This window comes from Cynocephalus volans, chromosome 16 (assembly GCF_027409185.1).
Source record: "Cynocephalus volans isolate mCynVol1 chromosome 16, mCynVol1.pri, whole genome shotgun sequence".
Lineage (NCBI taxonomy): Eukaryota > Metazoa > Chordata > Mammalia > Dermoptera > Cynocephalidae > Cynocephalus > Cynocephalus volans.
The window spans coordinates 24,440,829-25,017,544 of record NC_084475.1 but is presented as its reverse complement, the minus strand read 5'-3'; the positions used below and the strand labels follow the sequence as shown (position 1 = coordinate 25,017,544).

Genomic DNA, 576,716 nt, shown 5'->3' with positions numbered 1-576,716 from the left:
AGCAGACGAGGCAACTCAAGTCAGAAAAGGGGTCGATTTAGATCAAAAGAGCAAAATGAAATCCCAGCGCAGGAGTAACGTTACTTTCAAACAGTATTAACATCCAACGGCAAAGAGGGCGAAACTAATGCCACCTGTCCGGTGATTTCAGCGTCCCGCGTATCTGTCAGTACGTTTAACGAGGACTGGACATCGCGCCAAGAGACTATGAAAAACGTCCTCCTCCCTTCTAAGTAGGAGTTGGAATTCAGGCTGAATCGGAGCTAATCAACGTTAACTGCCTCCAACACCGAGTAAGAAACGAACAGCCACGCTCAGAAGCAGGAAGATGTGGCCCGTGATTGCAAGGAAAACCAGTCAACAGAGACAATGACAGGAGCTGATGGAACTAGCAACACGGACGTTAAAAAAGCTGTGATAACTGCGTTTATCCAAAAGGCAACATGAACGTGAGAATTAAAAATACAAAAAAGAACCAAATAAAATTTCTAGAAATGAAAAGTAGAATATGTGAAATGTTTTAAAAACTGACTGAATAGGATTAATGCAGATTAGACGTGTTAAAGAAAAGATTATCAAAACCGAAGCCGCAGAGACAGGAACAGTCCAGGGTCACTCGGGCTGCCTGTCGGTCACCGCTGCCGCCGTCTGTCCCTCGAGGCGGCGCGTCCCCTTCCTGTCACTCAGATGAAACAGAGCAGAGCGTCCTCGGGCCAGAACAGAGCGTCCTCGGGGAGGCCCTGCGAGCCGCGGGGACAGCGTGGGATCCTGGCTCTGCCGCACACCCGCGAGGGACTGACCGGCCACTGCTGCCCTGACAGGCTGGCGTGGGCTCCGTGGACTAGGAAGGCGCAGAAATCACCGGGCGCGTCGTCGAGCGGCGGGAGGGACCGCAGGTGCCAGAGGTCTCCCAGAAGCCAGATGATGGACAGACGGGGTCCCCCCACCTCCCCAGGGCAGCCACTGCTACAGGCGTCTCTGGAACCTTCGAGACGTGTTCTAGGCACGATTAAGAAATGTTTCTCCTTTTCCTTTTTATGGATGGATGGATTTAAATTTTATCTTTTTTGTTTTTTTAAAACACAAACAGCAGCCTGGTGTACCCCTCGTTCTGCTCCTTGCCTTCGCCTCTTCGTACATCTTGGACGTTGTTCCAAGCCAGCCCACAAAGCTCCTTGTCTTTTTAAGCAGCTCTCTGGCGCTCCCACCGTGCACTTCTACTACAGTTCATTCGGGAACGTTCTGAGAAACGTTCAGGATGGTTCCAGTCCTCTTGCAACCAGCTATGTCAAGTCTTGAGAGATGACAGAATGGGAGCAGGAGGCTTGTCGACTGTGTTTTGAAAAGTGGGATAAAAGGATGTTCTGCTTAATGGTCTTGTCTTTAATCAACTTGTAGAAACGTTCTTAAATCGTTGGCCCTACACCCATCATCTCTTCTAGAATCTAGTATAAGATGAAGTTAGTTTAGTGCAGTTATGAATTGTCCCATTGGGTTTCATGTATCACTGCTTTCCAGGATCCTGAAAAGAGAACTGGGACTGTCAGACGTTCTGATCCAAATTCAAGTTTGAGAACCAGACTCCCAGGCCAAGGAAACAGCATGAATTCAGGTGGAAGAGCATGGAGGGGTCAGGAAGGAGTGAATGGCTGGAATGGGGATGCTCCCGAGGGGAGGGATGGGAGGCAAAAACTGCAAAGTAGGTTGAGGAATTTAATTCATTATCAAGCTGAGGGTTTATGCTTTGGAGAAATCTTAGAGATGCAAGGTTTTGACTTGGTGGTAGGGAAGAAGAGAAGAGGGTGATGAGTTTGCTTCAGGAAATTTCATCATTTGCCTGTGGTTTGTCTCCCCTCAGGTGCTGGAGCTTCATTCCTCTCTCCTTGAGTGTAGGCCGGACTTGGTGTCTTGCTTCTACCTAATAAATATAGCAGAAGTGATAGGATGTCTTTTCTGAGATTAAGTTATAAGAAGACTACGGTTTCCACCTTAGGTGTTTTCTCTCAATGTCTCTCACCCTCATTTACTGCCTCTCTCCTATCACTTGAGAGGCAGCCCTGGAGGGCGGGAAGCCAGCTCCCACGTGTGAGGCTATGCAGGCCGCCTGGAAGTGGACCCTCCTAAGTCAACCCTTGAGATGACTGCAGACTCATGGGACCCTGAGCCAGAACCATCCGGCTATACTGCTCCAGACTCCTGACACATACAAACTGTGACATAATAAATGTTTATTTTAAGCCACTAAAAGAAAAGAAATAGAAACTACCCAAAGTGAAGCACAGCAAGAAAAAAGACTGAACAAGATTAACAGTCTTGGTACTCTGTGGGACAATATCAGTGTAATTTGAGTCCCAGAAGGAGAGGGTGAGGGCAGAAAAAAAAATTTGAAGAAATAATGGCTGAAAATCTTTTAAATTTGATGAAAATTATAAACCTACACATCTGAGAACTTCAACAAACCCCAAGAAGGAACATACAAACACACACATACACACACACATACACAAAGACACATCGTAATCAAATAGCTCAAAATCAGTGATAAATAGCATAGGGTTGGGTCTGGAGCTCACAGACCCCTCGAGCCCATCCACAAACCCTTCACACGCAGGTCTGTGAGCTAGGTAATTAGACAAAACGGTCCTTGGAGCCTTGGTTGAAGAAAGAATAGTCTTTATTCAGCACACACATGTCTGAGAGCTGGGCAGTACAAAGAGAAACTCCGAAATTCAACTGCTACTGACAAAGTCCAGAGAAAAACTGAGCAGCTGTCAGCAGAGTAAACATCCTCTATTTTTAGACTCGAGCTCTCTGCTGGCCAGCACTGCTTCACAAACTGAACAACACACAATAGCAACAAACTAAAAAGATACATGGGTGCACATGCGCAATAACTCCACCCACACACAACTCGTTTACAAAGAAATGTGCTGCATGACCCCCAACCAGACCTGAGCCAGGGAACCTGACTAAATTATCCTATTTTCCCCACAAATCGAAACATCCTAATAGCACCTGGAGGGAAAAAATTACATAATAAGAGAATAAAGAATTTCTACAGATTTCTTTTTAGAAATATACAAGCCAGGAGACAACAGAATAACATTTTAAAAGTGCTAACAGGATAAAAATGTTCAATCCAGAATTGTATAACTAGTGAAATATTCTTCAAAACTAAAGTTGAAATCAAGACATTTTCAGATGAGCAAAAGGTCAGATAATTCATTGTCAGGAGATGTGCATTATTAGAAATGTTTGAGTAAATCCTCTGCACAAAAAAGAAAGTAATACCAGATGGAAACCTAGAGCTAAAAAAAGGAATAGAGAGCACCAGCGATGGAAATGTTGAGTAAATGTTTTTTAAAAAAATTATCATTGTCCAATTTTTTAAAAAGATAACTAATTATGATAAAAAATGTGTTGTAGTGTTTGTTACCTATGTAATGTGGGACATTACCTTGCACGAAGGACAGAAGAGGGAAGTGGAAGTATACTCCTGGAAGATCTTTACGTTATATGTAAAGTGGTATATTATTATTTGAAGGTAAACTTTGATGAGTTCAGGATGCTAATTGTGAACCCTACAAAGGTGTTGCTCAATCTTGGCACTATTGACTTTTGGAGCTGGATAATTCTGTGTTGTGGGGGGCTGTCCTGTGCATGGTAGGAGGTTTGGCAGCATTCCTTCTCTGCCCACTAATATCAATAGCAGCCCCACAGCCACCCCCTCCCAAGCTGTGACAACCAAAAACATCTTTGGATATTGCCAAATGTCCTCCAGGTGGGCAAAATCTCTTGTGGTTGAGAATCACTGCCTTAGAGTGGCCACAAAAGGGGAGGAGGGGTGTGTGTGTGTGTGTGTGTGTGTATGACTAATAAACCAGTGGTGGAGATCAAATGGACACAGAAAGCATGAACCAACTTTGGCAATATTTAAAACTTCTTTTCTTTTCTTTAAATAATACTATTCTTAAAGTGAAAAGGTATACCATGGTGGGGCAGAAAATATTCACAAATTATTACAACAGAAAAAGAAGAAAATCCAATAAAAATTGGCAAAAATACAGTATTTGAACAGAAACTTCACTAAATAAGATAAACAAATGGTCAAAAATACATGAAAAGATGCTCAACATCTTTAATCATCAGGAAATTGCAAATTCAAACTAAAACACTCCACCCATTACAGTATGATTAAAAAATATTAAAAAATTATTAGTCTAAAAGCTAGATTTATTGCAACTATGATTTGTAACTCCACATTTTTTCCCTAAATTTAAGAGACTAATGCATTAAAAATTATTAGTTTATCTTTTGGACACATAGGTATAAAAATGTAATTTGGTGACATCAATAACTGAACAGGGTGGGAACAGCACTGTTATAGGAGCAGAGCTTTTGTATTTTACTAAAGTTAAACTGATATAAATTCAAATTACAGCATTATAACTTCAAGATTTTAAATGTACTCCCCATGGTAACCACAAAGAAAATAGCTAAAAAGTAATCACAAAAAGAAATGAGAAGGGAAATTAAACATTTCTGACAGTAATGCAGGAAATGAGGAACAAAAAAGCTATAAGGCATATAGAAAACAAATAGCAAAATGACAGAAGTTCCTCTTTATCAGTATTTACTTTAAATGTAAATGGATTAAATGCTTCAATCAAAAGATAGAGGTTGGAAGAACAGAAAAAAAAAAATCCAACTTTATGTTTTCTACAAGTTACTCACAAGTAGGTTGAAAGTGAAAGGATATAAAAGGATATTCTATGTGAATAGTAATCAAAAGAGAGCCAAGGTGGCTCTACTAATATGAGACAAAGTAGACTTTCAGTCAAAAACAGTCGCAAGAGAAAAAAAAAGGACATTATATAATAATAAAATGTTAACATTTATGCACCCAATAACAAATTATCAAAATATATGAGCCAAAATTAACAGAATAAAGGGAGAAATAGACAGTTCTACAACAATAGTTAGGAACTTCAATACCCAACTCTTAATAAGGAATGGAACAACCAAACAGAAGATAAGTAAGGAAATAGAGGACTTGAACTACGAAATAAACCAACTAGATCATAAACCAACAGACATATACAGAACATTCTACCCAGCAACAATAGCATACACATTCTTCTCAAGTGCACATGGGATATTTTCCAGGACAGAACATATGATAGGCCACAAATTAAGTCTCAATAGATTTTAAAAGATAGATATCATACAAAATATCTTCTCTAGTCACAAAGAGATGAAGTTACATATCAGTAACAGAAGGAAAACTGGAAAATTCAGAAATTTGTGGAAAGTAAACAACCAGTGGATCAAACAGGAAATCACAAGAGAAGTTAGAAAGTACTTAGAGATGAATGAAAATGAAAACACAACATACCAAAACTTATGAAATTGCAAAAGCAATTCTAAGGGAGAAATTTATTGCTATAAGTGTTTATACTAAAAAACAAGAAATCTCAAATCAACAACCTAACTTTATAACTTAAGGAATTAGAAAAAGAAGAACAAACTAAACCCAAAGCCAGAAGAAGGAAGGAAATAATAAAGATTAGAGCAGAGATAAACAAAACAGAAAATAGAAAAATAATAGAGAAAAAAATTATTCTTTGGAAAAAATTAACAAATTTTTAGCTAGACAGATTAAGAAAAAAAGATGCAAATTGCTAAAATCCAAAGTCAAAGTGGGGACATTACTACAAATTCTACAGAAATAAAAAGAATTATAAGAGTACTATGAGAAATTGTCCACTAACAAATTTGATAGCCTAGATGAAAAGGACAAATTCCTAAAAATGGGAAAACTCTCCAAGACTAAACCATGAAGAAACAGAAAATTTGAGTAGACCTATAACTAATAAGGAGATTAAATTGGTAATCAAAAATCTCTCAACAAAGAAGAGCTCTGGACCTCATGGCTTCACTGATAAATTCTACCAAACATTTGAAGAACTAACACCAATCCTCCTCAAACTTTTCCAAAAAATTGAAGAGGAGGGAACACTCCCTAAAAAATTGAAGAGGAGGGAGCACCCCATTCTATGGGGTCAGCATTACAGTAATACCAAAGCCTGACAAAGACATTACAAGAAAAGAAAACTACAGACCAATATCCCTTATAAATATAGAGGCAAAAATCCTCAAAAAACAAAGCAAAACAAAAAACCCAGCAAACAAAACTCAGCAGCATATTAAAAGTATTATGCACCATGACCAAGTGGGATTTATCCCTGGAATGCAAAGATGGTTCAACATACAAAAATCAAGCAATGTAACATTAACAGAATGAAGGAAACAAATACACACAATCATCTCAATTGATGCAGAAAAATCATTTGACAAAATTTGATACCCTTTCATCATAAAGATACTCAACAAGTTAGGAACAGAAGAAAACTGCCTCAACATAATGAAACTCATATATGAAAAACCCACAGTGAACATCATATTTAATGGTGAAAGACTAGAATTTTTTCCCTTAGATCAGGAACAAGACAAGCATGCCCACTTTCACCATTTCTATTAAACATAGTACTTGAAGTCCTGGCCAGAGCAATCAGGCAAGAAAAATAAATAAAAAGCACCCAAATTGGAAAGGAAGAAATAAAATTACCTCTGTTTGCAGATGATATAATCTATGCAGAAAACCCTAAAGATTCCACACCAAAACAGACAAAACTTGTTAGAACTAATAAACTAATTTAGCAAAGTAGCAGGATACAAAGCCAACACATGAAAATCAGTTGCATTTCTATACAGTAACAATGAGCAATTTCAAAAGGAAATTAAGAAAATTCTACTAGCATACATAGCATCAAAAAGAATAAAATACTTACGAATTAACTTAACCAAGGAGGTAAAAGACTTGTACAATGAAAACTACAAAATATTTCTGAAAGGAATTAAAGAAGGCACAAATAAATGGAAAGACATTGCATGTTTGTGGATTGGAAGACTTAATATTGTTAAGATGTTAATACTAACAAAAGCAATCTACAGATTTAATGCAATCTCTATCTAAATCCTAATAAATTTTTCTTAGGAATCAAAAAATCCATCCTAAAATTCACATGGGATCTCAAGGGATCCCAAATAGTCACAACAATTCTGAAAATAAAAAAGAACAAAGCTGGAGGACTTACATTTCAAAGCTAATACAAAATTACAGTAATCAAAACAGCATGGTAATGGCATAAAGACAGACCTATAGACCAATGAAACAGAATAGAAATCCCAGAGATAAACCCTCGTATACATAGTCAAATGACTTTTGACATGGGTGCCAAGACTATTCTATGGGGAGAAGATACTCTTCAGCAAATGGTGTTGGAAAAATTGGATACCCACATGCAAAAGAACAAAGTCAGACCCTTATCTAACCCCATATACTAAAACTAACTTAAAATAGATCCCTAACATAAATGTAACAAAGCCAAAACTATTGATCTAGCAATTTCAGTTCTGGATATATACTCAAAAGAATAGAAAGCAGATGTCAAAGAGATATTTTTACAACCATGTTCATAATAGCTGTATTTACAAAGCTAAAATGTGGAAGCAAACCAAGTGTCCATCAGTAGATAACAGATAACAAAATGTGGTATATACATACAATGGCCTTAAAGAGGAAGGAAATTCTGACATATGCTACAACATGAATGAATCTTAAGGATATTATGCTAAGTGAAATAAGCCAGTCACAAAAAGACAAATACTGTACAATTTCCCTTATGTGAGGTACTTAGAATAGTCAAAATCATAAAGACAGAAAGTAGAATGGTGGATTCCTGGGGCTGGGGGCAAGGAGCGGAAAGAAGAATTACTGTTTAATGGGTATAGAGTTTCTGTTTTCCAAGGTGAAAAGAGTTCCAGACTAGAGATGGATAGTGGGGATGGTTGCAAAACAATATGAATGTCCTTAACGCCACTGAACTGTACATTTAAAAATGGTTAAGACAGTAAATTTTATGTTATGTGTATTTTACCACAGCAATGAAATGGAAAAAAAGAATATCAGGCTCTTCACATAAAAAGAAATCCAAATGGCCAATAAAAATATGTCTAGCCTCATTTAAATTCAGACCACAGTGAGAAACTATGTATATCTTTACCAAATGGCAAAAATTCAAAAGTCAAGGGAAATTTTGGGTCAATCAAAATTCTCATACATGGGCTGGCTGTTAGCTCGGTTGGCTAGAGAGTGCTGTTATAACACCAAGGTCAAGGGTTTGGATCTCTATACCAGCCAGATGCCAAAAAGTAAAAGTAAAAAGAAAAAAGCAAATAAATATCTATGTTTAAATATATGTATCTATGTATGTATATATATTTATATGAATACATATAAAATATACTTTATGTACAATATATCACAAAATTAATTAGTAAAAAAGGGGGGCTGTTTGCAGGTATCTCTCATTTTAACACTCTCCACAAGCCATGTTGTGTTAGCAAATGAAAAGAATTGGAGATCCTAGCTCCTTAAGTTAAAAAAAAAAAACCTATTTAAATCCTAGGAAGAAACAATTAGGCCTTTTTTCCCCCTCTTAATGACTTATGGATATATTTGGGGCCCTGGAAGGTTCTAAATGTCCGTTTTGCATTTTTGTGATTTTTAAAATATTATTAACTTTGCCCTTTTGATAAGTAACTGAAACAAAAGAGGGAGTATTTGAATATGATATAAGTTTTAATAGTGCACTTTAAAAAATATTAATGACTAAAAACGGGAATACTATGTGTTGTGTAGTGGCCTATGATTTAAGACCACAGTGATGTGTTGGCCATGGCTCTTACTTGCTCCTGAGAGTTGGTTGTGCACATTTTTTCCCAGCTCTGTATTCAGTAATGTCATATCACACTGATAGCTTGAAATTGGCCACGATGGGAATATTTACACCATGGAAATTGGCAAATGATAAATGCTACAAATCAGCACTTCCATCCCCACACCAGCCAGTTTTCTTATCTATGGAGAAGCTTAACCTGCTTGACAAACAACTGTCAAGACAGGTACTTAAGACTTTGAGCTGCTTTTTGTTTAAACTTAACTGGTCAAAAACTCAGAAAATAAGAAATAGAAAAGCAGAAAAAAATGGAAGAATAAACAAAACTTGGCATGCCTTAGGCCAAGCCCCTTCCATTTTGTAATAGTGTTGCTAATGAAAAAGTAAAAATATTGAAATAATCTTTCTAGGAAGTTTGCTCAGTAGTTGAGTTCTACTTCCAACCGCTCCATTCAGGAGAAAATAAAACTGTCCTCTATCCCTTCGATGTAAAAACATGGAGGCAGTTTTCCCTGTTTGGAACATCATGATATTTGGGGTTAATGGCTTCAGGATTTGATATGAAGTCTTTTCTCTTTGTCCTGGCTTCCTCAAGGTATTTAACAAAGGCCTGTACAGTTTTACTGCTCTTGGATTACTCAGGGATACAGAAGTATTATTTATCCAGTTTTTCCAGTAGATGGAAAATTGTATAATAGCTTTTCTGAAGTGAGATGCAGATAGTCGTGAGATGCAGCAGCCTTCAGTGAGTGAATGTCTAATAAGAAGGCAAATTTGATGAGAATCCAGAAAACCCAGACCGTTCTGGCCGTGTTGACCGTTTACCTGACGATAGTCACTTAGTTGTGCTTTGTATCAGCCTCTCCATTCTCACGCCGAGGTTTAAGATACTGATGATGTAATTCATGAAGATTTGCAGTTACGCTTTGGAGCACTTTGGGATAAAGGCAGTGCTGAAGCGTAAAATGGTAAAATGGATTTGATGGTCCACCTCCAAACGAGACAGAAATACCTTTTGCATTTCAGTGAAGCTGATGCTTCGCTCCCTTTCACTCTTATGTAATGTGATCTATTGATTTTCTCAGGTGTGATTAGTACACCGACCCGGACGGACTTAGTTTCTACTTTGGAGAAGCTCCTCCTTTTGAAAACATACTCTTGTTTCTCCTCCTTTCTCTCTTTCTCAACTTCTCTATTTCTCTCCCCCCCCCCATAATTGCATTGGCTTGCTTAGCAGTGTCCTCAAAGACATGGCTAGTTGTTGTGTAAGATGTTTTAAAGCCTAAACTCCTACAAAAATGAGTCTAGACCCAACCTACCTATCCTGTAATGTTTTCATTTAATTATCAAATTTAGCCTAAATTTAGAATAATGTTCTAATTATATTATTTCCATAGATGCATTTACACACACGCACACACACACACACACACACATACACACACACACACACACACACATTTTTAAATTCACAGCTCTACAGGCCACAACTCAACCTCTTTGGAAGTCGAAAAAAAATACCTGTGATAAAAACTGTAGTTGTTTTTTTCTCCACTGAATTTTAAAGTGAGAAGTACATTGGAGGCTACAGGCCCACCCAATGCACGAATCCTTCTGTAACACCTGTAATACCAGATTTTCAGTCGGCTTTTACATAAACATTCACAAATTAATTTAGTTAATTCTTGAGCACCCCTAATTAAAGACTCTTCCTTTAGGATGTACTGAATCTACTCCCTTTTAATTTCCACTCAGTGGTCTTAATTCTGTGCTCACGAACCACGTAATTGCTTGCCATGTATTTGAAAACAACGATCATGTTCACACTGAAAATTTTCTTATCCAAGCTGAACTTTCCCAGCTTTTTAAAGTCAGTATAGTAGAGTAATTAGGAACACAGGCTTTAAAATCAGAACTCTGGCTTATAGCCTGGGTGCACCATTTACTACTAGTCAAGTAATTTAACAAAATGTACCTAACCTCTCTAAGTCTCAGTGTTCTTATCTGTAAACCAGGCATAACAAAGCCCTCTTTTCGCTCTTGTGAAAAGATAAAATCAGATAATGGGTGTAAAAAGACATTTATTACAGGACCTAGTCAGCACTGAAAAAAATAGCAATTTATATTCAGATGCCTCTCATGGAGTTTATAGATCTTTCATTGAAATCGCTTTCCTCTGGGTACACTCTGGTTTGTCGTCCCTCTTAATAAGTGGCCCCAGAACTTAACTTAGTCCTTTTAATGTGATCCAAATAGTTCATAGTACAAAAAACTCTCTTGTTGTAGATAGTAAACTTATTTTAATGCAACCTTAGCTCAGATTAGTTTTTGGCAGCTAGACCGCTTGTTTGTAGTCAACTAAAACCTGCAGGTGTTTTTTTCACTTGAACTACTACTAAACCAAGTCTTTTTAGATTGTATTTGTTTAGTTAGTTTTATATACCTAAGTGAAAGGTTTTATACATGTTTCTATTAAATATTCCTTAATTTGCTTTGGTATAGAATTTTTGAATGATTCTGTCATTCACTATATTAGCTAGTCTTCTGAGTATTATCTTCTCTGCATTTGGTTCTTTTTTTTGTTTGTTTTTTGTTTTATTTGCCTTTTTATCTTCTCTACATTTGGTTAAGATGACTCATATCTTCCATGTTGACAAAAATATTGGACAGAATACAAAGTACAGGTGCAAAGTCCTGTGGCATGCTGCCGAAGACTTCCTTTCAGGCTGACGTTTTTAAAAATCAGCATTATTTTGTACAAATATTAAAGCAGCTTTGACTCTGCCTAACTTTTCTATTTTGCAGTACACATTTTTCCATTTTATTTACAAAGATATTGTCGGAGGTTTTTGTCAAATATCTTGCTGAAATCAGGGTTACTATGTTTTCCTCTATGTGCCCGATTACCAGCCCAATAATTCTATCAGAACCTGTAAATAAAGTTACTCTGGCACAATATTTTCACCAAACCCATTCTTTTTCTATTGGCCGTTACTTCATTTTGTTAAGTTTTAATGATTAAAAAAAAGAAAAAAAAAAAAACTTACTGAGAATCTGTAAATATAATACAAGCTTTATTTTTCCCTGGATCATTTGAGAATAGGTTGCCAAACTGATACTCCAAAATATTTATGTGTATTTCATACAAACAAGTACATTTTCTTACAAAACCACAATACAACCATCGAAATCAGGAAATTAATTACATTGTTACACTACTACCATCTAAGTCTTAATCCACATTCAGGTTTCTCAAATAGACCCATAGTGTCCTTTAAACAAAAAGCATCCAGCTCAGGATCACATGTTAAAGTTGATTGTCGTGTCTCCTTCATTGTCTTTAGTCTAGAACAGTTCTCAGCTTTCCTTGACTTCCACAACTTTTGACACTTTTGGAGAATACAGGCCATCTATTTCATAAAATGTCTCTCAGTTTGGGTTTGTCTAATGTTTCCTCATGATTAGACTGAAATTACACAATTTAGGCTGGAAAATCACAGAAGTGGTGCTGTGTTCCTCTCATTGCATCCTTTGAGGTGATGCATGACACAGACTTGTCCCATCCCTGACGATATTCTCTTTGATGGCTTGATTAAGATGGTGTCTGCAGGCTTCTCCAATGTATCTTTTTCCCTTGGTAACTGTGTTAGTTCGTTTTTGTTGCTTATAACAAGGTACACTGAACTGGGTGATTTATAAAGAAAAACAACATTTATTGCTTACAGTTTCTGAGGTTGGGAAGTCCAAAGTCCATCTGGTGGTGGCTACAGTGACCCAGGAGTCTTGCATTGCAAGATGGTGGAAGCAGAGAGAGCAGAGAGAGCGAGAGACAGACTCTGCCCTCCTTTTAAAGCCCTCAGAACCACGCCCCTGACCACCATTTCTGATCCATTCACTACTGCACGGTCCTACAATCCAATCACCTCTTCAAGGCTCCACCTCTCAATTACCATAATAGGATTTCCCACCCTCTCAACAGTCACAGTGAGGGCTAAGTTTCTAATACATAAACCGTGGGGGACACAGTTCAAGCTTCAGTGAGTTTGCGGGGACAAAATTCAATCCACTATAGTAACTAATCATTTTTTTTTTGTGGGAAGGTGCTTTAAAACCATGTGAGTATATTATTCTTTACCATATTTTCTGTTTATTCATTCACTTCCATCTTTATTGACTCATGGTTTCCTATTTTATTCATTAGGTTGTAATCTATTATTTTGCTGTTCAGATTGTCCCCAGTTTGGTTACTGGGAGCTTCTTCAAGCTGACTTTGGTGTCCTTTTGACATGTCCTATCATTCTTTTAGCACTTTTTTGCTTTCTGGCACAAAAAACATGTACTTTTCCTACTGGCGCCCTGTGAAATCAGGCATTCTCCAGGGAGCCCTGGTTCCTCTTCTAAGAGAAAGGTATTTAAAAGCCAAGATCTGTTGCAGGCATGCTTATTGCTGTTGTGATGCTGCTGCTCCTAGGTCTTTCAGTGGACAGAGCTAGAAATATATATACACATACACACATATGTACACACACACACGTAAGTACACACACACTCAGATACACACACACATTTCCATCTATGGTTATATCCACAGTACATTTACATGGAAAACTGAGTTCAGCTGATTCCAATCCAACATTATAAAGCTCATTCTACTTTTTTCCCTTACCGTATTTGTAATTCCCTTCTCTGACATTTGTAATGGCTCCCATTATCCTTAATATACTTACAGTTGAATCTTGTTATTCACGGCAGTTATACTCTATAAAGTATCTGTGACACTGAACCCATGTTCACAGTACATGGTTCATAATACAGGGTTAGGTACCTGCAAGTCTCTCGTCACAACATTTTTATCAGTCAATCAATACATAACCTTGCTTTTGCATTTCTGTTTAAGGACACCTTATTTAATATGCAGTGTTGATTCGTTAACATTGAACTCAGGGCCAACAGCACTATAACTCATGCCTAAACCAAGCTTATTTAGCACATGTATTTCCCACATAAGGCATATCACAGCTTTCTTGACACTAGGCAGCGCTCCCGCACTACACTTGGGGCCATTTTGAACATCACAAAGAGCGAAAAATGTTTTTTAAAAATGCCACTAAATAGACTGCAAAAAGGACACTCGTTTACAGCATGAAAGCTGAAACAGGAGGCCGAGCATCACCTTGTTTGACCTCAGCCGGGAACACGTGAATTCAGTGACCCAACTTTGGCTGTTCTGCACGTCTGCGGATTGCTCCAAAAACATCAACGTATTGATTTTGAGGCTGCAAATCAATCTTAGCAAGTAGACAAATTCTCAGATATGGAGCCCACAGATAATGAGGGTTGACGGTATTTATTCAATCAATATCTCTGTTTATACTCATCTCCCAGTGGTGCCGCCACCCTCTGGGCTCACCCTGCCCAGGGTGTGACACTAGCTCTGGCTGCCATGCCTGCCACTACTACCTTCTCCTGCACTCCTGTACCCACCTAAAGGCCTTAGGGATGGATTATTCAGGAAGAGAAAGGGGTGGGGATGACTTCACTTTGAAGGTTTAAAAAGGATCTGTCTGAATGAATGAGATATTTCAGAGCTACAAAGGATTGGAAAAAGAGGTAACAAACATTTGTGTTTCTCACACTGAGCTTAAAGAATAAAATAATTCAGATAAAACTGGGGCACACCCCTCACGTGTCCTTCCCCAGTTCCATTCCCTTCCCTCTCAGAGTGTCGACACAAAATAAATACGGGTTGAATCTCCAAGCACAGGGTTTACTTGGGAATAATATACAAGAACTGCCATTTGAGACATATAACCAGGGAAGGCCCAGGGTGTATCTGAGGTTTTATTGGAGAACAGAGTTGTTTTGAAAGAAAGTTCACTGGTGCTTGCCTTGTCCTGAAGGAGCTGGCAGCTCTTACTGCTGAGTGGCAGGTCAGTAGGTCACACTTGTGATCCTGACGTTGTAGCAGGCCATTGCCATTGTGGATTGGGCTTGAGAATTCCTGGAGGAGGTGTTTGTGACTGGAGTGTTTTTCCCTCTGGTCTCCGAGTCCATTTTAGCTGGGTATGACAAAGACGACTCCATTTTGTACTCAGATAGTGGATTTTCACATCACTATCCTGATTTCTTTTTATCAATCCAATGCATGGTTTTACACTTTAATATATTGTTTTGCATGTTTTTAAACTTGATGTAATGATATACAATGATATGTAACTTGCATTTTTCTGCTGAATGTTTTTGAGATTTTATTAAATTGATAAATCACTGCTTTGCTCATTTTACCTGCTGTATCTTATTCCACTACATGAATATTATAGGTGAATATTTAGATTATTTCCCACTTTATCTATTGCAAACAGTGTTGCAGTAAGTACTCTTGTACATGTCTCCCGTGAATTTACCGGGGAGTTTTTTAAGGTCTATACTTACAAGTGGAATCACTGGATTGTAGGGTATGTACATCGTCAACCTGACTACATACTGTCAGATTATTTTCCAAAGCAGCCGTGCCAATTTACACTCTCAATATATGAAAGTTTCCTTTTCATTACATCCTCAATACTTACTATTGCCAGATTTATTTTTGCCAGTATAATGGGTATGAAATGATATCTTGCTTAAATTTGTATTTTCCCATTTCTCAGGGGCTTCCATTTGAGTGAAATGCCCATTTTTCTTTCAGTGATTTTATTTTTTTCTTATTTATATGCATGCATTCTTCATATATTCCAGATACTAAATCTTTGTTGGTTATATGTTTATTTTCAGCTTATGGCTTGTCTTCATTTTGTTTATGAAGTTTTTGATGTACAGGAGCTTTTTATTTTAATATAATTAATTATGTCAGTATTTTCTTTACGATTTGTGCTTTTTCTGTCTCATTTAAGAAATCTTTTCCTAGCTTTTAAAAGCTATTAAGTTTTGATTTCCATATTTAGGTTATAATTCCACACATAAACTCCTTCCTTACCCCACTCAAGCTATGATACCATCTGCCAATATGTATATTAATACAGTCATACTCTTTAGGCATTATACCTTGGTTATCCACAACTGAAATAGGCAATCTTCTAAGAAAGCCAGGCATTTATCTTGTAAACAGCTGAGCATTTTCCCCTAAACTTAACTGAAGACTATTGGGAAGGTCCTACAATTAGCATTTTTGTGAACCTTAGTACTTAAGTGATTTTCTTTTTTCTATAACTGTAAATTCTCCCAACTTGGGAAACAGACATTCACAAAGAATAAATAATAATAAATGAATTAACAGATAAAAATACTGCCATCTCTTAACTGAATTCAGGCTAATTTATGAGAATCTTATGCTTTATAGCAGCATGGGCTAAATCTGGTCTGCTGCCTATTTTCCTACAGCCTGAGAGTTAATAATGATTTTTACATTTTTTTAATGGCTGAAAAAAAAAATCAGAAGAAAAATATTTCATGACACATGAAAAGTATAAGAAATTCAAATTTCAATACCCCTAAGTGATGTTTTATTGTAACACTGATTCCAGACGGATTCATTTACAAATTGTCTATGGCTGCTTTAGAGTAGTTGCAACAGAGATCGTATGGCACACAAAGCTTAATATATTTACAGTCTTGGAAGATAGTGTTCCCCTGGAGCAAGCAGAAATACAGCCTATTATAAAATATTGGGGTTCCCTAAGCTCAGACTTGCTCTCTTGCAAACCCCACTATAGGTACAGATGACACCTGGTCCTCTGCATAGTCCTCCAGTAACTGGGCCTTGGGGAACAGGCACACGAAAGTGCTGATACTCTGCCTACTGCTGTTGCTATGAGTAATAAAGTCCTTTGTCTCTGACCTAGGAGTCTTGTGTCTTCTGTCCACATCCACAAAACCATGGCAGGCTAGCTTGCAAGTAGGATAAAATCTCAGACCCTTCACGGTTCTTGAGTTATGGTGCCAAGGATGGGATGCCCACAGGAACATAGCATTTTAATAAAGGAAGGATAAGGGTCTTGTGGTTCATGGGATATTAGGGAAATCCATGAGAATCACTGGGAAGTCCATGGGAACCTGTTGATTAAATTGTACAATCAATCAGGCTCTGCATGACTCTCCATTTTATTTCCTGTTAACAGGAAAGAATTGGAAAGGTGGTTGCAGGCCAAGTACTGGGAAATAGGTTCAATGACAGCAACGTAAAAGGTATGTTGGTTGTCACTGACTCTCCTCTGAGTGCAAGAACTTCTTTGTCAATCTGGAAGTCAGCCTCAGATTCATCCCATTGTAACGACGACTAAGTTTTGCCTTCTTTCAGACAGTGAAGAGACATGTACGTACATTGAACATGAAAGGGAAATTTGCAACTGCTGTGGGCAGAAGCCAGGCAACTTTTTAGAACTCTGGCTGGTTTTCTTGGAAGCTGAGGGGGTGAGTGTGTAAGGCTTGTTAACAATGGCAACAGCTGGGCTGTCCTAGACTCAGCCCTTCTTTCAGTCAATCATGCTAATCTTAGACCCATTTGGAGAACACAGTAAAAGGTCTTCGAATTTCCTGCAGTGCATGCAGACTTCTAAAAGGAGCTTTGGCCCTCTCAGTGAGAATTTCCTGAGACAGATTAACTCCTGTGGGAAGTCATAAATGAGGCATTTAGATTAGTGTTAAGGCTCTGACTGCCCCAGATTGGGTTTACAGTACTGATAAGGTACCCCTCTGAAGATGGAGAAACGGACCCAAAGAAATCTAGATAACTTCATTCAATCATCCCTGACATCATAGAAAACTCCTAGCACTTGTATGAACATAAGAGATGTTATTTTGACAATGGGGCAGCAGATATTTCAGATTAAGGTGGACTCCTCACAAAGATCACTGTTTTGTGATCTAAGCCCAAATCAGCCAAAGGGCACAAAACCCGGATACCCAGATGCAGTTGGAAAATGTGGCTGTGGCTGCCACAGTTCCTAAGGCTGAAATAGTGTGAGCAAACAATGAACTTGCCACCTCATATAGGACTCTAGGTTCACCGAAAACATTGGAAGTTTGTTTGGTTAAGCTATGGTCATCCACTGCACAGCTTAAAATAAAGTGCACCTTGCTTACTACAGGTAGCCACTCCCTCCTGGGGCCCTTGATCCTTCCCTCCCCCTCTACACCACCTGCTTGAAGAAATAGATGACTAGGGGAGGGACCAAGTTTTCCCTGTCACCAAGGGGGATCCATGGGCTTTGCTCCTGTCAAGTGCACTGGGGAACTTCAAGGAGGGGAGGAACTCAGAACTTTTGGGTATGGCTCTGTTGATTACAGGGACCCAAGTCCCTCTGCTACCCATGGGAGGCATGGGCACCTGGATTCAGCTAATAGGGTTTGGGAAGGGTTCACCTGGGGAAGGAAAGCTAACGTAACCTTGTTGGTGAAGCCCTCTGGGCCAATTCAGTGTGTTGTTGCTTCTACATCTGAATGTATAGGAGGGATTGATATGCTATATACTTCTGTTTCCTCATCCTCTAAGTGCAAAAGGGGAAAGCTGCACGGAGATAAGTGCTAGTGCCTTTGAGGCCTCACAATCCTAATAACCCCTCTGAGCTACAAGTTTCCACAACTGATAATGCTGCTGACTGAAGTCTCTGACAAGGGGAAGCAGCTTCCATCTGGAGGTGCCCCTCAGGGTTTTGGACTCATCGCTTCCCTAACACAGCTCCCACCTACACTTTTTCTATCAGCTCACTTCTGGGCTTTTGTTGGAACTGAATGTCTGACTGATAAAGGCCTGATATTCCCATTTTGGGGTGCCCTCAACTTTGGACTGAATGTCTAACAAGGTGGGAAGGGCTCAATAATTGTTGTCCAATGGAAATGGTATATTCAAGAATGCCACTATCCTGGCCCCAGAGGCGTTCTGGCTGTGTATGAAAAAGTGGCAGCTAGTGGGAGAACCTCCTCCCCCTGCTCCGTCTTCCTTCTGGCTTTTCTGCCTGAAGCAAAGCTGCTGGCTCAGTGGGGCCTCCATTCACAGTTTCCCCTACATGCCTGAGCCTGAGTCACTGCTAGTTTGGCTAAGCTGAAACCTGATGGGAGTTCTCTGAGCTGCTGTGGCTGTTCAGCCTCAGTGTTAACTACATACAGCCAAAAATAGACGTGGTTACTACACCCAATGGGCAGAATTCAAGGCCGATCTCTTATCTCTGACCATAGTCCTCTTGATGAACCCTGTTATATCTGTATGGACTCTCAGGCTGTTGTCAGTGGCCTAGCTCTTTGCTATGCACTTGGAAAACTACAAACTGGCAGACTGAAAACACTCCCCTTTGGGGCTGTGAACTGTGAAAACAAATCATAGCTGCTGACCCAGCCATGTGAGTCGCTCATGTGGATGTTCATGGTTAAGGGCCTGTTGTCTGAGACTGACCAGAGTCCAGCTGCTGATCGAGCTGGCAGTGCCCTGATTGTCACCATTGCTGCCTAGATGCATCATTGTACTAGACACACATTACCACAGGGTGGGCACAGAGTAGTCTTGTGTGTCTGATGCACAGGCTCCCACTGCATGCCTAACTTGTGGCTCCTGACAGAAGCTGACACACTTGTCTTGCACTGAATGAGCCACACTCCTGGCATATTTGATAGCTACCTCTTCATTCCTCTCTCTCCCTAATCAGTCTTTCCCTTCCTCTCTTTTCATTCAACAATGCTGACTGGGCATTGAAAAAGTCGCTCTGTGATAGCAACCAAGACTGAACACCCAATTAATCCAACTCGGACCAAAACTTCACCTTTTGACAACACAAGGCCAACCTCTTTCCCTTTTAACGCTGAAACACGCCCCCCAAGAGAACATAGGTTGCATGTAACATACATGATGCTGTACTGTGTGTGTGTGCTCACCCTCACTTGAATAGGCATAGGAATAACCCAGTCCATGTTAAACATACATAAGTTTTCATAGCTAGATCCTGTAACCCCCACCTACTTGGGGAGCTTAGTTTATTGTACGTCATGAGATTGACCTTGCTCCTGGCTTGTGCAATCCCAAAATAAAAAACTCCTTTCTTTTGAGTGCTCAAATCACTGTCTTTTGTGTTTCTATTGGCATACACAATAGACAAGGACCCTGCAGGTGTTTACCTGTGACAACATATATTGATTACACTGGACTTTTGAGCCCCCTCAGGGATACTGGTGGTGCCTTACTGCTGTTGACACTTTTTCAGCTTATGGTCCAGCCCAATCAGCTTTACTCAGGCCACAACATTGTGGCCCATGGAATTGATCTGTGTCAAGTTTTCGACTTTCTGCACCATTTGCAGTCTGACAATGGTATTCTTTTTATTGAAAAAGCCACTCAACAATGGGCTAATGATCAAGGTACTTATTGGACCGTCCATGCTGCCTGCTATCCAAAGGCATCTGATATTGTTGAATGTTGGAACAGCCACCTCAAAAACTAACAATGATCTCTTATTCTACCTCCCTCATCTCTTTCTAGTCCATACACTTTGGTACTAGGTATTTTGGACACTGACTGTGGCTGTCCCCAGAAAGGGATCATCTCCTCTTGCCACCTCCTGGGTATATAATAAGAACAGAAAGGGTGGGGTGGAGGGGCTTATGAACCTACTTTGAAAATCCAGAATTCTACCCTGGGAATTATGGACATGGTGCTTCTTTCTTTCCCCTAATGGTAATTGCAAGCTGGCCGGGTTGGTACACCCTCTGGGTGGCAGTCCAGCCAAAAGGGGACTCAGAGGATTTTAACCTAATTCTGGTCCAGCTACTAGGCTCTTGTTGGATTAACATGGTCCCAGATCATAAGGATAATGACCACCTGGTTGAGAACATTCCTCTGAGTCCCCCTATCAGTGGCCCATGTGGACCAAAATGAGAGACATAATGGGTCTTCATAAGTTTTGAAAAATGCCCTTATCTTTTTTGCACCTTATCTCTCTGGACAAAAGTTCTGGGTGTGAATAGGGAATGATTGGGGAAATGGTGAAGTTATAGCTACTGGAATGGGACACACTGATTTTTTTTTTGGTGGTGGGGGTAGATTAAGTAACCCTGGCACTAGGAAAAGAACATCTTAGACCTCAGGAGGCATGGGAAGGAGAAACATCAAAGCCTTTGATGTTAGCCCTTTAAGACCCATTTTGGACTTCTGACCTCCAGAACTATAAGATGATAAACCTGTGTTGCTTTAAGCCACTAAATTTGTGGTAATTTGTTATAGCAGCTATAGGAAACTAATACACTGCCTTTGTTCTAGACTATTTTCTCAAGGATATTTGTACAGTGAACAGTGTTAGAAGATATAGTATCTCCATACAGAGCAAAGGGATGGCATGCTTACTGCCCATTATAAAAAGATTTGGGTTCCCCATGGTTGGGTTTCATCTCCTATAATGTGACCATCTGCATGTGCAGCTGTCACCCGGCCCTCTTTGCATCACTCTGTGGAAATCAGGACTTGGGGAAATGGTGCAAGAAAATGTTATTAACTGGTTACTGATATTGCTTGAGTATCAAAGTCCTTTGTTTCTGACCTAGGAGTCTTGTGTCTTCTGCTAGCATTCATGAAACCATTAGCATGTAAGTAGGGAAAAATCTCAGATGCATCACAATTCTTGGTAGATTATAGGACAACTCAGATAAGCCACAGTGTTGTTCTGCCTTTACCTTTTGATGTAGTTTGGATATATCTGTTCCCCCAAAGTTCATGTTGAAATTGGATCCCTAACATGGGAGTGTTGGGCAGTAGAGCCTAATGGGAAGTGTAGGGGTCATGGGGGTGGATCCCTCATGAATAGATTAATGCCCTGGCCCTGGGGGGAGGGAGAGAGTTCTCATTCTGTTAGTTCCCACAAGAGCTGGTTGTTAAAAGGAGCCTGGCACACCTGCCCCTTCTCTTCCTCTCTCACCATGTGATCTCTTTACACTGCTGGCTGTGTAAAAAAAGTGGCCCTGACACTTTTTGCCATGAGTAGAAGCAGCCCGAGGCCTGTGCCAGAAGCTGAAGCTGTCCCAGAATTGTAAGCCAAATAAACCTCTTTTCTTTATAAATTACCCAGTTTCAGGTATTGTTATAGCAACACAAAAACGGACTACTATACCTTTCAACTCATTTGGGAACCAAGATTGTAAGAATTATTTGGATGGAATGGAATACTTTTTTTTTTTTTAACACCTCTCAGCTTCTCATGTAAAATACCTGTACAGGGTGCTTTCTTGAATGTTACAAGATTTGTCAAGATCTGGAAGCATTACTTCCCCCACCCCCAGCAGTATTATTATCCTCTGGAATTCCTATATAATTTACTTCATATGAGAGATTTTGAAAATCTGTAACCTACTTCTCTCTGCCCTTGGAGAGCACCTAAAAATTCCCAATGGCTCATATGCTTAGTTTACACAACATTACGGCAGATTCTTCACATTAAGGTAACCTCCTAAGTTCAGGAAACACATTCCAAATATATGTTTTGAATAAATTTGTCCACTGAAAATAAATCATTAGGCTTGGAGTTTTACACAAAACAAGACCAAGCCAGAGTCTATGAATAAAAATATTTATCCTTGTATTCATGTTTCCAGGAGAACTAGTCTTACCAGTTTCCCACGATATTCAATGCTTGCCTTAGGGACTATGTCTCAGGTTATCAGCAGTACCCTGTTTGTAAGAGAGGTCAAAGGAGAATAGTCTTAGAATACTTTTAGGTATTTTCATAAGGCTTGAGTAAATTCCAGACTTGTGATAAGGGATGAGTAGGTGAAAAGCAAAAACAGAGATTAAGTGCAAGTTTATACTGGGTTCCTGGCAATACTGACCATATGCTGGGAAAAATCCACAGTGATGTTTACCTTGAGTATTATAATAGACTCAGAATTAAAGTGAATTGAATTGTCCCCCAAGTTCTAAGTGTTATAAGCGTGATTGCCACTGTGACTGTTCAGAGGGTGGGAAATCTTACTATGGTAATTGAAAGGTGGGGCCTTGAAGAGGTGATTAGATTCTGAAGACCACACCCTAATGAGTGGATTAATAATAGTGGTCATGGGTGTGTTTCTGAGGGTTTTAAAAGGAGAGCATGTGAGAGTCTCTCTCTGCTCTGCAATTTTACTGCCATGTGAGACCCCAGCATTGCTGTAAAGCCACCACCAAAGAAGACCCTCACCGGATGTGTTCCCTTGACTTTGGAATTCCCAGCCTCTGAAACCGTAAGCAATAAATTTCTTTTCTTACAAATTACCCAGTTTAGGGTGCTTTATTATAAGTAACAGAAGCATGCTAATACATGAAGAGACTTTGTAGTGAAAGTCTCACATCATCCTGTGGTACCTGATAACATTTCTACTCCACTTTGTGAGAAGAAATAAGAGGGAAGATTCCTGCCACCTGCACTTTGTACAGAAGTGGTTCTTCAACCAGGGGCAATTTTGCCTCCCAAGGGACATTTGGCAGTGTCTAGAAACATTTTTGATTGTCATGACAGGGGTAGGGTGGGATTGTTACTGGCATCTGAGTAGAGGCAGAGATGCTGCTAAATGTCCTACCGTGCACAGGAAAGCCCCCCACAACATAGAATTATCTGGCCCCAAATGTCAGTAGTGTCAAAGTTGAGAAACCCTGCTATACAGGAAGGATTGATGATGTGACTGGTGACAGACTAGTTCTGTATCTTGACTGTGGTTACAGTTACACAAATCTGTACATGGATTAAAATTGCATAAAATCACACGTATACACACACATGCATAAATGAATGCAGATTGTACTCACTCATAAGTGGCAGCGAAGAGAGAAAGAAGGAAGGAAAGAAGGACCACAATGGTGGGTTGAACTTGCAGAGGCAGAAAACAGATCTAGGGATACAAAGTGGAGTGGAGAGACGGGGAGGGGGAGGGAGGGGGGATAACTGGGTGGGGGACACGGGGTAAAATCGCAATTTGTGGTAATGGGCATGCTGCCAGTACAGATCTGGCTTTCACATCTAGGGCACGAGGGGGGGACAAACAGCTTTGTATCTCATGAATATTCATAACCAATTAAAAATAAATAAAAAATAAATACATGAATGCAGGCTGCAAAATATGATGAAAGCTGAGTCAAGTCCGTAGTCTAGTTAACATGTCAGTTTCCTGGTTTTGATGTTATGCATCAACAATTTAAGATGTCACCACTGGGGGAAGCTGAGGGAAGGATACACAGCACCCTGTACTATTTTTGCAACCTCCTTTGAGTCTGTAATTATTTCAAAATAAAAAGTAAAAAAAATAGTGAGACTGGACCTAAATAAGAACCTCAGCTGTGTTCTTCAGAGAGACTGGCTACATCTCATCTTGTGTCGCTGCCAGCTTTCTCTCTGCCTCTGCATATCGTGTGGTGCCTGGTACAGCACCAAGACTGTGGGATCCTACTTGGCAACTTTTATCCAAAGTTTGTGGTGGATGTGGATGTATTTGTACATTCTACCCAATGGTCTAAAGTTTTAGTTGGCAAATTAATAAACACCTCCTCACCACCACCTCTTCCCCAGTCCTAAGGCTCAGAAACACTTTGAGCATTTTACTCTATTCCCTTTGATTTGAAGCAGCTCTGGAGATTCATGGACTCTTCCTACACTGTGGACCCACTTTGAGACTAGTACTAGAAGAGTGTCTATCCCCACCACTGCATCTTTCTCACTCCATCGCTCCTCTCAACACACTTAACAAAATCATATCCATTCCTTAAGGCCTGGCTCAAATCGTTTCCTTAAAAAACTTTCTCTGACTCTCCTGCCTTTCCCCACCCCAAGCAGAGAGAGAATAATTTCCTTCTTCTGAACTTCTACTGTAAAGCAAATAAGTTCCAAAGCATGTATGTATGCCTCTGTCTAACTATGTCACTATACTATAAACATTGGGAGACACAACGGAGTGGAAAATACGATCTACTGCTCTAAATGAGTTTCCTCTCTAGTGGGAAACATGACAGTTCAGTTCTACAGTAAATGCTCTCTCATACCAAGAAATTAGGCTGGACACTGTGTGGTATGACTGATGATTAACACTTAATGCCTGTTCTTAAGGACCTTGTCTAATAAAGGTGATATGTGTACAAGTATAATATAAACAATGTGATGTGACATCAAAAAGGTAATACAGCTATATGGGAATATCGAGGATTTGGATAATATTTCTGATCCAAAAAAGGTTATCAGGGAAAAACATTTAGGGAAAGTCACATTTTACTTGAATCTTAAAGGATGGGTAAAATGATGGTGCCGAAACGAAGGGGAAGAATTTCTACTTGTGGTAAATATTGTGTTGAAGGTTTGAGAAAAGAAATGGTAAGATGCTGGAAGCTTAGTTGACTGGTTTGGCTGAGAATAAGAAATGAGTGAGAAGCAGGTCTTCTGGTCAGAAAGGGCCCTGGACACCATACCACAAAGGTTAGACACTATTCCAACATTCTGGTGAGAGTTATTGAAAATTTTCAAGCAGGTGTCATGACCAAAGCTTAGTTCTAGAAAGATAACATATGGCATCACTAGAAAATAAGATTTGAGGATGGAAACTTCAGATTGAGGCAGAATATGTAGGAGGTTATTGTTGTAACTTAGGCCAGAGTTACTGAGGGTATAAGTTAGACTGGCAGCAGGAGAAACAGTTTAAGAAAATAGAAGCTATACTACACATAGTGAATGGTCAAGTGAATCGTGACAATATAATTATATTGACCGAAGGTCAGAGAAAAAAAAAAAAGATTCTGGAGGCTTGAGTATTCAAGGAAGGTTTGAGAGAGGAGGTAGCAATAATAGGAACAAGTGGGGAGGGGCTGTAATGACTCGCAGGAACGATCAGAGGTGAGCATTCCTCTAGAAGTGCCTCTAGAGGTAGTAACAAGCATGGTTGACTGGAACGGAGTGCGTCTACAGAGTAATAGTAGTGACGCTTGAAAGAGACGAGGAACTACTTGTGGAAGGCCTTGAGTTCACAGGTAAGTTTAGGCTTTATTTTCCAGGCAGTGGGGAGCTTACAATGAATTCTGAGTACAGGAGTAACATGATGACTGCATGTTAATTATACTACTTATTTGACATATGTGCTGCCTTGTATTGAATTTTTTAAGTGCTTAATCATATATATTATATAATAATTTCCACACAATTTTCATTGAACAAATGTAAAAATATCTTAGGCAATTTAGTTAAACAGTATTTCACAAACATTTTCAACAATCACATTGTGCTATGGTAGTCAGACTCCATTTGTGACGTTTGACTACTAAAACCCTTCACACCTCTGCACTCCGTCTTCCTGCGCTACCCATCTGGGCAAGGTGGTAATAATCCTGAGTGCTCTCTCCTTTGGCACCAGCTGGGAGTTCAAACCACATGTGGGTATCACCACCCCAAACCCACCCTTTAACAAAACAGAACACCCTAGTCACTTTCCCCTGCTCTCACAAGCCATGCTTGGGCCAGAGTCAACCCTGCTTTCCTCAGAAAGCCTCTTTACATAATGAACATTTTCATAACACTTCAGTGTATAAAATCATCATTCTCGATATTCAAACCGAACTTTAGGTGGAGTTCAATACAGCTCCAGTAAAGTTGTTACAAGTTCAAATTACCCAATATGTTATGAAGGTGAATTGTGAAGTTTCTAGTTTATCTACCAGAACAAAACAAAATTCCCATTCTGTATGTTCAATCTTAAGAGAACATTCAACTACATTGAATTTTTCAAATTAGTTCACAGAGCAGTACAAGGATTAAAAAGAGATGGTATTAATATTATCCTTATTCCCCATATTTTTAAATATTTCATAATATTTTTCATTTTCTTACTATATTTGTATTTTCCTCACATGTAAATCAAGGTGCACACCATGGGTATTATTTGGCATACAAAAAAAGAGGCATGTGGAAATATAATAATACAGTGCATGTTCATCAACAATGATGCAGGTTTTAGAGTGTAAGATTCTGAAGTTACACTGTTACTGCATTTTCATAACACCCTCGTAAGCTTCCCAAGGCAGAGAAAATAATTCAAGTGCACTGCATAAGTATATATTCCCAAAATTATATCTTGATCGACTCCAAGAAAAAAAAAGTTATAGATCCTTCAAACTTAAGCGCCTAACTGTTATTCTCTGTTGTGAAGTATTCTACTGAAATGAGATAAAATATGTTAGTAGAAAAAATATGATTCATTCATAACTATAAAAAGTTTAAATTTTATTAAGGCATGAGATCTATCATACACTGAATAAAACAGTTGAAAAATGTAATGCCAACAGTTAAATGTGAATCCCATTCAAGAACACGCTATTATTCTGGTTTTTTTTATTAAACTCTCCACCGTGGTAACTGTTTTCTTTCCAATTTCAAACATTAAGACTAATTTTTTTTACCACTCTTTAATATACAACAGCTATTGCTCTTCAATGGAGAAAGAAGCCACCATTTCCCCTGCATTATTTCTAACACATATTTAGACTCTAATAACATATTACTTGCATACGATAAATATCCCAGTCTCCTAAGGTCTTGGCCTGCTATATTTCATGGTGAGTTGGTAGAGCTTTTCTTCCCTATTATTCAAAGTGCCGTTCTCTGAACACAAAAAGCATGATGACTGACATCACAGTTTTACATTATTCTCTGCCTCACTTCCATACTCTTTAATTCAGACAATATTTAATTTTAAAAGGCAGAGAACTTAGGAAGTTAGGCAACGAACTTAGATAAAAAATAACCTTCACCTAATAAAGTAGGCCCCTCCATCCTATTGATACTTGCCCAGGTACCATTATGAAAGGTGTGGAAGGATGCATAATACCAACAAATTTCAAAGTTCATATTGAAAGTCATAAACCCTTTTCAATAAACCTTAAATAATTGAATAAAATATTTTATAACCTCAAGGTAATCGACCATTTCTAAATGTCCTGGTACCTCTAACATATATCATGTCATGAATTTTAACATTTTTTGACTTTTAATTATTTTGCGGTATGCAACATCAGATATTAATTTGGAGAAATAGAGAATGAATTATGCCCTGTATAAATCCCCTGATGTTCTACAATTTTGGTCCTTTGGTAATAGCCTCAGCACGCACATTACATTTCTGTGGTTTCACCGAAAATGTGTATTTTGATGTCCAGTGAGTTGTGAAACCTAGGTAAAGCCACATACATTCATGTTATATGATTTCTCTTTAGTGTAAACTGTGATCTCAATTAATACTTGAACTCATGATGAAGAATTTGCCACTCACTTGCAAGGATGATCTCAAGAATGAATTATCTTATGTTGTGCAAGGACTGAACTGTGCTTGAAGACCCTATCAAATTCATTACATTTGTAAGCCTTCTTCTCTCCAGTATGAATTCTCCAATGACTTGTAATGTGTGAATTTCGATGGAAGACCTTGCTACATTCATTACATTTGTGAGGTGTCTCTCCAGTATGAATTTTACGATGACTTGAAAGGTGTGAACTTTGATTGAAGACCTTGCCACATTCATTACATTTGTAAGGTTTTTCTCCAGCATGAATTAGCTGATGGGCAGTTATGCTTGAATGTGCTCTAAAGGCTTTGCCACACTCATTACACTTGTAAGGTTTCTCTCCAGTATGAATTCTGTGGTGCTTTATAAGGCTTGACATTTGACAGAAGCCTTTGCCACAGTCATTACACTTATATGGTTTCTCTCCAGTATGACTTCTACCATGAATTACAAGGTATGAATTGCGACTGAAGACCTTGCCACACTCGTTACATTTGTAAGGTTTTTCCCTAGCATGGGTTACCTGGTGCCTAAGAAGGCTTGCATGTGTTCTAAAGGCTTTGCCACATTCATTACACTTGTAAAGTGTATCACCAGTATGCATTCTGTGGTGCTCTAAAAGGTGGGAAGTTTGACTGAAGACCATGAAACATTCATTACATTTAAACGAATTTTCTCCAGAATGAACTATATGATGATGGGCAAAATCTTCCCTGCCATTGTTTCCATGTTTTTCCAATGTCACTGTGTGAAATTCCTTGTTCTCTGTCACCAGTGGAAATTCGTTGTTCACACATTTAGGAGAGATGTCTGTGTTCACACCTTTGATCCATTCCCACCCAGTTTTCTTACTATTTTTACATGGCTCTCCATGGTCCAGGGCTCTTTCCCTTGCTCCAACACAGTGATAATACTCAACTCAAAATGGGAGATTCCCAGGGAGACCAGGTTCCTGTGGTTCTCCAACATCATATCCCAGTACAGAGCCCTCTGAGCAGGATCCAGGCATTTCCACTCTTCCTGAGAGAATTCTATGGCCACATCCCTGAAAGTCAAAGTCAAGTGTCCCTGAGTAGGAGCCATTCCTGACTCCTTTTCTTTTCTCCTCCTCTTCCAGCCTTCTTCCTCACGTAACAAGAGTCTTTACAAGTCAATTGTGTGGAAAGATGGTCCTCTGTGCAATGCACCAGAGGGATGTAAGTTCCAGGGCACAGAATTAGAGGATTAAGGTTTGCTAGAGGATACTCAATAAATTCTGGTTTTGTTTGCAGATTTTTCGTTTTTTTTGGTGGCGGCCAGGTAGCAGTGATAGAATCCTGGACCTTGGTGTTATCGACACTACACTCTAATAAACTGAGCTAACCAGCCAGTTTCAATAAATTCTTGGCGATTGATTGAACTGATTGAATCATTCTGTCAAGGAAGAATTCTTTCATATGAATAATAACCTCATCAATATATTTCAAGTTTGAATAATGGATTTTCTCTAAATGGGACCTATCTATCCAGTTGGAGCTTGCTTATCCTGGCTCGTAAGGGCCAACTGGTAAAATTTCAGGTGTTTTGTGACCCAGCTGACCTCAAGTTGGTAGCTTTAATTTGACACTTTAAAGTATTTACCTCAGGGAAATTGTCAGACTCTAAAAATCAAGGCTTGTTTTCTGGAGAGTTGGTTATTAAACATTTCCAGCACATCACTGCCTCTCCCTGCAATCCCCCAATCCAATTGTCCTCTAAGTTTTTGATGGCAGAGACTGAGCCTTATTTCTCTCTGTATCCTCAATACAGTATTTGGACATTAACTGTGCTCAATTAATGTTTGCAGAATGGATAAAATATGCTCTTATAACTTTCTCCAGAATGACCATTTCTTCTTCTGGATACACAAAAACGATTCAGAAGAAAATGTCTCAAATAGATGTCTAGATTAGGGATCAGCAAACTATCCCCTGTGGGTCAAATCAGATCCCAGGCCTGCTTTTGTTTTCTAAGTAAAGTTTTCAGTAAACACAGCCTCCCTAATTTATGTATATATTGTTTATGGCTGCTATGGGATACAAGGGTAGAACTGAGTATTTGCGATAGAATGTGGCCCACAGAGCCTAAAATATTTACTATCTAACCCTCCCAGAAAGCTTGCCAATCCCTGATCTACAGCATGGTCCCCTAACTCCCAATAGTTCCTTATAGGTCAATATTATGTCTAAAAAGAGCCACAGTGATCGATAACTGACTATACTGTATTTTCTTACCGATAAATTACTTCACAAATCGTGTCATACATCAGAAGTTTTTAGAAAGTAGTGTAGACACACATAATTACAAAGCTTTCCATAAGTGCAGAGTTAGAAATAACATACAGGGTATTTCTTGGAGCTCCGAAAGACAGACAGAGGATCTCCCAATGGAAGGGACAGACGTCTTCCTGGGGAATGCGGTATAGAATGAGTGATGAAGTTAGGCAGGCGAAGGCACGGGAAAGTTATTCTAGGCAGAGGATGCAGCCTTGGCAAAGTTGGCAGGCAAGATGCAGCATGACAGGGGAAACCAGGCAAAGCTGGGAAGAGATTTTATTCAAATACACGAAGAAATTCCAAGTGACTGGTTGCTTAATGGTGGTGGCACTGTCTCCCTTGAGAAGTAGTGACTACCTCACACCTGGACATAACCAAGTAATCATCCTTCAGCAGACGGCCTTGGGTTATTTCTCCATGTTACTGAACAAGGCTGCCAGAAATCTAGGTGATATCAAATGATGGCATATTGCTACTTATACCTTCAGAACTTCTCTTAGACCCAGATTCCAAAGAGCTCTGCTAAAAAGTAGTGTTTCTGCAACAGTATTTTATCCCAGAGCAGGGTTGGATGACTTGAGAATGTGTCTTTGCATATTCGGGTCAGTCAGGGTTTACATTTGTGCAAAACCGATTAATACACGCATTGGGTGGTACATTCTCTTTAAAAGCAAACGATGACGTCATTTCAAAGGCAGGACTCTCAGAAGTAAAATGATTAACTTCCTGTTTGTTTCCTTATTACACTAAAGATAATTTTTGAACTCTCGTTAATGCCCCTCAGTCTGAACTGCAGCAGTGACTGGGCAGAATATAGAACGAACACGTCAGCTGTAGTAAACCGTCCCGGCTGGGGGCACTCACCGGGCACCCCGGCTCCGCCGCACACACTTTGGGGGGCGCTCGCGAGGGCCTGTGGGCGCGGCGGCCGCTGCCAATTCACGTTGCCCGACCGCCTGCCCCGCCGGGCGGCCCCAAGAGGGCAGCTCCGGCCACGGAGAGTGACTCCGCGGGGCCGCGCAGGGTGGCCCGACCGCTTCCTCCACGTTCCTCTCGCTGTGAGGACCTTTCCTCCATTAGCTCATCCTCCAACTCCCTCACGCGGGAAGTAGGCGCGAGCATCCCCAGCCTCCCACGTAGGCAGCACCTCGCCGCTGCCTTATCACCGGCCCTCGTCCCAGCGGGGGCCGCGGTGCGCGCCGAGGCGAGCCCGAGCGAGCGAGCGGGCGGCCGAGCCGGGCGGGCACAGGGAGACGTTCCGCCCCACCGCCGCGCAGGCGCATCCGCGGCCGCGGCGACCAGTAGTCGAGTCTCTTTCTAGTAATTTCGCTGCCAGTGACGTCATCCCGGTGCGCCGTTATTGCACCTCCTAGGGCCGCGTTGTATTTTTTGGTGAAGGGGGTAAAAAGCTGAACTAACCTACTTGCCCCACGTTCTTTTCAGGCCTTCTCGCCGGACGCGTCTACGCCTGGGCCATGGAGCGGCAGAGGAACGAGGACGCACCCAGGGCTCGCGGCCGCGCCGGCCGGGGATGACTCGGCGCCGCCGCCAGCCGCGTTACCCGGCGTGCCCCGCGCGGCGCCGGCGGAGGGACGCGGGGGAGGGGCGGGGAGGAGGAAGCGGCGGCGGCGGCTGCGGATGTCGCTGTGAACGAGCGGCGTCTGGACACACGGCGGCTGCCGACCCCGAAAACCCGGGCCTGCGCCGGAGCCCAAGCCGAGCTCCGCGGCCTCTCGCCCGTCGGGGCGGCCCTGCGCCCGTTGCCCCTGGGGCGGCGTGTCCCGCAGTCCCCGCCGCCCGGACCGGCCGCCTCTCGCTCGCCCTGTCTCTCCTGCTCGCCTGAGTCACCGCCGCCGCCGCCGCCGCCATGGCCGAGGCTGGGGAAAGCGGCGGCCCTCCGGGCTCCCCGGACGGCGCTGCCGCGGCCGAAGGTGCCGGCGCCCCCGTGGCCGCCGCCTCCGCGGAGCCTAAGATCATGAAAGTCACCGTGAAAACGCCGAAGGAGAAGGAGGAATTTGCGGTGCCCGAGAATAGCTCCGTCCAGCAGGTGAGGCCGCCTGGGGCTCGGCCCGGGCTGGGGGTGGCGACAGGACGCCGCCCTCGGCCATTCTCCGGTTCCGTCCCTTCAGCCCAGATGAGGTCCCGTCCAGGTCTGTGGGTTTGCTCCTCGGGACGCCGCAGTGCTCTGTGGCGAGGCGTCGCGGCCTGTTTGTGGGACGCGCCGACGCCGCTGGGCTGAGGCTGCCGCCGCCTCTGGCGTCCGCCGACCCCCGGCCTCCCTCGGCTCCCCGCCCTCAACCGCCCTTCCTCCAGCTCCTCACAAAGGAAAGGGACCGGTCGCCGGCTCCCGGCGGGCGGAGGCTGGGCGGGGGCGAGGGTGCGCTTCAGCCCGGCCTGCCCGCTGTTTTGTTTCACGAATTAAAAAGAGGGGGGGAGGGATGGTCATTGTTTCACCTGGCCTGGGTCAAGGCCGGTTTGGGGTGAGGAGCACGTGTGCGTTGAGTTTTGCGTGTTTTTTTTTTTTTTTTTTTTGTTTGTTTGTTTTTTGGCGGGTAAGGGGATCGCATCCCTTGCCATGGTGTGGTCTGCACCATGCTCAGCCAGTGAGCGCACCGGCCATCCCTATATAGGACCCGAACCCGCGGCCTCAGCTCTACCAGCGCCGCACTCTCCTGAGTGAGCCATGGGGCCGGCCCTGAGTTTTGCGTTTTGACTGCTAAAATTTTTCCAACGTTTAAAAAAAAAATTAACTAAGACGGAGAAGTTGCTTTCAGCCACAGCTTACGTAAATAGTACTGGGCTTATGGAGAAAAACTAGTGATTTTCATTCATTGATGACTTGCTGTTTTCTTTTTGGTATGTTTGTCATCTCTTAGGTGCCAATCGTCGGGTAGGTTTTTGTTTGATTTTAAAGGGACGGTAGTGATGTTACCCAGATATTAGCTGTCGCAACCGAATGAAAGAAAACAAAATTGAAGTTAATTGCCAAATAATTTACTCCTTAAAGTCTGTTCGGGAATACAGGTTTTGCAGTTAATTAAGAGCCCTGATGGAATTAAACAAATTGTTTGAGTTTATTGTTGAATACATCTTACAGTATTTTCCATAATTATTGATCTCTATTGATCTCAAACAATTTGAACAGGTTATGAGAGGAAACAATGAACAGTTCCTGACATGTACCTATAAGTTTCTCCGGGGACAGTAACTGATTGGAGTATTGGTTTATCTAGTTCTAATGGTGGTCTTTTTTTTTTTTTTTTTTTTTTTTGTCGTTTTTTCGTGACCGGCACTCAGCCAGTGAGTGCACCGGCCAGTCCTATATGGGATCCGAACCTGCGTCGGGAGCGTCGCCGCGCTCCCAGTGCAGCACTCTACCAAGTGCGCCACGGGCTCAGCCCTAATGGTGGTCTTTTTTGTGGAGTGGTAGGGTACATAGTATCGACTGAGAGAAAGTTTTACCAAGTGAATCATTCTTTTTTTTTTTTTTTTGCCTCCCAATACTCTTATAAAAATTTTCCTTAACATTTTTATATTTTCCAACATACAGAAAAGTTGAAAGAATTATACAGTGAGCATCCATATGTCTGTCACTACACTTAGCGTTTTCCTGTATTTGCACTATTATATAATCTAAGTCCATCTCATTTTTTGTATGCATTTCAAAGTAAGTTGCAAATATCAGTACATGTCATTCTTAAAAGGCACTTCAGTAATGCGCATGTCATTAACTTTAGTTCAATTTTTTTAACTTTTTTTTTTTAAGGTAAATTTGACATGCGGTGAAATGCACATGGTTGGCATTCCATGAGTTTTTACAAATACTTACACCTTTGTAACCCAAGCCCTTATTAAGATGTAGAACATTATAATTGACCGGAAAGTTTTCTCTTGCCTTTTCCCAGTCAGTCCAGTCACTCACTTTCCCTTCCAAAAACCACTGCCCCCCATCACAGATTAGATTTGCCTGTTTAGAACCTCTCATAAATGAGATCATATAGTTTGTACTCTTTGGGTAAGGCTTTATTTTCACTCAGCATTGATGTTCTTTTTTTTTTTTTGGTCTTTTTTCATGACTGGCACTCAGCCAGTGAGTGCACCGGCCATTCCCATATAGGATCCGAACCTGCGGCGGGAGCATCGCCGCACTCCCAGCGCCGCACTCTCCTGAGTGCGCCACGGGCTCGGCCCAGCATTGATGTTCTTGAGATTCATCTTTGTTGTGCACATCAGGAGTTCCTTTCTTTTGGTTGCTGTGTAGTTTTTCACTGTATGAATATACCATAATTTATGTATTCACTGTTGAGGGTCATCTGGGCTGTTTCCAGTTAGTTACTATGAACAGTCTTGTACAAGTCTTTTTGTGGATGAATTCTTTTCTCTCTCATGGCTAAATGTTTATAAGTGGAATGACTAGGTCATAGGGCCGCTGCATGTTTAGTTTTTAAAAACTACATTTAAAAAAAATGCTTACACCATTTTACAATCCCACCAGTGTATGGGAGTTCCTGTTGCTCCACATCCCTACTGACATTTGACATCGTCAGTCTTTTTAATTTTAGCTATTTTAGAGGGTGTGTAGCCACATTAGGTTTTTAAGCCTTTAGGTCAATTCTTTCTGTGATTCCAAGTTTAGGCCTCCACCATCCTGTCTGCTTTCAGCATTTTACTGCAAACGATAAAAAATAGTCAACCTTGATAAATAGGAAAATTCATTTAGGTCAGTTTATGATGATATATCTGTGAGTATATTTTTTATTTTTGTGATGGCAAGCTTAAAATTCTAAATTCGATGGAAGTTTTAATTTTACACCACTGTAACCAAAGTGAATTTTTTATAGATACACTTAAAGTGTTTCTGAAGTGAGTTTTTCTGATATCTGTTAATTTTTATTTTTGTGTTTGATCATTGCTTTCTTTTGAAGGAGAAAGCATGGTAACAATTAGAGCTCACCACTGCTCCAAGAACCTGAAGACAAGTTGAACTATCGGGAGGCTTTGTTAAGGGAAGCACATACAGGAAAATGTGCAAGAATAAGAAAAGCAGTTTTCAGAGGACCCGTTTGTAAAATTTTACTTGAGGCACAAGAAAAGAGCTGCCATTTTTGTAATCTAAATTTTTCTTAAAAGGTTTGCTAGATTTAAACTGTTTACTATGGATTAAAACTTACTAGAAAATACTTAATGACATCAGGATTTCACTAAAAATGTTTATAAAGAAGTTGGGAAATATCTGGTCCTGAAAATTCTTATCTAATCTTGGAGGGGAAAAGGGTAAGCAAAAGATCTCTGAAGGGTAGTATTGAATGTTTATCCTCTCTATCAGGCAAATTTCATTTTCTGTAATTTAAAATCTTTTACAGTAAGTCTTTCTATATAATGTAGGTTCTTTAACACATCATATTAAAATTGTAATAATATAAATATGTCCTAATGCTGTAATTGATTGGATGAAATTATGTTAAACCTGGGTAAATTGTAATTGTAAGGTAGTAATTCATTTTCCTACTTTTTCCCTTGGTTTCTGTTTGTATATAACTAACAGGCAGAAACGTGTACAGTGCCATGTACAGTTGGTATTTAGTAAATGTCACTTGTTCAAGGTTGATGATACAGTTAACCTTTTTCTCAAAGTGAAATTTTTCATGGGTTACTCAGAATAAATTGAGTAATGTTTAAATTTCTACTTAAGGGTAGTTAGAATATAGACTGCACTATGTGTATGTCCCCCAGCCCTAGGCAATTACTGATCTATTTTTTGTCTGTAGATTTGCCTATTCTGGACATTTATTATAAATGGAATCAAGTGGTCTTTTGTGACTGGCTTCTTTTACTTAGCATAAAGTTTTTCATGTATGTAGCATAGCAGTACATCCTTCCTTTCTGTTGCTAAATAACATTCAATTGTGTGGATATATACCACATTTTATTTCTCCATCACTTGGTGGACATTTGGGTTTCTACTTTTTTGGCTATTATAAGTAATGCCTCTCTGAACACTAATGTGTAAGTTTTTGTGTGGACATATGTTTTCTTCATTTTTGGGGGGTGTATGCCTAGGAGTGGAATTGCTGGATCATATGGTAGCTCTGTGTTTAACTTTCTGAGGAACTACCAAATTTCCAAAATGTTTGTACCATTTTACATTCCCACCAGCAATGCATGGGGATTCCAGTTACCACATTCTCAGTAACACTTGTTGTCTGCCGTTTTGATCGCAGCCCTCCTAGTGGCTGTGAAGTGATGTCTCATCATGATCAGTTTGCTTTTCACTGCTGGAGCAGTTGTTCTCAATGTGATCTGGGGGACCTCAATATCCTTGTAGGAGGACCATGAGATCAAAACTATTTTCATAGTAATTCTGAGATTATTTGTGTTTTTCAGTTTAATTATCTCAAAAATGAGCACTGCGCTTTGCCAGAGGCTTTAAGCTTTGGTATAGGGCAACAGATATGAAAATCAAGTTGTCTTCTATTATGAGCCTACAGTGATTTTCAAAAATTTAAAACAATGTTATTCTCACAAGGGAAATATAGTTGTTTTTTATAAGAATGTTATTTATATTAACATGTAATAGGTTTATTGTTTTTAATTAACGTTTTTAAAGATTTTTCAATTTTAATTTCTAATACAGTAAATATCAATAGATATAATCTACATAAACAAAACTTTTGGGGGTTGCTAATTTGAAGTGTCCTGAGACCAAAAATTGCTGTAATGAAGTATTTAATAGATTAAGGCAGTACTCAAAAGATTGAGGATTGACTCCACTGTTTCCATTGCCTCTTGCCTAGAAACTGTAGTAGCATACTGGTCAGTCTCCCCATTTTTCTGTAACTCCGCCCTGCATCCCCCCATTCATTCCCAGATTAATCTCTGAAAAATGGTAATCAGACCATGTCACTCTGCATAAAACTAGTGGCTCCCCATTGATCTTAGGATGTATGACATGGCCATGAGGCCCGTGTGTGAATATGGTTCCTGCTTACGTCTCCATTCTCTGCTCGTGCCTTCCTTGCTCACTTGGTTTGCCATGTTGGCTTTCAAGTTCCTTGACCCGTTACTACATTTTTTTCCTGCCTCAGGACTTTTGTACAATTTGTTCCTACTGTCTGGAATACCTCCTACTCTTTGCCCACTCCTGCTCATGCTTTAACTTTCAGTGCAAAGGTCAGTCTATCGAGGAAGTATCTGTGATTGTCCAGACTAGATTGGGATCCCCTTTTGTATTTTCTCACAGCATTCTTTTTTTGTTGTAATTCATCACAATTTAAGATTATATGTTTATATGATTATTTAATTAATTACTTTAAGATTAGGGAATTCAAATGATGTAGAAAGGTATGAAATATAAAGGGGCTTACTCAGAAAAAAAAGATAAAGTTAATTTTTTTCCTTTTGGAGATTCTGTCCAGAAAGGTTTTTATCTGTGTATCCACATGTAGTTTTCTTTTTATTCCCATAAAACAAATGGGATTACTACCCACACTTTTCTTAACCTTTACTCTCCTTTACTTGCGTTATCTTGGCAGTCTTTCCATGTAGAGATAACTCATTCCCCTGTTATTTATTATTTGTATGTTTTGTTGTTTTGTTTATTAACATTCTGAGAAAAGAGAAAAAAGGTGTGTTGGCATGTTGGTTACTGATGAAGTATATTGAAATATGGTCTGCAATTTGGAGAGAGCATGAACCTTGGAATTGAAGAAATCTGATTTTGGTCAAGGAGCTCAACTCATCTGAGTTTCATTGGCTACATTTTTAACATGTGATGTAATATCTGCTTCACTACATTGTTTGGAGGATTTCATGAGATAATATGCATAAAGTACCTGGCTCAGAGTTTATATGCTTTACTTGTGTTGGTTTCTTTCCTTCTGCTCCCTTTTGTTCGTTTGAGTTTTGAGTTTTTGCAATAGCAGGAAGCTTGAAGAGTATCCTAGCATGTGAATAGTGAAACATTTAGTTTGTTATTCTTTGTCAGATTTAGATTATAGAGAGTCATTTAAAAAATATACTTCATAGATAATGCAATTAACATCTGTGGCAATTTTCAGTTTTATAAGGTACCCTTTTTCCATGTAACTATTTATTCAGTGTAGTTTCTCATGCTTGATATCTTCTTATAATGTTTATATTTTTACCAAGGCTACTAACTTTAAGGCTAAAGTTAAACATCAGACATTTGGAGAGTGATAACTGACAGAACTATTGCTTGTGGATGATTTATTGAGCATGGACTTCTAGGTAATAATAGCAAGGACCTAATTCAAAAATAGAGACTCTTGAAGGACCTGTGGCTTAAAATACTGAAACAGCAACCTGTTTGAATGCTGTATATTACTTAGAAAAATATTTAGAAAACTTTTGCTAAATGCTGTTAATATGTGGTTCTGCAGAAAGTGAAGTTAATGTGTTTTATCTTACAAGTTTAAATAAATTTTACTTTTTTGATTGGTTGTAAGATTTTTCTCTTTTTTTTCTGAGGATATTTAATAGGGAGGGATAGAGACTTGCTTTTTAAAGGCAAGTTTGGATTGAGAGATATTTGTAAAGGATGACAGTATTTCAGCTAAAAGTCAGATTAACTCCATTTTTAAGGTGTTTATAATTCAGAGTTTATCTATACATAATTAGGTTAGCAGTATTTGAGTGTGTGAGTGTGTGTACTGTGTCCAGGCAGTTACATCTCTTAATTCTTCCATCAGTCCTATATAATAAATATCGTCTCCATTTTACTGATAAAGAAATGAAGGCTTAGCGACAGATAACATCCCCCAGGTCACACAACTGGAAAGTAGCAAAACCAAGATAGGTATTCAGGGGTACATGTCTCAAAAACATTTTCTTAATATGAAAACATTTTCATTCTCTGCTCTTTGATTGACGTGTATGTCTCATTCCCCCCCTCCCCCCAATCAAGAACAGTGAGTAAGCAAAGTAGGCTCTGAACAGCTGAGATTGGCATCATAAAAGTTGATATAGTAAATCTTCTGTATTTTCATTTCAGGACAGCATTTCATCTTCTTTCAGCATTCTATTTTATATGGTTTTCCAACTCTTGATTTTTAATTTGCCTCTTCTTCAGATTAAAAATAGCCAATTTCGGTAGAAGAGGAGGTATGCTCTCAAAAGGACAAAAATAAGTACATCTAGATGGCAGTCTGTCTAATGGAAATTACAAAAATTCTTCATTTATGGTTCTGGTTATTACCTAGATAGATGAAAATATTTTGTGTAATTTGTTGCAGTTTTGTGTTTTTGCAGAGGGATAGTGTCAGTGGGCTGCCTCTGTCTAAAGCAGTTTTGAGATTTTCCAAGCTTGCTAATTAAGTTTTTCCATGTCGGTACTGCTTAGATTCTGATTTTCTTGCTGCTGTTCAGTAAAAGTGTGTGGTAGATAAAACAGACATGGAAGTTACTTTCAAATGTTAGAGATAAAATTTCTAGACATTTTGAAGCCAGTGTAAACTGAAACTATTTCTTTTTACCCTTTTTTTAGGGAGCAGAATAGATGATTAGGATATTTGAAGAATGTGCAAAATTTTTGGTCCTTCTACAAATGCAATTTAGATTGTATTATATTATTTAACTTGAACATATTTGGATTAAAATGTTCTAAAATACAGTATATTTGGAAAAGTATCGTATCTGTTTGGTATGGTATTAAAATTGAGATTTATTCACTTCTATTTCAAACATAATGGCATACAACTGAATTTATAAAATTGTTAATCTCTTCGTTTTTGTTTGAATAAGAACATGTGTGTGGTGTCAGGCACAGTATAGCTGTGTAATAAAATGATTAACGTAAGTAATTTTTGAACTCCGTGGCATAGGATCTTACTCCTTTGCATCTAGGACACTGTTGTGAAACCCGTAGTCTATCCAGAAAGCCCTGATTATCACATACTGACATTGACAACTTATGGTTTTAGAAGGTGCAGTGTTCTATATATACCAGACAGGTCATTTATTATGTTGTTCACATCTTTTATATCCTCACTGATTTTTTTTGTTGTTGTTGTTGTTCATTTTAAAATGTCATTTACTGAAATAAATGTGTTAAAATCTACTATACTTGTGGAATTGTCTTTTTTTTCTGTGTAGTTCTATTTGTTTTGTTTTATATATTTTGAAGCTATATTATGATGTACACATATGTAGATTTAAGGTTTTTAATTTTTTTTGTGAATTGAACACTATAATGTTGAAGTGTCCTAGTTTCTTTTGTTATTAAAGTCTGTCTTGTCTATTAAAATAGCCTCACTAGCTTTCTTTGGTTTGTTTTTGCATGGACTATCCTTACTCATTCTTTTTACTTTCAGTCTTTCTTTTCCTTTGTAAGTTTAGGTGTGTCTTTTTAAGCAGCATGAAGTTGGGTTTTTAAATCTAGTCTATCAGTCTTTATCTTTTAACATAAAGTCTGTTATGTAATCATTGATGTATTTGGCTTACATTTACCATTGTACTGTGTGACTTTTATTTTTCCTACCTGTGCTATGTGAAGTCTTCAAAAAATTGACAGAAAGATTCATACTATCTTTTAATTCTATTTTTCCATGAACTTTTTTGAAGTACCTTGTATTCTTTTTCTCTTCTTTCCTTCTTTCGGATTGAGTATTCCTCATTATTCCAGTTGTCCCCTTTATAGATCGGTAGATGCATACAGTTTTATTCTTTTAATAGTTATCCTAGAGATTACCACATGCGGCTTATTTCATAAAATGTCTAAATTAGTAAGTACTTGTAATTCTTTCCAGATAATGGAAGGACCTTAGAACAGTCGAACTCCATTTATACCCCCCATCCTTCTTCCCTCCCTTCCTAGCAAATGACATGAGACATAATTAATGCTTTATAAAATCAATTTTCATTTAGATTTACTCATATATTTTATCTTTTTTATTGGTTTTTATTCTGTCATCTTAGATAATTTTCTTGTGCCTCAAGGAACACACCAACATTTCTGTAGTATATGCCTGCTGGGTAACAAATTCTCTCCATTTTTGTGTGTTTTTAACAGATTCTCTCCATTTTGTGTGTATTTCAATTTCATTTTCAGGAATGTTTTTGCTGAATATAAAATTCTAGGTTGCCAATTATTCCCACCCCTTAACTTTTTTCTTCATTTTTAATTATGGATAATTTCAAACATACAGAAAGTAGACATAGTAAAGTTAAACCCCCATATATCCTTCATCCAACTTTGACAAGCTTATAGTCAGTCTTGTTTCAGGACTATTTTTCCTTAAGGACTCTTCTCTTTCCCTGTATTTTGAAGTATCTCTTATGTATTATATCATTTCATTATATAGTATTTCAACATGTGTCTAAAAGATAAGAGAAGATAATGACATGGTCAATACATTGTCCTACCTTACCAATAAATAATTCCTTAATTTGATCAGTTATCTTTTCAGTGCCCAAAATTTCTCCATTGTCTCAAAAATGTTTCTTTTTTTAGTATAAGTAATAGTGTGAATTTATTTTTTTTACATTTTTTGAAGGCTTTATTTCTTACAGCAGTTTTAGGTTCACAGAATTGAGAGGAAAAGTACAGAGAGTTCCCATGAACCACCCCCATTCCTCCCTCCTAAATTCCTCCACTGTTAATATCCTGCCTCAAAGTGGTACATTTGTTATACATATGCCCAATCATAGTTTACATTAGGGTTCATTCTTGATTTTGACAAATGTACATGAGTACTTGAAAAAGTTTTTGGAAAAATTGAATTAAAAGATAATAGCGAATCTTTCCATGAACTTTTTGAAGACCCCTCATGTAATGACATGTACTATTCCTGTTTATCTCTCTGTTCCCACTGACTCCTGGCAACCACTGATCCTTTTACTGTCTTCATAGCTTTGCCTTGTACAAAATGTCATACAGTTGAAGTCACACAGTAGCCTCTTCAGATTGGCTTCTTTCACTTAGTAATATGCTTTTAAGGTTCATCCATGTCCTTTTATTGCTTGATAGCTCATTTCTTTTTAGTGCTGAATATTTCATTGTCCAGATATGTCACAACTTATCCATTCTCCTACTAAAGAACATCTTGGTTGCTTCCACATTTTGGCAATTGTGAATGAAGCTGCTGTAAATATCCATGCTCTGGTTTTTGTGTGGACATAGTTTTTAATTCATTTGGGTAAATACCAAGGAGTAATTGCTGGATATTATGGTAAGACTGTTTAGTTTTGTAAGAAACTGCCAGGCTGTTTTCCAAAGTTGCTGTACCGTTTCCATTTCCAGCAGCCATGAACGAGAGAGCTCCTGTTGCTCCATGTCCTGGCCAGCAGCCAGCATTGTGATTTTGTCGGTAGTATGGATTTTGGCCAACTAGTAGGTGCGTTGTGGTATCTCACTGTTGTTTTAATTTGCATTTCCCTGATGACATATGATGGAGAGCATCTTTTCATATGTTTATTTGTTATCTGTGTGGCTTCTTTGGTGAGGTGCCTGTCTTAACTTTGGCCCGCTTTTAAGTTGGGGTTTTTTGTTTGTTTGTTTGTTTATTGTTCTAACAGTTCTTTGTGTATTTTGGATACCAGTCCTTTTTCAGGTATGAGGAGACTTCAAACAGTTCGTGGAAAAATGGAATTAAAAGATAAAAATAAAAAGTATAAACTTTATTTCTTAACATAAACTCCATTAAACTCAAGATGCTTTTGTAAGTGAGGATAACCAGCCATTTAGTTCGGCCCCAAAGAACTGAGTGTCCTGGGAATTTAACCATGCCAATGTAGTCTTTTTTACATTATTAACTGAAGAAAAATGGGTGCCCTTTAAAGACTTTTTAAGATTAGAAAACAAAAAAATAAGTCAGAAGAGCCAAATCAGGACTGTAAAGTGGATGCCTAAAGATTTCCCATTGAAACTCTAACAAAATTGGCCTTATTTGAGAGAAATGAGCAGGAGCGTTGTCATGGTGGAGAAGGATTCACTGGGGAAGCTTTCCTGGGTGTTTTTATGCTAAAGGTTTGGCTAACTTTCTCCATACAATCTCATAATAAGTAGATGTTATCATTTTCTGGCCCTCCAGAAAGTCAACAAGCAAAATACCTCGAGCATCCCAAAAAGCTCATGCCATGACCTTTGCTCTTGGTCTGTCCACTTTTGCTTTGATTGTACCACTTCCACCGTGGCTTTGATTGTGCTTTTTCTTCAGGATCACACTGGTAAAGCCATGTTTCATCTTCTGTTATAATCTTTGAAGAAATGCTTCAGGATCTTGATCTCACTTGTTTAAAATTTCCATTGAAAGTGCTGCTCTTTTCTGCAGTTGATCTGGCTGCAACAGTCTTGCCATCCATCAACTAGAAAGTTTGCTCAACTGTAGTTTTTCAGTCAGAATTGTGTAAGTTGAATCAGTTGAGATGTCTGTGGTGTTGGCTATTGTTTCTGCTGTTAATCATAACTACTCTTCAATTAGGATGTGACCAAAATTAATTTTTTCCTCACAAATTGATGTGGAAGGTCTGTTGTCACAGGCTTCATCTCCAGCATTGTCTCATCTCTTTTTAAAACAAGTTATCCATTTGTAAACTGCTGATTTGTTTGGGGCTTTGTCCCCATAAACATTTCATAAAACATCAGTGATGTTACTATTTTTCTACCCAGGCTTCACAATAAATTTGATGTTCTGTTTTCAATTTTAGCAGAATTCATGTTGCTCTGATACGGGCCCTTTTCAAACTATTTTATCCTTCTCAGTTCCTCAGACTAGATCCTTTTCAGATATATTATAACAAGTTAGTATGAGTTTATTTTGGTGCAAAAAAAATTTGCAACTAATGCATAGTTTTTTTTAATAATATACGTTTTCTATGAACTTTTTGAAGATCCCTTGTCTGTCATTTTTGCAAATATTTTCTACCAGTCTGTTGTTGTCTTCTCATTTCTTCTAAAAGATTTTAATGGGTTCATACATTTCAAGGGACTGATAAATTTCTTGTTTCTTTTTTCTTTTGCAGTCAGTATGCCTTTATTTCTTTTTCCTGCCTTAATGCATTGGCTGCATCCTTCCATATGTTGTTGAATAGGAGTGGTGAGAATGGACATTTTACTTTGTTTCTAATTTTAGAGGGAGGGCATCCAGTAGTTCACCATTAAGTATGATGTTAACTTTTGTAGATGTGCTTTATGTAATTCCCTTTTATTTCTAATTGCTGAGAGAATTTTTACATGTATGAATGCTGTTAAATGCTTTTTCAGCATTGATTGATATGATTGGGTTTGCTTCTTGTTTTGCTTGTTAACATAGTGGATTACATTGATTTTTTTCAAATGTTGACTTAGCCTCACATTTTCAGGTTAAATCCCATTTGGTCATTTAAGACTATTCTTGTTTCTGTATTGCTAGATCAGATTTGATAGTATTCTATGGGGGATTTCTGTGACTGTTGTTCATGAGGGATATTGGTCCGTATTTTTCTTGTACTGTCTATTCTGGTTTTAGTGTTGGTAACATTGGTGTCATAAAATGAATTGAGAATTATTTCCTCTTCTAATTTCAGAAGAGGTTGAATGAGTTTTAGTAGTTTGCATCTTTCGAGGAATTGGTTCATTTCATCTAATTTTTCAATATTTGTGGTGTGTAGTTTTCCTTCTTATCCTTTTAATATCTGGGATGTGTAGTCAGTCCCTCTTGTGTCTGATCTTGTTAATTTATGTCTTTTCTTAGTCAGTCTAGCTAGAGGTTTATCAATTTTACTGATGTATTTAAAGATTTTTCTCATTTTCCTGCTTCTGTTGATTTCTGTTCTTATTTTAATTCTTTATTTGGGTTAATTTGCTGTACTATTTCTAATTTCTAAAGGTGGAAACTTAGACTACTGATTTGTGACCTTTCTTCTTAAATATGTCTTTAATACTGTATATTTCCCTAAGCATTGATTTAGCTGTGCTGTGGATTGATTGAATTGTGTCCCCAAGGTTCATATATTAGAAGCTTAATCCCCACTGTAACTGTTGAAATTACAGTTAGGGTGGGAAATCCTATTAGAGCAATTGAAAGGCAGGGCCATGATGAGGTGATTAGATTGTAAGACCATGCCTTAGTGAGTGGATTAATAATGGTCGTCAGGGGCATGGTTCTGAGGGCTTTAAAGGGAGAGCACATGAGGAACTATCTCTCTCTCTGCTCTGCAATTTTCTGACATGTGAGACCCCAGGTCACTGTTGCCACCATCAAGACCCTCACCAGATGTGTTCCCTGCATTGTGGACTTCCCAGCCTCTAAAACTGTGAGCAGTGAATTTTATTTTCTTATCAATTACCCAGTTCCAGGTATTTTGATATAAGCAACAGAAATGGACTAATACAAGCTGCATCTCACAGATTTTGACATTTTGTGTCTTCGTTTTTGTTTAAGACTTTTTGACTCATGAATTATTTAGAAGTGTTTTGTCTAGTTTGGGGATTTTCTAGATACTTTTTCTGATTTTGATTTCTAGTGTAATGCCACTATTGTCAGAGAATATACTTAAATGACTGAATTATTTTAAATGTCCAGGGTTTGTTTTGTGACCCAGAATGGTCTATCTTGGTGAGTCTTCCAATGGTGCTTTAGAAGAATGTTTCATTTTCATCTATGGGTTCTCCTCTGCATTTCCCCCTTAGCAATTTAGTTGTTGAGGGTCCCCCTCTTCCTGTTTTGTTAATTTTAGTGGGTGTGTCCTTTTGATGCTTCTTAATATGTTCCTTTATTTCTTAATACCTTTTTGGGAAAAATTGTTAGACCTAGGGCAGGTAGTGGTTCTTAAGCTTTAGTGTGCATCAGAATTACTTGAGAGGCTTGTTAAAACATAGATTGCTGGATCCCATCCCCAGAGTTTCTGATTTGAGTGGTCTGGGGTGGGGCCTTAGAATCTGCATTTCTGACAAATTACCTAGTAATGCTGATGTTACTTACCTGAGGACCTCTGGGCAGGATTTCCTCACTCTTGGCAGTATTGACATTTTGAGTTGGGTAATTCTTTGTTGTTCGGGCTGTCCGGTGCATTGGAGGATATTTACATCATCCCTGATCTACCCACCAGATGCCTGTGGTCCCACTGGATGTGCCACCTCTGTTGCAACAAGAAATGTCTCTAGAAATTGCCAAATACCCTCCAGGGGTGGATAAAGGAATTTCTTTCACCCCTGTTGGGAACCACTGCAGTTGGTTGATTTGTAAGGTAACTGGGGAAAACACTTGCCTCTATATCTTCAGGTTCTTTTTTTTTTAGGCTGGTTAATTCTTATAATCTTACTGCCTGCTTTCTGTTTGCTAGGGGAAAGGTGTTGGGATGGGGGTGGCATGGTGGTCACCATCTGTGTTTACTTAATTTTCTGTTTTTAGTACTATACTCCTGCTTTCAATGTACTTGGTGTGTTTTTTAGTCTGGAGACTATCTCTTCCCTTTCCAGAGAGGGGAAAAAAATCCTCCAGGCTTTTGCTGGGTTTGGGGACGGACAGTTGCCTGCTTAGCGTGCAGTGAGGATGTGTCTGCCTCTTAGAGTTTTAAATAATTCTCCTTATTTTAGCCTATAAGCACCTCTCACCCCCTTTCCTCTCATCCTCAGCCTCTGGTGGTACTAATATTGAGTCTTCTAGGTATTCTGTAGAGTAAATTGAATTAGCTTTTAGCTTTCTCCATTGCTAACTTACGATTCAGTTCTCTTGGGTCTGCTAAACTCATTGATCATGTGTCCATCTGATTTCCAGCTTCAAAATTTTGTTCCAATTGACAACTTTCCATTTGTTCTATTGTCTTTCTGCCTTAAATTCTTCTTGCAAGTCATATATCTGATAAGAGATTTGTATGTATAATATATAAAGAATTTTTACAAGTCAATAATAAAAAGACAAATAATCCAGCTGAAAAATGGGCAAAGGATCTGGATAAACATTTTCCTAAAGAAGATAACAAATGGCCATAAGCACATAAAAAGATGTTAAACATCATTAGCTATCACGGAATGCAAATCAAAACCATTTCATGCCCACTAGGAAGGCTTTAATAAAAGTCAGATAATAACAAGTGCTGGTGAAGATGTGGAGTAATTAGAACCCCCGTACATAGCTGATAGGAATGTAAAATGGTATAGCCACTTAGGATAACACACTGGTGGTTCCTCAAAGAGATAAACCTAGAGTTACCATATGACCCAGTAATTCACTCCTAGGTATATACTCAGTAGAAATGAAATGAAAATATATGTTCATACAAAAACTTGTACACGAATACAAATGTTTACAGCAGCATTGCTCATAATTGCCAAAAGATAGAAACAGCTCAGATGTCCATCAACTGATAAATAGATAAACAAAACGTGGTATATCCATAAGATGAAATAGTATTTGGCCACAGAAAGATATGAAGTATTGATTCATGCTGCAACATGGATGAACCTTGAAAATGTTAGGCCAAGTGTTAGAAGCCAGTCACAAAGAACCACCTATTATTATATGATTGCGTTTATATGAGATATCCAGAATAGGCAACTCTATGGAGACAGAAAGTAAATTAGTGGTTTCTTATGGCTGGAAGTGATGTGGGGGCATAGGGAGGTAATAGCTAAAGGGTACAGATTTCTTTTTGAGGTAATGAAAATGTTCTGAAATTGACTGTGGTGATGATTGCACATATCTATGAATATACCAAAACCCAGTGAATGGTACACTTTAAGTGGGCAAATTATATGGTATGTCAGTTGTAGCTCAATAAAGCTTTAAAAAAATTCTGTTGTTTTAGTGGGGATTTGAAAAGATATAGAAGTAGATGCATGTCTTCAATCTAGCATTTTACCTTCAAATCCTAAAGTATGATAAAATGCTATATAATTATAAGTTACATAATTAAATAACTTATTTCAGAATAACATGAGGGATGTCAAAGATTCTGAAGAGGATTTCTGAGTTTAAGGTTAAGAAACGCAAATCTAGATTTACCCCATTTTATGTATGAAATAGAGTATAGTTAGTCTGGGTAGATTTGTCCTTGAAACCTATGTTTGAATCCCAACACAGCAGCTATTAGCTGTGTGACAATGGAGGAATAGGGAGACACCTTTTCTGTGTCTGAAATCGGATTAAAAGCCATCTTCCTTAAAGTTGTTGAGGATTAAGAGAGCTGACAAAGAAGTAGCTGCCATTTATTGACCCACCCATGTGTGACATGCTTGACTTTTACATACATTCTTATTTAATCTTCAGAAAACCATGTGTTCTTCTGTTCATTACATTATTATTTCTGATAGCTATCAAAGGGAAAAATGAGATATCTTATAATAACAGGATGGTTAAATTATGACCTGTGTCTGTATTTTGAATATTATGCAAATAGCATTTTAGAGAGATTTTATTTTTTAGTTACTTGGAAATCGCTTTTCTTAGATAAAAGGATTATATATTGTGGACTGAAATCAAGACTGTTGAGTCAAAAATAATTTTATAAAGGTTCATTGGAAGCCAAATTTGAGGATCTACCCAAGAAACAGAAGCCGACAGAGTTGGAAAGTGCTTTGAAGTCTACTACAAGGAAAGGCATTATTTATAAAGGAGTTTCAAAAGGCAGGGGGAGAGCTTCAAGTAGAGTTGTACTTTTTTTCTCAAGTAACTCAGAAATCACGATCATTAGTTAATGATTACAACATGGGAATGAAAAACAGCTATGTGCAACCTGAAGTAGAAGCTTCTTGCTTCAGCTGTTCTTAACAATATCTAAATGGCTTAATCAGAATGAGTAGGTTATATATTAATTAATAAATCAGCAGTTCTAACCATGTACATTGTTTATATTAAGAACAGGTTGTCGAAATCGAGTTCATGAAACTTATCCTAGAGCAGTGAGTTTTGGAAAACCGGCCTCATTTTGATTATCTCCTTCATCGATATTATGATTTCAAATAGGGAAAGAAAGCTCAGATGAAAAAACTCCAAAATATTTACTGTGGTATATTTTTGTGCTGTCTTTATGCCTTTTTTTTTTTTTTTTTGCATGTTTCAAGATCTTAGCAATGTGCATTTGAGTTGATAAATGTAAAATAGTTTTTTTTATTTTAAATTTTTATTTATTTTTTGGCGGCTGGTTTTTACAGGGATCAAACCCTGGACCTTGGTGTTAAATCAGCACCCACACGCTCTAACCAACTGACATAACTGACCAGCCCAAATAGATTTTTTAAAAAACAGTTGTTTACATTGATTTTTACAACTTGATTATGGAAAATTTTATTCATACACAAAAGTAGAGTGTTATGAACTTTCACGTACTTATTTTCAACAGTGATTGATATATGGCCTATCTTGTTTTATCTATACCCCTCTTATTTTATCTGCACCTCCCCTTCCCTATGCCTGCAGGATTTTTAAAATCTCATACTTTTATTATATCATATCATATCATATCATATCATATCATATATCATATTTAGTTAGTTAAAAACTCCTTAATTTTTTATTCCTGGTACCACTACCACAATTTACAGGGCAATATACCTGATGTAATAAAAAGAAAAAGACAAAGCTACAACAGATAAAAGACTTCAGGAATGTACATCTAATTGACACTACATCGCATTAATCAATAGCTGCACTTTTTGCAAACTGTGGCTATGACAGTCCTGAACAAGAAGGGTTTTCTGTTTTAAGCTGCAGTAACTTTTCTAACTATGGATCATTGTTCCTTCTGTGGCATATTTTTACAGTTCCTCTAATGCATTTGGGATGACTGTCTCAAAGTAACCTGCAGCTTTCCTGACAGCTCCTCACTTGCTTTCCTGCTAAGAACTGTAGTCCCTTTCTGCTGCTTTTAGAAACTTCTGCTACCATATCCACCACTTCCACCACCAGATCCATAACCACCACCATAGGAACTGCCTGAGCTTCTTCCACCAAAACTACCCCTCTTCATGGGTCCATAATTTGATTGCTGTTGTCCACTATAATTTCCAAAATCATTATAGTTACCACCGCCAGAATTTCCTCCTTCACTGTAACCATCATATATCCTGCACCACCACCACCATATCCACCACCTTGGTTTCCATATCCTGGTCCAGCACCACCATAGCTCCCTCTACTCCTATAACCAGGACCACCTCTATAGTTGCCACGCTTACCTCCAGATTCATCATATCTGCCATCACCTCCTCCATAACTACCTGAGCTGCCACCACCTCCACCACCATAGCCTCCTCTTAAACCAGTTTCCACCACCTCTAAAATTTTCTTCACGACCTGTAAAGTTGCCAGCTCCACCTCCACAACCTCTTTGTGATCCAGCAGACTGCATCTCTCGTTTAGAAAGAGCTTTTTTCACTTCACAATTATGCCCATTAATAGTGTGGTATTTCCAAACAACAATTTTATCAACTGTATCATCATCAAAAGTTACAAAAGTAAATCCTCTTTTTTCCACTCTTGCCTGTCTTCCATAACTTCTGTGGTTTCACTCTTGCCATACTTTTCAAAGTAGTCTCTTAAATTATATTCTTCTGTATCTTCTGTAATACCACCAACAAAAATTTTCTTCACTCTTAGATGGTCACCAGGCTTTACAGAATCCTCTCTAGAAACAGCTCTCTTTGGTTCCACCACATGCCCATCAGCCTTGTGAGGTCGAGCACACGTTGCTGCATCCACCTTTTCAACATAGCAATAAGTCACAAAACCGAAGTCCATGGAATGCTTTGTTTGAAGGTCTCTCATTACCACAGTCTGTGAGTGTGCCCCATTACTCACAGTGTTCTCTTAAACTATCCTCCGTTGTTTCAAAGCTCAGACCACCAGGAAACAGTTTTCTCAGCTGCTCTGGTTCCTTTGGATTATGGCCCTCCTACCCCCAGCGGCAGTGCTGGCGGCCGGAGTCGGGCTGTGGGCGACCAGGCGGCAGTTTTACCTCCATTTTGAGCTACATTATATTATTTAATGTGTCTTTCCATTAATTGTGGCAGCCAAAAAAATGCCTCCGCATATAGATGGTCCCTGGCTTACTATGGTTCAACTCAATATTTTTCGACTTTACTGTGGTGCGAAAGTGATATTTATTCAGTAGAAATCATAGTTCAAATTTTGATCTTTTCTTAGGCTAGCTATACTGCCTCATGATACCGGGCCAAATCATCTAACACAAAGCCTATTTTATAATAAAGTTTAAATATCTCATGTAATTTGTTGAATGCTGTACTGAAAGTGTTCTGAGTACGTTTAAGGCAGGCTTGGTTAAACTATGGTGTTCAGTAGGTTAGATGTATTAAATGCCTTTCCACTTGGTATTTTTAACTAACCGGATGAGTTTCTCAGGACATAACCCATCGTAAGTCAAGGAGCATCTGTATTTCCAGAACACTCCCTTTGGTGGTAGAGGCATCACCTATTGAGACCCACCCACTACTGTAGGACAATGGGGTAGAGTGATTGGAAGATGTGATTATTTTCTGAATTAGTACTGTGATTTTCTGAGGCAGTCTGTTAATGTAGATTCCTGGGCTCACTTTGAGGTTTTCTGATTTGGACAGTTGAGTAAAGCCTAAGCATATTTATTGGTGATTTTAGTAAAGATTTGAGAAATGCTGATCTAGTATAGGTTAGGTAAGCTTTTCTTTATTTTATGATGCTGTTTTGTCTTGTTTGTTTTTGCATGTTATTCTGGTCCCTGGAAAGCCTTTCTTCAGGTTTTCCTGGTTACTTCCTAATCTTCCTTTAGTTTTCACTTCTGGAAAGCCTTGTCTAACAGCACTCCATGCTTCTTTACTTGACTGTACACTGTCATTGGACTGCTCACTTTCAAGGAAAGATTTTTGCTTTTTATCTTTGCTTCTCCACAGTACTACTGCTCAATAAATGTTGAATAAGAGAAGTGGAAAGGATAGCCAGTATAATAGACTGAGAATATGAGGTTGACTGTGTATGTATTCCACTAGAAAGAAAGGAACAGGGCTGAAGATGGAAATCTGAGGAACAGGTTATTGTAAAAATTTGGTAAGAGCTATTTTGTGGCTTGAACTAAGTTTGATCCCATTGATATTAGAAGAGTAAAGATACTGTGAAGCAATTAATTGTTAGGCCTTAGCAGAGGGTTGAGTGAAAGATATATGTGCACCTATAATAAGACCTTTGTGTTACAGATGAAGTTGTATCATTTCTAATCTAAAAGATCAAGATAACTGACACATAAAGATGCATCTTTATATTGTTTGAATTGTAATATCTGTGGTAGGGGCCTCTTTAAGATACTTCTAGAAGCTAGAACGGGTGGTGCTATGCAAACATGTGTAATGCATACATATTTATTTTATTTTTATCCTCTTTAGTTCAAGGAAGAAATCTCTAAACGTTTCAAATCACATACTGACCAACTTGTGTTGATATTTGCTGGGAAAATTTTAAAAGATCAAGATACTTTGAGTCAGCATGGAATTCATGATGGACTTACTGTTCATCTTGTCATCAAAACACAAAACAGGTATGGTTTTTGAAGACATAGTTTTAAACCGAGAGTAAGTGTTTATATGTCTCTTCAAAAATAACCAGTCTTGGCTTTAAATGGCTTTCCCTGTCATTAATATTTAAATGGATTATAATTCCTTTCTTTTTTGCTGATAACAGAGTGTTTTTAAAAAACCAGTAGGATTTCGCATTAATACTTATTACACTGTGTCAGGTAACCATTTAATATTTTAGAAGTTTCCAGTCCTTAGTCATTATGTCTAAATCATTTGAATTATAGAACAAGCAAATTAATCTTTTTAGCTGTTCTTTTTATTTTAGGGAAATTCTTAGACCAAATCATTAGTAACATCTCAGCAAACCATGAATCAGTAACCATATTTCATGAAATCTAAGGCAACATCAATTTTTAAGAGAAATCTTTATTTCGTGTATCATTAAGAAAGATTACTGCCAACTGATGTTTTCTTGTCACTTAAAATTTTTATTTTATACTTAGTGAAAGAGCTCCTTTGGACTTATTTGGACGTGGAATTTTCCTGTATCACTCTTCTGCATACATACAGAGAAAATATAAATGAAATAAATTGGTTAAAGCCTTCCTAAACACTGTGTCACCTTGAGTCTGATTCTTCTGAATCGCCTTTTGACTTAGTTGTCAGTGTCCATATTTTTCCATACACTCTGTTCTGTCTAGAGTGTTGGTGGTTGTAGCATTTCTTAAAACATCACTACAGGATTTTCTTCCAAGCCATTGACACCCATTCTGCAGGTTTTTATACTGTGCTCTTCTAATAACAAGTATTTGTTTTACGGATCTAAAATTATTCCTCCTGTTCTTGTTTCTGTGCTTTTCTGTTTACATAATAACTTCTTTCAGTGTTAATTAATGGGGTGATTTTTGTAATTAAACTCAACATGCATGGTACAACAATATATTCAGTCACTTAGTTCAGCTCCTACAGAGAACATGTGTGCAGGCACTACAGTTGATGCCTGGTTGTCAGCAGTCATAAAACGGATCCTGATTTCAGAGATATTAAAATGAAAAAATGTGGGCCTTAGAATCAGTAATAGTAGTAGTGAGTGAGATTCAGAGCTCTTAACTGATATCAGGTGGGAGGGTTCTCTAATAAAGTCTACTTTTTTACTTAAAGATAATGTTAAGCAATAATCACTTATTACTTGTATTGATTTCTCAGCTTTTTTGGGGGGTAAAGTGTCTTCATTTCTTTATTTATTTTAACAATTTCAAGGGTCTGAGTAAAACTGACCCCTAACCCTCACGAACTTAAGAGAGTAGATAAAATGTTGTTTATATGAAGGTACTTCAAAAAGTTTGTGGAAAAATTGAATTACAAGATATGAATCCTTCCATGAATTTTTTGAAGACTCTTCATAGAGCCAAGCTTTGTGGGTGTGACCAGGCATTGATTGCCTTTCTGACTAGATCAGGCGCGTTCAGGGTGGTATGGACGTAGACTTGATTGACTTTCTGGGAGGTGACCTAACTCCCTGTCTTACATAATCAATATGATTGAAAGTGATAAAATGTTTATGTACATTATACTCAAAGAGGAGGGACAATTGTAGTATATTTTGGATGTTTTTAAGGTTTTACTATGTTTCTTTACTTTTTTTGTTTCTACTTTATAAAAATTTGACTTGATGTGAGAGTGTACCTTTTATTTCTGGGTATCGGGATTTCAGAGGTTCTTTTAAAAATAATTACGTCCACTGCTTACACTGTGATTTAATATTTTCCCTAGGCCTCAGGATCATTCAGCTCAGCAAACAAATACCACTGGAAGCAGTGTTAACACATCATCAACTTCTAATAGTAACTCCACATCTGGCTCTGCTGCTAGCAATCCTTTCGGTTTAGGTAAGGATCTTTAGTTATTTTTGTAGGTATGAAAAAAATTCTTACTTCCAGTATAGTTTTAGGGAAAATGACAAAGTAAAAAACATTGTCACTTTAACAACAATTAAAATAAAACTTCCATAGTTTACTACTATAGTTGCAGTTATTAAGAAAGTAGCTGGATATACAGGTATGCTTGGTTGGCTTATATTTACATTTAATAAGGGGTCAATAATTAACACATTTCTTTCTAATAATGAAAGAGATATAGTGTAGATATGCCTGATCTGACCACTACATAATTGAATCTGAGGAAGATTAGTTAATTGTCGATCATAAGCCAACCCCCTGAATGATTATTTCCTCATTTGTAAAATACAGGGATTGGATGCATTAGATATTTATTTATTTATTTTAACTCTCCTGAACACATATGATAGGGCTAGGGCCCAGGAGCAAGGCCAGTGGTTAAGGACTCTCTGCATCAGTTAAAACAGCTTTTCCTGTATCAGTTCTATATACTAAGGTTCTGTGGAAGGTTTGAAATAGATAGGTAATGCCTCTTTCAGTTCTTAAATTGCATTACTAGCATAGTACTTTGAAATGGCATTTTTCATAGGCACACTTTTCACATACCAAGGATGGTACTTTTTTTCTCTTCCATTAAAGCTTTTTTTTAGTAATTCACTTATAGTACACGAAATACATGTTGGAAGCATTTAGGACTTGGTATAAGTTGGCAGAGGTTCACATTTGCTTTTTAAAAATTTTTAAATTTTATTTTAGTTTTGCCATTCTTATTTTCCAAAAAGATCTTATGCCAAATGTGTCTCTTTTGTTTGAGGCAGGTGAGTTTCAGATAGCAAAATTATTAACATGAACAGTCTAAGAGATTAAATTATTTAGTGTTCAGACTCATGAAAGATACTGTTGCGGTAAATCTCTTCCCTTTTCTCTCATTTTATAGACAAAGATATGGGAGCCTGGAGAGACTTTTAGTTAATTTGAGACCATATAGCTCCCTAATTTCTTCACTTCTAGTCTCATTCCCACTCCCTCTTTCTGTCTCAGTGGCTTTTCTCCATCAATTATTCCATTTACCTTTCACATTTAGCTTTCCTTTTTACTGGCTGTTCTCATTAAGGTCTATCCCATCTGTAAAAGCCACGTAATTCCACTACAGCCTTTTCTCTTGCTTCCCTTCTCAGCTATCTTAGGAAAAGGCGTTTTCTGTTTTCTGTCTGTATTTTTCTTTCACTGAGTTTACTGCATTCTGTTTTTTGCCTCCGTTGCTTCACTGAAAATTCCCTCAATAAGGTTGCCATTGACCTCTTAGCTTGCCACATTTAGTGGACACTTTTTAGATTTTAAATCAGTCTGTCTTAATGCTTATAAATTTCTCCTTGAAATTTTCTTCCTTTTGCTCCTATGATTCTATTTTATTTCCCTGGTTAATTTTCTGACTTTTTTTTTTTTTCCTGTTTCATTTGTGGGTTTCTTTTTTTCCTGTTCCTTATGTTGTTATTGTTCAGCAGAGTTCTGCCTTAACTTCTCTTCTTTTATTCTAATTTATTCTCCCTGAATGATCTTATCCTATTAGTATATCCTGGTGAGTTTCACATCTGTACTTCAGCTCATTCACATCAAGTCCTAATAGTCCCTGATGTTCTCTAAGTAATTTGTAGCTTCTGTCTCCTCAGAAAACAAAGAAAACCAAAAAACAAATGTAAAAAGTTATCGTCTTGTTCCTCAAACTGCTGTTTCCCTCACTGAGTCTCTGACCCATAATGTCTTCTCCGTTCCACCCCTTGTAGTTATTCCCGATTGCTGCTCCCTGGATGCAGGCCCTCAACTTTTTTCATCTGTAATGTTTGCTCTGGTTTGTTTCCATAGTGCTGTATGAATAAGAACATCTTAAGTGACTGTTCTGCTTAAAATCTGTCAGGTCTCTTGAAAGACTATTGAATCAATTAATGTTTTTGCATCTTTATATTTTAGCACAGTTGTGTTAATGATAAAATTTCTGACTTTAATTTATGTGTCTCTCCCCTTGCTCCTTCCTCCCTCCCCCAATCCTCTTAGGTGGCCTTGGAGGACTTGCAGGTCTGAGTAGCTTGGGTTTGAATACTACCAACTTCTCTGAACTACAGAGCCAGATGCAGCGACAACTTTTGTCCAACCCTGAAATGATGGTCCAAATCATGGAAAACCCTTTCGTCCAGAGCATGCTCTCAAATCCTGACCTGATGAGGCAATTAATTATGGCCAATCCACAAATGCAGCAGTTGATACAGAGAAATCCAGAAATTAGTCATATGCTAAATAATCCAGATATAATGAGACAGGTATGTGGAAAGTTCTTTTAGTTTATTTAGCTAAAAAGTTATGTATTTATTTCTTATTATTTAATTTTCTATGGTTAAAGACATCGCCCTATATATACTGTTTAGCTAAGGAGAGAAATCCTAATCTTTGTTTGGGAAAACTCTCAGCAAAGCACTAATTTGAACTATTTGAGCTCTGAATTTTCTGCTACATTTGAAAGGTCTTTGTAAACAGTTCATAGTCATGCCATATATATGAAGGGTAGTCCCATAAGATAATAATGGGGCTGAAAAATTCGTATTGCTAGCGTCTTAAAGTCCTAGCATATGTATTACTCGTGTGTTTATGGTGTTATGGTGATGTTGGTGTAAACAAACCTACTGCAGAATACGTTGAGGAGGGGTTCCTAGGTTACCTATGGGTGACCCTCCCAAAGGTAGCTCAAGCCTTTAAGATAGAAAGCCAAGCTTTTGACTCATTAGGTCTGACCCCAAGTGAAAGAGTTGTCTGCTTTAGAATTCTTGCATTTTTAAATGATTCCCACCCATCCCCATAGCAAAATAATAGTTAATAATAGCTAACATTACCTGAGTGCCAGGCATAATCCCTGTCTGTAATTAAATTTTCATAATTTTGTGGGAATAGTAGTATTCCAATCCTCATTTAAAAAGTGAGGCACAAGAGACTTTAGAGGGCCCATACTCATGCAACTAGTGGCCAGTGTAGATAATTTAAAAAGTCATTGCTGTTCCCTTTCATAATACACTTTCGCGCAGTGATGAAATCGCCTAATGGCACTTTTCTCAGAACATATCCCCTCTGTTAAGTGATGCTCAACTATATTCTGAAGGTTTAAGAAACAAAAGCTCCAATTCTGGAGATAGGCAATTCACTTATAACAAAGTGCTTTCTTCTTGATGTTATTTCAGTGTTAGCTTGCTTTTTGAGGTGAAACCCACCAGGAATTATTTAAAATAATTTTCTCTTTTTCTGATTTAAGTATTGAAGACAAAATGACAGCAAAGTTAGTTTAAAGCTCTTAATTGGCTTTTATTTGTGATTTTTACAATCAGATAGCATCTCATTCTATAAAGTAGAATGAGTGTTCTTCCCATGAGCTGAGCAAAGGATGTTGGCTTAGCCAGAGAAGGGCTTTAAGAAAGTAAAAACAGGGAACAAAAAGCAGATTGGTGTTTTCAAATTTACTTTCTTATTACATTGATTCAGTTTGACCAGAATCTATTGGTTTCTTTTTTTTGACTAGCCTGTTTCAAAGTTGAGTTCGGTTATGTGGCACTTAGCACAGATGACTCCATTCTGGTTTGGTCTGGTCTTCTGGAGCTTAAAGGACACTAGTCCAAAACAATGGCCTCCCATAAACTTTGTTTAATAGCAGTTAGTAGCTAAAGTAATTTGTGTGTATTTTAGTGCCCTTTTTAAAAAATGGAAATCTTTTTCTTAGACATTGGAACTTGCCAGGAATCCAGCAATGATGCAGGAAATGATGAGAAACCAGGACCGAGCCTTGAGCAACCTAGAAAGCATCCCAGGGGGATACAATGCTTTACGTCGCATGTACACGGATATTCAGGAACCAATGCTGAGTGCTGCGCAAGAGCAGGTGATCCCCTAGCTCCAAGGCTCAGGCTGAAGAGTAGCTCCGGTTTTAACACAGATATCTTTGTGATTGAGGGATGCCTTTGATGGGGATTGTGATTTTTGTTTAAAAAGAGTTGTGTATCTGTTATTTAAAACAAGAGCTTATTTATGATTTTTGTGGTTTTTTTTTAACAGTTCGGTGGTAATCCATTTGCTTCATTAGTGAGTAATTCATCTTCAGGTGAAGGTAGTCAACCTTCCCGTACAGAAAATAGAGATCCATTACCCAATCCATGGGCTCCACAGGCTTCCCAGAGTTCATCAGCTCCAAGCGGCACCACCAGCACTGTGGGTGGCACTGCTGGTAGTGCTGCCACTGGCACTGCTGGGCAGAGTACCACTGCACCAAATTTGGTGCCTGGAGTAGGAGGTATGCTTATATAACAAGTCACGAATTTTTCTTTGTTGTCCTCACTAATAACGAAAACGTTGCTTACACTATTATTATTTGTGCTTTTGTGTGTGTATTTGGTGAGTACCTTTAATGAATTATCTTTTCGTGTTGTAAGTTTTTTTTTTTTAAGCTTTAAATATGTAATGATTAGTATTAGTCACTTGTGTGCATTACATTGGAAAGGGTTACTGAAGATTTCCAGAGACAGTTTTGTGTTTTCATAAGATGATGTTGGGGGAAGTGGGTGGTGGTCCCATTTCAGCAGGGAAACTGATGTGCACAGGGAACACACAGATAATGTAGTTCCTGATTTTAGTCTGGTTTTGTAATCCAGATAGTGGATTCTCAAACATCAGTCCTGAGGCTAGGGGTAAACTAGTTGTATCAGAGCAGTTGCCAGGATTTGTTAAAAATCAGATTCTCGGGTCTTAACATCAGACCTTGTGGAGCAGAGTCTTTCATGATGGGGTTTAAGTTCTGTGTTCTTATTAAGTTCCTGGAGGTTCAGATGTGTAAATGGGTAAGGAATTTACTTTTGTCCACTTTTCTGTAGACTCGACTCAATAAATGGATGCCCTTTTTTCAACTATTCAGATATTATATGCTGATGTTTTATCTGTGAATTAGGTCCAACATTAGCCAGAATAATGATTTTAGTCCTAACATTTGGCACATAAATGGGAAGTAATGGAGGCATGGAGCACTTCACTTGAGTGAGAGGGCCTGGATACGTTTTGAAGGACGCCTGTGTCTTGGTCGAGGAAGTGGAAAGATGAGGTGCCACGTGAGGAATTTTAAAATAGTCATTGCTGAGAGAAGAATCAGAATAGGAGGAAGAGTTGATGGCCACAGTAGTGTATGTTCTCGTGTAAGAATACAGTGGGTGTCGTGAGTTTTGTGGATTTGGACCAGGTTTTATAAAAATTGGAATAATAACCCTTTTAAATCAAGAAAAAAATACCCTGTACTCTACTCGCTCTTCATTTGATTCTTACTAACAATCTTTTGAGAAGCGTTATTCCCACTTCAAATGTTATAGAGAAGACAGGAGTTTTTAGTCAGATTTCTGACTAATAAGCTATTTCTTTTTTTCCTATAACACGGTTATCCATTGTAACAACTTTTGTCTAACAAACAAAAAATCAGTTTTGTAACTTTTTGCTCAGATTTTTAATTTGATGGTTTGACATTCTAATATTCCATGTTAACGTTTTGAACAAAGAAAAACAAGAAACAGCAAAAATGAATTTACTCTGCTGGCCTATCAAATTATCAGCATATTTGTATGCTATTATGATTCTTACTCAACTTTTTGAAGTTTGATTCATATGTACATATATGTACCACATACATGTAAAGACAAATTTCTTGACTCTTCTTTTTCCCTGAAAGCACTTACTCTAGAAGGTGAAATCTTAGAGCAGGGGTTATGAAGGGTCAGATAATACTTTAGGCCTTGTAGGCTAAGAGGGAGAATCAAGAATACAGTCATGCCTCAGTATCTGTGGGGGATTGGCTCCTGGACCTCCTTCCGATACCAAAATCCAAGTATGCTCAAGTCCCTGATATAAAATGGTGTAGTGCATTTTGCATATAACCTGCGCACATCTTCCCGTATACTTTAAATAACCTCCTAATACAGTGTAAATGCTACGTAAATAGTTGTTATACAGTATTGTTTAGGGCATAATGGCAAGGAAAAAAGTCTGTACATGTTCAGTACAGATGCAATTTTTTTTCCCCCCAAATATTTTTGATCCTTGGTTGAATCCATGGTTGCAGGATTCAGGGATATGGAAAGCCAACAGTGTTACATCATGAGAGAAAAGAAATTTCCACAGAATTTTTAACTGATGAAATTAAAAATATAGTAATAATTGAGTGCACTATTTCTCTCATACACGTATGCTAAGGAATGGACTTCATTTGGGGGGGATAATGTTTTGCTTAATTGGGGGTTCACAGTGTTCTCTTACCAAAATTGATTGCAAATGTTCATCTGTTAATACTGATGTGTAATGAGACTTATTTCATTCAGAATATACATTCATTCCAAAAGTATATGTTTGAAGGCATTTATATAATTCTGTTTAGATTCTTTTGCTTATAGTATGTGATTACATTGCAGATTAATCGCTTCAAATTAAAGGTTAGGTGGTAGCTCCTCATTTACACAATTAAATGAATTTTGAAATGTGGAATTACCTTTGCACTTACATTGAGATCTGAAAAATGCTGCTGGTAGTGTGAGCTCAAAAATAAATCTGCAAATTCATGGGAATGTAGATCTTGTTTCTTGTAATTTTTGATAGCACAAGAAGTATATAAAGTAGCTTGACATTGCTTGTGATTGAAACAATTTTAGTTGAAATTACTTTACTACAGTATGAATTTCACATGTAAATCCTGTCTTGCTTTTTAAGTTTGGGTTGAATTTATTGAGAAACATTACCAGGTCTCTAGCAATAGCTAATTTCCAAAGTCATGCAGTGTTTGATAATGTTGGTTGAGTGTTTGTTCTCATTTAGAAAATTTTAATCTTAACCATGAGCTAATAAAATACAATGAAACTTTATTTCTGCTAAGCCATCAACCTATTGCATGGTTGCGCATGTCAGGATATTGAGCTGTTTCTAGCAAAAATTCATGGAATTGACTATGGTTAAGTTCACAAGAGTGAATGAATGATATTCATCATCGGTACTCCTACTGGTTCAATAACATGATAGACTAAAATATTTTTTACAGAGTACCTGCTGATGAATAAGTCAGTGAATAACCATAGTCTTTAAATAGCTTATATTTGTATAAGCTTTGTAAATTTGTCCTTTGAATAAATCCTGTTAATTCTCCACACTTTTCTTTTCGGTGGCTGGCTAGTATGGCTATCTGAATACTTCACCTTGGTGTTACCAATACAATGTTCTAACCAAAGCAGCTAAACTTGCCAGCCCTCCACACAGTTTTATCACCATCAGATGTAGCACATCTTAGCAGATGCTACTTCAGGGTGTACTGAATTAGTATTTTCTCAACTTCTTTGAAAATAGTTGTTTCATGCAGTCTGTTTATAGAAGCTAATTTTTCAGTCATTTCAAACTTGGCATTGACTTCTCAAATAAACAAGAACTGAGCAGTATCAGTAACATCTGTTAAGTCATCAAGAACCAAGGAATACCACTCTAAATCATTCGCGTCGTTTTTTAATTGACTATTGACGTTAAAGCTAGTAGACTTAAACCAGTTTATTTTCTTTGGCCACATCTATTTGGCTGTTGCAGTAAAGATTTTATTAGCTGCTAATTAATTACCACTAGTACACAGTTTACCTTGATTGGCTAACAAATGAGCCACTTGGAAGATTACCTTTGGTTGCAGCCTTATTTTCATTTTTGTAAAGAAATTTGGCTGTGATGAGATATTCCATTTTAAATTTTGAAATTTTTCTGACTACTGCTTTCTTGTGAGTAGGGAATATTGTGATGAGTACTTAGTCTGGCAATGTCTATGTTTGTTGTGTTCTTTTAGTATTGTATAATAAACACAATATTTTTACCATCTCGTGATAATTTATACTCCATTATGCCTTAAAAGCATGACATTCATAGTCTGCTTCTCCTTTTTCTCTTGTTCTGATGTGATTGGTATGCACTGGTAATAAAAAGGAAATAATAACAGTATGCTACAGTGATTTTGTGTGGCCTGAGTTATAACTAAGTGATGGTGATTGGTCGTATACTGATCAGCAGTACAAAGCAGTGATAGTGCCCCAGTCTCTGTTACAAGTACTCAGCTCTTCTTTTGTAGGCAATAAACCAGGGAGCAGTGACTTGCAATAAAATGGTATTCATGGACACTGAAATTTGAATTTCAGATAGTTTCCATATTTCACAAAATATTTTATCTTCATTTGAGTTTTTTCCCCTTAACCATTTAAAAATGTAAAAACAATTTTTACCTTACGAGCTGTACAAAAACAGGTTGTAGGCCAAATTTGTCCTGCAGGCTATAGTTTGGCAACATGTCTTGGACTCTAGGATGTGAAAAAATCTAAATTGAAGTTTACGACATGAGAAAATAGGAAAAACAAAAGCTATCATAAACAGCAGTTTTATAATAAACTGGAGAGATAAATGGGAAGACTCAAATGTTTTAAGCCTGTAAAACTACTGGAGGGAAGAGCAAAAGGGAAATGAAAAAGCTAGTAAATTAAGTTGACATAAGTTTGAGAATATATTTGGGTTTGAATATATCTAGTCAGCAGTTGAAAGTCTGGGTATAATGTAAACAAATTAGTTAGTTTTCAAAGAAAATTTGCCTAAATATTAAGTTGAATCATCACATATTGAAATCACATAAATTGAGCTGTAGCTCTTGGCTAAAAAAGACAGGAAAAACAGGAGAGTAATTGTTAATGGGGACTTGGCGTGTTACCAAGTTTATTTGTCACAACTACCCTGTGAAGTAGATACTATTTTTTCCATTTTACATATGAGGAAACTGAAGTTTGAAGAGGCTAAATAACTTGCCTGTAGTTAGGTTAGATTTTAATCCGGGTGATCAGGCTCCAGATGCTGCTCTTAGTCACCGTGCTCTACGGTCTATCATGTGAAATGTGCCTGAGAGTTCACTCAGTGAGTGCCAGTACTCCATGAAAGTGGGATGGAGGCCTTGCATCTGTCGTTCCCTCTGGTGTCAAGGCTTCCTTCTTTCTTAACTGTGAGCATATTGAGTGCTGAATATGATTCTAATCAAGCTATCTGTTTCAGTCCTGGAGGAAAAGTTGGCTCACACTTCTTTACTACATGGGATTTTTCAACAGTAATTTGGACCATATCTAATTCTTACCTTAATTTGACTTTAGAACCTAGCCCTTCCATTAGATGTGATTTTACTGTGAAGGCAACGAGAAGGTTTAGAATTGTACTTTTTTACTGGTATATGTTGGGCATGTACTTTGGAGAGCTTTTTCATTGTAAAATTCTTAGTTCAATTGATATATGTGTATTCATCTGTAGTTGCTAATAAACTTAAGCACAGTGTATATATTGTATTTTAAAGCTTTAACATTTGTTTATGTATTTTTTCCTTAATACAATGTCTTTTTTTTTTTTAAACAAACTTCCAGCTAGTATGTTCAACACACCAGGAATGCAGAGTTTGTTGCAACAAATAACTGAAAACCCACAACTTATGCAAAACATGTTGTCTGCCCCCTACATGCGAAGCATGATGCAGTCACTAAGCCAGAACCCTGATCTTGCTGCACAGGTGAGTTTGTAATTGTATTAAAAAGGACTGTGTAATAACCTAATCATTGTGTTGTGTGTGCTATCTTAACACACTAGAAATATAGGTAAATTACATCTCCAATTTTTTGGACAGTTTGTTTCTTTGCAGTAAATTAATACTTCAGATATAATTAAAACATCTTTATCTCTGCCATTCATTGACTAAAAAGAAGTTAATAGGTTTACTTTGTATCTACTTACATTGAATTAGAAGATGAGTACCAAAAGTTTTGGATTGCTCTCTCTTTTAGATATACTCTTCAATGAAATGTAAATCTTGAAAGCGAGTAAGAACAGTGTTAATACATTTTGAAATACTTTTATTAGATTATTCAGATTATGAATAATAGTTATTATGCCCAAAAATGGCAGTTGTAAAAATAGCTGGAAATTGTTTATTACAGGAGAGGGGGATTTGTGAGAACAGTGTTTTCATTGTTTCCATTATGTAATTCTCCCCTGATGTTAGTATACCCATCCTTTATTAATTTATTAATTTTCTCATTTGTTTCTAAAGAGACCATAACTAAGAAAAGCAGTAGATCTCAGTACTCGCTGAACATTCGGGATCACTTGAGGAGCTTTAAAAACAATACTTATGCTGGGCTTCATCCTTGGAGATTTTTGATATACAGATGTTTTTTGACTTACATGGGATTATGTCCTGATAAACCCATCGTAAATTGGAAATATTGTAAATCCAGGAGCATACTGAATGTGTATTGCTTTTGCACCATATTTTTGTATCTTCATAAAGTCGAAAAACCTTAAGTTTAAGCATCATAAGTTGGGGACTGTCTGTAATTGCGTTGGATACCCTCCAAGTTCCCTAGGTGATTCTTATATACTCCCTAGGTTCCACACCCATCTAAAAACCATGGAGAATGTGAAACAAGCTTTGATCATCTGTCGTTTGTATTTGCTGTTTATTAAAAGTGGCTTCTGTAAAGTGTTAGGAATTAGATAGTTTCCTTTATAGTTAATCCCATTTCTTAAATTTTGAAAGCTGTTAAAATTAATCACTTCTCTTCATTATGTCAAATGAAATGGTTTTTATTTTCTAACTCTAGAACTGTATTGATTCAAGGATATAGCAAATGTCTTTGAAGTGTAATCTTCAATAATACCTTCTGCCCTCACAAAATTTGTGGACTTGGAAATAAAGAACAAACTTTTAGAGTAATTTTTGTTACTTAAAATTTTGCATATTGTAGGTACATTTTATGAAACAGACTACTATTAAATGCCTCAATTTTCTGTAATCAGTCATTTTTGGCAGTGAATTCAGCTAAAATATTCATATTTGTTTAAATACAGAAAATTTGTATGTAGAGTGGTACTATTTATATGTTCTTTAAGTATATATTTGGCTAATTAATAATAGTGAATGTGAACTTCCTTGTAAAATTTAACAAGCACATTCCTAGCCATTTATAACAACAGTAAGTTTACATTTGTAAGGTGATTTGAGCACTTTCACATACTGTTTGTACTCTAAACCAAAATGTTGACAATGTTAGGTATGGGTGTCTTTTATTATAGACAGTTTAGAAACTTTTGCATCTGCTCTGGTTATCAGATTAAGGTTTGTAGTTTCTCTGTTTTACTTTTGATTTTTAAATATTCAGAAAAAAGGTCTTGCATGTAAAAATCTGTATTGGTTGTGATAGAAATAGGTAAATTAGGAAAAAATCCTAATCAAAGAGATAACTTTTTGACAAAGAATGAGTAAGTTTAAGATGACATGCTTTTTCTAGATTAGTTTAAATGCTGTAAATCCCGAAAGGCAAATGTGATAGCCTTGTTAATATGTTCATAATAAAGAAATATTTGACTGGAGCCAGTAAAGAAGCAGATTTGTTGACCTCAAGAGTAGGTATTACTTTATTTACTGTGAATTTATTGGTCACTGTGAAGTAAATACTATGTACCCGTAAAAGGTTGTTTGAGTTCTTCCTGCCTTGGTTATCATGTTGAAATTAAACGATCCACTTTGTACCAATAGACTAACTAAACAGGAAGGAGGAATTCTACTTCCAGTATTTACATATAATTGTACTTAACTATGGTTAACTGCTTGAGGGCGAGGGTCATCTTCTCCCGGGACTTTGGATGGGTAAATAGGCCATCAGTAAATCATTGTTGACTTTTCACTCTGTCTGGAGAAATGATATGAAATTTGTCTTTTTTGAAGCTATGAGAATTTATTAGTTTCTGGTTATGCTGATTGTATATTATCAGGTATCAAACATCATGTTAATATTTGCCCTGCCTTTTAAATTCTTAACACCTATTTGGAGGTTAGAAGATAATGCCACTTTTCTCATCTCTTGTGGTAGTGAGGTGAAATCGAGATGTTAATCTTGGAGTTCTCATATGGTTTATTCAGGTCTTAAAGCATTTTAACATTTTCCGCAGAGGACTGTTGATGCTAGTCCTGGCTGATTTTTACTTAGCAGCCCTATTTCTCTGGCAAGTTAGTTTCTGTTTTGCGGTGTTACTTTTCTGGACCTAATATTAGCTGCTTTGTAGTATCTGGTAGATATAGTGGTTCCAGATCTGGGTTTTCTCTGTGCTTGCCATTTGTGTTTTGAGGTTTCCAAGTAAGCCATACGTATAGTTCCATGTATTGATGTTTATGTTTATTCTGTCAGTGTAGCAGAAAATGTATCCTCATGAATGCCAGTTATTCCCATTTTTCTTTCAAGGGCACATATTTGCCTTTGCTCGAGGAAATGCCTGAGAAAAATGATTGCTTTTCTTTTTTAGGATATTGTATGTCATTATCATAATCACCATTCTCATTGAGAGAGAAGATGCCTCATTTTTGTTTTTTGATTTTTTTTTTTTTTTTTTTTTTTGAGATCCCTCTTGTGGACAGTATCTTCCCTTTTTTATTTATGTTCTATCTTCCTGCCTTATAAGTGCCATTTTAGGCACTTGGGGGGAAGATAGAATATTAAACAAGGTACATTACTTGTTTCAGATATTTCCAGTTAAAATTGTTTGAACACTTGCCCCATAGATGATGCTGAATAATCCCCTATTTGCTGGAAATCCTCAGCTTCAAGAACAAATGAGACAACAGCTCCCAACTTTCCTCCAACAAGTGAGTAAGAAAAGATGCTAGCTGTCTTTGGTAATGATTTGCTTGAAAAAGTTTGATGATAAACATTTTCCTTGCTCTTCTCTGGCTGATAGCAAAAATAGGAGTTTGATAATGCTGCAATTCAGAGCCCCATTTCACTGCTGACCTTTTGCTTATATTTCTTAAACATAATCTGAGGAAAGAACCATTTTGATTTTGCTTTTGAGGACTTAGGATTTTGAATGCTCTGTTAATACCATAAACCATTTTCTTTCACTTTACTAACTTTGAAGTGCTTCCCTGTGTCATGTTACGCTTTATGGTTTAACTAATTTCAAGTAACAGGAAAGAGCTACCCTATCCTGTTTTACAGATTTGGTTTCTTTGAAATGTTTTTATTTCTTCCAGATTAATAGAATACCTATTTTCCAAGGGGTAGATCTCATTTCCTCAAACTTGGAGTTAGTAAAATTAAAATTGTGTCAGGAAGGTTTTATTATTAAAAAATACTTGAGATTGCCATGGTATTTTATTATTTAAAAATATAAAAGAGAAGTCAGTTTTGGTGTTTTTGAAACTGGCAGTTCTAGGGCTTTATATATTATGCAAAGGGTTCTCAGGCCTGTAAACCATTATCCAAGGTTAGTGTCCTGGATCTATTTGTTATATAAGCCTATCTTTTTTTGCTCAGTCAGGTGGTGTATATTTGGAAGTAGTGAAGCTAAACTCAGGAAACATATTAACTTCAAATTTGGAACTACTGTTTTAGAGCGTACCTTATTTGTAAAATTGTTATATCAGTGATAGATAACACTTGTTCAGGAGGAATATGTGTCTTTCACCATATTACCATGTCATGTAAATTGTGCATTTGGAGGTTGTTTTCTTATTAGAAATAATATTTTATTTTGTGTTGGAGAAGGGGAATAGTTGTGGCTTCTAGAGTAGCTCCTGATTGTCTTCCGTTATGAAAATGGCCTTAATGATGGACTTAGAAGGAGGCCAAGCACACTAGGTTTGCTGTCAAAGAGGAGGTGCTTGTGTTTATTTTGGGAAAGAAATTATGGATTACCGGTATCCAGGAGTAAGGTTTTAGATTTTTTCCAGAAACATAGCAAAGAAAATATTTAAAAATTTACCTTCCCTGATTTTAATTCCCTTGTAACCACTGGTTTTCTTTCTTCCTTAGATGCAGAATCCTGATACACTATCAGCAATGTCAAACCCTAGAGCAATGCAGGCCTTGTTACAGATTCAGCAGGGTTTACAAACGTTAGCAACTGAAGCTCCCGGCCTCATCCCAGGGTAGGTTTATTTGGGGACAATTACGAAAGTCTATAATGGTCACTTTCTCTGAGAATTTCTAATTTAATATTATTCTGCTTTATTGTTGTTGAGATTGTTTTTAAGTCAGTTTTCTAAGTTAAAAATGCTTATTTTAAGAAGATAGCTTAGCTAATATTATGTTAAAATATAACTATTTTTCACTTGTACTGGGCTGGCCTCCATCCAGTTTTGCAGGAGCTTAGGTTTATTACCTGTCTCTGCTTTCTCTAGGTTTACTCCTGGCCTGGGAGCAATAGGAAGCACTGGCGGCTCTTCGGGAACCAACGGGTCTAGCGCTACACCCAGTGAAAACACAAGCCCCACAACAGGAACCGCTGAACCTGGGCACCAGCAGTTTATTCAGCAGATGCTGCAGGCTCTTGCTGGAGTAAATCCTCAGGTAACAGTTCTTTTTCAAGTTTTGCATTCCTTAATGTTAGAAATTTAGAAATTTCCGAAAAGGAGAAAATGAAAGTGCAGTCCTTTAGTGTTTAGACTAATGAAAAGCACAGTCCTAAGGATATTGAATCTAAAAATAGGCATTACAAAAATTAACTTTAGTATATCAGATACTAAAGGAAATATTGTTGAGTTGTAGGGAAGAAATGCTATATAACCCAATGCCTTATTTTTTAGAAGTCGCCTTTAAAAATGCATTCTTTTTTGGAGTCCTTATTTGAAAATCGTTTGAAATATGCTTTGTTTTATAAAATTGTCAGGGAGGAATAGAAACTTGACTTTCTTAAGTATCTCCAGGACAGCTGTTTGCTACTTTTTGTATTTTAACTTTTAAAAAAATCCTAACTACTTCATGTTACCCACCACCATACCACTTTCTGTGTGTGGTAACTTTTGTTACATAAATACACCTCACAAATATGGCCAAAAAATATAGACCCCTAATAATGTTCTTGCATCTACAAACATGTATTGGCCTTATTATGAATGTGCCATTATATAAAGATGATTGCCAGTTCAAACTTATTACAGTAGGTTGCCCCCAACTTCTGCATGGAAAAAAATGTTTCAGGGTCTATTGGATACTTTCTGATTTCAGGCCTAACTAAATACAGTAAGTGAGGCAGAGTTCTATTTTACACATATTTATGTTCCCAATACCTACCATAGTTTCTGGCTTATGGTAGGTACTCAGTAAATATTCATGGAATTAATAAGAAAAAGTGATTTTAGATATTAGTCAGAATTAATTGTTACATAAGTTGAATAGCCTTACAAGCTTCCCCATTATCAGATTGGCCAGGACTGACTGGTCATTTATATGCTTTTGTTTTGCCTCATTTTTGAAGAATGATTTGATGCACCTGAATTGTCATGATTTAGGAGTATAGTTTGTGGGACTGAAACTGGAACTCTTTCTAAGAATTGAATGGCCAATGCAGAAATCGAATCCACATTCTAAGCCTTATTGCAACTATAGAATTTTATTCAAGAGGGACACTGGCATTTATAATTACTCACTTGGTCAGTAGCTACACAAAATAAATCATCTAGTTGTAAACTATTTGCATATATATACTTTTAAGTTTTTCTGTATGTTTATGAGCCTCTAAAATAATGGTTGGAATTTATTAAGCTTTTTTTTCTAAAAGCAGAGTTATGTGATCTGTTTGACATGATTGCTTAGGTATAGACTAGACTAAAGTAATAAAATAAAGTGCTAGTGGACTTTTAAATATGTTGGATATGTTTCAAGAGAGAGGCAGTGCTTTCAAAGCTCAGTAGACCAGCATATGTTATAAAATAGCAATTACGGTTTTGTAAAAGTTATTTTGGTGTGACATGGACTGGTGTCCATTAGAGTTTGATTATTATTATATTATTTTTTTCTTTAACAGCTACAGAACCCAGAAGTCAGATTTCAGCAACAACTGGAACAACTCAGTGCAATGGGATTTCTGAACCGGGAAGCCAACTTGCAAGCGCTAATAGCAACAGGAGGTGATATCAATGCAGCTATCGAAAGGTTACTGGGCTCCCAGCCATCATAGCAGCATTTCTGTATCTTGAAAAAATGTAATTTATTTTTGATAACGGCTCTTAAATCTTTAAAATACCCGCTTTATTTCATTTTGACTCTTGGAATTCTGTGCTGTTAAAAACAAACCCAATATGATGCATTTTAAGGTGGTGTTCAGTAAGATGTGTGGGTTTTTCTGTGTTTTTCTTTTTTGGAACAGTGGGAATCAATGCTTTTTCACTTAAGGCTACTGCATGCATAAACACTTCTGCATTTATTGTAATTTTTAAAAGCATCACCTTTTATAGTTGGGTGAACAGATTCTGTTCTGCATCTGTCCGGTTTATTTGCTTTTTAAAACATTAGCCTATGGTAGTAATTTATGTAGAATAAAGCGTTAAAAAGCCAATCATTTGAGCTCTATAATTTGTGGTACAATATTGCTTATTGTGACTTTGGCATGTATTTTTGCAAACAATGCTGTAAGATTTATACCACTGACAATTTTTGCTTTATTTGTATACAATATAGAGTACGCACATTTGGGACTGCATTTCTAGAAACATACTGCCATAAGTTATCTGAGCAAAACACATGTAACCAAAAAGTAAAGCTGAGGAAATACTCCTAAAGCTGAGTATTTCCTAATTGTATAGAATCTTACAGCATCTTTGATAAACATCTCTCAGCAAAAGTGCCGGTTAGTCAGGATTGTTGAAAATATAGTAGAAAAGCTGATTCCAGTTATTTCTTTAAGGACATTTAATTGTACGGACAATATAATGTAACTTTGTCTCAACATTCACAGGTTGACTGTAATTACCTTAATTTTTGTGCAGACCGAAGGGGCACTGTAGTATACCCAAAAGTGCATTTTGCCTAGGACTTTTCGGCTTTTCCTGTAGGTAGTTTAACAGGCATTACAATTTGTAATTGAAATGTTGCTTTCACTGAAAGTGTCTTGATGTTTCAGTTATTTTTAATTGCCATATAAAAATAGAACTATCTTTTGGGTTTATCGGTTTTCTCATGCACAGGCAATACCTGAATTTAAAATGATTTGTGAGCCACTTGTTTCTGAAGTGTTTTGGTAGTTCTATTAAGGAATAGTTAAATATTGTGCTTTTCAGAGCGTCAGAGAAGGGGGAATTGGGGAGGGGGAGGGGCGCCACGGAATCTGTCCTGGATTGGGCTAGCCTAAATAGTACTGGCAGCCAAGGTTCTGTTAGGATTTCTGTGCATCTAGTGTAGTAAGGAAGGATCATTCAGGGGTGAAAAACAAAGAGCCGTTTTAACAATGTGGAGTACATTCGGCTGTTCTACAGCCTTTTTCTTCCCTCCCCAAAGAAGTTCTGTCTGCTTCTCAAACTGTTGGGGTGGTACTTTCTTTTAGGACCAATTAAAACATAACTTCAGGGTCAGAAATATATTTGGCTGACTCTGGTTCAGTATTCTCTTAGGACATTATATTCTCTCATGTACAGTACAGGAAATTAAAATGTTGAAGTAACCTAAAATGAGTTGCAGACCAGTAAAATCAAGGGAAATACAAGTTGAATTCCATTACTTCTGTAAGTTGCTTGCTATTAAAAAAGGTCAAGAGGCTAGGTTGCTTACCAGTCCATGCACTGTTCTGACACTTTCCCCAGGAGGAAAACACATGCAAAGGTCAGGGTGGAGGCATGACTAGAGGAGATTGGTAAGGATGGTATTCGTGTGTCTTTGCTGTTTCTGCCTTATGCCTCAGTCTGGTTTAAAAACGTTTGTACTGGTTAATAGTGGTATGGTGTGGGATAGTGTCATAACCATTTTGACGATTTATTAATCACAAAATAACAATAAATCTCTAGCTTTTACCCTTGGTTTGTCTTGTCTTTTTTGTAGAAAGAAAAAGATGTCTTCAATTTACTTTCTCTAACCATATCTTTAAAGGCTGAGTTGATTTACCCCAGATTTTGTCACACTTTAGATTACTCTTTATTAAAATTTCAAGATTCCCCAGTTAAAATGTCACATACATTGTATTGTGGTATATTTAAAAGATAGCCTACTGGGAAGGTAGGTGACCTGGCTTTGCTTGTTTTTTGGTACATGACTAGTTGACTTTGAGTAAGGCATCATAATTTCTTTTCTGTCATAATTTTTTTCTATAAATTTGGCAGTCAGGCTTATAGGTTGCACTGGGCTAGGCGATCTCTTAGGTATGTTTATGCTGCTGCAGCCGTATCATCTTTTGTTGTTTCTTTCTAATATGTTTGTCTTAGATCTAAATATTAAGGGGTTCAAAATACTTAAAATTCTTAAAAGCACTAAAAAGACATTTAAAATACTGTATGCTTAAATTGTTATTGTGTTGTTACTTAGTACAAGTTGAGTAAAGAATGGAGTGCTGAAAATAATATTTCAGGATTTTATTTCCCTAGTAGGATATTTGTGATATTCTAAACAAAGTGTAGCAGTGTTGAACAGTCAGATAAACAGCTGGCCTCTATGTGTATTCAGAATCTTCGGTGTCAGGCTTGGTTTAAATGTAATAATGAAAGGGGTCGTTTGTTTGGGGAGACATTATTACTATGTTAATTTAATAGGCAAATCACAACAAAATACAACAGATTAGATAAAAATTAATGTGTTAGTGACAAAAATGAAGCTAGGTTGTGTGTATACACATATATACATGTATAACAGAAAAAGGTTAGTGTGGTTGAGGCAGGGAAGGACTGCGTATTGTACTTCCTCATAGAGATTAACATGTTAAAGTCAACAGTAAGTCCTGCTGTTTAAAGTTGTTGAATCCAGCTTTTTGCAGTCCTACTAGAACATCTCTTTTGCTTGACTGTTCTCGAAGGTAGTGCTATGTCCAGTGAACACACTCTAGGAAAAGCTACACTTGGCAAATCTCCCCTTCTCTGGTATTGTGCATGGTTAGCTCTGCGCATATAAAGCCTGCCATTCTTTCTGGGCTTCGTTCTGAGATCTTCCTAAACGTTGCTAACCCAGCAATTGATTTATTCTGAACTACTTAGCCTTTACCATCAACTACTGCATTCTGTTCTTCCTGTTCACCTTATAGCATTTTGCCATTTTGTTTTTCTTTGATTTTTCTGCTCTGAAATTGTCTTGGCAGTTACTTGAGGAACAAGTTTTCCTCAGTTTTTCTGTATCTTTTCTCAAAGGCAACCATTGTCTCAGAAAGTCAACATTTATTGAGCATTTATTGAGTACCATATTCTTTTCTAGTTGCTTATAGTATAGGAGTAAATAAAACAAGATTCTATTCACATGGGAGATAGTAGGATATAGGGAGCCAGACAGTAAACAAAACATGTATTGCCTGCCAGGTAATAAGTGTTTTGGTGAAACATTAAGCATGGTAAGGAAGCTAGGTCAGGAAGGGGGTGTTCTTGTTTTATATAGGGTAGACAGAGAAGACCTCATTGAGGTGACATTTCAACAGTGACTTGAATATCTTTAGTGGGGTGAACAATTTCCCAGGAAGAGGGACAGCTAATGGAAAGGCCCTGAGATTTGAGTGTTCTGAGTGTGCTTGTAGAACATAAGGAGTCTGGAGTGGCTGGACAAGGTGAGCTAGGGAGATACCGTAGGGAAGAAGATTGGGGAGATGTGGTGGTGGGGTAGGGGTGGTTCAGGTGCTTGACATGGAGGACTTCTTAATATATGAGTTTTTTTGTCCCACCCCCCGAGTTTATGATTATTAGTTCTAGGGTTGGGGGAGAATTTGCATTTCTAGTAAGTTCCTAGATGGGAACCACTGGACTAGGGGAAGCTGGGTGGAAGCAGAGAGATTATTAGGAGGTAATAATCTAGGGGAGACATCACAGGGGCTCGGACTGGGTTGGTGGCTGTGAAGGAGGTATAAGTAGTAGTCAGATTTGGAGTATGTTTTGAAGGTAGAGACTTTGATAATAGAGGTATGAGGTCAAGAGCAAGAGAGGAGTCCGTCAAGCAAGGCAGAGAAACATGGGGAAGAGTGTAAATCAGAAGTTTGGTTTTGACACATTAAGGTGGATGTACTCGATCGAACACGTAGGTGGAGATGTTTATAAGGCAATCAGGAGTTGCAAAGGAGATGAAACAGGTCATGAGGTGAGAACCAACAGAGGTCCTGAAAGCAAGTAAAGAAACTTAGAGGAGACAGCTATCATGGACTGTTCCGTGCTGCTGCTTCAAGTACTCATCGTGATTGAATGTTAACCTTGGGATTTAGGAAAGGGAAGGATCCTCATGGCTACAACTAGGGGGTTAGAGTGGTGGGGTGAAGTCGTGACTTGGGGACCAAGGCAATACCAGGAGGCACAGTTTTGAAGTAGAGAGAATCAGAGAAATGGGGCAGAAGCTGGGGAGGGCGGTGTGGTGGTGGTGTAGAAGTTTGCCTTTTGTTTTCTGTTAAAATGGGAACAGTATTACAGCATGTTTGTATTCTAATGGGAATAATCTGTGTGTGAGGTGGGGGATGACTGGATAAGATAATTGCTATCCACCAAAAAGTACAGAGAGAGAGAAGTTACTGTTAGCTTTGGATTTCCAGAATGGGTTTTAAAATAAAATAAAACCAGTCCCTTTGTTAACGTGGGCTAGGTTGTGAGAGAGAGGGTTTCTTTGTCTTTCACTTCCCAGAGAGGGGAAGGAATGTCTTCTGGGTCGTGGTTATCTAATGCTTCGTAGCAAACTACCCCACAGATTGGTGGCTTAGAATGCTGAATGAGCAATTTTGGCAGGGCTTGGTGAGTAATACAGGGGAGCGACTTGATGGGGTCTGGAGAATTTCTTTCAAGAGGGCTTATTCACGTGGCTGTTAAATTGGTACATGCTTTCATCTGGGAATGCAGTTTGGGTCTCAGTTTCTTTCCACAGGGCCACTTGTGCTGCCTTACAGTGTGGCGGATGGGTTTTAAGAGCAAGTGTTTCAAGGAAAATGAAAGTCACCAGTCTTCAAGCCTGGGCCCAAAGCTGGCCATTGTCCCTTCTCTCCTATTCTAATGGTCTTGCCCAGATTTAAGAGGAGGCGTCATAGGCCCCAGGTCTTGATGGGAAGAATGTCAAAGAGTTTGTGACCGTCTTAATCACACCCACTAATCCCAGAAGAGCAGAGATGGATGAGCTCATTTTTCTTTGCTGTTCACTCCTTTCTAAAGGAAGTAGTGACTCAGCTGCTTGTTGAACTAGGAACTGCGCATACTTGACCGTGAGCCCCTTTTCTTTGGGAAACAGTCTGTCTGAAGGAGGCATGCATTCTCATCTACTCCCTGCCATGTGGAAATAGGTTAGTGAGGTAGGCTGGACCCTTGTGGGGAAGGCCTGAGGTTTTTGTTTTTGTTTTTAATGTGGTAAAATACAAGTAACATAAAATTTACCATTGTAACCATTTTAAAGGGTACAATTCAGTAGCATTAAAGTGTGTTCACAGTGTGGTACAACCGTCACCATCATTCAGAACTCTCCCGTCACTCCAAAAGGAAGCCCTGTAGCCATTAAGCATTTGCTTCCTTCCTTCTCCTGCCACCCTTCCCGGCAACCACTAATCTGCTTTCTGTCTCTATGGATTTACCTATTCTGGATATTTCGTGTGAATGGAGTCACAATATGTGTGGCCTTTTGTGTCTGGCTTATTTCACTCAGTATGTTTACAAGGCCCATCTGTGTGTACCATGTACTTCATTGCTTTTTATGGCTGAATAATACTCCATTGTATGTATACAACATATTTATTCATTCATCTGTTTTTGGACACTTCCACAATTTGCCTATTGTGAGTCACGTCATAACGAACATTGGTGTATAAGTTTGAGTTTCTGTTTTCAGTTCTTTTGGATATATACCTAGGATGTGGAATTGTTGGGTCTTAGACAGTAATTCTGTTTTTAATTTTTTGAGGAACTACCAAGCTTTTCCACAGAGGCTACACTGTTTTTACATTCCCACTAGCACTGTATGGGTTACAGTTTCCCTACATCCTTGCCAACACTTCCTTCCCTTTTTTAAAAGAAATTTTAATTGTAGACATCCTGGTAGGTTTAAAGTGGTATCTCATTGTATATCTTCTTTGGAGAAATGTCTATTCAAGTCTCTTGCCCCATTTTAATTGTCTGTTCGTGGAATTGTAGGATTTCTTTATAAGGTCTTGATTTTAAACCTTTATCAAATATATGATTTGCACATTTTCTCCCTTTTCTGTAGGCGTTTTTTCACTTTCTTGAAAATGTCCTTTGCACAAAAGTTTTAAATTATATTTAAGTACAATTTTTAAATTTTTTTGTTTTGTTGCTTGTGCTTTTGGTGTCATAGCAAGAATTCATTGCCAAATCCAACATTAATGAAGATTTTTCCTTACGTTTTCTTCTAAGAGTTTTATGGTTTTAGCTCATATTTACATAACTGATCCATTTGAGTTATTTTTGTTTATAGTTTGAGGCTCAACTTCTAATTGGTTCTGTGGTTCTGGATTTGCAAAGAGAAGACCAGAATGTTTAACCCATTCCCACCTCTCCCCTTCAAGAAGAAAAAGAACAAGGACAAATAATGCCTCAAAGAGAACTTGACAACTAGATGTTAGAATGTGCTGGTTGTAGACCATGGTCTTGGCAACCTGAGATCTTTGGTTTTCCCAGAAAAATCTTGAAGTTCTCTATTTCCTCTTCTCATTTCTGTCTCTATCCCACCCCCGTACACTACCAGCCAATATGATTTTCATCCTGTAGTCTCTTAATGAAGGTGTGATTTGGGTCATATCCACAAACACCAAGCCTACTTTGTACTCATGTACTCTGTGTGCCCTGTGAACACTGATCCCAATCTTAATATGGCACTGTTGGAACTCCCAGCATCCCACATTAATAGGCAGTGGGTACAAACCAGCCTAACAAAGGCATGTGGATGAAATCTGTATGGAAAGGCTATGTGAATGATATTAAGGATTTCTATTCAAATAAGAAAGACAGGAGACATTGATTAGACAGTGAGACAGTGGATGGTGATAGCTTTGTGGACATTTTCATGTAAGTGAAGAATTAGTTGAGGGCTACAGAAAGCCTTAATCAGCAAAGAGGTAGTAATTCTTAACCTTTGCTTCACATTAGATCAATTAGAGAGATTAAAAAATAAGGCCATCCCAGACTAAGTGGAACAATTTATAGCTGGATGAAGCTCAGGTATACTTTTTAAAAGCTCTCAAAGTGATTGTAAAATGCTCCCATGGTTGAGAACCACTGATTTAAAGGAAATAGGAGTTTATTAGTGATTTAAGGCAGTGCTTTTCAGCTTCATTGTGCATACAGATCACCTGGGATCTTGCTAAAATGCATATTGTGATTCAAAAGCTAACTCAAACTGGATCTGAGACATAAGTGTAAGAGCTAAAGCTATAAAACTCTTAGAAGAAAACCTAGGTGTAAATCTTTGTCACCTTGGATTTGGTAGTGTTTTCTTATATATGACACCAGAAGCAGAAGCAACCAGTGAAAAAATAGGTAAATTGGACTTCATCAAACTTAAAAACTTTTGTGTTTCACAAGAGATGATCAAGAAAGTGAAAAGACAGCACACAGTTGGGAGGTAATATTTGCAAGACCATGTATCTGATAAACAACTCTTAAAACTCAGCAATAAAAAGGCAACTCAGTAAAAAAAAAAAAAAAATTTATATATAGACAAAGGATTAGAATAGACGTTTCTCCAAAGAAGATATACAAATGGCCAATCAGCATGTGAAAAGATGCTTTCTGTCATTAGGGAGATGCAAATCAAAATCTTGAGATACTACTTCCTACAAACTGGGATGGCTGTAATCACAAAGGCAGATCGATAACAAATGTTTGTGAGGATGTGGAGAAATTGGAACCTATTGCTGGTGGGAATGTAAAATAGTGAAGCTGTTTGGGAAACCGTTCAGCAGTTTCTCAAACGATTTAACATTTGATTCAGCTGTTCCCCTGTTTGGTATGTATATAACCAAGGAAAATGAAAACGCTGCGTTCCCCCCAAAATTTGTACATGAGTGAATGTTCATAGCAGCATTATTCTTAAAAGCCGGAAAGTAGAAACAACCCAAATATCCATAAACTGATGAATGAATTAGAAAATGTGGTATATCCACACAATGGAATATTATTCAGCAACAAAAAGGCATAAAGCACTGAAACATACTAAAAGAGGGGTAGACATTTTTACACAGGCCCTGGGTACTTCTTGGACAGTTGTGTTGGCTGGAGTTGGGTGAGATGAGAGGACTTCTCAAGGTCTTCTAGTTCCATGTAGCTTAACTACAAGAGCTCTAGCTACAGAAGGGGAAGTGATGTATGTCCTGAGACATTAATCCAGTACATGTATCTCAACACTCTGACCTCAGGGTATAACCAGCTATTGCAGCCTGGCCCTTACTTAGGTGGAAAACCCGCCAAATTCTCATTTCTTCAGAAGGGATGTTCAAGTTAAACCCTCCCATCTGAGCTATTTGGGAGTGTGTTCTAAAGATAAATGATGTGTCCCCAGTTCAAATCAAGGCCTAAAAGACCTTAGTGTGACAATGATCTCTGACAGTGAGAAAAAGAAAAGCAGTCGCTGTCATCCAGGAGCTAGCCTTGATATTACATAAAAGCTAGGCTTCCATGTCTTGCTGAATGTGAACAATTTCGCAGACACATCACTACAAGACTGTTCTGTGACAATGATGGGTCAAGACAAAGGCCCGTTCTACAGTCATGTCGAACAAAGAGAAAAATGTGTACATTGTCCAAATCACAAAAATTACTGAATGTCTCCCTATCCTGGCTAATGTGCTTCTTTACCAGTTATAGCTTCAGCAAGAGCCCGGCTTCCTTGAACCCTCCCTAAAATCACCTAATACGCATCCAAGTCCACTAAGTTTTTTGTGACATCTTACTGGGATTTCTCCACAGTTCTTGAAGGTGTTGGTTCTCCCTTACACAACAATGCAGGAGTGTTCCTGCATTCTCTGGAGCTGGGCAGTGGGAGGTTAGACATGCATTTTTCATTTTGTCACAGCCTTTACAGTCTCTCGTATCCCACCAGTGTTGTTTTTTGCCATGCCCTCTGGGCATTCAAGTTTGCAAGCCTTGTCTTGGACTGTCATGGGTTGGGTACATTTCCTCCAGTGAAGATACGTGTTAGATACTCAACATTAGATCTGGGGTCCTCCTAAATGATGGCCCATGACCTTCCAACCTCCCACAAAGTGGAGTTCCATTTCCACAGCGTCCAAGATAGGTTGCTGCGGGGGAACTCCAGGAAATCAGCCCCAGCCTACATTTCACCCCTGAGGTCTGTGAAGCTGGGTTGAAACAACTCCCCATGTTGATGCTCGACTCAGCTTATTGGTTGCCGTCTAATCCAGTTTTACTTCCTTGGTAATTACTGGGCATTCGTAATACCCATAATACAATCACTACCCTGTTTTGAATATACAGATTTGCTGTTCAGTGAAGGAAGAATAAACTTGCATATTACAGTCACAGAAAATTAAAATCCCTGGTCAGTGGTATTTTTGATTAAAGCCAGCCTATTTACTTTCCTCCTTATTCTTGCACTCTCATCCACTGAAAAAGTTTGCTCATTAGAGTAGTCTCTAGAGAGGTACAGGGTGTGACCTTGGAGGCACCTGGACACCTCCTAGGGGTGTCTTGCCCGTGGTCACCCAATGAGTTTGTGGCAGTGCTGTGCCTAGAGCCCAGTTTTCTCTGGGTCCTGATTCCAGAGCTGACTGCTCAGTGTATTGCTGGGTCATCTCATGCTTCAGGGACCTCATCCCACACCCTGCCTGATTTAACCTGGCCAAGGGCTGGAAGAAAGGGTGGAAGGAGACCCTGACAGGAGTTAAGAAAGAGCTGTCAGAGCCAAAAGACTTGAATGGGTTCACAAGCTCCCCCACAGTCAGAAAAGCAGACGAGTGGGAGTTTTTTCCTATGGCCACACTCCCTCAGACTCTAGTTGGAGGTGGCAGGTACAAGAAAGTACAGGATTTGTGTCAAGTGTTGGTCTCAACACTTCGCATGTATTATCCCAGTTCTCACAACTTCATGAGGCAGGCAGTATCTCCACCTCACAGGAGAAGAAAATGTTTAGTCTGAAATCCCTGAGTTGGTGGGGTAGACAGTCCTGCCAGACGGGATGGTGAGTGGTATTTGCAGAGTTGGGAAAGTCCTTCATTTTCCTCTATTTTGAGCCACTGCAGACCGCTCTGGTTCTTGCCTGGCCCTTCTCAGGCCACAGGGGCTGGGCAGTGGTGTGGTCAGGGATGGGTAGGGAGCCCCATCCCACTGCCTCGGACCCAGAGACGTGCTGGAATACTTGGAGGGCTTTGTGCGTGTGGTGTCCTCCCACCCCCGGCCACCAGAGGGCAGTACTGGTTCATGCCTCAGACTGCCCGCAGTTGTGTCTGGGAAGGTCAGAGTGGTGGTTCGCAACCCACCAAACTTAACACCTCCTTGTATTCTTTAAACAACTATTTTCTAATACCTCCTCTGTCATCTCGAAATGAAATTAACTGCTGTTGAAACCTACGTAAGCAAATAATAAATGTGATGCCTTTAATATAAAGGAAACATAACTTTTAACAAGCCTTGTGTTTCAGTAGTGCTGCTTGGGCACGACTGCACTAGACACACACAGTGTAGCAGTTAGATGCTTGTGCCTATTGGGGAGTCACCGTGAGAGAAGAATGACAAATGCAGGATATAGATGTGTTGGTGACAAATACACCATGGTTTTATAAAACTGTAAACAACGCTTGGTAAAATTAAAAATAGAATGAAATAGTTGTCTCTTTGTTTACAAGGTTATTCTTGAAAATTTCAATGGATATTAAAACTGAAAAGTTATTTTTATTTATGTGTAAAATAGATTCTGTACTCCTGTAGTTACAAACAGGCTTTTCATTTAGTACTGCATGAATATCCAGCGGGATATTTGGATATTTTTGGGAAGAACTGCCCCTGTTCTGCATGAAACGTAGCATCCTCAGCCTGAGCCCACTAAATGCCAATACCCCCACGCTCACCTCATTCGTTGCCATCATGACCACTAAAAACATCCCTATCAATTTCTAAAATGGCCCCTGGGGGAGGTGTCTTCCTCATTGAGAACCACTGGCTTTGTTGAGCTGTACCATGGAGATGCTGTTTTCCAGGTGTCCCTAGGCTGGAATAGGAGCCTGTTATCTGTGCCTCCTTGTGTCACACCGCTTTGGAGCCATCTCTTTGCTTGTCCACCCCTGCTCATTTCTCTTTCTCCTGCTTGCAACACAGCACCCAGTCCAAGGGTGGGGCTGCTGAGTGAGCCAGCGAGTGAGATTTCTTTTCCACCAGCCACAGCATTGGGTTCTGTCTCCAGCTCACCTTTACAGCCTACAGCAGGCTAACCTGTATCTTCACTGTCTTCTGAGGCAGCTCGTAAAGCAAAGATCACTTGGTCAAAAGTGTCCTCAAATCCAGAAGGCCACAGAACACACGCCACCCCTCAGTAAGTCCCACACAGCCATATGCCCTCCAGCACTGGAACAGGTCAGTGCTCTGTTGGTTGAATGAAAATGAAGAAGCTGGCTTGCACTTAGGGATCATGTTGTTAGAGAACTACCTTTACACACAGGAGTCACTCCTAGGTGGAAGCGCTATGTGGGATCTGGGTTCAGGCACAGAGTGAGACCTCGAGGTGGGGATCGGGGAGGCGCCTCCTCACACAACTCGGTGCATTCGCTGGGGCCATTATTTTTTTAATGAGATAACTTAATTACATACCACATAATTCATTTTAAAATATACTTCCGTGGTTTTTAGTATATTTCACTGCTAATTCCAGAACATTCCATCACCCCAAAAAGGAATGCTGTAACTATTAGCAGTCAGTCCCAATTCCCACCTTTCCCCATCCCCTGCCACGCACCAACCTGCTTCCTGTCTGTGTGGATTTGCCTAAGCTAAGTCTTTCGGATAAATGGGACCATGCAATGTGTGGCCTTTTCTGCCTGGCTTTTTTGCTTTAGGATAAAGTTTTCGGGGTTCATCCCTGTTGTGGCGTGTCCTAGCACGTGATTCCTTTCGGGCTGAGTAACTGTTTCTCCATCCAGCAGCAGATAGACTGAGGATTGTTAAGAGAAAGGGCTCCCACCATTTCCCCTCGTCTCAGTGTATTCACTTCACCTGAAGGCCTCATCGACCTCTCTCTTCTCTCTGCTAAACCAAGAGAGACACTCGAGAGGGGAGGGCCCAGGCTTTATTAAAATGGCATTAAAGACTATTCTTTTCCTCTGGGCAGACCATGTTCGCAAATCCAGCTAGCCCTGTGGTCTGCTGCGCCCAGGGCCGTGTAACTCAGTGTCCTTGATGAGAAAGGGAATTCACCCCACTCCTCTCTTCGGTTCCTTCTTCCTGTGACCCCAGCCAAGTAAATCAGCCACTGTCCCTAGTGTGGTTAGGTGCCCCACCCTGTCACCAGCCCAAAGCACCACTCACTCATCTGTGGCCCTTTGTGAGCTGTCCAGTGGGTCTTTGTTTGGTCAGAACCAATCCAGCTCGGAAATTCACCATCGCCAAAAGCCTCCCTGCTGCTGCCCGCTGGGTGAGGCTAAAACTGGGTATCTAAACGGTCCTGCTCACTGATCGTACCCTGGGCTTCCCAGCCCTGCTCACCAGAGTCAGCTGTGGAGCTCTCAGATGAGAGACCTGGGCCCTCATAACAAACGCTGGTCCAGTAGGCTTGGAGGAGGCAGGAAGCCATCAGTGTTCCTCAGGTGATTCACACTTGACAGCCACTGCCTTCCTTTGTTTCTCCTTTTCCTGTCACCGTGACGGAGGAGAGGCTAAGGCCCAGCGTGGTAGTCCAGCTGTGGAGCCGCTGGGGTGGTCTGGTTCGAGTCTTTTGTCCAAGATTGTGTGTTGGCATTCATTATAGGAAGGAAACTGGGGGCAGGGGCACCCAGAATCCACCTGGAATGTATGTCTTTCAGCAGATCTAAGTTCCTGTTTTCAAAGCCCCTGTCACGTCTTTCTTTTCTCATGGGGGATCTAGCCTGAGCCAGAGAACACATGATGCCTTAAGCTTTCCACCCCGACTCGGGCCACCTGAGAGCCAGGGTTTTGTGTTACGTGCCCTCAGCCTTCCAGAATGCCCATCACATACTCAGTCCAGACTCACTTAAGTGCAGTGGGTTGACGGATCCCCTCCTCTACATCTGAGGGGAAGGGGAACTCATGCAGCTGGAGTGGAAGGGCCTGGGCCCTGAATATGAGGGTTGACGGAAACTGAAGCCAGGCAGGAGGTCCCCCAAGTAGCTTGGCAGAGAGGAAGCAACAGGGCTCCACATTTTCTTAGGCAAGCGCCATCCACCCAGAAGGGCCCTTTGATTCCACGAGCACTTACTCTATTTGTGGTTCCCAAGTCAAAGACAGCATGCTCTTGTGAAAGAAAACGTAATTGGTTCTAAAACTCACTCTTTGGCTAACTAACCAGTGGGCCCTGCAGGGTGGCTGGGGCCTGGTTGGGACAGAAGATAAAGCATCTTCCTAGAGCCCAGTGGGGGAAAGATCGAGCAAGGCCCATGCTGGCCAGATGGTGGTCTCCACAGCTGGTGCCTTGGTAAGCACCTCTGACCTCCCATGCTGCCTGCCCGGCCCCGCTGCTACCGCCGCAGTGGTGCCTCCCTGCCTACTGGAAGGTTTCGTTGCACGTCTTGGCCCTAGAGGCTCTAGTGCTCCTTCGCCTGCCTTGTGTCCACCCCCGACGCTCTTACAGCAGGAGGGTGGGTGGGTGGACACAGCCCTGGTCTCAGGAGGCCTGTCTGTAAAATGACGGGTAGACTGGATCCTTGAACCCCACACCTCAGTCCCTGAAGTTCCTCCCTTTGCGGTTTTTGTATATCCATGAACCATGTGTACTTTTTATCTTGAAACAACCCACTTTATTTAAATATGTATGTTTTAAAAGAAACCGTAATGTCACTTGTCTCAACTAGAAGGAAAGTAAAAATAGAAACCACAAGAACAACAAAGCGGTTAAATTGTGGGGAGACTGTGTCTGCCAGGCGTCTGAGCCTGCGCCTGCTTTCTTCATTGAAAAGGGAAATCAGCCAGTGCTGGAGAGGGGTGAAGACACTCACACAGAACAGGTGTTCTCCATGCCACAGATGGCAGAGTGACAGAAAATGTAAGGGGGATCCTCTATGATCACGTGCATCAACTGTTTAATGCTGTGCCAGAAATCCCACGCCTCGGGTAGTCCCAGCGGCAGTGCCCACATACTTTGGGCTGACTGCTTCGATCTGTCTCCAGCTTTGCCACTGCGCAAATTCAGACATTTTGGAGTAGGAATGTCTTAAGTGAACTATTTTCACAGCTCCCCAACTTGAAAAGTGTATTTTTTTTCTCTAAAGTAGTAGTTCCCAGTCTTTTTTCTACCAAAGTGATTTTTTTTACTATCATGAAAGATTTTGTTGGCCAAACTCTACCTTTTAAGTAGCAGTTATTTAACTTTCTGTGTTTAAATTATACACATGTACATAACACAGAGAGCTGCTGATCAGCAAGGGACTGTGCTACCACTTTCAGTTGACAGTTTTTTTAAGGCAAAAGGCAAGAGACTTGTATTGCTGCTGGTAAATATGCCTGCATCAGGCTGTTTGAAGAACTGCACAAAGTTGCTTGTTCTGTTATTACTGTCCTTTGGGACCTCAGCTTAAGAGCCAGTGAATTGAACCACAAGGACAGAATTAGGAGGTGCATGATGTGAAATGACTTTTTGGCAGGTGGCTGGTTTTACACACATTTCTGCTCCTGAGGCCAATTAATTTCCAGGAATGTCAAGGATAGCCAAGTTTCATTTATTTGTACAAATAAAGGCATGAGCGAGAATGTTCTAAACAAGGTAATCGTTTCCAACATGGATGACAGAATTTCCTCTGATCATTTGATTGGGTCACAGATGAATTTAAACTTCAGTTTAAGTTTGACATTTAAAGTTTCCCTCTCCTCTTCTCCCAGCGTAGCAGCACATGATGCTAAGTATGTCACAAATTCCTAAAAATACATCCAAACAAGTATATCTCGACACATTGTGGTTTGTTCACCTTAAGAATTCAGAGTACAGTACAGGCAAGGAGACTGGAACAAGGTTTGGAATGGGCTAGAGATTTATTCCTAATTCTGTTGTGGACCACTGATAAGAAATGATTCTGATTTCATTTTTAAAGTTTCCATAACTGTAGCAATTACCTCTGAAAGATTTCTGTCCACACTGACTTGGATAAAGTTTTCTGGAGTTGCTGGGGGCTCCAGAGTCTCAAACTGGGACTGCAGTAACTCAGGGGGCATGAAATGTCCTTTTCTCTTGAGTAAGCGTCCAGAGATGACTTCAAACGACCCCCTCAGATGGACCACCAAGAGCTGCACTTCAGCCAGCTTTTCTTTCTTTCCCGACTCATGCTTCAGAGCTGCATCATCTTTTCCTCGGATGAGGATGTCTCTGTACATTTTCTTCAGGGCTGAACAGGCTAGAACCACGTGCTGTCCTGAGGACACATCTCTGTTTTAAAAAAAAGAAAAAAAAAGACAAGCTAACGAATGACGATAGTCGGTATCAATTCTAGGTGGAGGACTCCAGTCCTACTTTTCTGCCAGTGGAAGGCAATAGAAAGTGGTTAAGTGCAAGGCAGTTCTGGAAGCACTAGTGAACCGAACAGTCTTGGGCAAAGGCATTTACCTCCCTGAGCGTCAGCTCATCATCGGTAAATGGGGCTGCTCAGAGTACCTGCCCCCAGAGCCGCTGTAAGGAGAGAGTTGATCAAGGTACACAGAAGTGCTCGGTGAGTGTTGTTTCTGCTCAGTCTCAGCGTGTGGGCACAGCGGACTGCCAGCAGGTGTGTGCTGCACAGACAGCTTGGCTCAGGTCCTCCCCAGGATGTCAGTGGTTTGCATTCTCCAACTGGCTTCTCCCAATTCCTGCCCTGCAGTGTGTTGGCAGAGCCCGGGGGAGTTGCCAGTGCGAAGCTGGAGAAGGTGGGAGCGAGGGAACCTCAGCCCTCGCGTGGGCAAGTTGAGCAGGACGTGAGGGCTTTCCAGGGAGAATCTTGAGCCAGAAATAGAGGCAGCGCAACACGGCACCAGTAAGGAGAAACCAGCCAGCCGCGGTGTGTGGGAATTGGTCCTCTTGGGGCCTGGAAGGGACCCCCGAGTTAGGAGGTGGAGTGTAAACTGGGCTTGGTATCTAGTAGTAGAAAGTTCTCCTCGGAACTGAGAGTCTGAAGGGTCCTCCCCTTGATCTTACGGCCAGCTTAGACTGGAGTTCCAGTGGGTGGAGCATGTCACCAGAAGCAAACGTGTGTACTGAGCCTCGGAGGCTCTTCCCAGGCGCCACAGTGAGAGTCTGCTCCTTCTGGGACTGGAGTTCTGATCTGTGCTCTGCTGAGGATCCTTGCTTCTGCTTCCGTTCCGGTCAAGAGTACAGTGTAGTAAGTAGACTGTCACGAGTCTGTCTATGTTAGAGACCCTGGTGGGCAGGAGTTCTCAAACCCGGAAATCCTGAACCCCTAAATCAAAACTCCGTGCAAACCGTAAGCTGCCAGTCATGTCAATGAGGTGTGAAAAAGGCAAGCTGAATTTTTAGCGATAAGTGTATTCCATCTTCATATGGCCTAGATGGTTTTAGATTGATGAAATATAACTTATCTTGGAAAGCAAGATTTGTAACCCATTCCCTGCCTTTTCTTTATCCTTCTCCATGTGCCAACCAGGATTTTCAGTGGGTTCCGGCCCTCAAATGGGCAGGGGGGTCCCATTTGCTCAGAGGCATGTTACAGAGCTGGACGATGCCGGACTCCAGTCCTGGTGGCCAATTATCTGCTGACTTACGAATGACCTCTCAGGTCTTCCTGGTTGTCACAGCTTGAAGTAGGGGGAAGAAAAAGTGATAGGCTAATACAGGGTGCCTTCAGTTGACATTTTTTGAGCACTTACCGTGTATCAGACACTGTTCTAAGTGTTACCCATGCACCATCTCACTTATTCTTCACAATAATCTGTGAGGAGGGACTCTGTGTATCCCATTTTACAAACAAAGCAACAGGCTCATGGAAACCAAGTGGCTGATCAAGATCCCCAGCTAGTAATTGTGGAGCTGTCTTAGAAGGTTTGTCTCCAGAGCCTCACTAACCTACACGCTGTCTGTGCTGGCTGCAATCCTGTTGGTTGCTTGATAGAAGTACACTTTATTTCTGGGATCCTTTATCATCAGTCAGCTGTGATTTCAAAGAGTGTATTTTTTTCCCCCGTACATTCTGATGGGTTTTCTTTACTCACTGGCCTATGCCAAGACCCAGTGGTCTCTTACCTTAATAAAATGTCATGCAAGTTGCAGAGCCATGGAATCCTGTCCTGCAAGTAAAGCAGACACAAAGTGACTTTTCCTGGTACTGTCTATATAGAAACATTGTTATGTTCACAAATGTTAAAGTCCAGAGAGATCTTAATAGTTTGAGAAGTAGGCCATGCACAAGGCTCGGGGGCCACGTCACTGGGAAGTCAACCGCAGAAACATTTTCTTGGCTCGGGTGTCAGTAGCACTTTTCATTATTATAAAAATTGCTCTAAAATACCAACATGTATCTCCCCTCATCTTAATCTCCACACTCAATGTATGTTTTCTGTGGTTCTGATGTTTTACAAATCGTTTATTGCCTGCCTGTATTCTCTAGGTGACTCTGACCTCAAAATGCAGCGGGGTCCTACATAAACCCTATGTCAGCTGTCCCCTGGCCTTATTCTTCAGACCCTCCAAAAACAAAACTCCCCTCTGATAAAAGCATTGTAAGCAAATTTATATTTTACTACAGAAAAGACAGAGGAAGTTTACGTAGGATACAAAGAAAATGCTCCTTAGACCTGTTCCTGGGGTAAATCCTGATTATTGGCTATTGAAAACATTGGCATTGAAAAAATGAAAACAAAAACTTTTTATGATGGAAAAACACACACACATACAAAAGTAAACTAAATAATACCAAGTTCTGGGTACTAATAACCCAGTGCCCATCCCCTATTATTTTGATTCTTATTCCTCAAACATGATATATTTTAAAAAGTCCTTGCTTTTAGGCTTTTGATTACTATCATTCTATCATTTTAGGATTTTTGAATTTATATACTTCAGTGAGACTGGCCTACAGTTTTTTTCTTACATATTCCATATTAAATTTTGGTATCAAGGTTATATACTAGCTTCATAGAATGAGGATAGCTTTCCCTCTTTTTCTGTTCTTTGAAACAGTTTGCATACAATATATTATTTGATAAAACTCATCTGAAAAACTTCTGGGCCTGGGGCCTTTTTAAGAGGGGAGAACTCTGATTACAGATTCAACTTCTTTAATGAGTGTTGTGTTGTTTTCAGGCTTCGTACTTGATTCAGTTTTGGTAACCATAACATATAAGGCAGCAGAAGGGACTACACCTGTACACCCGAGCCGTGCTCTTATTTGGTAAGGAGTCAGGTCGCTGGTGGAAGCTAGGGGGCCCCTCAGTAGGAGCAGTCGGCCCTTCTCAGCTGGGCTTCCAGGCCGCCAGAGCCCGTAACGTCGCTCATCGCTGCAGGTTACACTCCATGCAAGGCAGTACTTGTTATTACTTTTACCATTACGTCAAAGGAAGTAACTCGAGCAATCCATGCCCTTACTATAAATCACACAGATCTCTGGGCCCTTCTGATTCTCAGGCCAAGGGCAGCACCAGCGAGGTCATGTTTTCATTCGGGGGGAAAAGCACGTCCCTGAGCAGCATCTCTGCCACCCGATCACTGCCACCCAAGCCCATCCCCCACAGTACTGATATTTTTCTATTAAGTTCCGATTTGTCTGTCTTCGGACGTGCTGGCATCATGTGTGCTCAGAGCCCTCTTTTCATTCTTCATCTTGATTGTGCTTTTTTCTTTCCTGTGGATCAGTCTTGGTAGAGATTTGTCTATTTTTATTTTTTCAAATAATTAGCTTTGTTTTTCATCTACATAGTTTCTTTTCACTAGCATTCTGTTACTTCCTACACTTTTTTTTTTTTTTAATACTTCTGTTGAACACTTAGCTTCATTACTTTTCACTCTTGGTATTTTCTAAAAATATATTCAGAGGCTATATATGTTTCCTTCTAACATTTTAACTGCATCCCATAAGTTTTAATTGATAGCACAGTCAGCCTTCCACATCTTTGGGTTCTGCATCTATGGATTCAACCAACAAAAATATCCAAAGAAAACAAACAACAACAATGCAACAATAAAAAATAATACAAATAAACAACACAGTATAACAACTATTTGAATAGTATTTACATTGTATTAGGCATTATAACTAATCTAGAGATGATTTAAAGTATATGGGAGAGGATGTGCATAAGTTATATGCAAATACTGCATCATTTTATATAAGAGACTTTAGCACCAACAGATTTTAGTATCCATAGGGGGTCCTGGAACCAATCCCCTGTGGATCACAACAAGGGATGACTATACTTTTGTCATACATTTCCTAATATTTTATAATTTCCATCATGATTTTCAACTTGCAAATTATTTATATGGATGTTAATTTTTGTTTTTAAATTTCTCTGATTTGTAGAGTTCCCAACCATTTTGGTGATGTGTGAGAATTTTAATTATTGATTTATAATTCAACTGTATTATGGTAAGAAATATGATTGGTATGATATTGATTCTTTGGAATCTGTGGCAACATCTTTTGTGGTCTAGTACACAGTCAACTTTTATAAGTGTTCCGTGTGTACTTGAAAAGAATATCCATGAATCCTTATGTCAGGTTTGATACATTTGTTCAAATCTTCTGTATCCTTACTAATTTCTTTTATCTGCTTGATGTATCAATTTTAAAGTTATTTTAAATTCCTTCATTAGACTGAGAAGTTGACAGTTCCCCCTCCTGTCTTTGTGTATGTCAGAAAATGTCTTTATTTCACTCTTATGCTCAAATAGGATTTTAGTTGGTGAAGAATTCTTGGTTGACAATTATTTTCCTTCAACAGTTTGAATAATTATTTCTCTGTATTTTAGGCCTCTACTGTTGAGACTCTCTCTTGGTATATTGGTCAATCCTTTAGAAAAAATACTTTCTCTTTGGTAGCTCTAGTTAGGAAAAAAACCTCTTTGTCCTTGATGCTTTGCAGCTTTACTGTTTATCCTGCTCGACTCATTTTGTGTGTTCAGTCTGAACACTCATGCCCTGGAAAACTGTTAAGTTATTATATCTTGGAATATTGCCTTTCCCCCACATATTCTGTTCTCCTTGGACTCCTTTTAACTGTGGGAAGCTTGTCATTTTATCACACGTCTCTTCATTTTTCTTGGCTATTTTCTAACTTTTTAGCTCCTATCTTCACTCTGGGTAATATCCTCCAATCTGCCTTCTAATTCACTACTTCTCTCTTCAGCCGTGTCTCGTGTGTTGTTTAATCCATCCATTGTTTATGCTTCATTCTAATATTATTTCATTCTTTTTCAAATTTTCTGTTCTTGTCTTCCGTTTGATTTTATTATGTCTGTTTCTTGGAAGGCAACTTCCTGAATTCATGTTTTTGCTGATTGTCCCTCATAGTGGTTCATTTTCCTTGTATGGTTTGTAATTTCTGATCGTAGTTTTTTTCTTTAGCGGAAGAGTTTTTCCCTTGTGGGAGTCCTGCATTTTGTAAATATTTCCATATTTCATCAATTCTAGTCCAGTCATATATCAATTTTTCATCTTGGTGCCTCTCTGCGATATAATGTAAATCTGAGTGTAGTAGGGGTTCCAGTTTCTCAAGGATGACTTTTTCCACCTGTGGCCCAGGGGAGACAGCCAGATACTTTGCTGCTTTTGAGTCCAGTGGGTGGAAATATTTATAATCCTCATTCTAAGACAGCTCTTATATGAAGACTTTGTGCAAGATACTCAGGTCCAGCTCCATGCTTCATACCAGCTTTACAGCCTCATCTCCCATCTCTACAGGGGCATCAAAACCTCAGCCCCCTTCCCTTCTGGCCTTTATGCAGTTCAAAAACCTGGGGGAGAGGGGGTTATTCAGGTTTAGTTCAGTCTTACCACTTTGATTCTGCACCTTAGATTTTCTCATTTTGCCTTTGACCTTGGTTAGGCCCTTGGCCATCTTCGTTTTTCTGGTGGTCTTTTTCATGAGGGGCCTTTTAAGCTTTCCAGCTCCACTGACCACCTTTAGCTCCTGCATATCTCCCCTGGGCACAGGCTTTCTCCATTTCTAATTCAGAGTAATTCAACCTTCAGTAAGTGAAAGGTCATTCTACCAAGGTTGTCACTTGGTGCTCAGCAAACCAAAGACCTCCAGTTCCTAGGACTCACCCTCCTTAGAAGGGACAGAGGATTATAAATGGTATTTTTTTCTTCATATCAAACAAAATTTTTTTAAAGCATTGTGTGCTAATGTTGGTTTGAGGCTCCTGGAACTTTTACTAATCACAGAACTCTAAGACTTTACCACCATGCACACCTGTTCACCCAGAGATCACTTGGGAGTTCAAATGCGATAGCTATAAAATTCAAGCAAAGTAGAGATCAAATGACAATAGCCACACAATTTATACAATTTATATCCTAAATGACAACAGCTATGTAATTCACACAAATCATTACTCATATTATAACAGCTACTGTCATGTATAAACATTGTAGCTTAAATGTATTTAACAAATGAAACATCTGTTTATGTTAGCACTTGTCTCCATGTGTTTAGTGGAACAAGTGTGTAAATGTAGTCATGAGATGATCAGGCTTACCAGCTACATATCTGCAGACCACAGATAACTCTATTAATGAAGTTAGAATATATGGGGAGACTTAATGCTTTTGGAAAAGAGTGTATATGTTTAATGTTTGTTATTGGCAAAGTTTTCCAGGACGTCATACTCAAAAATTATATGTTCTATAGAATCTTTGTGGAGAAAAAAATTGGAGAGGATATCTGTATGCAACTTGAAATTACCACTGCAGTATAGTATTTTCTGGGCTTATGGTGGCGAACAGGGAAGGGTGTCAAGGATTCTAGGCAAGCAGGAATAATTAGCTGGACTGACTGAGCTCTGCAGTACTTTTTGTTGAAAAATTGCTCCTGGGGAGAAGCTGCCAATTCAAGCACAAATTTGGATTTCCACCTTCCTTCACCCCTTTACAAATGCTTATTGCATGCTTAGGGAGACTGGACACCATTCTGGGTGCTTTTGGTCCTGTACTCCAGACATGATTACTTTGGGTTTGAGTTAATCTCTAAAGTACCATTTGAACACATCTTTCTAAATTCCTTTCTTTCTTGTATTCCCCCTGTGATTAGCCAAGCTTTTCTACTGCATTTGTGGACTAATGGAGATGAAAAAAAATAATACTGTTATTTATATGCTTTTTTCTTTCTTTCTTTTGCCCTTGGGTACATTTTCTAAAGCAGCTCCTCTAACAGAAGGCTGTAGAAGAATAGGGCCGTGAAGCCCACCCGTCAGCAGGGTAGGTTCTGCTTCCTTCCCCTGGGGTCAGTCCTGTGTGACGCGGCGCCCACAGCCTGCAGGGAGGGAAGCACAGGCCACCTACTTGGTGAAGTGGAATAATAAGCACTTAGGGGCTGATTTCTAACCTCAGCATGTGTCACATGCAAATGGTGGCATCTGGCTTCGAATCACAGAAGTGATGTCAACTTCTATAAAGCTAACGAGTCCAAGGATATACCTTCTTACGACAAATGGGGGCCACAATGAGGTACTTTCCTAAGGACTTGGAAAAGAATGAAATAAGATTGTTCTCTAGGGGTTACATTTAAAAATCAACAGTTAATGGAAAGGAGCAGAGACGTATAAGGTCATGTGAAGGAGTAAGAATGACCCAGGCCAGCAAGACATACGTGATCCAACTAAACATCTTCAGACATAAAGGAAGCACGTGGGTAGGCACGGACCCCAGAGCAGAGCACTGCAGACTGAGATAGTGGAGCACTGTCCAGAGGACATGGAGTCTTGGCCACTGGCTTTTGGACATCACATTCTCATTAGCAAAATTCCTCCTACTAAAGGGACAAATGGTCTCACACTATTAGAAACTTTGGCCCCAACTCTTCCATGTTCAATAAGAAGCCTTCTATTGTATGTTGGTTTCTGAAAATGTGTTATCAGATTAATGCAAGTGTTTTGCACCATGTGACATTTATATTTCTCTTGGAATTAATCAACTGGCATTTTAGTTTATCCAGGAACCATGTAAACCCGATAAGTGGTGTTCTCACGTGAGAGATGAACCCACGTTTATTGTGTTGACAATATCAAGGAGGCTGAGCATGAGTAAATGTTTATGATGGATTTGGAGTGAACCAAGGAGGGAGAATTTGTTTAAATACCAGTGCTTCTTCCTTCCCATTAGCAGAGGGCAAAACCTGTGTTTTGATTTTACTCATATTATACCTTTCCTCCACCCCACCTGCATAAACGTTACTATTTGTGCTGTGGAAATGGAGATCTATCTGTATTATTTTATGGTTTAGGAAACAAATACATTATTTCATTAGGGTGGGCGTTGACTATATTATTTGTTGTACTCACTACATGCCTGAAATATTTCATAATAAGAATGACATGAACAAATTAAAAATAACAGAAAACATATTGGGGGAATGAGTTTTCTTTCCTTGTATGCAAGGAAATAGATCTTTACTTGAATCCATGCTTTTTTATTACTTTAATAGTACCTTTATAAATGCTTCAGTCAATAATAAAGCACATTGATTCACTGAGTCAATAAAATTCCTCAGAAGCTCAACTATGAAAACTATAATTAATAAGTAGAAATATAAAACAATTTGAGCAAAATTAGATGCTTTCAGATACTTGCCCTCTCAGAAGTTCCGGCAGACCACAGAGGACTGCGTGCATCAGTCTCAACGAGAGAAGGTTGGAGATAAATGAAGCACTTTGAACTTTACTCCTGAAGTTTCCAAATAGTGAGTCATAATTAAATGATTGGGACTTTTCCTTGGAGGATCACCTGGAGCCATGAGGAGACGGGTTTTTCCAAAGCAGCCCCAGTATGGAAATTGGAATTCTGGTACCTACGATGCTTCAAGCCAGGCCACCGTGGCCGTGTCACCATGTCAGTGCCATCACTCGCCTCGAAAACCCTTCAGGGCTTAGGCTGCTACAATGGGCTGTGCTTGTGCCCCTCTCTCCTGCTCTCTCCCTGACCCTTGCTCTTATACTTTTCTCACCTTTTAACCAACCCTGATTCACTTCTTGTGACTCATTTGTTTGATGGACTATCAGGGCCTTTAACATGGTAGGAGAAATACGACCTTTGAGGTTAGAGACTCCCCTCACTGTGTGGCTGGGCTCCAGTTACTTAAGTTTTCTATGCCTCTCCTGTTTGTCTGTAAAATCGGGATCATATATAATTTTTTTTTTTTTGGCAGCTGGCTGGTACAGGGATCTGAACCGTTGATCTTGGTGTTAGTGTTACCAGGCTGTGCTCTAACCGACTGAGCTAACCGGCCAGCCCTATATATAATTTCTTGAGCTGCTTTGGGATTTAAATAAGAAAACAAATAAATTCCACTTTAAACATTACTTTTTGATTTCATAGTTAAAATAAACAGTATTCGGTTCTAACATTGAATTTTCGAGAGTTTAATTCATGAATCTGGTATGTACTGGGTTTTGATTTCACAAACACTGAATGTTAATATGTGCAAAGTGCTACATTGAACATTGGGGATTATAAATATGAATGGTTTGATTTCTGTCCTCAAAGGAATCACAGATTAATGGAACAGGCAGACAAGGAGACGATCGATTAAGTCCCCAGCAGGGCAGGGATGAGGGCTGTGAGCTGGCTGGTCAGCTCACTCGGTTAGAGCGTGGTCATGATAACATCAAGATCAAGGGTTCATATCCCCACGCGGGCCAGGCGCCAGGAAAAGGAAAAATAAAAAGGACTGGGGCAACACGATAAGGTGAGAGGTCAGTGTTGATCAGGTCAGACCTTGGGGAAGAGTAAATCTTGAAGAATAGAAAGAATTTCAACTGAAGCAGAGCCTGCCAAGCACAGGGAAGGGAGAGTGCAAGACTGGGAGCATTAAAGACTGTGCACCAAGACGTGAGTAAACGAGGAGGCACGTCTTAGTGCTGGTGAGCAGGGGCCCTGGGAGCTGGTATGTGTGAGAGGTCAGGAGACACTGTCAGGACTGGGTGGCCAAGGCCTCGAGTGACCTGCTAAGGAGTCTGGACCTTACTTACTATAAGGGCATTAGGAAGGATCTGGACACATGGCTCCCAATTGTATGTTCATAATTTCAGGAAGAAAGGGAGTGAGCATGATCTCTTTACAGGTGAAGAAATTGGGACAAGGAGATATTAGAGCAAATTCACTGAGCTCTGTGCCTTCCAGTTACTGTGGATGCTGTAATTCAGTATGAAAGTGAACCACACAAAAAGTCCGAGGGAAAAGAGAGGAGAAAACAACCCAAACTGGCACCTCTGCCTGCTGGATCTGGTGTTCAAGGTCATTTTACTCGCGATGACCTACATACAAGGGTGTCCCTACGTGCAAGAACGGGGCAGGGGTTGTGCAACCACCACACCCCCAGCCCAGTGCTTGGAGGGGAGCACAACAAACATTCTACCAAGAGTGGTCAGAACGTCATGAGGCCAGAGAAAGTTTCCTTGGTCTATGGTTCCAGTGATCTGATGGGAACATCTAGAGGAATAAAGTGTCTCTGGAAGGGGATGATGGGTAAAGAGAGACGAGAGACGGGGCTCAGCGGAACAGAGGGTGACGGAGTATGTCCATCACGTGGGGGGCAGAGGCAGGGGAGAGGGTCGGCTTTACCTGATGCAAAAGTTAATTTAAGTGCATAGAAGAAAGAATGCAAATAAAAAGAACACATGATTAGACATCTGAACCCAAGGGTTCTGTGTCGTGGATTCAACCAACCTGGATAGAAAATATTTGGAAAAAAATCTGAATCTATACTGAACATGCACAGGCTTTTTTTCTTGTCCTATTTCCTAAACAATACAGCATAGCAGCTATTTACATAGCATTTACATTGTATTAGGTAATAGAAGTAGTCTAGAGATGTATTTAAAGTATATGGAAGGCATGGTGCTGATAACGCCAAGGTCAAGGGATCAGATCCCTTTACCAGCCAGCCGCCTAATAAATAAAGTATATGGAAGAATGTACAGTACATTTTATGCAAATATTATATCAGGGACGTGAGCATCCTCAGATTTTGGTATCTGTAGGAGGTCCTGGAACCAATGCCCCATGGCTACCTAGGGCTGGTATATCCTGCCCCCCCTCCCCCCCAAAAATTAGAAAAACTCTAAAATTCAATTAGTAGATATTTTTGGAAGATGAGGCCAAGGGTGATATATTATGTGAAAAAATGCTTTAGTACTTTCCAGATTTTCTATATAGGGCAAATATTACATTTACAACCAAGAATTTTTTTTTTCCTTTCAAAAAAGCCTTCTTTTTAAAAACAGTCTTTGAAGTCTACTCAGATGTCATTGCAGGCTGAGATAGGGCAGTGTGGTACGGTACATGGGGAGACTCATTGACTGGTAGTTTTAAAAATTCTTTTATTATTATTTTTGTGGCTGGCTGGTACAGGGATCGAACCGTGGACCTTGGTGTTAATCAGCACCATGCTCTAACCAATGATGAAATTACTATTAACATCGTCTTGCTAATAATTCCTCACAGCTTGGGTGGAATCTCTGTAGACGGCTATTCAATAGAGCTTTCTGCAACGATGGCAAAGTTCTGTAGCTGTGCTGTTCAATATGGTGGCCGCCAGCCACATGTGCTTATCGATCTTTTGAAATGTAGCTAATGCAAGCCAGCAGGACTGGTGCCCAGGGCAACCAGCATTGGTGCCACCCAGCTGTGACCCATGCCTTCCATCTTAGACTTGCTGGGATCTTTTCAAGATTGCAAACTGTTTGCCGTTCTACCTCTTTCATCCCCTATTTTGGTTCTCTCTATGGTCTGGCTGACTCGTATCTCCTGGTTTCTCCTGAATATTTTTAGTAAGTTACTCGTGTTTCTTACAGTAACTGATAAACTTTTCCCCTGCACATAAGTTCCCGTTCTGAATTCTATCCCCGCCCCCGTCCATACTGTCCCCGTAACAAGTGCCACTTGTGAACAGGGAAGGCTATTTACGTGCTCATCCACTTGGGTTGCTTTGCTTTGCTCTTTAACTTGCCTTTTATTTGCACTCACCAAAGAGAAACATGACACTGTCACAGTCACATTTTCCACACTCCATAGAAATGGTTTATGTTGTGTGTGTATGTATTAGTAGCAATAATAATAAAAAAAGTGATATTTACTGAATGATTTGGGTACTTTTCTGTGCACATTCTACATATTATCTCATTTAACCCTCCCAAGAACTCAATGAAATAGGCCTGTTACCATCCCTAGTTCACAGGAGGCAAGTGAGGCACAGAGACAGTAAGCCATTTGCTAAAGGTCACGCAAGCCTGGCAGTGGAGCCAGGTTGCCTGTGCTTCTTATCTCTCGTATATCACTATTATATTTAAATTATTACTCTGTATCTATTTTATAGTTCCCTTGTCCTGTCTTATATACTCAAATGTTGCAAGCTTAATTTTGATGGTTCAAGTTTTGAACCATTGCAAACTCAAGCTGCACCCCCAAAACAAAGAGAAGTGTACCCCCGGAGTGCTAGAATAGACCTGACGATACTTTAGTGACTCAGTCCTTCAGGGCAGAAGAAAGGAAAGAGAGTGGGGGGGAGGCGGAGCTGGGGGTGAGCCCAGTCTGCTGAAAGCGCAGACAACAGTGTTTGTTGGTCTTTGTCCAGTTCCATTTGTTCCTGCCCTTTGGACACCCTCAGTGCATGGCCTGAGTGCCTCAGCCCCCTGTCCTGCCCCCGCGGTCTCTCCTGAGTGACAGCTAATCACACCAGCGAATCCACGGCCTGGAACTCTGGTTTGAGAGACTCTCTACAAAATGGCCTCAGAGCCCTGTGTCCAGGAGAGAGCTGTTCACTCATTCACTCAGAAACACACCACGAATGTTTTCTGACCTTTACTGTGTGTCAGGCCCTAGGGATACAACGGTTAACACAACAGCCCTAGTCCCTGCCGCTTTGGGGGTAAAGTCTAGCCGCAGGGACAAACTGGGACAAGGGCCGCATGAATACGGAGCGATGAGAGTTCATGGTGGAGGTTTTACTGCAGTCAGTCAGGGAAGGCTTCCTGAGGAAGCAGCTGGAGCTGACATCTGCAGGGTGAGCAGGGGTAAGTCGGGGCAGAGGGGAAGGAACCGCATTCCAGGCAGCAGCAGGAACAGCAGGTAGGAAGGCCCTGTGGGGAGGATCATGGCAATAGAAGGGACTGTAAAGGGCCAGAGTGGCTCCTATGGAGACAGGGAGGGGCGCATGGCACCTGAGGAGGCTGGAGCTGGGCATACAGGCCAGACCACACATGTTTAGGAGTTTGGGTATTTGACCCTGAGGTCAGTGGGGAGCCTCTAAAATGGTCTTAGACAGGAGGGACATGGCCAGATTTGAGTTTGCAAAGATCACTCTAGCTTTGGGGTGGATTCCAGGGTATGATGATGGTGGGAGGCTGATAGGACCTGGGAAAAGAAGGTGATGGACTTCTCCACATGTGAGGGATTCCCCACATATCCCTCTCAGGGATTACATCCTGCAGATTAAAATCCTGCCACAAGATGTTTTGGTAGACCCTGCCCAAGCTGGGCGGAGGGTGGCACTGTTCCTGGTGCTGAGCCCAGGGAGTTCAGAGCCAGAGCTAACGTAAGCTGAGGGCCTCCTGTGTGCCTGGCTGTTTGGGCACCAGCACATGGGCTATCTCATGACTCAGGAACTCTACTACAGTGAGCGCCGCAGAGATCTCAACCTGTGTCACCAGGTGGAATAGGTGTGTTGGGCGCAGGCAGCGAATGTTACCTGGTCACTCAGCGGGATCCCCTTTCCCATCTTCATACGATTTTCCTCCGGGTGATAGTCATCTGCATCGTAGAATTTCCATCCCAGCTTTAAGAACAAAGTGAAAGGGTGCATGTGACGGGCAGTGCGGCCCGTGTGACAGCTGCTGTGGGGTTACTAGAGGGCAGATGTAGAAACAATACCGCCACCCTGTTCCCCACCATCAGCCCTGGGGACAGGCCCCCACAGACCCAGGAGGGAAGAGCCCCGTAATGCCACTTCACAGTCCCACACCACTGGGCTTCTGCAGCCCCTTTTTTCCTTCATCACTACTTGTAATCAACAAGGAGAAAAACGAAATTGCTCCAGTGGGTTTCAAAGCCATGTGGAGGGGGCTGTACAAACCACTGAAGGCCAGAAGAAAAGGAGAGAAGCAGTGAGAAAGGACACAATGGGACATGCAATCAGGAGGCATTAAAACAGGTTACCTCGGATGCCAGCAGGGCGCCCACAGTCGATCTGCGGAGAGGACACAGATGCTCCAGTTACTGCCCTTGCTCTGCAAGGATGCCTGGAGGACAGATGGCTGCCCCAGCGGCATTAAAACACCAATCACTGCGTGATCCTAAAGCAGTGATGCCCTTGACCCTGGAGTCCAGAGACTGGCCTGAGCTGTTCTCCAGGAAGGTCAGTGAAGAAATACTTAGCCAGTTACCATGATTTCTTTTTCAAAAGGCAATATGTAAGACCTCATTGAACTCCTGAAGTTTTTTCCTTCAATAATCAGTTTTCTGATCCCTGTTGCACAGATATTTATTTTTTGAGAGAAATACTAGATAAAGTGATAAAACTCTGTTGAGGATACTGGAGGGAGGGTTCTGATGCGGGTTGTAATCTCTGGCAGCACCCGTGCAAAGTTCAGGGGGTGCATAAAAGCATAAATGCATTGTTTGGGATTTAAAAGAAATACGCTCTTAAAACGAAGCATGTGGGTCAACGACTAAAGAGTTATCAGCACTTGTTAAGATTGGGAGCTAAATGTTCTCTGTGCGAGACATCTGATGATAATCTGTGCATATCCTGACAGGCAGCACACACTAGTGAAAAGGGCTCAGGCTCAGAACCAGAGATTCAGGCCAGTCACCATTCTACCACTAAATGAATGTGTGCTCCTGGGCAAATTGCCTGTTCCTCTAAACCTCAGTTTTCTCACCTGCAAAACAAGGGACCAGAGCTGCAGGATCTCACCATGCACCCACATTTCACACAGCCAGCATTTACTGAGTCCTCACTAGTTCTCAGGATAGAATGGTGAGCCCACTGAGACACGGCCTGGCCATGCTGAGGCGCACAGTCCGGTGCCACAGGGCGGGGTGGAGGCCAGCAGACAGTGCGCTCCACGTGCTTTCCTGCTCCCACTTCTAAAGTCGTGCCAAATGCCAATCACTTAAGCTCCACCTTCCTAATTTCCACACTATACTCATACCGTTTCATCATGCCCTCTCAAGTTTTGCATACCACCTCTACAAGCATTTACTTGATATTTTTATTTAACTGCCTCACTTTTAATTATTAAATAAGTGTGTTAAAGAAGGAAACTCTCTTTCCTTCCCTTATACAGGAAGCTATCATCACTTGCCTTAAATAGAAGGTAACCAAAAAGATGTAGACAATGAAAATAAAACAAACCATGTGATTAAATTCAGGCTGGATACTGTTACCTAACAAGGGTCCTGTCTCTCTTTTGCTAAAAAGGTATCAGAGAGTTAAAGACACACTTGTACCAAACTGAGACCTGCTCCTTGATGTAACAAGGGTTGAAAGAGCACTGAAACCTTTCCCATTATGTTCACTTTATTGAAGGATGCACTGGGTGGCACGTACCAGCAGCCTACAGGTGAACAGACATCCCAGCTGAATTCCATGCTTGTGAAGCCAGAGCTGTGCTAACAGAAATCACACTTAAGACCGAGTCAGACTAGCCGTGAGTGAACATGTCAGCCACCACTTAACATGTAAAAGAAGAGCTGAATAGATTTGGGTGTAGACTGGCAGGAAGGAGGCAGAAGGAAAAGGAAAAGCCACTGTCTGTTGTTCTATCCCAGTGCTCTAAATCAGAGAACTCCTGGACTCTTGAATACGCACCAAGGACCCTGGCAGAAATAAGGCACAGTGCTTGGCTCACAAGAGAGACTGGTCGGGTCCAGGCATTATAAACCAAAGTTTGGAGCAAACATGTCTTCCGATGGCTTGGTCTAAATCAGGAGCAAGGGACTTAAAAAGGCAGTAGGTCAGTTGGGGGCAGGGAAGGGATGCCAAATAAATGAGAAAGATGCTCAGAAGGTCTGAGCTTACCCCTCAGTGACAGAGGAAAACCTGGAAAAAGACGCCGAGGGTGGCTTCACTAAGGTGGTGAAAATATAAGGAAAACTAGCACTGCCACCCACTAAAAGAGCTGCCATGTTTCATTCATTCATCAAGTCAACAAATATTTATTGAGCACCTACTGTGTGTGTTCTAGACACATGTATCAGTAAACAAGAGAGAAAAAGTGAGGGGGGGAGACAGTAAGCAAACTTAGTATTTGACATAACTTCAACAGTGATTTAAATAGCTTTTCTGTTTTGAGACTATTATTCTCTCATGCCATTAGGCCTATGACAAATACTTTTCCAAATGTTATGGAGTATAATTAAAAATTCTGCAGGATCCCCCAGAAGGCACCAAAGAACTCAGAGTTGCTACATACATTGATTAGTAAATCAATTCTCAGTCTTTCCATTACTCAGCATCTCCGTGACCTTTAACCATAGGAGGGCCCTGGGCTCAGTCTTTGGCTTCTTTATCTGCCCCCATTCCTTTGGTGATCTCGACATCTTACGTCTTTAAATACATCCACACGCCAGTGACTCCCGCATTCACATCTGGTCCCTCTCCTCTGAACTCTGGACTTGGAGATCCAAACACCCCCTTGACGACAGACTGGCACATCTAACCCACCATGTCGCACACGGAGCTGCTGAGATTTTCTTCCAGACCTGCTGTCTGCTCCTTCCCGTCACAGCCTGTGGCAACTCAGTTACCGAGGCCTAAAATCTTAAAGCCTTGACTCCTGCCTCCATCTCTTCTACCCCACAACCAGTCCACAAACACGTCTTTTTGGTTCTACCTTCAAAACTCCTCCAGCACACGGTCACTTCTCCTCACCTGCACCTTCTGTGCCCTCCAGGCCTGTCACTCCTCCCCTACCTCGGCCACAGTGGCTGTCAAGGCCCAGGGCCTTGCACCCTGCCTGGCACTCTTTGTCCCCCTAACCCTCTGTCTTTCCCTACAGCACGTGTCATTCGCTGACACACACTACGGAGTATTTATCCATTTACTGTCTCCCATATTAGAAGGTTAGAAGGTAAATGACAATGACACGAAGTGAGGGTTGAGCCCAATATTTACAGAAGACATGAGCAGCATAAGCTGTAAATGTCAAGGTTTAGATGCACCCCCGCCCCATCTGATCCTTGGAGGGGCACATGGGCTGCCCAAGCTCAGGCAGCCAAACAGCAGCAGAACCGGGACCTGGGACGCCCGAGTCCTGCTGCCTCGCCCCACGGCCGCGGCCCTCTGTCCCCAATTTCTTCCAATCGCACGACAGCCAGGGATTCGCAGGTTCTGTTTCATTTCACTTTCAGTTCAGGACTTCCCGTCTCTGAGGCTAAAAACACCACGATAATGTAGAAAAGCCAAACCCACCCAACTGGTGCCAGTCTTTGGGACACACCTGATTCCAAACGTCCCGGAAGGGAGCTAAGGGCCTCTGAACGTTGTATTTAGTTAGTTCTGTCTTTCGCCGCCTGCGGTCACCGCTGCAGCAACTGTCTTTCTGATAAAGGGCACAGGTCGATTTCGGTCTAATAGGGAAGCCAAAGGCCAAGTCCCTGTCCCCAGGGTGGCCGGACTGGGCCGGGCAGAGCTGGCGCCATCTCCAGGGTCCCCTCCTTCCTGCCCCAACGTTCAGGAGCCGCCCTCCAGTGAACATGGTCTCCTTCCGGCCCGAGCTGACAAACGCCCATCAGAGAACGGGGGACACGACAGACCGAACAGTTACATTCACCCCAAAATCGGCCCAGAAAAGCCCAGGGCTCGCCGTGGGGGGCCGCGGCCCGCTCGGCCCCGCTCGGCCCGGGGCTTCCGCACCGCCCGGGCCGCTCCGAGGCCACAGGCCCGGCCCCCGCGCCCCCGCGCCCCCGGCCCTCGCGGACCTACTTCCCCGAGCCGCTCACGCCCATCACCAGCAGCACCGCGCCGGCCGCCGCCATAGCCCGGAGCCGCAGCCCGCATCCCCTCCAGGCCCCGCCCCCGGCGTCCCCTCCCGGCCCCGCCCCCGGCGTCCCCTCCCGGCCCCGCCCCCGGCGTCCCCTCCCGGCCCCGCCCCCGGCGTCACCCGGCCCCGCCCCCGCGCCCCCCCCCCCGGGTCCCCCCAGCCCCCTCCCGTCCCCCGGTCCAGCTCCGCGCCGTCTTGCGCCCCCTCCCTGTCCCCCCAGTCCCCTCCCGGTCCCCTCGGGCCCCTCCCGGTCCCCTCTGCGCCCTCTCCCGTCCTCCGGCCCAGCTCCGCGCCGAGCCAGGCGTCCGCGTCCCCCGCGGAAGGACGGAGCCGCCCCGAGCCCGTCCGCCCGCCGCGTCTCGGCCCCTCTCGGCTGCGGGCAGCTCCGCCCTCGCCCCGCTCCGCCTCCACCCGGGGAAGGGGCGTCGGCCGCTCGTTCACTGAGGAAAACGTCCTCGTGACAAACGCCTGGACACAGGTCCGCACTCCCCACCCCGCGCGGCCATGGCAGCTCCTCCCAAGGTGACCCCTCCGTGTGGTCACAGGTGTCAGTATTGAGACTGAGATCCTGCCGTTCGAGTGTTTGTGACCTGCCTTTTGTAACAACGATATGCGACAGGCATCCTTGGTGTCGAACAGAGGTGACCGCGCGGCACCGGTAGTGGCCTGTGGCCCTGCTCCTTGATCCAGCTCTCGTTGGGGACATTGCTCAGGGACACGGAGCACGTGCTCCACGCGGACGTGGTGATTACGTGCATTGAGAACGTCCGATGAAAAGCGTTCCCAGACACTTTGCACGACCTTCTTCGTTAACCACGTTCGCATCACTCTGTGCCCTAGAAACAACAAAGGTGACAAAAAAGCATTTATCCGATGAACGTTTCAATCGCCGCACTGCTTTGTTTTCCACCCCCAGCAAGGGCAGGCGGGATCCCGCCCGGATGCGGGTTGTGCAGACGAGGCAGAAGGCGGGGACAGGTCGCGAGAACAGCCACCAGCAGACGTTCTGGGACACCTGCCATCCTCAGGCTGCTGTGACATCGACGTTTATTAAAGGACGACGAGTGACCTCCAGGCACTGCCAGGCTGGTGGGAGGAACGGACGTGTAAGCAAATACCGTCACTTCGCTCTGCTTTACCAGTTTGAGGCCAAAAAAAGAAAAAAAACATTTCTTTCCTGTTCGAGTCAGAGTGATTGGCAGAAGGTCTGGTCCTTCGCCCCGATTCCCCCCCAGATGTGTCCAAGCACCTCCACTTTGCTGTGGTCATGGGGGTGCTGGCGGGAAACAGCACACTCAGGCCGGGTGACGTGAAGGGGCTTTAACAGAGGGACAATTCACAGGGCTGTGGGCAGGGTCAGGGAGTCACGCGGAGCAGTGTCCTAGTGGAGCAGTGTCCCGGCGGAGCAGTGTCCTAGTGGAGCAGTGTCCTAGTGGAGCAGTGTCGTGTCCTGATGGAGCAGTATCGTGTCCTGGTGGAGCAATGTCGTAGTGGAGCAGTGTCGTGTCCTAGTGGAGCAGTGTCCTAGCGGAGCAGTGTCCTGGTGGAGCAGTGTCCTGGTGCAGCAGTGTCCTGGTGGAGCAGTGTCCTGGTGCAGCAGTGTCCTGGCAGAGGAGTGACCTGGCGGAACAAGTGTCCTAGTGGAGCAGCATCCTAGTGGAGCCGTGTCCTGGCGGAGCAGTGTCCTAGTGGAGCAGTGTCGTGTCCTGGTGGAGCAGTGTCCTGGAGGAGCAAGTGTCCTAGTGGAGCAGCATCCTAGTGGAGCCATGTCCTGGCGGAGCAGTGGCCTAGTGGAGCAGTGTCGTGTCCTGGCGGAGCAGTGACCTGGCGGAGTAAGTGTCCTAGTGGAGCAGCGTCCTAGTGGAGCCGTGTCCTGGCGGAGCAGTGTCCTAATGGAGCAGTGTCCTGGCGGAGCAGTGTCCTAGTGGAGCAGCGTCCTAGTGGAGCAGTGTCCTAATGTCGTGCTCGTGGGGAGGCGTCAAGTGTGAAGGGACAGAGGAGGACACAGAGCACTCCTTAAGGAGGGAGTTGTCCAAGGCACAGACTTAGGAAGAGACAAAGTCACCCCTTGACCCAGTGAGAAGGGATCAGAGAACCGAAGACCCCATGTTCCCTCCTCTTGCCCTTGATCTCCTTCCTGTGGCCAGACCCCGCTGGCCAAGCCCAGTTGGAAGGCAGAGAGCCAGGGAGCCTGTGGAGGTGGCCCATGTGTGCCAATCTCCGGGCACAGCAGGAAGAGAGGAGTGGACAGTGTTTCTGTGGGACCAGCGAGGGACAGCAGGCACCTCTGCCCATGGTGGTCCGTGAAATACTCTTGGCCTTTGCCTCCAGGTGAGCTCAGGAGCCAAATCCACGTGGGTCGGTCTCTAGAGAGCACCACCTGCTGCTCCTGGCTGGCTCAGGGCTTCCCAGCTGTTATTAATGGGCCCCCATGAGGCCAAGGGTTGGTCTGGTATCTTCTCATCTGCCTAATGCAAGAACTGCTGTAGTTAGGAACATAGTGTCCTGGAAACCCTAAGAGTCCCTGGTGAGGCACAGCTTCTGCATGTGTTACTGCTGTGACCCAAGTCCAGGTCACCCCCAGATTCAGGACAGCCTGCACTATAAGTCTTGAACAGTAATGACGGCTGTGGCTGTATGAAGCTGCCCATTCCAGGGGTTAAACGGGACCCAGTAGGGAACACCTTCCTTAATGCACACAGGCACTTCTCTGGGAAGCAAGTCAGCTACGAAGGTAGCTGGGTAGGGGCAGATATTCTCACAAAAGGAGCCTCACAGATCTGGTGTGTCCACGAAGAAGAGGTTGTGTCTGCAACAGTTCCCTTTCAGGAGAGACTTGATCCCAGTGTAATTTTGAGAATTAAAATCGATTGCATGAAAGAGCTCCACAGATCGAATCTCAGGTCTTAGCCAAGCCCCAAAGTAGCCTGTTACACTTTCTTCTGGAAACCATGGTTGTATACTTGATTCACTTCTTCATAACAAAAAAGGGCCACCTGAAAAGTCCAGAACCAAGTTTGCACAAAGACAAAATAATATCTGTTATCTCAATATATGCATAAAGAATATTTGACAAAATTCAACATTCCTTTATGATCAAAATACTCAACAAACTAGAAATACAAATTCTCAACCTGGTAAAAACTATCTGTGAACCCCCCAGTTAATATCATACTTAATGGTAGAAGACTGAATGCTTCTCCCTATGATCAGGAAAAAGACAAGGATGTCTGCTCTCATCACTTTTATTTAACATTCTACTGGAGGTTATAGCCAGGGCAATTGGACAAGAAAAATAAAAGACATCAAGATTGGAAATAAATATATGAAACTATCTCTATTTCCAGATGACGTGATCTTGTACATAGAAAACCTACGGAATCCACAATAAACCTATTAGAGCTGCTAAATAAGTTCAGCAAGGTGGCAGTCTACAAAATCAACACACAAAATCACTTGTGTTTCTGTATATCAGCAATAAACAATCTACAAATAAAATTAAGAAAAAATTCTATTTGTAATAGCATCAAAAAGAAAAAAATTACAAAGAAATTTAATAAATGAAGTATTAAACTTGTACTCTGAAAACTATAAAACATTTTTGAAGGAAATGAAAGACCTAAATAAATGGAAAGATATCTATTTTCATGGTTTGGAAGACAATATTTTTTACATGGCAATGCTCCCCAAATTGTTCTACAGGTTCAACACCATCCTCATCAAAATCCCAGCTGGCTTCTTTGCAGAAGTGGACAAACTGATCCTAAAGTTCATATGGAAATTCAAAGGATATAGAAACAATCTTGAAAAGGAGTAAACTTGAAGGATTCACGTATCCCAATCTCAAAACTTATTACACATATATACTTATAAAGACAGTATAGTACTAGCATAAGGATATACATATGAATAGACCTGAGAGTCCAGGATAAAATCCATACAATTATGAGAAATTGATTTTCAACAAGGGTACCAAGACAACTCAATGTGGAAAGAATATTCTTTTCAACAAATGGTGCTGGGACAACTGGATAGCCACACACAGAAGAATGAAGTTGACCCCTACCTGACACCACATACGAAAACTGACTCAGAATGGAACAAAGACCTAAATAAAACAGCTAAAACTACAAAACTGTTAGAAGGAAACATAGGCATAAATCTTTGTGAACTTTGAATAGGCGTTAGTTTCTTATATGACAGCAAAAGCACAAACAGTAAAAGAAAAAAAATAGGTAAATTTGACCTCATCGAAATTAAAAACTTTTGTGCTAGGGGAAGGGGGAATTAGGGAGGAATTGGTAAAGGGCCACAAAAAATGTTTACATTATGTATGATAAAATAAACTTTTATGCCACAAAGGACACCATTTAGAAAGTGAAAGACAGCTCACAAAATGGGAGGAAGTGTTTGCAAATCAAATATCTGATAAGGGACTTGTATCTAGACTATATAAAGAACTCTTACAACTCAATAATAAAAAGATAAATAACTTAATTAAAAATGGACCAAGGATCTGAATAGACATTTCTCTAAAGAAGATATACAAATGGAAAATAAGCACATGAAAATAAGCTCCACATCATTAGTCATCCAAGAAATGACAATAAGTAACACTTCATACCCACTAGGATGAATACAACAACAAAGATGGATAATAACAAGTGTTGGCAAAATAACAAGTGTTGTTATAATAAAAATAACAAGTGTTGGAGAACTTAGAACCTTCAAATATTCCTGGTATGCCTCTCTGAGAAACAACTTGATAGTTCCTTAAATGCAAAACGTAGAGTTGCCATATGACTCAGCAATTCCACATCTAGGTATACCCAAGAGAAATGAAAACAGAAGTCCACACAAAAACTTGTATGTGCATGGTCATAGCAGCATTATTCATAATAGCTCCAAACTGGCAACAACCCGAATGTTCATTAATTCATGAATGGAGAAATAAAACGTGGTATATCCAATCAATGTATATAGATTTTTATTTAGCAATAAAAAGAAATGAAGTACTGATACATGCTAAAATGTGGATGAACCATGAAAACATTATGCCCTGTGAAAGACAGTTACAAAATGTCACATATTCTATGATTACATTTCCATGATATGCCCAGAATAGGCAAATCTATGGAGACAGAAAGTAGATCAGTAGTTGTTGGGGATGGGATGGTGGCTGTTTGGGGGAAACGGAGGGGAAATGATAATGGATATTGGGGTTTTTGGGGAGAGTGATAAAAATACTCTAAAATTGATTATGGTAATGATTGCCCAACTCTGTGACTATTCTAAAAAACATTGTATTATATACTTCAAATGGGTTTATTTTATAGTCTCTGAATTATATCTCAACAAAGTTGTTAAAGACATTTGCAGGGCTCTAGGGCAGCAACATCAGTTAGAAAATGGCATTTATAAAGAGATACTGTTTACAATAGCACTGAACGTGAGTTAGAAATAAGTCTAGAGGTGTGCAAGACCTCTATGAGCAAAATTACAGAACCTTTAGAGACATCAAAAAGACCTAATATAGGGCCGGCCCATTGCTCACTCCGGAGAGTGCGGTGCTGATAACACCAAGGCCATGGGTTCGGACCCTATATAGGTATGGCTGGTTCGTTCACTGGTCTTGCTGACAACACCAAGCCAAAGGTTAAGATCCCCTTACCGGTCATCTTTAAAAAAAAAAAAAAAAGACCTAATATATGGAGAGGTATGCCATGTTTTCCAGTAGGTAGATTTAATATTGTAAAGATGTCTGTTCTCTCAAAATTTATCTAATGATTAAATGCATTTTCAATCAAAATTACAGTAAGGGTTTTCATGAAGACTCACAAGCTTAATTCAAAATTTATATAAAAATGCAAAGGGCCAGGAACAGATAACAAACTCTTGAGGAAGAAGAACAAGGTAGGAGAAATTTGTCTAGCAGGTCTTAAATTGTATTATAATAGTATAACAAACTGCACAGTGTAGTATTGGCCTAGGAATAGGCATATAGCCCAGTGGAAAGGAACAGAAAGCCCACTGATCCATCCATGTATTTACAATTGCTATTTGAAAGAAGTAGTATTGTCGATCATTGGGGAAGGATGATACAGGCACAGATGATTACCCTTGTGGAAAAAATATGAAATTTTATTTCCACCTATATCTGTAAGCTTTTTGATGGCTAACAAACCTCCCCAAAAGGTAGAGATTTAAGACAACCACCATTCATTTAGGTCTTCTTTCTGTGGGTCAACAATTTTGGCTGAGCTCAGTTGGGTGGTTCTTCTGGTCTTGGCTGGGCTCATTCATGTGTCTGTGGTCAGTGGTGGGTCAGCTGGGGGCTGGCTAGCCTGGGATGGCTTCAGCCAAGATATCTTGTTTCTGCTCCACATAGCTTCTCATCTTGCAGCAGGTTAGCCTGGGCTTATTCAGATGGTAGATGAAAAGTTCTAAGAGGCTAGACCTTGTATAGACCTTTTGAGGTCTTGGCTTAGAACTGGCACAGCAACACTTTTAAGAGGTGGGAAAGTAGGCTCTGTCTCTTGATAAAAGGAACTAAAAAGTCACATTACTAAGAGACATGGATACAGGGAGGGAAATAATTGCAGACATCTGTGCAATCTGTCACACTGATCACACCTTATACACATCCATGTAGATTAAAGGCTTAACTACGAAAGAAAAAAATTAAAATTTTAGAAGACTATATAAGAGAGTGTAGGAGAGTGAGGAAGTCTCTCTATAAAAAAATTGAAATTTTAGAAGACTATATAGGAGAGTATAGGAGAGTGAGGAAGATACAAAAGGCAAAATCCATAAAGGAAAAGATGAATATGTCTAACTACATTAAAATAAAAAACTTATATTCATAAAAAGGTGCTATAAATAGTATGAAAAAGCTTATATTCATAAAAAGGTGCTATAAATAGTATGAAAAGAGTCACAGAAAGTGAGTAGAGATTTTTTAAATCCAGAGTTAGTATTAAGAATATTAAGAGATCTCCTACAAATCAGAATGAGAAATACAGAAAACCCAATAAAAAAAAAAATGGCTAAATACATACATGGGAATTTCACAGGAGAGGAACCACAAGTGGTTCACAAACAGAGGAAAAGATGTTTTGTGGAGTATACTACAAAGCAAATGTATTTCACAGATTCTATTTTCCAAAGCCCTGTAGTCTCAGGTTTAGCCTAACCTTTTGGAATTACAAAAGAAATGTTAAGTTTACAAAAGACAGGAAACTCTCCTCAGGATAAAGTCTTTGTAACACAGCAAAGTTGCTGGCTCAAGGACAGACAAGTTACTTGACTGATATGTAAAACATGGGGGAAATTGCTGTGGAGAAAAAGTGTTTGCTAAGATCAAGCTTTTGTTGGGGGATCAACTTAACCTTTTGCAAATTGCATTATGGAATGTCACTTTGCTTATTTCAATGATGTTTCTAGTTTTCCATTTGTTAGCCATAATTCTGCCGATATCCTCGTATCTTTGTAATGGTTAAATCAACTGAATTTTCTTGTAAAACTTCCTTGTCTTTACAATAAAAGGGAGAGGCTAATTTTGGAGGTGGCTGCCACATTCAGTTTTGCTCCTCAATGGAGAAATTACTGAAATGCAGTCCTTCTGGGCCTCAATGAGTACATAGTGCTTGAGTATTCGTGTAATTCTTTTCTTCATACCTGTTACACAGGGAAAAGAGGTGTAACAATGTTTAACCTTAACCTTATTAGTAATCAGAGAAATACAATTAAAATAAAATACCATGGGGCCAGCCCAGTGGCTCACTCAGGTCAGTGCGGTTCTGTTAGTGCTGAGGCCACAGGTTCGGATCCTATCTAGGGATGGCTGGTGTGCTCACTGGCTGAGCGTGGTGCAGACCATACCCTGCTGAGGGTTGTGGTCCTCTTACCAGTCAAAAATAATAATGATAATAAAATAAAATACTGTGTAACAGATCTGCAACATAACCAGCACCACTTTAGACAAGCCAAAGTACAAAATGGCACCACCCACCTCCTCCCCTCCCCTCCCCCCTTCTCTTTTACAGGAAGCCTCATGGTTTTGGAGAAAAGGAAACTTCCGGAACTTCTGCATGTACAGTACTCTCCATCTTCATGACCTAACTCAATCCCCACCCCAGAATTATCATCACCCAGCTCTTGGTGCCAACATACCAATATAAGCTCCTACCGCACTAGGTTAGCTGCTGTCCTCCATTTTCAGGGCAGCCCTGGGCTGTTCTCCACTTTGGGTACAGCCTGGCAGATTCTTTTCCTTTGATAAAGCTTGAACGGTACCTGGCATCTCAGCTCACTTTCTTTCATTATGGTGCTGAAACCTGTGAAGTGTTTTGGCCAACATTGTGGATGATCCCCTCTCTCTTGGGGTGATTGGCCCTTGGCTGCCCTTCCCAGACCTGCCAAAACTGGATGCCTCTGGGACTTTCTCCTTTTGCCATTTCAGACCAATGCATGCAACACTGGCCTCAATTCAGGGTGAGTCAGTGGGTCTGTCTGGCCTCTATGAGTTCCCCCAACTACTCCCTATGATTCCGGTCTCTATGAAGCCCGGGTCCCTGGCTGAGGGAACTCTTCTTGTGCCCCCCAGCTATTGAAGGATGCTTCATTAGTGGGTCTTGGCTTTTCTCTTGAAAAGAAGGTGCACAGTGGAGAGGATGCTCTTTGTTGGCACACTTCTTCTACCAGGACTGACTGTCCTTTCTCACGCTCTAAATGAGATCCTCACAATTCAAACCTAAATGTCTTGTTTTCTATTGTACTCCATGCTCTATGCCTCTGGGCTGTCTCCTGGACAACCTCTTGGCCCCCAGGGGGACATTAAAACTCAAATGCCTCGTTACAATGGATCCTAGTGGCCACAAGATGGCACTCGATTTAGATACTCACTGAAGTGGCAAAAACTGGAGATTCTTTTATGTTCAAGCCTTCTCCGATCTCTGATTGAGTTCTCTCTGTCACAACTGTCCTATGTCTCAAATTCTCCTAGCTCATGCTCAACCTCTCCTTCCAGACTCAGATCAATCTTCTGATCCATCATCCTTCACCTTTTCTCTCTCTTCCCTCTACCTGCTCTTGAGATGCTCATCCTCAGCCCAACTCCTCCCCTTCTCCCCCTTCATCAGGTAACAACCCTGCCTCAGCTCTGGCTTTTTATAACCCTTCCATGAAGTGGCTGGGATGGTAGGAATTGCCTGAGTCCATGTACAGGGAGCAGGTCTGGATGGCGGCTCAGGTACATGCTCAAAATAATAGGCAGCCTGTGAGAGCCGTTGCTTTTCCTTGTATGGACACAAATTGGAACTACTGGGCTGGCCATGGGGATTGAGATCTCTGGGATAACATGATCCCACACTTGATTTACAGCCTCCAAAAGGCTACTCACAAGTCAGTCAACTATGACAAGCTTAGAGAAATCATGCAGAGATCCACTGAAAATCCCAGCGAGTTCCTAACCTGCCTATCTGAGGCTTTACATGAATACACAGGTACAGACCCAAATTCCCCTGCAGGCATGGTCCCCTTACAGTCTCATCTCATTACCCAATCAGCCCCTGATATTCAAAAAACTGTAAGAGAACAGGCCAAATTCCAGCTTCTGGCTAATGCCATCCATGGCCCACACACTCCAAAGTCAGCTGCCTCTAGGGGCAAGCCACCTGGGAACTGCTTCAAATGCAGTCAACTAGGCCACTTGGAACGGGCCTGTCATAAACTGTCCTCACTACAAATGGCAGGTCACTGGGGGATTGACTGTTCCACTTGCTGGAGAGGGAGTGGCCCAGTCCCCAACCTACAGCCTTTGGCTTCACAGCCATCCCTACCAGAACCTCTCGGCTTTGCCCAGGAGGAGGACTGATGATGCCCAGGGCCTGAGGCATGAAGATCACCATGCATGAGCCCAGGGTAACTTGCCTCATAGCAGGTAAGCTGATCTCCTTTGTCACTGATACAGGGGCCATTTACTTTACCCTTCCTGAGTATGCAGGACCAACAACCCCATCCTCTATCACAATAGTAGGGGTCACAGGATCAGAATACTGCCCACGGATCACTCAAGCCATTTCCTACACCCTACATCACACCCAATTCACACACCAATTCTTTTTTTTTTTTTTTTTTTTTCGTGACCGGCGCTCAGCCAGGGAGTGCACCGGTCATTCTTATATAGGATCCGAACCCGCGGCGGGAGCGTCGCCGCGCTGCTAGCGCAGCACGCTACCGAGTGCGCCACGGGCTCAGCCCTTACACACCAATTCTTAATAAGGCCTCAATGCCCAGCCCCTTTACTGGGATGGGACACTGTTTTCAAATTCAAAGCTACTCTTACCCTAAACACTTTAACTCCAGCTACAATACTCCTGTTACAGGCTGCCCCAGACCCAGCCCCTGGGGCTTCCACCTTCCCCTCCCCCTTGGACAAGGTCAATCCCTAGTATGGGACGCTTCTTATCCCTCCATTGCTATGCACCATCCCCCTGTCCTTGTTAAATTGCATAGCCCCTCTTTGTTCCTTAATGTCCCACAGTGCCCCATTGCTAACAAACACCTAATAGGCTTAAAAGCCGTCACACACAAACTCTTTTTTTCTCATCTCTCATGGCCTACCCACTCGCCTTTAATACACCCATCCTTCTGGTTATAAAGCCTAATTGTTCGTACCGTTTAGTACAGGACTGATCCTGACACATGCCATTCCCAACAACTCACCTGGACAGTACTACCTCAGTGGTTTTGGGATAGCCCCCACTTTTCCAGCCAGGGCTTAGCTCAAGACTTATCTGAACTTCCCCCAACCTCTAGCACTTTAATACAATACGTGGATGACCTCCTCCTTTGTAGCCCCTCCTATGAGGATTCACAGGCCCACACTGTTGCTCTCCTTAATTTCCTGGCCTCCAGGGGATATCCAGTGTCTCCCAGCAAGGCCCAAATTTCTTCTTCTTCAGTTCAAGAGTAATTTCTGAACTCTTTACTCCCACCACAAGGGTAAAATCCTTTCTTTCTTGGAGCTTGCAGGGCATCTTCGCCTATGGATTCCTAACTTTGGTGTGCTAGCAAAACCACTTTATGGGGCAGCCAGAGGGGATCCTGCCATCCCTTTAGATCCCACAAAGCCCATTCATTCTCCCTTCCAGAGATTAAAAGCCGCTCTCCTTGCAGTCCCAGCTCTATCCCTCCCAAACCTATTTCATCTTTTTATCCTATACATCACCAAAACCCAAGGATTTTCAGTTGGGGTTTTGGGACAAAAGGCAGGAGATATTTTCTCCCCAGTTACAAACCTCTCTAAACAACTAGACACCACAGCTCAAGGATGGGCCCCTGTTTATGGGCCTTGGCAGCAGCTGCCCTAATAGTACAAGAAAGCTCTAAACTAACTTTTAAACAACAAACAGTCAAGACCTTCTCAGCCATAAGGCCAAGTCAATGCTCTCCCTTTCCTGCCTACAATTTATTCACCTTACTTTCATTGAAAACTCCCAGTTCTCCTTTAAACCTCACTCTCCCTTTTTTTTTTTTTTTTTTTTTTTTTTGTCTTTTTCGTGACCAGCACTCAGCCAGTGAGCGCACTGGTCATTCCTATATGGGATCCGAACCCGCGGCGGGAGAGTCGCCGCACTCCCAGCGCAGCACTCTACCAAGTGCGCCACGGGCTCGGCCCCTCACTCTCCCTTAAAATCCAGCTACTGTCATCCCAAAACACTCATGACCCTTAGAACACAATTGCATGGAGGTTTTAGACCTCTTTCTCAATCCATTTCCACACATTTCCCCGCATCCCATTACACGGTTCATAGATGGGAGCACCACCTCCACACCTGCCCCCCGGGTGGGTTATGCCATAGCAAATCTAACTCAAGCTATTGAGGCTGCACAACTTCCAAAGGAGGCTGTGGTTATACACTGCAGAGGACACCAAACCTCCAGTGACCCCATAGCCCAGGGAAACAAACTCGTGGATCTAACCACAAAACAGGCTGCTCAATCACCAGGGCCCTCACTCTTCCCCTCCTGCTCAGGTCCTTCTCATGGCCCCTATGCCCTTATCCCAATACACACCCCAAGAAATACAATACCTCCAACAGTTGGGGGCACAGAGAAAGGACAACTGGTATACTCTCTCTTGTCACTATGTCCTCCCTACCGCACAAGCTGAGCAAATCCTTTTAGATTTCCATAATTCAGTTTATATAGACTATGAACCCCTACCACACCTTCTTCAGCCCTTATATTACTCTCCCCACAAAAGGACACACTATCTTCTAACCTTAGTAGATACCTTTCAGGTTGGATTGAAGCTTTTCCCTGCACTTCAGAGGATGCTACAGCAGTAAGGCATGCTCTCACCCCAGATATCATCCCTTGTTTTGGCCTCCCCACCAGTCACTCGCTCACTTACGGGCTGCCCCCCAGCAAGCCCACAGGCCTCAGCCCCTTCAAACTTATGTATGGTAGACCCTTCACTCTCTCACCTCTCCCTTCCAGCCCATCGCCTTTAGGCCAGTATCTCCCTGCCCTTTCCCTCATTAAGGATCTTAGGGAACAGGCCAAACTTCTAGTACCTCATGCTTTGCCCACCACCCTCTCAGACTGTAAACTGAGCCCGGGACAGCAAGTGTGTATTAAAACCCGAATCCCAAAGCCCCTCTCGCCATGCTGGGAAGGGTCTTATACAGTACTTCTCACCACCCCAACAGCAGTGAAGGTACTAGGAAAGGGCCCCTTGGTTCCACTTATCCTTGGTAAAACTAGCACCTTAGACTTTACCCAAAGAATCTGTTAACACCAAGCCAGAGGGGTCCCCTGCTCAACCCCCAGCCCAACATCCCCTTACACTTCATCCATTTTAGGACCCACGAAACTGAAAATCTTCAGGACCTCCACTCTTCCCCCAATCCCAGAAGAAGGATGGTCTTTCCCTGGGTGATTATCCTCTCACTCTTGCAGGCCTGCTCCACGTCCCTCACACAAGAGCTACTATCATACTATCTGTTCTAGTACTTGCTCCAGGATTGGCCAGTGCTGCCCCAAAAGACTGTAACATTATAGGAAGATTTCTCCTGGCGCCCCTTCACCTCCTATCGGTAGGATGCTTCTTAGCAATTTCACTGTGACAATGTCCCCTTTAAATTCTTTTGGCTCCCTAACCCTTTGCATCCTTCCCATGTTTTTCCTCCTATCTCAAGCTCCCCCTTACCTGGAACATGGAAGTTCCAGGTCCGCAGGGATGATGCAGTCCTCAGCGAATCAGACTGGTCCCGGAGACTCAACTGTCTCCCACTTCATGAGAAACTTTTTGTGGCCACCCCCCTCCCTGTCGATGTAGCCTGTAATGTTTCCACAAACGTCTCTTCACTTTCCTCTAATCTCACCTCAGTGGGGACTGTCAGCGTTGTGCGGGGCCTGCCCACACTCTGCCTCACTAACACCAAACGCTACCACTCACTTACCCCTCCTCATCCATGCCCTAAAGCCGGAATGTATTTCGTTTGTAAAACTACGTTATCCTGTTGCCTGCCCCCATAACACGATTTCTTGCATATTCGTTTGGCTCGTCCCTGACATCACCCTCCAGACAGATGGAGAGATGGAGAAGGGACTGGGACTAACTTCGCCTCCCCTCAGGAAGTGTCCCCGCCCCATAGGGCACTAACTGTACCTTTTAATTGGGGCAGGGACCCTTCCTGCAGCTGGCATAGCAGGCCCTGCTACTGCTTCTCAATTCTATCAAAAACTCTCAGAAGAACTAAGTATAGACAGCACCTCCTCCCTCCAGCGACAGGTCACCTCACTCGTGACAGTCACTTTACAGAACCGTCGGGCCCTTGACCTCCTTACAGCCGAGAAAGGAGGCACCTGCCTCTTCTTGGGGGAGGAATGCTGCTGTTATGTAAATGAGTCCGGGGTGGTCCAAGACAACTTCAACCATTTCCCTGAACCCCTGGATACCCCGGCTTACGCCCCTACTAGCACCCCTAACTGTGCTGGGACTCAGCCTACTTTTAGTCCCTGTCTCTTTTGGTGTTTCTCTAATTTCTTGCTGGAAGTATGAAGGCTTCCACCAACCAAAAGGTCACTGAATTGTCCCTGCAAGGAGGATATCAGCCCCTCAGAATCAGCGACCCTTCCCTGGAAGAATACAGTGTCCCCACATGAAACCAATACCCCGCCACCTAACTGCTTTACCTGCCAACATAAATCTTTTATTTTTTCCATGTCTTCACCCATCTCCAGCAGGAAGTAGCTGCAGAAGAATGAGACCTTCGCTCCTTTCCCACTTTTTTCTATACTTAAAAGGCAGGAATAACAGATCTGCAGCATAAGCAGCGCCACTTTAGACAAGCCCACGTACAAAATGGCGCCACCCACCTCTCCCCTGCCCTCCCCCGTTTTCTTTTACAAGAAGCCTCATGGTTTCGGAGAAAATGAAACTTCCGGCACTTCCGCAGGCGCAGAATTCTCCATCCCCACGATCTGACTCAACCCCCACTCTGGAATCACATCACCCAGCTCTTGGTGCCAACACACCAATATAAGCTCCCACCGCCCTAGGTTGGCTGCTGTCCCCATCTTCAGGGCAGCCCTGGGCTGTTCCCCACTTTGAGCACAGCCCGGCAGATTCTTTTCCTTTAATAAAGCTTGACCGGTACGTGCTTCTCAGCTCACTTTCTTTCACTATGTACGTATCCATCAGACTGGAAAAAATGTAAGTGGGGTAGACCCAGTGCTGGCTGGATGCGGAGCTTGAGATGCTCATGCTGTGCTGCAGGAAATGTAAACTGGCGTCACCACTCCGGAAAAACAGTTTGGCATGTCAGAGTAAAACTGAATGTGCACAACCCTACGATTCCGCAATTCCATTTCTAGGTTTATGCATCAGGAAACATGTTCACAAATTGTGCAAGTCTTATTCATCATAGTCTCAAGCTAGAAACAACCTGAATGTCCGTCAGTGGTGAAGTGGTTTGATAAATCATGGCATAGTCAAGCGATGGAACACTGTACAGCAAATAAAACAAACGAATCACAGCTACAAAAGCATGTCAAAGCCATAATGCTCTTTAGAAGAATGAAATCTGTATGATCCCCATTTACAGAAAATTTAAAAACAAGAAAATTAAGCAATACGTTTGATGCCTGAGGATATATACCTGTATAATAAAACTATGCAGAAAAGCAAGAGAATGATTAACCTAAAATTCGAAGTGAGGGGTGTTAGAAGAGGCTCAAAATGTCTTCTAGTGAATCGGTAATACTCTATTCCTCAGCCCAGATATTGGCCACACAGGTGTTTATTTTATTCCTTGACTTTAAACTGTACATGCAGATTGTATATCCTTCTACAGGCATGATATATCATGCACACACACAATTGAGATCTTTCCTACCTAATTTATAAGTCCCAGCAGCAGTGAGGGACCCAGGAATGTCCCTCCTGCTGGCAAAACAGCGATGAGTGGTTCCTGACATGCGAGGAGTCTAAATAGGACTCGACCTTCATCTCCTCCAGCTCGATTTACTCCTTAACTGGCTGCCAGTGTTTCTGCTAACGCTGCCCTCGAGGGTAACCACCTCTGGCACCAATGACATTGCACGGTACTCCTTCACTGGGGTTAGTTTGTGAAAACCTGCCACTAAATAAGAATTGCATCTTACTTAAAAAATTAAATACACTTTCAAAACAAAACAAAACAAAAATACCCTTTTGCTTATCTTGGACAGAGTAGGTCTCCAACTCCTCTACCAGTAACCTGTTGATTCAGGCAACACTTTAAATGATGACATGTATTTTTAAAATTAAAAAAATTTAAATTGTGGTGAAAAAAAATTACAAAATTTACCATCTTAACCATTTTTAAGTGGACACTTCAGTAGTGTTAAGTATAGTTACATCATTATGCAACACATCTCCAGAACTTTTTCATCTTGCAAAATGGAATAATTTCTTTTAAAATTGTTTTAATTTATTTTTTTTTAACATGGAATAATTTCTTATAGCTATATTTCTTACTGATCAGATGCTGGTGGATGGCATCATGCTGTTTTGGGGCTCTGTTTTGGTTTAGATACTTTTTCTTTCTGCCTGACTGTGGTATATTGACTTCTTCACCCCACATAAACCCACATCACCTGCATGGGTGACTCTGCAGCTCTCTGTATGTAGCTCTCTGCTCCCTGACTTTGGGCTTGGCCATCTGACTTACTCTGGCTGATGGAATGCTGGCAGAAGCAGCAGTGTGCCAGTTTTGAGCCTAGGCCTTCAGAAGTGTCACATTTTCTGCGTGTTCTCCCGTGCTCTGCCATCACCTTGAGAAGAGTTTGCCCTTAGTAGCTGTTGCCTCCTTAGTCAGAGCCCCAGAACTGACACGCGTAGAGCAGACCTGAGCCCAACCCACTGTGACAAGCCCCAACTGGCTGGACTTTTACTTTTATCTTAAGACCAAGCTGCCCAGCTGAGCTTAGCCTGGACCAGCCCACCCCAGTCAACCTGCAAATGCATGGGTGGGCTCAGCTGAGCCAGCAAAGCCGCCCCCCTGCTCTGTGAGAAGTAAATGCACCACGTTGGATGCCCCTGATATTTTGTGGTTGCTTGTTACAAAGCGTTAGATAGCTGATCTCCCCTTTCTCACTCTGTCCCCATGGGTTCCCAAACACACACAGTTGTTTTTCCCTCTGCACCGTCACGGCCACCTTTCAGCTGTTTAACTTGACTTCAGCAGGGTCCAGAAATAGTTGGTTCACTGAAGATGGGCAGGAAAAGAATAACCGTCCCTCAGAATCACAGACATGAAAACACTGCAGGAGAGTTTCTACTCCACGCAGGGTTTCTAGGAAGCCCCGATGCTGCCATGAATGTTCACCTTCCCCCTGGAAGGTGGAATTGCACTCTGCAAGAATGTCTGCTGAATATCCTGGGCAAGGTCTTTCCCGTGGTGATGCTCTGTGCAAGACGGTCCTCACTGATTAACTATGGATGGTTCATGATAGATCGTGATAGATTCAAAACGAATGGGTTCATCACGGATAGCAATGAAGTTGGCTTAATACAATGTGTCAATGATTAGTTTATTTCCTCCACTTCAGAGGATCATTCATCACCTTTTCCGTAGCCTTCACCTGACCCCGTGCAGCTCCTTCCTGTGCCCCTCATGGACCGATGACTGGCGTGTCCGTACGTGTATTTCACCCTTGATGTGGTTCATGGTCACAGCACCTAGCACACTGGGATTCAGTGTCAGTGACATACACAGTGCCTTTTATGAAAGCTGATCCATGAATATTTGAAAAAATAAACTTATTAAGTAAAAGGAAAACTGGAATCAGCTCTCTTGGCCTCAATTTGCTAATCTGTTAAACCAAGGTGGAGAGGTGTCAGTGAAGTGGGTGATTCCTGAGGCTCCTCTTTGGCTGCTGCCTATATTACACTTGTGTGACACAGTAGTTATAAGGTCCTGGGTGACCTGTCCCTGTCCCTGGCTGTTGGTCTGACTGCTGAAATCCCACCACCTTGGGAGTGGAAGACAGAGGAGAGGTTTACAGTGGGTCAGATGCAGGGTGCCACGTTTAAATATGTCAGCACAGTGACCTTGTGAAATTGGGTTTATCAGATGAGAAAACAGGCACAGGGAGGTTAAAGAACTAGTTACTAAATAGTGAAGTAGGGACTTGCAAACAAATGCTCGTCTGACTCTAAAATCAAAAATCCTTTCAGTTTTAAGCATAACATCACATGACCCAACATGATGTACACAATTTTCCTTCAGCAATCTCCTTTGCTCCCAGGCAGGGGTCGGGGATAAGTAAGAGAGACTGGGGTTTGTTCCCTGTTTTCATTTTGCTTTTGTTGCTGTATAATATTCCATTTATGGATTTATTACCAATTATTTATGCATTCTACTCTTGAAGACATTTGAGTTCCTTACAAGTTTTGGCTCTTCTATTGCCAACAGCCTTCTTATACATGTCTCTAGGTGCACACATTTCTGTGAGTGCACGGACAAGAGTGAAGTTGCTAGATCACACGGTATGAGTGTCTCCAACTTTATCAGTGAACGTCACACTGTTTTCTACCATCTTGTACTTCTGTGAGAGTTCACATTATTCCATACTCTTTTATCTTTATTTCGTTTTATTTTTATTACGTATTCTTTTTTTTCATAATAAGTACATTCTAAGATGTTGTTGGTGGCGGGGGAAGGGGTAGGCGTGGCCCAGGACTGGCTCCATCACTGGCCTGGTTGCAGTCAGGGGGGCGGGGCTGAGGCCCCCCAACCCCTGCCTCAGGCCCCCCGGGGCTTCTGGCAAAATTTGTGGCATTTTTGTACAGCAGCCACAGGAAACTAATACAGTCACCAGTGACCCATCCTATGTTACCAAAACCCAGAGTGCGTTTTCAGTTCCAGCCTTGCAGAGTTTCGTACTTTCTCTTCCGTAACACCTTTTCCTCGGTGCTATCCAGAGGAGCCTCCCAGGTGTTCTGCCATCTCTCTGCTCCTACATTCTCTTCTCTTTGCTTGAACGCTGGTGTCCCCAGGCTCTGTCCAGGGCTCAAAGCATTTCTCACTCTGCACATTCCCTGAGGAATCTCACCCCTCTCAGGTCACTTCTATCCTCCTCAAATTTTAGTTTCCTCCTCAAATGTGCCCAGTCTCTTACGGCCCTGGGTTTTTCCATCTGCTTGGAACTATAGCCTTCACATCCTGCTTAAACGTCGCCTCCTTCAGGAAGCCCTCCCTGCCTTCCCAAGTACGTTGCCTACGTGCTAAGCGCTAGCAGAGCACTCTGTATCCCCCCTACTGTCAAACTCATCCTGTGTCTGTCATGACAAATTCAGATCCTGCACCGTATTTTAAAGTTAATCCGGTAGTCACTCTGTTTTACTTGTAAAACAATTTCACAATGAGGAAATAGGCCTTTTATTAGGTTCCAGATTTTAAGAGAATGTGCATCTAGGTTGAATTATTACACTAAATGATGTCGAAATGGGTTAATACCAAGAGTGGTGGCCGAAATCACCTCTTTTTAAAAACAGTGGTTTATAACTTCACTTGGATGCAGATGGTTTTCTAGAACTAACTTTCTAAAAAATGTAGTTCTCTTTTACAAACATGTTCTAATCTCAGGTATACAAGTTAAGCATCCTTGCAGTTAAGACAGGCTTTCAATGTTCCAGAAAGCTCTTTCACTTTCTCAGCAAACAGACTTAGAGAGAAACTTAAGGTTTTTTTTTACAACCAAACATAGAACAAGTAAAAATTTAATTTAAATTTTATGGTAACAAGGATATAAATATTTGCTAAACTTTTCCTTATCTATCTAGAAGATTATGTTGTCAACAGTCTCCCATTTTTTAAAGAAACGGTTCTGAAAGTTTTTGGTCTTAGGACTCTTTTTTGCTCTTAGAAATGATTGAGGACTCCAAAGAGCTTTTTTTTTGTAAGGATTATGTCTACTGATATTTATTGTATTAGAAATTAAAACTGAAAAAAATTTAAATTGTTAATTTATTTAAAAATAACAATAAACTCATTACATGCTAACATAACATATGAAATGAAAAATTTCTATATTTTCCCAAACAAAAATTGTTTATTAAAAGGGTAGCATTATTTCACATTTTTTGCAAATCTCTTTCATGTCTGGCTTAATAGAAAGCTGGTGGATTCTTATATCTGCACTTAAATAATATATTGTTTTTGTCTGATGTACATAAAGAAAGCAGACATGTTGAAAATGGTTGAAAATGGGATGGGGCAGTATTTTAAAAGACTTTTTACAGAGTTATCCATATTGCTCTTTGATATTATATCAAAACTTGATAAATGCTGTTTCTTAAAGGCTGATTGTAGTGTAGAATCTGAAACAATATGAATGAACTTTTTGTACTCTGTTACATTAAAATCCCCTGGCCTGTCTTGCATTTTGAATGGCTTTTTTTACCCATGCAATGATTTTGTAACATCATGCATTGGTCATTTAGAAAATACTGTTTCACTGATGCAAATCATCCAGATGTTGACATATTTCAGTATACATTATTTAACAAAACACATTCATAATATTACCGTTGAGCTCATCTAAAAAGTCTTTAAGTCTTGAGGAACCGTCAAGCTCCCGTGGAACCCCAGGGGTCAGTGACCTCACTTTGGGAACTGCTGTTTTAGGTGTTGTTAGCTGCTGACGGAAGCCTCTGTCTTCTGTTCTAATGACCTTTTGTCTTAGTCCATGCCTGCTGCTGTAACAAAACACCTTAGGCTGGGTAATTTATAAACAACAGAAATTTATTGTTTGCAGTTCTAGAGGCTGGGAAGCCCAAGATCAAGGTGCCAGTAGATTCAGTGTGTGGCGAGGGCTGATCTCTGCTTCCGAGACGGTGCCTCCCTGCAGCATCCTCACATGGTGGAAGGCAGAACAAAAGGGACAAACTTGCTCCCTCAAGCCCTTTTCTAAGGACACTAATCCCACTGGTGAGGACAGAGCCCTCATGGCCTAATTACCTCCCAAGCCCCACTTCATACCATCACCTTGGGGTTTAAGTTCCAGCATGAATTTTGGACGGACCCATATATTCAAACCATAACATTCTGCCTCTGGCATTCATGTCCTTCTCACATACGAAATACATTCATTTCATCCTAACAGCCCCCAAAGTCTTAACTCTTTCCAGCTTCAACCCAAAGGTCTAAATGTCCAGAGTCTCATCAAAATGCATCTAATCAGATGTGGGTGAGACTCAAGGTACAATTCATCCCGAGGCAAACTGCTCTCCAGCTGTGAACACGTGAGAGCAGAAAAGTTATGTGTTTCCCAAATACAACGGTGGGAAAGAGATAGGACAGACATTCCCATTTCAAAAGAGAGAAATAGGAAAGAGGAAAGTGGTAACAGATCCCAAGTAAGTCTAAAACATAGTAAGACTTTAAATCTCGAGACCTAAGAATAATCTTCTCTATGTGTCCTGCCTCTTGGACACGCTGGGTTGGCTCAAGGTTCTGGGTCGTGCCCCCATGGCTTTGGGGGATGCAGCCCATGCAGCAGCTGTCATGCACTGGAGTCAGAGGCCTGCAGGCTTCCAAGGCTGGTGCTGCATGCTGGTGGCTCTACAGTTTGGGGTCTCAGGGGTGGCCCCACTTCCACGGCTCTACTTGGCATTGCCCTAGTGGGGGCCTCTCTGCAGTGGCCCTGCCCCTGTGGTTCTCAGCCTGGGCCACCAGGTTCTCAGAGTCCAAAGGCCCCAGAACCTGGAGTTCTGATGTTCATAGGTGGGAGAAGATGAGGGTCCCAGCTCCAGAAGAGAGAGAGACAACACGAGCCATCAGATTTGCCTTTCCTCTGTCTTTTGGTTCTATCTGTGTCCCTAGCCAATTGGTTGGAGCCCATCCACACCAGATGAAGGTGGATCTTCCTTACTCAGCGATTCAAATCCACAGATCGAAATGCCAGTCTCTTCTGGAAACACCCTCACAGACATACCCAGAAATAATGCTTTACCAGCTAATCTGTTATCCCTTAATCCAGCCAAGTTGAAACCTAAAATTAAACATCACACCTTTTCTAACCAAGATTGAATTAAAGAATACGGGGTTTGTAATTTTCTGTTTCCACAACTTACTTTGCTGAAGGTCTGTCCTCTCCACGCTACTCCGTCTCCACGTCTGTAGGAGCCATACCTGTGTCATTGGTGCCGTGCCTGGCATGGCACATGTGCTGAATGGACGACCAAGACGGAAGCAGGAAGGGGTGCGGACAGGCGGGGTGGAGGCGGGAAGGCAGGGGGGGCAGCCGCTTCTAGCGTCTCACTGGCCGAGCTGGACTGAGAACGTTGCAAGTAGAAGACGGACTTGTTATCTGTCACCCTCACCCCTCCACTCCTTCCTGTCAGCTTGTGTCTCTGCCTCTGGATGAAATTCTGCGCGTATCTCATAGCATTCCCATTTACTTTCAGGAAATAAAAAATGTAATGTTTTCTAACAGCCAAACGCAGCCTCCTTTCCCATTGAAAGCCTCTCATCCCCCCAGTGCCTTCAGGTGTTGTCTGTTTATCCTTGTGGGCTCATGGTGGCAAAGAGGGGCATGGCTAATTTCTTTTTCTCTCTTTTCTCTGGGGACATGGGGTATGTGACAAAAAGGTCCAGGTCTTAACAGGCTGCTGTGGCTTTCGCCTGGCGACAGAGGTCTCTGGCTATGTCGGGGCTTCTCCACTGGGTCTGTTAGATTGCAGGTTGCACTCTGGCTCCACTTGCTGATTGCGATGACCCCGATGACTCACTCCTCAGCTTCCAGCGTTCTGGAGCTTAGCTGTCAGGGGGCTCCTGCAGGACGGTTTCTTGTTCCAGTTCATTCTAAGGTGACCATGTGCCTCCTGTGGGGGCCAAGTCTGGGCATCCTCATCTGCCAGGCTTTGGAGAGAGGGCCCTGGGCAGGGCATGCAGCCTCTGGGCTCTGCCGAAGCTTCCCCCCTTGAGACTTCCACGCCAGGCGCTGGGTCCCGCAGCCCACCTGCCCCAGGAGCCCCTTGCGCTTGGCTAAGGTGGGAGGGAGACGCATCGTTCTCCCCTCCATGGAGTGGGAGAGGTGGTGAGAAGTGACCGCACCGAGACGGTCTTGGCAACGCCGATATCCGAGGGGGGCTTGTAGGTTCCCCACAGAGCAGATCTGTGACCGGTTACTGCAGCGGAGAAGGCTCGCTCACCTTTGGGGCCCGAGGAAGTCGAATGCTTCAATCCTGTTGAACTACGTGACCCCAAGACCGTCGGTTCTGTTCGGTGCAGGAGAAACAAGCCACAGCTGTCTGGCTCGCCGATGCACTCCACTGTGCGGAGAAGGGAAGGGGACGGGGGGCCTGTGTGGGGGCTGTGTGTGCCCGTCGTGCAGCTGCTCGGTGACTCGCTCACCCCCGTCCTCACTCCAGACCGCAGACTCCTCGGGGCTTATCTTACCTCCTCCAGGGCGTCCCTGACATCCCAGTCCTCCTTTCCCATGTGTGCTGGCCCTGTGCTCGCCCCTGCCTTGGCCACATGAGGAACTCGGCCCTTCTGCAAGGTCCTGAAACTCTCACCTTGTAAGGTCTCTGGAGGGAGCAAACTGACTATCTCGGCAGAGAGGCCCATGCAAATTGCACAAAACCGAGCACTGAACGTCGCCTCTACTGGAAGCTTTTGGTCTACCTCGTGGCTGGGGTATCTCATTGACTGCCTCACCCTCTATGGTATCCCACTTGACTCTCACTTCAAAAGCTCAGATCTCCGATTGACTCAAAATTCCAGTTCCTCGCCCGCGCAGAGAATCCGGTCTTCAGATGCCCTGGCTCCTGATGCTCGTCTTCATGCTACGCCCACCCCTGCTCCCGGCCAAACTGCTTCTATCGATGTTTTCCCAGAAAGAATATTTTCACGTGGTTGTTGCTGTTGCTACCTGTTAAGGCAGTCACATTTTCAGCACCGTCCACCAGGGCTGGGGGTTTCGTCTGTTTTGTTCTCCAGCATCTGGAACAGTGCCTGGCATATTATATTGTAGGCAAGTTGTAAATAGGAGCGAGATGAATGTGGAATGAGTTCATTTTCCCCATATAAAACATTTTGCAGAATCTTGCAAAAGTGCCCCTACAAGGTTTTCCCCATGAGGTATGTGAGTGGAAGACAAACACCAGCTGAGGTGAGGCACCTCTTGGTTGGGGTCCTATCTGGGGTGCTGTTTTCTAGGTCCACCTAGTGAGATCCAGATCCACAGAGAGTTCCTCACCTCTCCTCTAGGACGCCAGCTTTCTGCACTAGACCTCCTGCACGCTGGACAGGTGCCCTTAGGCCTGGGGGACGTGCTCCTGGCACAGCTGCCCTTGCCTAAGCAAGGAATGTCTTGAGTGTTTGCTGGTTGACTCCCTGCAGCGTCCTCTTGGGTGTCAGTTTGTCCTGAAGGGGGCGCCAAATTCCACCCTGTCCCCTGCTAGCCCTTTTCACCCTCAGGTTCCTGAACTGTGTCTTGGTCTGTGAGTCCCAAGGACAGGGACTTGGCAAATGTGCCTCGGGGTGGGCACCTGCCTCTGCAGCCCCTCCCTCCAGAGCATTGGCTTCCTGGAAGGAGAAAGATATGGAAAATCCTTCGAGCCCAGTCCGTCCTCGAGACAACAGTGCTCCACTTCGACTGCCCAATAGCTCCCAGACAAGCTGCAACTTCTATATGGGTTGGGTTGTCGGCATCTAGCTAGAAATGAGCCCCTTCTCCCAGACCATACACCAACATACATAAAACAGGCATTTCTTTGTACAGAGTCTCAAGGCTTTCCCAGCAGAACATCACTATACCCATATAGTTACCCAGTGATGCATTGTTTCAGTCTAAGATACTTTCTACATTAGTTAATGCTCACTTAAAAGCTACCAGGCAAATGTTCACAAATACATATAACTCCTTATCCCAGGTGTTGCAAACTTTAAAAAATTAAAATTTTCTTTATTGAAGTACAAATTATATGCAGTAAAACATATGTCTAAAGGGTACAACTCAATGAATATCTATATATGGATATAGCCTGTAACCACTGCTCAGATTAAGATACAGCACATCTCCAGAGCTCTGGTAGACAGCTTATTCCCCTTCTCCAAGTTGAAACCTCCCCAAAGACAGCTACTATTTTGACATATATCGGGTTAATTTTTGCCTCTTTTGTGGGAGTATATAAATGAACTCTAGTGACTGGCTTCTTTTGATCAGCATTATGTCTGTCAAAATCATCCTTGGTGTTGTGTGTTGCAATGGTTTATTTTTCTGGCTGTGTAGTATTCCATTGTGTGACCGTGCCATAATTTATCCACTTTACTCTTGATAGGCATTTCATATACCTCCAGTTTTGGTTTTTAATGAAAATAATGCTGCTAGCAACATTTTTGTATATGTCTTGTAAATATAATTGCAATGAAGTCCAATTTATTGATCATTTATTTTATGGTGTTTTTATATCTTTGTGAAATCAACATAATAAAGGGTCTGAGTCCTGGCTTTGCAAGTTTGCAAAACTGATTTCTATTGGTCTAGCCAGGTTTATTCAGGCCTGGAGAAGCGATTCAGACCAAAACTCACATGTGAAGGTATTTTGTTTCTTAAAAATATCTATTACAAAGTGTTAGCTTCTTTCAATATGAGACTGATGTATAAGTCCCAGGGCTATTTTATGCATTCATGGTTTACGATCCAACTCATCTCATTTCAGCTTCCAAAAACCTGAGAAGATCAATTATCAGTCACAGGATTGCTTGGTGGACATGGACTCAGAGTGAAACAGAATGAGACGGACTCATCAGATATCAACCATAAGCCAGGAAAGAATATAATGAACGTCACCATTGCTCTGTCCAGGTCACTACAGTTGACCCTTGAGCAAGGCGGGGCTTAGAGATGCCAGTTTGTCTTTTACTACTTTTTATAGTATTTTCTTTTTGCCAGGAAAAGAGTAAGATTTTTACCTTGCATAATTTCTAAAATAAGTGTTTTCAAGTAAAACTGGAAGTCATGGCACTTTTTATAGAATACGCTGAAATATTTATTTATTTCTGTCATATCAACTCGGAATAATTTGACCAGAGAAAAAGTGTTTTATATATATACATATCTGAAGAAAAATGCATTATTAAAAAATTTAGTAAATATTAAAAAAAAAAATCAGCTTATTGTTTTAATCATTTACTGGTGGTGCTCATTTGCAGAGAAAATTAGCAGGGGTCAAAAAATGTGAGAAAGTGTATGGGAGAGAAACAGTCTTGAAAAAATTCTGTCCATTCACTTTTATTCTGTGGGTTGGTAAAATATAAATTGTCATTGTATGATTTTAGTGCGAATCATGTTGCTCGCCTCATGGAAAAATGAGTGTTCCGTGGGAACATAGTTTGAGAATCTCTATATCATATTTCTCAATCTTTTTCCCACTGTAGGTCCTTCCTGCGAAAGTTCAAAGAAACTTGTGGATCAAAAGTTTTCAGTTAATTAAGAAATATATTTGTCACAAATTCTAAAATAATAAAAATAAAGCTGAATCTATAAAAATTGGCCATAAAATGATAATGGTTTCCCACTAGTGGAAGTGATGATACTGCTTGAGATCTTTCCTAAGGTGTCTGTGTGCGACTTGATGAAAAGCTTCAATTATAGGTTTAGTGTGACACCTCGGTTTATTTCCACAGACTTCACTTCTCCTGATTTGGGAAGTACAAATTCACACTAAGTCATTAGGAATTGCAGCAAGTGCAGCGGAGTCAGGAGGTGCTAGATTTTGCAGAAACATCGGACAGGCGCTCACTGGTGACCGTGTCTGGACTCCATCGGATGCACAGCCACCCAGCATGCCACACACGTGATGAGGAAGGGCTCCTGATCCAATGTGGCTTCATCCAGCCCTGGAAAGTCATTCTTCATGTTCTGTTTCAAGCGTCTGCGTGTGGCGTGTAAATGTGCCCAGCAACATGCCTTCGATTTGATTCTTGGACGAATGAAGAAAGCCATTCACTGTTGGGAACGAACCAAGTCCATGATCAGTTGTTTGCACAATGGCCCATTTCTCTTAAGATGTCCTGATGTCCTTTTATCCTATTAAAACTTGAGAAATTTTGGCTTTGAAAGAATAGGTAATTCACTTGAGAACCATTAAACAGGCCCAACTGGAGTAATAAAAACCATTTCTACTCTGCATTATTGGTGTCATAGAATGATGCTTTTTTTTGTTTTAAAGAAATGTTAATCTTTATGCCTAAAATAATTTAGAAACAGTATAATGAAACAAAAAAATCATTTTTTGATGTCTGTTTAAATAGAATCAGTACCTCATCCTCGGTACAAAATAATCTGAAAAACTGAACCAACAAAAAACAAAAACAAGAGCAAATTTCTCTAAATCGTGCATTTTTGTAAAAAAGAACTACAGCTTCTCTGTTCTTTTGTATTATGTTCCAAATTTAGATAGAGTTACTATTAATGCATCAAAAGCTGTCTCCTCCTTCAGCACGTACCACTTAAACTTTTGGAGCTTAGTTTCTTCTAAATAATGGGAAAATATTTTGCGCTGTCTCATATTTGGTTGAAATTAAGTAGAAAGCATTTTTTAATTATTGTTTTTATTTTAATTTATCAATATACAATGTAGTTGATTTTCGTGTCCCTTTACCAATTTCTCTTTTTCTCCCCCCTCTCTCCCCTCCCCACCATCAACATCATATCTGTTCACTTGTCTTAACAAGTGGGCAGAAAGCATTCGTAAGCTGTAAAATGCTGTAGAAATGCTGGTGGCATATTGGAAGCATATTCAAATAGTTCATGAAAATGTTCACATTGTCTTTTAATTCTATTTTTCCAAGAACTTTTTGAAGTACCCTTATAGTAGTTGACACCAATTTAGAAGGTAATTGTTCAATTTTTAAGTCTATTCCTACCTCGCTACCATATTAAATATTGGTATATTCCATTAATAGTAACATGCTGGTGAGGTAAAAATATTCCAAGATGAATTAAATAACAAAATCTTTGATGTGCATGTACAACTTGTAAAAATGTAATGACTCAAGACTGTAAAAGGATGTCTGTGAAAATCAATGGAATTTAGTATTTCATTTCAAATTTCTGAAATCTGTGTAAACAAAATTATTTGATCCCATATTCCTCTCAACTGGCCACACTATCCAACCACTGCTTGACAGAGTTTTGGAGACCACCTGTGTATGTGGACAATTTTTGTAGAAACACAGCCCCACGTCAGCGGAGTGGAATCTATTCCCGCCATGGGCATAAAGTGGGAAAATCCTGTTGCCTGCCATGATTGTAGGCCTGGGTGACAAGGCTCCTGCCAGCCTGCCAGTCATCACATGGACACTTCAGTGCTTCTGGTAGCCTCTGGTTTATCTTCTGTCCTTTTCACAGCCTTGGACGTCTTGAATCAGAAGTATATCTTATTAATTCTAATTTTATGGGTGGGAAAAGTAAGATGAAAGTCAAGGTTTTCCCAAGGTGACAGAGCAAGTGTGATTACCACCTAAATTTATTTTAGTTCTTACACTTGGGTGTGGGGTGGTGTATGTTGCGTGGAGAAAACCAGTCTTCACTTTTTAATTTCACAGAAAACTCACTTTATTTTATACATTCTTACTTGATTTTGTTTCTCGATTTAACTCCAGCTTTTATCATATGACATTGAAACCAGACATATGAACCAAACTCATTGTGTTTTAACTTCAGGCAAAAGTTCAAAAAACCACGGCCTGGGGACCTCCTGTTAGCGTCACCTTCAGGTTGGGAGGGGAAGAGAGTGACAGCCACGACCGAATACACGTGGACAGAACGTGGACAGAACGTGGTCATCGGGAAAGCCTGCTGGGCCCGGGGGACCTGGAATCGCGCTGACTCACTAACCTATATTCTTCTCTGCTATTGACCTGCTTTGGTGACACAGTAGCTTAAGTAACCTGGATCCTTAATATAAAACACTTTATTTAAAGTGTTTGCTTCTTTAGCTGCATGTGGGAGTTACATTGTCATAAGCAGATAGGAGCAAGGGGGTAGGTGTTGACAGAGAAAAAAATCTTGTCTCACAGACGTGGTTCCGATTATGTATTCAAGGAGAACAGTTAAGTTTTTAGGCGGTCCTATTTAGGAAAAAGGAAACCTAAGAAGAATTATCATCCAAGTGAAAGGATCCTTTGTTCAAATCCTGAATATTTACTGACCTCCAAGCTGGGTGATTGAATTTCTTTTTACTCCCCCTGGTTTGATGTAAATCTCTCTCTCTCTCTCTCTCCCTCTCCCCCTCCCTCCGTCCCTCCGTCCCTGTCCCTCCGTCGTCCCTCTGTCCCTCCCTCCCTCCCTCCCTCCCTCCCTCCCTCCCTCCCTCCCTCCCTCTCTCTCTCTCTCTCTCTCTCTCTCTCTCTCGAAGCACCAGTTCTTTTCAACTTGAGATCAGGACGCAGGCCGGGCAAAGTTGTGGAAGGGGAAGCTTGTCTTTCTTGCCTTTACTTTTAAAAAATTGCGGTAAAATACATGGAATGTAAAATTTGCCATCCTAACCATTTCAGGTGCACCGCAGTCGTGTTACGCACACCACGTTGCTCTGAGTTGTTCTCCAGAACCTTTCATTTTGCAGACCTGAAACTGTCCACCCATTTCTCCCTCCTCCCAGTCCCTGGCCACCGTCTTTCTACTTTCTGTGTCTATGAAGCCGACTTCTTTAGATGCTTCATATAAATGGAGTAACACAGCATGTGTCTTTTGGTGACTGGCTTCTTTCACTCAGCATCATGTCCTCAAGGTTGATCCACGCAGTAGCACGTGTCGGGATTTCCTTCCTTCTTAGGGTTGAATAATCTCACATTGTGTGTATATATATCACATTTTGTTTCTACATTTATTTGTGGATGGGCATTTGAGTTATTTCTACCTCTTGGCTACAAACGTGAGTGTGCAAATACCTCTTTGAGACCCTGCTCTCAGTTGTGTTGGGTGCACACCCAGTCGCGGGATTGCTGGATAAGGTGGCACTTTTGTTCTCAGTTTTTTTTTTCCTTAATTTTATTTTGTCGATATACAATGTGGTTGATTATTGTGGCCCATTACCAAATCACCCCTCCCTCCTCCCTCTCCCCCTCCCACCCAACAATGTCCTTTCTGTTTGCTTGTCCTATCAACTTCAAGGAATTGTAGTTGTTATGTCTTCTCCCCCGCCCCCCCGATTTTTTTTGTGTGTGTGTGAATTGATTTATTTATTTTTAGCTCCCACCAATAAGTGAGAACATGTGGTATTTCTCTTTCTGTGCCTGACTTGTTTCACTTAATATAATTCTCTCAAGGTCCATCCATGTTGTTGCAAATGGCAGTATTTCATTCTTATTTATAGCTGAGTAGTATTCCATTGTGTAGATATACCACATTTTCCATATTCACTCATCCGATGATGGACATTTGGGCTGGTTCCAACTCTTGGCTATTGTAAAGAGTGCTGCGATGAACATTGGGGAACAGGTATACCTTTGACTTGATGATTTCCATTCCTCTGGGTATATTCCCAGCAGTGGGATAGCTGGGTCGTATGGTAGATCTATCTGCAATTGTTCGAGGAACCTCCATACCATTTTCCATAGAGGCTGCACCATTTTGCAGTCCCACCAACAATGCATGAGAGTTCCTTTTTCTCCGCAACCTTGCCAGCATTTATCGTTCAGAGTCTTTTGGATTTTAGCCATCCTAACTGGGGTGAGATGGTATCTGAGTGTAGTTTTGATTTGCATTTCCCGGATGCTGAGTGATGTTGAGCACTTTTTCATATGTCTGTCGGCCATTTGTATATCGTCCTTAGAGAAATGCTTGCTTAGCTCTTTTGCCCATTTTTTAATTGGGTTGGTTGTTTTTTTCTTGTAAAGTTGTTTGAGTTCCTTGTATGTTCTGGACATTAATCCTTTGTCAGATGTATACAAAGGACGTATATTTTGCAGATATTTTCTCCCACTCTATTGGTGGTCTTTTAACTTTGTTAATTGTTTCTTTTGCTGTGCAGAAGCTCTTTAGTTTGACATAATCCCATTTGTTTATTTTTCCTTTGGTTGCCCGTGCTTTTGGGGTCGTATTCATGAAGTCTGTGTCCAGTCCTATTTCCTGAAGTGTCTCTCCTATGTTTTCTTTAAGAAGTTTTATTGTTTCAGGGTGTATGTTTAGTTCTTTAATCCATTTTGAGTTGACTTTAGTGTATGGTGAAAGGTATGGATCTAGTTTCATTCTCCTGCATATTGATATCCAGTTCTCCCAGCACCATTTGCTAAAGAGGCAGTCTCTTCCCCAGTGAATAGGCTTGGTGCCTTTGTCAAAGATCAGATGGCTGTAGGTGTGTGGGTTGATTTCTGGATTCTCTATTCTATTCCATTGATCAGTGTATCTGTTTTTATGCCAGTACCATACTGTTTTGGTTATTATAGTTTTGTAGTATAGTTTAAAGTCAGGAAGTGTTATGCCTCCAGCTTTATTTTTTTTGGTCAACATTGCTTTGGCTATGCATGGTCTTTTGTTATTCCATATAAATGTCTGGATAGTTCTTTCCATTTCTGAGAAAAATGTCATTGGAATTTTGATGGGGATTGCATTGAATTTGTATATCACTTTGGGTAGTATGGACATTTTCACTATGTTGATTCTTCCAATCCAAGAGCATGGGGTATCTTTCCATCTTCTTGTATCCTCTCTAATTTCTCTCAGCAGTGGTTTGTAGTTCTCATTATAGAGATTTTTCACATCCTTGGTTAACTCAATTCCTAAGTATTTTATTTTTTTGGTGGCTATTGTAAATGGGCAGGCTTTCTTGATTTCTCTTTCTGCATGTTCACTATTGGAGAAAAGAAATGCTACTGATTTTTGTGTGTTGATTTTGTATCCTGCTACTGTGCTGAAATCATTTATCACCTCCAAGAGTTTTTTTGTAGAGGCTTTAGGCTGTTCGATATATAGGATCATGTCGTCTGCAAACAGGGACAGTTTGACTTCATCTTTTCTATTCTGGATGCCCTTTATTTCCTCCTCTTCTGTGATTGCTCTGGCTAGTACTTCCAACACTATGTTGAATAGGAGTGGTGAGAGTGGGCATCCTTGTCTAGTTCCTGTTCTTAAAGGAAAAGCTTTCAGCTTTTCCCCATTCAGGATGATATTGGCAGTGGGTTTGGCATATATGGCTTTAATTATGTTGAGATACTTTCCCTCTATACCTAACTTATAGAGGGTCTTTGTCATGAATCAGTGTTGAATTTTATCAAATGCTTTTTCAGCATCTATAGAGATGATCATATGGTCCTTGTGATTGATTTTATTAATATGGTGTATCACATTTATTGATTTGTGTATGTTGAACCAACCTTGCATCCCTGGGATGAATCCCACTTGATCGTGGTGAATAATTTTACGTATGTGTTGCTGTATTCTGTTTGCTAGTATTTTAGTGAGGATTTTTGCATCTATATTCATCAAGGTTATCGGCCTGTAGTTTTCTTTTTTGGTTATATGTTTACCTGGTTTTGGTATCAGGATGATGTTTGCTTCATAGAATGAGTTTGGGAGATTTGCGTCCATTTCAATCTTTTGGAATAGTTTGTAAAGAATCGGTGTCAATTCCTGTTTGAATGTTTGGTAAAATTCTGCTGTGAATCCATCTGGTCCTGGGCTTTTCTTTGTTGGGAGCTTTCTGATAACAGCTTCAATCTCCTTTATTGTTATTGATCTGTTCAGATTTTCTATGTCTTCATGGCTCAGTTTTGGGAGCTTGTGTGTGTCCAGAAATTTATCCATTTCCTCCAGATTTTCAAACTTGTTGGCGTATAGTTGTTTACAGTAGTCTCAAATGATTCCTTGTATTTCAGATGAATCAGTTGTAATATCACCATTTTCATTTCTAATTTTTGTTATTTGAATCTTCTCTCTTCTTTTTTTTTGTTAGCCATGCTAATGGTTTGTCAATTTTATTTATCTTTTCAAAAAACCAACTTTTCTGTTCTCAGTTTGTCAAAGAACTGCCAGACTGTTTTCCGTAATGGTTGCACCATGTAACATTCCCACCAACAGGAAACAAGGGCCAAAGCTTTTCCACATTCTTGCCAACACTTTTTCTTTTCTTTTTTTAAAATAATAACCATCCTAATGAGTGTCGAGTGATATCCCATTGTGGTTTTGATTTGCATTTCTCTCATGATTAGTGACATTGAGCATCTTGTCACCTGCTCATGCCCAGTTGTATGTCATCTTTAGAAGAACGTCTCCTAGCCTTTACTTTTTTGCATTCTTCCTCCATTTCAGTGGGTTACCTCCCTCCCTCATTTCCTTCCTAATTTATGTACACCCCACTTAGATTTTAAAAAAGGAGTTGTGGCAGCTTCCAAGGATGTGTATGACAAGAAGGAATAGCTGAGGAAGTGGGGACAAGGGAATTACAACGAGTTAAATAAGGGGACGCCATGGGTAGGGTGAGGCCCAAGGCATGTTTCAAAGGCCATCTTGAGTCGCTGATGCTGCAGGCTCCTTCGCAGCTGGGACACAGCAGGGACAGCTCTGGGGCTGCCCTGTCACGATGGTGGCCACTAGCCGCAGGTGGCTATTTGAGCACTTTAACTACACTAATTTGTGGCTACCCGGACGGTTTTTTTTTTTTTTTTAATTTTATTTTGTCGATATACATTGTAGCTGATTATTGCTCCCCATCACCAAAACCTCCCTCCCTTCTCCCTCCCCCCCACCCCCCCAACAATGTCCTTTCTGTTTGCTTGTTGTATCAACTTCAAATAATTGTGGTTGTTATATCTTCTTCCCCCCCCCACCGGTTTGTGTGTGTGTGTGTGTGTGTGTGTGTGTGTGTGAATTTATATATTAATTTTTAGCTCCCACCAATAAGTGAGAACATGTGGTATTTCTCTTTCTGTGCCTGACTTGTTTCACTTAATATAATTCTCTCAAGGTCCATCCATGTTGTTGCAAATGGCAGTATTTCATTCGTTTTTATAGCTGAGTAGTATTCCATTGGGTAGATGTACCACATTTTCCATATCCACTCATCTGATGATGGACATTTGGGCTGGTTCCAACTCTTGGCTATTGTAAAGAGTGTTGCGATGAACATTGGGGAACAGGTATACCTTCGACTTGATGATTTCCATTCCTCTGGGTATATTCCCAACAGTGGGATGGCTGGGTCGTATGGTAGATCTATTTGCAATTGTTTAAGGAACCTCCATACCATTTTCCATAGAGGCTGCACCATTTTGCAGTCCCACCAACAATGTATGAGAGTTCCTTTTTCTCCGCAGCCTCGCCAGCATTTATCGTTCAGAGTCTTTTGGATTTTAGCCATCCTAACTGGGGTTAGATGGTATCTCAATGTGGTTTTGATTTGCATTTCCCGGATGCTGAGTGATGTTGAGCATTTTTTCATATGTCTGTTGACCATTTGTATATCTTCCTTAGAGAAATGCCTACTTAGCTCTTTTGCCCATTTTTTAATAGGGTTGCTTGTTTTCTTCTTGTAAAGTTGTTTGAGTTCCTTATATATTCTGGATATTAATCCTTTGTCAGATGTATATTTTGCAAATATTTTTTCCCACTCTGTTGGTTGTCTTTTAACTCTTTTAATTGTTTCTTTTGCTGTGCAGAAGCTTTTTAGTTTGATATAATCCCATTTGTTTATTTTTCCTTTGGTTGCCCGTGCTTTTGGGGTCGTATTCATGAAGTCTGTGCCCAGTCCTATTTCCTGAAGTGTTTCTCCTATGTTTTCTTTAAGAAGTTTTATTGTCTCAGGGTGTATATTTAAATCCTTAATCCATTTTGTGTTGATTTTAGTATACGGTGAGAGGTATGGATCTAGTTTCATTCTCCTGCATATCGATATCCAGTTATCACAGCACCACTTGCTGAAGAGGCAGGCCCTTCCCCAGTGAATAAGCTTGGTGCCTTTGTCAAAGATCAGATGGCTGTAGGTGTGTGGGTTGATTTCTGGATTCTCTATTCTATTCCATTGGTCAGTGTGTCTGTTTTTATGCCAGTACCATACTGTTTTGGTTATTATAGCTTTGTAGTATAGCTTAAAGTCAGGTAGTGTTATGCCTCCAGCTTTTTTTTTTTTGCTGAGCATTGCTTTGGCTATTCGTGGTCTTTTATTGTTCCATATAAATGTCTGAATAGCTTTTTCCATTTCTGAGAAAAATGTCTTTGGAATTTTGATGGGGATTGCGTTGAATTTGTATATCACTTTGGGTAGTATGGACATTTTCACTATGTTGATTCTTCCAATCCAAGAGCATGGAATATCTTTCCATCTTCTTGTATCCTCTCTAATTTCTCTCAGCAGTGGTTTGTAGTTCTCATTATAGAGATTTTTCACATCCTTGGTTAACTCAATTCCTAAGTATTTTATTTTTTTGGTGGCTATTGTAAATGGGCAGGCTTTCTTGATTTCTCCTTCTGCATGTTCACTATTGGAGAAAAGAAATGCTACTGATTTTTGTGTGTTGATTTTGTATCCTGCTACTGTGCTGAAATCATTTATCAATTCCAACAGTTTTTTTGTAGAGGCTTTAGGCTGTTCGATATATAGGATCATGTCATCTGCAAACAGGGACAGTTTGACTTCATCTTTTCCAATCTGGATGCCCTTTATTTCCTTCTCTTCTCTGATTGCTCTGGCTAGTACTTCCAACACTATGTTGAATACGAGTGGTGAGAGTGGGCATCCTTGTCTAGTTCCTGTTCTTAAAGGAAAAGCTTTCAGCTTTTCCCCATTCAGGATGATATTGGCAGTGGGTTTGGCATATATGGCTTTAATTATGTTCAGATACTTTCCCTCTATACCTAACTTATAGAGGATCTTTGCCATGAATGAGTGCTGAACTTTATCAAATGCTTTTTCAGCATCTATAGAGATGATCATATGGTCCTTGTCTTTGAGTTTATTAATATGGTGTATCACATTTATTGATTTGCATATGTTGAACCAACCTTGCATCCCTGGGATGAATCCCACTTGATCGTGATGAATAATTTTACGTATGTGTTGCTGTATTCTGTTTGCTAGTATTTTAGTGAGGATTTTTGCATCTATATTCATCAAGGATATCGGCCTGTAGTTTTCTTTTTTGGTTATATCTTTACCTGGTTTTGGTATCAGGATGATGTTTGCTTCATAGAATGAGTTTGGGAGATTTGCGTCCGTTTCAATCTTTTGGAATAGTTTGTAAAGAATCGGTGTCAATTCCTGTTTGAATGTTTGGTAAAATTCTGCTGTGAATCCATCTGGTCCTGGGCTTTTCTTTGTTGGGAGCCTTCTGATAACAGCTTCAATCTCCTTTATTGTTATTGGTCTGTTCAAATTTTCTACGTCTTCATGGTTCAGTTTTGGGAGTTTGTGTGTGTCCAGAAATTTATCCATTTCCTCCAGATTTTCAAATTTGTTGGCGTATAGTTGTTTATAGTAGTCTCGAATGATTCCTTGTATTTCAGATGAATCAGTTGTAATATCGCCTTTTTCATTTCTAATTTTTGTTATTTGAGTCTTTTCTTTTCTTTTTTTTGTTAGCCATGCTAATGGTTTGTCTATTTTATTTATCTTTTCAAAAAACCAACTTTTTGATTCGTTGATCTTTTGAATTGTTTTTTGGTTTTCAATTTCATTCAGTTCTGCTCTGATCTTAATGATTTCTTTCCATCTGCTAACTTTAGGTTTGGATTGTTCTTGTTTTTCTAGTTCTTTAAGGTGTAGTGTTAGGTTGTTCACTTGCCATCTTTCTATTCTTCTGAAGTGAGCATTTAATGTAATAAATTTTCCCCTCAATACTGCTTTTGCAGTATCCCACAGGTTTTGGTATGATGTATCATTGTTTTCATTAGTTTCAATAAACTTTTTGATTTCCTGCTTGATTTCTTCTTGGACCCATATGTCATTAAGTAGAATGCTGTTTAATTTCCATGTGTTTGTATAGTTTTCAGAGTTTTGTTTGTTATTAATTTCTAGTTTTAATCCATTGTGGTCTGAGAAGATACATGGGATAATTCCAATTTTTTTGAATTTATTGAGACTTGTTTTGTGACCTAATATGTGATCTATCCTGGAGAATGATCCATGTGCTGATGAGAAGAATGAAAATTCTGAGGTTGTTGGTGGAATGTTCTGTAGATATCTGCCAAGTCCAACTTGTCTAGAGTATTGTTTAGATCTTGTGTTTCTCTACTGATTCTTTGCCTAGATGATCTGTCTAATATTGACAGTGGAGTGTTCAGGTCCCCTGCTATTATGGTATTAGTGTCTATTTCCTTCTTTAGGTCTAATAGAGTTTGTTTTATAAATCTGGCTGCTCCAACGTTGGGTGCGTACATATTTATGATTGTTATGTCTTCTTGATGGATCAGTCCTTTTATCATTAAGTAGTGTCCCTCATTGTCTCTTTTTATGGTTTTTAGTTTAAAGTCTATTTTGTGAGATATAAGAATAGCCACTCCAGCTCGTTTTTCTTTTCTGTTTGCATGGTAAATCTTTTTCCATCCTTTCACTCTTAGTCTGTGTGAATCTTTATGGGTGAGGTGGGTCTCTTGTAGGCAGCATATAGTTGGGTCCTGCTTTTTGATCCAGTCAGCCAGTCTGTGTCTTTTAATTGGGGAATTTAAGCCTTTAACATTAAGAGTTGTTATTGAAAGGTGTTGATTTATTCCTAGCATTTTGTTGGTTGTTTGGTTGTCTTAGGTGTCTTTTGTTCCTTGCTTTCTGATTTACTGTTTGGTTTCTTTGTTTGTTGGTTCCTTGGGTTGTAGATAGTGTTTTTGTTAGCTTGTTTTCTCTTCATGAATGCCATTTTTATTGTACTAGCGGGTTTAGATTTTTCTTAGGTTTTTATGGCAGTGGTAGTTATTTTTCAGGAACCAAACCCAGTACTCCCTTGAGGATTTCTTGTAAGGGTGGTCGTGTGGTAGTGAACTCCTGCAGTTTTTGTTTGTCTGAGAAATATACTATTTGCCCCTCATTTCGGAAGGATAGCCTTGCAGGGTAGAGTATTCTTGGCTGGCAATCTTTGTCTTTTAGTATTTTGAAAATATCATCCCATTCCTTTCTAGCTTTTAGGGTTTGTGATGAAAAGTCTGATGTTAACCTGATTGGGGCTCCCTTATAGGTGATTTGACGCTTCTCTCTTGCAGCTTTTAAGATTCTCTCTTTGTCTCTGAGTTTTGCCAATTTGACTATGACATGTCTTGGAGAAGGCCTTTTTGGGTTGAATACGTTTGGAGATCGTTGAGCTTCCTGGATCTGAAGATCTGTGATTTTTCCTATACCTGGGAAGTTTTCTGCCACTATTTTGTTGAATATGTTTTCAATGGAATCTCCATTTTCCTCCTATTTCGCTGAATAACTTCTTCAGTTCAGCAAGTTCTGCTACATTTTTTTTCAGGACATTGATTTCCTTGTATATTTCCTCTTTCAGATCCTGTATACTTTTCCTCATTTCATCATGATGTCTAGCTGAGTTTTCTTGTATCTCATTCAGTTTCCTTAGAATTATCACTCGAAATTCCTTGTCAGTTATTTCAAGGGCTTCTTGTTCTATAGGATCTAGAGTATGAGATTTATTAACTTTTGGTGGTATACTTTCTTGATTTTTTGTATTTCTGGTGTCTTTTTTTTGGTGTTTATTCATTGTGGCAGGGGGTTGCACAGTCCACCGGTTTGAGACTAATGACTAACTAGGATGTTGCTGTGGTTGCCAATTTGGTATGGCTCCCGCCGTGACTGCTCAGTTGGCCTCTAGTGTCTTGTGTGTGTGGTTGCCTCGGGTCTTGGGCGTCTCCGGGGATCCACCTTTCTGGTCAGCTTGAACTCTGCTGGGCTGGTGGATCACGTACCACAGGGTGTGTGATCTCTGTTGAGCTTTCACTTCCTGTACAGGACTTCTCCCCGTTCCTTGTGCTCTGGCCCAGGCTGTTAGATCGTGCAGTGGCGACCCCACCGGGTGTGTGGTTTCTGTCGAGTCTCCGCCTCCCTGGCCGCACGTCTCCCCCCTCTGTGCACACTGTGCTGGGCTGGGGTGTGTCTTCTGCACCCCTCGTCTATCAGCTGGGCCTTCAAGACCCTGCTCAGCACCACCTCGCCCAGGAAGTCTACCAGGTTTCTGCTAGGCACAGACGACAGGTCTCTCTGGGTGCCTTTGTAGCACTGTGTAGATCTTTCTCGGGTCTTGTTCACCTTTGTATCCCCCCGGTATAAACCGAGTCTAGTGCCCGCCTGCAGCCTGCTCTCCGGCAGGTTCAAGCGGACCTGGGAACTCTCCTACCACACTATTCCCAACCAGAAATTCGTTAGGCTTTTTTCCAAACTGGTGGTCGCAGAGATGGTATCTGCCTCCCAGTAACAGGAAGTTTACCGGGGCCGGAGTCCAGGGTGTGGTGGAGTGACAGTTGGCCCGCCCGTACTTCCTTGCCCTCCCAACACTGGTCGGGACGCCCCACACCCCCAGGCCCGCCAGAGAACCGTGGAGGGAGTGGGAGAGGAGGCCGGCCCGCAGGCTCCGGAAAGCCCCACGCCAGGCCAAGCAAATGGGCTCAGTGATGGCCGAGCAGGGCGGAGCTGCCCGCACCTGGGAAAATGGAGACAGCACTGGGCGGTGAGTGGCCTGGTGGTGCAGGCGGGAGCCGCGTGGGCATCCGCCCCCCGAACAGAGCTGTGCCAGGGATCACTCACAGTGCTGTGCCAGGTCGGGCGCTCGCTCTGTCTCTGGTTTGTCGCCTTCCGTGTTCTCGGCGCTGCCGCCTCGGGCGGTTCAGTCGCGGCACGGCTCGGGCGCTCCCAGGAATCTTCTTTAATGCCGGCCTGAAACCTCGAATCCTGAATAGGGCAGCTGGCCGCCTTCAGTGCGGCCCCAGCCTCCGGGATCCTGGCTGCATCCACAGCAGCCCTGGCGCCGTGTTCCCTATTTCAAGACTGGCTTTTGCAGCTAAGAATCAGTTCTTTTCCTGCTCCACACTTCAAAGCTGTTGCCTGTAAATGAGGCAGCCTCTCCTGCCCGGGGCAAAGTGGCGTTGAGCCCCCACGACCGGCCAGCAGCAGGAGTCCTCCCTTAAGAGATGGCGAGAGGAAGGTCCACAAGTTTCCCGGCTGCCTGAGGCCCAGTGGCCACCTTTTCCACCTCAGCTACTCCGCGCCAGCCGCCGCAGCCGCCGCCATCTTGAAACTCTACCCGGACGTTTTTACTTGCCCACGAGGCTCACGTCCTGCCGCTGCCGCTGGTGCTGGTGCTGAGGAAAAGGCGCAGACACAGTCTGGGGCCCTTGCGTCAGGTGACCACGTGACCACGTGACCCCGGACGGGGCAGAGGAGGGGACACTGAGGAGCAGCAGGTTCCAGGCTGTGGGTGCTAGGGGAGCGAGGGAAGCGCGGGTGCCACTCGCTGAGGCGTGCAGGAACGGGGGGAGGCTGGGTACGGGTGGGACGTGGTCCGAAGCCAGGGCGGACTCACCCCCAAGGACCGCCGGGCTCGCGGGCTTGCGCGGGCTTGGAGACGACTAAGGACGACGCCGCATCAGCGATGGAGCCGCCAGCCATCTCACACTCCCGGGAGCATGTGCGTGAAACGGTGTCTGCTGGATTTGGTGACATAATTTAAATCGTACTTTGAGGAAAAAATGGTAAAAATGTAATTTTCTTTTGGAAAAAACTAATAGAAATGTGTGCAGTACTGTGGAGAGATTTTTAAAAGAGAAAGATAAAGGCTTCTGCATTGTTATGTTGCTGACGGTGTTGCTGGAACGGGCCACGACACCCGCCTCTGGTGGCAGGAGTGGGACACGGCTGTGCTCGGTGTAGGGGAACCGAGTGTCACTGGGAAGATAACTAAGTGCTCAACACCCAAGTTTCCCAGAATGAAATTTAGCCAGCGTATCTTTTTGGAGAAGAATAATATGAGTAAAATTAAATTTTACAACAATAAATTTGTGTGTGGAAAAGGCAGTGAAAAGAATCATTTCACTAAAGTGAATTCTCAAAAACAGAAGAGCTCTGGAAGCTTCGGACTTATTTGGGATGGAAATAATGACTCCTGGCTCTGGAAACCAGTGCAAGTCATAGCCAGGGAGGCCCTCAGTATCACCTGAGAAGGGCTTGGTGTTTAGTGGAATAATTTCACTTTTTAAAAGACATTGCTCCATTATGAGTGAGATTGTTCCATGCTCAAGAGGCTGCAGCCCTGCCTGCCTCTTACAGCTCGAGGCTGATTTCTGGATCTGCTTGAGAAGTTTCCTCAGCTGCCTCCTTAATTGTACCTGATCTCAATCTAGGTCAAAAATGGAACTTCAGTTTGAGAACTGACTGATGCCATAAAATAATATTTGGAACCTCTCCAAATGCTACTCATTCCAGGGCCTTGACATGAAAATGTAATATCTCGCTAATATTTCATTCTACTCCTTAATTCACATTAAGTTGATTATTAAGGACATACAATGTGAGTAACTTGTTGTGTTTTTGCTTGTTTAAGTTAACAGATTCCACTCTGGAGAGTTTTATACCTCATCCAAGATTACGATCAGAGCGCACTGTCATATGTGAAAGCTGGTGATTTGGAGGTGTCCAGTATAAGGGGAGTTACCACCATTTCCTACCCTGAAAATTGAAAATAAAAGGACAACTCTTTATTAAAATATCCAAGCTAAAACAAATGCTAAGATCCCTAATAGAGCAAATTTAAGAGCATATAAACTCTAAATCATTTAAATTAACTAATAGCACTGTAATTAACTGAATTTAAGAATTGGGAAGCTCTTTTGAAGATCCACTGGATAGTTTCACTAAACCTGGAATGCCCCTAGTCTCAACCTTTTCTGATCTCGGTTTTATCTCAAGACCTGATAAAGATATTGCTTTTTATTTTTTATTACAGCTTCATTGAGATAAAATTCACATACCATACAATCAAAAGTGTGTAATTCAATAGTTTTAGTATATTCACAGCATTGTGCAGCCATCACCATGATCACGTTTAGAACATTTTCATCACCCCCGAATGAAACTCCGTTCCCATTAGAGTCACTCCCCATGCTTACCCAACCACTCTGCCACCTATTTTGAACATTTCGTATAAATGAATTTTTATAATATGTGGTCTTTGGGGATTGGTTTTTCTCACTTAGCATAATATTTTCAAGGATTATCCATGTTATAGCATATACCAGCACCTCGTTACTTTTTATTGCCAAATAGTATCCCATTATATGAACAACCATGTTGTATTTATCCATTCATCACTTGATGAACATTTGGGTTGTTTCCACTTTTTGGCTATTTTGGATGCTTCTATGAACATTCGTGTACAAGTTTTTATGTAAATATATGTTTTCTTTTTTGTTGGATATACACCTAGGAATGGAATTGCTGAATCATATGGTAACTCTATGTTTCACCTTTTGAAGAGCTGTTTCCCAGAGCAGCTGCCCTGTTTCACACTCCCATCGGCAGTGTCTGGAGGGTTCAGCGACTTCAGATCCTTGCCAACACTTGTTATTATCTGTTTGGCTGTAGCTGTCTCACTGGGTGTGAAGTGGATCATTTTGTTTTGATTTGCATCTCCCTAATGATTAGTGCCGTTGAAAACCTTTTCATGTGCTTATTGGCCATTTGTACATCTTTGAAGAACTGCATTCAGATCCTTTGCCCATATTTAAATTGGGTTATTTGTCTTTTTATTATTGAGTTGTAAGAGTTCTTCATATATTCTGTATATAATTCTCTTATCAGATGAATAATTTGCATCAGATGAATAATCCTGTGGGTTATCTTTTCATTTTTTGATAGCATCCTTTGAAGCACTAAAGTTTAACTTTTTAAACATTTTAAAATTTATTTTATTTATTCAACATTTTATTTTTTTTAAAAATAAATCTTTAGTATGGGAATTTTCAAACAAACAAGCACAAGAGACAGTATGATAAATCCCCAGCTTCAACAATTTGCCATTCTTGTTTTATCTACCCTTTCTGTCCACAACACTTTTCATTTTGCTTTTTTTTAATTGATATTATTTTTAATTGACACATCACGGTTGTATACATTATGGGATACATTGTGATGTTTTGATATACATGGAATGATTAAATCAAGCTAATTAACATAACCATCACCTCACCTATTTTTTGTGGTGAGGCATTTGAAATTTACTCTCATAGTTATCTTGAGATACAGAATACATTATTGCTGATTACAGCCACCCTGCTGAACAATGGGTCTTAAAACTTATTCCTCCTATCTAATGGGAACTTCGTCCCCTTTGCTTAACAACTCCCTGCCCTCCCTCCCCTCCGTCCCCACCCCCAGGCTCTGGTGACCACCATTCGACTCTCGACTTTTACAAGTGAGATCGTGCGGTATTTGTCTTTCTGTGTCTGGCTTATTTCACTCAGCCTAATGTTCTCTAGATTCATCCATGTTGTCCCAAATGACAGCGTTTCCTTCTTTATAAAGGCAAAATACTATTCCATTACGTGTATATGTCTCACTTCTTTATCATTCGCCCGTTGATGGACACTTAGGTTGCTTCCATACCTTGGCTATGGTGAACGATGCTGCAGTGAACACGAGGGCAGATATGCCTTCTACGTACTGATTTCCAGTCTGTGGACATAGCCCAGAGGCGGGATTGCTGGGTCATACGTTTCTTCTGTTCTTAGTTTTCTGAGAAATATCCACACTGTTTTCCATAATGGTTGTACTAATGTACACTCCTACCGACAGTGTTCAGGGTTCTCTTCTGTCAGATAAAGTCTCACGACGTTTATCTCTCATCTTTTTGATATTTATGAGGCGACATCTCATTGTGGTTTTAATTTGCATTTCTCTGATGATTAGTGACTGTAAAGGTTAGTTCTGGGTGTCAACTTGATGAGATTAAGGAATGCCAAGAAACCTGGTAAAGCTGTCTGTTTACGTGTGTCCATGAGGGTGTTTCCAGCAGAGCTCAGTGAGAGGGTCTGAGCGGCCTGGGGGGCAAAGGTCCACCCTCCATGTGGGCGGGAACCATCCAGTCGGCTGGGTGCCGGAGAGGGCAAAAGACAGGAAGAAGGTGAGTCTCTTTCTCTCCATCCACAGGAGCTGCGATACACTCTTCTCTCCTGCCCGTGGACAGTAGCGCTTGAGACACTTCAGCTTCTGGGTTCCAGGACTTAACCAAGGACACCATCGGCTTCCCTGGCTTTGAGGCCTTTGGACGTGGACTGAGCCACGCTACAGGCATCCAGTCTGCACACAGCCTCCTGTGGGACTTTTCTTCCTAATCGTGTGAGTTAATTCCCCTAATAAATCCGCTCTCACGTATTCATAACGTATGCCATTGATTCTGTCTCTCTGGAGAACCCTGGGCGATACCGCGGTGCTGAGAACGTTTTCACTAACCTTTTGCCATTTGCTCTAACCAGCTGAACTCACCGGCCAGCCCTGTATATCTTCTTTCGAGAAGCGTCTTCAGGTTCTTTGTCCAGTTTTCAGTTGGGTTATTTGTTTTCTTGCTATTGAGTTGTTTGAGGTCCTCATGTATTTGGATTGTATATTTGGATCTTTTCACCATTGAGTATGATGATAGCCAAGGGTTTTTCATGTATGACCTTTATTGTACTGAGGTATATTCTCTCCATACCTAATTTGTTTTATCATGAAAGGGTGTTAAATTTTGTCAAATGCTTTTTCTGCACTTATTGAGATGACCAGATGGTTTTTGTCCTTCATTTTGTAAATGGTATATCACATTTATAGATTCGTTTATGTTGAGTAATCCTTGCATCCCAGGGATAAATCTCGCTTAATCATGGTGAATGATTCATTGGATGTGTTATTGAATTTGGTATGCTAGTATCTGGTTGAGGGTCTTTGCATTTATGTTCATCAGGGACATTGGCCTGTAGTTTCCTTTTCTTGCAGTGTCTTGTCTGGCTTTGCTATCGGGGTAATGTTGACCTCATAAAATGAGTTTGAAAGTATCCCCTCCACTTCAGTTTTTTTGGAAGAGTGTTGGAAAGATTGATATTAATTTTCCTTTAAATATTTGGCAGTGAATTCAGCAGAGAAGCTGGTCCTGGAGTTTTCTTCGGTGGGAGACTTTTTATTACTGATCAATCTCTTTACTCATTATTGGTCTGTTTAGATTTTCTATTTCTTCATGATTTAGTCTTGGTAGGTTGTATGTGTCTAGGAACTTATCCTTTACTTCTAGATTATCCAATTTATTGGTGTGTAAATGTTCATAGTAATTTCTTGTGATTCTTTGTATTTCTGTGCTATTTGTTATAATGTCCCCTCTTTCATTTCTAATTTTATTTATTTGAGTCTTCTGTCTTTTTTTCCTACTTAGTCTAGCTAGGGTTTGTCAATTTTGTTTATCTTTAAAAAAAGCTAACTTGTAATTTCATTGATTTTTTTTTTCCTAAATTCATTTATTTCTGCTCTGAGCTTTATTTCCTTTGTTCAGCTCACTTTGGGCTTAGTTTATTCTTTGTCCAGTTCCTTGAGGCATAATGTTAGATTGTTTATTTGAGATTTCTCATCTTTTTGATATAGTCATTTATTGCTATGAAAGTTTTACATTTTGATGAAGTCTGATTTATCTTTTTTTTTTTCCTTTTTGTTGCTTGTCCTTCTGGTGTCATATCCAAGAAGGCTTTGCGATCAAGGTCACAAAAAGTCATACCTACATTTTCTTCTAAGAGTTTTATACTTTTAGCTTTTGCGTTTAGGTCTATGGTCCATTTGGAGTTTTTGTGCATGGTGTGAGGAATGGGCCCAAATTCATTCTTTTGTCTGGAAATAATCAATAGTCCCAGTACCATTTGTTGAAAAGACTATTGCTATAATTTGAATGTCCCCCCAAAACTCATGTTGAAACTTAATTGCCATTGGTATTAAGAGGTGGGACCTTTCAGAGGTGATTAGAACATGAGGGCTCTGACCTTATGAATGGATTAATGCCATTATTACAGGAATGGGTTAATTTTTGTGGGATTTTGACCCTCCTTTTCTCTCTGTCTTGAATGCTCACTTCCACCTTTCACCTTCTGACATGGAATAATGCAGTGCAAAGCCCTCACCAGATGCCAGCGTGTGGGGAAAATAGGATAATTTAGTCAGGCTCCCTCAACTATGGTCTGGTTGGGAGTCGAGCAGCACATTTCTTTGTAAACAAGTTGTGTGTGGGTGGAGTTAGTGCGCATGTGCACCAATGTATCTTTTTAGTTTTGTTGCTCTTGTGTGTTCTTGAGTTTGTGAAGCAGAGCTGGCTGGCAGAGCTTGCGTCTAAAAATAGAGCATGTTTACTCTGCTGGCAGCTGCTCAGTTTTCTTTGGACTTTGCTGGTAACAGTTGAGTTTCTGAGTTTCTCTTTGGACTGCCTAGCTCCCAGATGTGTATGTGCTGAATAAAAGACTATTCCTTCTTCAACCAAGGCTCCAAGGACCTTTTTGCTGGTTACCTAGTTCATAGACCTGTATGTGAAGGTTTGTGGATGGGCTCTAGGGGTCTGTGAACTCCAGACCCAGCCCTAGCTCTACACAGTGCCATTTTCTTGGATGTTTCAGCCTCCAGAACCATGAGCCAAATAAACTTTTCTTTATAAGTTACCAAGTTTGTGGTCTTCTGTTATAGCAGCAGAAAGCAAAATAGACAACTATCCTTTCCCTCAGTGAATTGCCTTGACGTCCTGCTGAAAAGCAATTGGCCATAACTGGGAAGGTTTGTGTGTGAGCTGATTCCCTTCTGTTGATTATTATGTCTGTCCTTATGCCAACACCACACTGTCCTGCTTACTGTTGATTTGTAGTAAGTCTTGACATTGCAAAGTTTGAGTCATCAATTTTTTTATTTTGCAAGATGATTTTGGCTGCTCTGGGCCCTTCATGTTTCCTTATGAATTTTAAGGTTAGCTTGTTAGTTTCTGAAAAAAAAGCCAGGTGGGATTTTTGTAGGGATTGTGCTAAATCTGTAGGTCAATTGAGGAGAATCACTATCTTAACGATGTCCCATCAACATGGTATAGGATGTTTTACTACTCATTTAGGTCTTTAATTTCTTTCAACAGTGTTTGTTACTTTTCAGAGTTTGCCCTTCTTTTAAAAATGTATTCCTAAGTGTTTCATTTTTGATACTATTGTAAATGGAATTATTTTCTTAAATTTTCAGATTTATTGCTAGTGTATAGAAATATAATTGATTCTTGTATATTGAGCTGTGTCTGGAAACCTTACTGAACTTGCTCATTAGTTGTGATAGCTTTTTAGCAGATTCATTAGGATTTTTAATATAGAAAATCATTTCTAAGTAGAGATAGTTTTACTTCCTCCTTTCCAATCTGGGTGCCCTTTATTTCTTGTTCTTGCCTAATTGCCTTGGCTCTAATCACCCAGACATTATTGAATAAAAATTGTGAAAATGGATATCCTTGTCTTGTGCTTGATCTTAGGGGGAGAGCACTCAGTCTTTTACCATTAAATATGATGTTGAGTTACGTGGGGTTAAATATGTGGGTTTTCTGTAGATACCTTTTACCAGGTGGAGGAAGTTCCCTTCTGTTCCTACTTGGCTGAGTATTTTTAATCATGAAAAGGTGTCAGTTTGTCAAATGCTTTTTTCTAAATCTATTGAGAAAATCATGTGGTTTTGTCCTTTATTCTGTTGATATGGTGTATGACATTATCCGTATTAACTGATTTTTACATTATATATATTAACTGATTTTTGGCTGTGAAACCGTTCTTACATTCCTAGGATTAATCCTGCTTGTTCATGGTGAGTAATCCTTTTTTATGTTTCTGGATTTGGTTCGCTAGTATTTTGTTCAGAATTTTTATGTCTATATTCATAACAGATATTGGTCTATAATTTTTCTTATGATGTCTTTGTTTGCCTTTGCTGTCAGGATAATGCTGGTTCCATAGAATGAGTTGGAAAGTGTTCCCTTCTCTTGTATTTTTCGGAAGAGTTTGTGAAGAAATGGCATTAATTCTTCCTTAAACACTTGCAGGCATTTATTAGTGAAACCATTTGGGTCTGTGATGTTCTTTCTGGGAAGTTTTAAAATTAGTAATTCAATCTCTTTACTTGCTGTAGGTTTATTTGGATTTTCTCTTACTTCTTGAGTCTTTTTGGTAGTTTGCATCTTTATAAGAATTTATTCGATCTAAGTTATCTAAATTTGTTGGCATACAGTTTTTATGTGTTTATTGACCCCTTTGTCTGGAAACTGGCCCCCCTTTATTCTCTGTGGTTACAGTGGCAGAGTCCCTGGTCCTGTTCATAAGCTGTGAGCTGGGCTTCCTGGCTACCCTCGATGGGTCCATCTGAGCAATGGGGGGTTGAGAAAGAACTGTTTTCCCTCCAATCGCGTGGGCCAGTAACACAAACTCTCAGAAGCTCTTGGCAGCCACATTTGCCATCATGTTGTCTGAAAAACAGAGAAAACCACTCTGTAGCCAGAGGCATCTGCGAAGCTGACTAGAGGGGGAGCATGGGTGGCAGAGGTCTGATTAGGGTTAAACTCCTGATTTTAGTTCATTATTGAAATTGGATTGGTTGGTTTCCTGCCAATAATGCCTCACTCTCACAGCTTTTTTTTCCTCAAGTCCTGTGACAGGACGTCTTTCAAGGACACCTAATAGAATCAAGACTAGCAGAGAGCTTGGTCCTGGACAGTGGGCATTGTCAGGGACAATTTGCATTGTGTGACCTCAGGATGGTGCTGTGATCAGTGTTGAACTTCAGTCTCCGGGACCTGGATGGGAATAGACAGAGGGTGACAGAACAAGGATGTAACGAGGAAGGAATGTCCTTCCTGTTAGTGGTCAGTGAACTGAGGCCACTTAGGGCTGGAACAATTGGGTGAATAGTAACAGCCGCATTCTCTACTACACTCCAGTTTACCCCATTTCTAAAATTAAGACTGTGGTTTTTATTGGGAAGATGGAGAGTCTGGTGACTAGAAAAGAGAAGTCTTGGAGGATGCGGGTCCCCCCAAAGCCCCTTTTTTTAGGTCCTCCACTGGACAAAAGGGTGTAGCTTCCTGGACCAGGATAGAGCCTGAGGCACAGGGACAATAATCCAATCTAGTTTGAGGGGAAAGCCACCTTTCCACCCTGCCCTGCATTCCAGCTTCTCAGCTGTGGCCCCAAGTCAAGGTCCTTAAATAGATACAAAGACATGGGAAGGTTCCCCAGTGTTTCTGTTAAGAAATGGAAATTATATGGACATGACCTTGTCCCCAGAGAGCTGTTTAGTAGATCTAGGGCTTTAAAAGTGATGAATAGATTTGTGCCATGGAGTATTATTAAATGGAGTTCCTCCAAATGAAACTTATCAGTGACCCATGAAATACACTGGTCATGTATCTTATTGTCTCTAACAAAAAGGATAAGATGCGTACTTTGGGTCAGTGTCCGGTGGAGGTTTTTTTTTTCGTAGTTATCTTTTTCTTTCCCCCACTATTGCGTATTGAGCAGGAGTCGGTTACATTTATCATTTGTCTACGAGATGCAAAATCAGAATGCGCCATATCTGGACCAGATTTAGGCTGCACTGAGGAAATAACGAACACCACCTAAAATCCTGAATGAAGAACAGTGGCTCTGTGAAGTCTCTTCTCAGGGCAGCAGCGGGGCGTGACTTTGCTGCTGGGGGGAAGATATTGTGCTATGTTAGATAAGGCCATTCTTGGAATTTCATGTGCAGTGGAACAGGGTGTGTGTGTACCGGATAGAGAAGGGAAGGAAGGTGTCAGACACCTACTGGGTGACAGTCCTGCCATTTCCGAGAACGGCCTCTCTTTTTATCCACATGCTAACTGTGGTGGGAGCCTCAGCAGCCACGTTTTAAAAATATAAGACAGCCATTTGGCCACTTTTGATTGGCTCAGAGGGGGCCATCTGACCCAAACTTGGCCAAAATCCCTTTCTTAGACTTTTTTATCTATTCAGTAATGAATGTGTGACCTGAGATGGGAATGCTGTGTGCTAGGTGTGTGTGTGTGTGTGTGTGTGTGTGTGTGTGTGTGTGAGAGAGAGAGAGAGAGAGAGAGAGAGAGAGAGAGAGAGAGAGAGAGAGAGAGAGAGAGAGAGGAGCAGTAACAAGAGAAGGTAGCCAAGGCTGTGATTCTGCACCACGGGGGCTGGTTTGCACCTGGGGGAGGAACGAAGCAGCGCTCAGAGCAGCGCAGGAGAAGCGCCGGGAGACCGACCGGCTGCATTCAAGTCTCCGCTCCCAGCTTGCTCTGGGCCGCTATTCCCTGCTCTTGGGTTCTGTGGTCCAGGCCTTCCAATCAGATCTCCCTCTTTGTTTTAGTTAATTTTAGCAGGTTTCCACAACTGAAAAAATATTAACTAGTGCAATCTGTTAAAGAGACTATTTGCCACAATCATGGTAATATTTTAAATATTTGTTATGCAAACAAAAACATGGCAATATCTTTCTTAGCAAAGAACTATAATTTTTCCTTCTCCTCCGTCATCTTTTCCTCATCCTCTCGTCCTTCTGTTTTGTATCTCCCTCTTTTTCGTGTGTGCTTTTGGAGCCTAGCACAATGCCAGATATCAATAGATGCTCAATTAATGTTTAATGACCTGAGCTGAACATAAATAAAAAGGAAAGTAAGAAGGAAATCCCCCCACAACCCCACTGCTCAGTAGAGCAAACCATTCTTGTTTCTCCCTGGACCCGTATTTGTCCACATTCTTTCATCATTTTTACTTAACTGCAATGCCAGGACACACCCAGTTTTGCACTCTGCCTTTTGCTATAACAACATATTATAAACATGTTTCCATGATGTTCATAGCCTCCCAAATGGCAATTACTATTGTTGCTTCAATATCAGAAAGAGATAAATTTAGAAAGTATTTATACTGATGTATATTGGGCAAATATTTTCTCTCACTCTGTTGGTTGTCTTTTAACTCTGTTAATTGCTTCTTTTGCTGTGCAGAAGCTCTTGAGTTTGATATAATCCCATTTGTTTATTTTTCCTTTGGTTGCCCGTGCTTTTGGAGTCATATTCATGAAGTCTGTGTCCAGTCCTATTTCCTGAAGTGTCTCTCCTATGTTTTCTTTAAGAAGTGTTATTGTTTCAGGGTGTATGTTTAATTCTTTAATCCATTTCGAGTTGACTTTAGTGTATGGTGAAAGGTGTGGGTCTAGTTTCATTCTCCTGCATATTGATATCGAGTTCTCCCAGCACCGCTTGCTAAAAAGGCAGTCTCTTCCCCAGTGTATAGGCTTGGTGCCTTTGTCAAAGATCAGATGGTTGTAGGTGTGTGGGTTGATTTCTGGATTCTCTATTCTATGCCATTGATCAGTGTATCTGTTTTTATGCCAGTACCATACTGTTTTGGTTATTATAGCTTTGTAGTATAGTTTAAAGTCAGGTAGTGTTATGCCTCCAGCTTTATTTTTTTGGTCAGCATTGCTTTGGCTATGCATGGTCTTTTGTTATTCCATATAAATGTCTGGATAGTTCTTTCCGTTTCTGAGAAAAATGTCATTGGAATTTTGATGGGGATTGCATTGAATTTCTATATCACTTTGGGTAGTATGGACATTTTCACCATGTTGATTCTTCCAATCCAAGAGCATGGGATATCTTTCCATCTTCTTGTATCCTCTCTAATTTCTCTCAGCAAGGAACTCAACTTTACAAGAAAAAAACAAGCAACCCAATTAAAAAATGGGCAAAAGAGCTAAGTAGGCATTTCTCTAAGGAAGATATACAAATGGCCAACAGACATATGAAAAAATGCTCAACATCACTCAGCATCCGGGAAATGCAAATCAAAACTACACTGAGATACCATCTCACCCCAGTTAGGATGGCTAAAATCCAAAAGACTCTGAACGATAAATGCTGGCGAGGTTGCGGAGAAAAAGGAACTCTCATACATTGTTGGTGGGACTGCAAAATGGTGCAGCCTCTATGGAAAATGGTATGGAGGTTCCTCAAACAATTGCAGATAGATCTGCCATATGACCCAGCTATCCCACTGCTGGGAATATACCCAGAGGAATGGAAATCATCAAGTCAAAGGTATACCTGTTCCCCAATGTTCATTGCAGCACTCTTTACAATAGCCAAGAGTTAGAACCAGCCCAAAATGTCCATCATCGGATGAGTGTATATGGAAAATGTGGTATAGCTACACAATGGAATACTACTCAGCTATAAAAACGAACGAAATACTGCCATTTGCAACAACATGGATGGACCTTGAGAGAATTATATTAAGTGAAACAAGTCAGGCACAGAAAGAGAAATACCACATGTTCTCACTTATTGGTGGGAGCTAAAAATAAATAAATTAATTCACACACACACATACACACACACACACACACACACACAAAAAAAAAACCGGGGGGCGGGGAAGAAGACATAACAACTACAATTCCTTGAAGTTGCTACGACAAGCAAACAGGAAGGACATTGTTGGGTGGGTGGGAGGGGGGAGATGGAGGAGGGAGGGAGGTTTCGGTAATGGGCAACAATAATCAACCACATCGTATATCGACAAAATAAAATTAAGAAAAAAATAAAAATTAAAAAAAAAAAGAGAGTATGTATACTGAATATTTCATAAGTCAAAACAAATGGAAAGTTCTCCCACTGTGGCCAACTGCTATGTCTCCTGCTGCATTTTCTTCCCTTGCAAAGCTGCATCCCGCTCAAACCCAACTCTGCTCTTGCTCCATACCTGTTCCTGCGCTGCTGAATGTGGCTGGAGGGAAAAACACAGCCCACCCACGGCCTCACTGTCAGCACCTGACCACTGCCCCACCCAGGAGGGCTGGACTGCTGCGCTGCAGGCGTTCCGTATTTCCACAGTCTGTTCACTCCTGTTCTCCTAGGGGATTATTTTATTTTCACTTCCAAACTCTGACATTGCCTCCCCCGGCCTCCGCCTCCGTCTTAGCTGATGACCTTGCATTTTCTCTCACTGAGAAACAAGAGGCAATGAGAAGAGACTTTTCTAGACCCACTTCCACCTTCCCTGATACACTCTGCTTTCCCGCCCATGACTACACGTGAACTGGACATGCTCCTCTTTAAGGCTGGCCTTTTCTTGGCACTAATTTTATCCTCTCTCACCAGCTCAAGGATTTTGCTCTAGCAATTTCCTGCCATCCCCTACCCCATTTCCTGCATCACTGCTCTGTTCCTCCTTACTGGACGCTCCTCACTGGGCCACAAGCGTGCTCTCACTTCTTTCCTTAACATGCAGGCACCCCCCCCAAACTTCCCTTGACCCACTTCATCCTCTCCCTACTGCTCCACTTATCTTCCTTTTCAAGCAAAATGCCTTGAGTCCAGTGGTTCTCAAAGCATGACACGATCAGCATCAGCATTTGCCTTATTCCAAATTGACTGAATAAAAGATTCTGGGGGTGGGACTCAGCAATCTGTGCTTTAATAAGCGTCCAGGTGATTGTGATGAATGCTAAATGCTGAGAACCACTGTTTAGATGTAGCTGCTGACTCCAATTCCTCTTCTCTCTTAAACACATTCCAGCCAAGTGTTAGGTCCCCTCCCACAAAAACTGCTCTATCAAGGTCAAGAATGATCTCCATTGGTGGAATCAGGTTTCTCATCGTGAGAGAAGAAAGTTATAGATAAGCAAGGCAGGAAGGCTAGAATGAACCCTTTGGGACTGGATTATAACAGGAGACATCAGTATGAACTTAGGTTTAGCTTAATACGTATATATATAGATATAGATGTAGATAGATAGATGCAGAAACAATTGTAGATACATGAGCATACCTGGGTGAGTATTCATGCATGTATCACTTAGCTCTGTCTGCTGAGGGGGCCCAGGAGCAATGACACCCCAGCAGCAATGAGCAAGCCAGTGCCCAGAGTGTGGCTTCTAACACCACTCTTCAATAAAGGGAACCAAGTTCCTTTGGAGAGATGGCTGATTTTAGGGCTGTGGTGGGAAGAATACAAGATGAGCTGGAGCATCTTACAGTACCAGAAAGTAACAAAGTACTAAAGAAAAAGAAGAAAAAAAGGAAAAAAGAGAGGAAGAAGAAAAAGACAAAAAGGATAGGGACATGTCTTAGGGAAACTGGAGCCACCCTGAAAGAGCTCCTGATGGCCAAAGCCAGAACAATTTAAGCAACAAAATAAATCACATAGTTTTGGATTATAGCCTAAAGTATAAAACGAGTATACATGAGTCCATACTGATATAAATAAATAATTGTGGGAGATGAGACAAATCATCCCTACAGAAGAATTTTACATGTATGTAGATACTCTCCACTCCAGAGGCGAAGCCTGATTCCTCTTTCCCTGAGTATGAGCTAGACCTAGTGATTCCTTCCAAAAACAGAGCAGAGAAAGAGAAAAATAGCAACTTTGCAGTAGAGAACCTGGCAAGGTAAGCATCCCGGTGATGCCTTGGGAACATCACGTATGCCCGGACATTAAGCAATGAGAAGGGCTCTGCACCCCTGTGGTCTCCTTTCCAGAAGCAACAGACTGAGTCTACTCATGAGTAAAGCATCAGAAAAACCCAGGCTGGGGAGCATTCTACATGATACCTGCCTGTACTCAAGATGGTCAAGATCATGAAAAAAAAGGAAAGACTGAGAAACTATTTAGAGACCACAGGAGGCTGTGGAGACATGACAACAAAATACACAGTGGCACTCTGGATTGGATCCTGGAACAAAAAGGGGACATTAATAGAAAAACTGGTGAAAATCACATGAAGTCCGGAGTTCATTCAATAGTAATGTGTCAGTATTGGTCTCTTAGTCTAGGGCACCCAGGTCCTGGTTTTCTCTTTGTCTCACTGGGTGACCATTCTTGTCTTCTTTGCTGATTTCTTCTTACCTTTCTAACCTCTAAACATGGGGTATCCCAGGGCTCAGAGCCTGGACTTTCTCTCTTTTCTATCCACAAATCACTCCGCGGTGATCTCAATCAGTTTTGTGCTGTTAGTACCATCTATGGACTCCCAAACGTCTATCTTAGCTGGACCTCTCCCTTGGCCCCAGACGTGTACACCCAACTGTCTACTCGAAATCACAATCCAGATGTCAACAGGTCATTAAAATGTAAATAGAGACTTCCTGTCAAGATGGCAGAGTAGATGGTCCCCAGAGTCACTCTCTCACACAAATCAACCAATTTACAACTGTAAAAAAGTAATGACAGCCAAGCTGGGGCCACTGAGCTCAGGGGAAGAGGAGGAGAGACCTGCAGAGTACATGAAGGTGGGAGAAGCCACAATGAGAGAAAGAAGAAACTGTTCCAACTGTTTCAAATCCTGGCCACTTCCAGGCTGGGGCTGCTGAGCACATGGAGCAGGAGCCGGCAAAAGCCACAGCTGTGCCCTTCAGATGGAGTTGCTTGGATGTGGCAGTGGGGAAGAGGGCCTTGGTGGCCCACAGGCCAGCAAGACCACTGAAAGTTTTCCCTTGGACCGACATAGGAGTGATGAGCCACAACAACTGAGAAAAAGGAGCTGCTCAGAGGCTGGTGAGTCATCCCAAGGGATTGGCACATGGCCTGTCCCATGGGAAGTGTTTGCAGCACAGGCGGGGGAGACGGGCCCACCAGGAGAACACTGGGCACAGCAAGGACAGCTGATGTGCACCCCAATCAGCACAGGACCACTCAGAGAAGACTGGTCAGGAATATAGAATTGCATGGGGTGCAGTTTGATGAGAACACTCGGGCCTAGACCAGAGTTTCCACACAACCCAGGTGCATTGGATCTCTTGATAGCCAGAAGTACCTATAAAGTCCACCATTAAAGCCTGAGCTGCACAAAAAGCCTTCCCTGGGGAATAGGCAGCAAAGCAGCAATTTAGCTAAACCACAGAGCTCAAATGCTGGTCCCCATAGGAAGTTCCCCCATTTTAGAAGTAAGCAAAGGACAACAAATTAGTTCCAGTGCAGAGTTTAAGAGGTGGGAACAGCAAATAATCCAGCACAGAACTGAAAGAAAAAACAAAGTATCCACAACCAGAGACAAAGTTTGATATTAACTAGTAAAGGTCTCATTTCACCAAAGAACACCTGTAACACCTAGAAGGACCAGAAGTCCCCTGGGCTGGCAAGCCAGAAAGGGGAGAGGACTGGGGGCCTCAGTCATGCCCCCCAAGACCCATAACCCATTCCGAGGGCGGGGGATGAGGGCCTTGGCCATGCCCCCGACACCTGCAGCCAGCCCAGTGGCAACCACTGAGCTGCCACAGGAAGTGCCCTGGGCTCTCCAAAAGCCAGGGTGGTGGTGGTGGGGCCTTGGGCCTCAGTCCCATCCGACACCTGCAGCCAGCCCAGCAGTGACCACCAAGCTGCTGCAGGAAGCACCCTGGGCTTTCCTGAGTCGGGGAGGTGGGAGGCTGAGGGTCTAGGTCACACCCCCACAACATGTGCAACCAGCCCAGCGACAACCACTGAGCTGCAGCAAGAAGGGCCCTGGGTTCCTGAGCTGGATGGTTGGGGGTGAGGGTTTTTGCCACACCCCCCTGACGTCTGCACCCAGCCTGCTGAAAGCCCCCGGTCTCCCCTGTGGGAATGTGGGGGGGCCACAGGCCTCAATCCCCTCCGCTTCCCTCCCCCTTCTTCCATCCCATTTCCTTCCCCTTTCCCCCTCCCCCTCCCTCCCAATGCTCTGCAACAACATCACAGAATGTAAAACAATAATATTAATAAAATTACATTTTCTTTAAATAAATAAAATAAAATTTAACTCGACCGAGACTGGCTCTTGCTGCCTCCTCTACAAGCCTGCCCTGCCTACGGTCTTCCCTATGTTCGGGAATGGCAGTTCCATCCTTCTGGTTGCTCAGGTCAGAAACTCTGGAGTCATCTTCGGCTTTTCTCTTTTCCGCTTGTGTCACATCCAGTTCACCAGAAAAATTTTCAGCTCTACTTTCAAACCATGTCTGGAATCCGGTCTCTCCTCCCCACTGCTGCCACGGTGGTCCGAACCACCACTACTTCCTGCGTAGAAACAGTTTCCTGACTTGTCTCCCTGTGTCAGCCCTGGGCCCTCCCAGCGTGTTCTCCACGCATTAGCAAGTGATCCAATCAGTTCGTAAGTCAGATCATGTCAAAATCAACTCACGGTTCTTTATTACGTTCCCAGTTTGCCTGTGTGCCCTGCATGACCTGCTCACCCTGCAGTGCCTTCGGACTTGGCAGTCCTGGTACCTTCTCTCTCCAGCACAGCTGCAAAGACCTCATGGCTGCTCCCTGAACAATCCAAACATAACTGCCCGAGGATCTTTGTACTCGTTGCAAAAGTTTTCTGCTGGAAACACTAAGTTTGTGGCAGTTTGTTATGAAACAATAGAAAACCAATGCAGATTGAATTGTGAAATTGCCAATAATTCAAAAGTAATCGATGACCTTTAAAATGGCAATTTCTCATGATTCTATCTAGTAAATTGTAATATTCACCCTTACTCCCAATACCCTCATTTTCTTTCCCTGCTTATTGTCCCCCAAAGAATGCATCACCATGTAATTTACTATTTTTCTTATTTATTTTGATTAAAGCTTTTTCTTCCTATGAAAAGGTAACCTTTGTCTGCTTTGTTCATGCTGTATTCCTAGTGCTTAGGGGAGTGTCTGGCAAATAGTGGATATTTGGTCAATGTTTGTTAAATGTCGCCTGAGTGAATGCAGATAGGTGGAGATGGTGGGAATTAGATCATCATGAACCATTTTGTTGGATAAAAACTCAAGCTGAAAAAATCCAGGAGCATTGTATCTACCCCTTAAACTTCAGAGTTTCCAGAACCCAGCATTCTGGAGAATTTTAGTTTCTGTGCTGAAATGCTTTTGATTTAACACAAAACAACTAAAACAAAAACTTCCATGGAAAATTCTCAAAGGATTGCACTCTCAGACGGCCAGGTCAGAAAGCTCAGCAGCCAGATTTAGAAAGCTGGAAATGGGAGCTGCAGCAAATGTCTTCTTTCCTCACTTCCTCCACATGCTGCTGATAGCAGGACGGAGGAAGGAAACACTGATGCAGCTTCTGAGAACAGGCTGGGCACGGGGCAGCGTGGCCTCCTTTCTGTGGGCAACAGTTCTTGGCCTCAGTCCCAGGACTGGTGGATGCTTGTGGATGGGCTGGGGTGCTTTAGATAGGCTCCAGGGAGGATCTATTTATCAAAAAAGATATCCATCTGCAAGAGATCTCTTCGAATGCTAACTGAAGTTTCCCAGCCCATCTCATGTAAATGTGCTTCTTTAAGAAGATGGCATGAGTCTTTAATAAATGACATTAAATATCTATGTGTTTTATTCAGTGCAGTGCAATACTGAGCTCAGCTATCTTCTTATTCTACCTTCAGAGAGTCTCTGGACGTTCAGGCTATAGTACCCATATCCTCCCTTTCCTTTGCAAAAAAAAAAAAAGTTTATCTGGACAACTTCAAGAAATTGAAGGGGTAATCCTATCCCTACTCATATCAGCTGCTCACATTTTTCAATACCCTGTCCAGATATTATCCATATTTTTATGTGTTTTTAAAATAGCTACAATTTTAATATGGATCCATTTTGATTTTTTCTCTTAACATAATTTAAAATGTTCTTTGGAGTATTTGTAGATACACTTCATAACTGTAATGTCAGTAGCTGCAAAAGATTCCATAGAGTTAATACATGGCCATTTCCATATTTTGGATAGCTGGATTAATCCACTGTAAAGAATGCGTTAGCACCTCACTCAATAGCCTCTCCTCCTCGCACAGATGTGTCAGCAGAATAACTATAGTGGTTTATTTGGTGTGAAAGGCGACCACTTCCCATCTCCTTTCCAAAAATGTTTCCATTAGCCTGCTATGTTGCTTAAAATCCCCATCACTGGCAAACTCAGGGTAAAGCCCAAGCTTCAGTTAAATGCATGTTATTTTTATTTGGAGGGCCAATACATAAGTCATTATCACCCACTACTTCCCTATTACAAGTAATTTACTAGATTGACTTGTCATTCACTGGGCAGACAATAGAGGAACGGGACTTGGAAAATGAGCTTTGACATGGGGCTGGGCAATACCTCTGCAGGGACACCTGTGTCCATGCCAGGGAGCCCTGAATGATTGGGGCCATCTGAGGGCCCAAGATGCTCCAAGAAGAAGGGGAGTCCCCTTCTGAGACTGGACAGGCCCAGCCCCTGAAATTAAGGCCCAGCTTCCTTACTCTCCCCTCTGGATAAAGAACTCCCTCCACATCTAGTATCCCCACAGTCTGGTTCTGAAACTGCAGATAACATGAGGGACGTCTCCATCAACAGGAAACCTGACCTTACGCACTTTGGTATCGCTTGAGATGACCTGGTTTGGCGGGGCCCAGTGAATATCTGAAGGGACAGGAGCAGGCTGCCTATGCGGTCAGCTCAGGGGACTCTGCCCCTTACTTCTGAGTCACAAATGCTATCAGCGGTCTCTGGAATGCTTCAGCAGAGTAATGGGGTAAGGAAGGCAACTGAACAGTCGTGTACCGGTAAAATCGCATTATTGTGATTATTCCTAGGAAATGGGCTCTTTGGATTAATGAGTCCACACCGTGTTTACATGGGAGAAAATTAAATTAAATATCACTGGCGTTAACAACCTGACTGCCAGCCAGCTACAACCTGGCAGCCAGAAGCATTCAATGCGATGTTTCCAACATCTGCTGCCTCTGCCTTTTGAGGTGATTATTTTCGATCACTGGCTTGCTCAGTAGCCCCAAGTTGGCCAGCCTGCTCCTCCTTATGGCTGCGTGGTGTTAAAAAGCAAACGACCGCTCTGCATGTTTCCTGGGATACACCTTGTATAGGTCCCTGCTGCCCTGGCAAGCTAAGCAGAGGTTCTTTAAGAAACAAATGTATTTTGTTCCAGCAATCAGAGATATCTGGTGACTCAAGTGACGGTTTTGGAGCAGGGACAGCGGGCATATTTCTCCCTTTACAAACCAATATCTGGTAGTTCAACATGGACCAGATCACACGAAGATTTGGATAATTGGGGCAGACCAGAGATGCCCATTTCCTGAAATGTCAGGGTAATAAACTGAGTTTTCTGCTTTGCTTTATTTAGGAAAATGTGTACATACTGTTCTCATTTGGGTTTTCCATAAACCAATTCATCAGGTTTGAGACAGTTGGGTTGTAATGAGACTTAATATTCACATAAATGTGCAAACAAGAAGAGACTGAGCTTGCTGGCCTGACACTGGTGACTTGCTAGGACAGTTCAGAGCTTGGCATAAATTAGGGACTTAGAAAACTCCTTCCTCTCTCTGTCCCTTTCTTCCTACTCATGTGGAGTAAAACTGGAGAGGAATATTTATGCAGTAAGTAGAGGCAGCTGGAGGTCTATACAGCAGTGGAGATTATTTTTTTAAGTATTGGATGAATTGCCAACGTTTTCAGAAAGTCAGTTAACAAACCTTTCATTATGGCCTTTTTATGGCACTTTTAAAATTTTTTATTATTCAATGTTATTTTTAATTGACAAATCATAATTGTATTACATTTATGGAGGACAATGTGATGTTTTGATATGTGCATATAATGTGGAATGATTAAATCAAGCTAATTAACAATCCATCACTTCTCTTATCATTTTTATGGTGAGACTTTTGAAATTTACTCTTAGCGTTCTGAAATACATAACGCATTATTATTGATTATAAGCACCCTTCTATGCACTAGATCTCAAAACTTATTCCCTCAGTCTAGCTGAAACATCGTGCCCTTTGACCAGTAATTGCCATTCCCTCCTCTCATCCCCTGACCCCCAGCCTCTGGTAAGCATCATCCTACTCCTTATTGCTATGAGTTTAAATTTTTTTAGATTCCACATGTAAGTGAAATCATGTGGTACTTGTCTTTCTGTGTCTGGCTTATTTCACTTAGCATGATGTTCTCTAGATTCATCCATTTCATCCCAAATGACAGAATTTCGTTTTTCTTTAAAGTTGACTAATATTCCATTGTGTATGTATATCCCACTTTCTTTATTCATTCATCTGTTGATGGACACTTAGGCTGATTTCCTGTCTTGGCTATTGTGAATAGTGCTGCAACGAACACAGTGCAGATAGCCCTTTGACGTACTGATTTCAATTCCTGTGGATACATTCTCAGAAGTGGGATTGCTGGATCATATGGTAGTTCTCTTTTTAGTTTTTTGAGACATATCCACACTGTTTTCCACGAAGGTTGTACTAATGTACGTTGCCACCAACAGTGTCCGAGAGTTCTCTTTTCTTAGCTTCCTTGCCAACACTTATCTTCCATCTTTTTGGTAAAAGCCCTTCTAACAGGTGTGTGGTGATATCTCTTTGTGATTTTAATTGGCATTTCCCTAATGATTAGTGACGCTGAGCATTTTTTCACGAGCCTGTTGGCCATTTGTATGTATTCTTTTGAGAAGCATCTGTTCAGGTCCTTTGCCTATTTTTCAATAAATTGGGTTGCTTTTTTGCTATTGAGTTATTTGAGTTCCTTATATATTTTGGATATTAACCTCTTATCAGATGTCTGGTTTGCAAATATTGTCTCCCACTCTGTGGATTCTATCTTCACTTTGTTAATTGTTTCTTTTGCTGTGCAGAAGCTTTTTAGTTTGATGCAATCCCATTTGTCTATCTGTGCTTTTGTTGCCTGAGCTTTCGTGGTCATATTAAAAAATCATTGCCCAGACCAATGTTGTGGAGCTTTTCTTCTGTGTTTTCTCCCAGTAGTTTTACAGTTTCAGGTCTTACGTTTAAGTCTTTAATCTGTTTTGAGTTTATTTTTGTTCACAGTATGAGATAAGGGTCTAATTTCGTTCTTCTGCATAGACTGTCCTTTCCTGGTTGTGTGTTCTTGGAAACTCCACTTTATTTTATTTTATTTTTCAATTTTATGTATATTTATTTTTGTGGGGTACAGTGTGTTGTTTCAATACATACATATACTACACAATGATTCACTTAGGGTAGATAACATAGCTTTGTACCTGTTAGCCCACCCCCTCTCCTCCCACCCACCTCCCTCCCCTCCCAGCCTCTGGTGACCATTATTCTACTCTCCACTTCTATGACAGCCACTTTTTTTTTTTTTTAGATTCCACATATGAGTGAGATCATGTGGTATTTGTCTTTCTGTTCCTGACTTACTTCCCTTAACTTGATGGTTTCCAGTTCCGTACATGTTGCTGCAAATGATAGGATGTCATTTCTTTTTATAGCCGAATAGTATTCCATTGTGTATATACCACAGTTATTTTTATCCAGTCATCTGTTAATGGCATTTAGGTTGATTCCATCTCTTGGCTGTTGTGAATAGTGTAGTGATGAACATGGGAGTGCAGGTGTCTTTTTGATATACCAATTTCATTTCCTTTGAGTGTATTCCCAGTGGTGGGATAGCTGGGTCATAAGATAGATTTATGATTAGTTCCCTGAGGGACTTCTAAGCTGTTTTCCACAATGGCTGTACCACTTTACATTCCTGCCAACAGTGCAGGAGGGTTCCCTTTTCTCTGCATCCTCACCAGCATTTGTTATTTTTTGTCCTGTTGATAACAGCCATTCTAACTGGGATGAGGTGATATCTCACTGTGCATTTTGAGCATTTTTTCATGTGCTTGTTGGCCATTTGTATGTCTTCTTTTGAGATGTCTATTCAGGTCCATTTACACATTTTAAATTGGGTTATTTATTGTTTTGCTGTTGAGTTGTTTGAGTTCCTTACACATTCTGGATATTAGCCCCTTGTCTGATGTGTAGTTTGCAAACACTTTCGCCCATTCCGCAGGTTGTCTGTTCATTTTGTTGACAGTGTCCTTTGCTGTGCAGAATCTTTTCAGTTTGATGTAGTCCCACTTATGTATTTTTGCTTCAGTTGCCTGTGCCTTTGTAGTCTTGCTCAAAAAAATGCTGCTCACTCCCATGTCATGAAGCATTTCTCTTATGATTTCTTCTGGTAGTTTCATAGTTTGGGGTCTTAAATTGAAGTCTGATCCATTTCAAGTAGATATTTGTGTATGGTGAGAGATGGGGTCCAGTTTCAATCTTCTGCATGAGGATATCCAGTTTTCCTAGCACCATTTGTTGAAGAGGTTGTCCTTTCCCCACTGTATATTCTTGGCACCTTTGTTGAAAATCAGTCGGCTGTAAATGGGCAGATTTCTTTCTGGGCTCTGTATTCTGTTCCATTAGTCTGTTTGTCTTTTTATGCCAGTATCATGCTGTTTTGGTTACTATAGCTTTATAGTATATTTTGAAGTCAGGAAGTGTGATGCCTCCAACTTTGTTCTTTTTGCTTTAGCTATATGGGGTCTTTTGTAGTTCCATATAAATTTTAAGATTGTTTTTCTATTTCTGTGAAGAATATCATGGGGTTTTGACAGGGATTGCATTGAATGTGCAGATTGCTTTGGGTAATATGGACATTATGATGATGTTAATTCCTCCAACCCAAGAACACAGGATATCTTTCCATTTATTTGAGTCCTCTTCAATTTTTTTCACCAATGTGGTTTTTTTTGTGTGTGTGTGTGACCGGTAAGGGGAGCATAACCCTTGGCTTGGTGTTGGCCGCACCGTGCTCAGCCAGTGAGCGCACCGGCCATCCTTATATAGGATCCGAACCCATGGCGGGAGCGCTGCTGCGCTCCCAGCGCCGCACTCTCCTGAGTGAGCCATGGGGCCGGCCCTCACCAATGTTTTATAGTTTTCATTGTAGAGGTCCTTCACCTCCTTGGTTAAGTTTACTCTGAGGTATTTCATTTTGGGGGGTAGCTATTGTGAATGGGTTACTTTCTTGATTTCTTCAGTTATTTCATTACTGTTGGTGTCCACTTTTTTGATGTGGCCACTGTACTTAAAAGATGCTGAAGACTGACCCAGACAGATCCAGCCTCTTAGACTCCTGGAAGGAAAGTTGGGACTGACAGCTGAACATTCTGTTCCCACCAGCAGCAGACTTTAAATATCATGACAACATATTTTACACTGGTATAAACTAAGGAAGGGTCCATGGTGATGAGGTGGTTATACTGAGTTGGCACTGCAAGGGAGAAATACCCTCAGGAGATTAATTTTTTAAAAAATGTCAGAATTTATACAAGCGGACATATTATCACTTGAAGTCAGTCGGCTCTAGAGATGTGTTCTTATTCCAGTAAAACAATGCAGGTGAACGTACTCTGTAACCCCTCAAGCACCTTGTGGCAGAACAAAGTCTTGAGATATTGAGTAGTCCCCCCACCGCCGTGCGCTATCCTTATTTTCTCCCTCTTTAGCAGAAAGCGGAGAAAATCAGCCTCCTTCCTAGTTTTAGTTTTCAAAAGCCCATGCCCTGTATGCGCTGGAGATGACTCGGGGCATACATTGCTAAAGTGTCTGAGAGGGCGAGGAGGGGTCCCTGCTCTCAGAGTGCCCAGAGTGGGGTGCAGGCCGGGAGCGAACCGACAGTCAGTGGAGCTGGAGAGAGGGGTCTGCCCGCGAGGGCACCGGGGGGATTCATGGAGTAGCTCCTGTGCCCCGACACTGGGGTATAAAGACAAATGAAGGTGCATTCGGTCAGACTCGGTTATGCTGCAGTAACAAGTGGCCCTACAACCTCAACAGCTTTAAACCACAATTTATTTCTTGCTTGTTCTAGAAGATCATCATGATCCTCACATGTCAGCTCCACGCAAAGTCCAGGCTGACAGAGCAACCTGCAATATTTTCTGGTCATCGTGGGAAAGGGCAAGAGGAAAGACTATGGCAGACCGTATGCTGGCTTTTAAAATCTTTGACTCAAAATGATTGACATCATTTAATTGGCCAAAGAATGTCCAGCGGCCAAGCCTGGCATTCACAGGGTAGGGAAGTGTCACCTTTGCCCAGAGAGGGGCAGTAAACGTTTGCAAACAAGGGCATAGTCTCACTGGAAGAGGGGCCAGCCGTCCGTCCTTCCTCGTGCTGCCCTCCTGAGGCTGTGTCACCGTTAGCTGTGTATGTGTCCTTGCCTTCTCCAGTCTGCGAGCTCATGCACAGGAGTCACTCTGTGTGTCACCCCCGCCTGGCACGTGGCCTGGCACAGGCTGACTACTGTTCCTGTGGAGAATAAAGGAGGAAACGAGTGGCTGGAGTCAAGTTGCTCCTGACTCAGGGAGAGTGTGGGATATGAAAGTGGACACACAGAACAACATGGCCAGATATTTAGGAAGGACTAAGGGACGGCAACAACGTCAGCAGGTTCCTGCACTGGGACGGTAGAAGGGCGTGGGCGTTGCATTAGCGCTCCTGACGGACAGGTTCTGAGGTGTGTCCTTCCCCATTGGCATTTTGTGCCAGTCTTTGAAGGAAGGCAGGGGCAGGGGGGTGAAGTGGCAGTCACAGTGGTGTAGGCGGAGACCCAGCCAGCTGGGGACAGGCCCGCCCGAGGCCGTGGCCCAGTGGCAGTCAGCAGGCTGCCACCGTGTGAAAGCCTCACAGGAGTGGTTCCTGCGACTCACCACAGGGCATCCCGCAGGTCCGCAGAAGGGGACGTCACCAGAAAGAAATACAGGGACCTAGGACTCCGCTGCCAGGCCTCCAGGACTGCGTTCCATTCTGCACCTTAGTGGCCTTGTCCACCACACGTGGCTCCAAATGACCTTCAGCCAATGCCGCATATTGAAACCAATCTCTCCAGGCAAGCATTTGGTGTCGTTGAGCCACAGGCTCTGTGAAAGAAGGGTTTTATCTTTTTAAATTTTTTTGTGGCAAGATATCAATGTTAAATTTGCAATAACAATAGAATTACAGAATGTGAGAATTGACAGAAACCACCCAAATCCCCTCATTTTGGAGCTCTGGGCTGTAAGTTCCCTGAGGACAGAGCATGTCTATTTGCACGTCTGGTGCCCAGCAGAGTGTTTCACCTATAAATGCTTGTTGACTAAGAGAAGAAGCGGAGACTAAGAAGTTACTAACTGAAAAAAACAATTGAAGGAAGTGTAAACGAATGGATGCGAAGTGGGGACTGGGACCCCACAAAACGCAGCGCGAAGCCCAGTATTGCTGTAGTGGCAGCCATGCTGTGTCTCCCAGCCAGGGCCTTTCAGGGTGTAGCGAGGACGTTTGCCCACTTTGCCATGCAGGGGCTTCCCAGGTAGTTGTGTTTCGGCCCCCGCTCCAAACCTCCTGCTACAGGCCGGGACCTTCCCCTCACCCCACGCTCCCCTGCTGGGTGTCTGACTCCAAGCCACTCCTCTCTGGCTCACAGGGTCTGGGAGCTGCATGGTGGGGGACTGTCCTCGCCGTGTGATAGTCTGCTGGGCAGCCCCTGAGCAAAGGGCTGGTGGTTTTGTAAGCAATGGCTTCGCTGCGTCCCTGCAGAACGCTGGGTGGGCCTGTGCTGGGCTCAGACTGTGGACAATGTTCGCTGGAGCATGAGGGCCCCAGCCGGGTTCCTGGCTGGCTGCTGAGTGTTTGTTGAATGCAGAGCTGAGGCCTCAGATCAGCTCGAATGAGAGATGGAAGGGGAGGCTCGGTGTGTCTGGAAGACGTTATGTGGAGAGGTTCGGCGGGGGAGTGGTCATGATGGGTGTTGTGTGCTCTCCGAGATGCGATGTGCTTGATGGCAAAGGCTCACTGTGCTCTTGTCTGCCCTGGTGTCTTCTGCTTGCTTCTATGCCACCAGAAAGCTTTGGAACGTGATCTGCTGATTAGCCAGAAAAGGAGTGATATTAAAAAGATATTGGGTAACTCACAAAATCATTGGGCAGAGCAGAGTCAGTGCTAGAGAAGCAGATTTGGGGCTAAGTTTCCAGGAATAAGACCACAGAACTTCTCAGAGAAGGCAGCGTTTCCCAGCTGCAACAAAGACACTCGAAACTCAGTGGCTTAAAGAACGCAGAAACTTACTTCTCTTTCCTCTAACAGTTCTGAGGCAAGCAGTATAGGCCGGTTGTCACCCAGTGACCCAGAACCCTTTCAAGGGTGTTGTCACTATATGGATTGTCAAAACCGAGTGGCTTCCATATCTTGGTTGTAACCAGTGGGAAAAGAAAAGAGGAGGCACATTCATGGTCTCACCCAAATCTGGAAGTGGCCTGTGATACTTCTGCTTATATTTCATTGGTAAGAAGTTGGTCACATGTCTATACCTAACTGCAAGGGACACATAGTCTAGTGAGGCAGCCATGTCTCTTGCAACAGCTCTATTAGTAGGTGTGTTAGTCAGCTATCATTGTGGTAATGCTGTGTAACAAACCACTATTAAAACTGGTGGCTTTTAAACAACAAGCATTTCTTCTTAACCTCCCAAGTTTGCACACTGACTACGGTTCAGTTGACCTGTGCTAGGCCAACTGGAAGGCTCTGATGAGGACTACGGGTTGGCTGGGCATGGTGCCAGCCTGTGGGCTGGGTTCAGGTTTGCTTCACATTTCTTTGTGCTGGTGCCCAGGTTGAAAGGGCAGTGTCTCTCTGGGGTATGTTCTTTTCATGATAAAAGTGCACAAGAGTGAGTAGAGATGCTTGATGCTTCTGGAGACTCCACCAACAAATGGCACACGGTCACTGTCATCCACATACCGTTGGCAAAAGCAATGGAATGTTAGTCACGTGACTAAGCCCACCATCAATAGGGCAGGGAAAATGTTCTGCCTCCTCTTCTGGGAGACACTGCAAACTCACATAGCCAAGGTGTAAGTGTGTCATTCTAATACAGGGAGAACATGGACAGTGGAGAATAATGCTTCCATCTACACCCAGTGAATGAGGAGAGACTATTTTGATGGACAACTAAAAATCACTGCCGCATCTAGCTTTTTCATTTCTTGGCATTCGTAGAATTTGTGTAGCATGCTGGGATGAACTGGAAGGAGTTTGGGGCCATCGATATGGAACTTGGTGAAAAAGCTCTGTATATAATTTTAAGATTATAAGAAAAAATACAAAATATTAGGGAAGATATTACATATTAAACAAGTATTAAACTTCTAAATAAAATATTTTCAGTTTTTTAATGAGAAACTTGAGTTCACTTCTGTGACCTGAATTATTTTATTGAGGTATCATTTATATATGAAAATACACCCATTGAAAGTTGGATGGCTTTTGGGCTGCTTGGTTAGCTCAGTTGTTTAGAGCGCAGTGTTATAACGCTAAGGTCAAGGGTTCGGATCCCCCTACCGGCCAGCTGCCAAAAAAATAAAGTTGGATGACTTTTGACAGATTTATACATAAGTTCCTTAAGATATCAAGTTTTATACTTCAAATGACAACTTTCAAATCTTGTGGAAATTTATTATGGGAATAGTGATAAATTGTAAATGATAGGTTGAACCATATGGAATTGCCAATACTAGGCCATTCTTGACCTGCAAAAATGGCAATTTCATGTGGTTCAAATTAATACAAATTAATCTTTGTTTAATCAAGTATTTAAAAATAAAGTCAGAGCTTTTTTCCTTTAGCACGCATAGATGTCAGCATACTAATCTTAATTCACTAATAAAAAAACCTAATCATCACATATGAACCATTTTAATTTCACTTCTCCAAAGCTGGCATTTTACTTTGAATCCATAATACTTGTTAATACACACATACACATATTTTACACATTTTAAAATTTTAAAAATTTCCAATTTTCCGTTTCACTTCAGGTACACAAAAATGTTAGTTAAGCTACTGTATTTAGCTAAGAATACTCTTTCACAAATCTGCAAAGTCAGATTCTTTTGCAAAACATCCTCATTTCAGCTCACACACTCTTGACAACTGTCTTCCTTTGAATGCCAGTGTACTTTGGTATGAAAATCAGTGGTATGCTGATCCCATGCTTTACTGAAAGCTGAAGCCAGATGGACTCTAGGAACTTGTACTTTGTTAGATTCACCCTTTTAGTTTCATCATTCAATGTGCAGTTCAGAGCCACAGGCAAACATTTACACCTGAGAAGATGCTCTATGATAAACAGCATGTGTTACTTGAATCTGAGGGTTTCAGTTAAAATTCATGCTGTACAGGGACCTTCACATCTTCCTGACATTGCAGCTGAATTATGAGCACACAGACATTTGTGGTGTTTCCATCATATTTTATTTCTTTCCTGAAATCTTTATTTATTACCTCAGATAATTCATTGGCAATGGTTTAATTTGGCACTTTGCTTGTGGAACAAACGATGTTCCTGTGATCATTTCTTTTTGGGCCTCCTGATCAGTGCTGTAAACTGACAAAGTCACTCATATCTGCAGGTACATCAATTAATTGGTGATCTCCTGAATCAGTGTGGTTTCTCCATTGTGTGAGATGCTGTCCCTGTGTTTGCTAACACTATCATTTGATGGCGGGCTATCTCCTGTTTCTCCTCTGTTTTTGCTGGTCCTTATCAGGCTGTTGAAAATTTCCATGCGGATAAAGAAAAGCAAATCTGCACTTGTTAGCATTTCAGCTTGAGCAGTCAATTTCATGACTCTGTGCTCAGCGTTCTGATATTATTGTTACCAATCTCATAAAAGAACTTTATTTCTTATTTTGCAAATGTGGATTCTGAAAAATGATTCTATCTTCTCCTATTTAACGTGTAGGAGTAGGGCTGAGATGGCACTGTGATTTGCACGGGGCCACTGCTTCGCTGACAACTGCAAATATGACTTCTAAGCTGAGGAAGGGAAGACTTATCAGGGAGGATAAACCCAAATTTGAGACAACCCTGATAAACTACCTAGTTCGTCATTCAAGCTTTCTTTTTTTTACTGCTGTGTCTGACTTATGAGTCTGGTAGCTTTTAAAATTTAATTTAAAAAAACCTTCCATAAATAAGTATGGGTAAAAAAATAAAGGTTTAAATACAAAATGCTCAATGGGACTAGAGGCCCTTATAGCTTTGGAAGATCTTTTGATCATTATATTTTTGGATCATCTTCATTCTTAAGAATGTTTTTAAAATAAGTTGTATTAAAAATTTAAAAAATGAAATGTGCAGAAACAAAATAAAAATATTGAAACTAATTTTTGCTTAATTCAATAAGAAAAATTCTGAAAAAAGTACACAAAATATAAATTTACTACCATCATGTATTCTAAAATAGTTTGAAAAACCAAACTCCTGAAGTTGTAAAGACTTGAAATCACTTTTAATGAGTAGAATTAATTAAATTAGGTCTATTTTTTTTTTTAGACGTACAAAGAAATTCCAGTAAGAACCTGAATTTGGCTAATTAAGAACTTTAAAAGCAAATAAAAAATGAAAAACAAGAAACAACAATAAAGGAATTAATAGAAAAATCAATAATTTAATAGCAAATAATATCAACAATGAAAAACCAAAATATCTTTTACATTAGCAAAGAAAATTGTGAAAAGAGAAAGTTAATTTAAAAAGAAAACTAAATATTTTACATTCATCTGAATGACAAAGAATTTCACTGACAATAACCAAATGACAGTCAACCATGAGATGAATTAGGATGGTTTAATGGGTAAGTTAAAGGCACAGGCAGGTAGGTGCCGTGTGGTGTGGCTACTGCTGAGTGCTCACTGGGGGCAAGTCAGTAATGCATGGAGTTATGTGCCCCAGAATAATATTCAATGAATTTGGGAATTTAATAGAAGGGGCCTTATAGTGTTCAAAATATTTTCAAAGATCAATTTTTAATAGACTTTATTTTTTAAAGCATTTTTATGTTTACAGAAAAGTTGTGCAGGAGGTACAGAGTTTTGATACACCTTACCCCCACCCCTAGTTTCCCCTATTTTTAATATTTCATTAGTGTGGTACATTTGTTACAATTGATGAAACAATACTGGGACATTATTATTAACAGGAGTTCGTTGTTTACACTAGGGGTCACTCTGCACAGGTCTACGGGTTTTGACGGACACATAATGTCATGTATCCACTGTTAGAATATCACATAGAATGGTTTCACTGCCCTAAAAATGTCTTGTATCCATCTATTCATCCCACCCATGCCCCCAAACTCCTGGTAACTACAAATCTTTTTCCCGACATCTCTATAGTTCTTCTAGAATGTCATATGGTTGTAATGATACATTCTATAGCCTTTTCAGATTGGCTTTTTTCACTTAGCAATACAGATGCTCCTAGACTTATGATGGGGTCACGTCTTGATAAACCCATTGTAAGTTGAAAATATTGTAAGTCAAAAATGCATTTAAAGGATAAGATGGTCAAGATCGTGGGCTGAAAGTTCTATCTCATGTGCGGTGGCCATTACTGGCTTTTGGGCTTCATGCTGGGCAATTATCTCGTTTCATCTCAAGAGTAATTGTCACCCTCTTCTCACCAGAAGCAGGAGACACAGATGGACATTTTATAGATATGATGGGACATGAAAACACAAACACAATATCCAAATAATGCTGGCAACATAGTCCACTTTAAAGTACCGGTTGTTTACCATTGCGATCACGTGGCTGACTTTGGGTGCTGCCCAGCAGTGCAAGAGAGTATCATACTGCATATCCATAGTCCAGGAAAAGACCAAAATTCAAAGTATGGTTTCCATTGAATGTGTATCACTTTCACACCACTGTAAAGCTGAACCATGTAAGTGGGGACCATCTGTATGCATCTAGGATTGCTCCATGTCTTTTAATGGCTCGATAGCTCTTCCCATCGTCTGGATGCACCACAGTTTGCTAACCCATTCATCTGTTGAAGAACATCTTGGTTGCTTCCAATTTTTGGCAATTATGAATAAAGTTGCTATAAACATTGCTGTGGAGGTCTTTGTGTGGACATAAGGTTTCAGCTCATGTGAGTGAATACCTAGAAGCACAATTGCTGGATGGTGTGGTAAACCTATGTTCAGTTTTTAAGAAACTATCAAACTGTCTTCCACAGTGCCTGTGCCTCTACATTCCCACCAGTGATGAGCGAGAGCTCCTGTTGCTCCATGTGCTCACCAGCATTTAGTGTTGTCAGTGAGTGTTTCGAATTTTAGTGAATAAGTGTGTAATAGTATCTCACTGTTTTGATTTGTAATTCCCTACTTACATCTGATGTTGAGAATTGTTTCATATGCTTATCTGTCATTTGCATAACTTCTTTGGTGAAGTGTCGGTTCAGATCTTTTGCCAATTTTAAAATCGGATTATTTGTTTTCTCGTTGTTGAGTTTTAAGACTTCTTTGTATATTTTGGATACAAGTCTTTTATCTGATATGTGTTCTGCAAATATTTTCTTGTAGTCTGTGGCTTGGCTTATTATTCTCTTAAACAGTCTTTCCTAGGGCGAATGTTTTAAATTTTAATGAAGTCCAACTTATCACACTTTTGGTGTTGTATCTAAAACTTCATCACCAAACTCAAGGTTACCTAGATTTTTTGTATGCTATCTTTTAGAAGTGTTATAGTTTTCTATTTTACATGGAGGTCTGTGTTCCATTTTAAGTTTACTTTTTGTGAACAGTGTAATGTCTGTGTCTAGATTCATTTCCTTTTTGCATGCAGATGTCTAGTTTTTATAGCACCGTTTGTTAAAAAGACTATCCTTTCTCCATTGGGTTGACTTTATTGCTTTGTCAAAAATCAGTTGACTATATTTGTGTGGGTCTATTTCTGGGCTCTCTATTTTGTTCCATTGATTTATTTGTTTATTCTTTTGCTAGTACCACATTGTCTTGATTTCGATAGCTTTACATTAGGTCTTGAAGTCAGGTAGTGTCAGTCTTCTGACTTTGCTTTCCTTCAGTATTGTGTTGGCTACTCTGGGTCTTTTGCCTCTCCATATAAACTTCAAAAAAGGTTTGTTGATATCCACAAAATAACTTGCTGGGATTTTGATTTGGATTGCATTGAACCTATAGATCATTGGGAAGTCCTGAAATCTTAATGTTGAGTCTTTCTGTCCATGAACTTAAAATATCTCTCAATTCATTTACTTCTTTGGTTTCTTTCATCAGAGTTTTGTAGTTTTCCTCATATAGATCTTGTACATATTTCGTTAGACTTATGCCTAAGTATTTCTTAATTTCAATTATAAATTTTTAATGGCTGTGAAAATGCTTAAAACATTTAAAATCAATATACAGTATTTACATTAGTCTTGCTGTGTGTATTTAATAATTCAAAACATAGAAATCAACATACATCAAATAATATGCATGAGACCATTAAATCTTTTCCTATTCCCTGCAATAAAGAGTGAAACCTGTGTGTGGTCCTGTTTGACTGGGCATGTAAAGGGAATCAGAAAACCGATTGTTAAAGGTGTATCATATATCCCCTTCCTTATTTTAGTTTTTCTTTTTTCTATTCTCCAGAATTAAGTGCTGTATACAGAGTGGCATTAAAAAATTGAAGCAGCAATGGAATCACAAGTTCTGTAAATGTATAGCAACTTTAAGGAGAGAAAAGAATGTTTATAACCTACTGAGTATTTCTGCTGGGCCTTAGTTGTCCCATCTTAATGAAAAAGGAGGGATTGTAGTAGGTAGAAAAAAATATTTGTTGGTGGAAATGAACCCTGAAACCATATCATACTATTAATGTAACTGAACGTATTAGAAACTGTTCCTATGTAGGTGTTCTGTGAAATTGGTTTTTAAAATGTTATAAGAAGCTGTCCCTTTTTTTTTTAAGGGGTGGGTGGGTAGAGAAGAGGTCTGAAAATTAAAATATGTTGATGTTTATGTATCCATAAAAACATATATGTATGCATATACATATATACAATATTTACAATCATCAGTCTTTTGTGGCCAGGCCACCTATATCCATTTGTGGCTTGCCAGAGTGGTGTGACCCATTGGTCGAGAAGTTCTTTGACAGGGAACTGCAGGTACCACTACTGAGCAGGAGACACTATGATCTCTCTCACAGCCACTGCTCAGTTATGAGCTGGGAATTGTTGAAGGGGAGTTTTATTTAGGCTTTTTTGTTCACCAGGCCCAAGAATTTTGTCTGTCCTACAGATCAAATAAAACCTTAGTTGGATGCTTGGACACCAGCAAAATTCCTGTGGGCCACATCACCCTGAAGTCCACATGGGCGCCAGGCTCATGAGTGCACCCATCCCCTCCTTGGCCCTGAAGGTTAGGTGCAACTATTCATGCTCTGCCAACCCAGCTCCCATCCTCCCCACTTAAATCAGGGAGCCCCTTTCAACTGCAGTGTCTTCCACAGCATTCCTAGCCTCAGGATACAGCTACCGTGGTGCTTTTCAAAGATGGCGGTACTTCCTTTACCGACGATTCTCTGACAGCTTTGGGGGAGGCCCCCTCAGGGGTTAAAAGAGAGGTGAGCTGGCTACACGTGAAAATCCACTGCAATATTTCCTTCTTCTTGATTCTTTGTATTCTTTCTGTATGCTACCAGGGGATTTCCTCCTCCTCATCTTCATTTAGCTGAGTCCAGAAGTTAGTCAATCAATTTAGATAGTCCACTGAAACCAGAATCACTGGAAAGTGCGCTCGATTTTGTAATTGGCCTCCGAGGGTATGGCTCGGACAGATTCAAGTGTTGAGAGTGGGAGCAGACAGAGGTGGCGGAAGGAGGCTGGGAGGAGACTGGCTTCCCTTTCCAAGGTAACTGCCTCAGGTGAGGCCAGAAGAGGGTCTTCAAACAAGAGAGGGACAGCCTCTTACACACAGAAAAACAGGGTCTGCTTCTGCTGCCAAGAGGGGTTTGGGGGCTCGGGTTTCTAGGGAATCCAAATCCTTTTTATAGTTTATAGCTCCATTTCTGTTCTCAGATAGCCCCCTCTTTCCTGATGATAAGTATCTTTCACACATAAAATCCAGCGAGGCTGGTAATTCAAAGGACTTTGTACTTTAGCAACTTGTAGATAAAATTTTGAGTTTGGTTTTCAGTTGTTTCAGCCTTGTGGTTCGATTAATAAAAAATTCTTTTAGCTCTTTCATAGAAAGAATGCAGATTTTTACAGACTGAAAAGTTGAGTTGAGAATTTAGGATTCTGAGCATGTCATTGCTTTTCTTCAAGTGCTAAGTTTTAAATTCATCTCTGAAGTTTATACTTTGAATTTCTCTTGCTCTTCATATAATGTTTTTGACAATGGTCACTTGGTGTCCCAAAGCCTTGTCGTCAGTGGGTACTTCCATCCAGGAGACCATAAATGGTGATTTACCTAGCTGCTCCCCACCCCCGTATGCCAGGGGCTTCCAGAGCCCACATTTTTATCCTGGCTCTGTCTCAGCCTTTATTCCCAGCCAGGCCAGGTGACCATTCTGAGATTCATCCCATTTCCTCAAAATTCTGTTTCCTGCGATCTCACGTCGGGTGATCTTTGTTCTGTCCTTTTCCCTACTGTCTTTGTTGGTTTTGTTTTGCATCCTAGAAATGTGAGATAGCAATTTTGGGGAACTGACATGACTCTTGGAGCCTAAATGTCACTGTAACAGGATGGACAAATGTGTGGCCTTAGAGGAAAAGCATGGACTGTGTCCAGGGGGTGACTTTCTTTGATCTCTACGCTATCTTCTGTTTGGGTTGGGAGAGATGATTCAACCACAGTTGAAGTTTTCTAACTGGAGTGGGTTCCATCACTGCCATCTCATATATGCAGTTACAGGCTGTCACCTGTCCTCCACCGGCCTTGTCGCACCCCAGCTTCTCAGCCACTTGTGAGATGGGCAGAACAAGCACAGATGTGCTCCCCTTTGAAGCTGAGAAAAGAAATAAAGAGTCTTTTCTAAGATCCCCAGTGCTGGCCAGTAGCTGGGCTAAGAATCAAATGCCCATCTTCTCAGACCCTCAGTACTGACTTCTCCATCAGGCCCTGCTCTAACATTTGAAGGGCCCACGTACTATTGTCTAAATATTTATAAGCAATAATCCAGATATTAAATGCTGCATAAGATATGCTCTATCTTCCTACGTAGACAATTTGTTGCAGTTTGGAGTCTCCAGAAGCAGAAGGGGAGACTGATTTCGCCTGTAGGGTGTTTATTCGTGGCGGATAAGGGTAGGAAGCAGGAGCAGGCAGAGGGAGAAGCCCAAACGCAGTGCGGACCCCACCAAGCCTCAGCTAACCCCACTGGGTGTCTTAGGGCACATATGGCCCTTCAGACTGTACCAAGGTTAGGCAGAACTTCTGGGCTCCCCCAACCCCCTTGGATGAGAATGCTCTGTGCAGGTGCTGCAGACCTTGAGAGAAGTGACAGCTGGGCAACAAATATTCCTTCCCGACGACCTGTTCCGTTCAGGAAAGGGCAGCAGGGTGAGAGGGTTTCCTTGACATGCCAGCTCCATATCCCAAGCTCACTCCACTTGCCTCAACAGCCACCCCTTGGCCACCCGGTGGGTTTAGGGCACATCACACGGGCTTGAGCCACACTGGGAATGACAGAGGCAGGAGGTCCCCTAACCACAGGCCCTGGAGGCGGGTAGAGAATTCCAGGCTCCCCAGTCCGGAGAGATGGCTCTGAAACGCGGTGGGGCCCGTGTCCCTTGCTGCGGACTGCTCCGCTCCCGGGCAGTGGGAACCGGAGAAGGGCCTGGGGTGGGGGGCAGGACGGGGACCCCTCCTGCTGCTGGGCACTGCTCACCAAAGACCACACACACCGGGATGCTGGGGACGTAAACGACAAGTTCCTGAAGGAGGGTCCTGAGTCTCCTAGAGGAGGAGATTGGCTTCCCGTTAATATTCAGTAAAACGGCTCAGTCCCCGTGAGTACTAGAGCGTGTCGCCCTCGGCCGCGTTGCCGGTGAGGCTGTGCCCGGGCCCCCTGGCACCCTCAGGGGCTCACCCTGGGCCCCACCAGCCTCTCCCGAAGCGGGATCGCTGGGGCGGGTGTGGGTCAGGGTCGCTCTCCGTGCCCCGCCCATAGCCCGGCGCCCGGGGCAGAGCCTGGCTGGGCAGAGCCGGGCAGGGCAGAGACGAGCCGGGCATAGCCGGGCAGGGCAGAGCCGAGCCGGGCAGGGCAGAGCCGGGCAGGGCAGAGCTGAGCCGGGCAGGGCAGAGCCGAGCCGGGCAGGGCAGAGCCGGGCAGGGCAGAGCAGGGCGCCGGCGGACGCGCGGGGGAGCCCGGGCCGGGGCGAGCGCGGCCGGGGGCGGAGGCAGCCGGGCCCAGCCTGCCGCAGCGGCGGAGCAGGCCCCGCCAGGGCTCCGGGGGCCGCCGTCCGTCCGTCCGTCCGCCTCCGCCTGCAGCGGCTCCGCGCGCGGAGCGAGTGCGTGGCGCGGCCGCCGGGGGTCGCTGGCTCGGGGCGTCCACGGCGGAGGGAGGCGCGAGCGCGCGCCGAGGCAGGAGGCGGGGAAAGGAGCGGGCGAGGCTGGGCCGGGAGGGAGGGCCCGTCCGGCACGTGTGGCCGCAGGCGCGCGACGCCGCCGCCGTCCCGGGACTGAGCCGCGCCCGGGCGTCCGGGCAGCGCGTGTGTCCGCGCGGGCGAGCGCCGCGCCGGCCCGGCCTCCCGCTCGCTCCCGGCCGCGGTGCATGTTCGCCTCCTGCCGCTGCGCGCCGAGAGGCAGGACCGCGAAGATGATCCACTTTCGCAGCTCCAGCATCAGGTCGCTCAGCCAGGAGATGACATGCACCATCCGGCTGCTGGACGACTCGGAGGTCTCCTGCCACATCCAGGTGCGGGCGGCGCGGGGCGCGGGGCCGAGGGGTCTGGGGGAGGGGGCGGGCGGGCGGGCGGGCGCGGGTGGCTCCGAAGCCGGATCCCGCCTCCTCCGCCCTCGGAGGCTGGGGGCCCTGGCCAGGCAGCGGGGACACTGTGCCCCGCAGGCGCCCCGCGCGCGTCTCGTTGCGCCCAGGCTGGGGGCTCGGGGCGGCTGGCTCCGAGGGGACTCTGGCGCCTCCGGCCTCTACTCCGCCAGGGAGCGGGAGCTCCGGGAGCCGAGAGGGGCACCTGCGTGTCGCCCACCTGCCTTTCGTCTCTTCCTCCACGTGGGAAAGGCACGCGCAGCCCGGTCCACTCATCACTCTCCCGCGCCCAGGCTCCGGAGGTGCCGTCAGCCCCGGGGATCCGCTCCCCGCCGTCCCGTGGCCGCTGGTCTTTACCCCTGGGCGCGGGGCGGTGGCCAAGTGTCCCCCGAGTGACAGAGGCCGGCAGCCCTGGGCTCTAGCCTGAGGGGTGGGGCGCGCGCTGCGTGGAACCGGAGCTGCCTCGGAAGGAACGTGTGAAGTTGGAGTGTCCAGAGGACGGAAAAGGCTTTCAGGTCGGCAGGTGACAGCCCCGCAGGAACTGGGTCCTGGGGAGAAGAGCCCCTGGGCATCCTGGCGGACATCCGCTGTCGCCCAGGTTAGAGGACAAGGCGAGTTGTTTGGGCGAAGGCGGCTGTGCTGGCAGCCCCATCCTCGGGTAGTGCCTTTGAGCTTGCCGGGGACCTCGTGTGAGCTGCGAGGGTGTGTGTGTGTGTGTGTGTGTGTGTGTGTGTGTGTGTGTGTGCGCGCGCGCGCGTGCGCGCACCTGTGTGTATGTGTATGTGCGCGCGCGTGCACGTGTGTGTGCGTATGTGTGTGTGCGAGTGTGTATGTGTGCGTGCGTGTGTGCGAGTGTGTCTGTGTATGTGCTTGTGCATGTGTTCGTGTCTGTGCACGTCTGTGTGCGTGTGTGCGTTTGTGTGCGTGCGCGTGCGAGTATGTATGTGTGTGCGCGTGTGTGTGCGTATGTGTGCAGACACGTGTGTGCATGTGTGTGCGTGCATGTGTGTATGTGTGTGTGAGTGTGTGCGTGTGTATGTGCATGTGCGTGTGTGCGAGTGTGTATGTGCATGTGTATAGGTATGTGTGCGTGTGTCTGCGTATATGTGCACACACGTGTGTATGCGTGTGCTTGTGTATGTGTGCATGTGTGTGTGCGTGTGTGTATCTGTGTGTAAGTGTGTTTGTGTGCGTGTGTGTATGCATGTGCATGCACGTGTGTCCATTCGCGGTGAGTGTACATGTGGATAGGTGTGTGCCCCTCTCCCGTGACCCTAAAGATGCCCCACCCGGCGCGACAATTTGGAAAGGTCGTGTCAGGACTCAGCACTATTAGCTTATGACTTTTAAATCCATTCCAGTCCTGACTTCTGGGATTTCCTTTTCTCACCTACCTGAGTCTTGAGGCTCCACAGGGCGTGTCACCGTGTCCAGGTGGGGCGTGGATGGGGCAGCGTCTCCCGGTGGGCGGCGGGAAGCTGCCCCTAGGCTGTGGTGACCGTGAGTCAATGAGAGGTCTTTTCCTGTCTTATTAGACTTTTTACATTTTTTTGCTAGTGGGAGTTTGTAACGGGGGACAGTCACAACTGATTTGTAAGGTGACAGCTGGACAAGTTTCAAGGCAGGAATGTGGGCCTCAGGATCTCCCAGGAAAGTAGGCTGGGCTGAATTTTCTGGAGGATCTTGAATTTCATTGAGCTAAGCACCACTGCTGAACTTAATAATAAAAGGATTAGCAGGATAGGCAGTTTTTCTGCTGCCACACGGCTGCACAGAAGCGTTTGGTATGTACTGTCCTGTGACCCAGAGAGTGTGGTTTGTGCACTTTGTTTTCAGTCCTAAAGTGGATGTTTAGGCCAGTTTGCCCCACAATGGGTGTGTAGATGATGGAGGGCCGGCAGCGGGCGGTGAGGCTGCTGAGGTCTCCTCTGCCTTTCAGTCCCCTGCTGGCACTGTGCCACTTAGAGTTGACATTTGCTTTTTTCCCCTCCCTCAGGACTAAGTCTTCCTTAAGGTAGGTAAGTGTCCCCACAGGCCGTGGATTTGTTGTTTGATGTTCTGGGAAACAACAAAGGGCAGTCAGCCTAGTGACAGTTTGGGAAGTTTGAGCTCTCATGGTCCAACTAATGCCAAAGAAGTTAAAATGTTATGTTCCAAAATGTTAATTTTGGCATTAATTAAAAATATCAGATGTTTCATTTTGTGGCACACCTCTTTCTGCCCCTTCTGCCCCCAAATGGTGATTATCATTTAACCAATTAAAATGAATTAAAATATTTTGTTTTGATAATTTTGGACCTCATACCTTCCTAGAGAATTCCAAACCAGGAACTGAAATTGCACTTCTGGGTATCAGATTACAAAGATTTCTCATTTATTTAGAGAGAGGACAAAAGGATTGAAAAAACAAAACGAAACAAAACCATTTGGAGTCACCTGCACTTGTTCTGGGAGAATCCGTTTGTGTTTCATTCCTTCCTGACTCCCAGAGAATCACAGAGCTAAAGGACTGTATGGACAGTCACACACACATGTGTCATACACTCCCCTCTCGGCAGCCCACAGCTGCCTGCCTGACTTAGAAGCGCTCACCCCCATGACTGCCTGACTCTGGAGGCTCTGCAGGGGCAGCAGGGGCTCTCAGATATGTGTTAGGTGCTCTGCTCCCTCCAGGGTGCGAGGAGTGCTGCCTCTGGAGCCCCAGATAAGTGGGGAAACTCAGGCCACACATACTTGGGATGCTCATTAGTCTGTGTTAGAAAAATGAGCTGCTCAAACAGATTCTTCTGGCAAGGTGCTGAGGGCAGCTGCAGGTGCTGGATGCAGGGGATGATAGAAACCTTCTGCTGGTGTTCAGGACCATGTGTATAGCTTTAGGTGCTATTACTTGAGCATCTCCTTTGTGCCAGCCCTTTACACTCATTGTATCTAATGTTTACCACAAACCTTTGAGGTAGGCGGGTAGTATTCCCTTCATATGGATAAGAAAACTGAGATGCTGAGAGCTTAAGTGACTTGTCCGAGGCCACATCATCTCTTTTTTTTTTTTTTTTTTTTGTGACGGCGCTCAGCTAGTGAGCGAACAGGCCATCCCTATATAGGATCCGAAACCGCGGCGGGAGCGCTACTGCGCTCCCAGCGCGGCACTCTCCCGAGTGAGCCACGGGGTCGGCCCCGAGGCCACATCTCTAAAAAGTGATTGAACAGCTGGAATTTAAATCCAGCATTGTCTGGATCCAAAGCTCATGTATGTCTTTGACATATTACCCCAAATTAAAATAGCTGATCTTTCAGTGATATTTCTGGACACTGAAAGAGATAAATCCAAGGTGTAGGTTTTGAACAAGTGACTGAGGTCCAGTTGGGATTCATGGTCCGAATGGCCAAAGTGGCCCTCCCTGCTGGTTTGCAAACTTGACATGTCCAGAGTCTGGCAGGAAGGCTGGCATCTCAGAGCTGATTGGAACACCGCAATCTGAAGGCCACTGAGGGCCATTTCCACATTCAGGAAACATGGTGTTTGCCTTCAGGGAAAATATACTCATAAATGCTCTGCTAGATCCTATATGTATCCTTATATTCAGATTGTAATACCCCCAAATAATGCCTGCACGTCAGAAGGTGGAGTCTGAATAAAGCCAGAAGCTGAGGGAACTGCCTGCTTTTGCTCTAACTGCAGGGTGTGATGGTGAGGGTGCATGTTTTGTTCCTCTCCAGTGTGCCTTCCACAAGGGGCAGAAGGCACAGTATTCTTGCTGCATTTTTTTTTTTTTGCCCAGGGTCTTTGCATTTACCATAATATTGACTATAGGAAACAGCTTTTGCAATTTAAACAGCTTTTAAATATTCCTTTCCAAATGATATATTTTGGTGGTATTTTGACAAAGGAAGCTTTAAAACACATAACCTAATGGCCCAGTCTCAGCAGCCTGGTGGCTGGTTCCAGTAGGAGACGTGAAAGTCACCAGCTTTGTATCTTTTCACAGAATCCAGGATGCTGTCCCATCGTATCATTTGTGTGTGTTTAGGTAGGGGGGGAAGAGGAATTCCAAATGGACAGGGAATAAAAGGGGAGTCCTGGTTACCAGACAGAGGCCTGGGGCGGGGAAGGGGTTGCCGAATGCTCCCTGCTGGGCTTTCCAGTTGAGCCAACCCTTGAAGTCTGGATATTGTAGAAGGACGCGGCTTAGCTCTAACCCTCTTCCATTTGGTTTTGCTGCTTCGGTTAGAGTGGGGTCCTAGCCATCTCCTAGTCACTTTTTCAGATGCTGGCGTGGTTATTCACAACCCTTTCTAATAAATTGCCATTTTTAATGCTGGCTTTTATTGAGTAAAACATAGACTTTTCACATTATTCATTCTTTAGCAAAGCCTGGTAAACATGGCTGACATCATTTGAATTGGCTGGAAATTTTTTATATTATTAATTGATCGATTGATTGAAATGTATTGATTATACATATTTGTGGGGTACAGAGTTGAATATCAATACATGTATACAATGAGTGATGATCAAATCAGGGTAATTAGCATATTCATCACTATAAAACTTAATCATTTCTTTGTGATGAGGACATTCGATCTCTTCTAACCATTTGATAATATGCAGTAAATTATTGTTAATTATAGATGTACACCCGAATGTACACCCATAGAACTTATTTTTGCTATTGATGGAGTTTGGATGTGTTGTCCCCTCCAAAACTCATGTGGAAATCTGATCCCCAGTGTGGCAGTGTTGGAAACTGACTGAGTCATGGGGGCGGATCCTTCATGAATGGATTAATGCTCTCCCTGGGGGCGGGGGGTAGTGAGTGAGTTCTCACTCTATTAGTTCCCACGACAGCTGGTTGTTTAAAGGACCCTGGCACCTGCCCTCTCTCTCTCTTACTTCCTGTTGCCACGTGATCTGCTTGTACCCGCTGGCTGGCTGCCACTTTCTGCCATGAGTAGAAGCAGCCTGAGGCACCCACCAGATGCAGTTGTCCCAGAATCGTAAGCGAAATAAACCTCTCTTCTTATAAATTACCCAGTCTCAGGTATTTCTGTTATAGCAACACAAAACGGACTAATACACATATCTAGCTATTACGTGTCCATTAACCAGGCTCTCACTATTCCCCTCCCCCACTTCCTTCCTCTAGTAGCCACAGTTCTCTCTCCTTCTGAAAGTTCAACTTGTTATTACTGTTTGTTTGCTTCTTTCTTTCTTTCTTAGCTCTCACTTATTGGCTGGAAATTTGTATTTGCATTTGAATAGAAACCATCACATAGTGCTGTGCACATTGTAGGCACTCAGTAAATATAGCCGTAGGTCAAATAATTGCCTTTCTAGACTGTTAAATTATCAAGGGTAGGAACATTTTGTGGTGTTGATGTTGCTCAGCACTGAGTCCCTAACACTTAGAGTTGTACTTGGCACACACTGCGTGCTCACTAAATGCTAGTTGAATGAATGAATGCTAACCACCCAATATTTAATCCAGCTCATTACTTATCAGCATGAGGGTAGCACAGGATCATTGGATTGGGAATAAGATATGTGGTTTTGTTATGGTATCAATCAGTTGTGTGGTATTGAGTGAGCCATTTGATATTTGGAGTCAATTTTCTTCTTTTGTCACAGGACTTGGGTTAGATGAATGGCTACAGTTTAAAAAAGCCTATGGTTTGTTTATTGCTCAGACAAATTGCATTTGAGCAAAACATTGCTATTGGCAGGGTGGTTGTATACACATTATCTCATGTGATTTTCATAACTATCCTGCGTTATCTCCATTATATTGAGGTTATTGCATTATTGAGTGTTATCTCAATCTTATAGATATGGAAAATGATGTTCAGAGAGATTAAGCAAATTCGGTCACCTGGCAAGTAAGTGGATTATAACATGGGCCATTTGATTCAAAATCCAGGGCTCTTTCATATCTGGAGCACTGCCTCTTAGGACTTGAGGGTTCGGATGCTCTTGGCTGTAAGTAAGACAGTAGACAATTTGAATAAGGACACATTGTCTTACCTAATGAGAAGTCCAGAGATAGAGCAGCTTCAGGGTTTTCTGCAGCTCTCTATGGACCTAGGAACTTTCCATCTTTCTACTCTGTCGTCCTCAGCATGCCAGCCATGTCACTATAGTCACCATGATTATAAGGTGGCTGCAGTAGTTCTGGAGGTCGATCAGGCACTTCCATGTCCACCATATAAGAGGAGATATTTCTTTTTCTTTTTTTTTTTTAATTTTATTTTGTCGATATACATTGTAGCTGATAGAGGAGATATTTCATCATGCATTTCCTTTCATCACAGAGGAACACCTTTCCTAGAGCCCCATCAGCCTCCCATCAGGTTCCCCTGGCCAGGATGGGATCACATGCCCATGCCTTAGCTGCAAAAGCACCTAGGAATGTGTGCATCTGGCGACTTCTCTCTCTATGATGGGAGATGGGCTTTGCCATTATGGAAGGAATGGAGGGGTGTGTGTGTGTGTGTGTGTGTGTGTGTGTAAAATAGCTGTTGGCTAGTCAAGCAGTAGTGTCTTTCAGAGTAAATCAAATTGGGTTGAAGTTATTGTTACCATAAGCCTTTCTGGAGAATTTAATAAGATGTTATCTAAGCCCTGGCTTATTTTAGGCAATCTTTGTATGATAAAATTCCAGAACAAGAAAAATTATTAGTTTATCCTTTGTAGTTTGTGTTGTTAAATATCAGTTCAGTCCTTACTGGACTGGTGGGTTCTAGGCAGCTAAAAGGCATCTCGTATAGAGCAGGCACAGATCCATACACCAAGCAAGCTTTATGCTTGTTGAAATGGTGGGATAGCAAAGGGATTGAGAGCTTATGTTTGGGAGCACTATTTGCCTGGCTCTGCCATTGACTGGCCAGGTGACTTTGGGCAAGTCACTTTATCTCTCTGGGCCTCAGTTTCCTCATCTATAAAGTGGAGATAATAATGACATAGAACCCATTGACTTGTTGTAAGTATCAAATGAGGAATGTATGTCAGGTGCTTAGGTTAGTACCTGGCCCATAGTAAGAGCTGAAAAAACAGTGACTATTACCTTAATATTATGTGAAGTTATATTAGAGGTAACCCTAAGAGGTGGAAAGGCTTTGTCTTAGAATCTAATGACTTTAAGCCCAAATTCCATCACTTTCTGATTGTGCAAGACCTTAAGCAAGTCACTGGGCCGCCTGCTCTTCATCTGTAAACTGGGCGTAATAATTCCTCAATTGCCATCTTCCACTGGGTTGTTGCGGTGATGTATGTAAAAGCATGTTGTAAATATTAAAACATCACACAAATGCAGAGTACTATTCAAATCAATTGAGTTGGCAAAAAAAGGTAGCTACTTATATATTGAAATGGGAATAGGGTGATCACGTGCAAACATGTATATGAGCTAAATATCAGACCCCGTGATTATCCTGCTGGTGAACTGTAAGCTGAGTCCAGCTGACAGCCACATCTGTCCTGCTAGTGAGGACAACCCAGCGCTTTTCTCTGTCAGACTCATCTAGAATGCCATCCAGAGTCTACTGAAAATCAGACACAAAAGGAATAGAGGGGAGAGGCAGTTTGTTAAATACTGTGGCCCAGCTCTGACATTTTTAGGCCTAGATGACATGGGCCAGCTCTTTATGTTAAGTATATACTGAGAAAAGAAAAAGTAATGTTATTCCAGTGGTCTGCTAAGATTTTATCTCCTGATGTCCTCAAAGCAAAGGCAGAGTATTCACTGCAGGGAGAATGCACTGTTGTCAGCTCCACATGGTTTGGATGGGGTATCAGTGGGATGCTTTTAACTACATGCAACAAATTCTAATTCAAACTGGCTTTTACATTAAGGATATTTACAGGCCCATATATCCAGAAGTCCTGAGTTAAGAACTTAATTCAAGGGCTTTGGCTCTGTTTCTTTGGGGTTCCCTTTCTCTTCCTGCCTTTTGGGATGGCTTTATCCTCAGGCTGGTGGTAAAACGGTTATAGAAGGGCCAGTTCTCACATTTTCATAGCTCGCCCTCTGGAGGAAGAGAGAAGCCACTTCCAACTCAGCATCCCAAGCAGAAGTCCTGCAGTCATTCTGATTGGACCTCCTAGGATACATGCTTACCCTGAACCAGTGATGTGACAAGGGGAAGGGGACGTGCTGATTAGCTTAGGGCATAGAGCCTGACCTGGGACTCAGGGTGGGATCAACTTCCCTCATGATGGTGGTCTGCATGGAGAGAGTGAATACCTAAAAATCAGGGCTGTCTTTGGTAGAATGAAGGGAAATGACTCCTGGGAAGATAACCCATAATGTCTGGGTAAGTGGTTCTCAAAGTGTGGTCCAGGGAACCCTGGAAATCTCTAAGATCCTTTCATGGGGTCTATGAGGTTCAAACTCTTTTCAAAATAATACTAAGATATTGTTTGCCTTTTTTTGATAATAGTTTTATTGAGATGTAATTCACATTCCATATAATATACCCACTTAAAGTATGCAATTTGATATATTCACAGAATTGTGCAACCATCACCACAGTCAATTTTAGAATATTTTCATTATCCCCAAAAGAAACCTGTTCCCTTTAGCAGTGCCCCCCTACCCCATTTCTCTCTAAACCTCCAGCCCTAGGCAACCACTAATCTACTTCCTATCTCTTTAGATTTGTCCATGCCGGACATTTGATAAAAATGGAATCTTACAATATGTGGCCTTTTGTATGTGGCTTCATTCACTTAGCAAAATATTTTCAAGGTTCACCCAAGTTGTAGCATGGATCAGTGCTTTCTTTTTTTGTTGTTGAATAATAGTCTATGGTGTGGATATATCACATTTAGTTTACCTGTTCATCAGTTGGTGACCATTTGGGTTGTTTCCACTTTTTGGCTGTTATGAATAATGTTGCTATGAACATTTCTATAAAAGTTGCTGTGTAGACACATGTTTCATTTCCCTTCATTTCCTGGGTATATACCTAGAAGTGGAATTATTGGATAATATGGTAACTATGTGTAATCTTTTGAATAACTACCAAACTGTTTTCCAAAGTGGCTACACCATTTTACATTGCTACTGAAAGTGTATGAGGGTTTCAATTTTTCCATATCTTCCCCAACACTTATTATTATCTGTCTGTTTTATTATAACCAAACTAAGTGGGTATGAAGTAGTATCTAATTGTGGTTTTGATTTGCATTCCCCTGATGGCTAATGATGTTGAACATCTTTTCATGTGCTTATTGGCCATTTGTATATCTTCTTTGGACAGCTGTCTATTCAGATCCCTCTTCCATTTTTAAATTGAGTTGTCTTTTATTATTGAGTTGTAAGAGTTCTTTATACATTCAGGATATAAACCCCTTATATAACAGGTGGCTTGGAAATATTTTTCCCAATTCTGTGGGCTGTCTTTTACTTTCTTGGTGTCAAAAAAGTTTTTAATTTTGATGGAGTTCAATTTGTATATTTTTTCGTTGCTTGTGTTTTTGGTGTCATAGCTAAGAAACTGTTGCCAATCCAAGGTCATGAAGATTTAAGCCTTTGTTTTTTCCAACAGTTTTAAGGTTTTAGTTTTTACATTTAGAACTTCGATCCTTTAAAAAAAACTGGTATGTAGTTCATATATCATAAAATTCACCATTTTGAAGTGTTCAGTTCAGTGGATTTTAGTGTATTCACCAGGTTGTACAACCATCGCCACTATCTAATTACAGGACATTTCGTTACCCCAGATACTCCTTTACCTATTAACACCCACTTCCCATCTTTGATCTATTTTGAGTTAATTTTTATATATGGTGTGGGGTAGGGGTCTGACTTTATTCTTCTGCATGTGGATATCCAGTTGTCCCAGCACCGTTTGTTGAAAAAATGAAGCATTCCCCATTTAACAGTCTTGTCACTCTTCTTGAGATGTTGTTTGCCTTTTTCACTCTCACTCTTTCATGAACATGCAGTGGAGTTTTCCAGAGGCTGCATGATGTGTGATATCACAACATACTGCGTGGAGAAGTACATGTGAGAATCCAGCTCTCTACTGAGTCAGACATTAAAGATATTTGCCAAAATGTAAAACAATGTAATGATACTCTTGTCACAAAATTATTTTTTATTTTGTAAAGTATAGTTATTTTTCATAAACTATGTCATTTATTGTAATGTACAGTTAACATAAATTTATTAATTTATTAATGTTATTTAAAAAATGAATCAATAATTAAATATTTTAAAAAATTTTTCAGTAAATATTGATATATACAGCCTCTAGAAGCAAAAGTTCTATAGATTCTCATTAGTGTAAAGGAGTTTTGAGGCCAACAAGCTTAAGAATTGCTGGTTTAGGGGACTGTTAATTTACTGAACTTCCTGAAAAATTCTTAAAAAGAACCTAAATAAAAGAAAATAGAACTCCCATGCATCCAAGATCACAAACCACAGGTACCTAAACTGATGTCAATTAAATAAACACCAAGTGTAAAATGTGTACATGCATATTTGGAATTCCGAGTAGTGATCATATGACTGTGAGTATGTGTGTGTGCATGTGCACACATCGCAGTGTTAAGGGTAAAAGGACAAGACCAGGCTGTACTGTAGTAAGCATTTCCTAAACGGATCTTGATTCATTTCCAGCTGAATCTCGGCTTTTTCACCTCTGATAATTAGAGAAAGCTATGTCTTATTTTGAGACCCCCTCTTTTGATTATGGAAAATGTACAGCAGCTATGCGTTAAGTGTTTAAAATGTAAACTGCTTGAATCAGGTCCATTAGTCACATGAATTCTTAAGCTGTTGCTTCTTTTTCTAAGTAAGCATTTTGGGAAAACTGAAACATATTGCAGGAATGGGAATGTTGGAATTTGTCCCACAGAGAATCTACTATGAGAATCACATGGCATGAGTGATAGGCATTGGGTAGATAACATGGCCCTCTTTCCACCTGTGTGCTCAGGAATTTCAAGTTACCCCTCTCACAAAATAGCAGAGAGCCACATATGAAGTGCAGAGATCAGAAAATCCGTGGAATTATGCTCAGGAGCCATGAGGGCAGGTTTTGCAGCTGAGGTTGGAACTTGATTCATGCTGAAAAGAGTCAGTGTTGAGCCCAGAAAGGCTGTGGAAACATCTCTCTGTCTCTGACATTTCTGTAGACGGTCTGAGCTTCTGTTCAAATGCAGATTCTGATTCAGGAGGTCTTGGGAGGGGCCCTGAAGTTTGGCATTTCTCACTCGCTTCCAGGGGATGCTTGTGCTGCTGTTCTGTGGACCACACTTGTAATAATAGTTAAAGTGCTAGTGGACTGCATCTGTCTCTCCTGGTAGTATTTCTTAATTTCTCTGAGTGTGGGGACTGTTTCTTTTGGGACTTTGTCTCCCTCGACAGAGCCTCGCTGGCACATGTCCCTCAGAAGACGTTCAGTGAGAGTTTGAGTGATGAATAAAGGGATCCCTCCTGGCGTGTCTGTCACAGGCAGACCGAGGTGCTGAGTGGACACCTTTGCTGGGGATGGAATGGTTCCTTGTGACTTCCTGCCCCAGCCAAATCAAGAGAATGTTTTTCAAACAGGATTTTTTGTGATAGCAAATCTGGTGCGTGTCCGTGAGAGCACGTGGGGTCTGGGATTAGTGACGTCCTTCTCACCCCTTTGGGCCACACTTCTCACTCTGGCGTTCCTATATCCTGGACTCCTGGTGGCTTTGCCAGGGACCTCTGGCAACATCTCTGCACAAACAAGTCATTGTGCATAAGCCAGCAGTGTCTGGGAGCCCCCAGAGGCATAGGGGGCTCAGCTGTTCTCAGTTGCAGAATTGAACTGAGGGACGGTGATCCTGGAGGACAGTGCAAAATTCATTCTAGTTGTAACATGAGCTCTGGGCTGTTTGCTTTGGTGACTTTCCCTGAAGGTGCAGGAAGGAAAGGAGAGAATCACTTTAGAAAAAGATGAAGCTTGTTCTAAAAAGGAGCATTTTTATAGATCAAGTGATTATGCTTTTCAAAAGTGAATTAAGGGCCGAGCCCGTGGCGCACTCGGTAGCGTGCTGCGCTAGGAGCGCAGCAACGCTCCCGCCGCGGGTTCGGATCCTATATAGGAATGACTGGTGCACTCACTGGCTGAGTGCCGGTCACAAAAAAAAAAAAAAAAAAAAAAAAAAAAAAACTGAATTAAGGCTTTTTAAAAAAAAATCACATCCACTTTTTCAGTAAACACTTGTTAAGTATCTCCTGTATTTGAAATGAAAATGAAAATGCAGGCTCCTTGTTCAAAAATTATTAAGAACTTCAAGATGGTGACAGAAGACCATTAAAATAAGCACAGTGCCTCTCTGAGCATGTGTCCCCTTCATATGCACAGGTCACACCCCCACGAAGTTGGCCCTGAGGAGAGAGACTAAAGGAGAAACAGGTTGAGAGAGGACGTGATGAGTTCCACGGTGGGGGCATTGACTTTGAAGTGTCTGTCGGGCATCTGAGTAGAGAAGTCCTAGCAGACAGTGGGACCTAAGGAAGGAAAGTTCCCAGAGATGCGGGTCTGGCATGAAGACACAGATGAGGGAGTTCTTCGTGTGCTTGCAAGTAACCACGCCATGTGAAGGAAACCACCGTGACTGGTCTTCCTGTCTTGTCTGTTATTTCTGCTTGGGGTGTCCTTGTAGATCAAATCAATGGATTATGAGCTCTAGATTTATTTCCAAGACTGCTTCATTTCTCCTGTGGTAGACAACACTGACACGGACAAGAGCTGGTCTCCATTTTCCTCTGCAAATAGGGAGCCAAACCAGAGCTATCGGTAGAACAGCGTTTTCCTGTCCTTAATCCTCGTGTCCTAGCTTGGACTAGCGAATGAAAAAGGTCTCTCTCAGCTTTCAAGTTCCGAGTTTCAAAGCATAGATTTCCACTCTAGGGAAGTTGCCCTTTGAGACAGTGTCGTGAATATTAAATAGATGATACATTTAAAAATCCTATCGATGCAGTACAAAATTAAATATATGAAGAGCAGCTTTGCAAGTTATGCTGCAATAATTTATTCTTTGTTTAATTTTTATTTATATCTCAGACATCTCCTGTGGCAAATTTTGTTTTCTATTTAGTTTTCAGGGCTTTTCTGTGAATATTAATTAAAATAATTCAAGTTTTGTAAGAGTGCTCAAAGAAATAATCTAATATTAGTAATATAACGATCTTAATCTTAGATGTACAATAGAATTTGACTATGTATTATGCTAGGGTTTGTAACATGATTATTCTGTAGCAGGTGAAAGCAATTAGCTTTCAGGGTTTGGTTTATCTCTCATCTCAGAAGTATAATTTCTTGCTTTAAGGCTCTAGGCCTCGATGGTAAGTGTTGATTTGGAAACCGAGATGGACCGAACTAGGGTCTTCACACACAAACTGAATTCAAACACAGTATCATTTACTAATGCATGTCATGATAAAATTAAGCAATCTTCAGCAATCGGTAACTAACTAGCCTTATGAATAGAAGAGAGGACAAATACCTAATTAACAAGTTGGTTAATCATTCTTCCTTGATGTTTCTAGCTGATGTTATTTCATGGCTGCTCTACATACATATTAAACATATTGCCCATTGTTCTGAAAATAATCCTAGCCCTCGTGATCTGTATCTTATGTAGGTGTTGTCTGCAGTGGCGCAGTGGCCTGGTGGCGTCGGGCATTCACTGGTTCTTTGTTTAGCAGCAACCTTTCTCTTCACTTATATTCTTGATATCCTTGAGTAGTATAGTAATAATGTATATTAGCTAGTTGATTAAGTTGAGACCAGAGATGTTATGTGATTTGCCTAAGATCTCATATTTAGCAAAATTAGAACAGAGCAATGAATCTTGAGTTTTAGGTTTGCTCTTGTTAAACTACATACTACCATTATTTTGTTTTTGAATCTTCCTTCATAGTCTAAATGATGTAATTCTTTTCCACTGTGGCTGCATGCATATCCACATAAAAATGGCAATCAACTTGTCGGGTATATATAAATATTTTGCCACATAACATAGCTAGATAATTGAATTATATCTCCCCTTTCCCTTTACATGTTTGGCATGATTTGGATATTGCTTATAGTTTGAAATTTTAAATCAATTCCCAAGAAATTGCAAAGAGGAGAAAAGGAAGGGTGATGTCAATAGAATTTTCTGTCTATTCTCTAATAGTTTTTTGACCTTGTAGTTTTCATATTGACTCTGGAAATTGAAATCTTGGCAATCTTAGACCGTGGTAGTTAGAGGACCTCTAGAAAAATATAAAAACAAAACGCTTTTGGTTAGGCACTAGCTACCGCCTTGTCAGGCTTTCTTTGTTTTAAAGCTTAAACAGAAAAGTAATAAGATCTCTGGAGTCAGGGGTGGAATAAATACTTCAGGTTCTTTCATGCCACCTGGAGCCTTGTCAAGGATAACTTCACCTCCTGTGTTCCCAGACCTCAAGGGAGACGTATTTCTGCTGAGGAGAGTCATGGCACGGGGGAGAGGGGGCACCTTGAATGACACCTTTTACCTCCAGGTTTGGAAACGTGGTTTCTCCACCAGGTGTACATGGCACCTTCTTGGTTCAGTGCTGACTAGAAGGAAAAAAATGAGGAAAATTTGTACGGTAATTCAAGGGCAGCTGTGAGGCCTGGGTTTGCAGTGCCCGCAGCAGTGTGGTAATTTGAGAATAGCAAATTAGAAGAACAAAGCAGATTTTAATCATAGGCCACAGAGAGGAAGGTGGTTTAGGTTTATCTCCAAATTGTACCTCCATTAGAGAAAGAGGCTTTTAATGCTATTATCCAATATGTCTTGTTAAAGATTTCTTTCTTCCTTTCCCCAGTCTTTCTTTAGACCTACTCTCTGGGTAGGAAATTCCAGCCTGTTTCTCACTTTGTGTATTGAGCAGTTTTAAATATAAAACATTTTCATGGTATTACTGGGAATGGAGAAAGAGAGAGATATTTTGAGATTCAAGGTCTTTACCCTTTAGGAGATTTCAGCTTGATGGTACAATGGAAGCCTTAAGAAAGTGTTCCATCCCATCCATCCGTCCTACCATCCATCCATCCATCCTCCATCCATCCACTGACCCACTCACTCCCCTATGCATCCACCAACCCACCCATCCACCTGTCTACCCATATATCCACTCATGTACCGATCCATTCACTCACCTGCCCATCCATCCATCTTCCATCCATCCATCCAGCAAACATTTATTGAGCACCTCTGTTGGGAACTGTTCTGGGTACCAGAGACAGAAAAAGATAAATAAGAATATGGTCCTTGCCGGCCTGGTAGAGAAGACAGACACGTAAGCAGATTCAGGGTGGCACTGTCATGATAGAAAGACACCAATTCATAGAGAGGCCAATAGGAGAGCCGAAGTGTGGTCTGAGCTTAGGCATCACCCTCCTTTAATACCTAGTCACTCTCCTTCAAAATTACTACTTCTTAAAAGGCTATTCTTTGGAATAGATCATTATTTTCTCACCTACATTTAAAATGTCAATAGGAGCATCTTTAAGAACTTTGCTTTTTTTCTTTTTTAGAATGTTGCTCTTTTTCTTGCAAATATCTCAGCAAAAATTGTACTTTGCTATAAAATGTGATTTCAAGAGACGTCACAAACCCCCTTCCCGGCTTCCTACCAGATTTTTACCCTCAAAGTGTCATCTATATAGAAATTCTGGAGCAGCCCCTGGGGGCTTGTAATCCAGACTGGGAAGGGCCGGGAAGGCTTCTAGAGGAGATGATGTCTGAGATGAGATTTAATGAAAAAGTAGATGTCGTGTGGCCAGGCAATTGGGGGAGAAGGGTGCAGTTAGGACATTTTAGTAGAAGGTTGAGCAGGAAGAAGGGTATGGGGGCTTGTGGGAAACTGAAAGAAACACTTTATAATTTTATACACCAATAGAGAGTCCCATAATGCACAGTGGGGAATTGGCAATCACCTGCTCAGACTATGCAGACCTTGGAGTGGATGGTCAGAGTCTGGAAAACTGTATTGGCCACTATTTATTAGGGAATAATTAAGGCCGCCCCATTGAGGTGTGGTTTGTAAGGGTCAAAATGCCCTAAAGACTTGTTTTGCAGATCTAGCTTGGCTCACACTTCCAGAGCTAGAGGTAAGATTGGTTGGGTGTTTTGCCTCAGGCTTTGAATGTCTTAGTGCTTTTTGAAAAGCACCACCCTGAGGGACAGTGGGGTTTGTCATTTCCTTAGTTAAGGTTTTAAACTTGCATGTGCTGTTGGGAGTGGTGATGGTTCCCTGACCTGTGACCTTCAGTGAGCCCAGTGATGAAGCAAATCCTTCTTAATTACAGATCAGGAAATTGGGAGACCTTTCCGAGGCAACTCACCCCATTAACCTGTTAGGGTTATTTTGAGCCCATCCAGAGAGTGCCTGATGTGAGTACTTGCAGGGGAAAGAAGTGTTGAGCAGAGGTGAGCTGAAAAAAGCCTCTTCATGCACCTCGGACCAGTGGTGCCAACAGAGCTTCTGCAGTGATGCAGCTGTTCTGGGTCTGTGCTGTCTGGTTTGGTAGCTTGAAATGTGATTAGTGTGACTGAGGAACTGAACTTTCAGTGTTATTTAGTTTTATTTCATTTAAATTTAAATTTAAATAGCTACATGTGCTAGTGGCATTTATATTGGACAATACAGCATTAGCCTCTTAACGGTGGTGAACTCTGGAAGGAGAAATTGAGAGTCCAGGTGGGGAGAAGTCCAGGAAAAATTTGCTCTACATACAAGAATGTCTGTGTCATTTGAACCTTTCGTAAGCATGTGTTAATTTTGTAATTTTAAAACCATAAGAAATTTTGAAGAAAATACATGTGCCTTTATTCTCAGAGAGGTCTTAGAAAGTTGGAAAGGATTTTAGATTTTTAATCCAATGCGTATATCTTTCACAGGTAGTCCAGAGAAGGAAAGGGACCCGCTTAACCTGGAGAGTGACAGAGAGGCTTGTGACCCAGGCATCCAGACTCCTGTTTTCATAGTTTTTTGTACTTCGTGATAAGGCTTTGTGTGTGTGAGCTTCGTTAATGTTCCTATATTTTTTCTTTGTATCTAGAAATAAGTAACATGTAATGATTAAGAAAAAGGAAATTAACTTCTAAAACTTGTCATTATTGATAAATAAACAGCACCTCTAAAATTAGCAGTTTTCCCCTGATCATTTATTTTGGACATAGCATCTTTTCTCTTCAATAATAATTTTAAAAGCACATAGTAAAAATTCAAGTAATACAAAAAATTATCTAATGAAAAATAAATCAGCTTCCTACACCTGACTCCGAATGTGCTCCTCAGAGGTTACCACTCTCCACAGATTTTTGGGGTGCATCCTTCCAGAATTTTCTGCCTCCTTTCAGGAAGCATGATTGACCACCATGTATTAGGGAGAGATGGCAGTCCCACCGAGGCTTGTGTGGGCCACAATGGCCTGGCGCGGTGCCCTGCTGGGCTTGCGTGGCTCACACTTCTGGAGCTGGAGGTAGCGAGCGGTGGGTTTTCAGTCCCAGGCTCCGCATCCCTCCGGGGGCTGGAGCCCACGCTCTGTTTGTGTTTTTCAAAGCTCCTTGGTTCTCTGTGGTAGGCGTGTGTCTGTGCCGGTGGTCGACAGTCATGTCCTGGTGTTTTGGGAGTGTCTTTACTGCTCCCGTGGTGGCATTCTGTTTCCCCCTTTGCGTGTGACTGGGATTAATAAAGAGTCTTCACTCACCAAAGGGGACCTTTCCTCCCAAGAGCACCGTTTAATCTTCCACCCTCTCCGCGCTGCGTGAAGAACAGTCGTAGGTGCTGAAAGACATCCGATGTGCGCGATCCCTCCCCAGGAGGACAGTCCCCTCAAGGACTCCGGGGACTGAGGAAGGGGCAGGGAAGCGAGGCCTGGGGACGTGTTCAGGTGGGAGGGGAGCGCGGCCGCAGCCCACGGTGCTGGGTGCACATACATCCCTGTGGTCATCTTCACAGAAGGGCTTGGTAAGGTTTTGCAATCAATAAATGGATCGGCCAGTAAGCATGTATGAAAGCAATGACACTTTAATGCCCCATCACACACACGTGTGAGTCTTCTCTCTCAAGTGACACTCCCAGCCTATGCCCAATCACATTACTCTTTGCCACTTTTTCATAGCACTTGTGGCTGTTTATTAACTTGTTCGTTCCTTTGTGTGCCCGGTTGTTGTGTATCTTCCCCCTAGACTAGGGTCTTCACAAAGGCAGGGCATGCCCAGTGCCTGGAACACTGGAGGGGCTCAATAAAAATATTGGTTAACTGAAGGAATAGATCAATGAACACTCTTTATCAAATAATAGCTCCAGCAGCAACACTGATAACTACTATTTCTTTAGCACCTAGTATGTGCCAGCGCTTGTGCTAAACCCCTGTCCTCCCTTCTCATGATCCTCAAAAGCAGCCCTAGGAAGTGGGAATTAAAATTCCTAGTTTACAGGTTAGGAATGTTGGGTATCCTGTCCCAAGTCACAGCCAATCAGTGGTGGGCTGAGATTTGAACCCGGGTCTGTCCACGACCTAGAAGTTTAACAAACTAAGGTGTCATCCGCAGAGATGTCCAGGAAGGGGCCCTGCAGAAGACGCGGGCTTCCACCCTCCAGTTGAGCAGACTTGGCACCTGCTCAGGAGTTCAGACGGAGACACCCACGCAGCCCTGTCAGCACAGCACTGTGGAGTGGCTTTACCCCGACATGGGTTCCTGGTAGATATTTTGAGCACTTGTGAATTATTTAGGTGTTGAGACAGAAATGCTTCCTGGCATTGAATCCTAACTGAAAATTATGCTGCAATGAAAGCCAAGAGGTTCAGCAGCGATTTATTTATTTTTCCTGTTAATGAATGGGGGAGAAAAAACAACCCTTAACCAATCAGCCATATGTTCCACCTTTCTGCTGCTTTTTCCTGGCTCTCCAAATGGTCCCTTGGTGCTTGCAAGTATTTTTATTTTTATGATTTCCTATTTTGCAAAGCACCTGAGAGCCGTTTTTGCCGTACCGGGTTCCCAGAGAGTGCTCAGCTGGATCCATCTTCCTTCCAGAAGAGCCTAAGCCAAGAACCAAGAGGCCTGCGAGCGCCCCCGGCCTCGCCAAGCCCCTCCTCCGGGCCGTACCCCCCAGCCTCCGCACGTTCCTCCTCCTTGGCTGTTATGCTGTTTGGGCATCAGTCGAGCCTATTATTGGGAATTTCTGCAGCATGTTGTTTTGTAAAGTGCCTCGGATTCCACCTATTGGCCCTTTCCTGAGTAAGTCTCTAAGGAGGGAAGGAGGGGAACCTGGCAGAATCCAGGCTGTGCACCAGGCTTAGCTGAAGGAGTGAGCCCTGGCCGGGGCAAAACGTTTGAGGGGTCAAACGCATTTTCTTTTTAAAATAGGATTCTGTTCTTTGGTTTATTTGTTCTGGCGGCTGGCTGGCACAAGGACCAGCATCGCACTCTCTCCAGCTGAGCTAACCGGCCCGCCCCAGTGCATCTTCCTAATAAGCGACGGTGCCATTAAGAGTCTCAGAGCCTCTCAGATCCTCCCGCATCATTTTTAAAAACATCTTTACTGGGAGATAATACACATACCGTACAATTCGCCATCTAAAATGCATAATTTAATGGTTTTTCGTATATTTACAGCATCGTGCGTCCATCACCACTGTCAATTTTATCATCCTCCAAAAGAAACCCACACCCTTTGTCACTCCCTCCAACCCCTGCGCTTCCCCCAGCCCTAGACAACCACTAATCCATTTATGTTGCTATAGATCTGTCTTTTCTGAACGTTTTATGTGAATGGAATCAGACAGTCTCATATGTGGCCTTTGTGACTGGCTTCTTCCATTCAGCGTGTTTTCCAGATTCCCTCATGTTGTAGCGCACATCAGTATTTACTGCTTTCCATTGCCAAGTACTACTCTGTGGTGTGGATGTACCGCAGTTTGCTTCTCCATTCATTGGCTGATGGACATTTGAGTTGTTGGCACTTTTTGGCTATTATGGATCATGCTGCTGTGAGTGTTCATGTGCAAGTTTTTGTGTGGACGTGTGTTTTCATTCACGTAGGAAGCAGGGCCTCCGGGTCATCGATAGCTCTATGTTTAGCTTCTTGAGGAACTGCCAGCCTGTTTTCCAAAGTGGCTGCACTGTGTTGTGTTTGGCCTGGCAGCAGTGGGTGAGGCTTCGGAGGTGTCCACATCCCAGTCAGAAGCACTTGCTATGGGTGACGTTCTGATTGCAGACATCCCGTGGTTTGAAGTGGCAAAGTGGGTTGGCATCCTGAGAGCTTCCATCTACATTTTGACTCGAAGTCTTTTCCTTAGGCGGCTGGATGGTCTGTTGGGAGTTAGCACTGGCACCAGGGAGGAGGGAGGCTCTCTCCGGAGCCTTTGTCTCCTCGGCAGCCTCAGGCCTGTGCAAAATAGGGCTGGGGGACCACAACCAACTGCCCAGGACCTCTCTCTGTCACCCACCTTCAGAGCTGGCCTTCTGCTTTACAGTGGCCACTTTTAATTATTGCACATTTCACAAGAAAAATGAAGTCTGAAAGCAATTTGCTTTTAAAAGTCAGTTACAGGTGTTGTTTTTCCCACAAGCTAAGTCGTGAAAGTTTCTAAGGTCACAGTATTTTTATGAAGATGCTGTCCACAGCTCAGAGAATGTGTGTTTTTAGCTTTTCTAGGTCCTCAAAGAATGAATAGATAAGGACAGCCCAATCTGTGGAACTGTGTGTGTGTTTTTCATTAAACTTTATTTTGAGATCTTTGTAGATTCACACGGGGTTGCAAGAAGCAATACCGAGACATCCCATCCTTGAACTGCTTTGCTGTGGAGAAAGCGTAGGTTTACTGAGGGACTGGAAAATAACTCTGGAAGTGTGCCTGGAATCCAAGCTATTTCTGCTGCCATCGGCTCCTGCCTTTCCCAGGATAAGGAGCACGTGACTGACAATCGGACGAGCTGCCCCTGGGGAGTGGCTGCTTACTGATAGCAGATATTCATCTCTGCGGTTTATCTCAGTTTATAGTGGACAAACCTAATGATGCCGCCCCTTCTCCTCCCATCCTCGTTCTTAAGGGTCACCTGCTAATACTGAGTCTTTTTGGCCATGGCTACTGCTGCTGTCCCTAATCCGCTGAACTTTTAAATGATATTGAACCTGTCAAAGATCTTGTTTTAAGTTAGACCTAAACTGAGCCTCTAAATGAGGCAAATAATGTAAATGAGCTACAGATTGTAATATTGGTCAGCACAGTACCTGCCCTGTCATTTGTGTTTAGTGCTGCCACTGATTTCACACATATTTGTTGATTGTCTGCTCTGTGTTAGGCACTGCTTGAGGTTCTAGGGATACAACCAGAGAAAAAACACACAGAAATCCCTGCCCTCCCTGCCCACAGGGAGCTTACATTCTCCCTAGAAGAGGCAAAACAAAAAACAAAAACAAAAACAAAAACCAAGACAAAAGTAAAATATGAAGTATGTCCATTGTTGGTAAATGCTTTGGATAAAAAAAAGTGGGGGAGGGGCAAAGTGGGCAGGTTGGGGGTAGAGCAGGAAGGAGTGGGGATTGATTCTAGTTTTAAATGAGGGGGTCAGGGAAGACCTTCCTGGGAAGGTGACATGGGAGCAGGGGATGGTAAACTTTTTGTGTAAAGGGCTGGACAGTGCACACTTCAGACATGGCTGGCCAACTATTCAACAACTCACGTAGTGCAGAAGCAGCCGCAGACATGATGTAAAGGAACGAGCCCGTCTGTGTTCCGTAGAACTTCACATACAGAACAGGCAGTAGGCTGAGTTTGGGCATGGGCTGCAGTTTGCCAGTCCCTGTATTAGAATAAAAATATGAAGGAAGTGAGAAACAAGGTCCTGTTGTATCTGGGGCAGAGAACATTCTAAGCAGAAAGAGCAGCCAGTGCAAAGGCCCTGGGGCGGGTTTGTGGCTGGCTTCAGTAGAGAACAGAAAGAGTCGAGTAGGAGACGAGGCTGGGGAGATGACGGGGTCAGTTCTACGGGGGCTGGAGACCAGTGTAAACTCAACACGTTCGTTAGCAATGTCCAAAAGAGGAATCGATGAATTATTTTTTTTAACAATTGAAATATGACATGCATACAGAAAAGTATGCAAAACTGTAAGTGTGTAGCCTGATACATTTTTACAAAGTGAATGCTCGTACAGCACCCGGGCCCAGAAACACAGCACGATCAGCACCTCAGAAGCCCCCATCGTGCCTCCTCCCAGGAGCATAGCCACTGTCCTGCCTTCTAAAGCCACAGGTCAGTTTTCTCTATCGTCAAACTTTCTATAAATTGACATAAAAGGCTTTGAGCAGTGCGCACTCTTTTGTCTTGTGTTTGTCTTTTCGTGATCAGCACTGTGTTCATGAGATTCATCTTTGTTGTTGCTTGTAGTTGTAATTCTTTAATTCTCACTGAGGAATGGGAGTTAATTCTATGAATTTTCCATTTTTTAGTGTTTTCTTTCCTTTTTTCCCCACTGTTGATAGACATTTAGGTTATTTCCAGTTTTGGCCATTAGGAACTCCTTTGCTAGCATTGACTTTTTTTTTTTTTTTTAAATAACAAATTCTTAAATATACAGAACCAGCCACATTTAGAGGCTTTTGGCATTTTTAGAGAATAGCTGCAAACATCTGAGAACAGCCGACTTGTCCAGGGATGGGGCTATTGAGTCTGTGCTGCATCTCAGGGCTCGGAGCTGCCAGAGGCCCAGCTGTGCCCTGCACGCTCACGGCGAGTCGAGTCGCTGCGTCGGCCCAAGCCGCCACTGGGAGACTCCGTCTTCTTAGCATTCCCCTAGCAATGCTTGTCTGTCGGTTCCACAATGAGGCTCCTTGGTGGAGGGGCTTCTGGGGCTCTCATGACCTCTTCCACAGGCATGATCTGTGGGTTCATGGAGAACCTTCCTTCTCTACATCTATGAACCCGAGATGCAGGAAAACAAAACTTTTTAGGCCACAACACTTTCTTCCCACATCCTAGGAAGGAACTTAAATGTTCAGGCAGCTCAGGGTGGAATCCTCCTAGGGAAGGCAGGACTGTGTTTGTGAACATGCTTCACGAAGTGCGCAGGCAGCACCTTGAGCAGATCAATTGTTGATGATTTTGAAGATGACCTTTTTGAAAACGTAGTTCTTGTGCTGAACACGCAGACCAGGTGCACTTTGCAGCTGTACAGTCATGAGATGGACATCTGATCGCTTTGTTAGGAGGACCTGGGTGCCTCTCCTGTTTCTCCTGGCTCTCTTAGGCTACCTGTCCCATTGCTCAGCCAGCAACCGCCCGCCCCCCAATCTGTAAGTCATCCTCTTAAGTAAACAAAATAGCCCTGGCTTGATCTGGTGGCCTCAGCACTTGGCTAATCTCAGAGCACTCCCCAGTTACCAGCTGGGGCTTATGTAGCCTTCAGTGTCCTTCTTGAGCACTTTCTGACTTGACCGGAAGGGGAAGTTCCTCCTTTTGAACTCATTCTAAGTTGAGGAGCCCAAAGAAGATAAACAAGTAGGTAAACAGAGTAGACTGGAAAAAACAAGAGAGAAGCCAGCCTTTTAAGTTAGTTCTGAGCTTCTTCACTATGTACAGATTTATGCTGTACCTTACAGGATTTCCCAGTAAAATGGATATTCCTAGACCCTTCCGTTGCTTTTTCGTGAATCATTGTATAATACCCCTTTGTGCTGCATCGTTGTAGGAGGGGTGGAAGAAATTCCCACGGCAGGTACAGACACCCAGCACAGAGCAGATGCATGGAAATTGTTTGCTGAAAGCATGAATAAAGAAAGTGCAGGTGTTCTCCTACTTAGAATGGGTTACGTTCCGATAAACCCATCGTAAGTTGGAAACACTGTAAGTCAAAAATGCTTTGAACGCACCTGACCTACCAAACATCATGGCTTAGCCTAGTCTACCTTAAATGTGCTTAGAACACTTACATGAACCTACAGTTGGGCAAAATCATCTACCGCAAAGCCTATTTTATAATAAAGTGTTGAAAAGCTCATGTAATTTATTGAATACTGTACTGAAAGTGGAAAACAGAATGGGTGTGGTTTCTATTGAATGTGTATCACTTTTGCACAGTCGTAAAGTCAAAAAATCATTAAGTTGGACCATTGCAAATCGGGGACTGTCTGTATGTCTTTGAGCTTCCTGCAGGAACTCCGACATCCCACTATTTTGGGCCCCCCTGAACCCAACATTGCTTATTGTTTGACTCCAGCTGACCCAATCTGACCACGCCACATCTCCCAGAAGATTTCCTGTAATTCATTCATTTATCAAATATTTACCATGGAAGATGCTGTGAGAGGATCTTGGGATACAGAAGTGAACAGGATAAGCCTGTGGAGCTTCTGTTCTGGTGGGGAGAGGCTGACGACAAGCAAACACACAATAAAAATGATGGCAGGTGTGATGAGTTCTTTGTGGAAAGTAAACTTGGGTAAGGAGGATGGGTCAGAGAGTGGAGAGGTGGGCGAGGGACTCTGCTTCACACGGGGGCCCGGGAGGGACTTCTCTGATGAGGTGATATGTGAGCAGAAGCCTTAAGGAAGCGAGCAGAGAGCCACCTGATATCTCGCAGGAGAGAATTCCAGAAAGAGGACAGGTGTCAAGGTCCTGAGGCAGAAAGGAGCTTGGTATGTCTGACAAGTGTGAGAGAGGACGGGAGGGGGCCAGGAGTGAAGCCCAGGGAGGTGGTGGGAGGCCAACCCCGAGGGTCTTCTAAGTCCTTTGAAGAACTTTGGAAGCCACTGGAAGGTTTTGGTAGAAAATGACATGGTCAGGCCTGCGTTTTTTGAGGATCACTCACGTGCCATGTTGAGAACAGGCTCTAGCGTGATAGGAGCAAACACAGGAGACCTGTTAGGAGGTGAGAGATGTGCTCTTGGGTGGTAAGTTTTAGGAAGCCAAGGCCCACCTGGATAATCCAGGAAGCCAAGCCAGTTTTGTGGTTTGATCTGAAGTCTCCTGAATCACGAAGTCAGAGGTAACCTCTCTTGTCCCTGCATCTGCTTCTACCATCACAGCCGACTCCCTGGTGACGCACTGCTGTGTCCTCCCACCCCTGATAGGACACCGCTCGTGATTTCTTCCACTCTTCGGCAGGCCTGTTTATGAAAACATTCTTCCTTTTACTAGGCCCATACTGGTTTCCTTCTGACTTTCACCCAGTGTATCCATTTTGTGTGGCCTATAGCCACACAAAACACGTCTTTTCCTTTATAAAAATGGTTATTCAGATATTTAGAGGCAGGCATCAAGTCTCAGGACATCTCTTCTCCTGACTAGACTCCAGCGTTGCCAGGCACCAGGCATGTGAACTTCACCTGTGGTCCTGGAATCCACCTTTAGGATATAGGCTCTGTCAAGGGCAGGCACCTCATCTGTTGTCTCACCACTGTGTCCCCAGCTCCTAGCACAATACCCGTTGCATAATGGGGACCAATAAATATTTATTGGCTGGGATGCAGTCTCCTTTTGGAACCGAAGTCCACGTGGCCCATGCTTAGGCATTTGCATGTTCTCTCTGATTGACATCGCCTAGTCTTGTGATCCAGCCCAGGTCCCTACCTGGAAACAGTTAACGTTTTTCTGTCTTAAATCCTTTCCAGAACAAGGTACATAAAATAGATAAATAAAACAAATTAATGATTCAGGCACTTGAGAGACATTGCTTCCATACATAACAAATTTTGGTGCTTGATGTAAATTGTACCTCATTATGGAGAAAAAAGGATATTAAACATAGAATTGGTTTTCCTTTCCCTTCTCTACTCAAGCGCGCGAGTCACTTAATCAGACACATCTCTCAGTGTGGGCACTGGCTGAGGGATGAGCATGAAGCCCCACTAGCAACGCGAAGGAATTCCTCCCAACCACAAGCAGGAGGTGTGGCTGCCTTGCTGCCCACTACCTGGCAATCACCTGATTTCCTGGTGGCAGCAAATATACGTTCTCATAGTGGCTACTGGCTGCAATATTCTAACATTACTGCTTGGTTTAAAATGCATAGTTTTGTAAAATGTAATTATCCACACATTTGTATCATTTTTCTACAGGAAAAAAGGTAGGTAATTATATCTGTAAGAAATTGCAAATTACATGCGCTGGCTTGGTAGCTCAGCTCTGTAGCCTGAAGGTATTATGCTCCCGTGAAAAAAATCCACGTTTATGCAAATTTCAGGACGTAGCTCTGCTCTCTGAGAAATTGATGGTGTCCCTGACGTGTACAGTGAGGAGTCTGGCCTCGCCTTCTTGACGTTCATCTTTCCTCCTTCCAACAGATATTTACTGATTCCTGTGATATGTGAAAAAGTGCAGTTTTTAAGTGGGATTTTCAAAGGAAAATCTCTAGGTGTATCATATAAGATCTGTAGAAAGCAATTGTTTATTGTCTTTTAACAGCATTTGATAAACATCAAAATAAACTAGATTAGTTTGTTTTTGACAACTTTGATTTGGACACAATATGTTTCATGTATATTATGCAGATTAATTTTAAAAATAGAACTAATCATTCTAGGTGGGGGATTTCAGTTAATTCTTTATTTATCCTCCCAATACTGTGCCTAATAATTAACTGACAGATGATTATAAAGCATTGAACTGTAAGTTATAAAGTGCTGCAGAGAAGCTAACCCCTATTCTCCACTCTTCTGTCCTCCAAACTCATATTTTGTGGTCTCTAGATATTCGCTTGTTGTTAGAGTCCAAGAATGTATTAATTCTGCAACCTTTTTAGCCTTCTGCATTGACTAGCTGATTGACTCTGCCATTCAGTAAACATGCATTTTACAGGCCTCCCCTGTGTTTGGATTACAGTACTAGAGATGGAGAGAAGAGAAAGCTCTGTAAGAGGCAGGGGAGGCTTACCTTTAATGCGTCTGTAGACTGACGGTCCTTGAAGTGTGGTCACCCCCCAATATTGACATTGTGTGTGTGTGTGTGTGTGTGTGTGTGTGTGTGTGTGTGTGTGTGTGTGTGTGTGCGTGCATGCGCACACATGCCCACACACTGTATGCAGCCAACAGCCCTGGAACATGCTAGAGTAGGAAGTAGATATTCAGGATGATTTAAAAAAATTAAGGACTTTTCATTTTTTAGAGTACTTTTAGGTATATAGAAAAATTGTGCAGAAAGTACAGTGTTCCTGTCTGCCCTCTTCTCTACCTCTCACACCCATTGTTAACATCTTGCATACATGTGTGCAAAAGTGTGGTACATGTGTTAAAATTGATGAACCATTGTTGACATGTTATTATTAGCTAAATTTCATAGTTTGCATTGGGGTTCACTTTTGGTGTTGTGCACTTTTATGGGTTTTGACAAATGCATAAGGTGATGTGTCCACAATTATAGTATCATACAGAATAGTTTTTACTGCCCTAAGAATTCCTTGTGCCCTGCATAGTCATTCCTCCCTCCACTCTCGCTCCTGGCAACCACTTATCATTTTACTGTTTCCATGGTTTTGCCTTTTGTGGAATGTCATATAGTTGGAACCATGTAGTATGTAGTCTTTTCGGACTGGCTTCTTTCACTTAGCAATATGCATTTAAGGTTACTTCATGTCTTCTCATGGCTTGATGGGTCATTTCTATTTATTGCTGAATAATTCGATTGTCTGGATGTACACAGTTTGTGTAACCATTCACCTGTTGAAGGACATCTTTGTTGCTTCCAAGTTTTGATAATTATGAATAAAAATTCTATAAACATTCATGTGCAGGTTTCAAAAATTTTATGTGGACATAAGTCTTCGATTCAATTTGGTAAATACCAAGGAGCACTATTGCTGGATCATATGGTAAGACTGTGCTTAACTTTGTTAGAAACTGCCAAGCCATTTTACATTCCCACCAGTAACGATGAGACTTCTTGTTGCCTCACTGGCATTTGGTGTCAGCATTCTGGATTTTAGCCAACATGGTGCATAATGGTATCTCGCTGTAGGTTAATTTTGCAAGGTGGCCTGGGCACTCAAGCATCACAAGTGCACTGCACAAGTAGGCAGGAGTGGAGCGCTGTGCAATACTAATGCATTCTGTTTCTGGTCCCACTTATTTCAAAAAATATGTTTCTGCATCATTGTTTTTACTCATTAATGCAGCTGTTTTCTGTAAAGAGTCAGAAATGGCAAAAGCTCTTTGAGGCCCCCTCATCAGCTCTCCTGTTCAGACCGTGTTCTTTTTTCTACAACATATCCTTCACAATTGCTCAGTTTTAAAGAAGTGGCTCTGTTGGAATTTCCATCTTATTGTCAATGCAGTGAGTTTGCAGCTGACTTGCCCTCGGGGGAAAGACATCTTGCTGTCAGGCATATTCTAGTGTCATTTTGGACAGTACCTTACACAGAATTCTTGTTTACTTAAACACTCCCATGGCAGTCCTAAGTCAAGTGTGTTTTGGTTCCTTGATGGGGTCAGTGTCAGCTACAGGTGTGATCATCAGCTTCACCAGTGTTTCCTGTTTCAGGAAGATTTTTGCATCTTAGTGATAAAAACCAAAGACCCAGTAAATCTGGAAGGATATTGCCACATAAGAGGTCACATACTCAGTATGCGTGTCAGGCCTCATCCGAAAAGTCCAAAGAGCTAATTTAGTAGATCTTATGGTAAAGCTTTTCTTACATCACAGCTGTTTCTCTCATGTGTTGGTATCTCAGTTTTATCCCATTAATATTAATGATAATAGTAGTTGTGAGGGGATGGGAGTCTTGTCTAGGAGCTGTTTTACATGACAAATACACTGTTTTTGCTTCAATTATTTTTTGGGGGGGCTGGGGCTTTGAGGATAGATATTGAGAGGATATTTAAGGTCAGTGCTGTCCAATAAAACTTTCCATGATGATGAAACTCTTCTGCACTGTTCAGTATGGTAGCCACGTGTCTACTGAACATCTGAAATGTGGCTAGTATGGCTGAAGAACTATATTTTTCACTTTATTTAGTTTTAATTAATTTAAATATAAACTTATAAAGTCCTATGCAGCTATTGGCTGCAAAATGTAGGGGAGCACATAAACTATTTGTTGAATGCTCACTCTTTCCTTTGGCAGAATGATAGAGATTTTAAGGGAGGTGGAACTAAAATAAATCTGAAAATCTTTTGGCCTGTTATCTTCCATCACGAAATTTGAGATGATTATTTAAAAAAATTTTTTTGATTTGATTTTCTATGTCAAGGTTGGTCCTATATGGTTCTCAAGAAGTTTGTAAATAATACACTGGAGGTTTTAGGCACATGAAATTTTAATCTTATTGCCCAGGACAAAGAACTGAACAATTCTGAGCTTCAGGTTCCCACATACAACTGGGACCATGGAAAGCACCCTTGTCAAGCTATCTAGCTTTACTGGTGGATGTGATGTGGGCAGAGCCACTGAATGAATTCCCTCTGATCTGGAGAATTCTGATTAGGAAACCAGAAAATCCAGGTGACCACCAAGTGTATTAGCAGGATTGGGTAGGTTATGCTGTGGCAACCGATTCACCCTGACATCTCAGGGTCTTAAAGAAGCTAATTTTTTGCTTCTGCAGAATTGCATGCTGAGCCCCTGCTACCAGTCAGAAGGCAGGAGCACACCTGGGGTCCTAGGCAGGGGCTGTGGGTAGCACCCCCGCCTGTCAGGAGGCAGGAGCATGCTGAAGACACCACTTCCACGTGGGTGGTCCACCACAGCCACTGCCACCACTGCCAAAAGAAAGGTGGCTCACCACCACACAGGAGCAGCCACAGCCACTCGACTACATTGACACAAGGGAGAGTCACCAGCTGAGACTGGAAAGAGGAGAGGAAGTCTTTCTCCTCAAAGCATACTCCAGAGTGATAGAAGAAGCAACTGCTCTACCAGAAGAAAAACCAAGAAAATATGATACCACCAATGGAATACAGTAATTCTCAAGTGCCAGACACTATAGAGCAGGAAACCCTTGAAATGACTGAAAAGGAATTCCAAGCAACAATCTTAAGGAAACTCAATGAGATACAAGAAGACTTAGTTAGAGAACATAATGAAAAGAGAAAAAAATATCCAGGATATGAAGGAGGAGATTTACAAAGAAATTAACACCTTAAAAAAGAATGTAGCAGAGCTCATGGAACTGCAGGATTCATTCAACAAAATCAAAAACACAACTGAGAGCTTAAGCAGCAGGCTAGACCAAGCAGAAGAAAAAATTTCTGATCTCAAAAATACTCTTTTCAAAATAACCCAGGCAGACTAAAAAGAATTAAAAAAATGAAAATCTAATAGAGTAGCAGACAACCTTAAGTGCACAAACCTTCAAATCATGGGTGTTCCAGAAGGGGAGGAGAAAGGAAAAGACATTGAATACCTATTCAATGAAATAATATTGGAAACCTTCCCTGGTATAGGGAGAGACATGGACCTTCAGATGCAGGAGGCTCAAAGATCTCAAAACAGGTTCAACCCAAAAAGATGCTCTCTGAGACACATTATAGTCAAACTGGCAAAGTTCAAAGACAAAGAAAGAATCCTAAAAGCAGCAAGAGAAAAGCATCAAGTCACCTGGAAGGGAGCCCCTATCAGACTAACAATGGCTTCTCAACTGAAACTCTACAGGCCAGAAGAAAATAGGATAATATATTTAAAATACTAAAAGAAAAATCTGCCAGCCAGGAATACTATACTCAGCAAGACTATCCTTCAGAAATGAAGGAGAAACAGTATATTTTCCAGACAAACAAAAACTGAGTTCTTACCACATGACTTCCCCTGCAAGAAATCCTTAAGGGATCCTACATCTGGAATCTGAAAAATGATAATCACTACCATAAATAAACAAGAAGGAGCAAAAGCCACTGGTAGAACAAAAATGCAAAGGAGAAAGAGAAAGAAACCAAATCTTACCATCTCAAAAAACCAGCAAACATCAAAGATAAACAATAAAAGGGGAAGAAAGGACAAAAGATATTTAAAACATCCAAAGGAAAATCAATAAAATGCCAGGAGTAAGACAATACCTTTCAGTGAGAACCCTAAATGTAAATGGATTAAACTTGCCACCCAAAAGACACAAACTGACTGATTGGATTAAAAAGCAAGACTCAACTATATGCTGTCTTCAAGAGACTCACTTCACCACTAAAGACACACACAGGCTAATAGTGAAGGGATGGAAAAAAATATGCTGTGCAAATGGAAACCCAAAATGAGCAGGATATTCTTATATTGGATAAAATAGACTTTAAACCAAAAACCATAAAAAGAGACAAAGATGGCCACTATGTCATGATAAAGGGAATTATCCAGCAAGAAGACATAACAATCATAAATATATATTCACCCAACATGGGAGCATCCAGATATATAAAGCAAACACTATTAGGACTGAAGAAAGAGATAGACTCCAATATGATAATGGTAGGGGACCTAAATACCTCTCTCAGTACTAGACTGATTATCTAGGCAACACATCAATAGAGAAACACAGGATTTAAGCCATACTTTAGACCGATTGGACCTGGCAGATAGCTATAGAACATTTCACCCAACAACAACAGAATATACATTCTTCTCATCAGCACATGCATCATTATCCAGGACAGACCACATGTTAGATCACAAATCAAGTCTCAGCAAATAATAATTTCAAGTATCGTTTAGACTACAGCGGATTAAAACCAGAAATCAGTAACAAGCAAAACTCTGGAAACCATACAAATACATGGAAACTAAACAACATACTCCTGAATGACCTATGGGTCCAAGAAGAAATTAAACAGTATATCAAAAATTTCTTGAAACTAATGAAAATGAAGACACATCATACCAAAACCTGTGGGATACTGCAAAAGCAGTACTAAGAGGGACGTTTATTGCAATACATGCTTACATCAAAATAACAGAAAGACTTCAAATAAACCACCTAACATTACACCTCAAAGAACTAGAAAAACAACAATTTAATCCTAGAAGTAGTACATGGCAAGAAATAATTAAGATCAGAGCAGAACTAAATGAAATAGAAATCCAAAAAATGATACTAAAGATCAATGAAACAAAAAGTTGGCTTTTTGAAAAGATAAATAAAATTGACAAACCATTAGCAAGGCTAATTAAAAAAAAGAGAGCAAACACAAATAACAAAAATTAGAAATGAAAAAGGTGATATTACAGCTGATACCCTAGAAATACAAGGAATCGTTAGAGACTACTATAAACAACTATATGCCAACAAATTTGAAAATCTGGAGAAAATGGATAAATTTCTGGATACACACAAACTACCAAGACTGAGCCAGGAAGACACAGAAAATCTGAACAGAGCAATAATAGTCAAAGAGATTGAGGCTGTTATCAGCAGTCTCCCAACAAAGAAAAGCCCAGGACCAGATGGCTTCACTGCAGAATTCTACCAAACCTTCAAAGAAGAACTAATACCAATTCTGTACAAACTATTCCAAAAAATTGAAACAGAGGTTGTTCTGCCAAACTCATTCTATGAGGCAAACATCACCGTGATACCAAAACCAGACAAAGATACAACAACAACGAAAAACTACAGGCCAATATCTTTGATGAATATAGATGCAAAAATCCTCAATAAAATACTAGCTAACAGAATACAGCAACACATATATAAAATTATACACCATGATCAAGTGAGATTCATCCCAGAGATGCAAGGTTGATTCAACATATGCAAATCAATAAATGGGATACACCACATCAACAAAATCAAGGTCAAAAACCATATGATTATCTCAATAGAAGTGGAAAAAAGCATTTGGCAAAATTCAACATCCCTTCTTGATAAAGACTCTCAGAAATTAGGTACAGAAGGAAAGTATCTCAACACAATAAATGCCATATACAACAAACCCACTGCCAATATTATCCTGAATGGGCACTCTAGGATAGTTTCAAAGCTTTCAGCTTTTCCCTAAAGAACAGGAACAAGACAAGGATGCCCATTTTCACCACTCTTGGAAGTACTAGGCGGAGCAATCAGGCAACAGAAAGAAATAAAGGGCATCTGCATTGGAAAAGACAAAGTCAAACTGTCCCTGTTTGCAGATGACATGATTCTGTGTATAGAAAAACCTAAAGACTCTACAAGAAAACTCTTAGAGCTGGAAAACGATTTTAGTGAAGTTGCAAGATACACAATCAACATGCAAAAATCAGTAAAGTTTTAAAACTCTAATAATGAACTAGCAGAAAAAGAAATCAAGAAAGCTAGCCCATTTACAATAGTCACCAAAAAAACCAAAAATACCTAGGCATCAGTTTAACCAAGGAGGTGAAAGATTTCTACAATGAGAACTACAAATCTCTGCTGAAAGAAATTAAAGAGGACACAAAAAGATGGAAGGGCATTCCATGCTCTTGGATTGGAAGAATTAACATTGTGAAAATGTCCATACTACCCAAAGCCATCTACAGAGTCTATGCAATTGCCATCAAAATACCAATAACATTCTTCACAGAAATAGAGAAAACAATCCTAACATTCATATGGAACAACAAAAGACCCTGAATAGGCAAAGCAATCCTGAGCAAAAAATAAGCAAAGAAACAAACAAACAAACAAACAAATAAAGCTGGAGGCATAACAATACCTGACTGCAAATTATAGTACAAAGCTGTGGTAACCAAAACAGCATGGTACTGGCATAAAAACAGACACTTAGACCAATGGAACACAGTAGAGAATCCAGAAATAGACCCACATTCTTATAGCCAACTGATATTTGACAAGGGCAACAGGAGCATACATTGGAGAAATGACTGCCTCTTCAGTAAATGGTGCTGGGAAAACTGGACATCCTCTCACCATATACCAAAAACAACTCAAAATGGGTTGAAGACATATATAAGACCTGAAACTATAAAACTCCTAAAAGAAAACTTAGGGAAAACATTTCAGGAAGTAGGACTGGGGAAAGACTTTATGAATATGACCCCAAAAGCACAGAAACAAAAGAAACAAAACAAAACAAAACAAAAAGAAAAAAAAACAAAAGAAAAAATAAACAAATGGGATTATGTCGAACTAAAAACTTCTGCACAGCAAAAGAAAAGAACGAAAAGACAACCTAAAAAACGGGAGAAAATATTTACAAACTATGCATATGACAAAGGATTAATATCCACAATACACAAGGAACTGAAACAACTTAACAGAAAAAAAACTAGTGATCCAATTAAAAAATGGGCAAAGGAGCTGAATAGGCATTTCTCAAAGGAAAGTATACAAATGGCCACAGACACATGAAAAAATTCTCAACAGAACTAAGCATCAGGGAAATGCAAACAAAACCACACTGAGATTTCACCTCACCCCGGTTAGACTGGCTATTATCAAAAAGACAAAGAATGATGAATGCTGGTGAGGATGCAGAGAAAGGGCAACCCTTCTACGCTGTTGGTGGGACTGTAAATTAGTGCAGCTAATGGAAAACAGTATGGAGTTTCCTCAAACATCTACAGATAGAACTGCCATACGATCCAGCACTTCCACTGCTGGGTATGTAGCCAAAGGAGTGGAAATCATCACGTTGAAGGGATACCTGCATTCCAGTGTTTATCGCAGCTCTATTTACAATAGCTAAGAGTTGGAACCAACCTAAATGTCCATCATCGGATGACTGGATAAGAGAAATGTGGTATATATACTCTGCCATAAAAAGGAATGAAATTTGCCATTTGCAGTAACATGGATGAACTTAGAGAAAATTATGTTAAGTGAAATAAGCCAGGTACAGAAAGAGAAATACCACATGTCCTCACTCTTAAGTGGGAGCTAAAGAGAGAGAGAGAGAGAGAGAGAGAGAGAGAGAAATACAACAATCACAGTAATTCCTTGAGCTTTCAAAAGGAGAGAATGGAACTGAGGCCACCAGAGGTGGGAAAGGAGGAGGGGGAAGAAATTAGGAAGAAATTGGTAAAGGGCCACAAAAAACGTTTGCATTGTATAATGATAAAATAAAAATAAAAAATAAAAAAATGAAAAACAAAACAACAAGACAACAAAATCGGATGCTGCCGAACAACTGTTGAATGCAGTTGACCTCCATGCAATCTCTCAACTATCCTGTTTGTTTCCATCTTGTGTCTTCATCATCAAAGCCACCAAGATCCATGCAGGAGAGAAAGAGAGAGCTGCAGGGTCCTACACTAGCTCATAAATGTTTCTACCCAGAAACGACCCAGTCTCTTCTGCTCACATCCCACTGGTCCTGCTTGACACGTGGCCCTGAGAACTACAAGTGGGCTGGGGAATGTGGAGCAGCCCATGGGTATTTGGTAAGTAGTAGATGTCTTTTCTATACCAAATCCTTAGCGCTTAAAAAATTCAAATACTTTAGAATGACTTTGGAATTTTAAACCATTTCCATTAAGTCACTTAGATATAATTTGGGAGGTTGTGCAAAATGTTTATTTCTAGGCTTTAGTTCTACTTTGGAATTTAATCATATACCCTGTTTCTCAGTAAATATCGCTTCTAATTCATTTTTAACATTTGCTTTTACAATGCTAATTCGTCTTGAGATCCTTCAGGCACAGGTGCTCATAAATAAACAAGTTATGGTAGTAATTTAATTATCCAGCTGAACAATTTTTAGTTCACATCTTTTGGGATGGGAACAGAAATACAAATGGAAGGAGCATCACGCTGGTTCCCTCAAACTTGTACAAACTTGTACGTTCTGAACTGGGGCGTTCCTGTGACATGGTACGAGCACACTGTGACTCGTTTTGTTTATTTTGTTTTATAAAACCTTGTGTACTACAGACCCTGGGGAAACACAGTCTTCATTCATAACAGCCAACTTTATAGTGGCAAACATGGAGAAACCACCGCTTTTTCCTAAATCTCCTCTTTCCTCAACTCTCATTTTTCTGCTGTCAGGAATTTTATATAGATGAGCTTTCTGTCATTATATCACAAATTTCTCTAATTATAGAAATCACCAGGGCATTGTCAAAAATGCAGATTCCCTGCTTTCAGTGGATCTTAGAAGGGGTCTAGGAATGTGTATTTTAACAAGTACTCCTTGGTGATTAACATTGGGGGAGTTTGGGAACTTGAACTTATTTTAAGGTAACCAAGTTGGTTTAGCAGGTAGGGGTAGGATTCTTGTCACTTAAGTAAGGTTGATGACAAAAACACCAGCCAGTGTCCTTGATGAACAGTTAATGAGCTAGGGTTGTATTTTGTCAGCTTCCCAAACTTCAGTCCTTCCCCTGTTATTTCACAGTTTTTGCAGTGGTTTTAGACTATTCATACAGTTACTTATTTATTATTTTTTAAATTACATAAACCCACTTATTTATACTGGAAGTTTTATGATGTGAAATAATTTTAAAAAATAGTTTTACCCTTAAAAAAAGCCTGTGCATCATTTATAATAATTTCAGATTCTCTTTGTGGATCATGCACCATGTTTGGGGAATATGGTGTAAGGTAGTTCATTGGGCCAGTGAAAGGTCTCTTGCTTATAAAATACGGGTTTGTTGGCTGAATTGTGCCATGTAAGCTTGATACAGGCAAACATGCTTGCCAAACTTCAAGCATTTACATTCCATTCATAGCCATTGGTAGCCTTAATCAAAGCAGAAGATTTTTTTTTTTTATAAAGCAGAAGATTTTTGATAAATAAATGCTCAGACTTGATAATAAATGTCGTGAGTGAATTTAATCATTTGTACCCATCTTTATATTTAGGGTGACTAAATCAAAAAGAGAATATGCTCCAAATAGCATTTTTTTGGTCTTTTTTAGTAAATACCAGGTCTGTTTACCATGATTGTTGTTTCAGAAAAGATGCTCACTGTATATATCACTAAGTACACGTACATATAAGTCCAGAAATGGAACATTTCCCACGTTCTGTAGAAGATTCTGTGAGATAAACTTGAATGTATGCATTGTTGATATTTTTGGTACTGCGACACAATGTCTATATTGCAGCTTAACTGACAGATGTAGCCGTTCTATTTTCCTTATTCACCATAGTCTAACACTCTCTCTTGACCTCACATTCTCCTCGGTTACTGCTGATTATAATAAAACTCCTTGAAGAACGATTCCCATCTGTCCTGCTTTACTGACCTGCTCCAGTGAGGCTCTGTCCGCTTCTCCAGGGCACCAGCGACGTCCACTTTATTCAATGCGGTGCTCAGTTCTCGCACCTCATTTTACTTACCAATGGGCGGTTTTGGACACAGATGGCCACACTCTCCTCCTGGACGCTTGTTCTCTCGGCTTCTAGGACCCCCTTCCACTCCCCACCGCCTGGATTTCCAGGATGTCCTGCCTCCTGGTCTCTGCGTCCTGCCCCTTGCCCGATTCTCCCTCCCTCTTGCTCCCCTTTACACTGGACTCGGCTGAAGACAGTGCAATGAAGACAAAGGCGAGTGTAGAGGGGTGCTTTGCAGCATAATTTATGTAAGTAAACAATTGGCAACAATAGGACGGTTAAATCATGGAATGCCCCTACAGTGGAGTACTGTACGACTGTCACAGCATATGTTCTAAGAAAAATTGATGACACTGGAAATGCTTATGATCTTTTAAATTAAACAAAAGTAGGATATACAGCCATGTGCATAGAATGATACAATTTTGTAACAAATCATATATATATCTACACATATATATCACATAAATGTATGGACAAAAGACAGGTATAAATATGTCACAATTTTAAGAGATGTTATCTATCTTTAAAAAAATGCCAAAATTAACATGTATTACTATTATAAAGAGAATAATTTTTTAAAAAGAAGGAAAACAAAGCTTGCAAAGATGTGAGGACGACCTCAGCTGGGGTGGATCTCCAGGGAGAGAAGAGCGTGGGGGCCTGGCGGGGAAATAGCCCAGATTTCCTGAATCATGTCTTTGGATGTCTTTAAAAAAATTACTTTAAATTGGCATGAATTCCAAGGATATGATGCGCCTTCTCTTTCTAATGTGAGAAGAAACACACATGTGGAAAAACTTCACGTGATTGAATATTCAGTATTTTAGAATATTTTGCTCCCTTTCATTAATGCACGTGATGGAAAAGTACCGCATGTTCCTCACGCCCTGCAGAGAATGGAGGATGGTTAGACACGAGGGTCGTGTCCGACCTTTCACCTTTACACGCCAATAGCCAGGTGGGAACGGGGGGGGGGGTCAGCTGCAGACTCTCCCACCTCCCCCGCCCCGCAGGCCGATCCTTCACACTCTTCATTGCTGGCACCGTGACCATGGACCTTCTACAACGACGCTAGGAAGATGGCCAGTGTTCCCAGCCTCCGTGGTGGCATAAAAGGGAGAGGGGAGTTGGGAATGGCTTGAGGGTCACCAGGAGGTAAGGCTAGCACAGGGGAAGGGTCACACAGCAGCGCCCGTGAGTGAACTAGTGCTAGCAGGAAGCACCGTCCAGCAGTGCCTCGTGGAGGGGACCAGGCCGGGTGGCACGGATGGGAGCCGCGGGAAGGCCGGGCTGCAGGGTTCCTCAGGGTTCCCGCAGGAGGGGGCCTTGCGCTGGGCATGGAAGGGTTCTCCGTGAACCCACCTACCGACTGGGGAGGGGGCTGAGCTGGGCTGAGCTGGTGCCACCCCGCCAGGAGGGCTGCCAGGGGACCCTGTGACCTGTGAGTTGTGGGGTTGAGGAGTGGGTGGGCGAGGCGGATGCGTGGACGGATCTTGGAACTGAGTAGAGGGGAGACGCTAGTAGGATCCTCCAGGGAGTGTGTTAATGCTGAGTTGGGTACCAGATCCCCAGAGGCCTTGGTGGCCAGACAGCAAGGAGGAAGGCGGAGGCTGCCACGCTGCCCCTGGTGTGTGGTGTGGCCCTTCCCTGCCCCTGCGTGGTGGGGTGGGGACAGCAGCCTTGTGCTGGGTGCTGCTGCACTCAATGGGGCGGGGGCAGTGCAGTACATTCAGTATATTTGGGGCCAGTTTTGTGGAAAAGACCCCAAAACCCATGCTATTTTATAGCCCATTGAGATGAGATTTCTTTTCCTTCTTACAAACAGTTGATAACAGTCTTGTTAGGAATGAATTCTTTGCGGCTGCGTTGCATGCATGCCCTTGCTTTTCATCCAATCCAGGCGCTTCTGAGTCAGCCAGGCCTCCAGGAGTGGTTGGAACCTTTCTGCTCAGTGCTCTCAGTCCTGTCAGTTTTAGGTGCTAGTGAGAAGAGCTTTTAATCAAATCATCCTTTGTTTAGAGCCTGAATTAATCTGGGCTGAATTGTCCTGGAGTGACCTACGAGAATGACAGAAGTCCTGATTTAGGATAATTCGTGTCTATGGGACTTTTTTTCCTTGGGGGCCCAGAGTGTGAGGCCTGTATATTTTAAAATTAAAATTAAATGATGTACTTCACAAATACATGCAAGTGTACATATCAACGATCACCATGAACTGCCATGCAGCCTGGGCAGGAGCACATGACAAACAGCATCCCAAGCCCCCTGTGCTCGCCTGTCCTTTCTCAGTCCTTTCTTTCCCCTCCCCAGAGTTACTGCTATGCGGAATTTGGTGCTAGAGATGCATGTTAATTCACTTTCAGTAGGATAACTTTTCCAGGCAACTCTATCCGGTTAAATAGACAAGAGCTCAAAATACCACTCCTGACCGAGCGTAAGGGAATCCCTTCCCTGCCAGGGGTGGGTCAGGAGGCCTCTGAGGTGGCTTTCCTGCCTAACTTTCCTTTTTTCCATATGCTGGCTCTGCAAGGACTTGTGTGGAAGGACAGGGTTGGCTAAAGTGTGTGGAGTTGCTAATGCTGCAGAATCTTTCAGATAAGAGACTCCTGACAGCTCATCACAGACTTCAAGTGGCTTGTGCTGGCACTGTGCCCCGTGGCGTCTCCAAGTTGGGTGGGGGCTGGCAGGGTGTCCGCCTGTGCCACCTCCCGAGGATTCATTACTCAGGCAGGGTCCACGTGTTTGCTGGAGGGAAATCTCCAGCATGCTCTGACCCCCCAGCCCCCGGCAGAGAACGTTAACCATCCAGGGAGTAGGGAAGCCCATGAAGCACCGTTTTTATATTGTCTTGAATCACATCTATGACCTTTTCTTGTTCAGGGCTCAGTTTGTTACTGCTCCCCTCTTACCCTTGGTGGAACAGAAAACTAAGAATTACTAAGTCTTCCTTTTATCTCAAGTTTTTGAACTCAAGTGTTGGAATTGAGGTAGCTAAGAGAATGCAGATTGGGTGCAACCACATTTCACCAAGTGTTCTAGGTATTAAGGCATCTGGGCTCTAGGGTTAAATAAAGCAAACACCTCTGAAAAAAGCTGCAGCACTTCACAGAGGCTTCAACAGGCTAATATTTGTTGTGATTCTGCAAGAGTAAAATATACATGTGGTGGTTGTCAAAGTCATTGGACTGTGGAATTTCGAAAAAGGAAGCATTTCATGAAATGAGCTCAGGGCATATTTTGGGATCTGCTGGAATAAAGGATTTGACTTTCTGTGCATTTTCACTTTGTTATGCTTGCTTTCTAAGTGGCTGCTACTGGCAATGACAAGGAGTTGTGTGTGTGTGTGTGTGTGTGTGTGTGTGTGTGTGTGTGTGTGTGTGTGTGAGAGAGAGAGAGAGAGAGAGAGAGAGAGAGAGAGAGAGGCTAGCAAGCTGGATCTTTCACAAACTGTTTAACCAGTCTGTCAGTCTGCAAATTACAGAAAACTCATTAAGGGCTTTTTTTTTTTTTTTCCCACAAAAGATTCGTTTTTCTAGTATCCAAATTTCCTGCATTTTCCAAATCTTTTTGTGCCAGACAGATTAAAAATTAATTCCATTAAAGAATGTAGGACTACAAAAGGAAGTTACAAAAATGCCTGTTTGTTTTTCCATTGCAGCCTTCCTCAGGGTGTCCGTCTTTGGATGGACTCTGCCACTAACGATCTAGTGCTTTTGACAGATTTGTAGTTCTCTTCTGCTTCTGGGATGAACAAACCACAGGAAGGTTCCTGTAATGGCACAATCTGCGGATAAAAAGCAGGGCTATAAAACATAGAAGAGAGGCTGGGTGTTACTGTACTTTAGAGTTGGGGGAGGTGGAGTCCTCTAGGGCCAGAAACACAAGTCATATTTATGAAGATTGGAATGAAGTCTGTTTGTCCTCTTGTGTCTGCAGCCTCAGGGATCTGGCCCACTGGGAGTGCCCGACCAGGGCAGGCCGACCGGAGCTCACGGGCCCCTTGTTTCTCTCTGTTTATTGTACTTGGTTACATTTATTTTTTGATTAGTGAATTATTTACCCTGAAGATAACTTCAGGTAATAGCAGCTATTAAAAATCATTTTTCTACAACTACTTGAGGATCAGTTAAAAACCATCATTTTATATGTGGTGAGTTCAGTGTGGTTGCATATAAGACCAATGAAGCAATGTCTGAGACGAAGGGAACGGGCATCTTGACTGTCGTGGGCAGCCAGGCCGTCCAGGTGCTTTGCTGAGTTTCATGAGAAGTCTATATTAGATGTTATTCTAAACGGTCATCTCTCAGGTAGCCCCACCACATGGTACCAAGGCCCCACACTGCAGCAATTGGAACACTTTTTTCCTTCCATCTCCGCTCACCTTACATGGGATCCTGCACTCGAGAAGATTGTTTAGATGGCGAAGACCTGAGCAGACTTTCCTCCTGTCATTTTTAACACCCCCCCCCCCAACTGTGGGGCTGGGCGCCAGCTGGGCGGGGATAGGAGACAACCTGATGCCTCGACAGTCTGCTCAGCCACCGCGATGGAGCCGACTCGGTATCTTTCCCCTGTTTTCCTAGTCGTGTTTTCTTCATTGTGTAATATGGACATGTCTGAAGTCATTTGTCATTCATGTTCCTTGACTCGTTAGTTAGACATTCAGTAGGGGTGGTGCTGATGGTCTGGCATGATGTCTGGGGCGTGGGAAGGAGATTTGTCAACGAGTGAGACGAGGTCCCCGCCCTCAAAAAGCTCACCATGGAGTGGGTAGATTTGTGATTAGCCAGGGAGGTCTTCATGGAGAAAGTGAGTTTCGAGAGAAAAATGAAGTGAGGAGAATGATTTAATTATCAGGAAAGTGGAAGAATTGGCATGTGATTTTTTTCAAACAGGGGTCCCCTTTTCTAAATCGTAGACATTCTGCTGGTGGCTTTACTGACCATTCGTCTTCTTTTGTAACCTCATGTGTGCTCATCCATGGTTTTAAGCAGCTGCATGTTTCCTTTCACGGTTGATCAACTTCTACTTTGGTTTCAGGGGCATCCATGACTAAAGTTGCACTTAAAGACGGCTGAATCGGTTGAGGCATGTGCGAGTCTCATGTGAGCTCAGGACGAAATGCAGAGTGAGGCGTTACAAAGGGGCTTCAGACAAAGTGCTCGTACTTCTGTCCTTCCCTTCTGTGGACCGGGGTGTTCTCTCTGCAGCCGAGTTGAAGAGGAGCATATCACTGCGATGTTTGTGTATCCTCGATGCTAATTGTTTAGTGGGACATAAATTGTGGAGGTAGTAGAACGGTAGAAAAGCCTCACTGGTTAAACATGCTTCTGTTAACAGGAGGCCAAGGGAGTATATTTTTTGGTGTATCCAGATGTGGTACATTACATTGTAGTGATGCAAATAGGAAAAAATTGTCAGAGTTAATAGCTTGGGGTCTATTTTTATTCCGGTTGTAACCAAAAATTCGTGAGAATTCAGTCTCTGTTGTTCTTGATTGGAAATTGAACGGAAATCCCTTTTGAGCTAGCTGAACATTACTGTAATGGGCAGTTAGCCTATGGTACAGTTCTGAGTAAATACATTCTGGTGAAATTTTATCATTTTTGCAGTGCTGGCTCCTTGAGGCTACCCTCCCTGCCAAAACCTCAACGCTTTTCTTCTCCCAAAGCCCCTCTGATGAGAAGCCTTCTCAGACTCTCCTGAGGCTCTTCATCGTCCTCTCCCCTGTGCCAGTTCTTTTTCATTGCATGTTCCATGGAGCAGTATTTGGTTAAACCTCTCTCTTTCCCCTGGGATAATCCAGGGCTCTCCTAAAATGTCTGTGTTCCCAAGAACTGACTAGGGCTGGCATGTAGTCGGTGCTCAGTAAATATTTTTGCATTAAATTCGTTTGTGGAGAGCCTAACCACTATTGTAGGGTTTGAAGTTCACCAATTGCAGCAGCGTCCTGGAGATCTCTTATTACTTCTCACCTATGTCTTCAGAAGCCTTTTTAGCAGATTTCTGAGATGAGAAAAAGGTGGTTCATATAAAAATTCAATTTCCTACAAGTAGAGGGAAATGTAATACAGATAGTCTGGCATTTTCTCCACACAGGATTGTAATTACTGACATAAATTTTAGGTCCTGGTAATGATAACTTGGGCGACACCATTAATATTCTTTTCCTTCCTCTGCTGAAAACAAATTGCATGTCAAGTGGGATGAATGGCCGGGGTTAGATGGGAAGTGATGCTATTTGTCGGGAAAGCAGTGTTACTGGGGTACCTTTTAACTGAATGCTTAGTCAAGACATGCTTACAGTGGCTCTTGGGAGAATATTATAATCAGTCTATGGCTTCCTTTGATTCAAGATGTCTTTGTTAATGCAAGAGTTAATTTTCATTCTTTGTGTTTTTAAACTCAGGCATAAAGCTGAATATTTAGTCATCACTATCAAAGGACTTGGGGTGTGTGTGTGTGTGTGTGTGTGTGTGTGTGTGTGTGTGTGAATTGAGACATTAACTAATGTTCCTTTATGCAAAGGCACAAAATAAGCCCCATTCTGTTACAAGTTTTCATGACTTGGAAATAAAGTTTGGGGCTAGTGGAACCAACGGGGCTCCCCTGGAAGAATGCATAAACGGATGAGATGGCCTGGGGAAAGCTTTGGCCACGTGAGTAGCAGGCAGCCTGGAGTGCCATCTTTGGGAGACTACATCTCCCTTCTCTGCTGCCTGCTGGCCACGGAACGTAGCTTCCAACAGGCTATGGAGGCTGATAGACAAGTCCTACGTGATTGGAAATTGTACAGCCTGCAACAGATGTGTGGTGTGAGTTCTTAGCAGTATGAGTAGGCACAGTAGGTTTTTATAGCTCCCTTGGTCTCAGATTTCAAAATTGTGCCTCTGGGTGGAACTTAGTGAATTTATTCATGGGATATCATTCACTGTTCATCAACATAATGATGTGCTTGTGCAAGGAGGTATTAATTCTTTGCTGTAGGATTATACATTAATACATTAACAATGCATTATGCATTATATTACATATTACATTACATATCATGTTATATATGTAATATACATTATACATTATATAAGACATAAATTAATATATTAGAATCTAGTAATAGTGCTCATTTTTTTCCTTAAAAGTTTTTTGAAAGTGTTTAAGAATCATTGCTTTAGAAAGGAACTTTGAATTTTCCTGGTTAAATTTACCTAATTTTCACAGATAAGCTAACTGTGTGTGTGTGTGTGTGTGTGTGTGCGCGCGCATGCGTGCATGCGTGTGCGCGTGTGTGTGAATGACATGATACATTAGTGCCTGAACGGGAGCTGGAATTCGGTTCTTCTAATGCCAAGCCTAACATTGTTTCAACTACTTCATGCTAACCTGTCCTCTGCCCTTCTCTGGTGGCCTGTCACGTCTGGGCAGTGGGAATCCCAAAAGCGAACTCTTAAGTGGTTCAAGATGGTGTTTTCCATCTGTCCTTTGAGTGGGGGATCAGTGCAGGTTGTGCTGGGACCCCAAGGGGTTTGGCAGGAAGGCCAGTTTTGGATGTGAGACATGATTTGTCTCTTTTTCAGAATTTAATGACCCAAAGAACTTAAATAATTCTAAATTATCTTTTTCAATTTTAATGAAATTGCTTAATGTAATTAAGTGCTATGCAGCAGCAAAGAACAATATGCTGTTTGCAGACCTCCCATCTCCTGAAGATGAAACAGGAGCTGGAAAGTTAGTCATGTGCTTGTTTAATTATTTACGAATTACCCTGAGGTCTAATGAGATGGATGTTTGTGTTGAAGGCAAACCAGCTGATTTTCTGCATAAGATTACTGAAGGGCACTTTACACCAGAATTATAAACTATAAGTACATGTAATTCTGCACACTAGGGAGCAGATCGCATAAGCATAACTCAAGTTTGTTGTGCATGAGCGATCTTTCCCAGCCCCTCCGGTGTCGTCTCTAAGAGAATTTATTAGTGAAAGGCCCAGACAGAGCTAGTCATCGGTATTTGTTTCTCTGGCTGAGGCTATTGGGATAGAGTTACAGCAGTCCTCCAGTACATGCGGAAGTTAAATCATTGACATGTATTTGTTTAGCATCTGTAGTGTTGGACTTTATTTTCCTCTTTTTTTTTTTTATTATCAGACTATATTTGTCGCTAGACTGATATGTCTGCAAGATGAAGCATTTCTCTATATTGTTTCTTTTTACAACTGCTTCTATTTAACTAGGATGCAAATAATATTTCTCAAGCCTGCATCATTTCCGTTTCAGTAGATTTGAGACTTTTACTTGTCTAATCGTTGCTATTTCATATCTTTTTTAAAATTTGGCAACATTTGTAAAGTACCCATGTGTACACAGGACTCATTTTTCCTGTATAGGCTCTGTTTTCCTGTGTCCTTTGCCATATTTCCCCATAATTGATCTGGGGAATTTTATGACTTGGAAAAATTCTAGTCCACATGTTGTATTCTATATACTGGCAAAAAATATTATTTAGAAACATGCTCAAATGTGTGCCCCAGACTTCCACGAGATCCCTTCCCATACCTAGTGTGGAAAGAAATAATGAACATTTGATCTAAGTAATCTAAATAAACTCTTTAAAGAGATTGATAAAGGATTATGGGGAAAGATTTGCACTGAATATTAAGATGGCCTTTAAACATATTCTCTTAAGAAATAAGCAATTATCTGTCAACTCTGAATTTTTCACCAGAATTTTTCCTTCAATGAGAAGGATTTAATAAATTCTCTGTAGTGTGTCTGAAGTGCTATGATGTACATACCCTTCGAATCAGAAGCTTTTTGTGAAACACTTTTCTCATGGCCTACAGGAGTGTGTGCAGGCTCCATGTACTTGGATCCTTTATATCCAACACATTTTTAAATGTCTATCCATGGTGCCACAAGTTACAGTTGTATCAGACAAGGTTTTACCTGCAGACATTAGAATCCACAATAGCTTACTGAATCACACAGGGATTTCTTCAGTGGTGTAGACAGTTCACAAACGCAGTGGCAGAGTTAGAAGCATAGATTCTAGGCTGAGCTCCCAGGAATGACTCCAAAACCATACTGTGGAAGCAAACCAGCAAAGGTGCTCTGCTGTGATCAGAGCTCCCTGTCCCGCCAGGATGACCCTGCAGTACCTCCTGGTGCAGAACCATCCTTTCTCTGCCATCTTCTGTACTTATAAAAACAAGTCTCACGAGGCTTTCTGGGGAAGGTGCGGGCTCCGCGTTCACGCCTGGATTCTTCGAACAGGTCGGTCTGCTGGCGGCACCTCCTTTCCGCCCTCTCGCCTTGCTGGTGCCTCTGTTTCTTTCTCGCTGGTTAATTGCTACCGTCCTTCCTTTCGCACATAGCCAGAGATTCCTTTCTTCTTTCAAGAGTCCATCCTCAGCAGCTCCTGACTTCAGGAATTTTTGTTTGATGTCCTTCAATATTTATTGTATATACCAATCATTCTCTCGGAATAATTAAAATTTTTTTCCGTCTCTTATCTTACGGACTAGGTTCTAACCCCACATTTTATACCTGTCTTCATCCCCTAAACCTAGTAGAACCTGCTGTTAATGACCTATATATATGTATTTGCTGTCAGTGATAAGGAAAAGTAATCGCTGAAAGCATGGAGTCTGATGTTCTTGGAACATCCTTCCAGTCCTTTCTCAGGCATTCTAAATAACAGCTTAATGGATGCTGCTGACCAGCCTATAGACAGATTACAGTACCAGTCGATGTCCATTATTATTGTGTGAGTTACACAGAGTTGTAAAATGCTTCCCAATTTTTGTTGAAATCATCTGGTGAGGAATCCAGCAAATAAATATTCCTTGAAGTTTTCAAACAGATGGGGTGCTACTTCCAAAAGTGTACACAGTAGGAACTCCCTATAAATGAACGCCTTCCTGTGCACAAGCCTCGTCGGTGATGGCTGAGGCCCAACAGTCATCGTGGAGACACCAAGAGCCATAAAAGAAGATCGGCTGGCCTGTTTTTTTTTTTTTTAAAAAAAATTTTAATGCTTTTCTTATGTGTGTTCTATAAGCAGGATGTTGGTTCTCAAGATGCTCTGTGAAGAAGGGTTCTGTGGTCCAATACCTTTGGGAAACACGACAGTTTGCCTCTCAGTGATCGCAGTGCGCATCAGCATGTAAAGAGCTCAGAGAAGCCCTGCCTGGGAGCAGAAAGGAATGTGATTTTACTTAGCTTTAGAGTTTCCCTTTCTTATTAGACTGGGGATCCTGCTTTTCCAGATTACTTTTGAACATCCCATAGAATTATTTTAAAATTGAATACTATGGAAATTTTGGTCTCCGCTGGTGACTTTCTTTGTGTCAATGCACTCTAGTAGCTGGCGGGCCATCTGCACGGTGGTTGTGGCATCTAGCCACTTTTGCAGCACCCGTAGCTATTGTGGTGGCTGTGGCTAGCCACCCACATGGAAGTGGTGTTTTTGGCATGCTCCTTGCCTGGTTGTGGGAGGAGGTGTCAGTCCCTGGTCCATCTGTTTTACATTCTAAGATGATGTTGCAGAGCAGTTGGGTGGGAGGAGTGAGGGGAAGGGGGAAGGAAATAAGGTGGGAGAAGGAGGAAGTGGGGGTGTGGTTGAGGCTCGTGGCACCCGCTTCATTCCTGCAGGGTAGGCCATGGGACTTCCAGTGGTGGCTTGGTTGTTGCTGGGCTGAAGCCTTTGGCCCCGCCACTGCCCTAGCTTGGGAAACCGGGGGGCTTCCAGCGGTGGTTCAGTGGTTGTTGCTGGGCTGGTTGCAGATGTTGGAGAGTGTGTGGCTGAGGCCCCCGGCCCTCCTCCCTTCCTGGCTTGGGGGCCCAAGGGACTTCCAATCCTTCTAGGTGATACAGGTGTTCTTTGGTGAAGTGAGACCATAACTAGTTAATATCAAACTTTGTCTCTGGTCTGTGGGTATTTTGTTTTTTCTTTCAGTTCTGTGTTGGATTATTTGCTGTTCCCACCACTTAGACTCTGCACTGGAACTAATTTGTTGTCCTTTGCTTACTTCTAAAATGCGGGAACTTCCTGTGGGGACCAGCACTTGAACTTTGTGGTTGAGGTAAATTGCTGCTTTGCTGCTGATTCTCTGGGGAAGGTTTTTTTGTGCAGCTCAGATTTTAATGGTTGGCTTTGTAAGCATTTCCAGGTCTTGTCAGATCCAGTGCACCTGGGTTGTGTGGAAACTCTGGTCTGGGCCTGAGTCTTTTCATCAAACTGCACCCCCTGCAGTTCTATATTCCTGACTGGTCTCCACTAAGTTGTCCTGCACTGATGGGGGGCAGATCAGCTGTCCTTGCTGTGGCCCAGTGTTCCCCCAGTGTCCTGTCTCTCCCACTGCCTGTGCTGCAAACAGGTCCCATGGGATGGGCCATGCACTGGTCCCTTGCAATGACTCACTGGCCTCTGAGTGGCTCCTTTTTTTTAGTTGTTATGGCTCCCTGCTCCCATGTGGGTCCACGGGAACCCTGTTAGTGGTCTTGCTGGCCCAGGGGCCACCAAGGCCCTCTTCTCCCCTGCCGCCTCTGAATGACTTCACACAAATGTTACAGCCGCAGTTTTTGACAGCTCCTGCTCTGTGTGCTCACCAGGGCCAGCCTGGAAGCAGCTGGGGCTCGGAACAGTTGGAGCGGTCCTTTCTTTCTCTCATCGTGGCTTCTCCTGCCTTCATGAACTCCGTAGGTCTCTCCTCCTCCCCATGAGCTCTAGTGGCTCCAGCTTGGCTGTTGTTGCTTTTTAATAGCTGTAAATTGGTTGATTTGTGGGAGAGAGTGATGCTGGGGACCGTCTACTCCACCATCTTGACCGGAAACATAAGCATCATTTAAAATATTTAATATTGGGCTCCATTTTAATGTGATTAGTCCCCCTTTCAATTTTTTAAAAATGTTAATTTATGTGATCGTATGCTGGTTTTCCTTTAATGGTGCTGTTGTAGTATTTGGCTTCTCTGCATATGGATGGTCTTCTAAAAATCTCTCTAATGATTATTTTAAAAAGGTGGAAGCAGAATTTCTCTTAGGAAGAGTCCTTTTAAAACAATATACCTTGAAAAGCCATTTTCCCCCTTTGGTATTTGTTTTTCCTTAAAATACCTCTAGTACACAGAATTGGATTAATCATAATTCCCAGTTTATGACACACCTCACCATTGGAACATGCAGGGCTTCCCTCATTTATTTGTCTGTTAGTTTGTTTATAATAAGTAATGTAATAAGCAGTCATAAACCTGTTGTTGACAAAAACTGGGACCTTAACAGTAAGTGACTGTAACTATATGTTCCCTCCCCAATCCCACCTTCCTGTTTCCTTCTACCTGGGGTATCATCATCCTAGATTCTGGCTTCATTAGTGCTTTTCTTTTTATTTGGTTTTCTTTCATCCGTATGTTTTTCTATAAAGCATTAAAATTATTTGATTGTTTTGCAGTTTATATAAAGGTTATATCCTTCTCTATGTAATCCTTTGGAACTTAACTTTTTTTCACTGAGTATTATATTGCTGCAGTTGAGCGATATTGGTGCATATTGCTTTGAATCATTTGTTTTGACTGCTGCCTGTCGTATGAATGGACCATAGTGTATCCATCTCCTGTGCTACTTATGGGCATTGTGCTTATTCCTAGGATTCTACTATTGTAAAAGTGGTGTGATGTCTCCTGTCGTACTTCCACAGAGATTTCTTGTGATATGTATCTAAGAATGGGATTGCTGGAGTGGAAAATGTTCTGCTTTAGGAGATGAATATCAAACTGTTTCCCCAAGGGCTGCACTAATTGCGGTCCCTACTAGGAGCACGTAAAAGATCCTGTGCATTTACATCACTTCAACACTTAATGGGATCAGACTTAGCAACTGTTGCCAGTTGAATCATTTAAAATGATCTGTCGTTGTGGACTTGACTTGCATTTCCCTGATCACTACTCATTATTGAGAGCTTTTCTTTGTTTATTGGCCATATTTATTTCTTCTCCTGCGAGGTGCCTGCTCATGTCTGGTGCCCATTTTTCTGCTGTGTCATTTGTTTTTTTCTTCTTTTGTGTAATTCTTTGTACAATTTTAATAATAATCTTAGTTTGTTCATTCTTTATTCAATCATTCATTCAGTGACCATTTGGTTAGCCGTGTGCTAGGGACCCACAGTGTGAAGGCACAGTCTGTGTATTCCAGGGTTTACTTTCTTGTGTGGACAAATAAATAATTACAAACTAATGTGTGGGAGCTCTGCCCAGGAGACCTTGGGAAGCACAGGAGCAGGTGCCTCACTCTGCTTGAAGGTAATTGGGGAGGCTTCCTGTAGGCTGCGAGGTTTGAGCCAGCTCTTAGAAAACAGTTTTCTAAACACATGAGGCAGGGTGGCACTGGGGGGATTCTCAAGCTTTTTCAAATATACTTACCAGCTCGTTGAGTGAAGGTGAATGGGTCTGAGGCTCAGCCTCCTCTTTTATGAGGGCAGAGTCTCATAATGTGGAGGGGATTACAGGATTTTATTTATTGCAGTAAAATATACATAATGTAAAATTAACCATTTAACCACTTTTTTATTGTGGGATAATGTACATAATATGCATCTTACCATTATTTTAAAGTGCGTAGTTCAGTGGCATTAAATATATCCACGTTGTTGTGCAAACATCACCCCCATCCATCCCCAAAACTTTTTCTTTTAAAATTAACGAATTAATTAAATTTTATTGTAGCATAGTTGATTGTACATATCTGTGGGGTACAGAATTGAACATGATTACCTGTGTGCAATGTGTGATGCTCAGGTCAGGATAATTCCAACATTTGACATTATGCAGCGTAATCATTCTTCATGGCCCGTTACCAGTTCTTCCCTTACTTCCCTTGTCCCCTTTCCCACCTTTTGGTAACCTCAGTTCTGTTCTCTTGAAAGTTCAACATGTTATTGTGATTGTTCTATCTCTGTTTCTTTTTCTTTTTACAATTTATTTAGTTTTTAGCTCCCACTTATGATTGAGGACATGTGGTATTTCTCTTTCTGTGCCTGGTTTATTTCACTCAACATGCTTTTCTCTAAGTTCATCCACATTGCTGCAAATGACAGTATTTCATTCTTTTTTATGGCAGAGTAGTACTCCACTGTGTAGATATACAACATTTTCCATATCCAGTCATCCAATGATGGACATGTAGGTTGGTTCCAAGGCTTGGCTGTAAACCAAGCTGTGATAAACATGGGAGTGCAGGTGTCCCTCTGACATGATGATTTCCATTCCTTTGGGTATATACCCAGCAGTGGAACTTCTGGATCATATGGCAGTTCTATCTGTAGTTGCTTGAGGAACTTCCATACCATTTTCCATAACAGCTGCACCAATTTACAGTCCTACCAGTAGTGTAGGAGGGTCCCTTTTCTCCACATCCTTGTCAGCATTTGTTATTCTGTCTTTTTGATCCTAGCCAGTCTAACTGGGGTGAGGTGATATTTCAGTGTGGTTTTGATTTGCATTTCCCTGATGCTTAGTTGTGTTGAACATTTTTTCATGTGTCTGTTGGCCATTTGTGTATCTTCCTTTGGGAAATGCCTATTTAGCTCCTTTGCCCATTTTTTAATTGGGTTATTTGTTTTTTAACCATTAAGTTGTTTGAGTTTCTTGTGTATTTTGGATATTAATCCTTTGTCAGATGCATGGTTTGCAAATATTTTCTCCCACTTTGTAGGTTTTCCTTTCACTCTGTTAATTGTTTCTTTTGCTGTGCAGAAGCTTTTTAGTTTGATATAATCTCATTTGTTTATTTTTTCCTTTTGTTGCCTGTGCTTTTGGGGTCGTGTTTGTAAAGTCTTTGCCCAGTTGTACTTCCTGAAGTGTTGCTCCTATGCTTTATTTTAGGAATTATATAGTTTCAGGTCTTATATTTAAGTCTTTAATGCATTTTGAGTTGATTTTGGTATTTGGCTAGAGGTATGGTTCTAGTTTCACTCTTCTACATATGGATGTCCAGTTTTCTCAGCACCTTTTATTGAAAAGGCTGTCCTTTCCCCAAGGCAGAGGTGGGGAAAGGAGGAATTGATAAAGGGCCATGAAAATCGATTACATTGTATAATGAAGGATATACCAATTATTCTAATTTGAACATCACATATTGCACACAGGTATTGATGTTTGTATCCCACAGATATGGGATACAATCAACCATGTTCCAATAAAAATAGATTTAAAAAATAAAAATTTAAAAAGTACTGACTAATATTCCATTGTATGTATACACCACATCTTGTTGAGCCATTTGTCAATGGACATTTGTGTTATTTCACTTTTTGGTTATTTTGAATAATGCTGCCATGAACACTGATGTACAAATATCTTTTCAAGGCCTCATTTGATTCCTTCGTGTATCCTCCCAGAAATGGAATTGCTGAGTCATACGGTAATTCTGTTTAGTTTTTTGAGGACCTACCTTACTGTTTTCCACTGTGTCTGCACCATTTTACATTCTCACCAATGCACAGTTTCTCCACATCCTTGACAACACTTGTCGTGGTTTTGTTTGTTTGTTTTGTTTTGATAATGAGTGAAGTGGTATCTCATGGTTTTGATTTGCATTTTCCAAATGATTAGTGATGTCAAAAATCATTTCATATGCTTCAGGAGTCTTTTGAACATCGTATGAAAATTATGGACTTTCTGCACGGGAAAGTGTACATATGTTCACCACATTTTGCATAACAACCAAGGGGAGGGCATCACAGACCCCCTGAAGCTAATACGAGAAATCACAGACCCAGGTCTGAACCCTTCTTATGGGATTAACACTGTGGTTAGGTAGCTCTCTGTAAGCTATTGTTGCTGTAAAGAGAATGAACTGCTTAGGTTTAACTTTCGTTAGGTGGAAGAAATTGACAGTTCTAAATTGAAATGGCAGTCTTTTGGCACAGGAGTTTTCGTTCTTCAGGATGTAGTTTTTGGGGTGAGAAAGGAGAGAAATAAGAGAAGCCAGTCCTGGGAAAATGAGGCGGGCTACAGTTCAGGCAAAGACCATCGGTCGGCACATTAGAGCAGGGCCAATGCTTGGTAATCGAGGACGAACTCTTGAAGGGAGGTACAAGTCTCATGGCACGGTGGCTCTCAAACTAGGAGCTCAAGCCACAATGGGAAAGGACAAGGAATATGTGAATTCTTTTAAAGAAAGTTTCAAACAAGGTCCCAGGCTTGGAATGTCTACATTGCATGGTGAAAGTGTGGACAAATGGAGGTCTAGGTGGGTAGCGTCACGGAAGCCAGGGAGCGGAGACGGGAAGCCCAGGGCAAGGGGACAGAAAAGTCAGGGGCAAAAAGCAAATAACTGAGTCATGGATGGGAGCTGGATGTACACGGCAGGGCAGAATACTTCTGCTCTCCAGGCTCAATTAAATGGTGCTGGTGTATGAGACGAAGGCCTTTCCCTTACCAGTAATAGCACCTTGATTTGGGATGGTCTTGGTAATCGGCTGGGAGGATCTTGGGAACAAAGCCTTCGTGTTCTAGGAATGGGATCAGAATATAATTGGGTTCTGAGTGAGACCAGCACCAGCTGGCTCAGTGTTGCACTGGTCACCCACTGCCCACCTGACTAGACAGAGGCTTGGTCATAGTCTGGGCCCACCTGGATAAGAGGCTCCAGCTGCAGGACGTGGAATTATCGAGGGCAGTGGTTCTCACCCTTTGCTGGGCATTAGTCACCTGGGGAGCTTTACAGATCCCTGTGGCCCAGCCGGGCTCCAGACTCATTAAATCAGAATCTTTGTGGAGGGGAGGTGGGAACCAGGTATCAGTAGTTTCTAAAACTCCCCACATGACTCTAATATGCAGCCAGAGTGAGAATCTCTGATTTAGGGACAAGCAATCAGGCAGTCATTACACAATTCTAGTTGTCTTTGGGGAAAAAAAAAGTTCTCAAATAATTTTGGTTGAAACCAGCCTTCTGGGTCAAGATCATTTCTCCCATCTCCTTCCACTCATTCAGGGAAAGACTTTTTTGGCCTAGTTTTCAAAAGTGCCTACACTGAGCTGGTGCTTTTCAAACTTTCTTGTGCATACAAATCACCTGTGGGTTGTGATGTAGTAAGTCTGGGACTGAGAATTTGCATTTCTCACAAGCTCTCAGGTGCTGATGATGCTGCTGGACTCTGAGTCGCGGGATTCTAGACTCAACCGCGGAGCTGATTTTCCTCCTCACTCTATTCAGCAAGTTATTGACAGGTGCTTCCTACCTGCAAGACACTTTTTTCGTTAGGTACTGGGGATGTGGATGTAAACATGAAAGAGACAGCCCCTGCCCTCAACGATCGTGAGATCTAGGAGGAAAGTCAATAAACCCATCATGTCACGAAAATTACTTAAATTCAATTTTGGTAAAGGCTACAAAGGAAACATACAAGTTGCTATGAAACCACGATAGGGAGCCTTGATCTAGTTAGTAGGCCATGTCTGTGACTCACCGAGCAACGTAAGCCCAAGAGACCCATGTTGTGTACTGAGGCTGACTGGCTGTTGGAATCCTCTGACTTCTTCCTGTGGCTTCCAAAAGCACTGGCTATATTTAGTACATTGACCCTTTTATCCTGTGTACATTTTCCCATGGTGGCCTCAGCTATTCCTTCGACTTTTCTTATCCACCCCGTGTTTATTTCCACCTTGTTCTGTGTCCAGGTTTCTAACTACTGAAGCACATCTCCAACTCGAAAACATGTCAGCATCTAAAACCCAACATACTTTGGGACGGACTCACCCTGTTTACAGACCATCACTTCTTCAATATTTCTGACAGTGTCATCACCATTTTTTTTTTTAGCCAGTCAAGCAAAACATAGTATATTCTTTTAACTGATAGGAACTTCATTATTATTGGTCTAAGGATGCAGCACATATTTTTGACATAGGATCCGATATAGATGTTTATTACATTCTCTTGATTCCTAGGTGACCTAAGTTTAATAAATAACCCACTGTAGACACTCAGTGAGTGTTGTTTAAATAAATGAGGCCGGGTGGGGGAGGGGAGGGAACTGGCATTCATTTAGTTCATGTGCTTTTGCTAGATATTTTATGTACCTTAACTCATTTATTCCTCCCATAGCTTTCTAGGAATGTATTGTTGCCTTTCATAGAAAAGGAAAGTGAGGCTTGTAGAGTGTCCAGGAGTAGATGATGGCAGCATGTAAATATAGTTTTTTCCAGTTTCTGAGATTATCACGTTCTTTGATTAGGCCTCACACCTAGTCCATTGTAAAGTGTTCTCTAAACAGTTATTATTATGAATATATTTTGAAAATAAAGGCTCTTTCAAGTATCAGTTATGAATTTTTTCCCTCAAATTTATAAGATATATGATTAAGAGCATCTTATGAAATCAAGTTTAGTTACTTTAAAACAACTATGCCTGCAGCATGTACTCAATAAATATTAATTCTCTTTCATAAACTCAGATATTCTCTGTTTTTGTTTTCTTTGTATTTTTTTATCTTTTTTCTTTCCATATTCCACTCTGGGTAATTTCTACTGAACCATCATCTTCCAGGTTACTAATTCTCTCTTCAGGTGCGTCTATTTTGCTGTAAGTACATCGATGGCATTCTTAATTTCTTCTATTACATCCTGTGTTTTAGTTCTAGAACTTTCATCTGATCCATTTATATATATTCTGGTTCTTTAGTGAAATTCTTATCTTGTCACCTACTTTCTTAAACATATTGATCAATTATTTTGAAGCCGGTGTCTAATAGCCCCAATATCCAGATCACCTGTATTTCTATTGTCTGCTTTTCTTTTTCTCTTGGTATGCCTAGTAATTTTTAATTGAATGTTGGGCATTGTACATGAAAAGTTATGAAGGCTCTTGATATATTCTTCCACAGAGGATTTATTTTTTCTTTAGCTTCTGGTAGGCAGTTAGAATTTTGATCATCTTAGTTCAGTCTTCCTTACCCAGAAGGAGTAGCCCTTCAGGGGTCCCATTTGAAAGCCAAGAGTGTATATCAAGGCTTCTCTGCTTTGGTGGGTCCTGAACTCCAGTTATTATCTCCTTATCAGTGGTGACAGCACTGCTTAGTTTATCATTCCTTGAGCAGCTATTTTCTGCTCTGCTTTTCCCTTTCTGCCTGTGAAATTTACAAATCAGTAAATGCCTAAGTGGTGGTGGAGGGAGAAAGTGTTGGTTACTTCTATCCTTCCTCACTTTGAGACTTGGCCTTTCAGGCTCTGGTTGTCTTGGTAACTCTTAGACACTTTCAAAGAAATGTTTTGGTTTTTAATTTCATCCAATTTTTCTATATGCTTGTCTATCATAACTGTTAACAGTATTTTTTTTTAAGCTTTGAAATTTAAGTAAATGCGGCTGGGTTTTGTTTCATCAGATAGCCCCAGAAACAGGTGTCATTCAGGTGTGCAGGTGAGAGATCCCTGTTTGAGCTGCAGTCTAGTCTGCTACCTGCTTGTCCCACAAGAACCTTTCATTTTTTCCCTTGTCATAACTTGTTGCTCTGCATTCTGAGGAGGTAACTTGAAAATGAATGAAACAAATATTATGTACTTTATCAGATGTAAAATTATATCTTTATTTAGCAGTGTACAGGTTTAAGTAAATGATAGAGACAAGGGCAACTCAGCAGACTCAGATCCCTATTTTGATCTTCTAGATAGTAACAAAGAGCAGTGATTCTTCCATAAAGGAAGCGAAGACCATGGTGATTTCTGGTGGCCTTGTCATACTGATATTTTTTTACAGTACTTTGTACTTGGGAGGGTTTGTAATTTTGAAGGGTGTGGTAGTGAGTCTTTGAGCTGTTTTCAGTGCTATTTTTCTGTGTTTGTGTCTGTGCATAGATAACATGTGTGCCTGTAAATACACATATGATTCACAGCCCCCTTTTTTGGTAATTCCCCCTTTTCAGAAAAACACTGAATGCAAAAACATAAGTTCTTTTTAATATCAACCTCTAGAAAAGGGGAAAAAAAATTAAAGCGAGAGGTTGTTAACCTCTGCAGTAGTTTGTGGCTGTAAGATTTCATCACTTTGCATCTGGTCTGGTATACTGACATCTGCTCCAGTGTATTTTTCTGCTCCCTTCTCTGCCAGCGTGGAACCTAGGATTTGAAGGAGGCCCAGCTGCATTCTTGTGATAATTCTGAGGGAAGAGCCCAGGTCTTTGGAAACTGGAAGTTGGCATGAATGCTTTCCTTTGGAGGAGTGCTTTTCTCTAGTCGAGCTCACAAACTAGCCCACTCACCCCTCTCCCCTCCTGTTATTATTCTTGGGTTTACAGTGAGAGCATGTGATGTGCTTTCTGCCCCTAAGAAACTTGGGGTTTAGTTGTGGGGAAAGTCAAAGGCACATGGAAATTTAAATATCAGTAGAAAAAGTTAAATAGCAACAGAAATTAATAAAAAAACAAAGTGCTAAGTGGAGAGTACAGAATCTGCTCTAGAAGTTAGATGGAGGAAGGACTGGACTGGAGTCATGGGGCAAGGTTCTGTGGGCATAAGGATTGGGAGCTCTTGTGGATTTAGAGTCAGCAAGGGATGGGGTGGACATGCTCGGGGGACTACAGTGCACAAAGGCTGGGGTTGGGGAGGAACAGGGTGGGTGTAGGGTCTCAGAGTCAGTGTGAGGACGTGGCGAAAGACCTGAGGCTGACGTTGCATGGTGCAGAGGCGCAAATGCCAGCTGCTGGGTTGAGTTTGGATATTTCACAAGCAAAGGGGAAATATCAAGGATCTCTGAAGACTTTTTTGTTTATTTATTTATTTTTTTGGCATCTGGCTAGTTTGGGGATCTGGACCTGTGACCTTGTTGTCACCGGCCAGCCAAAGGTCTTTGAACGTGGGAGTATAATGATGAGTTTTGGGAAGGTCAATCTGGCAGGATGCAGAAGGAGTTGGAAGGGGAAACATCATAGGTGCGGAGAGTCGGAGGTTTCACCATGATGATCCCACAGGGTGTGGTAAGGGTTGGTGACAGGAGAAGGGAAGTGAAGGGGCAGATTGGGGAGGGCTTTTGCAAGACCCCTGCTGACGGACCGGCTGTGAGAAAGGCTACTGGCGTTTTATGCAAATGTAAATTATGTGTATCTGAGGTAGTACAACATAAAAATATCAACAAAGATATTTTATATGAAAAATTTTGAAATAACTCCAAACCCTTCTTTCTCATTTGCAACAGAGTCAACTCTCATAACACAGGTTTTCACACGTTACAAAATGGATCCATTCACACAAAAAGCAATTTTTCAGTAAGGAGAATCTGATTTTTTTGTTAACAACATACATTGTAAATTTAGAGATATGTTCTCGTGAAATAAAAAATGCCTAATGGACATTGTATTGGGCCCGTCTTGAGGAGGAGCTGGGGGTGGGCTGGAGTGGCGTGCTTCGGCTGGGTTCTTTCTCATAGCATTATCATCACTTCTGACTCCACAGTGTCTCCTCCGTCACCATGGTGCCTGGACGAACACCTGCCAGGAAATGTCACATCCCATGGGATGGTGGGCAAGCCACTTTCTCCCTTGTACGACTGTCCTTTGTATCTGATGAGTATTTCCTGAACCATAGGCCATGGAACACTCTTTGGGGCATGTTTATGTTTATGTCACAACAGGAGTTCCTTGAAGAATTGAGTTTGAGAAATGCTGCATATTGTACTTCTGCACCGCGGGTCTTTGAAGATCACAGTGTGCATTAGCATATTAATGGCTCTGAGAAGTTGGGCAAGTGAAGAAACTGGTTTAAAGTCACTGAACCCAGCCTTTCCTGTATGTATTTGACCATGGAACACTATTAGTGAGCACTACACCTACTAATGTCGGGGTGTCGAATTCGGGGGAAAAGCAGTTTGGAAACTGCAGTTCCTCCTGGTGATAGCACCCCCCTCCTTCAAACGAAAGAGCAAGTCTGTGTTTTTGAGTCCCCTGCTCTGTGCTGTCACTGTGCAGGTGATTTACATGTACCCTCACACTTAAACCTCAGAACAACCGTCTGCAGTGAATCTAAGCAAACTGGGGTTCAGATGAGTTAGGACAACGTGTCCAAAGTTCCACAGTAGGGAAGTGACAGGCACAGAGCTGGAGCCCAGATCCACCTCATGTCCAGGGTGGGACCCCGCTGCTGGCTCCCTGGGGAGAGTTTTGGGTTCAGTCAATAAACAGCAGCTGTCCCATCACAGAGGCGTCACACCTCACCACAAATACAAAGGTCTCTGTTGGTGAAATCAGCACGTCAGGTCTTTTCAGAGGCATCGTGGGTAGAAAAGACGGTCTGAAGAAGGTGAATCTGTAATGATCAGTGTTTGAGTCCAAGTGCCCGCTGACGCCTTCTCTCTCGGACCTGTCCCGTGACCCTTGCCTTCCTATTTCCAGTTTCCCCAGCCTGGTGTCCCCCCACCCTCACTGACGCCACTGTGTCCATGTGCCCTTCTGTCGAGCTAGGGCTGGGCCTGGAGCTCACAGACCCCTTGAGCCCATTGTCCAGACTGGGTCACAAACCCTTCACACTCAGGTCTATGAGCCAGGTCATAAGAAAGGTCCTTGGAGATGTGGGTGAAGAAACAGTAGACTTTAGTTTTAGACGCGAGCTCTGCCGACCAGCAGTTCAGAGCCGCTGCCTCACACGCCAAAGAACATACAAGAATAGCAACAAGCTGAAAATACACGGGTGCACATGCACACAACTCTACTTCCACACAACTTGTTTACGAAGAATGTGCTGCACCACACCCAGCAGGACCCGAGGGGAGGGGGCCTGACTAAACCATGCTGTTTTCCTCACACCTTCCCTTGGGAATGATGGTTCCAAATGCTAGAGGAGCTTGGTCGTCTCCGGAGCATAGCATCAGGCTGAACGTTGACTTGAGAGACAGAGCAGGGCTGTGCAGGGGGGGCCTGCTTTTCCAGGCGCGTGATGCTTTGCGACACTCTCTGGTGAGTCTGGGGATTTCTGAGTCTCCTGGCATGTTTTGGTTTCTTTTTCCTGCTTTATCTTTTCAGGACTGGTGCCTGCGAGGCCTGCAGAGCAGAAGGCCAGAGTGGTTCTCTGTGCTGTTACTCGCGTCTGCTCTGAAGGTGCCACATGGAGGGATGCACGTCAGCTCATCTTTCCTTCTCAGTGTCCGCTCACCTGTCCGGGGGGGGGGCAGGGCGGCGCCCTCCCCCTAACATTGGGGCTTTCTTGGATAGAGGTAGACATGAGCAGTTTCCCTCTAGCGTTTAGGCAGGATCATTAAATCGCCGTCTGCTGCTGTTTGCTTCTACATTCTGTTAGCAACAATTAATTAGTTTTAAAGGCTTAGAAACTAAACAGATGGAGGAAGATGCTTTCGTTTAAGATTATATCTTTCAGTCACTTTTTACTGAAAGTGAAAGGAAAGGAAAATCACCCTAAAATGAAATTCACAGGTTATCTCCTAGCCCTCAAGTGTTCATTTATTATTCATCAGCAATGTGCGGAGTGCTATGCAAGATCTCAGACGCCAGAAATCATCGCATCATGTCCTACCAGATACCTGTGTGTTCTGTCCAGGAATCTGGAACTCTGGACCGTCCTGGGACCTCAGGATGAGGCACATACTGGTGTGCTGCAGCCTGGGAGAGCTGAGCTGTCACAGGGCAAGGGGATTTTTGAGGAAGAACATCCAAATCCATTCCCTCATGGTAGTGCAGTCCCTTAAGTGAATAAACAAATGAATATTTATTAGGCCCCTGACCTGTGCAGTCATTATGCAAGGTGATTTACATATATTCTCACTTAAATCTCAAAACAACCGTCTGCCGTAGATCTGAGGAAACTGAGGCTAAAATGAGTTAGGGAACTTGTCTAAAATTATATAGGGAACGACAGGGCCAGAACTGGAGTCCAGATCAGCCTTGAGTCCAGCATGGGATTCCATTGACCCCTCTTTAATGAGAAGTCTGGGTCCAGTAAGTGCAGTGGGGTGGAATCCGAGTCTTCTCTGGGCTTTTCTAGATGTGCTTGCTGGAGGGAGAAGCGTGAATGGAGCTTCGGAGCCGGGACTGTGGCGCTTGTGTCCTCCCGGGGGTAGAAGCCTCCTACCCCTCTTCCTCCTTTTTTAATCCTTTTACATTTGCCGCCTCTGTTTCTCCTGGGAAATCGGAGTGGTTCTGAGTTCATGGCTCCTCTCAGCCAGCTTTGACGATGTTAACACCCTGGACCAGCTACACTTAAAAAGTACAGATTCCCTGGTCCTATCCCCAGAGGTCCCCAGGCTGGGAATCCTACTTCTACCAGCTCCTGGGGATTCGTATGTGCATCCAAATTCAAGAACTAGAGCATCAGCGCCTATCCCTGCTGGCCCCTCCGACCGCTCACCGCTCATGCAGGCCTCCCCCAGCCCAGCGTTTCCCGAGACCTCCCACTGGGCAGGGGCCACTGGTTCTAACTATGTGTGACCAAGGAGCCTCTACCCGACGGTGGCTGGCGTCTAGTTCCCACTCGGCTCTGAATTCACTCATCGCTCTCTCCGATCTAGTGTTTTCTTCCCCTTCCTCCCTCTCTCTCTTTTTTTCTAAAGGATCTTGTTCCTCTTAATTCCATGTTTTCTGTGAGGTGGTTTATGAATTTTTATCTTTATCAACGACTTTGAAAAGGCGCAGTCACCCGGTTTTGTTTCTGCTCCCCGAGGGAATGACAGCCTCGTGAATAAGACACGGTTCCTTTTCCTCGCCAGGCTCTTCCCGGCCACCCTGCGCTCTTGTTCGCCTTTGATATTCTGACCCGTGGAAGTTTAAGTTCTCCATGTCTGCTGTGACATCTCTACATCCCTTCCCCTGTGGGTAGACCATCTAATGACCGTTCACGACGCCTGCTGACTTTCCTAGAAGTGGCTTGAGCAGGGGCAGGTGTGAGCCAGTCCCTGTTCTGGCACAGGTGAGCTTGGCTGGAGCCACCTGAATAGCAGTTAACGCTCTGCACTGAACTGCCACTTGCCACCCATGAGGACGTGATTCTGTCCCCCTGTCTGCTTTGAGCACACTGGGCTTTTACTTTCTGTCTGCCTCTGTTTCTGACTTAGGCAGCTTATTCGCTGGGTGATGGATCGAATCCAACCAGCGTGATTGTCACCCCTGCTGACACCGTCTCTTCCCGCATTTCAGTTTAACCCCTGGGGATACTTTGCACTGTCGTTGGACATTTGCGGAACACATCGGGGTGTCGTGGCTGCATGAGCCGCAGCTGTGGCCGCCTCTCCGTGGGGCAGTCCCGGGGCTGCCTGTCATCAGGCTGGAGTGTTTGGACAGACTCGCCTGCTCAACATGCTCTCGGGGCTTTGGGTGGAGCTGGACATCAAAGCCACACCCTGACCCGGCTGCTCGGCTCTGTCACGGGCTTGGTTGCAAGAGGAGCTTTCCCATCTCTCTCTGCTCCCAGGTCCCATGTGGCCAGGTGTCTAGCTCTCCCCTGGCCCTTTACTGGGGCAAAGGTCTACGGCGATGAATTGCTGTGTTTTTCCTTCCTGTTAATTGTGCAAACGTTTCCACAGACAAATTTACTAATCCTGCAGGCGGGAGGGTGGGAGCGATTCACCAAACCTCGAATTTTCTGAGGAACCTGGGACAGGAGGGATTTGTGGAGCCCGAGACAGAGCTGGGAACCAAATCCAGCAGCAGCCTTGTTCTGGTCCTGAGCCTAGATAGTCCCTTGTGGTTAATAAAGAGAAGTGAACACTTTCAGAGTCGTTGGGGTCTCAGATCTGCCCACCTGAAATTTCTGGCTCGGTTACCTCTCTGTACAGCGGGGACTCATCTAACTAACTTGAGAACGTAGCTTCAGGGGTGGGCATGGTTATGGGCCTATTCCTGGAAAGACACGTAAGTAGAAATGACTTAAGTCAAGTCTATTTTTTTTTGAGTTGGCTGGCTGGCACGGGAATCTGAACCCTTGACCTTGGTGTTATAACACCTCTCGCTAACCAACCACGAGCTAACCGGTCAGCCCTTCAGATCTGTTTTTTTTTTTTTTTCTTTGTAGAAATCAAGTTCATAAGGAAGGACTGGTTTCGGACCTTGAATCTGTCTTTCCATTTCTTATAGAAATGATTTCAAATGACTACAAAATCTATCTTTCTATTTCTTATGGAAAAGATTACAAAACTATATATAATCAAGTGGGCTTAGCTCTGTGCAATGTCATTTTAGCCTGGTGTCTAACAAGATGTGTTACTGACAATGAACTCAGAAGTAGGTGTTTTTATTCTCACTGAATTTTTTAGGTTTTTCTGAAAGATAGCTGGGAATGAGGTCTAAGTGCAGGGGTGTGCCTGGGGTCCTCCCGCAGACCCAGAAGGAGAAGGAGCCGACAGGATGACCCCCGGTGTTGGGACTGAGGGATCTCGGGGAAAAGCGAGCCTGCTGCCCGCCCACCCAGCCCCGTGAAAGACACTCAGATGCGGCAGGGGTTCTGTCAGGGCAGTTCCACTTTATTGCCGTTGCACTGCAATTTATATAAGCAAGCAAGTAGGGGCTTTCCATGAACTAACCAATCAATTAAAGGATCACGCGGGCATGCATTTTGTACTAACATGTTGAGCATAGCGATCACGCAGGGTTCACAAGTGCAGAAATACTGGAGGACCAATAAAAACCTTCTGGAGCTATCTTGGATTACGCCTCCCCTACTTCCCGCGGGCACCATCTTCATCCTCCACCCATAGGCACCATGTGGCTCACAGATAATGTTTGCTCCTAAAAATGGGCCCAACATCTAAGCATGACCCATCCCCATCTGACATTGTCTGATAGAGAAACAGTAAAACTTGCGTCTTAATATGCAGGAGGTACTCGAATGATTAAAATCACCTCATGTTTGTTAATCTTTTAGAAAGCCATCAAATGGTTTACTGTGACAGAAATCAGGAAACAGGATTTTGGTGGCAGTGAGATCTCTATGAGTAAGCAGTGCAATGTTCAAACTAGAGACAACTTGCAGTGGAGCCCCGGAGCCCCCCAAGGCAAAAGACGAGATGGCATTACTGTGGCAATGTGCCAGCAGACCACGGCACGGCAAAGCCACCCTGTCTTGCCAAGGGCGAAAGGAGTCTTGCTTGTGCAGCCTTCAAAGGTGTATGTCAGTCGGTTAGATGTAATCAATTCAGGGACACTTTTATTTAACTCGATCCATGCCAGGGACTACCACGCAATGTTTTGTATGATTTTTACTCAAACAAATTAGAATGAGGTGTGGAATTCAGGAGGGTCTCTTTTAGAGAGCTTCTGATGGGTACTTGAGAGGAACCTTTTGGTTTCACTTAATGGTCTTTTGAGAAACCAAGTTAGAGCTCACTGTTTTATTATTTTTTCTCCTCAGAGTAAAATTTTTCCAAATTCTTGTTACAATAATGGTTCTGAAGTTGGTTTGTTTCCTGGCCAAGCACAGACAATAGGGTCTCAACTCCTGGGCTTCCTGCCGAGATCAAGATTGAGATATAATTCTTTAAAATTGATCAGAAAACATATTTTGGTTTGAGTAACACCTGCCATTTTCTTCACAATTTGTGAAAGGAATCTTTCTACCATTAATGCTCTGTTTTCTGATATCTGCATGGCAAATAGTTTCCCAAAGGATCCACAGATTTGAGATCCTTTTTGTTGTTTAAGAGGCTGCTGGATATGAAGGTGCAAGTCTCACTGTTCCTCTGCCAGACCTGGGCCTCCGTGCCGGTTACTGATTTGCAGCAAGAGAAAAGGTCGGTGGAGCCTTGCCTGTCAGCAGTGGGATGTGATCTTCTCAGCCCCTCTTGTTTATTTCAGGAGGACCAGCATCATTCTGGGTAGTCCAGATTCTTCCATTTTAAACATTCTCCAAAACACTCACCATCTCTCCCTTACTGAACAACTGAGCATTTTGTAGTTCATCTCTCCTCTATGTCTTGTACACACGCACACTGCAGATGGAGAGAGATGTTGGGATTATTCTACGTTGCTCACAGTTGAAGTTCAAGGTGGCAGAGGCCTGTTTTGAAATAACACACCTCCAGGCACTGTTTTAAGCTCTCGTTATTTGCTCGCACAAGCTGATACACATTTCCTTCAGTCTTTTCTAGGCTACCTAGAAAGGCTGGCTGTCGCAGAATATCCTGGTGGAATGTAGCATCTGTGTAGGTAAATGCACAGCACATGGCATTTAAATCTGCTATTTTCCCTGATGAACACACTGAGATTCCTTTCTCAGCAATGGATAGCAAACAAAAGTGCTACCAAGGCCCAGGATTTTGGGCCCAGCAGGATGGAGAAAATTGGAACCAAAACAAAAGTTTTCCCATCCTGAAGGGCAGTCTTTGAGCATAATGTCTTTTCTCGGTGTTTGCCCCAAACCAAAATGCCAATTCTTAAATAAATAAAATGCAGAAGAACCAAGCCCACCTCTAGAGGTGGCGATGACTTCCCAGGAGGAGCTGCTTTCCTCAGGGACCCTCAGGAATCACAGGCACAGGGTCTCAGCGGCATCTCTTGTCCTCTCTTATTTTGTTCTTTTTCTTTTGCCCCTTGGATCAGAAACTCATGGTTCTCACGTTATGTGCTATTGATGAACCCAGTTGCTCCAGGAATCAGAGTGGATGTGAAATGAAAGTGGTAACTGTTTCTTGTGGAAAGTTCCAGAATAGTTTAAGTAGGTGGGTTCTTACAAGAACTTTATGATTTATCGAAAGAGCCTAATTGGAAGTTTTGTTGTTGGCCAGTTTAAAAGCCCATGATTAAGACTTTTTAAAATTAGAAAAATTTAAAAATGAGTTGCATACAGCTGTAGTCGATTAGGTGGAAAACAGAAAATAGTTTATAGTACTTTCTTTCCACCATCTACTGACTTTAAAGCTGAGAGATACAATTTCAGTTCAGCTGAGGTGGTCACCTGCCGGAGTGTAGCTTGTATACAGGTCCCATTGTTAGGTCCTGTATCATCTTTATAGCATCTTTATTTCTGTGACTTACGTGCACGGAATCCAGGCACACAGAATATAAAATGTATAGAACACTGGAAAAACGAAAAACAAGGAAAAATCAAGCCAGAAGACCTGGTGTTTTCTATACTTTGGAGAGGGACCTGTGTGGTGTCTGCACTAGAGAAGGACAAAAGAAGGAAAGAAGGAAGGAAGGGAGGGAGATGGGAGTTTTGCCGTGGGCTCGTGGTGCTCCTGGACGGTCTCCCCATCTGTACAAGGTGGTCAACCTCTCTCTTGCCCTGTCAACCTCTCAAGTAGTTGGTGAGGTAGAATGGATAATGTGTGTAAAACAAGAGTGAAGTGCTAGTTCAGCCTCAAAACTGGCCCCATCTCTAAAGAACCTCTTTAATCTTTGACCAGTTTACATGTTCAAGTGGGAGAGGTCTTTTCAGAGGGAATGACAATGCATGACCCAGGAGCTTCAGGTCACTGAATCGCCTCTCTGACACAGACTGGTCCCATGAGAATTTGGGTCAGGACCTGGAGTGTGTGGGTAGCTTGTCCCAACTTTTTCAGAGTCTTCCCTCCCCAGGAAATGCTGACCATTGCGATCCCAGACCTCTTGAGAGTCAGAGGATTTGATCTTAGAGCAAAGAGGCACGATGGAGATCTTTACTATCTTCCACCATCTAAGGTGACAGAGCAAGACCCCAAACCCAGCTGGCCCCGCTTGGAAGAGAGCGGTGGTTCCTGAACCAGGAGCCGTATTGAGGATTTGGGCTTGTACCTGGAGGCAACTGTCTGGCTGCAGAGAATACAGAAGCGATGGACGATGAGTCCTGTTTTCTCAGGACACTACAGCCTTCTATCAGAGCGCACCATTCTTTGCCAGCCCAGAAAAAGAAGTGGCTGAATAATTCACGGGGATCACCATCATCAATTACAATGGGAATGGTCCAATCTGAAGTTCAAAGATGGTGGCTACTCCTGGCAGGTGTCCTGATGGGAGAGAAATTGGTTGCCTTTGCTGCCAGTGAATAATGATCAGTTGTGCATTGGGTGTGTTCAGTTAGAGTTGGGTATTGGACAGATATGCCAAGGGCCAGAGAAGATGCTCAGGAATCTTGAAACAAGGACAGATGGCAGCGGGGCTAGGAGGGGTCGGGGGAAGGGGCTGAGTAGATTCTCATGAGATGTGGTGGCCAGGCAGAGGCGTCTGCACACCACACAGCATGTCCTCCTCGCCCTGCCTGGCAGAGGGAAAAATTCAGATGGCACCATGGCCATCAATGGACAAGGGCCCAATTTCTCTGTGGGGTGGGTGGCAGGTAAGCGTTCCACCAGATGTGAGCTGTTTTTTAAGTAATGTTGCCCTTTTTCTTAATGGATCTTCCATAGGTGGCCAGAGCATTTTTTTTCTAGGCTGGAGTAAATTTTTTTTGGTAAGGGCAAAATGCGAAATAGGTTGTTGTTGTTGTTGTTGTTGTTATTATTATTATTATTATTGGAGACAGGGATGAGCCACCTTACTGTTTATTACCAATAAGGAATCCTGAATGTTTCAGTGTTGGAGGTTAATAACTTCTTGAGCAGGACAGAAAAATCCTCTGAGCAGGACGCTTGCCAAGTAGCTTCTGAGTCCCCATTCTGGCTTTTCTAATTGCTTTCATTTTGTTTGCAGTCAACAGAGTCCCCAGAATATCCTGGAGCCAGTTTTATTTCCTTCTCACATAATCTAACAAGCTTAGAATATTTACGTGGCCCTGCCAACTACCAAGCAGACATGACCATGTGTTTGGACTATATAATACTGAGACTATAACTATTTGAGGATAATACTTGTTAATAAAGTCAATTTTATGGCCATAAATGCTCAAGTAGTTCTTGAGCTATTGAGTTATATACTAACAAAAAATCACCCCCATTTCTGAGACATAGGTGTGCCAGGGAAGTTTACTGAGATATTCATTAGTAAACATCTGGTCTCCATCCATCACTACTGTCCTCTCTGATGTGATCAGGGAGGCAGCTGAAAGTACTGGAAGACTGCAGCTCTTCCTTTCTTCTGTGAAAGGCGGAGCGCTAGGAAGACGTGTCTCCAAGTGTTCTTAATAGGTTGGAGGAGGGCCTTTGAGATCCAGAAGGGAGTGAAAGGAGGGAGATTCCCAGAGCCTGGGAAGCGGTTGCCGTGGGAGCAATGTTCTGGGGGGTACCATGGAGGAGATGGCATCATGGTAATCCCTTTAGGATCTCGGAACATTGACTCCCAGCTTCAGAGAGCCCAGACCTTGTCACAACCTTGGCCAGAGTAGAGGGCACGTATATGCTCCAGTAACAACAGAGACTGAATTTCATTCCAGCCCAGTGGTCTGGGGGATCGAGCCAGATTTGTATGAGAAGAACGAGAAACGTCGTATCTTGCACACCTAGTTTATGTGCTAAGTAGTCATGGGTCGGCTTATGGCTCATTTAATCTAACTTCCTTATTTTGCAGGTGAAGATAGTGAAACTCAGAACTCTGTGACTTTTTGAGGTCACTCAACCTCTCCAAGTCTCTTATTCAATGATCTGTAAAATGAAGGGAATTTAACTAATAGAATTTCCTAAGATAGTGATTTGAGAAATTGCTGAAAACATTAGGAATTTGGCTAACACAATCTATATTCTTTCCATTTTGAAATACTGGAGTTCCCTGAGTAGATACCACAGGACCTTTGCAGATGCGACTTCCTCTCCTTGGAGCTCCCACCACCCAAACGTTGTGCATCCTTGAGAACTCAGCCACATGTCATCTTCTCTGGGAAGCCTTCCCTGATGCCCCTTGTCCTCCAGGACTGGTATCCTGGTTTATCCTATGTGTTAGTTTCCTTGCTGCTCTAACAAATTGCCGTGAACTTAGTGGCTGGAGACAAATGTAGCATCTCCAAATATCTCCATGACTCTGAACCCTTCTCCCTCCTTCTTCCACATATAAGGACCCTGTGATGATATTGGGCCCACTTGGATGATCCATAATAATCTTCTTATCTTAAGGTCAGCTGATTAGCAACCTTAACTCCATCTGCAATCTTCATTACCCTTTGCCTGTTCATGAGCTCCAGGGATGAGGACGTGGGCATCTTGGGGGCCATTATTCACCACACCCCATCGGCACTCATGTCACACTGAGTGGCAACTGCCTCTCCCTCTTGCTGTCTCCTCCTCTGGACCTCTGGAGTTCAGGTCTGTGTTCATCACCTGCTGCCTCCAGCAGCTCTTGCAGACATTTCAGACCAGGAGCTCCAAGGTGATTGTATTATGAATAAGATTTAAATTAGTCACTGTCATTTAAAAATTGGGAGACTTGGCATACTTTGTTTCTATTTATTTTTTAAGTGGAAAGATAAACAAAAAATGAATAAAGAAGTTACCTATGGGGAGAAGGGTGAAAACCAGATAGAAGGGATGGAAATTAGTCTTTTCTGAATGTACCTTGTTTTGTATTGTTGACTTTGGAACCATGTAAATGTTTTACATCATTATAAAACAAAATTTAGTTAAAATTAGACAAAATAAAAACAAATCCCATTTTTTAAATGAAAATCATGAAACCTGAGGCACTGGACGCATGACAGAAGGGGACCTTGCTCCCACTTGGCCCCTGTCACCCACATGCATGAACTACCCATGGGTATTTTGTACTAGGATCCTGGTCTGGAATAGTAACCCATTAAGTTTATTTGTTGAATAACTCAGTGGTTGACTTAAAGCCTAGGCGATGGGATGGGCCAAGCCTGGGGAGGGGCATTAGCGCTATGACTGGCAGAGAATGTCTGGCCGGGTGGATCCAAGTGCAATGTCGAATGACATACCATCTCAACTGGAGTCTTGAAGGCAGAGCCTGAGATAAAGACTTATGTGTAGGTGATTTATTTGGGTAGTGATCTCAGGAAGCCAGAGTGAGGGATGGGGAGACTGAGGCAGGGAAGGGGTAGAACCAAGATAAGGAGGCTATTACAGACTGAATGTTCTGTCCCCCATCTGATTCATATGTCCAAGCTCAAACTCCCCAGTGTGCCTGTGTTTGGAGAGGGACCCTCTAAGAAAGTAATTCAAAAGGAGGTCGTAAGAGAGGGGCCCTGCTCCAGTGGGACTAATGTCCCCATAAGAAGAGACACCAGACAGCTTGTTCTCTTCCTGTTCCCCCTGTGCTCACACACAGAGGAAAGGCCATGAGAGGACATATGAGAAGGCAGCTGTCCGCAAGCCAAGGGGAGAGCCCTCCCCAGATACTGGGTCCTCTTGGCTCCTTGATCTTGACTCCTACTCTCAGAACTGTGGGAAAATAAGTTTCTGTTGCTTAAGCCACCCCATCTGTGGTATTGTGTTATGGCAGCCCTAGCAGACTAATACGTGTGCATCTTTGAGGCCACTGCTACGGGCCACAGCAGTTCAGGTCTGCTGAGATCTTCTGAGGAGGCTTTGGAATAGTCAGCCCAGAGGACAGGAGCTGGGGCAGCATTTACCATCGGCTTCTCTGCCCCGCAAGTCGAATGTGGGCCCTGGGAGTGTTGGCTTCCTGCACCTGTGGGCTGCTCATGTGCACAGGCTGGGCATGTCCCAGTAGCCTCCGTGGTCATGGAAGCCCTGGGGCAGAAGTCAGGGTGCTGTCAGCTGAAGCCTGCATGCAACGGTCCACCCGCCATGGCTGAGATTAGGGGTAAGGCTGAGAGCATGTGAGTCAGGGCACCAGAGGTGTCTGCTCGTGGACACCTGCTCTGAGCTGGGGGGTCAGGGTTCAGGAGGCCCAGGGTTAGGAAATGGGAGTGAAGAAGCAGGCAGGCCGAGCTCATTGGCGGGACATCAAAGGCCAGGGTCAAGTGGCCAGAGCTTCGAGGAGTGTGAGGGGCCAGCCAGCCTTGCAGGCTGTTAAATGACAAATAAATGGAGTCTTTCGGTTCTTCCCAAGAGTCCCTGCCGCTGCCTGCCTCTTGCAAATGGCCTTTTACTATTGCTATTACCTGCCGGAGTTTCAACTCTTCTCTCTCTTCATCAGGTGGGTGCCAGCTAATGAACAGTGGAATAACTTGCTGGCAGGCTGCCAAATATAGCAAAATGTCCAGAATAACAAACGTTTATTAAGCAAATGAATGATTAATTCATAAACGGAAACGGGTATGTGGCCAGCCGACCATCTTTGTTCCTATTTTAGGTCTTCGGTTTTCTTTCTTTAGATTTTCCCCCCACCTAGTTATTTGTTTCATTTAGCATCTGTTTCTTTCCCTATGGAATTTCTGTATTTGATAAAGATGACCATTATGACTGTATCTCGACTTGGGATGTTTTCTGCTGGCTCCTCCTTATGCTGGATTTTAAGTTCATTGGACGTGGCTTCTCATTTTCTTAATCCCCTTGTTTTTCATCTCTGTTGCTAGCACCCCTGCTGGAAATCCTCAGGACCAAGCACACCATCACGGGCTTCATAACCGGCGACTTGGAAGCCCGTTTGGTGGAGTCCATGTCTTTGGCTTTGAGGCAGGCGCGTGCACGTATGTGAAACAGCCAGTACCGTTGTGAGGCCCTCGAGCTGGGCCACTTCCTTCTCCCATCGATTCCAATCCTCATTGAGCTAATTGGCTCCAAGTTTCAGAGTGTATTTGCTCATCCCTCTCAGTCATGGTGTGTGATAGAGCAGATCCCCTGTCAGCTGACTCCTTGGACAGGTCCTGGGGTTACAATATCCCTACTTAATGCCTGCAGAAGTCTCTGTTCTTTGGCTTTAGTGGTTACTGACCACCCCAAGCTATGGCCGTGCGTCCAGCAAGTGCATGTGAGAATGAAGGCGAGTGAAGGCCTCTGTCCATATTCACCCCAGGAAAAGCCACTGTCATCTGTAATCAGTGGCATCCATGGCTGGGAGGGACCTTAAAGAAAAATCCACTTCAACCTTTTCTTTTGAATAGACAAGGAGCCAGAGGCCTCAGAGGTCAAGTGGCTTTACTGGGTTCACTTGACAAGCCAGTAGCCATGCCCTGGTTCAGAACCCAGGTGACCCAGCTCCAAGTTCCTGGTTGATCTGGAGAATGAGACAACTGTGCGGTCAATGAGGGTGTGTGTGACATTGGGAAGAACCACTTTCTTTTACCTTAAATTTGTCCTTCATCTTTCTTTTTCACCAGTTAAGTCCAGGAAAGCCAAACAACATAGATCAGACTTTGATGTGTAGTGTTGACATTGCTGAGTAGTTGAGCTTTGGACAGCTGCTTGGTGGTTCTCTCTTTATGAGCAAACCCACCCTGAGTTTTGATAAAGCTTGTATGTGTGTCAACATTCTGAATTAGTTTATTATAAAAGGTTGGCAGTATTATAATTGGGTATATGTATTTATTGCTCATATGAACCTAATAAACCCCCATATAGTGCCATGCCTTAAATTTTATAGCACCTTCTTTTTAAATAGATTGTTTCATTCATTAGCCTTCTTATATCCTTTAGCTTGTGTTGTTTTAAGTTGTGCCTGTTCCTGTTAAGATTGAAGATTTGTTAAGACATATTTAGACACATTTATAAATTAAAACCTCAATGAGATACCATTTGTCACTTAGTTTGATGAACAGAACACATGGTACATTATGTTGGCAAGCGGGTAGGGAAAAAAGGTATTCTCATATGTGTCTGGTATGAGTTAAATTTTATAACCTCCATGGAGGACATGCTTTTGTAATGTCCATCAAAATATTTTATGTCTATATACCCAACTCTATCTATCTATCTCACTTTGACTCAACAGTTCCATTTCTAGGAATTTGTAGATATTCTTGAACATTGTGAAATGTATACGTGGGGTATTCCCAGCAGCACTGTTTGTTTCCAAGGATTTGAAACAACCTCTCAGTCAATGGGAGACGGTGAAGTCGAGCACGGCCTGTCCATGTGATGGATGTGGCCTTTATAAAGAATGAGGCTGTTCCATATGCATCGATGTGGATAGATCTGTAAGATATACTCTCGAATGAAAACAGCAGGGTGCTGCCATTTGTGTTAAAAAGAAGGGGAAGAATATATGTGTGATTGCTTCTGATTGTTCGTGTGTGGATGTTTCTGGATATGTAACATATGTAATGTAACATAAGAACTTACGTTGGTTACCTATGGGGAGGGTTACTGGGTGGCTTGGAGGTGAGGGCAGGAGGAAGATTACTTTTCACTGTGAACCTTTTTGTATGTTTTGTAGCATTTTAAATTCTAATTTAAAATTTATTTTAGGGAAAAAAGCACACATGCAAGTGATTTCCAATCTGCCCATTTAAAGTTTTCAGTGATTATGGGACACATTGAGCTTCTCTTTTTTCTTTTTATTTTTGAACTCTGTGTGCTATGTATATGCACATATATAATCATGTGCAATATTTAAATTTATACTCACTTATGTGTGACTTGGGTGTTGAGTAAAAAGAAAAATATATGTTTTTATCTGCAAACTTGGTGTGTTGTTGAAGTTTCTAATACAGTATAATCAAAGACAGTTGCTTATCTTGACTTCAAGTTTTTAAAAACACCTGTTTAAAACATTTAGGAATACATGATTTTATTTTTCTATTTCATTTTCTTTTTAAAAATTTATTTATTTTTTAATTGATACATATTGACTGTACATATTTATGGGGTACAGAATTATATTTTAGTTCATGTAGACAATGTGTGATGATCAAATCAGGATAATTAGCATATTCGTCATCATCAAAATTTATCATTTCTTTGTGATGAGGGCATTTGAGTATCTCTCTTCTAGCCATTTGAGAACATATAATACATTATTGTTAATTATAGATGCATAGCACTACTGTACACCACTAGAACTTGTTTCTCTTTAGCTCTAATTTTGTATCCATTAATCAACCTCTCCCTATCCCCCCGCTCCCCTTCCCAGCCTTTAGTAACCACAATTCTATTTTCTACCACATGTGAGAACATGTGAACATGTGAGAACATGCAGTATTTATCTTTCTTCTGTGCTTGAGTTATTTCACTTAACATAATGTCTTCCAGGCTCATCCATGTGGCTGCAAATGACAGGATTTCATTCTTTTTTATGGCTGAGTAGTATTTCATTGTGTGTGTGTGTGTGTGTGTGTGTGTGTGTGTGTGTGTGTGTATACACACACATCACATTTTCCAATTCTAAAACATGTCAGATCACATATTGAGTAGAGTTATGTGAATATGTAGTAAAAGCATTATGAAATGCATAGACATAATAAACACTAATTCAGTGGGGTCAGTGGTGGGGGAAGTAGGATCTGGACTTCAGGAGGGATGGGTACATGGTTGTTCATTGCATTTTTCTTTATATCTTCTTGCATATTTCAAACATTGCATGAGTAAAGAGGTGTAGTATGTGTAACTGACTTACTCGTCAGGAAATTATAGTCAGAGTTCCGTGAAGTCATAAAAAGATGCAGAAACAACATGGGCGTCAGTGATTTTATTTCCCTTGTGCTCTTTGGCATCACACCAGTTGCTAGAACAGACTCTGGCAGAGGGTGGGCCCTAAAAAGGGTTTGTACAAATGAATCAACAGGTGTGAAAGCCCATTAAGCTGCTGAAGTTGTGGCTGATGGTTGAGTGATGTTCCGGCGTGATTCTCATGCAGCGGAACCCCAGGAAAAGAAGTGGGCATCACTGAGGGTGTCTGCAACCTTTCAGATGGGCAGGGAAAAAGAACCCAGGAAGTTTTCCAATAACTGGAAATAGAGATGAAATACAGGGAGGTGGTGGGTCTATAATAAAATTCAGTTGCTTCCTATAGTCTAGAACACGTAGCTTGGAAAATTCTTTTTACTATGTCATCTTTACATGTCGGACGCAGTGGCCGCCTTTGTGAGCACTATGTGGCTGGAAGGTGACTCGTGTGGGTGTGGCTTTTGAATTAGTTCCCTTAGCGAGGCTGTTGCTGTCTCTCCTGTACCTACTACGCCCAGCCCTGGAGCCAGGCTGTCTGGGAGTAATGGCATGACTGGCATTTATTCCTGCCCACTGTCATGGGGAGGATAACCTTTGTTTTCAGGATAGCCATCAGCCATTTGGCTCGCATACTTGCTTAATATTTAGAGAGAGAATGAAAGGAGTGTGGGAAAACAATAAGCATGGTTATCCTGCAATAGCTACAAAACATGTTAATATACAGGGACAATAAACAAATAATATGCTATTGTTGCTAGTTACCCCACTCTATAGAGCTGGCTCCAACAGCGCCGTACAATAAAAATACAACATGAGCCTCATATGTAATTTGCAATTTACTTGTAACTACATTAAAAAATAAAAAGAAACAGATGGAAATTCATTTTAATAATATATTTTATTTAACCCGGTATAAAACATTTCATTTCAATACATAACCAATGTCAAAAAATTATTAATGAGATTTTATACATTTTTTCTTCGTACTAAGTCTTTGAAATCCCGTGTGTATTTTATATCTTCAGTACAATCCTAGATTTTCATCAGAAATACTTGATCTAGGTTTAGATATTATTGAACCTACAGTTGAAAAAGTAGATTCACATTTTCAAATTGTTCCATACATACTTGAAAGTTTTTCAATAACTGAATTAGCGATGAGTTTTTACATTTAAATTAATTAAAATTAAATATTTAGTTCTTCACTAAATATTCACTAGCCACATTTCAAGTGGTCAGTAGCTACGTGTTGGTAGTGGCTTTATACATAAACTTCTACATTAGACTTTTTTCCTGATTCCAAAAATCTGTTTGTCAGTATGTCCAATTTTGAGGGGCTTTAATAAAGATTGGACATACTCTTATGCTTGAGTAGCTTACAAACTAATAAAACAGATGTGCACATTGCTTCGTGTTAAATTATTCTTCTGAATGAGCGTTGCAGCTCTTTTGATGAACCTTATTTTGGGAACTCAGATTTAAGATTTGAGATTTAAGGTCAATAAAATTTTGAATGATAATTCTGTTACAAGGATACTTAAGCTCAGGTCAAAAGATCCAAGTAGCTCTTGCCCTAAGAAGTGATATCCCTTCCAGTTTTTAGAGAAAAAGATAATAAATTTGGGGGAAAAAAAGAGTTCATTCACAAATAATCAAATTGAACCTCAAAAAATATGAAAAATATAAATTCATGGTTTCAGTGAATCTCGAGAATTAGTTAACAAGAAGATGGGTAATTTAGTTGCTTAACGTAAACTGGTAATATTTGAAACTGGGCCAACGAATTTTGAGTACAGATTTCATTCTGTATTTTTGGCAGCTCCCACATCACGCAGGAGGATACTGACAGTGTGTGGATACCGAGTCCACCGCATCGAAGGTGGAGTTAGCTATGACTGTTGGAGGAAGGCCACAGTTTTTGTTCTCCCCTCAGCATGGCTTCTAGAAAGTTCTAGGGGCCGAGAGAAAGGGGGCAAGGGTTGACAGTGCTCCACTGTCCCTGTGTTTCTCTGTTGATATATATATATATATTTTTTAAGTTTATTTATTCATTATTATTTTTTTACATTCTAAGATGTTGTGGAGCATTTGGGGGGGAGGGGGAGTGGGGAACCGGGAAGGAAATAGGGTGGGAGCAGGAGGAAGGAGGGCAGTGTGGTTGAGGCTTCTGGCACCCCCACATTCCTGAAGGGGAAACCAGGGGGCTTCCAGCGGTGGCCCAGTCTTTGCTGGGCTGGGTGCAGATGTCAGGGGGGCGTGGCTGAAGCTCTTGGACCCCCACAGCCCCAGCTCAGGTGCCCGGGACACTTCCTGCAGCAGCTCAGTGGGTGTCGCTGGGCTTGTTGCGGGTGTGCAGGGCCATGGCTAAGGCCCCGACCCTTCCTGCTCCCAGGCCTTCTAGGTGTTATAGGTGTTCTTTGGAGATGTGAGACCTTTACTAATTAAGATCAAACTTTGTCTCTGATCTGTGGGTATTTTGTTTTTTTCTTTCAGTTTTGTGTTGGATTATTCACTGTTCCCATCACTCAGACTCTGTGCAGGAACTAATTTGTTGTCCTTTGCTTACTTCTAAAATGGAGGAACTTCCTGTGGGGACCAGCACTTGTGCTCTGGCTGAGCTAAATTGCTGCTTTGCTGCTGATTCCCTGGAAGGCTTTTTGTGCAGCTCAGGTTTTAATGGTTGACTTTCTAAGCATTTCTGGGTCTCATGAGGTCTGGTGCACCTGGGTTGTGTGGAAACTCTGGTCTGGGCCTGAGACTTTTCAGGAAACTGCACCCCCTGCAGTTCTATAATCCTGACCAGTCTCCTCTGAGTGGTCCTGCACTGATGGGGGGCAGATCAGCTGTCCTTGCTGTGCCCCAGTGGTCCCCCAGTGGGCCTGTCTCCCCCATTGCCTGTATTCCAAACACTTCGCATGGGATGGGCCATGCACCGGTCCCTTGCGATGACTCTTTGGCCTCTGAGTGGCTCCTTTTTTCTGTTGCTGTGGCTCCTTGCTCCTATGTGGGTCCACGGGAACCCTGTTAGTGTTCTTGCTGTCCTGAGGGCCACAATTGCCCCCTTTCCCCTTGCTGCCTCCAAGCAGCTTCATGTGAAGGGCACAGCTGTGGCTTTTGCCATCTCCTGCTCTGTGCACTCAGCAGCTCCAGCCTGGAAGTGGCCAGGATTGGAAATGGTGGGAGCGACCCTTTCTTTCTGTCATCGTGACTTCTCCCACCTTCATGCACTCTATAAGTCTCTCCTCCTCTTCCCCTGAGCTCTAAGTGGCCCCAGCGTGGCTGTTGTTGCTTTGTAATAGTTGTGAATTGGTTGATTGGTGGGAGAGAGTGACAGTGGGGGCTGTCTATTCTGCCATCTTGACTAGAAGCCCCTTGCTGATATCTTGCTAAGAGGAATCGAGTCCTGGGACTTGGGTTTTTTTTAGTAGGAAATGGAGTTAGTTCTTCCTTTTAAACTCACAAACCACCAAGAATTTACCAGAAATCCTTGATAGTTATTAATAACTTACAGATGCCCATTATTAACTTTAAAATTTTGAATCATTAGTTATAATAGCTGTTATTAATTATTAATTGCAATAACCATTATTAATTATTAAATTATTAGATTATCAACAGTTATTAGTAATTTATCAGCAGTTTTATCTGTCACAGTTGGGGGCAGGGAAGGGGCCAGCTCTGCTCTGAGTGCTGTTTGGTGGGATGGGTCCTGGGACCACTCATTTTGGGGGGTGGGGACTGGTTCTCTTCTCATCCCTGCCAGCTCCCTCTCTCGCCTCGTTATACCTTCAACCTGATGTCACAGCACATCCCATAAGAAGCTGGCCTGTCAGGCACTTGCTCAGGTTATTTGTCAACAGCCTAAGTGCACTGTGGCTGTGTCACCCAGACAGTCACCAGGGTGGGTAGTCACTGTTCTTCCTTAGAATAGAGAGAAAATGGGCGTGAGGCATCAGCATGTGCATGTGTGTATGGTGTGGATTTTTGTGTGCCCGTGTGTGTGTGCAGTGGCCCAGCTTAACATTTCCATCTATTGCTCTTAAAAGAAGTTCCAAGACTGCCTTTTGTAATAAATACATGTGTATTATGGAAAACACAATCGAATCTCTCTTAATTCCCCCACCTCAACATGTCACTGAAGTAGCTTTTTTCCCTCAAGTGGTTAAAAACCCTTTATGAAAAATCCTACTGACTTTGTTTAGAAGGATATGTGTATTTTTATTTGTCATAAAAACAAACACACACATTGCTTGCTGTATAGGGACCCGTGCTCAGTGCGCTTGGGTTGAAGATAATTTTGCAATGGATTGCTCATGTCTCAGAGCTTCTGCACGTAACTTAGCTCATGTTTGGGCCCTTATTAAATGGGCGTTCATTAAAGCCTCATTTCCTGCATTTTATCCATTCGGAAAGATCACCTCCTCCTCCAATTGAAATAGTGTCCTTTTCACACTGCTCTGACTTCCAATGATCTCTCCAGTGCAGGTATCCAGATGTCGCTGTGCTGGCACTTGATTTGCAGCATGGTGTTTTTCTAGAGAGGCAGTTTCTTAACAATTTCATTTCTCTTGCCTGTGATAGGCAGGCAGGCAGCCTCTGAGCAGCTGATCAATGCTTGGCATGCCCTCCCTTCCTGGGGAGCCGAGGGTCTTTGTTCTCGGCTGCCACGTGGGGACTCTGCTGTTCCATAGAGAAGGAGGCAGAAGACGATGATATGCATTTTGCCCTTAACTGCCTTTTGGGCCATGGTCTTGGAATGAAAACACTAAAAACCAATGTAAAAACCGAGGGTGACAGTTGGGATCTCATTAGCATAGTGGCTGTCACAATACATCCAGGAAAGAGGCTGTGGGTGTGCAGCTGACTGTGTCTGAGATGCTGGAACTGTGCGTGTGTGTGTGTGAGTGCATGTGTGCATGAGTGCGTGTGCACGTGAGTGTGTATGTGTGTGTGTGCGTGAGTGCGTGTGTGTGTGTGAGTTTGCATGTGCGTGTGTGTACGTGAGTGCGTATGTGCACGCGTGTGTGTGCGTGTGCGCGCGTGAGTGCCTGCCTGGAGGTGGGGCAGACATTTCAGGCTTTGCCATGTAATTTACTCACTTAAGTAAAAAAATTGTCAGTTGGGTTGCTACAGGCTTGGTTATTTTTCTTTGTCAGTGCTTCTGTAAATATCTTTAAATTTCAGCTTAGGTTTTTTAAAGGTACATTCATTGTGAAGAATAAACATATTATGGCTTTGCTGTTTTAAAAAAATTATTGAGGCATGAAATGCATTCAGTAAAGTGCCTCGCGTGCACTCACTTAAGCAATGGTCCAGCTCCAGATGACAGTATTTCCACACTCGAGGGAGTGCAGGGCCTTGGTTTGATCATTTGGGGGTACACTGGGTTTCCAGCGATCATGTACCACCACTGCCCTTCCTTACCCCAAGCCCAGCTTCCACTTCCTGAGTCTTCATAGAGGCCTTCTGGGATCAAGCCTATCCCTTATTATAATTTCCATCTATGTAAGTGAGTCGAGCTGAGGTATCTCTGCACCTGTTTTTACCTGAGATGAGTCTAACTGGGCAGTGCCACAGAGGTGAGATGGGCCCAAGCAGGGGCAAACTGGAGGCCTGAAGAGTCCCTGAATGGGAACCAGAGTACTGGGTTCTGGACCCAGCCCTGTCACTGGCCAGTGGGGAACCTCACTGTGATTTCTGAAGTCCTGTCTTCCAGTTTGATGGCATCATGATTCCAGTGGAAAAATGGCCCTTCATGTAAACACAGTAAATCCATGACCTCAGACTTCACCAGAAAGCTTCTGTGGTCCAGGAACAAGACCAGATGTTCCTCTTCTAAAAGACGTTTTGCAGCTGTTCGCCGGCCTCATTCCGGCTTCCCGGAGGCAATGGCCAGGCCTCTTGGCAGGCTGGAAGGAAGCTTATAGAGCCGTTCACTAGTTCTGTGCTAGGTTTTCAAAACTGCCAAATGTGGATAATGCTGCTTTCTCCACGGGGCTGTGGTGTGGCATACCAGAGTCCTGGCTGGTGGGGCCATCATTCTGATCTGGTGGGGTCCCCTGCCCTCCCTGTTGTTAAATATTTTAAGTCTCACCCCTAGCGCCTGAGAGCATCCACTGAGACCCGTGCACACCCCTCGATGAACGCTGTTTTCCTGCCCAATCTCCAGCTGCCTGTGAAGGCCCAGCAAGCCTCCCACTCCCGAGCACAGTGTGTCTCAAGCAGATAAGACCACAAGGCCCACGCGGCTCCATCACGGAGAGCCACACAGGCCACAAGCTGAAGGAGGCCCGCCAATTTGTGTCAAAGGTGGCTGTCTGGGTGGCTCTGCTGTTATGTGTTCCAGCTGTACCAATAAAGCTGAAAGGAATTCAAGGAGGAAACTGCTGGTCACTGCTCACTCCTCTGCTGCCAAGATAATTGGGAATTCGTGGAGACCAGGTGCTTTCGAGGTTTGGATCACTTCAGTCATCTCGGCCAAAGCACAGTGGAGCTTGAAAATCAGACCTGACTTCCAGCAGTTTCCCCCTCTGTGGTCTTAGAGAGGGGAATAGAGAGAGTGGCTCACAGGCTTACTTGCTGCTGGGGACTGAGCAGCGCTTGACGCTGGCCCGCTTCCTACACTGGCCATCTCCAGGAGGCTGCAAACGCACCTCCTTCTTCCCTCCCCACCTTGCCAAGGCTGCCGTTTGTCTGGTGCCACCTGAGGACTTAGAGCTGCTTTGCTGGGTTTGGCTCAGCTACCAAGGAATGTAGCACGCTCAGCAGTAGGTAGGTCACTGTGGAATGGTGGCTGTCTGTGATAGGGTTGGGGGTGGCTGTATGGGCTGTTGTCTTCGCCTCTCATGTGTCTGGGCCTCTGCCTGCAACTTGCTGTGATTCTTGATTTAACGGCAGGGGTCATAAACTCAGATGGCTGCAGGGCCAGGTAGGTAGCTTAAATGTGCAAATGAGGACAGGTGTAATACAATAGGGAGTGGTGGGGACTGTGGCAGGGCATGCCCCTCCTCAGATGTTCCTTTCAGGGATATGATATAATGTCTCTTAAAGAAGTGCATTTAGGAATACTTATAGGAAGATAACAAAGACGTGAAGGCTGCAGGGGAACTAACACTGAAATTGGACTCCTGTACATACTCAAGAACCAACCTTTAGATATTCGAACTGAAGAAAAAGAAAATGAATCCACTTTTGCAGGTTGTATTTAGCTTGGGCATGGAGAATTTGCAACTTCTGGGAAAGTCTTAAAAGAAAAAGACACATTTACTGAGCACCTACTGTGTACCAGATAATGGACTGGCATTTTTATAAATATTATCTTATTTGATGCTTGTGGCAATCTCACCCCTGTTTTTTGGATTAAGAAACTTGGGTACAGTGAAACCAGTAATTTGTTTGCTGTTACTCAACCAGAAAGTGGTGGCATTAAGATTTGACACCCTGGCTTCTGTCTCCTGCCCTGTGCCACAAGATTGATGGGTTTAGTGGCTTCTGCTATGCTCTGGTCCCCTCCTCTGCCAGCATTAATATATGCCCTCCCTGGGGCTGTCTGACTGCTCTGGGATGAGCCTTCAGCTCCGTGAGCTCCAGGCTCTCATTGGCAGCCTGGGTCCCTGCCGGTGCTGACTGTGGGTCCCTTGTGGGTCCCATGGTGGAGCTCACCCCGAGCCCTCACGGCGCCTTGGGACTGTGGCTGGTGTGCATCCAGCCTGGCTCCATCTGAAAGGTCTGACTGCCTGTTGGATCTTCTCCAGGTCTGGCCCCTCTCTGGCTGGTTTAGGTGCTTGCTAGGTCTGCTGCTGCGCTGCTCTCGTTTCTGGAGCTGCTCAAATGCCGCGACTTAGAACTGCCATGTGTGTCTGGGAGGAGGGCTCCGAGTTGACAGTATGTGGGGGGGAGGAAGGTGTAATTTGCTGTTCAGAGTTGTGTTTTCTTCCCATTTCACATATACTTGATTATAAATAAATGAGAACATTTGGAATCCAGTAAGTTTAGCACCCCACACTCAAGTGCCCCAGAAATGCTTTCCTATCTGTGGGCGAAGGAAGGACAGTTGGTGTGAAATACAAGAGAAGGACCTTCCTACTTGGCAGGTGTTTCCTTGGGTGTGGTCATCGGCTGCAGCAGAGAGAGATTTTTATTTTCAAGTGTGGGTCGTAGTTTTACTCAGAGATCTCTATTTAGGGTTACCGTAGGGCAGACTGCGTGGTGTGAAAGCCTCTGGGTTCAGAGCTCATGTGCTCTTGCCAGGCAGGCCCCAGGCACGTGCTGCCTGTGCCTTCTTTCCTGCTGGTTGCAGCTCAGGCTGGCACTATAGGCTGTGTTCTGGTGGAAGGGACAGGGTTTTTCTCTCTCCTCTGCCAGTGGATAGTCGTACGCCTTTAGACAAGTTAACTAACCTCTCTCAGACGTAGTTCTCATATTTACCTAATAAGGAGAATAATAGAAATTCACAGGGTCACTTTGAAGATTAAATGAGACTCTATCTGTAAAGAGCTACTTGTGGGCTCTGAAGTGCTGTGAAGTGCTGGTTGTTGTAAACATCAAGCCCTTCGCCATGGACTTTTAGGCTTGGGTTTCAATGTTTGTGCCAAATTGTGCAGTAGGCAAAATGAGTTTTAACCTGTTCTTACTCCTTTTCTTGTGCCAAGTAGTCTTCTTTTGTCTTACAAGCTTGTTTGTCCCAGAGAAGCAATTCCTCACTGCACAAATATTCCTAACCCTTAAACATTCCTTAAATCTTTCATCAAACTCAATTGTCCTTTCTCTTATCATTTCTTTTCCGAAATCCACACATGTCCTTAGCGGTGTATGATTGGATAGGATCTTAATAAACCACTTTGCAGGGATAAATAATGAAGCATCCTTCCTAAGTACATTTGCTTTATCTCCCAAGAATAGGAGAAAGCTAGTTTTGCTAAATGAATGAATTTAAAATGGTAAACAATCATGCAGCTGAGACTAGATTGTGGTGGGGAAAGGAGAGGCCCCTTCTAGTGCCCTTGGGTCGTGTCCTCTGGATGGCACCTCTTGACACGGCTCGTGTCAGCCAGCAGTGTCTTGTTTGTTTATATCTAACATATCTTGTATAGGATTTGAGTTGGCTAACAAGTTGTACTAGAATAAAATATTAAAATATTAAGAAATAATACAAAGTAAGAATAAAGGTAAATACAGTCATGTGTCACTTAACAACGGGGAAAAGTTCTGAGAAATGTGTTGTCAGGCAATTTCATCATTGTGCCGGCATCATAGAATGTTCCCACACAGACCTTGATGGTGTAGTCTACTACACACAGGTGCTGTATGTTATAGCCTATGTCTCCCAGGCTTCAAACCTCTACAGCATGTTACTGTGCTGAATGCTGTAGGCAGTTGTAATACAGTACTGTGTTAGCTCCATTACAGTCTTATGGGACCACCGTTGTATATGTGGCCTCTTGTTGACCAAAACATTGTTATGCTGCCCATGACTGTATAAACTAAATGAAATGTCAGGACCATGGGGGAAGTGCTGAATGTGAGAATGCAGACTCCATGATGTGTTTCAGCAGTCGCAGGTCAGCCATGCACTTGGGTGTGAGCTTCCTGTAAGGCAACTTGGAAAAATAAATGTAATCTAGCCGGGAGAGAAAAAAATTCATTAGCTCCTATGGATGGCGAAGGTTTTTCAGTTCTTAACTACAACTTGGAGCTGCACAAGAAAATAGGCAATGTAGTCCATAGCAGCCACAATCACAACTTACAGCAAAAGCTGAAGCAGGTTTTTAGCCTGTTGTTGCTTGTCAGGTTCTTGGTTAAAACTGAGGACTCCAGAATCTGGTGTTAGAGGTAGCCTGCTCTAACTGCACCTCGTAGGTTATTACTTTGGGTTAACGTGGTTCAAGTACACAGCTTTCTACGGCCACGTTGACTTTGCTTTGGAACAGTGAGAACTAACTTCAGTTATGCAGATTCAAAGGACACATGCTTTTTTGGAGGAACCTCCAAAGGTAGCAAACAGTGCTTTCCGTTGTGCCTGGGAAGATTTGAAGAGGAGGGGAATTATTTCTGGCTTGAGTTTTCCGAGACCATCTGGGCAGCCCTGCCTGTCTGGGATAATCGTCCCGCATTGCACTAGTGATATGGAGGCTATGCCAGACCTAAGCTTGGTTTTATGTGTGAAAACTGTCACTTTGGGCAAGAGCTGGGGGAGGATGCCATTGGCTGGTCAGGAGGAGCTTGGAAGGACCTGTCTCTCTGACTGAGGTCCAGCTCCCTCTCCAGTGCGAGCATGTCTGATGGCAGAGCTTGGGTCTCCCACTTCCGTGTTGAGTGAATGTTTGTCATCTCAGGCCCGCTGTGGTTACAGGTGCCTGTTCACAAGGTTGAAGGAATGTCCAGCTAGTCAACTCTAAGTACAGACTAGATTTCTTTTCTGTGCATTAATTGCAGCATTTGAACATTTTAAAAGTAAGCAATAATAAAATAAATATATTTTTAGTGACTGAACTACCCTTGTTCATTTTGGAAATAATGAATACAAATGTTGAAAAAATTACAAAGAACCCAGTAGACTCCTTCCATGGCTTTGAGCAATATTTTTTCCTACTTGTCAAAGAGATACAGTCTCAAGACACAATACGAAAAAACTTAATAACAGTCATCCACGATTCCACCATCCCGTGACAGTCCCTGCTAACGTTTCCTTCCATTTTTTTCTGTATTTATATCTATATATACACATCTAAGCCACATATAGCTTTATGCTGATATCTAAGTCTTTATAGATTAATGGGAAGATTAGAATGCACATCAAGATAACATCCTAGAAGTCTTTTTTAAGATAACTGAAGATTTTATTCCAGATACACCATCAGGAAAAAGGTGGAAAGGTGAGGGGGATAAGATGAGATGGGTAGAAGAGGGACAAATGAGAGAGAGGAAACTCACATGGGTTACATGTTGGCTTTGGGTGCAGGACAGCCCTGGGGTCTTACCCTCCATGCTGTGATTTCTTTTACTCAGAGAGGTCGACTTGTGGAGTCAGTATCCTCAGGAATAAGAGGTCAGGCCTGGGAGACAGGCGGATCTGAATTTACATCTTGGCTTTCCCTCCTACTAGTACAGAGCCTCATTTTCTGCTCTGTAAGAGCCATACAAATCTTTCTTCATATGGTTAGTGTGAGGACTTAAAGATTTAATGTACATGAAGCTCTTATACCTGGCAGATAATAGACCCTGACAAATGGCAGCTGCTGCTGTTACTGTTATTCTAAATATGAATAAACTGAGTCCCAGAGAAGGTAATGTGCCTGAGATCACACAGCTAGGGAGTGGGAAAGACAGGATTTGAACTCAGATGTGTCGGACTTTGGAGCTCATGTTCTTTATATTATGGTAGATCAGTGGCTAGGAAAAAAGATGATGTTTATTCGATAGTCTGACGTATTTCATTTCTTCCACACCAAACGTCCATAAAGAAGTGGATGTAAAGGAGATGTCTGTAAAGCCAGTGTTTTGGAGTTCATACTGGCCTTTTTGGGGCAACTTCAAGGAAAGCAAAACATTCTGTTCTCTGGATGTAAAAGTGGGAAAAAAACATGCTCCCCCTTCTGCATCTGCAGCAGCTGAGGAAGGATTAATGTGTGTGCTTGTTTTTGCATAGGAAAACGGCAATGAATTTCATGCTTAGGGGTGCTGACTACTATTTAGCAATGAGGGTTTTTTCCACTAGATTAGGAAACAGATGTTTTCTGGTCCATTGAAGAGTTTTAAAGGCTAGAAATACTTCAGAGTTATTTTCCAGGGCTGTTGACCTCAATTCTTGGATTATGATCATTCTGGCTGGGGTCCAGTGCTCTAGAGCTTTTAATCTGCAGAAACTCTTTTGTGTGTTTATCCTTCTCGGCTCAATGTGACCTTTTAATCCTTAATGCATGGAGGCATAGTTTACATTCAGGAGCTGGGATTATTTGTTTTTTTCTCCTTTTAAGTCTAAATAACTAATGTATCAGTGTCTTTGACTGTCAGACTACCTTGGGACCAGTTCATTTGGAGTCTTTGACTTCTCAGGCATTTGCATCTTCTTTTCAAAGGTGGCATTTTGAAAGAAGAAAGACAGAATCAGCATTGGCTGGAATTCATTGGGTTCTCACACTCTCAGTCAGAATGGGATAGGTCGTGCTGCAGGAACAAAAAACACCCCCACATCTCAGTGGCTTAATAACACATTTCTTGTTCATGCAGTAATGTCGCATGAGGGTCTGTAGGGGTGCTCTGCTGACCATGGTCACGTAGTGACCCAAGATGACAGAGGCTTCATCTCTCATGCTTCCAGGGCCACCACAGTAGTGGGCTGGGAGTGTGGTGAATCTTTCACTGGCTCTTTAAGCTTCATTGTACAAAACAAGTTACACGGCCGAGCCCTGCTTCAGATGGAGCCAGAACATACAATTCTACCAGAATACATGGGGACAACCCTAATGACAGCCACTTCTCCTAGCACCAGGCTCTGTGTTAGGTGCCTCACGTATGTCACCTGTAATCTTCACCCCAATTCTGCAAGGTACAGGTTCCTATTCCCATCTTATAGATGAGAAATCAGACTCAGAGAGGTCAGGTGAGTTGCCCTTGGACACACAGGGCTGGGGTTGAAATCGGTCTGTCTGATAGTAAAATGAATGCACTTTCCTCTCTGTTACGCTGCCTTTGACAGCTTAGGCTTTCACCTTCCTCCCTAACTGGACATTTCCCATGGACAGTGATGTTGCCAGTCAATACTCCTCCCATGATCAATTTTTGTATGAACTATGTTTGTTGAAAATTGCCATGTGAGACTTAAGGTGACAGTTGCTGGTGGCCCCATGAGAGTGGTCCTACTGGGAGCTCATCAATTGAATTATGTCTCTAGGGATGTGGGGAATCCAGAGGTGACTAGAGAAGAATTGGGGGTCCTTTGGGACAGTCAGAAACTAGATAAATGCTCTTCTTGGTCATTGGGTGCTGGAGACCACCACATAACACCGAGAGCTGACACACTGATTATGTTTGTAAGGGCAGCTTTGTATTTTATTTATCTAAATGATAGTTTGATAAAATAATTGCCTTGGGCATGACTTGGATTGCAGAATTAGAGTACAGGTGGAGTGCTTCCTCACCTTAGAAATGACCCAAGCCTATGGCCGGTGGCTGTAAAGAAGCTGGGTCTGGTCCCTTCTGAGAAAGACAAGAGCATTCTCTTTGGTGGCCAGTCTCTGCCAACAACTTATTGACACCCAAGATCACCTTCTCTGGTTTTTGAAATGGCTGTTGTCAGAGAGATAGTGCCACTAAGGTGGACCTGTGTGGTTTGGACCTTGAGATGGATCTTGAAAAGCAATTCTCTGCTTGAAAAAACATTCTGAATTACAATGAAATAAATATGAAATAGTGGATTAATGTCTCCTATCTTGTCTTCCTATGAGTTTCTCATTATTTTGTCTGCATTTCTGCTGGTGTTGTCATTGTTTATTTATTGTCACTCCCCCCCGAAAACCTTCTGATGGCTTCTCATTGCCTGCAGGGGACGTTTAAATACCTTACCAAGGCACATGCAGCACTTCATGAGCTTGTTTGCATCTGCTAAGAAAATAATCATAATATATGTGAGTTCAGAAGTTTCTGCACAACCGAGGACCCATTTTCAAATACAGAAAGTGAGAATTTCTGCTAACAGGGGTTTCATATTTCCTCCCTGCTCAGCAATGTGCTGTAAGAAAGGCGGCAGACATGGAGTGGTCACATTAGACAGACAAGTGCTTTGGTGTTTTGTAACCATCTGGTTGGCTGTAACCAACAAAGACTGGACGTTCTCCGTGGTCCATCAAAAGCCAGAAGTCGGCTCCTCAGACCAGACCTTAGGGAGAAATGTTCCATGTGGTTACTGAGAGAAGAGGCTCTAGACCCAGTCATTGCAGGGACCTGCCTGTGGCCATTGGTTATGGGTTGTTACCATGTCCTTAAGGAAGAGGGATTGGAAACTAATATCATAACCCTCTCTGGAGCCAGTACAGACACGTCTATTTATGGACATTAGATGTTTTATGGCTTTCATGACCACAATCACATTTTACTGTGTTCATCAAGACTTAAGTCAAAGATAAATTATTTAACATAATCTCCTGGACTGGGTGTGGCCCCCATTTGGTGATAAGTGTCAAGATCCTGGGGCTCAGAATAGGCATGTCCAGGTGAGCAGTGTCCCCTTAGAGGTATTTTTTTTAAAGGAGCTCACATGGGTCTGGAGGTGCAGCTGTCACACAGAGAGGGTGGGGTTTGCAGGTCTCCTCTCTTCCTCTAGGAGAGTTTTCTTTCTCTGGAGAGAGACCTGTGCAGCCATCCGGTGTGCGTGAGGGAGGCCACACTGGAGCAGAGCTCAGAGGCGGGAACAACTTCTGATGGCCCTCCCGACTGTGGGACACCCAGAACTGACAGAATAGGAAAGGCTGTTTCCACCTCTAGCCCCATGAGGTTGTTTGGCCTAGTTCAGGGGCTGTTACCTTGGTCATTCCTGATCGTACAAGTCCACATTTGTTTGGAGAAAACACACTCTTCTGAGACATGTAGAGTGGGCAGAGGGAAACTACCTGTGACTCTTCCATGTCAGGACCCATTTAGGACACCATCTATAAGTGACAATTATGATTTTCCCCAAATAGTCAGCAGGTGTCTATTTTAGCAGTTTAAAAAATGGGAGTTCATAGGTTTGTCTCTTTGGGGTAGTGCTGTCTGCACTTACTTGCCCTATACTTTGTGGCTTGCTTTGGAAAGTGCATATTCTTCTCTTTTGGAAAATGCAATAAGGTGTTTCCTTGAGTCAGAGCTTTTCTTGGCATGCTTAATAGTAATCTAGCAGAAATTTCTAGCCTTTTACTGGCACTTCCAGCCTCGCCGGGAGTCTGCTTATAGCCCCAGAACAGCCGGCGCGTGGGAGGCGAGGCTGCCGGTGGAGGTTCATTCTGCAGATCGCAGCGCGTTTCCCTCGCAGGCCGTCCTCTCTCTTGTCCCACGCTCCCTTCTGTGCCCTCAGAATACCCCTGCCTCATTCACTTAGCATTTGTTCCATCACTGCCGGTGACATACATGTTCTTCTAAAATGACAAATCGGATACAAACTCTGTGCCCCAGAGCAAAAAAGAAATAGGGTGCTGGACTTAAAGAGACACAGGTGTCCTGCCTCTCTCTTCTCTGTATTTTGTTCCACTTCCACGGAAGACCCATGTCTGTGTGCCTTGGTTACATGCTGAGTCTTAGCCTGGTCAGAGGACAGGGGGCTGTGGGAGGCAGGAGCCGGTTGGTGTCGGCTGGAGGAAGAGCCACCATGCTGTTGGTCAACAGTGGTGGGCCGAGGGCCACTGTGTGAGCTACGTGGAATCATCCTAGGCTTCGTGGTATTATGGAAACAATTGTCAAGCTTGTACTTCAGTGACGGGGAATACAGCAAGCCTCTTTGTTTCCAGGACAGGGAGGTGGGTGGGCCAAATGGCAAAGAAAGTGTCCACATGTAATTTTCATGAGTTAAAAGTATGGCTGTCATACAAATATACAGTGAACCTGTGTCAAAGATTCATTTAACTCATTAACGAGGGAACCAGCAGGACGGCAAAGCTGGTCCCAAGGAGAGTATGGTAAAGTGTATACAGTCGGTGGGACAAAACAATGCTGGAATAAGATCTGCTGAGACACAGCTGAGATGCAGAGTGGTGATAAGGTGATAGAATCATAAGCTTTTTGCTTCTTCCTTGGGACAAAATTATTTGCTGCTTATCAATCTTGTACAAGTTACCATCTAGCTTTGCAGTCTGGGCCTTGAGAGCAGTAAATGCTAAGGGCAACCCCATCATCAACCCTGAAGCGCCAGGCTCCCCTTCCGTGGCTCTACTAGGCAGTGCTCTATGCAACCCTGAGAGGCACCTACTCGTCTTTGTGCCTTATTTCCAAGTTTTGGGTGATTTTCCATGATGATGCATGATGGAGCCACAGCAGAAGAGGTCCCTGCGGGGCCATGTGAGCCGTCTTCTGACTTCCTGGTTGGAGGTGATGCCGAGCAGTGGTGTCTCGGGCCCCAGGGCTGCAGCAGTCCCAGCTCACTCTGTCCCGCTTCCTTTCTGGTGTGGTGTGTCGTGACTGTTTGCAGGGATGATGGCTCCTCGGAAAACCATCTGGATCGATATTCTCTTCCTGTCTGGCTCTCCTGCTTTTATCCCTTGGTCCAGGTTGGAAACTTCAGTCCCAGAGTAAAATGTTTATCTTTAAATGGAGTGATTATTTGGGGGATGGCATAATTTAAAAACAAAATTGTGTTTTTACATAGGACCAGAACAGAGTTTTAAATGAATCTTGTGAAGTAACAGGTTTCAGTATAGGAAATGACTGTTTTATCCGTAAGTTTATAAGCAACAATGTTTTTTATTTTTGAATTGAAAAATTTCAGATTATCTTTATATTGCCTCCAGAAGCAAGGTTTTCTTTGCTAATGAGGTGATCTTTTGTGCACGCACAGGCGCACACACACATACCCACCCACCACACACACACAATAAATCTTATTAATTTAGATTCACAGAAGAAAAATGTGTGATTAATTTTTGGTTGTACTAGATTCTTATTTAGTAAAAAGCTAAATATAGTGGAGCCCTTTGAGTCCTTTATAATGCCTGCTGTGCAGACAGTTTTATGTCAATTGCTTTACTGAATTATGTTTCAGGAGCTATGATTTGACCCCCAGTATGACAGAACAGCAAATGGTTTTAATGGATTTCCACGGTCATTTTTTTCTTTTGGAACTGCTTAATCTTAAGGAAGATGCTGCAAGGTCAGAGGCCAAGATCAGATCTTAGGAGACGGGTTGCCGGGAGTGGGGACAGGGTGATCTGGAGTCAGAGCGGAGCTAGGTAGAAGGAGTCAGTGTCTTGCAGGGCTTCCAGGGAGACCCTGGTGCCCCAGGAATTTCCTGCGTCTGTTCCTGAACATGTGCATATTCTGGGCTCTCTCTTCCTAATAATTCATTTGTGGGGATTTAACTTTTGTCTCAAGCCAAGTTCTAAGGTTCTAGAGGTTTTTAGGTGGTACAATTCTGGTCCAGTTTCTCCATATTGTGGTCTGAGGACCAAAGTAGAGTCATGGGGGGCAGGGGTTGTTAAAAAACTGTAGATTTCAGGTTTCCATTTCAGATTTACTGAATCAGAACCCGGGGATGGGTCAGGGAATCTCCATTTTAAACAAGCCCTTTTTAAAATCTTTGTTTTAAACAAGGTGGTTTGAGAATCACTGAAATGGATGTTGTGTTAATTCTGCTTCCCTGACACCCCCACCCCTACGTCCCAAATGGAAAACAAACAAAACGTTCTTTCTTCATAGTCATCTTGGCTTCTTGTTAAGCCATCCAGATTAGAATAATTCAGATCAAGGAGTAAATGACTAAAACCCTTCCTGAGGGTGTCTGCGGCTGAGGGAAGGACTTTCTTACTCCAGGACTCGAGGTGAGGCCGGCGCACAGCAGGAGCGTTTTGATCTGGAGCCCTGAGCTCCTCACTGGCTTCCTGGTTTGCAGTGGCTTTAGAGCCCGCTTTGGAGAGGCACCAACTTCCTGTTAAGCAGGATACTTGATTTCATGAGATCCTCTTTCCAGACTGGGTTGTGCAAAAGCGTTTCCTGGGGGGCCTGGATGTTTGAATTCGGAAGCGCAGGGCACGCTGCGCGTGGACCGGGAGGACGTGGATGAAGGACCTGTGTGTGGCGCGCTGTTCCCATGTCCATGAGGGTGGTGGCAGAACTGGAGGAGCAGGCGCAGGTGTTACCACCCTCCGTCCATCATCATTGCCTCTTAGAGGAAAGGCCGCAGATTCCTGTTCATGTTACAACACTGTTTCCCTCTTGCTCTCTGTTGGAAACCATGAGAATCCGTAGGCCTTAAGCCTAAGACTTTGGGAGAAAACCATGGGCAAGCACAGCCCATGGCTCTTTTCGTGTGAGCTAGTTTGCTTTTAAAAGCTTGTTGAAATGACTTAATGATCCAGAAACCCCACTGCTACACTGCCAGGCACGCGGGAAGGGTGGCTGAGTTGGCGTTTATTGGGCTGCGTGTGCCACGTGCCAGGTATGCTGCCCAGAGCTGCATGGGCAGTGTCTCCTTCATGCTGGGACCAAGTGAGAGCCAAGGGGCAGGGCCAGGGTATGAACTGAAGTCCCTCTGTGTCTAACACCACTCCCTGGAAGAACAGGCTGGATCCTTCTTTCCTCCCAATCTGTGGAGACCAGTGGCACAACGTCCTAAAAGTGACCTCAAATTCCACCCAGGGCTCAGAGGGAGGAGAGTCAGTGGTCATGGCATGGAAAACCTAGCAAGAAGTAATGCTTACTTTTTAGTTTGGGGAGAATTTGATATTTGCTAAAGCAAAGTGCTAAGCCGTGGCCTCTAGGAAAAAAGTTTGGAATCCCTGCAGATGTCTTTCAGCCTGGGAGCCCCAAACAGGGTGGCCCTTGCTGCTCTAAATGGGCGGAGATAAAGGGGGTTTGCAGAAGAGAACAAGATGCTTTGATGTATCTCCTCTAAAGGGTTCTGCCTATGAGGAAGACAGGAGAGAAACAAGGCATAGCTCTGGAAAGGTCTGATCCCTCTTCCCCTTATCTTATGGGTCTCCAACCCCTTGTTTTCTCCATTATTGTTAAGCACACAAGATTTTATGATGTGGATCCTCTCCACCCCTGTCCTTTATTAATATAGTGTGCTAAGCAAGCACTAATTGGCATTCTTACCCTCCTGAGATTTTTTTTTATAAGAAAACATATTAAGAATGAAAAAGGGTTTATTTCATAACGAACTTATATGCCTTTTGTGTTGATCTTGCAAACAGGTATTTTGTAGGCTTTGCAAGAGTGATCTATGATCTTTGTTTTAAAAGTATCACCTGCTGGGCTTGACAGGCTTGAAAGTTCCAGAAGGCTAGGGGCAGTGGGTGGCATTATTCTGTGGTGTGGTGGCAGGCTTAACTGTGATTCCCACACCAAACAGTGGAATGTGAGTGGGCTGCTGGGGAGCATGGGCTGGCCGACTGTGGGGAGGGAGCCACACAAAGGGCACACAGTCACATTCCTCCCAGGCCGCAGTAGGCTTGGTGGCTGCTTGCCATCTGGCAGTGCTCTTTGGCATTCTCCCGGGAGCAAATTTCTGGATTCCTTGGTGCAGGGGAGGCACAGTAGCCTGGGCACACACGGCTCCTGGCCCAGTGGCAAGGCCAGAGCTGTTGAAGTGGGTTATGGAGGAGGCTTCATGTAAAATACAGCTCCAGCTTGGTCCACAGCCATGGTATGAGTTAACCAGCATCCTGGGCCGAGGCCAGGCATCCAGAGGGTAGGAGCGTGGGGAGTGCAGGGTTTTGATTCTAACCCTGCCAGGTGTTTGGCAGGTTCCCTCCAGCCAGCAGACTTGGGAATGCAGCGGGGGAAGGGAATTGGGGTAAGGGTTCAGTTAATAAGTGAGATGTTGGGCCTAGAGCTGCCATGGGTCCCTTCTAAAGAGTCCTGGGCTTTCTCTGAATGAGGCAAAGCCCCATGTTGAACGAGGTGTCCTCTCTACGTAACACTGTGGTAGCAGCTGGCAGGCAAGCATGTTTATGAGTCAGTGATCTTTTGATAAGAGCTCCTTCCTGAAAGGCAAATGGAAACTTCCAAGTAGAACCCAGGCTGGGCCATCAGGTGAGAGTAGAAAAATAATACAAATGCAGGCACAAAACTGGGAAAGCCAAAACAATAAGGGAGCTGCAAGACTGTGAATGTTAAAGAGGGCACTGGAGTCAACAAATCTGAGAAAAGGGAAGACCAAGGCGAGTGACGTGCCTGACAGCTTTATAGGTTCAGCAGAGGTTGATACTCCAGGAACTAAAATAGCAGAGATGTCAGTGTTTCATGTCAGTGTTAAAAAACAAAACAAAACTAAACCACAAAGCTGTTTAAGATTACAACTTGTGAAATTCAATGTGAAAAGTTAAAATAGAGTAGAAAAGTCAGAATAAAACAGGGAAGAAAAGGATTGACCATAAGTTATAAAAAATTCAAGATTTGGAATTTAATTAAGTTTGTCTTAGAGTATTTTAAAAAAGAGATGATCTTGGAGGGCAGAACATGTTGTCCTAACTCATATTTCTGGAAACGTACTAAAATACCTTCTCCACAGGGGAGTAATAAACATTTGGAAGCACATGTGTTGCTAATTTCATTTTGCAAAACATGGAATATATTATACCAATGTCATATTCATTTATGTCTTGTTGGACAAGGAAGTAAAACATCTCACGTGGCTGATGTTCTCAAACTTCCATGTTGTCGTGCATTCCCAAGAAGCGTGAAATGCACTGTCTGAAACAAGCATGCTCCTTCAGTGGGTTCGAATAGGGCCAGTGGATCCCCCTAAAAGGAAGTATGAACTTGCAGGACATGCTTTGTGGGGCAAAGGGTTCCACTCCCATGTTACATAATTCACAATAAAACCTCATTGTTTACACTGGGGATCAAAGCATCAAATTCCTAGGGGTGCAGATAGGTGTTGTAAGTGAACTATGTGGCTTGTCACCATCACAGGTGTGGAAGGAGGACACCCGTGTGCTGGCTCTGGCCTTAAACTTTAGAGTAAAGGGGATAACAGGTCAATGTTTGCTGGCTCCTTGGTCTGAATGAAAGACTTTTTAAAAAAAAATCAAGCAAGTTAGTGACAAAAGAATTTTTCTTTGATCACAGTCATCATTTTATAATTTTAACAAGTTGGGTATCAGGTATGTGTAGAGACTTATGGCCCATCAGCTTACTGATTGCAACTTTCTACTCTGAACATTGGGCAGAGTTAGGTTGTGGTGATCTGCATGTATCTGAACACAGAAGATATATATTTGTCTGTTCTTATATACACATGTATAGATAAATATTCCTCATGGCTGCTGGTACTGATCACTCAGTTTCTACACAGTGGGGCTGATCCTGGGGTTTTAGTTGGCAGATGCAGGGGGCTGCAGAAGGAGCGGGCAGTGGTGGGAATAGGGCTGTGCTTGGGGAAGATCTCTCTGCACTGGTTTGTGGGACAAGGAGAGGGAGCAGAGAGAGGAGCAGGGAGAGGGTTTGGCAGGATTCTTGACGTTGTCTCAACTAGAGGTGTTGAGGCCAAGACGAGGGATAAAGTAGCTTCGGCATGATGAGAAGGGTTTGATTACAGCATTATGGATTGTATAGAGTAAAACAGGATTTAGTAAGTGGTTAGTGATGCAGTAAAAAGGAGCTCATGATGGTTACAAAGTCTCTAGCCTAAGAAACTGGCAAATGGTGGTTAGGAGAGAGAAGCAGGTGGTGAGGAGAAGCGGGCTCCGTGGGCTTAGGGTTGCTGAGATTGGCTTGGCACCTGCTGACTTACAGGTGAGGGGTCAAGTGTGGATCTAGAGCCTGAGAGTCCCTACTTCTCTTCATAGAGATCAGAGCTGGAGTTAGGTGACTGAATGAGATCCCTGAGCAGATGACAGAGACAGGAGACTAAGACCCAGGACCAGAAAGAAGAGGAGCGGTAGGTTGTGTCCAAGAGAGAAAGGTTTTCAAGAACTGGAGGACTCGGCACCTTGCATCATACACATGTTCTCACAGAGGCCCAGGAGGAGGCGTGGGTGTCCCAGTTCTGCAGACGGGGACACAGGGTTACACACTGAGAGCTGGCAGGGCCATGGGGCCGTGGGACAGGCTGGGCTCCTTCCAGAGGGCAGGTGGAGGAGGGAGTGGGAGGGACAGCTTGTCATTCACACCAGGATGAGAGCAGAGGGCGTGTGGAGGGTGTCATGGGGAGCGTGTCTGTAAGCTGAAGGGAGGATCAAAGGGACAGGGAGACAGGAGATGGAAGCTGAGGTTGGAATAAATAATTGATGGGGCTGAACTGCCAAGCAGGGGGCATGAGGGTTCAAGAAGGGTTTCCAGAGTGACGGGAACCTGAAAGGAGGCTCTCACTGGACAGAGTACCTGGGCCCAAAGCGGTGGGAAATATCCTGAAAGGCGCCCCCAGCTCTGGAAGCTCATGGCTGTTTGCTGTGGCCTGGCTGGAAGAGAAGTATTAGCTGTCTATTCTCTTTTTGTCCACATATCTTTTATGGATCATTCATGTTAATCCTCATGAATTATAGATACTTCAACACAAATAAACTCAGCCCACTTTAAATAGAGATGACTTTAATTAACTTTTGTGTTTTCCCAAGAAGACCGTAACATTACTGGTTACTGTCCCATGTGAGGGTGTGCGTGTGTGTTTAGCTTCAGGGAAGTGTGTTTAGCTACATACCAAGGACAAAGTTAGGAGGGATTAATTTGTTATGGTGCTGACATCATTATCGAGGTAATGGGTTTATTGTTGCGACGGAGATTTTTCTGGAAAAGCTCCCTGTGACAGGGTAGAAAGAAGTTTGGCGTTAGAGTTGGCACACATCTGAGCTGCAGCGTTTCCAGCGGTGTGATCTTAGGATGAAGAAGTCGCTTAGCTGGTGCTGTTTTCTCCAAGTGTGAGCTAATAATTATACCGTACAAGGTTTTTATGATAATCCGAGACATGTAAACAACACCTAGCACGTGCTTTAGTAAATGATGTAAATAATAATAAAAGTCATTATCGTTAATCACTGAATGAACTGAGGGCTAAGTATCTTATTTGTAAAGTGTTATCAGAACAACGTGAGAGTAACAGATGAGGGCACTCAAAGTTCGCGGAAAGGTTCAGATTATCTTTTAATTCTATTTCTCCGTGAACTTTTGAAGTGCCCTCCTATGTATGACGTGCGTGGTTTACACGCACGTGCGTGCATGTGCACGTGTACCTGTGCGTGTGGACGTACCTTGACGTTCGCGTCGTTTCCATGTTTCCTGCGTCACGCACGTCCGTCCTGTGCGCTTGCGCCGCCGGCCTCGGGTCTTCTTTGTGGAGGCGAAGCGCTCGTCATGCTTCCTTCGCGTCCGGGCAGCGCCACGTCGTTTTCCACAGCGGTCGCACTCGTTTTCCAGCAGCGCGGGTCACTGTCGCTCTGTGTCCCCTGCTTCCCGGGGCCTCGTTACGAGGTAGGGTCTGACTCGCCGGCCTGGGGGGCCTGAGAGTCCGCTCCCTCGCCAGCTCCTGGGCGACGGGCCGGGGCTTTGTCCGGGGTGCACTCCAGGGGGAAGGACCTCAAGGCCAGCCTCTGTGTCACTTCTCACCTGTGTGACGACGACAGCCTCTCAGGGCAGGAACGGAGCCTCGCTCACCTTCTTTCACATCTGCGGTGCCGCCCACAGGAGGGTCCAGGCAGACGTCTGTCGGCGGCATTTTGCTGTTCGTGACTGTCCCCTTCTGAGGCCGGTGACTTGCTGCTCCTCTGGCTGGTGCCCTCCGGCCTGAGCGTTGGCTGCACTGTCTACAGTGCGACAGACCCTGCCAGGGAGCTGCGTGCAGGTGGGTGGCTGGCGTTGGTATTGGAGAATTCAACTTTGTGCGTAATTTAGGTCAAGATTAGTGGGGTAACACCAGCTCTGGACCCTGCGTTTTCTGTGGGTGGTTTGCTCACGCTGTGAGCTCACGTGCACACATCCTGATGGACTGACACTGAGGTTTAGCAGCCGCTTCCTCTCTAACGCCCTTGTCCACAAAGGCGCCAGGATGGTCCTTCTAAACTGCACATTTGCATTATGCCACTCGTTTGGTGATCCAACTCGCTAACAAGGCTGATGCGTGGGGTACCTGATGGTCAGGTTTCCCCGGATCAGTCCACACTCGCCCCTGTTATCTGTGAGGTCCCTTTCACTTGAAGTGTCCCAGTTAAGGTGATGAATGATGGCCACACTCCTGAGGCTGCTTCAGCCCCTGGCCCTGGCCCTTCGAGCCTCACACTGTCCTTTCCAGCCAAGTTGCTCTGTTGGGAGAACATGCAGGTTTCAGGCTTCTGGCTCTGGCTGCTAATTCTCATGAAGGGGACTGTGTTACCAGCTCACTCTTGGATTTATTCTGGATGGTTATTCTATAAACTAGAATATATGTCTATTTTAGCCAGTAATTATTGTAAATCCCATAAAAAGCAGCAAGATTAAGTAATGAACACATTGGTTTATTTTCCCTCAGCAATTTTAGCAGTAGTCTCTTAATGGTTGGATTAATCTTTTAATGGACAGGTGGTGGGCCATTCTGCTCATAGGTGAGTAAACAGTGGCTAGATAGGAGAAGAGGTTGCCAGTCTGCAGGAGTTATTCTGCTTACAGGGTGTAATTCCCCTCCTCTCATCCATTCATAAACTTGTTTTTCAGTACTGGTTGGAGCAATAGCCCAGGACAATGAAAAGAGCATTAGTTGCAAAGCCAGATAGACCTGGGTGATCCTAGGCAGTTTCTTAATTCCTTTGATAGTTAGTCTTCCCATCTGTAAACGTAATAAGACCACTTCGTGTGGGTAGTTATGACAAGTCATTGAGACAATTGGAAATGCTGAATTATGCACACCACAGGCAGGACTGTCACCTGTTTTTAAAGACTAAACCAACTGAGCCATTTTTTTTGGAAACAGTGGCAGTGTTACAAATGCATTATTCGGTATTTACGTATGGCATTGTTCTGCTGCGGTGCAACGATCTGTTTTTAAGCTGGGAGAGCTTCTTTTTTCCCGTTCTTTACTCTGTATTTCACTAATGCAGCCACATAGAATTCCTGCACTTACCTTACTGTTTCTCTTTGAAATACCGCTGTGTTCAGGATGTAAGAGGACTGCTCTTATCTTCTGAAAACACAGCTGCTTAAATTATATTGGGCCCGCCTTTCTGTTAAGAAAAATTTTATTGCAAATGGTAGGAATGTAGCAAAGATAGAGATTCAGTGGTCTGTGCATTTTTGTTGTGAGTCCTGGAATTTTTGAAAACCACATAGTGTAAAGATGGAGAGGTAGGAAAGAGAAAGGGTTTAACAAGTTCTGTATTATCTAATGTTCATCGTTTTATAGAACTGCAACTTGAATATAAAAGGTGTTTTTTGTGTAGAGCAGGAGAAACATTTACCTGCAGGTCAAGGCCAGCATTTCACAGGCTTGCTGCAAATCCTCTCTAGCCTCTCAGTGTGTCCTCTATACCAGCACCATCAGCATCACTCACCAGGAGCATGTCAGGAATGCAGAGTCTCAGGATCCTTCCCACACTGCTCAATCAGAAGCTACATTTAAAGAAGCCCTTCTAGTGATCTGAGTGCACATTAAGGTTCAAGAAACTTTGCTCCTGATCAGCACTGTCCATATTTGCACTGTGTATTAAGGTAAACACTAGGCATCTGTGGCTGAGAACTTGAAATAGGGCTAGGGTGACCAAGGAGCTAAAGTTTAAATGAAAATCTGAACAGCCACATGTGGTTTGTAGCTACCAAATTGGTCAGCACAGGCTTTGCTTTAGGATGCCTCCTTACAGTAATCTAAAGGTCGTCAGTCCTCCCTGTGTGGCCCACGGGTACCACTGCACTTCCAGGGTCCTCGTCTGTGACTGTGACTCTGTGCTCACACCTGCGATGAGTCCGAGAGCTTCAGTGTTAATGAATGCTCGTTTTCCTCTCTGGAGGCTCTGGTCAGCTGGTCAGCCTCAAAATTAGGTAGGAAAAAGGCTTGACAACTAAACACCTGCTTCAACTAACATAAGACATTGAAAACTACCCTTTTCTGGTTGTGAGATTTCTATTATTTCACCAAGACCTGAAAATCAGAAGATATATTTCTCTGCTTTGTTCCATCTGCCGTGTATCTGGCTTGCAACGTGTATAAATTGCTACTTCTTTATTGGCTTCATTTCTCCTTTAATATTAGTCTTCCCCATAGCAAACTCTAGTTCACATAATTTTAGGTACAGTCCCCTGAATGAGCCTTGGGAAACTTGCCTCTCTAGCTTTGCTCAAGCGCTAGTTCCCTGGCCTCTTGGCCTAAGTAAGCAATGCTCCACTGGGGGCATCTACCTAATATCACCTTTGTTATTGTGGTGATTTAAGTAGGTTCTGTAACTTTAAGACCCCTCTGTTTTTCTGCCTTCTCTATGCATTCATCTCAAGCGTTGTTCCAAACCTAAATTCTTTTTATCCGATTTGGCAACGAAGAACACTTCCCAGCTGTGCACCGGTGATCCCTGGTTAGGCGATGACACAGACATCTGTTCTGGCTGGAGTAGCTCTCATATTTTTCCAAGTGGGGCTCTGTGACCATCTGTCCCTCCCTCCTCCCCCCCCACCATATGACTGAAATTCTTTTGAGGTGAGGATAATTGAAGAGCCATTTGGCGAAGGAAGGTGAAGCTTGGTGAAAATTGAAATACGTGTTGCCAAAGGTTGTACATTTGTTTACACATCAGAAATGTTTTGTCATCAGGTGTTTTGCTGGGTAATTATGACACTCAGAAAATCTTGTCATCTCCTTATATTTATTCTTGTTCTTAACTATTGCCTGGCTCTGATCAGGAGGACCCACACTTAGACTAGGGACGGGGCTGGAGTGATGACCTCATTGCATAGAGGAGCGAAGCGTCTTCCATAGGCCTCCTGGGAATTGGCAGAAGAGGCAAGTTAGCAACTTGGGTCTTCTGACATTTGGCCTATGGATGGGCTTCAGGGAGTCCACGAACGCCTACAGTTGTAGTGAAGTCTGTGTGCATATGTGGTGTTGGGGCAGAACACAGCACCTGTGACTTGCATCACGTGACCTGTGCTTTTGAATTCCCCTGACGGTAGTGGTTAATTCGACTTCCAAGTCCTCAGATTTAGAATAGGCCTATTGAACATTTGCTGGGTAATTCTGATATTCAGAAAAGTTAGCTTTACTGGAGAACTTTGTTACAAACCATTCTGCCACTGGCGACTGCTGGAATGTATAGCTTGCTGTGATGAAGAAAAAGCTCTCAGCTGCTGTCTTGTTGATCAGGGCATAGCAGGGCTGTCTTCTTACTTGAAGTAAACTCACTACGTGTTTTGTGCAGGTTTTGGAGCCTGATGACCTGTGCTGGGAGCCTTGCTCTGCTACCTCCTGACTGTGAACTCCAGCAAATGATTTATTTTTCTTTGCACCTCAGTTTTCTCATATGAAAAGTACAGGGATAGTGATACCTGTTTGTAGGGCTGTGGAGAGGATTTAATGCAAGAATGTGTCTGGAGGGCTGGACACAGATCAGCCCCTCCATGACGATAACCATTCATTATTATCAGAGCTGTTAAGGGCCTGGGTCTTTCTAGATCAAAAGGCATCTTTAGGTTTCCTGTTACCATAAGCAGAGGGGTGGGATGCTGAAGAATCACAATTCTGGGAAAGCCTACAATGGAACTGATTTGGGAATAATCCTGGAATATGTATATTAATTTTAGCATGAGTGTAACTGTGTTTGTTTGTAGTGTTTGATTCCTTGAAATGTAAATGCTCCAGCACCCTCATTCTTGAAGCCAACTGTTCCACTTTTTGCTGTTCATCCTTATGAGGGAGTTCAGGATGGTGTGGTGAATTATTCTCTTCCTCACTAGCTTTCTCACTTTCTTTCTGTCATCATCCATGAGGCTTTCCCATCTGCTTGCTAGAATTCTGTTTCCTGCGGTAGAGTTTATAGGATACCAGAGCACATGATCTTAAAGGAAGCCAAGTGCCAGCTGGACATATCATTTTGGGAGCAGAGCCATGAAGAAACTGTGTTTTTGGCAAATGTTGATCTGTTTTATAAGGAGAAATAGGGGATGGATATAAACTTCTGTCTTAAGCCACAAATGACTCTTTACTTGTAGGCAATATACAAGGTTTCCAGTCCATGGTCCGTCTTAGGTTCTTTTGTGGGATAGTTCACCATACTTTCCCTCATCTCTGAAAGAGCCGTGCCTTTGAGAGCTGGGGTAAAATATGAATATTTACTTTAAAAGAATAATAATGACAGTAATAATTATAAAACAAACTCAGGGAGAGAGTTAAGGTAGCTGATGTAGGTGCTTGTTAAATTTAGGTGAACACAGAATATGAAGCATGCCTCCCATTTCTTTCCTGTCCTGCACCCCACCATATCCACATAGCATGTGCACGCATGCACACACACACACACACCCACACCCTGGCCCCCCATGATCATGAAACTGTGATGATCCCACGTAACCTGCTTGTGAGACTGTGGACCCATCATAATGCCTGGTAAAAATGCTCCTAACACATATTCTGTTTTAAGGCTTTTCCATTTGAAATTAAAAAAAAAACAAACAAAAAAAAAACAGTTAAAAGCAAAACAAACTCAGCTTTAGACTTTATTTAAAAACAGTACATTTCAAAAGTCAAATTCTCTAGGAATGGAAAACTCAAAATTCAGAATAAAAATTAGCACTGGCTTATGTGTCTTGGCCACCATCAGAAATCTTATTATACCCCCAGATATGTTTAGCCAATGTATTCCATCAGAAGTATTTATACTTTCAGACTTATGTGTTTTTCGTAAATATGCAGTGAATTCCCTTGCCAGAGCAGCACTGCCAAAAGAATGATTTTGATGGGCACTGTTTCATTTTCACCTGGGGAGAGTTTCTTTCTGTGTAATTACACCCCTGTGGTCGTGTCCCTTCCTCTCTCTGTGTGAGTCCTGAGAGACTCACGCTGTAGATGTCTAAATTTGGTGGCTTTTCTCGAGTTCCTGGACCTGTCTGTCTCCCCATTGCTTGGCCTTGCCCTCTCTTCCTGGACTTGAATGTCCATCGTGGTCAAGCATCACACCACACCAGTGGCTCCCCAGTGGGGTCCCAGACTGGCCGCCTCAGCTGCCTCCTGGTGAGAAAGGCAGAATAATGGCCTCGCAAAGAGCCCTGTGACCTAATTTCCAGAACCTGTGAGTATAAGAGACATGGAATGGGGAATTCTGCAGAAAAACAAAAAACAGAAAGTGTTTTTCCTTTGCTTTCAAACAGCAATCAATGCAGAAGACTCCCGTGCCCAGCTGTGTGGGGTTATCCACTCCAGATGCCAGTTGCAAGCCCTGCTTGTTTTGCCTGTGCCTCTGACTGATGGGCTATCTGGGGTTCCCACAACCCCCTCCTTGGGTTCGATTAATTCGCTAGAGCAGTTTATAGAATTCAGGGAAACACTATGTTTACTGGTTTATTATAAATGATATTTGAAAGGATACAAATAAACAGCCAGATAAAGAGATACATGGGGGAGATCTGGAAGGGCCCTGAGTGCAGCAGCTTCTGTTCCCATGGAGTTGGGGCGATCCCCATTCCTGGCACGAGGATGCGTTCGGCTGTCCAGAAGTTTCTTGTACCCTGTCCTCTTGGGCCTTTTTATGGCCATTTACTTGGGTAGGCATGATTGAAGTGTGGACAACCGTGTAGAAACATGATTGGACAAAAAGAGTTTGATCTAACACTAACAGACTGGGTGGGGAAACCCAGAGAGGCCTGTTTGTTCAGGTTCTTGGCTTCTCTGTGCAGCGATCCTTCCTCCTGGAACGAGGGTCTTAAGACCTACAATAAGACAAGGTAGATGAGAGAATTTCTTTATGGCCAGCTCCAAGACAGAAAGGCAGGGGAAGATTAGAGTCCTGCCTTGGGAAACCAGGAACTATGCACGAAAACCAGTGCAGATACGAGGGAACTTCAAACAGTTCATGGAAAGATTCATATTGTCTTTTAATTCCATTTCAGCCTACTATTGCCAGCCCCCTTGCTAGGCTGTGAGGACACATGCTGAACAAGACAGACAGGATCCCTGTTCACACGAGCCTTTCCGTTGATAAATTTACAAGGTTATTTCAGGTTCAGAGAAGCCCCTGTGTAGAACAACTTGGTTTTGCTTTGTGCGCAGAGAGGTTCAGAACAAGAAGAACCGAGTATGTGTTGTCCGATCACCTTTCAGGAGGAGGACTCCGAAGTGGAAGGCTGCATCAGCTGCTTCTTGACTGACGCTTTTAAAACCTTTTAAGAAAATCAATGTAGACAACGTCTTGGATCCTGCACTAATGGAAAATGTGGTTGAGAGCTGAGTAAGGAAGACGACAGAGGAGAGAGTGGGCTCGTGGGGGTGGGATGGACCGGAGACCAGAGAGACTTCCAGGCTGCTCAGACCAAGAAGTCCCCGGGGGGGAGGAGAGTCACTGTGTATTTCTGTGGGATAATCACCTTCCCCAAGTGCCTACATGCTGGTTCTGGAGGGAGTTTGAAGAGGAACAACCCATCTGTGAAGCTGCATTATTTACTCCTCGGGATGTCTGATCACTTTTGGGCAGGAATCAGCCCATGGCCAATCCATAGAAAACACATTATGCAGGGCATTAGCTTGGCCGGTGTGTGATAATGAACCAACACCCTTTTCCCTCTTTTCTCCTTCACGAGTTGCATATGAAAAGCTAACATAATGTCTCCAAAGAATTTCCTTTCTCTGTCCCAGTAACATAGTCTTACTGGTTGTGGTATTTGTTTATTATTTTTTCTTTGTATATTTTAAAGGGATTCCAGGCAGCACACAATGCTGTGACAGATCTCGTCCATTCCCGCCCCAGAGCCACTCTCTGCCTTCTCTGCCCCAGATGGCTGACCTGATGGATGACACTGATATGAGCTACTTTGTCCTTTGGCTTCAGTTGGTTTCGACCACTGGGGGCCCAACTGGGAGGTCAGATGGAGGAGAGAGTGAGGTCTGAGTATTTTCCGCCTGGCCCCTCCCTGTGAGGTTGCCTTATGCTGATTTTATTCCTGGACCAGCAGCATCACGGCTCCCAGGCAAGTCCAGTCCCCCAGACCTTTGCACCTGGTTGGTGAGGGGAGGACCCTTCTGCTGCTCCTCACCTGGTTTCTGCCCCACCTCTGTTCCCTTCACCCAGCTCACACCCTTATAAAAAGTCCTTTTAGAAAGAAACCTTCCTTGAATTATTCTAAATTAATGGTGCCATCTACCTCCTGTTGGGACTCTGGCAGATACAAACATCAAAACACAGGTTCTCATAGACATAGTAGAATAATGGTTACTAGGGGCCGGAGGTTGGGGAAGGAGAAGGGGTGGCCTAATGGGTACAAAAGTATCTACCCTAAGTGAATCATTGTGCAGTAACAACACACTGTACCCCACAAATGTCAGAATGCATAACAAGGAGATAGAAACCATTAAACAAGTGGAAAGGCACAGAGACACAGAACTGGGAATTGAGGTGGGCACGAGCATGACGTGTGTCTCTTTCCAGTGTCTGTTGACCAGTTAGAGATCTGTCTTCTTTTGTGAACTACATGTTCAAGTCTCTTGCCTGGTTTTAAATTGGGTTGTTTGTCTTTTGGCTTACTTGTAGGACTGTTTTAAGAAATTTATTCTGGACATGAGTCTTCTGGCCAGAAATAAATATTACCAGTGTCTCTCTCAGCCTGTGGCTGGTCGCTTCACTTTGGTCTATCAGATGTTCTAGTTTCAGTGCAGTCCATTGCATCACTGTTTTTCTATACGGTTAGCGCTTTTGTGTTTTGTTTAAGAACTCACCGCCTACTCCGAGATCATGATCGTATTCGCTTATATTTTCTTTCAGACTTTTTATTGTTTTACCTTTACGTTTATGTCTACGATTCATCTTAGATTGATTTTTTAAAACAGCTTTGTTGAGGTATAATTTACATACAGTTAAACTTACTCATTAAAAGTAAATTTAATGATTTTTAGTAAACTTACAGAGTTGTGTAATCTAATGTCAGAATGTTTCCATCACCTAGAAAAGAAACCCTGTGCTCATGTGTGGTCATTCTCCTTTCCCACGTCCACCCTGCAGGACCATGAATCTACTTTCTGTCTCTTGATTTGCCTTTTGATGTTTTTTCTATGTGTGTGTATGGTATGTAATTACATAAAATCAAGTAACTATTTTATTTGAACACAAACCTTTTCTCCAAGCAAAAAGGGAATCTGAGTGCTTTGCATGTCCTCCTGACTGGTTCCTGCTAGGACTACAATTCTGTCATTTCCAGGAAGAATTATTTGTATCCAGTCTTACAACAGGCATTGGGTAATATAATGGACAATGTCTGGCTACATTCTGGCAAGAGATATATAGATTTCCAATAGTTATGTTTTCTCCTACCCCTCACTAAGAGCTAGGGAATTATTTGTTGCCCAGTTGAGATTCATGAAGACACTTCTATGAGAAGCTGCAATAGTGAGGCTCATGCCCATGGGTTTCCGAAGATCTCAGTTAATATGCGGGAAGAACGTAAAAGAACATAAGGAAGCTGAAGAATGGACAGGCATGGGTCTGTTAAATACCACAAGCCTCAAGCTGGCTTCTGGTGAGGGCAGATCACAGCAGTTTGCACAGTAGAATTCTCTGATGGCTGGCTGCCTGAAGTGCCAGGGAGCTGTGTTTATTGAAGTGGATCCATGTGCTGTGTGCAACCACCACACATGCAGGTGGCAAAGCTGACATATTGCTGTGAACATTTAGGGGCCTGCTGTGTCCTTGTACTTCTGCCTGTCAACGGCTGGCACACTTCTCCCTCACGTGTGGATGCCAGGGGGGATGTGCGTAGGGCCAACATGCCCCACTGACAGGACCTTCCATTCTGTTCAGGCACTTGGAAGAATAGATGGCCAGTTCCCTAGATTTCTGCACCATAAAGTATGGCAGAAAATGATTCGGGGCCCACATAACTTTGAGAGAATTGTTACCACTTGGCCCCCTCAAAAGATGGACTTATACGTTAATATACTCAACAGTATCAGTTAATTTAAAAAAATACAGCCTTACTTGTTGGGTAGAGTTATTTGTAGCTCACTGAATACTGAAGAATATCTGCCAAATGCAATTATTTTATTCAGACCATACTTGGTGCTGAATGTTATATGACATCATTTGGTGAATGTGTTCATCTGCTCACAAAGGCTACTCTTCCCAGGGGTCTAGGCAAAACCATATCAGTGGCATGGAAAGCCGTACCACTTGCCTTTCTGTTTGTCTTAACAGTAGTAGAATACGTGTCCACTTTATCCCCAAATGACATTAATTAAATATGTTTAAAAGAAAGACTCTTACGCATTACCAGTGGGGATGCAAATTGGTGCAACCGCTTTGGAAAACTCTCTGACAATATCTGCTATAGGTAAACATGCACATACCCTGTGTCTGAGCAATTTCACTCCTAGTATATACCCAATAGAAATAATACCCAATAGAAACACTTACAGATGTTCAGCAAAAGTCTGTACAAGTATGTTCATGGAAGCTTTATTTGTAATTACCCAAAACTGGAAACTACCCAACAGGAGAATGGATAAATGAATTGTCTATTCATGCAGTGGTAATACTGTAGAGCAGTAAAGTGAACGAGTGACCGTTCACACAGCAACATGTGTGAATATCAGAACTTACTTTGAACTAAAGAAGCGGAACACAAAGAACAAAATACCGTAGGATTCCACTCACTTAAATCTCACAAACAGGCAAAATGGTTTGACGATAGAAATCAGAGTAGTGGATACCTTTAGGGGAGGTGATAACAAAGGGTAAGGAGATATTGAGGAGCCAGAAACGTTTTCCTGCTTGATCTGAATGGTGGTTCTGTGATTTGTTCACTTTGTAAAATTTCATTGAGCTGTGCACTTACAGTTTGAGTACTTTATATATTATATCAGTACTAACATTTAGTCAAAAACAAGAAGGGCAGCAAGAACAGTTCTGCCTTATGTGTTGGCAATTATCTGATAAGAGTCCATTTCTATGCTAATTCCAGGAATGGTGCAGACTTTGAAGAATCGTGAGTAACCTAAGATAAAATGAGAATGGACAGCTTGGCTTACTGGGGGTTTCTGTGTATAGACTGAAAATTTGGCACAGATTAGTGAATGAGGTGAAAAATTGCATACTTTTTAAGTGTCCAGTCCTTTTGATGAGATGAAATAATGTATGATAGCGAGCTGCAGTGAGAGACTTGTGTCAAAAACTGCATATTTCTCACACAAGACGTTAAATTAAGAGGCTGAGGATTGTTGTCCCTGCCCCCACACCACCTCTTCGCTCACCTGGACAAATAGACAGCCTTGCTGTACAGAGGGACGTCCATCAGAGGGACTGTCTGTACCTTCCAGGACTTCTTTTCCTCCCCGCCGAGGAATTGATAGGTAGAACTTCAGATCATGGCTAGGATGACTGAGGAGTTGGTGTAGACCTACTTTTAGAATAGATGATTTGGTGGTGTATGGATTGGGGTTTCTCAGTGCTACAGGATCTGGTCATCGTCTCCTCTCTGACCTCGTCTACTCCTGTCCCCTTTGCTTACTCTGCTGCAGTCTCATGCCAGCCTCCTCAATGTCCCCCAGACCCATCCTGGACACTCCGGACCTCTGCGTCCCCATCCTCTCTGCCCAGGACGCTCTTCCCTCGTTCATCTCCATGCCTGATGCCTCCGTGTCCTGCAAGCCTTTGCTCAAATGTCATCTGCTTAATGAGGCCCACCCTGACTGTTGTATTTCACACTGTAACCTGCCCTCCCCACCCCCTCACCGCACTGTTGGGAAATGTCTGGGACCTTGAGGATGCAGCACGATGGAGTGGAGGAAACCTGGGCTTTGGAGCTGCATCGAACCAGGGTTGGAAGCGTAGCTGCTGCATCCTGGGGAGTCCTTAGTACTTCTCTGGCCTTGGTATCTTCAGGTGTAAAGTGAGGTTACCCACAGTGCCGTTTCCAGGGCTAGGTAGGACACTGAAGATGAAGTGTGTCGCCATGGCTTGTGCGCAGCAAGGCTCAGTAAATAGAACCTCCAGTCCCTCTTTCTCTAGCTTCTGTCTCCCTGCAACAGTGAGGACCGACTGCCATGTTAAGGTATTTCAGGAAGTCAGTTCAAGATGAGGATGGATACTTTTCCACGGGGTGAACAAGCTAGTACAGAGGAGTTGAACCTCTAATGTATGAACGGAAATTATACAGTTAGCTCCATCTAGATCCAAAACACCTTTATTAAAAGCTTGGGAGGGTAAATGGCCTGAAGCCTTAGGCACAGATGAGAATTGACTGTTAACTAATCCAGGTCTCTATGGGGCAGGTGATGTTCCATCGTTGGAGGAAGGTGAGATGTGAGGGTCTTCGCTCTTGCCCCAAATTTTCTAAGGCATTCCAGGGAGGAACCGTGTCATTAAGAATCATGTCCCAGAACATCCCAAAGGGCAGAAAAAGGTGCCACTTGTCTCTGGGGTCCAGGGATATGTGATTCCATTTACTAAGCAGCTCACCCTTCTGGGCTGGGCTGGCCGCATTATTCTGGCTTGTGGTTGGGCAGGGCAGGGTTGGCATGGGGGTGAGGGGAGAGCAAATGTGTTGTTTTTAGAAACAGAATTTAGTGTTTCCTGGTCCTTCCATTTGTGAAAGGAAAGCTCCTGAAAAACCAGACACAGGGATGACTTTGTCCCTTGTCTGGTGAGAGGAAGACTGGGAGGGGTCCTGGCCTGGAGGGAAGGCCGTCAGTAGAAAGCGGCACTGAGGGATGGGCATGCGGATGTCTGTCCCCCAGCTCCACACTAAGTCCAGTGGATGCTCAGGAAAACTGTGGGGGAGACTGGTTGGTTGGGAGACAGAAGAGTTTACTGAAGAAGTGTTCTCAAAGTATGCACACCAATGTTTGAGGACCAGTGACCGGGTGGAAAGGGCAGAGGCTTTAGAGAGGCGCATAAGGGAGTTCACATCCTGGGTCCAGCTAGTATTTGTTGTCTGAGCCTCTGTTTCCCCATCTGTAAAGTATGGATTATAATATTACTATCTACCAAGGTAACTGTGAGTATTAATGAGCTGATGGATATAAATGGCTTAGCACCGTCCTGGCACATAATACGTGCTAAAAATGTTTGCTCTTACTAAGAAATTTGGATAGTTGTAGTTGTATACGAGAGTATGCATGTATTACTCTGGAGGCTCACATGTTCTTACAAAAGTTCTGGTCCAACCTCTGAAACAATATAGGGAGTGTTGATGATGAAATGTTGTTTTTTTCTTTCCTTGAGGGAGGGCAGAAGTTGGGTGACAAGGCAGAGAGCCACAGTCAGAGAACAATTAGGAGCTTAATCAATGGCGTGGACTGGAGCGACATGCTAGAAAGTAAGGTGCAAGAGTGCAGGTCCCATTTTCGAGCCAATACCACGTGGTATCGGGAGTGAGCATTTGATTCCTCGTGGGCGGCTTCCTTCTCGTCCTGGGTTTGATGCTGTGTGCTCTCAGTGTCTGCATAACTTTCTGCTCAGCATGTCACCCCAATCAGGGCCACTCTCGGTGAGCCTGGGAAGAGGAAGTTAACCTCCATCCGGGCTGGCAGACCGATGACCCTGGCACTCCTGGTTGTGCTGCTGACTGTATGGACTGGTTATGTGGGGGCAACAGAGTGGCCTGCAGGACTCACTGAGCCCTGGACTGGGTGCTGTGTTGGTTCTGGTGGAGTTGCCACCCTCCTCCTTCTCTCTTCTTTCCCAGCACGGGGTGGGGAATCCATCTCCAAACTGAGCTCTATGTTTGTTTCCCCACCGTCTTCTCCGCGCTTGAATGGCTGAACCCTCCATTCGTGTGCTGCTGTGTGGACTGTGCCCTCGGGTGCCTGTGACAGTAGCTTAACTCTGCCCCGCAGTTAGTGATGAAAGGAGATAAAGCACAAGTCTCAGCTTTGAGAGGCAGGATGACTCTTTCCACTGAAGAGTCACGTCAGAAGAAATAAAATTTAGGCCTTGATATCAAGTGTTGTGACAAGGAAGGTTAGTTCCCAAACCCAGGATGGAAGAGATACTGCAACTCTACATATTTTCCATAAATGAACCAAATTTTGATGCCACGCCCCCTTGGCATCAAAGTTTTTCTTTTGTCTCTCCTGAGCTTCCCTCCACCTGGGGGTTGTGCCAAGGTTTTGGGGTCTCATTAGGTGCTGAGATATTGGAGGGAGGCACATTCATTGTTAGCTATGTGTCCACACCAGCCTGTTCCTGGACACAGTGGGTGTTCTCGTGACATGGCAACCTGGCAAGGCCAGAAAACACAGTGCTGAGTGTTTGGTTCTCTGGATATACCACTTTCCTCCTTAATGTCTTTCTGCCAACACAGCACATCCAGGGAAGAGTTTAATTGCTTTTCTCTTGAGTTGGGCTGGGGTTAGTGACTCGCTGGTACTGACGGAACACTCATGCTGGGGAGGCGAGCTGCCGGTGAAGAGGTCTGGCTTCCTTGAGACTGCCATGGTGTCAGGAGGCCCGAGCTAGCCATGTGGAAGGCTGCGTGGAGAGAAAGAGAAGGGGACAGAGAGAGCCGGGGGGGACAGAGAGAGGAGGCTGAGCAGGCGCCCCGCTGTTCTGGCCAAGGGCGTCCTTCATGCAGGGGAGTGTTATGAGTAAACCCATGGTGCTGGGGCATTCTGTGGAGTATTTTGAGTGATAAAAATGAACTGGTGAAAATGTGGAAAATAAAGCAAAACCCAAACAAATAACAACAGTCAAGCTTAGCGAGTTAAACAACAGATATGCACAGTTTGTGTTTCTGGATTTGCCTGCTTTCTTCAGTGCGGCGTGTGCTCATGGACATGGGCTGACATTTGCTGGCCACCAAATGAGGGCCCTGTGACATGCTGCTCATGGTCCAGCGCCCAAGGAACCAGCTTTCTGAGATGCAGCAGACGACCTGGATGAGCAGCACTCATGGGTGGAAAGATATGTTCTGATCCGGGAGGGTTAGCACCAGCTTGCAGGAGAAAAAAGCCATCTCTCTCTCTTTCTTGAGGTCTTTAAGATTAGCTAGTGATTGTTTCCTGGGGGAGCTTACCTCCCTCCCCAGAGGCCCAGGGGTGGTCTTGGGGGGCTGTTTCTCCTCATTGCACAAAGCATGTGTGTGTAAACTCTGCAGAGGAGCACCATACCCAGAGTGATGCTTCCAGACTGCTCCTCCCAGACACTTGAGTTCATCACAAGGAGTTCTTTGGCTCCGGTGGCCTCTGATTTTTCTCCATCTCATCTTTCAACTTTTGGCCATGCAGATGGGGAGAGAAGATTGGGGGGGGGACCTTTCACAGAAAGATCTGGGAGCTAGGAGGTCTGGGGCGGAGGGAGAGGGGAGCAGGGGAAGTTGGTGTCCGGTGGCTGGAGATAGCAGCAGAGAAGGACTAGTTCTTGTGCGCCAGGCAAAGACGCCTGTGGTTCCTTGGTTCTGATTCCTAACCCCAGTTGCCTTCATTAGTGTCTCAGCCAACTTCTCAGAGTGTGTGCTTGGGGGGAGTGGGGAGGGGGTATGGAATGTGATAGAATTGCTGAAAAGATAAGAAATTGCTCATGTGAAATAAAACATAAATTACTGTTGGATTTAATCTGTGCGCAAATAAAATTGGCAGAGTTTTAACCAGGACCAAAAGAAAGTAAGAACCAATCACGCAGGCCTGCTCCACCTGCAACAAACCTGTCAAGCTCAAAACCTCTGCCAGCTCTGGCCCAGCCTCACCACAGGCTTTGGCTCGGAGGAAGGATGATGGACACTTTCAGCATCGTCTTTCCCTATCTCAGAACTGCTCCTTCCGGGTCCCATTATGCAAGTTTTAAGGGACCCAGCTAATTGTGTTCAAGTGCAGATCCATTGAGCTGGGCTGTAGGGCAAAGCCAGGGCACACTGTGCTAACGAGGCAGCGTGGGAACGCGACGGCCTGAGCTTGGTCTGGGATGGACCTTCACCATCGTCCAGTCCAGCCCACTGTCTGCACCTGGGCAGACAGGAAGGTTGGTAGCTGGCCCAGGGTCATCAATTAGCAGAGGCAGGGGGCTTGAAGCAGTAATGGGACTTTAAGATTTGAGATAGTCTCACTCCATCAGCCTCTCATCTCTCGCGTCTCTTCCTTCCTGCATGTAAAGAGGTGGTACTTGTTGGTGATATGATAACCGGAATTCTGGTTTGTGAGTCTGAAGGATAGTTCTTGTCCACTGGCCTGTGGAAATATAGTCTATGTGTTACCTTCAGAGAGTAAACCAGTGCCCACTGTGGTTACGAAGAAATACATTATCTTCATACTGATAATCAACCTAATGCTTATTGTTTGTAGAAAAGCTAAAAAATGCAAATAGGCCCAAAGAAAAAAGTAGAAATAACCTAATTCTCATCTCCCACAGATATCACCATCACCATTTAGCTTTTGAGCCTTTGTGTCTCTCTGTATAGGGGCATATATATGTATATGTGTGTGTAAAGATGCACACATATGTAAAACATCTGAAGTTTACAAAAATGGCTCATTCTTTTTTTTTTAATTTTCCATTTGTCTTGAATATCTTCTCATGCCTTTTTAAGAGTGAACCCCTAAAGGGGATCCTCACTTTTATACCATTTAGAGCATGTATTTCTGTGTGTGCTTTTGTGTTTATACAGTGCTGTTAGGCTCCGGTGTTGATGCATTGCAAAATAATGGGTGAAAATGTTCTTCAAGAATAAAGAGCTGGTTGATTGGATGTGATATTTTCCTTCCTCAGGAAGCTGCTGTCTGCTGCAAAGAGTAAAAAAAGGCAGAGGAGGCTTAAAGAAGAAAACTGGTCTCTAGTAGCTGATAATAGCGATTAAAATTCACGTCAATCATTCTCTGTATTTTTAGTTTCATAAAAGTGAAACACCCTTGGTTTGGGTTGCTGTATAGTCAGAAGAGATGTAAATATACCCAAGATATTTCTTCCTTTCTGATTAATCACTTCAAGAAGGGGTAAGTGTAGTAGTCAGAGAGCCCAGCCTACGTCTTCCAGTCTTTAAGTACAGTGTTTGTGACAGATTGTTCTCGTGTGCACGTGCGTGTGCGTGCGAGTATGCAGGAATACCCCCAGCACACAGAGTGGTTGTTTCAGGAATTCCAGGGGCTGTGTGGGCTGTGGGCCTGCTAATTGCCTGACCACTGATTTGGGATCCTTCTGGAATGACACCACTGAAGTGAGACACCAGGCCTTCACAGAGTGGAATTGTGAGCCGTGCTGGGTTGGTCTTTTGCCAGAATAGGGAGTAGAGATTGAGAAAGAAAAAAAGTAGCTTGGGAGAATTAGGAATGGAGGTGGGTGGAAATCATACATTTCTAGAAGGTCGTCCACCCAAGTAAGGCTGTTCATAGGGCTGCTGAAAGAGTGGAGGGGACAGTCTCTGCGCAGCACTCAGCCCAGGCCCTCATTCACAGTCAGCCCCTGTGACTTGTAGCTGTCATTCCTGCTGTGGTTATGATGCCCTCATACCTCTTGTCTGAATTACACTGGATTGTAATTTCCCATGGTGGAGGACATTCTGGAGCTGACCCTGTTGTCTAGTGGGGTCCTGTCTTCTGCGTGGCCCTTACACTCCCTGCCTTCTCCAGATGCTTCCCGGGCAGTGCTTTGGGCCGTGCAAGACCCTTTGGAACATCACTCCGGTGTTTTTAAGCCTGTGGGAGTGTTCAGGCCACCTCTGCCTTGCCCTTCTCAGTTTCTCCCTCATCTTCTCTCCTGGAGAGGAAAGATAAACCTTGTGGGCGTGGCCTGGGAAGGGTACTTGGAGGCTTTGGCAGCTGAGAGTCTCTGCAGAACCTTGAGGCTACAAGAAAATTTGGATTGGCTAAAAGGCTTTTGGGAAATGTTATTGTGGCCTAGGCCTAAGGCTCTCTTCAGTGTTCCTTGAAAACAAATAGTAAAGAATTGAGTTTCTCTTCAAGTATTTTTGCTGTTGGCCCACTTCTCTTTCAGTATGTCTGAGCCCTGCCGAGACCGCGCTGTGCGCACTCCTGTGGCTGTATGAGGGCTACATGTAGATAATCTCTTCTCTCCAGTTCGTCTCTCTGCTGTTGCTTAGTTTTCCTTTCCTACTGGCCTCACTTGAGGGGACTTTTCCCCCTGCCTGAGCAAAGCTTAGCTAACTGTGTAGATGATAATGAATTTCTGAATTTCTCCATAAACCACTCCACAGCTCTTGTGCTGGCTGCTTTGCCTCCCCATCTCGGAGCCAAGAGCTACCCTGTCACATGATTCTCAGAAATTGAGGGGTCCCTCTGTCCATGGACCTTGACAGTCAGATGGGGGTATGAAGCGTTCTATACTTAATTGGGCCCAAGGGTTGGTTTGTTTTTTTCCTTGACTGTTGAGCTCAGTGTAGCCGTCCTATATGCAATTTCAGGAGGAATTCTGTCTTCCTTAGTGAGCTCCGGGGTGCATTAAGAATTCCGTAGGCAGAAACCATCTCATTGCTTTCTGTGTGTGAATGGCAGCTCCTAATTGACTGTTGCCATGTTTTACTTGGAGCCTGTACTCACAGATCATTTAAAAAATACGATCAACAGGTGGATCCAGCTAGGCTGTGGACTCCCAACTGATTGAATTCCTTAAAATGCAAATAATGGTTTAGGATAAATTATAGAAATGCCTGAAGTAAATTTGTAGGGGTTGTAAAATGGGTGGCAATGGTGTTATTGTAGATGAGTACTGTAAAGCTAGGGCTTACAGACCCCTCGAGTCTGTTGCACAGATTGGGTCACAAACCCTCCACACGCAGGTCTGTGAGCTAGGTCATAGAAAAAAAAGGCTCCGGGAGCCGTGGGTATAGAAAAATGAACGGGTTTTATTCAGATCTAGGAGCAGCTGTCCTAGTAGCTCCTCTGAGAGTTGTGAGAAGCATCGGGGATCAGAGCTGTTAGTCTTTTATACTTAAGTCCACAACCCTGGACACCTGGGTGCCCATACACAACTTACATTAAGCAGTAACAAGGAACATGTGAAGATATTTACAGCAAATGGGCTGCAAGACTCTGAACATCTGAGGGGCCCTGACATTTTCCTATTTTTCCCCAGCAAGTACTTAAAAAAATACTCTTTTGCAGGGCAAATCCAGTATGTAGTGCTAATCAAACCAAAGATTGGCCTGAGCCTAGTGTGACAGGTGTTACGATTGTTCTCAGGATTCTGTTTCTCATCCTCGAAGGCACGGGGGGAATTTCACCTCCTAACTCTCTCTGAAGTCAGGCAAGAGATGTGACTTGTTCTGGCCAATGGGCTGAAGTGACCCGTGTTCCTTCTCATTGCAGACAGTAACTGGTATTTGATATTTGGCTGTGACAGATTTGGCTGGATTTTAATCAGGTTTGCGTATATTTTCAATGATCTTAGTCGTAATCTTCTGATTGTTACTATAAAACAGATACATATTCAGAATTAGGTATTTCAGCTTCCCTACACCTTGGTTTTACTTTCCATACATCTGAGAACATTCGAGTAACACAAATCCAAGCAACTTTTAATTTCTGTGTGAGGATCACAGATTCAACCATGAGAGGTATCTCTGCTTGTTTTTCATTACATTTCTCCCCATTTAAACAGCTTTAATGTTACTTCTTTCCTCACTGTCTTGGGATGATGCAATTTTCTGAACATATGTCACAGGCAAGTATCAAATACCAGTTACTGTCTTCAATGAAAAGGAGCAGTTAACAAAGTGATATGTCAGTTGTTGTTTAAAATCTGATTATAAAGACTGATTTCTTTCTAAAGAGATACTTTTTTGGTTAGAGCTGTAGTCCCTACCATAAGAAAATGTGTGCATTTACACAAAGAAACTTGAATTGTTTTATCAGAATGTCAGCAGAGAGACCATTTTTATGTTGTTCAATCAAGCCACAGTCTTTCTGAAATTAACAAATGCTTCTCCTTCACAATAGCAGCAGAACTGTTTAATTCACCAACTTCTCATTACTAGTCTTTGTTCATCCGCCTATGAAGGTAAATGGATTGAGACCCTTAATTCACCAAAGAAATGCAGCCATGTGTCCCTAGAAGACACAGTCCTAGCAGCAAACTGAGTGTTGGGTGCTGTTCTGGGCTTTGCGATTGGCTAGGAGCACCCCCTTCAGTCAGCAGACATCTGGATGGGAATCAGATTCTTCCTTCCTGGGAAGAAGAATCGGTAGAGACAATTGTGTTCTTCCCCAGATGTGCGTGTGTGGAAGCAGCCTTTTCTCTCTGACAGCCACGCCTGCAGGTGTCGGGTGCCAAGCGACAGAGCCCTTGAACAAGAACCTCACAACTCTTATCACCAGGAAGTGAGGCCTCACAGCTCCCACTGCTGCTTGTCATAGAGTCTCCTAGGCGCACAGTGGCAAGCGCAGAATGAGCTGTTCCCAGTGCCCTGGGTCTGTGCTTCCGGCTCTTTTGGCCTCACCTGCTCCCTCATTCCAGCGAGCTGTCCTTGTTTCTGTGCTGTGTCGGGCCTTTGTTCCTCCAGTGGGTCCTAGGACAACCTTAGAGGGCAGCTCAAAGCTGTGTGCACTGAGGACTTTTCCTGGCTCTGAAGATGCTCCAGGCACTTCCAAGGAAAACTGTTTCCAGGAACCCTTTCTGACACATCTGTATTGCCTCAGATTAGAGTTTGTAAATGCAGATACCTTCAGGGATCAAGGAAGTGAGGGAAATGAGAGAAGTGGAAGACCACAGGCAAGGTGGAACTGGGGTGGTCTGCAGATCCGTCACACAGGGAAAGGAGCAGTGCATGCTGAGCTCCAGAAGACCTTTATCGGCCCATCTTCCGGACCCTCCAATGTTGCAGCCGACACCCAGATTTTATGTGCAGTTTCCCAACTTAGAAAAGCCAAAACACTGTGCTGACTGAATGGGACACTCTGATGAAGGGAACCGGCTCTCCGGCTCATCAGTGGGCAGCCTCTGGGACGGTGCGCTTCACAAGTGCTGTTGTCGTCCCTGAGCTCTGCTGCCTCCCCCGAGGCATTAAGTCACCCTGTCTCCCAAGTGAACATTTGGGGCACAACAAACAGGAAAGCCAATTTGTATTAACTGAAATAACAAGGAATTTTGTGCATCCCTGAAATTCACATGAACAGATTGACAGTCTGGAGACATGGGCCCCGTTTTCCTGTGAATATTTTGGCTTCATCCTCAATCTGGTTTCAAGATTGCTGTAGCATTTCCAGGCTTCATGCCTGTGTGCATTGTCCAGAGGAAAGAGAAAGTCTCTTCTTGAAGCTCTTTCAGAAGGGTAAACAGGAATCCTCCCAGAAACCCCAGTAAATTGTTCCTCACGTCTCATCGGCCTTAACTGGGTCATGTGTTCTTCCCTGAACCAGTTGGCTGAGAGGAGTGGAATTATCCTTGCACCAACCACGGTTGAGCCCTGGAGATAGGGCTTGGTCATAGTTCGTTGAGGCTCAAGTGTGTTCCTCTGTGTGTGTGTGTGTACATGTACATGCATATGCCCACCTGAACAAAATCTGGGTTCCATTAGAAAGACGAAAGGGTATATGGATGCCGGGCAGACAACCAATGATGTCTACTATAATGTGCTTTGTGTTTTATAAAACTGCCTCTCTCAGGCCTGGTGTTATGGTAGAGAATCCAGTGCTACTTCTTTGCCAGTGTCCAAATTCTAGTACCTGGAGCACTTGACCTTGCTCCCAAATCCCCATATTGTTCCTTCCTCTATCTCCACATAGAGAATGGGGCAGCATATAGGCAACCTGAGTTCCTAGACCAGCTTTGGCATATGTGTTGGACCTGAGTTTGACATCCCTATACACAAGCATAATATTTCTGAGTCCAGTCTCCTAGTCTGTGACATGGGGAGAATATTAACTACCTGAATGGGTTGTTGGGAAATTAAATGCAGAGTATATAGCACAGTTGTTGGCTATGGTAAATGTTAAATAAAAAGTGGTTGTGTTTCTGTCTTTGTCCTGAAGGCAGCAGCTATTCAAACTTTGGTTTATAGCAATACATTAACATATTTTGGGGTTGGTACTGTTTCCCCCACTTAACCACTACCTGAGAGGCAGCAGGATGTTGTGGCTTAGAGTCTGAGGCCCTGGGCACTGCAGGCTGCCTGTCTTTTTCATTGAAGACAAGCCATTGCTGACTTAGACAATTGATTTCTTTGCTCTTTTTCGTTAAGCACAAATTTATAGTTGTTCTAACTTTGCCACTGAACTGGGGAGTCGAAGTAAACACATCATCAGCAGCTGGCTGCAGGAAGATCAAGCGGAGGGTGGGGTTTTTGCTCTCTTTGTTCACTTTTCCCTGCACAGAGGCCTGTTCTGGGAGGTGAGAACTATTCTGCTCAACTTTCTTGTATCTAAATGAAACTGTGAAATTGGAAACAAAGATTTAAGATTAAAATTATCTTAATATTCTTAATAATGACAACTTACATTGGTATAGTGCTTTGCAGTTTACAAAATACTTCCACATTTTTCAAAGCACAGGGTTTTAAGGTTTGTGAAATTATAATTTGCTATGTTTCACTCACTGTTTATCTCTAACCACGATCTCAATGCCTGGTGCAAATAGGTGTTTAACAAATACATGAATGATCATACAATATATGCATGTGTTGAAATGACAGAATGTATCCCATAAACATGTACAATAAAAAAAGAATAAAAATAAATACGTGAATGAACCTTAAAATGATTCCTTTGAGATAAATCTGGAAGTTACCATAATTATTCCCCATTTACGGAAGAAGAAACTAAGTCCCAGAGAGATTTTGTAACTTGCTTAAGGCCATCCAGCTGGCAGGTCCAGGAAACAAGACTCGAACACAGAGGCTTGTTCTGTTTTCTAGAATATACTTTGGGCTGGGGAGGACAGATGGCATTTTCTGACAAGTAGGCTAGTTTACAATGACAAAAATTAGGTTCCTTGGAGTATAAGGAAGTAAATCAAACCCATCCGTGAGAGAATAAGCTCTTCAGTCATCTGGTTTTGTGGGACTTACTACTGACTCCAGTCCACTCAGCAGCCCTCAGAGAGCAAAAGGAGCCATGGGCAACAGAAGAAAAAAGTCAGTGTATTACAAGTAGTAATAATAGCATGGCTTTCATTTATTGAGCAGCTATTATAAGTCAAACAAGATGTTTTACAAATACTGTCTTTAATACTTAGCTTACCCATTAAAGAAGGTATAATTTAGTTTAAAGACCAGGAGATAGAGGTTCAGAGCAGCTAAATCATCTTTTCACTGTCTCAAAATGACTAACCCACCCTTCTCATCCTTCCTTAAGTAGAAGTGTAGTTATTTTACACAAAGCGTTTTGAAACGGAGCCTAGTTTGCTGTGCCAGTGAGTCTTTAGCCCACTGAGAGGATTCATCTTTGAAATACCCAGAATTATACCAAGTGTCCTGCCATATCCAGTAGACCACTGCTTTCCAAACTTTGGGAGAGGACCCTGAGAGAATATGGGATTATTGCAGGGAGTTCAGGGATACACATGCACACCAAGAATTGTCCAAAAAATGGGCAGAGAAAGTAGAAGAGAGGACTTGGCCTCCTTCATACTCTCAAGCTCCTAGAGTAAAGAAATCCCACACACAAACCCCAAATGTGGAGGCCCAGTTTAGATCAGGGAGTCTCAGACTCTGTGCTGAGACACTTGTACTAGATTTGCTCCCCCAGTCTGTTTTGGACCAATCCTTATAGAAAAAACAATAAAAATTAAAAAATTATTCTTAATTTCTACACCTGTCTCATGGAGGACCAGTAACAGACTGTTCACATCCCAGCATAGTTTATGCCAAACCTTAACTAGCACTGGTTTATAGACTTTTAACAATTAAAAGATATTACAATTGTTTTCACATTTAGTACAATATTTATTAAAAACATGAATTCACAGTGCACTATAGGTGGTAAGGACCAGTACTGGGACACAAGTTTAAATTTACAGGTGAAGAAATTCTTTCAACCCTGTCAGTCCTGAGACTCTATGATCTCATTCAGAGATAGCGTCAAAAGTCTATTCTTCAGCACTTCAGGGTTTTAGGCATAGATCAGCAAATCTTACCCCTGTACAAGGCCCTGCTCACACATTTATATCCTGTTTTTCACATGTATGAAATGCTGTCATGGTTAATAAAACACAATTTAGGTGACAGCTCTGAAGGAGTTATATTAGCTATTTGATTTTTTCCCTTATTCAGTCAATATTGAAAATACAGCTGCTATCCTGGAGGAGGATCAACAAAATTTTGACATTTAAAGAAGTCCTTTCACTTGAAATCTCTGTGTGAAAGTTGGCTGACCCCTGTACATTTAAGGAATCGCCATTAGAGGACTCCACTGCTTCGCCCGAGGTCACTATCAGCGCTGTGCTGTCCGCAGGGCTGTGGAAGGTGCTTCCTTCTGTTTCAGGGTTTGCACGAGGGAAAGCAGTGCCTCCCACATCCATTCCGTACCTGCCGTGTGGCCGGCCATGGTCTCGGCAGCAGGGATGGTGCCTTTCCCTCAGCACGCTCAGGAGGCAACCCCCCCCCACCCCCTGCTGTGAGGTGCAGGGGCAGGTAGCTGACTTCTTTGCCCCCTGCACCTGACCCTGGCATGAGCTCTTTCGACCCTTGCCACTGGGCCCGTATGGCCTTTCATTTAGTGCAAGAACAGAGTTCAGTGCTTAGAAATGATGGCAGTAGGAACTGCAATGGCTTATGAACATATCCAGAATTCCAGGCAGGAGGGGAACAGAGCAGACAGAACGTGGGCTTCAGGCTGGCTTCCCTGGCATGAAGTAGCGAGCCATGGGGCACCAGGTGACGAGGCTGGCTGGGACAGTCTGCAGATGCAGGGGCAGGGCTGCAAGGGCAACGGCCTCTGACAAAGGGAGGGGCCACTTGTGTAACCAAGTTGGGAGAAGACTTTGATTTTTCTGTGTTGAGGAATAGACAACTCAAGGGAAAACGGGCTTTTGTTTTTTCATAGTGGCCGCTGGAGACAGGTCCTATTTTGCCCTTTTCTCATGTCAAGGAAATCCCCTTAGAACAATGCCTCTCAAGCTTTAATGTGCATGCGAATAACCTGGGGATCTTGCCAAAATGCAGACTAGGTTCAGAAGGTCTGGGGCAGTGTTTGAGAGTCTGTGTTTCCAACAGTCCTCCTGGGTGCTGCTGAGGCAGCTGCTTCGTGACGTTGCTGATCCGCCAGCTATACTTTGAGTAGCAAAGATCTAGAGCCCACCTGGTGGCCTGGACCCGTGGGAACTGGCCTGAGCTGCTTTTGTGGAAGGCATTGACCCCTGTCTCAGCCACGCTTGTATACTCCAGTCACCATGTTGTCTGCAGTGGCTTTTTCTACTCTCAAGTTTCTTGGGTAGATATTGCTGGAGGGTGTATATTAGTTGCTGTGTTTAATCATTAAAAAAAAAAAATCTTTGTAGTGCTTTTGAGTACATCTTCTTTAGGCACAATAACAGCAGTATCTTTCATGCCCAATTGAGGTCTGCTCAATCCCATATTATTACAACACTCTGCCCCCACCCACATCTCTTGTGTGTCTTGCGTATATTCCCCCGTAGTAAATTCTGATTCAGAGAGCTTTGTGATCCGGTCATAAAATGATGAACTCACATGTTCTGTTGAGTGAACTGATCATGCAGCAGTTTCTTTAAGATCAATGATGACAGAGCGTGTCTGTGTGTAAAAGGAACTAAATCCATTGGTTTTATTCTGGGCATTGGATTCAGCTGTCATCCGGTGCAGTTTGTCATCTGAGCCTCCTGGGTTCAAAAAATAATTACAGAAAGTTGAAAACAAATTTCATTTTGATGTTTTGTCTCTTTTGAGCTACATCGGATCGTTTCTCTTAGAAAGGAAGTAAAGGCTCAAAGCTCATTCGCAATTACATTCGAAAGTGACTTTAGGGAAATAGAGACTTCCTGTCACAGCATGTGCTGATGAGACCCCGTCCTCCATTCAGTGTGGGGCATTCTGGGCCAGCGAGTGGCTTGTTCGTCAATTTCCAGAGCTGACAGCAGTAGTTTTTAATGAAAAGATCATTGTGTAACATAGACCAAAGTGATCTTCCAAAATTCTTTTTAGTGGGTTGTAACAGTGACTCACTTAATGTCTCCAATTCCTTCATTTATTTTTATACGTCACATTCCATCCCTAAAATTTTCCATGGGCCTGTCAGCGACTTTGATTGAAGCAGAAATTATTCGTCTTATCAGATATCCTGATGAGTGCTTGGAAGGGTCTTTGCTATTAAGAGAGTTTTGTTGTAATGGTATTTATCTTAATCAGACTTGGCTGATATGTCTTTTACTCATTAAAATTTTAAATGGGAAAACAGTCTAACCAACTTAGAGATCAGTGAGTCCAACCACCTCATTTTGCCAAAGTGGAAACAGCTGGAGGTTTACCCAAGGTCACATGAGCCTGTCTTTGGATCCTAGGCCTGGGCTCCCCTGAGTCTCCCACCGTACCTTTTTCTGTGTTGATTTATGGATATGATCAGTGGCTTTGAGGCCCGAGGAGGCACTTTTGCCCTGCGAGCCATGGTGCCCTGATCCATTCACTGCACGGCCACATCACCTGGCCCTGTCTCTGATGAGCTGCAGTAGACTCACATGTGCCCTGGGGAGTCACAGTGGCTCAGTCTGAGCCCAGATTTGCAGCCACTTGGCCTGTCTCGAATTCTGCCTTGCTCTGTGCAAGTTGTTGACTTTGGGCAATCATTGAATCCCTTTGCGCCTCAGTTTCCTCAAATATAAAATGAGGATCTTTCTCATAGAATCATTATGAGGACTGAGTGAATACGTACAAAGCTGTTAGAACAAGCAGTAAAGGGCACTGTGTCACATGAGGGTTTGCAAACTATGGGTCTCCACAAAGTATTGAGTTGTGAAATCAGTATTCTGAGTCATTAATAGCACTAGAAGAATTCAACAACATGTATTAGAATAAAATAGAACATATTGGAGCACATTGTATCCGTGCAGGGTATTGTTGGGTGTCCCTTTGTCTCCTGATTTGATGTTCTTTTGGTTTCGTGTGTGTGTGTGTGTGTGTATGTGTGTGCGCGTGTGTCTGTGTGTCTGTGTGATGGTCCACAACATACAATGTATTTCTCACTGAGGTTGTGGTTAAAAGAGTTTGGAAGCCCCTCCTCCAGGGACTGGAGGGAGGGAATCCAGTTTTTAAATGCAGACCCATCGAGGTGATGTGAGTGCACCAGGTGACGCTGGCTGAAACTTCCATGTGCTTCCTTTGCAGAGGGAGACGAAAGGGCAGTTTCTCATCGACCACATCTGTAACTACTACAGCCTGCTGGAGAAGGACTACTTTGGCATTCGCTATGTGGACGCAGAGAAGCAACGGGTAAGAGCTGACCTCCATCCAGAGCCGTTTCCGGGGAGTGACCCAGACTGAGTGCTGTGGGAAAGCCCTTGTGATGGCCTGTTCTCAAGCATTACAGGCCACGAGGGTGTGTGAGCGGAAGGCCCTGGCTCTGTCCCCCCTGGACCGGGTGCAGCAGGAGGAGGGAAGAGTTACCTCAGGCCTTTCCGGAAAGCTGCTCCCTCCTGGTTAGAACAGAGAATGTTCCCGTGCCCTTTGAACCTGGGGTCTGCAAAGCTCTTCAAACAGTGGTTACATAAAATCTCATTACAGGGAAAAACCCCTCACTCCTCACTGTAAACAGCTATGGGTAGAGAGGAGAATGGGGGAGTGGCTGCTTAATGGGACTGGGGTTTTCTTGTGGGGTGATGTAAATGCTTGGAACTTGGTATGGGGGGTGGTTGCACAGCACTGTGAATACGGAAACTGCTGCTGAATTGTACACTTTAACATGGTTAATTTTATGTTATATGAATTTCGCCTCAATTTAAGAGAAAGCTTTTGACAGATGAAGGGTTGAGTCAGCTCAGAAGCTGCTCCTTGAGCACCACCAAATTTGACAGCCCCATTGTATTCCTGCTCCTGGACACACCTGCCCATTCTGGTGTCTGCTGGTGGGTAAGAGAGGATGGGAAGTGTTGCCTTTCGAGCCGGTGTACCAGCCCAATGTGTTCAGGCATGGCGTGTGCTGGACTCACAGTGTGTGTGCCCCTCACATCCCAAAGACCCCCGGGAGTCTCCATCCCAGTTCCCGGGGTGCCCATTCTGGCAGCCCTGCTGTGGGTTCCAGTTATGGGTCCGGAGGCCCTGTACCCACTCTGGTCTCTGCTTCTTACAAGCAGGGCAGTGTGTGAAGGAGTCACCTGGGGGTAGCCAGGTGGGGGGAGGATAGGACCCCTCTGCCTTCTTTAATTTGCTCCCCTCTTCACCAGTGTCCCTGGTCTTCTTGTCTCCTTGTCTCTCCCCACACTACTACCTGGCCCTTAGTTTAGTATTTACCGACCCAATACTGTGAGGAAAGGTTCATAGAGTGTAATTTTGTAATGGAGGAGGAGGTTTCAGCAGTAGATTAGATTTTCTTCTGAACGTAGAGAATCTTACTCAGCTCCTGGAGTCCTGTGGGACCCAAGCTCATATGAAGGGATACAATGCAGTAGCTCAGAGGAAGGAGGGTGAGTTTCCTACAGCACTTGCTGTAACCCTTTCAGGGGCCGAGCGTTTACCTGAGTGAGAGGAAGGTGGGGGACGGTGGTGAGGATGTAGGGCGGGCATGACATCAGGGATGGGATCTGTGTGGCATTTACTACTGAGCAGCAGTGCTTCCCAGACCTGGCCCTGCGATTAAGTCACCTTAGATGTTTGCTGAAAGTGCTTAGGGTGCGCCCTACTCTAGGCCTCCTAAATCAGAATCCCTGGGGCTAGGGCCAGGAACGTGTATTTTAACACATTCCTAATCTAATTTTGCTGTGGCCAACCCAGCGTTGGTCTGGGAACATGGCGTAGACATTCATAGACATAACTTCTTGTGGCCATGAAGATATTACACTTGTATGGAGAAGGAAATAGGTTCAAAGGGGTTGTTACTTCAGTATTTGAGTTTAGGATTATGGTTCAGAGTCCCTGTGAGTCAAATGGACCCTGTAGGCTCTGTTAGTCATCAAAGTATCCCCTCGTTACCATGGTATTTTTCATTACAAAGGGAAAAACAATAACTTTATAGTGGAAAAACCTGGCAGGCACCACTTTAACCAAGAGATCAAGGTTAACATCATCCGTTAAAAGATACATCAGCATCGTGTACCTCCTGATGTGGCACTGAGAAGGGCACATCACCTCTGTGGGATTCTCCCCGCACTGCGTGACCTCAGTGACAATCTTGAGAAAACATCAGACAAACCCAAAGTGAGAGACAGTCCAAGGTAACCTACCAGTATTCTTCAGAAGTGTTAGGTCATGAAAGACGAGGAAAGACTGGGCAGCGTCCACGGGTTGGAGAGACACATCAGCTGAAGGCAGTGTGGACTCCTGGATGACAGTCTGGAGCGGAGGAAGGTGGAGTGGTGGGAAAACTGGGTAAACTCCAGATTAACTCTGTTGTTTAGTTACTACTATTCTGCTACTACTGGTTTCCTGTTTGGTAATTGCATTGGGGCTGTACAAGATGCTAACCTTAGGGGAGGGTGAGTGAAGGTTATATGTTACTATTCTTGCAACTTTCTTTTACATCTATAATTTTTTTAAGTTAAAAAAAGGATAGCCTTTAGGTTTATGTGCTTTATTGTTCTTTATATTTTGACCGGTTTAGCTTTTTTTTTTAAGTTCTCAATTTCTTTTATTTATTTATTTATTGAAACATAATTGATTATACATACCTGTGGTTTAGCTTAATTTTTAACTTCCAGACTTGGGTAATAGATTGGAGGGAAAAAATGGGGGCCATCCTCCAAACCATCTTATATGATGGAGCCGCTAAATCCCTTAGAGGAGTGCCTGAATACCTGAATACTTCTGCTTTTTCTCTGCATCCTACAGCTGTCATAACCTTCTGATTTTGAGGATACAGTGTGAGTGTAGTTCCCGCATGGGTTGCAGAGTAGATGCTGCACAAAACTGTGTGGACTTTGGACTCAGAAAGATGTGAATTAAAAATCCCGTGTCTGCTGGTGAGTACGCTGTGTGATCTTGACCAAGTTATTTAGCTGTCTGGTTGGTATGAGAATTAGAGATAAGGTATAGAAATGCTTAACACGTGGTATACATTGAGTCCGTTTGTATGAGTTGTTTTTACTATTAATTGTTATTATTATTAGTCTTATAATTATCATGCACTGGCTAAGTTCAGGCAAGACAGTTGCATGAGGAAATACAGCCATGATTGATTGGCACCTCTAAAACTTAGAAATGTGTATAATAACTTCTTTTAAAGGTGGGGGGCGCTATTATGATCTTTGGAGAGAGAAGGCAGAAAGTGAGTCTTGGATAATTAGAAAAATGGGCTCAAAGGCACACAGATGTGCTGGTTTGGAAGTTTTAAGTATAGATTAATTGACCAATATTGTTTTTTGTTTGTTGGTTGGTTTTTACCAGTTCCTGTACTTTCCCCCCCCTCAATGACAAATAAAGCCAGTGAATTATTTGTTTTTTCTCTTTCTTTCTGATTCTGGTGTCTGGCAAGTACAGGGATCGAACCCTGAACCTTGGTGTTATTAGCACCACTCTCTATCTGACTGAGCTAACCGTCCAGCTCTAAATTATTTGGATAGGAAGTTAATCGACAGAGAAAACCAAGTAAGTTAGAGAAGCGATAGTGGAACTTACCTTTGCTGTGAGGGCTGGTGGTTTGCCTACAACTTTTCACAACTAGATTTACGGTTAAGCCATTGTGGAATATTAAATATTTAGCACTGTCATATTTGGAACACCATATGTTTGACAAGATGTCTCATGCCCCGTATGCTCTGCAAGTGGTGAGAACTGAATCAGTAAATGATGACTGTCTTTTGCTATTTTAATGGCAAGGGCCCAGAATTTCCATTATTGTTATTTTTTAACTTGATGTAAGGAGGGATAGATGGAATACTGGTCAGTAAAAATCCCCTGAGTTTCTACCACATTCCTCCTCTGAGGAACTCATATGCTCTTAGTTGCCTGAGATCAGGAAGAAGATGGGTGATGTTCTCCCCATGCTACAGAGAGAGAAAGCTGGACAGTGAGTTCAGAAGTTTTAGAAGAAATAATTCTAGAAGAAGAAGGTAGTACTTGGCTTACATTAAGATTTTTTTCTTTTCTTAAATCCAGAATATTCTTTCTACTATTTCTGTTAAGGAATTTTGGTAGCTTCCCTTTAGAAAGGTGAAGTTTTGAAATAATTAACTGGGTCTAACAATTCTAGTTTCTGTGACTATGGTTTGAGATGTCCCTTGTCCTGGATTTCCCTCTTGTTCTTCCACCTTTTCCGTTTTCTCAAACCTAGCTAAGGAAGTCACCCCCAGTGCTTTAGAGCCAAGGAAGTGTCCCAGCCCGAGCTCAGACTTGGTGCAGGTGGTCGGTTTACAGTCAGGAGGGAGATTGTCCTCAGTGCGATTGGTTTGAATTTCCCTGTTTCTAAGCATCTTTTTAAACCCATTTACATCAGTGTTGTTTGCTTTTCCAACATAACGATGATTTTGACTCAGCCCCAAAGACAAGGGATTCACCTTGGAGATGCACACCTGTGGGGTACACTTCCCAAGGGCCCTGTGGTAGGGCATTGTGTGCCATTGTGTCCACTGGACACCAGAGTTTTAACTATGCTTCCTGCTGGGAGGATGAACTGGAAGATCATGGATGAGAGGATTTGCTGAACCTGAGCCCTCTCCCCCTATTTGATTATAACCCTGAGGTTTTTATGTTGGTATCCAGAAAGAACTAGTGAGCCTGTCAGTAAGTTTCATTAAAAATGGGGAAAGACCTTGTCTATGTTAGAGCAATTTGTTTTTCCTAGAGGCACCTTGGGGAGGACATGAAATGGACTAAAAGCAGCCCCGTGATTCGAAGTTTCAGTCTGGGGATGGTGCCAGGAAGCCAGACAGCACGATGTCCCACCAGCTGCTCCTGCTTTGAAGGGCTGCTTCCTGCTCCTCGGAATAATTGCTTCACAGCTGCTTGTAACTAGGATTGAGAGCAGTACCTGAGATTTAGGGCAGCCCTGTGTTGGGGAGAAGGGCTGCTCTCCTGCCTCAAGTCACTGGTCGTGGATTTGTCTGCTTAATGAATCCTCTTTTGTTTTTAGTATCAAGAGGCATTAAAAACCAAGACTTCTTGGGTGTCTTATGGAGCAGGGCATGTACCCGTAACTTGGCTTTGTGGGAAAGAACCTTGGGCTCTCAAGTTACAAGGAAAACAGCACTATCATAACAGCTTTAAAACTGGCTATCTTTCCTAGTGTTCACTTGTGGCCCAAGGTATGAACACTGACAGGTTTGGGGAAATTGTGATGCCTTGAGTAGAAAGCAGAACCTGGTGTTTAACTATTGCTCCTACTTGACTCTGCCTACATGTGATGTGCTCTCCTGGGAAGGGAGAGGAGTGCCTGGTAAAAGGTTGCAATCTAGACATCACTTAGTAAACTGGGATGTCATATTTTAGTGGGGGGAGGGGCAAACACATGAACTGGTTATCTTGTTTTAACCAGAACACAGGCACAAGAATAAGTGGGGCTGGGAAAATTCCATTTTATCCCTGTTCGAGTCAAGAAAAATCAGGAGGAATCCAAGGTAGGAAGTTTGTCCCCTCTTGATGGTAGGAACAGCCTGGGCAGGAATCACTTAGGGAGATAAGGTTTAAGAGGAATCATTAGAAAGAGAAGCACTTGCTGGAGGCTTCCAGTAAGCAAGATCAGAGCTATTAAGACCAGCAGGTTGGGAAGTTTCAAAATAGCTTTAAAGACAAATTTTAAGTCAAGCTGGGAAGAAGACTAGGGTGCAACAATGTATAACTCAGAGAAATAAAGACAGTATAAGTTAGGACATGACAACTTGAAGTCAGCTTTTGTTTCTTTTTCATTTAGGCTCCAGCAGATTTCTTTCAAAGGTCAGTTGTCATTGTGTGTTACATGCACAGAGGGTGACAGTGAGGAGCTAGTGTTCTAATTATCTAGTGCTGTGTAACAAGCCTCCCCAAAACATACTGGCATAAACCAACACAATTTTATTATATCGTAGGACTCTGTGGGGCAGGAATTTGAGCAGGGCTCAGCTGGGTGATTCTTCTGCTCCATGTCATGTTGACTGTGGTCACTTGGTGATGTTCCATTGGTGGCTGGTTTGGTCAGGAGGTTCCAAGACATCTTCACTCATATGCCTGTTACCTTGATGGGGTGGCTGGCAGGTGAGGCTCAGGGCATGTAGTTTCAGGGCCTCTCCAGGTGGCCTGTCCAGCAGGATGTTTAGACTTCTTACAAATGGCCATTCAGGGATTCAAGCAAGAGTGGAGCTACTTACTAAATAAATTGTACAGAAAGAGGAAGTGGCGATAAGTTTTGAACATGTTGAATTTGGATGCCTGAGAGATGTGGAGGTGGAGATGTTCAGTGTATAGCTGAAAATATGGGCTGAAGCTCAACGAAGAGGTGTAGGCCACAGATGAATACTTTGGAGCCCATGAGGTCTTTCTTACATCAAAGCCCTGGAAATAGATTGCAGAGATGAGGGAGAGAGAGTATTGAATGAGAGGAGAATCTGAAAGCTAAGGAACATCCATATTTTAAAGGGTGGTCCAGAAGGAGAAACCAGCAAAGGAGACTGACAGGGAATGGACAGAGCAGAAAGAAAAGAATGAGAAGAGGGAGACATTCTGGAAGCAAGGATAGAGACAGACTTAATAAGAGGGAATTGTCTGTAGTTTCAAGCATCAAGGAGGAGGTGGGATTGGAGGGCGTTACTGCACAGATGCTAAGAACCGTTAGCATCTAACACCAGGAAGACTGGGTCAGATCCCGTCCCTGCCACTTGCTGGTGGTATGTGAGCAGATTCCTTATGTCTCTATACCTCAATTTCCTCATCTGTAAAATGGGGATACTAATAGTATATATGCTATATGGTTATTGTTTAAATGAATTAATCATAGTGACAATTTACATAACTGATCATTTTACTGTTTCCTGCTTTAAAGAGTTTGAAAAGGTCTGTGGGTTTGGCAACTAGGTGATCTTTGACCTTAGAATAGTTTAGTGATAACATTATTAAATTTATATGATATGGTAGCAAATGTTACACAGTGATAAATTCCATTTAGCAATCTTGAAGGAATCCAGTAATGTTTTTACAACCTGTTGCATTTTCAGACTATGATTTTTTTTTCTTTAAATGTACATTAAGAATTTATTGGATGTAGAGTAGGTGTTAGCATGTAAGGGTCAGTATGGCCCTCCTTCTGTTTTTGTAAATAAAGTTTTATTGGAAAACAGCCACTTTATTTGCATATAGTCAGTGGCTGCTTTCATGCTCTATATTATTCTGTTTCTGTTGCTTATAATGGAATACCCGAAACTGGGTAATTTATAAAGAAATAAAATTTATTTCTTACAGTTTTGGAGGCTGAGAAGTCCAGTGTCCAGGGAACAACATCTGGTGAGGGTCTTCCTTTTGGTGGTGACTCTCTACAGCAATACAGGGTATCACATGGCAAGAGAGTTAACCTTCTCACTTGCCCTCCTTTTAAAGCCATCAGAATCACTCTCATTAATCCATGAATTGATCAGATCCACTCAGGAGGGCCATCTTTAAAATACAATCACCTCTTAAAGGCCCCACCTTTCAAATGCCATAATTCGGTTTCCCACCCTCTTAACACTGTTAAAATGGGGGTCAAGTTTCCAATACATAAACTTTTAGGGGACACATTTTACCCATAACATGCTCCAATGGCAGAGTTGAGTAGAGAGACCATAGGGACACAAAACTTAAAATATTTACTATCTGGTCCTCTACAAAAAAAAAAAAAAATGCCAACTCCTGGTAGAGAACATTGAGGTTTTGAAGGGGGTAGAGATTGCTGAATGGATAATGGAGGCTGGTACTTTCTTAGACTTCCTGTCTCCTCCTCTGTTTTGTACAGTGTCTCTTCTTCCACCTCTTACTTGTGTTTTGCCATCCCTGAAATCCTAGGATATAAAAGCAGTTGTGGCTGAAGGAGTTTACACTACACTGAAGCAGTGAAGGTTTTCCTACATAGGGTGATGTCCAAATGGGCAATAATTTTTCAGTGTTCCTGATCTACAGATTTGTTGTTATTGTTGTTGCTGTTGTGTCAAGGAGTTTATTGAAACTGGAGTAGAAACCATTGTTACTAATAGCTAAATAGCTAGTGGCCAGCTATAGCCTTACAATCCAGAGCACTGTCAAGATTGTATTCATTAAGATGACATACTTTTTCCCCTGCAGAGGCCAAAGGGCCTGGAAATGGTATAAGTTGGCTTCATAATGCAGAGACTGAGTTACTCTGTGGCTTTGTCCAGGTAGATGTGAGAATCAGGCCATCATTTCAGTGCCATGATAGGAATTGGTAAGGTTTGGGATCTGGTTACTACTTAGAGGAGAAACAATCTCCTGTTTGGGGAGGTGCATTTATTCTTTTATAAAGCCCCATGGGTTATTTATTTAATACATTTCTCTGGGCTACAAATTACTCTTCTTTGGGACAACAAGTGTTTTAAGAAAGATAATAGAAAGGTGTGTAATTTATTCTGTAATCATAGGCTGAATCACTTTGAATAGAAGCCAAACATTTGAAGATAACTTATATTGTTTACTTTTGGAAGCATTTTTTGTTTGTTTGTTTGTTTCAGTAGCTACCAAATCAAAACTCAATCTATTTAGTCACAAATCACCACCTCACACCCACCTTCTTTTTCCCTAAACAAGCTAAATTGAGAATGTATGAAGGATACGCAGCATTTCTATGATGGGGTAGAGAAAAATGATGCCCTAGGGGGAAGTGCAGCTGGGCCTAGCAAAACTGAAAAGAAAGAAATATTTGTTGTCAATGTCCTCATCCTTCAGGTTCATAGAATGAGGACTGAAAGAGCTGAAGGAATCTTAGGGTTCTCGAATCTGCCTCCACCCCCTTCACCAAGATCACAGATAGGGAAATGAGGACAGAGGAGCTTTAGGAATCTCTCTGCTTTGCATTTCCTTCATGCAGCTTCCACCTGCTCATCTTTTCCTTCAAGCTGCTCTCAACGAAAATAAATCTTTTCTTAGAAAAGGCTTGAAATGTGGTCAGGCTACACTGCAAATACTGAAAACTCTCTTAAATTGGGACCTCTCACAGGGGCCTTGCAGGTTACCAGGGTTTAAGCTTAAGGCAAAAGGAATAAACTCCCAAGGGAGGGATTTTAAACATCGTGGGTTTTGGTGTGGAGTTAAGGAGGCTGTCTTAGTTCAGGTTCCCGGAAGCAGACCTTGAGATAAAAATTCTGGTGTAGGTGATTTATTAGGAAGGGTCCCCAGGAAAAGACCTGTAGGGGAGTGGAGGATTGGGACAGGCAAGGGAAGGCGGCCAAGGGAGTGGGTGATGTTGGGCAAAGTCGTGCAGAGGGTAACTTGGACCTCATTCCATAGGGGAGCTGTGGAATCAGTGGAGCTCATATCTTAGAGTTGTCCTGGTCAAGGGGCGAGGGAGCAGAGATGTTTACAGTCAGCCATTACTTAAGAGCTACCCTATGAAAGGTGGGGTGGGGTAGGGAGGTTCATTCTCTACTCTGCAATGGATTCCCATAACTCTAGGGCAACCTTCCTAGAAAGAGTCAGGATGCTGAGACTTGACAGTATCTGCTGCAGACGCCTTCCTGGTGCCTTCAAATCATGCTAAGAGATGCGTCCTCCAGTTCATCTTACTCCCTTAATTCATTTTGTAGAATCGAGATGGGGTCTCAGCTTCCTTAGCCTTTGGAATTTTTATTCTGAATGAGAGTTGAGAAAACAAAGGTTTCAGCTACAGTCAACTGGCCACAAATTCAGATACTTTGTTGCCAGACTTTCCTTTCTGCCTGTCTTAGGGAATATCAGTTTCCAGTAAGGAAACAAACTTAAAAAAAAAAAAAAGCATATATTCCAAGTAGTGATTGAAAGGAAAATAGCAATACAATAAATGTTTAAGCCTTATAGCTACTTACCAGGCATACCGCTTCATGGTTGTTATTTTTTTTTTTTTTTTTTTTTTTTTTAAATATTACTACTGCCGTTTTATTTATTTTTATTTATTTATTTTTTCCGTGACCGGCACTCAGCCAGTGAGTGCACTGGTCAGTCTTACAGAGGATCCGAACCCGCGGCGGGAGCGTCGCCGCGCTCCCAGCGCAGCACTCTACCAAGTGCGCCACGGGCTCGGCCCCATGGTTGTTATTTTTTCACATGAGTGTAATCCATCTGTATATCTAGGAGTAGCAGGAGTTATTGGTGTAATGCAGACTCAACTTCACTGGCCAACTCTGTACGGCAGCAATACCAGCTATTAGCCCCTTGCCATGCTTTTCATTCCCTTCTTCTCTCCCCTCCATCTCCTCATTCTTCCAATTAGGGTTACAAGTTGGCCAATGAAGTTGAGCAGAAGGGAAAGTGAGGTGAGGAGTAGGGGAGGAAGAAGATGACAGACATGGGCTCACAAGAGCTGCCACTGCACCAGCTGAAGAGTCTCTCTCTGTTTATCCAGACTTCGCTATGTGCCAAGCTCTGTTCTAAGGGCTTCTGCATGAATTAACCCATTTGAACTTCATGGTGTTGATGTAAGTGAGGAAACTGAGGAACTTGCTCAAAGTCACTCAGTGTTGGTTGGAATTTGAATCCAGGCCTGCAATCTCCTGGGTCTGACTATGATGTCCACCCTCATGCTTACCTGGTTTTGGTATCTGCCTGTCATGTATGAAATTCTTCTTGAGTCTAAAGTACATGAAATCCACCTTCATCCTTTCTTTTTTCTTTTTTCTTTTTTTTTTAAAATTGATTTTAATTATTCATGTAATGTACCAACCGGGACATGTAAAAAGGTTAAAGTTAAAACATCACATATGAAGCATTGCAGAAAATATTGAATTCATGGTTTCCTTTGACCAACACCCCTAAATTCCTGTCTCCCATCCTCATTATCCACTCCTACTGGTATCATTTTAGTGTGTATCATATCAGATCTTTAAAAATGCATTTAGTTGCTTATATACTTGTATCTGTTGTTCAAATATATAGTAAAGTTTTGTAATTTTTATTGAAAAAAAGAAAACATATTAATTCCATGATATCGTAATTCAAAGGTTTCCAAAGGATTTATGGCTGTCCTAATATCTTAGGAATTATTTCATGGTGTCTGTAGGCTAAGAGGCTATCTAACAGTTCCATCTAATAAGAGTTAGATCCAAACAATGTAGTATTTATGTCCTAACAGCTTAGTAGCTATTCAAAACATTATATACATAAATTGCAAGAAAACCAGTATTTCCAGTCCATTCTTAAATAACCACAATTACTTAATAATGGGAGGTGTGCATATGTTGGATGCCCCTGGGATCACATCGACACTGCCATTCCCACTGCCCATTCCACACCTGTTTTTGTGTGTTACTTGCTTTTTATCACAGCAACTGCTAGAAGCTCAGCTTTGCAAGAAATAAGACATCAAGAGGAATATAGCGTGATGTAATGTTGGAATGGTGAACTCCCTTGAGCTCATAGCTCACATGGTGTCTGTCCGAAGATGTCTAGCATGGCTGCATTTCCCTGGGGTGCCTCAGTGCACAGTTTGGAAACTAATTGCAGCCATAGTTATAAATTTTGCAGTTCACTTTTTTCCATCATAATGTGCCTTAGAGATCTGTTCATATTGCACATAAATATCTATCTCAGATGAAACATTGCTGCAGAATTATCCAGAATATGTGTACACCACAGTTTATTTACCCATTTTCCTGATGATTGCCATTCAAGCTATTTCTAATATTTTGTAGTTTTATATAATATTGCAGTTAAAGTCCTTGTTCCATGGCTCTTTGTTTACAAGGGTGAATTGGAGATTAAAGGAACTGCTGGGCCATGGGCCATTCAGGTTATTTTTGTGTTTCTTTTAATATATACTAACAAACTGAGCTTGGTCCTTGTTTTAGTCCGTTTTGTGCTGCTATAACAGAAATACCGGAGACTGGGTAATTTATAAAGGAAAGAGGTTTATTTGGCTTACGATTCTGGGACAGCCGCATCTGGGGTGGGCCTCAGACTGCTTCTACTCATGGTGGAAAGTGGCAGGCAGCCGGCGGGTACAAGCAGATCACATGGTGAGAGGAAGCAAGAGAGAGAGAAGGTGCCATGGTTTTTTAAAGTAACGAGCTCTTGCGGGAACTAATGGAGCGAGAACTCACTCATTGATCCCCCTCCCCCAGGGAGAACATTAATCCATTCATGAGGGATCCGCCCCCATGACTCAATCAGTTTCCAACACTGCCACATTGGAGATCAAATTTCCACATGAGTTTTGGAAGGGATGACACATCCAAACTCCATCAGTCCTCTCTGGAGAAATGATTTTCTTTAATTCCTCGAAACATGATTATTGCTGGCTTATTTTTCTTATGCCCCTTGACTGTCCTACTGGGGAAGAATAGCTGTCCTGGTGAAGTGTGTAGTGATCCCACTGCAGCAGCAGGTAACTGAGAAACACGGCCTGAAAGACAAGGGCAGGCTGTGACTAGTCCAAGGGAGAAGGATGGTAAGAACTGATCAGAACTGAAGGTGTATTTCTTAGGACAACAAGGAGGCCAGGTCATTTAGAGTAAACAATTTATTTAGAACACAGATGGCAAATACCTTGGAGGCCTCAAGTGTTCCCTGCCACTCCATGTAGGCATAGCCAATCTACAGTGGCACGGCAGGCATAGCCAATCCATCCCAGCTCTCATTCTCTCAGAGCCTCCTCCCAGTCTTGGAACCCTCCTGCCAGCCTGGTGTAGGCACACAAAACGAAACTGACTGGTCATCCCTGGAGTCAGAGAGAAGTTGGAAAGGTTGAGGTCAGGCAGAGAAGAGTGAGGGGTTTCAAAGGATGCCAGGTGAGGAGAATTCAGAAAACACATTTATATTTCAGACTTTATTGGCAGAATGACTGGCGATTCTCCTACCACAGCGCTAGGTATTGATCTTTGTCTGCTGTTATTTGTTTTCTTTATTTAATTCTAATTATCCTGTTTACTTATTTCTAGAAAAGTAATTTAATCACCAGGATCCCCTTTTATTATTCTCCTCTATGAAGCCTGTACATTGAAAGATGTATCCACAATTAAGCTGTGCTTATTAAGTAACAACAAAAGCATCAGCAAACAAGCCATTATTGTTTTTTCATGTACCAGGCACTGGGTAAGTGTCTTAAACTTGTTAACTTTTTACTAACTTTTAAATCTTCACAATAGCCCAATGAGATGGATAGTATTACTCTTCCCATCTTATAGTCATAGAAACTGAGACACAGAGTTTAAACATCCTGCACAAGGTTACATAGCTAGTAAGTGGTATAATCAATTAGTTTTCCACTGTTCAATATGACTTCTGATTAGGAGGTAATGAGGGTTCCCAAAATGAATTGATACAGTTTTGGACAGAAGCAAAGAAACTTGCTGTTTTAGCTTGTCTGGGCAACCGGGTTGGGGGTAAATGTGTGGTTTTTTGTTAGACTTTCCATAATCTTGAAACAGTTAAAAGACTCCCATTATTGTTTTTGAAGACTGCAGAGATCTGACACCTTAGATTGGAAACTACTGATCTCAATTTTTCAGTCCCTGAGAAAATAGGGAGTGTTCATTGAGGAGAATAATGCATTTCAGAACAAATCGATCAGTCAGGAGGCCACATAGCCAAGGGGTTAAGAGCCCACACGCCAGAATCCCACTGCATGGCTGGCTTCACCATTTATTAGCTAGGTGACCTCAGGCAAGTTGTTTAGCATCCTGAGTCCCAGATTTGTCATTCATTAAGAGGAGTGGTGGGGAGGACTGAGTAAGATAGCACAGGGAGACTCTTGAATGGCACCCGGCACTTAATGAGCACTCAATGGATGCTAGTCTCATTGAATGTCATGGTTATGTGTGACATCAAAGAGCAGGGACAGAACAGAACCCGAGGCTTACTGGAACCCAGAGGAGGTAGAGCGAGGTGTGAGAGCTCAGCATCAAGCGGGCTGCCCCATGCCTCCTGGGGGATACCCAGTGGCACCCCCTCTTGCCATCTTTATAACCGCAGGTGTATAAAAGGACTCTTCCTGACATTCTCTGAGCAGTGTCAGGGGCATCATGGTTAGTGAGCTCAAAAGCTGCCTGACTCTCAGCACGTTGAAGTGACCTTTGTACACGTTGCGGAGAGAACTGGCCACTGTGACCAGCATGGTGTCTGCTTCAGATGCCTGTCAGTGATTCTGAGCTCTCCGGGTCTTTGGCTTCTTTGTTTTGTGATGGGGCTGATTTTTCTTCCTGATATTTAAAATCACTTGTTCCTCCTTACACAAGGAAGACTTGCCCCTGGGTGTGATGAAGCTCATGCTACTGGGCCGGCTGGGAGGCAAAGTGGATGCTGATGCTGCCTTGGACTGTGACTCTTTGAGGTCATGGGTGTCAAATGCCATCTGTTGTCTGTAGCCATCTGTGGTTTTCCCAGAGTAGTGGAGCTCAAAGACTCAGCCCGGGGGTAGCCAGAGCTAGTAGAACATCCCCTTTACGTGCATATTCTCTCCTTGTCCTCTTCTAGCAACTGTATGACTCAAATATTACTCAGCAAGTGTTACCACTCTGAGTTTATGCCCTTGTCTGGGTTATTTTCATTGCTGACTTGTTTAGTTGGTCTTCAGAGGGTGGAACGCTGAGGAATACCTATGGGAACTGAGGCTGTACTTTGGAATTCCTTAGGTTATTAAGTATGCATTGTATGGTCCAGCAATTTGACCCACAATCTCTGGTTTCTTTTTTTTTCTCCCCAGCACTGGCTTGAACCTAACAAGGCTGTCATCAAGCAAATGAAATGTAAGTGTCAATCGGTGGCTTTACTTTTGCTATGAAATATCTAAAGACAGATTCTGTTTCCTGACAAAGTTTCTCCTGCCGGGGAAGGATGGGTGGAGTTGGAGACGCATGGGTGAGTGGGAGCTGTGGGTTTGCTCCCTGCTTTTCTCCGCTCTTGGTGCGCCCTGCAGTCACTTTTCCTGTTGTCTCCTGTGCCTCTTTCCCTCCCCACCATTTTACCCTCATATTTCATATTTGAATGGGGGCTATGGAATTGGAAGGCTAAATGTCCCTTAAATATAACCACCAAGTACCTGGCTCCTTTTGACTGTGAGTGTTACTAGTAAATGGTTTGGGGTATGTGGGGGGGGGCATTTATAGTCTTGAGGGGGATGGGAGAAGCAGGTGTGTTTGGAAACCAAAATCTTACTGATAACTTTACTTAAGATCGTATTATTCTTTTCCATCCCTCAAGCTCCCAAGAATAAAGTAAAGATTTTGGGGGGGAAGTAATTGTCTGAAAGCTCTGATGTTCTGAATTTTTAAACTAATGAGCTCTTGGAGAAGTCAGCTTGGATCACAATGTCTCCCTAGAATACCTGGCCGTCCACCTGGGGCATTGTGAGGAGGGTGTTGACTGACAGTCCTTGGTGACAAGAGGTTTTGTCTGGGTCCCTCATGCCAGGCTGTAGCCAACTAGCTTTTACTATGGTTTGGAGGAGGTCTTTGGAAATGCACCTCAGAAATTCACTGCCTCCCCCTCAACCCATTTATTCCTCCATGTCAACTTTCCCAGGGCTCTGAAAAGTAGGCGATGAATCAGTTTCTCATCAATGGTCAGGTTAGCACACATTGTGTCACTTGTCATCATTCAAGATATTCTTTCCTTTCTCAAATATGAAGAAATTGTCCTGGGCAGAATTTTTAGGGGGGAAAAGAAACTGGACATGGATTACAAACTGGCAATCAACACATCTGTTCCTTGACTTTCTCTTTTTTCCCTCCCTCCCTCTGTCCCTTTTCTTTCCTCCGCCTCCCTCTCCCATCATGGCTAGTGCAGGAAAGATGTGTTGAGATGAAATCGGGAACAGCAGTGAGTGTGGAAGCCCAAGGAGGACAGGCTGTTGGGGTGAGGCTGGAGTGGAGCCGGGGCGAGGCTGGAGTGGAGCTGGGGCGAGGCTGGAATAGAGTCTGGGCAAACATCCAAGTAACAATAGGATAGAAGTTCCAGGAAGCTCCAAATCGTGTGATATGCAAGATAATGCGCATGAATGGACATGCCTGAGAAAAAATAGCTGCTGCCTAGCTTTTGTTCCTTAATGGCCAAATGTTGACATTTTTGTTTATATATTTAAAGATATTTAGACTATTTTCCAGTAACTGTATTTATATTGAATAGTCTTTGACTTGGGTTTATAAATGTCATGCAATGTTTTCCTTTTTTCCTTACGCTATAAATTTTTGAAATATACATTTATATTTAAAAGTATTTTAACACTTAATAGAAAAAAATTTTAATTTCTGAGAAATTTAAAACGTGAGGAATTTACTACTTACAATCTTTGTATCTATGATAAAGCAAATTTGAACAATCAGCTGAAAATGTATAATGTTTTATAAAAATGGTTGAATGATGGGCATTTGACAACTGGTCAGTTACCGTCTAATGACAAATAGAATGTGAATCTGGAAGAAAGAATTGCGTAAAATACAATTTCCACACCAGACAGAGTGACTCTGCTTCTAGGAACTGGCACGGGTCTTACCCGTCACCTGGTTCCCTGTTGTATTGCTAAGGACATTAGTGAACAAAAAATTAAGTAATTTTCTCAAGACACTAACCTAGTTTTATTGTTGATGATGATGTCTTTCAATATCAAGAATTTCTGTGTTCTTATACATATGTCCTGGAAATATTAACTTTACTGTAAAGTAGAAAAAATTTAAAACTAGGGCTTATGTATTGTTAACCCAGAAGAACCGAGTCAAGCCCCTGGGACTCATCCATGAATTTGTCAAAGGACGAGGTTGAGAGCCCCAGGCCGCCCCGTGCTGGGATTATGGGAGCCTCTTACACTTCTGCTGTCTCTTGGTAGAAAATGACTCCATGTTTCCTCAGAGGAACTGTTTCCCGCTCTCAGAGGGTGATGGACATGCAGGTTCCTCACTCTGACCCTATTAAGAGCCTCTGACTGTGGGTGTTCCCAGGAATGGCGTTTCCTAGGATTGGCTGAAGATTAGCCATCTTTATGAACAAATCCTGTACAAAGACATTATTCTTTCTTTATAGCTTTAAAAATATCCTGCTTGTGGTTTTTCAAGCAGTTCAGAGAGGTTTAAAATGAGCACCACAACCATTTCCTTTCTTCTTATATGTCCAAGCTCACTCCAAAGAGGTTAACACTATTTTGCACATCCTTCCAGGAGCTTTTACGTGTATAAATGACCCCCCAGCATATGTAAGACCTTTTATGAACAGCAGTGAGATCGATCTCTGTATATTGTTCTTCACCTTGCTGTTTTTACTTAATTAATTTTAAAGATTTTTCAATATTAGTAATTGATGATTGGCTTTATTTTAAAAATGGTTTCTGATAGTTAACTGTATGCAGGTATATAATTTATTTATCAGTGGAGATCAAGGTTGTTTTTAGTTTTTGATATTGTAAATTATACTGCAGTAAACATGCTTATATATATTCTTGCATCTTGTGAGAATACATCTCTACTAGAAATTCCTAGAAATGCAATCATTGGATCAAAAGGTATACACACTTTTAATTTTCTTAATGATATATATTCATCCCAGGAGCTTGTAGCAATTTACTCTAACAAATGTTACATGTTTCCCCAAAACCTTGTTGAAAATGGGTGTAGTTATCGTTTACCAAATTGTTTGGTGGTTGAAATTCTCGCGAGTCAAAATAAAATGCTCTATTCTCATCAAAAAGAAAAAAAAATAAAATAGATGTAATTAAACTTACTTTTATGATTTTTATTTTATAAGTGACTTCAAATTTGTGAAAGAAGAGAAACACTTATTTAATTGAAAAACTAATTAATTAGACAGTTACTTAATTTGGCGTATATTTTTTAATTGTGATGCTTCTTAAATCAAAATCTTTCTCTCCTAAACTTAGGAGAGACACTAAATTTTGTTTTTTAAATTAACATATAGTAAAATTGACTTTATTTTGGTGTAGAGTTCTGTGAACTTTAAAACATAATAGATTTTTGTGACCACCACCATAGTCAGGATACAAAACAGTTTCATCACCCTAAAAACCTCTCTCATGTAGTTACTCTTTCCCCACAACCCCTAGCAACCACTGATCTGTTCTAGGTCAGTGTAGTTTTGTCTTTTGAGAATGTCATCTGAGTGGAATTATATGGCATGTAATCCTTGAGACTGGCTTTTTAGATTCAGCCTGGTAACTCTGAGATTCATCCAAGTTGCTGTGTTTACGAATACACAATACAGAAAACCAATGAGACTAGAAGCCGGTCTTTGAAAAGATTGAGAAAATTGATGAACCTCTAATAAGACTGGGGGAAGAAGAAAAAAAAGAAGACACCAATATCAGGAATGAAAGAGGGGATATCACTACAGACCCTGCAGAACAAGTCTGGGCGCATAAATTTGACAGCTTAGATGAAATGAACCAGTTCCTTGAAAACTGCAAATTACCAAAACTCACCCAATATGAAATACATAACTTGAGTAGTTTTATAACTATTAAGGAAATTAGCTTTAAAACCTTCCAGAAAAGAAACCTCTGGCCTTTTTCTGTTGCTGCTGTTGCTGCAGAACCCCTTTCCTCCTCTTTAAGCCTTAACGAGGAGCTTTTCCTGGCATTTCCTCTGCCTGAGCTGACGCCCACTTCCAGTTGTCTCTCAAGTTTTGGCCAGGGGATAGTGGAGGCAAAAACCTGGTGAACTCACCATGGGTCCAGTGGTCCTTTGGATTTTCATCTTCTTTTCCCATCTGCCTGCTACTATTTAGTTTTCAGAGTCCTTTAACAACTGCTGCATGTATTCTGTTCAGATTTGATAGCTACATTCTGAGATAGAGACGGGGTGGGGTGCAATTAGTCCATCCTACCTGAAACTGGAACTTTAAAATCAAACTTGTAATCATTCCTTGTCTAGCAGACAGAAATGCAGGTGGGCTGAATAACCGGGCAGTGTTGAGGGAATATTTTTCTTTTTTCCCTCTGCCATTGCAGGCCCATAGGTACAAATGTGCACTGAGCTGTGGATTGTTTTTTGTTTTGTTTTGTTTTTCAAGAGCACTTGGATAACAGGTTGCCTGCAAACAAGGTGTTAACTGAAGTGGCATGTTTTAAATGCTTGGTTTCAGAGTTCTTTCTTTTCAAGTAGGAATGTTGTACGCAGCATCACAGTGACTCTGCTCACTCAGAGCTTTTAGCCTTGACCCAGAACTGTGGTAGGTGGCCTGGTGTGTGTACACGTGGTGGCACACATCAAGAAGACAGATGTTATGTGTTCTACAGCATCTGTGTCGCTGCACAAATTAGATTAGCATGAAAAGATTTTTAAAAGTTGTCGCTAGGACTCAGACATGCCAAAATGCAACATTATTTCCCCAAATGACTGAATTCAACTTGCTTGTGATCCCCAATTTCTTCAGAGGGCAAAAAGTTTAATTTTGTCGCTTCAGGGTAACTCAGGATCTGCTAGTATAGAATTTGATTTCTTTCATAAAATTAGTCAGTTTATAATTTAAAAGTAATCACTTGAGAGTACCTACTCTATATTGGGGTATTTTCCCATATCAAGAGCTCTACCCCTTTCTCCCCATCTCGGAATGGCCTCATGTGGCAGGAGAAGCGTACACACCATCGTGACGGTGACCGCTCTTGTGTGCAGTCCTCTGAGTCCTCCCTGGCATGTCCCTGTGATTTGGCCTTTGGTTGTCAGCCTCCTTCCCCACTGCATCCTGTCTAGGTGTAACTGGTCCCATCTGGCCTTTGAGGGTTGTGGCCTCAGCATGGGAGTCTCTGGCTCCTGTCCTCCTATGGTCCCCACTCCAGGTCTCTTTCACTCCCTGGCTCTTAGCACTTCTGTATTCACCAGTGGGACAGGCAGAAACCGCTCAGCCGTGGGAAGCTTATGGACACCGTCCAAGTCTTCCTCAGCGTGAATGCACCATGCAGCCATTTCCCCAGTGTCCTCCAGGGTTCCAAACGGAACATGTTCCCTCAACCACTCTGCGATTTCTTGAGTCTTGCCCCTATACCTCAGTCGGTCAGCCAAGCCTAAGGTGTGGAGGGCTGCTGGATTCCTTCTCAGAGATCCAGAAGGCATCTTACACTTGGTTTTTCCTCTCTGGATCTCTCCAAGCTTGCCACCTGCCTTTCCTCCCCACTCCCTACTCACAACTAATAATGGCGTTTCTCCTTGGATACGACATCAATATCCTGAACCAATAGTTTTCTTATATTCAAGTAGTAACTCTATCAAATGTGGTGGGACAGAAGTACTGTTATTTACAATAGCAGTAACAAGTAAAAACGTAAATTTCTTACAAATAAATGTTAAGAAATACGCAAGATTTATATGAAATAAACTATGAAATCTGAAATTCTACTGTGGATTTACTGTAAAGTAGATAAAGAGCTCAATAAATGTAGACTTTTCATGTTTCTGATTAATATTGTTAATAAAGTCAATTCTTCACAAATTGATATACACATTCAATAATTTTCAAATTGAAATCTCAGTGAAATTCTTTGTGGCACTTAACTATGACTCAGAGGCTCAGCCCTAGTCAATAAATATGTAAAAAGAATGATGATAGAGGCCTTGTTCTGTTAGACAGCAAGTCAAGGCATATAAGCTATAGTAATTAAGGGAGACTCATAATAGACACATTTGGTAATTAAGATAGACCCAGGAATAGGAAAATAACAGAAGGAATAGAAAAGACATTCATTATTTATGGGAATATGGGTTATGATAAAGATTGTATTTCACATCAGAGACAGAAAAATAGATTATTCAATGCATGATTTTTGGATAATTGCCTTGCCTTTCCATTTGGGAAAAAAAGCTAAAGACCTATTTCACATCTTACATGGAATTAATTCTGGATGTATTAAAATATCCAATATGTTAACAATCTGTAGAAGTTTTAGGTAAAAATGTAAGAGTGTATTTTTATACTCATAATCATGGGTAGGAAAATGCAACAAAGCACAATGCTGAAAAATTTGTGCAAAACTTAAACTTTTGAACTAGATGATTTGTTTTTTTCCACTGCACAGTACATTCTCAGTAAGTGTTTGTTGAATGAATGACTACAAAAGAAATTATAAACAAATTATAACACAAGCAAAAATGGAAAGACATTTGCCAAATGTATAGCAGGTAGTACTACGAAGAATATGTAATGCATGATGTGCAAACCACCAGACAAACAATTCGATAGAAAAAGGTGCAAAAGACACATGGAAGGAGTTAAAATCAATGGCCAGTAAACTCATAAACACATGCTCAACATCATTAGTAACAACAGAAGTGCAAATGAAAATAAGATATTTTTGTTTATTTCACTGAGAAAATTGTAAATATTGATAATACCCAGTTGATGAGGATGAGAATAACACTTCTGGTAGGAGTGCATAAACTGGTAAAGTCATTTTGGAGGGAAATTTGGCTGTACCTTTCAAGAGTACAAATGCTTATGTCTCTTGATCTAGAAAGTCAATCTCTATGCATCTATTTAAAGCAAAATTTGTTCATACACAGGTATATATTATGTAAGGTTGTCTGTTGCAGCATTGCTTATAACACTGACAATTGGAAGCAATGAAAAGTCCAGCATTTTTGGCGAGGCCAAATAAATTGTGTGGAATACATACAGTCATTTAAAAGAATGAGGCAGACATTACTGACATGGAAAGAATTACCAGATAGATTGTTGAGATAAAAAAAAAAGCAGATAAAAATACCACATATAGAATGATTCATTTATATGAGAATAAAAATATTATTTTTGTATGAATATATAAGTGCATAGAGGAAGGACTAGAAAGAATGTATAGTCAACTGTGGTTACCTTTGGGGAAGACAGTGGGACAGAGGGACATAAGGCTTTCATATTTTATTATACATAGTTATATGTTACTCAGACCTGTTATAGTGAGAATATGATCATGTATCACGTGGTAATAAGTGAAAAAAAGGAGAGAAAGCTTTATGCAAAAATCAGCAAAGAAAGAGAAGAAAGAAGGAAAGGAATCAAAATACATTATGCATTAAGCACATACTATGAATTACGTAGAGACCTAGATGAAAGAAAGCCCTTCTCTTCAAAGTAGGCTCTCTGCTCGATCCTGTCTGGTGCCTGCCTGAGGCCTGGTTAGCACAGCAGGGTGGTTAAGATCTTATCCTTGCCCTATTTCCCAGACACTGTGCTCCTGACAAGCACAGTGAAGTGATGGGGTGCTGGGAAATGGCTTCTGCATGGAAACCAGAGTGGGGAGGACCCCCAGCCTCTGCATAATTCACGGGTCTGACTCAGGCATGTAGCAACATTGAGTCAATTTGCTGCCTGCTGTCTGTGGTGCTCCCTCCCCAAAGTTACGATGGCTCTCCCTGGAAGCCTGAGCTGCTATGGAATTCCTGACTTTGGCGGTGATTTTCATGGTACTTAATGCTTATGTCGCATTCCTTAGCTTTCCAGCATCCTTAGGGCTAGTCTACCAAATAGCTCCCTTGCTGATGAATGATTTCGTCAGTAGTGGGGGGGGGGGGAGAAGGAGAGAGAGAGAGAGAGAGAGAGAGAGAAGAAGACATCAGTCATTGAACTTAGTTCCCACCCTAACCTAGTATGACCTCATTTTAACTAAATTACATCTCCAAAAACCTTATTTCCAAATAGGGTCACATTCTGAGGTTCCAGGGGGACTTGAGTTTTTGGGGAAACTGTCTGGCCCGCTACACTGAGCACCCCTCTCAGACCTCTTGTAGCCCTCAGTGTTCATGTGTTCTCTACAGCTGACCTCCGTGCCTTTGCCTTCTGGCTCGTTTCCACCCCCTGCCCCTTTGGGTATGTTGTTCTTTTTTGCTGAACTTGACCACGGTAAAGCTTTGCTGTTTTACTTTTCCAAATACCTGTAGTGACAGTAATCCTGTCTGTAGGGTTATTGGGGCGGCCAGTCCGGTTGTCCTCATTCATACACACATACTTGTCTAATCATATCCCCAGTATTGAGTTTGGAAGATTTCTTCACCTGGTCCCTGGCTTAACACAGGCTGTGTGTGGAATTGGTGCATAATAAATGCTTGTCGACTAGAATTGAAGTGGTCTTTTTAGGGAACTGATAGTTCAACTGCCAAATTCTTTAAAAACAAAGCAAAACAACGAAACACAACCCGTTAATTACATACATCCAAAAATACCAAGTGTCCAACTACTGTGGTTTAGTTTTGATTGTTTTTGCTCCTTCCAGTTTTTTTTCTTCCCTATGCTTCTTTCCAGAAAGAGCAGCTGTGATTTTTGTTTAAGTCATCGAGTGACTCAGAACCTTCCAGCTTTGGAAGCCGGTTCCTCTTATTCAAATGAGCTCATTAGGTTTGGCCAGGTATCTTTTTCTCCCAGGTTGAACTGTTTCTTCAAAAATTCCCATATTTGGGGCCGAGCCCGTGGCGCACTTGGGAGAGTGCTGCGCTGGGAGCACGGAGACACTCCTGCCGCGGGTTTGGATCCTATATAGGAATGGCCGGTGCACTCACTGGCTGAGTGCCGGTCACCAAAAAGACAAAAAAAAAAAAAAAAAAAAAAAAAAATTCCCATATTTGGGCCGGCCCCATGGCTCACTCAGGAGAGTGTGGCGCTGGTAGTGCGTAGGCTGCGGGTTCGGATCCCATATAGGGATGGCCTGTGCACTCACTGGCTGAGCGTGGTGCAGACCACACCATGCCAAGGGTTGTGATCCCCTTACCAGTAAAAAAAAAAAAAAAAAAAAAAAAAAATTACCATATTTGATCCTTTTCTCAGAAAGTTGATACAGTTTGGGCCAATGAATGGTTTCCATGTTGTGCTTTCTTTATTTCCCAATATAGAAAGGTATAATGGTATCAACAGTAATGACAAAATACTGTCATTTCATAGTGTGCAATTCTAAATGATGTGCACATTTGACAAGCCACGGATTTCTCATGTTTAACTTTATCCTTACGGTGTGGTAGGTGGCGACGTTGACATCACTTTGATTTGGTACAGTGGTGGGTCCTTGGGCTTCAGGGAGGGAGGGGACTGTGATGGGCTAGTGGAGAAAGCAGAAGGCACAGGAGCCTCTCCTGGCGGAAGCCCTTACATCACTGGGGCATGACCTCAGGGGCTTCTTTCTTCCTTTGGGAATGCCCCTGTGATTCACAACTGCACGTGTGTTGCAGCATGAATGTGGAATGATAGCCTTGATGGGCCAAGAGGCTCCATGCCTGGGATATGAGCACTGGAGGTGATTCAGAAGCAAGCCAGATGGGTAGGAAAGCTTTTTTCATAGGTTTCTCTTTGGTTGGAGATCCTTTATAATGCCTGATTTTTCGTATGCAATTTTGTAGTATAAAATCTCAGTAACAAGTTATATAAGTAATTGGATTTGGCTGTTATAATTATTATTACATGTTGATTTGCACCTACCAGCATGACTCCTGAGGGACCAGTTAGTTACACAACATTAGCAGCAAGCAGGGGCCTGGGCCTCTTGCCTTCAGTGTCAGGTGCTCTCGCTAACTCTGGCTAAAATTCTCAGGTCACTGCACCCTTAGGCTCAGGCAGCAAAGTTGTTCTTTAGATGCCAGGATTGCTAAATATCCCTTCGTATGTGCACCTATTTCATGCTTATTCTATGCCCACTCCTTCCTGAGAGATGACAGTCCCCCTCTCAATATGGGTACCATGAAGTTCTTCCTCACACTTTGGAGTAGACATAACTGCCCTGGGTTGAGTGCTCAGGGCTCAGGCGGTCTGCTGAGTGCCTGCAGTCATTAACTCATGTCATCCTCATCATGGTCTCTCTGGGGGTTGTGGGCCAAACTCAGCCCCCACCTATTTTTGTGTGGCCTGTGGGCTAGTAGGTTTCACTTCTTCAAATGGTTGGAAAAAATCAAAAGATGAATAGTATTTTGTGACATATGAAAAGGATATGAAATTCAGATTTCGGTGTTTTCTTGGAATCCAGCCATGCCCGTTTGTTTACACGTTGTCTGGGGTTGCTTCTGCATGGCAGCAGCTGAGTGGCGTGATTGACACAGAGACCCTGAGACTCCCAAAGTTGAAGATATTTACTCTGTGCCCTTTACGGAGAAAGTTTGCTGACCCCTACTCTCTGCAGTTTGTTCCGTTATTGTCCCCGTTTTATAGATGAGGAAATGGAGGCTGAGAGTTTTAAGTTTGGCCGTAGCAATTTCTTTAACTGATGAACTTGAGATTAGAAGTGTTGGACCCTAAGTCTCTTTTAGAGCTGCTCCTGAAGAGGCGTGGGCATCAGAGAATTCAGAGGCTGAGTATTCATGGGGCCACCGCTCAGGGTTCCAGTATCCCCTACGAGAGTCCTTAGGGTGACTCCCGTCGCTGCCTGCGTGTGTGTGGGTGCCACTGTGCCTGATAAAAGCACAAGGGAGAACTATAACTGGAAGAACTATAACTATAGTTCTATAGAACTATAACTATGAATTAAACACAGTCTTAAAACCCATCTCTGCTTTGGAAGCAGAGGCCACACAGTGGTTATTTTGGTAAGAGCAATGGAGGGATTATCACTGGTGTTGATGATGCTGATAGTTAACAGTTGTCTTAAATGATATTAGTTATTTCCAAGTGGAAGAGAGCAGCTGACGTCCTCTGTGGCGGGATCTTAACACAGATCCCCAGGTCGCTGGAGGATTGAGCACTGCTGTGCCCTCTTGGTGCTCACGTGTCACTTTGTACGTGTGCAGCGGTAGTTGTGCTTCCAAGCCGTTTCGTTGTCTGATGCCACACAGATGAATTCATTAGTGTCACTGTGCGCACCGTGTCCTCATGCCAAAGTCTCCCAGGATAATATGCGAGGGAGAACGTTCATTTCCTCAGGAATAAAAAGGTGTCAGTTGTACAGAAAAGGCTGGGAGCCCCTGATGCCTACTGAGGATCTCTTGGAAAGCAAGCCTCACATTTGGCAGGTGTTAGAGGTCCTGTTTGCAGTGCCAGACCCTTAGCAAAACTTCTCCAGAATCTGAAAGTCTGACAAATTGATCACACTTTTCTGTCCCCCCACCCCAAAAGAGTCCCAGAGGAGGGAGGTGCAAGAGACACATCTTCCAGGTTTAGGGATTGCCCTACACCTGCTGGAGCCGCAGGCTGCACGCTCTAACGGCTGCTTAAAGGAGATTGGAGGAGGTTTTTCCTAGCTGTACGCCAGAATTATATGAGAAAGATTAGGCATTTATATGTATACTCCTAAAGTTATGTTTTTTATTTTCCTATGGTTCTTTCTGATGACTAGAGGAAGACTTCTGCATTTGAAGAAAAGCTGCTGAGTGATGTTTCTCTTTCAAAAATCCCATTTGGTTTTTAGAAGATTCGAGTAAGGTTGCTGGTAAAAATAGAAAGTCCCTGTTTTCATTGTATCCAGAGGCGGGCTCAGCTAATCGTGTGCTATCCCCAACCCCATTTCTGGGCAAGGTCTCCGAGTGGAGATGAGGACGTCTGTCTCTGCTTCATAAATGCTGTACCTCTCCCCATGTTCTCTGTGTTAACAACCACCAAAGTGATGATAGCCTGGCATCTGCTGATGCAAAAAGGGGCCACCAAGCTGCCCTGCAGAGATACTGGGCCATCCCAGCCCTCGTCTGGTAAGTATCCATTGCTGTTCCCCATACAATTACATGCTCCTGGCATTTTAAAAGTAGACTTTTGCATTTTTTCCTTTCTGTTACTCAGTGGTATGCCCCATTTTTAGCACTTACATGGCTAAGTACATGTTCTTCAGCTGCTGAGTTCAATTCAGTCTTCCCCATCCCTCCCTCCCATTTCCACCCCATTTCCTTGGCTTTTTCTGGTAGGAGTGTTTATCCCAACAAAGCAAAATCTCATCTAGACACCTCTGGGAGGTAAATGTGGCAGCTGGTACTATCCCCTCTTCCAGAGCAGGAAGCAAAGCAGTTAGGTGGCCTGCTCAAGGTCACTGTTGAAGTTCCCTTCAAAACTTGGAGTCCCGTCCATGGAGGATTTGAGGTTCCCACTGCCCTGTGTGCCCCTGTCACAGATGCTGAAGCCTGAGCACCACAGTAGAGGTGGACCACAACATCTCTCCCATAAGGCAGCTGTGCTACCTGGTCTAGTAAAGTCACATGGTGGGTGTTCATGCTAACACTGTTGGGATAGTGGCCTGGTACAGGGTGTGGGTTTTATTGGTCCACAAATAGCTCCTTCATCAGACGTTTCCATCAACTGATTCTGCATCAGTTATTTGGCACAAATAAGAGTTATCCTTCACTTCGTCCCCCTTTCCCTGTACCTTATGAATAAGAAGACATGGTATCCAAAATGGGCAGAGACACTTAGCAGCTGGGAGGAAGGGCTAGGCACCTCCCTAGGGGATTCAGGACCTTGGACATGTCTCAGGGGGTCAGTGACAGCTGCCAGGTGGACTGTGGGAAGGCTACTTTTTCATCAGTGACACACCTAGTGTGGGCTCATGCCAATTCTCAAATGCCAGGCTTTTTACCCCAAACCAGTGCCACCACCCTTGGGTTTAAAGATTATTCCCCCACCCTATGTCCTTTTTAATGACAGCATTTTAAGTGGTTTCATTTCTCCCCTTGTTTGGTTTTCCATAAGGTAGTAAAGAGAATTTCACTTACCAACAGGGATGTGGTTAGAGTGAAGATGAGGAGAGGGGACAGAGGTGGGTCCCCTCTCACTTCATTCTTCTTCATAGCACATATGACATTCTGGTGTCCAGGATATTCACTTACTTTTTCTGTTTACCCCACTAGAATGTGTCCCCCATGAGGATGGCGTTTTTGTCTGTTCACAGCTGCTGTTGTTTGTACAGCATCTAAAACTGTGCCTGGTACTTATTAGGTGCTCAATAAATATCTTTCAATTGAATTCATTAATCCTCTCTCTAGAAGTAGCTATTGTAGACAGCTCTAGGGTCTCTGAATTTGTTCCAGATGTGGAGGAGGACAGGATAGAAGCTGAGATACAGGACTAGAGGTTTATAGAAAGTCAATCCTAGGAATTGAGGTAGTGATTCAGACTACAGAGCTTCTCAGTCAGTATTGTGACTCTGTCAGGGGAACCGAGGGGTGAACGTGACCCAGGGCCTGGCTGCTCCCATGGACGTCTGCCTCACTGTTCATTAATTCATTTAGCCAGACAGGCAGAGAGTCAATCTCTTATCAGTAATGAGCTCTGGGGATCAGAAGTTAAACAAGATATATAGGCCCATACCCTCACGAATCTTGTCATCCATAACTAGATTGACATTTTGAGGAAAATATTTATCTTTTCTGCCCATTCCAACCCTGTGAAGAACCATTCCTTAGCTTTATTACTTTTTGTATATTTTAATTTTGCATCCAGAACCTTAAGTGGGTGCTCCCAGGAGGAGGCCCTGCCAGTGGCCCCCAGGCCTGTGCGCTGAGGTTGAGATTCTTGTCAGTGTGGTCCCTGGGCTGCTCCCGGCTCACTGTGCTGGAGCCAGGTGCTCCTTTTAACTTGCAGGGAGACTCTTTGGGGTCAGTGATGCTGGATGGATATGAGAAGAGAACACAGCAGGGGGTATACGGTGGTAGGAGAAAAGAAACAGAACATTTTGGGTTTGAAAAGCTGCTCCTCCTGTGTTTTCTGTGCCAGCTGTCATCCCTTCTCTGGTAATGGGTTTAGTGATACGTTACTAGTACCTCCTATTAATTTCTTCTGTGGTCACATCCCAGACAATGGAGGGGGATGTCAGGAACTTGGTGTTTTCTGTGTGACTTCTGTGTAATCAGCATGTATGAAAGGAGTGAAGAGTGTGGGTCCGTTATAAACCCAGAGCGAATCAACAGTGAGAGGAGCTGTTGGAAGGAGGCAACAATGCGGTCCAGCATGAGGTGGACAGGCCCTGGGTCCCAGGCTCGATGGAGCCCAGAGAAGACAGGAAAGCGCTCTGGGGAGGGGCAGGGGCGGGCACTCAAAACTGTTCCGGAGGAGGAAGAGTTAGAAGAGCTGGGGGTGTTATTTAAGACTCAGAAGGAGCATGAGCACTGTCTGCACATGACGGAAGGGCTCTCTGTGTGGGAGAAGTATCAGACCTTTCTGGAGCCTCAGGCCTGGAGTCCTACACTCACTGGTATGTGGAGCTGCTGCCTGGAGAGCTCTTCTGGGCCTCACTGCCTGCCTCTTAGGAAGAATGCGAGTCCTGACTTGGGTCTGACGAGCTCAGACATCTACTGAAGCCAACCGAAGGCACAGGAAGGGGCTGTGCTGACCAGGGGGAAGAGGAAGGACAGTCCTAGTTTGGGCCACCTTCTGTGATCCTCTTTCCCCAGCACACCTTCAGTCAGCTGACTTTATCTTTCTGCTCTCATTAAAACATTTTCCCATACCTACTGATCCCACAATTCAACTTTCGGGTGTCTATATCATAGAAAGACAAATAAGAGTACTTAGTGATCTGTGCACAAGGATGTAGAAGTAGACTAGAATTGTGTGAACTGAAGAAATGTGGAAGCAACCTGAATGATGATTAAAAGGGAACAGCTCAGTAAATGCTGATGTATCAATACTGTGAACTACTGTACAGTTATTATGGGAATTATGAGCTCGATCTGTATCTACTTTCCTAGAGGAATGGGCAGGATATAGAGTTAAGTGAGAAAAGCAAGAGAAACATATATAGGCTGATCTCGTTTTGTGGGAATAAATTTTTAAAAATCCCTCCTTATATGTAACCACATTGGCATATCTTTGGTGAGTTGGCAGAAGGGGAAGAAGGACGTAGACAAAGCTGTTGATGTCGGCTGGAGAGTGTGGGGATGGGAGGTGGGGGAGGACCAGAGAGACTGAAGGGAAGGGGGGGGTCAGGCGCGGGGGGCGTCTCTCGCTCTCTCTCTTCATTGGCTGAACATGTATTGATTCAGAGGACTCTGATAAAACACGAAGAAAGAGACAATTCCTTTCCAATTCCATGTTAATTCTGTCTTTGAGACAGTTTTACACAAACTGTCTCAACCTTTCCACTAAAGACAATCCAGAGGTTTTATAATAAAAAGCCTTGAGTTTTAATCCTTTGAAGGTGGTGCTTTAGAAACTAAAGCAAACTAAAAAGAAATCTGGGGCATGTTTAAAGATAACATGTTTTGAGTTAAAACCGAGTTTCTAGATATCATGAAAGTTGAAGGACTTGAGAATCATTTGTATTTTTCTAAGTCGTTTCTTTGCTGTATAGAAAGTGTCCATTTTCTCCTCATGCTTCAGAAAAATGTTTCCTTTCTTAAATATAAGAAACACAGCATGTATTGAAACAACTCACTGTACCCCACAGTGTGTACAAATAAATGTTAAGAAAAAAAGAAAGGACAAAGAAACACAGGATCAGGTAAGGAGCACACAACTCAGTTAAGAAACTTGCTAGCTCCTGGCAGGGAAGTAAGGTGTTGGATGGAAAGAGTTCTAACACGTGTGTGTGTGTGTGTGTGTGTGTGGTGTGTGTGTGTGTGTGTGTGTGTGTGTGTGTGTGTGTGTGACCAGTTTTTCTCTGCTGAGGAGTTCTAACACGTGTGTGTGTGGTGTGTGTGTGTGTGTGTGTGTGTGTGTGTGTGTGTGTGTGTGTGTGTGTGTGACCAGTTTTTCTCTGCTGAGATAGCCAGCAAGATGCTGTTGTATTTTCTTGTGATTTGGATGCTTTTTGTAAAATTATTTTTAATAATTGTTTTCCATATTCAATTTTCCTCATTATACATTCGTATTTGATGCTGATGTTCTTTCTATGTAAAGAATTTGTCTACATCCAGAATAGCCCAGACGTTGTAGGATTGGCTGGCAATTTAACCCCTGCTTATCCTGAAAGAGGAATTTGGGGAGAAAAGGGTGCTGTTTCATATCCACATTCGGACGGAGACTCAGTGAATTCCAGGTAGTTGTACTGATAGAAAGGCAAATAAGCCAGTATGTTAGATCCATAGAAGTACTAGTTCTAACCGTCATATTTCCCTGATTTTAAGATGTTCTCTTCATATGTTAACTGAAATCTGAATGCATCTTACTACATTTGCATGCATTTATTAGGGTACTATTGCAAGACAATAATGGTCTTATAATTGGAGGTGTTGGATATCCTGTAGAATCCCATTAGCAGGTCATTGAGTTCTAGATATTTGATGCAATCAGAATATTCCAGAATCATGAACCTCAACCAGAATTAAGTCTACATAGTGCTAATCTTGATTCAGACAAACTGGCAAATTATAAAAGTATTTATTTTCATACAGGTGACTGCTTCATAGACAGATAATTCTAAAAATCTACAAAGTAGGATCTGTGCATGGCTGACTCCACTTTTTAAATCTCAGTCTTAATTCAAAGGCACCATCATTTGGAGAAAACTAGTCATGTGCAGTGACATTTTTCCACCTCGCAGGCTAAAATAATCTTTCATGAGCCCCCAAACCTGAATGGCACCTACAGGCAGTTTGTCTGTCACAAGGGGGCGGGAAGAATCAGAGGAGAAAATGCTCCCTGGGGCTGCAACTGAAGGGAATGAAGGCGTGAGGGGAGCTGTCATGTGGAAAGATGTCCTTGCTGACGAGGTCGCCTGTGTTCTGCATTTGCTGTGGGCGTCCTATCAAGCGTTTTCTTTCAGTTTTGCTGTTGCTGTTGCTTTGTTTTCTCGGGCATCCTGTCTGCTTCTTCCAGAAAACTACCCCCTCCCCGCCCCCACCCGGCAGGCCCTTGAGGCTTCGTGGCGACCCTCCTGTGTGTTTGAGTCTGTGGTCTCCTGCCGCTTTTCTCACACCTTTTCTTTATGACGTTTCAGCCCATCCACCATTCACCATGTGCTTTAGAGTGAAATTCTACCCACACGAGCCCTTGAAGATTAAAGAAGAGCTCACAAGGTATTTTTCATTTGTTTGTATGTTTAACGTGCATCTTTAACCAGCCAGGGCCTCGAGGGTTCCAGGCCAGACACCTGTCCACAGTAGAGCGACTCAGCCAGGCCACATGGAATGCTTCTCTTCCACTGAATTGTCTTGGGGTTTTTTCAAACAATTGTCACTGAGTGTAACGGATGGCACAAGAAAGCAGTGGCTCTGAGGGGGAAGTGCTCTCTGAGAACATCTGACAGTAGGTGCTAGAAATACACAGAAGAGCCATCTTCAGGGGTGGCAGATTCCCCGCTAGCAGCCTGGCCTGTTGGATCCCAGTTCTTCTGGGAGGGAGTCAGTCACCTGATGGAGCGGACCCTCTGTCATCGTGCATTCCACTTGCTGAATGAGTGACTGGGGGGCAGCCTTCCTTCTGATCGTAGGCTCTTCTCAGCCCAACGCTCTGAATTTTCCAGTCCTCGGACCTCCGCCTCCTGGGGGTTTGGCTTCTTTGAACAACCTGGGCAGACATTGCTGAGCAGGGTCGCGTAGGGACGGCTGGTGCCTGGTGGGTCAGGAGCTCTCACCGCCCAGCTCTTCATGAGGCTCTGACTCAGGGACAGCAGTAATCACTGTGTGCAGGCTTTTCATTGAAATATGACATTTATTTATTGGTTTTAGAAGTAGAAAGCTTTAATATCAAAAGAATAAAATTCAGAAAAGAAAATGTGCTGCTAGAGTTTATAATACCTTATTATACTCCAAAAACATAACTGTGAAGTAGTTGTCATCTTATTTTCATTATTGAAATTAATTGAGGCATAAAGAAATTAAGTGATTTTTACTAGATCACTTGTATAGTCATCTCCCAAAACAACCTGCTTAGGTACAAATGTAGTTTTCTCTGATCATTTGCAGGGGGCTGTTTGGGGTTCTTGGATGTTTTGCTTTCCTGCCATCCAGAGTCTCTGGCAAAGCTTGGCCGTAGCGGCGCTGAGGTGACTTTGGAAGGGAGCAGATGGTTCTATTCTCTATTATTAATTTGCCCACAGCCATTTAGTAAGGTTTGTGCTGGGGGTGGGGTGAGGAGAGGTGTGTGTGTATGGAAAGGAGGATAATAGATAATGGACATTATAAGTGGTTGGTATTTTGCAAACTGGCTTGCTTTTTTTTTTAATTGAGGTAAAATTCACATGATATAAATTAATCTTGCCATTGTAAAGTGTACAGTTCCATGGCATTTAGTACATTCACAATGTTGGACACCCATCACCACTGTGTAGTTCCAGAACATTCTCACCACCCCAGAAAGAAACTCCAGACCAATGGCAGTCCCTCTGCATTCTTTCCTCCCCCAGCCCCTGGCAGCCGCTAATCTGCTGTCAGTTTCTATGGATTTGTTTATTATGGACATTTCATATAAATGGAATGTACAATATGTGGCCTTGGACTGTGTTTGGCTTGAAAAATTCATTTATCAATTTGATAAATTCTTCTGTGGTTCCTACTGTTTACCCAGGGAGCAGAAGCTGGATGAGCTACCGAGAGAGGGGAAGAGAGAGGGGGAGAGAAAGAGAGGGTCTGTCCTGCCCTTGGGGTGCTAACAGTGTAATTAGGAAGGTCAAATCAAATCTAATGACTCACTTTTGTCATCTGTTTTCTGTGTAATCTTGTCTGGAGGATAAAAATTGAATATGTGTCACAATATAATTTAAGGATGGATTTTTTGTTGTTGTTGAGAAAAGTCCTATTTGAAAGAAAAGAATACAAAGTTTTAGTAGTTATTAGGGTTTAGAACTATTAGTGGTTTAGGGTTATTAACCCTAGTTAAGCCTCTCTCGATTAAATTTGTTAGCATTTTCCTGCCATTGACTGAGTTTCTCAGGTGTGAATAGTGGGATATTGTGAACATTTTGATGTTTCCAAAAGAAATAAGGTGGCCCCTTACCCTTTCATAGGTAGAAATGTGTTTTTCTTAGTCAATACAGTCCTTAGAATTCCAACTAATTTAGAAACTGTGGAATGCCCCAGATACTGATGGTTTAGATGCTCCTCTTGAAGGTATTTGGTTTTTCTTGTCTGAAAAGTTGTTTATTGTAAGATTAATCTAAAATTTGAGAAGAATTTAATATATGAGAAGTTAAGATCACATTCATAACCATGTTTAACAGTAAAGACACATTGAGAGGCAGGTTGAAAAGATCAAAACAACAAAAATACCCACAAAAAAGGATATTGGAAATAATTTTTTATCTTTCCTTTATCTCTCCATTTAAGCAATCATCTTATAATCCTTTATATTTCTGGGGCTTTTGTAAATGCTATATAAAATTGAATGTAACCCAAAGTATGTCGGTTTAAAAATTTTTTTTGGTGAGAACCATCTTTAAATTCACATTGGGTAGAGAAGCGTCATCATTAATGGTGGCATGGTAGTTTATGCCCCAGATCCTCTTGTGTTTTTGTTGCTTAATCCTTTCATGCAGGAGTGATACTAAAGGACGATGCATTGTGTGTGTGTGTGTGGCTGTCGCATTAAAAAACGAGCATCCTGAACCTGAAGCCCTTTATAAGGCTTAGTGGATTATGTTGAATCCACAATAATCTTTATCTCCAGAGATCACTGATATGAGCAAAGATTCAAGCTCTGATGCTATGAAAGCTGATTTTATTTTCTCAGGAAGCTTTTATCAAACCTGCCTTTTGAGTTATGGAATTAGAACCCAAACCTCTCACTCATCAGTAAATACTTATGTGAAACTATTTTTCACTACCAAATTCATCAAAAAGTGGAAATGAATGCTCTTATGTTCAATGCATACACATTCAACACAGAAAAGAAACCTCATGGTATTTGGCCTGGTTGTTTACAGCCCCTAAAAAAAAGAAAGATTTGATCAAGTATTTGTGTGACCTTGATATTCTGAGTGGCTAGGGCCGTGGTCCTCAAAGTGAGGTCCCTGGACCAGCAGCATCAGCATCACCTGGAGATTTGTTAGAATTGCAGATTCTTGGCCCCTGCCCCACACCTACTGAATCAGAATCTCCAGGGGCAGGGCCCTGTGATCTGTATTCTCATAAACCCTCCAGGTAATTCTAAGCATGCCAAAATTGGAGAACCACTGCACTAAGGCAATTTAGATTTTCAAAAGTACCACTTTCTTTTGGCACATAAGGTGTATAATTCAGTGGTTTTTAGTAGGTTCACAAAATTGTGCCACTACCACGACGATCTGATTCCAGCATGTTTTCATCACCCTAGAAGGAAACCTGGTACCCTAGCAGTCATTCTATAATCTCCCCTTCCCCCTGTCCCTTGCAACCAGTAATCTATTTTCTGTCTCTGTGGATTTGTCTGTTCTGGACACTGCATATAAATTAAATGATACAAGAGGTGGCCTTTTGGGTCTGGCTTCTTTTCACTTAGCATGATCTTGTCATTATTCGTCTGTGTCGTAGAATCATATTCCATTGAGTTTGCCATCCCTGGAGAGTGGAAGGGGACACTACACAGACGACAACTGTACCTGTGAATCAGCTGGCTTTCTGGCCTCACAGCCAAGTCTCTCTGGGGTTGATTAATGTGAATCTGTCTGCCCTGAGAAAGCATGGCGCAAGTCTTAGTGTACGACTGGATCTGTTTCCTGACTCTCCATTTCAAGCAGAGCTTGGGCAGCATGTAGCTGAGGTGCAGGTGGTGACAACGGTGGCTGTGATTGCCATCGTGTGGGAGATCCTGCCAGGAGCAGCAGCCACTGGGCCTGTGGCTTTCCTCACTCTTTGTCCCGCCTCTTTGGAAAGTCTGGGCCCACCCAGATTTGGAAGATGATAAGTCCTGCTTGGCTACAGACACTTCAGATCCTGAATTTAGAGGGCCCCTCTCAGCTTTTCTCTGCTTACTCTCGGAAGGGCTTGGCGTGTCTGAGCCACTCCCAGAGCAGGGTAGGGCTCCGGTGACCCAGGAGGATAAAGCATGAACAATCTTTCTCCTTGTCCTGGCTTCACCCAAAACTCAGGGCAACTGCTTCTCCTTTTGTATTGCAGGTACCTCCTGTACCTGCAGATTAAGAGAGATATTTTCCACGGCCGGCTGCTGTGTTCCTTCTCTGATGCTGCCTACCTGGGTGCCTGTATTGTTCAAGGTAAGTCTGGCTATGGCTCACCCACACCAGCCCCCCATTGCTCTGGGCTGCAGAGCTCTGGCTGCTGGAGCCTTCCTCCTCCCCCTCCTCCCTCCCTCTCCTCTTCCTCCCCCTCCCCCAATATAGGCTGGTAACTTTCAGTGAAACAAGTCAGATGACATTCCAGTAGACAATTAACTGATCCTATCAACACAAGCTTGATTTTAGCAAACATTCCTTCTTATAGCAATTTCTCAGTGTCTTTACATAACAATCAGTAACTAGTCTGTCTTTGAGCCAGCAACCTTGCTGTGTTACAATTCTTATCTTGCAACAGAGACTTATAGCCTGAGGAAAATTTCCTGTCCTTGCAAGGTCAATATTTGAAAGTGCAAAGCTTTGGAAAACCAAGCCCTGTGAAGTACATATGCTTTTTAGTATATTCCACATTCATTCACTGCCAAGGAGAGAAACCCACCATTCTCGTGGGGATTTCACTGTGGGATGCTCTGTGCAGTGAAACAATTCCTTCGCCCTGTTCCCAGGTGTGTTGGGTCTCTGAGAACTCTGAAGTGGGTGTGTGTTTTTTTCTCCCTTCCCTGGGAGCATCCTAGTGCTGGATAGGAGATTTTGGCAGAGGAACCAAAAGCCTTGGGATATTCCAGTTTACAGTGGTCAGGACTACAGTGCTCCTGTGATGGGAATAGTCTTTCCATCTGCTTCGAGGTGGAGCTGGTGCTTCCAGAAGCTGCCTCTCTTATCTGAGAGTGAAGGGATGTCAAAAGCCCGTAGTGCTCCTCCTGCATGGTGGTGACTCATGTTTCTAGTCAGGGTGTACTGCCTTAGGTAAGGGAAGAGGGAATTGATACTAATGCAAGCAGCAGACCAGCATGAGAGGATTTCAGGATGCATTTAGGCATTCATGAATTATCGTCAGTTCTCCAAGGACAAGCTCAATATGGACCTATAATGGAAAGCTCTCCATCCTCTTGTATGTTTGAAATGAAGCCACGAAGCCTCCGTCTGGAACATCAGGGCCCCATTATCCCTCAATGCTGTATCACTGACCACACACAGACGCTGTGGAAAAAGGAGGGTCTGAAATGGACTGGCAGACCTTGAAAGGACATTTTGTCTCTAAAATGTGGTGGTGTCTTTGGGTCATTTGTAGCAAAATCAGTAAGAACTGGTTCATAAAGTTCTCTGATGCTGGGGTGAGTGCTTCAGCAGCTCGGAGGTCATTTACAAATGTACATACAGATAGGCGTCATCAGAACTGCTCATTCCTACAGAGTGACAGGGAGGGGGGAGTACATGGTTAGGAAGCAGGAGGCAGGGTGGCTTATCACTGTCTTGTTTGCTCACACTCTTCTGAAGAGTATGTTTTGAGCTTCAGTATATTCTGCGTGTGTGAACAGCAGCCACTCACCAGTTTTACTGCCTGCACACACTGAATCCAGTCAGCGTATACAACACATGCAGTGCACTTTCCTTCATAACATAAATTGCAAAACAGACACACAAAATCCTTGGGATCTGTTTACACCCTTTCTTGGTAAAAATCTCTCTCCTGTTTTTTCTACAAGACAGCACCATGGAGGGATTGCGCTTGTCTCCTCTGCCTGGTGTGCTCAGTCCCCTGTGAATGTTTGGGCTCCTGCTAGATACTCAGAACTCAGTCCAGATGTCACTACCTCCAAGAAGTCTTCCTGGACTCCTTTGTGTGTAGCGGTCTCCCTCCTGCACATCGTTCTTTCTCACATCTGTTTAGTTCTCTTGAAAGCACTTATATCTGATATGCTCTTGTGAAGTTATTTGGGGGCTTGCTGAGTGTATCCTTCTATCTAATTCTGTGGGAGTAGGACTCTGAGTACCTTTTCCCCTGCAGTCTTCCGGTGTCTGGCACACAGTAGTTTCTGCACTATGCTAAGTACATCAGGGCACTGGCCTAGATTGCACCAATGCATGCTTTATCTTTCTCTCTGTACTTGGGCAAGATTGTTGGTGACCTGTGGGGAGGTGTTCCCCACCTCATTCATTCATTTGTTCATTTGTTCTCCAGACATTAGGTGGTAGGCACTGCAGTGCCAAGTCCCTGTGGGGAGACAGCCATGGAAACAAACCATTGTGATGATGGTGTTCATGGCTAAATCAAGGGACACACAGGTGTGTCCCTGCTATGAGCGCCCTCGGTAGGGCCCCGGACCCGGCAAGGATGGGTTAGGTACAGAGTACCCTGGAGTGGTGATGTCCCATATCTGGAGTTCTTTTGGGATGAGTCCTCTCCAAACTAGGGGAACTGCCATTGCCCTTTAGAGTCACCATCCCTGACCCGACTCACCCTTGGGCTTCAGTCTCTGGACTTTTCTGGCAATTGAATTCTCTCAGAAAAGTGCTAGGGCCTGTTTCAAACTTCAGGCCATCCAGTGTGCCATGTGTTGTCTGTAACAACCTTACCTTCAAAAACTGTGTGTAGGAGAAAGAACCACAGCTGCCTACCCAGCTCCTGCGATGAGCAGTTAGAAGTCCTCATTCAAACGCCTTGTCCTGTAGTGGAGGTGAGAGTTACAGACCAGCTTCCTGGGAAGAGAGCACAGGCCTGAGACGGGGAGATGTCAGTCTCGTCTCATCAGCAGTCCTGTGTGGTTCCCGTGGTGTTTCTTCTCTGAGTCTTCTGGCCTTTACCAGGCTACTTATTTGCAGCATTCAGCAATAAAAGTCCATTGTACCTCACAAATTTTCTTGGGAAGAGAAGTGCCCCCCACAAACAGCACCCTCCCTCACCAGCCACTCAGCAAGCTGACACTGACATTGAAGGTGACCCCGTTTCATACTGGTGGTCCATTACCCCATTACCTGTAGACAGTGCAGCTCTGGGTTATGCCATCTCCTAATATTCAGGCCCTTACCCAGCTCACAGGGGCACGTGTGTGTGTGTGAGTGAGTGTGCGTGTTTAAGCGCTTTATGTATATTTCTTTTGGAACTCAGTTTAAATTAATCATCAGTTCATGGCCCACTAGCCTCATTTGGTCCCTTTGGGTTCATCTGTTGATTAATTGATTTCCCTTTTCTCATTATTCTCCTTTTCTATTCCTAAAGGCAGCACCTGAGTTCATCTATATCTCTGTCCTTGCATACCTTCTTATAAAATGATTGGTATATTATTTGTGTAGCCTCCGTGTTGTACAGTCGATCTCTTGGATGTATTCCTCCTACACAACTGAAATTTTGTATCGTTTTACTTACTTCTTGGGGGGGGGAGAGGTATTTTGACGCAGGATGAGTGTGCTGCGAGCACATAGTGCCTGAAGGGTAAGGAGCACTGAGTGTGCGACAGAGCCTCGGAAAATCTGAAACAGCCCCCCAGATACCCATAGTGCCCCCATCTAGAAACCATGATTTGAGTGCCCATATTATACATATGAAAACAAGACTCAGAAAAGGTCAAGTACCCAAGCTCACACATTACATCTGAAGTGGGGATGAGCTTCTACACACGCAGCCTGTGGTCTTTTCATGGAACAAACACCTCTTGTTGGGTGAGATCATTCCAAACCCTTCTCTGGGGTGTGGGAGACACTCCATATGCACCCTGCTTGTGTTGCTGTTTTTAATCTTTCTCCTTCTCCTTTTTTTTTTTTTTTTTTACTGGTTACAGCTGAGCTCGGTGATTTTGATCCTGATGAGCATCCTGAGAATTACATCAGTGAGTTTGAGATTTTCCCCAAGCAGTCACAGAAGCTGGAAAGAAAAATAGTGGAAATTCATAAAAATGAACTCAGGTAATATGGGTAGACGTTTGTGAAAATGATGAGGGTGAGAATGTATTCTTACTGCAGGGGACGTGGAAATCGTGCTGTGAAGTAAAGATATTTGTAACAAATGGGGAGACTGTTTCAGGTGGCAGAGCAGTATTTCTGGGCACTGCCAAGGACACCGTGGTGTCCTCCATCAACAACAATCTCAATAGTGTGGGGTCACCTGGGCAGCTGGTTATGAACCGTCAGCAGTTATTGGAGCCGTATGTTTTCTTGCCCACATGGATTTCCAGCCATCCTGCATTTCTGAAAGTGAAATCCAGGGTGAGTGAGAGACCCTTCTAATCTGACCTATGCATTACTTTTTGCCCTCCTGTGGCCATTGCTGGAAGCATTGTCTCCGAGTAGGATTCATTGACAAGACCCCCTTCACTGAACTGCTTTCCAGACGACAGATTCAGCACCTGCCCCTCCTTTCCTTGTCTGCGATGCTTCAAGATGTAACTACAGAGCAGTAGTGGTTGCAGTCGCAAAATTGCATACAGTATTCACTGCATACACTTTGCACATAATGATTCATTTCATCTTCACAACAGCTTAGGAGGTAGCTGCTATGGTTATTCCTTTATTAAAGATGAGAGAACTGAGGCACAGAGAGGGTAAGCAACTTACTCGAGGTCACACAGCCTGTGTCAGGGCTGGGATCTGAATTCAGGCAGCGTGGGTCTAGAGTCTGTGCTCTTCAGCACTGTGTAATGCTTCCACTCTAATAGGCTACTGGAAATAAAATGAAGCATGCACAGGAATCATTGCTAACTTGGAATTCAGATAATTCAAATATTCTAGTCTGTAACTAGAATTTAAATCCTGGATCCTGTGCAAATCACAGAAAAACTCATCTTGATAGTAATAGCAAGCATGGGCAATGTTATGCTGGGTATTGATGAAGAACTCCAAGAGCTGAGATACTTCCCTCTTCTGGGCCTCTGGCAATCATAAAGAAAAGAGTGTAGCAGAATTATGAATTCTGGAAAATAGCTGTCCCTTCCTTAGGGAGTGCCGGAGCTCCCTACTCTATGCAGGTGCTCCCCCTGCTGGTGAACCTGAGAAGAGAGCACACGTGGGCACTCGAGGAGGCAGGGTATTTCAGCTTGGAGAACATGACCTTTATTCTTAGACATAAAGATGATTAGACATCAAAACATTGTACCGATTTCAGAAAGCAAACTGCCATTTAAATGGGTAATTTTAGAGTATCATCTCCTAATGAAAATCTTTATTGAAAATATATGAAACTCTCACTACTCTTTTTACATTTTGAGACAAGCACGCAGGAGGTAAAAATAAAACTCCAATATCCATTTGTGGGGTTTGTGGCACAGCAGTGTCCTAGGGATCACAGGGTGAGAGTTGTTGGGTAAGGGAGTCACATCCACCCCCTCACTCTGCCCCAATCCCTGGCAACCACTGATCCTTTTACTGTCTTCACAGTTTTGCCTTTTATAGAATGTCTTATAGTTGCAATTATACAGTATGCTGTAGCTTCTACAGATTGGCTTCTTTCACTTAGCAATATGCATTTAAGGTTCCTCCATGTCTTTCCTGGATTGACAGCTCATTTCTTTTTAGCACTGAATAATATTCCATTATCTAGATGTACTGTAGTTTATCCATTCACCTACTGAAGGACATCTTGGTTGCTTCTAAGTTTGAGCTGCTGTAAACATCCATGTGCAGGTTTTTGCATGGACAGAAGTTTTCAGCTCTTTTGGGTAAATACCAAAGAGCATGATTACTGTATTCATGGTAAGAGTTTGTTTAGTTTTGTAAGAAACTGATAATCTGTTTCCTAAAGTGGCTGTACCATTTTGTACCATTTTTCATTCCCATCAGCAATGAGTGAGAATTCCGTTGATCTTTGACAGCATTTGGTGTTGTAAGTGTTTTTTAATTTTAGCTGTTTCAATAGGTGTGTACCTAATAAGAGCTTTATTTAGAAAAATTTTATTGAGGCATCTTTGGACCTCTTAGTATCCTGTGAACAAGAGGATGTGGAGATGTCTCATTCACATTATAGAATAGATGTCAGTGCTAAAACCCACTGAGGCTAAATGATTCTTCTAGATCAGGGGTAGTTAAATATTTTTTGTTTTCTGGGCCATATGGTGTCTATTGCAGATACTCAGTTTTGCTTTTGTAGAGCAAAAGCAGGTATAGACAATTCATAAATGAGTGGGCCATGATTCAGTAGAACTTTATTGGCAAAATGGGTGGCAGGATAGATTTGGCCCATGGTCCAAGTTCAATGGCTCCTGTTCTAAACACGTGGCAGAGCAGGTCTAGAATCAGTTTCCATTTCATCCTCCTGCCTCCATAGGTAATTTTAAGATGAGAGCCATATTTACTTTTATAAATATGTGTGAAAAAGAATCTCTTGTAATCTGCAGACTTCATTTGAGTTTGGTGTGCAGAGGTGAGGTCCTCCTTCTAGAGCCCCCTGGTGGCTAGAGGGAGCCATTGCTGAGATCCCTGGGGATGTGACAGTTCTGTTGTTTTTGGCCCTCTTGGTTTATCTTTTCCACAGCTCTAATTGTAGCTATCTGGGTTAAAAGGAGACACTCATTCCATTAGTCCTGAGGGTGCTCAAGGGGGCTGAAGATCAAGACTAAGATTGATTTCACCATGAGTAGCCCTGATAGATTTCTCTGGGGGTATTTCCTAGAGTTTCTACTCAGCTAGCCTTGATCTTCCTCTCATCACCAGTTCATGAGGTTGGTCATTAGAGGCAAAGACATTTGCATTAACTTCAGTCATAGGTCATCAGCTTTTAAATATTCAAAAAGTTCAGTTGGTGGTAAAGTGGTTTTGATGAAATATATTCCTTGCCCTTAAAGAGCAGAAAAATCACCCAATTAGCCACCACTGTAATGATCTAACGTAGTGAGGTTTGTGCTGGAAGCAGTAATGACACTGAGTGTATTTTAAACAGAGTAATTATCTCTATTTCTCAAAACTCACGTTCTCTGTAAATCATGTGTCATGGCTTCCTGGCGAGGAGTTATAATTTTTAAAATGTCTAGCTTTCTAGAAATAAGTGCCTTGCTATGAAAAATGTCCCCTACCCTGTACTACTGATAAATAGATCATAAGGGTCCCCTTAAGAAATGTTTTTGTCAGTTTTGAGAAGAATGTTTATTGTGTGAAAGGAAAGGGAAAGGTCCAATTATTTTACAACCCCTATCTTTCTTAAGATGTGCTTTCTTTCTGTCATCTCTTCTCCCTCTCCCTGTATCCTTTCTCTTCCCAAGTTCCTTCAAAAACCCCAGAATCTTCCTCCCTGTTAGGTTATCAGATTCATTTTCTGTTGCTATTTTGCATAACACCATTATTAGGAATGGGTAGGTGGAATCATTTGGCATGAAATGCTTTTCTTGTGAAAACTAAGTCCTTGTATTATATGGTCTAGAGTCAGGACACTTCTAGGGAAGGATGGACCAGGAGCAAATAGTGTGCACACTTGAGCCCTTTACATTTTTTGTCTAGCATGACTTAAAGGGGGAATGAGCAGTGTCAACAAATGCGACGTGGCGATGAAGGAGGAGAGAGGGGATGCATTGAAAGTAGGAGTCAGCCAAAAACTGTACATATTCTCTGAGTACCCCCGACATGTGGTTCTAACTTATGCATAGAGTCGAAGGCTCTGAACTTTCAGTGAGACTTTAACAACACGTTTACCCATCCATCTATTCATTCACACACCCATCCATAATTCATTCATACATCCACACACCCGTCCATGATTCTTCCGTGATCTTTCCATCCATCCCTTCGTAAAACAAATATTCACTGAAGGGCCACTTTGCGTGGGGACTGTATGAGTGGTGGGTGGCCTAGCCCAGATCTTCAACCACTTCACCAAGCCAGGATGCCCTTTATCATCCGCACTCCCATGACCTCATGTTTTGAAAAGCTGTATATGAAAAACAATACTCATGAGGCAACAATTAATTTACTTCTAACTTTTGTTAGTCAAAGACTGCTACTACTACCATTTAGAGCCTTTGACTACCAAAATGTTACTGGCCAAAAACAAAGGTATGTAACACTCAGTTACTACACTTGAGGGACCCTCAGAGTTAGAAGCTTGAGTTATAAAATGACAGTCCTTGGACTACACCCTGACCCAGGTATATGGACTGTGGGCCAAATAATAGTTTTAAAAAATGGAATCAGTTGCCATAAAGTTCCAGCTTTACTTGCATCTGGGGGATTTGGTAATATCAGCCTCTGAGCCCTCTGTGACCAGGCTCAGCAGTGACGCCTCTTTACAGAATCTTTCACTCTCCGAATCGCCACCATCACTGTTCAGCCAGTCCACTTCCTGCCTCCACTGGTATTGAGTTTGCGGACACTATCTTTTACAGATGAGGAAACAGCGTTCTGAGAAATCAACTTATCCAGAGCTACACAATTATGAAGCAGTAGAACTTGACCTGAAGTCTGAGTTTTTGTGTATCGTGCTCGGATATCTTTCTAAGTTGCTGCTCTCTTATACGTCCTGTCCCTGCCTGGCCCCAGGGTAACACCACTGTCTAGCTCATAGCATGGCACTTATCCAAATTTGCAGTGTTTTATCTAAAGCCCTGCCTAGAGATAATCCCTGATGGTCCCTAAGGGGTTTGCAAGAGATAATGTCCCTCTCTAAGTAAAGCATTGGAAATGATAGACTGGGGCCTCTCACTTCTGTTCTACTTAGGATGTGGAAGGGCATAAGGCATCCGTCTCTCCTACCACCAAAATAGCACCAACAAACAGTACAAACAAAAACATCATACTTTTTAATCTATCTGAGAGCTGGAGATGCAAAGAAACCGAAATGAATTAAAACCCAGAATATCCCTTGTAGGTGAGCAGAGACCCACAGTTGCTTTCAGTTCTGGCAGAGCGAGGGAAGGAGGAGGAATACACCATAGGTGGGGGTCAGGGCAACTAGTGAAGTGCATCTAGCACTCCGAGGCATGGCAGACCTTCAGCCAGGGCGGGGCAGCCCTTGCCAACAGCAGGGGACAGGATGGCAGGGAGAAAGATCTCCAGAAGTCCAGAGATCTGGGAATGGAACTGAACAGCACAGGAGTCCACTGCAGTCCAGAAAGTCCACAGCCGGGCTGTGAGGCTTTGAGAGCTCCCTGGGGTCTCCTGGCTGCTGGGACCCCAAGCCCTGCTGAGGGCAAGCCCTCCCAGCCATCTGAAGCCAGTGGTAAGGAAAGCCTAAAGCTGCAACCAAGTTGCAGCAAAACGTGATCTAACTCACATTGAGAATTCTACTTTTCAGAAGTAGAAGACCATTAAATTGGTCTCATACCCATGAATTTAATTCTGGAGCCTGTAGGCTCGGATGGGTCAGGTAGAGCCGGACCCAGCCTTCTTTTGCCAACTGTGCCCCACACAGTCCAGGTCACTGCAGACTTGCAAGATCCACACCTCGTTCCACAGTTACTGTTCACTACTAATTTGCATTCACTCTTGGGATGCTGTTCATTTTTGTACTTGATGTAACGGTATGCGAAAGGAGGGTCAGTAAGCGAGAGATTGTTGTTCTTTGGCCTACATGCTCAAGGCAGCCAGAAGGGAGATATATAACTAAATATGTAATTACTTGGCCTCACCTAATTTATTAGAAAAGCATACCTTTGGAGAATTGTTAGCATTTAAAAAAGAATTCAACTAATGTCTTTACCTCCAACTGTCTTGTTAGGGATACCATTAATCTGAGCAGAACATTTCTTGGTGCAAGATTTAAAGGATAGAAAAATCATTATTTTCCATTACCAAACAGAGTTTTTGCCAGAAACAAACGTCCACTGGGAGATTCAAGGGGGGAAAAAGTCCATAAACATTTCAGTTTAATTGATCTTAGTGTCTTCCTGAAAAACAGATCATTAAATGGTTTCTCCCTCGGTTACTTGGGGGCCTCAGGAGTCCCCAGTGCTATCAGGGTCCCTGCCTTTCCTCCTTTGTTTTTGATCCCTTTGCCTTCTCTGAACATTTGCAGTTCATCTCTCCCTGTGTATGACCTTTTTCGATGAGGTCTTCTAAGTGCTTAGCCGGGGGAGATCTGCAGTCAAACCCAAAGCAAACGATACTGACTTGAGGATTTTTGTTCTAAAGATGGGCGGGCCTTTGCTTTGCTGTAAATATCTCGATGTCCTGCCTGACACTTCCCCTCAGCCGTGTACAAGGCTGGCAAGGGAACAAATGCTATTCTGAAGGCAAGGACACAGCATCCAAGGCTCACTGCTTTTCATCTTTACACCACAGCTCAGAGGCAGGTGCTGCTTTTACCTTCATTTTACAGAATCAAACAGACATGGCTTTTGTGATTCTCTATCCTGTGTTCTGGTCCCAGATAAGAGTTCAGCAAACTTTTTCTGTCCTGGGCCAGATAGTAAATACTTTAGGCTTTGCAGAACGTGCGGTCTCAGTTACTACTCAGTTTTGCTGTTGCGGCATGATGGCATCCATAGACAATATGCAGACAAATGGAAGTGGCTGCGTTCCAATAAAACCTTCTTTATGGACACTGAAATTTGGAGGTCATATCATTTTCTTGGGTTGTGGATAGTGTTCTTCTTTTGAGTGCTTAAACCATGTGAAAATGCAAAAACCGTTCTTAGCTTGAGGGCTGAACAAAATCAGGCAGTGATCTGGACCTGGCCTGCAGGCTCTAGTTTTAGATTAAAATAGAGACCTCACTGATCTTCAGTCTAGTCTAAATATTAGTCACCTGGCTTTATCATTGAAAAGATGCAGTGTTTAGAATTTGAAAAACGTTTTTGTATAAAAAAAATAGAAACCATGTCATTTTACTGGCAGATGGCTCTTGGCCGTGAAATATTGGTACTGATGGGTTACAAGCCCTGAAAAGCATTTGGAACCAGGCCAGCTTGCATTTGCATCCTGCTTCTGCACTTACTAGCCATGTAATCTCAAGCAAGTCATTTTCTTCTTTAGGTGTCAGAATCCTCATCTATAAAATGAAGATGAGAATTCCTCCTTTATGAATATATATTGCTTGAAAATGTAAAAAATTATATTCTGCTTGGAATAGTAGGGTTTAGTAACAGATAGCTCTGCCCCAAACAGGACAGTGGTTACTAGCACTGTGGAAAGGGGGGTCTGGGAGGGGGGTTAGCGAGAAAATTGGACACACAGAATAATTACATTTTGTAGTGATGAATATGTTAATTATCCTGATTTGATCATCACAGATTGTACACAAGTGTTGATAGTCAACTCTGTACCCCACAAACACGTATAATCAATTATGTTTCAATTAAAAAGATAGATAGCTCTGCATGTATATCTATTATATTTCTCACCAATACTGTTTAGTTTAGGGGTAATTTTAGACTGCATAGTATTTCATCCAATGATTCTTTATTAAAAAGGCAGGAATTTCCTCTTAATCATTATAAAACATAACACATAAAAGAGCATATAATTGAGTATATATGATATATGTATGATTTAAAGAATAATTGAAAAAGCACAATGACCCCCAGCTCTGCTCATGAATGAGCATTGCCAGCGGCTCTGAAGTCTCCTATGTGGCCCCCTGAGACCACCTTCTCCCTCCTTCCGTAGGGACACTCTGCTGAATTTTGGGTTCGTCATTCTCTTCTCTTGCTTTTATAAATGCACTTCACACATATGTATTGGTGAACAATGCATTGCCTTACTTTTGCCTGTTTTTCACTTTCACGTAAATGGACTCATACTCTATTCTTGTATCTCACTTTTCCCCATCACCACTATGTTTTTGAGGCTCTTCCACACTGACGCCTACAGCCACAAGCTTCGTTTTCTCTTCCGTGTAGTTAGTTCTGTATTGTATGAATGTGCTGTGTTTTGAGTATTCATTCTCTTGCTGATGGGTGTTTGGATTGTTTCCAGGGTTTTTTTTGCTATCACAAAGTTACTGTGGCTTCTTGAATAATTCTCTGGAGCATATGTCCAGGAGTCCCTACTCTAGGTACAAACCTACATGGGGAATTTGCTGGGCCATAGAGTTAGCACAGCTTCAGCTTTTCTAGGAAGTGGCTGCTTGTTTGCTAACGGTGTTGCTCCAGCTCACATTCACACCAACAACAGGTGAGGGGCACTGTGCCCCACACTCTTTTTTCTTCCTTTTCCTTTTTTCTAAAACAATTGAAAATTGAAGTATAACAAAAAGTCAGAAAATTGTGCAAAACATAAACGTAAGCTCAGTGAACTTGTTACAAGGCGAGCATGTATGTAACCACCACCCAGGTCAGAGAGAGCTGGCAACACCTAGGAAACCTCTGTTATGCCCTTCCCAATATTTACCTTCTCCCTCTTCCCCAAAGGTAATCGCATCTCTCTGATTCAGCACTTTTGTTTTGTTTTACTCATTTCTGAAAGTCATAGAAACGGAATCATACAGTGTGTGTTCGTTTATGTCTGTCTTCTCTTGTTCAATTTTATTTTTGTCGTATTCATCCATCTTGCCATGTGTAGCTTTAATTAATTTATTTTCATGACTGTGTAGTGCTCCATCGCCTATTCATTCCACTGTTCGTAGACATTTGAGTTGTTTCCTGTTTTTTGCTATTACAAATAACACTGCTATGAAAATGTTAGATATTTCTTGGTGCAACGTGCACTAGTTTCATATGTTGCATATGTAACTGTGGGTGGTACCACTGTATTATAGAGTAAACACGTCCAACTTTAGTAGATAAGGCCAAAGCGTTTTCCACATTCACTCTGCCGAGTTGCCCTTCCACCAGCACTATGTGAGGGTTGCTTGTGCTGATGTCCTCACTGGGGCTTGGTTTTGTTAGTCTTTTTCATTTTAGCTACCAGATGGATATGTTAATCGTTTCTTATAGTTTTAATATGCATTTTCTTGATATAAAGAGGTTAAGCACATTTTCAGGTAGTTGTCGGCTATTTAGACATTCTATTTGTTAAGTGCCTGTTAAGTCTTTTGCCCATATTTTTCTGGGCTCTCTGTTTTTTGGTTTTTGTTTTAATTTTGTTTATCAATTTATAGAAGTTTTAACAAAGGTTTTAGACAGGAGTCCTTTTTTGGTTGTGCACCTTGCTGATTCTTTTCCCATACCATGGCTTGCCCTTCTCACCCTGGATGGCATCTCCTCCTGGACTGAGGTCCTGGAGTTTGGTGGTCCTCAGAGCTATGCAGCTCTGGTGCTCTGCTGCCATCTGGGGCTATGTGTTTGCGATTGGAAATTAGGTGCTCATCAGATTTAGGAAGGACAGGGAAGTGGTCAGAAGGAGACCACCTAGGCAAGGGAAAATTACTCACTTTCCACTGTGAACTTCCAAATGTAACCTTTCACAACTAACGTGTTCCCACACTGAATGCAAAAAAAGGGTGTGCTTAAAGCCGAACCTGAATGCTAAGAATAAACGATGTGTGGCTGATGAAAAGGCATGGACGTTAGGTCAGTACTGTCGATGGCTAGCTCTCTAGAACAGAGGAGTCCTTACTCGTATTCAGCAGAATGAGGTTCTTTTCAAGAGAAGTGGGAGGGTCATCCCGGAGCAGAGCTGATCAGCTGCTCTGGCTTCGGTCCTGGTTCACTTTGGCCACGGTCTGGGTCACTGAGGCTGAAGTTTTGCATTAAGGCCACCAGAGTGGGTTCTGCATAGTAAAGTGCTGGATAGCACAGCTTTAACTGCTTTGTCCCTAGATAGGGGGTGACATGAGGGTATAAGTAAATGGGGGGAGGGTGAGCGAGAGAGAAAGTGCCCAATAATATGTTTTCAGTAATTATCTGTGTGGTTTATTTTTTGGCAAAAGGTAAGATATTACTTCAAGAACTTATGAGAGAGCTGTGGAGAAATACCTGTGTATTGAGAAAACTTTCAAAAAATCCCTTTCTCCTTCCTGTAAATATAGTTGGTGAGTTTCTTGAGTCTTTTGTTACTTTATCAAGAAGAAAAATAATTATAATGACTGTGTCTTGAAAAGAAAAGAATTGAAGAAATGGACCAAAATAGGAATTGTTGGATTAAAAAGGCTCACACACCACTGATCAGGACAAATGAATAAAGATGCTCCTTATATATATCACAGTGAAATTCCAGAACCCTGGACCTGAAGCGGAAATCCTGAAAAGCTTTAGAAAGACTTTATTTTCCTAAAGCAGGTATTTGAATGGATTTCTCAGGAGTATTCTGTTAAGGGTGAATTTAAAAATGATATTTTCTATTAAAAGAAAAAGTAGTGTATGTGGCAACCTTCCCTGCCTTCTCCAAGTCTCTATGGATAACAGAAAAAGCACTGGGAAGGGCATGCCGGGAAGACTACCATCCTTGCATCAGATGCCCTGAGATATCTCTGGAAGTTAGGAAGCAAAGGGACCCAGACACGTACCCAGGATGGGTGTAGTTCTTTGTGCTGCGGGCAATGCATGCACAGAGCAGCCATCACAGTGAGTGGACATGCCTTTGGAACAATTGGACAACTTTGACCTCTTCCTCTGGGTCCCTTGTGCTAAGTCACGGGCAGCAGGCTTGAGCTGGAGGTACCCGTGTGTGGGCAACACCCAGAAGGAACTAGAACCTTCAGCCCCAACTCAAGTTACTGATACACACTCTTCCCACGTGGCGCATACCACTCTTCCCTGTAAGCTCTGGAGGCCACTGCGTTAAACAGAAGGATCAAATGCAAAGATGAGCATCCAACCAAGAATCACCAGACAGTTAAGGAAACATCCACTCAGTGAATGAGAGACTCTGAGCCAGCACACAAGGACCTGCACCAAGAAAGCCACATTAATGGAGCAAACAAGAAATGAAGTGGTAATCCTCAGGAAAAAGAGGAACTTATGACTGGGAATAAGGACAGGCTGCTATTTCAAAGTCCAAATGGAAATTATATTGGAAATAAAATAATTGTTTTTAAAAAAATACTTATAAATGAGATGAAAAGCAGAATGCACACAGCTGAAGAATAAATTAGGAAGCTGGAAGTTTGAATTAAGAAATAATTCAGAATATAGTACCAAAAGACATATGAAGAATGGAAAAAAGGTTAAAAGATGTGGAGGATAGATCTAGGAGTTTGGAAATCCATTTACTAGGACCTCTCAAAGAGGAGAAGAGAGAGTGGTTGGGGGTGAGGGAAGAAATGGGGAAGGGGAGCGAAGAATCAAAGAAATGGTCAAAGAAAGATACAAGTTGTTGAATTAAAAGGGTTGACACAGTGATGATTGTAATGAATAAATAAGGATGCTCCTTGACATACGAGACCAAAATTTCAGTGCATTAGGGGTAAAGAAAAGATCTTGAGAGGCTTTAGGGAGAAAGCTGATTTAGAGGCGTGACGACTCAGCTGTCTTGAGAGAAGTTGGGAGGGGTAATCTATCTCTCAGGAGGAGTTTGGGTGGAAATAAATTGAATATTGGAATATAATTTTACATTTTGAAAATAAAAATGAATTCCAGTTGTTTTCCATAGTAAACTCTTCTTGATTGTTGGAAATATGTACAAGGATACTTCAAAAAGTTCATGGAAAAATAAAATTAAAAGATAATCTTTCCATGAATTTTTTTTAGCAACTCTACATTCTTTTTTAAATCTATTTTATTTTATCAATATACAATGTAGTTGATTTTCATGTCCCTTTCCCGATTCCTCGCTCTCCCCTCCCTCTCCGCCCTCCCACCCGTCAACATCATATCTGTTCACGTGTCTCCGTGAACTTTTTGAGGTGCTCTCATAATTATCCCCGGGGAATGATTCAGATTCTCTAACGTACATGTGGGATATTAATGTCAACCAAAATGGGGACTTGATAATGTTGCACGATCCTGGTTTAGAAGTTAGCCCTGAAAAGGCTTCACGGTCCAGGGCTGAGGACAAGACCTTGTTTACCACCCAGGAGAACAGCACTAGGACTAGTGGTTGAGATTTCTTTCAAAATCCAGGGCTCTCCATGGAATGGTTGACAGTTCTTTTTGCTGGATGGCTCTGTTTGGGCTTGTTGATGGGGTTAACAGGATTGCCCAGTTTCTACCCTGAGCGGGAAGGAATGCCATTTATCCTGGATAATCTTCTTTAAAGAGTAGGAAAGAACAGATGCTGAGATTTATTTCATATTAAGATTGAGTTTGCAAGGGCTTACTTATTGGTAACTTGGTAACCTTGCTTAACTGTACGGGTCACAGGAGTACTCAGAGTACCTGTGGATTTATTACGGAACAGTTAGCTAGAGAACATGAGCTCGGATTCCTCAGCAAAGGATCCTCATAGTGAGAAATAATCATCAGTATTACTGATTACTATTTATGTAGGGATTTTTCTCTTTATTTCATTTAGAATATCGTATTTTATTGTATGAAAGGACTCCATGATTCTATGATTTTTCTGTTTTAACTGCCTAAACTTTTCTTGTGTGATTTTAGAGGCCAGAGCCCACCGGTTGCTGAATTCAACTTACTCCTGAAAGCTCACACTTTGGAAACCTATGGGGTGGATCCTCACCCGTGCAAGGTAAGTGCCCCACATGGCAGGTAACCCTGTAGTGATTGATTTGGCCGCAAGAGCATTAATTGGTGGCAGAACCCTCTTAGGAGATTTCCACAGCCTCATCACAACCCTTAAATGAAGGGACAACAGCGGGCTGTAGCCTCATGTTTTGGCAGGTGATTTTCTCCATTGGTGTCTTCCAATTGCTGCCTGATTGCTGTGTAGTAGCCACGTTTTCCTAAATTAACATACGTGGATTGATTCATTCATTCAAGTGGATGGTTTCACTCCGAGAAGTTACAGATCCTGACAGATTTACTTTCAAGGCCATTGCCAGCAAGAATGCAGTCCTTAAAAATCAGAAAGTGGAAGAAAAAAAGAAAGATTTCAGATTACATTTTGGCATCAGGAGTGCTCGTTTGCCTTTTTTCCTTTCGTTGTACTATTTGACGGTATTTCTCTCAAGGGTGGAACACAGACCATTTCTATCAGAATCACCTGGGGCCCACCTCAGAGCAACTGAATTGGAATTCTGGGGGGTGCAGCCTGGGAAATCTGCCTTCTTATCAAGCTCCCAAGTAGATGCTTATGTGCACATTTTCCAGAAATGTTTTATGCAAGCAATGTTTTCCTTTCCCTATCTTAAACTAAGTATGCATCGGCCAGACACTAATCCTGTTCCTAAACTAAGCATTTGTATTAGCCAGACAATTAAAGTTTTTGAGTTATACTAGAACATTTCTTTCCCCAGGTGGGACCCGCTAATATGAGGGTACTTCAAAAAGTTCATGGAAAGATGCATGTTATCTTTCGATTCTGTTTTTCCATGAACTTTCTGAAAAACCCTGTAGTATTTGGCAAAGTACTGGTCCTGTAGCTCTCGGCGCAGGCTGCTCATTTGAAATACCTGGGGAGCTTCATGAACTCCTGTGGCTGAGAACACTACCCCCGCCTGTTATGGCAGGATCGGTGGGGTGGGGACCAGGCTCCCCAGTTGATTCCAGTGTGCAGCCAAGGCAGAGAGCTAGTGGTGCTTGCCCAGATTGGCATATGCGTCCTCTTGTTCTGCCCACACGGTTGCTTTAGAATAGTTGCCAGCCACCCCTTCCTAGTAATGGTATTCATCAGTTTATTCCATAGAGTGAATTAGATTTTATCCAGGAATTTGAGCTCCTCTGTTTATTTATTTATTACTTGGAGACTGACTTGATTTTGTTGTTGTTTTTGTTGTTCCTTGTCCTTTATTTAATGTATCCATGAGATGTTTAGTTTTTTTGGCCTAGGCTGGAAGCAAAGTAGGCTTTTCTGGATGTATTTTTATACTTACATTGCCAGAAATTTTGTGTGGGGTTAAATCAAGTTAGATTGGATGCTCAGGGCTTTGGTTTCATCACATTAGAGTGCTAGTGGCAACCAAGAACAGTTTACCTACGTTAAAGAGCAGATCCGAGAACACAGGCAGCCCCAGAAGACACTTGTAAATAGACACAGTGGTTTGGGACTACTCTGTGTTTTCCCAGGAGGTTCCTGGATAGGCAGAAGGTCCATTCCTCAAAGGGAATAGCTATGTGTTCCTGGACCTCGCCCAGTTTTGGAAGTCCTGCTTTTCGAAGTTCCATCTTAGAAGTTAAGTTTATTACTGAAGTCGTTGGAATTAACCTGAAATTAACACAGGGTGAAGATGAATAAGCACATCATTTCTCATTTATTTTATTTCCTCAATCCAAACAGTTTTTTTTTTTCTATTTTTTTCAGGATTCAACAGGCACAACAACATTTTTAGGATTCACTGCTGCAGGTTTTGTAGTATTCCAGGGAAATAAGAGAATCCATTTGATAAAATGGTGAGTGTTTCTTTGGAAAACTGGCTTGCCATTTTTCTTAATCTTGTTTTCCCCCTCTCCACTTTGGCTTTTTTGGAAATGTCAGGAAGAATGCCTAGTATCCATTTCCATGCCTTGGGGCTTTATTGTAAAGGGATTTATCATTTATAAATGAAACCTGATCTAGGTTGCCCTTAGTGGGGAATAGGAATTGTCAAACTGAGGAGTCAACTCAGGAGACCTGGGCTCAGGGGCTCTGCCCCCAAAGAGAAGGCTTCCAGGGAATCCCCCCCAGTAGCTTCTACAGCTATGGCCAAAGAGTGGACATGGGGTGGACCAGGGTGGGGTTAAGGTGTAAGTTCCCTTGAGCCACTCAGGACTCACTGTCTCCACTCACTTCTCTCCATCTCCTCTTTTGCTGAGTCCTTGGCACAAACTCACCCTTTGTTATCTGGAGTATCAGTGAAAGTGTTTTTGGCAAAAAGTAACAGGACTGTCTGCTCACAATGGCTTACAAAAAGAAGCACTGGTTGGCACACAAAGCAGAAGTTCCAGAAGTGAGGCAGTTCCATGGTCTGTTAACTGCTGGACAACACCCTGAAGGATTTAGGTCTCCATTTTCTTCTCTGCCATCCCAGGGCGGTGGCTTTGTCCTAGGGCTTGTACTCCTAAGATGGCCATGCATACAACTCTGTCCTTTGTGTCTTCACACAGCAGTGCCCAGAGCCTGGATGAGGGCAGCCCTGTGCATGTGTCTCCCAAAACAAGGACAACTTTTTCAGAAGCCATCTAGGAGACTTCCTGTGTATCTAATTGGACAGAATTGGGTCACATGTGCCTACTTAAACCAGTCCCTGCTGAAAAGAATGGGCCTGGGTTGGTCCAGTCAAGGTCTGCACACTTGGGGCTGGGAAGAGCATGCTGTGCATGAACAGTGACCTCAAGAAAGGATGAAGCTAGGTGTGTCAGTAAGGACGAGGGAGGATGCAGTGAGGGAGGTGACCAGCAGTACCCCCTGTGTCTAGTCTCAGGGCAAGATGGATTTGGTAAAGAGTGAGGAAGGCTGAACCTTACATGTGCACTGGAATATTATCAAGGCTTGCTCTTGCCCATGCAGCTTGACTCAGTTCCCTCTCTGATGGCTCCTGACAGGCTTGTCACCCCGTCTTACTGGCTTGTGGGCTCAGCCTGTGTCCTTGGGTCTGAAGTTCTTCCCTATAGGCCAGTGGCCATCCTCAGACCTGGGCTGGAACTTACCCTCCCTTGCACTTACCCAAACCTCAGTTTCATGGTTCTATTAGCATCAGCATTTCTTCCAGCGCCTCTTTATCTGATCCCTTTCCTTTCTCAGCACCAGCCTTCCTTCCAAGGCTTCTCTACTCGATTAGCATCTGTCAGCTCCCTGTACCCTGCTCCCTACATCTGCTGTATTTTATGGTCAACCCTCCCTCTCTAAGACCCCAGCCTCTCTGCATAGCTTCCTTGCCCTCTCTATTGTTGTCTTTTACTCAGTTCATACTTTCAGCCCCTCTCTGTGCCCACTTGTTCTCTTCTTCCACCATCAGCATTCTCAGAACTCTTATTTGCCTTTAATGCGTCTCCTAACTTCCCTGAGCCTGAGCGTTCTCATTCATGAAATGGGGATCAGTTATGTCTGGCTGCCTGAGAGGGAGGGGAGGAGATGGAGAAACAAATGAAATCATGTGTGTGGAGCGCTTTGTAAATGTGGTGTGATCTGTGAACCATTGAGCATCATATACATGTAACATGGGGTGCTATCCAGTTTTCTTCTCTGTATTTTCAGCACCTTGCAAAGAAGTTCCAATGTTAATCACCATCAGTTTATTTCAGAATAGCTTCCTTAGGGATTCTTACTGATTTGGGGGAACCTGGGTAATTTGGGGACTTCCCAAATCCTACCCTAGGACTGCAAATGGCTTGGGGGTCCTGAAGGGTGTTAGATCTTCAGGTTTCTGAATTGCATGAGCCTGGAGTAGTCAGGTTAGAACCTGACATGTCTCGAGTGCAGATTGATTGTAGATCTCCCACTCTGTGGGCTTTCTTATTTCCTGTGCACACTGAAGAGTGGCGATGGATAGTCTCTGGACCATTTGTTTCTGGCTTCTGCATCTTGTCTAAATCTTGGTGCTCCTGATGGGGTGTTGATGCAGACCCCATCCTCCGCAGCCTCTGTTTAGGCACATGTATTTGTAACTGCCATGTATGTGTTACTAAAACAAATTTTCCTTCCACATTAATCCTAGTTTGTTTGTTTGTTTTTTTAAAAAAATCCAGTGAGTTTGTCACTCTTGCAAATCCTCTAGCTAAGTTAAAACACCTTCATGTGACCTCACTGTTCTTTATTCCCCAGGAAAAGCTCAGGGGCATGAATTCCTAATCCCAGGAATTAGAAATCTCTTCTCTTTGCACACATCTTCTCATCAAGGAGGTGACCTGGAGTCTACATTCCAGACAGGTTTTAATCAAGCAGCTCTTTAAGATGAAACCTAAAGTCACTCTTTTGACCATAATTTGTCATTCGTCAAGTTGTTCTCACAATTTTGAGCTTCTCAATATACGAGATATTCAGAAAATCCATGGAAAGATGCATATTATCTTTTAATTAAAATTTTCCATGAGCTTTTGGAAGTACCTCGTATGAAAACACAACTCTTTTGTATTGTAAACAGGGAGAACAGGAATGAAAGTTTTGCAGTGTGATGTTATGTGCTTCTTGGAGATGTGAAAGGATGAGAAAGTCAGTTACTGCAAATCTGTATTATTTTATTGACTGAATCTGAAAAAACCACATTCTTCCTGCCTTACAAAGTGGGCTGGCCAATAAATGTTGTTTTGGTCATTAATGTTCACAAACAGTCCAGAGCTCCTTGGAAGAAAGATGCAGCTTAACTGTTCAAATATGGAATAAATAATTCTGAGCTGCCTATGGATCCTCTCTTAATTCACGTGGGGCTGTTCGCTGCTCATTAGACCTTCACCAATGACAAGACAATCTCTTGACTCATTGCAGTCTGCTTGGCATTTGCGAGTCAGCAGGATTCCTTTGGGAAAGCCAGGTACCTTGGTTAGCTGCCACTTTTTTTTTCTTCTCACGCAGAGATTTTCTTTTCTTAGGCCAGATGTCTGCAAATTGAAGTTTGAAGGGAAGACATTTTATGTGATTGGCACCCAGAAGGAGGTCAGATACTGCTTTTCTAACTACCCATTGTTGTGTGCGTGAGTGAGAGAGGTTCAAGAATAAAGTGTGCCTTCAGTATTGTAGCCCCTGGAGCCTGTGACTTTGAAGTGTGTGATGATAATGGAAACTGTATACTGCAGACATTTTAGAGGCAAATAAATAAACACTGGGTTTGCGCATTTGAGAAGAAAGTCAGTAAGCAATGCTGACTGTACAGCCCTGTGTGAGAACTAGACTGGGACATACCAGAGAAGTAAAAAGATGGAGCCTTTCCCTATCTCTTTGTGCCGTGACACAGATACGTGGAACAAATAAAGAGTACTTAAAAAGCTAGACATCCGCCAGCGCTGGTTAGCTTGTTATAAACAGAGTTTGAAAATACTGAGATTCTTAAAATGAATTACCAGACATAGTTGTGGGTTCGCCAGGGAATGCATCGGGGAGGAAGCCATTACCGAAACATTCTTGACCCTAGTGTTCAGCTCAAGTACTAGTTATTCAAGGATGGCAGGTAAGTTTTTAGACTAATCTGAGTCTGACAGAGGTGGGTGATGCCTGGATTGTTGACAAGGATTGTGTGGCAACTTTTTTTTTTTTTTTTAATCAGAAACAGGGCGTAGATAGGTTGGTGATGTCTGCAAGGGGTGGGGGAGTCCCATTTCAACACCACTTTAAAGAACATAGTAATGTGTTCAGTTGCTTCAAATCTGTTTGGTAGAAGGCGAGATACAACTAGGAAAATACTCTAAGGAAAAACATGAAAAACATAACCTGTGTTTAACATACCCTTTCTTCTTTTGTTATTTTTTTATTAGAAAAAAGCCATGTTGGCTTTTCATACTTCAACACCAGCTGCCTGCAAACATCTTTGGAAGTGTGGTGTGGAGAACCAGGCCTTTTATAAGTAAGTAGCATTTATTCATTTAATCATAGGTTTTAAAAACACCCATGGAAGCCTTTAAGTTTTGCAAATGGCTGCATATTCATTTGATTTAATAAAGTTCTTTTTATTGTATTTAGGTGAATTATCAATTTGGTGCATTGTTCAGAGTAACTCCCAGCCATCATTGGCCTAAGTCCTGAGCTCTATGTTTGGTGTTTCCCATAAAATCGCTGTGGGCTATTTTGTTCATTTGTTTTTTGAAATTAATTTTCCATTAAACAAGTCACAGAATCTATTTTTGCCCCCCCAGAGCAGACCTTGAGATAGAGTTTGGTACAAGCAGCTTATTTGGGATGTAGTCAGTGTACATACCAGCAGGGGAGTGGGGAAGCGAGATCAGGAAGCAGTCCCTGCGGTGTGCAGCCGGCCCTGCTCTGCCAGGGGCACTAGGAGACTGTATAACCTGCCTCAGTGTTCTCCTGCCAGCGGGCACAGAGGCAGCTGTTTATCTGCCAGTTCCCCGTTCATTTTGGTTGAGGGCTGCTCTGGAGGGCAGAGTTAACACTGGTACTTGCTGGTGTCCTCTCAGTATGGGCTCGATGTGCTCTTGCAACCACAAGAAGAGACCTTTGGCAGAGAGTCACACGTGCTCATAGTGAGAAGGCTTCGGTATATAGAAACAAGAGTCAAAGATTTGTAAGTGGAATGCTCTCAGAGTACAGGAGCATAGAAAGTCGGCGCAGGACAGGACTTTGAAACCATTCATAAAGCTCTCAGGTTTCAAAGGAGGGTCAAACTGAGGATTTGTCTGTGGATTTCCCCCTCCTCTTCTATGAGACTCACCTGCTGCCTGGAAAAGTGGGGGTAGTGGACATGGTAAAGACCCTGGCCCATCCCTGCCCAGGGCACCAGCACTGCCCACCCCTGTAGCTCATCCTGGGGGCTTTTGCTCAGTTTACCCCAAGCCTCAAACCGAGATTCTGTTATCCTCATTAGACTCAACTCACTGAAAATGCTGAATTTCTGAACTGCCTGAGCTTTGGCTGGTGAAGATCATCAGGAGAATGATGGCTCAGATAATGGTTTTTAAACCTGTTTTTAGCCACAGAACACTTTTCCTTAAACTGAAATGTTGGCAAAGACCAACGTATAAAAGGTAAAGACAGAGAAGCTGTGGTTGTAGATGGAGCTAGAGTCGGGAGTGGAAATTGAAGACCCTCTGTCCACTGCTCGGTGCTCCTCAGGAACTTGGGTGACCAGCTGTACAGTTTGCCTGGGACTTTCCCAGGTTTAGCACTGAGAATCCCCAGTCCCAGGAATCCCCTCAGTCCTGGGCAAGCCCTATCAGGAGGATAATTTGAAAACCCCTGCGTGAGATGATGCACAAAATGCTGGCTTCTAGGAATGGCAGGAAAAGGTGATGCGTATCAGTAGATGTTTCCATGACCATCACCACCTCAAGCCATCTGGGTGTCCTCTACAGTGTTTGGGGACTGGTAAAAAAAAAACAAGATACCCACTGGCATCTGAACAATCAGCATGTCTAGAACATTCCATCCACATAAGAGGATAGAGAGGGAAACAGCGCTTGAGGCCTTCAGTCTTTATTCAGAGACTAAGAGTTTTTGTTTTTGCTTTAAATTATTTAATAAATCGAAATCTAATTCACATATAAAATTCACCCATTTAAAGTATGTAATTCAGTGGTTTTTAGTGCAGCGTACAAAGTTATGCAGTCATCCTAATTCCAGAACACTTTTACCACCCCCAAGAGAAACCTGGTGCCCATCAGCAGTTACTCCACATTCTCCCCTCTCTCCAGCCCTTGGAAATCATTCATGTACTTTTTGTCTTTATGAGTTTGCCTATGCTGGACATTTTATATAAATGGAATCATAAACTATGTGGCCTTTTGTGCCTGGCTTCTTTCACTTACTATAATGTTTTCAAGGTTCATCCGTGTTGTAGTGTGTATCAGTCCTTCATTCCTTTTTAGGGGTGAATGAGATTCCATTGCGTGGATATACCACATTTTGTTTATCCATTCATCAGTTGATGGATATTTGAACTCTTTTTTAGCTATTGTGGATAATGCTATGAACATATGTATACAGTTTTTGAGTAAACAATTCTCTTGGGTTTATACCTTGGAGTGGAATTGCTGGGTCATCAATAAATGGCAGCTGCTGCTATGACCACTATTGTCAGCCCCTCTGCTAATGATGAGAGGTTTTGCAGCACCACTTGGATGCAGAGCCCAGTCCCTGATTCTGAAGGGCTCTGATTCTGTTAACCTCAGGGGTGGGTGCTTGCTTCCTCTGCTGCTCCAACCCTGCCCCGGGCAGAGGTCCTGGCCCTGCCTCCAGCTCTGTCCCACTGGTGCTGCATTTTAGTGGGTTCAGTTGTCAGGGCAAGGCCTGGCCTTGGGGGTGGTTTGCTCCTTCTGTTTTCAGTTCACCTGCCTTGGGAACAGGGAGGCTGGTGGCTGCTGCTACAAATTCCCCAGTGTGCTTTTAAGACATGAATGTGCTGCTGGTTGTCAGCTGTCTCAGGGCCACTGGTCTGGTTGGAAAGCCCTGGCTCTGAGATCTGCTGCCTGGGAACTGAGCCCAGAAGCAGACAGTCTGGTTTTCCTGCCTACTCCAGACCCCAGGAGATCCCCAACACAGACTTAGTCACCAAGCTTCTTTTTTATACCTTGTGTTGTCTAGGTGCTGCCAGCCCCAGAGCACTGGAGCTCACCATTTCTGGGCACTGGTTCACCGAAGGCACACTGGACACATTGAAGGATTCAGTGGTTTACTGAAGTTTTCATTCAGTAAATCCTTATCTCTCACCTATTTTATTCTGTGTACTGTGCTAGACACTGTGGCATGGTGGAGGCTCCAGTGACACTCTTTGTCCCCATTTAGTATGGAATTGTGTGCAGGTAAATGTGGTCCCTAATAAATTTCTCATTTGGAAATTGTGCTAGAGGAACAATGATAGAAAAAAAGGAACCCAGACTCGCTCCCTAATCAAGCACCTCTCCCACTTCAGTGAGCACATGAATTATCTGGAGATCTAGTTAAAATGTGGGCTCTGATTCAGGAGGTCCGGAGCAGGCCTGAGGTTTCAAATTTCTGATAAGCTCTCCAAGTTCTGCTGTTCTTCAGGCCCACGGGCCCCACTTTGAGTGACAGGGTTCTAAACTGTGGTTCTCAGCCTGACTGCACATGAGTATCACCTGGGGGAGCTTTTAAAAAATACCAGTGCCATCGGTCCTTGGATCCTACCCCAGACCCAATTATAAATCAAAAACAGAGTTCTCACCAAAACTCGTTTGGGAATGTTCATAGCATTATTCGTTATTCATAATAATTAAAAACTGGACACAACCCAAATGTTTCCACATTTGGATAAATGTGGAATGGTTGAAAGAAATGATGGTGAATGGATAAAAGAAATGTGGTATATCCATACAATAGAATATTATTGAGCCATGAAAATGAATGAAGTACTGACACATGCTACAACATGGATGAGCCTTGAAAACACAATGCTAAGTGAAAGAAGCCAGACACAAAATACCACATATTGTATGGTTCCATGTATATGAAATGTAGATTAATGGTTGCCTAGGGCTGGGGGTGGGGGAAATGGGCAATGACTACCAGTGGGTACAGGGAGTTTCTTTTGTGGGATGAAAATGTTTTAGTATTAGATAGTGGTGATTAGTTTTTTTGGTTCAATTTTTTAAGCTTTGTGAATTACATTAAACACCACTGGAGTGTACAATCTAAAAGGGTAAACTTTATGGTATGTAAATCATATCTCAATAAAGAAATCCAAATCTGGGACAAAGGGTCTAGTTACTAGTGGTGATAAATGTTTCCCAGGTGTTGCTGGAGTGCAGCCAAGGACTGAAAACTTTGCTCTAGTCCAGTGATTCTCCAGGAAGGGTCCCTGGACCAGCATCAGCACTCTCAGGAATTTGTTGGAAATGCAGATTCTTGGGCCCTTCCCCAGACTGACTGAATCAGAAACTTGTGTTTTAAAGAGACTTCCAGGTGATTCTGATGCTCACTGAAGTTTGAGAGCCTGTATGGCTAAAGCATTACTTTAGAAATACTGAAATCAGACAGACTTGGGTTTGTAGCCTGGTTTCTACAGCTTCTATCATGTGACCATGGTTAAGTGACTTAACCCCTCTGTGCCCCAATTTCTTCATGTAAGTATTTGGATTGCTTCCTCTCAGAAGAGACCTGTGAAGATGAAATGAATTAGTGCATTTAAGGTGCTATGGGTGGCACATGACCCGTAGTAAAGGCTCAATAATAACAAATGCTGTTATTGTTATGATGACTCCAGAAGTTCTAAACCCTGATTTCAATGGGCGATCTTGTGGTTAATTCTAGAGATGGCCTCGTGGAGTACCACTTAGTATTGCCCTAGCACCTAAACTGACCCTGTCCCCAGTCCTTGGAACAGCAGGTGTCAGGGGAAACATTGGAGGTGGGTGCGAGGATGCATGCTCCTGCAGAGACCCCCTGGATTTCTCCGTGAGGCCAGGTGTTAGAGCGTAGTCCAGCTTCTGTGCTGGGATTCTGATGGGGAGTTGGAGGTGTAAGTGGGAGATAGCAGGCAGGAAAGAAGGCAGAGGCTGGAGGGGATTTTAACTAGGTCATGAATGCATTGCTTTTGGTGATGAGAAGACTCTTCCCTGGGCTTACTGTTGATGGGACAGCTTGGTAAACAGAGCCTGGAACATTCTGGCTAGAGCTAGAGCTTTATTTGCTTTCAGTGTTTCCCTGGAACCTTCATGATTTGGAGAATTGGCTTTAGTAACTTGATAGTGAGAAGACAATGAAGAGGTTTTGAGAGTGGTATTAAGGAGGGAAACTATTGTATAATGAACAGGTACTACTCTAGGTGCTTTCAAATCATTTACTCTCGTGTAACCCTCCTCAGTCCTATGAAGCAGGCATTATGACACCCTCCCCTTTAAAAAATACATGGAGAAACTGAGGCTTAGAAAAGCTATATGACATGACCAGGGTCACAGAATCAGAGGCAGGTGGGAATCTGGGCTACTGTTCTTTCAAGTGAAATGTTATCCCTTGGGTCATTGGAGAAGAATTTGGGGACTCAGAGGTTCTCAAATGCAGGTGGGCTGCCTTGGAATCACCTCGGGGTGCTTGGTTAAAATACAAGCCCCTCTGCAGACCTACTGAATCAGAATCTCTAATGATCAAGCCTGAGCACCTGTGTTTTTAACACCTCCTCCAGGTGTGGCCAGGCCTGGGAATTGGTGTACTGGACTGCTGTGCCTTAGACTGGCCACCGTTCTTTCTCCTTCCCATTTCCCTCCCTTCTGTGGTCTTTGTTTCCCTATTCCCAGTGGGATTATGTTCCACTTCTCAGAATACACTCCCCTGTTAAAATTTTATTAAAATCTCAACTGAAACATTCTAGGAGTTCACCTGGACGTTTGGGAGGACAGGCCATTGGTGGTGATGCTCCCGGGAGAGCTTCTCAGAGCAGGTTGAATGCCATGGATGAGCATTGGGGAAATCAGCTGCCAAGTGCTCTTTCTCTCTCTCCTCCTGAGCAGACAGCTGCTGGCTTTCTCTGTGACGTATGTCTTTTGACCTGTTGTTCCCGAGTCACTCTCAGAGTGTTCTGTGGTGGCAGCACAGTGCCAAGGCCCGTCCCCAAGAGGCCAGTCTGGGTGTAAGGAGACAGCACAGCCTGTTCATGGGACCTGGGTGGGCCAGAGTGGAGGCTGACCCAGTGACAGAGAGCTGCCACCTCTCCCTGGCCGGGAGGTTGAGTGTAAATACAGGCCAGCTTCCAGTGTCACTTCTGTAAAGTGGGCACAGCACTGATTTTAATTTTGAAAATCCAGTTAAGGCTCTTAATCATTTTCTTTTCTTAGCAGACCACTTTGCCACAAGGATCTTTAGGAACCTAGACTAAAAAAATAAAAATAAACAATAAAAAGGCCAAAGCTTTTTTAAAGCTTTCTCTTCCCCCCATCTCTGGGGACTTGGAAGCCACACGTCACTGAGAAGATGGGGAAGAGGAGGGGGTGATTGTTCCTTTCTTGGAATCCAGTAGACAAGGTGCCAGGCCCACAGCTGTGCAGGGGGAGGGGCAGATGGGCCCAGAGCAGACGTGTCTTCACAGGAGGAGCAGGAGGGGGACACAGCAAAGACCACCTGAGCGTGGCTTGTGGGGGATTTGGAGCCTCTTGGCTGGGTGTGGTCTGGGAAGAACCTCTGGCTAGCAGCCTGGGCTGTGAGGATGCTCTAAGGTGTGGATCTCATATGTCCCTCTGGGTCATCTGGGGCTGTTTACAGAGGTGCACAGGGTGGGGGTGGGGGGATTCTTTGCAAAAGACTTACCGTGGCTTTCCATTTTTCTTTGGATGAAGACCAAAATCCTTAACAAGGAAAACTGAAGGTCAGGTCCTGCAGAACTGGACTCTGGCTCTCTCTCCAGGCTCGCCTTGTTCCTCTCTGTACATTTGTACATTTGCTCTTCTTTTTTCATTAGGAAAAAAATGTGCATGTATGTGTAATTATAATAACATGGGAAAATGCATACGAGGTCTTAGTTCCTTGAGAGCTCAAGCTGAGGGCTTTTGTGCCTGCTGACACCCATCACCACCCACCACCGTCCCCTGCTTAACAGCTGCCCAGCCTTGGACCTCAGCTCAGAGGTCGCTTCCTCAGGACACTTTTCCGGCCCCCAGACCACATCAGCTGCGCCCCCCCCCATTGTATATTTTTCTTCATAGCTCCACAGCTTGTAATTTACATTTATTTGCATGGTTACTAGATTAATGTCCATTTCCTCTCTAGACCTTACACCCCACGAGTGCAGAGACCCCGCACTTAGCTTGGTGCGTGGAGCTGGGTCTGCACTTGGTTAATAATTGCTGAGTGAATGAAAGAAGCTTGATGAGGCTCGGGGGTGGGGTCACTGCCTGCCCTGAAGCTTCACAGCCTTGTCTTCGCTGAGAATTCTGTGGAGTATATCGTTTTGTGTGTATGTATTTAAGATTTTCTGACTACCAGTATTGTAAATGATCCTGAACTTGGGGAGACCCGTTCTTTCTAACTTGTTGGATTTAATTGCATGAGGCTTGAAGTGACTGCTGCGGAGGAATCCTCAGCTGTCACAGTGATTTAGTGCTCTGTGTGCGGCCTCCAGGCAGCCCATGTTTTAGACTGTTTTTCAGAGTGTTGCTGTTCGGTACTTATTTACAAGTATGGCTCAGAGGTGCTGAATCAGTGCTTGGCTGGGCTTCTTGTTCCTTGTGTTTCTTAGTCATATACCAGTGTGGGTTCTTTTAAAGGGCACTGCGTCATGGTGACACAGAAGCCAGCAACCATTCCCATGGCGACATGGCCCCTCGTTCCCTCGCTTGGGCAATACACAATAAGTGAGTTCTTTGTAGCACAATGAGTGACCCGTGTTGCCAGGAAGGAAACTACTGGAATGTTGATACAAGCAAAGGCCACAAAGTGCCCCCAGCACCAATGAATTTAACAGTGCCATGTCCCAAAATTCCATCCTCTCCCTATGTTTCCATTAGAAACTGGGGAAGAATGCCTTCTGATTGTCAATATCACGTAGTCCTGTTGCAGGTCGTGACCTGGTAACAGATTATGAAACCAAATGTGTGGGTCATGACCAGCATTTAAAACAATGAAAGGGAATAGCATAGAAAATATCAAATGGCAGTACACATAGTGAAAGTAACTATTCTTTTGTGAAACTTTTCTTTCCGTTCCTGTGCATGCATGCTGCACAATATAGAATACATTTCTTTCTTGCAGTTGAAAATATGATTACCACAGTTCTAACAGCGTGTCTCACTTGGACTTTGCTTTTTCTTGAAGGTATGCAAAATCCAGTCAGATCAAGACAGTGTCAAGCAGCAAGATATTTTTCAAAGGAAGTAGATTTCGATATAGGTGGGTACCTGTGGTTCCATTTCCGTGATGGGATGGGAGTGGGGCAGGTGTTTACATCTGACTGTTTTGATTGTCAACAAGCGCACCTTGGCTTGTGCCCGTGCTGCCTTCCATTTCCACTCCATTGACCTCTTGTGCTCATGGGGCACCTGCACACTCTACAGTCACTACCGCTCGTGGAAGAGGAGAAGGGGTAGATTCTTACAGCTGGGTCAGACTGCTGTGAAGTTACAAAAAAAGTGATGTGTGTGCACACCCCTCCCCTTCTGCTGAGTGTCTGTGCACGTACGTTGTGCTTCTGTCTTTTGCAGTGGGAAAGTGGCCAAAGAGGTGGTGGAGGCGAGCTCCAAAATCCAGAGGGAGCCTCCCGAGGTGCACAGGTGAGTGAGTGCTCCCTGAGGGTTTTAAATGTCTTCTGAGATGGCCAGAGGTTGTTCAAAGCTGGCTTTTCCAAATTCTGTACATAGTTACTGTGCGTAGTGACATCCGGCATTAAACAGGGATACTCTCATCTCCCCAGAATCTCCCTCAGATTTGGGTAGGCCATGGCATGAGTGCAGCTGGGCTCTGTTTTGAGTTTCTTGCCCCATGGAGAGAGTCATTGATTAGGTCTGGAGTGTCACATGAACGAGACCGTGTGTGAGGGACGGCTGTACCATCTCCTGGCCCACCTCTATCAATGCGTTCTCTCAGAACTGCTCTCTGTTCCCGCAGCCGCTCGCGGGCTTGGTCAGGTCCATCGGCCTGACTCCTCCTGGGCTCTTTCACACGAGGGTGGAGGCTCACCTCTCCTCAGGCCCTTTACTCAGAGGAATGAAGGGCTGAGTCATGATGGGTTCAAGGGTGCACATCTTCATTAAGGTGGCACTAGATGGTAATTCGTAGGAATCAAGTATTCTCTTGGCCGTGTTGGACTTCATCCCACCACAGTTTACACAAATCATTGTACATCCGAAACCTCAAATATGCTAGAGATCTAAAACTGCACGTCACATCACGGACATCCCTGTTTTTAAGGCAAGGTCATCGTAAGCTAAATTCTTTGGGAAGTCCCCCCACACTGATTGGCACCTGTCCTTCCCCATCTTTGAAACCCAGAGGTGTGTCCTTTATGCTTAGATCTGTCCAATCTCCTCCATTTGGAGGGTGACCGAGTGAATTGGCTACTGCTTCACCCTGTCCGTTGGGGTTGTTGAGCAGGGGGAGGCTGTGGTCCCACAGAAGTGTGGCTGAGCCAGCCTGGGGGGGTCTGGACTTCTCTCCCACATAGGAGAGCAGAAGCACAGTCAGCAGGAGATCCCACACAGAAGTGGACTGAGAATAATTCATTCCTGCTTTTGGGCGACTGGTGGGAGCTGTTTTATACACATCTGGGAAGCCAGTCTCTCCTGCTTTAAACTGCAGGGCAAGGGGAGCTAGAGCACCTTGGCTGGGTGCAATACCTTCAAGTCTTACCACCTGCCCGTCAACGAGAAGAGTCTTTTTATGGTCCCCTCCCGTGCCCCAGAGCGGGTTATTCAGTGCCACGGAAATGCGGAGGAAACTCTAAAACATATTTCAACTCTTCTGTAATCTCTGGGCTGGAGATGACCTCAGGGATCATCTTGTTTGATGCTTCTTTTTTTTTTTTTGACCGGTAATGGGACTGTAACCCTTGGCTCGGTGTCGTCCGCACCACGCTCAGCCAGTGAGTGCACCAGCCCAGCCATCCCTACAGAGGATCTGAACCCGCGGCCTTGGCGCTACCAGCGCCTCACTCTCCTGAGTGAGCCATGGGGCCGGCCCAATGCTTCAGGGAAACTTGAGTCTTGGACAAGTTAAGTGATTTATCCAAGGTCCTAAATTCTTTTGGTAGCAGACCTAAGCCTTGAACTCCATTGTCCTGCTTCTGAGTCCTGAGCTCTTTCTCTCTTGCACCCTGAAAGCCTGTGGTAATTCTGAGAAGTTGGTAGTAGAGGCTGATCTGCCCCAAGTAACTCAGCTTGGGTTTTATTCTTCTAGTTTGATGCTTGAGTATTTGATCTCTATAAAAAGACATACTCAGTGCTGAGGAGTTCTCCTGATGGTACAAACACAAAGCAGGAAACTTTTTTAATGATATATTTTCAGAGAGACATAGTCCCAAAATATCCAAGAGTCTCACAGTTACCATCTGTGGGTAGTTAATGCGATCAGAAAAGAATCTTTAAAAATACTTCTTTTAAATTGAGGTTTGAATAGTTTATGGGAATCAAGGCTTCTCAGACAGTAACTTGTGCAGGGGTCACCTGGAGATCCTGTTAAAATCAGATTCTGGTTCAAGAAGCCTGGCGTGATACTCGAGAGTCTGCATTTTTGAGGAGCTCCCAGGTGACGGCCACATGGCTGGTCCCTGGACCACACTTTGAGTAGCCAGGCTCTCTGAACATGTGGTGGCGGGGTCAGGGGAGGAGGTTGGCCAGAGTGGAAAGCTTTCCCTGGAGTGGACTGAACCACCAGAGGGGGAGGGACATGGACACATGCTGCGGCATCAATCACTTCTTAGTTTCCCTTTACTGGAATCTTCTAAAAGCCCCGAAGATATTGCTGCAAACAGGGACCTAGAGGCCATTGAGACCTGGTTTACATGCTCTTTCTTTCTCTTGCACCACCCCTTCCACACGTATGTGGAAGACTATTGAGTTCAGTCCTCAGGACGCCTCTGTGCTCCTTGGTTCTTTGGTGGCATCTCTCAAATCTCTGACAGTACTGGGAAGAATTTGGTGAAAGTAACGATATAGGGTAAGCCCTGGGAGGGAGGGCTGTGTCTGTCTTGTTCGTCTCCATGTCCCCAGCACCTAATGCAGTGCTTGGCACATAGAGGTCAGTACATGTTGGTTGAATGAATGTGTGAAGTAGGCGTGTGGGGGGACAGCAGCCCCTCTGTTGTCTTCTTAGATCTGAGACCTGTGCTGGCTGCTGCCCTAGGACCCCCACCTCCCAGAGGTGGCATGGGGTCAGAGCCACGGTGATGGGCGACACTTCCACACTGGCCACTTCTCCTCCCTTCCCAGCAGCCAGTTGCATGGTAGAAAGTGGTTTCTCTGGAAGTTATTTTATTTTTGAATTATTTTGGCTTCTTTGATTTGGCTGTCAAAAGTGAGAGTGTAGTAACGAGGTCTCCCTCTCTGGTGGCTCTAGATGACCATTAGTCCAGAATGGTGATGATGAGGCTTCAATTATCTATCTTTCCTCACACCTGATATTCTGCACTTCAGAGAGCGACAAGTTTGCAGGCTCCTCATTCTGACAAGATATGTGTGTGTGTGTGTGTGCGTGTGCGTGCGTGTGTGTCTGTGTGTGTGTGTGTGCGTGTGTGTGTGTGTAGAGAGAGACAGACATAGACAGACTGAGAACACTGTCTTGGAATTTTTCTTTTTCTTTGAAAAGAGGAGCAAGAGCTCACTCAGATGTTAGCTCACTGGTCTTTATTGATGACAAGATTTCTAAGCAAAGCCCTCCCAGGCTGGCTACAGGGTGAGAATCATCTGCCATCCCAGAGGCTCAGTGGAGCTGAGGGCTGCCACTCAGTGAGCCCAGGGCTGGCTGTGAAAGCCACCTGGGCATAGCGCCCCCCTGGGGACACTCAGAGGCAGCACCTGTGTAGGAGTCATGAATGGACGCTGATCTTGGCTGCGTTGCTTGCCAGCTGTGTGGCCTTGGGTGAGTCACTTCTCGGATCATGGGTTTATTAATCTATAACATGAGATTTCTAACTTTGCTTTGCCCAACTTCTAGGTTTTGTTATGGGGATTAAAGTGAGGTGCTTTAAAAATCGTAGAGTGCCACACAAACATGAGATGGTGACATTATCACTGTCATCTCTCACCCAAAAATGGGAAGCCAGAATCTGACAGATAGGTTCCCATTAAAATCCCTTTGATGGGGCTTTTAGAGGCTTGATAACAGGCCAGCACTACTTTCTCTCATTTCAAAGAATGGGGCAGGAACTCCACGAGCCTTGTTTCCTCAACTGTAAATATAGTACTTTTCTTGCCTGTCTTCCAAGCACATTGAGAAAAACAAATGACATTAAGTGTATACAGTCCACATTTGCCAGCATTAGAATATACTTGCAGTTCCCAGAGGAAACCTTTCTGCCTCAGTAGAGTTCTTTAATGATGGTTTCATGTGGAGACTGTTCTGTGCTGGAAGTACATGCACAAGTGGCCTGCAAAACGGGTCAGGCACTTTTGCAGAGTCAGCTGATCAATGGAGTCTGAGGGTGGAGAGACATGGTGCATATCCTAGCCTGGCCTGGAGAGACCCCAGCCGCAGAAGCATGGACCTCAGGAACTCAGGAAGGGCAGAGTGGAAGCTGATTGGGAAATCGGCACACACTTCAGAAAAGTACCTTACAGAGTGGGACCTCATCCAGCCACCAATAGCAGGACCTCAGGGGTAGTGAAGAGTCCCCTTTGGGATGTGCGGGCTAAAGGGTGCAGAAAGGCAGGGTGGAGCATAGCACAAGCACTGGAATAGGGATCAGAGGGTCTGGCTCTGAGTCCTGCGTCCACCCATGTAAGTGTCAATAGTTAAGTAACATAACCTCACCGAGTCTGTTCCTCATCTGTAAATATGGTATTTACCTTGCCTGTCTTACAGGCATGTTGAGAAAAAAATAAGGTAAAGTATATACAGACCATTTGAAAACTAAAAAAGCACCATTCAAATGCTGGTAATGTATGAGTATTACATAGAACAGCTATGCTGCTGGGCTCTTGCTTTGATGAAGCCTGGATCAGCTGGCACCTGTAAAATGGTTGCGGGGGAGAATGAGGTAAAAAGGAGGAATCTTTAGTCTCAGGGAGTTGGTAGTTGTCTTAGTCCATTTGGGCTGCTGTGAACAAATACCATGAACTGGGCAGCTTATAAACAATAGAAATTTATTTGGGAAGTCCAAAATAAAAGTGCTGGCAGATTGGCGTCTGGTGAGGACCTGCTTTCTCATAGATGGCACCTTCTTGCTGTGTCTTCACGTGGAAGGGGAGACAAGCTGCCTCAGACCTCTCTGACAAGGGCACTAATCCTACTTATGAGCCCTCACGACCTCGTCAACTCCCAAAGGCTCCACCTCTTCATATCATCACACTGGGGACTAGTTTCAACAAATGCATTTTGGGGGAACACAGACATTCAGGCCATGGTAGTAGGGAAAGGTTGGAGACTTGCATTTTTTCCTAATAGTGCATACTCTTTCCCCCGAGCTGTTAAGTGCCCAGCACCAGGGCTTGGAGCCCTGGATTCTTTGTGCTCCAGAGAAATCGCTAATTGTATCACCTTTGGGTTTATCTGAGTCTTGTACTTATCGGGGAAATAATACTTATCTCTGAATCATATTATCCATTGCAGGAGTCATCATGTCTAATCCCAGGCAGACCCCCAATCCTCTGTCTGGGCTCAGCTACAGTGGAGCAGGAGGAGCCTGTGAGCTGAGGGGCCAGTCAATATCCAGTGCCAAGACAGGCTCATATCTGAAGCTCAGCCTGTCCTAGAACCAGGCTGCTGCCTGGACATTGCAGTGTTGTGGGGTGGGGGGAAGCAGGGTGTTTGAGATCGCCAGCTGAAGAAAGGGCTGATGGGGAGCAAAAGACCCTCCATAAAAGCTCCCTCAAGGCCCATGCTTGCAGCATCAATAAGTTTTGGGGATAGGAGCCGCTGTGAACTCAGCTGGCAGGGACAGTTAGGGATGGAGCGATTCAGAGCTGCTTTGAGCAAGAATGGATAGATGGGCTTTTTCTCTAAAGGGAGGTTGGAAAAGCTAGGTGGTGCACGCAAGCATGGCAGTGAGTCATGCTTTGCAGAGCTAGATTCACAGTCACGGACGGGCCCAGGGCCAGAGGAAATCCCAGGAAAACTCAGAAACTGAGGACCTTCCACAATAAAGAAGGAACAGCTCATGGTAGATTTTAATCTCCTCTCCTTATTCCTCTCTCCCTTCCTTCCTTCCTTCCTTCCCTCCTCTGTGAGGATTTCCCCATTCCCAATTCTTTTCCTATAAATTCCTGTGCTTAACAGAATGCCTTAACAAGATGCCAAGTGAGGCGCTGTAAGGCCCACAAGAAGGGCTGGGTCAGTCTCTACCCTTAAGGTGCTTATCAAGGTGGGGGCTGATTAGTAAGTACACAGTAACTACAGAGAGACACAGGTGACAAATGCAGTGAGTTGTGAAAGAAGACAGAGGTGTGTGTGTGTGTGTGTGTGTGTGTGTGTGTGTGAGAGAGAGAGAGAGTGAGAGAGAGAGAGAGAGAGAGAGAGAGAGAGAGAGAGAGAGAGAGAGAGATTGTGTTGTGAGGAACAATCCAGGAAGGCTTCAGGGGGAAGGAGACCATCTTCGAGACCATCTTCAAAGGATGATAGTTTTGGCAGGAGCCATGGGGAGGGGGCAGAGTGCTCAAACACCACCTGCAGGTGCCCCACCTCCCTGTGCGTCAGGATAGACAGCTGGTCTCCTGCAGCAAGCAGTGCACATGGGCTTCTCAGCTGCCAGCCAGTTGTCTTGACGGGACACCTGCACAGTTTCCTTGCCGTCTGCTGCCCGTCACAGCCACTGACACTTGTGCATGCTCCTTTCCAAAGGAGAAGACAGTTGGCTTCTGTGGCCGGTTGGTGAGGAGGTGTGACTTTGAATGGGAATATTGAACATTGGACATCCAGCAACAAAGATAGCTCCTGGTTTAGAACATCTGTGCCGTCTGTCTGGCAGGGTTTTTGGTGCTGGTTTTGGTTTTGGTTTTTGGTGGTTGTTAAATTACTTTAAGCCATGCCCTTTGTTCTCCTTTCTGCATACCTAGTTCAGTGATAGTTGCCTCTCATGTCTTTTTCTCCCCCGTGTCTTTTTAAAATACCCACGTTGTCACCTAGCATGCCCAGGTCTGATGACATGTGGAGAATGACATTTTCTTTTGCTGGGTTGTGTTAGAACACATGTACGTTCTGTCAGGACCTTCAGGGCTGTGTGTCTTAAGTGTTGTGTTGTCTTTCCCACTGGATTAATCCACTCTGTGTGTCTAGAGGGAGCTCCAAGCGTGGGTAGCCCACTGAGATGGAGGGAGGGGTCAGCGTTCGCAATGGAAACCAACTCCGTCCGGCTTGTGTCTGTTTTCAGAGCCAACATTACTCAGAGCCGCAGTTCCCACTCCCTGAACAAACAGCTCATCATTAACATGGAGCCCCTGAAGCCCCTGCGTCCTTCCCCCCGTGAGCAGGAGGAGGAGCTTGTGCTGGGTGAGGGTAAGTTACCTGTCACTGCAGGAGCCAGGGAGGCCCCGGTTCTGCGTGTGCTGGGGAAGGGGCTGGGGCGGGGGCGGGCATGAGTTTATAAACACGCACGTGTTTAGTGCCATGGGAGTTTTGCTGGGAGTTCTGTCAGTTTCTCCTGGAGGGAGTTCACAGGTACAAAGTATTCCTAAAATTACATGTGAAAGCAGTAATGGTGATAGACCCACACTGTTCAGTAGGGTAACCACTAGCCATGTGTGGCTATTTAAAACCAAGTTTAAATTCATTAAAATTGAAAATCCATTTCCTTAGTAAACTAGCCAGATTTCCAATGCTCGGTATCTACATGTGGCTAATGGCTACTGTATTGGACACTGACACTGAGACTATTTCTATCATCACAGAAAATTCTGTTGAATAGCGATGTTTTCCACTGTAATCACAATTTCATTGTGTTACAAAGAATTCTCCACAAGTCTCTCTACCCTGGTTAACCCCTTTCTGCCTCAGTATTTCCCTAGCCTCTTGTTTTCTTTTCCACAGTTACCTTGTCTGACAGTTTTGATACAAGCTAAAATAGACAGTATCCACTTCAACCCCAAAGTGTTATATTTTTAAGATGATAATAGTTGTGTTTTTAGGTTTTGTTGATTTAAGGACTCTACTTACTTGAAGATCTCACCACACTGCTTGCTGCTGACACCTGCTGAGGCAAATCTCATGCTCTTATTAATTTCAAAGTAAATTGAAAACAAATACACTCAAAATAGTTATTAGAGCCCTGGATACAGTCATAGCATGGTTTCCCTTAATTTATGTGATTTTGGTTTCTTCATTGAAAATCTGGATACTGGGTAGTTTCAAGAGACAGGTCATCCTGTCCCCAAAAGAACACCTTTACCTCCAGCTTCAAGTCAGGGATTCCTTTTATAGGAGAAAACTTTTCAGTCCATAATGAGAATGTGGCTTGAGATGCAAATACCCTTGAGAGAGGAGCAGCAACCAATTTACACTGAAGTGTGAAGAATTTCAGTCAATCTTTTCCTGAAAGGAAGCTTTGATGTTTAGAAGAACTGGGCAACTGGATGCCAAAATTTCATGCCAAGTATGGAGAATGGGGTCTCAGAAGACTCCTCTTATCCCCGACTAGGGCACAACGGATGACAATAAAATTACATATGGAATTAATTTTCTTAGCCCAAGGTCTCTGGGTCCATGTTGTTTGTTTATGTTTTTCAACAGATTATCTGTTTTTGTGTGTTTAGCGAGTGCAAGAAAAGCAGCTTTTTTTTCTGGGCTTCATCCCATATGCGTGGAATATTGCTTTGAGTGAAAATCACTTTTTCTGAAGGTCATGATTATCTCAAACTTGAATGACGGAGGGTGTGGCCAAAGGAGAAAAGAGGGTAGAAAGGACAACCACGCTTGGACTTGTGACTGCCCCTTTTCTGCAAGGATGGAAGCCTCGAGGGGAGTGAAGTGTGGAAGAGCAGACTGGTTGGACAGGTGTCCTGGGGAAACTGCAAGCCCAGGCCATTGCAGCTCAGCAGCCCCCAGAACGTGAAGGGGAGCTGGGCAAGCTGGACCCTTCCCCCCGTTCAATTAGACCTTCTGTTTCTTTCCATTTTTGATAATGAGGTTCCACTGCTAAATACTAGCCTTGTTTTTAACATAACTTTATAGACAGTAGACAAACCATTGTAATTAACTATAATAAAAATCTTAAAATCTCATGATATAGGATAGGAATCCATAAACTACTTTTTCAATTTTCTCAGTTGTTTTAAAGAACCATGTTAAATTATTTCATCAGCTATAAAGCCAAACTTATAGGTCTCGCTCTTTCAAAGTCCACAATAGCTCTGTCAATGTCTAATAATTATTATCTCCAGGAGATTTGTCCCTTTATAAGACATTTTTGTGAGTTTTATAGCTCAGGTAAATCACAGCAACCTCCAGGATATAGGGTCCACTTAAAAGGAAGAGAAGTAGAAATGACAATATTGTTAATTATCTAATAAACAGACTGATCCTCCCAATCTGTAGTCAGAGCAAAGTCATCTTAGGTACCATGAAATTCAAAGTTATGATTTCCACTGTGGGTACAGCTCTGTCTTTTCAACACCATTATACCTCAGTTACTAGTCAAGTTCTAGCCCATGCCTCTTGTCTTTGAGTGTCACGCAATGTGATTCAGACAGTCCGTAGGAGGAATAGTTATTTTATAGACTTGTGCTTCCCTGATGCATAAAGAGAAGAGAGACCCAGCATACAGCTCTAAGCAAAGGTGAAGTTTCTGCCTTTGTAGATGGGTCCTGTTTGGGGGCTTTTGAGCATGTACACTATGATGAATTTTATCCTTATATTTTGACATTTTAGTACTTTTTATGGCTGGGAAAATTTAAGGAGGCTAGGAATTCATTCGTTCCTTAATACAACAACTACAGCAAATACGCCCTTTACAACTTGTAGAATGCACTTTTGTGTGCAAGCTGCTGTGGCCTGTAAAGATGAAGACTCTCTCTCTTCCCTGGAGGCTCACAGCTTGTTGGGGACAACAGTGGGGTCACAGAGGTGATGAGCAAGTCCTCCCTCTGCTGATTGAATTGTCTGCTTACTTTTCTGCGTGTCTTGCTGGATATCGATGCTGCAAGCTACCTGGAGAGCATCTGGGTTCTTTTTAATCACACTGCAGTGTCTGACGTAAGATTGGTGAGCAAAGGACCGAATGGGTGAGACAGGCAGGAAGAGGGAGTGGTGAGTGGTCTGGGCCACCTGCGTTGGTTGCGTGTGTGCTTTCGAGGAAGAGGGGTCAAGGGAATGGTCAAGATGAGGTGGAAAGTGAGGAAAGGGCCAGATCCTGATGGGTCTCCTGGGACTTGCTGGAGAGTTTAGATTTAACCTGAGAGCAACTGGGAGACATTGAAGGATTTCAGGCAGGGACATGACCTCATTGGAATTGGATTTTGTGTCACTCTGGTGGTATGTAGAGGACAGATTTGAGGTGCGTATGGCTGGAACAGTTTCTCAGCTTCAGCACTATTGACCTGTTGTGAGGCGCTCACACAGAGGAATCCAAGACCAACATTGGTGTTACAGCTCTTTTTGGTGTTACAGCTCTTTTTGGTGTGACAGCTCTTTTTGGTATTACAGCACTTTATTGCTTGCACACAAGGAGAGCACTGGGGAGTGAAGACTCCTAGATCAGTGTCTCCTCGAACAAAGGAAACAGGCAGTCTTTATAGCCAAAATCCCCACCCTAACTTTCCGCCCAAGTTCCCATTCAGGTCCTCCTATGTAAATGAGGGATGCAGTCCTGCTAATTCGTATTGGCTGATTATGGGACACAGTTCATAGATCAGCTCTGGAGCCTAATTTGCATCCAGACCTAGGGCGGTGTGAGACTGTTGTCTCTTGTTAGCACATGAATACAGGCGGGTGCAGGAAGCAGGCAAGCCAGAGTTTGTGATTAAGACAGCCGAGCATAAAATTTCTAAAACAGTTTCTCCAGTGGAAGGGGGCAGGTCTGACAATCAGAAAATGCTCAGGGTTCCCCACTACAGACCTTTTGAACTGGACAATTCTTTTTTCTTTTTTTTACGTTTACCAATTTATTATAAAGGATATTACAAAGGATACAGATGTAGAGATGCTTAGGCGAGTTGTGGGGTGAGGGCACAGGGCTTCCATGCCCTCTGCAGGTGCACCCCCACCAGGCACCTCCCCGTGTTCAGTTGTCTGGAAGCTCCTCGGCCCTGTCTTTTTGGATTTTTATGGAGGCCTTATTACGTAGGCATTGGCCGTGGTGATGAACTTAACCTGGGGGCTGGGACTGCCAGTCTTTCTGGTGACCAGCCCCCATCCTGAGGTTACCTAGTAGCTGCCAGCCATTAGTCAACTCATTAACATACAAAAAGATATCTCTCTGGAGATTCTAAGGATTTTAGGAGTTGTGTGCCAGGAGACAGGGATGAAGACCAAAGATACATTTTCACAGTATCATAGGCCACCCCCTGGTCTTCAAACATGGTTTACTTACATCAAGAGGATATACAACTCAGAAGACACTGGCACATTACTAGAATCTCATTCAGTCGTTGAAGGATTGAAGACATAATAATAAGTCCAGACTATAATTATATCCTGTGAAAATGTCTTCCAGGGTAAGGCAGCTCAGATTTTCAGGCTTCCATTCAATCTTGTCAGGTTCCAAGGAGTGGTCTCAGCAAACAGACAGCTTCACCCTTTCAGGCATCCGGTATAATTGAGCTGAGAGACATTGTCATCTCTGGCTCTAAGCTTGAGCTGGACAGTTCATTGTTGTTTGTTGCTGTCCTGTGCATTGTAGGATGTTCAACAGCATCCCTGGCTGCTACCCACTGGCATCCCAGCAGTCTTGACAATGAAAAACGTCTCTAGATATTGCCAAATGTCCCCTGGGGAGCAAAATGTCTCTGTGGTTAAGAACCGCCGGGTTGGAGGCACAGAGAGCACACAGGAACCATTGGAATAGCTCAGAAAAAAGGTGAACACAGGCTGAAGTAAGGCAGAGAGGGTGAGACTAGGGAGCGGGCAGAGGATTGAAGACATGGTAAGAGGCAGCGTTGTGGAGACAGTGCCAACTGCAATAGCAGGTGCATGGCCCATGCACTTCACTATCCTGGTCCCACTCTTGCTTCAGAGACATTGAGGGACAGTGAAAATCTTCAGCCTCTATTTTAAAAATGAGACTATTGAGACACAGGAAGGTTTAGATGGTATGTCAGCACCACACAGGGAGACCAGGCAAAAACGATTTCATTTAGACTTTGGAGCCATAGGGAGATAAGTGCTGCCATTGTTTCTCTGAACTTCAGACACGGAGTGGAGGAGACTCAGACGTCACCAGGCACCTCTGAGGTTGCTGTTCCCCATCTCTGATTAATGCATCCGATTCTTGTTTAGGTGCGTTTCAATTCTCACATTTTGGAACTGGATTCATAAACAGGTCAAGGTTGGCAGCCCGACTCCTGTTAAAAGAGGTATCTGATGAGGCATATTTAAAAAGTCAGGCTGGGAGAAGAAAGACAGTCCTTAACTCTGAGCCTTGGAATCTCCAACTCTGTGAAGTCAGGGGAAGGTCCTGGCTTCTGTTCTCGGATGGTGTGATTGGTGGTGGCAACTCTGCTGCTGCCATGGTTTTTTGGGGTCATGACCATCCATTTGGCTGACAAGTTCTTTCCATTCTTCCCAAACTTTAAGTTTCTCAAAGACAGCTGGGCAGAATAGTGTTGCCCAGGTAGCCCAGTGGTGTCTGGGAGACGTGTGACCCCATCCACCCATAGGACAGCTGGAGGATTAGCTCTGAAGTTGGCTGTGTCTGGATAGAAAAAAACTAAATCAGTTCCTAGGCACCACTAGGCAACAGGAACATTTTCAGTGCTCACCCACAAGTTGCTTGGTCACAGGATCCGAGGGAATTAGTGCTGTGGAAAACTTTAGACAAGAATAGCAAAGCATTTGAAAAGTGCCACTTAGAGCTTATGAGAATTTCAGGAGAAGAAAAAAATTGAGAGGGGAATTATTCTGGGTGAAAATGACATTTTAAGAAGTCATTAATCTGAATAAATTCACATGTGAAATGGAGCATGTTCTCCACAGCGTAGATAGCAAAGTGCTCACATGTTCTATTGGTGGTGTATGGGGTATTTCCAGTTATGGAAGAATGATGGATTAGGGTAGAGAAGGAGAATGAAATAAATTACATGAGACTTGGTAACTGGAAGTCACTGACACACAATGAAGATTATTCTTGTCTGCCACAGCAGTGCTGCGGGCTGGCAGAATTGAACATGGTAGAACAGCCATGCTTGGTAGGTAAATAAGAGTTGAAAATGTTTGGCTACCCCCTGCTGGTAAAACGAAAGCACCAGCATTCATATGGGGTGGCCATGTGGTTGGATTAAGGGGTGGTTGGAAGCTGCATTTGCGTATGATTGAGAAAGTGTCTACATCAAAGACTAGATGGAAACTGAGGAGAGTGGTGAAACTAACTCCCCCAAGCCACCCTTCAGCACTGTCCCTGTAAATGTTGTGTGTGTATGAGTGCATGCAGCATTGTACATGTGACAGGTGTGTGTGTATGTGTGTTCACGTGTGTATGAGTGTATGCATGTGTCGTGCATGTGATAGGGGTGTGTGTGTGTGTCTGTGTATGTATGAGTGCATGCATGCATTGTGCATGTGACAGGGGTGTGTGTGTCTGCATGTGTATGAGTGCACTCATGCGTTGTGCATGTGACAGGGTGTATATGTGTGTCTGTGTGTATGAGTGCATGCATGTGTTGTGCATGTGACAGGGGTGTGTGTGTGTGTCCGTGTGTATGAGTACATGCATGTGTTGTGCACATGACAGGGGTGTTTAAAGGGTTGCTTACAGTGTCTAGCCCTAACTGTAGATGGCTTAAGGTGACTTCACTGAAATTCTAAAAAGTCTGCATGTGAACATGTGAAAGGCATTTTGAGCATGTTAAAAAAGTATCATCCTCATCCATCGAGCATGCCATACTCTTGATCCCACCCACCTTCCAGCCCAACACACAACAGGTGGCCGTGGGCTATGCAGCACTTTGCTCGTGCGGGCCTCCCAGAACCTTTCGTCCACTGCACGGTCGCTCCTGTCGCACCTGTTGCATTACCCGGGGAGGCTCCCCCATGGTGAATTTCTTCTCCCACTCTCCACCTCTTCTGGGCTCCTGCCCGTCTATCAGATATGAACATCCTCCTCCTCCTTTATTCCATCTCTGGGGTTCCATGGCCTTGGCTCAAGCAGATTTACCCTCTTTTCATGCCTTCAGCATCTTTCTTTCTCACCGTTTTTCCCCACATGCTAAGCCATTTCTTCCCTTTGGTTCACCTGTGTCAGGACACATGTATTAGCAACAATGCACTGGTCTTTTTTGAAGTGTCCTTTATGTTATGTCCCATGCAACAGGAGGAATTGTTTGTGAACTCTGTGAAGCACCTTTCCCCTAGTGGCTACTCTGCCTGGTGATGCTAGACCTCCAGCAGCGGCTCTGTGGGTTTCGTGATTGCTATTTGTTTTTACTTTTTCATTATAAAACTAATACGTCATCTCCTAGAAAATTTAGAAAGTACGAAAAAGCATAAATGAGCAGGAAAAAACACCTACCAGATCGTGCTCCTCCTCGAGGCAGTCAGCGTGAACACATCAGCAGTTTCCTTCTCTATGCATTTTAATGCCATTGTGATCAACCTGTGTATACAATTTCAAAAATTCCTACTTTGCTTAATGTTGAAAATGCTACTGCATGCAAATATATTGTAAATTGAACTCTAGGTCAAACAATGAATTGAAAACATATTTAACACAAATGCAGACAGATGGGTTAATATCCTTAATCAGAAGGAACTCACACAAAGTGCTGTTTTAAGCATTATTTTAGCATTACATATGTTTGGGAAATCCTGAAGTTCCCTATTTAATGACATCCATGATCTCCTGGCGCTGATAGGCACATGGCAGCCAAACTTGCTTTTGCATGAGCTAGGAGGCCTCCACGGAACAGAGAATAGCTTCTGCTTTTATGTATAACCGCAGTATCAGATTAGCAAAGTCAGAATTCAGAATTCATTAATTCTGGAAGAAAGCACCTTAGTTTGGGTCGGCAGCTCCTCTAGGGTAGGAGATGCCAAGAGCAGCTCAGGGGACAAGATAAAGGCCTGAGCAAGCGCTGCAGATTTGTTTTATAATCTCTTCAAACGCTTTTCACCTTCCCTTTCTGTGCTTTTCTTTGGAGTTGTTCTCATCTTTGCAACTCTGGTTTCTGGTATTTACTGACAACATAAGTACTCACAAGAAGTTTGTATCACTTGAAAGAGATATTTGAAATTTTTAGTACTTTTTAGTATTTAGTGTCATAGAGAAGCTAAATGCTTTGTTCTTGATGCAAGTTAAGTGCATTTTATCTTGCAAAGATTTTATATTTTACACCTTAAGATGTGAACAGTGTGCATCGTTTCAGGTCTGTAGTCGTCTAATAGTATTCCTCAGTGTAAACGTAGCAGTGGTTCAGGTAGCTGCTCTATTTCTGCGTGAGTGCCTTAGACAAATGGGAAAATATGAGGGTTCTTCAAAAAGTTCGTGGAAGGGTTTGTATTAACTTTTAATTCCATTTTTCCACGAACTTTTTGAAATACCCTCTTACCAACTCTGGTTTCGGCTCCTCCACTGAACAGCTGGGTTGACCGTAGACAAAACTCTCCACCTTTCCCATCTTCATTGTCCTTGTCTGCAACACAAGAAGATGGGACTTGAGCACTACCCAAATACTTTCTAGCTCTAAACTTTGATTCTTTTGCTATGCCAAGATCAAAAATCCAAGACTGTGGTTTGAAGTCTTTTGCAACATGAGTGAAACTTGGGGACAGGAGTATTTTTCATGGCTTTTGAGCATTAGAGGGAATTTTGTGGATGGTCCTCTGCGAGGGTCAGCAAAGTATGGCATATGGCTGTTTAGTGCCTATATCTGGTCCGTGAGCTAACAGTTATGTTTTAAATGTTATGTATGTATCTACATAATATCCTCAATTTTGCTTTTTGGCCTGCAAAGCTTAAAATTTCCAATGGACCTTTTAGAAAAAGTTTGTTGACCCCTGATCTAGCACGTCCCCTCAGGATTCTTCCACAGATGAGAGGGCCTGGAGAGACGAGACAGTTTGCCCAAAGACACATAGTTGGGTAAGAATTGCGGCTGGGATTATGTTCTGGTTCTCAAATTCCTGGCCCGGGTATCTTAGATGACACTGAACACATCTAAAATGACCCAACTCCTTCTTGCTAAAACAGAACCACTAACTAAACTACATTTATGTTTTAATTTTATCAAATGAATGATCAAAAGAAACAACTTATTTTACATAAATGTGGGGAATCTCTGTGGTTCAGTGAGAAGAGCTCCTGTGTTTTCGGGGCGGTGTTCAAGCCTTTGGTCTCCCATCACATCATGCTGGGACCTAGTGACTCCTCAGGGACTTTTGTCACCTTGGAATGAGTGGGCTGAGTGTGCTGCAGCCAATGGAATTCTTGTAGAGCCGGGCTGCAGGGGAAGCAGACTTCCACAGGAAGCTCGCTCCCTTCTGGGAATCACATTCTGATTGTAAAGTTGAATTCATTAAATAAGGGATGGCTCACTTGGGGCTAGTTCTAATTACTCATTTGTTCTGTGTTAAGGGTCATTGTCTTATTAATGGAAGCATTTCCTTAGTGAGCACCCCAAATCAGTGCTCCTGCTTCAGGTGGGCATTTTGTTGCGGCATTTGGGTTAATAATTAATTGCTTTACAGAATTTGGCTGGGGAGAAAAACATATGCCAGTCAAGTTTCCTGTGAAGTGATCCAGTCACAGTCCTTGAGGGCTGGGATTCCAGCCAGAGGAGAGTGCCCTAAGTGGGACCAGCTGTGACCACCAGAGTGTGATCTGCGAAGACAATGTTTTGCTTGGCGCTTAGGCAAACACTCCACCACTTCCCCAAGAAAAAGCAGGAAAGTGAAAATATTACTGAACCCATTGTTATTAGAAAGCAAAGCTAGAACTTTCTGAGTTTTAGATGCATCCCACAGTTGGCATGGGGTGCTATTTTCTAGCATTTTTGTGGTAGATAGAATTTCTTTGCCATATTCAGGCTTAAACTGAGGCAGCCTCTCACAGCCTTTGTCCCCCCCCCCCCGCCCTCTTTTCTTCCCCTAAGACCCAGTGCCACTTACTTCTGTGGAAGACAAGCTTGGGCCGCGGTGCTAGTGCCACTTTTAGGTCAGCTCATAATGTTCGGTCCACAGCAGTGCCAGGAGGGTTCAGAAAAGAGGCTCTGGTCACTTGGCACAAGGTGGGTAGCTGGGGGTGTCCACGGGGCATACACCCAATGCCAGCTATAGAGTCGTGCAGCCTCCTGCTTGATTTGGCTGATGGTGAGTTGTAGGCCAGGGAGCCGTGGCTTTCAGAGCAGGGTGTGTGAGCGGTGGGCACAGTCACCTGCGGGGGTGGAGAAGAAACTTCAGATTCCTACTGATCTTGTATTTTTATCACCTCCTTATAAAATTTCTATTGTATAGGTTTTATAAATATACATAATATATAAAGACATCTATACATGTGTCTCATTTATAAAGAAATATGCAGTTATTCTTACATATACACAAACATTATTTTCCCTCAAAAGAAGATTTGGATACAAATGCTCTCAATCTTACAGGTGAGTCTATAAAGAAAAGGCAGGGCATGTTTTTGAGATTCTGAAATCCCTGTTCATGCCAAAGCTCCAGATTCCTAAAATAGAAGTGAGATCTGTCTGCTCTAGTTGCAGTGGTGACATGCCATTTTACATGCTGCTGGTCTGTCACTCCGGTAAACCAGTGTGAGTCACCCAAGCCTGGTCGAGGCTTTTGCCAAGTTGTTTGGTAGGTGCTGTGTCACTCCCACTTAAGTGACCTGTGGGGGCCCCTGAGTCCCCAGTTTGCATGGGTGCTGGACTTCACTTGAGTGGACACAGGACACAGCACTGGTGGGGATTCTCTGGGGTGGGAAAAGGGACATTGAGGCAGCTGGGATTTGCTCATTTGATAAACATTTACCATTCTGGACACTGACCCTGCCTAGATTTTATTTTCTCTTCTGTAAAACAATGTGAGATGATTTCTAAGTTTCCTCCCCCTCTGACTGTTCTGTAATCACTCTTCCCCCCAAGTTGATGCTGTTCTTAAATATGTGCTTTTGGACCATCCATCAGTGCCTTCGAAAGCGAAGGTGCAGCCGTCGTCTTTTCAGATGTGTTAAACGAGACAGTGAGCCTGTGGCACAGAGATCTCTAAAAGTGGGGTTCAAGTTTTTTCCTTTCTTTTCCTGAGTTGCAAATTTCTGGCATAAAATGGAAAATTCATTACAGCTAAGCTCAAAAGAGAATTTGAGATGAATATTTTTCTCCCTCGCTTCCTTTAACATCTTGTCTTCTCTCAGAAGAGAAGACCAGTTGAGAACGTTTTAACCCCCAGATCTGCACTTCAGCATCACAGGCGTGACAGTGGGCATTGCCCCTGCTCTGCTGATTGATGTCTGCTCAGGCTCCCTTCCTGTCTTTTGTCCCCTGGAGCCACATTCTGTTGCCTCCCAGAGCAGGCTCTTTCCCAGCGCTTGCCTGAATATGGGAGCCTGATTTTTAAATGCCCACCCTCCCTGGTTAAGCTTCTCCTATTGTTCAGTGGTTATAAGATATTGAATTTTCAGAGCCATCAGCAAAATCCTATTCCCCCCAACCTTTCTAATATGCCCCAGATTCTTTTCCACAGCCCCACCCTAGCTGCAGCCTCTTCCCTCTGTCTACCGCATGCTGTAGTTATCTCCTGCAGTCCCTCTGCCTCCACTCCTAGCCTCTCCTCCCACCCATATTTTCCACACTGCAGCCACGATGGTTTATTTATAAGTGGAACTCAGATCTAGTTGCCCTGTGAGCTCTGCCCCTGCGCACCATGCAGGCCATTTCCTGCTTCTCTCCCCTTGAATTGCTGTGTTCCCACCACATTGGCCTTCCCTTTCTCTTGAGTATGCCGAGCTCGTTGCTACCTCAGGGCCTTTGCACAAACTGTTTCCTCTACCCAGAAGGGCTTTCACTCCTGGGCTTGTCTGGCTGACTTTCTTTTCTTTGTCTTAGCTCAAATTTCAGCTCCTTAGAAGGTCTTTCCTAAGTGCCCAATTCTCAGTAGTTCCCTCAACCTACCTGTTTGCCATCAGCCTGTTTTCTTTTCTTCAGAGCACTTGGCACCATCAAACCCTTTCACATTTATTTATTCCCCTTCAGGACTGTACCTACCTCATACCCTGGACCATCCCTGGCACTTAGAGACGTCCTAGCACACAGTAGAAGCTAAGTTAATACTTGCTGAGTTAGTGGACAAATGCACAAAGGAATATGAATTCTAATGTAACCAGGACAGCATTTATTTGTATAAAAGAAAGCATATACATAGAATATTCTTCTAGGGCTAGGGTTGACCAGGAGCCAAGCATGTTATTTTCTTTTTGCTTCATCTTGTCTTTTATTTATTTATTTATTTATTTATTTATTTATTTATTTTATTTTTTTTATTTTGTCGATATACATTGTGGCTGATTATTGCTCCCCATCACCAAAACCTCCCTCCCTTCTCCCTCCCCCCTCCCCCCCAACAGTGTCCTTTCTGTTTGCTTGTTGTATCAACTTCAAGTAATTGTGGTTGTTATATCTTCTCCCCCCCCCCCCCGGTTTCTTTGTGTGTGTGTGTGTGTGTGTGTGTGTGTGTGTGTGTGAATTTATATATTAATTTTTAGCTCCCACCAATAAGTGAGAACATGTGGTATTTCTCTTTCTGTGCCTGACTTGTTTCACTTAATATAATTCTCTCAAGGTCCATCCATGTTGTTGCAAATGGCAGTATTTCATTCGTTTTTATAGCTGAGTAGTATTCCATTGTGTAGATGTACCACATTTTCCGTATCCACTCATCTGATGATGGGCATTTGGGCTGGTTCCAACTCTTGGCTATTGTAAAGAGTGCTGCGATAAACATTGGGGAACAGGTATACCTTCGACTTGATGATTTCCATTCCTCTGGGTATATTCCCAACAGTGGGATAGCTGGGTCGTGTGGTAGATCTATCTGCAATTGTTTGAGGAACCTCCATACCATTTTCCATAGAGGCTGCACCATTTTGCAGTCCTACCAACAATGTATGAGAGTTCCTTTTTCTCCGCAACCTCGCCAGCATTTATCGTTCAGAGTCTTTTGGATTTTAGCCATCCTAACTGGGGTTAGATGGTATCTCAATGTGGTTTTGATTTGCATTTCCCGGATGCTGAGTGATGTTGAGCATTTTTTCATATGTCTGTTGGCCATTTGTATATCTTCCTTAGAGAAATGCCTACTTAGCTCTTTTGCCCATTTTTTAATTGGGTTGCTTGTTTTCTTCTTGTACAGTTGTTTGAGTTCCTTATATATTCTGGATATTAATCCTTTATCAGATGTATATTTTGCAAATATTTTCTCCCACTCTGTTGGTTGTCTTTTAACTCTTTTAATTGTTTCTTTTGCTGTGCAGAAACTTTTTAGTTTGATATAATCCCATTTGTTTATTTTTCCTTTGGTTGCCCGTGCTTTTGGGGTCGTATTCATGAAGTCTGTGCCCAGTCCTATTTCCTGAAGTGTTTCTCCTATGTTTTCTTTAAGAAGTTTTATTGTTTCAGAGTGTATATTTAAATCCTTAATCCATTTTGAGTTGATTTTAGTATACGGTGAGAGGTATGGATCTAGTTTCATTCTCCTGCATATGGATATCCAGTTATCCCAGCACCATTTGCTGAAGAGGCAGTCCCTTCCCCAGTGAATAGGCTTGGTGCCTTTGTCAAAGATCAGATGAAAGTAAGTGTGTGGGTTGATTTCTGGATTCTCTATTCTATTCCATTGGTCAGTGTGTCTGTTTTTATGCCAGTTCATCTTGTCTTTTAATCTGCAATCAAAAGCAATACCATAGTCATTGTAAAAAATTTGGAAAATACAGAAAAACACAAATAAATTTAAAAACCATCTGCAGTCCTCCATGTTCAAACTGCGGCGTGAATGTGTGTAATCCATCTATATATTTTCAATAAAAAAATTTTTTTTTTAATTTAACAAAAATACACTAGAGATGCTATTTTATAATCAGCTGTTTTTTACTTCACAATATAATATGAATATTTTCCATGATATTATATATTCTTTCACAATTTTATTTTTAGTGGACATGTTATTTCATCGCATAAATATACAAAATCTCTCTCACTCCCCTCACTTTCCATTAAACTGTGTATAAGAATGTCTCTCATTGTGGCCTTGCAGAAACGGGGTATAGCAATTTTTTTAAATCTTTGATGATTTGAAAGGCAAAACCTAGAGTGGTTGGACATTTCTCTTGCATTTATTGACCACTTGCTTTTCTCTTTTTTGAGTATGCCACTAGTGCGCAAGAGGTAGAGGCCCTTGGCTAGTGCGCTGGGGGAAAGGATTGTGTTCTGCCACCTCTAACTTCTTGATTACATAGCAGCAACACAGGGATACCACAGTTCCAGAATACCCTGGATTTTTCCACAAGGAGACACAGATACCTCATTTCCTAATATGATTTGCAGAGCTGTTGAGAATTATGGAGAAAAAATTAGAGCTCCATTTATTTATGCAGTCTAATTTAATTTCCTTTACTCAGAGAAATATGGTTTTTCTGCAGAAGTGATGGGAAAACTCACTCATCCTGGATAGAGACAGAGGAAGTAGATTCTTCCTTGAGACTATTACCCACAGACTAAAGGCAGCTGTTCCAACCAGAGCCAGTAAGGACAGCATTTCTTCTTCCAGGGAACCCTCTGGGAGACTACATTGGCATCTGACCAAACTTCACTGTCGGTACATTGCCTTGATGTATCTAAGTCATAGAACAACACAGAACTTTTAAGCCCTAGGTTCAACTAGTGGAGAGGAAAAACACTGTTTATGTGGAAGAAGAATCTGAATTATAGGTAGCCTTGCTCAGCGAGATGGTTTAAATTTCACTTCAGGGGAATTCCTCATGCATGTTTCTGAAGAATGCATTATAGCTACAAAATTCCTAGTCCCTGTTGGATCTCTGTGGGAGAGTTTCAGCTGGCTTCACCTATGGACAGGTATGCTCCACCAGCTAAATCCATACTGATTTCTCAAGTGGCTCTTTCTCTTGGAGTGACATGACTAGCTTTCTTCTCTGTTCATTCTCGCATTGTGGTTCTTTAAACATCTCTTTCTAACCATCACTTTACTTGTCTGGTCTAACTGGGTACCACCTCCCCAGCACAGGATGGGGAGTCACTCTAGGTGACTTTTCTGGTCCTGACTCTAAGCCCTAAGATTAAATATACATCCTGTATTATGGAGTGAAACAAAATTTAGAATTCTAATTTACTTCCATTCAGAAATCAGAATAAATACTATGCATATTTATAATGCATTTGTCTTTTTATATCATTTAAAAAGATCTAGTAGCTCTTTTATATTCTTTGCTCTAACTTTATTTTTAAAAGTATTTAAATGTTACCCTGTTGGATCAGAGTATGATAATTTTAAGCACTTTGTGCAGAAATCCGACAATCAATTTTTGGGGGGAGAGGATGAGGGGCTAAATGCATACTTCAGAAGATAGAGACAGTGACTCAACAAAAACATTTATCTGGAGTCACAGACATGTTTTTTGACTTATCTTACCCAAAGCTGACTGCTTGAAATCATAGGTTTATAAATAAATTGGAGAGTCAGGAAAATATGAGGAACTAACAGTGAGCTATCAATAGGCATCGTAGTTCTCAGTCTCTGTGAGTCCTTTCTATGGCCGTTCTGGTTGGCAGAAGAGATTTGGAAATAGAGACTGAGTTTCCCAGTCCCTTGTAACTGGAGCATCTCATGCTGTTTCTAAGGCGTTCATGGGGTTAGGCTGGTCCTGCCCTTCACCCCACTGTGGGTTTCCTCCCTTTGAATCTGGGTTACTGAAAACTGGAAAAAAAAAAAAAAAAAAAACTCCAGAAGATAAAACATTAAGCAACATCCACTTCAGAAATTATTTTACTGGATCCAGCAGGTAGGCCTTGCCGCTGCCGCCCGACTCCATCCCTAGCCTGGCCGAGTGTATGCTGACCAGGAAGGCGCCTCCCCGGAGAGGCCCAAGACCCAAGGTGACCATGCACCCAAGACACTAGTAGGCAACCAAGCAGACACTGAGGCAGCCATACCAAATTGGCAGCCCCAGTAGCATCCTAGCCAGACAATAGTGTCAAACCAATGGACCGTGAAATCTCCTGCCACAATGACTAAACATCAAAGGAAAGAGACCAGAAATATGAAAAATCAAGAAAGTACACCACCAAAGGGTAATAACTCTCAAGCTCTAGAGAGTTATAGAACAAGAAGCCCTTGAAATGTCTGACAAGGAATTTTGAGTGATAATTCTAAGGAAACTAAATGAGATACAAGAAAACTCAGCTAGACAACATGATGAAACGAGGAAAAGTATACAGGACCTGAAAGAAGAAATGTACCAGGAAATCAATGCCCTGAAAAAGAATGTAGCAGAGCTTGCCGAGCTGAAGAATTCATTCAAAGAAATAAAAAACAGAACAGAGAGTTTAACCAGCAGGCTAGCAGAAGCAGAAGAGAGAACTTCTGACCTTGAAGATGGGCTGTTTGAAATACCACAGGCAGATTAAAAAGAAAAAAGAATTTAAAACATTGAAGAAAGTCTAAGAGAGACATCAGACAACATTAAGCACTTAAATATCTGTCATGGGTATTCCAGAAGGGGAGGAAAAAGGAGATTGCATTGAAAACATATTCAACAAAATAGTGGCAGAAAACTTCCCAGGTATAGGAAAAGACACATATCTTCAGATTCATGAAGCTCAAAGATCTCCAAACGTATTCAACCCAAAAAGGTCATCTCCAAGACATTTTATAGTCAAATTGGCAAAACTCAAAGACAAAGAGAATCTTAAAAGCTGCAGGAGAGAAGCATCAAATCACCTATAAGGGACCCCCAGTCAGACTAACATCAGACTTTTCAACATAAACCCTAAAAGCCAGAAAGGAATGGGATGATATATTCAAAATACTAAAAGACAGAGAATGCCAGCCAAGAATACTCTGCCCCGCAAGGCTATCCTTCTGAAATGAAGGGCAAATAGTATATTTCTCAAACAAACAAAAATTGTGGGAGTTCACTACCACATGACCACCCTTCCAAGAAATTCTCAAGGGAGTACTAGGTTTGGTACCTGAAAAATAACTACCACTGCCATAAAAACCCAAGAAAAATCAAAACCCACTAGTAAAACAAAAATGGCAACAATGAAGAGAAAACAACAACAAAAAAAGTTTATACAATACCCAAGGAACCAACAAATACAGAAAACAAACAGTAAACCAGAAAGAAAGCAACAAGACACTCAAGACATCCAAACAAAAATCAATAAAATTCTAGGAGTAAATCAACACCTTTCAATAACAACTCTTAATGTAAAAGGCTTAAATTCCCCAATCAAAAGACACAGACTGGCTGACCAGATTAAAAAGGAGAATATATGCTGCCTTCAAGAGACCCACCTCACCCATAAAGACTCACATAGACTAAGAGTGAAAGGATGGAAAAAGACTTACCATGCAAACAGAAATGGGAAACTAGCTGAAGTAGCTACTCTTATATCTGATAAAATAGACTTTAAACTAAAAACCATAAAAAGAGATAATGAGAGCCACTACATAATGATAAAAGGATTGACCCATCAAGAAGACATAACAATCATAAATATATGCGCACCCAATGTTGGAGCAGCCAGATTTATAAAGCAAACTCTTTTAGACCTAAAGAAGGAAATAGACACTAATACCATAATAGCAGGGGGCCTGAGCACCCCACTGTCAATATTGGAGAGATCATCTAGGCAAAGAATAGGCAGAAAAACACAAGATCTAAACCCCCTAGACCAATTAGACTTGGCAGATATCTACAGAACATTCCATCCAACAACCTCAGAATATTCATTCTCATCAGCACCTGGATCATTCTCCAGGATAGATCACATGTTAGGTCACAAATCAAGTCTCAACAAATTCAAAAAAATTGGAATTATCCCATGTATTTTTTCAGACCACAATGAACTAAAATTAGAAATCAATAACAAACAGAATTCTGAAAATTATACAAACACATGGAAATTAAACAGCTTTCTACTTAATGACACATGGGTCCAAGAAGAAATCAAACAGGAAACCAAAAATTTATTGAAACTAATGAAAATAATGATACATCATACCAAAACCTGTGGAATACTGCAAAAGCAGTACTAAGGGGGAAATTTATCACATTAAATGCTTACTTCAGAAGAATGGAAAGATGGCAAGTGACCAACCTAACACTTCACCTTAAAGAACTAGGAAAACAAGAACAATCCAAACTGAAAGTTAGCAGACGGAAAGAAATCATTAAGATCAGAGCAGAACTTAATGAAATTGAAACCCAAAAGACAATAACAAGGATCAATGAATCAAGAAATTGGTTTTTTGAAAAGATAAAATTGACAAGCCATTAGCACAGCTAACTAAAAAAAGAAGAGAGAAGATCCAAATAACACAAATTAGAAATAGAGAAGGTGATATTACAACTGATACATCTGAAATACAAGGAATCATTCAAGACTACTATAAACAACTATATGCCAACAAATTTGAAAATCTGGAGGAAATGGATAAATTTCTGGACACACACAAGCTACCAAAACTGAGCCAAGAAGATGTAGAAAATCTGAACAGACCAATAACAATAAAAGAGATTGAAGCTGTTATTAGAAGGCTCCCAACAAAGAAAAGCCCAGGACCAGATGGATTCACAGCAGAATTTTACCAAACATTCAAAGAGGAATTGACACCAAGCCTCTCCAAACTATTCCAAAGGATTGAAACAGAGGCCATTCTCCCAAACTCATTCTATGAAGCAAACATCACCCTGATACCAAACCAGGTAAAGATACAACTAAAAAAGAAAACTACAGGCCAATATCCTTGATGAATATAGATGCAAAAATCTTAGTAAAATAATAGCTAACAGAATACAGCAACACATATGCAAAATTATACACCACGATCAAGTGGGAGTCATCCCAGGGATGCAAGGTTGGTTCAACATATGCAAATCAATAAATGTGATACAACATATCAATAAAATCAAACACTAAGACCATATGATCATCTCTATAGATGCTGAAAAAGCATTTGATAAAATTCAACACTCATTCATGACAAAGACTCTATAAGTTAGGTATAGATGGAAAGTATCTCAACATAATAAAAGCCGTATATGATAAACCCACTGCCAATATCATCTTGAATGGGGAAAAGCTGAAAGCTTTTCCTCTAAGAACAGGAACTAGACAAGGATGCCCACTCTCACCACTCCTATTCAACATAGCGGTGGGAGTACTAGCCAGAGCAATCAGAGAAGAGAAGGAAATAAAGGGCATCCAGACTGGAAAAGATGAAGTCAAACCGTCCCTGTTTGCAGATGACATGATCCTATATATCGAACAACCTAAAGCCTCTACAAAAAAACTCTTGGAGTTGATAAATGATTTCAGCAAAATAGCAGGATACAAAATCCACAAACAAAAATCAGTAGCATTTCTATTCTCCAATAGTGAACATGCAGAAAGAGAAATCAAGAAAGCTTGCCCATTTACAATAGCCACCAAAAAAATAAAATACTTAGGAATTGAGTTAACCAAGGATGTGAAAAATCTGTATAATGAGAACTACAAATCACTGCTGAGAGAAATTAAAGAGGACACAAGAAGATGGAAAGATATCCCATGCTCTTGGATTGGAAGAATCAACATAGTGAAAATGTCCATACTACCCAAAGTGATATACAAATTCAATGCAATCCCCATCAAAATTCCAAAGACATTTTTCTCAGAAATGGAAAAAACTATCCAGACATTTATATGGAATAACAAAAGACCACGCATAGCCAAAGCGATTCTGAGCAAAAAAAAATAAAGCTGGGGCCTAACACTTCCTGACTTTAAACTATACTCCAAAGCTACAATAATCAAAACAGCATGGTACTGGCATAAAAACAGACACTGATCAATGGAATAGAATAGAGAATCCAGAAATCAACCCACAGACCTACAGCCATCTGATCTTTGACAAAGGCACCAAGCCTATACACTGGGGAAGAGACTGCCTCTTCAGCAAATAGTGCTGGGATAACTGGATATCCATATGCAGGAGAATGAAACTAGACCCATACCTCTCACTATATACTAAAATCAACTCAAAATGGATTAAAGAATTAAGCATACACCCTGAAACAATAAAAATTTTTAAAGAAAACATAGGAGAAACACTTCAGGAAGTAGGACTGGATACAGACTTCATGAATATGACCCCAAAAGCAAGGGCAACCAAAGGAAAAATAAATAAATGGGATTATATCAAACTAATAAGCTTCTGCACAGCAAAAGAAAGAATTAACAGAGTTAAAAGACCACCAGAAGAGTGGGAGAAAATATTTGCAAAATATACATCTGACAAAGGATTAATATCCAGAATATACAAGGAACTGAAACAACTTTACAACAAAAAAACAAGTAACCCAATTAAAAAATAGGCAAAAGAGCTAAACAGGCATTTCTCAAAGGAAGGTATATGAATGGCCAACAGACACATGAAAAAATGCTCAGCATCACTCAGCATTCGGGAAATGCAAATCAAAACCACACTGAGATACCATCTCACCCCAGTTAGGATGGCTAATATCCAAAAGACCGTGAATAATAAATGCTGGTGAGGTTGTGGAGAAAAAGGAACTCGCATACATTGTTGGTGGTGCAAAATGGTGCAGCCTTTATGGAAAATGATATAGAGGTTCCTCAAACAATTGCAGATAGATCTACCATATGACCCAGCTATCCCACTGCTGGGAATATACCCAGAGAAATGGAAATCATCAAGTCGAAGGTATATCTGTTCCCCAATGTTCATCGCATCTCTATTTACAATAGCTAAGAGTTGGAACCAGCCCAAATGTCCATCATCAGATGAGTGGATATGGAAAATGTGGTATATCTACACCATGGAATACTACTCTGCTATAAAAAAGAATGAAATACTGCCATTTGCAACAACATGGACGGACCTAGAGAGAATTATATTAAGTGAAACGAGTCAGGCACTGACTCTTCTTCAAAGAGAAATATCACATGTTCTCATTTATTTGTGGGAGCTAAAAATAAATAAAGACACACACAAAAAGAACGGGGGGGGGAGGGAAGAAGACACAACAATTATAGTTCCTTGAAGTTGATACGACAAGCGAACAGAAAGGACATTGTTGGGAGGGAGGGGGCAACAGGAGGAGGGAGGGAGGGTTCGGTAATGACACAATAATCAACCACATTGTATACTGACAAAGTAAAATAAAATTTAAAAAAATAAATTAAATTAAATTAAATTAAATCAAATTAAAAAAAGAAATTAGTTTACTGCCTTTCTTTTAAAGCTTCAGAGAAGTTTCCAGCAGTATGTTCTGGGACTTAATTGAGAAATTTGCTTAAGCAAATTATATGTATCATTTTCTACTCTTAAATTTTCTGTTACGCATATGGCATCTATTTCTATTTGTTAAGATTCTGCGGCCGTAGGCTTTTGTTCTAAATATATGAGCTAAAAGACCCAAGAAAATCCCTATGGGGTATGTTTGAAGGAAGCCACCTGACAGTTTTAGGAAAGGAGTGAAGCGACGGGATTTGTGCCTTCCCTCGCTCTGGAGTCTAGGTGCTCTGCGACAAGTATGTGAGAAGGTGATGGGGCGACAGCAGCTGTAGGAATGCAGGGGCGAGGGGGGTGGTCAGGAAGGAGGACTTAGGGCTGGAGCTGACCGGGGGTGTCTGTCCAGACAAAGGGTCAGGGAGGGGAGGGTGCCAACGACGCCCTGGCAGCCTGGCATCTCTCTTGTGGCATGACTGTCCGTGTTGCACATGGAAAGATGCCCCTTACACCCAGGGGACGGTCAGATGAGCGTTTCGGTGAGAAAACCGTGCAGTGGTGGGGATCCTGCGCTAGGTCAGTCTCTTTCCCCAACGCTGGTCTGAAGGGATCCCAGCTGGCCTGTGTGAGTCACCCTCTGTCTGAGACTGTAATTCCCTGGAGGGTCTGCAAGGGCCTTTCTCCCACCACCACTTGGTGACGTCCATCACCAGCGAGCAGCGCTCTCACCTACAGGCAGGAGGCCTCAGGAAGGCTTGATCTGATAAGGGGAACCAGGAGAGGAAGAGTTTCCATGTGACAAAGCGATTTACACGTTTCCAGGTTTTTCTCTCATGTAACTTATCATAATTTAACACTCATGACCGTGAGTTTGAAGTGGATAGGACAGACATTGCTGCCTCACTTTCCAGGTGAGGAAATTGAATTATCCAGATGGCTGATCACCGGCCGTGTGGTCCTGCCTCAGTGGTGCTGGGAGCTGCCTCCGTTTCCCGTTAGTATACACCCAAGAATATATTCATCCTGTCACAAATATATTATGAAAATATTTTGTACTATTATATTTATTATTGCATTAATAAAATATTAGTAAAGTCCTCTGATGTATATGATAGTCCTAAAGACTCTTAATAGATATTTAAAGTCTAAATTTATTACAAAGAACATTTAATAGATATAATAATATTTTATATTTACTATCTTTCTGCTTGGGGTTAGCAGCTAAAATTTCAGTGAGTCTCCATAACTATTTTGACTAATGATTGAATCCACTACACCTGTTTATTACCAGAACAGCTAACAAAGTACATGATATTGATGGTGACATAATTATAGTTAGCATTTATTAAGTGTCTCCTGCATATCAGACACCCAGTCATGTAAGCATCAATATCATCACTACTTTACAGATAGAAATTCTAACTTTCCCCAGGTATTGGGCTGGCCAGGTAAACTCTTAACAACCTACATTGCTTCCCCAGTGTTTGGGGAGAAGTCACTAGTAATAACATGTTAAAGAGACAGACGGTTGACGGAAGAGAATTCAGACTTTAAATCCTCACTATCTTGCTCTTGAGCAGTTAAAAGAGACTGAGGAATGAGCATGTGTTGAAAAAACAAATCGCTTGCATTTATTGAGTAATTGCTGGGCCAGACGCTGATCCGAGCAGGCCGTGTGCTAACCTGATCCTCGCCACGGCCTTGGAGGTACATGCTGTCTTTACGATGCTCATTTTACAGACGAGGACACTGAGGCTCAGAGGTATGAACAGTGCAGCCAGGTGTAGAACCCAAGGACTGCCCCAGCACCTGTGCTTTCAGCCTGGCTTTCTGCACCACTTACTAAGCTGTGGTTCTTCGGCTCGGAACTAGCTCTAGGTTCGGCACCTGATCTGCACATCTCATTTCCTTGTCATAACAACCACGAGAGGAGTTATTGTCTCCATTTTACAGTGGAGGCACCAGGGCTCTGAGTCACGCAAGTTAATGACTTCCGGTCACTCACAAAGTAGAGGCAGGTTTACTACCTTGCCCCAGATCTGCGTCAGGGAGTTTGTGGCAGCTCCTGTCACTGAACTCTCTCCTCCTCTTTGGCTTCTGCCTGGTTTATCAGTGTTCCCTGCGTCTCATTATGGAAAATCGATTCCCCTCTTCACACGTCCTCTGATTTCTTTGGCCTCTTGTCACAGCCCAGACATGCACCCCCAATTCCTCAAACAAACAAGTGAATCGAAACAGGAAAAGTACACAAGGGCCTCTGCATGTTGTGCCATTGACACTGTTCTCTTGAGCACGTGCCCCAATCAAGAACAACACTCACAGTGCAGTATCGTGCAGAGTCTTTGGGTTGGCTCCAAATCTCTGCTTGCCTTGATCCTTTCAGGCAGAGTAAGTCAAGGTGGACAGAAATGGCTGGGACCATCCAGAGTGCTGGTCCTGCTGGTTCCCTTTCTCTAAAAGCAGAAGATCCAAAAAGGAAGAGAGTAAGGGGACCTACTTAGAGTCTTTGAATAGACAGTAAGAATATAAATAACAGCAACAATAAATAATAATTTTAAAATAATAAAAGGAAGGAAGGAAGGATTTGAAACTGTGATGAGATTTTAAACTTGAGATTTAATGGAAAGCAACTGTCCTGGAGGAAAAGAATGGGAATCAAGGCTGGTGGTTTTGTTTTGGGTTTTTTACGTGCAATCTGTTTTGTTTTTGGAAGGCCTGTTTTTTTAGAGTGAACTACCAGGTCATGTGTTGTTTTGACATGATGATAAGCATAAAGATTTATCTAGATTCTCTCCAAACAGGCCAAAGGGAGATTTCCTCAGGATTGAACCCTGACCCGTGCCATGCATTCTAGGGAGTCACCTTTGTGTCGGTATATCTGTGTTATATATGGGATTCTGCTCAGAATTATAAGGGGAATTGCAGAGTGTTGAAGATCTTGTGAATCTTACATTGACAGTTTTAGGTTTCAGTTTCAGGTTCAGGTTTGAAGTCTGAAAACTGACTAGCCCCCATGAGAGTAGGAACTGCTGAGCCATACCTGTGACTGATGGCCTGCAGGGTCTCGGAAGTGACCCACCCCAACCTCAGGTCCCAGCACCAGCTGGCTGTGCTCTATGATTTTTTACTCCCTGGTCTTTTTTTTTTTTTTTTTTTTCCCCCTGTGTGCTTTTTTACATAGTTGAGGACACACTGCTTATATAAACATGCTTTTTTCATTTAGTAGTATATTGCAAGCATTTTCTCACATCATTAAAATCCTTTAAACATGGATTTTCATGTTGGTACAATATTCCATCACAGGTATCTAACCCTTTTCCCATTGGAAATTTAGATTCACTTTTTTTTTTTTTTCTCGCTATGATAAATGATACAACATCTTTGTCCAAAATTTTTGTCAACATTTCAAATTATTTCCTCATAGTAAATTCCTAAAAGCAGAATTTCTGGACCAAAGAATACCACACCTAAAAAATTTCATATATTTTGCTAAACTTATTAACAGAAAATAAATCCTTATATTTCCACAGTGAAGCATAACAATGCAGAATTTTAGCTGACTGGTCTGGATATAACCTTTTGTTTCATCAGGAAATAAAATAATATTTTTATTAGAAAGTCACCTTTTAGTGGCAGTAGCTATTTAAAGTAGAAAAATGTATGCATGCATGATGAAATTATGTGAGACGCATTTTTTCTTCTGAAAATCAGGATGAGAAAAATGTACCAGGAAAGAAATATAACTAACATAGTATGTGAGGCACAGTTATTCAGCAGTTGAAATTTTTTTAGATATAGTATATTCTAAAAAAAACATGACAACGGTTTGATCCCTGAGCACTCATACTGGGATGCAAGCACATTTAATGCCTCAGATGTCCAAGTGCAGGACTTTCAAAGTGCTAAGAGTTAACGTGCCAGTTGGCTCCTGCATTGAAAATGCTAACAGCTTCATTCTGGGGTGGTTTTTTGGTCAACTGAAATTAATTAGATGCCTGGATTCAGATCCCAGCTTTGCCTTTTACTAACAGTGAATTTGGTCAAATCAGTCACTCTCACTAAGCTGTTGTTAAGGAGATGTAAGTGCTGTGGTGCGGATGTGGACCCTGCGAGTAAGCGGCTGGCCTTTGTCCAGAGCTGTGCTGCCCAGCGCTGGGGCCCCACGGGCTGTGGACACCTGACATGTGGCCGAACTGAGATGCACTGAACGCGCATCACACACCAATTTCAGAGACATATTCCCCCCTCCCAAAATGTAAACTATTTAATTTTTATATCATTAGATGTTGAGATCCTATTTTGCATATCTTGGCTTCAAATAAAACACATTATTAAAATTAATTGTAATTCTTTTACTTTTTAAAGTGCTTTTTCCTTTCTATAAAGTGGCTTGCATTATATTTTTATTTGAAAGCACTGTTCTGGAACATAATAAAGGCTCAATAAATATTTTTTAAGAGAAAGCAGGGTGGGTTGTTTCTCCATCACGGAGTTACCCAGCTGCTGTCATACCTTCTGGGGACATTTGGTTCTGAGGACACTGTAAGGCATTTGGGCAGGGTCCTCTGGTCAGGACGGTTTAGAAAGGCAGGGGTAGGGATGGTGCATAACATTTCATTGTTTGTGGGAGGGTGAGTACAGAGTTTTAAAATAGTGTCCCCGTCGTCCCCACCCGAAGCTGATCTCTCATGAGTTATTTCTGTTGGCTGCATTAGGAACCTGACATTTGATTCATTCAGCAGGCCCTGACTCGGTCCTTTAAAACAGAATGGACAGTCAGCCAAAGGCCAAAGCCGCTATGGCTGGCGGTGGCCTCCCCGGGCCATGACAGGCAGAGGAGACCAGGGGAGGTTGGAGTCACCAGCATGGCAAAATGCTTGGTCAAGATCCAGACTCGACGCAGCCTCCACTTGCACATGGTGAACCACTGCAGCAGGAATGTGTTTGTCCGTCTGCTGAGACACAGCTCCAAGGTCACAGCTCGGAACGCCGGTAGGTGGTAGGTGCCATGCCCTGCGCTGTCACCCTGTGCCCACTGCTGGGACTCAGAGAGGAGCCCAGGGGGAGCTCGTGGTGGAGGTTTCTGATAAGGACGGGAAGAGAGAGGGTGGGAGCAAAGCAGAGACGTGCAGGAAGGGGAGTGAGCTAGCAGGAGAAATGGGGGCACGTGTCCCCACTTCAATGAAGACGGTGTAAAGTGGTGGTAAAGGCGGCCTCGCCCTGCCCAGCAGCGCGGCGGGAGGAGGCAGCGCCGGCCTGTTCCTCCAGGGGGCGCCATAACGACAGGATTATAGAGAAGGCGGATGGACGGTCAGACACCTCCTCCTCCTGCAGTGTCTGCAGCTCAGACCTCAGATAGAATAAAATAAAGAGCTGGGATCAAACTGATGGTCTGCCAACTTTCTTTTCGTTGTAAATAGCATGCTTTAGGTTATTTTATATGGTCCTCGAGGGAAATATGAATTGAAAAAGTCAAAGCTGCAGTTATGTGTATATGTGGTTTTCACCATTGGACTAAAACAAAGTACATTCTGGGAAATGTCTGGAATTGGCCATATCTCATGCACATGTGTGGACCTGACTTCTAAGTGAGTTAGATAAAATTAATAGTGGTTGTATAATGACATAAGTATACATGATGTGTTTTTGTTCTAAAAGATTTTTAAAAGCACAAATATATAGAATGTTTTCCTTTACCCTAGTACTTCTAGTAGCCAATCTGTGAATAGTGACACAAAGAATACAGGGTTTTTTTTATGAGTGGGATTGTTCTAGGTATATTATTTTATAATTCATTTTTTCACTTTATCTTATGACTTGAAGAACGTTCCATATCAATACATATTAATATACATCCTTCTAAAAATTGGTTGAATAATATATAATCACTAAATTACTGTTGGAAGTTGATATTTCCTATTTTTTGGCTGTAACAGTGCTGTGATGAATGTGCATACACAGGCATTTCTATATGGTAGATTCTTAAAAGTATAATTGTTGGGTTGAAGGATATACAAATTTTAACCTTTGTTGGAAATGGGCAAATTATTCTCTAAAATATAAATGCTCACTAACAAGGTGATGTGAGAATGTCTACTCCCCCACATAATCACTAATCCTTATGTGACCAATTTATTAAAATTTTGCAAAATGGTTGTAAGAAAAATGAGATTTTATTGTTTTAACTTGCATATCTTTTTTTACTAGCGAGGGTGAGCATCTTTTCTCATAATTGTCTATTTGCATTTCTTCTGAGAATTGCCTGTTTCTTTACTTTGTACATTTCTGTTGTGTTTTTGGCTTTTCCTTATAGATCAAAATTCTTTCATAATCTGAATATTAATCCTCTGCCTTTTACAAATGTTAACTTTTTTTTCTCCTAATTGGTTCTTGGCTTTCAACTTTTTGTGTGTTAACTTGGCGACACAGGTACTTTTTGTATGTACAGATGACCTCTACATATTGCAGACTACTTAACTTTTGTATATTGTAAATTTTCTTTTTTTATGTCAGTTTTCCTCATGCCAAGATTACAAAAGTGTTTTCTGCATAATTATTAGTGCATTAACTTCAACAGAATGAAATTGCTGGTAATCAACTACTCTTGACCTACAAAAATGGCAATTTAATGTGGCATCTAACATTTGTTTTAGTTTAACCTTTTAAATTCTTTGGAATTTTTATGTGTGTATGCCATGATGTAAGGATATAACTTTTTTTCCCTCAATTGGTTAGCAAGTTTTTGCAAAATTAGTAATTATCAACAAATTTCCATTATATTCAAGGGTATGTTTCTGAAATGTGTATTTTAGTATTCCTGCTCCATTACTAACTTTATAATATAGTTTTTACATTGCGTAGGTCAAGTTCCCCCCATATTGCTTTATTTTTGAAGAATTTTTTTAGAGCAATTTTTAGATTCACAGTAAAATTAAGAAGAAGGTGCAGAGATTTCTCATCTATCCCCTGCCCCACACATGAATCCCTGCCAGAGTGGTACATTTTTTTATAATTGATAAACCTACATTGATACATCATGATTATCCAAAGTTCATAGTTTACATTAGGGCTCACTTTGGTGTTGTATGTTCTGTGGGTTTGGACAAATGTATTATTACATGTATCCACCATTATACTGCAGTATTATACAGTGTAGTTTCACTGCCCTAAAAATTCTCTGTGTTCTACGTATTCATCCTTCTGTCCTCCAGTCCTAAACACTGATTTTTTTACTGTCTTTATAGTTTGCCTTTTCCAAAATGTTATATAGTTGGAATCATACAGTGTGTAGCCTTTTCATATTGGCTCTTTTACTTAGTAATATGTGTTTAAATTTTTTTCCATGTTTTTTCATGGTATTTCATTTTAGAACTGAATAATATTCCATTGTCAGGATGTACTCATTACTTTTTTTATCCAAAATTTCTTGATTATTTTTGTGCACTTTCTCCATTTGTCTTTTTTAAAACTGTGTTTAGATTTGTATTGAAATCGCATTGAATTTCAGATTAATGAGAGGAGAGCTGAATTTTAAAAATATTGAGGCCTCCTATTCAGGAACATCATTGTGTTTTTTCATTTATTGATATTTCCTTTTATGTTACTCAGTTATGTTTTAACATTGTCCTCATGCAAGTTTTCTTGTTATGGATATTCCTAGATATTACATGACTATTTTAATTTGTGCATTTAGCTATTTTGAATGAGATATGCCATTATCATATTTTTATATCATCTTTGCTGGCAGGTAGTAAACCACCTACTTTGATATGTTAATCTTACATTTGAGCACCTAGCAGAACTCTTATTAATTCCCCTGGTTTATTTTAATCTCTTTTCTATGTAAATAATCATATCATCTGGAAATAGTGTGAGTTTTGTGCCTTTCTTTCCAATATTTATACTTTTTAACTTTTTTGTCTTTATCATATGGCATTATCTAGGGCCATCAGAATAATACTGATATGTAGTGAGAGGTTTTTGTCATGTTCCTGACTTTGGTCATGCTTCTTCTAATGTATTGCTATTACATATGTTTGCCATCACTCATGGTGATTTCTGCAATTCTCTAGTAGATATCTCAAATTCCTGTCTATGAGGAAGAAAAGGTTTAATGGAAAATCCCATAATAAATTTGCAGCACAGTGTATATAATGTGCTGATAAAGAGATCCACATGATGGGGTGATAGCTGCATCAGTTAGGATACCATAAGCACCAAGTAATGGAGAATTCTAACTACCACGGGTTAAATAGTACGGTGATTTGTCATCCAAGACAAGTCCAGAGTCAGGCAGGATTCCAGGGTCGAGAACCAGTTTCATATCATATGTCTACACTGCTCTTCTCCAGTGGCCAGGCTTAGCCTCAGACCAGTTGCTGTCAACATCACAGGACGGCTGCCAGAGTGTGTGCTGTCTGCTTCAGTTACAACAGTGTCAAGAGATAGAGTCTGCACCTTTCCAGGATGTTCTTCTTAGACATAATCCCCCCTTCACCACCCACCTTATGCTCCACTCTCTCTCCCCTCTTCAATTTTTATTTTCAGGGTTGGCATGTGTCCATTTCTAAATCACATGTGACCAAAACACTGTAATTACCATGATTAGGTTAGACTGATCATTTGGGGAGAAACAGATTATAAAGAGTCAACCATGGAAACTACCAGATAAGCACCATCTCTGTTAGACTAGGAGTGAGGGATAGGGGAGCCTTCCCAGAGGAGGTGACACCTAGGGTCTTCAGGAACGAGTAAGAGCCATCCAGATTCAGAAGGGAATTCCAGACAGAGGCAGTAGTCTGTGCAAAGACATGACACCGTATGAGACGCTTGGACACCTCAAAATAGATGGGCATGGTGGAAGCGCATGGGCAGGAGAGCTTTGTCTGCTAAGCTGAAGATTTTTGTTTAATATTTAGCCTGAAAGGCATGAGAAACCTTTAAAAAAGAGGATTGATATAACTAATTAGGAATTTTAAAACGATTGTTTTGGAAACAATTCACAAGGAGCCAGACTAAAGGTAAGGAAACCAGTTATTATGGCATTGCTATCTGTCACTTGAGAGGTGGGAGAATGGAGAGATGGAGAGATGGGAACAGCTGGGAAAGTGAATAAGGTGGCAGCGTTTGTAGAAGTCAGTGACAGACGTGAGCAGTGAGTGAGTAGTAGTCCCGGCCAACCCGTGGATTGCTGGTTTGGGAGACTGAATGGAAGGTGGTGCCGTGTACTATTATAGTGAGTGGGGGGTGGGGGGACTGCTTGGGTGGGAGATGATGTGTTTGGTTTGGGACACACTGAGGTTGATGCCCACCTACAGTTGCATGGTGGATCTGGAGCTCATTGGAGAGTTTTGAGCTGAGGTGGACCAAAGATCACGTGTTTCCCAAACTAAGTGGTGTCCTAAGTTCTCTGGGCAAATAAATTTGGAAATATTGAATTAAATAAAGCAAAACTGTTTCCTTTTCTTCATGAACTCTCAGACATCTTAATGTGCCAATAGTAATATTACTGTTGCTTACCCTGTGTCAGGCACTTTACATGTGTTAACTCATGTATTCCTCTCCACACAATGTCCCCATGCAGTATGTCCCGGAGTTTTTGCCATTGTACAGATGAGGGAACTGGGAACAGATCAATTGAGTCACTTGTCCATGACAACTAGTACAAGGTCAGGGTTCACACCCAGAAAGGTGACTTCAGAGCTTGTGCTGTTAACCTTCATGGTAAAGCCCCAAAGGCTGATAGGCTGTGCACAGTTTCCCAAACTTCTCTGACCAGAACACTCTTTTCAAGGAAGAATTAGCAGCAGCTTAAGTGACCTGCTGTACCAGGTTGTGCAGTGCCGCAGCAGCGCACTGAAGCCATGCGTGTGGTTGAGGCTCCAAGGAAGAGGGTGCAGAGCGAGAAGAGTAGAGAGTTGAGGCCACCACAAATAGAGCTCAGGAGACCATGGAGGCAGAGGTGACACAGAATCATTGGATGAAAACCAAGACAGTGTGGAGTCTCAGAGAGAGAGCAGGAAAAAATACACGTTGGCTTTAGCAATATGGGGGTCACTGGAGGCCTTGGTGAGAGCCATTTCAGTGGGCTGGCAGGGGTTGACCGTGGAAATGCAAGGACAAGGATGGCATGAATCATCCTTATGATTCTAGACATCGAAGTCTCTCAAGAAGATAGTAAGACTCTGGGTGTCAGAATGGTCAGTGAGAGTGGAGGCAAAACCAGGAGGTTGGCAGATGGTGGCACAAGGTCGGTGTTCCAGTCTGCAAGGGTGAAGCCTTAAGGATGGGGCAGGGGCACAAGGAGAATGCCATCACATGCTGCCAGCCCTGGGTGTTGGGAGGGGACTGTTTACATGGGAGGCAGTGTCCCAGGGTGTAGGTGGGGTGCAGAGGTGTGGAGAATGTCAGGATTTGCTATGTGTGTCTCTTTGTGTCTGTGTCTAGGTTTCCATGCATGTATACTTCCTGAACCACTGGGATGACTCTTCATAGGTTTTAAATGGAATGAATGGGCAGCTGCCCAAGGATATTCAGAGATAGCAGGAATATTTGTACTATAGATATTCTGCAGTGTACCTGCCTGAAAGTGAAAACCCTTATCTGGAAAAATGTCTCAGTCTTAGGATTTTTTCTCTAAACAATGGGACATGAGTTTCACTTAAAGGATTAAACTTTATCCCCAAGAAAGAGGAGATAAAGGGTAACGTGGGAGGTTAAGGGCATAATGTCTTAGTAAATTTTGGAAGTCTACATACTGCTTAATGTGGATAGAAAACACTTTAGGGGCTGATAGCACATGCAGGATATAGTAAATTTAAAAGTTTATTTTATTTTTGACCTAAATTGTTAATCCCCACAACAGCAAGTGATGTTATTCTTCCAGATCCCATGTTGGCTGTGATACACTCACAGGAGAGCAGACATGTAATTAAGTGATCGCAAATTTATTAGGCAAATCTTTTGAGAATGAAGGGGCATTTTAACAATGCTGTTGAGGCAACAGACACAGAGTGGGACTGTTCCAGGCAAATGGGGTTGAATGGCCACCCTACATGTAATGACACTGTGGATTTAGCAAATGAAATTGGGCCAGTAACAGAGAAGCCTCTTCCTCCTTAGGTAAGAAGTGAGGGTCTGTCTGGGCCTCTCAGATCCCCCTTTTTTCAGGCAACATCACGGTTGGGAAAAAACATTTGGAGTCAGGCCGGGTATAAACCCTTCCTCTGTTGCTTCCTGGCTTCATGACCTTGTGCGTGTTACTTAACTTCCCTGAGCCTCAGTTTTCTCATCTGCTCTTATGAATATAAAAACATATTCACATGATTATGTCCTTTAAGATATCCAGCCCTGTAGAACTTCATTAAAAATCTTAGTGTCCTTATCTCCTTTCCCTCTTTCTATATATATATATATATATATATATATATATATATATATATAACTTCAAGTGAAACAGCTTATTGACAGACATAGTCTAAGGTGGAACCACAAAGTTCTGGAACTGGAAGGGGTCTAGTCCATTTTTGCAGGTAAAAAGCCCAGGACTACAGAACTGAAGTGACATATGTAATGTCACTCAGACAGCTAAGGCTGAGCTGGGGAACTGAGCCTAGGTGTCCTGGCTCCTAGGCCATTGCTCTTTCCACCCCATCATATTTACCAGAAGTAGAGTGAGGACCTGTTCTGCTTTCCTCTCCCACTCTCCTTTTACCTGTCTCTTCCCTACCCTCAATTCAAGAGTGCAGCCCACCTCCCAGAGCTGGGATTGCTATGCTGATCAGCATGAGCAGATGAGAGTTTAGCACACCCCAAGAAGGATGGTTCGGCTCAGATACAACGCATATGTGACCTCTGTAGAGACCTGACAATTTCACGTGTGCTTGAGCTGTGGTTGTCAACCCTTTCAGATCCAGTGCCCTCTTTTAATAACAAAAATCTTGTAATGTTCTCTTTACCATCCTGAGGTGCAACTCATAGAAGACACAGTCTTCCTACACATAACTTTAAAGTCAAAATAATGCACAAACTGTAATATGAGGAGAAATAAGAAAGTCATTTATAATAAAATAATAAATGAAACTCTGGAGGCTATACAAATACGTGGAAATTAAACAACATTCTCCTGAATGACACATGGGTCTAAGAAGAGATTACACAGGAAATCAAGAAATTTCTTGAAACTAATGAAAATAAAAACACATCATACCAAACCCTGTGGGATACTGCTAAAGCAGTACCAAGAGAGTTTATTGCAATAAATGCTTGTATCAGAAGAACATAAAGATTGCAAATAAATGACCTAATGCTACACCTCAAAGAACTAGAAAAACAAGAACAATACAATCCCCAAATTAGGAGATGGAAAGAAATAATTAAGATCAGAGCCAAACTAAGTGAAATAGAGACCAAAAAATGATACAAAATATCAGTGAAACAAAAAGTTGGTTTTTCTAGAAGGTAAACAAAACAGACAAGCTATTAGCAAGGCTAGCTAAAAAAAGAGAGAAGACACATGTAACAAAAATTAGAAACAAAAAAGACATTACAACCAATACCATAGAAATACAAAGAATCATTAGAGACTATTATAAACAACTATATGCCAACAAATTTGAAAACCTGGAGGAAATGGACAAATTTCTGGACACATACAAACTACCAAGACTGAATGGAGAAGACATAGAAAACATGAACAGACCAATAACAAGCAATAAGATTGAAGCAGTAATCAGTAGTCTCCCAACAAAGAAAAGCCCAGGACCAGATGGGTTTACTGCTGAATTCTACCATACCTTTGAAGAGGAGTTAATACCAATTCTCTTCAAACTATTCCAAAAAAGTTGAAATAGAGGCCATCCTCCCAAACTCATTCTATGAGACAACCGTCACCCTGATACCCAAACCAGACAAAGATACAACAAAAAAAGAAAACTGTAGACTGATATCTTTGATGAATATAGATGCAAAAATCCTCAATAAAATATTAGCAAATAGAGTCTAGCAACACATCAGAAAAAGTATACACCACAATCAAGTGGGATTCATCCCAGGGATGCAAGGATGGTCCACCATATAAAAGTCAATGAATGTGATACACACGTCAACAAAATCAAGGACAAAAAACATGATTATCTCAATAGATGCTGAAAAAACATTTGACAAAGTCAACATCTCTTCATGATAAAGACTCTCAGCAAATGAGGTATAGAAGGAAAGTGTCTCAACACAGTAAAAGCCATTTATGACAAACCCACTGCCAGTGTCATCCTGAATGGGGAAAAGTTGAAAACTTTTCCCTTAAGAACAGGAACTAGACAAGGATGCCCGTTCTCGCCATTCCTAATCAACATAGTATTGGAAGTTCTAATCAGAGTAATCAGGCAAGAGACATAAATAAAGGGCATCCAGATTGGAAGAGATGGGCAAACTGTCCCTATTTGCAGATGACATGATCCTATATAGAGAGAAGCCTAAAGACTCTATAAAAAAAAAAACTTCTTAGAGTTGATAAACAATCTCAGCAAAGTTGTGGGATACAAAATCAACATGCAAAAATCAGTAGCATTTTAATACTCCAACAATGAACTAGCAGAAAAAGAAATCAAGAAACCTAGCCCATTTACAGTAGTCACCAAAAAAAAAAAAAACAAAAAAACAAAAAAACAAAAAAACAACTTAGGAATAAAGTTAACCGAGGATGTGACAGATCTCTGCAACAAGAGCTACAAACTACTGCTGAGAGAAATTAAAGAGGAGACAAAAGATGGAAAGGCATGCCACACTTTTGGATTGGAAGAAATAACATTGTGAAAATGTCCATATTACCCAAAGCGGTCTACAGATCCAACACAATCCCCATCAAAATACCAATGACATTCTTCACAGAAATAGAGAAAAACAATCCTAACATTCATATGGAACAACAAAAGACCCCAAATAGTCAAAGCAATCCTGAGCAAAACAAAAAAAATAAAGCTGGAGGCATAGCACTACCCAACTCCAAATTGTACTACAAAGCTATAGTACCCAAAACAGCATGGTACTGGCATAAAAACAGACACACAGATCGATGGAATAGAATAGAGAACCCAGAAATCAACCCATATACCACCAACTGATCTTTGGACAAAGGCACCAAGAACATACATTGGGGAAAAGATGCCTCTTCAATAAATGGTGCTGGGAAAATTGGACATCCATGTGTAGAAGAATGAAATTGGACCTGTAGCTCTTGCTGTATACCAAAATCAACTCAAAATGGATTAACAAATTAAATATACATCCTGAAACTATAAGACTTCTAAAAGAAAACGTAGGGGAAGCACTTCCGGAAGTAGGACGAGGCAAAGACTTTATGAATACAACCCCCAAAACACAGGCAACAAAAGGCAAAATAAACAAATGGAATTATATCAAACTAAAAAGATTCTGCACAGCAAAAGAAACAACAAAGCAAAAAATACAACCTACAGAGTGAGAGAAAATATTTGCAAACTATACATCTGACAAAAGATTAATATCCAGAATATACAGGGAACTCAAGCAATGTAACAGTAAAAATACAAATAACCTGATTAAAAAATGGGCAAAGAAGCTGAATAGGCATTTCTCAAAGGAAGATATATATACAAATGGCCAACAGGCACATGAAAAAAATGTTCAACATCACTAACCATCTGGGAAATGCAAATCAGAACCACACTGAGATATCATCTCACCCCAGTTAAACTGGCTATCACCAAAAAGACAATAACAAATGCTGACAAGGATGTGGAGAAAAGGGACTCTTCTACACTGCTGGTGGGACTGTGAAATGGTGCTGCCATTATGGAAAAGGGTATGGAGGTTCCTCAAACAACTACAGATAGAACTGCTGTATGACCCAGCTATTCCACTGCTGGGTATATACCCAAAGGAATAGAAATCCTCATGCCAAAGGGACACCTGCACTCCCATGTTTATTGCAGCACTATTTACGATAGTCAAGAGTTGGAACCAACCTAAATGTCCATCAATGGACGACTGGATAAGGAAAATGTGGTATATTTATGCAGAGGAATACTACTCTGCCATAAAAAGGAATGAAAGTCTGCCATTCATGGATGAACTTAGCCAGGTACAGAAAGAGTAATAGCTCATGTTCTTACTTATTTGTAGGAGCTAATAAAAATAAAGAAAGATACAATAATCAGAATAATACATTCAACTTTTAAGAGAAGAAAACAGAACTGGGGTTACCAGAATTGGAAAAGGGGGAGGGGAAGGGGGAGAGGGAGGAATTGGTAAACGACCACAAAAATTGATTATATTGTATAATGAAGAATACACTAATCCTGATTTGATCATCACATTGCACACAGGTATCGATGTTCAATACTGTACCTACCACATGGATATGTACAATCAACTGTGTTCCAATAATAAATAAATAAAATTTTAAAAATACCTATAAACATTCAGAATTTTAAAAAAGGCATTTCCACAGGTTTTTCTCAAGCCTGACGTACCAGGAGGCAGAATGAAGAAGTGAGATGCTTGGAGTAGGAGAAACAAGAGCATCACAGGAGTCACCTAACAGGTGCAGGGTGGTAGTGTGTGCACTCCGACACCTTAGGCATCCCTGATGGCCATGGTGTGAGATTCTGAACTGCTAAATGACTCCTAGCAAAAATCTTCGTACAATTTACCCCATCGTTATATTCCTGAAAAATTCAAAATTGTATTAAAAGCATATCCCAAGTGCCTCAGGTTTAAATATGAAACAGAGGGAGGTTCTAGATTCAGATCATTATTAAGTAGGTTTTTCAACTATATGGATAATCTCTGATATTTGACATTTGAAAGTTGTGAGGGGAACAAAATAATTCTTCATTTTGTGGGACCATCCTACACATTTCAGGATGTCTGACATCCCAGACCTCCAGTCACTAAATGACACTGGCCCCTACAATCATTGTGATGTCTCAAAAGCTTCAATGGTTTTGTAAAACAGCCTAGTCCCAGCTGGATGGTGCTATGGCTGTTTTTGTACCGCAGCTCTGGAGGTTGAATGGGCGTTCCACGTGGTGTCAGGGCGGGGCGCCTCCGAGGAAACCAGCACGGTGGGTCCCAGTGATGCCATTTACACAGCCTCCCAGCACGGAGAAGGGCCTCACACTCATGAGCGTCAGGTGGCTGTGACAGAGGCAGCAGGAAGGAAGGCTGAAGGAGTGTCTCCTGCAGAGTGAGCCAGTTTGGTTTCAGCCAAATGACAGCAACGACAACTGCAGATTCCTAATAGGAGAGACGTTGCCAGGTGGGTTTAGAGTTACCCCAAGGCACCCAAAGTCCAAAGTTGTCGCTCAGGAGGTTAGCGTAGTTAAATGCAAATTGCAGATGTTCCATTAGTTCTGATATCACTGCACTGTCCCCAAAATGCTTTCTCAAGTGTTCTTTTCTCCGCACTTTTGATCCTTTCCGCAACCTTGTGATAGTTGGGGGTTACGACTAGTGTCCTTATTTGAAGGCACTTGTTCTGGTGACACCCACCGTTGCATTGCTGTGTTCATAAAGATCATCATGCCCAGGTGAAGTGGACAAGGGTCGTTGGTCAGGCTCTGTGGCTGTTTTGTGCACACAAAGCTGCTGGGAACTTCAGCTGTAGCATTTGGACTTGGTCACAGATACACTTAGAGTTAGCAGAGATGCTGGCTTCTGCATGTAAATGTGCACCCCGCTCGTTCTGTTTTCACCTGTCACTGATTTTGCTGTGCACCGGAAAGGTCTCTATATCTTGCTTTCAGCAATAAGATGAAGAACAGCTTTTCTAGTAACATCAGCTGTCAGCTGCCTGCGAGTTGGTTTTGTTGGGTTGCATGGTTACATAAATTGGAAAGCTCTTTCCTTTTCCTAAATCATTGTCATTTCACTTCTAAACCCAGAAAGTTATAAATCTTACTAATTGAGCTTTGTAAATATATTCAGGAGCCTTCTCATTTATGGATGAAGTAAAATTAATTTAATGAAGCTAATACTAATATTAAATACTAAATACTAATTTAGTATTTCTGCTAAATAGGTTAAGAGATCTCTTTGGGCAGTTTTGTTAGAATTCATCAGAAAAGGTACATAGGAAACTTTAAGCATCTATGACATAAATAAAATTAAGAAAATATGGATAACCAACTATAGTAAAATTCACCTTGCATTGTATATAGTGGACTTGTTAGAAAACTAATGTATGTGTTGATAAAATGATATTGTTTGGTAATAGATCACATGTAGCCTAATGTTCTTTTTTAAATTTATTTTTAATTTTTTATACATACTTGTGGGGTGCAATGTTGATTTTCAATAATTGTGTAGAATGTGTGGTGGTTAGATCAGTATAGTTAGCTTAGTCGTCATTACAGTATGCAATCATTTTTTGTGTCCGTTGACCAGTTCCTCATTAGCCTCCCTCCCTCTCATCCTCCCCTCCCCTTTTCCACCTCTAGTTTTCTAAAAGTTCAGCGTGTTCCTATGATTCTTGTTTTTTTTTTTTCTTTCTTTCTCTCTGTCGCTCTTTATTGTTCATTTGTTTATGGATTCAGCTCCTCCTTCTGTACCTGGGTTGTTTCACTTAGGATAATTTTCTCCAGGCTCATCCATGTTGTTGCAAATGGTAGAATTTCATTCCTTTGTATGGCTGAGTAGTATTCCTTGGTGTATATATACCATAATTTCCTTATCCGGTCACCCATCGATCAACATTTATGTTGGCTTGATTGCCTAGCTATTGTAAATAGAGCTGTAATAAACATGGAAGTGCAGGTGTCCCTTCAACCTGATGATTTCCAGTCCTCTGGATATATCCCCAGGAGTGGGATTGCTGGATCATATGGAAGTTCTATCTCTGGTTGTTTGAAGAACCTCCATACTGTTCTCCATAATGGCTGCACTAATTTACAGCCCCACCAACAGTGCAAGACAGTTCCTCTCTCTCCATATCCTCACCAGCATTTGTTATTCTGTGTCTTTTTTATATTAGCCAGTCTGATTGGGGTGAGGTGATATCTCAGAGTGGTTTTGATTTGTATTTCCCTGATGATTAGTGATGTTCAGCATTTTTTCGTATACCTGTTGGCCATTTGTATGTCTTCCTTTGAGAAATGTCTATTCAGCTCCTTTGCCCATTTGTTAGTTGGGTTGTTTGGTTTTTTGCTGTAAAGTTGTCTGAGCTCTTTGTATATTCTGGATATTAATCCCTTGTCAGATGCATATTTTGCAAATATTTTCTCCCATTCTGTAGGATGTCTATTGATTGTTTCCTTTGCTGTGCAGAAGCTTTTTAGTTTGACAGAATCCCATTTGTTTATTTTTTCTTTTGTTGCCTGTGCTTTTGGGGTGTTATTTATTGGAAGAACTTGTCAGAGCAATTAGACAAGAGAAAGAAATAAAGTGCATCGAAATAGGTAAAGAGGAAATCAAATTGTCCCTGTTTGCAGGTGACATGATTCTATATATAGAAAATGCAAGAAACTCTACCAAAAAACTCTTAGAGCTGATAAATTAATTCAGTAAAGTCGCAGGATACAAAATCAACATACAAAAATTAGCATTTTTATACACAAACAACAGACTAGAAGAAAAAGAGATCAAGAAAGCAGCTCATTTACAATAGACTCCAAAAAAATAAAATACCTAGGAATAAATCTAACCAAAGAGGTGAAGGATCTCTACAATGAGAACTACAAACCACTTCCGAAAGAAATTAAAGAAAACACTAAGAGATGGAAAGACATTCCTTGTTCGTGGAATAGAAGAATCAATGTAGTAAAAATGTCCATAGTACCCAAAGCCATCTACAGATTCAACACGATTCCCATCAAAATACCAATGACATTCTTTACAGAAATATAAAAAGCAATCCTAACATTCAGATGGAGCAACAAAAGACCCCAAATAACCAAAGCAATCCTGAGCAAAAAAAGTAAAGCTGGAGGAATTACACTTTCTGGCTTCAAACTGTATTACAAATCTGTAGTAACAAAAGCAGCATGGTGCTGGCATAAAAACAGACACATGGACCAGTGGAACAGAATAGAGAACTCAGAAATCAACCCACATATCTACAGCCAACTGATCTTTGGCAAAGGTACCAAGAACATACGTTGGGGAAAAGATGCCTCTTCAATAAATGGTGCTGGAAAACTGGATATATACTTGTAGAAGAATGAAACTTGATCTGTACCTTTCACCATACACCAAAATCAACTCAAAATGGATTAGAGACCTAACTATAAGGCCTGAAACTTTAAAACTCATAGAAGAAAATGTAGAGGAAATGGTCCAGGATTTAGGACTGGGCAATGACTTTATAAGTAGCCTTAGGCTCCGGCCTGTGGCTCACTCGGGACAGTGTGGTGCTGATAACACCAAGTCAAGGGTTAAGATCCCCTTACTGGTCATCTTTTAAGAAAAAAAAAATAAAATAAGTAGCCTAATGTTCTTTGTTAAGATAGTAGCATCAGGCTGGCCAGTTAGCTTAGTTGGTTAGAGTGCGGTGTTATAACACCGATGTCGAGGGTTTGGATCCCAAACTGGTTAGCTGCCAAAAAAACAAACAGAAAAACCCAAACAAAAAACAAAAAACAGATAGTAGCATCTAATTTCTATAGTTTTGGACTTTTTTTTTTTTACTGTAGATAACAATTACGCATCCACAATTTCATTTAACCCTCACCCCAGCCTGAGCAGGTAGGTGTTGCTCCTCTTTGGTAGTTAAGCAAACTGAGCTCCAAGAATATTAAGTAACTTTCAGTTCCTTAATAACTAAAGTCTCATAATATAAAGTAATGACAGAGCTGGGATTTAAACCGGGGGCTGTCCGACCTTTGTCTGGTCCCTGTCCACTCTACCCCAGCTGTTTTATGGTTGGGGCACAGAGATGAAGGGAAAGTAGCATGAATCTCCAGCATACTTAGCACTCGTGGTTAGAACAAATATGAAGGGGAGGAAAGCATTTATTTCTTTGCCTACTTCCTCCTTTCCAGAAAAATACGTGAATATATTTGTCATCCAGATCAAAGTACTAGAATGCTGGGTGACTGAAAATACTATAAATCTAGGTGATTTTTATTTTTATTATTTTTATTTATTTATTTATTTATATTTTTTCCGTGACCGGCACCCAGCCAGTGAGTGGACCGGTCATTCCTATATAGGATCCGAACCCGCGGCAGGAGTGCCGCCGCGCTCCCAGCGCAGCACTCTACCGAGTGCGCCACGGGCTCGGCCCAGGTGATTTTTATTATAGCAGCATTTACAGACTGACAGCATATGTGCCTAAAAAGACACCCCCCAGGTGCATTTTGTGTAGATTCTACAGATGTTCTTTGAAATTTGAATTTTAAAGCTTTTAGATGGAGCTCAGAATGGTCAATTCTTCTCAGTCACCACTGCTCCCTTCTGTCCCAGTTCTGGCTCACACCCATTCACATCAGGCCCCTGCCTGTGGTGTGGAGGTCCTGGCCTTCATGCCCCTGGATTAGTTACTATGATTGTGCCTTCTGCAGAAGCTACTGGCTTCAGCCTCTGATATGCTCTGTTTTTCCTCCTTAAATTCTGGGCTTCTTGGAAAAAAAAACAAATGAGAAAAGGGGAGTAGGGAGTGCTGGGGATAAGGATTCAAATATTACGTAGCGAGGCTAGGGAAGGCCTCATTATGAAGGGGACATTTGATTAGAGACCTTCCAAGGGAGAGGGGCGGAATATACGTGAGGGAAAGGTGCTCCAGGCAGAGGGGACAGCAAGTGCAAAGGCCCTGAGGTGGGAACATGACTGGCGTGTTCGTGGGACAGCAGGGCAGTCTGTGTGGCTGGAGTGCAGTGAGCAAGGAGGAGTTGTAGGGAACAAGATCAGAGAGATTAGGAGGGCAGAGGACAGCACACTGAGCAGGGCCCAGACACCCCTGCAAGGACAGAGGGGTAGAGTCAGGGAAGAAAGGTCATGTATGTGTATGAGAAAGTGCTGCTGGGCAGGAACAGAGAGCACAGACGATCTGTGTGGGCACAGGAGCAAAGACATCAGCACAAGGGGTGGAAGTGGTCTCTGCAGAGCAGTGACGCCACCGTGTGCAGCCTGTGACTGTCACTGCTTTCCAGAAGAGGCTGGCACGTGAGCCTCCTGCTGGGGAGAGGAAGAGCCTGCAGATGGAAAGACAAGCATCCCCCAAAGTCACAGCTTTTTTTTTTTTTTTTTTGTGACCAGTAACGGGATCGTAACCCTTGGCTTGGTATCGTCCGCACCACGCTCAGCCAGTGAGCGCACCGGCCATCCCCATATAGGATCCGAACCCACGGTGGGAGCGCCGCTGTGCTCCCAGCGCCACACTCTCCTGAGTGAGCCATGGGGTCAGCCCAGTCATAGCTTTTTTCATCTGTCCTGCGCTGTGAATATTCTCTCCCTTCAGGTTTCATGGAGTATAATACAGTGGTAGACAATTTATGGCTTGCATTTATTTTTTATTTTTATTGGGGTGAAGTTCACATAACATAAAATTATCCATTTTGAAGTGAACAGTTTGGTGACACTTAGGACATTTGTAGAGTCATGCAACTAACGCCTCTGTCTAGTTCCAAAACATTTTTATCACCTCAAAAGAAAACCCTGTACCCATTAGGCAGTTACTGCCTTTCTCCTCTTCCTCGAGTCCCTGGAAACTATCAATCTGCTTTCTGTCTCTATGGATTTGCCTATTATGGATATTTCCTATAAATGACATGATATTTTATGTGACCTTGTGTGTCTGGCTCCTTTCACTTAGCATGTGTTTTTGAGGTTCACCCATGTTGTAGCATGGATCAGTATGCTCTGTATGGCTGAATAATATTCCATTGTATGGCTAGAGCACATTTTGTTTATCCATTCACCTACTGACGGACATTTGGGTTGTTTTCACCTTTTGACTGTTGGAATAGTGGTGCTATGAATGTTTGCATACAAATACTTGTTTGAGTACCTGTTTTTAATTCTTCGGAGTATGCACCTAGAAGTGGAATTGCTGGGTCATATGGTAATGCTGTGTTTGACATTTTGAGGAACCACCAAATTTTTTTCCATAGCAATGGAACTATTTTACATTTCTGCTAATAATGAACAGCGTTCTAATTTCTCCACATACTCACCAACTCTTGTCACTTTTGGGTTTTTTAAAAAATATTGCCATCCTAGTAGGCATTAAGTGATATCTTATTGTGGTTTTGATTTGCATTTTCCTAGTGATTAACAATGGTGAGCATCTTTTCATGTGCTTGCTGGTCATTTACATATGGCATTTTTAATGGTACTTTTCATTTGAACTGCTCAGTGCTGTTGGACCAGAGCTATTAGGAAATATCTGTTGATTTTTGAAAGATAAAACCAGTAATTCATTCATTTCATTGGAAAGAAATCCTGAAGTGTATTCATTAGAAGCTGGTTTATAGTTACTTTACACATCCCGTGCCAGTCTGGTATTGTATTGTAGATTCATCCTATGGGATGTTTTTTTGATGCTGTCTTTATTTCCCTCTAAGATCCCACGACTCAAAATTAAGAGAGCTAGGCTTAGGCTTGACAGTAGGTAACTGGACTTACCATCTGTAAAATGAGGCATTGAGAAGCCCCTCTCCCCCAATAAACATTTTAAAAAAAATGTTTATACCCTTTGACCAAGCAATCTCCCTTTTAGACATCTATCTATGGCAAATGAACTGAAGCAAGGGAAAAAAAGCTTTATATGTAAAGATGTCTCTTATAGCATCTTTTTTTTTACAACTGCAAAGCAATATAAATTTTTTCCAATAGGCAACTAATTTATTGTATTAACTAAATAGAAAATTTGGAAGCCTTTATAAATAATACCAATAGGAGTTTATTTCAACATAAAAATGACTAAGTTAAAATGTTAAAGGAGCAAGACATAAGTTTGTGGATACAATATTTAATTGTATAAATTATATAAAATTAGAAACCACAAAATTGCACCTAGAGTGAAGACTGGAAAGCAAAACATCAAAATAATAAAGTGGTTATCATTGGATGGTCGATTCTACGGTTTCATTGTAATACTGTATTGGGTGATAGTGTTGGCTTCTAAAAGACACCTCTCCTAATTATAATAGTGATTTATTGTCATTTTATTCTTGCAAACATGATGAGAGTTGGAGGTTTGCAGACCTGAACACATACTAATATGTTGCAAACATTGCCAACCACTTGAGAAGTGTTGGTTATTTTAACATGTTGACCTTGGAACTTATGGTACAGAATCTGTTACTAACAGGACTTTGTTAAAAGTCAGGATTTCCCAGAATGATGTACAGATTCCTTGAATTCCATTCATTTTGTTTGTTTGTTTGTTTGTTTCTATCTATAGGTTTTTGTGGAAAAAGAAAACCTGAAATAAAAAATTTTAAAAATGTCTCTTTACAGGTGTCCCGTTGCCTAAAGAGGATGCCATTTCTGCTCCCTTCATCTCCAGCTCTCCAGTGAAGGAAGCCCGGGAGTATGAAGATCCCCCAAGCGAAGAGGAAGATAAAACAAAAGGAGAGCCCTTAACCATCTCTGAACTAGCCTGTGACCCAAGTGCCAGCCTGCCCCCCATCCCTGTTGACAACGATGAGATTGACATGCTCTTCGACTGTCCCTCTAGGCTTGAGTTGCAAAGAGAAGACTCGGATTCCTTTGAGGAGCTGGACGCAGATGAAAATGCCTTTTTGGTTGCTGAAGAGGAGGAGTTGAAGGAGGCTCGCCGAGCTTTGTCGTGGAGCTATGACCTTCTGACGGGCCATATTCGGGTGAACCCACTGGTCAAGAGCTTTTCCAGGCTCCTTGTGCTGGGCCTGGGACTGCTGCTCTTTGTCTTTCCCCTGCTCCTCCTCCTTTTGGAGTCAGGTATTGATCTCTCCTTCTTATGTGAAATCCGCCAGACACCAGAGTTTGAGCAGTTTCACTATGAGTACTACTGTCCCCTCAAGGAGTGGGTGGCTGGGAAAGTCAGCGTCCTCCTCTACATGCTGGGCTGCTCATGAAGCTAATACCTCATGTGACTAAGGGCTATATTCAATACTCGTGACTTTTCCCCCCAGTAAATGCCTGGTTCTGAATGGTCACGGGGCCGTCGGCAGGTGCCCCGTACTCATAACTGATTGTTCGGACCCTTAAGCTAGCTTTCCATAACTCACTGCACTTAAATAAGTTTAGATCAATTACAGTCACTCTAGTTACAGGTCAGGAAGATGGCCTGTAGATAACCAAAATATGTTTATTTTTTATTATAGTGTACACATACTCATTATCTATTATATCATGATACATAACACATTGGACCGAATTAGACTTTCCTGCTTTTAATAGTTGGCACCACTGCAAGCCATAAGGTTCAGAGTCAGAATTTTAGTAAAAACCCAAGAGAAAGGTTTTGAATATAATCCTTAGTGAACACAATGTCCTCTAACCAATGCCTATACAACTAAATTTATGCTGGGTTTTTGTTTTTGTTTTTTTAAAAAAATATTTTTATGTGTTCAAACTATTTTGGTAAATTTTTAGTAAAAAAAGAAGCCTTCTGGAGTTATTTAAGTGTACAGATTGCAAAACTAATGCATGAAGGATGTATTAGGAATTTTTTAATGTTTTGGCACTGGTTTATTTTTTAAAATATTTTGGACAGAACAATTCTATAATTCGTTACCTGCATATGAGATAGAAAATGGGTAGAAAGACACTGCAGCAGGTAAAGTCCTGAAACAGGTGATGGATCTGGAGTCTGTAGAAGCCAAGAGCATCAAGTGGACACAGGATGATCTGTTTTTCAAAGTATCTGGACAAGATGACTTGTTACTTTCATTTGTATTCTGTTCATATATTTTGGCTGGGGGAGCAGAATGTTTTTACAAGAAAGCGAAACTTTAAAGGAAAAAAGGTAAAAGATGTGCCAGTTAACTGCCTGTTGTTGTACATTAACCCAAGAGCGGAAGCAACAGGAACTGGACAAATGGAAAGTGGCCAGAAAGAGTCCTGGCGAGGCTGCCAGGCAAGTGAATGCAGTCACAGGGTCTGTTTTATGAAAGTGATGGTGACACAAGGCGGTGGATGATGTAAAGGACAGGGCACCCACTGTCTGAGTTGACATGAACGTGTTTAACTAGATCTAAATAACAGTGGAGAAACTTTAAGGTAAATTTTCTGGTCCCTTATGCCATTCGTTGTGATTCTGTGAAAGAAACTTCACAAGTGTGTGTGTGTGTGTGTGTGTGTGTGTGTGTGTGTGTGTGTGCGTGCGCGCGCGCGCGTGTGCGTGTGTGCGTGTGTGTTTGTGTGTGCATGTGTGTGCGTGTGAGAGAGAGAGAGAGAGAGTGAGAATATGAACGGCTTTTTGATAAAGGCCAGTGACCGTCCTATGTGGTGGTCATTATACGCCTTTCATTTTCAGTTTTCTTAAGATCTTAACTCTTCATAATTGGGGCTTCCATTGGGCATTCCAGTTCCACTTGTTGATGGAGCTCCAAGAGCTTTATTAGATATTTAATTTTGAAATTAAGTTTTGGAAGTCAGTTCATGAAGCCTTCAGCTGAGCAAAGTGTAATATTTGCTATTAAGTTTGCAGAGCTTATTGTTTCTCATGTGCTTTCAGTGATTTATTTTGCTTTTTAATGAAGAATGTTTAATACCTGAAATTTGATACCAATGTAAAAATATATTTTCTATGATTGGAGCACTCAACAATTTATTTTGCAAGTTTCAAATGGCCAGCTGTGAAATCAAAGTTTTCTTTTTTCCCTCTTTTGTCATGACGTCTAAGCTGTATTTTTTGACATGGGGGTGCTCCCGCATGCTCCACACAAAGTACCCCCTTTCTAATCGTGCTTCGTTATCAGTTTCCTTGAAGTTTTAATCATGACAAGTCATCTAGCTTTCACCCTTTTAAAATAATAACAATACTCATATTTTTTAAATTATGGAGGTATCATGTTTTCCATTGTAAAATATTTGAAAAATATGACAGGATAAATATCATGTCATCCAACCATGCAGATTTATGTTAGGGAGTCATAAATATATTATTTGAACACTTCCAGCTAACATCTTTTTTCTCTTAGGCAGAAACTTCACTGTTGAGTAGAACTGTTTTTAAGTGAAAGAGTTGACAGAGTAAGGTCTGTTGAATTTAAGCAATAGACACCAAAAGCAAATCTGGGATCTTGAAATGCCATTTGAAAGGCATAGAGTCAGAGCCTTTGGGAAACATCTATTTAAGTCTTGTCAGAAGATAGTCACCAGTTGCCTGAATCAAATGAGGAAAAGACGGCGGGGATGTGACATAGGGACATACAGAGCGCAAAGCAAGTGTGTGAGTATATGTATATCCCATATTATTGACACAAGTGTGTTCATATATGTGCATATTTGTACAGACACAACTGTTGTGGCCTTCATACATAGTTGTGCTTATTTTGCCCCAACTGAGGACTTTGTGACATGTTACTGTTCTTTTTGCTTCTCATATTCGTGGTGGGTAAAACCCACAACCTCAAAGTTTTAAATTTTCCATGAGAACCACTGTGTACATTTGTGGATTATACACACACACACACACACACACACACACACACACACACACACACACACACACACATATGGCAAATACATGTACCCACACAATCTTGTCTTTAGTGCTAGTGCAAGTTGGATCATGAAAACAATGTAGGTAAAGCATGTATTTCTGTCTGTGCTTGGAACATATGTAAAATGTCATGTGTTTAGATATATTTTGTTGTTTGTCTAATATTTATAAACACAACTCTGGGGAGAATTCACATTGAGTTGATTTCATTAAAATACTAGCGATATGGGGACCGTGTTATTGTGATTGGAGCCTTATCTTTGTATAGTGAAATTTGCATTTCTTTGTCAACATCCAGATTGTTTTATATGCTAATATGGTGGCAGGAATCCCTAATAAAAATACTCTGGGGTAAAATATTTTTTCAATCATTCAGTTTTATTTAAAGGAAAGTTGTATAGTCAGCTGGTTGGAAGCTACAGAAGGATGCCCTCTAGGACCATGAAATGTCACCCTTTAATGTGATGGTATGAAAAAAATGCTAGGTAATGGATGAGATTAACTCCCTGCAGTAGTCACCCAGGCTCGAAGCAGAAATATTAGCACTGGGAATGTGCTCAAGTATTAAAAAAAGCTGTGATCTACTTATTGGTACTTGTTAATTAATGATATCATATTAAGATAACTAGATAAATGGAAAAGCATAGAAAAAATAGAAGCGGGTATTCTGCCTGACAGGTAGGTAGGAGGAAGGATTTCAGAGTGATAGAAATTGACATGTCATCCCACTGGTCAGAAAAGGGTGCCCTGGAAGAACCTCATGATTCTGCTTCTATCCTACCCTCCGCACAACGTAGCTTGGATAGGTCTTCTGCTTAGGTTTGGCACACAGCTAACAACTCTGTACCTAACGGTTAAATCAGAAGGAATTGCTTTGAGTGAACAAAAGGGGGTCTCTCTTTACAGCAGGAATACTGTAGCTGTCAAGGGGTGTCAGATCCCAGCTGTGGCGTCTCTTAAGTCTGCCAAGTCCTTACTGCGTGGTCCTCGGAAGTACAGGCTCCAGAGTGCAGGCAAGAAAAGGAATCCAGTGGCTGGTGATGTGAGGCAACTTATGGACCGTTGCCCTGGCTCTGCAGCTCCAGCTGGTGCCTTTGTTGGGCTTAGTGACTGCCCACCCGAAAGGCTCACACAAAATGGCTCTTGGCCACGTATTCACTGAGCAGTTCATTGAGCTCCTAGCCCAACCTCGCCTCTTGGGGGAAACTCTTTTCCTTCACTCCTCCATTTTCTGCTCAGGTAGAGGAAGGGTCTCCCAGCAACATTCCCAGAGTGGGGAGAGGCTTCTGCCTCTGGGGTTGATGGGGCTTGAGGCTCTTGGGGCGCCCTTCTCTACTGGGCAGAGACAATGTGCTGAGGTCCCTGCTCACTTGTGCTCCTGCTTCTTCTCTCTTTCTCTCTCTCTCTCTTTCTCTTGAACCTGCTTTTGGGCTTCCAGTCTCCATGCAGTAAACAGACCCTACAGGACCTGCCCGGGGTGGGCCCAGCCAGGACTCAGCTCTCCACGTTCCAGCCTCGGTGTGTGACTGGGTGGGCATGTTTGGCAAACCCCACTCAGCGTGCTTGGCTGTTGTCACTTCAGAGATGAAGAAAGACACCTCACTCAGGCCTCAGATCCCAGCTGTGTCCCCAACCCATTAATAAAGCTGATTTTAACCCTCTTGTGGCCATCGTGTCTATCATCCCCTGGAAACAGGGCGGGGGACTGGCGGGCAGGATGGTGGTGAATATTTAGGATCCCTGCAGCTTCCATGTTGCAAGCAAGGAAGGACCAGAGAAGGCTGTTCGTGGCTGAGCCTCAGGCTCAGGGGATGTCTGTCCTCACATCGGCCCTGACAGGCCTCGCCTGTGGGTGAGGGGACTTGGGAGTTGATATCAGCAAAGAACAGAGGGTTGGCTAGAATCACACATCCCTGTTCTTTACCTTTAGCTGATGCTTTCCCAAAATATCTTTTTGGAAAGGAAACCAAAGCCATTCTCCTGGTTGTAAAGGGAAACTCTTAGTAGGACAAGGACATGCTTTCTGTGTGTCCTAAGTATTGAAACATGCCTCGTAAAGTCCAGTAGCTTCCTCAGCTAACACCTGTCGTCTTGAGTATTCTCATCCACGGTTATGAGCACCCTAACCAGCCAGTGGTAGTTTCTACTCTGCTTGGCAGCTACATTCTTCATGCAAAACTACAAGCTCAGGGTTCCAGTGTAAGCATCAGTGTCCTGTAGTTTCCAGGGTGTGAATTAGCTCCCTCCCCTCATCAATCACCGGACTTTTCTGATCCCCTGGAGCTTCTCCTGCAAAGTTGCAAACCAGACCCTGAACAATGGAGGCCACATAAAGGTCCCACTCCCTGGTCATACAAGTTGTAAGTTACCATACAACTTATCACCCAAACCAGGACTCTTTTGAGAGTGAAAGGGGTGTTTTTAATGATCATGTCGCAGCAGCAGACTTATGTTAACCAGGACTGTTCCATACACTCTGCCTGTATGACTTTGCTGATCAGCAAACGCCTTCTTTGAACAGCTCCTCTAGCACGTTTCTCTGTAATACTGACAAGCTGAAGCAGGGAAGGAGTCTTGCCCTATAGTCATAACTCTCCTACCTGTGGTCAAGAATCAGATGATAATTCACCAAACTTAATTACAGCGTGTGTTTTGGTATGAGATTATAAATTACAGAGATTATTTTAAATGAACCTTCTATAATTGAATATTTAATGCTACACACTCAATTTGCTTACCATTAATAATGCTAAATTTCCTGTGTAATGTGAAGCAGGTAGGGGGTTAGAATGGCCTCAGATTTGACATATATGATCTGCATATACAGAACATTAATGATCAGCTTAACTGTGAGCCACTGATTCACACAAAATACACTCGAGACTGAGTTTCACAGAAGGCCAACTTAATTATTTATAATGAGAAGCATCAGTCTTCTGGGAACTTATCTGATACTGGAAGCTCCATACACTTCTCAGCACATATGCTGTAACGTAAACCAAATACTAGCAATGAATATAAGGAATCACAGCTAGAAAGCTGTCCCAACAGACCAGATGTTCCCACAGCCATGCCTGTCTTGGAAGGGTTGGAGACACATTGTGCACATTTTCCTCCAAATCTCCCATTTTTGCAAATTTCTTGTGGCAGAGGCTGGCAGCTGATCACCAAAGCCATTTCCTCTTCATCCTGGCACAGAATTAGACTACATTTCCCAGCCCCCATGATGTTAGGTATGGCTGTGTCCCTGAACTCTGGCCAACGGAATTTGCATGAGTAGTGACCTGTGTTGCTTCAAGTCTTGGGCTAGGCATGAGCCTCCATCTGTCACTGGATGTCAACACCTACAATGAGTTTTAAGCCAACAGTTGAGAATGTTGGAGCTGTGAGCAACTTGGATCCTTGAGTGACTTTGTGGAGTGCAGCACCATACATCCCAAACTGAGACCATCTTGGACTGTTCCTTGAGCAAATAAGCCCTACCTGGGCAATTTCCAAGTCAGTTGTTGTCAACATTCCTTCTTCCAGTATTCAAGTTGGCTAGTCCTCCTGAGGGAACTACAGCTGAAAGTAGGTGTGAGGGCTGTCCTGTACTGGAGTCTGTTTTAGAATCACTGCACAGAGCACAGGAGATAGCTTAGAAGTGCCAGACTTGGGTTAAGGTCTACTTTTGGTGCTAATTTATCTTAACACTCTTCTTTCAGGGGCGTAAATGAAATCCCATGCAAGAGCAGCCAAGGTAGCCCACCTGATGGGCAAAATCAACCCAGGTTGAGAACCACTGGGTTCAGGACTAGTTTCAAGGGCACGTTACCTGTGTCCCCTGCTCTCAGAAGGCTTGGCTTAATGCTCTGTTGTCACTATATTGAAATCCTTAATAATTATGTCTTTGAATTTGTGTTTTGGTAGTGAAGTCTGATGGAATAATAAAATATGTGCAGGAGATGAGCTGGGCAGCAGTAGACTATAGGCGTGCTGAGCAGCTGGACTGCTTGCCATGCACATGCACACACATGGGAAAGTCTGAGGCTGCAGAGAACCCTTAAGGGTCTGCCTGCACCAGAACCTGAGCCCAAATTAGTGGCGACGGTGGCAGCTGTAGCAGAAGCTAGCCCTGGGAGAAAGGAGGAGTAACATGAGGGGCAGCCCTGGAACGCATAGTGGAAGGCCAGCTCGCCCATCAGTCTCTGGAGTCCATCCCCAAAGAATGTGAACAGATATTAGCTCTCTGGCTTGAGCACCGCAACAGGAACTGCCACCACTCGGGCAGTGAACTTTGTCGGTAAATTATTACAAAATAAAAGTGTACAAATAGTGCAATAAATGATGTCAGGGAGTTAGAATTCTTTGAAGAGTTTATTTTTGAAAACCAGTGCAGCATTGCAAAGCGAATATCCACAGGCTTGGAAATAGAAATTAAATATAATGACCCTCATATTCCACAGAAAAGAACATTATTTTCATACAGAAACTTTCACAGACCAATTATTAACAAACAGACAATTTAAAGTTCAATGTTCCTTGTAATTGAAGACACTGTATTAAAATTCATAAACAGGCATTCTAAATTATAAACAAATCATGAAACTACTTTCAGTTTCTTGTAAAACCTCCCCAAGTTATGTGAAATGTGAGAGGAAACATTGAACTGCCATTATATAAGTGAACAATTAAAACTACATTCAGACTTATAAAAAACTGATTTGTAAGAAGAGGTAAATCTTTTTAAATTGTTCTGCATGAATCATCAGCTGTAGATGTACTAAAATTTATATTTCAAAGTATTTCTCTGAAATTTGTCCTAATACTGTTAGAATCTATAAAATACTAACAGTTCCAGTAACAGTCCCATCATCAGAAAGATCCTTCTGAAAATTAAAAAATTACCAAAAGTTATTTGTGATCTTATTTGCAATTATTTGTCGAGTGACTGATATTACCTTCAATTATATCAATTAAATATGAAGTTGCTAAAAGAATGTTTTAATGGTCTAATAAATGAATCTTCAGAAAAGTGAGCAAAAAGAAATCTAATGATTAATCAGGATATTTATATAGAGATACATATAATAAAGTACCATTATTTATTGCACTATGAAATTATAACACCAAAGTATTTTTTCAATTTATATTACATGTTGTAACATAGTTGTTGTTATTCATGTATTAATATTACTCCTATTATATTTTGTAACAAAATATTTTTAAAAGAAAAACATTTATATGGTAGTATCTTTCACTTTGCTTTTCCCCTGTGTTTAGAACAAGGGGTTCCACATTTTCATCTTTCACAGAGTCCTGAAAATTATGTAGCTGTCCCTGATTGGGTTAGAGGGAGGGAGGGTAGGTGGCATGAGGCACGTCTTTGATCATCAGAACAGAAGAGTTAGATGTGAATGCAAATTGCAAACAGCTAATTTTTTCCTTTGAAAAATTTAAAACCATCTAAATAATGATGAAGCATCTATCTTACGGAAAAGATTTCCTCTTCATGAAGATAAGGAGTAAGGGAACTGTCTTATCTTTTTGCTAAAATTTTGATTTTCTCAAACTTTGGTAGTAGATTAGGTTAAACAATGTCACTTTAACTGAAAAGAAATAGGTAAAAATGAAAATTTGACATCTAGGACTTGGCACAGGCATTGGACGTATTAGACAAAGATTTTAAATGAGCTATATTAAATATGTTCAATGAACTAAAGGAAACAAGATCTAAAGAACTGAAGAAAAATATGAAAACAATATCTCATCAAATAGATCAATACAGAGATAGAAATTATAACAAAAAAGAAACCAGTTCTAAAAGAATTTCTTTTAGAAGTTCTGGAGCTGAAAAAGTACAGTAACTGAAATAAAAAATTCACTAGATGAGCTCAATAGAAGATTTGAACTAGTAAAAGAAATAATCACTAATTCAAGAAACAGAAAGAAAAAAAGTGAAGAAAAATGAACTAATCCTCAGAGAACCTATGGAACACCATCAAACATACTAACATACGCATGAGAGTCCCAAAAAGAAGAAGAGAGAGAAAGGGGTAGAAACAGTATTTAAAGGAATAATGGCTGAGAATGCCCCAAACTGAAATACAAAGCATTAATGTGCACATTTCAGAACTCAGTGAGATCCCCATCTAGACATAGCACAAACTGTTAAGTACCAAAGACAAAGTGAGAATCTTGAAAATAACAAGAGAAAAATCTCGTACACAGGATCCTTAGTAATATTAAGAGCAGACTTCTGATTAGAAACTATGAGGCCAGAAGATAATGGTATGACACACTCCAAGTGCTGAAAGTAGCAGAGTGGTAACCAAGAATTTCATATCAGCAAAACTGTTCTTTAAAAGTATAGGCAAATATAAAGCATTCTCAGATCAACAAAAACTGAGAGAATTCATTGACAGCTGACATGCCCTGCAAGAAATAATAAAAGGAGTTCTTCAGGGTAAAATGAAAGGACACTACATAGTAACTTGAATCACAGGAATAGAGAGCCCCACTAAAGTAATTACGTAGGTAAACATAAAAGATAGTAAAATTCATTTTTGTTACTCTTTTCTTTTTCTCTTGTGACTTAAAAGACAACTGCTTAAAATGATAAGTATAACACTGCTTTGATGAGGCTTATAATGTGTAAAGATATATAACAAGGGGGAGTTAACAAAGCTATATTGGAGCAAAATTTTTATATACTGTTTTTATTAAGTTGGTGTATAAGTCAGGATTTTCCAGAGAAGCAGAACCAATAGGAAGTGTGTGTGTGTGTGTGTGTGTGTGTGTGTGTGTGTGTGTTCACATGTGTATGTGTTTAGGGGAGTAAATTAAATCCAAAACAAGCAGAAGTGAGAAAATAATCAAGATTAGAATAGAAATAAGTGTAACAGAGAATAGAAAAACAATAGATAAAATCTAAAAACCATAATTGATTCTTTCAAAAATGCCAATAAAATTGACAAACCTTTAGCTAGCTTGACCAGGCTAAAAAAAAAAGAGGACTCAAATTACTAAAACCAAGTATGAAATAGAGGTTGTCACTATAGACCTTACAAAAATAAAAAGGAATATATGGAAATGCTATGATAATTGTATATCAACAATTTGGCTAACCTAGACAAAATGCAAAATTTTTTTGACACAAACTAACCAAACTAACTTAAGAAGAAATAGAAAATTGCAATAGATCTATAACAAGTAAAAAGATTAAACTAGGGATAAAAGATCTTCCCACAATAAAAGTGCAGGTCTTGATAGCTACACTGGTGAATTCTGCCAAACCTTTAAAGAATAAACACCAATACTTCACAAACTCTTCCAAAAAACAAAATGGGGAGCACCTCTCCATTCATTCTAAAGTCAGTATTATTCTGATATCCAGACCAAAGACATTACAAGAAAGAAACAGTATAGACCAATATATCCTATGAATACAGATAAAAAATTCTCAAAAGTATAAGCAAATTGAATCCAGCAAGACATAGAAAGGATTATAAACCATGATCAAGTGGGATTTATCCCAGGAATGCAAGGTTGTTTAACACATGAAAATAAATCAATGAAATATACCATATTACTAGAACAAAGAACAGAAACTGCATGATTATCTCAATAGATGCAGAGAATGCATTTGACAAAATCCAGCACTCACAATAAAAAACACTCAGTGAACTAGGAATAGAAAAAAATGTCCTCAATCTGATAAAGGCTATGGGAACCTCACAGCTATCATTACTGGACAAATGCCCAAAGATTTCACCCTAAGACTGGAATAAGACAAGGATATCTCTATCACCACTTCCATCCAACATTGTACTGCAAGTTGTAGCCAGGGCAATTAAGGAAGAAAAAGAGGCAAAAGGCACCCAGATTGGAAAGGAATAAGTAAAACTATCTCTACTTGTCCATAACATGATGCTGTAATACAAAATCTAAAGAAATCCAAGTAAGAAGTTTTAGAGCTAATAAACACATTCAACCACGTTGCACGATACAAGATCATTACACAAAAACCGATTGTATTTCTATACACTAGTAATGAAAAATAAAAAATGAAATTAAAAAACAATTCAATTGCCAATAGCATCAGAAACAATAAAATACTTAGCAATAAATTTAACAAAAGAAGTGCAAGACTTGTATATTGTGAACAACAAAACTTCACTGAAAAAAATTAAAGATGATCTAAATAAATGAAAAGACATCCCATGTTCATGGATTAGAAGACAGTATTGGTAAGATGGCAATACTCCTCAAAATGATCATATTTAAGGCAATCCCTATCAAAGTCTCAGCTTCCTGTTTTGCAGAAATTGACAAGTTGGTACTAAAATTTCGTATAGAAATGCCAAATGACCCAGAATAGCCAAAACAATCTTGAAAAAGAATAAAGTTGGAGGACTCAGACTTCCCAATTTCAAAACTTAATACAAAGCTACAGTAATCAAGACAGTGTGGTATCAGCATAAGGATAGATAGATATATAGATCTACAGAATAGAATTGTAAGTCCATAATTTTCAATAAGGGTGCCAGGATGAATTAAAGGGGAAAGAACAATCTTTTCAACAAGTGAATATTCACATCAAAATAATGAAGTTTGACCCTTTCCTCACACCATCTACAAAAATAAAAATGGATTACAGACCTTAATGTTAGCACTGAAACTGCAAAACTCTTAGAAGAAAGATGGGAGTTTATTTTTGTGACCTTTGTTTAGGGAAAGGTTTCACAGATACTACAGCAAAAGCACTAGTGTCAACAGAAAAAATAGATAGATGCAATAGTAATAGACAAATTAAAAACTTTTCTGCTTCAAAGGGCACTATCAAGAAAGTGAAAAGGCAACCCACTGAAGGGGAGAAAATATTTGCAAATTACATATCAGATAAGAGATTTGTATGTATACTATATCAAGAATATTTCCAACTCAGTAGTAAGAAAAACAATAACCCAATTTTTAAAATGGGCAAAGTATCACAATAGACATTTCTCCAAAGAAAATAACAAATGGCCAATAAGCACATGAGAAGATTCTCAATACCACTAATTGTCAAAGAAATGTAAATCTAAACTACAATGAGATACCACTTCACACTCACCAGAATGGCTATAATAAAAAAAGGACAGACTATAACAAGTGTTGACAAGGATGTGGAGAAACTGGAACCCTCATATGCTGTTTGGAAATTCCTCAAAATTTAAACATTATATTACCATATGAGTCAGCAATTTCACTCTTAGGTATATACTCAGGAAAACATAAAACATATGTTCACACAAAAAGGTGTACATGATTTTCATAGCAGCACTTTTCATAATAGCACAAGAGTACAAACAACCCAAATGTCCATCTGCTCATAAATTGGATAGACAAAATGTGGTGTATCTATCCTATAAAAATGAAGTAGTGATAATGCTACATCATGGAGGAACTTTGAAACAGACAGAAAATTACAGCTAGATAGAAACAATAGAATCCAGTGGTCTGCAGCAGTACTAGGCATCTATAATTAACATTAATTTATTGTATGTTCTAAAGTGGCTAGATGAAAGGAGCTCAAATGCTCTCATCACAAAAAAATGATAAATTTTTGCGATGATGAATATGCTGATTGCCCTGATTTGTATATAAGCATTGAAATAACTTTGTACCCCATAAATATGAATAATTGATATGTCAATTAAAAATAAATAAAAAATTTTTTAAATGAGTTAATTTTATGGTTTGTGAATAATTTCTCAATAAAGCATTTAAAAATTATATTTGTCTATGCTTCACTATGTTATTTTTGTAACATGTTTTAGGAAGAGTACATGAATAATCAAGTGGCTTTGTTATAACCAAAATTCTTTACATTTCTGTTTATATGTCAGTAAGTTTTGTCAGTGCTTAATTCTTCCAAAATAACAAATAGGCGATACCTAACCTAGTTTCATTTTAACAGGTTATATTTGTCCATGGATAAAGAATAAAGAACAGTCCCATTTATACCATTAAGAGATGTATGTCTGATGAAATTTTATCTTTTATGTTTAAACTATTATGAAGTAACTTAATATTTTGTTATGATGTAACTATTAATGTTAATATTTTATAGTTTTTATAAAAATGACTAAAAATAAAAATTCTAATTTTTTCCAAAAAGTAATTTTGTACATTATTATTACTTAGTGCTTCTACAAAAATAACAGGATATAAAAATGGTGCCTAGAACACATTGGTACAAGGATACAAGTAGCTGGTGTACCTGGAGCAGAAAATCAAGTGTATTATGGTGGTTAAGGGCTCAGGCTCTGGAGCCAGATGGCCTGGACTCTAATCTCAGTTTTGTTGTTTCTAGGTGTCGCCCAGAGTAGGTCATTTAATCTCTCTGATTCTTGGTTTTCTCCTCTTTGAAATGATGTTTAGTTACAGCACTTAGCTAAGAGATGTTGTACTTGCAAATCCCTTAGTGGAGTCCTGGACACAACAGTGACTGCTTTAGAAACATTGCGAGTTGGGGTACACAGTCTTGCACTCCAAGGCAGACTAGACTGATTGAGAACATCCTGTTCTACTGAAGTAACAGCATCTTACAGGCAATGTATAGCATAGTTGAACTTGGAAGTTTCAGAAGAAATAACAGGAAGCAGAAATTGGTTCTTAAAAGCAAACATCTATTTTTGTCTATATTTATTTATTAACAAAACATCTTGTTGCCTGTAAAGCGGATATATATCCAAAATAGTAATACACCAGAAAATGTAATGCATCAAAATTCCTTTCGGGAGGAGACTGTTTAAAAGAAATGGTTGGGTAAATCGTTCGGGTTAGGGCGTATGTTACAAAAACGTGCAGTCAAGATACAAATGCAAGATCTCCTGATTTCTTTCTGTGCAGCTCTCTCCTTTCTGGCACTCTTCCTGAGCTATTTATTTTAATAAGTGCTGTATGTGGAAGCTGATTTGCAGAACTCTTGGCCAAGAACTCCTGGCCTTTGGCCCAACAACTACAGCTGCATATCTTGGTTTTAAGAGTAAGTTCTTAAGAGTTTAGAAACACGTCTTGCTTTGAGTGCAGTTGAGTCCCCAAGCCCTGTGGTGAGACATAGTTTTATGCAAATCAGAAATAAAGGATTTTAGCACAGTGATTGTAAAAATGAAGCAGAATTTGAATAAATTTAATTTCACCATTCGATATGACTCAATTGTTTAAAATTTAAAACATTGCAGACTGTGAAATGTAATATTTTTGTTTCATAAGTAGATGTTATTTTACACATGAAGTATTTTTCTGAATATAAATAACATTTTTAATTGAAATTTATTCTTTTTAATTGTTAATTACTTGCTTTAAAAACAAAAGAACAAATAAGGAAAATAAAAACTGACATTAGTAATTGCCTAAACTATATATTTTGCGGACATTTTAATTTTATTAAAACTCACTTATTAGCTATTGAACTATCATTTACATAAATATTAATATATAATATTGTAATGAAGGGATCAAAATTCAGCCATTTAGGTAGATATAAAAACTAGTTTGTTTTTAAAATTATTTTTAAACATGATTTTATGTATATTATATTATAAAATTGTTCATATTTAGTTTAATAGAAGATATCTTTCACCGTGTTTCTTTTTTGAGCACTATTATATCTTGTATTATATACTATATCTTGTATTATATAAATACATATAATACAAAATTGTATATTGGATCGTGCATTATACATGTTATAACAATATAATTACCTTTATATTCATGACTACTGAAAACAATTTTGTGGTATAGAGGATTAAGATATTGACACAAATGATCCTGTCTGGTTGTCACTCCACAGAACCCAGTGCTGGTATCGCCATGGCTTGGGAGAAGATTTGGAAGCTGGGAGTAGGCTTCAAGCACTGACCCGGTGACTGGTAGAATTTGCGTAGAGTCAGAATATGGGATCAAGTTTGACTTGGAAATTCCTAGTTTAAACTGGAGAATGTAATGCCATTAGCCAGGCTTTGTACCAGGAGAACCAGGGTTTTTAATTTATTATTAATTTTTAAAAAAACATTTATTTTTGAAATATTTTGTTTTGGTGGAAATATAATGAGTTAGCTTTGGATACAGTGAACTTGAAGTACCTCTGGGGTATTTAGATAAAAGAAAAACTCAAGTGTGAAGTTGGGGCTGGATTCTGGATTATACCCATTTGGATTACAGGTGCTACTTAAAACCATTGGCACGGACAGCAACCGCTGCAGAGCAAGTGTTCTGGGGCGTAGAGGGGGAAACCTTTAAGGACACCACAGGAGAAAGAGATTTTGAAGGTCACAGAGATGGCCCTTTGAACTTTTTCTGAGTTTCCACTCTTTTTGCCATGTTCTACACAGATGTGAAGCAATAGCTACTCGTCTGCAAAACACAGAATCGAAGTGGCAGAAGTAACGTGGGATGTTTTTGTGCTAAGACTGAGTTTCCAGAAAATATTATGACTTTTTAGATGCCCAAGAAACCTCTCCCTCTTACATTTAGGTTCATGGTCACAAACAGGCTGAATCCCTAAAGAGAATGAATCAAAAGTTGAGAAAAACAGTAACATACAAGGTCTGTGCATTGCACCTGCTCTTAAGTGTTTACTCTCATGTATCCTCTTGCAGGGCTCACGCGGGAGGCCCATTTGAGCACAACCAAGATGCTCCCTGGGGCTCAGGATGCTGCGAGGTCAGCTGGTGTGGGGTTTCTCTTCACACCAGGCATATATGTTAGTCTGCAGAGCTGGCCCAGAGTTAGACTGGTAACTCTGCACAAATGTCCTGAGAGAGTTACCCGACAGTCAGTGTCGCTGTGTGAACCCAAGTGAGAAGTAAAAACACAACATGAGGATCAAAGATCAGAAGCTGGGCAAGGCTCACACACTCAGCTGCTGAAAGAGAAGTGCCTGGGGCCTGCTGCTTTCAAGTGTGGTTTCAAGGACTAATAAGCAAATGCTGGAAAATATGTGACACCTCTTAGACTTGGATAACTCTTTAACTCCCTGTAGTATCCAGTCTTCAAAAATGTTTAGCCCAAAACTCATTTGTAAGTCAGGTGTTTAAACCTGGACATGCTTTCATCCTCAGGACAGGCCGTCCAAACCCATTTGCCCCTGTAGGCACTCATTCACTTGCAGTCACCAGCAGCTATTTGATGAGCACCTACTCTGTGCCTACCAGCATGAGAAACATATAGCGGTGAACAAGCAGATGAAAACCCCAGCTGTCGTGCTGCTTAAACTCCAGCGGGAGGAGACTAGGAAGCACGCAGAAAAAACATGACATAAGAAAACATTAGATAGTGATAAATGCAGAAGGGAAAAGACAAGTCGGCACAGAGGGAAAGAAGTGGAGGGCATGTGGCTGAGGGAGGCCTCCCTGAAAAGGGGACATTCAAGCAAGGTCCTCAAGGGGTGCAGGAGTTAACTGTGCGGTAAGTGGAGGACTGGCAGCCAGGGCTGAGGGGACAGCAGCACAAAGTCCCTGAGGTGGGAGCACGGTGGCATGTTTGGAGAACAGAAAGGGCCAGTGTGGCTGGAGTGGACTGAGCAGGTAAGGGAAGAGCAGGAGGGAGCCAGAGCAAGGGCAGGAGGGAGGTGGCTGGTCCTGGGGCAGCTGCAGGAGCCAGATGGGCCTCCCGTCCACAGAGAGGGGAAAGTGAGCAGTGGGGTGTGTAGGTGGTACTGGGGTAAAAGTAGCCCTTGGACCCTCCATTTTTCAGATCCATTCCCTGGGCCACCCCTGCAGACCTTCACCTGCTTCTGGCCCTAGAGCTGAGCAGCAGAGGACAGGTGGAATGAGGGTAGCAGAGCCATCTTAAGGAGGGGAGGAAGGCCTGGGCTAGGGCAACAACAGGGTGGGGACAGCCAGCAGCTGCTGTGCCAGTGGCCACGGTGCTGCTGAGCACGTTGCCAGGATAGTTCCTGGAAGGCTGGTGCTGGGACCCAGAGATGCGGTCAACCATGCAGCCTAGGAAGGATAGTGTAGAAAGGTCCCCTGCCTTGAACAAGGAGCATGGTAAAGGACATCCCTGGGAAGAGGAAGTGGCCTTGAGTAGAAGGCGCTGTAGGGAAGGCTTTGGAAAGGGCGATGCACCAAAGGAGGAATTTAGGAGGGTAAAGAACACATAGTCACATTCAGCCTCTGTGTCTTGGTGGGATGACGTGGTTCCCAGGACTGGGAGAAGTGACACAGAAGACCTCAGGAAGCGCTGTCAATGCCACCTTCAAGCATATCTCCCACTGGCACTTGTAGGAAGGTCCAACTAGCCTGAATCTTCTGGTAGGGGGATTCTCGTCCAGGACAGTCAGCTAAGAAGTAACTCTCAGGATTATTATTATTGCTCTTTTTATTGCTGATTAGTTTGAATGCTTCTCGTGCCCATTGTGATAAACAAGATTTAACGGTTTTTTGTTTTGTTTGTTTTGGAGGGGAGGAGAATACATGCGACGTGTGTTTCTAGTACTTCTTAACATTTTATCTCCAGACTCAAATGCTCGGGACTGACTGAGCCCCTGGCTGAGAGAGACCCTGAGGTCCGCCTGCAATGGACCTTTGCACGGTCCTTCTTCTGGGAACAGGACACTGGTATGTGGCTTGTGTAAGCGCCACACTGAGGTGGTTCCCAGACCGTGGACTTTCTGTCCCTGTCTTGGCTGGCCAGTCCTGCCTGTGTGTCCACATCCAGATGGAGGAAGTCAGGTTCTCAGCGGGCCAGTGGGAGTGCAAAGGCTGTGCTCTCAGAAGCCCCGAGAACTGTCCTAATCCATGTCCCCAAGAGAGGAACACCCTCTGGAGGTGCTGCTTTTTCTCCTTGTCAGCCTTTGGCCTGGGCTTACGGGAAGTAGCTGGTCAGCATGTTTCAGCTGGTCAGGTCCTATCCCGGGGTCTGTAGGCCTTTATTTTTGGATGGACTTCGAGGACTGTGGCTGACAGGGTGCTTTTGTGGGGGCAGTTTGGCTGCCCAAGCTGGCTGGAGGCTAAATGGGGATCCGGACATCTCAGGAAGCTGGTTGATAGGTGGGGTGACGGCCCACAGAGAACTGGGGTGCGCTGGGGAGGGGTGTTGCTTTTACTTTTACAGCAACTGCGGGGAACTGTTATTATCCCCACGTGTGCAAGAGGACAGGGAGGCGCAGAAGATTTCAGAAACTTGCCCAGCGGAGGCCTCCAGAGTCAAACCCAGCCAGGGTCAGGCTTCTCAGTTCTCTGAATTTAACTCAATTTTCTTTTGTCTTAATGGAACTTTTATTCATGCTCCCCCCTCGCCATTCATTTGACCAAATGCATCCACTCACTTATGGGTGAGCTGTTCCACTTCCACCCCCTCCTCTTGTTCTGTGGTTCCACAGGGACAGAGGCAGCCACATCTGTTTTATGAAGATCTGTATGTAGCACACACTAGGCTGCAGGAAAGTTTGATGAATGAATAAATTGTATAAATTAGGAGGAGAAGGAAACATGGGTGACGTTTATAACCACCCCGTCTGGGCCAGGCACCTGGGATATTTTATCCCCATTTATTTCTGCACCATGAGATAGGAGAATAGCGTAAGTCACACACCCCCAACCCCCTTTTCATAAATGAGAAATCTGAGGTTAAGTCACTTGCCTAAAGATACACTGATAGCTTGTGGTGGATTAGGGATTCAAACCCAGGATTGTCTGACTCCGGAATCCACACATTTTCTACACGCCGCATCGTCTGCTGGAGCTTCCAGAAGGATGAGGTGGTGGCCAAGGGGAAGGTAGAATTTTTTTCCTTAAGTGAAAAATTAAAAGTGAAAATTCGTGGTTGTGTTATTCTTTAGACAGTGAACAGTAGTGTGTTGAGATTCTACCATATAAGGGGCAGGAGAGGACAGAGAGCACATGAATAGAGCAATAACAAAGCATCGAGGCTGGGGAGAGAGTTCCTCATTTAGGGGCGACTGTTCTTTCACCTGGGTCCTGGCTCAGGGAATCCCGAAGCTTCTATGTTAAATTAGGAGCTGGGAATACTAGGAGAGTTTTATCCACCGGCTGCTTCCTTCCTAGGCTTGCTGGAGACAGAATCGCAGTTGTTTTGCTATTATTTTAGATGAAAAAGGTATTGCGTAAGCACCAGAAACAACAGTGGTGTCTGTTGTATTGGGGGAGTGGGGGAGGCCTGCCGTGGAATATAAGTGCTTTTTAAAGACCTGTGTTTTGTTTCCTGGTCTATCTTCCTGGGAGAAGAATCGGTGTTGTGTTCTAGTAATTTACCAGTGTGCATGTGGTTTGGCTTTCAGTAAAAGACAACCTCTGTTACCGGTTTGTAACTGGTCCTGTCTCCTGGTTTTCCCAGCCCTTAATTTATATGGTTACACTCGTGTTTTCTTTTCTTGAATTTGGTTGCCATTTTTCTCCCTGTGCTTGCGTGCACTTTCTCTCTCTCTCTCTCTCTCTCTCTCTCTCACACACACACACACATACACACAGACAATATCACTAGTTTCTGTTCTAACCACCCTCCTTGCCTCTGCCTGCTAGAGTCCTTGGGGATGACAGCCAGTTAAGCAATCCTGCTGGCTGCTCTGGAGAAAGCTAGCATCTTGTTTGTGCCTGTAGGTGGCAGGTGCAGACTGCAGTCTGAGGAGGGACTAAGAGGTGAAGCTTAATTCTTGGAAGTTTTCAGTGGATTGCAAGGAACAGCTATTGACACAACGAAGCGCTGAGGTACAGTGAATCTTGGCATTCAGCAAGGAATGAAATAAAGACTTATTAAGCAAATATCAGTTTATCTCTATATTCTGACACTGCCAGTTCTGTACTCTTTTTTGTGTGTGTGTGTGTGTGACCAGTAAGGGGATCATAACCCTTGGCTTGGTGTCGCCCGCACCGCGCTCAGCCAGTGAGCGCAACGGCCATCCCTATATAGGATCCGAACCTGTGGCCTCAGCGCTCCCAGCGCTGCTCTCTCCTGAGTGAGCCACGGGTTCGGCCCCAGTTCTGTACTCTTAAGTAATACAAACCATAGCTTTAAAACTTTTTTGTTTGTTTCTATTTAGCTTTAGATATTTTCTTTTCCATGGGCAGACCAGTTTATTTGTGACTGACATAGTGGCCTGCCAATTTGGGATCTAAGAACACAACTTGAGCTATGTGTTGGTTATCTCAGTGTAGAGGCAACTAAGTAATTAAAAATGAAAGGCAGTATATCTAAGAGTTAAGAGCAAGAGCTCTGGAACCAGTAGGCTTGGGCTGCAATTCTGGCTCTCCCACCTATGTACTGTGTGACCTTGGGCAAGTTACTTAACCTACCCGTGCCTCTGTTGTCAAAGCATTAAGTTCTATGTGTTAGCAGTTATTATTATTATAATTATTGTTGTTACTATTGTCATTTCATAGTTTCCTTAGGTCCCACTGGACCATGACTTTGTACACATGCGCGTGCACACACACACACACACACACACACACACACACACACACACACAGAGTCTATTTTTTCTATTTCAGTTACTGGTTTCCAGATTTCTGAGGTCATTAGTATACAATTTCCTGACTGATTATTCACACGGTTACTGTTTACAGTCAGAAAGCTGTGGAAAGAGCTCAGGTTCCATCATAACGGCCTGTGGGCACGGCTGTGGTCGTTCTCCCTCTACACCTGTGTGTGCATCTCTAACACATGACAGGCACAGTTAGTGGAGACGAGAGCCGAATCATCTTTATCTCAGTGTGGCCCTAATGACACACTTATCTGCATCATGACAAAAATTAGGTGAGTTCAAGGCAACGTGCCACGTGATGAGAAGTGGGTAAAAGGTCAGCACCATAAATGCACTTCGGACTCATGGCCACAGTCCCAGCATCTCCCTCCACGATGAGTTAGCCCGTCTGCTGGGGCTGTTGGGGCCAGCACAGAATGACATGTTCTTGGTTTCAAAAGAGAACAGAGAGAAGCTGGACATAGGACGAGAGGCCTCTCATTGTCTGGCTTTGCTGGAGTGTGAAAACCAGGCTGGCTGGGAGTTTCGTTGTGGCTCAGAACAAGCAGTTCAGGGTCCCGGTGGAATCACGGCTACTTCACCGGCTGGCTGGCTTCGTGTTTGTTGATGGGTTATTGATGGAGCCACTTCTCCATGAATAAAAATGTTCTTGGTGCTCTAGAGGTACAAAAAAAAAGCAAAACAAACAAAACCAACCACGGCGTATTGGCTATGCCTTAAAGGAACTTGGACCCTCATCAGAGCGACTAGATGTGGCTGCCTTAAAAGTTAGATGACATCGCCGAAGTCAAGGAGAGACTGAGGAAGGGGTCCAGATTGAAGAAGACGGAAGTGACGTGACAACTAAATGCAACACGTACATAGGAATCGAATCCTTCTGCTAGGAAGGGTGTTACTGGGGTAACTGATAGACACTGAGTAGGGTCGAGGCTAAGATGGTCATAATATTACTTTCCTGGATTTGCTGTTTGTGTTGTAAGTTGTGAGCTAGAATGTCCTTTTGTAGAAAATCTACGCTAGAGTATTCAGGGATGATGAAGTATCAGGCTGACAACTTTCTCTCTGGGAAAATAAAAGGACTTTGTCCGTCGGGTGCCTGGTTTATCTGGGAAGTCCCAGGTTTAGTATTGACAGTCGTGCGTGGGAACCGCGCAGGCCCAGGCAAGCAGGGACGGTTGGCCATTTTATTCGTACTATACCTGCAGCTGTTCTGTAAATTTGAGTTGTTTCAACATAATCATTTTTGTGTTAGATAATTTAATCAATAATTCAAGTGACCAATATAAACGCGAATAATGAAGCAATCCATGATTACTTTCCATGATTACGGTACAGACCCTAAGTGGTGTAGTTGGCAGAAGTGCTCGTGGTGAGCTGGAATGGTCAGAGGTGGGTGACGATACTGAGCTGGGGACGGCAGGGGTGCTGCCGGTCAGGGCACCCCTCACAGTGCAGGACGTCCCGGCGTGGCCGTGCGGGGGAGGCTGGGGCTCGAGCCACGGCCCTGCCGTTCTCAGTCAGGCCAGCCTTGAACAAGGTACTTACTCATTCCCAGTCTCAGTCTCCTCGTCTGCAAAATGAGAATGTTGCATAGTGGATTTCTAATGTTTTTCCCCCCAAAATGTTTGCTGACTCAAGAACCTTGGTTCTAGACCAGGGCATGGAGTGGATCCTGAATGTTTTAAGTAACTCTTTTGAAATTGGGACCATTTTGATGAGGCCAAATGGGCATTTAACAACATCAAGCAATGTCTGGGACAGATACTCTCACTCCAGCTCAGACTCATATCAGGCCTGGCGACTTTCTGGCTTTTCTTTCTGTTCATCTTCAAAACCCTGTCTCTGCCTGTCCTGGCCTAGGTTGGTGCAGGAAGGGTAAATTGGTCTGAGATGGTTGTACTGAGTGCGTCTGAATAAATTTTCTTTTCTTGTCTTTCTCCTTCTATACCTTCTTAGGCTTTCAAATTCCCATTTATAAAAATCAAAATAACTTATATACTTGGTAAAAAAAAAAAATTGAACATTGGAAAAATCTTGAAAGAAACCAAGTTACACTCATTTAAAAGTCATTTATTTTATATTGACTTAATTAGCACATATCCCCTGCAAATGAAAAAAATTGACCTTTCTTATTCAGTGACTAAGACCCACAGCATGACTGAATGTGATAAAGTATCAATGGTGAAGTTTTCCTTTGTTTCCCTTAATACCTTAATTGCCTTGCTCTTGCACTTACAAGACTGTGCTCCGGTACTCATCAAAAATTAGATGGGTTGTAGGATGTTAGTGGGTACAGTAGGGCCACATCGTAGGTAGGAGAATCATTGATGGGGTGTTTTTAAAAAATGTCTCTTTCTTTTTATTTGCAGATGAGTCCCTTACCCCGACACTGACTGGACATTCTCCACACGGTGAGGTAGACACTCCTCAGACCTGTGAGCTAAAGCACTTACGAGCCAAGCGCGTGGCTTACTGCAAGAGCATTGGGCTCATCAGTGGTGATTCTTCTAGAAACATTAGCCAACCAGGGTCAACAGCTTCCCAGAACACCAAAGTGAACCCTTCAGGCTGTCAGACTTTCGAGCGGAGAGGCCTTCAGGCGTCACCTTATTCTCCAGCAAATGGAGAGAAACCTCTGCTCCATGAGGAAGCGGAGCAATCCTGGGGCCAGAGAGCCCAGGAGGGGCCCAAGAGAGAGTCGCCTGGATGAATTGGATCTCCATGTGTTGGCGGATGCCGTGGTCCCTGAGACACAGAAGCTGAGACACACTATAAATTGGGCCCAGAAGTTTTTGTCCGGCCCTCCTGAAGAGAATGGGTTGAAGAATTCTAAAGCTTCTCTAGGACTCTCTCGGACTAACCTTTGCCAAAGTTCAAAAGCTCTGGGAGGTGAGAAAAGGGCCCCCCTGAGACCGTCTGATGCTCGCCCACTGCTCAGAGGAGACCGGTCCAGCACCCAAGCGGATATCCACAGCTTCTCTTCAAGCTGCACAGTGACTGGTCAGAATGGCCCTGTCTGCAGAATTTTCACATTCCTTCCTGAAGGAGGATTTTCCCAGCAAACATTCTTGTGCGTGGCAAGAACCTACAGTGAGGAGTGGGAAGACGGAAGAGCTGCCCTGTGCTCTGCTGATAGCCTTAAGCAGGAAGAGTCCATGCAACAAAATTCTGGCAGAGCAGGAAAAAGACATATTCAGAACCACAGCAAGGACGAGACCGTTCCGGAGAAGCTGGGGGTTCAGCCACCACTCAGACACACCTATGAAGAAAGTACAGTTTTTGAGGCGATGGGACAGAGCCCACCCAGAAGTGGTTACTTCTGGACTCCACTGACAGCTCAGAGGAGGGTTTAGATGAACCTGGGGAAGGTGAGGGGACACTTAGAAGGGGCGGTCTAATCTAGAAGCACAGAGAGTTGTCAGGAATTGCCTTATGTCCAAGTAATAGCATGCTAGTGTTGAAAACCACGGTGCTCAAAGGTGGTGTTTCCTCCTCTGGGGAGACACCCCTGGAGGCGAAGGTCAGGGTGGAGTTCAGAGGAGCAGAGCCCATGGGGACACCCAAGGATGTCACAGCATAGCACAAGGTTGACCGCTATAGAGGTGAAGACCCCATGCAGAGACTGCCCCCCTGTGACAGCTCCAACAGAAGGAGAAAGGAATCAGACCATGCAGGGTTCACCCAAACTAATACTAACTATAAAAATGAATGGAATATGCCATCTCAGAGAGAGAAAGGGAGACTGTCATGGGAAGAGAACCCAGAGCTGGTCAGGACAGTCCTGTGCAGAGTTCTGCTAAGCGCAGCCCTCCTGTGATAACTCAGAGGCAATCTGATCTCGCACGTCCCATGAGTTACTTGGCCCCTCACGTTGCCAGCCTCTCACTGAATGTGTTAGGGGACCCCTTGGAGGATGTTGCCTTTCATGTCCGCTCAGGCCCAGGTATCTTCTGTAAACCCACTGCAGACACCCACTGTGCATGCAGCAGCACTTGGGTTGACCAGTTGCCATCATGTGGGACGGATGGCGGATCAGGGCAGACACCCCGAGTGGGCACCAGGGAGACAACTCAGGAGCCAAAGGAAAAGACTCTGCCTTCAGGTCACCCCATTTCCAGAGACTTTTTCAAAATCTCACTGAAGGGATCCTCCCCCTCCAGGATGTTGGTGACAGCCTCCCCCGGAGGAGTGACCGAGCACGTGAGCCAGAGCCGGGGGCCAGTGTACTGGAGACGTATTTCTTCTATGTGCATGTGTTGAACAAGGTCAGTGTCTCTCTTGGGAAGATCAGAACTCCTCCTTGCCCTTGTGGGGGCCTAGACTGTCCAAATAGAGTCGGTGATCACATCTCCAGAAGCCAAAGGCAGGTCTGAAGGAGCCAGCCTAGAGGAGAGGACCGAAGACTGGAGAGATGGGGGCGGGAGCCGTGCAGCGGGAGGACAAGGCTGGGCCGGGGACGCAGCTCCTCAAGAGAACAGCTTGCAGGAACCTCAGGGCGACTACGGCATGAAGCCAGAACTGGGCAAACACGTCTCATGAGCAGCAAATGCACTGGCACTTGTGTAACGTGTCACGTGGCCACTGGGGACCAGGCACAGGATTCTGACTTCATCACGTACTTGCTGTGTTGTCTCTAGACTTCCTTTTCCATAAACATAAAATGGGGATAATTCTCAGAGTAAAGTATAAACTGTAAGATACTATGCAAATATCAGTTTTATTTTGGCAGAGCAAAAGCTATTAGCTAATTAGAAGTAATCTCAGGAAATAGTTATTCTGAAAGGCAAAAGCTACAGCATTCTTCTGGTTGAATATATCTTTTTCAGGTGCTGGCATTTTCCATGAGTGGGATGGTTCTATTTATTTTGCTGTCTCGCAGTTTGTATGGAAATAACCACTTTATGACTTTCATCTAAAACATAGTTTAATAACCAAGCATATTTGAAAATAGAATTTGCCTCTTCAATCTGAGTGCTGCGGAGGTAGAAAATGACTAATTCATTTTTATTTCATAGACTACACCCAGGTTAGGAATATGAAACACCTTGCTAGATCTTTATGCAAAAAAATTCATATCTGAATTCACTCTCTTTCCTTGTTTTCTGGAACCAGGTTACATGATTTGTTATAAACAGTAGTAAAATATACCATTCCAAAGCTATTCTGAGAAACAGCTGAAACGGTGGAAGACACAGATTATTAAAGTTTGCTCGTGATGTTCTTATAAGATTTGGGAAGCTGGGAATACGCCCTCCATCGCTGCAGATAACACAGCATGTCTGCAAAATAAAATCTATGTGCTTACTATGAAACGTGAAGGATTTATAACTGTTTATTTTATGCTTTTAGAGAGGTTATGTTCTGCTATCTCCAAAATGACGGACAGAATGACTAGCTGTGGGGGGTACTGGGAAGTGTCTGATACTGTGTGCCCATGTCACACATATGGAGATGTGAAGCCCAGGTGTGAGTGCTCTTTTGTTTTGTCACATAATATAAACATGAACATTATTCTTTCTTCCTTCCTTCCTTCCTTTCTTTTTCTTTGTTTAATAGAACGATTATTCTATTTGTATGGAATGTACAGACTAGGCAAATCTAGAGAGACAGAAAGCGGACTAGTGGTTGCTCAGGGCTTGAGGCAGGTGGGGGGTTATGGAGAGTGACTGCTAGTGGGTACAGGGTTTCTTTTGGGGGTGTTCTAGATGTTCTTTTTATAATTTTTACTTTTTTTCATGTTTGTGGGGTACAATTTGTAGTTTCAATACGTGCCTATATTATATAATGATCTAATCGGAATAGTTAGCATATCTACCACCTAAACATTTATAATTTCTTTATGGATGTAATATTCAAGATCCTCTTTCCTGGCTATCTTAAAATATACAATATTATAAGCTGTTGTCCCCCTAGGGCCTCAGAACTTACTCTTCCTGTCTAACTGTAACCTTGTAACTTTGTACCAGTCTAGCAGACCTTTCCCTGCCTCTGGTAATCACTATTCTACTCTCCATTTCTCTCTTTTAAATTTATCTTTCTTAATTGACCCATGATAATTGTCTATGTTTATGGAGTACAAGATGATAACTGAGTACATTCATACCGTGTACAAGGATCATATGAGGGTGCTTAGTATATATATATTCTTAATTTAATTTAATCGATATACAATGTAGTTGATTTTCGTGTCCGTTTACTGAATCCTCCCTCCCCCCTACCCTGTCCATCAGTATCATATCTGTTCTTGTCTTAACAAGTTCAAGGAATTGTGATTGTTGTGTTTTCTTCCCTGCCCCCCATTTGCTTGCGTATTTATTTATTTTTAGCTACCACAAATAAGTGGGAACATGTGGTATTTATCTTTCTGTGCCTGATTTATTTCACTTAGTATACATAGTTTTTTCTAAGTCCATCCATGTTGCTGAGAATGGTAATATTTCATTCTTTTTTACAGCAGAGTAGTATTCCATATTGTAGATATACCAAATTTTCCGTATCCACTCATCTGATGATGGACATTTGGGCTGGTTCCAACTCTTGGCTATTGTAAAGAGTGCTGCAATGAACATTGGGGAACAGGTATACCTTCGACTTGATGATTTCCATTCCTCTGGGTATATTCCCAGCAGTGGGATAGCTGGGTCGTATGGTAGATCTATCTGCATTTGTTTGAGGAACCTCCATACCATTTTCCATAGAGGCTGCACCATTTTTCAGTCCCACCAACAATGTATGAGAGTTCCTTTTTCTCCGCAACCTCGCCAGCATTTATCGTTCAGAGTCTTTTGGATATTATCCATCCTAACTGGAGTGAGATGGTATCTCAGTGTGGTTTTGATTTGCATTTCCCGAATGCTGAGTGGTGCTGAGCATTTTATCATGTGTCTGTTGGCCATTCGTATATCTTCCTTTGAGAAATGCCTGTTCAGCTCCTTTGCCTATTTTTTAATTGGGTTACTTGTTTTTTTGCTGGAAAGTTGTTTGAGTTCCTTGTATATTCTGGATATTAATCCTTTGTCACATGTATATTTTGTGAATATTCTCTCCCACTGTGTTGGTTGTCTTTTAACTCTGTTGTTTCTTTTGCTGTGCAGAAGCTTTTTAGTTTGATGTAATCCCATTTGTTTATTTTTCCTTTGGTTGCCCGTGCTTTTGGTGTCATGTTCATGAAGTCTGTGCCTAATCCTACTTCCTGGAGTGTTTCCCCTATGTTTTCTTTAAGGAGTTTTATTGTTTCAGGGTGTATACTTAATTCTTTAATCCATTTTGAGTTGATTTTGGTATATGGTGAGAGGTATGGGTCTAGTTTCATTCTCCTGCATATGGATATCCAGTTTTCCCAGCACCATGTGCTTAAGGGGCAGTCTCTTCCCCAATGTGTAGACTTGGTGCATTTGTCAAGGTTCAGATGGCTGTAGGTGTATGGGGTGATTTCTGGATTCTCTTTTCTATTCCATTGATCAGTGTGTGTTTTTATGCCAGTATCATGCTGTTTTGGTTATTATAGCTTTGTAGTATAGTTTAAAGTCAGGTAGTGTTATGCCTCCAGCTTTATTTTTGTTGCTCAGAATTGCTTTGGTTATTCATGGTCTTTTGTTATTCCATATAAATGTTAGGATAGCTTTTTCCCTTTTAGAGAAAAATGTCATAGGAATTTTGATATATTAACATTTTAAATAGCTAAGTGTTAACATTGGCAATCTTCTCAGAAATTAGTTAATATTCATTTATATAATGTGGTAAAATTAATTATGTATGGAAGGTCTACTGGGTGTGAGATACTGTACAGGTGCAATACTGGACACAGAGGGAAGAAGGGACAGTCACTGCAGAGTGTGAAGTTCTGTAAGAGGAGTGCACATAAAGTGCTTGGGGAACAAGAGAAGTGATGGTACTTGTGAGATCTGGAAAGGCCTTTTTAGCAAATGGTAAGTGAGGAGGCTTTGAAGGATGCATTGGAGTTCAACAGGTGAGAAAGAGAGCACCAGTAGGTGGAAATAGCCTGAGCACGGTCATGGTGGTAAGAGGATTGGATTTTGTTGAGGGAGTAGGGAGTTGTCCAGTATTATTGGGTATATTAGTCAGGATTATTTTGATTGCAAGTGACAGAAGCCCTCCTCAAATTAGTAAGGCAACAGAAAAAAATGAATAGATTTGCTCATTTGAAAATTTAGTCATGTTTCATCTAGCAGCTCATAAAAATGACATCAATACTCAAACTCTCTCCATTTCTTGGCTTTGCTTCCAAGATGGCAAGATTTCTCATCCATCTTTCATGTCACATTTGGCTGTGGGGTGACCTTCTGTAGGTGTGTCTCCTAAAGCAAACTCCTCCAGAGTTCCTCAACTTTGTTTTCTGTTTCTCCTGGGATCTTTTAATCAGTGCTGGAACACAAAAATTGAAGTCTTTTCAAACATCTCAGAAAGTCACTCTGCAATACTTCACCACTGCCCTTAGAATAAAGATTAACCACACTAACGTGTCCTTTTGGGCTCAGTGTGGTTGCATCCCTGCCTCTCGCTCTCTTAGCTCCAGTGATAGGGTCTCCCTCAGTTCCTCTAGTGCAGGGTGTTTTCCCCCACCCCCTGCCAGTTCCTCACTTACTTAAGTGATACTCACTCTTTGGATCTGAGCTTGAAGACCCCAAGGGAGCCCCACACCACACCAGTGTCAGACTAGATGTGATCTACTTGTCTGTTTGCTCCCAAGGCACCCTGGTTTTCTCTTTCAAGGAACTCATCTGAAATGTAATGAAACAGAATGTAGGGAGGGTCTATAGGGCAGGATCAAGTCTGTCTAGCTTACTAGGAACTAGCACTGTGCCTAGCATTTAATAAGTGCTCAATGTTTATTTATTGAGTAAATGAATAGATGTGGAAATAAATGTAAATTTTGTTAGTGGATCACTGTGTATCACCTATGTATATGGAATATATAACATACAGGCACATAGATTCCATATATACAAAAATTTCCATTTTGTTAGTTTTAAGAGTTAAGAGTTGGATCCTTTTAAGAGAATAATCCAGATAAGTACATCTTTCTCTTTTAAGCACTGCTTTCTACTTCTTAATGGTGTGCAACATGATGTTTTAACATATGTATATATTATGGAATGGCTAAATCAAGCTTTTTATGTATTACCTCACATACTTATTTTTTTGTGTGGCGGTGATAGAGTTTGTATGTGTCGTCCCCTCCAAAACTCATGTGGAAATTTGATCTCCAATGTGACAGTGTTGGAGACTGATGGAGTTATAGGAGCGGATCCCTCATGAATGGATTAATGCTCTCCCTGGGGAGGAGGGATTAATGAGTGAGTTCTCGCTCCATTAGTTCCCACGAGAGCTGATTGTTTAAAGGACCCTGGCACCTTCTCTCTCTCTCTTGCTTCCTCTCTTGCCATATGATCTTGTACCCCGCCGGCTGCCTGCCGCTTTCCGCCATGAGTAGAAGCAGCCTGAGGCCTGTGCCAGATGCAGCTGTCCCAGAATCGTAAGCCAAATAAACCTCTTTTCCTTATAAATTACCCAGTCTCAGGTATTTCTGTTATAGCAACACAAAACTGAGTAAAACAGGAGGGAACACTTAAAATCTAATCTCTTACCACTTTTCATATATATAAGCACTGTTGCCATTAATGCCATTTGTTTGTTTGTTTGTTTGTTTTCTAAAATTCATTAGAAAGCTTTCTATCATTACGATGTATACTGGTCCCAGTTACATGCTGTCTTGACAAATGTTCTTCACTATGAATATTCATCGTTTATAGGTCTGTTTTCTCTTTTGTTATTATCTGTGACATTTCTGAGTCACTCCAGCTGCCTGAGTCTTATGTCTTTTTATTAAGAAGTTTTCTTTCCAATCTGCATAGATTTAGAAATGAATTAAACACTCCTCTTAAGCCTATGTGTAATAAAGCTTTTTTTTTTTTTGGTCGTTTTTTCGTGACCGGCACTCAGCCAGTGAGTACACCGGTCAGTCCTATATAGGATCCGAACCCGCGGCGGGAGCGTCGCCGCGCCGCCAGCGCAGCACTCTACCAAGTGCGCCACGGGCTCGGCCCATGTGTAATAAAGCTTTAAGTGAAAGCTTAAGGAGCAAAGTGTATGGTTTTATGATGCAGTGTTCTGTTGGCATTTTTCGTCAACTTTCAAAGCTGGCTTCTGGATGTCTGAAGGAGTCATAGGTCTGATAATCTGGGTAAAGGGATGTTATTATATATATTGTATATATGCATTTAAGAGCTAAAGCATTTAAAATAGAACAAAAAACTCTTGATAAATAGAACTGAACACAAACAGAGCATGAAATTGTACCATGTAATTTTCCTTATCTACATAATAAGTAGATTTAGATCTCTGGGAAGTAACTCATTTGTAGTAAGGAATGGAGAAGTAGAAAAAAATGCCATTAATATTTACAGTTAGCTCAACCATGCACTTGTATATTGGTCTACATGACAATACATGTTTTATTTCAAAAACGTTTCTCACAATTTTATTTTTTAAAAATTCTGAAATAGGACTAGATTGGTGAAGTAGTTGCCCCCAGAATCCAATTAGTATTTGGGGTATCTCCATTAGCAAGACCTCTACAAAGAGAATACCCATGGTCTGGTATCCTCTGTTTCCGAAGCACAATTCAAAATTATCTCGGCAAACTAGGATGATATGATAGAAATCCGCTTTCCTCCCTGCTAAGAATCCTGGATGGGCTGCTGCTTGTCATCCTGCTGCATCTTTTGGGGGGCACAGTGTGAGGCCAAATGAGGTGGGCTGTGTGAAGGAGAGCTGCATTCCAGACAGGGGGACAGGGACCCCTGTCTGAGACAGTTGTCCTCCCATCAACAGCCAGGACAGAGAAGCTGGTGTGACTTGCCAAGCAGGCGTCCTTCTTCCCCAGCTTCTCCAGGATCCTCCCAAACCTGTGTCATTGGATGAAGCAGGTGGCCTTTCCAGGAACAGACAGGCCCTCTTTCAGTCGAGGGCCTATGAGTAGCTGCAATCACCTGTTAGAACCTTGGATCAAACTCATCTCAGATAGCCAAAGCCTTTAAGTACAAAATCCTGGGCTCTAAGACCTAAGAGAGAGGAGATGCCCTTCAGACCTCGGACCCACCTGTGGAGCAAAGTCAACTGGAGGTGGTGTCCAGAGCAGCATCTTCTCCTCCGTGCTATTGCCGTGGTGACCTTGAATAACTCCCAGCTCTTTTCTCATCACTCCAGGGAACAAAAGCAGAGGACATGACTTACCTAATTCAAGTAACTGTAACAAACGTATTGAGGCCCTACTAGGAGCAGACACAGCTTTAGGCAGTAGGGATACAGCAGTGAACAAAATATACAGAAAGTGCTTCCCTTCATGGAGCTGGAGTGAGATTGAAACTAAAACCCACAAATAAGTGAACCATAAATTGTGGCAGATAGTGATAGGTGTTTTGGAGGAAACTAAGGTAGTAAAGGGAGATAGTGGTGTTGAAGGGATTTTGTTGTGGGGGGAGAGCGGGGCTGGCTGGGACAGGGCTTGAACCCTGGACCTTGGTGTTAACAGCACCACGCTCTAACCAATTGAGTAACCGGCCAGCCTGGGGACTGTGATTTTAAATCAGGTGGTCAGCAGCATTTCACTAAGATGATTACTGAATGAAGAACTCAGGAGAACATGTGGGGAGGACCTGTGAACAGGGCAACAACAAGTACAATGGCTCTGATTGGGAGCCTTCTCATTTTTGTGTATCTTCTTAGGAGAATTTTATGCGCGCGCGCGCGCGCGTGTGTGCACGTGCATCCCTAACACGTTCACACAAATGCCATCATTAAAGAGCACACTGTCTGCTACTTTCTTATTTAAGCAGGTCTTAGGGGTCTTTCCGTCCCAACAGTCCCCCTCACTTGCAGGTGGCGGCACCGTGTGTGTGTTGCGGGTCCCCGTGGCTGTGCCCAGCTGGTCCTGGGGACCTGCAGGTGCAGGAACTGCAGAAGCACTTGCCTGGTTTCTCTGCTGTCCTCTCCTGTCTCTTGTCATCTCTCTTGCCAGCACCCATGTCCTTCCTGCTCTTTTCCTTCCTTCTCGCCTTCAGTTCAGGAAAGAACTGTCACATTCGTGCCTGTTCCGGAGTCCTCAGCGCAGTGCCACACTCTTGCTGAAATTTTTCCTGTCGGTGCCTTGTTTGCCCACCGATTTAGATGTGGAGGGAAACTGTGTGAGAGGAGTCAGAAATGCATGTCGCTTCCGTGTCACTGACAGTGTGGGTGTCACTCACTGACGTTCTCGTGCTTCGTTTCTTCCTAAGTCTGTGATTGGCCTGGAATCTGAATGGGCCTCAACAGCAGTGAACATACAGTCCCGCTCTGGATAGTGGACGATGCTATTTTAGCAGGCAGGTGTCAGCAACCCCTGCTTCAAACTGGCTGCACCAGCGTGAACAACGCAATAGCTGCAGACACACGTCCCTGGGTTAAAAATATGTGACTCTAGAACACGTACCTAATAGGAGAAGAAAACCGGCTTTTCTTAATATATTTTCAAAGGTCAAGTGCTTTTTTTTTTTTCTTTTGGCCTATCCAAGTGCCTCCAAAATATGTTGGGGAAAAATGATACCTTTTTAGTCCTCACCTTCCAAATGTGCAACCCAGTGTGTTTCCTGACCTGAAGTCCTAAAGTCCTGGATCTTATTTCACTTCTTGGAGGTCTTGGAAATATTTGTGAAATGGCAATGAATAACAGAAGTAATTTGGGACGAAAGCATTCCAGTGCTTAGCACAGTCACTCGACAGTTCTAGTAAGTCTTTGTATGCAGAGTGGCTCTTGTGGTAGTCATTTTTGCTTCTTCCGTTGTCTAAATATTTAAGATTATTATTTACTTCTGTAGTAAAATGCTTTCTCTGTGTTTATCCTCTTCCCATCTACTTATAACTTTTTGAGCTGTATGGAAGGGAAGGCTACTGGCTCTGCCTTTTCTCATCCTGGGCTGTTTTCTCCGTGCCTGCCTGCTCAGGAGGCTGCAGTGTCTGGGGGGTGGCTGCTGAGAGGGAAACCTGGTTTTATTTTCCAGGCCCATTAAGTGGGACTCAGATTGCCTGAAATGTTGCTAGGCTGCGGCGCATGGCCTGTGTTACATGCTGGGAGGAAACCTGAGGTCCTTCATCCTCCCTGTCTCCACCAGGTGCTGCAGTAGACAGTGCAGGGGGGTAACCAAACGGGGCTGCTCCTGGGGTCTGCCACCAGGCAGCTGACATGGGGGTCCTTCCATGTGTAAGGACATGCAGACTGTGGAAGTGAAAGGTACTGAATTATGCATAAGGAGAGAGGTTTCCTTACATACAATAAAAGAGACAGAACTGTTGACTTTGCAGTTTTTAGACATTAGAGAGTAAGGGGTGAAATCTGTTGAGCTGTCTTTACCTAAATTGTGTGTGAGGTGGTCTGTTTCCTTTAAGCATAAATGTTATATAGTCATAATTTTCAGGTGGCTTATTTCCAAATTATATGTCTTGGGTAATTTAACGAAGAACACATCACTTGGGGAGTCCTGATGTTGTAGATTTGTATTATAGGAATGGTGAACTGTGGTCCCTTAACTATAGTCAATAAAGTACTCCCAGAAGTCATTTTGTTCTGGGCACCTCTTTCAGACCAGAGAGAGGAGACTTTGTGAGCTGGGTGTGATTGTGGTGGCATTGAGCAGGTGTACATATGAACTTCCAGAAGATGATTTTCTCTGATAAGCAAAGCAGTTCAGGGAATTAAATTGTTTCCCTGTGCTTTTATTGCCATAGATATCAAAGCATCTCAAGACCAAGCTCGGCTGATGCAGAGACCCTCCGCTGAGATCTATCCCAGTGCTTATGCTGCTGGCAGGTGAGTTGTCAATGAGCCGAGTGGTCTAATCTGTCAGACCGATGGAAACAAAAAGGGAACAGTTGCACGTGCCAGACCCAATTAAAATGTAAAAACCAGGAGGACCCAATAAGCAGGGGTGAAGGAAGGGAGCTGGATCCATGACTCTCCAAGTGCGCAAATGTGAGCATCACTTCTGGATGAGCACCCATAAAATCTGTGGCCTCAAGAGCAACTTTTAAAACTTCACTTCAGAAATTCCTTACTGTGGAACCGTCATTGAATGTCACCAGCATCACTCTTTGTGATGTGCTCTGGCTTCTCTTTTCTTGCCCCCACTTGACGGGGGAGAGCGTGTCGGGCTCCACCCCAGCGACTCCTGTGACCAGTGACTGTTCTGCCCCTTGTGAGACCACGGCTTTCCAGAGACAGAGTTGACCGTCGTCTGTACTCTGCCACGGGCCATTTTGTTCAGTGTTTTCAGTGGTCACCATCACAGAAGAACAGCACTTTCTGTCTGTTTAGGAGCCATGTGTTATTCATTAGAGGAGCAGCACTAGAGAAATGTTGTTATTCCAAGTGCTGGGTAAAGATTTACTTGATCTGACAATGTTGAATCCGTGTCTGCAGTTAGCTTCTTGCCTTCTAAGTTACTAGAAAGGCTGATTCACACAGATCACAGCCTGATGTTGTGATGTTCTCCAACATCTCCCACCCAGATATTGGAAATTTAGCAAGTCAATAATTAATACCTCTTTCTTCCCTTCCCAGTTGTGGAATTAAAGGAGCCCAACAGGGACAGATTAAAATATTAGCTTTGTTATGCAGCAGCACAGCTGTGGTTACGGGTTCAGATTGGCATCAGACTCACAAGACACAAGTTTTAATGTTATGTTTTGATGGCTTTACAGCAAGATAAAAAGCGGGTACAGCAGGCACAGTGTCACCCTCTTGTCAAGGGGCCTGGCAGTGGCCCACATGCCAGCCTTTTCTGCCCTGTCTTGAAGTGTACAAGCCTGGCATGGATGACAGCCAAGGTGTGTGGGGTCACCTTGCCACAGAGAAGCCATGGCTTCTTTTTCCCATTAATGTTTCATATCAATCTAGTCATTTGCAGGCCTGAGACCTACATGCCAGCCCACAGCTCCCCAAACTCAGGTGCAGAGTTACTCAAGAAAGAGTGGAAGAGACACCCCCCATGTACTTAACACTGCTGTTTCTAAGGAAACAGTTCTTAGGGAGACCAGGTCACCTGCAGGCCTGACACTAACCCCTTCCTCACCACTAATAATGTAACACGTCTCAATGTCTCATATTCGAGCTTCTCATCCTTTCCACTCCAACCTGTTCTTCCATCAAGTCCAACTCCACCTGTCAGTCTCTCAGGCCAAACACCTTGGAGTGATCCAAGGCTTCTCGTGTGCCACATCTACTGCCATCACCACGTCCAAGCCGCCATTGTCTCTGGCCGAGATTCTCACAAGAGCTGACAGCTGGTCTTCCTGCTTTCGCCCTTACCTTGCCTTCCCACTGCCCACAGCTCCTCACCAGGCTGTTTTAATCATGGCAGCAGGAGTGATCCCTGAAGAAAAAGAAAGGGAAAAAAGACGTTACTCCTCTGCTCATTTAGTGACTTCCCATGTCACTCCAAGTTAGTGGCCTGCAGAAGCCCAGCCCTTGCCACCTGTCTGTCATCCTTGCTACACTCCCTTCCTTCTGCACTGGCTCTCACTAGCCAGCCTGCCCCAACTCTTTCTGTCACTTACAGCCACCTGACCTTTGCCTCTATTTATTTTGGCTTTTTATCTTTATTTCCATGTTAGTACGTTAGCTCCATGAAGGCAGGAAATTTGTTGTTTGTCTGTTTTTCCACTACTGTATCCCCAGTGCCTGGAACAGGCCTGGCATGGATAGGAGGTAAATAAGTATGAGGGTATGTCAGAAAGTTCGTGGAAAAATAGAATTAAAAGATAGTACGCATCTTTCCATGAACTTTTTGAAGACTCCTTGTATTTAACTGCAGAGCAAACAGATAAGCAAATGACTGATTGACTTGCCCTTATGGCCACAGTGGGCCTGCTCACCCTCCACCCTAAATGAGATGGGCTTCCCCCCCAGCTGTCAGCCCGCGAGACAACCCCAGGCCCTCCTGACAGGTGCAGACAGCTGCCCGCCCGCCCTGCTCCTCTGTCTGTCACACCGGACAGAGAGAGTCCTGGAGGGGCTGGGCAGACTCAGCTCTCTCAAAGTCACCAAGCAGATAATTCACTGTGCCTTCCCTGGGGCCAGGGATGGGTGGGACAGAGGGTAGGAAAGTGCTTCAGACTGAAGTCCTGCCACATAGAAGCATGAAGCCAGAGGCGTAGAGGTAGCCTCGGACTCATGACAACCTTCATTCAGTAAGAAAATGCGGGTATGACCTGGAGCAGGCCTCCTGAGGAAGGGCAGGCCTGTCCCAGACAGCTGCAGTGTGACCTCTGAGTGCCAGACGCGAGGGAGCAACACCCCAGGCACAGATGTTGCTTCCTAATATCATCCTCTGATGAAAGGAGCCAGGTCTCCCTGGAGAAATGGCCAATGCCAGGGCTGGGACAGAGAATATACAAGATGAGCCTGGAATATCCTCTAGTACCAGAAAGTAAGGAGTTGCTCAGAAAACAAAAGAATGGGTGTGTCGAAGGAATACAGGAGCCATCCTAAAAGAACTGATCAAAGGTAGAGCAACTGCAGCAACAAAACAAACAATGTAGTATTGGATTATAACCGAAAGTGTGAATGAAATACCCATGAGTACATCCTGATATAAATGAAGGAATGTATAAGTGGGGGAGGAGAGAGAAATCTTTTTTAAAAATTATTTTTAAAAGATGACCGGTAAGGGGATCTCAACCCTTGGCTTGGTGTTGTCAGCACCACGCTCAGCCAGTGAGTTAACCGGCCATCCCTATATAGGATCCGAACCCGTGGCCTTGGTGTTCTCAGCACCACACTCTCCTGAGTGAGCCACAGGCCGGCCCGAGAGAAATCTTGCCTACAGAAGAATCCCAGATAATTGATGTGTGAATTATTAATTCATATTATAAGAGGTGGAACTTAACCCTGTCCCCCTCATTCCAGTGTGGGCTATACTTAGTAAGAGTATAGAAAGCGGAAAGAAGTCGCCTTCCAGTAGAGATAGCTGTCAGACGCTACCCAGGCCAGTGGTCAAGGTTAAGCTCATGTAGTGGATTAAATAAAGCATCACCTGAGACCAGGAAAGCCATAGGAGCAGAGTTGCCCAAAGACTTGGGGACCCAACCCCCACACCAGCGTGCAGAGGAGGTCGAACATGGAGTCAAGATACATGATTCACCAGCTTTTAGATTTAATGCCTGCTCTGCTGGGTTTCGGACTTGTTTGGGACCTGTCACACCTTTGTTTTGGCCTATTTCTCCCCTTTGGAATGGGAATATGTACCCTATGCTTGTCCCATCATTGTATTTTGGAGGTAGGTAACTTGTATTGAGTTCACAGACAGGACTTTGAACTTCGGACTTTTGAGTTAAAACAAGTTAAAACTTTGGGGATGAAATGAATGTGTTTGCATGTGAAAAGACATGAGTTTTGGGAGGCCAAGGGCAGAATGTAGTGGATTGAATTATGTCTACCCAAAACCCCTGAAGCTTGAATTGTGTATTTTACGTATTAGAAACTTGGTTCCCGCTGTGACTGTTAAGAGGGTGGGAGATCCTATTATGGTAATTGAAAGGTGGAGCCTTGAGGAGGTGATTAGATTGTAGGACCATGCCATGGTGAATGGATTAAAAGTGGTGATCAGGGTGTGGTTCTGAGGGCTCTAAAAGGAAAGTGTCTCTCTGCTCTCTCTGCTTCTACCATCTTGATGAGACCACTGGGTCACTGTCACCACCACCTGAGCGACTTTGGATTTCCTAGCCGCAGAAACTACAAGCAATAAGTTTCATTTTCTTTATAAATCACCTAGTTCCAGGTGTAAAGATACTATTGCTAAGTGACTATGCCAATTGTCAGGTTACACTAAAGGCAAAATGTTTCATTATTTTAATCATACTTAGTTTCCATTTGTATTGTCAGGGCTAGGGCTCAGACCCTTCAAACCCATTGTATTGACTGGGTCATGAGACCCCTCACATGCCAGGATGGGTCATAGACCCCTCACACATAGGTCCACGCTAGGTAATTGGGAAAGATTCCAGGAGCCATTGGCAGATGACATGAGCTCAGTCCTCAGCAGGAGCAGGAGCAGCAGCAGCAGCAGCAGCAGCTTACAGCAGCCTCGCAGCAGCTGTGGTGGTAGCTTCCTGGAGGGTCCTGGGGGCCCTGGCAGCAACATCCTCCAGCAGCAGTAGTGGCCTCCCCTGGTCCCCCTGGAGGCAGAGGGTTGCTGTGGATCAGAACCACTTGTCTGTTATACTTAAGTCCATAACCCAGGACACCTGGGTGCACATGTGTGATTACATTAGACAATAACCAAGGAACATCTGGGTGCATGTGCATATTTACATGAAATGTTCAGCAAGATTCCGAACATCTGAGGGGCCCTGACCACTTTCCTGTATTTTCTCTACACCAGGTATTTTGTTATAAGCAACAGAAATGGACTAAAACACCTCGCCTGTGACAAGTCATGCTGATAGCTTGTTGTCATGTATGAAGGGCACTGCACCTCTATAGCATTCTTCCCCCAAACTCATAACCACAGCCTAACAGTAAGAAAAACAGACAAACCGAATTTAAGAAACTTTCTACAAAATACCTGATCACTACTCCTTAAATGTGTCAAGGTCATGAACAAGGAAAGTCTGAGAAACTGTCCCAGATGAGAGGAGCCTAAGGAGACGTGATGACTAAACGTAATATTATGTTATATCCTGGATTGGATCCTGAAACAGAAAAAGGATATTAATGGAAAAACTATTGAAATCTGAATAAGGTATTGTAAGGAAAGTGAAAACAAATGGTCAGGCTCCCTCAGCTGTTCAGAATCTTGCCCAGCATGACTTAGCCGTCTGTTGTAAATATGTTAACTGCGCATGTGTGCTCAGGTGTTCCCTGGTTATCTGACTTCAGTTTAAAGGACAAATGGCTCTGATCCGCAGGGGCCTCTGGGATGCCCCCAGGAGGCTCCAAGAGGGCAGTGGCTGCTGCAGCAGCTCCTGAAGAAGCTAGGGGCTGAGCTTGCATCTGAATAAAGCATGTCAACCTTGCCAGTGGCTCCCAGGATCTTTTCCTAGCTTGCGACCTGCACGTGAGGAGTCTGTTACCCGGCCTGCATATGAGGGGTTTATGACCCAGTCTGCATGAGGGGCCTGTGACCCAGTTTGCACAGAATGGATCTGAAGGGTCTGTGACCCAGCCCGACAGGCACGGAGTTCATTTAATAGTCATTTGCCAATGTTAGTTTTTTAGTGGTGACAAATGCACCATGGTAATGTAAGGTGTTAACAGGCAGAATGGAGTGAGGGGTATGCAGGAGTGCTGTTACCTTTGCAGCTTTTCTGTACATGTAAACTATTCTATGATAAAAATTTATTGCAAAAATGGGAAGAATTGGCAAGCACTTCCACTTGCAGCCCACCCAAGCCCACGTATCCCAGAACTTTATAGGCTGAGTCTCTTTGATTCCTGGAGGAGCTTTATTGGATGTGACTGAACAGACCCAGGATAAAAGGCCTCTTATGTACATCATCAGGCCTCAGTCTCATTGTTTCACCTGTTGATGCAATTGCTGTATCCCTCAGTACCTGTAGTTTCTCTTCAGCTGTGATGGCCTAATTTAGGTTCTCTCTTTTTTTTAAAGATATATATATATATATATAATTCTCCTTGTCTCAATTATCACATTAAATACCAGAAAGAAACTCCCCAGTCCACCCAACCCCCCGCTCCCCAGTACCCCCAACCCCTGACGCCCCGACCCCCCAGTCCCCCCAAATCCCCGGCTCCCCAATCCCCCCAACACCCGGCTCCCCAGTACCCCCGACCCCTGTCTCCTGACTCCCCGGCTACCAGCTCCCCAGTTCCCCCGGCTCCCCGGTCCCCAGTCCCCCCGACCCTCGTCTCCCCGGCTCCCGTCTCCCGACTCCCAGTCCCACCGGCACCCGTCTTCCGACTCCCCGGCTCCCCAGTCTCCCCGACCCCCGTCTCCCGGCTCCCCAGTCCCCCCGACTCCCGTCTCCCGGCTCCCCAGTCCCCTCGACCCCCGGCTCCCCAGTCCCCCCCGGCTCCCGTCTCCCGGCTCCCCAGTCCCCCCCGGCTCCCCAGTCCCCCCGGCTCCCCAGTCCCCCCGACCCCCGTCTCCCGGCTCCCCAGTCCCCACCGGCTCCCCAGTCCTCCCGGCTCCCGTCTCCCGACTCCCCGGCTCCCCAGTACCCCCGGCTCCCGTCTCCCTACTCCCCTGCTCCCCAGTCCCCCCGGCACCCGGCCCTTCCTCGGTGGGTCGAGAAGTCTCCGCAGACGCCGGGCAGCACAACCTCCAGCAGCACGAACAGCGCGGCCGCCACGTAGCCGTCCGCGTTCCGCCTCCAGTCACCGCCACGGCCCCCACCCCCTCTGTAAGAACCGCACTAGGGAGCCCGGGAGACGGCGGCGGCGGGCACGGCGGCACGTGACCCCGGCGTGCGCGCTCCCAGCCTGGAGAGGCGCGTCACGGCGTTGCTAGGATACGGGGGCGGGGCCTGCCAGGAAGAGCGGAGCCTGGTGAGTTTAACCTGGTTCTTTCAAAAAGTTACAAAGTGACAAGGAACTGCACGCTGAGAGTCACACAGTGTCATCGATTGTGTGAAGGTGAGAAAGGAAAATAAAGAATGATAGAAAACGGGTGGAAATGGTAAACTTTATTAATTTATTTTTTCTTTCTTTTCTTTTTTTTTTTTTTGTGACCGGTAAGGGGATCGCAACCCTTGGCTTGGTGTCCTCTGCACCGCGCTCAACCAGTGAGCGCACCGGCCATCCCTATATAGAATCCGAACCCGTGGCGGGAGCGCCGCTGCCGCACTCTCCCGAGTGAGCCATGGGGTCGGCCCTTCATTTTTTTTTTTAAGATGACCGGTAAGGGGATCTTAACCCTCGACCTGGTGTTGTCAGCACCATGCTCTCCAAGTGAGCCACGGGCCGGCCCCTATAAACTTTATATTATGTAAATTTTATCACAATTAAGAGAAAAAAATAATTAAGTCACTGGAGAGGGAGCTAATAAAAATACCTGGATGGCAGTTAAAATTGAATCTCAGAGAACGAGGAGGTTTCACAGGATAAGCATCCTGTGCAATATTCACATAGTTATACAAAAAAGTTAACACCAAGGTCAAGGGTTCGAGTTCCGTACTGGCCAGCTGCGAGAAACAAAAATAATAAAAATAAATATATAAAGAAAGTGTGTTAGTCCGTTTCTGTTGCTTATAACAGAATACCTGAAACTGGGTAATTCGCAATGAAACAATATTTATTGCCTGCATTTTCGGAGGCTGGGAAGTCAAGATTCCAGGGAACAGATCTAGTCAGGGCCTTGTTCATGGTGACTCTGCACAGTGACGGAGACTGTCACATGGCAAAATGGCAGAAGCAGGGAGACACTAACCTCCTCACTGGCTCTCCTTTTAAAGCCCTCAGAACCATGCCCATGACCACCATTAAACCATCAATGGATTAATCCATTTACTAGGGCATGGTCCTCACAGTCTAATCACCTCTTCAAGGCCCCACTTTTCAATGACCATAATAGGATCTCCCACCCTCTGAACACTGTCAGTGGGGAATAAGCCTCAATGAACTTTGAGGGGACAGCCAATCCACAGCAGAAAGTGTTCACTATTCATCTGAAATTCCAGTTCAAGTGGTCACCAGTCCCGTATTTTTTCTGGCAACCCTACCCCACTTTTACAACAAATACTTAAACAAATGACAAAATAATTTCAAATGATAGTGCAAAAACAGGGTGATGGGGCCGGCCCGTGGCTCACTTGGGAGAGTGTGGTGCTGACAACACCAAGGCCATGGGTTCAGATCCCTATATAGGGATGGCCGGTTAGCTCACTTGGGAGAGCGTGGTGCTGACAACACCAAGTCAAGGGTTAAGATCTCCTTACCGGTCATCTTTAAGAACAACGATGACAGCAACAACAAAAACCAGGGTGATGTACCTTCGTGACCTTGGATCGGACAATGGTCTCTTAGATAACTCCCCAGAAGCACAAGCGACAAATAAAAAAATAAACTGGACTTCATCAAAATTAAAGATTTTTGTCCTTCACAAGTTGAATTTGTGAAAACACAATTCATAAAATGAGAGAAAATATTTGTAAATCCTATATCTGATAAGGGACTTATATCTAGAATATATAAAGAGCACTCAAGTCAATAATAAAGACGACCCGGTTAAAAAATGGACAAAGGATCTGAACACACATTTTGTCAAAGAAGATGTAGGAATAGTCTGTAAGCTCATGAGAAGATGCTCAGCATCACTGGCCATCAGGGAAATGCAAATCAAAACCTCAGCGAGACACCACTTCACAGCACACACTGAAGCACAGAGAAGTTCAGTTACTTGACGAGGGTCACACAGCAGCAAAATCAAGACTCAGACTCGGGCAGTCTGGCCCCACAGCGTGTTGCCTCCGCCTTCTCCGTGCTCTGCTCAGAGCGCCCGGCTGGCCCCTTCCTCCTCAGCCAGCGTCCTTTGGTCCTAACCCTCCCTCTGCACAGCATGAGTTTTAACCATGGAGTCAGCCCCAGCCAAGCTCCACCTCCATCTCTGCTACTTACCGGCCGTGTAATCTTGGTCAAGTTATTCATTAGGTCTAGTCCTCAGTTTCCTCATCTGTAACATAGGCTTAATTCTATTTCACAGACCTGCTGTGAGAATTAGTTGAGCTGATGTGGGCAAAATGCCTGACGTGTAGTAGGCACTCGATACCAGTCCTAGTAGGTGTCTCATTACATATTGTTCATCTCTGAGACCCATAAGCCAGCACAGGGGGAGGGTTACTGGCAGGCAAATGTTTTGTGTGTAGATGTATCTTTTCTGGGGACAGAGTCCATAGCTTTTATCATATAGAAAGACTGTGACGTCAGATGCTGGCAAGCATGTGGAGCAACTGCACCTCCTGTACTGTGACATGTGGGATGTAAATGGCACAACCGCTTCAGAAAAACATTTGACAGTTTTCTGTAAAATGCATTTCACTCCTAGAAATTTACCCATGAAGAATAAAATCATGTCCACAAAAGGACTTGAAGAAGAATGCTAATAGCCGCTTTACTCATAAAGGTAGAAACTGGAAACAGCTCAGGTGTCTATCAATAGGAAAAGGACAGACAAGCTGCGTGTAGCCATATAGTGGTGCAGGACTCACCAACACGCTGAGCCAGTGGCCTGTGGCCCCGCTGCTCCTTTCAGAGGCTGAGGGTCACTGGAACCAGGAGTTCTGGGCTGCAGGGCGCTATGCCATCGGGCATCCGCACTAGGTGACCTCCCAGGAGTGGGGACCACCCAGTTGACCAAAGAGGGGTGACCTGGTCCAGGTCAGAAGCGGAGCAGGTCAGAACTCCCGGGCACCCATGAATAGCCACTGCACTGCAGCCCGGGCAATACAGGTGACCCCTCTCTAAGAAAACACAAAACACAAAAAAAGCACCTCCCCACCCCAAAAACGGGTAAGTAGAAGAAAATGTACACAGAAGACTGTATACTGCAATATTCCACTTACATGAAATTCTAGAACAGCTAGAAGACAAGACTAGTCCACGGTACAGAAAAAGATCAGAGCAGCAGTTGCTTCTGGGCAGTGAGTGGGTAGAAGACAAAGGGTTGCCATGAGGGAACTTTCTGGGGTAATGAAAATGTTCTATATCTTGGTAACGGATTGAGTCACACAGGTCAAATTCAGTGATGGCGCACGCAAGATTTGTGCATTTTTTAAAGAAAGAATTATCTGAATATTAATTAATTAATTAATTTATTTTCGGTAGGTAGCTGTCTTTTACGGGGACCCAAACCCTGGATTTACTTCATCAAAGCAAAAAAATATATTGTAGTTAATTTATTTTTATTATTATTTTTCTGTTCTAAGATGTGGGGTGGGGTGAGGGAAGGGGGACAGGCCTGGCCCACAGGTGGCTCCTTCGCTGGCCTGGCTGTGGAGGGCAGGGGGGCCTGGCTGGGACCCACGGGACCACAGCTCAGGAGCCTGGGGGCGTCTGCAGCCGGCTGGTCATCACTGGGCTACATGCGGACCCAGAAAAGGTTTTGTAAGCAGAGGATAGGATGTGAGAAACTCTGACATATCCTCCACATTTTTAAGCTTCTTTTCTCTATCTTTCATTTTAGGCGCTTATCTGAATGTCGCGGTGGGTCGTTTCCTCTAACTGAGTGTCTGGTTTGCTGACCCTAACCCTTTAAACTTGCTTAATCGACTGTTAAACCCTTTCATTGAGTTCTTTTTTTTATTTTTATTTTATTTATTTTTTTTGTCTTTTTTGTGAACAGCCACACAGCGCTCAGCCAGTGAGCGCACCTGCCATCCCTATATAGGATCCGAACCCGCGGCGGGAGCGCTGCTGCACTCCCAGTGCCGCACTCTCCTGAGTACGCCACGGGGGTCGGCCCCCCTTTCATTGAATTCTAAATTTCTATGACTTCATTTTTTATTTTTAGAAATTCTGTTTGTTTTTCAAGTTACCTTGGCCGCATTTTTGCAGTTTTCTCTTCTCTGGGGATGTTTATTAGCTCGTCTCTTCCTTAGCAGAGCAAGCCTCGTTCTTGATAATCTGTGTCCTCGGACCACATCGGCTGACGTCTGGGCGTGTGTTTCTGTTATCGGTGGTTCTGGTTTGTCCTCAGGCTGACTTGTTCCCACGTGTACTCGACAGTGCCACGACCACTGTGCTTGAGGAATTACCTGTGGGACACTCAGAATAAAGGTGGCTCTGTCCAGGGAGGATTTGTGTTTGCTTTTGCCAAGGGTCTCCTAGAACACTACTGACCTGAGCCAGTGTGGAAGCAAATTCACAGCCTGAGGTCTCTTGGCCCCGCCAGTGACAGGAATTCAGGCTGCAAATATGCAGGAGGACTGAGTGTGTTCACAATTTCCAAGAAGCCAGCACCCCACATGACCACCAACTTGTGGGACGGACAGATCCTGGGGTTTCAGTATGGGGCAGGGTTGACTTCTGGTCTGCTCCTTCCTTCTTACCCGGTGGTGTAGACCTTCAGGGTCCTCGCTTCCTATCGGGGGGTTCCCAGCTTTGCACAGCTGCCGTGCCCTGAGCGCAAGGTGGCTGGGACAAGAAAACACTCTCGGGGCAGGAGCCGCTTCCTGGACCGCCGCGGTCTGGCTTCTTTCGGATTTTGTCCTGGTCACTCTCGACTATCTGTCAACTTCTCAGTGCTTTTAAGATTTAAAAAACATTTTATCCAGCCATTTTAGCTGTTTTCAGTAGAGGTGTTCATCCTGAGAATTTAGCCTGCCATATTCCCTAAAAACAGAACTCATCCTCCCCTACTTCTCAAATTAGTCTTCAGCCACCCCCGAAAAACAGTTCAAATCTCACATGTGGGCGTAAGGAATTTTGGCCCAAATTCAGCACCTTATTTTAAAGCTGCTGTCTTTTCCCTGTGTCTAAAAATGCCCTGAGGCTGAGAAGTTCCCTAGGGTGACAGGGTACCAGCTGGGAGGCCAAGGGGCCTGGAGCCCTTGCAGCCCAAAGCTAATGTGACATGTGTCAGCGGAGATCAGCTAAACTGGGACAAAGGAAAGTGGTCAAAGCGATGAATCACACCACAGCCTCTGTGGTAGGGAGACAGGTGACAGGTGTTTTCCTGCCTTTCTAATACTTCAATGTTTCTTCCAGCTTTACTTGTTAAATGGATATGTGTCATACTAATATTAAAAACATGAAGACAAAACGCAAAAATGAATTCATAGCAGCAAAGAAAAGGCCCCACCAGCCAGCAGCCTCGAACTCTAATTCCAGTGGACAAGTTTGAGCAGACCCTTTCGCAGCTCCGCTGGTGAACAGAGGCCGCACTCCTGTGACAGATGGGGGAGCTTGGGGGTTTGGGCTGGCAGGGGATCAGAGGACAGAGTGTTGTGTCATGCACGATCCAAGGTAGCACATGCCGAGCAGAGCGGAGTCACTTTGTTCACTCTCTGCTCTGAGCTCCGAGTAGTCCAGGAGTCCGGGGTGCACTCAGAGGTGGTGGGAGGGAAAACGTGGGGCCTGGGAGCTGAGTTCCAGTAGAGGCTGGCTCTGCCCAGGACATCGGGTTTCCATCACCAATGCCATCTGCCCTGTCACTCCTCCAGGAGAGGCGACAGGGAGAGGGCAGAGAGGCTGCTCCCTCCGCAGGACCAGGGAGTGAGCTGGGAGAAGGGACAGTTTCCCTGAGAAGTTCTGGAAAAGTCTCCTTTCCACTGTCCCCTTCCTAAGCCCCAGAGCTGAGAATCCTCCCTCCTTCTGCCCTGTCCTTTCCCCAGCATGTGTTTATTGAATGTCTCTGCGCTGATGGGCAGGGTGGGGGAGGCGGGAGGCCAGGGAGGGGGACCCAGCCTGTGCAGACCCTCTGGTGCTGAGTGTCTGTCTGTCCTTCAGTCTCAGAGGCTTGGAAAGCCACTGCCATGTTGTTAGCAGAGAGAGACAGAGACAGAGACGGAGAGACAGAGAAAGACAGAGACACACACATACTCAGAGACAGAGATACAAAGACAGACACAGACAGAGACAGAAAGACCGAGACAGAAAGAGACAGAGAGAGACACACACACAGAGACAGAGAGGTCTCGATGACACTCGGGTCTCTGAACCCCACATGTGGGGTCACTGAGCATCACCTTTCTGGGGCTTTGGCTGGGGTGGGGACCAGGCAGAAGCCTGCCCTGGGGAAGGGGCAGCTGGTGTGAGGTGGGAGCAGGCTGGGCCTGAGATGGGGGTGCAGCCTGGGTCTCAGCATCTTCACCTCCTCTCTGTCATCACAGCCTTGGGGCTGGCAGGGACAGTCATTAGAACTGGAATGTTCTCTGCAGAAAACCCAAGAAGACCGCTGGGGAAGGAGAGTCTGTGCTGTGCTGGCGTTTCCTCCCGTGTCACTCACTGACTCGGGAATGTGAGACAGTGGCCGAGCCTTGGAGTCACCTGCCTTCCAGCCGTGCCTGACCAGCCTCTGCCTGAGGCCTGGCGTTCTGGGCATGAGCAGGGAAGGGGAGGCCCTGGAGGGACATGGGAAGGGAGGGAGGCCTGCAGCTGTCCCAGAGCCCACCCCTGCCTCCATTTTTATATCAGCGCCTGCTCATGTCTGACTCATAAGATAGGCCATGGCTTCCAGCTAGTGGGGAGACACCTGACGGCACAGGATGAGGACCGAGGGAATAATTCATGAGTTTGAACAGGAATTATAAAGCCATTCTGCTCTCTTATTAGGGCTCCTCGCCTGTTTCATTGCCAGGCACTTGTGCAGCTGCAGGCCAGGTGTGAGGCCTTGCAGAGAGGGTTGTGGGCCAGGGCGACACCAGGGCCCTGGCACCAGGCAGAGACAGATGCAGGCAGGGCTGGGAAGCCACGCTAATGGGCACTTAATGCGGCACACCTGCAGAACAGGTTCCCAGACGTGCGCCCTGGGGCTGGAGAGCCACCGATCTCTGAGCCCCAGTCTCCTCATTGGTGACGGGTGATGTGCCGGGTTTGCAGTTTGCAGTACCAGCAGCCTGGCCAGAGAGGTCAGGGCCCACATCAGCTGTGCAGAGGAGCTGGCAGGCACAGTTCTCCCAGGGGCGTCTTGAGCAGACCCCTCCCCACATGCCTTCCAGAGAGTTAGTGCTGCCCGTTCTTTGGTCTGAGATGGGCACAGAAGCCTTTCGGGGTCACTGAGAGGGGTCAAGGGCAAGAGGTGCTTTGCTGTGTCCCTTAGTCAAAGCTTCGAGCTCCTCCAGGGTTCAGCCCCTTTACCTAGCAAAAGAAGACACTGGGAAATCTCCAAGATAACAGCCATTGTCCTCCACGGCTCTGTGTATGGTTTAGCCACTTGGATGTTGGGTGCCTCCACAGCAGAGGCTGCTCTGGCCCTGAGTGGAGATGTTGACAAGGTGAGCCTTGACTATGTTAATCTCGTTGCCCTGGAGGGTCTCAGAAGAGGAGAGGAACTCAGGGGGAGCTGGGAGCCACGCACCACCCTTCCTGTCTGCTCTGTGGAAGGATGGATGGCCCGAGGTGACCTGTGCCCCAAGTCCCCAGGATGCACACAGCATTCTGTGCTCTCCCAACTCCTGGGCCTGTTGGAGAAGAGCCACCAGCAGGTGTGGTCTGTCCTCAGGAAGACCCACATTCAGAGCAAGATGCTGGGGACCCAGCCCACATGCTGGGGCAGAGGGCCCAAGGTCATGTCTATGGCCGCTGCCGGCACGGGCCTCTCCTGTCTGAAGACTCCTGGGTGGGCAGCTGTCCTCTCCTTCACACACTCTGCCTGACTCTAGAAGGAAGCAGAGGGACACTGACAATTGGCCTGTTCTTTTTTCCCCTCTTCTTGGGCACCCAAACATTGCTTGTGGCTCTGGTGGGCACCTACCGTAGGAGAGAGACAAGAGACTCCAGACCTGCTGGGAAGAGCCCAGAGCCAGACAGGCTCAGGCCAGACAGGCCAGAGCTGCCCCCTCCTCCCATCCCCTTGTCCCTCCTCGTGGACACTGTCTCTCAGTGCTCAGGTGCCAGCTCCAGACCGGCCAGGGAGTTCAGTCCACACCGTGCCCTCCAACGCTCCCGGGCAGGCCTCCGACTGTCTCGCCTCTACTGAACACATGCATGTCGCTTGTGTGGGGAAGAAGGCGGCCTTGTCTGGAACTGCTTGGACACTCTCCTTTGGGCTCCAAATCCCTGGCTTGGGTCTTGTTACTCTCAGGTGCTTCTTGAGAGCAGTGACCAAGTTTCTTATCATGAGGCTGTGGGAGCCCACACAGTGGGTCTCATGGCATCACTGCCCATCATGAACTGGGTCCAGGGCTCTTTCTTCTGTGGCCAGGTACTTAAGGAGCCATCTGCTCAGGAGGAGAATGAGAAATATTCCCATTTAGCAGATGTGAACAGTTAGGCTGACCGCCCATGATGAAGTCACAGGCTGCTGCTGTGTCAAGGAGCCTGGGTCGCTAGCCTGCTGCTTTCTCCTGAGACATAGAACGCTAGGGAGGTTCTGTTGGCAGGAAGGTGGGCAGGTCTGAGGCAGGTTCACTCCTGGGAGAGTGATAAAAGGGGACATTTCCCCCTAGATCCCCCCATGAGATCAGCGTTGGGGATACCTCCACCTTCCTCAAGCAGGTTTCCAGCTTTTCTCTCTTTCTGGTGGCCTCCTGCTGTTCTGGTTCATGCACGCAGGCCTGCCTGGTCCTCCTGACCAGACAGAAGCGCAGGGCTGATCAGAGCCAGGGCGTGAAGGAGGCTGTGGGCTGCTGGGTGCCTGGGCTGGGCTCCCCCAAAAGCTGGGCCACATGCCCGCCGTTCCCCGTGACAGGCTCATCCTCTTGATGTCGGGGCTGCGGGCACGACCAGTGCCGGGCCAGGCTCGGGGGCAGCGGGATTGCCAAGGGCAGGCTCAGTTTTCCCTGTCCTTGCATGCCCAGGGCCTGCGGCCTGCCTGCTGATTTGTGTGTCTTATTAGGTCCCAGGGACTCCTGTGGCCCGGGTGAGCCTCAGGGGTGGGGTCCACCCCACTCTGCAGAGGGACCTTATCCCTGAACCTGGGCTGTGCTGGGGGGTCTCAGCCTGGCTGGGAGAGATCAGGCCACTGTTGCCTCCAGAAAAAATGAGGATGGGACTTCCCTGGGTGTACCCCTGCCCTGGAGCCCACCCGGCCCACTCCTGTACCTCGCACCTCTCTGTTCTGTGAATTTGCCCAGTTTGTGGTGGTGGTGGAGGCTGCATTGTTTTCTCCCCTTGGCAACCTGGGGCATGTTTACCAGGATGGGCAGCTCCTAACTCAACAGGGAGGGTTAATCTGGTGATGGGCACGCTGGCCCTGGAGGGGTGGGTGGGGATCCATGCAGGGCAGAGCCACCTCGTCCCCCTCGCAGGGCCCCATTCAGCAGAGCTTTGGGCTGGAGGAACACGCTCCTTTCTCCTCATCCAGCCTAACTGTGTGATGGTGGCTCCACCATGTGTGTGCACATGTGTGTGATGGGAACTCCAGGCATCTTCAGGCAGGAGACCCCTTCACTCGCCACAGTCACAGGATGGAGCGACCCCTGCCCAGGGCCCGAAGCTGGAGCTGACTCCGCAGAGGCAGGTGGGGCAGGTCTGCGCCACCTTCGTGCCCACCTCCCCGGGCCTCCAAGTCCAGGCCAGGCGTAGGGAGCAGGGCTGATGGGGTTCCCCCTTATTTCATCCTGTGTGACTCCTGAGCAGTGGCAGGCCACCTGCATGCCCTCCACACCTCCTTTCCACAGCTCCATGGCAGGGATGGCCCTGCCATGACTAGTGCTCCCCCTGGGGCCTTGGCTTCAACTGCAAAGCAAGGAGAACCTTGAGCACCTCCAGGGTCCCTCTTTGCCCCCAGCTCTGAAATCCTGCCTGCAGTCGCCAATGCATAGCTGATCCTGGGCCTCTCTTGTGTGCCAGGGCTGTTCCATTTGAACTTTGCTGCTTGAGGGACTCCAGTCTCAGGCCATGTCTATGTTTCCATTGTGAAAAAGAGCCAGTTGCAAAAAACTTCTCCCCCATGGCATGGACAGTGTAGAAGGTAGTAAATGAGGGAAGAGACAACCTTGGCAAGAGCTATACCCAGGAACTGGGGTGGGAGGGAGGATTAGGAGAGGGGCCGGGGCCAGGCACCCCTCCTGGTGGAGGTGACCCAGACACTACTTCTGAAAGGCCAGAGACTTCCGACACTCACCTCAGGACATGGTTCTGTGATGTTCAAACATCCCATTCCTCCAATCTTTTGGTTAAGCCTGCCCTGCCACTAAGGGCCCTCCCTCAAATGGCTTGCCCCAGGGCCCCCTTGGCCTGCCCTCCCATTAAGAGTGTCCCTGGCCTTTCCTGGCCTACCGCTATGGGCTGCCCTGGCCAGATCTGCTGCTAAGGACCCCACTGCCACTAAGAGCAGGCCTGTCCAGGCCTACACAAGAGACCCACTGGCCTGGCCTGCCTCAGGGCCCCTGTTTTAGTCCATTTTGTGTTGCTATAACAGAATACTTGGAACTGGGTAATTTATAAAGAAAAATGAAATTGATTGCTTATAGTTTCTAAGGCTAGGAAGTACAAAGTCCATCTGGTGGTGGCAACAGTGACCTGGGGGTCTCACATTGCAAGATGCTGGAAGCAGAGAAAGCAGAGACAGACTCCCATGTGCTCTTCTTTTAAAGCCCTCAGAACCATACACCTGACCACCATTTTTAATCAATACAATTGGGCATGGTCTGCCCCTGGCCCCCCAAAATTCATGTCCTTTTCACATGCAAATACAGTCATTTCATCCCCACAGTCTTAACTTGTGTCAACTCAAGAGTCCCAAGTTCAAAGGCCCATCTGTGAAATAAATACAATTTATCTATTTCCAAGATACAACGGTGAGACAAACATAGGGTACATAGTCCCATTCCAAAAGGGACACATAGGCCAAAAGAAAGGGGTATTGGGTTCTGAGCAAGTCCAAAACCCAGCAAGCAGGCATTAAATCTCACAGATGGTGAATCATCTACCTTGAGTCCATGTTCCATGTCCTCTGCACGCTGGTGTGGAGGTTGGGTCCCTAAGTCCTTGGGCAGCTCTGCTCCTATGGCTTTCCTGCTTGCAGGCCACACTTCAGCAATCCCAGGCTGTCATTCCACTCTGTAGCTCCACAGGTCTGGGGTCTCCATGGCGGTCCTGCTCTCATGGCCCCACTGGACATGGTGCTGATAGAGTTTCTCTGCTGCAACTCCGACCCAACGTTTCCCCTTGGCATTGCTCTAGCAAAGTTTGTCTGCAGTGACCCTGTCCCGGTGACAGATCTTTCCCTGGGCCCCCAGACTTTTCCATACATCCTTTGAAATCTGGGTGGAGGCTCCCAAGCCTTCTGAGCTCAGGCATTCCGTGAGCCTGAAGACCTAACACCACGTGAACCCCACCAAGGCTTCTGGCTTGTATTCTCCAAAGCTGTGGGTCCAGCCACACCTGGATTCAGTTTAGCTACAGCTGGAGCAGCGAGAGCAGCCAGGGTGCTGGTGCTAGAAGCAGTTTCCCAAGGTGGCCCTGAGCAATGAGCCTGTGGAGGGCACCTCAAGCCAGTTCCCCAAGACAATTCTGTCTCCCTGGATCTTTGGGCCTGAAATGGAAGGGCTGGCCCCAGAGCCTTCTGCAATGCTTTCAAGGGCCTTTTTCTCCTTCTCTTGATAATCCCTTTCCTTTGTGCTAATCTTCTTAGCACCACTGGATTTTACTTCTAAAAATACTCTCTTCTTCTCTACCACACAGCTAGGCTGCAAATTTTCCAAATCATTACACTCTGCTTCCCTTTTAAGTTCTGGCTTTATGTCACGCCTTTGCTGCCATAACTCAGAGCAGGCTCTTACAAGTAGCCATGCAGCTTCCTTATGCTTTGCTGCTTAGAAATTTCTTCCACCAAATACTCTGGTTCACAGTTCTTAAGTTCCAACTTCCGCATTGTCCTAGGGCACAGACACAATGCTGCCAAGTTCTTTGCCAGTTCACAGCAAGGGTGATCTTGGCCCCAGTTTCCAATAAACTCCTTATTTCTATCAGAGACCTCCTTCGAATGGTCCTTACTGTCCATATTTCCATAAGCGTTCTGCTCACCACCATTTAAACAGTCTCTAAGACATTCCAAATATTCCCTCCTCTTTTTGTCTTCTTCTGAGTCCTCCAACTCCTCCAAGCTCTGAACACCCAGTTCTGGAGCCATTTCCACATTTTCAAGTGTCTGTTACAAGCAACAGCCCATTCCTGGTACCAATTTTCTGTGGCTATAACAGAATATTTGGCACTAAGGGCCTCCATAGCCACATCTACTATTCTGGGCCCCCTTGCTGCTAACAGCCCCCTTCTGCTAAGGGCCTCCCTGGCCTGGCCTGGCACTAAGAGGCCCAGTAGCCTTGCCTGTCCGTAGGGTCCCCTGCCCTGGCCTGCAACTAGGGACCCTATAGGATGGGCTGGCCTGCCATTACGGCTCCCCTGGCCAGGCAGGCCTACCCCAAGTCCCCCCAAACCTGGCATGGCCTGCTTGTAGGGAAGCCGTGGACCTGCCTGGCCTGCCCCAAGAACTTCCCTAGCCTGGTCTGGGCTGTCACTAGGACACTGCTGGCCTGGCCCAGCCTGGTTCAGAGCCAAGGACCCCCTGATCTCTCCTGGTCTGTCCCAAGGGAACTGTTGGCCTGTGCTGGCCTGGCATTTTGGGCCACTTCTGTCCTGGCCTGATATGCCACTAAGGGCACCCATGGGTGCTGACCCTAGGGCCCCTGTGCACTCGCCTGCCACTAAGGGCTGCCCTGGCTCCTAGGCTGCAAAGGGATTCCTACTGCTATGGGCCAGCCTGGCCTGGCCTCCTCAAGAAACCTATTGGTTGTTCTGCCATATGGCCACCCTTAACTAGTCTGACCCTAGTATACCACAGCCATAAGGGCCACCCTGCCACTAAGTGCCCCACTTGACTGGCCTGTCCCTGGTCCACCTTGGTCTATCTTGGTGCTAAGAGCCCCTCGGCTTGCCTCTAAGTGATCACCTGCTATGGCTTGCCCTGCCAATAAGGGCCCTCTTTGAATGGCCTGGCCCATGGTCCTCTTGGCCTGCTTATTCCTATGGCCCCCCTGGCCTCATCTGCCTACATGAGAGAGACAACCTGGATTGGCATGGCCTGACCTGGGGGTCTCTTACAGGCAGGCCAGGTCAGGCCGGGACAGACCTGAGGCAGGCCCAACCAGTGGGTGTCTTCTCTACACCTGGTCAGGCTCACCCATAGTGGCAGTGGGGCCCTTAGCAGGCCTGGCCAGGGAGCATTAGTGGCAGGCCAGGAAAGCCCAGTGGCACCGTTAGCAGCAGGACAGGCCAAGTAAGGCCAGGGTGTCTCTTAGAGGCAGGCCAGGCTGGGGGTGCCCTGGGGGGGGGGGCCTTTCTTTCTTTCTTGGGGGTCCAAAGGGAGGTCAGGCCAGGGCCTCCTGCCTGTTAGTGGCAGGGCAGGCCAGGAGGGACATAGGTGGGCTAGAAGAAAGAAGGAAACATAGAAAGAAAGGAGAGAGAGAGAGAGAGAGAGAGAAACAAACCTCAAAGAAGGAAGGAAGGAAGGAAGGAAGGAAGGAAGGAAGGAAGGAAGGAAGGAAAGAAAGAGCCCCCAAAGAAAAAATGAAGAAGGAAGGAAAGAAAGAAAGAAAAGGCAGGCAGGAAGTAAGGAAGGAAGATAAGAGCCTCCTAGTCCCCCCTGGCCTGGACTGACCTGCCTCTAAGTAGCCCCCTGTTCTGGCCTGGCCTAGTTTGGCCTTCCAGTAAGGGCTCTCCTGGCCTGCTGTCCCCTAGGGCTCCCAAGAAAGAAAGAAAGAGAAAGAAAGAAAGAGAGAAAGGAAAGAAAGAAAAGGAAGGAAGAAAGGAAAGAAAAGGAAGAAAAGAAGGAAGGAAGGAAATAAGAGAGAGAAAGAGACAGAGATAGACAGAGACAGAGAAAGAAAGAGAGAGAGAGAAAGAGAGAGAGAAAGGAAAGAAAGAGAGGGAGAAAGAGAAAGAGAGAGAAAAGAAAGAAAGAAAGAGAGAGAGAAAGAGAGAGAGAGAGAAAGGAAAGAAAGAAAGAACGAGAAAGAAAGAAGGAAGGAAGGAAATGAAAGATGAAAGCAAAGAAAAAAAGAAAGAGCCCCAAATAAATAAGGAATGAAAGATGGAAGGAAACTGGAGAGGGTTAAGGGAGGGTTAAGGGTAGGTTACGGGAGAGATAGGGAAGGTTAAGGGAAGGTTAAGGGAGGGTTAAGGCAAGGTTTGGGAAGGTTAGGGAGGATTAAAGGAAGGTTAGGGAAGGTTAAGGGACGGTTATCAAAGGTTATCAAAGGTTACTGAAGGTTAGTGAAGGGAGGAGGGAGGGAGGGAGGAAGAAAAAGAAAGAAAGAGCCCCCCTAGGGTCCCCTTGGCCTGGCCTGTGTTCCTCTAGGAAAGCCCCTGGCCTCACCTGTCCTGCCACTAAGGGCACCTCTGGCGTTTCCTGGCCTGCCACTAAGGGCTTCCCTAGCCAGGCCTTTTAATGGCCCCATTGCCACTAAGGGTGGGCCTAGCCCAGCCTACACCAGAGACCCACTGCCTCAGACCCACCCTGGCCTGGCCTGGCCTATCCTTAGGCTCCTGCAGGCCTGACCTGGCCTGGCACTATGTGCCTGTCTGGCCCAGCCTGGCCCAGAGCTAAGGATCTGGGCTGTCCCCAGGACTCTTCTGGCTTGGCACTATGGGCCACCTCTGTCCTGGCCTGCTACGTGTGCCCCTGCCTGGGCTTGCCTTCCACTAAGTGCTCCCATGGCCTGGCCTGACCCTAGGGCCCCTGTGCCCTTGCCTGCCACTGAGGACTGCCCAGGCCAAGCATGCTGACAAGGGACTCCTACCACTAAGGGCTGGCCTGGCTTGTCCTGCCCAAGGAACCCATTGGCCTGGCCTGCCACATGGCCTGGCGCTGTCCACGCCATGGCGGGGTCTTGAAAAGAATAGCTTGGGCTGCCCTTTCTGAGTTGGCAAGACCCCGGAGGGAGAGCTGCTGGCAGGGCCACAGCTACCAGCACTTGCTTTCACTGTAAAGATCTCTGCCTTGGCATAGTGGTGCTGCTTTCACTTTCTCTTTTGATGTTTTGGTCAGCGTGGCAGTTTCCTGAGTTTCCAAAAGATGCAAAAAATGGCACACAAACAGTTGTTGTCATAAAATTAGATTATCCCACAAAAGATCCGAGAAGATTGAACAATTCCAAATTGTCCCTTTTGAGTCAATTTATTACACCAATGGATGTTTTAAAAACACCTTATGAATAGCCATGAGCAATTGTTTTTACCAAAGAAATTAATAAACAATAGAAATCCCCATCCTCTTCCCACCATCTGGGTAAATGGTTATATGGATTATAAAATGGGAAAAGGAAAAATTTGGTGCCCTCCTAGGGGACGTCCTAAATATGACTTAAGTTGGCAAACGTCATTTACAGGGGATTACATTAATGGTAAGAGAATGGTTGGAATTAATGGAAAAAGATACTATAAAAAGAATTAAGTTTATGAGAAAGAATGCGTAGAAACCCTGTTACTCATTGGTATCCTAAGTTAAATAAAAACATCTTAGTAAGATATTGGGACAAAAACATATGATGCACAACTTTCCCTCCTAAAGATAAAGATTATAGATGGAATTTTGAATGCACCTGGTTCTGTGAGGGATGGTGCTGTGCACTTTGACACTTTACATTGGGCCACACAGCCGTTATGTTAAGTACATGCATGATAAAGCTGTTCAAATATCCTTTATTCTTTTTCCAAATGAACAATAGGTTCATGCCTATAAAAATATGAGAATCATTAAATTTTTAGTTGATTATAAGTTTGTTAGATTTATAAGTTTTAAATATAATTGTTAAAATTTTCTTTTATAGTATTTAAAAGTTAAAAATATATATAAGGTTTGCTTAACTAATTTACGCTTGCTGGTAGTAATAAGTTTAAGGTTAATACAAGGACAAGAAAAAAAAAAAAACCACAATGGTAAAAAACGTCAAGAATGGTGAGTCACAGACTAATTGACCACAACAGATATAATCACCAGAAAGAATTGGCTGATCACCGAGTTTTATTTAACTTTGTAGATTATTAATTTTATGAAAACTGACGTAATTTTAAGAAAAGTTTCTGTTTAACTATTGGCTTAATAATTTTAAAGGTTTATGGAGTTAAAATGCCCGCATTAACCTCCCCGTGTTGTGTAACAAATAAAAATGCTGTTTTCAGTCTGAAGGCTGCTTCAGCTGCTTCAGCTGCTCTGGCTGCTACAGCACTGACAGCCCGCAGGGTGCGAACGTGCTTCAAAGGAACCGAGGTCTCTACCTGTGTTTTTTATTTTCGCCGCCTTTCCATCCCTCTTTCAAAGACCCCCAACTCGACTGGAGCTGGTCTCTGGCAATGGCCCCCCTTTGCTGGTCTGCTCCTAGTGGACCACTGCCATAAGGGTCACCCTGCCACTAAGGGCAGCCCTACATGCCCTAAATGCCCCCTTGACTGGTCTTTCCAGGGACCACTTGGCCTGTCTTCATGCTAAGGATCCCCCTGGCCTGCCCTGGCTGTAAGACTAACCTGGCTTTGCCTGGCCTGGCTGGCCTGCCCTAAGTGCTTCCTTGGCCTGCCCTGGCTCTAATGGCCCCCTGCCCAGGCCTGACCATAGGGTCCCCTGGCCTGGCGTGCCCAAGGGACCAATTGCACTGGTCTTCCCCTACAGGCCACTGAGACTGGACTACCAGTAAGGGCACCCTGCTGCTTTCTTTTTTTCTTTTTCTTTTCTTTTTTCTTTTTTTTTGGTTTCTCTTTTATGGTATTTTTTCTTTCTTTATTCTTGTTTGCTTTACTCTATTGGTTAATTTTTTTTCTATTTTTCTTCTTAGTTGTGGTTTTTCTTTCTTTTTTTTTAAATTTGTTTTTTGTATTATTCTGTACTTTTTTTTTGTTTCCCCCCTTTTTTTGCCACTCTTTTTTCGGTTTTCTTCTTTTTGTTGGGGTTTTGTTTTTGGGTTTGTTTTCCTTTTTTTAAAAAAAAAAATTTTTTTCTAAAAAGATGACCGGTAAGGGGATCTTAACCCTTGACCTGGTGTTGTCAGCACCACATGCTCCCAAGTGAGCCACAGTTGGAACTGGGGTTTTCTCTTTGTTAGGCTTTTGTTCTGTTTGAATTTTTTTTTTCTTTTCCTTTTATGGGGGTTTTCTTCTTTTTGCTGGGGTTTGCTTATTTGGGGGGATTTTTCTTCCTTTTCTTGCATTCTTTCTGTTGGGGCTGTCTTCTTCTGGGGATTTATTCCTTTGGGGGATTCTGCTTCATGTTGTGTTCTCTTCTCTTTGATGGGATTTTCCTGTTTGGGGTGTTTTCTTCTTGTTATGGGTGTTTTCTACGTCTTTGGGGTGTTTTCTTAATTTTTGAGGTGTTTTCTACTTCTTTTGGGTGATTTCCTCTTTGGGGTGTTTTCTTCTGTTTGGAGATTTCTTCCTTTTGGGGGTTGTTTTCTCCTTGTTCTGGGTGTTTTCTTCCTATGTTGGGTATTTTCTTCATTTATGGGTGTTTTGTTCTTCTTTTGGGTGTTTTCTCCTTCATCTTGGTGTTTTCTCCTTCTTCTTCGTAGTTTCTTTTCCTTTTTTTTTTTTTTTGTTTTCTGATTTTCGTTTTTTCTTTTCTGACCCAACTTCTCTGCCAGCTCCATCTTCTCATGCTGCCCCTACTGCAGTGGACTGGGGACCTCCACATTCTAATTGGTCTGGATGGAGAGAAGCAATCGGCGGCCCCCTGATGCCACTGGAGATCCATGGCACAGGGAAGGGGGCACAGGGCACTAGCTCATACATGCCTTCCCATGTACCATTTCATATGAGGTCTCCAGCACCCCAGTTTACAGGTGGGGAAACAAAGGCCCAGGAGGCGAGTGTGGAGGCAGGATGGCAGGGCAGGTGGCACACCAGGCTGATGAAGCCAGTCTACTGCTCAGCCAGATGCTCCTGGAGCTCATGGGCCCAGGACAGCATGCAGCTGGTGGTGGCATGGTGTCACTCTGTGCCCTCCAGCACCTGCCTGTGCTTCTTGCCTCAGAGCCCAGTGGCTGATCCAGCTCGAGCAGCTGCTCCTCCTGCTCCTGGTTCAGGTGGCTCAGACCCTTGTTGTCCTTTCCCTGAGCCTGGAACTGACCCACCGGGCTCTCCAGCTGCTTCAGCAGCTGCTCAGCCTCCACTTGCAGCCCCCGTTCTTCCTCGCTGGGCCCTGCTGGAGGCTCCGGGGGTGGAGGCTCAGCTGAGAAAGGAAAAAGGTGATGAGGGATTCTGGCCTCTGGAGTTGCACAAAACCCTCTTCTTGACCCACAGCTCCTGCTGCAGCCTCACCCAGACCATGGCTTCTTGTCTAATCATTCCTTATGCCCAGATGATGGTCAATCATTCAATCCATTTTCAAATAGAGTTCTTCACATTCTGTGCTCAAGACAAATGTGGGTGGCTGACAATGGGCAACACACCCCTCTTTGCAGATGGGGACACTGAGGCTAAGGTGAGCAGACTTGCCGTCTGCTGGTGCACACCTCTTTCTCTCCCCCCACCTGCTCCCAGTACACACCAGCCCCAGCTTACCTGTCCACCTGCTTACATCGGCCTAACAGGTCTCTGGCTCCTGGACGTGACTCAGGCCAGGCTCCTCCCCTAAATCGTGCACCTGCCCAGAGCATAGGGGGTGAGCCATGGAGGGAGCAGCTGTAGAATGGACAGGCTGTCACCTCCCTCTCTACCCCACCCCCATAAAACCAAAACCCTGTGCTGCAGCCACTCACTTGTTGTGGCAGGAGCTTGGATGTCTCAAGCTTCTTCATCTGGAGCTGCAAGGCTGCCTTCTCCATCACAAGGACCTGAAGCTTCCTCTTCAGTTGGGACTGGTGACACTTGAGGTCCACATCGTTGTTCCTGTGGCCAGAGGTGGTGGAGAATGGAAAGAATGAGGAACAGAAAAGACCACTTTGGTGATCAATGCACTGACTTTGCCACACAACAAGAGGACCATGGCATGGGATGGGGGCCTGACGAACCAAGAGCCACAAGTGCCAATCCAGAGAGTGGACATGAATTGCCTGAGGCCACACACGAGTCATTGGCATAGCTGGGGCCAGAGCTTGGCTGTGCACATGTGCAAACCTGTGCGTCCCCCTCATCGTGCTCACCTGTACCCTCCCACCTCCTACCACATCGACCGCGCTGAGACCCCAGACCTGCCATCCACCGTCCCCCTCCTTCTTGTCCTCCAAATACAGGTGGAGAGCATCTCGCTCTTTCTTCAGGTCATGGTAGGACTGCAAATGCAGAAAGGTGAAGTCAGGATTGGGCAGGGAGAAGATGCAGTCGGGGCACATGAACACTGACACCTACAGGAGCCATCCTGCAGTGACATTTCCTCCCCTGAATCACACCTGACATCTTTTTCAAGGCATTTCCAAGCCCATGTTCTCAGTTGGTTTTACTAAGAACTCAGTAAGGGTGGAATAGGCAGGGAAAGAGATCTGATTTACAACTGCTGACTGAGGCCCAGGGATATTGGGTCATGTTGTCATGGTATGGCTGTCATCGCCATCATTTGACTATGTATTGAGTGCGTCACCAGGCCCCACGCTAACAATGCACTGAATCCTCACAACCACCATAGGAGGCAGTTACTATTACTATCTCCATTTTGTAGATGAATAAAGCATTAAAAGTGAACCGCTAACATCACTTACAGCTGGGATGTGAACATCTGGGTCTATCTAATTCTCTAAGGCCATTTTTCCCCCGGGGCTGTAGGTGCCAGCGTGAGGGCAGGTGGCTGGACTCACCCTCTCTGCCTCCTTCTGTTGTACAGAGACAGTGGTCAGACTCCACTGCAGTTCTTTTATCTGCACTCAAGTGAGCACAGGCAGCTCGCCACATGTTCACACTTCCCTGGAATGACAGAGGTCAGGATGGAGCCCAAAGGACTCCCCCAAAGGCCTGCCAAGGCATCAGGTTGAGGGAGGAAGGGTGGCCAGATCCACACCTGCTTTCTGCCAGACCCCATGGTGAGTGTCAGCCAGGGTTCTCTCTAACTGTGCCTTTTCGGACATTAAGACGTCAGTGGTCCGAATCTGAGCCTTTGGGAGAAAAGCCAAATGGGTGCTGAGAGGGGGAAAGGAAGGTTCTCCAGGGGACATGAGGGATGCCATACAGTCCACTCACCTGCAGTTGTTCCTGCAGGGAGTTCACCTGCTGACACCTACTCTCCTGTGGTAGGAAGAGGAAAGAAACATCTCTTACCAGGGAGGCAGAGATGCAGCAGGAAGGGACAGGACCCTGGAATGCCAACAATGGCCCAGGACAGGCCCACCAGTGAGGCCAGACTCTCAGGGACCTTGTGGGGCTGAGGGTGGGGTGCAGGGCTGAGCCTTCTCCAGGTTGGGAGTGGGCAAGAAAAGCCTGTGGCCTCTCCATCTGAGTCTTTCCCCAAACCCATCAAACATGGAATGAGCGAACAAAGAAATCATGTTCCTCTTTCCTGTTGATCCAGGGTTTCCTGGTGCTGTTTTTTCTGTGTGGAGAATCACACGAAAGTGATGCTCAGGAACAAACTGGGATGTGTCTGAGGGTGGAGTCCTTCAGTCCAACTCTCTCCAGGGCAGAACCGCCATTTCATGCATCTCCCTTGAAAACTAACATGGAAATTTCAGATTCCTTCAGCTGCTTCTCTCCAGCTGCAATACGTTCAATGAGGCCTCTCTGCCAATGACAGTGTAAGCTTTTATTATTTATTTATTTATTTATTTTAAAAAGATGACCAGTAAGGGGATCTTAACCCTTGACTTGGTGTTGTCAGCACCACGCTCAGCCAGTGAGCTAACCGGCCATCCCTATATGGGATCCGAACCCGTGGCCTTGGTGTTATCAGCACCACACTCTCCCGAGTGAGCCACGGGCCGGCCCGACAGTGTAAGCTTTTAAATTGAACTTTTCTACCTTCCTCTGTCAGAAATGCTGTTTTTACCATAGAAGAGAAAACTATTATAGTTTTGAAAACAGTTCTTCAGGCAGATTGCTTGATACAAAATAAGCATGTTAAAAGCATACTTTTTCTTCCACTTGTAATAAATGTTCAGAATAATGGCTGATAACATGTTAAATAGTCTTTTGAAGAGATAATTTTCTAAATTATTATTTTTCAAGGACCTGAGTGAAGGTGAACAGATATTATCCCTGTCCCAATAGTTCTCATTAAACATCATGGGGAAAATTCAGGCATTAGCAGGGTCACCTCATAGTGAAAACAAAATTGATTTAAAATAAAGCCCTCGAAAGTAATCTTTAAAAAAGCTATGCAAGTCATATAGGAAGAAAATTAACTATTAAAAGACATTTTAAAAACTAAATAAATGGAAAGATTGAATATGATAGTAGAAGAAAAGACTAAACACAGAGATAAAGAAAATTTCATATTAATGTATAAATTCACGTTAGTCTTTGAAAGTTTTTTTCACCAAAAGCAGTGTGTGGTTACAGTCAAAGAATCCTGGGTTATAATCCTGTCTCCACAATTGGATAGCCTCCATCAGGTTGACAATGTCTCTAAATTGCAGTTTCATCCTCTAAAAAATAAGAAGGTTAATGCCTACCTTGTAGGGTTGTTCAGGGAATTTACATGACTTATCATATACACAACAGTGTGTTTAATGAAATTGACAAAGCAATTCTTAAATTTATATAGAAGAGAAAAGGCAAATAATTTTTTAAAAAAATCACAGTGATAATAAGTAAATCTCTTTGTCACATATCATGATTGACTGGAAAATAATGTTATTAAAATAGTAGTGCTTCATATGTGGGACAGAACAGAGAGACTAGAAGTAGCCTCAGAGATATGAACATGATTGAAAAACCTTAAAGTTAGTAGGAAAAAAAGATTGTTCAGTAAATTATTCTTTAAAAGATGTAAAATTAAATTATTAACTCACATTATAAAATAATATAGATTTCTTTAGTAGGTGAATGTTGAAAGCAAACTTTAATTTTTTTATCGATTTTATATATTTGTGGAGTACAGAATCAAATACGACACTTTACTCCGACTCTATGCAACTTTGGGATGGGGAGAAGGGCTTGTAGTAAAAAAAAAAATTCCTTGACAGTCGTGGAAGCACAGTAGGACAGGCTTTATTCAAGACCATTATGAATGGATTTCTGCAGTGGTGTAGAGAGATTGGGCTCAACTCCACTGCAATATGGACAAGTGAGAATTTGTAGCCAGAAAGCAGGGTGGGAGTCAGTGGATGAAAAGTTACTAAGGGGGAACTTCAGGAGAAGGGGGAATCTCACTAAACTGACCTAAGGATAGTCTTTCTAAAGACAGGCCAGGACAATCAGACATCACCTGGGGAATAATGGAGGATTGGGAACCTGAACAGATCTTGAGGGTGATCAGATACTATTGGTGGCGGCTTCTTGCTAAACTGAGTAAACATGGTTCTTGCTGAAACTATATATTACAAGAAAGTGCACAGATGGGCCCAGTATAAGCTTCAGAAGCTCAGCTAATGTGTGGTCAAGCAAAGAATCTTTGTCAGTGCTAAGTAACAGAATGTGAAAGCTGAGGGCCCATCTGCAGAGCTTCTGTGGATCTCTCTCTCTCTCTCTCTCTCTCTCTCTCTCCCCTCCCACTTATGAATGAGGACATATGGTATTTGTCTTTCTGTGCCTGGTTTACTTCACTTAAATTTTCTCCAAATTCATCCAAGTTGCTGCAGTTGGCAAAATTTCATTCTTTGTGATGGCAGAGTAGTATTCCATTAAGTATATATGCCAAATGTTCCTTATCCAGTCATCTGTCAATGGACATTTAGATTGTCTCCAACTCTTGGCTATTGGAAATAGAGCTGCAATAAACATGGAAGTGTGGGTAATCCTTTGACATGATGATTTTTATTCCTTTGGGTATATACCCAGCAATGGGATTGCTGGGTCATATGGCAGTTCTATTTGTAGTTGTCTGAGGAAACTCCATACTGTTTTTCCACTATGGCTTCACTAATTTACAGTCCCACCAACAGTGTAGTAGGGATCCCATTTCTCCACATCCTCCCCAGCACTTGTTATTCTGTCTTTTTTATAATAGCCAGTCTAACTCGGGTAAGATCACATCTAAATGTGGTTTTGATTTGCATTTCCCTGATGTTGAGTGATGTTGAGCATTTTTTCATGTGTCTGTGGGCCATTTGTATATCTTCATATGAGAAATGTCTACTCAGCTCCTTTGTCCAATTTTAATTGTGTTATTTGTATTCCTACTGTTCAAATGTTTGAATTCTTTGTATATTCTGGATATTAATCCCTTGCCAAATGTATAGTTTGCAAACGTTTTCTCCCACTCTGTAGGTTGTCTTTTCTCAGCATTTATCATTTCTTTTGCTGTGCAAAAGCTTTGTGGTTTGATATAATCTCTTTTATTTATTTTTTCTTTTGTGGCCTGTGCTTTTGGGGTCTTATTCGTAAAATCTTTCCCAGTCCTATATCCTGAAGTATTTCCCTTATGTTTTCTTTTAGGAGTTGTACAGCTTCAGGTCTTATATTTAAGCCTTTAATCCATTTTAGGTTGATTTTGGTATATGGTGAGAGGTAAGGGTCTAGTTTCTCTTTCCACATGTGGATTTCCAGTTTTCCCAGCACCATTTATGGAAGAGGCAGTCTTTTCCCCAATGTATATTCTTGATGTCTTTGTCAAAGATCAGTTGGCTGTAAGTATGTGGGTTGATCTCTGGGTTCTCTGTTGTGTTCCACTGGTGTGAGTGTCTGTTTTTATGCCAGTCCAATACTGTTATGGTTACTGCAGCTTTATTGTATAGTTTGAAGTCAGGTAGTGTTATGCCTCTGGATTTGGGGGGTTTTTTGCTCAGAATTGCTTCAGCTATTTGGGGTCTTTTGTTGTTCCATATAAACGCTAGCATTATTGTTTTATTTATGTCAAGAATGTCTTTGGTATTTTGATGGGGATTGCATTGAACCAGTAGGCCACTTTGGGTAGTATGGACATGTTCACAATGTTAATTCTCTCAATTCAAGAGCATGGAATGTCTTTCCACCTATTTGTGTTCTCTTTAATTTTTTTCTGCAGTGATTTGTAGTTCTAACTGTAGAGATCTTTCATTACCTTGGTGAAGTTGATTCTTAGGTATTTCATTTCTTTTGAGACTTTTTACATTGGCTTGCTTTCTTGATTTCTTTTCTGCTAGTTCATTGTTACAGTATAAAAATCCAACTGATTTTTGCATATTGATTTTATATCCTGCAAGTTTACTGAAATCATTTATCAGCTCTAAGAGTTTTGGGGTAGAATCTTTAGGGTTTTTTATATATAGGATCATGTCAGCTGTAAACAGGAACAATTTGACCTCATCTTTTCCAATCTGGATGCCCTTTATTTCTTTCTCTTGCCTGATTGCTCTGGCTAGTACTTCCAATACTATGTTAAATAGGAGTGGTGGGAATGGGCATCCTTATCTTGTTCCAGTCCATAAGGGAAAAGTTTTCATTCTATGAGTTTTTTTTCCATTCAGTAAGGTATTGGCAGTGGGTTTGTCATATATGGATTTTATTGTGTTGAAATGCTTTCTTCTATATCTAATTGCTAAGAGTATTTATCACAAAGGTAGGCTGAGTTGTGTCAAATGCTTTCTCTGTGTCTGTTGAGTTTTGATACTTGATTTGGCTGATGTGGTGTACCACGTTTATTGACTTGCATATGTTGAACCATCCTTGCATCCATGAGATGAATCCCACTTGATCATGGTGTATAGTTCTTTTTGATGTGTTGCTGCATTCTGATTGCTAATATTTTGTGGGGGATTTTGGCATCTATGTTCATCAAAGATATTGACCTGTAGTTTTGTTTTTCTATTGTATCTTTGTCTGATTTTTATATCGGGGTGATAATGACCACATAGCTTGGGAGAATGGCTTCTGCTTCCATTTTTGGGAATAGTTTGAAGAGAATTTGCATTTGTTCCTCTTTAAAGGTTTGGTAGAATTCAGTAAATCCATGTGGTCCTGGACTTTTCTTTGTTGGCAGACTGCTGATTACTGCTTCAATCTCATTGCTCGTTATTCATCTGTTCAGGTTTTCTATGTCTTCATGGTTCAGTCTTGGTAATTTGTATGTGTCAAGAAATCTATCCATTTCCTTCAGGTTTTCAAATTTGTTGGCAAATAGTTGTTTGAAATACTCTCTAATGATTCTGTCTATTTCTGTGGCATCAGTTGTAATGTCTCCTCTTTCAGTTCTGACTTGTTATTTGGTCTTCTCTCTTCTTTTTTATTTAACTTTGTGAATGGTCTGTCTATTATTTTATCATCTGAAAAGGAAAAACTTTTCCTTTCATTGATCTTGTGTATTGTTTTTTGGGTCTCTATTTCATTTAGTTCTGTGATGATTTTATTATTTCCTTCCATCTACTGACTCTGGGGTTAGAGTGTTCTTGTTTGTCTAGTTTGTTGACATTTAGTACTTGGTTCTTCATTTGAAAACTTTCTGTTCTCTTTTTGTAAGCATTTATTGAAATAAACTTCTCTTTTATTACTGCTTTTTCTGTGTCCCACAGGTTTTGGTATGATGTGTCTTTATATTCATTAGTGTCAAGAAATTTTTGGATGTCTTGTTTAATTTCTTCTTGGACCCATGTGTCATTCAGGGGCATGCTGTTTAATTTCCATGTGTACGTATTGTTTTCAGAGTTTCCTTTGTTATTGATTTCTAGTTTTAGTTCATTGTGGTCTGAAAAGATACTTGGAAAGATTTCAAGTTTTAAAAATTTGATGAGAATGGATTTATGACCTAACATGTGGTCTATCCTGGAGAATGTTCCATGTGCAGGTAAGAATAATGTATATTCTGTAGTTGTATGAAATGTTCTGTAGATATCTGCCAAGTTAATTTGGTCTAAAGTGCAGTTTAATTCCTGTGACTTTGTGTTGATTTGTTGCCTAGATGACCTGGCTAATGCTGAGAGAGGTGTGTTCAGATCCCTAACTATTATTTTATTGGGGTCTGTCTCATTCTTTAGGTTTAATAGTGTTTGCTTTATATTTCTGGGTGTTCCATTGCTGGGTGCATATATATTTATGATTATTATGTCTTCTTGCTGAATAGATCTCTTTATCATTACATAATGGCCTTCTTTGTCTCTTTTTATGGTTTTTGTTTTAAAGTCTATTTTATCTGACATAAGAATCGCTCCTCCTGCTCATTTTTGGTTTCCATTTATGTTGTATACCTTTTTTCCATCCTTTCACTATTAGTCTATGTGAAACTTTACTGGTGAAATAAATCTCTTGAAGACAGCATATAGTTGGGTCTAGCTTTTTAATCCAATGTCAGTCTGTATCTTTGAAGTGGGAAATTAAATCCATTTACATTTAGGATTGTTATTGAGAGGAACTGTCTTACTCTCTGAATTAATTGCTTTTCCTATGGTCGATATAAATATCTTTTGTTCCTTTCTTACCCTTTTATTGTTTGTCTTAGGTTTTCATTGGTTTTTTGAGGTGTTATTGTATAGTTTCTTTCTCTTTCTCATTTGTGTATTTGCTCTACCAGTGAGGTTTGTTCTTTCTAGTGTTTTCAGGGTGGTGATTATCTTTTTTTGTTTTGTGGGTGCTGGACTTCCTTAAGGATTTCTTGTAGAGGTGGTCATGTGATGTTGAACTCCCACAGCTTTTGTTTGTCTGGGAAATACACTATTTCCCTATCATTTCTGAAGGAAAGCCTTGCTGGGTAAAGTATTCTTGATTGGCAGTGTTTTGTTTTGTTTTGTTTGTTTGTTTGTTTTCAAAACTTTGAATATATCATCCCAATCTCTTCTGGCCTGTAGAGTTTCTTTTGAAAAGTCTGCTATTAGTCTGATGGGATTGCCTTATAGGTGACTTGACACTTTTGCTGTTTTTAGGATTCTCTTTTTCTTCGACTTTTGACACTTTGACTACAATGTGTTTCAGGAAGGACTTTTTGGGGCTGAATCTGTTTGGGGACCTTTGAGGCTCTTGGATCTGGAAGTCCATATCTCTACCAATACCTGGGGAGTTTTCTGCAATTATTTCATTGAATATGTTTTCAATGAATTTTCCTTTCTCTTCTCTCTCCAGAACACCCATAATTCAAATGTTTGTGTGCTTAAGGTGGTCTGCTAGCTCTCCTAGATTACCTTTATTTTATTAAATTATTATTTTTTGCCCGCTTGCATTATTTTTAAAAGACAGTCCTTGAGATCGGAAATCTTTCCACTGCTTCCTCTTGCCTGCTGCTTACACTCTCAGTTGTAGTTTTTATTTCATTGAATGAGTCTTTCAGTTCAAGGGGATCTGCTACATTCTTTTTTATGGAATTAATCTCTTTGTAAATTTCATCCTTCAAGTCCTAAATAGTTTTTCTTGTTTCATTGTATTATCTAACTGAGTCTTTCTGTATCTCACTGAGTTTATTTAAGATTGTTACTTGAATTTCCTTTTCAGACACTTTGTGGGTTTCCTGCTCTAGGGGGTCTGGTACTTGAGAATTATTGTATTACTTTGGTGGTGTCATATTTCCTTGTTTTTTCACAAGTCTAGTCCCCAGTTGAGTAGGTGCTCTTTCTGTTGCTCTTCAGTGGTCTTTGTGGGGAGAGATTTCCTCCTGTCAAAGTGTTTTATATTGATTGTTGAGTAGTGTGTATTGGTATTGGTTCTGGGTAGACTTAGAAGTGTAGTCTCCATGTGGGTACTTCTGCAGTATTCAATGTTGGAGTTGTGTGTGAATGCCTCTGTGGTCTAGTCACTGAGGCACTTAGCGATTTCCTGTTGAGTTTAGTTGGGATGTCGAGGATGTGGGCTAGCTTTTGAGATCTTGGGTGAAGTGCCTATATTCCTTGTCACTCTTTGACTGGGGTGAGTGATCCTAAGTGGACTTGTTTTCTCCCTAGCTAGTGTCCTGTGACTGGGGTATAATGGATCTCCTCAGCTTGAAAGAATGACCCTGGTCAAGGTTTCTCTTTCCTTGTTCCTGTAGGCCAAGGTTTCTCCTAGGATCTTGATTCCCTTCACTGGGGGCTGGGTTGGTGTTGGCTGAGTATTTTCTTCTGTACCCTATTTGACTGTCCTGGGTTTCTGTATTCTCCAGGTTTTTGTATGTGTATCTCCCTGGGTGAAGGCAGTCATGCTCATTACACATGGGGTAAAATTCCCTCTGTGAATTGTGTTATTGGGGTGTGAGTCTCTGCTAGCTTATCTCTTTCCAGTGTCTCCATTTGTGACCCTTCCTCTGTCAATGCATGGTGACAGTGGAGGATCCTGCCCTCGGCCAGTCTGATTGGTGCATATGTGGTGGTTGTGGTGTGTGTGACTTTTGGCAGTGACAGTGGAAGAAGCAGTGGTACAGGCAATAGCAGCTGAAGTCTCATACCTAGCTAGGCTCGCTACTTCTTCAGCATTGGCAGAGAGTCACACCCACTGCCAGTCTGGCTGATGTGGTGGCCTGGATTGGGTTTCTGCACCCAGTCAATCTTGTCTATACAATGACTGTGGTAGGACCAGCCACACAGCATACGACTATGGCAGAGATCCCACATACAATAGGGTCAGCTGGTGAGGAAGCTTGGGTAAGCATCCACTGTGCAGCTGGTCTGGCTGGTAAGGTGGCATGGATGACCCCTGACAATGGCTGCTACACTGGAGGTAGGTATGGCAGGGGTCTTTGCACAGCCAGGCTGGCTAGTGAGGCAGCCTGGGAAGGGGTCCTGGGAACAGCTGGTCTGGCTGGTGCAGCAGTGTGGAGGGTCCCTGACAAGGGCCAATGTACTGTAAGCAACAGCATGGGGTCCCTCCCCAGAAGGGATGGATACTGCTTCAGCGTTAGCAGATGGTCCCACAAGGAGCCGTCCCTCTGGTGCGATAGTTATGCAATGCAGCTGCACTGCACACAACTATGGCAAGGGGACCTGTAACAAGCTGAGCCGGCTGTTGAGGCTGCTTGGGTAGGGATCCCACACGTGGTTGCTATGGCTGGCGCAAAGGTGGCATAGACAGCCACTAGCAAAGGCTGCAGCACTTCTGCCGGCTGCTCAGGGGTCCCACGCCCAGCTGTAATGTGGGATGGGGCAAAACTCACAGTGGGAAGGCAGGTGACAGTCCCAGGTCCTGACAATGTCACTGACGAATGCAGCCCTGGTATCAGTGGGACTGTCTGTTCTTCTGTGGGAGAAATGCATCCTAGGTTTCTCTAGTCCACCATCTCCCTCAAATTTTAATTTTTTACAGTAATATATAGGATAATATTTTAATGATGTCATTGTAGAAAAAAATTCTTAAACAAGATAAACAAAGCACAAGTAATTTTTGAAAAGCATGGGTTCATGTTATTACAATAAGAGGAAAATTTTATGTATGCCAATATTTAACACACGTCAATCTGAGTTCAATGGTGTTTACAACTAATTAATCACAAGCACTTACAAATTTCTTTCTTCTTTCTCCACTCACACTGCTTCCATTGACTAGCATTGGGGGGAAAATGTTAACACAAAGGGAAAAGCCAGGCCACAGACCATGAAAACATACCTGTACTGCCTACAATTGAAAAATAATTAATAACTCTGTTATATAAAACTGCAACATTACTGAGGAAGTGAAAAAAATGGAGACAAAGAAGCAAAAGATCAAATTGAGGTATTTACAAAATAGAACAAGTACATGATCAATAGGTGTATAAAAAGATACTCAGCCTAACTAAAAAAATGCAAATCAATAAAATATTGACAGTTCATAAGGCACACATCAAATTCAAAAAATTTTTAGGTCTAATAAAACCAAGTATTAGTGGAAACATGGGTGGCTGACCCATCCAAAGTTGGGCCTGGAGAGACCCTACCACTTAGAAGCCAGAGATTCAACCCCTACCACTTAGAAGCCAGAGATTCAACAAGTCTATGGACACAGTGTAAAATTTTGTTCATTCTGCTGGAGGGGCTAGTACTAGATTCCAGTGTAAAGACAGTTTTCTTTACAACAACCAGAAGAACTCCTCTCAACAAGCAGAATGAAAAATCACTGCCAAAGATTCAAAGTGAGAATATAGTGCAATCCCATGCCATACTTAGATTTAGATGCAAAAATTTCCCTACTATTGGGGTGCAGTACTCCAAAGTCAAAGAGTGCACAAACACAAACCTTTATACAAGTGTTCATAGCAGCATTATTCATGAGACTAAATATTCAAACAACCCAAATGTCCTCAACTCATAAATGGACACAAGTAGGCAGTATGTCCATTCAGTAGCACATTGTCAAGCCGTACAAAGAAATGAAGTACTGATTCATGTTGTCACAAGCATAAACCTTCAAAATATTTTACTAGGTTAAAAAAGCCAGACCAAATGCCACAAACTGCATAAGTATATTTAAGTGATATGTCCAGAATAATTAAATCCATAGAGATAAAAAATAAGTGCTTCACAAAATCGGGGTTGGTAGGAATTGGGAGTAACTGCTAATGGCTATGGGGTTTTGATTTGGAGGTGATAAAATATTTTGGAACTAGACAGAGGTGATGGTTTTGCAATCTTGTACACGTGTTAAATGGCACTGAATAGTATACTTAAAAGTCTACTTTTATAATATGTGAGTTAAAAGTCAATGAAGCGCATATATGTGCATATATATAAGTACACGCATACATATAGTCATTTACAATTTTGAAAAAATAACTAGATTGAATAGAATAATCAATTCAGTAGACACAGTTGAGGAAAATAACTATGTACTGACAGATGGGTCTAAAGAAAATTATACAAATTACACAATAGAGAAATAAAAAGAATGAAAATGTGAGAGAAAGTTTATGAGAAAAGGAGACTAGAAAGACAAGTTTCAGCATAATGGTAAGAATTACAAAATAATAACAAAAAGAGAGTGTAGAATAGACAATATTTTTAAAGACTGCATTTTTGTGATTAAATTTATTTCAAAGGACAACACTATGCCTAATTTTCACTTGTATAATCCATCAAACTTTTTATCACTTTGTACTTCTTCAGCTATAGGCTGCTTCTGATCTAACATTCTATGCAATTATTGCAGATTTACATATACAGTATGCAGCATCATTTTATATTTATTTATAACCTACATATTGCCATATATTTATATCCTCATTCAGTGATACAGAAGTACTTTCTGCTTGACATTAATGACTTTGTTTGTGGACAAATATCTGTCTTCTCCTTCAGTTTCATGTAATTGTAACCTTTAGTAAGACGTCACTCTGCTTGTCATCGAAAAGGATGGAACGTACAGTGTTTTGTGTAGGTGGGTTTCACAAAATTTTATTCTCTTAGCAATTGTTGTGGTTCATCTTTTATCATCTTCTCCAGGTTTTCCATGGCTCTGGGTCCAGTCTCCTGTGAGGGTGTGAAGGGAGTTCCAAGGTGAGTCTCAGCATCCCTGATCACACAGTGTAAATGCCAGGGCTGAGGGTCTAGTTCACATTTATCCGCTGGACCAGAGTTCTGCACATGTGCCCAGAAACTCTACATCAACTGTCTCCTGGTTGCAAAAATGTGTTATTCCTTTCAGAACTGTTTCTTCAAAAGACACAGCAAATGTGTTGATTCAAACAGTTGGAATAAACCCATTCCACTCAGAGTCATATTGTGTCATTTATTTTATCATCTGACAATTGATTCCGGGCTCTAGAGAAAGAAGCCCCCTGTTAACTATTAGATTTTCTTGGTTTTAGGGTACAAATGTGTTTCCATTTCTCTCCTCTGTCTTGAATGACATTAAAGAGATTTTCAACCAACACAGCTTTGATCTTAAGAATTTTTTCAATAAACATGACAGCTTCAAGAGTAGCAATTTCTTCATGCCCTTCTCAATCATTAAGTAAATCTCCGTTTTTCTGACCATCTATCAGTGTAATCAACTAAAATGTAATCACATATCCATAAATTAAATACATTTTAAAATCTCTTTAGTAAAAACTAATTGCCATTTAAAAAATTCATCCCTGTGTTACATGGCAATCTAGAATTGCAACAAGTATAAGGACAAAAATTTCTGTATACACATGATGTTTATCTCTAGATCATGAAAAACACTGCCCTTCTAGCCTTCCCCCCTTTGATTGCTCAGCTGAATGTGAACTTTGATGAAAACAAAATTTAGCTCACTCCCCCTCTGATACTTGGAGATTATCACCTGGTTTCCTTTCTGTCCTGCTGGACCACATGACAACAACCCCAGAGTTCTCACATCAAGTCCTGAGGCACAGACGTCCCTGTTGACCAAAGAACAGAACACTGTATGTGATGATCACATTTTATTTCTTTTATCAACTTTAATAAAAAGCAATCACTACTATGTTTTTCTTTCTGGAAAAAATAGGGATGTCTTCACAAAAGTCTTGCTTGAATATATATATATATATATATATATATATATATATATATATATATATATATATATTTTTTTTTTTTTTTTTTTTGATCGGTAAGGAAATCGCAACCTTCGGCACAGTGTAGTCTGCACCACACTAAGCCAGTAAGTGCACCGGCCATCCCTATATATGATCCGAACCCACAGCCTCGGTGCTACCAGTGCTGCACTCTCCCGAATTAGCCACAGGACCGGCCCAATATAATTTTTTTTTTTTAATTCAGGAAATACATTTTATTTTTTATTTTTATTTATTATTTTTTTATTTTGTCAATATGCAATGTGGTTGATTATTGTGGCCAATTACTGAAACCTCCCTCCCTCCCTGCCTCTCTCCCCTCCTTCCCAGCAATGTCCTTTCTGTTTGCTTGTCCTATCAACTTCGAAGAGTTGTAATTGTTATGTCTTCTTCTCTCCCCCCACCCCCAATTTTTTGTGTATTTTTATTTATTTTTAGCTCCCACAAATAAGTGAGAACGTGTGATATTTCTCCCTCTGTGCCTGACTTCTTTCACTTAATATAATTCTCTCAAGGTCCATCCATGTTGTTGCAAATGGCAGTATTTCATTCGTTTTTATAGCTGAGTAGTATTCCATTGTGTAGATATACCACAGTGTCCTTATCCAGTCATCTGATGATGGACATTTGGGCTGGTTCCAACTCTTGGCTATTGTAAAGAGTGCTGTGATGAACATTGGGGAACAGGTATACCTTCGACTTGATGATTTCCATTCCTCTGGGTATATTCCCAGCAGTGGGATAGCTGGGTCATATGGTAGATCTATCTGCAATTGTTTGAGGAACCTCCATACCATTTTCCATAGAGGCTGCACCATTTTGCAGTCCCACCAACAGTGTATGAGAGTTGCTTTTCCTCCACAACCTCACCACCATTTATCGTTCAGAGTCTTTTGGATTTTAGCCATCCTAACTAGGGTGAGATGGTATCTCAGTGCTGTTTTTATTTGCATTTCCCGAATGCTGAGTGATGTTGAGCATTTTTTCATGTTAGCCATTTGTATATCTTCCTTTGAGAAATGCCTATTTAGCTCTTTTGTCCATTTTTTAAATTGGGTAGCTTGTTTTTTCTTGTAAAGTTGTTTCAGTTCCTTGTGTATTCTGGATATTAAGCCTCTGTCAGATGTATATTTTGCAAATAATTTCTCCCACTCTGTTGGTTGTCTTTTAACTCTGTTAGTTGTTTCTTTTGCTGTGCAGAAGCTTTTTAGTTTGATATCATCCCGTTTATTTATTTTTCCTTTGGTTGCCCGTGCTTTTGGGTTTGTATTCATGAAGTCTGTTTCCAGTCCTACTTCCTGAAGTGTTTCTCCTATGTTTTCTTTAAGAAGTTTTATTGTTTCAGGGTGTATGTTAAATTCTTTAATCCATTTTGAGTTGATTTTAATATATAGTGAGAGGTATGGGTCTAGTTTCATTCTCCTGCATATTGATATCCAGTTACCCCAGGAGAATTTGCTGAAGAGGCAGTCTCTTCCCCAGTTTATAGGCTTGATGCCTTTGTCAAAGATCACATAGTTGTAGGTATGTGAGTTGATTTCTGGATTCTCTATTCTATTCCATTGATCAGTGTGTCTATTTTTATGCCAGTACCATGCTGTTTTAGTTATCATAGCTTTGTAGTATAGTTTAAAGTCAGGTAGTGTTATGCCTCCAGCTTTATTTCTTTTGCTCAGCATTGCTTTGGCTACACGTGGTCTTTTGATATTCCATATAAATGTCTGGATAGCTTTTTCCATTTCTGAGAAAAATGTCATTGGAATTTTGATGGGGATTGCATTGAATTTGTATATCACCTTGGGTAATATAGACATTTTCACAATGTTGATTCTTCCAATCCAAGAGCATGGGATATCTTTCCATCTTGTATCCTCTCTAATTTCTCTCAGCAGTGGTTTGTAGTTCTCATTATAGAGATTTTTGACATCCTTGGTTAACTCAATTCCTAAGTATTTTATTTTTTTGGTGGCTATTGTAAATGGGCAAGCTTTCTTGATTTCTCTTTCTGCATGTTCACTATTGGAGAATAGAAATGCTACTGATTTTTGTGTATTGATTTTGTATCCAATTTGGTATGGCTACATCAGTGTCTGCCCAGTTGGCCACTAGTGCCTTGTGTGCATGGTTGCCTCGGGTCTTGGGCCTCTCCAGGGAGCCACCTCTCTGGTCAACATGCACATGGCCGGGCTGCTGGGGCACACATTGACACTGCAGAGCATGTGGTCTCTGCAGAGCTTCCACCTCCCCTGCTGGACGTCTCCCTGCTCCACGTGCACTCAGCTGGGCTGCTGGGTTGTGTGCTGGCACTGCAGAGCGTGTGGTCTCTGTGGTGCTTCCGTCTCCCCTGCTGGACATCTCCCTGCTCTGCATGCACTTGGGTGGACCAGGGATGGAGTCAGGTGGTGGATGTGAGCCCCACCTTCTGGGTCGCAGGCTGGCACTGGAGGGCATGTGGTCTCTGCCGTGCTTCTGCCTCCCCTGCTCCCAATAAATATATTTTTATTCCTGAATAACATCATGCATAATTTTACCTTAAATCCTGTCACAGATCCAAGGAAATTGAACACTGATACAATACTAAATGGGTTTTTGAACATTCCTGAGCTTTTCAACCTCTGCTTTATACCCAGATAAAAATAAAAACAAACAAGAAACAAACAAAACAATCCATCAAAAACATTCTTTCTCTCTTCCATTAAGGAGCCAGTCTAAGTGGCTTTTAAAAATCAATACATATTTGATTAATATATATTACCTCAATTTAATCAGAGATAGGATGCAGTAGAAGTTCATTATATGTTAAGTAAATGATGGTAAACAACTCCAATTTTATTTATGTCAAGACAAGACTTGGTATAAACCACACTCACAGGAATCTTCATAACATGGAAGATATCTTCAGGCATAGCAAAATAGGACATTCTGAAATCCACTTCCAACTTGGATATAGAAAACAAAAAGAATGTTGTTCTAACAACAATGAAACCATAAGAACCCAGATAAACCACAAGTCAAATGGTTTTGGACACATCAGAATGCAGAGGACATCAGGAAACCCAGAAGCCTGAAATCTCAGGAGGAGCAGACTTTTCAAAGGAGAAACTAGATAAAAAACAGACTGACATGTGGCACAGAATGTGCAGATGTGGAGTTAGTCGAAAAAACAGATAAAAAGAAATCAGCCAAACATTCATGAATTTTTGGAGGGCAATTTTCACCTGATATATCAGTTACAATATCTGGGGACCATAGACATGCAGGAAAGGAAGTTTTCATTCATTTGCCAGATGCTTGAAAGAATGTTGAGGGATGAACAGAAAAGTCCGAGACTGTGAGCAATACAGGCAAGCAAGGGGGACTGAGATATGTGGGTCAGACATGACCCACCACCCCCTGCCTAGACCCATCTCCCTCATGATACAGAAGACTTAAGCCCAGGAGCAGGGGGCAGGCAAAGACCTGCTGCAGCTGGAAAATGGTAGTTGGAAATGAAGCAAAGGATGGAAAAGAAGCAAAGCCCTGTACCACTGAGGGGAGAGAAAGAACCCATCCTGGGAGCAGGATCCCTTAGTAAATGCATGGAGAGTTCTGCTGTCCCTGCGGTGTAGAGAATATGACAGGAAGCTTCAGAACAGGTAGAGTTTGGGCACAAATAGCATTTATGAGAATGCAGCTGGATTAGGACAACTGAGAATTCCCCTACCCCTCACCTCAAGCCTAGAACCGAGTCACCAGCAGCACCATCTACCCTGGGGAGGGGCAGGAGCATGGAGAAGATCCCATCTGAGGCCTAAATATCCAGCAAGAGCTGAAAGGTGGACATGGAGCCCTACATCTGAGGAAGGTTTTCCCACAGCCCCACTCCTGTCCTACACTTGAGGCAACGGCAGCCTGATGTGGAGGAACTGAAAGCCTGTGTTCAATAAAAGTCAGGATAACAGTAACAAATCCACAAGTCAGCTTTTCTCTTGTCTTGATTTTATCAACTCTTCACAATAATGGTCTCAAAGTGTAAGAGGCATGCCCATTTCTAGGGGTAATTACTATTTACCTCAGTTTATTTGTTCCCCACATGATATTCAGCAATAAACAGAAGGTTTATACATGCCAAAAAGGAAAAAACAAAAAGAACCCACACTCAAAAGACAAATAAATCAATAGAACCAGACATAGAGATGACCCAGCTCTTGAAAAACTAAGATAAGAACATTACAATAATCTTGAGTAATATGGTGAAAGATCTAGAGAAAAAGGTAGCCAGTATCCTCGAGCTCATGCACGTTTTCAGCAAAGCAATGAAAGGGACCCTCTGTGTCAGGTAGTCACGAGGCGTTGGTTCAGAATCACTCATTTTCTCAAACATAAGGCCCAATGCTTCTGGCCATAGCTCCTTCAGGAACCAAATATATTCCTCAAGATGGGAATGGGCACAGATTTGATGCCAGACCTCCTACTGTTTTCATTTTCCTGGCCAATTCCAGTGTTTCTGACATACAAATAATTCTTGCTTTTTTGTTCATGATTTAAAGGGGGATGAAATGTCTCATTTAAGGATTGAGTAGGAGTGTCAGCAACAACAATCATGTCACTTTCTCAAAGGTGGGAGGCAACCTAGGACCACCAAGGGTGAAATGACCCAAAGAAAGTAGCAGATGCTGCAGGGAAGTCAGGTCAGTGAGGACAAGAAGATGCTGCTTTATCAGTGTGGGGACATCAGTGATCTTTGCCAGAGCAGGCCCAATGGAGTGAAGGAGGCGACAGACTACAGTAGACCAAGGAACACATGTGGGTGAAGAAGGAGTAAGCCACTCTGGACAGCTTTTTTGCCAAGTTTTGGGAATAGAATAACTAAAATGAAGGACTGGGAAATATATTTAACTGTTTCTGATGTGACAGACAACAGGCATAATATCCACCTACCCTTGGCATCTATATTCAGGTACTGAGGGGACTCATTTCCATGTAGAGTAAAAATACTCACCACCTCCTCTAACACAGAAGACAATGATGTAAGAAAGAGAAACAACTCTCACATGTATGCATCAAATACCACATGTTGTTCCGCGCTACCGTCTCGCCAGCAAGAACGACGCGGCACACAAAGGATCCTTCTGCAGATCAGCTTTAATGCATCTTGAGAGGGAGAGCATAAGCTTGCCAAAAATGGAGACCCCGAGCGAGGGAACCCGCGCCCTTTATATAGAGACTGCTCCTCGCCTAGGACGTGCTCCTACCTTATTGGTGGCTGCCTAATCGGCCCAGGCGTGTTACCGAGCAGCCCTGCCCTCCACCGGAAATCAGCGCCATCTTGTAATGGCGATTTCGGGCAGCTCCTCACAACATGTCAGGAATTTTATGGAAACATCTCATCATGTCTTCACAACTTTGTAAAGTACAAGTACTCACTTCTAATTATGACATGAGGAACATGAGATTCCAAGAGCTAAATGTGCTGCTCACCATTAACAATTACAAATGCAAAGACCTGCAGGCTCAGACACAAACATTGAGGTTAGTGTCTCTCCCCTGGAAAGTTAGGGAGCAAGTATTATAGAATAGAAAAAAAAAAAAAAAAAAAGGATTCCACATGCTGAGAAAAAATAACCTCAGTAGTAGATAGTTATATGCTATTCAGTGTAGACAGTTATATGCTATTCAAAGTAGATAGTTAGGGTTAGGGTTAGAAACCTGCCTCCCAGGACCTCAGAAATAAGATTGATCGCAGAATAAAATTTACAAATGAATCATGAGCAAATTTGCTGTAATGTGGAAGAGTCACTCCCAGGTCAGCAAGATTAAACTTTCATAGGATTCAAGGGATATGTTTTGAAAACAAAGCATTGGATACTCAAATGGGGCAACATCTCAGAGGAAAATTTCACATTGTCCCAACAAATTCCAGAGGAGAAGATGGCCTGGCTCACTGAAATCGCCATTAGATACCATGACAGGTAAAGGTGGTAAAGGCATTGTCCTGGCCACTAAATATGTTATTTCTTCAACCCAATGTTTTTACCACTGCATGCACAGTCAATTTTGAGAAGGTTGAGAAATTTTCCAAATTATTTTTAAACTTTGTTAATATACAGTGTAGTTTTTTTCTTGTCCCTTTACTAATTCCTCCTTTCCCCCCTCTCCTCACCCCCCAGAAACATCATATATGTTCACTTAACAAGTTCAAGATATTACTGTGATGTGTCTTCTCCCCACCATTTGTTTGTATATTTATTTATTTATATTAGCTCCCCAAAACTAGTGAGAACATGTGGTATTTCTTTTTCTGTGCCTGGCTTATTTCATTAATAAAATTTTCTCTAATTCCATCTATGTTGCTGTGAATAGTAGTATTTCATTCTTTTTTTTACAGCAGAGTAGTATTCCATTGTGTAGATATACCATATTTTCCTTATCCACTCATGTGATAATGGGCACTTAGTCTGCTTCCAACTCTTGGCCATTATAAATAGTGCAACAACAACAACAAAAAAAATGGGAGCACAGATATCCCTAAAACATCATGATTTTCATTCCTTTGGATATATACACAGTAGTGGAATAGCTGGGTCATATAGTAGATCTATCTGTAATTGTTTCTAGAACCTCCATGCCATTTTCTGTAAAGTGTGCACCATTTTGCAGTCCCACCAACAGTGTAGGACTTTTCTCTGCATCCTCACCAGCATTCATCATTCTGAGTCTTTTGGATATTAGCCATCCTATCTGGAGTGAGATGGTATCTCAAAGTAGTTCTGATTTGCATTTTCCAAATGATGAGTGATGTTGAGCATTTTTTCCTATGTCTGTTGGCCACTCATATATCTTCTTTTGAAAAATGCCTATTCAGCTCATTTACCCATTTTTTAATTGGGTTACTTGGTTTTTTGCTGTTGTTTGAGTTCCTCTGTATTCTGGATATTAATCCTTTGTCAGATGTATATTTTCCAAATATTTTCTCCCACTCTGCTGATTGTCTTTTTGCTCTGTTAATTGTTTCTTTTGCTGTGCAGAAGCGTTTTAGTTTGATATAATCCCATTTGTTTATTTTTTCATTGGTTGCCTGTGTTTTGGAGTTTGTATTCATAGTCTAAGACCAGTACAACTTCCTGAAGTGTTTCCCCTATGTTTTCTTTTAGGAGTTTTATTGTTTCAGGATGAATATTTAATTCTTCAACCCATTTTGAGTTGATTTTGGTATATGGTGATAGGTACAGGTCTAGTTCTATTCTTCTACATTTGGATGTCCAATTTTCCCAGCACCATTTACTGAAGAGGCAGTCTCTTCCCCAAAGTGTGTTTTTGGTGCCTTTCTTGAAGATCAGATGGCTAAGGTATATTTGTTGATATCTGGGTTCTCTATTCTGTTTTATAGGTCAGTCTGTTTGTTTTTATGCCAGTATCATACTATTTTGGTTACTATAGCTTTCTGGTACAGTTTAAAGTCAGGTAGTGTTATGCCTCCGGCTTTTTGGTTTTTGTCAGGATTGCTTCGGCCATTTGGGGTCTTTTGATATTCCATATGAATGTTAGAATTGTTTTTCCAATTCTGAGAAGAATGTCATTGGATTATTGATGGTGATTGCATCACCTTGAGTACTATGGACATTTCACAATGTTGATTCTTCCAATCCAAGCGGATGGGATATCTTTCCATCTTCTTGTGTCCTCTTCAATTTCTCTCAACAGTGATTTGTACTTCTCTTCATAGAGATTTTTCACATCCTTGGTTAACTTTATTCCTAGGAATTTTATTTTTTTGATGGCTATTGTAAATGGTCTAATTTTCTTGATTTCTTTTTCTGCTAGTTCATTGTTGGAGTATAAAAATGCTACTGATTTTTGCATGTTGATTTTGTAAGCTGCAACTTTGCTGAAATTATTTATCAAGCCTAGGAGGTTTTTTTGTAGAGTCTTTAGGTTGTTCTATATATAGGATCATATCATCTGCATAGTGGGACAGTTTGACTCCATATTTTCCAGGCTGGATGCCCTTTATTTCCTTCTCTTCCCTGATTGCTCTGACTAGTACTTCCAACACTATGTTGAATAGGAGTGGTAGAGTGGGCATCCTTGTCATATTCCTGTTCTTAAGGGAAAAACTTTGAACTTTGCCCCATTCAAGATGATATTGGCAGTGGATTTTCATATATGGCTTCAATTATGTTGAGATACTTTCCTTCCAAACACAATTTATAGAGAATCTTTGTCATGAACAAATGTTGAATTTTGTCAAATGTTTTTCTAGCATCTATAGAGATGGCTTATGTGGGGTTTTTATCTTTGATTTTGTTGATGAGATTTTATACTTTTAAAAAAATTTGTGTATGTTGAACCAACCTAGCATCTGTGGGATGAATCTCATTTGCTCATGGTCTATAATTTTATGCATGTGTTGCTGTAATCTATTAGCTAGCATTTTATTGAGAATTTTTGCAGATACCAAAACCAGACAAAGATACAACACAAAAAGAAAACTACAGGCCAATATCATTGAAAAATTTATTTTTTATTGAAATAATATATAATGTAAAATAATACATCAGACTATATCACACTTTAAAAAAATAAGTATTTTGTGTGTGAAAATGTGCTTCAATTTTTCAAGGCTGAATAGGCATTTCTCACCACAGACTGAATTTCAAAAATATCTGAAAACCACAAATTTTCTTGGTGAGCTTTTTTTTTTTTTGCCTTTGAAATATGTTCATCAAGTTGTCTCTTCCTTGTAATGTGGTCATCACACACATCTGCTTTCTAAAATGGAAGGTCTTATTTCCTACTATGTTTGCATGTATGTGTGCATATATGTGTGTGTGTGGGTGTATGTGATACTTGTGTGTCTTGTGCTGCAATTGCTCAGAGCTCCATAGCCCCAGGCCTGGAATAAAGATCTCATCACAAATGCACCAGCACACATTATAAAATATACTTAGGGGGTTGGTGTCACCATGGGTACATGTTGGCAATAAGGTAAAAGACAGAGGAATCTCAGGTGTCTGAGAATGCAGGGCAATTTGGGCCACTTCAGATGTGTCACAAATAGTGCCAGCTCCATCCTTATCAGGGCCTTTCCATTCTCTTCTTTTTAAAACTCTTTCTTTCATCACCATCACCCTAAATCTCTTAATGCCTCCTTTAAAAGGCTAAGCCCTATCTTCCTCTCTGACTTTCCTATTCCCATGTAGTTTGAATGAGGCATTGGGGCTCCAGGACCTGCAGGCTGTGATCAGAACACATCAAAAGCTCTTTATTGCCCATTACAGTCTCTTTCTTCTCACTTTTGGTTTGTGGACTCTCTCCCATCTGCTTCTTTCTCACACTCAGTTCTTCTTCATACTCCTCCTCATTATGTGGCTCTCATACTGGCAGAAAGAGTAAGTCTTAAAGGTCACCTGAAAGCAGATAGAGTAAAGTGTTTACCAAAAAGATAAGAAAAAATGGTGATGAAACAGAGGTTAGAATTTCCCCATCAATCTTTACAAGTTTAGAGCAGCCACTTTTATGGAAAAGTGTGTATTATGCTTCTAGTATGTGAGATATTGTCAGCTAAGCAGGTTGCTAAAGCCAGCCTATATTTATTAAAGGAAGTTAGTTTTTATTTCAAAAGTGGGACTAGAAGAGAATTTGTGTCTGCCTTTAATCTACACAAATGTCATTGGCACAATACATATTGATCAACATATATTCTCATTTCCTTTGACATTTTTTCTTTTATTTCTAAGTTATTTAGAAGTGTATTATTTAATTTTTTAAATATTTGAGAGTCGGGACTTTCAAGATGGTGGTGGCTGCGGCGGCTGGCGCGGAGTAGCTGAGGTGGAAAAGGTGGCCACTGGGCCGCAGGCAGCTGGGAAACTTGTGAACCTTCCTCTTGCCATCTCTTAAGGGAGGACCGCTGCTGGTGGCCAGTCGTGGGGGGTGACCGCCACTTTGCCCTCGGCAGGAGAGGCTGCCTCATTTACAGGAAACAGCTTTGAAGTGTGGAGCAAGAAAAGAACTGTTTCTTAGCTGCAAAGGCGAGTTGCGAAACAGGGAACACAACGCCAGGGCTGCTGTGGATGCAGACAGGATCCCAGAGGCTGGGGCCGCGCTGAAGGCAGCCAGCTACCCTATTCAGGATTCGAGGTTTCAGGCCGGCATTAAAGAAGATTCCTGGGAGTGCCCGAGCCACGCCGCAACTGAACAGCCCGAGGCGGCAGCGGCCGAGAATGGGGAAGGCGGCAAACCAGAGACAGAGAGTGAACACCCGACCTGGCACAACCTTGTGAGTGACCCCTGGATGAGTCCTGTGGGCGGCAGATGCCCACCCGGCTCCCGCCTGCATCACCAGGCCACTCACCGCCCCGGGGCTGCCTCCACTTTCCCAGGGCCGAGCAGCTCCGCCCGGCTCGGCCGCCACTGATCCCTCCCACTTGCTTGGCCCGGCGCAGGGCTTTCCAGAGCCTGTGGGCCAGCCTCCCCTTCCAATCCCTCTGTGGTTCTCTGGTGGGTTGGTGGCGTGGGGCATCCCTGGCCAGTGTTGGGAGGGCAAGGAAGTACGGGTGGGCCAATTGTCACCCCACCGCACCCTGGACTCCGGCCCCCAGTAAACTTCCTGTTACTGGGAGGCAGATACCATCTCTGTGGCCACCAGTTCGGAAAAAAGCCTAACCAATTTCGGGTTGGGAATAGTGTGGTAGGAGAGTTCCCAGGTCCGCTTGAACCTGCCAGAGAGCTGGCTGCAGGCGGGTGCTAGACTCAGTTTATACCGGGGGGATACAAAGGTGAACAAGTCCCGAGAAAGATATACACAGTGCTACAAAGGCATCCAGAGCGACCGGTCGTCTGTGCCTAGCAGAAACCTGGTAGACTTCCTGGGTGAGGCTGTGCCGAGCAGGGTCTTGAAGGCCCAGCTGATAGATGAGGGTTGCAGAAGACACGCCCCAGCCCAGCACAGTGTGCACAGAGTGGGGAGACGTGCAGCCAGGGAGGCGGAGACACGACAGAAACCACACACCCTGTGCGGTCGCAACTGCATGATCCAACAGTCCGGGCCAGAGCACACGGAACAGGGAGAAGTCCTGAACAGGAAGTGAAAGCTCAACAGCGATCACACACCCTGTGGTACGTGATCCACCAGCCCAGCAGAGTCAAAGCTGACCAGAAAGGTGGCTCCCCGGAGAAGCCCAAGACCCGAGGCAACCACACACACAAGGCACTAGAGGCCAACTGAGCAGCCACGGAGGTATCCATACGAAATTGGCAACCACAGCAACATCCTAGTTAGTCATTAGTCTCAAACCGGTGGACTGTGAAACCCCTGCCACAATGAATAAACATCAAAAAAAAGATTCCAGAAATACGAAAAATCAAGAAAGTACACCACCAAAAGTTAATAAATCTCAAACTCTAGATCCTATAGAACAAGAAGCCCATGAAATGACTGACAAGGAATTTCGAGTGATAATTCTAAGGAAACTGAATGAGATACAAGAAAACACAGCTAGACATGATGATGAAATGAGGAAAAGTATACAGGATCTGAAAGAGGAAATGTACAAAGAAATCAATGTCCTGAAAAAAAATGTAGCAGAACTTGCTGAACTGAAGAAGTTATTCAACGAAATAAAAAACACAACGGAGAGTTCAACCAGCAGGCTTGTCGAAGTTGAAGAGAGAACCTCTGAACTTGAAGATGGGCTGTTTGAAATAACACAAACAGACAAAAAGAAAAAAGAATCAAGGACATGGAAGAAAATCTGAGAGAGATGTCAGACAACCTTAAGCGCTCAAATATCCGACTCATGGGTATTCCAGAAGGGGAGGAAAATGGAGATTCCATTGAAAACATATTCAAAAAAACAGTGGCAGAAAACTTCCCAGGTATAGGAAAAGTCACAGATCTTCAGATTCAGGAAGCTCAACAATCTCCAAATGTATGGAACCCAAAAAGACCTTCTCCAAGACATGTCATAGTCAAATTGGCAAAACTCAGAGACAAAGAGAGAATCTTAAAAGCTGCAAGAGAGAAGTGTCAAATCACCTATAAGGGAGCCCCAATCAGGCTAACATCAGACTTTTCATCACAAACCCTAAAAGCTAGAAAGGAATGGGATGATATTTTCAAAATACTAAAAGACAAAGATTGCCAGCCAAGAATACTTTACCCTGCAAGGCTATCCTTCGGAAATGAAGGGCAAATAGTATATTTCTCAGACAAACAAAAACTGCGGGAGTTCACTACCACACGACCACCCTTACAAGAAATCCTCAAGGGAGTACTGGGTTTGGTTCCTGAAAAATAACTACCACTGCCATAAAAACCCAAGAAAAATCAATACCCACTAGTATAATAAAAATGGCATTCATGAAGAGAAAAAAAGCAAACAAAAACGCTATCTACAACCTAAGGAACCAACAAACACAGAAACCAAACAGTAAATCAGAAAGCAAGGAACAAAAGACACCTAAGACAACCAAACAACCAACAAAATGCTAGGAATAAATCAACACCTTTCAATAACAACTCTTAATGTAAAAGGCTTAAATTCCCCAATCAAAAGACACAGACTGGATGACTGGATCAAAAAGGAGGACCCAACTATATGCTGCCTTCAAGAGACCCACCTCACACATAAAGATTCACACAGACTAAGAGTGAAAGGATGGAAAAAGATTTACCATGCAAACAGAAAAGAAAAACGAGCTGGAGTAGCTATTCTTATATCTGACAAAATAGACTTTAAACTAAAAACCATAAAAAGAGACAATGAGGGACACTACTTAATGATAAAAGGACTGATCCATCAAGAAGACATAACAATCATAAATATGTATGCACCCAATGTTGGAACAGCCAGATTTATAAAACAAACGCTATTAGACCTAAAGAAGGAAATAGACACTAATACCATAATAGCAGGGGACCTAAACACCCCACTGTCAATATCAGACAGATCATCTAGGCAAAGAATCAGTAGAGAAACACAAGATCTAAACAAGACTCTAGACCAATTGGAATTGGCAGATATCTACAGAACATTCCACCCAACAACCTCAGAATATTCATTCTTCTCATCAGCACATGGATCATTCTCCAGGATAGATCACATATTAGGTCACAAATCAAGTCTCAATAAATTCAAAAAAATTGGAATTATCCCATGTATCTTCTCAGACCACAATGGATTAAAACTAGAAATTAATAACAAATGAAACTCTGGAAACTATACAAACACATGGAAATTAAACAGCATTCTACTTAATGACATATGGGTCCAAGAAGAAGTCTAGCAGGAAATCAAAAAAATTATTGAAACTAATGAAAACAATGATACATCATACTAAAACCTGTGGGATACTGCAAAAGCAGTATTGAGGGGGAAATTTATTGCATTAAATGCTCACTTCAGAAGAATGGAACACTTCACCTTAAAGAACTAGAAAAACAAGAACAATCCAAACCTAAAGTGAGCAGACGGAAAGAAATCATTAAGATCAGAGCAGAACTAAATGAAATTGAAAACCAAAAAACAATTCAAAAGATCAATGAAACAAAAAGTTGGTTTTTGGAATAGATAAATAAAACTGACAAACCATTAGCATGGCTAACAAAAAAAAAGAAGAGAGAAGACTCAAATAACAAATATTAGAAATGAAAAAGGCGATATTACAACTGATTCATCTGAAATACAAGGAATCATTCGAGGCTACTATAAACAACTATACACCAACAAATTTGAAAATCTGGAGGAAATGGATAAATTTCTGGACACACACAAGCTCCCAAAACTGAACCATGAAGACGTAGAAAATTTGAACAGACCAATAACAATAAAGGAGATTGAAGCTGTTATCAGAAGGCCCCCAACAAAGAAAAGCCCAGGACCAGATGGATTCACAGCAGAATTTGACCAAACATTCAAGAGGAATTGACACCGATTCTTTCCAAACTATTCCAAAAGATTGAAATGGACACAAATCTCCCAAACTCATTCTATGAAGCAAACATCATCCTGATCCCAAAACCAGGTAAAGATATAACCAAAAAAGAAAACTACAGGCCGATATCCTTGATGAATATAAATGCAAAAATCCTCAATAAAACACTAGCAAACAAATTACAGCAACACATACATAAAATTATTCACCACGATCAAGTGGGATTCATCCCAGGGATGCAAGGTTGGTTCAACATACACAAATCAATAAATGTGATACACCATATTAATAAACTCAAACACAAGGACCATATGATCATCTCTAGAGATGCTGAAAAAGCATTTGATAAAATTCAGCACTCATTCATGACAAAGACCCTCTATAATTTAGGTATAGAGGGAAAGTATCTCAAAATAATTAAAGCCATTTATGACAAGCCCACTGCCAATATCATCCTGAGTGGGGAAAAGCTGAAAGCTTTTCCTTTAAGAACAGGAACTAGACAAGGATTCTCACTCTCACCACTCCTATTCAACATAGTGTTGGAAGTACTAGCCAGAGCAATCAGAGAAGAGAAGGAAATAAAGGGCATCCAGATTGGAAAAGATGAAGTCAAACTGTCCCTGTTTGCAGATGACATGATCCTATATATCGAACAGCCTAAAACCTCTACAAAAAAACTCTTGGAATTGATAAATGATTTCAGCACAGTAGCAGGATACAAAATCAACACACAAAAATCAGTAGCATTTATTTTCTCCAATAGTGAACATGCAGAAAGAGAAATCAAGAAAGCCTGCCCATTTACAACAGCGACCAAAAAAATAAAATACTTAGGAATTGAGTTAACCAAGGAGGTGAAAAATCTCTATAATGAGAACTACAAACCACTGCTGAGAGAAATTAGAGAGGATACAAGAAGATGGAAAGATATCCCATGCTCTTGGATTGGAAGAATCAACATAGTGAAAATGTCCATACTACCCAAAGTGATATACAAATTCAATGCAATCCCCATCAAAATTCCAAAGACATTTTTCTCAGAAATGGAAAAAACTATCCAGTCATTTATATGGAACAATAAAAGACCACGCATAGCCAAAGCAATGCTGAGCAAAAAAAATAAAGCTGGAGGCATAACACTACCTGACTTTAAGCTATACTACAAACCTATAATAACCAAAACAGTATGGTACTGGCATAAAAACAGACACACTGACCAATGGAATAGAATAGAGAATCCAGAAATCAACCCACACACTTACTGCCATCTGATCTTTGACAAAGGCACCAAGCCTATTCACTGGGGAAGGGACTGCCTCTTCAGCAAATGGTGCTGGGATAACAGGATATCCATATGCAGGAGAATGAAACTAGATCCATACCTCTCACCGTATACTAAAATCAACTCAAAATGGATTAAGGATTTAAATATACACCCTGAAACAATAAAACTTCTTAAAGAAAACATAGGAGAAACACTTCAGGAAATAGGACTGGACACAGACTTCATGAACATGACCCCAATAGCACGGGCAACCAAAGGAAAAATAAACAAATGGGATTATATCAAACTAAAAAGCTTCTGCACAGCAAAAGAAACAATTAAAAGAGTTAAAAGACAACCAGCAGAGTGGGAGAAAATATTTGCAAAATATACATCTGACAAAGGATTAATATCCAGAATATACAAGGAACTCAAACAACTTTACAAGAAGAAAACAAGCAACCCAATTAAAAAATGGGCAAAAGAGCTAAGCAGGCATTTCTCTAAGGAAGATATACAAATGGCCAACAGACATATGAAAAAATGCTCAACATTACTCAGCATCCGGGAAATGCAAATCAAAACCACACTGAGATACCACCTAACCCCAGTTAGGATGGCTAAAATCCAAAAGACTCTGAACGATAAATGCTGGCGAGGTTGTGGAGAAAAAGGAACTCTCATACATTGTTGGTGGGACTGCAAAATGGTGCAGCCTCTATGGAAAATGGTATGGAGGTTCCTCAACAACTGCAGATAGATCTACCATATGACCCAGCTATCCCACTGTTGGGTATATACCCAGAGGAATGGAAATCATCAAGTCGAATGTATACCTGTTCCCCAATGTTCATCGCAGCACTCTTTACAATAGCCAAGAGTTGGAACCAGCCCAAATGTCCATCATCAGATGAGTGGATATGGAAAATGTGGTACATCTACACAATGGAATACTACTCAGCTATAAAAACGAATGAAATACTGCCATTTGCAACAACGTGGATGGACCTTGAGAGAATTATATTAAGTGAAACAAGTCAGGCACAGAAATAGAAATACCACATGTTCTCACTTATTGGTGGGAGCTAAAAATTAATATAGATATTCACACACAGACACACACACACACACACACACACACAAAACCGGGGGGGGGGTAAGAAGATATAACAACCACAATTACTTGAAATTGATACGACAAGCAAACAGAAAGGACATTGTTGGGGGGAGGGGGGAGGGAGAAGGGAGGGAGTTTTGGTGATGGGGAGCAATAATCAGCCACAATGTATATCGACAAAATAAAATTTAAAAATAAATAAATAAATAAATAAATAAATATTTGAGAGTCTTCTGGATTTGTTTTTCTTGATGATTTCTAATTTTATTTCATTTTGCTTAATTTCAGAAGACACATGTTATAAGATTTCAATCTTGAGACTTGGTTTATCACCTAACATATGCTCTGTCTGGGTGAGTGTTCACATAGTACTTTATAATTTTCAGTCAGGGCAGGACAGTGTCATTCATGATATTCTTACTGATGTTTCCTCTGGTAGTCACATCTATTAGTGAGCAGAATATTAATTGCACAACTGTAATTGTGGATGATTTTGTGTTTCTTGACTAGGTCTTTGGGGTTTATTTAAATGTCTTTTGAAGCTTTGTTTTTAGGCACTTATATATTTATCATTACTATAACATGTAAGAAACATTTATTATTATGAAAGATCTCTCTTTATGTGGTAACACATTTTCTGTTGAAGCTTATCTTGTCTGGTAGTAAGATCTCACCTTGAGCTTTTTATTCCTAGAGTTTGTGTAGTACACACCTTTTTTAAAAAGTCCTTTTCCTTTCAGTCAGTGTCTTCGTATTTAATGAGTGTGTCTGTGGATAGAATATAGTTGTCTATTTTTAACCAATCCAGACGATCTCTGTTTTTACTTAAGTTTTTTCTCAATTTCTATAAAATTATTCATACAGTTGAATTTCCAATACCAAAAGATGCCCAAATCCAGAAACGTTATAGGTGAATTCTACCAAACATTTGGAGAAAATTCAGTCTCTTCTTCCTAAACTCTCCAAAAAATAGAAGCAGTAGAGAAACTTCTCAACTCACTTTATGAGGCCAGTATTATCATGGTAACAAGACCATACAAAGACATCATAAGTAAAGAAACACTCTGACCAATATGTCTTACGTAGATGTAACAATCTTCAATGAATTACAATCAAGCAAAATCAGGATCATATAAAAATAATTATACCTATGACCAAGGTGGATTCGCTTCTAGAACACAGGGGTGATTAACAGCCCCAAATCATTTAATATTAGATACCTTATCAATAAAATAATTAACAAAATCACTATGGACTTCCCGGCCTCTGGAACCATAAGCTATAAATAATTCATTTTTTTTCTTTCCTTTTTTTTTTTTTGACTGGTAAGGGGATTGCAACCCTCAGGACAGTGTGGTCTGCACCGTGCTCAGCCAGTGAGCACACCGGCCATCCCTATATAGGATCCAAACCCATGGCCTCAGCACTGCCAGCACCACACTCTCCCGAGTGAGCCATGGGGCTGGCCCTAAATATTTCATTTTCTTACACTCTACCCAGTTCCATTTATAATCATCTGAAACAGACTAATTCAGAGGTCTTACAAAGTTAGGAGGAGGATGGCCCATGAATAGAAATCCCACATGAAAGATCACTCATATGGCCTCAACCGTCTCACTGGTGCTTCAGACTTGAGGCAAAAGAGATCCAGAAAGGGGAAGATGTTAGCTGCATATAACAAGCAAGTATTGATCCTACTGCCTACCATGAACAAGAGTTGACTGCAGTACTTTTTCTGGAAGGTATCAATGACTGGGTGCTATAATAAGGTTTGAAGTAATTTTGAAAAGGAGAGGTGAGTTAGGCTGAGAATGATAGACAAAAGCCTAGGAAATGGTACTTATCTGAGTAGTCTTGAAGGTGTGGATTGGGATGCACGGACACCGTGTCAAACCTGAAAGTATCTCTCCACAGTGATCTCTAAATACACTTTCATTTTTTAAATCTCCCCTCATTGATTATTTCCAGATCCTGAGCTCTCTAAAGCTTAGTGCATCACTCCACTTGGCATCAAGAGATATTCTTGTGTTCCGGCTATTCTGAGGTCTTTCTGCTTTTGATTAGTGCTACCATTTTGCCACAATTAGCTGAAAACCAATATTTGCTTCTTTTTGAGATCATTTTGTGAAACGGAAATCAACTTAGAACATGCATTGCTTTAAAATGCCTAAATTTATACAAACTTATCCCTTTTCATTGCAACACTTTCTGGAAATTATGTGAACTTAAAGGGTCAATAACACAAGTGTTTTTCCATAATGCCAGTAATCTGTTTACAAAATCACAAATTCTGTAGAAAAATAACAATAATCCCATTTTACATTATTTGAAATGGGAACATCAGATCTCATCACGCTTCTCAAAACCAATAAAAGGTAAATAAAACACATTACAGTCCATGCATATGTCACAAAATTATGTTATGATGTGAGAAAGTTAATACATAGCTTCCTAATCTCAAGAAAATTGTTTTCTTTAATTCACATTGCTTCATCTACACCACAGTTAATTCCGTTGGCTTTTATTGTGGTTTTCAAAACTTCTACATGTGGTTATAAACTTCTGTTTGTTGTATTTGGCATTGAACTGAAGAATGTCTCTCCCACTTTTCAACTGGTTAAAGACGTTGACTTGCAGGTGCTTAGATGTATCAGCCTTTCCTGTGTAAAAAATCACAAAACATTCAACCAGCCACCAAAAAAAAAAAAAAAAAAGGAAAAGGAAAAGAGAAAAAGAACATCAAAAGGGAAAGAAATCAACAACAATAGATTGGCTTTTGAAGAATTTTAAAATTTCATCAAGTTTCTAAAAATCAGCATTTGGGTTGAGCTAAGTTCGGAAATTCCTTTATTGGTGTTGCCTGGATTACAGATGAGGCTGTAGGCACCTTGTGTTTTTGACGGAGGCTGGCTGGTTCAAGATGGATTCACTAACATGTCCTGTGGTTCTGATGACTCTTGGCTATGTCTCCAATGGCACAGTCCCGTTTTCGTTCAAATATGCCTGTCCAAGAAGGCAAGCCCCAGCAGCAAGATGTGTTTAAACCTATGTTTGCATCACATTTACTGATGTCTTCTTGGTCAATGTAAGTCCAGTGGAAAAGCCCAAGATATTGACAGAGGGGACCGTATAAGGTTTTGCCTCCCTGGAAGCTTGTCATTTGGAACAATTGCTGGAAGAGTGTACCACAAGAAATATACATGTTTTTGCTTTATCCTATATAATATTGTGTGGGAAATGTTGAACGGCAAGTTGCATATCTTCCAAGAAATTTAGGTGTACAAAAGCTAGAGGTGTTGTAGAGGAAACACACATATGGAATCCCTTGTCTTACCCCATATTAGCAGGAAAATAGATCATACAGCCCAAGTGCATTTTTATAACATTAGCTTTAGTGAAGATGTAAGGTTTCTTCCTCTAGTTTAAATGATTTAATTATTCCTTTAGAGAAGACTAACTGTTGCTAAATCACTAGGAAATGTATGTCTTATTAACTCAAAAATAAGTTGTATCTAGTCTGTACCTATAACTCACTTGTGGGTTCATCTTCAGTAGGGTCTTTCTACCCCTTTCTTGAACATCAGAGTTTTCTTCCACAGGGAGGCTTTTAAAATTTTTATTTATTTATATTTATTTAATTAACTGATTTATATTTATTTGTCTTTTCTACAAGCAGCATGTTTTGATCAGGAGAATCTAGGACCAATGCCAGTTCTCTCATGACTCCACTTCTTCTGCCTTCTCTCTCACCTGTGCTTTCAGAGTCCTCTATGTGTGTTCAAGAGAAACAAATAAATAAATTTCAATGAGTTTTTTGTTTAACCTATGTTCTTTTGCATATATTGCATTTAATAAGCTTTTGAGGGTCAATAAATTCAAAAAGAAATGTAGAAATTATTAAAACAGTTTCAATGAAACTTACGTGAATAAGATAAAGTTGACATCACTTCCGGTCAAGATGGTGGAATAGACGGTCCCTAGCGTCACTCTCTCCCACAAATCAACCGATTACACTATAAAAACATAACATCAAGTGCATACAGAATGGGGAGACGTCCAGTGGGGTAGGCAGAAGCTCCGTGGAGACCACATGCCCTGCAAGGCACTGTGGCACGATCCGGCAGATAGGCTTCATCACCGAGACCCAGCTCCATTCCCAGCCCAGCCCAGTGCACAAAGAGTGGGGAGACGTCCAGCAAGGGAATTGGAGGCTCCACTGAAACCACATACCCTGTGGGGCCACCACTGCGTGATCCAGCAGATAGGCTTCACCACAGGCACCCAGCTCCATTCCCAGCCTGGCCTAGTGTGCTCAGAGAAGGGAGATGTCCAGCAGGGGAGGCAGGAACTCCATGGGACCACACTGCTGCCGCACGATGCAGCAGCCCGGCCCAATGGGTACAGAGCACAGAGATGTCCATCAAGGGAGATAAAAGCTCCTAGAGTCCACACACCCTGTGGGGGGGCCACCACCGCATGATCCAGCAGTAGGTAGGCTTCACTGCTGCTACATGGCTCCATCACAGGCCCAGCCTAGTGTGCACAGAGCAGGGAGACATCTTGCAGGGGTAGGGAAAGCTCTGCAGAGACCACATGCTCTGTGGTGCCTTGGCGCATACCAGCAGCCTGGGTCAGAGTGCATGGAACAGGGGAATTCCAGTATGGGAGGTGGAAGCTCAGCAGAGACCACACACCCTGCGGTAATGCCCCATGATCCAGCAGCCCAGCAGAGTCCCAGCTGACCAGAGAGTTGGCTACCCAGAGAGGCCCAAGACCCAAGGCAACCACACACGCAAGGCACTAGTGGCCAACTGAGCAGTCACGGAGGTAGCCATACCAAATTGGCAACCACAGCAACATCTTAGTCAGTCAATAGTGTCAAACCTGTGGACTGTGAAACCCCCTTCCACAATGAATAAACATCAAAAAAAAGATACCAGAAATACAAAAAATCAAGAAAGTACACCACCAAAGGATAATAACTCTCAAGCTCTAGCTCCTATAGAACAAGAAGCCCTTGAAATGACTGACAAGGAATTTCGAGTGATAATTCTAAGGAAACTGAATGAGATAAAAGAAAACACAGCTAGACATCATGATGAAATGAGGAAAAGTATACAGGATCTGAAAGAGGAAATGTACAAGGAAATCAATGTCCTGAAAAAAAATGTAGCAGAACTTGCTGAACTGAAGAACTTACTCAGCGAAATAAAAAACACAATAGAGAGTTTAACCAGCAGTCTTGCGGAAGTTGACGAGAGAAACTCTGAAGATGAAGATAGGCAGTTTGAAATAACACAAGCAGACAAAAAAAAAAAAAGAAAAGAAAAGAAAAGAAAAGAAAAAGAAAAAAGAAGAAAAGGCATTGAAGAAAATCTGAGAGAGACATCAGACAACCTTAAGTGCTCAAATATCTGAGTCATGGGTATTCCAGAAGGGGAGGAAAAAGGAGATTGCATTGAAAACATATTCAACAAAATAGTGGCAGAAAACTTCCCAGGTATAGGAAAAGACACATATCTTCAGATTCAGGAAGCTCAAAGATCTCCAAACGTATTCAATCAAAAAGGTCATCTCCAAGACATTTTATAGTCAAATTGGCAAAACTCAAAGACAAAGAGAATCTTAAAAGCTGCAGGAGAGAAGCATCAAATCACCTATAAGGGACCCCCAATCAGACTAACATCAGACTTTTCAACATAAACCCTAAAAGCCAGAAAGGAATGGGATGATATATTCAAAATACTAAAAGACAGAGAATGCCAGCCGAGAATACTCTGCCCCGCAAGGCTATCCTTCTGAAATGAAGGGCAAATGGTATATTTATCAAACAAACAAAAATTGTGGGAGTTCACTACCACATGACCACCCTTACAAGAAATTCTCAAAGGAGGACTAGGTTTGTTACCTGAAAAATAACTACCACTGCCATAAAAACCCAAGGAAAATCAAAACCCACTAGTAAAACAAAAATGGCAACAATGAAGAGAAAACAACAACAAAAAAGTTTATACAATACGCAAGGAACCAACAAATACAGAAAACAAACAGTAAACCAGAAAGAAAGCAACAAGACACTCAAGACATCCAAAGAAAAATCAATAAAATTCTAGGAGTAAATCAACACCTTTCAATAACAACTCTTAATGTAAAAGGCTTAAATTCCCCAATAAAAAGACACAGACTGGCTGACTGGATAAAAAGGAGGACCCAACTATATGCTGCCTTCAAGAGACTCACCTCACACATAAAGATTCACATAGACTAAGAGTGAAAGGATGGAAAAAGATTTACCATGCAAACAGAAAACAAAAACTAGCTGGAGTAGCTATTCTTATATCTGACAAAATAGATTGTAAACTAAAAACCATAAAAAGAGACAATGAGGGACACTACGTAATGATAAAAGGACTGATCCATCAAGAGACATAAAAATCAAAAATATGTACGCACCGAATGTTGGAGCAGCCAGATTTATAAAACAAACGCTATTAGACCTAAAGAAGGAAATAGACACTAATACCATAATAGCAGGGGACTGGAACACCCCACTGTCAATATTGGACAGATAATCTAGGCAAAGAATCAGCAGAGAAACACAAGATCTAAACAATACTCTAGATGAATTGGACTTGGCAGATATCTACAGAACATTCCACCCAACAACCTCAGAATATTCATTCTTCTCATCAGCACATGGATCATTCTCCAGGATAGATCACATATTAGGTCACAAATCAAGTCTCAATAAATTCAAAAAAATTGGAATTATCCCATGTATTTTCTCAGACCACAATGGATTAAAACTAGAAATTAATAACAAATGAAATTCTGGAAACTATACAAACACATGGAAATTAAACAGCATTCTACTTAATGACATATGGGTCCAAGAAGAAGTCAAGCAGGAAATCAAAAATTTATTGAAACTAATGAAAATAATGATATATCATACCAAAACCTGTGGGATACTGCAAAGCAGTATTAAGGGGGAAATTTATTGCATTAAATGCTCACCTCAGAAGAATGGAAAGATGGCAAGTGAACAACCTAACACTTCACCTTAAAGAACTAGAAAAACAAGAACAATCCAAACCTAAAGTTAGCAGATGGAAAGAAATAATTAAGATCAGAGCAGAACTGAATGAAATTGAAACCCAAAAAACAATACAAAGATCAATGAATCTAAAAGTTGTTTTTTTGAAAAGATAAATAAAATTGACAAACCATTAGCATGGCTAACAAAAAAAAAAGAAGAGAGATGATTCAAATAACAAAAATTAGAAATGAAAAAGGTCATATTACAACTGATTCATCTGAAATACAAGGAATCATTCAAGACTACTATAAACAACTATACGCCAACAAATTTGAAAATCTGGAGGAAATGGATAAATTTCTGGACACACACAAGCTACCAAAACTGAGCCATGAAGAAGTAAAAAATCTGAACAAACCAATAACAGTAAAGGAGATTGAAGCTGTTATCAGAAGGCTCACAACAAAGAAAAGCCCAGCACCAGATGGATTCACAGCAGAATTTTACCAAACATTCAAAGAGGAATTGACACTGATTCTTTACAAACTATTCCAAAAGATTGAAATGGACGCAAATCTCCCAAACTCATTCTATGAAGCAAACATCATTCTGATACCAAAACCAGGTAAAGATATAACCAAAAAAGAAAAATATAGGCCGATATCCTTGATGAATATAGATGCAAAAATCCTCAATAAAATACTAGCAAACAGAATACAGCAACACATACGTAAAATTATTCATCACGATCAAGTGGGATTCATCCCAGGGATGCAAGGTTGGTTCAACATACGCAAATCAATAAATGTGATACACCATATTAATAAACTCAAACACAAGGACCATATGATCATCTCTATAGATGCTGAAAAAGCATTTGCTAAAATTCAACACTGATTCATGACAAAGACCCTCTATAAGTTAGGTATAGAGGGAAAGTATATCAATATAATTAAAGCCATATATGATAAACCCAGTGCCAATATCATCCTGAATGGGGAAAAGCTGAAAGCTTTTCCTCTAAGAACAGGAACTAGACAAGGATGCCCACTCTCACCACTCCTATTCAACATAGTGTTGGAAGTACTAGCCAGAGCAATCAGAGAAGAGAAGGAAATAAAGGGCATCCAGATTGGAAAAGATGAAGTCAAACTGTCCCTATTTGCAGATGACATGATCCTATATATTGAACAGCCAAAAGCCTCTACAAAACAAATCTTGGAGTTGATAAATGATTTCAGCACAGTAGCAGGATACAAAATCAATACACAAAAATCAGTAGCATTTCTATTCTCCAATAGTGAACATGCAGAAAGAGAAATCAAGGAAGCTTGCCCATTTACAATAGCCACCAAAAAAATAAAATACTTAGGAATTGAGTTAACCAAGGATGTGAAAAATCTCTATAATGAGAGCTACAAACCACTACTGAGAGAAGTTAGAGAGGATACAAGAAGATGGAAAGATATCCCATGCTCTTGGATTGGAAAGATGAACATAGTTAAAATATACTACCCAAAGTGATATACATTTCAATGCAATCCCCATCAAAATTCCAATGATGTTTTTCTCAGAAATGGAAAGAACTATCCAGACATTTATATGGAATAACAAAAGACCATGCATAGCCAAAGCAATGCTGAGCAAAAAAAAAATAAAGCTTTAGGCATAACACTCCCTGACTTTAAACTATACTACAAAGCTTTAATAACCAAAACAGCATAGTTCTGGCATAGAAACAGACACACTGATCAATGGAATAGAATAGAGAATCCAGAAATCAACCCACAGACCTACAGCCATCTGATCTTTGACAAAGGCACCAAGCCTATACACTGGGGAAGAGACTGCCTCTTTAGCAAATGGTGCTGGGAGAACTGGATATCCATATGCAGGAGAATGAAACTAGACCCATACCTTTCAGCATACACTAAAGTCAACTCAAAATGGATTAAAGAATTAAATATACACCCTGAAACAATAAAACTTCTTAAAGAAAACATATGAGAAATACTTTAGGAAATAGGACTGGACACAGACTTCATGAATACGACCCCAAAAGCACAGGCAACCAAAGGAAAAAGAAGCAAATGGGATTATATCAAACTAAAGAGCTTCTACACAGCAAAAGAAACAATTAACAGAGTAAAAAGACAACCAACAGAGTGGGAGAAAATATTTGCAAAATATACATCCGAGAAAGGATTAATATCCAGAATATACAAGGAACTCAAACAACTTTACAAGAAAAAAACAAGCAACCCAATTAAAAAATATGCATAAGAGCTAAGTAGGCATTTCTAAAAGGAAGATATACAAATAGCCAACAGACATATGAAAAAATGCTCAACATCACTCAGCATCCGGCAAATGCAAATCAAAAGAGCACTGAGATACCATCTCACCCCAGTTAGGAAGGCTAAATTCCAAAGGCTCTGATAAATGCTGGCGAGGTTGCAGAGAAAAAGAAACTCTCATACACTGCTGGTGGGACTGCAAAATGGTGCAGCCTCTATGGAAAATGGTATGGAGGTTCCTCAAACAATTGCAGATAGATCTTCACAAGAGAAATACCACATGTTCTCACTTATTGGCGGGAGATAGAAATAAATAAATTTACACACATACACACACAAAAAAAAAACGGGGGGGGGAAGAAGATATAACAAGTACACTTCCTCGAAGTTGATACAACAAGCAAACAGAAAGGACATTGTTGGGTGGGAGGGGGGAGAGGGAGGAGGGTGGGAGGTTTCGGTAATGGGTCACAATAATCAACCACATTGTATATCGAGAAAATAAAATTAACCCCTCCACCCCAAAAATATTGGTTGAATAAATGAAGTTCACTAAAAAAAATAAATAATAAATAAACTAAAAAAAAAATGATAAAGTTGACATGCATGTATAGGCAGGTTATGAGACCTCAGAGTTATGAAAGTTGAGTACAAATTTGTCTCTGGTCTTTCTGATGTTCTCAGCAAAAAGCACACGTACTTTTTACATGATTAGGATGGAATCTGACAAGACCGCATGCTCAAGTCTCATATGACATCAAGATTTGCTGACACAAAACTATGGAACGCTGTTTCATTGACTGTACAGATGGTAGTAATGAAAGCTTTTCACTACTAGTCTGGAAATAAACATTTTCAGTGTAGAAATGTGGACACAGCTACCTAGTACTAAGGTGAAACTCACCTAGATGTTTTTCTGGGGATGTTAAAATAGTGTGATCCCAGACAGCTTTTGGAAGGCTGAACTTGATTCAGAGATACAATCTAGAATGTTTGGAGGACTGAGTTGACCACAGGTCTTTAAGTAACTCTCTATTCATTTCTCCCATCTCGTCTCTACATGCAGGTTGTGCAGCAGACTGTTCAAAGTTATATTTTCTGGCAAATATTCCCACAGCTCATTTAAATTTTAACCCACTCAATGTACTGTTAGTTCAGTTATTCAAAAACTCACCAATAACCTAACCAATATTAAATCTAAATATTATTTTCTAGTCTTTGCCTAACTTGAATCTTCTGTTATATTTGATAATACTGTCTATGATCTGCTCCTGGAAATTCCTCTCTGTTTGTTTATGTCATTGCCTCTCTGATGATATTTTGTTTGTTTGTTTCCCTGAATTTTTTTTCTCTTTTACTTCTTATCATAGCTCAACCAAGAGCTCCATCCTGGGCCCAATCTTTTCACTTTGCAGTTCTCCTTGGCTGATGTGGTCCTCTGGTTTGCACTCCTATTTGTCTACATCTTACACATCCTCTACAGCCTTTAGACCTTAGGTTGAACTCTGTTGGATGCTTCTTTGTAGATATCCAAAAAGTATCTAAAGCTCAAGAAATAAAAAAATCAAAAAGGAAAACCATATTCTTTCTTCCTTTACTTATGCTATCACTGTCACTCAGCCAGTGACCCCAACTTACTGTCAGAGGGTAAACAAAATCAATGCCATTTTGTGCCCAACTTGCCCAGTTGACTGCTTCACCTCATTTCTTCACTTCACAGACCAGTTACATCTTAACCTTAGGGCTAATGTAAAGGGATCATCGGTTTCAGGGAGTGAGTAATTTATTTCAGACAGTGGCATCAGTGATCTGAGCACAGACATCACAGGACACCCCCACACCCCACACCTCATGCATTAAATGACAACTGGTGAATGGTAATATTTACCTCATTTTTCTTATGATGTTTCTTTGTACTTATTCCCAGACACAGGGACTTTTGCTATATAGACATTGTGTAGCCTGCAGAGTAGAGAGGGATTTTCTGCTGATATCTGATTCTTCACTGCCTCCAGCTTCCTTGTCTGTAAGTCACTCTGATTAATAAATATGTCTGATTCCCAAATTGACCTGCCTTTCTTTTTCAGTCTCAAAGTACATTCTCAACTTGAGGGCACCATATTTTAACCCCCTTCCCAAGCACTAACCAAAAGGAGATATTCTTCTGAAATCCTTTTTATTTTATTTGTTCAGCTCTAATCTCATCTGGGTTCAAGTCCTCTACTTTTGTCTGTTCCTTTCATTTCACTCTAATGTCTTTATTTTACTGTTTAATATACAGAGCCAATATTAATAGAGGAGATTTGGTTCTCAATTCCATACCTATGTAATCTTCCTTGGCCAAATCCCTTTCCATTGGTTTTGTTTAACTTATTTTTCTCCCTGTTTGGGACAAATCAATTGTCTCCTTTTGAAATAATGAGTAGAAGACTCAGGCACTTAGAACAAGCAGGAAGGAGCTCTGGTACGTTAAAAGGGGACTTTTTACATTGCTGAAAAAGCCTAATAAATTTTATTAAAAGAACTATTATGTTAGCCAGGAAGTCCTTTCACAGTGCATTCTCAAGAGACAAAGATCAAAAGCATCATGACTTACAACCTGGAGACTTTATTTATTGAAAATAACATCAAATAAATAATTCCCTTCATCCCCATTGGAAGGGACTATGTCAGGAATTGATAACTATCTTTTGGGCAGCTAAACCTAAAGGCATTGACTCATGGACTCATATTTATTATTTTAAAAAGGCAAATTCACCTGAGTGGACTCCTTCCATCACTGGAGATCTTCTGATAAAGATAAATCAGGAAAAAAATTCTCTCTTTTAACCAGAGCAAGCAGATAAAAATCTGGATATACTGATTATCCCCAAATTCCCACCCATGTTTTTATACATCCTTCCACTTATGTTATAATTGTTATTTTTGTACATTTAGAAATTTTTTGTCTTCTAGATATTTTGTTCCATGTAAATGTCAGCCCTTGTAGTTTTTAGAATTTTGTGTTCACGTGGGAATATTTGTACTCTTAGGTCCATGCCAGACTATAGGACTCATCATCTTGATAAAACCCTAAGAAGACCCTCACATACATTTCTATGCTCAGTTTTCTTCCCCAATCTTTGGCATGGAAGACAATACATTGGTCTGACTAACTCAGTGTTTAGCTGATGGAGGAAATTTGACTGATTGCTGGATATGTCACATTATTCCTAGGTCTTTTTATGACTAATATATGCCACTAGTGATACCTACCACTAATTTTACAGATGTTCCTGATGATAAACATTGTTCCTCCAGGCCTGACTTTTAAACCAATCCTCACACCTAAGCCAGCTCAACATTATTGTCTTTAGAAATATGTATTAAGAAATTGAACAACAAATACTTATTACCCCAACTACTTCATTTAGTAGGTTACTATGTAAATGGATTTAGAAAGCACATAAAGGATAGGATCTGCGGTTTAATTTAGTATTATCAAACCTTCCCTTGAACCAATCCTATACTGAAAAAACCCTCTAAAGAACTACATGTGCCCCTTCAAAACACATTTTTGTATGTTGCATTGGTAAAACTTCCCTAATTCGAAGTTGGTCTTATCAGTGTCTTAATGGCTGGCAAAAGGAAGGGTATGCTATTAGGACATATCATAGGCTTTTAATTCTTACATAAGACATGTTTCAAAGGAATACATGGAAGTGGCCAACATGAACATGAGAAAATGCTCAGCATCACTAGTCATCAGGGAAATACAAATTAAAACTACACTGAGATACTGCCTCACCCCAGTTTGACTGGCTATAATCAAAAAGACAGTGAATAACAAATGCTAGTGAGGGTGTCTAGAGAAGGGAACGTTCCTGCACAGTTGGTGGGACTGGACATTAGTACAACCACTATGGAAAACAGTATAGAGTTTTCTCAAACAACTACAGAGAGATCTTCCATATGATCAGGCAATCCCACTTCTGGGTATATACCCCGAGGAATGGAAATCATCATGTGGAAAGAATACCTGCACTTCCATGTTCATCGCAGCTCTGTTTAAAATAGCCAAGCTATGGAACCAAACTAAAAGTACATCGATGGATGAGTGGATAAGGAAACTGTGGTATATGTACACCATTGAATTTTACTGTGCCATAAAAAAGAATGAAATTCTCCCATTTACAACAACATGGATGAGCCTGGAGAAACTTATGTTGGTTAAAATAGGCAAAGCACAGAGGGATAAATACCACATGTACTCACTCATATATGGGAGCTTAGAGGGAAAGAATGAAGGAAAGACAGACCACAGTAGTGCATTGGACTTGCAGAGGGACAGAACATTCCTGGGCTACAAAATGGAATAGGGCAGGAAAGGGGGAGGGAGAGGGAGGTTGGGGATAATTGGGTGGGGGACATGGGGTACAAATGCAATTTGTGGTAATGGGTATGCTGCCAGCATGAGTCTGGCTCTCACTTCATGGGTGCGAAGGGTGACAATCAGATTTGTATCTCATGAGTATTGAAAACCAAGTTTTAAAAAAGTAAAAAAAAAAAGAAAGAAAGAAAACTACTACAGCTCTACCCTTTTCTAATTATCTACTAAAGATCAAGTAGACTATGTTAGCAAGATATAACGATCACGTTGTTCAAAGTATATGGGAACTCTTAATACCTAGTGCAGAAGTGCATGTCAACAGAGATATCATTTGAAATCCATATGCTATCATTGGCCAAACAGCTGAAGGTACTGTCAAAAGCACTGATGCTCAACAAAAATCTCTTACTTGTCACAAGTTGTACCAGATTAATAAAAGTGCACTAATAAATAAATAAATAAATAAACAAATAAATAAATAAGTGCACTAGATTATTTGTTAGCTAAACAAGTCGTTGTTCCTTTAAAGATTTTCCAAATTATCTTTGAAAATTGAACATTTTTCTATAGTTCATCTCTCTCCTCTCTTATTGTCTCAAAGGCAGAGAAAGACCAGACAGCATTTGTGTATTCTCCCCAGACATCTCCTTAGACATGACAGTGAGAGGACCTTTCGAGTTTTCACGTTATTGGAGGCAGTAGTGTTGCCAGTTATCCTCCAGCACATGATCCATGTTAACACTAAGAATTGAAAATCAACAGGTTAGAGGCAAAAGAAAGCATCTAATCAGGAACAGGGATTACAACCCAGGTAGCACTGAAGCACTGAGGCACAACCCAGGTAGCATCACTTGAGAGGTGCAAGAGGGCTTACATTTATGGAAATTTATTAAGATTAGAGAAGGTATTTGTCAGATTATTTCATTGTTTAGTTTAAGAAAGAAGTCTTTAATCATTAGTAAAATGAGGCATTCGCATTCATGTGCAAGGGAAATCTATACACAGAGTATCCTTTAAGACTAGATCAGTTTTCTTGTATTGTACATTGTGGGATTTCTCTTCGTTTCTTTGGGGGTTTCAAAGTTCATAATAAATTCCACCGAAATCAGCGTCTCCAAATGGACTCACTGATGTCATGATTGGAATATTGCTAAGCTGTCATCTACATGCCTTTTTCTTCAGTTTCCAATGAGATTTTTCTCACTGCACTTCAGTCCCTCTTGAGGTATCTTGACAGACTTCCAGTTTGCACTAATGGTCTCTTTTGAGGTGCAGCTTCTGCTCAGGCTCATAGCCAATGTCTCATCTTGTAGCTATTTATTACTGCAGCATCCCATTTCCAGATACAGAATTTTGCTTCAGTTACCTATTCTGCTTAAAAATCCACACCCAAGAGATGGCAGTTTATAAGAAATTATTACTATCTTTGGTTCTCTGACTTAGAAAATCTTGTAGGCTGGCTTATCTCCAGCTACTAAGTAGGGTAGCAGCTGAGAAATCATGTCAAAGCACAGCTGGGCTTGTGTCCAAGAAAGCTCACTGGTGGTTTGCAACAGGTGCAGCTGGAGACTCATGGGGGCTGTCAATGAACATACACGCTCAGGGTTTTTCCATGTAGTTCTCTACCAGGGTGGTCATGGGGTAGCTCTATTAGAGTGAACAAGGGTGAAGCCATGTTGGGAGCAAAAATTGCTTGGGCTCTAGGCATACTTAAAAGACACAGGTTTGTTTTTCTTTTTTTTCTTAGCATGCATTTTTCTTAGTTTCTTCTTTTCCCACAGGTACTTCCTATTTTGAACTCTGGTTTAGGTGCAAGATCACATTATTTACATAAATATAAAGTTGTTTTCCAGTTAGCCTGGAGCTGCAAACTTGCCACCAGAAATGTACCATCCAGACCCTGAGAAACCCAGGAAGACATCGGTAAAGTTGTGTTGTTCCTACCTTAAGCCAAATCAAGATCCTGCAGAACCCTAGAACAGTGTCAAGGAGGAGAACAGAGGCTGGACAGAGACTTGGCAAAACCATGCACCAGGTTTCTTGCATGGGGTCAACACAGCTCATGTGTCCCTTCCTCCTGCTTTTCACTTCCCACATTCCATTCCCTCAACCCTGTCTTTAAATATCCCTTAGTAAATCTGAGTCTTTCAGATGGCTTATATATGACAATGCTCCTTCAGTTTTACCAGGCAGATGGGTTAACCTAACATCTCTCCTCAGGTCACTGCTCTTCCTGAATAAAAGTAGACTTCCATTTTCACGACCATTTCTGTTTTGGGTTCTTTGTTTTTGTTTGAGGGCAGGCGGCTGAATTGGGTTTGGTAAATGATGTTTGGACAGCATACATCGAATAGGTTTTGGTAAACCAAGCCTGAAGAAGTGTGTCCTGGGTGGTTTCACTGCCCAACTTCTGTGGGAGTGAGTCTGGGTCCACCTGTGGGTATCAGATGCCTGTGGTAGGCGAGGCCTGAGGCTGGGATTTTGGAAACTTTCCTCTGTCTTCTAGAAGCAGAGTTATTCCACTGATCTCCCACCCTGTGGTTGGTGATGGAAAGCAGCATTTAAGGGGTTGACATGTTCTGAGCTGGGTGGTCCCACCGGTACTTCTCTTTCAACACTGGTTGCTGGTGAAAGGTAATACTGGGTTGTGAGAAGTGACTATTCTGCACTTTTTATTATTATTAAAGTTACCATTTGGGTGTGAGAAATTACTCAGGGACTAATAACCAGCTTTCTTCTTGAAGGAGTTTGTTTGTGAGCTTTGTCTGTTTTGGTTTGAGCAAGTTGTGCCTTTGGGTCAGCAAGGACCTAATGACCGAAAAGAAAAATTTTGTTCTGAGTTTCTCTTAGCTTGAGAAATAGAAACCATTATAATTGTCCAAGTCTCTGGGCAAGATTTGTCTACCTGTGTACAGAGTTCTGCAAGTGTTAAACAGAAACTCACTGTTAATGGAAATCCAGCCAAGATAAGAAACAAGAGAAACTCCTCATTAGAATTAAAGTTACTTGTAGATTTAGTTTTTCTTATACAATTCAACCAGTCCTAGCTAAGTGTGATGTTTGAGAATTTAACTCAAAACTCACTTGAAACTGAAAGAAACTCATTTTTTAATGAGTGAAATGATCTGATTCAGACTGTGATGGAAATTGCTATACATAAGGTCTGTTCCACGGCCTTTATTGGGTTACCTATAGGAGCAAATATAGTTTAGCCATGTAAAATGGTCCTATTTTGCCTGCAGAATGATTTGGATTCAATTCTATGTTGTGAACTAGTGAGTTTGTATTACTAGCTCATGACAGAGATGAAAGCATTAAGGTATTTGTGTGTATGAATATGTGTTTAGGCGTGTTTACACATGTGTACATGTATTATGTTGTATATCGTATCTTGGAATTTGAAGCAACTTGCTCTGGTGCTCCTGCTGGAAACGACCTATTCTCATCATTTGGGGTTTTAGCCATTTGTTTGTAGCTCCTGGTGAATGAAATGGATACTAAACTTGCTGTTTTGGAACTCCTTTCCTTATGTTTTGAGCTTTTAGCCATTTGTTGGAACCATCTGATGAGTAAAATAGTTCTACCTAGTATTTTTGTTGTTTTCTGTGGGTGTGTCATTTTTGGTTGTTTTGTTTCATTTGTTTGTTTTGTTTTGTTGTCATTGTTTAAATTGTATGTTGAATTTTAAAAATGGGATAAACTTACATATATAAAATGCTGATATATGGCAAACAGTTCAGAATTTTTTGCTTCCAAGGTTTTCAGTAGAAATTGGGTTATTAAAAGTTAAAAGTCTAATTAGAATGTATAGTTCTGTAGAGATGTGCATAAAAAAATAAGGCGTGTTTTTGATGAGAAACCAATCAATATGTAGGAGAAGACAGATGTGAAGAAAGCTATGAATATGAAGAGGTAGTTCTGTTTAGGAAGGCTAAAAAGAAAAGAGAATACTTTTTGTCTGAGAATGCATCTTCTGTAATGAGTTTTTGTCCTTAAAATGACTGGCTGTTTAGGAAAGAGGAAGTATAGGACAAAACAGAATGTCCAAAGCATGTTATGGAAATGTCTGAGCAAGTAATAATAATGGTTTCTGAAGAGTTTTGTGTGTGATAAGCTTGCATACAATTAGAAGGGAATTATTTCTACACCTTTCTAAAGATTGAACTTTGACATTACAAAGACACTGATGTAGAACTAAAATTTCCCCCATATTAGAACATAGTTCTCTTGATGTATTGATCTGTTCTGAGGAAGACTTCAAGAAGTTCTGATTTTTCTCTAAAGGCATCTACAGTCAGATCCACCTAAAACATTATAACAAGTACTTTAAAACACAAATTTCAAATTACTTCAAGATCAATGGACAAAATGAAAGTTTTCCCACACTCCAACAACAAATCTAGTGGGTTAAAAAACTGCTAAGATCAATCGAATCAAGTATTAATTACATAAAGTTAGATAATAAAGGCAATGTTTGTACCTTCCATTGTTGGTTCTTTACTCAAATGTTTTGTTTTTCAGATTTTAGAAAATTTTCTCCCTTGATTTATGCATAATTTACAGCAATTTGGTAAAATATATCTTCATGAAGAAAGATGTAAATATTTGCTTTTTTAAAAACCTGATTCCTGCAGAATCCAAAACTGTTTGTGAGCATCCGTGACTTTCATGCCAACATGTTTATTCACACAAATAAGTTTAATAAGTATTTCCCCTCTATAATAAGATACAATTGGAAATAATGAGCATAAAATAGCATGGCTCTTCTAAGTCCTTGCCCACACTTCATGTTGCCCTAATTTGGCCAGACTGCTGTTTCATCCCCCCTCACCCCTCCAACTTAGAAGATGACAAGCTGGGAATGAGCTTTTCCAGCACTGAGGGATCAATACAAAGAAAAGTAAGACCTTTTCAATCAGAAAATTGCTCATCAGAACTTCATGAGGAATGGTTTGATCAAAAAAAGGGGAATTAATAGGTTGTCTACACACAAGCAGTTCTCTAAAAATAGTCACAGCCTTGAAGAATGGGGCTCATGACTTGGATGAGACATCCTGTTCCTAAACAGGTGATTCATGTTCTTCAAATTGTTGATGTTCCGATTAATGTACACCTTGCTAACTCAGTAAGCCACCTGTTGTCAATCAACTGTTAGGACAATAGACAATTATTAAAGGTATTTTTTGAGCTTTGCTATCAGTGTAAAGTTGCCTTGTCGAATGAATTTGGGAGTATTCATTTCCTTTTAATTCTTTTGAATACTTCGAGGGGTATTGCTGTTAATTCTTCTTGAAATGTTGGGTAGAATTCTCCAGTGAAGTCATCTAAACCTGGGATTTTCCTTGTGAAGAGCCTTTTGATTACTTGTTCAATCTCCATCCTCATTACAGTTCTATTTTTTTTCTTATTTCTTTAAGATTCAGAATGATAACATTCATTTCTAAGAATTTATCAGTTTTATCTAGGGTATTCAATGTTGGGCGAAGAACTCATATCATTTTATAATCATTTTTATTTCTGTGGCATGAGATGAAATGTCACCTATTTCATTTACTATTTTACTATTTCAGTCTCTTTTTCTTTCTTTCTTTTCTATGTTTAAGTAGCTAAGAATTTGTCAATTTTATTGATTTTTTCTAAAACCAATTCAGCATTGTTGGTTTCTTTTGGCTTTTTTTTCCTAATAATTTTGCTTTCTTTTCCCCCCTGTTGTTTACCTATGTTCTGATCATTTTTATGCTTGGTGTTTCCTGGTTTGTTCCTGTTTTCTAGTTTTTTTAAGTCTAATGTTAGGTTGTTGATTTCAGATCTTTCTTCTTTTTAATGTAAGTTTTGCTCCTAGCACTGCTTTCACTGTGTCCTTTGAGTTTCCTCATGTTATATTTTTTTATTTCCAATTGTTTCAAGGCTTTTTTGTCCTCAGAAATTGTAATTTTATTGTTTTCAGTTTAGTGGGATTATGCAGTATGTCCTCTATCTCTGGCTTATTTCACTAAGCACAATGTGCTTCAGTTACATCCATGTTGTCACAAGTAGCATGATTTTTCTTTATTTTTCAGGCTGAATAATATTCCTTTGCCTGTATATACCTTTTGTTACCTGCTCAACTGTGGGTGGGCATTTAGTTTGTTTCCATGTATTGGCCTTTGTAAATAATGGTGCCAGCTCTGTGAGATCCTGATATTGATTCCTTTGGAAGTATATCAAGAAGAAAAATTCATACATTACATGGTACTTCTATTCCTAATTTTTGAAGTAACTCCATGCTGTTATTCATTTGTGTCTTTACCAATAAACATTCTCACCATCAGTGTACAAGAGTTCTCTTTTCTCCGCTGCCTCACCAACACTAGTTCTCTACTGTCTATTTGATAACTGTCATCATAATAGACTTCACGTAAAATCTCATGTTGTTTTTGATTTGCATTTTCCTGGCAATTAGTGATGTTGAGAACATTCTGAGACATCCGTTGGCCCTTCGTATGTATTTTTTTTTTCTCTTTTAGAAATGTCTATTCTCAACAATTTAGACAAATTGAGTTACTTGTTCTTTCCTTTATGGTTTTGCTTTGTTTTTGCTCTTGACCTATAAAAGTTTTTTGTTTTTATATTTTTGACATTATTCTTTTATCAAATACACAATTTGCAAATATCTTCTACCCATTCCATATTACTGCCCTTTACAATGCTGATTGTTTCTCTTACTGTCAGAACATTTTCTGATTTCTCTTCTGATATCATTTTTTTATCTAACAGTTTGTGTTTTTACATTTTTACTTATAGGTGGATTTTCAAGCTTTTTTATTTTTAATGTATTGTGATTGGAAAAGTTTTTCCTATGATTTTGCATTTTTAAATAAAAGGATTGCTTTCTGTCCTAACATGTGGTTTATCTTAAAAAATGTTCTATGAACACTTGAGAATATCGTGTTCTACTGTTTTATGATGTGTTCTGGTAATGTCTGTTAGGGTCCAAATGGCTCAATATTGTTCAAACCTTTTATATACTTATTGGTGTTTTGTCTGATTCTATTTATTATTGTATGTGGGTTATTGAAATCTAGTATTTCAATTGCTATCTTTTTTATTTTAAAGAATCTTTCATGTTTGGTGCATATGTATTTCTGGTGAGTTGAGCCTTTTATCTTTATATAATCTTATTTTTTAGTGGGTCCCTAGCAATCCACACTTTCATTGACTTTGCTATAAACCAGGCTCTGAGCCTCTCTGCTCTCACTGGTTGTGTCACCCTAACAGGATTTTGATGTGTTGACCGTCCCGATGTTTCCTGAACCTAATCCTTAGGGATACTTAGGGTGGTTTCATTACAATGTCATGATTAATTACAGCCCGTGGGTCACTCGGGAGAGTGTGGTGCTGATAACACCAAGGCCACGGGTTCGGGTCCTATATAGCGATGGCTGGTTCGCTCACTGGCTGAGCGTGGTGCTGACAATGTCATGATTAATTACATCATTGTCCATTGGTGACAGAACTCAACCTTTAGCCTTATAGTGGATGGCTACTCAGGTTTCAGGCTTCCATTATATCTTGACAGGTGCCAAAATCAGGAGTGGTCTCAGCAATATATGGCTTCACCCTCTCAGTCATTTCGTATAATTGAGCTGACAGACAATATCATCTTTTGCTCTGAGTCTCTTTCAGGATGTTGAGGTTATACTGAATTTGTCCCGTTACATATTTCATTTATCCATTCTTTTACGTTCAGTTTCTATTTTTCTTTTTCTTCATTTATATCCAAACACATTTAACATTGGATGGAGCATTAGGTTTGTCCACTGTGCTGCTCCACATTGCAGGCAGCCGTTTTAGTCTAACAAATGCCCACCACCTCCACCAGTCCTTTTCCATTCATACAGGGTATGTTTACATAGGTACAGATTCAGTGGGCTGTTTTCCCACCAGGCAATATGTCTGTATTTTCTGTAAACACCACTTTTATCAGTAGTTTCAGAATACAACCTGCTTTATCACGTCCTTAGGAATTATGAGACAAAGATTTAAAGATAAAATAAGTTCCTTGCTTTGAAATAATTTCTGATTCCAGCACTTGCAGTTGTAACCCTGCTTCTGTGACCACTGTATCAGGTAGGAACAAGAAAGTTGAGGTAATGTGGGGAAGATATCAAACATTAAACCAGCACTTTTCCTCTCCCCCTCATCTCCACATCCACTTAAAAAACCAGAGAAATCTCTCTAATGGGACTCCCTTCACTTGCCAAATGCTGAGTGTAAGCACACACTGTGAGGGTGTGGAAGCCCTTTCAGACCTATACATCCCCCTCCACAATTTTTTCACACTTTGTAGAAAACTTTGGGTTCTGAGTGAGTAGACTCAAAAAACTCTGATTCTTTCATCAATCTTTATCATCATTAATCTGCCTGACTATTGCCTTTGTTAATTTCAGAGTAGATTTTAAATTCTGAACTTCACTTTTTATTCTTTCAAATTTCTCCAACTTGGGTAAACAGAGTGGACTTGTTTGAGGGGTTGTAATTTTGGTGGAAAAAGAGGGTGTCCCTTTTGCCTGCCCAATCCTTGACACTGTGATATCAAGACATTTTTTATTAACCACACCAATGTCCATTTTATCAACCTTATTTCTGAAATATCATCTGAAGATTTCCACCCTCTTGGAATGAGTTTGATGACTCTTCCTTTTGGTTTTCATCTTAGTTTCACATCTCTCGATGTTTTCTAAATTTATCTTATGAGTATTTTTAATAACTATTTAAAATTTTACTCCTTCCTGGGATGAATATGTAGACTCTTCCCGCTACCTTTCCTTATTCTCTTGTTAATTAATTTAATGATTTATTAGTCTCTGTAACTCCCATGTGGCAAAACTGAGACATCAAAGTCAGTATGGCTTCCAGGACTGTTACTGAATTTTGGAGTAGTACGTTGCACTGGGTGACTATGTGAAAGGGGCCCTATTGACTACAGCATTTATTACACCTGGATAAGGTTGTGTCATGCAGGTTAAGGCACACTACAGAGCGCTCTGGCATATTTCAAAATGATTTGCTTTTTCTCCTTCCCCTGCTAGAAACACGAGGTCAGCTTTCTTCAGTATTTACTGTGGGAACCTGGTCGAGTGGGTGGCCTGCCTATGACTGGGTCTGGCTGGAGTTTTTTACTCTCAGAATTGTCCACACAGAGACTTCAGGAATTGGTCGGTCGCAATTTCACAGTCAGGTTTTCCTTCCCCTGCACTTGTTCCCATGGTGGTTTCCCAGTTGAGTCTCTGTTTCTGTGGGCCATGACTGCCTATATTCCACCTTTTGTTTCTCTAATCCTGAGGGAAGCAGTTCTCCCTATGTCATCTTCTCTCTTATGAAGAAGAGGTTTTGATTTTTTAATTTCTTTAGCCTTTTATTTTTTGTTTAAAAAGAGAAATTACTTTCACCATCCTTATATGTGGACCTAGAAATGTGGACGGTGCTTTTTAAAGTATCTTCTTGATCTCTATGTGAGTAATCAAATATTTATTCTTCACATCATTGTAAATATAATGAATTACAGTAGTAGCATCCTTATATCGAGCTTTTTAAAATTCATATAATGAACTCAGAAAATTCTTTGTCAGTCTTTATGATCTTTCGCTCCTTGTCTATCAGTAAATTATTAGTTTCTCTTGTAGCCAGATAGGAAGAATAAGTTCTAGTGTTCTATAGACTGTTAGATGACTAATAATTAACAGTAATTTATTTTATATTTTCAAATAGCTGGAAGAGAGGAGTTTGAATGTTCTTAACACAAAGAAATAATAAATGTTTGAGGTGATGGATATACTAATTACCTTAATTTGATCCTTACACATTGTATATGAGTACATGTATCAAAATATCATGCCATATAACATAAATATGTACAATTGTTACTTGTCAATTAAAAAAAGAATAAGAAAAAAACATGGGGTTTTTTCAGATTCTTTATTTGCTCTTTTTCTTTTTTCAATCTTTTAGGTTCCCTTAAAGCCATTTTATTAACTAGGATTACCTGAAGCACCACTGAATTTAGGCTACTTTCCAGAGTTTTCATCCTTAGCTTAGATTTCTGCAAACTGTTTAATTATATGTCTATTGCCAGCTCGACAACCCACATGTTGGATCACAGATATATCAAGTATGATGTGTCCATGTCTGTGCCAATTTTGCCCATCATATTCTTTTTCCATTTTATAAATTTCGCCTTGCAAGACCGGTGTCTATGTAGCTGTGATCATGCATATATCCTGGAGATAAAACTTCTTTCCTTACATTCTGCTCACCACATTAGTACCACACTGTTCTTTCTTTTCTTCTCTCTTTAGAAGAATTTCCTTCCTGCTGTGTGGTTGCTGCTCTGTGTCCTGCTGTAGGTGCTCACCTGTCTCCCTGTCTTCCTCCCTCTCACTTGCACTTCCCACTCCCATTCTGGGGATCAGTGTGAAAATTCAAATCCAGTCATGTAGCTTAGCTGCTCTCACACAACTTCATTATTCACACCCTGCGGTTTGAAACGTGGCAGTGTTTTCAAACTGGGATGGCCACAAGCAATTATTTGGCATGTAGAAAAAAATTTCCCAATGTTTATGTAAATTCGTTTAGCTTATAAATAATGAAAAATCAACAATATGCTCATGAAATGTTTTGTTGTTTGAACTAAGTTAAATATTTTAATGCAGAACCACTACATAATTAGTTTCTTCAACATTGTGTTTATCTCTTATCATGGACCAGGACCATATACCTATACATAATGCTGTGTGAAGTTTCCTTAATGCAGGTTGTATTCTTTGTGCTCTTTAGGCTGAACTTTTGATGTTGCCCCATAATCTTGAGAACAGGTTGTTCACATGAAAGAATTTAACATATTTGGCTTTGCAGTAAAGTGCAAACTGAATACTTTGCAGTAAAGTGCAAACTGAATACAAAATAATACCATATTATTTTGTTCTTTCTTACCTCAGTCTATGTTGAAATTTTATCTAAACTAGTTCACCTAACACATTATCCCCTGTATATATTTATACTGATGTCTTCATACTTGATTGTAAGCTCCTTGGAGGAGCAGATTTTTATTCATACTGTCATCATCAGCAACTAGGATGGCTCTAGATTTATAAGGAAAGCTTTGTGATAGCATTTTTGGTAATTAATAAACTATTACAGTGGCTGGACATTTATTCTGTGATTTTTTTTGTCTCTCACATACGGTGTACTAAGAAGCTGCACTTTATGTATGATACATTTAAGACACATGCACACACGAAAGTGTGAATTTTCAGATTCTTGTTTTGTGACCCAGAATTGGTGACTTGATTTACAAAGAAACATGTTGTTACAGGTATTGCTGTCATTTGAGAACATGAATGTGGACTTCACCTGAGAAGAGTGTCAAGATCTGGATTATGCTAAGAGAACTTTGTACAGGGATGAGATGCTGGAGACCTACAGCATGTTGTTGGGTGAATGAAGCTCCTTTGTAAATCACAGCAGCCACATTTTTTTCCATTGGTAATTACAGGAACCATTTACAAAGATTGATACTATACAGAAAGATTCTATTTCATAAAAAATATGATAGTCACCCCTCTCTTACAAAAGTTTCAAATTGGCCTCTTCATTGCAGTTTCTGATAACGAGATCTTGTCACACTTACAAGGATCTGACTTAGTTTCACAGATTTCTACACTATTTTAGATTAACGGGAACTGCTTTAGCAAACCTGAGGTGATCTTCAAGTTGGAGTAAGGAGCAGAGCAATGGATGGCTAAAGAATCTCCAAAACAGAGCCTCCCAGGACAGTCACCACACACTGGGCAGGGAAGCTGGGAATTGTAAAGCCCAGCAGATGCTGGCCGTGTTCAGCTTTTAACCAATTTTTTCATCAGATCCTAGACCTGAGGACAGTTGGTCTGACTGCACAAACACAAGCATTATGGAATCTCCAAGGCTGGCTCTCATATGTATACCTTCACCTTTTGTATTTCTGAATTTCCTTTTGTTTACCCAAAATCTAATTCCTACCTTCCTCTTCTCAGACTGTATTTTTGCCATTCAATCTCAATCTTCTCATTTGCCCTCTTTTCCTCCATTCACATGCACATTTTGTTAGATTGTGTAAGTTCATACTCTGTCTCTTGTTTGAAAAATTAGAAAGTCCTACAGCTGGGTAACTAAGAAACAAAATTGATTTCTAACAGTTCTGGAGGTTAAGTCTAAGGTCATGGGGGTGCATCTGCTGAGGGTCTTCTTCCTTTGGGGGCTTTCTGCAGAGTCCAGGTGTGATGCAGGGGATCACATGGTGAAAGTGGCAAAACTGTGTCCACATGCTTTTTGTCTCTTTTTATAAAGGCACTTGTGTACTTACTGATAACCCATAAAACATTAACTCATTATTCCATGAATGAATTAATCCACTTGTGGTGGCATAGCCCTCACTATCAAATTATGCTGCAAAGGCTCCATTTTTCAAATACCATAGTTGAATTTTGCACTTTCTTCACACTGATATGATGGGGATCAAGCTTCAGTCTGAGTTCTGGGGACATAAACTGTAGCAAGATATTAATTTATACATTCTGCTGTGAACAGACTGTCCTCATGTCCTCAAGTCCAGACAGGCTGGACACTTCTGAGGAGCTCACTACATTCTTCTGTGATTCCTAATTGGACAAGTGACTTATTCATTTTTTAAATTTTGTTGATTCATTTTGCTTACACTTTGTGGAGGTGGGTTACTCCCATTTGTATTTAAGTCCTAAATTTTCTAAATTCATCAGGCCCACATCTTACCTTTTTTCTTTTTTTTTCACTGAAATATTTGCAGATACTTTTGCATACATGTGATGTCTAACGGTATACTAGCTTTCCATTCCTTTTAATATATTGTGCAGTAATTTTTTTTTCATTATCACTTTTACATTGATTCTTAGTTTTACTTAAAAATTAGTGTCAACTTCCTTTCCACATCCACAAATGCCTACCAGAATCTGATTGGATTTACATTCAGCTTTACTCTTAGTGGGTATCCACTGCGATTGTGTGGGCCATTCCTAGGACTCGAGATTACAAATGCAGTGATGGGGTACAGTGTGATGTTTCCATACATGTATAAATTGTGAAATGAGCAAATCAGACCCACTAATATATCTATCACCTCATATAGTTATCATTTTGAGGTAAGACATTTACAGTTAACTTTATAAAACAACTTTGAAATATTCAACACCTTAATTTTTGTGAAGTACATTCACTATGCTGTGTGATACATCACCAGAAGTATTTCATCCCGCCTAACTGAAACTTTGCACCCTTTGGCCATCTGGTTCCCTTTTCCCACCAACTTCCATCCTGCCCCTTAGCTTCTGATATCCTTCATTCTATTCCATACTTCCATTGTGATTTGATTATCTTCTTTGAAAAATATCTGTTAAGGACCATTGGCCATTTTTATTAAGACTTTCCTGTTATTGAGTCTTTTGAATCCCTTATATATTTTGGATATTTTGCCCTTAACAAATGTATGACTTGCAAATAGTTTCTCTGAATCTGTGGGTTGTCCCTTTTGTTTGTTTTTGTTTGTCTGTTTTTGGTATGCAGAAAATTCTCAGATGTATGCAATCTCACTTTTCTATTTTTACTTTAATTGTGCTTTTGGAGTGATATCTTAAAAATCATTGTTCAGACCAATATCATGGACCACTCTCATTCGTTTTTCTTCTAGTAGTTTTTAAACTTTAGACAATTATGTTTAAGTCCTTAATTTACTTTGACTTAATTCTTGTACAAAGGTTGAGATGAGGGTGTTATTCTTTTTTTTTTTTTTTTTAACATTTGGACTGGGAGTGATAACAGACTGGCCTTTCCTCTTTGTGTGTTCTTGGCACTTCAGTTAACAATCAGTTTGCTGTAGATGTGTGGGTATACTTATGGGCTATTTATCCTAATTCATTGGTCGATGTGTCAGTTTTCTGCCAGTAACATGCTGTTTTGATTTCTAAACTCTGCAGTATAATTTGAAATTAGGTAGTGTGATTCCTCTAGTTTTTCTTCTTTCTTTTTTTCTAATGACGATTCTTTGCTGTCCTTGGTCTTTTGTGATTCTATACATATTTGAAATTTTATTTTATACTTGTGTAAAAAATGACCTTAAAATTTTGATTGGCATTTTATTGAATTGGTAGAGTGCTTCGGGTAGTATAAACCATTTAATTGAATATTCCAATAAATGAATATGGGATATCTTTCCACTATTTGTGTCACATTTTTTCATCAATGCTTTACAATTTTCACTGCACACATTGTCCACATCCTTCATTATATTCATTCTTAATTTCCTTACATACTACTGTAATTGGGATTGTCTTATTTAGTTCTGCTTCAGATAATTGTTAGTGTGTAAACACAATAGGGTTCTGCTACGTTAGTTTTGTATTCTGCAACTACACTAAATTTGCTTTTGAGTTCTAAGAGGTTCTTTTGTTTGTTTGTAATTTGGTGGAGCCATTAGATTTTTCTATGTGAAAGACCATGACTTTTTCTTTTGTTTGACTTTCATTTCTTTTCTTGCCCAATATCCCCTGTTAGAAATATCTTCCCCAAATTTACTGGCTGAAAAGGTTTTATATTTTCACTGCTTAAGATGGCCCTAGCTATGGGCTTGTCCTATATGGCACCTATTCAGTTAATGTACGTTTCCTCTGTTAACTGAGAAAAATACAGTAGAGGAAAACATCTTCAAATATGTTTAGCTACTTTGTGAACATAAAATTATATTAAAATCTGGAATGCACACCAAGGCAAGCTACAAATGCATTCTGTGATGGAAGACTAAGAGAGAGGTTTTTTCGTGAAAGATGTTTGGTAAGGGTATCTTAACGCTTAACCATGGTGTTGTCACCACCATGTTCTCCCAAGTGAGCTAATCAGCTGTCCCAGCATGGGGATCCAAACCCTTGGCCTTGGTGTTATCAGCACCACACTCTCCCAAATGAGCCACGGGCCAGACCCAACAGAAAGCTTTTTTGACATAAAGGGAGAAGTTCACATAAGCTGCTTAGAAACAGGGTTCATTAGTTCTGGAGGCTGACAGTCAGGTTTGTCATCAGTTCATTGCTTGAGATGCCATTACCTGACAGGTTTTTATTGGAAGGTCTTAACTGAATTACTGCAATGGCAAACAATGTCTAATGATAAATTTTGTTGCAGAAATGTATTTTGTATAAGCCAAGGGACACATAGAAAAGTGAAGAGATTTTTGATGGGTTTTTAGGAGGTCCTTCAAAACAATTCTTACCTCAGGCAAGCAAACATGAGCCTCCCTTCCTTGTGCCTTTCCTGGATCTATTTTGTATTGATCTTACAGAAAATGATTTCATGAAATTTTTCATTTCCCCCTTTTGATCAAGATCTTTCTCTGAAAACATTACTGATAACTTAGTCCAGTGTCAGATTTTATGTCTCCCTTTATGCTGTGATGAACATGTTCCAGTCACTGGATCTGATCTAATATCAGCGAAGGTAATGAACAACTGCAAGTCAGTGTCAAGATGTTTTAATTACATTTGAGCAGCAAAGAGGGCAGGAAAAGGTGCTTTTGTGCCTGGGTTACCTAGGTGTCATGTTTAAGTTAATCTGTTTTGTAGGTATTGGTAGTTATCTCAGAGCACTGGGCAAATATCATTTTGTCAGTGGTTGCATTTCTGCAGAGCTTTAATAGATAACAAGGACATAGTTGTAAAAGAAAGGAATAAAGGAAAGATGCCAACTTTGTGAATATTCTAGGGTGCATGATGGTTTTAAGCCATGAATGTACAGTAAAAGACATTTAATTACGTAGATCAAATGACAATGGGGAACTAGGTGAGGCTTATGGTAGCCATGGGGCTTGCTCTCTTATTTTATGCAACTATGTCTCAATTTCCTCAGAGTTTATTCAGGTACATCATGCAGTATTTGTAATAAAGACATCACCTTACTTAGTTAATAGATAATCAAGAACAATTCTATTACCTGAGACTACCCTGGCTAGAAATGTTAATATGCTGTTGTGCAGCAACAGCCTTTGGAGACTGCAAACATTCCTAGTGTAGCAGATAAGATTTCTTATTGTTTCTTCATTAGTGGCTGCAGCATCCTTTGTTCAAGAGATCTGCCAAAGGAGATGTCCTAGCTGAGATGTGACCTCCCAAAGACAAGTCCCAAGTCCCTAGAAGTCCTTGAGGAAATTGACCCACAGCTGCCCACTGAGCATGGCCCAATGCCCTTCCAGGCCAGGAGGACACACCCAACCATGAACTTACCAGAGAGGATTGTGGGAAATGAAGACATTATTCTGGTGTAACCCACTTAAGCTGAGCCTGTGCAGAGGGAGGGATGGAGGTTGGCCCAGCACCCCCAAGCCACTGGTTGTTCGTAAAGACTTTGCCTCACTCTGCCTTCAGCCTGTACCAGAGTGTTCCTAACTTCTGGGTCCCTGGAATGCTGACATAAGAACTGATAGGTTTTTGGAGCTCCCAAGGTAGAGGGACAAGGACTGAGACCCTCTCCACATAGGCCTGGAGGATCTGGGACCAACCAGACTCTCACAATTAAAAAAAAGTCTGCTCTGGGATCCAAAGCCAGTCAGTTCCATGTTATCGTTCCCACTGGTTTATTGATGAAAAGGAAATGTAATTTGAAGCTGTGTGTAGTTTGTCCTCTTACAGACATAAGACACATAACTGACTTTTTGACAGGAGCATATCTAACATATTCAGTGTGAAGAAAGTCAATCAACGTTGTCTTAAACTGTATATACGTCATGCCGTTTCAAATTCACCGATATGCATTAACCCTTTTAAGGTCAAGGACTGAAGTCAAGGTGTGCATCTCCTGGGTCCAAACACATTGATTTAAGGACAAAAGATCCCTTCTCTTGATAGGAGCCCATGCCAAGTAAGCCAGTAACATGATGGGGTTGAAGAGAGAGGCTCACCCAGGCTTCCAGACTGGTAAGCATGGTTTCCAAAGAAAAATGGAACAATATGGCATGGTGGAAAAGCTTTACAGCCAGTCTGAGACCTCAAGAAACAAACCTAAATCGCAAACTCTCATTTTTCTAACTATAATACGGTGTTAGCTACAGCTGCATTATAGACAAAATGTTGACACACAATCAAAACAGTTTTACATCCAGTGGAAACTAGAGAAGAAACTGAATAAAGCACAGACTTCACATGTAAAACTTCAATTTAGCTATTCTCATGGTTAGAAGAAATTTATATCATCAAACTGAAAAGCTTCTGCACAGAAAATAAAAATATCAAAGTGAGGAGACAACCCAAAGATTAACAGAAAACATTTGCATGCCATACATCTCACATTGGCTAAATCTAAAACATATATACACAACTCAAAATATTCAATAAAAATTAAAAAATGATCCTACCCAAAAAGGGAACAAAAACCTGAATAGACATTTCTTAAAAGGAGACTTGAAATGGCCAATAGATGTATGAAAACATTGTCAACATCACTAATCCAAAAAAAAAAAATGCAATTTAAAACTACGATGAGATCACATCAGACCTGTTAGAACAGGTATTATGAAAAAGATAAAAGATAAGTATTCATGAAGGTGTGAATACACAAAGTATATTAGAACACCAATTTGGAAACTAGCATAAAGTAGTCACACTGCTAAAAATAAAAAAAACAAATGATCTAGCAATCCCACTTCTGGGTATATGTCAAAAAGAACTGACATCAGTATGAGAAAAAGATGTCAGCCCTCCCATGTTTATGGCACCATTATTCACAACAGTCAAGAATTCAAAATTACAGAAGCACTCATCAATGAATGAATGGATAAAAGAAATATTTACATATAAAATAAAATTCTACTCAGACATTAAAAAGGAAACAAACTGTCAACTGTGGCAACATAGAAGAATCTAGAAAACGTGTTAAATAAAATAAGCCAGGGACAGAAAGACAAGTACCACTTAAATTTACTTATATGTGGACTATTAAAGTCAAACTAATACAAACAGAGAGAAGAATGAAGTTTATCAAAACTGAGGGTTAGAATGGGGTAAAATATCAGTGGAGGTGTGTTGGTCCAAGAGTATGAAGTTTCACTTCAGCAGGAGGAATAAGTTCTGGTGATCTATTGCACAGCATGGTGAATAGAGTTAATAGTAATGTACATTTCAAAGTTGCTAACAAAGTGGATTTCAAATGTTCTCATCACAAAGAAATCAGTGTGTCTGATAATGAATATGTGAATTAGCCTGATTTAATAATTTCACAATGTGTTGAAACATCAAATTGTACCTCATAAGCACATACTATTATAACCTGCCAAGTAAAACAAAATAAAAAAATTTTTTTAAGTCTTGTCCAATAGTATTAGAAAAAAGGAAAAAACTATATATTGAGCACAAGAGAAACACATTGAATTCAATGATATGAACAGGTTGCAAGTTAATGGGCAGGAAAAGATATACAATGTAAACATAACCATAACACAGATACACCAGCTGACAATACTAATACCAACCAAACAAAATTAAAACAAAATTGTTACTAGAGGGCCGGCCCTGTGGCTCACTCAGGAGCGTGAGGCGCTGGTAGCGTCAAGGCCGTGGGTTCAGATCCTGTATAGGGATGGCCGGTGCGCTCCCTGGCTGAGCGTCGTGCAGACCACACCGAGCTAAGGGTTGCGATACACTTGCCGCTCAAAAAAAAATGTTACCAAGAATAAAGAGGGTCATTTATGACAAAAGTGTTATTCAGGAGGACACCATAACAATTGTAGGTATACATGCACAAAACAAATAAGTCCAACATCAAACAAAAGTAATTAGAGAAGAAATTAAGGGTAAAACAGACTATTCTATGTAAATGTTCAGATATGTTAAGTGCAACTTTCAATATTCGATAGAATAACTCAGCAAAAGACTGACAAGGGTATAGAAGTCTTGGACATTATAAAACAACTTGAATTTAAAGATATGTATATATAGACACAACACCCAACAACAGAATACTCAATCTATTCAAACCCTCGGAACATACTCCAGAAAAGACCATCTGTGATGCCATAAAATATCTTTAAAAATTTGCGGATTGAAATTATACAGTGTATGTTCTCTGACCACAATAGATTTAAACAGAAAATTATTAACTGAATGATACTTCAGTAGTTCACAACTACATGAAAGTAAAAGAACAAACTCCCCAACTGCCAGTGAGCCATAAAAACGACACTAAAACTTGAAACATTTTCACAAACAGTGTAATACAACATACCAAAATTAAAAAGGGGCTTAGAGTAAAATTTAAATTTGTACGTGTATACAGTTTAGAAAGTTCTGAAATCAATAACCTGACCTTCCAAATAAAATCCTAGATAAAGGAGGAAAATTAAACCTCCCAAAACAGAAAAAAGAAAATAATAAAGATTAGAGTGAAAAATGAAAAATAAACGATGGTGCTGTACTCTCTGCCCACTGTTACCAGAGATTTGGGGACAGAATGGTGGCAGATGGAAATGACCTCTCTGCCCAAAAGGATCCCAGAGACCCTGCCTCCAACCACCCCTCAGGTTCTATGCTGGACACCATTTTGTCTTACTTGCTCACACTCCTCTTTGGGGCCTGGCTCTCCCCCACACCAAGGGCTCTGATGGCAGACAGGGAGTCACCACAGACTTGAGAAGTCTCCATAGATGAAAATAGGCTCTGGGGCCATCTCTAGGTCTGGAGGACTACACACAAGCACAGCCATGCACAAGGCAATACACAAGTAGAGTCGGGATTTACCTGATAGTGGCAAGATTCAAAACAGCACTCCATCACCGCAAACAGAAACACAAGGTTTCTTAGCTATAGGGCATGTGGTACACACTCATACCTATGATTTGGCACCATTTCAAAATATGAGGAATAGGTATAAACGAAAAGTATCCCTTCCAGGCACTGCGTTTCACTGAGTAAAATAAGAAAATCACTACTGTTTACAGCTGTTTAAATAAGTTCAAACAAGTTGTTTACAATTATGTGCCCATGAATTTGTGCATTCACATAGAAATATTTCTATTCAACACATAGACTCACTTTGCATTAGCTTCAAACATCATAAAAAATTACCTTTACTTGGTTTTGTAATACTGGTCATACAAATTTACCTAAAATGGGAGAGTAGGAAAAAATCTGGGCTAGCCCGTGGCTCACTGGGGAGAGCGTGGTACTGATAACACCAAGGCCATGGATTTGGATCTCTATATAAGAATGGCTGGTAAGCTCACTTGGGAGAGCATGGTGCTGACAACACCGAGTCAAGGCTTCGGATCCCCTTACTGGTCAACTTCTATTAAAAAAATAATCTATGTAGTGCAGTATCTTAGATAGTATATTTAACAAAATATACTGAAGTTAGAGTGGCAGTTAATGTCAAAAATCCGGAAGGAAGTCAAACCAAACTATTTATTATACTAAGTGTACATATTCCCTATGAACAGTTATGCTGGGTTCCATTAAGAAGCATTTTTAACAAACATTTTTATGCATAAATGTTGCATGTGAGATGGCTTTCTTTTGCATTGTAGGCTGTTTACCAACATCTGTGTCTTTCCACTCAATGGAGTAGCACCTCCCAAACTTCAGTTATGACAACCGAAAATGTTTTCAGACAATGTCCCCTGGAAGGTAGTGTCAACAGTCATATTTAAATATTGGTAACACTGAAAATGTTAAAAATACTTTTAATACTCCATTTATCATTTTTATTTGAAAATTTACGTTTATCACATAGTTTTCTCTTCATTTCAAATTCTGATATGAAAAGTGTGGAAAGTTTCTTGAAAGCTTTGACACATTATAGAGATTTAGAAAGATATTTAACTTTATTTTCACTGTTCAATAAACTGTCCCAATAAGAAGTGTCACATCTATTGCATTCTTTCTCCCCATAATTTGCTTTTCCCACAAACTGACTTGGGTATAAATGGTGACAACACAAGATTCTCTTCCCATATACAAGAACTGGTAAATCTTCTCAGAAAGTCTATGAAATCATTTAGCTGAAGTTCACCTCTTGTGTTGTAATGCAAACAGGGCAGACATAAATATGGCTTAACAGGAAATAATTTCTTATATAATGTGTAAACAGAGGTTTTGGGGTAGTGGCTAGAATATCTCTGGTTTGTTCAATTTCTTCTATTTTAAATTAGGGTGGATTTCTTTCACCTGTGGCCCCAAAGTGCACCCAAGAGTCACCTTTATTCAGTTGCAAATAACATGAGAAATGAGGAACTGAATGGAATTTTTTTTTATTTTGTCGCCTGAACTGGAAGTAATGTTCACCACTTATATCTACATTCTCCTGAACAGAGTTAAATTACATGGTCATCCACCCAATCGTGGAATGCTCAGATTGCAGGCTATCTAAACAAGAGAAAAGAGTGGTTTTATTTTTAAAAAGACAGTCAGTTTAATCCATATAGAATTTCTCCCCTCTTTAAATCCTCTAATGCCTGCTATGATGTGATTCCTTTTTATTTTTATTTATCTATTTTTTGGTGCATGGCTGGTATGGAGAAAATTTGTGTTAAGAGCACCAATGTTATAAGCAGAAATGCTCTAACCACAGGCAGCCTTGAGACTTTGGAGAAAAGACGTTTTCACACTCATTACAGTCCTCCTTCCACATCTGAGGGTTACACATCTGGTGATTCAAGAAACTACTTACCAAAAATCCTCAAAAGTAAATAAAAACAATAAATGAAACAATTCTACAACTGAAAAACAACACAGTATAACAACAATTTACATAGTATTCACATTTTTTCAGTATTACAAGTAACCTACGCAAGATGTAAAATACACAGCAGGAAGTGAATTGGTAATGAACAAACACTACAACATTTATAGAAGGGACTTAAGCATCAGCAAATTTTTTTATCAATAGGGGATCCTTGAGACATTTTTCAATGCCTGAGGACAACTGTATATCTACCGGTCTTCTTCCGGATACAAGTTCTCTGATGTCTTGCAGTATGACTTCTGGAAAAATCTTATCGCATATAAATTACATCCACTGAGATTTTCCTTTGTGAGAACTCTTTTTTATCTGTTAGGGGGAATTTAAGTTCAAGGCCTGTCATATTAGATTCATAAGGAGTTTTTTCTTGTGTGAGTATCCTGATGTCTTCTCAACTGTGACATTGTAAAAAAAACCTTTTTCACATTCATTACATTCACGTGGCTTCTCACCTGTATGAATTCCCTGATGCATGCTGAGGGTTGACTTTTCATTAAAAGCTTTTCCACATTCTTTACATTAATGTGGCTTCTCATCTTTGTGAATTCTCTGATGCATTCTGAGATATGACTTTCGGTTAAAAGCTTTTCCACATTCTTTACATTCATATGGTCTCTCACCTGTGTGAATTCTCTGATGCGTTCTGAGGTGTGACTTTTGGTTAAAAGCTTTTCCACATTCTTTACATCCATATGGTCTCTCACCTGTGTGAATTCTCTGATGCATTCTAAGGTATGACTTTCGGTTAAAAGCTTTTCCACATTCTTTACACTCATATGGTTTCTCACCTCTGTGAATTCTCTGATGCTTGCTGAGGACTGACTTTTGGTTAAAAGCTTTTCCACATTCTTTACATTCATATGGTTTCTCACCTCTGTGAATTCTCTGATGCTTGCTGAGGATTGACTTTTGGTTAAAAGCTTTTCCACATTCTTTACATTGATATGGTCTCTCACCTGTGTGAATTCTCTGATGCATGCTGAGGTGTGACTTCTGGTTAAAAGCTTTTCCACATTCTTTACATTCATATGGTTTCTCACCTGTGTGAATTCTCTGATGCTTGCTGAGGTGTGACTTTTGGTTAAAAGCTTTTCCACATTCTTTACATTCATGTGGTTTCTCACCTGTGTGAATTCTCTGATGCATGCTGAGGACTGATTTTTGGTTAAAAGCTTTTCCACATTCTTTACATTCATATGGTTTCTCACCTGTGTGAATTCTCTGATGCATGCTGAGGACTGACTTTTGGTTAAAAGCTTTTCCACATTCTTTACATTGATATGGTCTCTCACCTGTGGGATTTATCTGATGCCTGCTGAGGTGTGACTTTCGGTTAAAATCTTTTCCACATTCTTTATCTTCATATGGTTTCTCACCTGTGTGAATTCTCTGATGCTTGCTGAGGGTTGACATTTGGTTAAAAGCTTTTCCACATTCTTTACATTCATATGGTTTCTCACCTGTGTGAATTCTCTGATGCCTGCTGAGGACTGAATTTTGGTTAAAAGCTTTTCCACATTCTTTACATTCATATGGTTTCTCACCTGTGTGAATTCTCTGATGCTTGCTGAGGTATGACTTTAACTTAAAATCTTTTCCACATTCTTTACATTCATATGGTCTCTCACCTGTGTGAATGCTCTGATGCATTCTGAGGTGTGACTTCCGGTTAAAATCTTTTCCACATTCTTTACATTCATATGGTTTCTCACCTGTGTGAATTATCTGATGCCTGCTGAGTTTTGACTTTTGCTTAAAAGCTTTTCCACATTCTTTACATTCATAAGGTGTTTTGCCTGTGTGAGTACTCTGATTCATTCTGAAGGATGGCTTGTTAATTGTTTTTCTACATCCATTACATTTGTGGGGCTTATCACCTGGGTGAGTTCTCCAATGCATACTGAAGGCTGACATTTGGTTAAAAGTTTTCAAATTTTCCTTACATTCATATGTTGTTTTACTTTTGTGAATTCTCTGATGCCTGTTGAGGGCTGACTTTTGGTTAAAAGCTATCCCTGTAGATGTTCCCTGATATAAGATAAGGTATGATTGCTGGATAAAAGATTCCTGACACTCACTGTATTTATCATATTTCTCTCCTGTGTGTATAATCTTATGTTGACCAAGTGTAGCTTTTTTATAGAACATTTTCCCACATACAACACATTGAAAAGTTTTCATCCCTACCTGACCTATCTCTTGGGCAACGACAGATGACTTATTACAGGCGTTCCCATACTCACTATATTTACAAGTGGTCTCACCCATATGAGTTTTCTTATATGCAAATATTGGCACTGTATTGGAGGATTGTCCATTTCCACTATACTCAAAAAGTTGCCCAGCTGGAATCTTAGGATGCTGACTAAGATGCTCATGATGACTGTGTGATTCCTCAGATATATTATGCTCATCAGGTTTCTGTCCAGCACACATGGTATCTGTTTCTGGAAGAACTGGATTCTGACATTTGTTAAACTCCTCATGCCCCACTCCTGAATAGTTTCCATTATTTATAACCAGATTCAAAATATGCATTGAATGTGCATTCAGTGATTTTCCTAACTCCACTCTCTCCTCAGTTGATTGATTGCCATTGATGATTACACCTTGCCACAAGTACCTACCATGACTTTCTTGGCTCCTCTCAATTAGGTCATTGTCTATCTGGATATCTGAAATGACAAAAAAAATACCCATATCCATGAGCCACACATAAGCATATTTTATTGCATGCTCATGTAAAGGTAGAGAAGTTTCTCCCAATCCAAGTAATAAAAGATTTTATAAAAATCAATAATGGCTTCAGAAGTATATGGATTTTCTTTATACTGACATAATGTTATATTGCATTAGTATATTTTCTAACACTATGTCACATTCTTCTTTGCTTCTTCATTCATTTTTTTGTTTCTAAATCATGATGAAATATTTGATGTTTACCTTTTTCCTAATTGCAGATTTCAAAATAATTGCTTATCACCTTACATTGGTTTTTTTACCCTTTTTTTTTTAACTCTCTTTTATTATTACAGTTTTTACTCTATTTTATTTTTATAACAATAGTGGTTATCTCCTGCAGCTCTTTTTCTAATTCTTCTGCTTTGAATATGGCCAGGTTTTCCTTCATTGGCTACCTTCAGGTGCAGAATGATCCAATTTTTCATCACATATGGAGGAAAATGACTTAGGTTAAGAATTTTGCATTAATGTTTCTATACTTTTTAGTCTTCCTTAGGAAATGGCTATACGCGTGTGGAAGTTTTTGAAATAATAAAATCACCTTTTTTCCACCCTAAACAGAGCCTCCCACAAATTACTCATTTCACCTGATTTCCTGTGCTTCAAAAAACCAATACTCTACAGGAAACTTCAGTCCATCCCTACAGGACACCCTGCTGGTCTAAAATATTTGGTTCTGCAACCAAGGCTTTGCCACCATCTTTGAAAAAGGTGCTTTTTGACTCCTTATAAAATCAACCTGTATTATGTTCCCAAACTCCGGAACACACACTCCCACTTGATAATTCATTGCTCATGAAAGCTTCAGTATTATGCACTGGAGTTTTGGATGGCTACTATGCTCGTAAAAGATAGAGTCTCCTGCACAGTTCTAAATTTATTTGTCAGTTTAGAATGATTTCTACAAAGAGAAGAGGGAAATACTAACTTAAAATTCCACTTCCAAACAACAATCTCAGTCCCTCAACTTGAAACCCTCGGTTCACTTTACCTTCATACCATGAGTCTTGTGGTTCTTCTATAAAATCAAAAACTCTCCTTTTCCATGCCCTGTGCTAAGTCAGCCTCAGCTCCATAATTTCTGATGTGGTGGTATAAGAGGCTCATATCTGGGCCTCTTTCCTTATTTTCTTATCAACTTCCTAATGTGATATCCTGCACTACTTTGGGATTCTGCCAAGAGTCACCACCAAAAACAAGGCCCTTACCACATGCAGCCCCTAGACCTTGGAATGCTCAGCCTCCAGAACAGAACTGTAAGACATAGAGTTTGTTTCTTCACAAATTACCCAGTTACAGATATTCTGTTTTAAGCAACACAAAAGGACAGAGTCTGAAAACCAATGTCCATGAGAATGCAGGATATGAGGGGAACTGAGAATATCGAAAAGATGAATAGCAAAAATAAATGTCAAAGAAGAGAAATGTAGGGATTATATTTTAGGAAGATACATCGTTAAAAAACAGCAAAATAAAATATGGAGATATATACGTATGAGTCCATCTGAGAGAATACATAATACACGTGTTTAATGCAAGGAGATGAGCCAGCCTTAGCCCACGGACCTGTGGAATAACTGCTAGAAACAGCTGAACACAGTCAAGATCTGCGGGGTTTTACTCTTCCCGGACTCTGTCCAGGATGTGCTTACTAACCTGGGAGGCACTGCTTTGGGTATTCTTTTCTTATCCATGGCTCTGCTCCTTTCTCCAACTTCAGGATCACCTCAGGTTTACTAATGCAGTACCCTGTTAATGGGAAGTAATATGGGACTTTATAAAACTGTAAAGCCAAATACTTGGAAGAATGACAAGAGCTCAGCTCCAGAAATTATACAATAAAGAGGCCAATTTGAAACTTTTGTTAGATAGGGAAGACATGTTTTTCATGAAATGTAATATTACCAAATAGCATAAAACCATATAAACCATTCCAATTTTTATAAAAAAAAATAACAAAATGTTTCTCCTGAAAGTTACTGGGGAGTTTAACTCACCCAATGACACCAGGCTGCTGTAGATCTCCAGCATCACATCCCTGTACAAAGTCCTCTGAGCATCATTCAAGTCCCTCCACTCCTCCCAGGTGAAGGCCACAGCCACATCTTCAAGTGACACCAACTCCTGTAAAGGCACAGTGATCTCAATTCAAGCCACCAGCCCTGGGTCACAAAATAGGAATCTCAGAGTTCACACTTCTGTGTGAGGATGAGTGTCTTATGTGTTAAATAAGGTGCTGCTTTCCTGTTCTCCATATAGTGCGTGGGGGTGGGGGAACCCAGCAGGTATATCCTGTCACTTTGATAATAAATTAATTACTAAAAATATGATTACAAAGCTTACCTTATAGCTATGAATCATTCTTGTAACTTATGAAAGTATGAATAAAATGCTCCTTTTCCAAGAAGTTTATAATCAGGTTTGTAAACATAAGTATAAATACATACCTGAACCAGTGTTTCAGATTAACAAATTTTGAGAGAAGTTCAATAGAGAATGGGGAAAGAAAAACAAAATATATTTCTATGCTGCATTCTGTTTGCACTTTACTGAAATGCCAAAGATGTTAAGCTCTTCCATGTCAACCACATGTTCTCATGAGTATGAGGCAACAGTGAAACTGCAGTCACAAGAGGAAAGGAAGACACCCCACATTAATAGAACTACACACGGCACCACGTCTAAGTGAATGCCCATGGGTGGTGGTAACAGATACACACACTATTAAAGAAACATTATGGAATGGTTCTGCATTTAAATATTTTTCTATTTCAAAGTCAAACATTATATGCAACTGCTGTTTTTTAAATACTTGTAAATTGAAAGCATATACAAAGGCACTCCATAATTTCCTTCCCACATGCCAAAGGATTGCTTGTGTCTAAATGAGAGTGAACACTGCCACTTTCTAAACACAGGGTGTAAATAATGTGGTTTTGTAAGTACAAATCAGTTACACGCTACATTTACAATTTAATAGTCATCCACAGGAAAATGGAAAAAGCTTTAGAGAGAATCAGAGAAGAAGAAAACAGGGTAGTTGAAGACCAGCTGCATTAGAACACAGAGCTAGGCTGGTTAGCTAATTCACTTCAAAGAGCATGCTTCTGTTAATACTAAGGTCACAGGTTCAGATCCCCATACAGGCCAACCAATAGAAAATAAATGAACAAATAACAGAGCAAGAAGCATACAGAAGAGGAAAGTAATACAGAAACAAAAAGCAGGAAGACACTGTGGTACTAAATTCCTGTGCAGAAAATAAAAGTGCTTTACTCTCTGGCTCTCTACATAATTACAGCTAAATAGGTAATGGCACTGTAAAGTGTAGCTTTTAGAATGACAGAAAAATATAATGGGCAGAAATAAAACAGACTTGAATACATTATACTTGAAATATCTGTGGGAATGTCCAAATTGCAATTGGATACATGATTCCAGAGTTCCAAAGAAATTGCAATTGGATACATGATTCCAGAGTTCAAGAGAGATCTAAACTAAAGATAAAGATTTGGAAATGCATTAGTCCATTTCTGTTGCTTATAACAAAATACCTGGAACTGGGTGATTTGTTAGAAAATGAAATTTACTGCCTGCAGATTCAAAAGTTGAGGAGTCAAAAGTCCAGGGAACACAGCTGGTGAAGAACTTGGTGGAGATGACAGTGACCCAGGGGTTTCACAAGTCAGAAAATGGTAGGGCAGATTGAGGTCAACCTCTCATGTGTTCTTCTTTTAAAGCCCTCAGAACCACATCCCTGCCCACCATTATTAACCGATTCATTACGGTATGGTCCTACGATCTAATCACATTGTTAAGGACCCATCTTTCAACTACCATAATAGGATTACTCACCATCCTAACACTGTCATACAGAGGGTCAAGTTCAGTCCAAGGCAAGGAAATATCAAAATTTCAATGCTACCTGAAGAAATCAGAATGATTGAGCAAACTTAAGAGCTTCCAAGTAAAAACGAAACAGAATAAACCAAGAACAAGGATAAAGTCTGAAGAACCACTTTATCCTTTAATATAAGATAGAGGAAAAAAATACAATGTGAAGGACAAAAAGAAATTTATTTTTATTTTTATTATTTATTTATTTATTTAATTAATTTTTTTTAAATGTCAGATTCATGTGGTTTTTTTTTTTTTTTTTAAATTTTATTTTGTCGATATACATTGTGGTTGATTATTGTTGCCCCTTACCAAAACCTCCCCCCATCCTCCCTCTCCTCCCTCCCACCCAACAATGTCCTTTCTGTTTGCTTGTCGTATCAACGTCAAGTAATTTAAGTTGTTATATCTTCTCCCCCCCCCCGGTTTTTTTTTGTGTCTCTGTGTGTGAATTTATATGTGAATTTTTAGCTCCCACCAATAAGTGAGAACATGTGGTATTTCTCTTTCTGTGCCTGACTTGTTTCACTTAATATAATTCTCTCAAGGTCCATCCATGTTGTTGCAAATGGCAGTATTTCATTCGTTTTTATAGCTGAGTAGTATTCCATTGTGTAGATATACCACATTTTCCATATCCACTCATCCGATGATGAACATTTGGGCTGGTTCCAACTCTTAGCTATTGTAAAGAGTGCTGCAATGAACATTGGGGAACAGGTATACCTTCGACTTGATGATTTCCATTCCTCTGGGTATATTCCCAGCAGTGGGATAGCTGGGTCATATGGCAAATCTATCTGCAATTGTTTGAGGAACCTCCATACCATTTTCCATAGAGGCTGCACCATTTTGCAGTCCCACCAACAATGTATGAGAGTTCCTTTTTCTCCACAACCTCGCCAGCATTTATCGTTTAGAGTCTTTTGGATTTTAGCCATCCTAACTGGGGTTAGATGGTATCTCAGTGTGGTTTTGATTTGCATTTCCTGGATGCTGAGTGAAGTTGAGCATTTTTTCATATATCTTTTGGCCATTTGTATATCTTCCTTAGAGAAATGCCTACTTAGCTCTTTTGCCCATTTCTCAATTGGGTTGATTGTTTTTTTCTTGTAAAGTTGTTTGAGTTCCTTATATATTTTGGATATTAATCCTTTGTCAGATGTATATTTTGCAAATATTTTCTCCCACTCTGTTGGTTGTCTTAACTCTGTTAATTGTTTCTTTTGCTGTGTAGAAGCTTTTTGGTTTGATATAATCCCATTTGTTTATTTTTCCTTTGGTTGCCCGTGCTTTTGGGGTCGTATTAATGAAGTCTGTGTCCAGTCCTATTTCCTAAAGTGTTTCTCGTATGTTTTTTTAAAGAAGTTTATTGTTTCAGGGTGTATATTTAAATCCTTAATCCACTTTGAGTTGATTTTAGTATATGGTGAGAGGTACAGGTTTAGTTTCATTCTCCTGCATATGGATATCCAGTTATCCCAGCACCATCTACTGAAGAGGCAGTCCCTTCCCCAGTGAATAGGCTTGTTGCCTTTGTCGAAGATCAGACGGCAGTAAGTGTGTGGGTTGATTTTTGGATTCTCTTTTCTATTCCATTGTTCAGTGTGTCTGTTTTTATGCCAGTACCATACTGTTTTGGTTATTATAGCTTTGTAGTATAGCTTAAAGTCTGGTAGTGTTCTGCCTCCAGCTTTATTTTTTTTGCTCAGCATTGCTTTGGCTATGCATGGTCTTTTATTATTCCATATAAATGTCTGGATATTTCTTTCCATTTCTGAGAAAAATGTCATTGGAATTTTGATGGGGATTGCATTGAATTTGTATATCACTTTGGGTAGTATGGACATTTTCACTATGCTGATCCTTCCAATCCAAGAGCGTGGGATATCTTTCCATCTTCTTGTATCCTCTCTAATTTCTCTCAGCAGTGGTTTGTAGTTCTCATTATAGAGATTTCTCACATCCTTGGTTAACTCAACTCCTAAGTATTTTATTTTTTTGGTGGCTATTGTAAATGGGCAGGCTTTCGTGATTTCTCATTCTGCATGTTCACTATTGGAGAATAGAAATGCTACTGATTTATGTGTGTTGATTTTGTATCCTGCTACTGTGCTGAAATCATTTATCAATTCCAACAGTTTTTTTGTAGAGGTTTTAGGCTGTTTGATATATATAGGATCATGTCCTCTGCAAACAGGGACAGGTTGACTTCATCTTTTCCAATCTGGATGCCCTTTATTTCCTTCTCTTCTCTGATTGCTCTGGCTAGTACTTCCAACACTATGTTGAATAGGAGTGGTGAGAGTGGGCATCCTTGTCTAGTTCCTGTTCTTAAAGGAAAAGCTTTCAGCTTTTCCCCATTCAGGATGACATTGGTAGTGGGTTTATCATATATGGCTTTAATTACGTTGAGATACTTTCCCTCTATACCTAACTTATAGAGGGTCTTTGTTATGAATGAGTGCTGAATTTTATCAAATGCTTTTTCAGGAACTATAGAGATGATCATATGGTCCTTGTGTTTGACTTTATTAATATGGTGTAACACATTTATTGATTTGCATATGTTGAACCAACCTTGCATCCCTGGGATGAATCCCACTTGATCGTGGTGAATAATTTTACGTATGTGTTGCTGTATTTTGTTTGCTAGTATTTTAGTCAGTATTTCTGCATCTATATTCATCAAGGATATTGGCCTGTAGTTTTCTTTTTTGGTTATATCTTTACCTGGTTTCGGTATCAGGATGATGTTTGCTTCATAGAATGAATTTGGGAGATTTGCGTCTGTTTCAATCTTTTGGAATACTCTGTAAAGAATCGGTGTCAATTCCTCTTTGAATGTTTGGTAAAATTCTGCTGTGAATCCATCTGGTCCTGGGCTTTTCTTTTTTGGGAGCCGTCCAATAACAGCTTCAATCTCTTTTATTATTATTGGTCTGTTCAGATTTTCTACATCTTCTTGGCTCAGTTTTGGTAGCTTGTGTGTCCAGAAATTTATCCATTTCTTCCAGATTTTCAAATTTGTTGGCATACAGTTGTTTATACTAGTCTCGAATGATTCCTTGTGTTTCAGATCAATCAGGTGTAATATGACCTTTTTCATTTCAAATTTTTTTTATTTGAATCATCTCTCTTTTTTTTTGTTAGCCATGCAAATGGTTTGTCAATTTTATTTATCTTTTAAAAAAACCAACTTTTGGATTCATTGATCTTTTGTATTGTTTTTGGGGGTTCAATTTCATTAAATTCTGCTCTGATCTTAATGATTTCTTTCCGTTTGCTAACTTTAGGTTTGCATTGTTCTTGTTTTCCTAGTTCTTTAAGGTGAAGTGTTAGGTTGTTCACTGGCCATCTTTCCATTCTTCTGAGGTGAGCATTTAATGCAATAAATTTCCCCCTTAATGCTGCTTTGCAGTATCCCACAGGTTTTGGTATGATGTATCAGTGATTTCATTAGTTTCAATAAATTTTTTGATTTCCTGCTTGATTTCTTCTTGGACCCATATGTCATTAAGTAGAATGCTGTTTAATTTCCATGTGTTTGTATAGTTTCCAGAATTTTGTTTGTTATTAATTTCTAGTTTTAATCCATTGTGGTCTGAGAAGATACATGGGATAATTCCAATTTTTTTGAATTTATTGAGACTTGATTTGTGACCTAATATGTGATCTATCTTGGAGAATGATCCATATGCCTGAGAAAAATGAATATTCTGAGGTTGTTAGATGGAATGTTCTGTAGATATCTGCCAATTCCAATTGGTCTAGAGTATTGTTTGGATCTTGTGATACTCTACTGATTCTTTGCCTAGATGATCTAATATTGACAGTGGGGTGTTCAGGTCCCCGGCTATTATGGTATTAGTGTCTATTTCCTTCTTTAGGTCTAATAGAGTTTGTTTTATAAATCTAGCTGCTCCAACATTGGATGCGTACATATTTATGATTGTTATGTCTTCTTGATGCATCAGTCCTTTTATCAATAAGTAGTGGTCCTCATTGTCTCTTTTTATGGTTTTTAGTTTAAAGTCTATTTTGTCAGATGTAAGAATAGCTACTCCAGCTCGTTTTTCTTTTCTGTTTACATGGTAAATCTTTTTCCATCCTTTCACTTAGTCTATGGGAATCTTTATGGGTGAGGTGGGTCTCTTTTAGGCAGCATGTAGTTCGGTCCTCCTTTTTAATCCAGTCAGCCAGTCTGTGTCTTTTTATTGGGGGATTTAAGCCTTTTCCATTAAAAGTTGTTATTGAAAGGTGTTGATTTATTCCTAGCATTTTATTGTTTGTTTGGTTGTCTTAGGTGTCTTTTGTTCCTTGCTTTCTGATTTACTGTTTGGTTTCTTTGTTTGTTGATTCCTTAGGTTGTAGGTAGCATTTTTGTTTTTTTGTTTTCTCTTCATGAATGCCATTTTTATTATACTAGTGGGTTTTGATTTTTCTTGGGTTTTTATGGCAGTGGTAGTTATTTTTCAGGAACCAAACCCAGTACTCCCTTGAGAATTTCTTGTAAGGGTGGTTGTATGGTAGTGAACTCCCACAGTTTTTGTCTGAGAAATATACTATTTGCCCTTCATTTTGGAAGAATAGCCTTGCAGGGTAGAGTATTCTTGGCTGGCAATCTTTGTCTTTCAGTATTTTGAATATATCATCCCATTCCTTTCTAGATAGTAGGGTTTGTGATAAAAAGTCTGATGTTAGCCTGATTGGGGCTCCCTTGTAGGTGATTTGACGCTTCTCTCTTGCAGCTTTTAAGATTCTCTGTCTCTGAATTTTGCCAATTTGACTATAACATGACTTGGAGAAGGCCTTTTTGGGTTGAATACATTTAGAGATCGCTGAGCTTCCTGGATCTGAAGATCTGTGACTTTTCCTGTACCTGGGAAGTTTTCTGCCACTATTTTGTTGAATATGTTTTCAATGGAATCTCCGTTTTCCTCCTCTTCTGGAATACCCATGACTCGGATATTTGAGCGCTTAAGGTTGTCTGATATCTCTCTCAGATTTTCTTTAGTTTCTTTGATTCTTTTTTTTTTTTTTGTCTGCTTGTGTTATTTCAAACAGCCCATCTTCAAGTTCAGAGGTTCTCTCTTCAACTTCGACAAGCGTTCTGGTTAAACTCTCTGCTGTGTTTTTTACTTCGTTGAATAACTTCTTCATTTCAGCAAGTTCTGCTACATTTTTTTTCAGGACATTGATTTCCTTGTACATTTCCTCTTTCAGGTCCTGTATACTTTTCCTCATTTCATCATGATATCTAGATGAGTTTTCTTGTATCTCATTCAGTTTCTATAGAATTATCACTCAAAATTCCTTGTCAGTCGTTTCAAGGGCTTCTTGTTCTATAGGATCTAGAGTTTGAGATTTATTAACTTTTGGTGGTGTACTTTCTTGATTTTTTGTATGTCTGTTATGTTTTTTTTATGTTTATTCATTGTGGCAGGGGATTTCACAGTCCACTGGTTTGAGACTATTGACTGACTAAGATGTTGCTGTGCTTGCCAATTTTCTATGGCTATCTCCGTGACTGCTCAGGTGTCGTCTAGTGTCTTGTGTGTGTGGTTGCCTTGGGTCTTGGGCCTCTCTGGGGGGCCACCTCTCTGGTCAGCTTGGACTCTGCTGGACTGCTGGATCAGTGGGCGGTACCGCAGGGTGTGTGTTCTCTGCTGAGCTTCAACTTCCCATGCAGGACTTCTCCCTGTTCTGTGCACTCTGGCCCAGGCTGCTGGTTTATGCAGTTGTGGCCCCACAGGGTGTGTGTGGTTTCTCTCAAGTCTCCGCCTCCCTAGCCGGACATCTCCCCACTCTGTGCGCACTAGGCTGGGCTGCTGGATCTTGCAGTGGCAGCCCTGCAGGGTGTGTGTTTTCTGCTGAGTCTCCGCCTCCCTAGCCGGACATCTCCCCGCTCAGTGCACACTGGGCTGGGCTGGGACGTGTCTTCTGCAACCCTCGTCTATCAGCTGGGCCTTCAAGACCCTGCTCGGCACCACCTCGCCCAGGAAGTCTACCAGGTTTCTGCTAGGCGCAGATGACCGGTCACTCTGGGTGTCTCTGCAGCACTGTGTAGATCTTTCTTGGGACTTATCACCTTCCTCCTGGTATCACAGTTATTTGTGTACTTGTCTTATCTACCACGCCAGAGCGTGAGGTCCTCGGGAGAGGAGCCCGCAGCACACGGTTCACCTTTGAATACCCCCGGCATGGACCGATTCCAGTGCCCGCCCGCAGTCAGCTCTCCGGCAGGTTCAAGTGAACTCGGGAATGCTCTAACCACACTATTCCTAACCAGAAATCGGTTAGGTGCTTTTCTGAACTGGTGGCCACAGAGATGGTATGTGCCTCCTGGTAACAGGAAGTTTACTGGGGCTGGAGCCCAGGATGCGGTGGAATGACAGTCGGCCCAGCCTGTACTTCCTTGCCCTCCTGACACTGGCCGGGGATGCCCCACGCCACCAGCCCCGCCAGAGAGCCGCAGAGGGAGTGGGAGAAGAGGCTGCCCCACAGGACCCGGGAAGCCCCGCGCTGGGGCAAGCAAGTGGGAAGGCTCAGTGAGGAGCTGAGCCAGATGAGGAGGACAGGCCTGGCCAAGCCGGGCCGGAGCCACCACCACCTGAGAAAATGAAGGCAGCCCCGGGGCCGGTGAGTGGCCCGATGGGGCAGGCGGAAGCTGGGCGGGCGTCCGTCCCCAGAGCAGGGCCGTTCTGGGGATCACTCACAGGGCTGGGCCAGGCCGGGCAGCTCTCTCTTTGCCTCCGCATCATCGCCATCCCCATCCTCAGCTGCCGCTGCCTTGGGCTGCTCACTTGGTCCCGCGGCGTGGCTTGGGCGCTCCCAGGAATCTTCTTTTATGTTGGCCTGAAATCTCAAATCCTGAATAGGGCAGCTGGCCACCGCAGCTAAGAAACAGTTCTTTTTCTGCTCCACACTTCAAAGCTGTTGCCGGTAAATGAGGCAGCCTCTCCTGCCAAGGGTAAAGTGGTGGTCAGCCCCCACAACCGGCCACCAGCAGTGGTCCTCCCTTAAGAGACAGCAAGAGGAAGGTCCACAAGTTCCCTGGCTGCCTAAGGCCCAGAGGCCGCCTTTTCCACCTCAGCTACTCAGCGCCAACCGCCGCAGCCACCGCCACCTTAGGATCCTTATTATTTTTTAATTTATCAATATACAATGTAGTTGATTTTTGTGTCCGTTTCCCAATTCCTCCTTACCCCCTCCCAAAAAGAAATTTTCAAAATTTATTCCACAATTAAAGGAAAGCTCAGTATTAAAAGGTCTGCCAATATAATTCACCATATGAATAAATAACTCATTAAATATATATATGTACTTGCATTTGGTCTGTTTGGAAAAACAAGATATTTGAAGTTCTATGAGTGCAAATCCATTAAATAACTATGTAGATGTTAGAGAGATACACAGGGGGCAGGCCAGTATAGGGATCAAACTGTGGTCCTTGATAGTAGTGACACCACACTCTCACCAACTGAACATAGCTGACTGAACACAGCTGAGAAAAAAATGTCTGAGTTTGAGTATAGATCACAGAGAATAATAACTGAAAAGCATACACACACAAGAAAAACACAAAAGGAACAGAATATAATATCTGAAGAGCGCTGGACAATGTCAAAAGTTGTAATATAGAGTAATGAGAAAACCAGTAGAAGAGAGATGGAGAAAAAAAAAATAGAAGAAAAACTTAAAACAATAATGTCTGAGAACTTCCACAAATTAATCTCAGGCACCAAACCAAAGACCAAGGGAGTCAAGATAACACAGAACCAGATAAATGCCAAAAATCTACATCTAGTCATGTAGTTCTCAAACTTCAGAAAACCAAAAATAATTTTTAAAAAATCTGAAGCCAAAAGGAGGAAAAAAAATCTTAAAAAAGAAACAAGATACTAATTATACCCAACATCTCCTGAGAATCCATGTAAGTAAGGAGAGAGTACAGTGAAATATACAAACAATTCATGAAAGAACCCTACAACATAGAATTCTGTACACTATGAAATCAACCTGTAAGAAAGAAAAAAAAATAAAGACTGTCTCAGGGAAACAAAAATTAAGAGAATTTGTTGCCAGGACACCTGTAGTGGAAGCAGTGTGAAAAAAAAGAAAAAACTTACAGACAAGAAAAAAGGTATAGGTTAGAATCTGGATATACATAAAGAGAACTAAAGAAATAAGTGAAGGTTCAATAAAAAGCTTTTTTTTAATTAGGCTTTTTTCATTGCAACATAGTTGACTGTGCATATCTTTGAGGTAAAGAATTGGATATCAACATATGTGCAATATGTGATGTTCAATTCAGGATAATAAATATATTCTTCTATATACAGTGTAATAGATTTTTGTGACCCTTTACAAATACCTCTCTTCCACCATCCCCCTGAGCATTTCCTCTCTCTAGCAATCTCAGTTGTTTTCTACTCTTTAACTTCAATGCAATATTGTGATTGTTGTACATTTCTTTTATTTAATTTTAAAGTTATTTATTTTCTTAGCTGTCACATATAAGTGAGAACATGCAAAATTTTTCTTTCTTCACCTGGCTTATTTTACTTAACATAATTTTTTCTACGTTCATCCATGTTGCTGTGAATGGCAATATTTCATGCTTTTTAAAAGCAGGGAGTACTCCATTGTAGAAATATAACACATTTTCCTTATCCAGTCTTCTGATAATGGACATTTAGGTTGATTCCAACTCTTGCCTACTGTAAATAGAGCTGCAATAAACATGGGAGTATAGGTGTTCCTTCTACATGATTATTTCCAATCCTTTGAATGTATATTTAGTAGTGGGATTGCTAAGTCATATGGCAGTCCTATTTGTAGTTGATGGAGGAACCCCCACATGGTTTTCGATAATGGCTGCACCAATGTACAGTCCCACCAATGGTATAGAAGGGTTCCTCTTTCTCTGCAGTCACCAGCATTTGTTATTCTCTGCCCTTTTTGATAGTAGCCAGTCTAACTGGAATGATAAGATATTTCAATGTGGCTTTGATTTACGCTTCCTGGATGCTGAGTGATGTTGAGCATTTTCTCCTGTACCTGTTGGCCATTTGTATATCTTCCTTTTGGAAATGCCTATTCAGCTCCTTCGCCCATTTTTAAAATCAGACTACTTGTTACTCTACAATTAAGTTGTTTGAGTTACTTGTGTATTCTGCATATTAATCCTTCATCAGATGCATAGTTTACAAATAATTTCTCCCACTCTGTAGGTTGTTCTTTTCCTCTGTTGTTTCTTGTGCTGGGCAGCAGCTTTTCAATTTGATACAATCCCATTTGGTTTTTCTTTTGTTGCCTACGTTGTAGAGGTCATATACATAAAGTCTTTGCCCAGTCCTACTTCCAGAAGCACTTCCCCTATAATTTCTTTTAGGAATTTTATAGTTTCAGGTCTTATATTTAAGTTTTTTAATCCATTCCTTCCAATCCAAGAGCATGGAATATCTTTCCACTTTTTGTTGTCTTATTTCATTTTTTTCAACAGTGATTTGTAGATTCCAGTGTTGAGATCTTTTACATCCTTCATTGACTGTATTCCAAGATGTTTTATTTTTGGGGTGACTATCATAATGGAATATAGCTTTCTTGACTTTTCCAGCTACTTCAAAAACACTAGTGATTTTTGCATGTATTCTGTTGCTTTACTGAAATTGTTTACTGAATCTAAGAGCTTCTTTGAAGACCTTTTAGGCTTCTGTCTATATAAAATCATTATGTATGCCAACAGGGATAACTTGACTTTCTCTTTTCTGTTTGGGATGCCCTTGCTTTCTTTCTCTTGCCTGATTCCTCTGGCTAGTACTTCCTATACTATGTTGAATAACAGCTGGGGGTAGATATCCTTGTCTTGTTCCAATTCTTAAGGAAAAGCTTTCAACTTCTTCCCATTCAGAACAACAATGATATTAGGTTCATCATATATAGGCATATCATATATATTTTGCTGTGTTGAGATACTTTATTCTATACCTAATTTGCTCACACTCTTTACCATGAAGTGATGCTGAATTCTGTCAAATGCTTCTTCAAAGTCTGTTGAGATAATCACATGGTTTTTCTCTGATTTTGTTGATGTAGTGTATCACACTTATTGACTTGTGGACGTTGCAGGATTCTTGCATCCCTGGGATGAATCCTACTTGAGTGTGATGTATAATTTTTTGGATGTGTTGCTGTATTCTATTTCCTAATATTTTATTGAGGATTTTCCCATCTATATTCATCAAATATCTTGGCCAATAGTTTTCTTTTCTGGTGGTGTCTTTACCTGCTTTTGAGATCGGGGGGATGTATGCTTTATAGAATGAGTTTAAGAGAATGACCTCTGTATCAATACTTTGGAATAGTTTCAAGAGAATTGGTATTAATTCCTCTTTAAAGTTCTGGTAGAATTCAGCAGTAAAGCCATCTGGACCTGGCATTCTCTTTGTTGGGAGATTTCTGATTACTGCTTCAATCTCATTGCTTGGTATTGGTGTGTTCAAGTTTCCTACGTCTTCCTGATTCAGTCTTCGTTGCTTTTATGTGTCCAGAAATTTCTCTAAATCCTCCAGGTTTTCATACTTATTGGTGTAGAGTTGTTTATAATAGTGTCCAATGATTCTTTGTGTTTTGGTGGCATAGGTTTTGATGCCTTTTTCACTTCTGATTATTGTTATTTTTCTTCTCTTCTTTCTTTAGTTTGCCTACCTAAAGTTGTGTCTATCTTGATTAACTTCTCAAAAAAAAACCCCTTTTCTTTCATTGATCATTTGTATCATTTTGGGAGGTTCTATTTCATTTAGTATTAATCTGATCTTAATGATTTTTTGCCATCTACAAGTTTCGGCGTTGGATTGTTTTTAGTTTTTTAGTTCCTTGAGATGTAGTATTCAACTGTTTATTTGTAGCCCTTCTATTCTTTCAATATAAGCATTTATCACAATCAATTTCCCTCAGTACTGCTTTTGCAGTATCCCACATGTTTTGATGTGATTTGTCTTTGTTTCCATTAGTTTCAAGAGATTTTTTGATTTCCTCTTTAATTTCTTCTTGGACCCAGCAGTCATACAGGAGAATGCTAATTTTTATGTATTTGTAAACTTTCCAGAGTTTTGTGTTGATTTCATTTTAACCCATTGTCATCAGAAAATATAAAGGAAATCATTTCAATATTATAAAAATTTGTTGAGACTTGATTTGTGACCTAGCATGTGGTCTATCCTAGTGCATGTTCCTTTCGCTGATGAGAAAAATATATATTCTGTGGTTGCTGGATAAAACGTTCCAGAGATAACTGCCAAGTCCAACTGGCCTAAAGTGCAGTTTATATCATGTGTTTCTGTTGATTTTTCACCTAGATGATCTGTCCAATGAGAAAGGGGAATTCAGGTCCCCAGTTATGGTATTAGAGTCTATATTTTTCTTTAGTTCTAATAGCATTTGCCTTAGTTATCTGAGTACTCCAATGTTGGGTGAATATATATTTATGATTATTATGTCTTCTTACTGGATAGATCCTTTTATCATTAATCCAATTAGTCATTCTGTGTCTTTTGAGTGAGGTATTTAATCCATTTACACTGAATCACTATTTAGATATGCTGACTTCACCTGTCATTTTGATTTTTGTTTGGATGTTTTAAACACCTTTTGTTCCTTTATTCCCATTTTATAGTTTATCTTCTGGTTTTTTTTTTAATTGAGGTGGTTAGATAGGTTTTTTTCTCTTTAACATTAGCTGTTTTGTTCTATTCCTGGGTTTTGTTCTTTTTTTTGTATTCATGGTAATGATTATTGTTGTTTCGATATGAGATGCAGTAATCCCTCAAGAATATCTTGTAGGGCTGGTCATGTGGTGGTGAACTCCCACCATATTTGTTTTTGTGGGAAACATACACTTTCTCCCTCATTTCTAAGGGACAGACTTGCTGTGTATAGTAGTCTTTGCTGGCAATTTTTGTCTTTTAGCATTTTGAATATATCATCCTATTCTCTTCTTGCTTTTAAGGTTTCTGATGAAAAAATTGTTGTTAGTCTGACAATGGCTCCCTAATAGGTGAGTTAATGTTTTTGCCTTATTGCTTTTAAGGTTCTCTTTGTCTTTGAGCTTTCCCAATTTGATTATAACATACCTTGGAGAGGATCTTTTTGAATTGAATTGATTCTGGGATCTTTAGTCTCCTCAACCTAAAAATTCATTCTCTCCCTATACCTGGAAAGTTTTCTGCTTTTATTTAATTGAATATATTACCAATCCCTTTTTCTTTTTCCTCCTCTTCTGGAATACCCATCATTCAGATGTTTGTGTGGCTTCAGGTTGTCTGCTCGTTCTCTTTCACTTGCTGGGTTTTTTAAAATTATTATTTTTTCTTTCTTTTTGGGGGGTCCACTTGTGTTATTTTGAAAAGACTGTCTTCAAGACCACAAATTTGCTCTTCTGCTCATTCTAGCATGCTGATAAAGCTCTCAGTTATGTTACAAATTTCATTTAATGACACTTCCAGTTCCATGAGTTCTGCTACATTCTTTTTTTTAAAGAGGCAATAGTCTCTTTGCACATTTCCTTCTTGATATCCTGGATACTTTTTCTCATTTTGTTGTGCCTTCTGAGTCATCTTTGATCTCATTGACTTTCCTTGAGATTGTTGCTTCAAATTCCTTTTCAGTCATTTCAAGGACTTCTTGCTGTATATGGTGTGCCAGGTGAAAATTATGATGTTCATTTGGTAGTGTCATAAGATTTTTTTTTCAAATTTCTAGTATCTCTCAATTGGTCTCTAGTCACCAGGTAGAGCAGCTGTTTCTTCCCAATAAAATTGGTCTCTAGTCACCAGGTAGAGCAGCTGTTTCTTCCCAATACTCAAGTGTGGGCTTTGAGGGGAGGGAATTCCTTTTGTGGATGTGTTTTATACTGACTGTTGAATGGGGTATTTTAGTACTGGTTTCAGGTAGATGCAGTAGTGTAGTCTCCATGTAGGCACTTGGGCAAAATTCTGTGTTGGAATTGTATATGGGTAAAAAATAAATAAATAAATAAAAGAATAAAAAAATCTCAAGAAAAAAATTTAAAATATTTTTAAGTAAGTAAAAGAATAAATGCAACTTATGTAAATTTGTGGAATGGAGAAATAATAATACTTTCAAAAAATTGACAGCATTGAATGCACATATTTTTTTTTAAAAAGAAACACCTAAAATCAATAAGCTAAGTTTCTATCTTTGGAATGTACGAAAAAAGAGCAAATTAAATTAAAAGGAAGCAGAAAAATGAAAATTAGAGCAAAAATATAATTAAGAAAGGAAATCAAGAGAAAATTGTCAACAAAAAATTGATTGCTCAAAAAGATCAATAGAATTGATAAGCCTACAGGTAAGCTAACTAAAAAGATAATGACACAGATCAGAAGTTACTAATATCAGAAATGAAAAAGAGGCCATCACTACAGAGACTGTGGACATTAAAAAAATAAATGCTATGAACAATGCTGGGAATAAATTTCATAACCTAGATGAAATGGATCAGTTCCTTGAAAGACACAATTTTCCAAAACTCACACACAATAAAAAACAGTATCAGAAGAGGACAATATCTATTATGAAAATTGAGTTAACAAAATAATAGTCTTCAAAACAGCACCTGGGCCCAATGTGTTCACTGGGTAATTCATCCAAAGATTTAAAAGGAAGAAATTATACTAACTCTCTACCATCTATTTCAGAGAATAGAAAATAAGTTACCTCACAACTCATTCTACAAGGACAGCATTAACTCAACACCAAAATCAAATAAAGATATTACAACAGAAAGCTACAAACCATTATCTCATGTGAACATAGAAATATCTTTAAGAAAATATTTAAAAACCTAATCAATCAATGTTTAAAATGAATTATACACCACAACCAAGTGGTATTTATCCCAAGCATGCAAAGCTTGTTCAATACTTGAACACCAATTAGTTTAATCCTTCACACCAAAACCCTAAAAACAAAGAAATTAGATGATGGTCATATCAACTGATTCAGAAAAAGCCTATGACAAAATACAGCACCCATTCATCATAAAAACTCTTCTCCACAACTAGATAAATACTATCTACAAGAAACTATAGTTAACATTTTTATTCCTGGTGATATACTCAAAGCTTTTCCAGAAAATCAGGAACACGACCAGAATGGGCCTTCTCACAGAACATCTCACTAACAGTACTTCATAATGCAATAACAGAAGAAAATGAAAAAAAGGTTAAAGACTGGGGAAAATAAGTCCATAAAATCATTTTTGGATGCATGTGATATGAGTACCTGTGTAAAAGATTGTAGTAAATAAATAGAAAAACTTCTGGAGTTAAAAGTGATTGTGGCAAGATTGCAGGACACAAGGTTAATAAACAAAATTTTATTATGTTTCAACACACCAGTAATGACCAAGTAGGATCTTTAATAAAAAACAGAATACTATTTGTCAGAACCTCAAAATATAAAATACTTGTAAGTCACCTATGTCATAAGAAATTAACATCAAGAATACATAATGAAAAAAACCTTCCACAGCTACAAAACAACACATATAGCCTGTTTAAAAGACAAGCAAAGGAGGGGGCTAGCGAGTTAACTCAGTTGGTTAGAGAGCAGAATTTTATCACCAAGTTCAAGGGTTCACTTCCCCATACCAGGCATTCACCCCAACCCCACCCCCAACAAAAAATAGCAAAGAAACTAAATAGAAATTTCTCCAAAGATGATATACCAATGTCTAACAAACACATGATAAGATGCTTAACATCATTAAACATTAGCAAATGCAAAACCACCATGATATTGCTTCACCTTCAATAGCCCCTGCACCATTTAAGAAAAAACACAGTCTTCTCAAAAAATTAAACAATGGTATTACCATGTGACTCGGAAGTCCAAGTTCAATGTATATATCCAAAATAATTTATAGCTGAATCTCCAAAACATATTTCCACAACAGTGGAATTCACAGCACCATTAGTCACACAGTGAAGTGGTGCAAGCAACCCAAATGTCCATCCATGAATGAATGGGTAAATAAATTGTGGCATGTACACAGAAAGGAATATTATTCAGAGTCATAAAAAGAAATGAAATCTCGACATATGCTATAACAAGGAACGGAGAGGACATTATGCAAAGCGAAATAAGCCACTAAAGAAATCAAAAGAATTGTATGGTCCCACTGATATGAGATAAATTTTGAGAAACCAAACTAGAATGTCAGATGCCAGAAGCTACAAGGAGGGAAAAATTCAGGGTTGTTATTTAATGGACACAGAGCTTCAGTATTCCAAGATTAAAAAGTTCTGAACATCTCCCGCACCTCAATGTAAATATACATACCACTACTTAAAGGTAAAAAGTGGTACAAATGCTAAATTTTTTGCTATGTGTATCTTTCTTTACCAAACTAAAATTTAAATAAATATTTTAAAAACTAACAGATGGAACAAACTAAAATATTTAAAAATACTTGATTAACTGAAAAATAATTTAGGAAAGGAAAAGAGGAAAAGCAAAGGATTGAAAGGCAGATGAGATTGACAAAAACAACAACAAAATAGCAAAATGGCAGACATATCTATCCCTTTTAATAGTAAGATTAAATGGAATTAGTTTAAATATTCTGCTGAAGGCAAAAACTACCAGACTTTATAGGAAAGTAAGGCCCAATGATATGCTATCCAGAGACATACACTTCAAATACAAAGATACAAACAGACTGAAAGGTAAAAAATTAAAATACTACACAAACACTATGAAAAGCTTAAGTGGAAATATTAACACCAGCCAAAAGAATCTTCAGCACAAAATATACTACCAGAAATAAAGGGAGCACTGAAGGTTGTGGGCCACACTATTGCTTGATAGCATGGAAAATGGAAAGGATATCTTAACCTCTCAGGGGTCTGCCAAAGGAGAATTCTGTGAACAATGGGAAAAGTGCTACCTGGTCTCCTCTGTCACTGAGAAAATATGAGAAGAGAGATAAAGTAAAGACGGCTGGCTGGCCAGATCACTAACATGGTTAGAGCACAGTTTTGATAACACTATGGTCAAGGATTTGGATGCCCACATAGGCCATCCATCAATAAATAAGTAACAAAAAAAAATATTTTCAATTTTCAAACAAAATTTAAAGAAAATGTAAAGGAGCCAGAACTTGCTGAGTTTGAAATAAAACTACTTTTCTATCCAACATTTTTCCAAGAAAACATTTTCAAAGACAAAAACTACTTTGTGCCAAGAATCACAGTATTTTGTAAAGAAACAAACAAAAATATTTCCAGTATTCTAAGTACCACAGGATATGATACATAGACAGTGCCCGATAAACAATAAAACTTCTTAATAAATCGCTGCCTGAGACAGAAGTGGAGGCCAGAGAAAAAAGGGACTAATACAGAAGTAGCATTGGTATAATGCATTATAGTACAATGGAAGCCTGTGCTTTTTAAAGATGTACAGCAGGGTAATTTCTTGTATCAAAAGGGCAGAATTAGAAAAAAAATTTTAGGGCTGGTCCCGTGGCTCACTCGGGAGAGTGCTGCACTGGTAGCGCTGAGGCCCCAGGTTCGGATCCTATATGGGGATGGCCGGTGCGCTCACTGGCTGAGTGTGGTGCAGACCACACCATGCCGAGGGTTGCAATCCCCTTACCGGTCAAAAAAAAAGAAAAAAAGAAAAAAAAGTTTTAAAGGGTCATTGGATTTTCAACGATTATAACATAAAAATAGGCAAAGAAACTGATCAACTGCAAACTCAGGCATTTAAGAAAAACAGATGTTGACAGACAGTAGTTATAGAGCCCAGAGGGCACAGTGCAGAAGCAGGAGGCACTGTTTCCAGAGAAAAACACAGGGCCCTAATCAAAGAAATAAACCAGGTGTTCAATGGGGATAACTACCTGCTCAGACCAGTGCCTGCAGGGTGCCACCTCTTACAACCCACACTGTCTGAAGGGAAGTGCCCACGTTTATGCCATTCTCCTCACTGTGAGCTGGCTACATGTTGAGATGAGGGTAATAGGCCACTGGACATGACTTAGCTGGGTTTTCAGTCAATTGTATAACAGTAGATTTCTACGGCTCTTGAGAGGGGCAACGTATATACTGCATGTGGTAGAAATTTATGGCCAGAGAGCCAACTGTGGTCTATTAAAGATTGCTGCAATGTCTTACTGTTTCTCTTATTGAGAGGTGGAATCTAACTGCCTTCCTGTTGAATCAGGGTTGCTCTTACTGATGTGCTTGACTAAAAAAATGTGGTGGAAGACATGCTTTGGCGTCTGAGTAGAGATAACCAGAAGCCTCACAGTCTCTGCCTGGGCCTCTTGGACACTTGTCCAGGGAGAAGCAGACAATCCTGACTACCCTGAGACTGCCAGACTCTGAGGAAGCCCACCTGGCCACAAAGAGAGGCCTGGATGTCTGCCCAATGCCCCCAGCCACTAGTGTTCTTCCACATGAGACCAGACATATCATGCAGCAGTCAATCCACACTGCCCTTTTACAGTCTACTTACCCACAACATTCCAACATGGAGTAAAGGAAGAAATTCTTATTCTAAGCAACCAAGTTTTGTGTCACTTTGTTACACAGCTGATCATTGGAACACCAAACAAGTCATTAGAGACCACAGAAAGTACTCTGAAAGCAACAGGAAGCATGTAGGTTCACATTGAACATTAGGTCCAAAATAAATAAAGCCACCATTTCACGTCTTCTGTTACATCTCAAACTCTAATTGAGAATGTAAAATTTCAGTTAACTAGATTGTCACTTTTCTTTCTTAACCAACTGTTAGCTACAGTTCTGGTTTATAAACATACTGATGATTAAAGCACACACCCATCTTTCTCATTCATTTCTAAGTGATTATCTGAAATAGGAGAATACAATAAAATATGTAAGAAGGTTTAAAAACATGACAAGTCTTCTTGAACTAGAAACACAAAACTGCACAGTAAGAAAAAATACACATAGAATCACTGACATAAATTTATAGAAGCAAAATGTACATATTATGAAAATCTGCATTTTGTTTTTATTCTTTGCATGCCTTTTTATTGGTTCTTCATCAATGTACCACTAACTCCTGAAGGCTTTCTCCCTTCAGGCTTTTAACCACAGGTACTGGTTAAAAGCACAGGTCACTGGGGATTGAACCTCATCACCCAGGAAACATACCCTTCAGGATTTTTACAAGAATATTTCCATTGAAACAAAGTTATAGTCTTTATAAGTACCAACACCTCCTCACCCTGTATAGGCGGTGTATACAGAAATCAGAATAAAATGAAAAGAACAAGCAAACAAAAGTAGCAAAAATTGACACCACAAAGGATTAGACACAAGACACAGGCAAGAGTCCAGGAAACATCCCATTTCACTGGTTTGGGTCACTGCCTGGATGGTAGTGATACCACATGTAAGAGAAAAGAAGTAGATCTCATTTTCATTTTGGATTCATTGACCTTAAGTTAACTTTTGAATAGCTACAAAAAGCAGTCAACAGTGAGTTCAACTTATGATCCAAGGAAAAGGGAAGAAGTAGAAAAGAGAAGAAGCTAAATAGAACGAAGAGTGCAAACTAAAGAGGACTGAATAAGTCAAGAAGAGCACAATGAGAAGAAAAGTGCCCAGAACGAAGCACTTTGATGAGCTGTGTTAAGAAGAAAGAAGAATTCTGAAGAGAAGAGAGAAAATCATCAGTAAGGGCATGAGAGAAACTAACTAACACAGAAAAATTTCCAGGGGAAGATCATGTACAGCAGTTTCAAATGTGGCATAAAATTCAACTTAGAAAAAGACTACAAAAAAGGCACTGGATTTCACTAAGTGATAATTCCATGGTTTATCCATGAATCAACTACAGTCTTCCAAACCTGTACACAAACCACAGGACATGTGAGTGAAGCCATCTTCAAGCAACAGCCTCAATCACGGCACCGGACATGTGGATCCATAGAACTTCAAGAAAATAAAGTGGTCTGATATTTTAAACCATTGTGTTTTGATATGTTCTTGCACAGCAAATGCTAAATCATACATGTAAGCCCCCAGAACTCAGTATATTTTAACAAAACTATGTGGGTGAGAAAGCCTTAAATTACATGAAACCTTACAGACTGCTTATTCGGCAACATGTGCCTTAGCACTTGCCACCCATTTACACTGTGGAAAGCTATGTGTTTATTTCCAGGTTGGCAGTCAAAAACTTTCTAATAGAGAGGGTATCAAAATTTAGTGCCAATAAATCCTCATATCCCTTGAGAACTTGGCATATTCTTTTCTCAGGTTCCATTCCAATCATGTAAAAAGAAAGTGTCTGCCTTTTTGACATGACATTAGAAAGACCAGAGACAAATTTGTACTCAACTTAGATGACTCTGAAGTCTTACATGTTGCTATATCCACACGCAAACTTTACCTTATGTAAGTATATTTCCTTCAAGCTGAGGTTTACTCATTTCTACTTTTCCGTTTTAATACATACTCCCCGCTCGCCATAATACCCAGGTAATACAGTGAAAAAAATGAGAAATAAATAAAGAAACAACTCACTGTAGATTTATCCATCTTTTCTTGCTCTTGGAAATGCACAGTGCACTCTGGCAGCTTAGCTGGGAGAGGAGGGAATGGAGTGGATTAAGGAGAGAACTTTCGTGGCTTGACCCGGGATTCTCTTGCCCAAAACTCTCTACACAGTAGCTGGAAAACACAAACAAACAAAAAACCTCCCTGTGAAACAACAAGCCTTTATCGTCAGTAAGACGCAACAAAGACCCATTAAAGGTGCATTAGCAAGTACATCAATGGTACACATTAGACACACAATTTGTTTTTGGTTTATGAAACATACATTACCTACTGATTTAGCAAGAATCAACCTAACCTAAACATACAACTTAATCATTTAAACTAAAGAAAAACACACTGTGTCATTACTTAAACTAATGCTATAGAAATACAGTTCGGCTATATTGACTATTTTCATATTGATATAATGACTCCACACACAATTCCAGACAAGTGTTTCCACTGCAACACATCTTATTCATATTTACCTAAATATCTGCGTAGTACACATCTGGCAACCAGACATCTTTTGCCCATGACCAGGAGAGCTAGGCCGGCTGCACAGGGCAGAAGGGACGAGAAACTGGACCTCAAGGAGAGACACCGAGACACCCCACAACACAACGGCCACAGAGTGACAGTCTGCACACACTTCACAATCCCAGATTCACCTCTGGGATCTGGGGCATCACACTAATGTCCACACACTCACGTTACAGATGGTGAAGTGAACGTCCCGTAGGTCGGTACCAGGTTCCTGATGGCGGAGCTGGAACGTGACCTCCCCACACCTCCCAGGCTCGCTGTCTTCACACACCCCCACCCACGTTCCCGTCGCCACCTGGGACCTGAGCCCCCAACCTGGGACATCTGGAACCGGTTTCTGCACACCCGGCAGCGCCCGTCCTCCTTCAGGCAGCGCCGTCCTCTGACGGAACCGTCTGGAAAGCGCAGCCCGGGCGCCCCTTCCCCGGCCCGGCCCAGGTCCGCGCTCGCGCCGCACGTCAGGCCCCGCCCGCCCGAGGCCCGCGGCGCTTCTGCCCCCAAGTGCCCGGACACAGTCCCGCTCCCCAGGTCCCCCGCGGTCCGCGGGCTCCTCTTTCACCCTCGCACCCACCTTCAGGGACGTACGATCCAACCCCAGGATCTGAGGAGTAGCGTGAGGACAGCGGCAACACCCGGAATCTCCACACAAAAGATGGCGGAGTGGGCGGGGCTGCACATGCGCAGTAGAAACCCGGAAATCCCAATCCCATAGTAGTCCAGTGAGGGCGACGTCATTGCAAAGCAAAACTACATTTCCCCGAAAGCTAGGTGAGCGAGGATGCACACGCACAGAAGAAACACATAGGACCTTTTCCCATAGTCCTGCGCCTGTGACGTTTATGGTCAGCGAGACTACATTTCCCAGAATACTCTGGGGACCTTCATTTAGAGCCAAAGAAGAAAAAATTTTAAATTTTCCCTGCACAGAGTACTGTTGCCAGGAAATCAGGCCTTGCT

The 576,716-nt window shown here is 42.2% G+C and overlaps 5 protein-coding genes and 1 long non-coding RNA gene across 17 annotated transcripts; 2 read left to right on the top strand and 4 right to left on the bottom strand.

The window, feature by feature from the left end:
• Positions 1-25,745: 25,745 nt before the first annotated feature.
• LOC134364486 (zinc finger protein 665-like) lies at positions 25,746-31,472 on the bottom strand. The gene is made up of 2 exons (XM_063080398.1): positions 31,304-31,472; positions 25,746-28,974 (listed from the first exon to the last, which is right to left on the bottom strand). The coding sequence occupies exons 1-2, from the start codon at positions 31,470-31,472 to the stop codon at positions 28,058-28,060; spliced, it is 1,086 nt and encodes a 361-aa protein (XP_062936468.1). The 3' UTR covers positions 25,746-28,057.
• Positions 31,473-31,982: 510 nt separating this feature from the next.
• On the top strand, positions 31,983-72,570 carry UBQLN1 (ubiquilin 1). 2 transcript variants are annotated; one of them, XM_063081140.1, is made up of 11 exons: positions 31,984-32,397; positions 52,654-52,805; positions 54,559-54,674; positions 56,736-56,998; positions 58,441-58,599; positions 58,773-59,007; positions 64,160-64,302; positions 67,348-67,431; positions 68,600-68,715; positions 68,968-69,136; positions 70,593-72,570. In XM_063081140.1, the coding sequence occupies exons 1-11, from the start codon at positions 32,218-32,220 to the stop codon at positions 70,743-70,745; spliced, it is 1,770 nt and encodes a 589-aa protein (XP_062937210.1). In that variant the 5' UTR covers positions 31,984-32,217; the 3' UTR covers positions 70,746-72,570. The 2 variants fall into 2 exon arrangements, with proteins under 2 accessions (XP_062937211.1, XP_062937210.1); XM_063081141.1 differs by lacking the exon at positions 67,348-67,431 and having other exon boundaries at positions 31,983-32,397.
• Positions 72,571-85,553: 12,983 nt separating this feature from the next.
• On the bottom strand, positions 85,554-104,032 carry IDNK (IDNK gluconokinase). 4 transcript variants are annotated; one of them, XM_063081145.1, is made up of 5 exons: positions 103,960-104,032; positions 100,188-100,218; positions 99,721-99,807; positions 88,064-88,107; positions 85,554-86,260 (listed from the first exon to the last, which is right to left on the bottom strand). In XM_063081145.1, exons 1-5 carry the CDS (start codon positions 104,010-104,012, stop codon positions 85,876-85,878), a joined length of 600 nt encoding a protein of 199 aa, XP_062937215.1. In that variant the 5' UTR covers positions 104,013-104,032; the 3' UTR covers positions 85,554-85,875. The 4 variants fall into 4 exon arrangements, with proteins under 4 accessions (XP_062937215.1, XP_062937216.1, XP_062937217.1 ...); XM_063081146.1 differs by having other exon boundaries at positions 103,956-104,008; XM_063081147.1 differs by lacking the exon at positions 103,960-104,032 and adding an exon at positions 103,475-103,859.
• Positions 104,033-180,925: 76,893 nt separating this feature from the next.
• FRMD3 (FERM domain containing 3) lies at positions 180,926-428,285 on the top strand. Of its 3 annotated transcripts, XM_063081143.1 has the most exons (15): positions 180,926-181,069; positions 305,648-305,752; positions 320,256-320,298; positions 337,314-337,392; positions 341,407-341,504; positions 345,143-345,266; positions 357,698-357,785; positions 359,517-359,605; positions 362,720-362,783; positions 363,599-363,687; positions 371,556-371,630; positions 371,942-372,010; positions 378,757-378,881; positions 423,432-423,893; positions 428,063-428,285. In XM_063081143.1, the coding sequence occupies exons 1-15, from the start codon at positions 180,926-180,928 to the stop codon at positions 428,074-428,076; spliced, it is 1,668 nt and encodes a 555-aa protein (XP_062937213.1). In that variant the 3' UTR covers positions 428,077-428,285. The 3 variants fall into 3 exon arrangements, with proteins under 3 accessions (XP_062937213.1, XP_062937212.1, XP_062937214.1); XM_063081142.1 differs by lacking the exon at positions 428,063-428,285 and having other exon boundaries at positions 423,432-426,983; XM_063081144.1 differs by lacking the exons at positions 180,926-181,069; positions 305,648-305,752; positions 320,256-320,298; ... (9 more) ...; positions 378,757-378,881; positions 428,063-428,285 and adding an exon at positions 404,830-404,987 and having other exon boundaries at positions 423,432-426,983.
• On the bottom strand, positions 386,041-388,698 carry LOC134364938 (uncharacterized). Of its 2 annotated transcripts, none has more exons than XR_010021913.1 (3): positions 388,635-388,698; positions 387,077-387,160; positions 386,041-386,124 (listed from the first exon to the last, which is right to left on the bottom strand). It is a non-coding gene; the product is annotated as an uncharacterized LOC134364938 (long non-coding RNA). The 2 variants fall into 2 exon arrangements; XR_010021914.1 differs by lacking the exon at positions 386,041-386,124 and adding an exon at positions 386,893-386,971.
• A 67,453-nt stretch (positions 428,286-495,738) lies between the features above and the next one.
• Positions 495,739-576,406, bottom strand: LOC134364932 (zinc finger protein 260-like). 5 transcript variants are annotated; one of them, XR_010021912.1, is made up of 7 exons: positions 576,331-576,406; positions 575,199-575,345; positions 553,707-553,833; positions 553,366-553,458; positions 551,595-551,642; positions 496,890-496,968; positions 495,739-496,090 (listed from the first exon to the last, which is right to left on the bottom strand). XR_010021912.1 is itself a non-coding variant. In XM_063081139.1 (6 exons), the coding sequence occupies exons 2-6, from the start codon at positions 575,211-575,213 to the stop codon at positions 506,524-506,526; spliced, it is 294 nt and encodes a 97-aa protein (XP_062937209.1). In that variant the 5' UTR covers positions 575,214-575,345; positions 576,331-576,406; the 3' UTR covers positions 505,726-506,523. The 5 variants fall into 5 exon arrangements, 4 of the variants coding, with proteins under 4 accessions (XP_062937209.1, XP_062937207.1, XP_062937208.1 ...); XM_063081139.1 differs by lacking the exons at positions 495,739-496,090; positions 496,890-496,968 and adding an exon at positions 505,726-506,534; XM_063081137.1 differs by lacking the exons at positions 495,739-496,090; positions 496,890-496,968 and adding an exon at positions 546,387-547,134.
• Positions 576,407-576,716: the final 310 nt, after the last annotated feature.

What these genes read in the sequence shown, in the direction of transcription:
- LOC134364486 (XM_063080398.1), bottom strand. Translation starts at nt 31,472, where the DNA reads ATGCTCGCGCCTACTTCCCGCGTGAGGGAGTTGGAGGATGAGCTAATG. An exon ending in GCCGCCCGGCGGGGCAGGCG is followed by an intron (nt 28,975 to 31,303) that starts GTCGGGCAACGT and finishes TCCCATTTTGAG; the next exon opens with TTGAGTATTATCACTGTGTT.
- UBQLN1 (XM_063081140.1), top strand. Translation starts at nt 32,218, where the DNA reads ATGGCCGAGGCTGGGGAAAGCGGCGGCCCTCCGGGCTCCCCGGACGGC. An exon ending in TGAGTGCTGCGCAAGAGCAG is followed by an intron (nt 58,600 to 58,772) that starts GTGATCCCCTAG and finishes TTTTTTTAACAG; the next exon opens with TTCGGTGGTAATCCATTTGC. An exon ending in TTGCTGGAGTAAATCCTCAG is followed by an intron (nt 69,137 to 70,592) that starts GTAACAGTTCTT and finishes TTTCTTTAACAG; the next exon opens with CTACAGAACCCAGAAGTCAG.
- IDNK (XM_063081145.1), bottom strand. Translation starts at nt 104,012, where the DNA reads ATGGCGGCGGCCGGCGCGGTGCTGCTGGTGATGGGCGTGAGCGGCTCG. An exon ending in GGATCCCGCTGAGTGACCAG is followed by an intron (nt 88,108 to 99,720) that starts GTAACATTCGCT and finishes CTTTACTTGCAG; the next exon opens with GACAGGATTCCATGGCTCTG. An exon ending in TTGCATGACATTTTATTAAG is followed by an intron (nt 86,261 to 88,063) that starts GTAAGAGACCAC and finishes TTTTTAAAACAG; the next exon opens with AGATGTGTCCTCAGGACAGC.
- FRMD3 (XM_063081142.1), top strand. Translation starts at nt 180,926, where the DNA reads ATGTTCGCCTCCTGCCGCTGCGCGCCGAGAGGCAGGACCGCGAAGATG. An exon ending in AGGTCTCCTGCCACATCCAG is followed by an intron (nt 181,070 to 305,647) that starts GTGCGGGCGGCG and finishes CTTCCTTTGCAG; the next exon opens with AGGGAGACGAAAGGGCAGTT. An exon ending in GAGCCTCCCGAGGTGCACAG is followed by an intron (nt 372,011 to 378,756) that starts GTGAGTGAGTGC and finishes GTCTGTTTTCAG; the next exon opens with AGCCAACATTACTCAGAGCC.
- LOC134364932 (XM_063081136.1), bottom strand. An exon ending in CAGCAGCCTGGTGTCATTGG is followed by an intron (nt 553,459 to 553,706) that starts GTGAGTTAAACT and finishes TCCCATTAACAG; the next exon opens with GGTACTGCATTAGTAAACCT. An exon ending in CCCAAAGCAGTGCCTCCCAG is followed by an intron (nt 551,643 to 553,365) that starts GTTAGTAAGCAC and finishes TTGTCATTTCAG; the next exon opens with ATATCCAGATAGACAATGAC.